Here is a 548,911-nt window from a genome sequence, read left to right as displayed (position 1 = left end):
CATGTAAATTGCTCATCAATCTTTTACCGTTTAGCCCAGTATTAACGGGAATGCAATATCCCAGTGCAACGTTATCTAATCTACAAAACAACACCAATTTCCGAATCCTGACTTGGAAGTTGGAATCACTTATAAAAGATTAATGTAGGGGTTCCTGCGATATGGGGGGGTGCAGCATCCAGTGGGGGTTGGATTTTCTTGCGTAAATCGGAAAACCGCTAACGAAGACTTTGAGTGGGCGTTACATCGTGGGAAAGCGAAAGCCCGATCCGTTGCAGAAAATTTCAGGAAGATGGTCCAAGGTTGTTACCAGCTAAACTGACGGTTAGCGCATGATGGTAGCACGTGAGGTGGCAGCAAAACGTTTGTAAAGTAAAAAATTTACAAACATGCAAAAATGTAAAAAATAAACACAAGAAAAGCCGAGATGATGGAGATAAAGAAACTGTGTTTAAAAGTAACAAACGATGAAAATATATGGTTGAAAATAACAATAAAAGTCATCGGGAAGTACTCAGAAAAAGGGCATAAAAAGGGGCAAATTAACTTATCAAAAAATAAGAATACAGAAAATGAAAAATGAAAATCCATAAAAATAAGAAGTTTGAAAAAAGTAAACCACTTAAAATAAAGCCCAGGACACGACGAGTCTGAAAATGGATTAAAAATCCAAATTAGGTGAATGCAAGTCAGTAAAAATTGGAAAAAAAAATTCTGAAAGCCGGCACTTGGTGCAAGCCGGCGCGTATTAGTGAAAAAACCAAAATGGTAAACCCTTTTCCATGGCCAATTCCCAAACCACTCAAGATATTCTCTTAAAGCATCCTATGGTGTGAAATTGAACAGGAATTCAGGGAAGAACCGTGAAAACATCGCGAAAAATTTAGAAGGCGGTCATACACGTGAAAACGTGATAACACGCACAACGGCCAAGCAGCAACATGAATTTTTTGCGTTTTTTTTTTTTTCAAAAAATGATGGAATGTGAAAAACAGACACATCAAAAGCTAAGAAGATGCTGAATCAGAAAAGAGCAAAAACATTTTCGTGGGTCAAGTACAAGTACCTTGTGACTGAAAAAACACACAGGCTCTTATGGGAAACCGCAGCGAAGCCGTGGTCTTAGAAAAAATGGCCGAGGAAGCAAGTAAAAAGGTAAACGAGATAAAAATAAACACATAAAAAGATAGCTGAGAAGACGGCGATCAAGAATCAGTGCTTAAAAACAACGTAAGATGACAGGAATCGTGCAAAATTGAGAATCAAAGATGGAACTTTGGTAAAATGGCATTTAAAAAAGGAGAAGTTATTTTATCAAAAAATTGGAAGATGGAAAATCAAAAATCAAAATCCATAAAAACCATTAGATTAACAAGACAGAACACTCAAATTTAAACCCAAAACACGAGGATTCTGAAAAAGATCTTGAAAACCAAATTGGATGATTGGAAGTTGGTCAAAATTGGAAAAACCAATTTTTCCGAAAGTCAGCACCCAGTTTTAGTGAAAAAACCAAAATGGTAAACATTTGTCCATGGTTAATTCCCAAACTGTTCGATATTCAAAAACCAAAAGCATTCTATTGTGTGAAATTGAACAGGGATTCAGGGAAGAACCGTGAAAACATCGTGAAAAGTTTTGAAGGCGGTCATCCAAGTAAAAACGTGATAACACGCACAAAGGCCAACCAGCAACATAAAATTTTAGCCTTTTTCTCAAGAAATGATGGAATGTGAAAAAACAGACACATCAAAATGAAGCTAAGAAGATGTTGAATCAGAAAAGAGCAGAAAGATTTATGTGAGTCAGTTGCAAGTGCCAAAAAAGGTGATTGGAAGAAACACATAGGCTCTTATGGGAAACCCCCGGCGAAGCCGTGGTATTTTCAAAAAATGGCCGGGGGAAAGATGAAAAAGATATTAAAATCAGAAATAAACACATGAAAAGATAGCCAAGAGACTGGCAATCGAGAATCAGTGTTTAAAAATGAAAAAAGGTGACTAGAAGTAGTGGAAAATTAAAATTAAAGTTGGAACTTTTTAAAAAAGGGCATACAGAAAAGGAGAAGTTATTTTATAAAAAAATGGAAACATAGAAAGTGAAAAATCAGAACCTATAAAAATGAGTGTTTTGGCCAAATGCACCACTCAAATTGAAGCCCAAAGACGAGTATTTCGAAAATGCAATTGAAAATCAAATTGGACGACCGTATGTGAGTCAAAATTGGAGAAAAACAAATTTTTCCACCAATTTGGATTTCCAAACCAAAAAATGGTGCGATTGTTCCGAAGTCGATCCGATTTTTCCTAACTTCCCCAAAACCAAAATTGGAAAACGCGGCGAGGCCGCGTTCTTCAAAAAAGGAAAAAGAACAATGACAGGGTGATTTGGGAAGCGGAGTCATCAGGTGGGATACGTTAGTTAGGTAAAATTAAACGATATCCTGATGTCTATCAGCAGCTTCCAGGAGTGCTCAGTCGTATCCCATACTGAACGTTGGGGGGTAGGTTAGGTTAGGTAAGGTTGGATAGGTAAGGGTATAGGAAAAAGGGGGGAGGGGGAGGATTGGAATGCCAGAGTTCAAAAATAATGAGGGTGGAAAAATCAAGTGTACAGACGAATTTTTTTAAAGAAACGTCGATTGTGAAAGTATCGATCTTAATCATTGAAAAAGGAACTTCCGCTACGTCTATGAGAACGATAAGACCGATAATGGTCCATCGGAAGACGACGACGATAGAAATCTTGTGTCTGGGGGTGAAACCTATCAGAAAAATCTGCAGGTGACTGGTGGCGATAACGTCAGTGTGGCGAAAAAAACGCTGTCGCATGGTTCTTTGGGGTAAAACACGATGCGATTCCCCTTCTTTGGATGGGTGGTTCGATTTCTTGGGTTCCGACCCGGTGCCGTTGTCGGTGCGCTTATTGGTAGATGGGGCCGGAACAGCCGTTGTTTTTTTGGGTGGGTTAGATTTCATGACCGGTGCGGTTTTAACTTCCAAAACTGCTGGTTCCTTCACCATAATGGATTTCGAAAGACGTTATTTTCCGTTTAAGTTTCACCGGTTTGGTAGGCGGTGCCACGGGTTGAGCCTCTGGGGCTAATGGGGACGCTGGCGACGAAACGGGTAAGACGGGTGGACCCGGGGCGTCTTTTTTCTTCGGGGTACGGTGAGTGGCCGTATGTGCCGTAGAAGGGGCCAAAGATGGTTGAATAGTCGGACGGCCATTCAAATTTATTAATTGGTAAAAATCCAAAGGATCTCCGCCATCTTTATATCTGGCCAAATTCTTGAGTCGAAAATTTTTGTAGTTAACTATGGCTTGAGATTGATCTTCGTTTGGTGTCCAATCCACCAAAGTGTCAGCCACTTGAGCCAAAATGTCCTCGAGCGCTGTTCTTTGGCTTCGATGAGGTGGGTACCAAATCTCACAAAATACTTGGGTCGGTTGAGACGAAATGATGAGGAATGACTTCTGATAGAATCCCTATCGGGAAATTATTGAATTCTTGGAAGTAATTTTGAAACATGTTTTTGATAGTCTAGTACACTTCCTTATAGGTTGGATGTATAGATAAAAATAATAGCTTTGGCAATTTTCACTTCTTCCGGACAATTACCAATTGTAGAAACAAAACAAGCAATGGGTTAGGATTTTTGGTTCCTAGATGGCACCAGCGGCCCGCCCTTTTTCCTTTTTTTTTTTTAAAGAGAAATAGAGATATCTTATTAACTGTTAATTATCAGTAGGGTAGAGGGATATTTGATAAGGCAATAGACTAATTATTTGTTTAATGGTTCATCGAATATTGAAATAAAACATAATACATGACCAACATAGGAATTGTCGAACGTTGTACTGTCCTTTAGTAAGTTTAGTTCATGCTTGAACTTACGCAACGACTAGAAAGAACCTACAGGCTATCTTGGTGACAGACAAATATTTTTTTGTTGCCACGAAAGATGTCGTGGCAATAGACAGTTTTGGCCGTAATGCAACGGCAGTCTATCGTGGCAAAAGATGTAACCAACTAAACGGGTGAACGGGTTTTACCTGCATGGGGGATACAGGTAAAACCCGTTCAGAAACCCTTCAGATAATTTTGACTTTTCCTGCGACTCGCCAAGTCTGATCTACCTTTTAACTCGAGTCATCTCGCTAGGGTTAAATGTGTCTCATCACGGATCTTGCTGTTTCATCCGGCCTAACCTACTGCTGCACACTCGCTCCCCTATTTTCTCGCATTAACAAATTGTAACGCGCTAGAATTGCGATTATAGCTCCCGCAGTTGAGGTCATTTCAGCCGCTGGTGTGTGCGAACTTTGAAAATGTAAAACCAAAACGGATATATGGGATCATCATTCTGCGTAGAGCTCGTTTTAGTTTGCGCTCTCAATATTCAAAATCGTTTCTAATTATGTTTCTTCCAGCAGGTTGCTCTAACTCTTACGACGCCCTACGATCTTACTTTCTGGTCAAGTGTATTGATTCCACCTGTGCTCGATGGCTGTGTTTAGTGTAACGATGAGCCAATCGAATTTTCGGAAAATACAAGACTATTAATACTGCCTTTAGAAAATGCGCCTAATAAAAAACAAATGTGAGAATGAATAATAAAAAGGGTTATGACATTGTGTGAGATAAATATACTTTTAAGATTTCTTGATCGAAGGCAACAGATGGTTAGCTACCAACAAGAAAAAACTCACTAATGATGTTCCGAAACTCACGTTGAATTCCGGTCAGGTCATTTAAGTTCCTGCTTAGGTCTACTATACAGCAACTAAACGAATCCATTACAGCTTCGAAAATCTCATACCCTCAGTTATAGGTATTGCCAAAATTGGATGAAATAAGTATCATCGAAATAAGTATCACCAATTTCGATAACGATACCAGCAGATTTTTTTTTTATTCGTGATGCCGATACCGATTCTTTTATTGGCTATTATCGTAAAGAATCTCAAATTCTTGACAGCCAACGAAATCCCCTCTATAAGACGCATTTAAAAAATCTAATTTTTCATTGCGAGCAACATTAACATAGACTAGACTCATTCACATCAAGTAAACCACTGAATTTCCCATATATAGAAAGAGCAGTCGATATTTCGTACATATAGCTTTAGCCTATAGCCTAGCTATTAAAGACCCTCATCATTTCTGCGTTATATAATTAATTGCCGCTAATCTGGCAGCATTGAAAACAAACGACCGCTCTTGCGTTGCTGTGAAATTATAGTCGTGTATACTGTGACCAAACCTAGCTTTGCTGATTGATTAAAATCCGAATAGTCAGAGGCCATTGTGTTGAGTAAGCCAGCAGGCAGAAGTCAAATGCATAGTTCAAAGCATGCTGGATTTGTTGGCTGACCATCCCTCCAGATGGTTATCCTTTGCTGGCTGTCTGCATTTGCATATATAGAATAGCTGGATGGATACAAGGCATTCGACAGATATATTTGATCACGTTTGGTTTGACCGCTTGAAATGAGGGGGCCTCCAACTGACCGATAAGGTAGACCAATGAGACATGTTTCGGTTGACGTGATGAATTGGACCTTGTGCCCTGTCGTACGTGAGCTTGTTCAACAGCTATTCTTTTCTTTCTATATTTCTCTTCTCTGATACGAGCTAAACTTGTTTCTTTCTGTCTCCCGTCGTTCTCCCTTATTTTTTTTTTTTTTTTTCGCTTTCTGTCTCCTTCTCCTTAAATCGTGTCGCTCCTTTTTTGGCCATTACTAGCCCAACCTTCTACCTCGTCGCGTAAGGAGTTCTGCACCAAGCCGCCATTTGGGACGATATGAATGAATAGGACATACGTATATAAATGCAGATAAATGCCAGATTGCTGCCGTGGCGTTGGGGTGATAACCTTGGTCAGTTGGAAAGACGAGTCATACCTTGAATACTAATCGCTCGTTGTCAACACTATGCTATTTATCTTACTTTTTTTTTTCCTTTTTTCTTTTCTTCTTCTTCTTCTTCTTTTTTTCATTCTGTCCATCTCGTTAGCTTAGTAGCTCACTTGGCTAGTTCTAACCCAATTCTGGTAGACCCCTCATTCTTTTGTGTGATTTTTCCCGATAAACTCAGCCATCTCGATTATTTTTTTTTTTCGATAACAATAACCAGTTCAATGGCATTATACCTTTTTCATTATAAGAAGACCCGAATCCTGACTAAATGGATGGAAGGAAAGGATCAACAGAATACGATTTTTTATTTAAAAACAGTACCAATTAAGATAGGTCTAAACCCTCCGTTAACAAGGTATTTCTTATTGGCTATATTTAAAACGTATTTGATGAATACGCCAAAAAATGAAGACAGAGTAGTCTACATTTGGGTTCTTAACTGAAGCTATATAGACGGACTTTGTTGACCAGCTAGAGCATTATGAAGCCCGAAGAGTTCTGTGAATTATCAAGCGTAAACGTTATGACAGGCTCGCGCAGTTGATTCAATAATATAGGCCAGAGACATTTAAAGTGCGTTTGGGCCCGTTCAAAAAATGTTTCATAAATATGTTGGCAATGTATATGGTCAACGCATTTTACTACATTGTATAAGGTGCCAGTTGATTTTTTTTGTCGGGTAACATTTATTTTTAGTATATTATTAGTGCTAATCTGAAGATCGGTTTTTCAAATTTAAGCTTTCCAAAATTGAACTATTGTTTTTCTTCTGCAGTTAGAGCTGCAGGTAACAAACGGCGTATTTTAACCGTGGTTAGGTACACCCCTATAGGTAGTCACCGTGAAGGTCCTCCCAACTCCATGTTTTAAAAAGTAAAACAAAACAAAAAAAAAAAAAACACAACTATCACAGTCTATTCTATCACCTTCACAATTTCCCCTAAGATGAAGCTAGAACTAATGAGCCGTGGTCAGTCGTCTCCTCCCTCTCTGTGCCTCCCATTCCAAATGCAACGATGATGCATAGCAACGAGTGTGCGATGAAACTCAGTTGAGTTTTTATCTGATGGGACGGATACCAACTGGCTCCTTCTTGCCGTTCTCTCCTGTTGTTCTGCTTCCCCATTCGTCTACGTCCACTTTCTTCTACGAATCGGCTTGAAGACTACAGAATAAAAAGAAAAACTTCAAAAGAAAGAAAAGCCAAACAAAATAAAAATGTCTGATTGTATCTTGCTGGCGTTTGAACTGGACTGGATTCATCTTTAAAACTTGATATTTAAAAAAGTTGGGGGCCAACAGACTTTTGTTTACGTATTTTTCGTTGTTGGTGGTTGTAATCAGTGTAACCACGTTGAAGCTATTTGTATTCTTAGTCAAGAGAACTATGTGCTATAATCTTGTAGAACGTAGAACGGTTGCAATCTTACTATAGTCTATACACTTGTAAATAGCCCTACGTGAATTTAATGAATATAGGCACAGTATTTATTGGATAATTCTACGACGCTCTGGAATATTTCAATAAGGTGCAATGTTCTGCTATTAGTTTGCCACTTATTATAGCCCCAAACATTTGACCAAGTGTATATAGCTACATTGAAAATGATCGGAAACAAAGTAGTCTACCGTTTTCAACAGATGGCGATGTTTTTTGTTAGACGGGGATATTCCTTTATTCAGCAATAAATGATAGACTACAATGAATTTAAGCAAAGGACAATTGGTTTCCTGTAGGCGTGAAGAAATGACAACAGGCGTCACAGTTCTCGAGAGAACAAGACCATGTTGGCATTTCTATCTCTTTGAACTGGCTTCTGTATAAAAAATGCACTTAGTTCAATTCCATTCCTTGGTTCTTGCGGCTTCCATCAGCTTCCGCGCGTCTCGCACACTCGCGCGCATCACTATCTTATAGCTCAAATCCGCGTGATTCACCCAGTGGGTTGTTTTGTGTTGACATATAGGCTACGTATTTGAGCTTGCATTCTGGAACCTATATAGAATTCGGTTTGTTCTTCCTCAAAAGACGGTACGGGCAAAGAAGTTTAGGAATTGAACTCAAAACGGTTAGGCTAATACTTGGCAAATTTCGGGCATTGCGCGATGATCAAAACCGATTTGATTTGATGTAAACGAGAGGAGTAATGTTTTTGGCTGAAAAAAAAAAAAAAAAATACGATAGAGTCCGGTGGTTGGAGGAAGTTCGGTTGGCTATATAGCTATATTCCTTGTGGGAAAAACAAGAAGAGAATTTAAACATTCCACAAATCAAACGTAACAGTGCCAGCAATCTGGCCATCATCCTATACCTCAATGAAAATATCATGTCTCAAATCCCCAATAATTGGCGGCAGTTACACACGGATAAGTTGTTGGCTACTATAGCGTCACGCATCAGAGCTGCTGCATTTCAATTGAATAGGAAATACGTGAGGCTTTGGAAGCACTCCGTTTCGAATTTCAGCGCTTGTTGTTTGTAAATGGGACAGGCGGATGGGGATTAGTCTGGCTTCTATATAGTTGATCGTCTTGGCCATACGGCCTCTTTCTCTCTGCGTCCGTAACAGTCCCCGATTTGCATCGGCCACAGTAGCGTCCAATCAACATCCAGTCAGCATTCCTGTCAAGTTTGGTGCTAATCAACTCCACCACTCGGATAATTCCCTCTCGTTATCGTATATACGCCGCTCTGCTCCAACCTTTTATTATTATTTCTTTTTTTACGACAGACATTAGCAATGCCGTTTTGAATTTCCAATCATCTTTCTTCATTGTGAATCACAGATTATGTGAAGGGCGAACTTGAAAAAAAGGGAGGAAATAAATTCAGCGAGGCTAACCTAACAGGACCATATATATGCACGTAATAATAGAGAGGTATATGAGGAACTGACGAGATGTGAATAAAAGCTGGAAGAGGGAATAAAAAGGAAAGAAAATGACACACACACAGCACACACACACACAAAATCTAATAATAAAGTAACCCGTGTTGCTTTGCAATCGGCCCCTTCACCCCTCTTTTACTCACCATCGCTCTCCTCTCGTCATCTTTGCCGGTCCTCTTCCGTATATATCCTCTTTCGCGGGAACCCCCGATTTCCCCTCCTCCCTCCGCTTTTTTACGGTGTCTATATTGAAACCCCTCGCACCGCAGTTTTACCCATACTACAGCATGTATATAACCTATCCGCTATATATTCCGATTTGCCTCCCTCTCTTCACTTTCCCGTTTTTGTGCGCCCCCCCTACCCCCCCTCTTAGTCTGTCAGACTGTCCGACGCGTTTTCTATACTTTCTTTTTATATTCTAGATCTTTTTTTTTTTTTTTTTTTATTTCCTTTGAAATAATATAACGATCGAAGCGCGGAGTTCCACAAAAACCCCAAGCCCCAAACCGTCATCCCCCCCTCCTCCTCTGGATTCCTTATACAACTGTATCAGCCGCTCCATCTCCCTGCTCCTCTTTAGACGCATCCAGCATTTAAACGAACACACATAGAGAAGACAGAGCGTATCGTATTGCACATGGTTTTTTATTTGTCGCTCTTTGCTCTCTCACCCTTCTCCATCAATAAGTAATGCGGCTCCATTTATAGTAGGCTAGACCTACTCCACATTGCGCAACGTATCGTCGTTTGAGCATCATCACTCCCGTCTGTACATCAGTATACGATTCTTATCTCTCTATTATGCAATCATGCAATTCCTATGCGATACATACCGAACATAAATATACGGGAAGAAAGTCTATACATATATCCACACAGACTCTGACGGGCTTTATAGCGCATCCGATTTGATGCGGTTATGTATATATATGTAAATATAGAGGTATATATATTTCATGATTCCAGAGGAACGGGCCAGGCTAACGGTGAGAATCGTACACACGAAATCCCTTTGCTGATTTGGTTTTTAGATTAAGAGAACGAGAAACGAATAGTTGGGAAAGATTTGGCAGCTCTTATATTTTTATTCAACCAGATGTGGCATTTTTGTTTAAGTGAATGTATTATTTGTGTATAGCAAATAATATCGATGTTATGAAAAAAAAACAACACAGTTTTTACCCGTTCCTGTCACACCTACCGTATATCTAGCAACAACAAAAAAACTAGTTTTAGACGTAGAATGTAAATTGACTTTCTTATTTTTGGGGTTTTTGTTTCTTTTTAAATAAAAACAAAACAAATAAGAAGAAACGAATATATTGGACTCCATTATCAAACTAGTGGACTGCTAGTTAAATTTGAAAGAAAAACTGTATACCATCAACCTCTCGAGATTGACTGAAAACACAATAAGCGAGGACGAAAGAAAAGATGACGATAATCATCTTTCGTCTGGCTGGTCTTTTGTCCAGCATTTCACCCACATAACCAGTGGTCGAGCCTGGCGTTCGAGGCGGCGTATCAGAGGGCAGGGCTGAGACAGTATATAAGAAAATTTGACCAGTCAGGTCACGTTCGATTGCGCTGCGACAGACACACACACACACACACACACACACAGGGCACGCATGCACGCACGCCTAGCCTGTAAATACACCCATACACAAGCATTTTAAAAGAAAGAAAACCAAATATATATACATACAGTAGGCTACATTTATAAATATAGGAGAAGGCATCAGCAGTCAAAGTGAAAAGGATATAAGGCAAACAAAAGGAGAAGAGTCACAGATTTGTTGCTGTATAGCCAACGAATCGGCTTCATTTTTCATTTGCTCGTCGTTGGGCCAGTATTTGACGGCTCTTTGCTCCTCTTCTCTTTCGTTCCGTCTCCCCCGAAAAGAGAAGAAACAAAACAAAACAAAAATGTCAGAAGCATTGGCTTTTGAAACTGTTACTGTCCGTTGCCTGTGTTGTTCTACCTGTGGGTCCTTGTTGAGGACAGCGACTAATGGCCCATCTAACCTATTGTAATGTTTAGAAATCTGTCACGAACTCACAGCAAAGAAAGCTATAGACGGGATTCGTGTTGCTTAAGCAGCAGAAGGGGCCAACGGCTACTCAGCCTTGACCATCCACCAGTCGGCAGTGTATATAATACACAGTGATTTAGTTGACCATTCATTGTGAACATATAGACCTATCACATGGAATCTTTCGATAGGCTTCCTAGACCTTTTTTCATGGTCCTCAATCATTGGGCACATTATAACCATATATAGGGTCGGAATTATTTTTCAAAATTTTAGCGTAAAGAAAATGAGTTTAATATAAACATTAAAAAAAAACGCACGTAAAAATTGGTTCAGAATTTCACTCGACGTTTATGATTGTCTTATAGTCTTCGTTTGTTTCTTTGATGCGTACACGCGTAGCCTACACGTTACTGCGGACCCCTCTAGCGGTCGCTGGGGAGCCATCCCGCCCCAACAATCGAAAGGCTACTGTTTCAACCCAAACCCATGTTTCGTATCTAATCGGTGGATCGGCTCCCGAAGGACGCAGAAAATGGAACGAGATTCGAATCGCCGGTGCTATGCAAATCATGCGTCCGTCAAACACACCTTGAAACATTCGCCATTCTCTGTTGTGTGTGTTGTGTAAATTAATGTTGGTACGTAGACAGTAGACTAGTGTGACGACATTAGAACCCTGGAATTTAAAAAAATAATAATCAATCAAAATAAATAAGTAGGCTAGTTAATGATGTGAGGTATGTTCACATTTTTCCTTTGTGGGCGTTTGGAAATTGCCAATAGAAAGGCAAAAATCGAGGCGCGTTCACTGTTGGCTGTTTATCTATACGCAAAGTGTTGCGACTAATGACAATTGCAAAACGAAATCAAACTTTTGTGAACTAACGCAATTCTTCAGCTTTTATTGTTTTATCATATCCAAGAGGTATATCGTTCACCCTTAATTTTCTTTTGCGGAAAAAAAGAATAGAAATAAATAACGATTGAAAATTCACTGAAAATGGCGTTGATTTATTCAAGAACTAATTGGATTCAATGTTGCCGTGTTTTTTTTTGTCAACGCAGATTGTTTCAACATGCTGAATGTAATTCATCGTCACAGCGTATATAGGTGACAGCCATTGATGGATGCACGGAATTCGTGAGATCGCAAAGGTTAGCTCTGAATAAGGGAAGGATGTGTGTGCCACGATGACTTGCGAAATCATCAGTGGATGCAAAATTACGAATCTATAGCTTTAGAAACAAAAGGTATCGCCTAGTTGCACGATTCCGAGCTTAATATACGAAGTTGCCATTTGCCTTTCCTATAATCTAAATGTATAGACTATACAGCCTACTCGCCTTTTATTTCAAACAATTTCCAGCTTAATAAATTGGCCGGGAAGTGACTTGTCTATATAACCACAGATGTCCATGCACATTACAAGCTATACAAGTTTAATGAGGTTTTAAATCTTCCAACACTTTCAACACATTTTTTTAAAACTCGTGCCATGTTGCCATTTTGAATCCTCTCAGCTGCAGAGGTTTAACTTCGATTCTTCTCGAATCAGACACTTCAAACGAAACGATTGTTCTCTTACAAAAAGCCCATCGCGGTTTTCGCTTATACTAATTGATTGGATGTGTAGTCATGTTTTATACTACCTTTTACGGCCCCCTATCAATAATTCAATGCGCATGACGAACTCAAATAGATTTAGTGATGGACATCAGTCTTTGGCACGAATGTATTTATTTTCGCATTTCGTAAGGGATCAGGGATCAAATATGACAGGGCTTTTCAATTGGTACGAAGAAAACATTAGTAAATCTAACTCTAACGCGAGCAGTGAACTTTGACGTGAAAATATCAAGATAAAAAAAAAAAAAAAGCGCAAATCATTATTATCATCATTATTATTATTATTTTATGTTCTGCCGGCTCTAGAAAATTCTCTTTTTTTTTTTGAAATTTTTTACAAGGGTTGGTGGTCGAGATTTATATAACTGGTTGCTTTTCATTATAAAGCTTACGTCGTTCTGATGTACGCATTAAGATGAAGACAAAATCGTGTATATAGTTTATACTAATAAAATGGCGAGAGGGCGGCTCAACTGACAGAGATTCGCTATATGAAACCGAATGTACAATTTAAGAAGAAAAAAAAATTATAATTATTATAAAACAATCAAAGGGAAGCATTTTTCTTTTAGATTTTGTTTGTTAAATTTCCATTTCATCTTTTGACATTCCCCCCCGGCAGTTTGTTGTAGGCTATAGGCCCTACTTGAAGCTATACGTCAGTAAGGTCTCCAAACGGTTTTGGTTGGATTCACAATAGCCGTCGTGATTGAAACGGGTGCCGACGTGATTTTGCCATTGCTGCCGTGCGTGACGCCCGTAGGAGAAATGCTGGTCGACGACGGAGAACTGGGCTCACTCTTGGTGGTTTCTTCCGGCATCAATGCCGGAGTCACCTGGTGGAATGCTGATTTCGTCACACACGTCGACTCGGCGATTTTCTCTTTCAGCGCAGACGATTTACGGTCGGACTCTGGCTTGCTCTTGCTGACGTCGTGCTGCTGCTGCTGCTGCTGTTGTTGTTGTTGCTGCTGCTGCTGCTGCGCGGCAACTGGCTGGGCCACGCTGAGCGCTGTGGGCGACGATTTGTTGCTGAAGCCGTGAAGTGAGTTGATGAGAGACGTCAGCGGATGAGCCATGTGAGCTTGGCCCAGTAGCCGCGGATTGATGCTCAAACTCAAGTTGAAATTGGGGTTGAGGCTGTTACCGACACCCGATACTGGTAGGGCGGGTAACAGACTGGGTGGAGGAGTCGGCAGCGGCGCCGTTGGCGAATAAGCCAATCCGGAAGGCGGATAGTTGGCTAAGGAGGGGACTAAGCCATGTGGCGGATGTGACGAGTTGGACATGGAGGCTGTGTTGGAAGGCCAGCTCAGTTCGGGTCTGTCTCCCAGTGATGACGAGTTGTTCACTCCTTTGAGCCAAATACGAGCAAAATCAAACAAAAAATGTAAGAGAGCACGTATAGGTTTATAACAGCTTAAGCAAACAAAAAAGGAGGTCAGCAGACAAAAAGACAACAGAGGCTCCTCCCACTTCATCAATAGTTGATTGGTATTCAAGAATAATAAACATTCAATGGAAACCTTGTAATGCTATCCCCTGACGACGTTTTTGGGTTTACCGCACATTAAGTTTAGGTATTCGTATTCGACCAACGACGATTGAATCGCCCTTTGCATAACGGTTTTTTTGTTGTTTAAAGCTGCGCATAATTTATATGGTCAACTTGAAAGCCCCAATTCTATAAACCAGAAACGACTGTCTGTTTTTTTTTGTCGAAGAAATAAAAAGTTTAGGTTACACCTGGCAATTTGAAGCAATAAAAAACGTGTTGGTCACATTTCAGCAGTATTTCGATCAAATTCAAAAAAAAAAAAATAAATAAATAAAAAAAACAAAAACAAAAATGAATAAATAAATAAAAACTATTTTACGAACTGCTATCGATAGCAATCGATGTTTACGGCTAAACTGGGTACTGAATATTTTTATTACCACCTGTAATTTTAATTTAGAGAATTTTCAGCTGCAGGGGGTCACATTCCAACTTAATTCTTCGCTTATAGATTTTAGCTCTTACGTAAAAGAATCATTGACAGAACAAACAAAACTTAACAGAAAGATCAAAACTAAACTCAAAACAAATCATTTGTTTCATTTATAGAATTTAATGAAGAAAATTTATTTTGAAAAAAATGAATAAGCGCGTTGCCAAATGCATAATGAATCATCACCCCCCTCAACAGAAAAAACCTAACAACTTTTAGACTGGCATATCATTTCTTTGATCGAACCAATAAAATGTTATTGCTGTTGTATCACTATATATATATCTATGTCTGTTGCGCTTCGTTTATATGTCGGATGCTTCCCCCTCCGGGGCGGGTCAAACGTTATAAGCATATAGACATTAAAAGTAGACTATATAGGGCCTTAGCAAAAGGTCTATAAGGTATAGCCTAACGTAGCTGTGAAATTACCTTTAATGAGAGCTAGAGGGTCGGTCATTCGTCTCACGTGATGGTGATCCCACGGTGGTGGACACGGCAGATTTGCCAGATTTCCCATATTGGCACCAAACTGACCGAACTGGGTCAAATTGGAAAGGTTAAAATAGGCTGGGTCCAGCCAAGGTGCCTGAAACAAGGAGAATGGCCCAAATGGTGACGGATGGCCTGCTGCAAATAACAATTTAAACAAAACAAAAAAACAATACGCCAATTAGTATATAGGAAAGGCCATAACGAATTGTTTAATTTTGTGGGGAACAATGGCGACGGTTTGTTTTCGCATTTCCGAATTTTCTGATGGGCATATATATTAGTTTCAATTGGCCTATATTATCGTTTTACGGTTTGAAATTAATGTAATATATATATATAGTTACGCATTCAAACTGACAGCGGTATAGGCGACATTATCCAGCGCAAAGATTCCCATTTCAAGATGATGTAGACCTATAGCTAATGTACAGTTTGCGAACAGCTGATTTTGCAAGAGGCCAGCTGGAGCCTCGCAATGAACGAAATGATTGGGACTAAACAGTGAGGAGACGTTTATACCGGAAAGCTGTTTGCGTTTGCAATAGATGGGTCTCTACTGTTCATAGTAAATATAAGCGTCTACCAATCCGCCCCGCTTTTGAAAAAACAAACGAGCCACGTTGTGTACATTCTCGTTTACCTATATAGTCAAACGACCCGATGCTCATGTATAAGGTCTATGCCTCGTTTTGTTTGGTTTTGTTTTTCTTGCTTCGCTTCTTTCCATTTATTTTTCCAGCGTGATTTTTTTGTTGCGTGTGCGGCTGTGTGTCGGCGTCGATGTATGTGTGTTGTTGGGGCCACGCAACCGAGTCTGGCAAAGACCCGAAAAGGGGACGGGGGATGGGGCACAGTTTTTTTGTTTTTTTTTTCAGGGCTGGATCGGAATGAAGCTGCATCTTTGTTTTTCGGCTTCTTTGAGGCTTATAACCTTCTCTAGGCAAAATAAACAACTAGATCTTGAAGCTTGACGGCAATCTTTTTCGGCAGACCATAAGAGACGGCATTCGACGGAAAGGCAAAGTTTAAACCCCCCCCCCCTCCCAAAAAAAAGGGGGGGGGGAAGAAAGAAATAAAACAAAAAATTCTAATCAAATATATAAGATTCAAGTAGAGTGGGATGATACTACGTTCACGCAAGAGAAATGCATTGCAGCAGTGAAGGATATGTCTCACGAATATTAACACGGGAATAGTTAGGCTGAAAAAAAAAAAAATAAAAATCAAAGGAGAGAGCAAGTCTTCGATGGATGAGAAGCGACGAGAGAGAAACATTGGAAATGGCGGTAAAAATTATAATTTTTTTTTCAAAAATAAACTGGATTTTTGGGGGTATAACGTCAACAGCTGCGTCGTATTTCCGGTGGTCTCCACCAAACACCATCAATCGATGAGGTCGGGCTCTGTGGCAACATAAGGAGAACAGCGTTGGTCAAGGCGAATTCTCATCTCCTCACCCGTCGGGCTGCTGGCTTCCTTGGACGCGCCTTCGTTTTATATTTGTGTTTCGCCTTATTATGTAACGTGTTGTCTTCTTCTTCGATACGTTTTATATATATAGTCTACTGTAGCTGTTTTTCGTTTGAACCGCCAGCACTTACTTAAAACACCCCTGCTTTATTTGCACGCAACGGAACGTCCAGCATTCGGCTGGGCTACATAACAAGCGGCTATATACATTAATGTAAGTCACGGGAAAAGACGTGAGAGCTCAAACGAGGGCGCGTGACAAACGGATCATCTTAAAGAGGCTATAAGATCTATTTCAACAGCAAACAAAAGGGGAAAACCAAACAAACAAACCAAAAAAATATGCCAAAATGGCGATGACTTACGCGACTTGGTGCGCGGCTCTCGAGGTCCATCCACCGTCACCTTAATGGCTTTGTTGTAAGTGGTCACTTGAACTGGTGACGAGCTCACGATGATCGATAGCGTGAAGCTTTTGCCTGCAAATTCAAAACAAATAGAATTGATGACGCATTCAGGAAAAATATTAGGCAATAGGCCTTTCTCTCTAATAGATGATGTCTGCTCTGTAAAGCCTTATATCTTAGCGCTCAATGCACAAACTATATATAATACAATAACTTCATTTGCGAAATTGTTTGAATGTAGATGTGATGGCCGGCCAAAGCGGGTTGAATTCATCTCTTATTCTATAACCGGTGAAGCATCTATATAGAGATGCTGGGATTCAATTCAGTTGCCAACCCTTATTGGTTTAAATAGCGGCAACATTCCATCACAAGTGGGCATTTCGGGCTAACGTTTAAATAGTTGCAGTGGACGTTGTGAAACTTTGCTCGGGAATGCATCCGACCACTGAGCCAAAATGGCATTCGAACTGCACGAAGAACCGACGGCCATCATAAATCCCGCTTTGCAGATGGCAAAATGCAGCAGCAGCACCGTCGGGCAATGGGAACATTCCTCGTTTCAAAACGACCCCACAAGCAAAAGACAAATTAGAATGGCGGCCTTTATATTACCTCTGCCCGATCTGCCAACGAAGCGCAGGTCGCTGAATTTGGCCACTTGGTTCTTCATGACGGCCGTGTGATTGCGAAGCTCGCAGCAGTAGTTTTCATCGTTGCCGGCTCGAATGGCCACCACCGTCCCGTCGGCGATTTCTCCCAGAGCCACCACCCGAAAGGCGACCGGTAGCGATTTGTTGGACCGCCAATGTGTCGGCAGGGCCGTGCACAAGAAGTAAGGACTGCCCGTCTGGATGAGCTCGCCCTGGTGGTCGACCATAGTGTCGAACGATGACGAAGACGACGACTGCTGGTGTTGAGAGCGTTCCGGCATCAGAACTTTAGTTGACATCCGTAGCGAAATCGATCGGAATGGACCCGACCAAGTAGCTAACCGAATGTGTCTGTGTGTGTGTGTCTGTGTGTGGGGGCAAAGGAGATACGGATGCGAGCTGGACGAGAAATGGACGCAGCAGCACAAACACACTAAAAAAAAAGAGAGCAGAGTTCGGCACACACACACAAAAAAAAAAAGGGGGGAGAGCTGAAGTGAAAGAAAAACAACAATCTGACCGATCCGGTTGTATAGCCACAGTGCAACTCTGTCATAGCCCCCGTGATGGCACTATATAGATTCCCCCCAGCCCGCTCTTCTTCTTCTTCTTCTTCTTCTTATTTTTGTGTGTAGTGTAGTTCTTCCCTTGTGGATTTTGCTCTCGGCAGCGATTTTCACTTGTGTGATTTGTTTTGTTTCTCTGATCGTGTCTGCAGCTTTTTTTTTTTTTGAAAAAAAAACCGAACAAGTTTTCCTTTTATTTTGATTTTTCTTTGTGTATATTCTATTTTCTTCTTGTGTTTTTTTGTTTTTTTTATTTGCTCTTCTTGCTCACTCTCTCTTCGTTTTTGTGTGTGTGTGTGTGTGTGTGTTTTTCTTCTTCTTTCGTTCGGTTCTCCGCTTAGCCGTTTCTTGACTTTTTCTTGGCACTGGTCCAGAAGTAGTGGTGGTCGCCCACTCGGCTTCTTCGACGGAAGATCTCCTCCTTTCTATCGTACCCGAAAACGGAGGAAGTATATCCAACCCCCTCACACACAAAAAAAAAAAAAAAGAGAAGAAGAAAAAAAAAAAAAATGTCTAGTCGTAAAAACTCGACGCGGCACACAGATCGATGAGGAAATCACAACTGGGGTCTCGGCTCCTTTCCGCTGGTTTCTTTTCTTCCTTCTCTTTCTATTTTATTTTGGAGTTTTTTTTTTTTTTTTCTTCGTTTATGGCCTCGGCTTTGCTCGCAACCAAAAAATCACTAAGGTCCGGTTCGTTGTTGGGCTCCTCTCTGTCTCTTTCACTCACTTCACTTTCTTGGCTGTCAGGTCTAGTCTCTCTCTTTTTGCGAGCGTGCCGAAGGGGGGGGGGAGGCCAGCGTTACCAGTACACACAAGATGCAAACGAGAAAAAACAAAACAAAACAAAAGTCCTTAGGCCACGCACTGATGGCGTGACATTGTTGAACGCCGTCTCACTTTCCTCACTCAAATTCTTTGCTAAGAAAAAAGAAAAAGAAAAAACAAAGAATTCAAGAGCAAATTGGTTCAACTATTCACTGAAGATGAGCGCAGTATCCCGATGAAAGTCGGCGGACAATTCAAACGAAATCCTCTTGGCAAAACAAAAACAAAAAAAAAATTGATATAAATAAATGAGCAAAAAAAAAAAAACAAGAATCAAAGGGGCTGCGGTGTTTGCGACGCGTCTTAACAGCCGAGCTGCTGACAGCACACAAGCTATGGGCCAACTCGGACGTGTGAGAGTTGGGAAAGGGCGAGCGAACTGGATGGTTGGCGGTGCCGACCAAGAGGAAGGCGGCCGATGCGAGCAAGAAGGGAGGAGGGCGTTGGCGGCGTTTACCAGTGGCAGTTTCGCGGGTGGGGGAGGAGGGACGAAGAGGGGCGCTAACAGCAGCAGCAAGAAGCGGTGGTAGCGGAGCAGCGAGAAAGTCAACCATACCAACCACAGTGGACGACCCCAGAAATCGCGGTCGTATAGAGCGCGGGAAAGAGGATGGGAGAGAGAGAGAGAGAGAGAGAGAGAGACAAGAGGAGGAGGGGAAACCAGGAGGAAGGGAAGGGATAGCGGGGAGTGGGGGGGGGGGAGAAGAAGAGGAGGAGGAAGACTCGATGACGAGCGAGACTGGGAGATTAAAGAAGCTCTCTGGCTCTCCCCTCGTGATGCCAACTGCCGCAGCTGCTGCATGCACACATACACACACACACACACGTATATAGTCGCTCTCGGTTCTCTCTCTCTCTCTTTCTCTCTCCATCACGCTTCTTCGGCAAACCCTGCTAGTTTTCCTCTTCTTTTATTTTATTTTTTTTCTCTGTTTATTTTATTTTAGTTTATTTTATTTCTTTATTTTTTCGACGCTTTTGGCCGCGCTCTCAACACCGTCCTTACATTCAAGTGATTGGTCGACGCTGGCCACCGAGTGGGAGGAGCCACCGCGGTCGTGACATCATCATCTCTCATCGACTCTTTTCATCGTGACGTCCAACCGCTTCGCTTTACCCGATGAGTTCCCCCCTTCCTTTTTTTCTTTTTCTTTTTCTTCTTGTTGTTCTTGATGATTTGATTTTTGTTTTTTCTTCTTTATTCTTTCTCTCTCTCTGCTGTTTTCCTTTGTCAACGCGTAAATTTCATGTGCGTCTCAGTTGAACACGCGAATGGAGAGAGACAGAAAGAGAGAGAGAGAAGCTAAATGAAGAACGCGTCTCCCCTTTCGAGTGGTCGGTGATGTACAGTTGCGAGTTGCCTTCGCCGCGACATCAACAAAACAAAAAAAAAAAAAGGAAGGAAGGGGCAAACAAAAGGAGAACAATGAACGGCGAGCATTCGACGTGGCTATTATCTCAAGCCCTTTTGGGAATTGAGCAATACCATTTTTTCGGACTACTCATCGTTAAGGCGGCTAACCCGCCTTCACATTTTTGGATGTTCTTGTAGTTGGGGCGTCCCCTTAGCTGCTAATCTGACGGTGACGACATGATGTACATATAGGAGTGGTATATAGTAGCCGGCGAGGTGCCCACACATAATAAGCAAGTGCCACGCTTCACTTATATATGTGTGTATATAGCCTAACGCCTAAAAGGGTCAGCTCAGCTACTGCCGGTGGCTCTTTGACCGTGCGTAAATCAGAGCAGCAGCACCCAGTGGATTAAAGAGAAAAAGAGGGAGAAACAACACACAATAAGGGGGACACAAAAAAAGGGGGCCCCATCAGCGAAGCCAATTTAGATGACGATAAATCATGGAAGCCCAGAGAAGTAAGGGAAAACGAAAGGGAGATACACTGGAGTATATTTATACACACACACACACACATAGAGAGAGAGAGAGAGCCACATAGGCCTACGTATAGTATATGTGGATTCTGGCAGAATCTGGAAATAAAGGGAGCGATTCCAAGTGCTGGTCCGTATAGCGAGAAACGATATATATATATAGGGGACGTTGGGTTTGTATACATCAAGTCTGTGACGGCAAGGTCTTGACAGCTGGAGTGCCGGATGGGGAGGGCAAGGGGGGCGCGTTCTTTTTCTAGATTTCTCTATACAAGAGAATACGCCTAACATCCCCCTCTTGATCTCTCCCCCCTCCCACCACCACCCGTCCCTTCATGTTTTTTCTACTGTTCATCCCTTATTCGCGCACTCCCACTCGAGCCTTCCTTATTTGTTATATATCTATAATTCTATATAAACGTATAAGGGAAAAAGCAACACACACACACACACACACACAAAAGCAGATAGAAAGAAAGAGACGAGAGAGGGGATGAAGAGGACGCGAATGCGGCGTCACATCGGACCATTGTCCCTTCCCCTCCCCCTCTTTTCCTCTTCCATCCTGCTTTCTAGTTTGTGTATAGTCATATATATATATGCTCGCTAAAAAAGAATATAAGCCATACACGGAGTTCTATCACGTCATGAGCATGGGCATATATATATATATACACCAGAGATGCCACAGTGGCACATCCGAAGCCAACACACATATACAAGCTATTCAGCGTCTATAGGCTTTTATAGAGGGAAACACAATTTCCCAGATCGAGCCCTCCTCTTGATCGTCTTTCTCTTCAGCTCTTTCGCCATCTCTTTTCATCGATAAACTTGCCGCATGGTTGAGCGGCTAGAGAGGCTAGACGCAAGCTCAGCATATACACAGCAAACCTCCCCCCTTAAAAAAAGAAAGAAACCAACAGAAAAAAAAAAACTTGCCAGACTAAACTCTTACAAACTAAAATAGGCTCGTCTTTTTTTATGTGTGTGTTGAAAGGCAAATGCATAGAGCACAAAATCAAATGACCCTATATACATACACCAATTTTTCGAGAGCTATTTGTGTGTGTGTGTGTGTGCAAGAGGCTAGAAGCAACAAAACGAAAAAGAACTGCTGTGCAGCCGTTCCCTTCTTTTTTTTCTTCTCGTATATGCCATTCAGGGACCATTGTCACATGTGGCTTGTATTTGGTACCTCAAAACTTCCAGGCTCGCTTTCAATAGGTTAGCACGCACCGGGCCTTTTTTTATTTTCAATGGAAGTATAGAGCCCCTTATATTTATACTGACCCAACATACTATGAGTATACGCTATATATTCCGAAAGAGAGAGAGAGAGAGGGAGAAAGATACAAAACAAAAGTATTTTCTTATTCTCTCGATGTGTTTGATATGTATGTCTCTTTTATAAGGCCTTTGATCCAGGCCGAGCGCGGAGTATAGTGGTTTACTCGTTATTTCTGTCAAACCCATCACGACGAGGATTCTTATACTTCAAAGCCGCTCTTTTGTCAGACTGACCTCTACTTTCCTTCTTTGCTTGGAATGATTTTTTTTTTTTTTTCTTTTTTTTTTTGAGATCTTATTCTATCAGGTTTCACGGTTGGTTTCCCTTGACAACAAAGCAAGCGAGGCTGTGTTGAGAAAAGACCAAATGGATATAAAGACGACCCGAAATTCCATCGTCTGTATACGCATTTCCATGAACGTCGCATTCCAACGAATGTTCCAACGCGACTTATAACACATAAGAAAGTCAAAACTCTTCATTTCATCCGATATCTTGGCTTTCTTTTGATTTATTTATTTTTTGCCGACCGCAATTCGCCACTCGTTTGATGTGCTGAAAGGGCCAAACGTCAGCAGCGGCACAGCATCCTTGGTGGTTGGTATAAAACGCCTCGTTATTCAATTATAAAAACGACCGTTGCAAGCGCCAAACGACCAACGAGCAGTTTGCTGACTTTGAATAGCATCAAATCACGTGGAATCCTCTGCATTTTGACTTGGGGCTTTCATTTCAAAGGAGAAACAGAGATTCAAATTTGATTAGGCCTATATATATCACCCAAAAAAACGATACATGAATAATGCAGAAAGGGAACATCTTTATTTTCACGATTTACCGGTCGATATACAACAGGCAAAACATTATTCCTTAAACCATTTTCTATTATCATAATATATAGACCCTACATAATCGACCGTACATCAACATACGTGTGTGTGTGTATATACATACGTGGCGCAGAGTTAGGAAGCTTCCTTTTCCACAGCATTTCCGTTGCTCGCACGCTGGTCATGTCAGGCCACACCGGAACTGGGAGCACAGCGTTCAATGATAAAAAGAGGAACAACAAAACGGACGGTTCTTATCAGGCCGAAACAAAAAATGCTGCAACGTTTTTCTTCTTTAAAAAAATAAAAAATAATTACAAAAGAAGTAGAAGTTGGAATAAAATCAAATGCTAAAGAAGGAGGAGTCAGGAGACTAAGAGTTAAAAAAAAAAAAGAAAATTGAATCCGGATGTAAAGTAATATTTCGTTATCCAGCAACCTCCGAAAAGAAAAAAATAAAGAGAATCCTTTTGCCTTATGGCTCATTTTTTATGGCACGTGCGATAGGTTTAGACGCGGCTCACTGGTATATACAGTGATAAAGGGCATATATTCGGAACCCCTTTTGGGCAGCCTTATAACTCTGCTGGAGACTTGAGCGAGGCTCGACACGTACACCTCATCCGCCAACATGTATATATATAACGTCTGTACTACCTGCTGTTTGTTCAAACTACACCATGAAGGTGCTGTGTAAAAAAAAACAAAAAAACATTTAGTCTCGTAGTATATAGGCCTATATGGTATAGACGATGCGTAACTGCTTTATTTCAGGAGGCAAGGAGGGCGGAGGGAGGAGGGAAGTTGGAGAAAAACCAAGACATTTACAGAGAGGAGGGAGGGTCGGTAACTTTGTGTGTAGCAATCGAGTTATATGGCATATAAAAACAACATTGAAAAGAACCTGAAATTCTCAAAATATTTAGGCTTATAGCCCCCCCCCCCCCCCAAACGCTCCTTAAGACCCTTTGGATGAACAGAAACATAGTTTCATGACTGGGTCGAAAGACATCGAAGAATTCGGGCTGCATCAAGAAAACGAGCCAATGAGTTGATAACAAAAGGGGGTGTGTAATACATAGTTTCTTTTTTATTTGAGGTGAAACCGAGTGTTGTTTATATGTTGGAAAATAATAAGGGAATCAATGAAATCGTGCTGGCAATAAGAGGCGATTCAGGATGATTGTTTTGTTTTTGTTTCATTTTTTGGTTTTTCTTCTTCTATATACGGAGCTTCTGATGAAAGGTTCAATGTTATATTAGTGTTCTTCTCAGAACTCAGACTATATATCGCTGCTGTATAGATTATAGAGTTGAACCGTTTGCTGCGAGCTCGTCTATATATTAGCGATGCTGACAGTTAATGAATCGGTTGGGTGAAAATCAGATTGTCTTTTTTCGCCATACTTGTCGATAGAAGACTTGCTCGTCTATTGGCAGGAATATAGATGGTCATATCTGCGCTATAAATATAAATATTTTAACCTTTCACTTTCTTTATCTTGTCGATGCTCATAAATTTTCTATTTTTCCTTTTTGTGTGTGTGTGTGTGTGTGTCCGTATATTCTATATGTGTATACGTAAATATATATATATATTCTTTTTTGGTTTCCTCTATGATAAACACGAGTTGTTAAAACGTTGTTTTGGCCCGTGTCCGATCGCAGGTCCCATCTCCTCTCCAACTCGGCGTCATAAACGGCATTTTTTCTGGTCTGGCCAGCCATTTATTACCCGTGCCCCGTCTGCCATTTTAGGGAGGGCTCAAATAAAAACTGAACACCGTTATAAACCCCAGCAACCCCAAAGAATTTTCTGCTTGCATTTCATTTAATTTCTTTTCTTTTTTATTTTATTTTATTTTTTTTTTTCTGTTTCTTTTTTTTTTGGGGGGCCGCACCATGTAACAAATCATCCACGAGTGTATGTATACGAGCTGTTCGGTAAAGTCTGAAAGTTTTATTAAGAAGCCTCGTGCCACCTTATAGTTTCATTTGGAACGTTCTGTTTCATTTTTTATTTTTATTTTTATTATTTATTTTTGAGTTTTTATTTGTGGGAGTTTGGGGTTGTCTTCTTTGCAACGACTTAGAATATACGTAGGCTTTTGAACATAATATACGTAGGATTTTTACTTTTCAAATGAAAGAAGGAAAATAAATGTTTAGTTCTAAAGCTTTTTAGCTTTTCTTTTAGAAGGCATCAGTCGGAGGAGGTTACGGTGAGGTAGCCTCCGTTGAAGTTGATGGTCCGTTTCGAAGAGACAGACAGTTAGTATATAGACATATAGTATAGCCTATATATAGTAGTATATAATATAGTTATTGATAGGCCTAAAACGATGCATGCTTCATTTCAAGGCTTCTTTCATTTCCATGCGTGTAATGATGGTTTAAATGAAACGACACCGTATTAGTCTGATATGTTGGTCAATCCGTGAAGGAGGCGGGGTATGAATTGCGCTCGTGAGGGTTCCAACTCTTCATTGGTTGATAGTGTATATAGAAAACACCGTCTTTGGCTGCAGCTGCAAGGGCTCGCATGACACAACAGGATTTCGCCACTTTCGTTTATACATGTCGCGTCCATGTAGATATACTACATATATTCTGAATATAACACTCCCAGTGGGTATGTCATCTATTATCACAAGAGAATTGGAAAAGAGCGCGCAATAAAGCTCCAGCGCTCGCTCCACGTATAGACTACGTATCAAATGGTGCTGTGTCTTTTGGCTGGTTATATATATCTCTTTGCAATAGACATTTGATCGAGTCACAGTGGCAGTCGACCTATACAGCTATAGCTCCCTTACACACGTCTTTTTTTATTTTATTTATTTATTTTATTTTTTTTTAGTCGTGTGTGCAATGGATGAAAACCCTCTTATAGAACTCCACCGTGATGCTTTCAACCAATTTTGGTAGACCCAATTTGATTTACTCCCACCCGTCCCGCACTTGCCTTCCGCCATCATTCGAATTATCCGCGAGATGAGACAATCTAAAAGGATATATACAAGTTGCGTACAATCCAGCACAAAAGGCGCTCTTTCCCGAGTCTTTGTCGTCAGAAATTGAGAGAAAAATGTATTTCAAATTATAAATAATAAAATGTCTTATATCAGGCCGTACCTGCTGTACGTATATACTTCCACGTCGTCCAGTATACTAATCAGCTGCTCTGCTGCCAGGCTCGTAAACGGATGCTTTCAGCATTTAGACTTAACGAAGTAAAGCTTAAAGGGCATTATATTCCTGAATTGATTCAGGCACGTTGTCATAGAAGAAACATATACGCGACTTTTACGACGCAGCGGCTCGTATACAGTATATTATAAAGAGCTTAAGAGCGTATTATATTCATCCTGATTAACAATTAAGACTTTGTCCCGTTTTAGCCAAAAAATTGACATAAAAGCCCAGTGGATTTATTTTGTCGTTGATGGTCGAATGTAAATCATTTCGACCGTGATGCCCCGCGTCAAGTTGAAAATTTATATTTTCGGGCAATTTGCTTGGACAAGAATATATATAGACTATATATATAGCCTGTTTTCGGTCTATTCCACTTCCTTTTGCTTATAACAGCCAGAAGTGAGAAAAGTAAAAGGCAGCGGCAACGAAAACGTTTCCGTTTGTTTAATCCTTTGAGAAATATAGGCACTTCCGTTCATCTTTTATTTTCCCAGTCTTTTTCTTTCTTTCTTTTTTTGTTTTTTTGTTTTTGTTTTTTCTTTTTGTTTTTTCACCTGCCAAACACGGGCTCGCACCAGACGAAATGGCCCGTAACCACACCTGTGGCTCGTTCATCTGTGCCACTATTTCAAATATGCAAATCACCACGAATTGGAAATGCATATACATAATTGGTGAAAGGCTTATTTACATATTCCTGAAATAGAGCAGCTGCGGGCAAAGTGTATAAGGAGCCTTCTTCGATAGCTGTACGCGGCTGTGAACTACTGACAATTAAGGTCGTCGGCAAGTACAAAAAAAAAAGGTACTAAATAGTCTAAAGTGGGGCACCGTACGTTTGTATAGTGGCACTAAGCGCGAATTATGGTGGCAATACCTTTATATACATGTTGCTAGCGGATTTCGCCCTTTCATCGCCATTCCGCCCTTTCATTCTACTTCGTTTCTTTCAATTCGTCTCTGTTCTATTATATTCGGTCCATTTCGGAACTTACTGTAAATATTGGTTTCAAAATGAAGAATTTTCTGTGAAATGTGGCTGCATATGTATATACTTGTACATAAATACTGCATCGTCGTCTGCCAATAATTAATTTTGTTTTACTCTTCCTACCTTATAGCTATACTATATATTTAAAAATGCTTGAGGGCGACCATAACTGTCACGACCATCTGAGAATCCAATAAAAACAAAGGCCACCAGAAAAGTAGCAAAGACAATTTAAAGAAATGAATTATTAGGGGAGAGAAAGGACGAAGCAAGAAATTAAAACCTATTATCGGCTGACTGTAAAGGCCGTTTGAAAATTGTGCTGCTGCCCTTTTCTCGCTTCGCCTCATAAAAGGATGCAGCTGTTTTTACAGTTGACAAACATTGAAACACAGATATACATGTATAGAGATATATACAGTAGTCATCTGCTAACGATCGGCGAATGGCAATTATCCCTTTACTATATGCGCTCAAATTGGCAATAATGCCATGGTAGGAGGGTCGTCTGAACAAAACAAAACACACACAAAAAAAAAAAGAGCTAGTACTTAGTAAGCTTCTTATAAACAATTAAAGATGCTTTACTTGTGCTGTGGGAAAAAAAAAACATTTAATTTTATGGATCAACATTTTCAATGCGGTAGGCTGGTAGATCTGGAAAAAACAAAACAATCCCTTGAACTGGTGGTGGTCCATTTGAGAGATATCACTTTGATAAGACAAGATGGCGACTCAGTTTTTTCCCTTTTCTTTTCTTTTCTTTGTTGTTGTTTTTTTATTTTTTAATATATGACGAACTCGAAGAAATGTGCTGGTTCTGTTTATTTTATTTTAATTTTAATTTCCCTTTTTTTTTTTTTTTCGTCAGGGAAAAGAATGTGGCGCTTCCAGTTTTGACCATCTACATATAAGTAGACATTTTGGATTTTTGTCCAAATACGGGGGAAAAGGCCATTGTTATTATGTTCCGAAATACCTGCGTTTCAAGAGGGGGGAAAAAAAACGAATGCTTTAAAAGGCGGCATCATTCGTTCTCTCAAACGTATACTGCTGCGTACCCTGATTAGAATAAAGATAGCGACAATTTACAAGGCTTATAGTGCCGTTGTCACGGAATACATTCACGACCAATAGGGGGGGAGGGGGAGAGGGGGGGGGTAGGAAACAGTGGTTTAGGCCTATATACACACAGCGATCGCCCTAATAAGGTATTCCTGTCTTATAAAAGAAGTATTGGGCAATGTATGTTTTACATAATGTCACGAGTCGATGAGTTATGACGAGAGGTTCTCTGATCCGGTATATATAGATCCATTTAAAAAAGAATTATAATCGTAATCATAATATATATTTTTTGTTTTATCAGCAGCCAATGCAATTATGAAAAACAAATGTCGTGTCCTTTTACAGCGTGTATTGCGATAAGAGCCGCCTGTTTTAAATATTTTGGGTGATACGCAGTGATCCTTTCAAAACCAAACTGTCTAAAGTTTTTGACTCGATTTTTGTTTTGTTTGTTTTGTTTTGTTTTGTTTTGTTTATTTGTTTTTTTTTAAATCGGAAAATCTGGTTTTTGACGTGATTTATCATGATTAGTATAACTGCATCTATGTTCAAGGGTTGTTTTTGTTTATCGCATGTGACATCTTGTCAATGATTCCAGGTAAAGGGCCACCACATACCAATGATTTTTTTTTTTAAAGATTACATATTTGTATTTAAAACATTTAAAATTACGTCGGTAGATTGTTTTTAGTTTTTCTTCTTATTTTTAACCGTTCGAAGGTCTACCGATTCCGGGACAGGTTTGTCTTGCATAAACGCCGTCGGTTTCCAGCGGAAACGATGCATTTTGGTATAGGGTTTTTAGATCTTAAATGAGTTCCTAGAAGCAGCATTGTCTGTTCTTTTCGGTCATTTTAATAGCCAATGTCCGTTGCACAGCGTCAAGGGTTCAACGTTGCAAGTCTAGACGTGGCCTATATACTTAAAAAAACTATGGCTCAATTTCAACTGTATAATTTCTAACATTTAAGAAAGATTTTGTCTTATAGTGTGCGTCCCCCTTCTATTTCTTATATAAAACATACAACGGCTGATTTTCTGAACGACATTGGCGCTGCAAGACGTGCTTGCATATAGCATCAGAAATATTGTAAAGCCAAGAAGATTATTCATTTTCCGTAGTCTATACGTGTAGTATAAGAAGTCAAGAGAATTTCGTGGAGTAGCGCTTCGAATTAATAATGACATGCAAAGGAGAACTAAGTTGACTGTGCTCACTATTGTCGAGTGTCAACTATATGTGCCCCGTTTGTGACCCGACCCACTTTCCGTTATCGCGTCAGGACAGGTCCCTCGGTTCACACAACTGGCGGGGCTGAGCCAATTCGTTCTCCTATTATTGTCGCTGAATTAGTTCCCCCCCTCTATACCATCTTACCTCTTTTCTTTCCCCCCAGCAGCTTTTCTATATAGTTTAGAAAGCTCTCTCTTCGCTGCCTCCGGTTTTTCAGCCACAGAATGTGTCGCGAGTTTTCGCAAGTAGTCAATAACACTCAGCAGGCAAATGGTCCCCAACGGTATAGATATATATACAGCTTTACTATGTCTGTGCCCAAGCATTAGAGGTCTAACTGCCTTGATATTTACAACTTGACCGGAACGTTAGTTATTATATATCCATCGGTGTGTATACGATTTCTGTTTTGGGCTGCCCGATCTTTGTGTCGACCTTTTTTTTTTAGACGGGTGCATGATGGACCCATTTGGCCGAACCGTATACCTATAATTCGACTAAGAGACGAAGGAGATTGGGGATCACCCTTCCGTTCTGCCTTAATAACCGTAAATATACAATCAGCGACGAATGCTTTTATGTGTATAGACGTCAAATTGCTGTGTCGTTTTAAACGTTTTCTGCAACCGTAATATAAAGGAAGTCAAAGACATCAGGGGACCAATTGGATGACAACAGTCTTTATTTTTTTGTTTTTTTTTTACAAGAGGGAGTATAATGGATGGAAGATGCGGAAAGGTATATGTATTATAGGTGTCCCGGCTTTTTAAAAAATATGGGATTGTGGCAACGATGTGGGATCACGACCAGTTCATGTTTGCTTCCATTTATGATTTTTGCTGGAAGTCGATCAGGACGTTGCGTCCTTGTTTCGACGTCGTAGAAATTTGTTTTCCCGTTTACTAATGAAGTACAACAAGGGAATGAAGGAAATGCCAAGGTTCCTTAGCTTATATACGTTCAATTTCAGGAGTATAGTAAAAACATGTAAAGCGGAATAGTAATAAGCTTTTGCACGTGCAAAAACAGGTTGAAGGAATTTGCGAGAACTCGAAATGGAGGTTATAAAGCTGATCGCATGGCAAGATTTGACCAACGGGAAAAATGAAAGCTTTAATCACGTCAATGGCCGAATGATAATAAGAATGAATTGTACAGAACACAGGAGCTTAGATATAAATAACGCGGAATCATCTCAACGAGCCGTTCTACACACCCAGATGTTATAAAGCTTTGCCTACTGTTTATTTTCCGAACGATGGCTGACGATGGCGAAGAGTAAATATTTTTATGATAAAAACGATCTCATTAGACGTGTACCAACGAGACGCGAGAAAGGCGGTTGTCAGTGCATGTTCACCTTTTTCTAAATGCGAGGCTCGTAATCGTCTTGAAAAAGTCGTGCTAGGAGGCTATGCCTTGCGATGTGTTCTCGTCACGAACCGCAATAAAACACTGAGCTTATATGCAGACAACCCCTGATACGCCCTTAAATAGAACCGCCGCCATCATGGCGGCGGCCGATGGCGCGACGAAAGGTGCATGTCGACTCTGTTATGACACTCGGAGCTGTTACACTTTTTTTTTTTTTCTTTTTTCTTTTTGAAATTTTCTTTAACCCCCTACGTCAAGTAACACTTTTTCTTGGCATCCTCTGGTTGGTTAGCCATGTTTCTTTTTCTTTTTCCTTTTTTTTTTTAGGTCGCGATCGCGACTTCACCAGCTGCTAATTGAATCTTTTTGCGGTATCCTCTTGGCGCCTACGCTGACGTATAAGCGTGTACGAGTCGGAGCTGCTGATTGTTATGGACTGCGTCGAGCCCTTCCGTTGCTCGCTCATGGGGTTCACGTCGCCTCTTCTTAAGACTAGTAGGGAAAAAAAAATAAAAAATAAAAAAAGGAAAATAACAATAACCACAGACGACATGGAAAGGAAACATCATGGGTTTCAACCGCGACCAAGTTTTTCAGCTTAGTTCGGCAATTGACCAGACAATGGTTGGTACCTTAATATACACTTGATTGTATGGTGTAAAAGCCCAGTCAAGCAGTTCTTTTTTTCCTTTTTTGAATAACTAATTTCCTTAGTCAAATGTAGAAGCAGCTCTTCTTGTAATTTCTTGCAGGGATCTGAAAAAGTTAAAACCAGCAATATTTAATTTTTGCAAAAGATTCATTGAAATGTTCATGAAATTATTTTTCCGTCCTATCGCACAAAACGCGGCGAATAAATAGAAAGACAAAGTGTTTCATCAAACGCGTTGATGTCGCCGTATATGAGTCGTGAGGCAGCGTATATCGACCGACAATTGTACAGTACCACACATTATTTATTACCACCAACATAAAAGGGGACGATTAACTGTGGGTGTGTTTTTTTTCCAAGACAATAGCTGAAAAAATAAATAAATAAATAATGAAAAAAAAAAGGTCCGTGTCGTAAAACAAACATTTCAACTTCCTCACGTCGAGTTGTCGGTGGGAATCTCTCGCCGAGGTCTGTCTTGTCTCTTTTCTCGTTCTCCTCATATTAAATTTCAATTTTTGGTTTTTCTTTCTTTTTTTTTTGTTCAGTTGTCTGTCTGGGAGACTGGTTGTGTCAGTTTTTGGTGCTATTGTTATACTGAAGCATTAACGTCTTGCGTGTTGAATCCTAATGTAAGGGTTGGCAGCCGAAGCCGCTACTCTAATGACAGCCCTTGTCGTCACTGCAAAACACACACACGCCGAATGACGCGTTAGAAAGAAGAAGAAAAAAAAAAAAACAACAAAAAATCCCACTGCGGTCTATACTTAGCCGCCACTGTACACTTCTTACGGCCACCTTGCATGCCAAAACTCGGCCCAGCCAGAGTTATCTATACTATATTCTCCCCCCCTTTTGATGGCCAGTTTCGAAGACCAAAAACTTCGACTGGGCTGAACCACAAATTGACGCTCATTTTTTTTCTTTCATTCTTTTTTAGCCAAGTCGGAGAGTTGTTCGTTGCCAACTACTTGTTGTTTTCCCATTCTAACCACGAAAGAAATGCCAGAGAGAGAGAGAGAGAGAGAGAGGAGCAAATGAAGTAACATTAGCTACCGTAATACATGCTTTCATATAGTTAAGACTTTTTATTTTTTTTTACGCTTCTAGAACACCAAAATATGTACAACCATCTATGGCTGCGTTTTTTTTTCCTTAACCACGCGCCTGGTTAATATTTTCAGTTATTTATTTTTTCTTTCTTTCGTATTATGTTTATTTTGACTGCTGGTATCGTTATAGTTTTTCGTCTGAGCGTTAATATCGGTAGGCACCACTGAGTTACGTTGTAAAGTGTAGGAAAAGTGTTGAACCACAGGTATAGCTGTAGAGTATATGTATACGTGTTTCAGCCCATCAACTCCCAAAAGTTGATCGGTTTATCTTTATTCTATTTTGTAATGCGATCATTTCCCCGCAGCGTGATGCTGCGTATGAATGCTGGACGGAACGATTGCAATCAACGAACGTTTGATATAATTCGATTATGTGACGTCGGCATGCCATAAGAGACGAAGTGAATTCTTCAGAGACATTTTTGAATGATTTCATGTTTTGTCTTTATTGTTATACAGCAGAATGTTTTCAAATGTTGCCGCCGTAGCTCGTGTTTTTCAGTCCAATATTCGCTGACACATCTGAGGTTGTGTTGCCTTCCCTTGCTCTACCTGCCTCTTAGCTTGTGTACCCCGTGTGTAAGCTGGTTATTTTTTTTTATTATTATTATTTTTTTTAACGTCCGTAACCCCAAAAATTGAGACCTGAGGTTATTTTTTTATGGCGCTTCGACATTGTTTATAGATATCACTCGGACTATCCAAAGACCACTTTGCTTTACCATCACTTTTTTTATATGAATTTATGAAATCCATATATACTGCTTTTGAGGCTTTGAAATATTATATTTAATACTCACACATCGCCAGTTGTTTTGTGGGCTTTCAGGGATCTACGCAAAACCTTATTGGCCCCCCCCCCACCCTCCCCCCAACCCGAAGTTTAAAATAAAAAGGGACACCGTAAGGTTAGCATTTTGCTTTTATTTTATTCCCTTTTCTTCTTTTTTTGTGAACTAGCTAGCCGACTTTTTACAAGCAAAAGCACAGCCATTAAAGTGTCTTGAAAAAGAAAAAAAAAAGGGCGAGAGACTTTGCGCGCTGTCATAAAATGAATGGTTGGGATATAGTAAACTGGCCGATAGTTCTGACTGATTACAGACCAAACGGCCCTTTTTTTTTTTTTTTTCGTTGATGAGTCGGTGACGGCGACACCAGAGCAGCACTATCAATATTCTCTCCATAACATGAGATATGGCTTTAAGAGGATGGAACGATGAGCAACGCACAGGCCTTATAGAAAGCAGGTTCGTGGTCTCGGGTATCTTAACAGAGGTTAGCCAGCCCCGCCGACCTCCTTTTAGCGGGGGTTGCACACACACACACACACACACAAAAAAGAACGTTGGGGCCCTGTCCATACGCGGCCAAGTGATTGGTCAGTTTTTTTTTGTTTTTTTTGTTTTTACATACAGGCCCAAGGGTCAAATAGAGTTGGACGTTTTGCTATCTAGTGTTGGGCCTTTAAAAGGCAAGCAATCCACAGGACACTTGTCTCATTTCGCCTCAAGAACTCCACTTTGCTTGGCTGCTCAAACGTTGGCAGTTGATCGATCGATTCTATACTCAGTTCGTCCTTATTTTTTGGCCCCCTTTTTCTTGAATATTCTAGCCATCCGTACGTTTGGTGTCAAACGATTCTCCGAACTTGAGAAACACAACACTTTCTACGACAAAGTTATGGAGCTACTGTTAAGCCATCGACCTTCCCTTCACGACATCCACAACCAGCCGGTTGGCAAGTGTTCCCTATCGCCAGCAAAGCTACCGGATCGTGCACTGTGTACATCGTCTCAACACTCGTCAGCCGGTTTATCCCCAGACTCCTCTTTGGATTCGTCCTACGATTTTTCATGTTTCGGCCTGCCCAGCATGGACGCAGGGGAACTTGTGGCTACTGGCAGTCCTTGTGTTCTCGTTTCGCCATTGCCCAAACACTGGCGCTCCAACAAAACGTTACCCAATGCTTTTCGTGTGGTCATCTTGGGGGGTGTTGATGACGGAACGTTGGTCACCATCCGAGCTGGTAACGACGAAAACTGGAGCTCGGAATTGCGCAACTCGGTCGCTCAAGTCAAAAATAACGTGGCGAAATTCAACGATCTTCGTTTTGTTGGCAGATCTGGAAGAGGTCCGTATCGATAATAGAAAGTTTGCTCTTTAGAAGAATGATGCAACATCGATCAGATGTCGTTTCAAAGTGCTAATTGATTTGTTTTTCGTTTTTGTTTTGAAATTGTAGGTAAAAGTTTTACGTTGACAATCACAGTCTGCTCGACTCCGCCTCTGGTGGCAACTTACAACAAAGCCATCAAAGTAACAGTGGACGGCCCCCGAGAGCCTCGCAGTAAAACTCGTAAGTTTCATTCGCATGTACAATAGAAGGCACTGTCCACGAAACCGATGGGTCTGTTACGTTAACTTGGAATCGATTGAACGCATTACAGGTCATCAATTGCAAGGCCTCGTATTAGGGCCACACCATCACCGACCTTTTCTTCCATCAGCCTTCCCTCTTCCCCACGATGCTCATCTTGTTCTTCGAGGTCAAGATCCGCTGACCTTACGATTGCCTTCTTCGTATCAAGGTAATTTCCCTTTTTCTATTGCGGGTTATCATGTCGTTATTTGTCCAATAGCCATACATATCTGATTCGATCTGTTCATTTCACAATTAAGAAATACGCTGAGAATAATTTTTAGTTGTTCCAACTTGCATCGCGCCGAGTAGCCTATAAAACAGAATGAATATCATCTGAACAATTTCCTTGGTGGAATGTTCTTGTTTTAAAACACTTAACAACACGTTGATGCCCGTAAATTAGCAAACACTAAGCGTTCGTTTTAACAATTAGTTTTCGGTGATTTCATTTAGCGTGGCTTTTGAAGTGGAAGCAAATATTATAAGGAGCAAGGCTATAACTAAAAAAAATAATAATGTTGAACCTGAACAAACACTTCAAATTTTACTCCATTTCTCTTGTCTTGTGTTCTTCGAAGATCACTGAACATTAGACACGGTAACAAGAAATGTACAAAAGGATTCAGAAAAAAAAAACAACAAAGAATTTAGGGCTAGCCTTTGTCTCCTCTTCATCTTCCCTCTTATACGCCAGTTTACAGCAGCTACCTCCTGTCGAAAAAATTAGCCTCTTCTCCTTGTCTCTCACACGTCCGCCCACTATACAGAAAAAGTGTCGGGTTCCAAACGCAGAGAAGAGAAAGAGCAACGAGTAGCAAAATTTTCCGGATACTAAAGAGGCTTGCCTCTGGCAGATTTACGATGGGTTCTTCTGAAATTGTCTCGTTTTGGCCTATTACCCCAAGACCCTTTCAGCCTTGGGATCGAAATGCCATAAGCACCGAAATGCCATAAGCATCTTTGAGACGCGAGGAGCTTGTAAGAGTGGCTCGACCGGCAATAATAGGGCGCCTCCCCGCTGACCGGAACCGTCCGCTCTGGCTCCTCTCTCATCTCCACTGCACAAGTGCACAGGGTTTTTCGAAACATCTTTGTCTTCTGTCACCCCTCCCAATGTCATTTATGATCGTCTGTGGAGAAAGATTTTCCTTATTAAGACTGTAAACTACTTTGTTTTCGTCTTCAGCTAAATCTCTGGGGTTGGTTTTCAATTTTTAGTTACGCCGCAAGTATAAATTTCAAATCAAATTTAAACGGTCGCAATGATATCCGGAAAACAATTTATTTTAGAGCATTGATAGTATACGTACTGAACTAACTCATTAAGCTTGATATCCACTAAGTCATTTGAAATAACAGCCGCATTATCATTGGCTTTTTTTGTATCGTAAAAGGTTACTCTTCTGGTTATGACACTGGACTAAACGTAGCTACCGAAGAACCTGCCTGGCCCTCCAACTACATGAGCTCTCGCTACCCAAAGCTGGCATTCAACGACATTCTTACAGGCCCTTCAGCAGCCCAGGAATCAAGTGCGTACGGAAAGAGAGACAGTCGGATGAATCCATTCGGTCTCTTGCTACCCACCGATGTAGGACACATGGCCAAACCGTTCCCTCCGCTTCCATTTGCCGACCGCACACCGATGAGCATTCAACAATTGCTGAAAAAGGCCGACGACATGACCAACTCTAATAACCTTTTGCTTAGCATTAACGCCACCCACTTTTCTGAATCGCTCCTCTACCATGGTGCCTCTGCTAAAAATAATGACGTTGATGAGTCCGCAGAGAAATCGAGCGCCACTTCGTTGTTAACCTTCCCAGCAGAAACGACTTCCACTTCGACGGGCCCTAAATTGAATGGTCGTAGTAATCAATCTGCGTCGGTATGGCGACCTTACTAAGTGCACATGCCTTTTCCGCGAAGATTTCTGTTTTTTTTTTTAATTTTTTAAACTTGAATTTGCGGGTTTGCCCATCGCCTTTGTACATACTAGTCCGATATTTTATGTGTCACCAATTATGCGTTATTAAAAATAAAATACACTTTCTTTTATTCTCGCATACGGAGATCATTATGAGTCCTCATTTTTGGGGACTATGAATCAAATCCTTGATTCCATCACAACGAAATCCAACAGAGTGGGACAAGCCACATATAAGCAAAATCATGGAGGTATATAAAAAGCAAAACATATATTTTTGAAGCCGTAACGCTTGACGCATTTAGAAAGATCAACTCACTAGAAAGGTCAACATTCTGCAGACCACGTACATGGCATACGAGGAAGCGCATATCTAGGGAACTTTTGTTAAAATTCCATGATGATTTGTTGTTGGTAGGAACCTGGAATTCGCATTTGTCGAATAGCTTGGCTCTACATCATTTCCCAAACAATAACTATACATGTAATAGATGAAAAATAGTAATGAACGATGAAAGATTGAACCTTCATCAGGCGAGAAGAGTGAATATTAATAGGGAAATTGAACTATCAATCAATGTGGAGTATAATCTCATTTTTCTCAACTGATCAGTGTAATTGTTTTATTATAACGATACATAACGATAGCCTATCCTGATTGTACACACTATATATGATTCACTTTTACACTATGTAAGAAAAGCATGCGTTTTTAGATAAACTATACAGTGCTCTAATGGACACGTCATTCAAGTCTGAGGAAGGGGAACATTTTCCTAGGTAAACAGTTGAAAGTAGTGCACTTTAATTGGCAGCGGAAGAACTCCAGTCACCTTTCCAACACGACTCTCAAAACGTTGATAATTTGGGTTTTTGACTGTTCAACATGAGGCTCAGGGACTTTAAATCACTGATTTCCTTTTTTTTCAAGGTTCCTAAAGGCCAACATATTACCGTTTTAGAAATGACAAGGAAAATTGACACGACAATCGTGTGGCCTTTCAAATATTCCACTTTTGTCTTCGACACATATGATTGACCTTTTCAACTTCCAGGCTAAATTAACTGCTTTGACCTCAAGCTACCAAACTGAGAGGAGAATGCTACTATACCAGCACGCTCAGTTCTATATATACACGGAGGAAAACGCATAACATTATATGTGAGCGGAAAGAAATCGAAAAATTATATTGAACCATCGTCCTATCCGATGATTGTGTGAACGTTTAAATCTATTGATGTTCGTTTAAGGGATCAGTTCCTTTTTTCTACACGATCAGACACGAACTTCCAAGCCTACCGTCACACTTAAAAGAATGCGGGGGATATGATGCATCTGCCTCCACATGAAAAGGTTTAAAACATTTCTTCTCCTTCCTTTAGAAAGCAAGAGCTTAAACTTATAGGTTTCTCTAATGACAGCTTTTAATTGCATAAAATTTGTATACTTTAAGGAAATGACGAAATCACAGCCAATATATGGAAATCAGAGTGGATTATATTCTCTAATCCGTTAATGAGGAGACGGGTATTATTTCCTTTTTTTTTAACTATGATTTTTGCTATAGAAGTTTGGCTGACACGCTACAGAGACCTAGTCACACATTTTGTTAGCAAAATTTTAAATGATTTAAAAACAAAGAATTTCTCAAGACGTGATGACGTAGATGGGGAGGGCTGATCTTGTTTCTTCGATCAACGAAAATTAATTTTCGCAATAATTGGCAGTATAGTTCTTTTAGCTCTTGTTTTTGGTACCGACCGATGCTCCAAATAAGGTCGGTATCTCCCACCATGAAAACTAGCTGCCGTAACTCGCATTTGAAACAGAGCGGGAATGGTTTATAGACTTTAATTGGAAATCATCTGCGGCCAAATAGTGAACATTTCCATGGAGTGGGAAGAAAACCAAGCGGCCATCTAGCGCTTCATAAACGTACTACCTCTTGGGTTCCAAGAAAATTTTCTTCCGCACAATTCCGTATACATTTACGAAGAGCAATTAAAAAATGAAAATAAGAAAATCTTCATTTTTTTTTACGCGTTTGTTTTTTGTTTTTTTTCTTCCTCGTTGCCTTTTGAGACGACAACATAAAATTGCATCGCAAACGTCCAGCGTTGTGCGCTCAAACTAGGGCCAGCTAGAATTCCGTGTAATATCCTTTTAGAAAACTACGAAGCTTGCCCGTTAACAAACGAGTGTCACTTGTAAACACTAGATGGCAATAAATGAGTCAGTCATACGACCAATGGTTATCTGCTGAAAGAAGTTTCAACTTTTTTTCTTCTGATTTTACTGTAATTTAAATTTTAAGTGGGTGGCGTGATCTGAAATTGCATTGCATTAAGCATTAGCCTGACGAATAAAGAAGAGTGGAGCTGAACATCCACTCAATGAGAATTTTTGCTTTCGCCCTAGTTCATTTATATTAAGCAGACACTTCTTACCTGCAAAAAGCTGCGCTAAACTTAGATTTTGCATCTTTCAACGGTTTACGAGGGTGGCATCATACGACCGGATGACCTACAGGACACCGGTCAGGTACCGGAGTAGCACAGGTTTTAAATGAGTAACGTATTTTTTTTTTTTTATTATTTATTTTATTGAAATGGTTTTGGTGTAAATTTTTGAATCACCCGCCAATTCGAATCTTAAGTTCATCATGAGTTTGAATTTTTAAAATATATCATATTTTTCTTTTAAACGAAACTTTGGCCTCCCACACACTTTGGCTGCAATTGCCAACTTTCTATAAATTTCCAAAAGGGCGTGGATAACCGCCGAATCATTTATTAAAAATATTTAGTTGTTGGGAGTAGCTATATTTTGAAGTTTTCGCGAGTTTCCTGGAGTTCCATCCCTGGTCACCAAGTTACTTCTCGGTGTCTGTTTAGAGTTGAGTTGCATGCTAATTTATTCATGCATCCGTCGTATTGCGAACACCTCTAATTATACCACGTCACACAAGCAAGCCGTTGACGTATATACAGAAGGCAACAGGGTGAAATCGAACAAACACGATGAGAAATACATCTCTGCCTATGGCGATTTGATCGCCTCCGGTTTCATTTTGCGCCATCTGCTTACCACTTGGTCTGATTCGAGATGCTCTTTCTCAGCACAGAAAGCTTATTAGACTATACAAGCTGAGAACTGTATACTTGTAATTGTGTTGTGTGTAGTTTGCACTGGCATGCTAATACATTTAATGCACAGGGAACCAGCACGGACATGTATAGCACTGTTTCTATGCTAGATGCAGACTCCTCGCATTCGTTGAAGATCCCGGCATAAGATATACCATAATCGAAAGATTATATACACCCTCAAAGAAGTCTGTGTAGAGCAAACACCAATGCGTAGCGGTCATGCACGAATCCTACATACCGGATGGCTATACGCTCCGTTGTAACTCTATTAATCATTTTGACACAGATATAGAAGAGGAGCCTTAAAGGTCAGTGAGTGTGGATTACGATTGCGAAGCGGCTGTTTGGGTTGAATGACCAACAGCCATTGCCCCCTCTCCTTCGCCATGTTGGAATAATTGCGAAAAATAAAGTAATTAGAGCGTCCGTGTGCGCCGTATCGTAGACGTTTGACCTGTTAATAATTGTTTTTCTTTGGGTATTCTAGCTTATAGAATTGACGTAAACAAGCTGTAGATGTCTAAGCGCATTGCCACAATGAGGAGGTGATTTACTGCCACACTCACGACAAAGCACACATAATTATTTTCAAGTACCAAACCTCCATTTATCGGGATTATCAAAGTAGTATGCGCATTTTCCGCAGTTGGCATTGTAATTCATTTGCGCGTATAGAACTACTACGGTATAGATTGTTCTTTCTTTTTCTAGGCCGGCTTACATTAAATATTTGGTGGCATATTGACATCGTCTTCGCTAGAATGTCAACGAGGAAAGACAGCGATCCCCAGCTCATTTACACGAGACGTAGGGAAATGTATGCTAATGCCAGGAGTCTGTCAAGAAGGTCCCCACAGCGCCGACACCCTCGCATCTCGATTGTTGCTCCAATACTTTTTAAAAAGCCATTAGCATCACGAGCCTCTGTTCACTTCGAATTCTTCAATTATGGAAAGGGTTTAATGAGAAAAGTGCATCTTTGGTTGCACACCCCCTTTTTCGTATTGATAGTGAAACCAGTCAACGCAGTTTTCTTTCCCATATCCCACTCACGACAGCAAGATCTTTTATTTCGTTTGGCCTGGTTCCTTCGAGCTTCTTTTGCCCTTCTTCGCCCCACCACTTCTTCGTTCTCTTTTTTTTCCCGCCCCTCCTCCTGGCATCTAATTAACTTGGGCTCCCCATTGCAGCAAGGCACGACACGATGCGAGACGGAATTAAAAAATTCAATAGCCTCTTTTGCCTGTCATCAAAGAATGGCTTTATACACATCCGTATATACATAATCAAATACGAAAAAGATATACGGAGAAGAAGAAAAAAAAAATTCAAACAAAAAAAAAGAGGAACGTTACAAACCGGTTTAGCTGTTCCACCTCCGTACAGAGATGCTGAACGGAACTTCCATCTTATTTATTATTCACATATCCGTATACTGTATATGAATGAAATCTTAAAGATATAGTTAATCATCAATGTAAAGAAAACTGACAAAGGTTTCTTCGTCAGAATGGACGCGTCCTTCTACCGGATATGCAGCACACACAAACGTATTGCTTTTACATTCGTGTTACAATGCGTTTGGTCGCGAAATTGAGCGAAGCCTTATTATTATCATCATCCGGCTGTTTTTGCTGCCTAAACAACCATGATGGGGAAACAAATATCAACTTCGGTCTACTCTGAACTCTGAGAACGGGTTACCTAATTAGGGTTTGCAATGTCGAGTCTACCCAGGCAACAACTGGTTACGTCGCACCGTTATATATCTCCATTGTATTCTTTCTTGTTATGCTTAACCCGTGGCCATCCCCATCGATTGTTGGATCCGCCTCCCCCTTCTCCCTCTGCCCATCATGTTGCGTCGATAGGTACAAGTGTATCAAACTTTCTTTTAGCCGATTCTCATTCCCCTTTAATGTTGTTTCCTTTTTTGTTGTGTTTTTTGGCAATTGAGTTTTATTTCCCCCCTCCCTCTCTTCGGAGCTAACAAAAAAAAAATTTTATTAATTGTCAGGTTCATGTCGATATCTGACATCTTTGAAGTTAGTACTCCTGTCTATAGTTTAGAAACAGTATGGCAGGCGCAGCGTCAAATAATGAGAGTCAAGTTTTTGAGCCAAGTTCTTCGTTATGCGGACTTTTATTCCGAACCCGGTTAATTAGAGACGATAAAGATTGAATGCGTGAAAAGCGAAACCAATCCTCTTGCCTTTTCGTCTAGTTGACTATAGTTGTGTTCAGTGATCCTCTTACGGCGATTTAGAAAGCGAGTTGGGCCAAAGTCGGCAGGAGGAGGCGCAAGGGTGGAGTTCAGAAACACGGCTAATTGTCCATCCTCTTTGTTGTTATCTGTTCACGTGGGGCTATCCGTAACGAGGGGGTTATGTGCAGCAGTCGATGCCAATCGATCGAGTCCACCAGGATAGTACCGCCGTGCCCGGTTATATATACTGATGGTCATGATGCGGACTCGCATTGCATCGATCGCTTGCTGACTTTCATATATACCCACGTCTATTTTTTATTTTTTTCGACGAGTGTGTGTAGAGACACACGCGCCTAGCTAAGGCATTAAAGAACAGAAAAGCACCTTCACACTCAAATTTAATATAAGGTGTAAAAAATAAAAAAAAATCTACTAAAAGTCTGCTGTTGTAGAAAAGAGAGCGCTAGCCCAATGCACACGACCAGAATTCGTTGGTGTTTAAATTGCACGAGAAATGCTGCGTTGGAATGAAAATATAAAAAAAAAATGCAATTTGAATTTTTCTATCTGGCGTGACTGAGTGATCCTCTACTGATTTTCGGACAGCCACCATTCCTTTCAGGGACCCCTCACTCGGAGCTTTTCTGTTCTTTTTGACAGGAAAGAGAATCTTGATGAAGTGCTGCTATGGGCTCTTCTTCCTCTCCTTGTCCTTTTGCTTCCGCTTTCCAGCGGATCACAAAAGAAAAAGGGCCTTTTTTTTCCCGGGAGTTTCAACACCTTTTTTAAAACACGATTTCTTTCCAACTCATTTTTCTTTTTTAAAAGTCTGGACAAAGAAAAATTGAATGAAAGAGACCATCAAATTTAGACCTTTCTGCCTTTCTTTTTGAACTATTCAATCTTTGATTGCACCTTTGGTCAGCCACGCTGTCAAAGTCGAGCTAGGGGCGTCGAATTTTATCCCCACTTCCGCACCGTGTGCAAGAACGGTGTAGGTATTAAGCTACTCCAAAAGAAAATAAAATAAAAAGAAATCCCAATAAAATTCCCCCCTTGTTAGCCGGCAGTCTCGTGCGACTCAAGTCCTTTATCATCGAGATCGATTCGAAAAAAAGAAAAGAAAAAGAGTCTTGAGTCAATAATGATGGCTTGTTGGCACTTGAACAACCCTTCGTTCTCCAGCACGTGGGAATTACCTCACTTGTTGGTCAATTTTTTTTTTTTTCATTTAATGTCAAGATTTCCTTCTTTTGGATAATCAAACATCATTGCGAACCATGGTGGTAATATGGTGCGTATTTACTCACCATGTACGTTCACTATATAAATGTCGTGTGCAAGTGCGATGCTAACAGAGAACCGACGGTACATTTCAATAGGAGCTTTCATCATTCTCTTATTCTTCAATTCCCCATGCATGCGTTTTTTCTTTCTACGTCATTTTTGTTTTTTATTTGTTTTTTGAAAGCTAGTCTCGTCATACTGTGCCCTGTACTTTGTTCACATGTAGACACAGACACACACACACAAAAGAGTGAGGAGAAATATATTTAGGTTGGTGAACAATTGATAGTTGGTCTTGTGTTCCTATCGTCGGATATGACCTACGCCATCAGTCACGCAAAAGGGGGCCTGAGGTTAGCCCGACGCGGTTAGCACTTTTGCATGTCAAAGGGAAATTAGGCCGCATACACACGAGCCAGAATGCAACGCAACACAAGATATACACCACACACATCGGCTCTCTCTCGCACACGGCCGGTAACACGCAACCAACACACATAAAGGGCGTACACAAGTCCTTCACCGTAAAACAATCCGTCGCTAACGATCCCTCTACATCGAAAGTAAAAACGATAAACATAGTTAACGTTCACCTTTTTCAGATTACATGTTCATGGTCGATATTATATTCTATTGACTGAAAATGGAGTCGCACAGCGGGAAAACACAAAAAACAAAAAAGAAACAAAAACAAAATGTGAAAGGATTAAAATATGACATCAATTCAGATTATTACAGTCAATTCGAGTTGAAAAAAAAAAAAAACTAATCCGTATTAGACAAAAGTGTCAATCGTAAAGTGCACTCGGCGGAAATTTGAGAAAAGATAGAGCCACGTTCAGCTGTCGACATTTCTCGGAAAATAAGTGTAAATGTCATTGTAATTTCTTAGCTGGTGTGTTACCTAACGTCTGGCCAGTTTAACAAGCAAAAAGGCGTTTCGTTTCTACTGTCTACAAACTTTTTTTTTTTTTTTATTGAAAGGAAAAGTTATCGGAAAGTGTCGAAATAATTGAAAGCGAACGTTTTAAATGCTACGAAATTTCGATTTCTGTTTTACCGATCTTGTGATATCGACACGTTAACTGAGACGCGAATTTTCAGTTCACCATCCATCACCATCGTCAAGTGACGGTAAAACGCTGCATAATCGAATAATACATCTAAGAGTAGTTCACCTTCAAAACTAAATTTGGCGCTCAGCTGCGTAGAAATAATGGCAATTGCTGTGCGATGAAAGTAGGGCCCCTATATAAGTTGCTGTCAAGTTTCTCTTTTTTTTCATATTTCTTTGCTCTTTTCACACCCTTGCTCTCGTCTGTCCGCTCTCTTATTCTCCGACGGCCCAAGTTTAATATTGATGTCATCTTCCGGTCGCTTTCCCCTTTCGTGGATTCGAGATGGAACCCAACTGGATGACTGGTCGATTCCAAAGCCTGCAGACTGAAAATAAGAAAGAGGCCACAGTGTGTTTGACCGATGGTCATTCGAGTGTAAATTCAATTTAATATAACGTAGATCCACCAGTGCGACAAAAAAATAAAAAATCAAATAAAAAAAAAATAAAAAAAGATGGAAAGACGCATAAGATGGAAGGAAAGCTTCTCGGACTCGGTGGTTCGTCGACACCGCGCTGTCCGACAAAAATCAATGACTTCAACCGTCGCCTCCCTTTTATTATGAATTCACATTTTTCGTGTGGAAAATTTCAGGAGCACATAGTTCGTCTCTCTTTCTCTACGGCTATTTCTCTACATCACAATTTGAATATGACAAAGTATGCTGGCCATCGCTTTCAAAGACGTAATCAAGTTTTTGATCAAATGAAGCAACCGGATGAATTCCACGATCTGTCACTTAAAATTCGTTTGCAAACGGCGGGGCAAAGAAGGGGATAAATTTGAATCGTTTGGATCACAATGAATATGTGAAGTTCAAAAAAAAAAATTATAGGTCAACCAACCGTAGAGAGTAAAGCTGTAGTGAACGGCTAGGAATGATGTTGGTGGGTCGTGATTGGCCAGTGAGCGCTCGAATATTGACAAGCCGTTTGGCTTTTACGCTGTAAACACGCACTGTGTTGACTGTCATGCCAATTACGCATCAGCATTGTTTGCTGCCGATGGTCGTGTTTACTTGATCCTATACGCGTGTGTTGCCCAAGAAAGTTGGTTATATGATCCATGTTATTGTTCGAATATTGACTTTGATGCTTTCTCAACGGCCGGCTCTATTTTACAACGATGAATGTATTTGTGGTGGGGACGTACGGTTAGCTCGCATCTCTGTTCTCTTACGTAAGTCAAACATGGCGCTCTGCTCACGAAATAAACAGGCATTCAAGCAAACATGTTAAGCCATACCGTACAGGCAATTTTGTTCAGCATGAGAAGTCATGTCGTTCGTTTTCAATCAGATATACTTGAATGCGGCCATCACGTTACCACTAAGCTCAAAATTGGCGGGTTATAGTTTCGTTTTCTTTATTATTATTTATTTTGTTTTGAAACAATAGAATTTGAGAAATGAAAATATATGTGGATGTTGGATTAACTGGGTAACGGTGACAGTGTCTCGGTGCTGTGTGTTTCTTTGTTTTTGTTGTTGTATGTACCCGTTTATAAAAACAACTGGCCGATTGATTGGCGATCGGCCGACGCATAAGGAAGTTACGATAATGGCATGGATCGTTATATTCCGGGACAATCGGCTGGACGTTTTCCATAAAAGAGGCTGATTGTCCGCCTTTGGCCCGGACGGAAAAGTATAGTTGGAAGCGCACGGCATTTTACTGTATTGGTTCAGGACGTGACATAGGCGGCAGGCGACGACAGGATGTCCTATTACTAAAACTGCCGATAACTTATACGATAATACCAAAGACGTCAGCCAGAAGTAAGGGAATAACGCGTGCGCTAAACGGATAGGGATGCGAGGTAAAAAAAAAAAAAAAGAAAACTGAGGACTAGAAAAATTTTGTGAGGGAAATAAGAAGGAGAAGGCGGAAACAGAGAAGAGGAAGAACAGGAAAAGCAAACTTAATTATCGCCTGCTTCCCCCTTTTTTTTTTCCCCGCCTTTCCAGTTGTCTTCTTTCCTCCACCATCAACCCTAGACTGCTGGGTTGACGCAATTCGATTAAAGTTTGGCGCGGGACTTTGGGCTTATTGTCCACCATGTATCTCGATTAAGGTCGCAGACATGAGGAGGCAGGCTCAAGCTCCTTGTGAAAAGTCCGTCACTAAGAGACAAACGCCTTCCACTACGAAGTGAATTAGGTATATACCCTCCGGCTCAAATAAAATACCAAACGCCGGGCACACAGTATACAGTCTTGGCTAATTTGTTACGGTCCCCACTTTGATTTACGAGCTGATGCTCAACACACACACACGCACCGTAAAAAAACAAAAAAAAAAAAACGGAGTAAACCCAATGAGACCATCATTGCTTAAGCCTGCCAGCTAAAACATGCACAGATGAGGAATATTATTACGTTACGAATGAAAACTCTGTTTGGGTTCGAAGCGGCTGCAGTCCTGTTACTTTGTGTTGTTATTATTCGGTCCGTCCTGTAGCAAACAGCCCTCATTGTGGGCTTTTCTCCGATGTTTGATACCCATCGAAATATATTCTGGCTTTTCGTTTTTGCTGCTGCGTCACAGAAGATCATGCAAATGGCTAAATGTAGTCACACGAGTGAGAAAATGGACATCTGCTGGTGTGCCTTTTGGCTTGGTCGTCTCGTCTACTCGCAAGCCATTGGCAGGCTCGTAGCATCCCTACCGATTACCGAGTTTCCAATGGTTCCAAATACAAAGTGACATGCTCCAGGCAGCTCATCCGAACTGTTTTTTTCTTTTCTTTTCTTTTCCAAAGCCCGTCGATCTTCTTTGCGAGTCACTTTCCACTTGTTTTACTGAATAAAATACAACGGTTTTGACGCTATGGTATACCCAATTGGCATCCACCTTAGGTATGAGCAGCGTATAGTCTGGACCCTTTGAACCCCCCCACTGATGGCGTCTTCCTCTTTTGCATCCACCAAATATCAGCGTGGACTTACCATAGTTGAATTGTGAGTTCGTATCGAACGGGAAAGTTTCTAATTTGCACGTTTTTACTGAGAAAATTGACTTACCGATGAGTGACGCGTGTTTCCAAATTCGGTTGAATGAAACGACAGCTTAAGATTAACGAAGGACTTATTGTAAAGACGCGAGTTGGGCGGACTGACGTCACGCAATGCGGGACTGTTGTTCATCAAATCAAATCAAATAGAAAAAAATAAAAATAAAAGTTTTGATTGTGAGTACCGCGGTGAGTTGCAGGTACGCCACACTTGTGGGTTTAACTTGGCTCTCAAAAAGTTTGACAGAACACACTGGATAGTTGATGAAGGCTTCTTACGGTTTCCTTTTTCAAAGGTTGTCGCCTTTTCTTTGGCTCACCTTTTGATGGAACTCGAAAACCTCTACAACAGCCAATTCGCCCGTCTTCAATATTTGATGATGGCAACTCCGCAAGCCAAGCTTCGGCTTGGCTGAAAATGATTTACACAGAAAGAAAGAGGATAAAACTTGAAAACAATGTAGGTATAATACTTGCACATCTATATCTCGGCGAATCAATAATCAATTTCACAGTATGATACATATTTTTGTTTGCCTATATATAGTTCAATATTTCATTGTTCTATTTTTCGTAACTATTTATTGATGAGATGGTGGCCATTTCCGTATATCTAGGCAGTTCTCTTCTGATTAAAAGCAAAACAAAATTCTTGGTCTAAATAAAAACATTATAGGTTTCTTATAGAGGCTATACATCCGTGCTGGCAGTAGACTGCGCTATATAGGCGCTGAAAACTCCATGCGCAACCGGCGATTAACTATTCACCTCGACGGAAGAAATTAGTCGGCCGATGGTTTGATCAGCGGCCACCATTACCGTTGCCAACACAAATAACGCGACGGTTAAAAGGCTTGGCGCGCACATTCGAGTTTCTCTAGCGCGAGATGTCCCAGCAAATGACGATGGCAAAAAGGCAAAAATATTCCGACCTTTTCATAATAAATGAAAGCAGAAGCCTTTGGCGTCTTTGCCTTTTACGCCGTATAGGGCGCTAGATTGTACAGACAAACGAGGGCTGAACTCGTTCAGCGATTCTTAATCGAGAATAAAACCATCAACTGACTGGGAAAAAGGGAGGAAAAATCATTTTCTGTGGATGGGTGATTTGAAGGAATCGGGAAAAAAAAGAGTAATTCGATGGTGATTGCAATGAAGATGATGACGATGTTCACAACTGTTGTCTCTGTTAGCCAAGCCTAATAGCCACCTACAATTACGTTCGCGTGGCTATTGCTTTTTCTTTTTTTTTTCTTTTCCCTTTCGATTTAGTTGATGCACGTTCCATTCCTTTTCATTTCCTGATGGATTTATCAGGCCGAGTTACTCGTCTTTATTTTTTATTTTTTCATTGGTCGCTATTTCCTCTGTTCTTTCAAGCGCCTTTCTCGCCCTTGTTGGAGAGCAGTTGAAGCCACTTCAGCCCTCGTTTCTCCCAAGTCGACGAAACTCGGACTCGTGTTCATCCTTCATACGATTCATAGATCGGATGCCCGTCCATACGCCCGTCTAAGGGACGGACAAAAAAATATTTTTTTTATTTCCCCGCACGCGGCTGTTAATATTGAATTTCCGTCCCTTCGCCTCTCCGTCCCCTCTTGCCATCACCCCACTCTGCCCCCTTCTTTATATTTTGTCTCTGAGTAGTTCCTCTTTTTTTTTCACTTCTCTTTCTAACGCTCCCCTCTCTCCCGCATTGCCTCTTCTTATTTTTAGTCCACTAAATTTATTTTATTTTATTATAATTTTTTTATTTCTTGGTCCGCTTCCTTTTCTTCGCACTGCCCGCCATCCCTGTTTCGGGCTTGGTGACGAGCTAGCATATTTACCAGCGGAGAAATGTATAGAATAGAAGGCCTCTTATAGGCTCGCACACCGATGCCTAATCGTATTGTACGAGTTATAAGCAAATAGGGAGAAAAGAGAAATACGGACGCGTCTGAAATAGCAATAACCAAACCAACAACAAAACAAAAAAAGAAATGGAGGGATGAATTTTTCACACGGCTTTTGGTAGGGTCCAGCTACGAACAGCTGAATTGAAATAACGGCGATTCCACGAACAAAGTTGGTCGATAAAAGCCGTAGATCATACGTGCGTTTTTACGTATACAACTTAATAAATTGCGATCTCGGCTACCGATGGTCACTGATGCTTATTGCATAAGCCGACTATATAGCCCTTGATCGTTCCCGTTCAGCAATAAGAAACAGCTGACGTGTATAGCAATCTTTCGTGCACCTTGGACACACCCACCACTTGAAAGTGGAATCCATCAGTCGACCACACGATGTATAGCTTTGTGGGAAAGGTTAACAATATCAGTGCAGCAATCGATCCTTGTGTATCTGACAAAGCTGATGAAGGTTGAGCTAAATAGGCCTACCGTGAAAACCTGTGACCTGCGAAATGTGGAAGCGATTGATATCGAAACAAATAAGCTCAAGGTGTGAATGTTATAGGAAACTATGAAGACGGACTTGCAAAAAAAGAAAAAATGAACTGCATAGTTTCCATCAAGGTTTGGGAGAATGGAATATGCAGAGGGGACGGATGGCGGTAGGAGGAGAGCCACTGAAATAGGTGCACCTAGACAACGGGTATCATGATTCATTGCTGTTGATAATTGGGATCCGCAATGCGCACATACTTGATCTATACACTAACCTCGTTTGCTTGCCTCACTCTTTTAACAAGTTGTGTGAACGTGGAAAACCCAACCAGAAGCTAATAAGATACGGAGACGAAGTGGGGTGGAGGGTGGCTGTCTGACTGGATGAAGGACACAATCGTTTTTTTTTCTTCTTCTTCTTTTTTTCCCCCTAGTAAGTTCAGCAACAGCTTTTGGCCGCTCGCGTCAATGCGGTCGCCTAGAGGACCAAGTTCAAAAGATGGGGGAGGTACTCGTGAGAGTTTCTCTCGGCTCTTTCTCCGACTAACACAGCCAGCCGAGCACCACCCTATGCAGTTCAAATCAGCGTCGATACCGTTATTTATTTATTTATTTTTTGCTTCTCTACGTACCTCACCACTATAGCGCCCACATCAGCGATACCCGATCTCTCGACTGGATGTTCGCCATTATGTCCTATAACTGATCGTGATGCGACCGTGCTTCTCTGTTCGATTGCAGGTTGCCCAGTTTGTTACATGTCAGTTGATTTACTTGTCGGCTGAGCAAAATACAAAAAATATGAAAAATTGGATTTGGGGGGTATAAAGGACCAAGGCTGTGTCCCTCACCTTGATATGCTCGAGACAATTAACTTCGTTAGCCCTAAGGGACTCTTGAGTGTCATAACGATCGTGCTCGGTGTCCTGTTTTTAGTGAGCGCTTTTGTGCCATGGTCTTCGATGCCTAGTTACCTCGGTCATCGTCGCGGCACGAGCATATCTGTCGCACTCTCCAACCACGTCAACACTCCACGTCCGCCTCTTCTCTTTTTTCCTGCCCTATCTGATCCCGTTTCCTTCCTCATTAATGCGGAAAACGAGTATAATGAGTTTGTTGTGATATCGCATTCCCTATTTTCTATGTCACAGACGTCCAACGTAAACACGCACGCATACCGGCACATACGGAGAAAGAAACGAAGTGAAGGTTTTGTTCACTTTTCCACACATTCGTAAGATTTCTTTGCCTCTCTCTAAGCGATGTCCCTTTTTCTGAACGGGAAATGGCTAACGTTTCATAAATCACAAACTATACGGAAACTTATACGCTGCCCCGAAATCCGGACAGTATCACAATATACGTAGTAGGCTCGCCCATCCTTTCCAATTGCCAGTAAGCCTCAACAAGTAATTTGAACCTCCGCATCGGCGGTCCGCTTTCCATGTAGTTCGCATGTTGAGCAATTAGGCCGTGAAACGGGACACTCGCGTTCTCCTCCTATGCAAGAACGTAACTGACATCATCATTAGGCCGATCCTCGGCAAGTTCAGAAAAGGTGGTACGACGTTCTACAGTTTCAAAAGCAGCCCCCGGCCAATCTTGCAAAATCGCGTTTGATTCGTGTGCTGAGTTTGCAGCCTACGCAGGAATAACGCGTGCGTTATTATTATTATACACTGGATCGGGTAGATCAGCAGTTAATCGCTGTAAGAGCGAATTGGACGCATTTTCTCCCCGTTTGGTAATTTCATGTTTCTTCAACTTCCAGCCATCGAATGAGTTCAATGTGGAACCTAAAAACATGCCAAAGAAAATAATTTGATGCAGTTTGACGAGAGGGGGGAAGCTATAGCAGTTCAGAAGCGAAACTGGATTTGTTACATGCCGTCATCGACCAACTCAAACCCATAAGGTAAATGCATTAATTGGATTGGTTTGGAAAATTCCCCGCTATTTAGCTACATACTGCATTTGCATTTGAACAAGCCCTAGTACAGCCTTTTTCGGTCAGACACTACTGTTTGCAAAAAAAACAAAAAAAAACATATTATTTCGGGTTCACTTAACGCAATGCATATCTATCCAAGTAAAGAATCTCAAATTACAAGGTGTCACGTTCCGTTCTTAGATATATATTTTTTTAAAGTACTTTACGACACTAGCCTGGAAAGAGTTGAAGGCCTGTCAACCAAACTGAGTTCTAAATGTTTTCCGTTTCACATTTTAAATTGAAAAAAAAATAATAATAAAGATCAAAGTCGACCGCGTTTTAAGCGGAGTGGTCATTTCGATGCGTCCAGGATATGCGCTTTGACACGGCAACCGCAAACGTATATAGATTCATTTTCATTTCACATACTAGGGAGGAGGGGGGCGTGTGAATGATGAGGGATCTCTTTCTCCATTTATTTGGTTGTTGTTGTGTGCTAGAGGTAATACGTCACCGCTTTACTGCATGCGGTGGCCAGGTAAAAATCACGCTTTAAGTAGAAAATGAGCTGGACCAACGTTCAACTGAGGTTTGGAGATGCGCTCTCTGTAAGTTGTGAACAAATTACAAGTGCATCGTCCAAAACTGCTCTAGACTTTTATTTCCAACATCATTTCTGCGCTGACATCACGGTGGGAATCTCACACTTCCAAGGTGTTCCATTCGCCTCGGTACTCAAACGCGAGGAGAAGCGGAAACACAATGAAAGTGACAGACATCTTCACCTTTATTTATTTCTGTTTTCCTGTTTTTTGAGGGGGGGGGGAGGGGTTTCTTTTCTTTAAGTACTCAGTGAATGTTAACGTCTTTTTTTTTATTTCCCTCATTTGTTATATTTTCATCGGTCAAACAGTGGGAAGAAAGGTGAGCTTGGGAGGAATGAAATAATCTGAAAAACCGTAAAATTCAAAATGAATCGTTTTTCTTTTTTTTTTTTTAAGATCTAGGAAGCAGATGTTGACTATGAAACAACTAGATGGAATTACAAGAAAAAAATAATAATAAAACGAACAAGAACACAATATCTTTACGAATATAACATTAACGGATGGGCATCATGCATCTGCCACATTTGTCTATAATTTTCCAGTGATACATTGTTTTCTTTCTTTTTCTCCATCTTTCTTTGCTTAGGCTTCTTTTTTTTTTTTTTTCTTCTTTATTTTTCATATTTATATATATTTCCTGTCCGAGTTTCTCGGAATCAATAGGGACGCCAGACTTCAGAGCGTTTGTTATCGACCTCCTTCTCCCGGGTGTCTTTTGTTGTTGAAGAGGCGGGCGATGAAATGTTGCTTTTGGGAGTGGCGGGCGGCGAACGGTGGGGAAACTTACAGGTCACGACATGATCGGGGTGATCTGCTTGATCCGAATCAGGGTCGACGCTCAAAACCGATTGTGACTGCGGATGAACTCGTTGGCTGTACAGCTGAGAGTAGAGTAGCGACGTGTGCAGCCACGGATTGGCCAGCAGGAATTGAGCGTTGTGATGCGGCAGGTTGGAAACGATTGATGGCGGGATGGACGACACCGAGGAGGACACTGTCGCCGTTGCCGTCGTATCTGTGCAGACGTTCCGCTGAGTTCCATCTGCACTAACTGCTTTGGATTCGAGAGAAATTGCGCGACGGTTCATCTCGTTGGCCCGTAATCCGTTCGCTCCTCCCACACTGGACTCGCCGTGACCTGTGTAATAATCGCATACGTTTATGCCTTTTTTTTTCGTTTGCATTTTTTTTTCTATTTTTTAATGTCGGAAGGGCTGCCAGAATTGTGCAGATTGGTCTATTTTGGGCCACGCTAGTTAGATGACTTTAGAAACGTCTTTTAGTATGGAAATAGAAATAGTAATGTCATATGACACAGACAATCGAGCGTGTTTCAACCAGACGACCTACTTCATGAACCAATATGCAAATTTCCAATACATGTTTTGTTTACCTGGACCTATAGGGCGATGAGAACTGAGAGAGTCCCAAACTGACGGATGAAGGAGTGGGTTTACGTTGACGCTGGTCAAAGAACCCCAGTTCATTGGAAGATTTGTTTGCCCCAACGCGCGATAGGCTCCCCATGCTGAGCTACTCAAATTGAAGTCGATTGGCGGACCGAAACCTGAAAATCCAAAAATCGTTTTTATTCATCCGTATAAATTGCAATCCTGTTTTTTTTAAAAAAAGGGGGAGTTATAAAATATCATGTAAAGAATGAAGGAATAGTAGGGAGAAATGATTGATTTGTACGTAAAATTTAGCGAAAAGACGTTTACCTCTACAGCCTCCAGGTTGGCTTATTTTGAGGTTGAGGGAATCGAAGGTGTTGCCAATGAAACGCGAAGCCAGACTCAACGGTATGAAAGGAGAATGACCTGCTAGGAATGTATTAAAAAATCCGAAATTCTCCTTCAGTATACGTTTCGTCAAACACGTCCGGTAGCTTTCTTTCTATTCGAATAATAACAGTATCATCGGTTCTTGCACTTGACATCGTGAAGTGCTCATTTACTAATCGCGAGTTATCAACTACAAAATATTAACTATATTAAAATTAATTAAAAATTCTAAATGGCTTTTTTTTGTTTTATTTTTTCATGGTTTGTTTGATCCCCCCCCTTCAATATCACCGTTAGAAATATTTCAAAAAACAAAAAACAAAAAAAACAAATTTGTAGGTACTGAGGAACGTATATACTTAAGGCGACTTTGCTGTGCGCTGAGTGAACTGTGGCGTGTTTGTGGAACTGTTTGAGGCCGGCGCAGCACAGGCGCGGTAAACGAGACATGGATCAAACGTAAAAAAAAAAAAAAAATTGCTCGTACGGTATTGTTCAAGCTATAAGAAGGTTTAATCAGCCCGTAAAGCCATTCGTACCTTCGTTCGCAACGTCCATTTCATCGGGGAAGGGGAAAGAAATGAAACGTGAAGGGAAGAAATCCCGGGTGTGCAACCCAATATAGGTAAGGGCGTCAAGAAGAGGCTTTTCAAAGGTTTCGGCACACACAACACAATAGTATTAGTGTGGTAAATAAGGTGAGGGATTGGTAACCAATACTCGCGTTTATGAAACCTTACGAAACACGAAAGGAACACAGACATGGTGGAAATGTTTTGATCGGAACGTCAGGGCGGCTATTGCCCCATAAGGGTGGCCAAGTCGGAACGTGTGGGACCCTTTACGGATGGATCATGTATAGAAAAGGGAGTTATGATCAACTATAGCTACGCATTGCAGCCGATGGGATAGTGGCAGGTTGTCGAGCGCACAGACAAATCTATTCAACTGTGTAAGTCTTCTTCTTCTTCTTCTTCTTCTTTCGCTTGTTCCAACAGCTCAACCGTGAGACGATGGTAAAACACAAAAACTTTCCTATACAGCCAGGGCCCCGTGACTGATAGAAACGGATTGGTAAGCGCATTACCACTCCCTATTGCCTCACCTTCCACCCTCCTACGCGCCCTCCCAACCCTCAGCCCATCGCCTTTCCATCCTCTGTGTCATAGCCTATGCCTCCGTGTTCTTTCCCTTTTCTTATGCGCTTACTTCGTGATGTTTTAATCCTCTAGTTTCTGTTTCTTATAGTATATATTTGTTTTCATTCTATATACGCCATCATCTGATATGGGTTGTTATGTCTCTTCAGATCAGCGTGCGTGTCAAGTAAAGATTGTTGTTCTTTTTATCCCCCACCCTCCCTCTTGTCCAGCACTGAGTCTTGCTATGTATAAAAATGGTTTTGAGGCTATCAACTAAAAATAACAAATAAATAAAATTGATAAAAATGAGTTGAATTCGTCTTACGTGTTTTACTTCTAGGTTCCCGCGGCCCATCAACGGTCACTTTAATGGCTTTGGTGTAGGTAGCGACCTGCGGCGGAGACGAGTTGACTGTGATCGTAAGTGTGAAACTCTTTCCTAATAAATGCGCAATCAAAAATGAATCAGTAAAATCAAGAAATTAGATTTTAAAAAATGAGGCTAATGGTTACGTAAGATCGAACAAGGCTATATAACCGGCGATATCAACCAATTTCAAATTCAAACCCCCCAAAAAGAGGTGAACCAGTTCTGCGTACCTCTTCCTGATCTGCCGATGAAGCGGAGATCATTAAATTTGGCGACGTGATTTTTCATGACGGCCGTACCATTTCGAAGCTCGGCGCACCAGTTTTCGTCGTTGCCGGCCCTGACTGTGACCAAGCGTACCGTCATCGATACTTCCAAGGCAGACAACGCGAAAAGCCGCCGGAAGAGTCTTATTGGACCGCCAATGGGTGGGCAGCGAGGAGCACAAAACGCACGGGCTTCCGGTACGTACCAGCTCACCGCCGATTCCGGGCAAACTCATGCTCTGCGAAGATGGAATGGCTGACGAAGGCCCGCAGGCGGCTGAGCTGGATGACGCCGGCCGATTAGCACCACTGACACTAGTCAAAGACGTCATCCCCGAATTTGGGTATAGTCAATACAATTATGAATACTCAACAATCAGCAAAATAGTTCCGGCTGATGTTATTGCTCGGCCTTTCTTCCGATGTGTCTTCGATTCGAGTCCACTGATCAAATCATCCCACGTTGAGATCCTCGAGGTGGTGGAAGATTGAATTTCTAATCTTTGGCGATGGACGTTGTAGGTGAAATGATGATGTTTTCTCCGCGAGACATCGCCCGTCTTTCAACCGCAATTATCACGCAAAGTCTACGAATAATTGACGAACAGCACTTTTCATAGGTCGGCTTCTTCACTAAGCAATGGTTTTCTTGAATCAGGATGGTTTCACTGGTTTAGAAAAGTTTACAGTCCGGACGACGTACAGTTGGTTGATGCACTCTCCCACTTGTCTCAATCGATGAACTTTTGTCTGATGTGTTTCTTTCGGGGAACGGACCTCGGTTGTTCCCGTCGGACACTGATCATTAGCAACAGCCGGAATAACCGCGTGAACTATTCAAATGTCTAGTCTGTCACGTTGTGCAGGGAATCAAAAACAATGGCAACTGTCGTTGCCAGTGTATGACGGTGGACTGGCGTGTAAGAAGGAGGCCTTTACTTATCTGCTGCCCCGTTCACTTCTTGAGGCCTGAGGTCGGTTCGGTTTGGGAAACGGGGTGGAGGTGGGTGGCTGACGAGGATACGGGCAAATGGCAGACGAGGAGGGGGGGAGCTTTAAAAAAGGACGAAGGGTTTGTGGACACCGGCTAGAAGCTTGTGGACGACCTCCTTCTCCCCGCGACGCCGCCCCTTTCCTCCCCTTAAAAACAAAATAAAAATCTTCCTCCGCCAAACGGAGAGAGATACGTCGAACTCGAGCAGGTGGGTGGCTCTGGCTTTTTTTACCTTTTAAAGCATCAGCCATGGCTCTTCAGCCACTAAAATGTCTTATAACGAAACGAAGAAAAGCAGCTTGTTTAAAATATACACATATGTATTTAATATTTAACAACTCACGTTGCTCCCCCCGTCTAACTTTTTTGTGTGTGTGTGTTGTTGTTAATTGCTACTACTCCCGCCCAGTTGTTCGCTCTCGTCTGCAGACGAAAGGTGTGTGACTTGTACTATTAAAACTGGTGCGTGTGTGTGTGCGTCTTTGCTTCTTGCTCTTATCCCCCCCTCCCCTCTTTTTTGTTGTTGTTGTTGTTGTTTCAGTGTTAAGATAAAGGGAAGGCGATGGCAGCTTACTTTCAGTGTAGGCTCTCTTGTTATAATGTATTCCCCGTGTTTTTCGTGGTACATAGCGAACGGTCGAGTTGCACATCATTATGAGTCCTCGAATAGCCAAATGCAATGTAGATGGTAGACGGATGAAGTGAGGAGGGGTTCTCTGTTAGTTGGGCAAATCATGTAGAAGAGCGTGTTATACACCCGACCATATGGGAATATATACTGCATATACTGTATATAGGAAGAGGAGAAGAGTTTTCATCACGTCAGAATCGGACGTGGGGTTGTTAAGGGTTTTGTTTTGCAATGCTAAACGGACGGAATGATCCGTATAAGCGTTGAGACGAGAGAACCCATTAAATAAAAAGGCAACGATGTAATATGTGGCACGTTTTGTGTCGGGTTGGCGGGCGATGCCACGCCTTTGACGGAAGCCAACTTTTAAGGAAATGTTACCACACCTTTACTCTTTCCGCTAGGGGATTTCCGTTTTCTCTTTCACCCCGCGTCAAATGCATTTCGCCTTCGTTTCGCTGATGAGTTAGCGAGTCGAGCCTTTTTGTTTTTTGGGCAAACACGAAGAATTTGGCTGTGAGTCCTCAATTCTCTCTGTTGTACAAATATGATTTGTCACGCTTCACTTATAGCTCATTTAACGTTTTGCATGCGCAGCTAGAAGGAGGGCTGAACGAAGGTTAAAAGATTAGCGACGCGAAGTCATTTCAAAATGTCTAACATCATCATCGTTCTTCTTTTTTATTTTTTCAATTTTTTGGCATTTTTATTTCTTCCTTTTTTTTTTTTTGTTGGGGAGACGAGAAGCGGGAAAGAGTAATTAATTTTGTGATTAAAAAAGAGGGGAGCAGAGACGGGGGTGGGCGAGCCTGGAAGGAGGAAATGATGAAAAGATTGGAAGAGCAAAAAAAAATATTAAAAAAGAAAAAGAGTTTGTGTATACGAGGCAAGTAAAAAGCTGGGCGCAAGTTCTGAAGTCCAACGTGACGTTAATGCCTGTCTGGCACGATAACGTTCCTTAATGAAGCTGCAAGATGAGAAGGTGAAATTTCATTGCCACCAAGAGGACCAAGTCTGCCCTCGGCGTTCTCTTTTTTTTTTTCCACTCTCCACTTTCCCATATGTTTTCTCTCTTTTATTTTTACTTATTTCATGCTTAAAGCTTTCCTCTCGTCTTCATCCTTTTCAATTCTGTTTGGAAACACACACACACACGAGACCCGCACGTATGTACACACAGGCGCGCGCGCTTTTAATGTGAGCGCCCGCTCTCTCCACTGTGTATACATTGGGCTCTTCAAGTTTTTAATTACAACGCCCACCTCAGCGGGAGCGGTATAGCAAGAAGTTCTATTCACCCCCATCCTTTCGTCCGACCTGGCTCTCTTCTCATGTCCAATTGTGTGCGATCTGCGTCTGTGTATTCTTTCCGCATAATGTCTCCCCGAAGAGACGCACTGTGCAATATTCATTCGTTGCCCATGTTTTCTTGCTTATATGTAAGGGTTTTTATCTTCTTCAGACGGCCGAGCAGGACACCAAAGACGATTTCAACAAATGAGTTGCTTTGCCGACACTGTCAGTCAGCAGGGCTATGTTTGTGTTTTGTTTTGTTTTGTTTTGTTGTTTTTTTATTCAAATATCTTCTTCTGTATAGAGGCATTCGAGGCTGACACTCGGTACACGCTTGGTGTTGAATTGTCGGGAAGCCTCTGCTTCTAGTTGAGCTCTGTACACGTAAAGAGCGACGCCCTGCAATCTCTTTTACTTTGCTCAGTAGAAATTAGAGTCTCGTTCCTATTTCAAACGGCTAGTGAAACCGTTTGTTTGCACGCTGCGTATCAGGTTGCTTTGATTTCAAGTCCGAACGCACTTCGCGAAGCGGATTCGAGTTGTTTCTTCGACGGACTTCATGGTTGACTTACAAGCTGCACAACTATATTTTTTGGTTGCTTAAGGGTTTCGGTTGATTCGCCCCGGTTTTGGGTCGTTTTCGTTTGGCTGTGCTGATCAAGTTATCGAATTACGAACAACATCTGCACGGGAAACCGTGGGCTGGATAGACAAGAAGAAATAAGGAGCACAACATTGTGTGATGGTTCATCACGAAATTCAGCAAAAAGAAGCTGATCAAAGATCTACGTCGATAATAAATGACGTCCGATATTCAAATTGAATGTTGGCTGAATCAATTGCCTGTTCAATAATAGAGAAATTGTAACAATAAAACGGCAGGATTTCATGGAAGCCAAATCAATACGAAAGACAACTGGTTAACTCTGATTTTAGCCTTTCGTTTTCTCGCCTTTTCTTGAAAAGACGTCGCAACCAGAGCCAAGGAATGAGACAATTTCTCTCATTCAAGTGAGAACGGCAGAGAAGCATTTCCTACTTGACGCACGCGAAGAAGCCCTCAAACAGAAATGCTGTACATCTAAAAAGAAAAACCATGAAATCGCTTTGAAGTCTCTCAGTACCCACAGTCAGTCCACAAAGCAAGAAAGCCACGCTTTGCATTCAATACCCTTTCTCTTTAACTTGAGTGTAAGGAGAATTTTTTTTTTTTTTTGAAAGCCAAAAAAAATAAAATAAATAAATAAAAATAGGGAGCTCGTCATGTACAAACAGCTGTGAATAACACAAGATATAACAACAACAAAAAAAACACAAAAAAACTGGTGACATAAAATAATATAATAACACAGAGCTTGGCAGGGGAAAAATGTAGACCTACTAATATGATTATCGAAAGAAAAATACAAATCACATTTCACAACCTTTTGGCAGAAGACTTTTCATTTCGCTTCGATGGGCCAATAAGGAAAACTGGGGAAACAAAAAAAAAAATCCTAATGCTTTGGAACCGTGCTAGCTTTTCGGTGTTCCGTTTTTGTTTTCTTTCTTATTACTATATTCTCCTTTTACCTCCCTCTTCAGTACTATTGGCTGCCAGTTATATTGGCTTCAAAGTAGTCTCAACAATACAACACCGAAGAACAAAATAGCTGTTATAATCTTCATCTATATCGCCATTTCTACCGTTGTTTTTCTTTGTTCGTCTGTTCAAGGGAGCTAACTATTTGCTCTTTGATCTGTATGTTTTGTTTTGTTTTGTTTTTTTCTTCTTCTTTTGCCTGTGAAGCGCTGGGAATCACACTATACCTCTTTTCTTCTCTTTGAAAGCTATCTTGCTCTTGTTTAGTGTTTGGCGACGTACGCGCAATCGATGATGGTTTGATGGTATCGGGTACGACCTCGCTGCAGGTGTGTTGTGGACAAATAACGCAGCCGTACATTACGGCTGCCATAGAAAACTATAAAAAGCGTGGTCAGAGAGAAAAGGGCAAAAAAAAAAAAAACTAAAAAAATGAGAGGAAACACGACAACAAAAATTCGTTGTCAGTGCTGTATTTTATGTATGCGATGAAGGGCGATTCATTGAGTGCTGACGGGCACGATGCATGTCTGCGCTGTCTGTTCTGTTAGCCTTCCGCCTTGTTGCTACTGATAGGGCACGAGCTTTTCATTAGGTACTCGTGCGACTTTCTATCAATAATGAAGTAGCTTGCGAGCCCCTTGATGATGCCCGTTCTACACACTAAGCTCAAACAAACTGAACAAACCCCAGGGGTTGCATTCAGAGAACGTGAACGGCACACAGCCGGGGACCCCCCTCTAGGGTGTTACCCGATTACAAACCTCGCCCCGCTTCGTTATTCGTTCTCTTTTTCGTGCCTGGCCTCAATATGCGGAAAAGATGTAATTCATCTCGGCGAAACTTATCCAACTAAAAGGATGTGACGTCATGAAAAGTGGGCTTTCATATGATCGCCCTAATAGTTTGAAGTTTGAATTTACTTCTCTGTCAAAGAAGGACATAATAATAATACAGGCACCCTCAATTCTTTAAACGTGTCGTTCAATTCACATTTGTGTTGTTGTATTTCTTAGCATTTTTTTTAATTTACCTTCTTGCATGGGTAGATCTGTGAAGAATAAAAATATTTCAGAACTTTGATCTCATATAGAAATTGTGCAGAAAATACTTGCTTTCCCGATGTGAACCACGTTATGATAATTTTGTTACCATATTGTGTTAACTGCGTTAGTTTTGAAAATTTGTCCTCCTGAGAACTCAGTTGCACTCGTTGGCGATAAAAGGTAAAATTTGAGCTGCAACCCAAGCCAATTGTGGATTCTTGTTAAACATCTCTATTTTTATTGGTCCAAATAAAATTAAGTTATAGCTATATCTCAAATGTGGCTCGAGCAGATTCTTCAATCAATGATGACCCGTAACAGCAATTTCCTATAATGGAAGACGACGAAAGAAAATTGTATGTCTGCACAAGAGTGCTGTGTAGTATAATATGGCCTCCACAATACGGTGGTAACTTACCCAAATTTTGATTTCGTGTACTGCAAATGGTTATAGCCTAAGCATTCGACAATAATCACTCTTTAGTTGATAAGTTGTTGTTTAGTAATGCGATTCATAAACCTTCATTCTTTGTCATTTAAAGAAGGATCATCCTTGTTGTCAATGTTTACCCCGCCCCGATCGCCTTTACGTTCTCGTAAAAGTCGATGGCCCTCGCGAACGGGTTTCGCACACCAATGTTTTATCATGGAAAACGTTTTCTTGTGACACGATACTTCTCCGTTTACGCTTTTCACTGAACATTGCGCAAAAACTATAGATAGAACTATTCAACAAAATCATTTGATATTATTACCTAACACGCTGACCACCCTGATTGCCAAGGATTATAAGATTATAGATAATTTAAGTTATGGTATACGAGTTCCCACAAAAGAAAATTAATTGTAAAGTTTACAAAATCGATACTAGTATAATTAATGATATATTAGCATGATTTTATCAACAGCTGATTAAGTATGATCATAAAGTAACAACATGCAATTTAATACATCTAATAAAACAGAAGCAATTTATTTTTTTTTTTTTTAATAAATCCCATACTATCAAAATTAATTATTTGTTACTTTACTAACTTAATAAATGTGATATAAAAGTAATACTATGCAGTTTGATACAAGGCTAAAATAATTTTTTTTTAATTTTTATTTTTTTAAAATTTAATTTTTATAATTTATTTTTTAGTTTTCAATATATCGTTTTTACACCATGAAACAAAAGTTAACATAGTGCATAGATGTGATTAGGCGTAAAATTTTTGAAAATTTTTTTTTGGGTGTTAAAAAGGATATAATTCTTTCGGGTTACAAACCGAAAAAAAAAAAAAAAAAATTTTTTTTTTTTTTTTATTTTTTTTGGGGTTTTTTTTTTTTTTTTTTTTTTTTTTAAATATTTTTTTAAATTTTTTGGACATAGAACGCCTGAACCGAAAAACGAGAATATAACCCGAAATTTTATGGACAAAAAAAGGAAAAAAACCTTTTTTTAGGGTATTTTTATTTGTTTAGCCACTTCTATTCCAAGTATCCGCATTAATACGAAAGTTTAACTTTAAATGTCGATTATCTTTTAATATTATTATGTTAATTTCAATTAAGTTAATTTTTTATTATAAATTTTACAAAATCAATTTTTATGAACGTTGATTTCGAAAACCAAATTCTATCACGTAAAATTAATTTTTTAAAATTTAAAAAAATTCAAAAATTTTTCTATCACCTAACGCATGAATCGAATGATAGATATTTTTGGACAGTGGAGCAGTTCGGCTACCGATATAAGTTCCGTAGTTCGAAACGCATTGATAAAATTCTCCCATGATTCAATCTATTATTTTACTTATAGATACAAAAAAAAGGAAAAAATTTTTTTTTTTTTTTATCTAAAAATTATATTTTAGACTTTAGTATGATTCAATACATAATTTATATCTTCCTCATTTTCTATATTAATATTTTTTAAAAAATTTTTTTTTTTTTTTGTTTTTGGTGGGTTGCCCACGGCTGCAACCGTATTGCTAAAACTAGTTGTGTTATTTTTATGGAATAGAATGAAAAAAAGCTGTTTAAACAAGTTAAAAGGAACTTTGGTATAGATTTGGTAGGTATTTAAAAGGAGTTTCTGGCATTTGATTTTGAATTCCCCTCATGGGGTATTTTTGCATACATTTGGGAAGGTGAAATGAATATTTTGGTGCGAAAATCCCTCCAGAAAAACTTTAACACTTCTATAGCATTCGTTTCAAATTTGGATTTGTCGACAACTTCAGAGGTGATTCGATAGGGGAAACGTATAGAGACGGCACATGTGTGTTCAAATCATTTGCATAGACTTTTTGTCATATGGCAACCGAAGTTTCAAAAGCTATTCACATTGAAGTGCTTTGTCAACTTAAAACAGCTTTCTATCTGTTTTCCATTCCATCCTTTTCCCAATCTACAAAAAGAGCAAGAAGCGAGAGACATCAAGGAGAAACTCTGAAACCACTCTTGATGATTTAGCATTTCAAATCAATAACTATGATGCCAATTTTCGTGGCAAGAAGTTACTCTTTTATGTCTTATGGCAACGGAAGTATTGTCTTCAAGTTTTGTTTTCTTTGTTGACCAAACAGGGTAATGCATAAGTAAAAATGTATTTGTAGATTTAGATCTGAGTAATCGGGGAACCTATCGTCGTCTGTTTTTTTGAAAAATGAACAAACATTCCGCATTCAAACCTTTTGGCGATCTTGCACGCTCCTCTTCATCTAGCGACATTGTGTATGTAATTTATACTTTTTAAAATAAATAAATAAGAGAAGCACTCAGTATTACATTGCAATCAGCAATCACATTTTGATAGAACGTTTTACTGATTCTAAAACATTTCGTTACGAAGTTTTTTGATTTCTTAAAACAATAAAAAAACAACAAAAAATAATTTACAGCTACATGTCACACAAACTTCGTAATTAAAAAACAGACTCTCTAATTATCAGCGCATAATAGAGCTATTTAAAAAAAAGGAAAGATACGAGAAGAGTGGAAAGTCCAACTCTGAAGAAACAAGAAAAATAAACCAAGTAACCTATTAACAGCGTTTATTTCGTCGAGTCCATCCATGACTTTATATCGGGATGTATCTGACAAAAAAGAAGTATTTTGATAGATGATGGTTTAGATGTCCCATTGAATAGATTAGCATGTTTGGTGATGATTGTTCAAATCCGGTTCAATGACAACTTCGAGCGACCATCGGTTTGCTTCGTCTTGTCCTTCAGTACCCTCGATTCCATCACAATTTTCATCGGTTGACTTAATAACGTGCAAAAGTGAAGGTGTAAAAATAAGTGTTCCTTCACCAATCTCATCAACATCCTGTGTGATGATCAATTCTCCGTCGTCATTCATGTGTGCTGTAACCGTGTTTCCTATCACATCTGATACGGGTAGATCATCAACGTTTTCATGTTCCACGATGTGCGTGGCCAGTCGTTCAGCATTGTAGAACCGTTTCTTGCAGACAGGACAGCGCAAGGTTTGCTTGTTGTGCGAATAGCAGTGGGCGACAAATTTTCTCCGCGCCTGACATCATACAAAATGAAGGCTAATACAGGAGAAGCACTGAAAGTTTTACCTGGAATGATTTGTTACATATGTCACATGTAAAGGGTCTTTCTTCTGGTTTATCGTGAACAAGCATGTGTTCTTTGAGTGACCACTTCTGTCTAAACGCTACTCCGCATTTGTTGCAATCAAACGGCTTCTGTCCTGTAAAGAAATGAGGTCATTAGGAAGAAGCACCATCGAAGATGACGAAAGCTTGTGGGTCATGGAAAACTGTTTTTCTTTACCTGTATGTATTAACTCGTGCGCGTTTAAATTTGCAACGTAACGAAAGCTTTTCGCACAAAAAGAACATTGATAAGGATTTTTGTTTTCTCTTTTATGAGATGCCTCGTGAACTTGCAGCGTCTTTTTCAAAGCAAATTTTTTTTGACAAATGTTACACTCAAAACTCTTTTCTTCAACGTGCGTCATCTGGTGAGCTTTCAATAAATATCTAGGAGATATACAAGCCTATAGTACAAATAGATAACAATATAACATGGTACCTTCTAATTACTTATTGCTAAAGCCTCGAGCGCAAATATCACACAAAAACGGTTTTTCTTGCGATAATTTCTTCTTACTTCCGTTATCGTGGTGGATGCGATGAAGGGCTAGCGCCTTACGATTCGCGAAATTCCGCTTGCACACCTCGCACTGAAAAATTTCTTCCTCGAGTATTCTTTGTTAAGCATAAATTAATTAACACGAAATATTTGCAGGGAAATTTTACTAAAAAAGTACTGCCTTACAACCAAATGCCCTATAAAGAAAATAATTTATCCTTACTCGCAGCGGTGCGCTCTTAAACTCTTTCTTTGTTTAAATTGTCGGTGACACTTGTCGCAGGCGTAGGGACGATCGTCAGAATGGAGATTCATGTGCTCATTCAGAGTTGATTTGTGTGAAAACGCTCGATTGCACGTTTTGCAGCTGAAGGGCTTCTCACCTATTGAAGAACTTTAATTTACAGATCTGCGGAGAATTCTCTGTACGAAAGCAGAGATATTTCTACCTGTATGTACGCGGGAATGGGTTCTGAGAACGTTGAGGTGACGAAACGATTTTTGACAGACAGGGCAAACGTACGGACGATCTAAGAGAACGAATTAATCTTTTTAAAGATAAACATATACTGTACATGGCGAATGCTATTGGAAATTTACCACTACTGATGATTTTATTTGAACAAGATTCCATTTCTTCTTCAAAAATCTCACTTTCTGAATCTGATGGGTTTGAAGAGGATGCTTTCTTTTTCCTGCTTTCCAACTGCAGTGTGGTGTTTTCACTAGCTATGTGTTTACTTGGCAGGTTTGTTGGTATTGATGAATTTTGAAGATCACAAGGTGATAGAGCTGAGTTTGGGAATAGTGTTGCAGCAGCTGGTTTTGTTGTAATAATTTCATTTGAACACACTAGTGAGTGTGTGCCTAAAATGCCCAACTCTTTCAAGCAGAATTCAAATTCTTCCATTAAGACCTGTGATGCACAAATTTCACCTGTGTAAATGTAGTCTAACAGGAGCTTTAATTGGCTCTTCCTAGAAAAATAAAAAAGTTTTATGAGATAAGATGACAAGCAATGTTTTACATATTTATGCCATACTTGAAGTCAGAGAATGATATGTAAACATCACAGTCATAGGAGGTTTCGAGGATTTCTGCTAAATATGGACTAGCAGCTGCTAATACTTCTTTATGAGCCGAAAGAGATGCAGGTAAAGAATCTTGTGTGTCATCGTTAGCTAAAAAAAACACATCTGTTTTTATTGGATTTTTTCTCGCTTCCTTAAGAAAATCGATGACGTCGTCTTGCAATGTTTTGCATATCTTCAGGTAGAGTTCACCCTCAGAATTTTCAAAATTTCGGGGGTTTGACGAAGCTGACGTGCACATCACAAACGGGACAAAATTTATGAAAAAAACAACAAACCAACAAAAAAAAAACAACACAAACTTGACAAATAACAACCACCGAACACACAGGCTACGGCTTAATCGTTTATTTCGGCATTTCGGCTGCAGGAAAAGATGAATAAAGATAACTTTCAGTAACTGCCGATAGATGTCGAGAAGAGAATTGTTTATTATCTGGTCTAGGCTGCCGCAGTAATACGGTATGCTTTGGCGCGCCAGTTCTTCACGATTTAATTTCGAGCTTGCCCCACCCCAATGCGTTGCCAGTTGACACCATTGCGTATTTCAGCAATTGTTTATTGTTTGTTGTTCCATCCATGCAATATACATGATCGATGATCTTACATAACTTTTAGTGACGAACGGTAAAAAAAATCCATGATTTTAGATAAACCTCTCTTGCGACTGCATGATACTTGTCCCTTGTCCGTAACCGTGTTCATCCTTCCTTCCCATTCGTCTACCTGACGTGGGTGTGTCTTGGGAAACTGCCTTTGCCTCCGCCTATTTCCACGTCGATTTCCACTTTATACCACTCCAAGCTCCAATTAACAATCTACTTGGTCCCGAGGCCAAGTTTCAGGTTTTCCTATGGGAAGCTTAAAGAGACGTCTGCTACTGAAGAGGAATTTTTAATGGTAAACAATTTTGTATACGTATCGTAGGCAGGTAATTTTTTTCTTTAAAGGTGTCTTGATATACATTACGCGATTTTAATGTGGTTGGTTAGAGAACAGGTAAAGGGTCTATATCGCGTCTAATGATGTAATTTAACCATTTTCATGGATAGGATGTACTTGACAGTTGACCACATAAAAATCCCAAAATGGTGGACCCTTTTAGTTATTTAGATGTCTAAAGTTGTATATTTTGACTTACTTTTTTAATGGGTGTTGTGTTAGAAAACATGGCTGGCAGTTTAGAAGAAGAACAAAAAAAACTTAAAAGTGGCACGGAAGATTCAGAGGATGAAAGTGAAATTCTAGAGGAAAGTCCCTGTGGCCGTTGGCTTAAGCGTCGTGAAGTGGTAAGTGACAAAGGTGGTTCCACATTGTCTTTTTAAAAGCAAAATCAGTTTCAGCCTTAATCTTTAGGTCTTTTTCTCTTTGAAATATGCTATAATTCAGATTTATTTTTTATTTCATTTGTAATTTTTTTTCTTTACAACTATTTCTAGCTACACATATAACATCATTTTGCATTGTAGCATTTATTTTTGAATTTCTAACCAACAAATTTTTATAAATTTGAAATGGATAGATGAATAAAATGTCTATGCTTGTCATCCAAGTCTTCAGTTATTAGTTTTGTTACATGTTTAACCATTTTTTGCAGGTTCAGCAGCGTGATGTTCCAGGAATTGATGCTGCTTACCTGGCCATGGATACAGAAGAAGGAGTTGAAGTGGTATGGAATGAAGTCCGCTTTTCTGAGCGAAAAAACTTCAAGGCCCAAGAAGAAAAAATCAGCCAGGTTTTTGATAACCTAATCAAACTTGAACATCCTAATATCGTCAAGTTCCACAAATACTGGATCGACAGTCGCGACGATAAACCTCGAGTATAGATGGCGAAATGGTTGATCTTACATTTTTGCGACTAAATGTAAAAACGTATATCAGGTGATATTCATCACCGAGTACATGTCATCCGGATCATTGAAACAGTTTCTTAAACGGACGAAGCGCAATGTTAAAAAGCCTCCCCTCCAAGCATGGAAGAGATGGTGCACACAAATATTGTCGGCTCTGAGGTACCAGCGGCACGCAATGCTTATATTCATTAATAATTTATTTGGTTCTGTTAGCTTCTTGCATTCCTGTTCTCCTCCAATCGTTCATGGAAACTTGACATGCGACACAATTTTCATTCAGCACAATGGGCTAATCAAAATTGGATCAGGTTTAAGTTTAAATTAAGAAACATTCATTACTGTATGCGAAATAATTTACCAGTGTGTAATGTACTCCGGGTTTACAGTGGCTCCAGATGCCATTCATCAGCACGTCAAAACATGTCGTGAAGGCATGAAGAACACCCATTTTATCGCTCCCGAGTTTGGAAGTGAGGCGCTATTAATGTTAAGTGTATTGGACGTCACACCCCGGACTAAACTGTATCTTTTCTTTTATTTTTATTATTTTTTTTTCATCTAGTTGCGGGAATGACTCCGGCTGTTGATATCTATTCTTTTGGAATGTGTGCATTGGAAATGGCCACACTAGAAATTCAAGGTGCTAATGGAGAGACCAGTCTGGTTACTGAAGATCAGGTACAACGCACTATTGAGGGATTGGAAGTACCTATCCAAAGTGATTTCATCCGAGCTTGCCTTAAAACTGAGCCGGAGTTGCGACCTACAGCTCGCGGCCTACTTTTCCATCGAGCGCTGTTCGAAGTCTCTCCTTTGAAACTTCTAGCTGCTCATACTGTCGTCCGTTGTTCAGGTATCATAGGAGAAGTATCCCTATCCACTTCCAATGAGCTCTTATCTCCAAAAAGCCCATTATTTAATGTTTTGAACGAACCGTCTCATATACCCGTCTCCCACCAACCCCACTTCCATTTGATTTTTTGCCGATTTTGGGGCATTCTAGTCAATACTTTCTGTAAAGCCAACATCTCCGAGACGATATGCGACAAAGTTGTTCAACGCCACTTCGGGCCAGGTATCATCGTTGCCGAAGTAAATTTCACCATCTCCCCACCGGTTCAGTTCACCATGGCTGACATTCCTGTTGCGGAAAAATTAGAAAAATTCGTTGAGGATGTCAAGTACATAACTTTTTTTACTTGTGGGTTTATCGTAATTGATGTTCCCTACCTTTTTTCTTTGTGAGTGCTTTCCATAAATGATTGGTTCTTCTTGTTTTTTTCCCTCTCTCACTAGGTATGGCATCTATCCCCTAACGGTTTTTGCGCCTGTTCCGGCGGAGGCTTGCGGTCAAAGACCTGTTTCACCAGATACATCCGTCTCGACTGCTGCAGAGACACCCGAGCCTGTTGATGTAGAAGCTCGCCGGGTTTCCAATATGATATGCGATGTCAAACCAAAAGATGATGGAGCCGGCTATCAGGTAGTGGTTTTTTTTTGGTTTTTTTTGTTGCCTCAGTTAATTTGAATGGCTAAGAAAAGTTGAATGCTTTTTATTCCAGATGACATTATTGCTCCGTATGGATGATAAAATGAATCGTCAGTTGTCCAGCACGATTATGAAAAGTGATCACGCCCTGGCTCTTGCGGAGGAATTGGTCCATTATGGTTTCATCAATGAGGTTCTTAAATTGTGTGTACTTCTTAGATCTCCATATTTAACAGAAGGTTAAATCAAGGTGGATCGCGAGCTGGTTGGCGCATCTATGAATGAAGCCCTTCGCAATTGTCTAGCACGAAACGAAGATATCCCGTCAGTCAGTGGTCAGATGAATCTCTTAGATGACTATGGGGGTTCTTTTAATCAGATTCTCTCTACTACGTCACATACAGCATCAGTTTTGCACAATTCGCCGCCGTGCTCCAGTCCTGTCCCTTCTCCTGCTTCTCCGGTCCATGCATCCTAGCTCGCTCACGTCTTCTATTTTGCTGCGCCATATCGTATTGTTGCTGCAAGTGCTATATGTGCCTCGGTTCTTCAAATATACTGTTGTTATACTACTCCAAAAATATGCAATGGTAGTTAAATATTGATTTTAGATGTCGAAAAGTAGTATTTGTTGTGTGAAACATTTGGCTTGTGATATTTTAAGTGAAAGGTATTTGAAAGATTTCTTTAGAAAACTAACACGCGTTCCCTTCATTCTATTAATCATTTCAGTCCGATTTGTTGTAGCCCAAACTGGCGACAATATAATTTTTTCACTTCTTCCAGCACGATGTTCTTAATTGCAAAATTCCCAAAAAAAAAAAAAAAAACTAAATCCGTACGATTTAAAGTTAGGTTAAATGTCAATTGTGTCATTTTATTTTTATGCCTCTCATTTCATTTGGCTAGTTAATCACATTTTAGCCTCAACGCAATTAAAACTGAGTTCAATGGTCACCTTATAAGAAATTCCTACTTTTTAATTCGCCTTCTTCTATCGTTTAAACAAGTTTACGTATCAAACCAACCATAAAAAGTAAAAGCCAGACAATAGCGGAGAGCGTTAAAACCTGTCGATTAAAAACAAAAGCAATTTTTATATACGGAAGTATATTGGAGCAAGGTTTAATTCACACTTTTACAGGTATCAAGTATCGCTATGGTACAGTAACCAATTATCTTGCGGTAAAGTTCATCAATGAAATACCGTAATTCAGACGGTAAACAATTCCAAGACTAAAGGAGGCATATTGCTATTGATCATGCATAGAAAAGAAATTAAAAATGAACAAATAAAGAAAAATAATAAAGAAAAAGTTCAAAGTGCACAAAGAAATTGGTGCGAAAATATGTGTAAAAAAAATTTATGATAAAGAGAGCAGGTCAGTCCAATAAATCTGGCATAACAGATTGAAGTGAAGAGGGGGAAAACCAACACTACAGGCAGTGAAGACGGTTTCGCAACTCGAAATGCTCCTTGTCAGTGCGGGACGGCTGGAAAATTGAATAGAAAGAATAATGAGACTATAACTTAAGTACAATCTTCCCTTCTTACCAGTTAGGCGTCAGAAATGCAAGTATTTAACCCAACGCCGTGCTTGCAGAAAGATGCTTTCAAATTGGACAAATTTCAAGATAATGCGACCATACACATGAATTTAGTTTGGTAAGAAAGCCTTTAACGGGGCAATTGCTCATAAAAATTCGAATCCATTCATGCAAAAGTCATCTAGAAAAATTGAAATTGAAGAGGTTTCTCGTTGATGACTACCTCTCCCACCAATATACAAAATAGCAAAAGAACAAAAATCTACCATGCTGACGATACTGGGAATCTTTTCATGCCGTTGTCCCTACACTAAGGCACTAGACTGGATTGTTCAATCTAAAAATTAATTCAGTTTTCTAATAGCACGAATTGTGAACTAACAGTTTGAGTGGAATACAACTAAAGTAGCTACATTAATCGTTCTTCTTATGGGCATGCGTTTGGCCGTCTTCAGTCTTACTAGCTCTGACTTCATTCTTCGCAGTCGATTCAGCATTTTTGTTCCCGCCAGTTACGGCACGTTGCATCGAATCCCATATACCACCGAAAAACACTGCGCAACACAGATTCTCGAAGGGAATGAAAGGATCGTGAATTCCAAGCAAAAGTGACGACAACTAGTAATTACAGAATTTGACAAAAATTTAATTAAAAAATAAAAAAAATTATAACTTGACAAAAAAGGATATTAGTACCTTGAAGTAAACGAAGAAAATAACGATTCCGAAGTAGACTAAGGCATGAGGGGCCGAGATCAATTCCGTTTTCTTGTCCAGAACAAAGATTATTGAGGCTACTATACACGCCTTGGTTGGGCTATAGAAAAAGATAATGTTAACTCGTTAAAAGGATTCTTTTACTCTCTGAAACTATATCAAATCACTTACAAACTTGGCTGTAAAAATTCGAACGCAGTTGGAGTCCACACACCACGGATTAGACGTTCCAAAATTTTAATAAAACCAGCGCCATTTCCTGAAATTTGATATATTTCGTTAATTATGCTCATTTTATCAGATTTATATTCAGATAAAACAATGGAAGATTTTAATTTACCTTTAACCAAACCGGTTATGAACAAAATCATCCAAGCATTGGGGAACAATTTCGCTGCATGGTTTACCCCATCATATACTTTCTTACATCTGTATATTAAATTTATGTTTAGCTATCCTTGTAACAAACTGGTACAATAAAACTTACCTGTACACTTCTTTCATGGCTGCAATCACAATTTTGATAGGGAGAAACTTTGACAATTTGTAGATAACGTCAAATGGAGAGTAGAACATCGCATACCAAACTGCGGTAGCCAATAGGACTGACTGAGTGTTCCTGAAGGGTTCCAAAAGAGGCTCACCAAGGAAAAGAGCAGCTAAAAATCCTCCAGCAAAAACTACCATCATAGTTGATAACCAACAAGCTATGGGATGTTTCCGCGAGAATGGGATGGAACCTGCAGAGCAATTGAATAAATGTGGCAAGTTAAGTTAAATAATATTCTGTGCAATTTTCTATAGAGAAAAAATGAATGAGAATTACTTGGATTTATGGCCTTTGCAAAATATACAATTTTAACATCAAACTTGACAAAATGAAGATCATAATACACTAAATTCTGTTAAAACATTACTATGTTGGTTATTCATTTATTCTATAGAATACAAAAATATCCTTCTGCAACAAAAGGGTCTAGCATATGGGGCTGAGGCTAAAAATAACTTTTCTATCCAGTATGAACCAGCTCAAAACAAGGTCAGAAAACAGTAACTAGTGCTAAGTACATTTTTTCAAATAATACTCCATACCAAAGCTATATATGTGTAATGTTTGGAAGTCTTAAGATAATGATGGAAAGATAAACTGTTATTTACCACTTCCCAAATCTTCTCGAACAGCCAAACAGCACATGACACAATGGGCAATATCAAAATAAGGCCACATTTTTAATTTGGTGACCTGAAAATTTATACAATGGAATTTATTTATGTGCTTAAAAGTAAACTTTCTATGACTTGAGGTTAACATAAACAATTAAAATTCTTGCCTGGTTGGCTAGGTCCAAGAAAGCTTCTGGGTCAATCATTTTTGCTGTGGTACACAACTCACAATATTGAATAAAAGTTACAAAGAAAACTTGATTGATTTAATTCGTTAACTTTAGTCCAGGTTCTATTATTAGGACTATCCAATATCGTGCAGAAGGCTTGGAAGAGCGCGGAACACTGATCTAGGCTTCCGGGATCTGCCGGCTATCAGACCTGCCATCGTCTGCTCACGCACTACCGTACCTATTGGCTCACATTTCACGAAGATCGTGCCCGGACTGCCCGCCTTTGAGTAAAATGAGTATGGTTCCTTAATAGTTAGCTAGGTGAGCGTTAATATTTTTTTACCGATCACTCATACATTTGATTTTAAAGATAATGCTAAGTCATAAAGAAAAGGTCGGTTAGTGCATGCCATCTGTTTCGATAAAGGCATCCATCACAACATTATGATGAAATCCAGCACTTACCTGGCGAATTTTTGAATGTTTTAAACGAAGGAAATGACAATTGGTTAATGCACTGGATTGTGGGTTATATCGAATAAGACTTAGTATATCCTATAATTTCATATTAACGTTATCTATTCCGTCTCTCTTAGTTCTAATTACGGAAAGCAAAAACTTTACAATCAAAAACAGATACCAAAAAAAGGTTAACAAAATTCGTTATTCAGTTAATCTTATTGTGGTGTCAAAATGCAGAGAAATTCAAAGCATAATTTAAATAAATAAGAAGCCAAGAAGTTCGAAGAAATGAGTGAGCGCATCACGAACGTTAGAATGAAGTAATATTTTATTATAGGATTTTGCTAAGAATCAAGATTACTGCTGTTTCCAGCCTTTCATGCTCCTGATTTACTATATTGCTATCTTAAACATTTTTTGTTGTGTTTGTATTTTGCTAGAATTCCGGACATCATCTTGTCTTGTTCATGTAAAGAAAGTAAATTTTTTAGTTTAAATAACGACCGTTAGGTGGCAAAGATTGTCCGTAAAAATGTAAAGTAAGAAATGTAGGCCAAATGCTTAATCTTGGCTCGGTCGAGGTGAGGGAGACGTGCCAGAGTGAGGGCGCTTGTGTTTAGGCTGCTTGTGTAAGTGGGAGAGTGAGTGTGTTCTGGCTGTTCATAACTCTTGTCTGTATGGCAAAATTCATTTAAGTTGCGTTGATTCAAATATTTTATGTATATGTGGATTGTACTGTAGCAGTTGGAGTTGTGGCCAAATCGCGTTTTTCCTCTTTCTTTTACATGTGTGCATGTGTACACTTTCAGTTTCCACTTCGTTTTTCTGACAGCTTGAATGGTTTGGACCCGTTTTGATTTCATCTGCAGCCTTACTCAACGAGGTAAGTTTGACCGTGCCTTTTGCTATTCCCTTTGATGACTTGCTGTTCCTGTCGTTTTCAGCTTACAGCCTTAGTCCTATATGGTAGCAAAACCCAGAAAGTCTGTTTGAGCCTCGTTTTTTTTCTTTTTTCCCCCTTTTCTTTCTTTTTTTGGCTTGTAAAGTAAGAAAAAGGCTGCCATATTTCTTTTCTAGCGGCGAAACGACAAGAGTTTCTGTCTTAAATTGTATGATAATCAAGGTTCTTGTTTCGGATGAGATTTCAATAATTCTGCTTGTTTATCGATTTGCTCTACGATTAAGCTATCACAAGTGAAGGGATCGATCCGTACAGTTTTTTTTTTATTAAAAAAACAAACAATTCGGCTATTGCTTGTTTGCTAAGGCATCGTTTTACAGGCATTATTCTGCTAGGCCCCTTATTTTTTTCTTTATTTATGCACTTCATTAATTTTTTTGTTGTTCTTAAATCCCGATGCTTCGGCTTGTGGCTGGGGTGTTAAACGACAAAGTTTTAACTAAAATAGTTGATGTTTGGAACCAATTGACTAATGTGGTAAATAGTGTGGTAATGATAAACCCTTTGATGACGGATAGATGTTGGTGCCTAGTCTTGTGGAAACCTATACTTTTCGGACAGATCGGATCATCTGTTTGGCGAGGTGATAAACTAGAAAAATGCTGCCCTTCACGACGTGCTTCCTGGGTGGAAGCGGAGAAAGAAAATTCATAGTGCTCACCGACATGGCCGTTACGGTCTCCACGGATAACCAGGTAGTTCAAAAAAAAAAAAAATGCATTGGCTGTCGCCAAATGACTTTCTTAGTAATGTGATTGCCATATGATCGCCACTTTTTCCATTGCCTTTTTTGTCATTTAATGTTCAATTAAAATCGACTTTAACTTTGAACATTAAATAAATCGCATAGTTTTGCTATGCAGTTAGCTCTCAGTAGTAGGCAGGCAGATGCCCCACAGCAGTTGTGTGTGCCCAGAATAAAAGAGATATTTATGGGAAAATTTTTACGATTTAGTTCTAACAGCATCTTTGGCATCGAGAATCACGTAAATTTCCATATACATTTATATAAATATCTTTTTTGTCCATCGGCTTCAAAACTTTCTGCGGCGGCGCACTGGAAAAGAACAAATATCAATTGCGTTCGTTAGTGGGAAGAAGAATCTAATGATAGAGATGAGCACGTTTAGATGTTGCGGCGACTTTTTTTTTCTCCCCCTCTTGTCCTCCCCTTGTACTCTCTGACTTTTTGGTAATTAGAAGGCGAAGAACCATAGGAGCTCGTCGATGTAATTCCTCCATAGTTTGCTGACTAGATTTTCTTTTGCCGGCATCGCCCGTCCCTTTGCAACTGATGGAAACGGCAACGTAGACGTGATACTCTGAAGAGAACGAGGACTCATTGAGCCGTTGCATTTTTTGGATCGATTCGCTTCGCCGACAGTCAAACGGAACGAGAGTGACAGATTGGCGAATGCTTTGAAAAGAGAGGAAAGTCGGTAGATTTCATAGGTTGAAACACCTAAAATAATCCCCCAAAAAAAACGACCGAGGCTGTTGCTTACTGTTATAGCTCCATTCCGTCGAGCTCCCGTCAAGTCTGACGATCTCTAAAAAGGCCAACGGATGGCACGAGTACAAGTATGGAAAGACCCATTCCGAGCCACAGTAGATGCTTCCCTTCATAGTTTAGACATTGGGCAGACACGTTTCTTTTTTCTCTCATTCTCTCTCTCCTTCTTGTGTACAATAATATATCGTATAGGGGATCGGTAGTGTCGACTAAAAAAGGAGTCTGTCGCTGAACACCATTGATCTGAGCTGTGACGGTAACATCGCTGTGCACGCAGCCTCCCTTCCAATCGTTTGCCAGGAGATATTGTGTGACAGGATGAGGGAGTGTCGCCAGTGTTGCAGAGGATGCGCACTCGAATCAGTGGATCGCCCGCTCCATCTTTCCGTAGTCATAGTAATCGTGAAAAAAAAAAGAGTAAAGAAAAAAAAAAAGAAAAAAGAATTAGAAAAATTTCGTTTTCCAGTCCGGAGCGGAAACACTGGCAGGATTGACTCACAGCTTTTCGCTTTTACAGTATATCAATTTTACGGTCGAACAGTTGTAAAAAATCCCATCCAGTTTACATTGAAAAGAAAGAAGGAGAGACAAGCAAGAAAAATAAATTGTCAACATGGTGAATCGGTGAATCATGTAGGAGGACGACGACGACCGACGATAAGCGATGCTTGTCAGTGTGGGTGTTACGTCAGTGATGGGATGACAGTGAATTTCCGCAGTGAATTATTTGATACGAATCGTCAACTCGCAATGCCCAACTTGTGGCGAATGGTTGGTAGATGTTTCTGTGGCTGCCCTCGATCGTCCGAATCCAAAACGGCCGATTCGCATTCCACTTTCGTTGAAGTAATTCGTGTTTTTCTTTGATCTTTTTCACCATCTTGAATAATTCCCCATCGCGTTTCCTGCTCTCCCTTTACCAATAACTCAATCTTCCACTTGATCACGTGATTGCTTCTCCCTTTCAAACGGAAACGTGGCTGAGCGGTCGATAGACGTAGACGCTACGTCTTGATTATCGATTGGTTCTTCCCGTCGCCGGATCTAAATTTCCCCTTACATCCCTCCACGACACAAAGCGAAGTCTTTCAAGTATCCCACGTAAAAAAATTATTTTCACTCTATTTTCTGAACGATAAATCACAGGTAGAAACAAGTAGGCGTGTGTAGTAAATGTCGAATGCTTCAATCGAATTTCGCTTGAGAAAAAGAAGGCCCATTCTAATAGTGTAATTCATACATTTTTAACATTCGCTCTTAAAAAAGAAGAGGGGTTTGGCGGACATGGAACTAAGCGTATGCAAACGGCATCGGTCGTCAATAATGAGCGATCGTTGAGGGTTATGTTGTGCACAGTCAAAAAGTGTCGAAGTTGACTTGATGTCTTTTCGTTTTCCAGTTTAGTGCGCTTCCCTTTTTGGTTTTTTTTGTTCCTCCGTCGTTTCTCTATTTTTATTTTCTCTGCAAAAGTGCTAAGTGTCTTCTTTCCATATCGTGAATTGGCTATGGAAATGGGCAGCGGTAGGCCCCCGTGATGATGAATGCAAACGGGCTTGTAAGCGGCGCCGCATGCTCCGCAGCCAAACGGCGCCCGGCTGTAGGATGTGAAAACTATATGCGCTCGAGGCTGCCGTTGATTGGCCTAATGACGTCCTAAGGAAAAAGAAACTTTTCAATAACACAGAGAGAAGTTGTGCAAAAAGAAAGCCACGCAGTCATGCCAGTGGGTGTTTGGCGCCTTCCGGTAATGGGGTACCATTGGCTTTTCTAAACAATTACAAAAAGAACAAAAACAAAACAATAACAAGAAAGAAAACGAAAAACAACTTACTTCTCCTCCTCCTCCTCCTCCTCTCTTTATATATACACTGTATATCTACATTGTATTTCGCTTGGCCCATCGTCGTCTGCCGCCATTTGTGTCTCCTACGATCACCAAGTCGGTTAAGGGCTCTCAGCTAGCAGCTCTTTTGTGCATATTCAAATGCATTCAATCACGGTTTCAAGCCGACCATGCCCCACCAGTCGGCTGTCGGATTCTTTTTGATCAGACATTCCACTTGATCAAGCCATAAAAGATGGATTAGCAAAAAGGGGAGGTAGGAATCAATCAGCCGCAGCCCGACATCCTCCGCTACTCAGACTCCCTTTTTTGTTTTTCGTCTTTTCCTTTCTTTTTTTCAATTTATTTATTTATTTTTTATTCTTGGACACTGTGAACTGTTGGAATGACGAAATCTGTTGGTGTTTCTCTCGGTGTTGATGCTACTACTCACTTTGGTTCGTCCTCTTGTTGTCGTTAGGAACTACAGCTTCGCAAAACGTGCCCAAAAGGGAAGCTATTTTTATTGAGCGTGAATGCATATCGATTGCGGTCCATAATGAATGTTTGATGCCATTGATGGTTTCTTGGCGGTCAGCCGAGCTTTTGCCTTCCAAGAATGGTGACATTCAGAAGCAAGCTCTTCTTCCTTTCTGTTTCTCTTTTTCCTGTTATTGCTTTTATTTAGTTTTTTTTTGGGTGGGGGGGTCCTCGGCATTCGGACCTGCCTCAGCCAAAACAAAAGGAAATGGTTAGATAGATGGAGTGTGCCGGCCATTTCCTGTTGGAGACTTGTTTTCTTCTTCTTCTCTCCATTTTCTTTTTCATTTGCACACGAGTCTACTAATGGCGGGATTCTCTCTCTTTTCGTCTCTCATCCCTAACCCATCCTTTTATTACGATATACTCTCAGCGGTGGTGATATGGCGGTGGCGTTTCAAAGATGCTGCTAGACGCACACACACACACACACACACCGCTGGCGACTCTTTATCGATTTCCGATCGTAAGGCAGCTGTCGTTGAACGTCACTCTTCTTCTTTTAAAAGGAAAAAAAAAAAATAAAATAAAAGAAGAGTGGAACTGGATCATTGATCGGCCTCGTTCATTCAGTCACCGTAAAGGAATTGTTGTTAACTGCGGCCAGAGAGGTAAAAAGCGCTAGGCTAAAAATATCTCACGTCTTTGAATTGGAAAATTTGTGCGTCGGTTAAGACATATGGCCCTTCGACTGGCGAACTTGTTGGCGCTATGTGGAAAGAAAAGAAAAAAAAATAATGTTATGCATAAAAAGGAAGGGGGGGGGGACGAATTGAGCGCCTCGGGACAGAACATTGTTGAATGACTTTCAGGAATGGTATTTATCGCTTTTGCAAGTCGTTGGCTAATCAATCCAATCAGATGAAATTGGCTCGGTCCTGGAGGCCAATTGATGACGTCGCCACTGGGCCAGGCCAGCATGTTGTATAGCTATAATAATGATCGGAAGATAAGCCGAAAAAAGGCACAAGAGAGAATTTCAGCTTCTTCTATAGAGAGATGTGGGTTTGGGAACGGGAAAGAAAAAAAAAATGGTTACACCGAGAAGGAGGGGTCGTACCGATTTGCCGACTCAACGGCGCCACACGAAGACTTCTGGCACACACAAACACACTCACACACTAGCCGACCGAAATTATAGCCGTCGACAAGCCAAACTTGCAGCCGTATGCAGCGAACAACAACCAAGAAACAAGAAAGTTTTTCTTGGGTTTTGGAGGAATTATTTTTCTTTCATAATCATTTATGTCGTTTTATTTTTCTCCTTTTTTATTTTCGGTTTCCGTCTATTCGATTTCCCTAACAAAGGGTAATAGGAGTCACAAAAGAACGTGATGGCTCACCTGTTGGAGCAGCGTCTTGCTTCAAAAAAGAAAAAAAATTAAAAGAAAAAGATGTATTATGTTCGGCTGGGAAATGACGGAGGGGAATAAACGGACAGCGACATTTGTCGTGGCTTTCCTGTTTATCTTGAAAGTTGATTCTCAATTGCTATTTTAGAACGCTTCGAGAAAACTCCTCCGTAAACAAATCAATGAATGTTCGCCTCCTATTTTACCGTGATCTATAGCTTGTTAGCTAGGGTGCAACTCTATACAGGAATTCTTTATCCTGAATATGCATAGGCGGACGGAGACGACAGAAACACATGGAAAAGATGAAACATGGAGGGAAAGAAAACAAAAAAAAAAAAATTATATTTTCAAAATTCTTAAGACGTGAATGTCTATGCTTGAATACATACACACACACACACACACATACGCACACACGAGAGAGAGAGAGAGAGAGAGAGAGAGAAAAAAAAAGAAAGAAACATCGCCCCGAGTAAGTTGCTTGCATTCCTTTCTAAAATGGGGTTCGGCAACCTGACGGATAACGGCGACTGATCAGCTGATTGGATTCCCGAGTCGTAGCGCCCGAACGAACGACACGTTTATCGTTGCCTCCCCGCAATCAGCCGAGATGCACAACCAAAAACTAACTGAAGAGGAAGACATTTTAAAACTTAACTTTAAAACTCTTGTTAACTGTCGTTGCGTCTGAACTCGGATCGAGTTGATCATTTCCCGACTATGCGTTCACAGGGCTCATTGATTTTTCTACGCTTAAATTCATTTCATTTTCACTTCTTTTCAATTCCTCTTTTGCTTCTCCGTTCCTTCATTATTCCTCTATGCCTTTTTGTTTTATCATCTTCCTCTCGCCGTGCTTCCATCTGCGCCCGTATTGCTCGTCAGCGCTTAGCTGGATCGCCTGCTAACAGTCGACTGCAAGCTACCCAGCGACACACGTTAAACCGATCGGCGGCTTATACAGAACACGCTCCCATGTTTCTGCATTCAATTAAGACTAGCTTTGGTTTAGTTCCATTCTCGGGTGAACTCTAGCTACTGCCAAGTTTGATTATCGCGTACGACGGAAAGTGCCGGATTCGATGGGCGAACTAAAGTGGCGGATAAATTATCAACCTGTTCAAAGTGTGCCAGCGTTTCATTTGTCCTCTTCCCAAGGAAGGAAAGATCAAAAAAGGTTTGATGAATAGCAGTTTCCGCAACAGATCGTAGCATGCGTGCCGACGATTGTTCCTCAAAATTGTAGGTTGTGTCTCCTCGCGGAGCTTTTTACGACAACCGAATCACGTGAACACGGTATACCTAGTAAATCTTTCTTTTGACAGTTGTGGGCAAGAATAGAAGCAATTAAAATTTATTTATTTATAAATATATATATATTTTTTTTCCCAATGATGGCGTTCCGTTTTTTTTTCCCCCTTGCCAGACGGTTGTTAATGTGAAAGGTTCTTAGCCAATGCAAACACAGGCGCCGATTTGATGTGGGTTTATTTAATTGAAACATTTACCATGACCTATATCTTCGCCAATCTTCTTAGCAAATACTTAAATGGCGCTGAAAATGGCGCATTTTTTCGTCAATCTTAAACATTCAGAATACTTCAACGGTATTTGATGGTCGACCGTACGCCCGGTCGTAATGTCTACTAAATAAGATGTGGAAAACCTGTAATTTCCTTTTTTAATTATCGTTTTTCTTTCCAAATGCAACATTGTTCTCGAATGTGTAATTTAGGGAAACAGGTTACAAATAATGCAACTACTTGTTGGCGGTTTCGAGTAGTCGGGGTCACGCCGTCGTCAGCGTGAGAGGTCGTGTTCCCTCATCTTACAGTGTACGTGCAATGTAATGCCACGGCACGTACTTGTGCCCGTTTCAGCCTTCAAAAAACAACGAAAACAAAACAAAAAACCAGATGTGTTATCAACATTTCATGGGAGATTCCATCGATTGTTGATTGTTATCTTCTTCCTGTGGTTGTTTTATTTGCGCCATTATTTATGTCCGTGCCTGGCTTTTCCACATTCTTACCTAGTTGTTGCTTAAATCATGAAATGCTATGGATGGTAGACCGTGTAGAAGCCCGACATATTTTGTAACAAGTGCCCTGTTCCATTGTTCCTGCGTGGCTACGATTTTGAATTAGTGTCAGGGTCTTTTTCTTCTTCTTCCCCTCCATGCTGATGTAGTCGTTTTTGTTGTTGTTGTGTGTTTTGTTTTGTTTCCTTTTGTCGAAGAATTTTTGGTTTTGCGAGCTTCAGTACTAACGAACTGCGCCATAGCGTCTGACGTGACCCCCCTATCCTTAATTGCCATCGAGTGGTCCTCTTTGAGGATTGATTTGTCTGTTTCCCAGCCAAACGCAATGGCCCATTTAACATTTTCCCAAATAACTCAAGTGTGGCAACCGTTGGAATTGAATCGCGTCTGACTTTGAAACCGTTTTAATTGTCTTTCGTTAGTGATAAGCGTCAGGTGGGACGAGCTCAACGACTAGATGTTTCAAAGAATTTGATAATTTCATTTTTAGTTTCCGTAGAAAAAATATCTTGAAGTGAATTGTAATTCCCGTCGAAGAGAAGAAAAAAAAAACAGCGTCGGAAATGTTTTAAAAGCAATTAAATAGACAGGAAACATTAATTATGCAAATTTTTCGTTCGCGTATCTCAAGCGTTTCCTCCTTGAATCGAATTAGCAATTTTTCCGCCTTGTGCCAGTTTTCCGGTTGCGCGTCAACTACGAGCGCTGCAAAAGATTATGCAATTTCGACTGAACTCTGGCATAGATAGTGTCCTTGATTGCGATTACGGTTCAGCTCCTTTGTCTCGTCCGTTTCGATCAAATGCCGATTGAACTCTGTGGCGACCTTCGCTTCTTTTCCCATTCACCTTTAGCGTCACTCTTTTAGACTCTTTATCATCGACTTGATCTTTATATTTAATTTCGACCGTTTTTCTTTTGTTTCCCTCTATGACTGGCCACAACAGAGCAAAGCTTCGTTCACCTTTACCGAGAGACCTGCATGGAATAAGGAACAGCTGAAAGGTAACACCATCTTTTTGTCTGCTCCCCACATCTACACACGGCTTCGTTACCTTACGAAGGCAATAGAAATAACTGCCTTGAACAATCACGGAATTGTATTTAATAAATAGTTATTTTTATTTTTCCGATTTTTAATAGGTCGTCAAGTCACTAGCCCATCTACGAGCAAGCCCCTCCACATGCCAGATCTAGCCGAAGAATCTAAATCTCAGTCGGTATGTTATTTAATCGTTGATTGTCGGAATTTTCACCACTTCATTTTCTTGATTGGCTATCGATTGGATTCGGACATTTGTTCTCCTCACAACTGGATGCTGAATGCAGCTCGAGAAGCAGGTGCGCCCATGCTGGTCTCACAGCGGTCGGTTTCTCACGCTGCATAAACGACGAAAAAAAAGGCCACCCACTCGGGCTATGACGTCGGACCAGGCCCTCCTTGATGACCTCTATCATGGCCCCACGCATGTTAGTTGCTTATCTTTATTTTATTATAGATTTTTTTTTTTTGTCGATGCAATCGCAGCATCTACACGGCTTAATGCGTATTGAATCGATTCAACTCATCGATTGGCTTTTGTGCGGTGTTGTTGCAGGTACTTTTGGCAAGAATTAGCGAGTGGCCTTTTAATGCTTTCGCCCTGGACAGAGCCACTGGGGGTAATACACCCTTTCACAATGGCGAACCGGCTCTTTTTTTGTTTATTCATTTTATTATGTTTGGTATTAGGACGACCTCTGCCGACGCTCTGTTTCCATCTTTTCCACCATTACGGACTCATGGCACACTTTCAGCTTGATCCTGTCAAAGTCTGGAAGTTTTTTAGTAAGCAGCCCCCTTTTTGCATAAGTCTGTTTTGAATAGCGTACAATGTCTACTCACCATGTCAACCCAATAGGTTTAGTAGAAGAGGGCTATCACAGCAACAATCCTTATCACAATGCCATCCATGCCGCCGATGTCACTCAAGCCATGCACTGCTTTCTTCAAGAAGAAAAGGTGATTTAAAAGTTTTTGGTACTTCTCACCTCTGACTCATATCTTCAGGATTTTAAATTTGTTTGTTTACTGTTTTTTTTTTTTTTTTAAATTTGAATCGGATTTCAGATGCGTCGTCATTTAACTCCACTGGAAATAGCCGCCTCACTAATTGCTGCCATGGCTCATGATCTGGACCATCCTGGCGTTAATCAACCATTTTTAGTGGCCACTTCCAATCATTTAGCGTCTCTCTATAAAGTGAACTATTTTTTTTTGCAATTTTTAATACAGATGATTGATGAGGAAAGAAAAAAAAAAGGTCATAACAAAGAGATTACATTTTTGCAGAATGCATCGGTTCTCGAAAATCACCATTGGCGGTCGGCTATGGCTTGTTTAATGGAAAGTGGGATGATGGACGGTCTTGAGCGCAGTTCAGCCAACGAATTGCAGCGCCAAATCCAGTCGCTTATTTTGGCTACAGATATCGCTCGGCAACAAGAATTTCTCGGCGCTTTTCAAGTAATTGGCCATTTTTTTTCCTCCCAGCCCTTCACTTGTAAATCTGTTTTTATTTAGTCGTCATTCGCGTTCCTTTCTTTTTTTTGTGCTGAAAAAAATGTACGAGCTTCACAGATGTTTTGTTTTGTATTTTTTCCCCCCATGTTTTTTACAGCGTTTTTTGAACGATGGCTCGTTGGATATGCGGACAGGGGATCATCGTCACTTTATGCTGCAGATCGCACTCAAGTGCGCTGACATTTGTAACCCCTGCCGTCCCTGGGAAGTGAGCCGCGCCTGGAGTTTGCAAGTCAGTGAGGAATTCTATCGGCAAGGCGATTTGGAACGACGACTGGGTTTGCCGGTCACACCACTCAATGACCGCTTAACCTCCTCCGTCTCTAAGATCCAGACTGGTTTTTTCCGTTTTATTGCCGCGCCGCTTTTCGAAGAATGGCATCGTTTTCAAGCTACTCCTCTCTCGTGGAACATGTTGAACTACCTCCGCTCCAACAAAGTAATTATTCGTGTTTTTTTTTTTTTTTTTTGTTTTGTTTTTTGTTTTTTGTTTTTTTTTAAATAGATGATTTAGTGCGGTGCGATGCTAAAGTCTTAGTATTATTTCAGCTTAAATGGGATTCCATCTTGAACGGCGAAGAAACGGGTGACGCAAGTTTGGCCGAGCATCAGCTCCGCGATCCGGCTTGGTCGGAACTTGGCGTTTTGGAAATGGGTATCGAAAAAATCCACTTGAGGAGGGCCTCGCTACCTGCCGGGCGTTCTGGTCTGTGGACGTCGAACACTGCCAATTCTTCTCGAGTGTCGGATGTCGAACGTTCAATGGAGGAGGACGGCTGTAACGTCGTCACGGAGTCTTCTGATGTAGAATCTCACCCGCTTCGATCTCTGTTACCGGTTGAAAACCACGATGATTCCAGCCTGCCTGATTCTGTCCCTAGCGACACGCAGACAGCAGATATTTCTGGACTTCCTCTTGGTCTTCCAGCACGCCTACCTCACCGGCGCGAGAGTCTTCCGTTCAATTTTCCTGATCGCACTCGAATCGAGTACATTCAGAGACAGGGACGACGGGAGAGTCTGCCGACCGATTGTTCAGGAATTTTGAATGCTTGCGACGTTCTTCCAGAATTGAATATCACCTCAATGACGCCTCTGCCTTTAAAGAAGGAGAAGAGGGTTAGTCAGCCCCATTGCGTTCAACCAGCTACCTCTATTCCGTCCACTTCTTCAGATCAAACTTTCGGATGCGCAGATGAAAAGGAGAATATCGTTTCGACTGCCTATCTCAAAACGGTGACACATCGACAGCCATTCACATTTGTTTGTGTGCCATTAGTTCAACTTTGGGTTTGATTTGATTAGGAAACGTCCCGATTAACATTAAGAAGAGGATCTGCCCCAACTGCCCTGCATCCGCTAAACTGGCTGGATAGTCCGCGCAGCAAACGAAATTCTTCGATGACGCACTTTGGACGTCAGGGTTCACTCAGATTGACAAACTTGGACCAAAGCGAGCCAGGTCTTCGGCGGCGCGGATCGTTGCCATATGAACTTGGTAGAAAACTCTCTGGTCACGATTGCGTCGTTGGTCGACTCATTCCAGAGACTTCCGATTGCGCAAAAATTGACGTAGGAGTAAGACGTGGCTCGGCTCCTTCGGATTTGCTTCGTAACACGGGCGCTTCCATTGCCAGTTGCTGGATCCAGCTTCGCGATCGAGTGAAAATGAAGGTCGGCTGTTTGAAGATCAGCATTTTTAAAATGTAATTTGATGTTTTAATTGTCGTGATTTGCACGTTTCAGGGTAAAGAGATTGCCCTGAGTACCGGGACTGGGTTGATGAATGACGGTGGATGTGGTTTTGCCGTGCGTGAATGCAGAAGGCGCTCACTTCGACGGCGTCGCTCGGGAGGTCCAGAACTTTTTGCTTCTGTTGTTCGTCGTGGCAACAATTTTCCTTCCACTCAACTACCTCCACTACCTCAAAGTGCGACATGCACTCATGCCAAATTAAAGGTTTCACATCGCCTCGTCCGCATTCTGTTTGCCAACTCGTTTTCGAACGAAATCTTACGGTTCCTTTTCGTTTAATCATTTCTAAGCAGAGGACGTCTTCGTTGTCGCCACCGGAAAGTATCAATCCTATAGTAGGATCTGGAGATTGTCATCGTGATTGGCTTCTGCTAGGAAGGCGCGGTTCTGGTGCACTTGAACTCTTGGCTGGACTCTGGCGCCAGAATCGTGATCGATCTGAACGCTCCAGTTTTGAATCAGATGATTCTCTTTTAAGTAAGCAATCGAATTAAACAACTCAATTATTCAAATTTCCACCCCAAACTGTAGTATTTCCTTCTTATAAAGGACCCCACCGTCAGCGGTTGTCAATGGATTCTTCTTCGTCATCAGACGGTATCCCATGCTCAGCCCTAGAAGAGTACTGCCATTTGGTGGGGCATGGGAGGACTCAGCGAAGAGGGTCATGCCCAACCGACCATTCCGTTTTATCAGGTAATAATTAATGAGGGTTTGGCGATGTTCGTATGGTCTGGTTATGACCGTTTTATTTGGACGGAACAGGAAGCTCCAATGCGAATTTGACGCAGTTAAGCAGGAGATAACACATCGCGTTCATGGATCGAGTGTTCGTCGGCAGTTTCTCACTCTATTTTGATGGAATATTTTTATACATGATTTATTTTCTTTTTTAAAAATGAAGCTCAGTGTTGATGTCTTTAAACAGAAACTCTCATCCTTTTACTTTCTTTCAACGGCTGAATGTTTTTGCTCAACAAAAATGACAAACGAAATTCCACCAAAAAAAAAAATTGGAGAAGAACATGATGAGAATGCGTTGTTGTCAAGCGTTTTTTTTATGTTTCCAGGGGATTGCTGGCTCCCGTCGATTGTGTTGCTTGTATTGTGTGCATCTTCTCTGGATACTTTTCGTTCCTGAGTCGTGCGTGTAAAACTTCCTGTTCCCGTGCAGTTTAGAGAGACTGAAGTGGCAAGCGAACGATAAAAAAACAAACAAAGATTGTTCCTACCACCTGTATGTCTGGTTCACTTCACATTCCGTCATGTTGTAGCCAAATTTAGATTTTACTTTTCACTTCACTGCCTTTCTTTTTCTCTTACCTCCCCTTTTTTTCATTTTTTTTTTTTGTTCAATATTTTGTTAAACAAATGCATCTAAATTTTATGTCAAGAAAAGAAAAACACAACCAGAACACAAAGAAAAAAAAATCTTTAAATTCTCAAAGATAGCTGACTCCTGGCCCTCGATACAAGCATTTTATTTTATACACACCTACACCCAATCCCCGTCAGTCGAGTACACTTTATGTCAGAGTTCAAATTTAATCGCTGGGTATGTGTTGGGCGTCCTTTTTTCCATTTTTCAAGCTTCGTCCACGTTAACTGTATGGTATTGTCTCGGAAAAAAAAATTTATTTAAATACACGTTTTTCCTATCAAAAACCGCTAGCATCGTCGTCCATTCTTATGGTAAATAATAATTATATAGTTTGGGTTACATCGTTAACATTTTTTTGTGCGTTAGTTTCACACACCAGAGGCAAAACATCTTGAAATATTCACTGATGTAAATTTAAGGCATTCATGTCTATCCCTCTCACATTAAATTTGTCTCAGCATGTTTCCGATTATTTCGTGTAAAATTCACTATCATTTGAATGCATGAATGAATTGAAAGGAATGCACGGAAATGCTTTATTATTGAACAAAATCAGAGATATGTCAGATGGTTTTACGATAACAATATAATAGGTACCAATCAGACGACTTATTTTCTGCACCCCTTTCGCTGTCTCCTCCATCTGTTTTCTCTCCTGTTCATCCTTTTTTATGATTCGAACAGAGAACATCTAAAGGAACCGTGATTTTAAATCACCGTTATTTAACAGCAAAAAATGTCTTTAAAAGCCATATCGAATTTCTCTTTCAAACTGCTCTGGTTTCAACGTTCCATCGATCGCTTCACACCCGGGATTAAATACAGAATACGCACTTGGTTCCCACGGTTTTCTTTGCCCATTTCTAAAATTAGTGAATATTATGTAGAAAGCAGATAAAATGACATACAAGGCACCAAATTCCAGTTCAAGACAAAGTAAATAAAGCACAACCCAAAGTATGATTTTCAAGAAAAGAAGAACATGTTTGAACTCTCCAGTTTGGTTGTCTGCTGCCACTTGTTGAATACTTTGATTCCACTGCCCAGGTTTTATTTTTCTACCAGACTTTGTAGAGAGATTCATATTAAGTCTTCAGGGATTCATGATATGAATAATGCTTGAATACCTGTTCTTGTAGTATGGCTTCTTGTGATTGTGGTGGTTTTTCTCTAAAACCAGGCCTGTGAAGTATTTTTCCTTGAGTTGTTGAACTGTTGCTTAAACCTTCATTATCAATGACTACATCTGAAATTTTGACTTCTGAAATCTTCTCCGCGGTGTTTTCAAAACCGGCAATGACTCTCTTTATTTGTAATTTCAGATTTGGAGATATTTGCCGTTTTACTAGGAAAAAATCTTTCCCATATCGATTCCTTGCATGACATATGAATTTCCTCTTCTTTTTGGCGGCGGTATTCCCTTAGTTTTTCTTCGATCTTCTTAGGCATCGTAGAAAAGGATGGATCTTATGCAACAAATAGTGGTCTTTTTCTTTGTAGTCCTTTATTTGTTATGTACGCAAACAATGTATGCTCCCATTCGTAGCTCACCAGACACACGGAACACCATCAAAACAACTTTAATTTCAACGTTGTCAAGTTTTGATATCATTTCTCTTTTACGATAAGCAATAAGCGCTCGGCTCCGATCACATTCTAATCGGGGACACCGCTAAGCTTCCCCGATAAAAATGAATTGGGGAAGTTCGGTGCGGGGATTTCTTTTTTCGGTGCGGAACGGTGCTATAATCGGTGCTGCACCGATTGCACGGCTTCAGCCATAGGGGGTTAGTCTTACCAGTGACCTTGAGTTCTGATAGGCCAACGAGAATCACGTGACTAGGGTAACATTCTGTTCTTGTTAGCCGCAGGGCAACTGCCAATTTAGATCACTATTCATTGATAATCGGGGAAGGCCCCGATCACCGATATCACCGCACCGATAAAGATCATCCCCCCACAATCGACTAAAAAGTTCCCCGATTGGTGCGGGGCCGAGCGCTACCAGGGGTCTATGACTCTGGCAATACCGCAAAGGAAAAACCCCAAAAGTAGCAAAACTAGGGTGCAGGTGACAGGTATAGGGCCTAGGGTGCTGCTTCCTGCTGCTGATAGCTGAAGGCCTGAAGCATAAAGGCTAAAGCTGATGAGCTGAAGCGTGAATGCGTGATTAGGGCTCGGCCCCGGTTCTCGAAAACCCGGTTTACCCGCGGTTCGTCGCCAAAAAAAGTCGCCCATGAGCGATCCGGGTAGGCTATTTGCTAAAATGGGTAGTTTGGGTAGGATTTGATGGGTAAACCGGTTCTACCTACCGCCATCTTGGAAAATGGCGGCTCCGACAGGGCCAAGTTTAAAAAGGTTGACGCCATCGTGTGGCTGGGAGATGAATGAAGAGCACTATTCTAGGTCTTTTTTTTTTTTCTAATAGGTGGATCTAAGTATCAAGTAGATCCTCATCCTTGACAGGTCAACGGTCAAGCAGGTTCAAATTGACTTGTGATAGTTGTGAACAAGATGGTTTATGAAGACGCTATATCTTCTGTTTGCGTGGCGTCCTGTATACATTGTTATAGCAGACTGTAGTTACATTCCCAGTATTCAATCTAGGCATCCTCAGAATTCTCTATCTTACTTTTAACTTAAACTTTCATAATAAAACTAGAGCAGTTATTTTAACTTTTTTTGTTTGAACTAACAAGCAAGAATGTCAAAGTGGTCATTAAATAATTCAGTGGGGCAAAAAAGAGCAATTTCGGCATTGTCCAACTTGTCTAATACTAGTTCTACTAGTATGATCAGCATAGAATTGGAAGATAATGATCAAGAATGTGATGAATTACAATCAAAAAGTGGAAAAAGCATCCCGGAAGGTAAATTGATATGATATTCAGCTACGTAGACTTAATTGACAATGAAACTTAACATTCTGTGACGAACACAGAGACTATAACCTAAAATACCTAGTAATGGAGTATGTAAAGGTGCGTTTTCATTTAGAGAGTAAGCGACTTAGAAAACTGTTGGTGTTGCAAGCCAAATCCAAAGTGCAAACCAACTTCAAAATAGCTAAGAATTCTTAACAATTAAGTTTGTTTTGATATTAAATTTGTATGTTTATGTTTCACCTATCAAAATTCATTAATATACAGACAAAAATTTCAGTTGTTAAACAATTGTTTATTATTACTACACATATTCTATAAATATCACAAAATTATAACTAAAACGAATACTCAAACATTAGTTTACAGTCCCAAAGTTGTAGCAGTTTCCAAGTTGTCATTTAAAATCGTAGACTTTTACTTTTTTCACACTAATTAATTAAGCCACTTTTTGTTTACTTTCTGAAGTACAGACGACGAAAATGACGAAAACATAGCAAAACGTAATAACACAAGTCACAACACGAAAAATTTGTTTTATCGGCTAGACGAGATATGCGTTACAGCGAAAAAGGAAATTTTTCATCATGATAGGATTTCTTTCCATATTAATATTTTAATTTTTTTACGGAAATCAAAGCCTAATGAGAGCTATCGATTGCCATAAAATTCATAATGATGGCACCTTTCGTTTGGATACAAAAATTATTCAATTTGCCAACTTGGGGGAGGGAGACGTAGAACCACCCAACTTTTCGTACACCGTTCGGATAATTTTCTCACTAAAGTAATATACAATGTACTTTTCGTGATCCTCTTATCACGAGGAACAGATGACACTTAGAAAAACGTCATTAAACATAGTTTTATATTAGAATAAGCAAATATGTATGAACCAATCGGAAAGAGCACGACGGCGCCATCATTTTTGGCGCCAGTTAAAATTTCGTCTTTTCCATTGAAAACTAAACGTAAAACACTAAACTATTATTGATTATTAATAATTAATAATTCAGTATTAAGTAAATAACACTAAATGGCATTATTTCAGTAATTATCAGTTCAGTCATTCAGTTCTTCAAATTTGTTGCTAATCATGCAAAACTTAAATATTAATTAATACACGTAAAACTGTTGTACGGCAAATCTGTTTTATTTCCTAAGCTCTTCCGATAAAAGCATTTTAATCCAAAAGAAAACCAACTGTTGAAAACAACAATTCAATCAATATTAATTAAGTAGTTTTAAATGGTTAATAAAATAAAAATAGGCACGTGTATAAAAAGGTAAACAATCCGTAAACGGAAACAAATCCGAAACATTGTAAACTTGTAATACAAATTTTACACTGAAAATGAAAACAACCGTGAACGGAAATTCAGACATTCAAACTCTGAAAGAAAGGAAATTACTTTATACTTCCGTGAATGGATTCAAATCTGAGTGCCTTCGAACTATTATACTCACATGTACGGAGGAAAGGTGCGCATACTTGCCCACAAAAGGAAACGAACCGTTGGCACCACTCGCGGCATCCGTTTTCATGGAATAACGTACTTGGATCTGAATCCGTTCACGGGTGAAGACTGTGTTGTTCTATGACTCTGCTCTGACTCTGCTCTGCTGAAGCCCTACTAGAAAACACCTTATAGGAGAAATCAGGCAACGTTGGTGCAGAACAAAGTGATCGAAAAAGTAGGCGGCAAAAATCTCTTAACAACACTGTTTCAGTATAGTAGACAGTAGTTCCTTCGTCTCGAAATTTAATCGTTCATAATAAATTCCATTACGCCATGGCTCTATGCGATCTCATGATTTAAGAACTTTATGAACCATTTTCATAATTTTTAATAATGGATAGTCGATTCAAGAACGATATCGTAACAACTTTCAAACTTAATGGCCTTACAGTGAGATCGTGAGTTAACTCCATTACTTAATTTGTTTTTGTCAGTGTGTTTTAGGGAACATACCGTGGAGCTTTTAACTGTTTCTGTCTCTTGGCTTAACTGAGTAATTTGAAGCTACCTTCAAATTAACTTCTACATTATATCTCCATGGAAAAATATAGCAAAAGAAATGTCATTTATCATAATTGTCTTGTTGTCATCATTTGTCATTCGTCAAGTCCCAATCATTTGTTATGGTTTCAGGGAGGCTACAAAATACATTCTTGGTTTACTTACACCCCTGCACCAAAGATGAACGGAGCCAATGGCTTGAAAAGCTTGTTGATGTAATACAAAAACAAGGCCTGTTAGACAGCACAACTGTTGAAAAATCACATATTGAAAAAGCTGCTAAGGTAACACTTCCAAAATCAGTCCTTTGCTGTTCATTTTATTTTTTTGCATTTCAATTTCATAGATGTTGTTTTTCTTAGGAATGTTGTCAAAATGAGTTGGATGAAGCCACTAGTTTGTTGAATGTGATATCTGCTTTTGATATTCCAAAATTTGTCTATAATACTGAAAGAAAAAAGTATCTTCCATACGAGTCTTCTGCCGGTTTTCTAAATTTGTTTGGCGATCCGAAAGATAAAGCTGAAATGTTTCGTCATCGATATGCTCTTCTTCATCAAAGGTTCGATCCAATTTTCATCTGAATAACCAAGTTGCTGAAATATAAATCTGCTTTTGCTGTTCAAGGACCTCCCGCCATAGCCTTTTCACTCCGTCTGTTTTAGGATCAAGTTCAGCTTCATCGCAGAACAAGTATCAACTACAACCTATTGAATATTTACTGGGGATGTCAACAAAGCTAACCAACCTTGTGGTTCTTGGGATGCTAACTTATTTAACAGAGGGCAAATTGCATCTAGAGGATACAACTGGATCTGTGCCTGTGTCACTGAAAGACACTGTAATTATTGTTATTCATTCTGATTGAATGATGGAAACGTTTTTGGATGTTGTATATGCACATTGCCTAAATTGGATCAAATTTTTTCATCATTTCAAGAACTTCCATGGTGGGCTGTTTACTGAAAATTGCTTTGTTCTTGGGCAAGGCTATTACCAAGATGGAGTGTTTCACATTGAACATTTAGGCATGCCACCACCTGAACCAGCAAAAGTTACAAGGTACAGTATAATTATTAAGTTTCTGTTAGAGAAAAAAAAATCTAATATTTATTTAATTGTAGAACCTATTTTGGGAACGCAAATTTTTTCGGTGGTCCTAGTACGTCGTGCTTGAAACTTTCTTCTAAACTGAAAGCGCAAGAAGATCAAAATCCGGAGGCGATGATGGTTTTTCTTTCCGATGTTTGGTTAGACCAAACAAAAGTATGCCATGAGTACTCTGTTCTATTTTAAATAGCCTTTTCGGTTGCTCTTGCATTTGTGATGTTGATATTTTATTTTATGCTTTTGAAATTTCATTTTTTAATTAGGTGATGGAAAAATTGCGCATTCTTTTTGCGGGCTATTGCGAAGATCCTCCAATATGCTTCGTGTTAATGGGGAATTTCCTCTCTAGTTCTACATGCAGCACTTCATCGGGACACTTGCGCCAGTTATTCAAATCGCTTGCCGAAATGATAAAAGAATTCCCCAATCTTGTTGAACAAGCCCAATTTGTGTTTGTTCCTGGTCCATCCGATTCCGGCTTTTGCAACATTCTTCCAAGGTCTGAATATCTTGTAAATAATTTAAGATCAACAATTTTCTTGCATGACTTTGTTGTTGAAATAGTGAACGAATTGCGCTTTGTGTTAAGCAGCGTGATTTAAAAATCTGATCTATTTAGGCCTCCGCTTGCAAAAGTTATTCGGGAAGAGTTTTTGCAAAGAGTTCCTAATGCTGTGTTTACTACGAATCCCTGTCGTATTCAGTATGGAACGAAGGAAATTGTCGTTTTGCGTGAAGATATTATAACAAAAATGTGCCGCAATGCAATCCATTTCCCTACTACTGATGATATCCCTCAACAGGTATGTCAAGCTTACACGCGTGGTTCAGTAATATTTTGCAGCTAAGCTTACTGTTAATACTTATTGAAGTTTGCAAAATCGCTGACATCGCAAGGCCACTTGTGCCCTCTTCCTAGCGAAATTTGCCCTATCTATTGGCCGTACGATCATGCGCTGTATTTGTATCCTTTGCCTGATGCCGTAGTCATTGGCGACCGCTTTGGTGGATTTGCAGCACAAAATATGGACTGCGTCATTTTTAACCCAGTAAGCTATGTCTCTGAAAACACTTTGATATCTGATTCACTAAATGTTTTGTTCAATAGGGACCATTTTCTCGAAACAACTTCAATTTCAAAGTATTTGTACCTTTGAGCTCTCAAGTGGAAGATAGTGAAATTGGTGATAGTTAGTGATTGCAAATACATTTCGTTCAAGTAAGTTGTTCGCACGGTTTATAAAATGAAGGTGTAAAGATTGTGTGTAACTTTTCTTAGTGTAACAACACACCTTTTCTTTTTGTAACAGTATTTACATATATATTTAAGTAACGCACAGTGATACAAGTATGGGGAATATAATAGTAACGGGATGACCTCAGTATGAAGGAAATATTTTAGCATCATGGAAGTGGGAAATTTCAACGAGAAATTCCACCGTGATTCTTTTTTCTTTCTTAAAGTAATTCTCGATTGGCATGTTAAATTCAGATATTTTATGAATAAAGAACTAAAGATGAGATGTATGGCTTTACGATGTTTACGCGATGAGAGCGTCAATATCTGAGGGGAATCCAATAAGCAGCCCAATAATCCTTATTCAGTTGTAATTGTTAACATTTAATCTTTTCGATCAAGTTGGCAAATCAGCGCATAAAGTTACTCGTTGGATTTAGGTTCTTTTACAGCACCTTCACAGCAGATAATGTAAGATTATTTATAAGATAACATTATTAGCAACTTTAGACTACCATTAATGACTTGCCTTCTCTGTGTCGAATCCTTGCCTCTTCACGTTCCTTTGCATCAAAATACCAGACGGTTATGGCATAGCGAGTGCGAAAGGCCGGTTGAACTTCATGAGGATTGCGACGGTCTGACCAGAAGAATACCATTCTGTCAAGAATGGGTTCTATATCCACTACTTGGTTTGCCCAACCTTGAGGAAAATTCGCAGCAGACCGCCAACTGTCTGAACAAATTCCAATAATCATACAAAATCCTGATGATCAAGGTACTGAAAGAAATGTATTACCTTCGCGTCCCAATCCTTGTTTACGTAGTAGGTTGTTGTTATACACCGTCCATCGCGGTTAGGGTTGTCAACATGCTTTACATAATGTGAACCACTGCCTGGATAACACGCAATCATTGCCTGTATAATGATAAATGCGAAAAAAATTTGAACTATTTCTATGGGTTTCGCTACTTTACTTCAAATTCTTAGTGTTAATTATCTGCCAAGATACATGTACAATACAAAAATTGTTTATATTGCAAGCTCGTTTAAAAAACAGTCCTCGTGGAAACTCATTAAATCTTAACGAGAAACTGTACACTTGGACCTTTGATTTTCACGAAAATATTCAGTCTCAAGAAACGAAGAGAGTTCAATACCATAGACTTCTACAAATTTGACTAAATAATAATATTTAAAAAAAAAAAGTTTAAATGTGAATACCTTCGTTCTCCCGCCTATTGTACGCTGCCCCAATTGACCATTGCCTTTCATTCGAATAGCATTCATAATGATGGTGTCAATTGTGGAGATCAAAACGGCGATATTTGCACAATTACTTTCTGATCCATCAACCCAGGTAATTTTATCACTGCGTACATTCTTCGTCGTCTCTAGACTAGAGCTTACAGTTTCCCCTTCTACAAATACACCAGAATGATACATGGACACTACTGAACGATGGATTGCTTCAGCGCGTTCTTTCCCCATAAAGTTATCAACAACACAGATACCATACTTTTCCAAATCACGAACAACATACTGGCATATCTGTGACATCCACTCCATTGAAATGCTCTGTAATTGTTCTTTGCAGGACAATTCTCTGTTAAACGATCGATGTAAAAATGGTGGACTTGTGGGTTGATTGAAAGAACTGTTTTCCTGTGGTGATTGCCAACCTGTCTGGGAGCTTCGACTACAGTCAGGTTCCAAAGTGACAGATCCCATTTCAAGAACTGTTCCTTTTAAATCTTTATGTTTGCTTTCTGGATTAGTTTTTTCAGGATTTTCAGGTATGTCATGGGAGTTCTCTCCAGAGTACTGTTTATCACCACTTTTGCTTTTGATGTTCAAACCCTGAGTCCTTTTCACCAGGTAGTTGCTTTTTTGATGTGGTACATTGCAGTGATTCAGATGCCAATGAAATACTGCAAACTGCTTGGTTATATAATGAAAGTTCAGATGGAATTCTAAAATTTAAATGTTTAAAGTTTTGTAAAAATTTCCACCTTCATTTTCGATTGCTGGCTCTTCGACAGCAACACAGTTGTCCTCGCCTTTCTTATTCTGTGGAGTAAAACACACTAGTTTATGAACGTTCCAATCTTTCCTTTGATGCTCTTTTGAGCAGTAAACTGCGCTTCGACACCTGACGCACCTAAAAAGGTGCTCTCCAAGACCACAGTGATGGCAAACCAAACTGGACGGGTTGTTCATTTGAATAAGTCACGTACACCATTCCAATTCCAAAAACCGTGTTGTAAAGTGGGCGGAGTTTACAGCTGTGTTCCTTTACCAATTTCTTTGCTCCCTTAACACACATCATATTATTCGAATGAAGTGGCAGTCCTAAAGTAAAGTGTGAATGAAAACCGCATAAAACTCGATTTGGCTACTCATTCAATTAAGGTATTTTTCTTGCCTTAAAACAATCGCTCGCAAGTACTAGAGTAGCCGAAGACTACTCTACGTGCATAAACAAGCATGTCTTACGGTTTGAAATGGCCTGAACACGGCATAAATACAATTCATTTTGAAATGATAGTTTAATTTTTGAGTATTTAAGATCAAAGTACATTCCTTCACATTCTTTTAATACTTTTTCTTATAAACATTAAAACATATTTCGGAAGTTCCCAAATAGTTTAGAACGGCATTCAATTTCATTTTAGTTCTAATACTTTCGAAGTCAAAACCAAAAGAAGCGAGGGCGACCACTAATGAAATGACTTCTTAACTTGAAAAACCAAAAAACAAAATAAAACGTAATAATAACAATTGGTAATATACGCTATAAAATATAAATTGCTGGTAGAGATTTACAGCTGGTAAGTTAACCACTTCAATTTCCAGGAAACAGTGTATCGTTGAATTAAATATCATGTGGTTCGAAATCCATCGCTAGGCTACATGTTAATTGTAATATAACAATGACGGTAATGTCTCTTCAAGGACCCATTTATTTAGAGAACTTAAACCACAAGATCGAACAAACTCGACCGAATTTCCACGGTAAGTTAATAACTGCGACCGAACAGGCAGTAATATTTGGGTTTGTTGGGACAACCAGGGTAAATACAGGTCGCGTTAGAATTCAATTCTGCTGGCTGCTGGAAAGGAATGCAAAGACTTTTTGCTCCCATAGCCGGTGCGCCTGGTTCTGCGCCGTCATCACTAAATGAATCAAATTTTATGTGTCGGTCCAGTCAACGAATACGTATGTGTATAGAACAAACCGAGTAGATTCTTTCTTGATTTTTTCCTCACACGAAATTTCGCCACAGAATGGTGAGAGAATGATGTTTTTCTTGTCAAGTTCAGGAATGAAGTCCCTAAAATTCTCTACGATAACTGTGTGGTTTTCCAATTCTTGGGTGGCCCTATTTTTAATTTTCGTAGTAAAAATTTCGGCTGTATCGACTAACATAACAACAGGAATGCCTACTTATCAAGGAGGGCTTTCTGGATCGCCTCCAATAGTTGTTTAATATCTTCACATGCCGATGCCTTGGACTGAATTAGTTTTTGGCTAGTATCGCGGCGAACAGCAACATATTCGCCTTGCTTTACATCGCGAGGCCCAATTTCCAGTCTGAGAGGAACTCCTTTTAATTCCCAATGATTGAACTTCCATCCTGGACTGTAATTATCCCGGTAATCACCTATAAAAGAAATAAACAGAAATGTAAATCAACGCACATTACTAGCAAATCAGTTTCAATACCTTTGACACGGATTCCAGCTGCACTGAGAACCTTCTCGTATTCCATACAGGCTGCCATTAAATTACTTTTTTCATCTTCTGTCACATTGACGTTTATCCCACAGGGGACAATGACAACCTACATTCATTTCAAAAATAGGTAAGATGATCGAAATCAAATCAATAACTAAGGATATACCTGAACTGAGGCAACGTTCGGTGGAAGGACTAATCCTTTGTCATCGCTGTGGACCATAACCATTACACCTAAATGGAAGAGAATTAATGCAAACCGATTAAATATTATGTAAAAAATATACCAATGGTTCGGGTGGTGATTCCCCAGGAATTTTGGTAGATGTGTTTTTTTTCTTTGGTTTCTGGATCTTCAACCACAATTTCGAACATTTTTGAAAAATTCTGACCCAGATGATGCGAGGTGGCACCCTGTCCAGGAATAAAAAATACGTAAGTTATAAATTGCTGTACCATTTTAGCTAATATTCAGAGATCGCTTATAAGGATATCCCAGATTACCTGAATTGCCCTACCGCTAGCCGAGATAAAGGCTTCAACGGTGGTGGTAAAGTCTCCTCCAGCAAACTTCTCTTTCTCTGTCTTCCGTCCTTTAATGACAGGAATGGCCATCAGGTGTGTGTACACCTGACTATATAGTTCCAAAATTTGATAAACCTCTTCTTCGGCTTCTTTAGCTGTAGCAAAAGCTGTGTGTCCCTCTTGCCACAGAAATTCACGCGTGCGTAGGAAAGGTTGCGGGTGTTTGAATTCCCAACGCTAAGACAGACAATTATTGAAGAAGATCACGAACCACTTAAAATTTGCTTTGCAACTTACAACGACGTTATTCCATTGGTTCAACTTCAGTGGTAGATCACGGTGAGATTGAATCCACTTTGCATAGGCTGGATACATGACTGTCTCGCTTGTGGGTCTAATAGCAATCGGTTCTGCGAGATCACTGTTACCCGATTTCGTAACCCATGCCACTTCTGGGGCAAAATCTGCTATGTGAGTTTTTTCTTTCTCTAGGGCTTGATGAGAGACGAACATGGGGAAATAGCAATTTTGAACACCCAGTTTCTTAATTTCGGCATCGAAGAAATCTTTAATTGATTCCCAAATTGCATAGGCCCAAGGGCGTAGGATATAGCAACCACTGACGTCATAGTATTCAATCATTTCTGCTTTAGTGATAACCTGTTCACAACGACATTAAATAATATATTATTTAATAATGAAGTACACACGGATTAACCCGTCTCAGAATACCTGCGAATACCAGTCAGAAAGATTCTCATCCTTTTTAAATTCCAAACCCAGACGGGTCTGCTTTTTCAATCCACTAGTCGTTTCTTCAACTTTCTTTTCTTCGACCTTCTTGTCCTTTGGTTTAGCTTCTTTTTTCTTTTTTTGGAATATCAGATTAGTTAAGATTCATTTATAAAAGATTATCTGAAAAAATGATTGTCTGAAAATACCTTTTCTGTTTTCTTATCGGTTGAATCTTTTTTAATAGCAGTGGTTGCGGCAGGCTTGTTTTCTTTCGTTGCTGTGGCAGTGGGGGTCCAATCCAGTCCGGTCGCTGTTTTATATGCAGCCTTCAAGCTTAGAAGATCTTTGACGGCGGCGTCAATTTCGCTCTTCAAGAAAGATAAACACATATTATCAAATACACATATACTTAGAGTGTGTAAGGAACATATAGTAGTGGAAGAAGCTAAAATATAATTCATCATACAAACATGGCTAACCTTTTCGGCTTTTTTTGTCTTTAGATCTCTCACTTTGTTCCCACATTCTGTGATCCGGGCACAAAGAATATCTTCATTTTTTCCTGTGGAAGCAGATACCGTTGCCGGCGCGATCGGTGGGGATTCATTTACAGGCTTTGTAACAGCCTGCGGAGTCCACTCTTTTCCGGTTGCAGCTTTGTATGTTGCCTTTAGGTCGAGGAGGGCTTTTACGGCAGAATCAATTTCACTCTGCAAAAACAATCAAGAACGTCTGAAGGATTTCACTATGGATATTCAATGAAGTATGTGTACCTTTCCAGCTTTTTTGGCCTTCAAATCTCTCACTTTATCTCCACACTCTTTGATCTGAGAGCTCAGTGACTCTTCATTGATTACACTGGATTCAGGTTTAGCATCATTAGCCTGTGGAAGGGAGGATGCTACATTTGGGCCCCATTCTATACCAAAACTTTCTTTAAAAGCAGATTTAAGGGAGAGTAGTTCTTTCACTGCTGCATCAATTTGAACCTACAGTATACAACATTTTAACATTACACATTCACAGGTCACAACTTTGCATAGTGCAATTACCTTGTCAGCTTTCTTGGTTTTTAAATCTCTCACTTTATCTCCACATGTTTTAATGTCTCCATCCAGTTTATTTACATCTAACTGCTCAGTTTTAGGCTTTTCATCATTCTTCTCTGATGAATTTGGTACAGTAAGACCAGCCTTCCAGTCCATGCCAGTAGCCAACTTGAAATCACTTTTCAATGAGAGTAGTTCTTTGACAGCACTGTCAATTTGACTCTAAGATACAGAATAATTTTAAATTTAAATGTTTGCACAGAACTATGGTTTGTGAAGTACCTTATCAGCTTTGCTTGCTTTCAACTCTCGGACTTTTTCACCCTGTTTTCCTATCTGCTCATTAAGAAATGATGCATCAATTTCTTTGGAAACAGCTACTTTTTCAACTGTCTTGGTTTTCGGCGAAGCTTCTGACTTGACCTGAAAGTATCAATACCATTTAAAATATATCAATGTATTTATTTAATGGTTCCAGATCAATTACGTTACACGAATTTTAATAGAAAATCCTTAATCACAACTGCAGCCTAGCCTTAGCTTAACAGTGAACTGAAGTTCCGACCATCACGCACGACTTGTGGATGATGCAAAAACCACACACACACATACCTGTTTCACCACTCGAGGCAATATTCATAATTGCACTAAAGTTTGCCGCCAGCGCCATCTACGTCACTGTCTGCAGCAACCAAATGGGCTGGTCCTTCGATGACGTTCACATGGTTTACAACCTGTTTGCTGCCACCTCTCGCCTCTTAGCTTAACTGTTAAAAACTATACAGGCTACACAGATTTCAGTGGCCTTAACGAAGTTGTTTGTGGGGTTCCGTTGATCGATGACCCCTCGGAGTTATGAACCAAACTACCAATAAACTATTTAAAGTAACATAAAGCTAAAAACCTATCCGTTAATGATTACCCGAATACATGTGTTAAACGCTATGGTCAACAGCGTAACTTAAAAAAAATACAAAGTAATAATGAAAAAATACATATACTTACGGGGCCTTTTTTGGAAGTAGCCGCGACGGTACTTTTTGCTGCCTCCGCAGGTTTCGAACCATCAGGTATGGAAAATAGAACGATAGGAGCCTCACGACAGCTATGGGCACTATTAATTGGGAATAAAGGACAAATGATGAGATTACCACACGGTGAATTGTGCGCATCGAATATTTTCGTACCTGATGGGTTCGTAAGGAGAATCACAAATGAAGAACCCGCGTCTTTGAAGTTGGATGATATCTCCCTTGCGTACCTTGACAAGTTCTGGATCTCCCAACATCACCACCTCAGTCTACAGACAGGAAATCAGTGACGGTCCGTTTGAGTGCCAAAATCTATTATTAATATGTTTACCCGAGTGTTTGTATTGATGTATTGCTTGAAATCCTCATCCTTGGCAAGTACCGGTTTCGAAATAATGTGATCGAAAAATACACAGACACACGGGGTTGGTTTAGCTTTTTCGGTCACAGCAATCCAAGTTAATTTTGGTGTTTTCTTGTAATCCTTGTCTTCTAGGTTAGGCTCAGCTTCAATGGACACTTCGTCTTTGTTTCTGAGAATCGAAAGAATTAGATATTTGAAGCACTAAATTCACTAATGGCATTAGCTCTTGAACCTATTAACGCTTGTGATGCGAATATTTCCCCAATTGATAAACGTAGCATTTTCGCCGGCTCGGAGGCTTTCCACGTCCGCCAAATCGATTAAAATTTGATCACTGACCCAGACATCTTTTGATCCAACATCAGGGTTCTTTGGATGCAACGCTGCAGTTGTACACGTTTCCTTTACTCCGCGGACGTGTACTTTGAGCCGTGTTTCGTTCCAAAGCTGTGTATCGAGGGGCTATGGGATCAATAATTTTCTTGTTCAATGACCAAATCTTGTCCCATTCCATCTGAACGACCGAACGTGAAGATCCTTGAGCAATAATGAACTGCTTTAGTCCTTCAACTGTCATTCCATGGCGAAGAACACCGCGGACAGTAGGGAATCGAGGGTCATCCCATCCATCCACATGGCCATTTTGGACGAACCATGTTAGTTTGCGCTTAGACAGAACAGTGTTTATCATGCTAAGACGCGCGTACTCCCAAATGTAAGGTTTACGTAATTTCAATGCATCGATAAACCAATAATATTGATCATCGCGATCATGATATTCGGTTGTCCGTAGCGCGTGGGTTACACCCTCGATACTGTCTACAATAGGACAGGCGAAGTCGTATGTCGGATAAACTCTAAACAAATGACAAAATGGTATGTCAGATGAATCTTAACAGAACATTATCTTATCTTACTTGTGTAACTTATACTTGATTAAGCGGTACTTACTTATATTTGTAACCTGTGCGGACATGGGGTTCGGGTTTGCAACGATACATTGTAGGGTCTCTCATGCAACCGTTCACCGATTGCATGTCGATCTTGGCTCGTACACAACACTTTTGACCTAGGTCCGTACCATTTTTCATCTCTTTCCAAAGGGTAAAATTCTTTTCGACACCTGCAAAGTAAATTTTGGTTAATATTCTGGTCAAATTTTTGAAAGCGGCACCTACTGTTTCCTCTGTTTTTCGATTCAGTTTTTTGCTCTCTTTCTTGTTTCATAATCTCTGGGTCTGTATCGTCAACGTACGCCTTTCCTTCTTTTAGCATTTGCTCGCAATACCGTTCAATCAAATCGAAGTGATCAGAAGTATGCGTCAATTTATCATACTTAATCTGAAGCATTTCTAAATCTTCGAGGATCACTTTTTCAAACTCGGCGTTTTCTTTTGCAGGGTTAGTGTCGTCGAATCGCATAATAAGCGTTCCTTTAAATAGCTGCTGATAGTATTGATTAAGTAATGCAGCTTTTGCGTGGCCTATATGAAGGTAACTGCCCAGCGGGTTTCATAAAGATAAAAAGTGTTAATTTTATGATGAATAACACAACTCTGTTCAAAAGTACCCGCTAGCTTCGGGAGGGAAACGGACAACTACTTTGCCCTCTTCAGCTCCTGGAAGATCAACAAATTTTCCTTCTTCTTTTCGGCCTAATGTAGTAGCTACATGGCTTGGGGACGCACGATTGTTAACTTTAACATCATCGGGAAGACTCTTTAAGGCTTTCATCACAAGTGGCTGACTTTCAACAAGCTTGAACCATCTTTTGATATTCACATAATTATCTGAATTTTGCTTTTTTGACTGCCATTGATCAGACCCTAAAAATGAAATATTTTAAGGTATTAGACTACTAGTCAAACAAGATCAAAATTGAAGTAATGGTTAGATACCAAAAAGACATCCCCAAAGGACCAAATCAGCCGCTGATATCTTTTCTCCAACTAGGTATGTTGCCATATGCAATGCCTTTTCAATGGTTTCAAAATCTTGGTCATTTCCTTGCATGCAACTAGCAAAACTAATCCAGTGATCAACCTGCAATGAGAGGTTTAAGCACAGGGTTTGTTAAAATGGCTGAATTTGTGGGTTCATATTCATGAAACATACCTCAGTTCTCTCAAGAAGTGTAATTCCATATAAATTTAGCGATCCAGAAGTCCTAGCAAAATATCGACAACAGCTTGATGGTGAATTTAAAATCAAGTCATTGTTAATTTTTAAAGAGAAATCCTTTCCCCAAGTTAAATTAACCGGTAACGTGGGTTTCACATATTCAGATAGGAGAAAGACTCCTATAACAACGTCAAAAGTTTAGATTTAGTAGAAGTTTTGCGTGAACCATGCTAATACGCACCTATTGAAACATTGTTTTTCGAAACGCTTAAAGTGACAGCCATAGTTGTAAATTTGCTGATGAAATTCGGTAATTCACAGTCAAGACCATGCGACTTCCTCACTTCTATCTGCTTCTATCCTGAGATGAGAAGAACGGAGACTATGACGGGAAACAAAAATAGAAAAATACCATTAACGCCATCTGGGAACGGCCACTGTGATTCCGTACTTTATGCAGTGCACGAGGTCGTGAAACTTACGTGCTTCAAATACCGGGTCCTGAAGGAAGTACTTTTTTGTGACAAAATTTGTAAGAATTTCTTACAGACGAGAATTATCTTGTTTATCAATCAGCTCTCGAAGTACAGGAAGTACAGAAACACGCAGAAATGTCCAGCAGCTGTCAGGTGATCTAACCTGATAACGTATTGAACTTCCACGCGAAATGCTGAAGTTGATCGAAAAAGCAAAAGCTTCTGAGATGATCACGCATTGGTTGAGATGGATCATCATTTGACCTCGACATTTTCCAGATCGTAGCAAAAAGAACTTTTCTGTTGATTCAGCAATTCACGGCTGTCATTCTAGGATGGCCACTGCCATCCTGCAAACCCTCCTAAATAAGTATGCATGTGGTTTCCCAGTTTAATTCAACGGCTGGATGACTCCCGAATATTTTATCATTTATCACAACTTCACAAGTTTAATTTTACCATATTTTAAAACTGCTTTTTTCCATCAAGTTTCCTCAGAATTTCTACTCTTGAGTGCCTGGAAAAAAACAACTGGCGTTTTTTCATTCTTTCTTTTTTGTGTGCAATCAAATAAAAATTTTTTTTCTTGTGAAATTCTTCTGGCAGTCTTTATTGATCAGTTTGGTATTCAACATAATTTCAAAATGAGTTCCTGGTGTTCGTAAATTACAGAACATTTATTCTCATCCCTATACCACATGACAAAGTTTGGCATAAAAAAAACTGTAAATTCGTATCTTTTTAGATCAAATAGTTAATTTTGAATGATATTTATTTTCCAATGTTGTGTGTTGTACCCTTTGTGATTTCAAACCTGTTATTTCAAACAGTATCATGTAACGATTTCGCCCGAACCGAACAATATAGATTGGCCGCCTCCCGCCTGACAGAATGAATTCCTACCTACTCGCCATCTATTTTGTAGATGGCCTACACGTAAAAGGAAACGACTTGACTTATAAACAACAGATGGCTCTATTTATATTACATGTTCCATTAAAGGAAGTTTCTAAAAAATATGGATCACTGCCCCCCGGTCTACCAAAGACATTTACTAAAGCAAAATTAGACAGTTAATTAAAAGAAATTAAAGAAAGAACTTTCAAAAAATCTGCAAACAAACTAGAGCAACTGAATTTGATCTGAGTAAATATAGTTTGATCAAGTCTCATCGCTCTGGATGAAGAGTTATAGAAGACACGTAAAAGATTAAAACATTGGATTTACAACGGTAGCCGCAGGCAATGAAATGCAATAATTTTACTAAACCCTGCAGTAAAACTAAGTGGGTTGAAACAGATAGAAACTCCACAGTCCACACATTCATAATGCAAAAATGTACATCTATAGGATGCCGAGAACGTGTATATAAACAAGACTGGCACTGAGCCAATAATGTACAATGGTGGAATTGATTGGCATACGCCGTTTAATCGGGCGCAATCATTTATGGCTTAACAAGCATTTTTGTAAATTTGCCTTGGGGAGATTCTGCGCCGGCGCAGCTATCTGATTACGCAACGAATACAGTACATTAGCTACGGTACTGCCCCTTATCTATGGATTACGTGAAATGTAAGCATTATTCTTTGATAAATCCTTCGGTCGTTATTTGAATGTCACCTGCTACTTACAGTAAACTTATTGAGACAAATCTAATAGATGAGGGGGATTCTAAAAGCTCGGAAAATGTTATTTATTATTGTTTAGGATTTCAAATAAAATTATTTTTCATTTCGGAATGCATCTTTTTCAAAGGTCAACTATCCTTGTTTGTGTGTGTGTATGTATGTAGTTGTAATCTTTGTGTATTTCAGAGATAAGATTTAACCTTTAGAAAGCTTTGTTGTTTGCGTTGCAGCGCATTTCATCACAATAATCGTTTCAATTTCTTTTAATTTGTACACCAAAAAAATGATAAAGATATGAATTGACGTTAGGATTGTGCGATATCCATAAGCCTTTTTAAAATTTAGTTGGTATTTACTAGGCTGAATTGAAATAAAACCAACACATTTTTAGGCGAGACTCTTCAATTCTCTGTTTCTGATTTGCTCTATCACAATCTAAACCCATTTGCAATACGACATAAACATAAAGAGAAAAAAAATTTCAAAATGAAGGACAAGTTCACATTTAAAAAACTCTCTCGTCCCCCCCCGTGTTCTTTCCCTTTTTTTTCTATTGATTGATTTGTTGCAATGAAGATCGCTTTCCAGAAACACAGGAAAACAACGACGTGTACTCCTCAACTGTTCAAGAATCTATAGCAACCAGGTATAATATAAATATTTTTTTAAACGTAACTTTCCTCCTACAAATCGCCCAGGGCATTAAAAAATAAAAATTCTACAACAAATGTGGCAAAATGCGAGGTCAAGATATCACGCAAAATCTATGACGAACCCCTCGATCGAGCATGGTGGGGGGGAAAACGATGGGTCATGGATGGTTTAAAAAAAAATTGTATACAGGAAGACAAAATAGTGGGGTATGTCAAAGAATATCAGCCGAGTGCGAGACCGAGGGGAGGACGACCGTTATACAGCAGACGCTGAAAGCTACCACAAATCGGGTTTTCAAGTGTGTGCAGTAACTGTTTTTCTTCATCGTTGGGCCAGGCCATTATCTAGGTCTTTTCGAATCCACGGCCAAAATGTAGGGCTACAGTAAGTCGTCCGTATTTTTTACTTGTTCGTTTATTCCACGTCATTTTTGGTTGCAACAAATCTATTGGAAATCTGACCGGTGCCCAATCGTTTAGGCGATCTAAAAGAAATGGAATTCAAATAGTTTGTCGTGGAGTGCCGTCGACAACCACCGACGAAGGCCAGATTGTAGGAAAATCAATAGACATCAGTGTGTGCATTATTTTTGAAGTGAACAAGCAGCCATTGACATCAACTGAATTTCATTTGCTCACTAGAAAATCAAATCGTCCCCCTTTTTTCGATGCAACTCTTTTTTTTCTTTTCGTTTGCAGAACGTCGTGCTGAAAAAGTGGAATAAATCTTTTTTTTTTCGTTAAAGAATAAAGGTTCGTACCGATTCAACATACCATTAGGTGATGAAAGTTTTGGCAACAAAAATCTATGTCAACTGTGTTGCAAGTGTTGTGATAGCGTAACCCTGACGGACGAGTCACAGCCATTTTTCATGCTGAGTAAATGAGGAGACAGGCCATTTTGCGTTGCACTAACGATCGCATTTTCACGGTTTAAATGGAGCATTTTGTGTGTCTTTAATAATTCTATTCAGACAAAACGGATAGTTTGTGAAACACGGTTGGATTGTTCGTGTAGTTTGCACTCAATCGTTGTAGAGTGAAAAGAAATGATGGTAAATGAAGTGTGTGCAGTACCGGATCAGCAGACGCTGCGGAAGTTTTTAGGAACATCCTAAAAACAGATTCGAACCCTCTCATTTTTCTTTGTTGTTTCTCGTGGATGGGGGGGTGGGGCGGAAGAGCAGAACGCAGAGGGGGGAAACCCGACTTGCAAGTCGACTACGATAGGAGGCCATTGGCCAAGTAAAAGAAGGAAAGGAGATTCCAAATTCCAGATCCACGATTTGCCACCAGAGGCTCTCCCCTCCAACTCTATTCGCTACCCGTTTCTGGATAGCTTTTGTCAGTGAGGCCTCTGCCTGGGCTTCTGTCGCACGTGGGGAGTTTGCTGTTCGTTTCGTTTTAAAATTCGAGAGAGAGAGAAAACAAAATTTTTTACATCGCTGTGCGTCTTATTGACACTTGAGTGTACAGTGTGCCTAATTTGGAAAGTGACGACCAAACGAGTTTTTTGATGATTTTTTTGTTTCGTTTAACTGGATTAGCATAGGACATGTGGGATTTTTCAAAGCTGCCAAGGAAAAAGACGAAAACGCTTCAATCTTGGTAGGTTTGCTCTTTTTTATTTCACTGTGCACGAGTTTGCTGTCGTTTTGAGACAAATCATTTTTGGTTTAGTAATTATTTACACACGTTTGGACGAAGAATTCAGTAATCTTGTGCTTCGTTTTTGGGGGGGGGGGAGGTCTCCATTTTGTTTCTGGACAATCATTTTTTGGCGGGTTAAAAATTTTGGAAAATGAAAAAAAAAAAAAGCTTTTGTACGATTGGCGGATTTTTTTGTTGTTTGAAACAAAAGACGTTTTGTCACTTTTCTAGGCTTTTCTCTCCCTTCCCCCCCATCTCTTTGATGCATTCCCTAAGGATGTTCTTATAATTCCATATGGCATTTCTTGACTGTGCTTTTTTTTTTCTTTCTTTCAAGCATTTACCAATTCAATCCCATTTTTTTCTGTTTTTGAAAAAAAAGGAGCATCTTGACCTTCACGGAAAAGAATTGTATTGCAAATCGACTGATGTGCCATAAGAAAAAATTGCCTTTAGAAAGAACCATTATGGTTCTCCATTTGTTCCTTAGAAAATAAAAAAAAAGCGTGATTGATTGCAAAAAAGAGGTAACCGAAAGTTTATGGGATTATGACTAGTCATGCGATTTCTATTATGGAAAGAGACGGGATTCGTATCAATCTGCAATATCTGTTATTCATGGCTGCTCTTTTAACGTGCTACGCCATTAAACAACGTGAAAACAAACAGCCTCGTCTGCCTCCCTTTCTGTCTATACTTCTCTTTAAATTGAAGCCATTTTTTGTTTTGTTTCTAGAGTTAAAACTCACTTAACCGAACAACAACAAAAAAGGTCTCTCATTAATCTGGTTTGGTCGTTCCTTTTTTCTGTGCCAAAGGTCACCGTTCTCTCATATTATTTTCCCTTTTTTTCCCTCTTTTTCAAGTTGGTCTGTTTTCTCCATAGAAAAGAAAAAGGTTTTTTTTTATGGTTCCAGTACGTTTCTTTCTTTTTTTTCTTTTTCTTAGTCCCTCCCATGCCCCTCTACCCTCACCATCTACTGGAAACATAGGTCTCCTCCTGTCCAAATGATGCCCTTAGGGCGTTTTCTTGTGTTCTCACCAGAGGCGCGCACTTGAAGAAATTCCTATAATCTATCAAAAAGATATCCATCGAGGAGGGGGATATGCTAAAAAAAAAATTCCGATATTGAGGTGCGTGCAAATGTTGTGGGCCTACCTGTTTTGTTTTCGAATTTTGCACGATTCGCCATCATTTTAAAACGTGGTTTTCTAAAATGCTATCCATGTGTTTTTAGCAGCTGTTTTTTTTTCCTAACGCCTTTTGCAACACATGGTGGATCGGTAGGAAGAAAACAAATGATGTTGAAATCGAACCTTTGTTCTCAATTTAAAATTAAAGAAAAACATCCCACTTGATCGTTTTAATTCAATATTCTAAAATGATCGTAAGCAAAAATGTCTGAAATGGTTGAAATATAAAGTACGGGGAGAATCGACGATTAGTTACCGACTGATACGAAACTCGTGTTAAAGAGGGGGGGGGGGCATTGAAATTGGCTCTTTATATCCGGAGGGTTTTGGGTGGGGTTGAGGAGGGGGGCTCAACCCTTTGTCGCCAGAAGCGTTTCCCTCGACTTTCATTTCGTATGAACGTCACGTCAGTTAGTCGCTGACTTGGACGCCCATAATTAAGTTATTAAAGCTCGTTATGTGTTGACACTCGAATGAAAACAGATTTTTTTGTTTTTCGGCCATTATTAAAAATGTTGTTGGCAGTGGTTCTTAACGTCTCGCTCCGACTATTCAAACTATTTGATGAATGTTGGTGAAAATTGATGTGAAACTAAGAGATATGAAAGATTAAAGGAAATGGTACGATCTGTACGACTCGGTTATAGTTTTCCTTATTGAGGCTTTTCTAACGGGGCTATAGAAATTTGCTCTTTCTATTCGTTTCTTTATTCTCTTTTGGACTTTGGGAGTTTCTTCATTTGTTTAATTCAACATTTTGGCTAGTCGCCGCATGTTGTCGATGGTTTCAGCAACGACGCAAACTGCCGCTCTAAAAAGATTGGACGATCGATCTCTCGTATCCCATAGCCTCCATTTTGAAAAGGAAGGCAGGATGCGTAGACTAAACATCGTTCCATTACTACTAGATTGAAACGAAAACAAAATGTGTACATGCAGGTAAAACAAAAAAGGAATGAGGCAGCCCAAGTATCACCTGAGGCTACGTTTCATTTGATTTGACGTTGAAGGCAACATGGAACATCCTGCATGGAAATGTTGCTCCGACTTCCGCTTTCGTGTTGACGTGAAAAAAAAAAAAAAAAAAAATCTTCCTTTCCTCATCTTTTTTCGATCCTTTTTATTTTCTGATTTAAGATTACCAGCGTTTTTGTCTTGTTCTTTCTTTCTTTTTTTTATAGACCGTCTATTTCATGCCTAATTGAGACAAACGTTGGCAGCCAAGCCTCACTATCTAATCGTTTAAAAGCAACTGTTTAGTAGAAGTATTAGTAGGAATTGAAATTTTAACAAAAATCCATTTTCGAATCGTCAAAAATTGTACCTGGTAGCAAAAGAAAAACATGCCAGGTAGCGCTTAACTTCTGCACCTTAAATGGATACATATCCAAGTTGATGTTGTTTGTTATTTTCCCTCTCCCGTTCAATGTAGTTTCTTTGAAGTAGCAAACTTTTTTTTTCCAGTTATCTGATGACGAAATACATTTTCAAGTGGGTCACGAATTTGGAAGGAAAACCGCGTTTTCTTTTCCTTGATCCTTTTTTCTTGTTGTTGTTGTTGTTGTGTGTATTGTAAGTTTCGCTGCATTGAACGAGATGGAAAATAGATCTAAGGTGCCAAGGGCCATTGTTGGTCACTTTCTCACGTGCCACATCAATTACATTTAATTAGCGATCGCCGTAATATGTTTTGATTGTTCAGTGATTGTGAAACGTCATACAATCTCATTTTTAATCCAATTTTATTGATTTATTTCTATTGCAGTTGCTGTTGCGTTTTTATCTGACCGAAAAGAAAGAAGAAGAAAACAAAAACAAAAAATGAGTTCGAATGGAACTGCAGAAATGGTGTGTTCGAAACCTTCGCGTGTGGCCGGCAAAAGCGGTTTAGAACGATCGGCTACCGGAAGCGGGTTATCAGCTGGTCGTGCCGTCCAGCCATCAAACAGTGACATAATTATCAGCAACGCCAATAAAAACACTCCGGAGAAGAGGAGCTCTCCCGCGTGCAGCGAATCGCCGCGCAAAACGTTGCGACGCCGCGGCGTCAAAACGGAAGACGACGACGACGAAGACGCTGACATGGCGGCGACGACAACGACGACGACGACTCCTGCGGACGAAACGAATGACTACTACCCCGTGGCGGAAGACAATGTGGCCGCCACTGCAGTGGTGGACACTGTCTGCGAGGACGTGTCCGTCGCCGTGACGGGCAAAAAAAATATTCGCGGCAAAGTTTGGCGAGCTCGCAACGGCGATTACGTCAGATACTTGTGCGTTGACGACGGAGCAGATTATCGTCCAGGAGGTACGTGTTTGTTTTTGTTTTTCGTTTTGTTTAAATCCTTTTATTTCGAAATTGGACGTTGTGCAGAGAGTTGACAAGCTTTTACAATTTTAAACGAGCAGCCCCCCCTTCGTATTGACATCCGCTTTTTTTTTTTACGTTTTGTCTTATCTTTTTTTTTTTTTGGGGGGAACGAACAACCAACTGAAGAGATTGTCGACTAATAATTTAAACGTTTAGTTTGTATAAGGACGGATTGTTGAAGAACTCGTTTTGGGATGTTGCACGGCGTTGTGCCAGTACAATGTGCAAGAGACGTATGCAGATTAATGCTGTGCATCGTAAACAAGTTTTATCCGTTTCGAGTTGTCCACGTACGATGCACACGTTCAAAGTAAATTATCATTCGTCGCCCCTCGAAAAAAAAAACAAAAACTGAAAAAGGAAATGATCGTTTTTCTTTCAATTATGCAACGTCAAAGAGGTTGAAGTAAAAATGTTGGGGAACGAAGGGAGAGCGATGCACGTTTTTCTTGCTGTTTCAAATTGTTTTGGAAGCGCAATGTTCGGCAAGAATCAAGTTGATAACCAACAAAATCTCCCACTTTTATTTTTCGGTAGCGGAGAGAGAGGAGAGATATGTTGCAAGTCAGACTGTCGGATGGATCGATGATCCCCAGCTCTAGGAATCATTGGAAGCCAAAAATGTAAGGAAAGTAAACGTAGCAACGAGCTATGGGGGACATCACGTGAGGGGGGGGGAAGTAATGAAGATGTCACATCTCTTTTACACGGTGAAATCAAATGTCAAGCGGATCTGGTTCGTTTTAATTTGGTCTTGAAAAATGATGGATTTAGGTCGGTCACTTTTAAGTGTCGGATAGTATAGGTCGTTACATAAACCCCTTCGACTGGACGACCAAAGTGTATCCATTTCCGATTTTCTACCTTGTTGAGGCCAATTTTGTCGTAACATTTCACAGAGAGGGAGGGAGAGAGAGAGAATTGTGTGTGTGTGTGGGAGGAAAGAGGGGAAGAAGGAACGGAGAATAAATGGATAGGAGAAAAGAAAGGGGAAAATAAGAAAAAAGAAAGGGGGGAAGGACTCGGGAGAGCACAGGCTTCCGGCTCTTTTAGCGCACGCACATTGCGACCAGACTATTAAGTGACGCTGACTGGTTTCGGTTGTGGTGACAAGCTCGTTTCCTGTTGACTTGTCAGTTATCCCCCACCACCGTGTGCAATGTCTTTGACAATGAGTATTAGGTTTTCCTCTAATTTTTGTTTTTCGAATTTAGAGTTTTTAACGGATCGAATCAATCGGAAATAAAAAGACGTTTCGTTTAGCAACAATTTGCGCGATTGATTCAAATTCAAATTGCGTAGATCAAAAGAACAGTTTTTTTGTTTATTTTCTTTCTTGAGGAGAGCATCCGTTTTCACTCTGCCCGATGGCCACGCAAATCAAATAAGAAAACTCGGAAGAGATGCCTTGTGGTCGATATTGCTAGTTCATCGACCGGATATCTACTCGGCGCAACGACAATCTCATGCAAACTGATTGTATAGGCCTGCCTCCTTATTATTGTTATTTTCCTTTTTTCACTCTCTTCTCGTGTGTCTACGTCGTTTGGCTATTGTAGCTCAACTTGCGTTTAGTTAGGAGACGTTGAACGGGTACCGCCTTGTTTCTATTTTCTACCAAATTGAAAAGGAATGAAAGAAAAAGAGAACAAGAAATGGGGGTGTGCTTTCTTTGAACATGAAAGGATCTCTTTTTCTACGACGGATTGTGTCATCATCACGACTAGCTTCTAGCCCATCCGATCCCTCCCCTCCCCCTAGTGTTTGATCTTTGCCTTTTGTCCTTTTTTCTTTCCTCCCCATTTATTTATTTATTTTTTTCTTTGCTCCAGGCAAATTGCATTTGTAAGTCACGCAAGACTATAAAAGAGACACTGAAACAATTGTCACCTGATAACGTGGAGTAGTGGGGTTTTGATCATCAGTTGGCCAACTTGGATCAGCTAAACGTTTCACTGTCGTGTATGCAAATTAGCTGTGTGTGTCGATAGGATGCCGTCGTCAATCATTTTGATTGTGTCATTTCAACGAGTGCGGCTAGAAGACATTCAGTTTGAGCAATAGAGCCGATCCATAATGAGACCATGGCGTTTTTGTTGGGGGTGGGGGGAATAGAAAGAAAAAGAGGCACCGTACCAGAATTGCCATCGATTAAAGTCGAATGAATATATGTCTCTTCAACAAAGGAACCGTGGCTGAATGGTGTCATCTGGCGGATGCTTTTAGCAATAACAGTCGTGTTTAAAATAAAAAAATAAATAATATGGCAAACTGGGGGTTTTTATTTACTGGAGCTCACTCTCTTGCGATGCAAATCTTTTTTCTTTTTTCTCTCAATTGTAAGCCAAAGGCAAATAATAGAAAACACATTTTATATCCCCTCCCTTTTTTCCGGAAGCTCTAGACGTAAATGTGTTGAAAAGGATAATAGCCATCTAGTGAGGGAAAGGATTATCTTTGTTGTAGACTAATAACAACTGTCTATGTGTGTGTGTGTATACACGCGCAAGAATCAAGACAAAAAAATAAGGAAGGTCAATGACAACAGAGAGAAAAGGGGAAAAAAAGCTTTTTTTTTTATGTATCGTAAGACGAAGAGTCGACCAGTCGTAAATCAGGAAGTCAAAGATTAGCTCCAACAGGAGAAGCAAGCAGTTTGGCCCCAACGACAGTGCGTGACTCGAGTTTACTCACGCAGAGATACATTAGTCGTTAACGAGAAAGGAACATAGAAATAGAAAGATAAAAATGGGGGAGAGAGAGAGAAAAAAAGGAAAAATTATAAGTCGTTTTTTTTTTGTGTGTGGCCACATTGGTCGTATAATAAAATGCGTCAAAAATTGAAAACAAAAAATGTCGCATTCCTTTTTTTTTTTAATGACTGAACATGGTCAACTTGACGTTTGATCTCGATCGAATTTGACGCTACTCTCAGAATGCGCTCGCTCCCTTATTTATTTTGATGCGACACGGTTCAATACCTCCCGTCATTCTTATGCAATGCAGGGCGTGAAAATTGCAGACGACATGCACGTTGACTCTTAACAACAACAGAAAACGCTTTTTTTTTATTGTAGTTTTAATTTAAATTTTTATTTGCTGGATCGTTTAGTTGCTCGAGATCATCAGTTAAAAAGCGACATGGAGACGTGTGAAAGCGCTTTGTTTGGGGCCATTTTGTTTTGTTTTATTTGTCAGTTTGGGGTTAGGCCAAATTGAAAAGAAAAAAAAAATAGGTTTTTTCATTTGTACTTTAGGAGTTGGATATGGTCGATGGGGGAGAGAGAAAGAGACCTCCAGATGTCGCTTCTGTGCACACAAACACATACTAGTAGACCCTTCTGTTAGAAACAGCCCCCCCTTCCGTTCCCCTTAGCGCAGACCCGCCCTTATTGTCGTTCGAAATTATCGATTGACTGGGGTGAGCTGCTCGATCTCTTTCATCTTTGCGGGAGTCGTTGGCCATGTAGACCGTGAAGAAATGGTGGCTCACACACACACACAACAAGCTTTATCCTAATAGCATCATTTAGCTAGTTTTTTAACACCATTCACATATCATCATCGGCTTTCTTTTTATCATTCCGAGGGAGAGAAAAACATGGTAATAAGTCTTGATATATTTTTTATTTTCTTCGGGATTGCCTTAGTGCGGAATGTGCAACGTGTTCCGTCGAAAGAAAAAAAAGGGGGGGGGAAACGTACGGCATTCATTGCGTGGGATAAGGTTTGATGCATCAATTGAGTGAAGGGACATCAAAGGGCCTTGCTTTCTTCTTTTACGACCGAAGCGCAAGTTGTAGTGATTTTGGGGTTTTCGTAGGTCACACGTTTGCCTTACGAGTCTATCTTTTATGTTCACTTTTATTTGGATTTGATTTTTGTTTCAAAAAAAAAAGAAAATGGACGTCTGTAACGAAGGGTTTTTTTTTTTGCAGTCAGCGAATATTTTTCTTTGCAAACAAAACCGCACAACTTGATGGATGAAAATCTGTTGACGATTGGGGTTGGCCCATTGCGGTGACTAGTCTCCGTGAATAGGTTGCACAGTCGACTTGAATTCAAACGCATGGTTGAATCAGAAATCCTCCCCCCCTCCTCCTCACGCAAGATGTAGCCAAGTGGGGTTTACACGGGCTGTGTGTGTGTGTGTGTATAGGGATCGATCCAATCTAGTCTCACTTTTTAACGTTTGGTTGGAAGGTTTTCTTTTGGTCTTTTCTTATTTCCTTTTTTTTCTTTCTATTTTTCCTTTTAAATCGAGATTGATTGAACTTTTGTGCTATCTTGCGTCATTACCCAGCGATCAAAAGTGCGAAATCAAATGTTCAATATCTCTCATTTTTTTTTTTTTAACAACAGTATGCTCTTGTTTTATCCGTCCATGTCATGTTTCAATTCAGGTTTTAAAAATCCATCCTGTTTATTTTTGATTTGATTTTAGTTCGTCAATTTGAAAAAAATTAAAAATAAATAAATGTCTAACTGTCACATTTTTTTCTTGTTTTCCAATAGATGCCGCTTACATTGAAAGCCAATCAGCTGACCAACCCTTCTTTATCTGCACCATCCAAGAATTCCGGCGGGTAACGAATAACTATGACCCATTTGTTTTGTTTGTTTTTTTCGTTTCGAATAGTTGTCCTATAAGTCCTATTATCAAAATTGTACTTTGTTCATCGCCATCACGCTACGTATAGCGTGTGCGCATAAAACGTTCAACTCGCACTTCCCGTGGGAGTCAATGATTCTAAAATGTCTTTTGCTCAAACGGATGTGTGCGCGCGTGATAAACGCGGGTAAATTGCGTTTTGTTGGTCGAATGGACGGGATTGCAAAAGAGGGCCGGGTTCGTTTCGCGACCAACAGATGGCGCTGTCGCTCTTGGATCAATGAACGATGCTCTTTAAGCGCAGAGCATTCGTAGTTCGTTTTTTTTTTTGTGTGTGTTATGCATGCGAGGGGTTCGTGTTAACACGCCAAGGTAGGAAAAGAAGGCGGGGACTGCTGGTTGTGGCTACTGGTGCTGCCCCCTATTCGCAGCACCCGCCTTTTTTTCCCCCTGTAGCACGGCCAGTCTTGCGTCAAACATGGCGGCCGCCGAGTTGTGATCACATCCACACCCTTCAGCACTAGTGCAAGACGAAAACAAATCCACAAAACTCTTTTGGATGGTGGTGTGTTTTATTTTTAGTTCAACATTAACTCTGTGCGACACGTTGCTAAATTATTCGGTACGTCAATTTACTTTTAAAGGAATTTATTCCTATTCTTTCTTCGTTAACGGTTGGAATTGCTATGTAAACATTTGGTGAAGGAGACGGAAAAACTGAAATGTATCAATTTTTTTCTTTTAATATTTTAATTTTTTTTGGAGGTCCAACAAAAAAAAAAAAAAGGTATGGCCGTTTTTCTGCCGATTTTCTGGCAGCCAGCGGCCATCAGTTGTCTTAATGTTTTGTTGCGAACAGCTGTACGTGTCCGCGGGGTTCTAAAGCCGGAATTAGGTTTAGAAACATGTCAATATTTATGTTTCGTTCGAAATCGTTTCTCCTCGAAAGCCTGGCAAAATCACCTTGAAATACGCGGCCAGGAGAAAACAAGCGAAATTTGTGACATCCAAAGGTCAACTTTAGCTTTTACGTTTTAGTTTCTTGTTTTTTGTTTTTTAAATTAACGAATGGGGGGGGGGGGGACTGGTCATGTGATCCGACTAACGCGTGCAAAATTTCAAGTGCCTTGCCATCAGAGTCGATAAACAGTTTGTATTGTAATATAGCCAAGGTGGGATGTGTTTTTGCGTGCCTTAAATAGGTAAATACGATCATTTTTCAGTTAAGACGGGTAGTTAAAGTCAAAGCCAAAACATGATTCGTCGGTTTTTTTCTCTCCCTTCTGTTGAAAGCCCATAAAAATCGATTTACTGTAGAAGATATAGCCCAGTAAAAAAAATGTATTTAAAGAAATCGGCGAAGCCTCAGTGCCAAGTGTTACGTGTCTTTCTCGTGGTTGCGTTCACGCCCGAGGGCTGTTTCACGTTTCTCTTCGTCTTCTTTATCTTTATCTTCTTCTTCTTTTTTTTTTTTTTACTTGTTTTCAAACGCGACCGTGTTGCGAGTGAGATCTTTTCTTCGTCACGGTGTGTATTACAAAAGCACTCCGAGTTCAGCTAATATACATTTTTTTTTCTTTTCCCTTTTGAAAGAAGCCAATTATGAAAAAAACAAAAAAAGAATAAAAAATAAGCAGCCGCGACCCGTTACGACTTGATTATACGGATTGAAGTGTTTCGACTGTAGCATTATGATTTTTTTTTCTTTGACTTAATTCATTCAGTTGTTTTCCCTTTTTTTTTCGAGAATCATGCTGATTCTTCTGCCGTCACGTTAGTCCGTGAATCGCTCAGCTGATGCTGGAGAGCGGCCATTTTTGTTTTCGTTCTCCTCTTCTTCAAATCAATTCCACTGTCCTTTTGACTTTATAAGGGGATGTTCTACCAAGTACCGAAAGCCAGGTGTGTTTTGTTTTCCTCCTCCTCCTCCTAAAGCATTCCCGACTTGTGCATACATAATAAATAGGCCGATGATGGATGATTGCGAAGGGACGACTCACATTCCCGACGCCCACTCACGCCGATGCGAGATAGTGTGTGTGTGTGTGTCGAACCAATCGTTTTGAAAAACAACACGTAATTGTCAAGTTAATAATAAAGCTTTTGTAGAGCTTCGCGGCTTATGGTGATCAACTACATCGGTAGGGGTTTGTTCGTTTTTTTTTTCTTTCTTAAAGAAAAATATTAAAAAAAAGGAATGGGAGGGGGGAACGTCGTGTGGTATGAAGCCCTTTATAAGGAAAATAAGCACTGCGTGACGTGACCGTGTGATTGAATTCAACAATTCCTCTTTATTTATAAATATATATATATATATATTATTTTTTTTTACTTGTTTTGTTCCTTTTGACTGGAACCCTCATCGCATGTTCGTGGGAAATGGTCGGATGAGAAATGCCCTCCGGTGCCTCTTGATTACCGTGATACTAATCTTTTGCTTTATGTTCTTTTCTTTTTGTGTGTGTGTGTGTGTGCGTGTGTGTTTATTCCCAAACAGAGCAAGCGCGACACATTGATGGTCAACATTAAATGGTATATCAATTTTCGTTTCTTTCTTTTTTTTTTGCGGCTTTTCAATCATCGACGGATGTAATTTTTTTTTGTTTTACGTTTTTTCCTTCTTTTTTTCTGCTGCTGCTGCCGCCGCCCTATCTGTCATTTGTGCAGGTACTATCGACCCTGTGAAGTTCCCGAAACGGTGTATCAGCTGTTGGTGCAAGACCGCAACACAGAACAAGGTGGTGATCCAATGCTAATCGATTGCAATGACGAGTCTGATAAAATTGATGGCTGCTTGACAGGCAACAAGATCTCGTTTCTTCATGATCCCGTGATTAAAGGCCGCGAGCTGTTTATATCCGACGCCACCGACACCTATCCCGTATCCTTGCTCAGGTAACTGTGTACCTTATGGATGGCGCATATATTATTTTCAAAACAAAAGAAAACGAGAAAAAAAACAACAACAAACAAACAAGAGACGAGCGAGAAGAGGAGACGGGATTAAAGCAACACGCCCTTAGGGGCATCATTTTATTTCTTTTTACAACAACAACAACAACAACAACAGCCAAAAAATGATGTTTGATGCCAAGCCTGTGTGATATTTCGTGTGTCCGGGAGTTGTTCCCCCTCCCTGAGTAATCGGCTTATCGATGGTTGTTTCCATCAAGTATAAAAAGAGAGTTGCTGTTGCGTTTCGGGCGGCGGCGGCGGCGTAAATAACGTGAAATTACTTTGCTAACCTGAAATAGCTCGTCAATGACGCAAAGAACGACGACGGCTAGCAAAGTGCTTTGACGATGTAGAAATTCTGAAAGAAAAGAGGAAAACAAAACAAAAAGTTGGGAAGGCAATTATGGGAGAAATGTTTACGAGGGGTAACAGAGTGACAATTCGTTTCTTTCTTTTTTTTGGGGTGGCGGTCTAATTTTAGTTAATCATGTTATAAAAGGTAAGACGTTGTATACTTTCTCCTTTGGTTGCAAGACAAATGGGCGTGAGAGAAGTTGTTGATGGAGAACAGGGGCCTGTGAGATTTTTTGCTGGTTCAAAGGTGGAACGGGGGGAAAGAAAAAACTGAAAAGGATGAGCTCCTTAAATGGAATTGAGTTTTTGGTTTCTAATCTTTTTGGCAGTTGTTTTTATTTTGACAAATGTTTTTTTTTTTGTTTCTTGTTGGACACAGGGGCGTGTGCCGCGTCCAGCATTTCACTGACATCCAAGGCGCTGAGAAGTTTTCCCCATTCAAGGATTCGTTTTTCTACATTTTAGGCTACAATCCAGAAACACGCAGACTGGCGTCCACCCAGGGTGAAATTCGGGTCGGGCCGTCCCACCAGGTCCTTAATTATTTATTTATTATTGAAATTTTGTTGTTTTTTTGTTTTTTTGTTTTTTTGTTTTTTTTTTTACAATGAAAAAAAGAGGGGGGGGGGCCTTGTTTGTGGTTTCTATGGGCAGTAGAATGACTTGAAATCTGTAAACAACAAAAGATAATTAATAATAATGAATGAAATTAATTTTGTGTGTGTGTGTGTGTGTTCCGCAGGCCCGGCTACCGGAATTGCGTGCTCAGTTGGGGCTGGACAAACGTCCAGAGAGATGCGAGGACTGGGAGGAGCCGCGCTGGGTGCCACCGCCTAACGCTCCGGGTGTGCGCGATGGCGATCTGATCGTCTACATTCAAGCTGCCCGTTCGGTGGCCGCTTTTGTCGGGATGTGCGATGGCGGATCACCCGACGACGGATGCCTGGCTGCATCCCGTGACGACACCACCATCAACGCCATGGACGTGGTAAATAACTTGAAAAAAAAAAAAACTTGGCACTTCCTTCCATAATAAAAAAAAGGGGGAGGGATGGGATTTTAAAAATGTATGTGACTCATATGAAAGGCTAGCAAAAAATCGAATCGCTTCAATAGCTTTGGCTATCAGTCACACTTTTATTTTTATCCCCCCCCCCTCATTTTTTTTTATTATATCGTTTCAATGAAGCGTGCAAATCTTTTGTATCGCGCAATTATGTTTCGCTCTTTTTGCGTTTCTGCAAAATTGATGGATTAATAATTGTGTATTGTTCGATTTTTTTTCTTTCTTTCTTTATAGCTGCACAATTCGAGCTACGATTTGGGGAAAGCGCTGCAGACGCTGGCCAAATGCCCCGTACCTAAAGGCATCGACAAGAAATGGTCCGAGGACGAAACGGTAAGTTATCACTAGTTTACTTACGTCTCTCCTTTTTTTTTTTCGGGAAAAAAAACCCCACAAAAACGGATGGTTTTCAAATGTTATTCGTTCTGTTTTGTTTGCCGTTGCAAACCGCCGTAATCCCGTTTTCTTCCTGTTCGTCTTTTGTGTGTGTGTGTGTGTGTTGAAGGACGAGTTCAATTCCCTCGAATCATTGATGCAAACGACCAGTTTGCGTGCGCTACTTCTCAGATTCTTTTCCAGCCGTTTCCAACTCGCACGATTTTTGTGGGGTTCTTACAATCCCGAAACCCTCACCTACGTCCACTTTGGATAGGCTTCCGACTTTCTGACAATGTCCTCCGGGCGTTTACACCAACGCATATTTTGATTTCAAACAGTCGACAAGCAACGTAATTTTTTTTATTTTTTTCAAAAGAAAACAAAGGCCACTCTTTTTGTGTGTGTTTTCCTTGTTTATTTGGGTTGGCGGATGACGTGAGATTGCCGCTTGGGTTCTAACAAAATTGGAAAAAAAAAAAAAAGATGGGTGATGACGAGTGATCCATTACCAGGCACGTCTCTTGGATGTGATCTGTCAAAGTAAATCACGGCAACGATCGTCTTCTCTTTTTTTTTATGTTATTTATTTCTCGCATGGCCGAGAAGACGATCCTGCCTGGATAAGGATCGATCGAAGGGTACATTGTGGCCCTTTTTGCTGTTGAGACATTAGCTTTTCAAATGTTCTGCTACGACTCCATTGAATAATGGATGACTCGTCGTTCATCTTTGTACTTTGTATTGGATCGTTCCATTTCTTTTGTGCCTGCCAATCCCGCCCCAACTCATCGCTAAGCTTTTCGGACGGTCGTCTGCTGGGCAAATGTCTCGATTCATCGACTTTTCACGTGATCCGATTAGGTCTTCTTTCTTTCTTTTGTATTTTTTTTTTTTTTCTAAGTGAGTTATGAAATTCAGGTTCCCATTAGTAGTCAAAAGTTCCAGCGGTTCGGAAAATTACTTCATTGTTTATTTGACTGCGGTTGGCCCCGATTTGCTTGTCGTTTTCAACCCGTCGTGTGTGTTGTTGATGGCTCCCTCACACACACAGAGGCGCTGATGGAGGGAAATGAGCCAAGTCCTTTTCTTAAATAAAAAAAATGTAAAAAAGAAAAAAAAAAAAGACTCTTTGAACGCGACGTCATAGCAATAAATAATCATCATCGTCGTCGTCCAGGAGGTAGACATATCGGTCGGGGACGATGAGCGTTGAAAATGCCTCCGGGGGCTTTGGAGAATGGACGTACGACCGAAAGGCGGGGTGATGGAACGAGATTGGGACACATGATGCTCACGACACGCATGCTAACGAAGTGATAGCGTGCTGTGTTGTAAAAACGTTGCCAAGTGGCTCCTCGTGTTATGTGCGCACACCGCCACGGTCGCCACTATCTCGCCTCTTGCAAACAATCCGTGAAAGAGCAGAACAATGTAACTTTATATATATATATATATTTCTCTGTGTCTGGTGTGTGTGTGAGAGGGCGCTTTGCCGCCCCCTTTTTATAGAACACACGCACACACACACACACACACGGAGTTATCCGGGTTTTCTCTTTGCCTTTTCCGATCTGCTCGGCCGTTTCGTCAGTCACCACTCGAGTGTCTGTTTGCGGTAATAGATGGCGGTCGTTTCGGTTGATGGCCGACTGTTGGCTTCCAACATTTTCCACCGACGTCGAAAAAATGTAGAATGACAATAATAGAAACGGTTGGTTGCTCATTGTGTGAACGGGCAGATTAGGGTCGACTCTTTTATCTATTCTAGCAAGAAAGGAAGAAAGAAAAAAATAAAATGCTACATGCCTTTGGGCTTTGCCAGCTGCCTCCCATTTCTAGAGAGTCAAGTGACAGAATTTGTGCGTTAGATTAATGGCTGCGTTTTCTTTCTTTCTCTTTTCTTTTTCTGTAAAAAAAAAGTTAAAAAAAGTATTGAATTTCATTTAAGGAGAAAGAAAACACCGGATACTCGGTTGGTCTCATTTTATTTATGGATTCGACATCGTAGAGATTGGTGTTGAATGGTGACGCTTCAATCGATGCACACACATCATCCGATACAGTTGAACTCGGAAGCCGACTTCATTTTCCAGCTTGACGCACTCGTCTTTATAAAATGAATCAGCCGAGACGTGCAATCATTCCGAGTGATGAAGTCTCTGTGCTTTTCATAATTTACATTTTAACGTGCAACACACACAAACACACGAGAAAAGGAGCGAGAAAAGAGGAGGGAAAACACATTTGTAAGCTCGTAAAAGTCAATCATGCGTTGGTGCATTGAAACCTACGTGGCTGCCATAAAAAAAAAAAAAAAGAAGAATAGAAAACGCCTCAGAAATGGTGGTTAACCGCATAAGACAACCGACCTGCTTTTTTTTTTCGTGTATAAATTATCGTTTAGCAGCTGCTTTCCTTTTAGCGTTCCTTTTTAATTGACGACATTTTTTGTGCCTGGTTGTCGGTCGTTGTCACAAGATGGCGCTGGTGGTTGCCACCGTTCATGCGCCGTGTGCGTCTGCTAGTCTTTATACGTGTTTCGATGAATGTTTACGGGAAATGGGTCTCCATTTGTCGGCGTTTCATAGTTATGGAGGGTCCTAACTAATTAATGTAGCCGTCTTTTTGCTGCTCTTCTACTTAAGCTTCTTTCTTAGTGGTCGTTTTTATGCCACATGTTCTAAAGAGGAACCCGACACAAAAAGAAAAAAATGAAAAGAGACGACAGCTTTTCCACTCGAGTTCCTTTACAGCCATTTTGTTTATTACTTGCGAACGCAGTTGCTCGCCTCGTGTAGAAGCGATTTCCTGAGCTTTCATGTCAATCGATTCATCGTCTTCTTTTTTGTTGTTGTTTCCTTTTTAATTTAGTGTGTGGTAACAGTGTTTCGGTGTCAAGAGTCCTTTAGTGGCTACGTTAGCCAATGAGAAAAGAAAAGAAAAAAAAATACCGACCACCCACATGGTTGTTTGGTTTCGTATTCAACCTTGACTTATTAGTTTATTTCAATATGCATATTTATTTTATTTTTGTGTGTGGATTTTTATGCGTTTTAAACGTTTCGAATGTTTCCCTTAACGTATCTTTCAGTCTGCCGTTTTCTTGTATAGGCACGCACGAACACGCGCTCGTTTAATAGGTCATTACCACGCGGATTGACGACTTGTTGTAAAACATTTCGCCAGTCTCTTTTTTTAATTTTTTACGCCCAAGAATTTTCGTTTGATTTTTGACGAGATCCTGCTGAACGCGGCACGGCTTTTTTTTTATTGCTTACCTTGTTGCCAATGCCCCCATCGTTCGTAATAATCGAAAGAGACTCTCGGCCAATCGGGTCGATCTATCCATTCAAAGATGAAACAATTTTTGAATTTTATTTTTTTTTTTTTGTTCTTCATTTAAAAAAAAATAAAACAAAAAATAGATTGCCAAAGAAAGAAAAAAAAATCGTCTATTACGAACAAGCAGAAAGTGAGGAAGGAGGGAAACGCAGTAGCGTAACCTCCTCATATATAGATAAATGTCTTATTATTTATGTGCCCGTCTATCTCCGGAGGCTGATGGCCGGTTCTCATTTTATGACACGTCGGTTGATCTTTAGTATTTGCCGAGGCCCTGCCATGTATTTTGGCAGCCAATCGCCCCCTGTGTGTCTTCTGATAGCCATGCCGACCGATTGATCCGTCGTTATGGCGCCTGTAGTTGCATTTTGTCGTCTGCTTGCTTCGAAAGATGCCAATCTTGATGGCCTTCCTTTTTTTGGCTTTTAGTTCGACGTTTGTCAAAAACCAAATGGACGAACATATTTTATTTGTTTTTCTTTTAGGGACTTGCCAATTTTCATGCAAGTTCAGCTCAGGTATTCACAGGACAAACAGATGAGCTGAATTTGATAGCACATTTAGGCAGTAAATAATCGAGTCGAGCTGTAAAAACGGTTTCAAAAAGAAGGAGAACAAATTCACCTAACCGTGGAAAATGGAGAAATGCGGCGAGTCCCATTTGGGCAGAGGGGTGGGGGGAACTGAAATTGGGAGGAGGAATTATTCCGAGTATTAGAAAATCTACTCGGTGACAAACTCACGTCCGGTGACGTGACGACGAAAGACGGGAAGCGGTTTGAACTTTAATGTCAAGCAGTTGATGCGTCATAATGAGACGAGGCGACGGGGGTTGAGGCCTGTAACAAAAATATTAAAAGAAAATGAGCCCCTCTTTTTTTTCATTTTAACGATCTAATTACGAGACATGGTCGTGCTGCTGGCGTTTTTCGTTCGTGTCAAAGATGGTGGTACATAGTCAGCCACGTGAGACCGTGAAAAATAGAAATCTCTTTGCCAGATCATTAGCATCATTAGCGTTGTCAAACGAATCAAAAGCAGATGATTCTCGAACGAAATGGTCCGCAGAGCGTTGACGGAAGTCATTAAAAATCAAACAAAAAGGAGAAGTCGGGTCAATTTTTCAGGTGTTGGTTTTCAGTTGCGTATAAGCATATCATGTCCCACCCAAATTGACTACATGCTAGTAGACGCTGTAACTGGATATACATGTGTAAATATGACGTGCTTACACATGCGTGGACAGGTAACAAAAAAAAAAAATAAGAGAGTTAGAGGGGTATGGGGGGGGGAGGCCCTCTGGTGATGAAGCGTCGCTGTGGTTTTTATGTGTGTGTGTGTGTGTCTATTCGCTCTGTCGAACAAATGCCGGAAACAAAGCTGGGCCTGGTGTAAGTCTTCAAGTACACATAATCACCAGGTGTTTTGTGTGTGTGTGTGTGTATATGTTTGTTGCGCTCGATTGTTATTCGTGAAGCCTGAGGAACTTTGGGCCCTCTAGCGTTTGTCTTGTTGATCTGATGTGAAGCATCTCTGAAATGCGGTGTTTATTTTTTGTTTTCTTTCCGCCGTCTGTCGCACGGCAACACACTTGAATTTCTCCTTTTGTCTTTTGGTTTGCTTTATCGGCAGGCTTGTAAGCGAAGAAATGCAACGACAAGCAAATCAACATGTCTGTTATACGTTAGGCTCTTGGATACGAAGACGGTGGGGGGAAGAATAAACTAGAGGGCGCGGATCTATCGTATACGGCTAATAACAGCCATCGAAGCCGGTAGAAAATGAAAAAGAGAGGGAACACACACACGCACACAGAGAGATACACACCTCAGACAACGGGGCCCGACATTTAGCCTCGAGGGGCGAAAGAAATTGTTTGGGTAAAACCGCGGGTTGTCGAACCGCGCGGCATATGCCCACGTAGCGCCACAGCGGATTTTGTTGAAGCGCCTCTCGTGGCTGCTGATGGCGTTTTCCCAAGCTCTCCAACAGCTAGCAGTCGTTGAGCGGGCCGCTCCCGAATGAGAGGCGACGCCGTGCGTGTGTGTATATGTGTATGTGTGGATATTCCGCCATTTTCCCCTCGATTGGCACTGAAACGTTAAGCAAGAAGAAATAAACAAGGCAGACTGGATCGTATTTAACGAGGCACAGTCTTTGTTTAAGTTTTGATCAAACGTGATTCGAGTGTCATCTGATTGGATTCGGTTCTTCGTTGAGGTGGAAGGGGGGCTGCGACCAGCAAAGCAGCGTCATTGGGATCATTCAGTGTGCGGCCATTTTGGGTCTGCTCTGTTGTGTGTCTGCGTGTGTGTGTGTGTGTATGTGGTGTGTATGGATGGATGTGTGTGTGTGTATCGAGGCGCGTATACGACGACCGACGGCTTTTTTTCCTTTAGATTTTACTTTCATTGAAAATACGCAGTGGGCCTTGACTCTTAAAAAGTTTCAATCAGGTCACCAAAGAAAAAAAAAACTCTATGGGATTTGATCACATGAAACTGGAATTTTGAAGAATAAAGAAAGAGATTGATGCTGATTGACCTGGATTGTTGTATAAGTGACTGCAACCTGTGTAACCGGATCAGCTCGACATTTGGTGACAAGAATCCACAGTGGATTACGTTTTTTCTTGTGTGCCACGTGGATTTTTCAATTCGAGTGTTGTTAAGTGTTTCGTCTTTTAAAAAAATCAAATCTTGAAAGGAAAAAAAAAAGACATCAGGTGAGGATAGTGCAAGAAATGCTAGGCGGCCATATTTGATTCTTTTCCACTCTCTCCGACTCTGACTCTCGAAGAGGGGAGAGAGTTTGGTTGAATAAAAAAGCCTCTCTCTCTCTCTCCCTCTCTCTCTCTCCGCCTCTCTCTGTTTCTCTCTCTTTTCTTTCTCTCTCTCTCTCACTCCCCGGTGCGGCTTCTCTTTCTTTCTCCAACTTTTCCTTCTCTTCTTCCTCTTCTCTCCTTCTTCTGGCAGCCAACTATTTTTACGCTGATGGACGAGAAAACAACTGCCTATGGGGAGAGAGGAAGAGAGAGGGACATTGGGAAAATGTTTTAAAAAAAGAAGAAGAAGAAGAAGTTGGAGAAAAAAAAGAAGATGGCAGGATTTTGAGAGTTCGGTCAAGAGGCCCATGTCAGATTGGGTTGCGCTTTTGTTCCTTCACCTCATGTTAGTTGTGTGTGTGTGTGGTGCTGTGTTTTTCACGCATGGCGTCTGGTTCTACCCGACTAGAGCAGAAACGCCGTGGGTGAATCCGTGCGTGTCATGTCGTCGGGAATGGCCACGGCCAAACAGCTTTTTCGTCCAGCAGCATTCCTTTTTTTTCTTCTTCTTTTTTTGCTCTCCCTCTCTCGTTCTTTCTCTTTCATTCTCTCTGTATTCATCCACTGGCGTTTCACACTGGCGTTTATATGATCCTCATCCTGTACCGAATTCACGCTGGTGTGAATTTCCCCTTCGGGCCATTGGATCCGCGCCCAGAAAACTTCCCGACATTATTTATATTTATACGTCTATAATCGTAGTCGCTATCTTTACGGCCTGTTTGCTTGTGTGTGTGTGTGTGTGTGCAGACGTATCGATCAATCAAATGTAGTTTTTTTCTTCTTCTTCTTTTTTTACGAGCAGCCGATGGATGCCATCAAAGAAAGAAAAAAAAAAAGGGATCCGTGTTTCTTTTTTATCCCTCACGTTTTCCCGCCTCTCTTTCTATCCTTGTCCGTCGACATGTACACACACACATTCACACTGTTGAACAGAAAATGAAAGAATTAAATAATAAATAATAAAAAAATCAAGAAAAGAAGGGGGGGAGGAAGAACGTCACACTTGCGGTCACTTAACCCGTCAAGGTTTTTGTTTCTCACGATCCGACAACACAAACGGTGGACGGTGCGGTTTCTCTTTAGATCGTCATGACCACACAGCCGTTCAAGAATTTTTACGACTCCTTTATTTTTTTCTTTCTCTTCCTTTCCTTCCGTCATAAATTCGTGCTGCTTCTTCTTGATTCTCTTTGTAAGATGCTAATTGTCTCCCTTTTTTTAATTTATTTATTTTTTGTTCGCTTCTCCCCCCCACCCTTTTTTTCTTAGAAACGTTTCGTCAAAGGACTACGACAGTACGGCAAGAACTTTTTCCGCATCCGTAAGGACCTTTTGCCCCACAAGGATACGGTGAGTTCTTTATTAAATCTTCTTTTTAAAAAACCAATTAAAAATATATATAGTTTTGATTGAAAAAGCCGGTTAGTAACCGCATTGTGGGTGGTTATCCAAATCGTTTGGATGCGAAACCCTTGGAGGTGTAGACTTGATTTGTTTTGAGTGTCCATTTGTCTTTTCTTTGAACGTAACGGGACAAAAAAAAAAAAGAATGAAGAGGGGGAGGTCTTGTTCTCACACAGATCGATAGATTACTATGACGATGATTGCATGCGATGAACGTGTGTACCGAGCTGTGTATATTTATGTACGTGTGTGTGCAACACCAGCGGGAGGCGTGCGTCTGTCTGTGTGTATTTGTATATCTATGACCTCCCGCGAGTGTTTAAGGGTCTGATCGGAACTTGCGGCTAAAAAGGACCGGACCTCCTACATTGAGTCGTTCCCTTCCCCTCCCCTTTTTCTTTCCGTTTCGGGTAGCTGAATTTGGACCCCTTTTTTTTTTTTTTTTGGAACGGAAGCGAACAGCAATATCTTTTCCGCTTCCGATTCCATTCTCATGCGCGATGAATAATGTTTGATCTCTTTTTCAAAGTTCACTAGTTTCATTTTTCGTTTGTGCGTAACTTCTAAGGGTTGGGCGTTCGTGTTAGTTGGCGGGGGGGGAGGGAGTTCATGTTGAGACAAGCAAAAGAGGGGCAACAGAAAATGAGTGGGTGGAGTGGTTAGGACAAGTGAGAATAATAATAACAAATAATAATAATAATAATAATAATTTAAACAAAAGGAATAGGTGCCGCGTTTCCTTGTTCGTAAGCCTATTAATGTTAATCACACTACTTTGTTGCGGGATCGATAGCTGGACTTTGGGTCACAAGACATAACCCGCCAGTTACCAAGAGCGTGGCAGCGCGCGGTGAGTTTTGGGATGTGGAAGGCACTTGAGAAAAGGGGCGGAGGAAGGACGGGAAGGAATGGGGGGGGGGTTCTAGGAGAGACTTTGCACGAAACGGGGTGAAAAGAGGGAAGGCTGTAAGATCAATACTGTTGGACGATCCTCCTCCTCCTACTACTTCCCCTCAAAAAAACCGCCTTGTATAGCTCTTGACAATTGGTGGCGCTACACATTGCTGACACGTCTTTTTTTTGTTGCTATTTTGCCATGTGCCGGAAGGCGAGGAGCTCTCTTTTTTCATCCGGTTTCTTACGGTATTTTTTTTTTTTCCCAGTGATTCCTCGAAGTGTCAATTGCCGGTAGTCGTTGACGGGGATACGGTCAATGATCGAGTTTGCTGTTTTATGTTTAAAAAATGAGATTTTATTTCGACGTGGTTACGTAATTGAAGACAGAACGGGAAAGAAAACGTAAATCAGAGAGACGTAACGGATCTCTTGGGAGAAGTTGAGCTGGTATCTGGAATTTCGAGTTCGTTTAAGCAGTTCATCTTTTAATGAGAAGAGAGAGGGAGGGGGGGGGGCGGAGGATCGTTGTCATGGTGACAATGAAAATGAAGGCGTAATTGTGTCGTTTCACCAGACATGTCTATTGACTTTGCCTGATTTATTGATCTAATAGGATGGTTGCTACTGGGCACATAATCGCTCAACTCTTTCTCTCTGTCTTTCTTTCGTTTTTGTGTGTGTGTGTGTGGCTTAATGACGGGAGGCGGGCGCTAATATTTCGTGTTTCTTCTACTAGACGCGATAAAAGGACAGGCCAGATGGATGGCAATTGCTCCAGTTTCATTCTCGCACGTATGATGGATCCACCAGTCGGTTTCGCTTTTTGTTTTGGCTTGTTGTTGGCCCGTTACGACACGCCTTATTGCGTCAACGTCATTCGTGCATTAGGAAACCGATGTCGGCCGGCATATCGTCCGCTTCTTGTTCACTTGTTAACGTCGCGTGTGTTCTCTTTGCTTCAACGGTGGCGCCTCGTTTCGGACGTGCATTAGAAAGACAAATAGCCCCTTTTGTTTTTATTATTATCATTATTATTATTTTTTTCTTCTTTATGTCTTGTCCAAAAAAAAAACAAACTCTGCGGTGCCGTTTTCAGTGGCCGGTTAATGGGTTTATCACGCGCCTTTTTCTAATTTAAATGCCATAGAGGGAAGGGAAAACCCAAATTTGAATTGCAATCGTATTTCGGGGCCTTCTTTTTTCTCGCCCATGCCCCCCCACCAAACGTAGAAAGAGAGAGAGAGAGAAAATTCGTGATGCCTATTTTGAAGGATGGAACTTGTTTTTTTTTTGTATTCGTTTTCTCGGTATTGCGCCGTTGTATTCAGAAAAACACAGCTGGAAATAATGGGTCTTGTCCATTTGATTTTTTTATTTTATTATTATTTATTTAATTTGTGTGTGTGTGTGTGTGTGTTTTTGTGTTAGTGGCCCTTCTCGGAGAAACGAGTTGTTGCCTTTAAAACAAACCAGTCCAAAGAGCTATTTGATTATTCATTGGCTCTCTTCCCCCTCACTTTGGAATTTCAGCCTTTTTTGTTTTGTTTTTTTGTTTTATTCGACTGGCTGCTTGCGCTTAACATTCGACTCACTCGGGGCGTTGTTGTGGAGTCGACGGTCATCATTTCAAGACAGTCTCGTTTCTTATTCCTTTGGCCGTGTGGCGCGCACGAATCACAAACTGAGTTTGGGGAGTAGCGGTGAGAGATAGCTTCGTATCACGCTATTCGTCTTGATAACTGGCGACTAAAAATCAATGTCCGACTCTTGTGAAACAAGAGCAAAAGCCGACAGTCACGTCACCACTGACGAAGAAAATGGTTGAAATGTCAAATTGACCGCCAGGTGGCTCTCTCTTTTTTTTCTTTTCGTTCCTCTCCTTTTCCTTCAATTACCTCTCTCCAAGTGGTAGACGCAGCAGCTGTTGGGGGGGCTTGTTGGCATGTGTGTGTCTGTGACGCAGTGACAGCTATTCATCTTGTCATCTCTGAAAATGCGTCAACCTTCCTGCCCCTTTCCACCTCCTTGCGCGTTCAATTGGTTTGTAAGTGACACACGAAAACAAGGAGAAAATCTAACTCTCGCTAGTAAGTTTTCTTTTCCTGCTGCATTTTTGTTTTTCTCCCTCACTCGTTTTCCACGTCCTTTTTTTAAAATCCTATTTATTTTATTTTTTTTTTGTTTGCGGACACGTTTTAATTATAGACGCGACTGTTGTAGATGCGATATATTTATAAACCGTGAACTGGCTCGCGCACGGCTGTTGTGACGTGGTGTGTCATCCGTCAGTCAAACTGGAGGAGGGGAGGGGGGGACTCCCGCTGGTAAAACTCGTCGCCCTGGATCAAGAGAACTTTGGTGTGTTTGGTTTTGTTTGGAAAGATATTGCGGCCCTTGGTGAGGGAAGAGTTGCCCGATTCCATTTGGCGTTGTGTCACGGCATTGGAAAATGGGAGAAAAGGCTGGGGCTCATTTATCAAGACTGTCTCTCTTTTTTTTATGTTGGGTACTACATAACCCGGCCTCATTTATATATATATGTGTGTGAGCATGATTGTTATCACGATAGAACGTGAAAAAGGATGGCGGGAAGGTTGTCTTTAAATGGGTAGCCGGTTGATCAATGGTCTACACATCGTTAATGGCGCCTGTGTGTTTGCGGGGCGTCTTTGAATTTTTATTTATTACTTATTTGATATTTCTTTCTGTGTGTTGTACTCTTTTATGTACTAATTGATTTGTCTTTTGTGTTTGTTTGTTTGCTTGTTCTTTTTGATTTTGTATGGATTGGATGGTCGACCTCGTTGCCGCCATATCTAGTCGGACTTGGTGGAATTTTACTACTTGTGGAAGAAGACACCGGCCGCAGCCAATCAACGACCTCATCGTCGACGTCATCGACAGAGTGTCCTCCGCCGGATACGCACGACCCGCAACACTCGCGCCGCCAAGGAAGAACCCGGTACGTTTTGTTTTTGTTTTCTTCATCGATTATGGCACCGACGATCGATTAGCCGATTGAAACGTCGCTCCAAACCAAGTGATGCTTTTTGTAAGGAGAGGAGAGTTATCTCCGTTCTTTTCTTTTCTTTTTTTTTTTCACCGAGAAGAAAGCCGCCAGATCTAATTACGTTTCACTAGCTTGCCCCCTAAAGTCCTTGATACGTTCGCATTGTCGGCGACATGGTGCGACCCCGCCCCGATGGCCGAGACCGATATGGCGCCCGGGCTCCTTCTTGTAGTGTGGCACGAGCGAATATATATATATATGTGTTATAGGGGGGAGAAATTTAGTTGGGATGTCAGGCCTCATTTGTATTCAACCGAGACTGGACAAATGGCGTGCGCGCGCGCTCTGTCGTGATTTGAATTATCCAAACATTTTTTTCTTTTATTTCTTTCTTTCGCAAGGAGCATTTGTTGTCTGGCGCGTCTCCACCTTGACGTGTCTTGTCGACCATGTTATTTATCGTCAGTAGTTGCTTGTCCGACTGTTGAGTAAACTACTTTTTGAGCTGTATCGGCCTCTCTCTCTCTCCATCGTCCCCGCCTGCGGTATGAATGGTTCATGAGATATCGTTCCGTGGCCACACTCGGCGTAGCCGGAGCTATACATTTTTTTCTTCTTCTACGGTCGTTGGGGGTGTCGGATCGATGTTTGCGCCATCTGCGTGTGTCGCCGCCATCTGCGCCTCCCAACTCTCAATCGATTCGCTACGAAATGCGAAGCGGCGAAACAAGTCGTTGGCTAACGCACAAGGAAATAGTTGTACGGGGGCATGAACTGTTAAAAAAAGCAAACGGGAGGGGGGGGGGCTTCTTAGCTGGTTGAGTTTGTTTTGTTTTGTTTTCAAACAGCCGAAAAAAAAAAAAAAGAAGATGGTGGATGGATATTGGTCCGGTCATGCGGAACGTGAAGTCCTGACCACATGAAAATGCCAGTCGTGTTTCCCGTTGTCGGCGTCTTGATGCTTTGCGAGGCTATCTCTACTGTATTCACCTTTCATTAAATCCTGTTTCTGCTTCGACTTCATGGCCGCCCCCCCCCCCCTGCTGTTCTATTAGCTCCGACATTTTTCTTTTCTTTTAATTCGAATGAAGCGTGACGGCTGTATGCAAACCCTCTCTTCTTTCCATTTTTTTTTTTTTTTCTTTCCCACCGCCCTATCCTTCTCGTATTGTTGTCGTGTTTTAGGTGAAACAGATCTACATGCGACGGTTAGTTGAGTTTAGTGTGGCGTAAAGACCCGCCACTGAGGAATAAAAAAAAAAAGGAAAAAAGAAAATTAGTTGGGGAGAAGGAAAAAAGGGGGGGGGGGAGTTTGTTAGGATTGTGCTAGGATTATTAAATGGCTTCGTTTTCAAGCCCCAACCGCGGCTTATGGAGCTGGATGCGTATCGACATGCTCCGTTTCTCAAGAGAGGAAAGAAAAAGTTGCCTTTGAATGGCCGCTAGGTGGACACTTTTCGGGCTTTTTTTTTTTGTACACAACGTTGGAATGGGAATGAGATCTTCACAGGGCTGGAATTCCGTCGCCTCCGGCTCTTTTTTTTTTCTTCTTCTCTGCATGCCTCCCCCCCTCCCTCTGTCTTTATATCTATCTCGTCTCTGCGGGGCTCCTCTTGTTTGGAAAGAGGGCCTCTGTGTTAACGTGTAACCGCACCGACCCTATCGTTCCGTCATTCTTTCGTCGGCTCCATATTCCCTTTTTTTTTTCTTCTTCTCCTTCTTCTCCTCCTGTCTTTTTCTCAGTGTATAAATACACCAGGTGGGTTCCAGTCCACAGCAGCAGGGGCTCCCTCTCTTTCCTTCGCTCCACCCCATCTTCTCTCTCTCTTTTTTTATTTTTTTTTATTTAACAGTCCAGATGGTTGAGGAGTCGTTTTCTTTCCCCTCTTCATCACATTCTCTGTCTTTATTTTTTATTTTTTTCTCTCGCTCTCATCCTCTCGTTTTCTTTACGCCCGTCGAGTTCTTGATGAATGTGGACAAGCTCTACCACGAAATGAGGCTCTAATGATTTTTCTATGTGTTTTTTTGTGTGTGTTGTTGTTGTTGTTGAACGACACAGGAGACTTGAGCTCGGCCAGCGAGGATGATAATTCTGATGAAGATTCAGATTCGAGAGATTTAGCTGCTTATCACTGTCGCCACTGTTTCTCTACATGTAAGTACTTTGAAGAAGAAAACAAAAAAAAAATGCACGTTTTGCAATTAGAAAAAGATGTTTGTTCTAATGGCCTTTTCTACTTATTTGATTGTTTGCCTCCCCTATGGCTTTAGCCTCGAAAGATTGGCATCATGCGGGCAAGGACAAGGCCCTCTTATGTACGGATTGTCGAGTGCACTTTAAAAAATACGGCGAGTTGCCCCTGTTAAAAACTACTCAGCAAGCCCAGGTAGAGCGTCATTCGTTTTTGTTTTTTTGTTTTTTTTTTTGGGGGCGATGTTTTATACATTTTTAGCCGCTAAATGTTTGAATTGCTAACGTTTTTGTTTTTGATTGCAGGCCAGCGAGAGTGAGGCTCGCTCAGAGCCGCCGTACATGTTTCGTCCCGTCCAAAATCCTGACGATGAAGAAGTGGAGGGCCGTGTTCGCACTAGAACACGCACAAAAGAACTGGTAATGCCTAACTACACACATAATCGATGGCTTTTTTTTTTTTTGGTCTGCGTAGAGACGATCGAGAAGAAAAACAGAACGAACATGCTTCAACTTTGATTTTTCTTTTTTCTATTCCATTCTTGCCCGTCCGTTTCATTCTGTGCGTCGCTCCTTTTTTTTTACGCGCTAACGATGGGGGTGCAGAACGCGAGGAATCGACCCAAGCAAGACAGCGGCAACAACAGTCCGGAACCGGAAGGCAACGAGCGGCGAAGTCACCGGAAATCGCCCAGCTCGGCCAGCAACTGTTCGTCGTCGTCGTCTTCGGTCGTGCATGAGAAAGTCAGTTTTCGTCACTTGAATCGTTTTTTTTTTTTTTTTTCTTCCATTGTTCCTCATTGGTTTTGTGACTCTGGAACATTTTATTTTATTTTTATTTTTCCAGGATAAAGGCAATAACGGGAACAAAGCCAAGTCGATGGTGGAGAGTCCGAGTAAAGGGCACAAGAGACGCCACGGAGGCGGAGGAGCTGGAAGCACTGGCGGCAGTGGCGGCACCGGTGGCGAAGTGCCTGGTCCAGATCGCGAGCAGGCCGGCAACGGCAACGAAGATGAGCGTGGTCAGCCTCGTCAAAAGAAAAAGAAAAACGACGCCAATTCTGAAGTGAGCGTCTCCCCCACCCCGTCTGCACGGGGCAAATCAGGCATAATTGAATGTAAAATTCTAACAAAAATGTGTGCTTGTTTAATTTGGTGTAGAGCCCATCGGAAAGTGTGTCGAGCGAAAGCAGCTCACTGGAAGATAATGGTATGGATGGATTGGACGGCGAAGTTGACCAAGATCTGGAGCCAAGCGAAGCCCGTAGCGCCGGTTCCGGGTCTGCCGCTGGCGGTTCGCGAACCTCGTCCCCGGAAATGCCGGCCGGCAAGAGCTCCGACGCCAATCCGTCTGCCGTTGCCGAGCAATCGACTGGGCCGAACGAGCCCTCCGCCGTTCAAATCTCGAGCGTCAACAATGCCTCTTGCCCGACGTCCGGCCCGACGTCCACCGCCGTCCTGGCCAATGGAGTGGGCTCCAACGATGGAATGCCGGACGAGAAGAAGAGAAGCGATTCCCCCAGTCCGCCGCTGACGTTGACCGGCCCTCCCCCACGTCCGGGCAGTTTCGAACCGGTGAAGTCGAACCAGTCCGACGATTTGCCTCCCATGGTGAAACTGGAACCTGACTACAATCCGGCCGCCAATAATTCTGCGACAAACGAGGACGTCAAAAGCCGTCCGGCAGCGCTTTTGTCGCCCAGCTCTCAAGACAAAATGGCGTCTTTAGGGGGCATGGATGGCAAGATGCCGCCCGCCCCGTGGCTGGGCAAAGAGGAGATGTCACTCTCTAATTTCGGCGCCGGTGGCGGTGGCGGCGGCCCAACGTCGCCTAAACTGCAGTCGCCCACCACGTCGTCGTGTCCGCCTCCGCTGGACATGTCGATCGCCGCGGCCGACGTTGCCAGTGGTGCCCTCAGGAATGCCAGCAGCGGTGGTGCCTCATCGGGGTCTGGCCTGCACCCGTCGCCTTTCATGGTGCCGCCGGCCCATTCCGGCTTCATTCGACCCTATGCGCCGCTGGAATCGGCCGCCGCCGTGGCCGATGCGGTCGCTTACTCTATGGCGTCTCCTGCCCCGACGACGCTTGCCACTTCGATTTCGACTGGCGGCCCGTTGGGTCTTGGACCGTTGCCGATGCAGGGCACGCGCGACCTGCCCGAACAGAGCGAACCGCACAACTTGAAAATCAAACAGGAAATGGTGGATCCGGCGGCCGTGGCGGCAGCGGCGGCGGCGGCGGCCTCGTCGGCTGTCAACTCGGCCTCCTTACGGGACATGTCTTCCATCCCGCGAGATGGATCGATGCCGCCTTTAGGCGGTGGCTTCGTGTCCTATCCCCCCACTGTCCCTATGGCCTCTCTGATGGAACCCAAGCGCGAACCTGGACTGGCACATCCCCACCCGACGGCCTCTCCTCGGCTGGACAAGTCGGTCGGTGGAATGGGTCTCGGTGGCAGTTCATCGTCAAACAGTTCCAAATCGAGCCCGGCCATTAAGAAAGCATCTACGCCTACTCCGCAGCAGCACCACCAACAACAGCAGCAGCAGCAGCAGCAACAGCAGCAAGGTCTCACGCAATCGCAACAATCTCAGCCGCCAGCACCTCCTCCGCCGGCCCATTCTCTGCCTTATCCGCCTCATTTCCTGCCTCACGGTCTGGGATTGGGACCGCCTCAAGGGTTGCCTCTGTCGCCGTATCATCAGCCGGGAGCGCACGCTTATTCTCCCTACTACCCGTACCCGTTTGCGTATCACTACCCGCCCATGCGGATGCACGCCCCTCCGCCGCCGGCGTCGTCTGGACCGCGGCCTCAGTCGCCGACGTCGTTCGCCGTCGTCTCGTCCGGATCGGGTAATTTCCCTCCGTCCTCTGTCGCCAATTACCACCAGAGTTCTCTCAACCTGGGCAACTTCCACGCGTCACCTTCGGGCGTTGTCAACCCGTTCGCGCCCGGCGGTCCGGCAGCCGGCAACAATGGAAACGGAAATAATGGATCAATGTCGGCGTCGATGCATCCTTCGCCGCCCGTCACTTCGACGTCGTCTTCGTCGTCGTCGTCCTCTTCCTCTTCCGGCCACGGCAACGTCAGCGGACGGCCCTACAGCAACAAGGGACCGTCGGATCCGTCTCAAATGGCACCGACGCAGCCTTCGCGATCACGATCGCCTCCGCTCTCCTCTTCCTCCTCCTCGTCTGCTGGGCCCAATGTTGGGCAGGGGCCTCTTAAGCGAGGGCCCAGCCCGCCACCCAAACGGCCGCACCATCCGTCTTCGGTAGCCATGCCGGCCATGTCGCACTCGATGTCTTCGTCCTCGCCGTACTTGCCCATCTTCTCGTCGCCGGCCTCGTCGAGTGGCGGTCTCGGCAGCGGCGGCTATCCGCCCACTTCGGGCTCGATGCCGACGTATTCCGGCGTGGGGCCGAGCTCGTTTAGTTTCGGTGCTCCGTCGCTTGCTGATTTGCAAGCCAAATCGGAGTCGCCCTGGAATCACCACCCGCATCATCCTCACTCACTGCCTCTACCTTTGTCTCATCCGCATCATCACCTGCAGCCTCGTTCGTCCACGCCCATCCAGCCGGTGGCCTCGACCTCAACATTGTCCCATCCGGCTGCCGGGCTGACGTTGGCGCCCGTTTCGCCGACGGTCGGCAACCATTTGATGGCCGGACTTGTTCCTCAATCATCCGCCTCCTCTTCGTCGGCGGCTGCTGCTGCTGCTGCGGCGGCGGCAGCGGCGGCGGCGGCCCTCGGGGCCTCTCACGATGAAGCCAACAACACGATGCACGAGGACATGGATGACGATGCGCCCAGTCCGGTGACCAACACCATTCCCCGCGGACCGAGTCCCGAACCAAGAATTGAAGATTCCGAGTGCCATCGCAGCCAAAGTGCCATGTAAGGATTTATTAATTTTTTTATTTTTCTTTTAAATTTCATTCAATCAACTCAACTTGTGTGTGTGTTTGTAGTTTCTTGCGTCACTGGAATCGCGGCGAAGGAAGCTCCTGTGCTCGAACCGATCTCACTTTTAAGCCGGTGCCTGATTCCAAGTTGGCGCGCCGACGGGAAGAGCGACTACGGCGGCAAGCTGAACGCGATCGGGATGAACGAGAAAAAGAAAAAGAGAGGGAAAGAGCTGCTGCTCATGCGGTAGGAATCGAATCGCCGTTGTATTTCGCTCGGTGAAATTGCGCTTCATTGTTTGTTATTATGATTTTTTATTTTTCAACAAATTCAGCGAAAAGCGGCAACGCCTGACAAGCGCGAAACGCCTAAGCCTTCAACGTCTGGAGCCGGACCAATCGAAACCATCACTTCTCCTGGATTCGATCGATTCGGCCCACGTCCGTACCCCGATACCCCGGCCTTGCGTCAATTGAGGTATTACATTAATCTAATTGCTCATTGGAAATCAATGAGAATTTCGCCGCCAGCTAAATGTTTGTGTCTGCCACTTGACAGTGAATATGCTCGTCCCCATACGGGTTTCTCTCCTGGTGGTATGCAACGAAACGTCCAAGGCGGACTTGGACTCGGCCCGCCGGCCATGGATCCTATGCTGCACTATCAGCTTGCCAGCATGTATGGCGCCGGAGCACGGGAGCGTCTCGAACTGGAGTTGGAACGTGAGAAGCGAGAGCGAGAGCTTCGAGAGCTGCGAGAGAGAGAAATATCTGATCGATTCAAGGAAGAGATGTTGAAAAATGGAGCCGGCATGCCACCGGGCATGGGAATGCCGGGTGGTCCTGGAGGTCTTGGACCGAGACTTTCCGGCCCCCTTGATCCCCATTGGCTTGAACTTCATCGCAGGTAATGCAGTTGAGAGGAAACATTGGTATTTAGAGGCTAGTCCTATTCTAGTCTAGTCTAGTGGCAAGTTTGATTGAAATGCTTAAACTTAAAACTAACAAAAAACATAAAAAAAAACAAAAAAACAAAAAAACAAACAGGTATGCTGGAATACCTGGCGGCCCACCTCCTGGTGCAGGATTAGGTCCTCCTCCCGGTTTCGGTTTGTACCAATTGGGAGGTAATCCAGCTGGAGGTGGCGGACTGAACCCGATGGAACGCGAACGACTCGAGCGGCTCGGCCTGCAGCTGCCCAGCGGTATGGGAGGCTCGATGGGCGGACCTCAAGGACCTGGCAGTGGAGGTGGCGGCGGCGGCGGTGGTGGTGGACCAGGCGACCCGCGTTCCGAGGCTCAAGCGCGAGACCATCAGGCAGCCGTCGATCGGTTGCAGGCGGAGCGCATCCATGCAGCCATGGCGGACCAACTTCGTCTACAAATGGCTGGTCTTAACCCCGAACTCCACACTCACGCTCACGCCCACACTCACAATCACCTCCATCTCCATCCCTCAGGTCAAGATATGCCACCGCCGCCGGGATTCCCGCTCAACGCCGGATATCCCAGACCTCCGCCGGGCATGCTTCACCAAGACAGCGCGCTGGGACTGCATCCGGCCGCTGCCGCCGCCATGCTGGGTCGTCCCTACGACGAACAGTTTGCCCGGCAATTTGCAGCTGAACAGCAGCTCCAGCGGCAGATGATGGAGCAGCGATTCCCTCATCCCGGTGCTCCACCCTCTGGCGCACCTTCAGGTCCTTCCCTACATCCCCATGCTCATCCCAATATTGTTGCTCAACACGAAGAGTACATTAGGTATAATAACACTGTTAGAACTAGTGACGACGGCTTCTTCTGGTTCGGCCAGTTTCTTAATGAAATTTCGTTATCTCACTCCAGGCAACAGCAACAGCGTGAAAGAGAGATGAAGGTACGAGCCATCGAGGAAGCTGCTCGCGGGGGTCGACCTTAGTTGGAGATCTTGAATGCCGATAATGAATAAATTAAATATTGTGGTTCTTATTCTCTTGCTTTTTCACCCCTTAAAAAAGAGAACGATGGCTTTTAAAGCAAAAAAAAAAAAAAAAAAATTGGAAATAATAATAATAACGTTTTTTTTTTATTATTGTTTTTTTTTTTTATATTTTTCCCTTTTTTTAATTTTTTTTTTTTTAATTTCTCAATTCCTTTGTGTACATACCACCCTTAACAAGTTTTGCTATCGTTTGACATTTTAAAGTAGTAACTGGCAATGCTATAAGAGAGGAGTCCCACTGGTTATTGAGCCAATCTCCCTCCTCTCTTCACATCTTGAAAATTCTCGTGTTCTTGTACTATGCGTGTGCAACTACAGTAATAAATATGAAGAGATTTTCTCTTACGGTTTCAGGTTTATTTCTCTTTTCTTCTTGTTCTGTCCTGTTGCTAGACTTATTTCCATTGACCCAATGTCCATTCGATTTACGGTAATTATTACAAATTTTGGCTCACAAAGTTTCAAATGGCAATTGCAGCATCCGTGCAATTGGTGCAGAAGTGTCGGCCACTCGTAAAAGATTGTACCACAAAAATAGTTTTTTTTTTTCTTTATTTATTCTACTCGTGTCATTCATCATTTGTGCAAAATCCATGTGATTCCTCGGCCATAGAAAAGTCTACTTTGCAATATTGGTGAGGGTTTATGGATTTAGACCGTCATTACCTATCTTGTTTAAGTTTCAAAAATACATATCGTTCTCATGCGATCTTAATTAATTATTCGTGTTCAAACGTGTTTTAAGACGATTTCAATAATCTCAAAGGATGTCCCCATAAATAAGTGCGTCACGAAAGCATTGCCTATGACGAAAAGAACGCGTACGCAAAGGTTAAGAGACTTACGAGTTAATCACTTATCCCTGGTTTGCTTAACACTTGAGCGACCAAGCTGTCTTGGAGGACAATTAATGCATTAAAACAATCTCTTCTTGGAAACTTAACGTAATGTTGCATGAGTTTATTTTATTGAATAAGTACTTTTGGTGTCAACAAGGCCTTATAGCTCTTATTACTTCATTATCTATTGTAAATTTATTATGAGTAACTGCTTACAGGTTTTTTGGCCATTAACACATCTAGTCCAGAAACTTTATAGACTGCCTACATTTTCCTGCAACAAACATTTCATAGAAGTTAGTAGGTAATATCTAACATACAGTTTTAACTGTGTAAGGATTATAATTTATTAATTTGGGTTTCAGCCTTTTAGATTCACAATTTTAAGAGCATTTGATTGATCAGTGGGTCAGCTGCTTCCTTGCCAGCGAGTTGGTTTACCAATGACAGAGCAAATTCAAATGCTGTGCCAGGCCCTTGACTGGTTGTCACATTACCTAAATGCAGTTTATTAGCACTAATTTGTTAAAGAAGCAGTGAAATTTATCCAAGTATTTACCATCTACCATGACTCTCTCATCAACATATTTATAATTTTCAACTAGCCGCTCCTTCATGATGGGATAAGATGTTATTTGCTTGCCAAGGGCAATGCTGTGAGATTTAAAGGCAATAGGAGCTGTAATGTGTTAAAAACAATCTCTTAACATGTAATTTTAGGGTATGCCAGTCCCATTTTATTTATGATACCTGCACAAATTGCTGCAATAATCTGCCCTCCATTTTCATGCTGCTTCAAGATTTGTCCAACTAAAGGGGATTCACTAAGAAGTTCAGATCCTTTCAGGCCACCGGGAAGTATAACTGCATCATAAGGTGAGGTTGCATGAGCTTCCTCTAGACTTGTATCTGGAACAATAGACACCATCCGACTGCACTTAACAGTATCTTTTCCAGCAAGTCCAGCAACTGTAACATCAATCTGTAAATGAGAATGCTTTTTTGAATGTCGTCAGTGTTTCGTATTCGTATGTCTAACTTACCCCACCACGACGTAGAGTATCAATTGTTATAACTGCTTCCATTTCCTCCGCTCCTATGCATTTCAATAATTGTGAAAGAAGTAAATCCTAAAATCTATAAATAACGAAGGATTAAAAAAAAACGGAAAAAAACTTGCCTTCAGCGAGAATGATAAGTGCTCGTTTGCCCATGATAAAAAGAGTAAATAACAAAAACTATGCTAGAGCTCGTCAGACTGGGCACGAAGTACGACAGCTGCTTGAATTTCCGTCTAAGTCAACGCGCATGCGTAAGATCATTGTAGTTCCAATACTTGACGCAAGGCGTTGACTCAGACGGAATCATCCATCTTTTCGTTTGATAGAGATCCTGAATTGATGAGTTTTGGTAATGCGCTTTGTAACTGTGTAAAACCAAAAAAAAGTTATTTTTTTCGACATGTAAGAAAAGTCAAAGTAATAGAATACAGTTCACTGTTTCATTTTTCGATTTATGAGATCAATTTACCAGATTATATCAATCATTCGCCGCCTAATTGCAAACGATGTTTCACCCTTCAAATTTACAGTATAAAAGGGATGATAAACCATTTTCTGGTTAGATAGGCATAGCTGGTGACTAAGGTGTGGTGGGGTATCCCCTCACCACTGCTTAGTACAAGAGGCGAATGAAATATGGAATTAAAGGTAAGGCTGGTGATGAGGTCTGTCGCGCAAAGTACCTTTAATTCACGTTTCATTCCATAACCGGCTTGAATACGCAGTTTAGTCCTATCGCGTTGCATGTGTGCTGTAGGAGGCGTCACGGTGCTGGCTAGACCTTGTGTCGTCCAGACGGCCTAGGACTGGAAACAGATGCGTGAATGTCGACGATCATTTCGTGTGAGGGTGTCCCCCCATCCGCATACTATGATATTCATGAATATGCCCCCGTGGTATAAGCATGAAAATCATGGTATAATCACGTGAATTGTGAGGCATTCTGCTCCTGCATTCCGCTAGGTACAGATCCGTCTGGGTCAGGTTACTGTTGAACGTCGGGTGGGGATGACCCGGTGATTTGGCAGTATTGTGACGATTACTACACATACACCACGATAGAAACTCAGCTGCTGCTAGTCAAGTCATACTAAGCGGTGCCTATCTTTATTTTTTCTACATCTGGAATTATCGGTAGGATTTATCGCTAATCACTACGGAAGCCAATTTACCGTTACCAAGTTTACGGAATCTAAGCAATTAGGATACCTGGCTGGTCTGAAGGCAAAAGAAGAAGTCAATTAAACCCGGAGAAACCGATAAATGCACAGTCTAGACAACGGCCCTTTGTCCATTCAGATGTACATAAAACATTCGTATTAATTTTTATAAATTATTTTTGCTCACTTCTCTCAATTTGATCAGCCCTCTAAACAAGCCGTTATGGCGAACACGTTTTGACAAAATGACGTATGCAATGTACCACTATGTGATTTGAGTATTGTCTATTGGCTCATTGTATTATGTTATAGTTTAGTTATATGAATTCTTATCCTTGAATTGCAGTCTTTATTTATTTTACATTGCCATCTGCCAACCATTGTCATTCCATTGTTCCAGTTTTCAACAGCTTCTCGACTAAGGCAACAATCAACCAGCAGTATTTCAATCCTTCAGTCATTACCTCCTCTCAAGTAAGCCAGCTGTTTGTAGATTTCAGCTCTTTTCACTATGGATTAAAATGTTCTATTTATCTGACATTAGAACAACTTTGTATGATTTGCCCTCATAGAACTTTGAAATTTTCGTTATTGGATTGGATCCCGTCTCTACCGTATGCGGTCATAACCTTTCTCAGCGCGCCAAAACGCATAGACTTGAATTCCATCGCCTAATTGAGGTACTTTAATTTGACGCATTATCTCGTATTCTGATTATAAGGTTTAGAGTCTTATCGTAGATTTCAAATTGTTCATCATCATCTCTGCCAAAAAATCGCCATCTAATGCAAGTCATCAAGTCATGCCTCCTTACCTAATTTACCACATAAGTTTAACTGGCTCCGTTTCAAGAATTATTTACATCGGTATTCTAATTTATGTATTTGCTATTTAGGTAACGCCCACTCCGACTGGTAGATAAATCTGAAAAAGAATATGCATTGATTCGTAACTTGGAGAAATCCGAGATAAAAATGATAAAGGCAATGCAATTCTTACCAGCTTCATTTTTTTTGGATACTCGAGCAATTAAAAAAACCTCCAGGTACAGCATCTGATGGAAAAAATACTGTTTCTTGTCCAAAGTATAATATTTTTTTTTACAGAAAAGCTGCGGCCATCATCACAATCCTGCACTGCGGCTTTTCTCGCTGGATACACTATACGCGTTCTGGTGGAGCAGATATTTTGCGATGACTGTATCGCTAGATTCCAGGGGACAAAACCCCTGGTGCAGTTGATTTATCGCCTAGGTAATCTATCAATAACAAAATTGTAATAATTTCTAACTCCTACTACCTACTGTAACTGTTTGTTCTAGACCGTGGTGAACTTGTGTACCCAACAGATGAGTATGTTTCCCGGCTCTGGACAGTGTACCTTTTTGTAAAGGAAATTCTTCCACAGATTTCAATGTCGACTTTCTTGCTAAGTAAAAAATTTATACTTTGGACAAGAAACAGTATTTTTTCCATCAGATGCGCACGTGAAACAAATGGTGACTATTATACTGAAATTTTTAATTAAATTGTTTGACACATTTATTTTGATCTGGTGTTTTATTGAAATGTATTCTCAGTTGTAGATGCTGATGACATTTCGTATCAACTGAATCTTGCAAAAATGTTGGAGATTTACGAGATATCGAGTGAACCTTTCAACAATTCTGTTGACACTCTTTCGAAACTAACTTTCACTAAACGGCGAAAAGAAAAAGTTGTTTACTTTTCCCAAAACACCGCATTCTCAAGTTTGGTCTAAACTGTTCAAAATAAGAATCATGCAAAGACAAAACTTAATAACGTTTAAAAAGTCGTGCTCTTACGGTTGCGCTGTAATGCTCGTAATGATAGCATATATATATTCAATGTGTATCCCACACATTCAAATGAAGAATTCCATTCCGTTGATTATCTAGACGCACCTGAATTGTCCTCAGAAAATCAAAAAAGTCAAATCTGGATTTTGCAAACAAAAGTTTCAAAGCCTATTGTCAATCCTGTTGCATGAGCTTCCTCTAGACTTGTATCTGGAACAATAGACACCATCCGACTGTATTTAACAGTATATTTTCCAGCAATTCCAGCAACTGTTGCATCAATCTGTAAATGAGATTGCTTTTTAGAATGTCATCAGTGTCTCGTATTCGTATGTCTATAACTTACCCCGCCAGGTCGCCACGGCGTAGAGTATCAATTGTTATAACTACTTCCATTTCCTCCGCTCCTGTGCGTTTCAATAATTGTGAAAGAAGTAAATCCTAAAATCTATAAATAACGAAGGGTAAAAAAAAATAAATAAATAACGGTCAACTACATTTATACAGAAGATGGACATACTTACCGGTGTCAGTTAATTCACCAACTAAGATTCCCACTGAACTGAACTTCTCCATGTCCATGCTACAACTACATTTATACAGAAGATCAACATACTTATCGGTCTCAGTTAATTTGTCAACTAAAGATTCTCACTGAACTGCTAGCTGCTAAAATTCCAATCGAAGCGACTGAACAACGGCAATGTTTCCCGGTTTCTCCTTTGATGTAGCTGGACGGATATGCTCGCAACAATGGAGCGCATAGGCCGTTGCCAAGCGACGTACGAAGCCCCGCCTTAAACAACAACTTCGCGACCTCATTTCCTCTATCTTTGTGACCGACGCGACATGCCAACTCTCTGAAAAAAAACTCGAGTCGCTCTTAGATTGCTCAGTACTCCTTTATCATTGAACCGATAATTGACACGATCTCTTCGTTAATCTCGGCGTTATCTTTTTACAAGAAGACGTCATTTTTTCCGGCACAGCGTCTAAAACAAGAAAACGTATAAAGGATACATACGAGACCCCGAGATCGACTCGATTTGGCCGACTAAACTGCTCCGCACTCCTTCGTCGTTCAGACGAAATAAATGATGACTCAACCGTAGACTGCTCCGTTAATTCCTCTACAAAACGAGACTAATTTCAGCGGCACAGCGTTCGAAAGTGAAAAAACGAACGAGAGATTAGTGCCGACAGTCCGAATTCGTACCGCCATCTATGGGGTAAAATCTCAGAAAAGTGTCGGTCGGTCCACTGGACGTTGTAAAAGGGTAGGGGTAAAAAACACAACATTTTTTATAGAATCTCTATCGGGAAACTGCAATTTATCGCATAGGATGTGGTCGTTGTAGTCCTTTAGTTATTCTTGAACGACGAAGAACGAAATTACAGCATCAATCAATTTTTTAAACTTCAAATGCATGTCATGTCAATTGGGCGTTCAAAATCGTCAGACCCTCAGTAGTTTAAAAAATAATAGCGTAATATTACGGTCGTTATGGTAAATAGCAAGAAAGCACAATATTGATCTTATTATTTTTTTTTTCAAATAAAAACAGTGTTGCCAAATTTTCTTCTGAAAAACCTGTCCAATCGAGTCGAGCGCAGCAACTTTGCAAATTGCAAGACGTGAGTTGACGATGAAATAAAATGACCCCAAGCTAAAGCAAATGCTATTTTAAGCTGTATGCTACGATCTTCTAATAAGAAACCGAGATCTAACTGTACATGAAGTTAACGGAAATTATAAAAAAAAAAATCCGTGCTGTGTCTATCCATGTCACCAACACATGAAAAAGCTTGTCTTGTAGGCCTACGCTGTTTTTCCGTGTCGTCTTAACACTTTCGAGCTTCGACGACCCCTTGTCCTGATAGTAAATCTATAACTGCAGGCCAAACAAAATACGATATGAGAAATATGTTTTCTCGGTGCCCAAAATATCAAGAAGAGTTTTGGCACAAACCCTTTAGGTTCCATGGAAATTCGTAATACAAATTTGTTGTCCCTTTCTTCTTGATTGCAAACAGTTACTTATCGAAGTTAATCTACATTCGTACATATCAGTTGAATCTGTTGCTGATAGTAGGCTTCTTATCCATCCGAAAGTGATTTACTAATAAGAACCTTTTCAATGATAATTTTTTTTTTTTTTTTTTTTACACAATCGATGCATCGGCCATAAAATTCAACATTTGGTAGAAAGCCTGGGATGTCGATATCTTCTTTTGTCCCTGAAATCTACTGTATTTCAGTCAATTTTTCTTTTTATCCCTGAGTCTGGCGTTTAAAAAAATTTAGTTTTATGCTAGGAGGAAAGTAAGGAGCCACTGAACACATAATAGTGCATCCATTAAATAACGTGAAATTCTTTTTCATGTGAGATGAAATTGACATTTCTTTGACTGCAATGTTTTTGGGATGTATAAGCCCACCTCACTTTAATACTCTTTGTCTAGGGCGCCTTTGTCAAGAAATCGAATATGATTCACAAAGTATATGTATGCGGCTTTTGTTTTATGTTACCTTATAGCGGTTGTGATACTAACCTGTTCGTCCCGCATTTCGGAGCCAGCGCTGCAAAACGGATCTATAAATGCACTCTGCCATCGACCCATCCGATGAAAGTCGGTCGTAGCATGCAGCCTAGAGTAAGTCTTCAGTATATCACCACTGTTGGTCCACTATGGGTGTGCTTCTGCATTGTCTCTATTCTGATACAGGACACCTTTCGGCAGGTCCGGTTTTCTGTTCTTGGTTCGGATTTTGTTTCCAGCAGCCAACAGAAATGTATCGTGTTCGGACAACGATGAGAGCTACTCGTCAGCGACAGGCTGAATGGTTTGTTTTGTTGTCACTTAGCGCAGTATTGATAGCCGTAACTGCATCTGCGACTCGCTTGGAAAATGCGACCCTGTCATTACTGGATCAGGGACCCAAAGTGAATGAAGAGGTTTTTAGGAAGCCAAAACCAAACGAAAAGAGAACCAATAGTGAATTTTCAATCCGTTCGACCGCTAGTAGTGTCTTGGATGATTTGTGTCGTCTCCATAGCAACTTACTCGACTCGTCCCTTACCTTTGAACAGAATCAAATGGATGGAGATACACACTCAGCAACCATCAATATTCTCCACGACATATTTGATCCATCCTTCGGGTTGGTTCCATATATCCCCTACACAGGTAAAGGCCAACTTCTTAGCAAGAAAATTCCCTTCAGGTTATGAAGCATAAAAATTATATTTTGTTCTAATTTGCTTGACCAGTTGAATTCACAGAGAAGCAATGCTAAACGCTTAACAGAAAGAGGTCACCAGAAATGGAATATCTGGTTCGACACTCTCATTACATAGCACATATATTAGTTGAAATACGTATGGCTGTCTAAACAAGTGTATACTTATGTACCTGTTGAACTGCCATTAGTATGATATTATTCAATGGAAACGAGCCCAGGTTGCCATGACACTAGCTGAATAAAGAATAGTCTAGTTCGTGTACGTGGGCATTGTTGGACAGTGAATATGGTCACGGAACCCAAAGGCTGGTATAATAGCAATAAAACATAGAAACAGAATATTGAAATTTTGGAAGCGGAGAAATAATTTCATGTTCATCAGAGTTAGTACGCTAGCAAAATTAATGTTCTATATAGCGACAGCCAAGTTGTACCGGTACCAAATGGGTAAAACAAATCGGTTCGAGCCAGCATGCTTCTTTTCCGGAAAATAGTCGTTGCACATAAGGGTCACTTCAAAACACATTTACTTGTCAGTCTTTTATAGTCTATGTATGGCATAAATATAAAAAAAAGAATGCCTCGGAATTTTGTTGCAGAAAAATTCCTGCCCAATGGAATTCCCCTAGTACTACTTTGTTAGGTAAATATAAAAGGCAGTAGCGCTTGAATATAATAGCCAGAAGTTACATCCCATGGGTGAATATGGGACTCTGGTTGTTGCTCATCCAATCACAGTTAATGATTAACCTTAAGAACTCCTGCAATCAATAACATAGCGCCAGCGTAAAGCGCCAACAGGAGTGCTAGACCAACTCCTTATCGATTCAGAGAACAATATAAGACATCACGCCCTTTGTCTTAAGAAATTAAAATTCAAAATTTATTTCTCTCTGGGACCTGTTGCCCTTAGATTGATAGAGATCTATCGATTTGCCATGTAGGGCTATTAACATAATTACTCAGTGGCTCCGAAAGACGGATAACAAGGGAGAAATGTATCCAACTCAATTTTCAACGCAGCATACATTTTCTACAATAATAAGTTCACGATGCAGTTCTCGTTCTTCCGTTACGGAGCGTCCATTCTGGTATTGACCAACGCATGGCAGAGAATTAGGAAAAACTGAACCTCGTGTAGAGCGTTTCAATAACAATTTTCCGATATGTGACGTTCCACCCGAATTTTTATCATTTATATCTGTAAGCAGAGAATATGGCTGGCTACGTAGTATAGTATACTGACTGGTGTTGCTGGTGGGAATGTCTTAACAATTTTATGTTAGTTAGGTGCTAAGAAGACAGTTAGAAATATCATGGTCGAACATCTCTATGCATAAATTACAGTGAATTAATTTCAACTGCGGCATCGTTGGTTTAATCCACAAAGGGGAATATCTATAGTTGACCTCAATAAATCCACGTTCGTTGGTCCCTTTCCGTCTTTATTAGAGACTGCTTGAATATGATATGATCGATTTTAGGTGTGAGATTGCCGTTGGAGTGTAGGCCTACTGGTAAGTGGTAACAGTAATAGAGAAAACGATGTAAGGTTAATGTAAAATAATGACTTTGAATTTAAATAGCTCAAAAACTATAAGTGTTGCCAAAAAATGAAGCTGATTTTCGTGATCCTCAATACATCTTGTATCTAAACCACATTCATTTGTAGTTTTATCTGGGTTTTTGACAAATAAATTAAATGCTTTAATTTTCAAGTCCGACTTTTCACGAAAAATTTAGGCTTAAAAATTTTGTACTTGGAATTCGAAGAAACTTAATCTGCTATAACCAAATTTGAAGGTTGTGTTCGAATAAAATATACGAATTTCCCGTAAATTATATTGTTTTTTCAGTAAAACGGGTATCAAACTGATTTTAACGCGACCACTTTGAATTGGAATAACTCGAAACCTATGAGTCCGACGCAAAAACGAAATGAATTTTAGTGATTGCCGTAAAATTATTATTCTAAATCCTATGTTACACTTAGATTTTTCTGAAAATAAAAAATTTTGGAAGGGAATTCCCCTACCCCATCTGGGATAACGTAGAGTAACATTCATACGATGACATAAATTGCTTGTAATATTGGGAGTCTTATACCAGCGGGGAAAGTGAAGCCCTGTTACGGTTGTGTTTGAGCTGTTTACGCGGTGAGATAAATTGTAGTCTTCGTGTACAAGACATGGATCTGAAATATTTCCTTAACCTCTTCCGCGCATGCAACAGCTTTGTCCTTCAACGGAGAATACTAGCCTTGATCTCGATTGTTCTTTACCTGCCCCTTTTTTTTTTCATTAAAGGAAACCATGGCTACCTTTATTTCCTAGCGCACTCAAACAGTTAAGGCATCGGAAATCAATAGATTGCTTAACTCGGTAAATCTTTGATGAACAGAGGCCTTTACTTTCTTGATGTTTAGCGTAATACAAGTATATCTATCACTTGAAGGACGATGGAAAAAGGAAGCAGCAAACTATGTCTTATTCTGTTGATAGTGAATGGGATTATAATTCAAGCAACGTTATACGTAGTAAATACTGTATGCCGTAAATACTCCACCCAACACCCTCAAGTGACTCACATTCCGTGGGTCTTTATTGGATGTTATTGATTAATAATTATGCTAGCTGCGTCCAATACGGCCAAAATACATGTCTGAAGCGGCTTTTATTAATGTGATGTTTCGTTTCTATTGATTTTCGCGGGAACTGCTGTTGGCCCCAAATTCTAACCTGATATGCATTCCCTGTACGCCGCAATTCTTTCGGCAGACGATGTTGTGTTATTTGGAAGCACCTTTTTATTGCTATGAAAAGGTTTTACACGAAAGTTCTCAGTTAGACCGCCTTAAAAAAAAATTATTATTTGAATAATTCTTTTCTTCTGTCGTTTGAGGCATTCACCACTTGCTTTCTTTTCTATTTCTTTTACCGTTTACTAAACTGCTTACGTTTCTTTGAAGAACCTTCGATCTATCTACAATCAAACTGTACCTTAAGAACGGAGAACTTTGTAAACATGCCCGTTCCAGTATGAAGCAAACTGGTAATTTTCTTGATGGAAGATGTTAAATATATTAAAAGAAAATAGTGATTCGCTGGCCAAAACGTTAAGAAGAGTGGAAGGGACAACACAGTTGACTTATTATTAACACTTGGTAGCACTCACGCACTTTGTTGTGAGATCCTTTAGAAAATTGTTGATGCGTGCGTTTCTAGGAATCAAAACAAATCTAGTGGCGTGTGAGGTTGACGATATTGCAAACATGACGTAACATTTTCAACGATTGTTGTGTTTTTTTTTTTACTTATCTCGACCGCCCCATTGATCGATCACTAGGGAAAGATAGTGTGATGACGCACAAGGTAAAATGATTTGGGGGCTTTAAGTAGGGGCTTTCCTTTCTCGTTTGTACTTTAGCGGTTGGATTCGATGTTCCTTACAGTTTAGCTTAATTATTATAGGTTACATGTATTGTCCCAAATCCATCACATCCTAGTCAAGAAAAAAAGATGGATGACTTCTCTTTCAAATTTTTCATTTTCTTTGTTTTTATTTCAGTTGAAATTACCCTGGATGAAAATGAAGGTAGCTACTTGTATGCATTACAAGCGAATGTTGGAAAGCTAACGCAAACCAGTCCTCAAGCTACAGCTACCCGCTTGTGTGATCCTTTGAGTGACAATTCTGTTCCTCAGTTACTCCAACTGACTTCTGTATTCAACAACATTTCTTGGATATTCAAGTCTACTCCTGAAGTTGAAACAGCTCTAACACTTCGGTAGTGTCCGTTTTGCATAATCGTTTTACATTTCTTTGGACATCACGAATCGAATTGAAATTTACTGTCTAGAAAATATGGTGGAAGATTATAGACATTTTCCAGATCTACCTATACGAGCTTAAATCAATACGTTTCATGTAATAACCTTGTTTGTTGATATAATTAGACTTTTAGGGTATTCGACAGTAACTCGTAAACTTTTCAGCCTGGCCGTTCTCAACCACACTGTTATCCCAGGTAAGCTTGGCTTTATCTATTCACTTTCACTTGGTGGCTGTATGTTTATTTTATTTGAGAAGATCAGAACATTTTTGATCAATTGTTTTTATTACAATGCATTTTTGGAAAATGGTATTGCAATTTCCCTGCATTTAGTGTCAATTTCCCTGCATTTAGTGAGAAGGCTTTGCAAACCCAAATTCAAAATTTTCTATATATCAACGCTCTTTATATCATCCGTTATACAAGTCAACTCTCTATTTTCGTTGACAGGCTGCTACTTGAAATTGCACTCCAGCCGTGGCGTAGTGTCGAGTTCGCACTTTCCACCTCAGTTCGAGAGTACCACCTACGGTGTGGACCACTCGTCGTCGCCAACTTGGGGATGCTTGTTGCTCCTAAACGTTCCTGGTGGATCTAGCGCTGAACTTACTCTACGGAAACTCAAGCTTCACCGGCCACACTCGCGTGAATGCCATCAGGACAGCCAACTGCAATTAGCAACGTCAACAAGCTGGGGCCCACATCAGATGGTGGATGGGAAACCAGCTCACAACTCGCAACAGCCATCTTGGTCAAACCTAGCTGAAGTTCATCGCTGGCAGGTCGCTCGTACGTTCTGCGGAAAAATCCAGGATTACTCCAAGAACCTGCGGACATGGCAAACATTCCAACCTTGGGTGTTGATTCGCTATACTAGTAATCAACGTAACCGCCACCACATACGAGGAAGCACCGCGGCTAGTAATAATTTCTTCGTGTTCAAGTTTAACATTCTCGGACCTTGTCTGAACGTTTTACTTACCGAACCTTCTAAAACTATCGAGTTGTCCGATTCCGATTTGGTTGCAAGTCCTCATGAATGCACTTTCCGTATCCACGTTCCATACGGCTACCAGATAAAACTCTCGGTTCGTTTACACGACGATGACAGTATAATTCCACATGAGAATGATCTAGTAAAGAAGGAAGCTGTAGGTGATGAAGAGCTGAACTACAATTCACTTCTCCTACAAAGTGGCAGATGTCAAATATCTGTGCAAATCGAAGATGCTACAGGTCACCGAGTCCAATGTTTAAACGACCACCATCCATCTGCTTCCTTCTCTTCATTGGGCAATTTCTTAAAATTTCAGGCTGTGGTACTTCGGTCTATGAATCAAGGTACTCGACATCCGACAAATGTTTTAGTTCTTCTTATAGCACATGCGAAGAAAAATGCAAAGTAATTAAAAGTAACATTCTTTACAGGTGGAGAAGTGGCAAAACCATCTAGTAACACTTCATATGGTGAGACGAGGAATGTGCATTCAGCCCTACGCCTAAGCGTCCATTACACCACTGAAGCTGATCCTCGTTTGACAGATGGATGCGGAGAAGGAGTACTAGTTGACGAGCAAACTTGCGTTTGGTTGCATTCCGAGCCTTTAACGTGGCACGAAGCGGAAGAAAAATGCAGCCAGTTAGCTCCCAACGGTCATCTGGTTGCGATCACAAACTCTGAAATCGAGCAAGTGGTCGACACGATGATTACAAAAAGGTAAGTAACGAGCTAAAAGTTGTACATCAGCGCAGGGATCATGACAAAGAGACATCCTGAAAAGCCCTTTGAGGCCTCGGTATCGACCAAACGTATGGTTGTCAAACGTATAGCCAGACATACAACTCTGTATGTTTGTCCACTTTTCGTATGTGACGTGACCCGACATGACGTCCACATTAAGACGCGGAATAGCCTACTTAGACGCACTCCAAGGTTGACATAAAAAAACATACATCGTGGCGATGGCGCTTAGATTTCGTGAATTTAAAAGGCATAAGGTCGACACGGTGTCTACGATGAAACCGAATCAATACCGACGGCTTTGCGAAAACGTGTGGACAGAAAGTATAAGGAAAAGGCCGCTTTTGTTTATAGCTCAGCTGGAAAAAAAACGACAGCAACCGGCTGCTCTGCAATTAAATGGGTTAAAAGCAGTGTGTTTCAAATAAAATAAAACGAGGAAAAGCAATTTAGTCTTCCTTGTTATACACCTGCGTAGGCTTACAAGTTACAACCACCAATTTCCTTGCCCAAAACTTGTGCGTCCAATACTGCTTGGTAGCTGCTATTGACCAAGTAATGAAACCACATTACCCAACTGAAAAACCTACAGCTTCACGACGATGGGCAAATATGTTTACGCCCTCTGCGCGTCGATATTTCTCATTCTCTGCGCTCACGTACGTAGGCTACATATATACCGTCGGGATGAGAAACTAGGCAGGATAGGATATCAATTTCTCAGATGGGAAAGAAGGCAGGTGGTACATAAAACCGTATTCATCACTGTCTATATACTGGGTGAAAGATATTTCTTTCAAAATAAACAATCCACTATCACGTAACGATATCCGCCCACCACTAGCCCAATGGGGTAAATTACTCGAGTTTCTTGCAACATAAAAAAGGAGCTTCTCACAGTTTCACGTAAATATTTTTCTTTGATGTACGTATTGGTACGAAATCAAATTAGGGATATTTGTCTGTTGCAAGAAGATGGTATACTTTTCTTTTTCTTTTGTAAGTGTTTCTTTTTGTGGGTATCATGACGATAACAAAATAACGTATTGGTTCACTACGCACGTTGCGATAAGTGGTTACAGTGAGATACATAAAAGAAGGCTGTCTCATCCATATTTTTCTGGGATCTCTCAAAGCTCTAAAAATAACGTTTTGCATATTTAATTCAAATGGGTACAACAAGTTCTCCGGTAACTGTGTTTCCTTTGCCAGTATTTTGGTTGAAAAAAATGTCAACAAACAACTACGTCGTAGTGAAACGTTTATGTAGAAAGAACAATCTACGCCCTCGAAACGCTTAGAACTCTGTGAGTGGCTGTAATTCTCGTTATGCTTGCAGCAAGCCTGTCGTTTCACGTATATATTTATACTTTACATCTTGCAACAAGTCTAGGCTCCCATCTTCAAGCACAGTCCCAATACCTTTCCATTTGTGCAAAGGTTTGGATAGCATTTATTCACTTGTTATGCAAAGAAAACCCTGAACTTTTCGTCCTTTACTGATCCTAGTTAAGCAGACGCCGTAGCTCTCTATAATCAATAACAGCTTAAGGGTGGAGGGAATAGAGCAAAACAAAAGGTGTAGGTTTTGAAGCAAGAGTTTTAGCTGAGCAAATAAAAAGCAGATTAAAGTGCAACCGAATTAGACAGCCCAAGAGATGGGTTCGAAACGCGGAGTAAGTCTACGCATCAAGCACAATGAGAAAAACCGCGAATGCTGCGTTTGGGGATTTAAGTCTGTGGTTAAATAAGCCTTTTGCCGCACCGACACTTTGTTCTCAGACCCGTTGCCAATTATAGTATAGGTTTAAATTCTAATTCTTATAATACGGAAACCACACCAAAGAGAGAAAACAACGTCACTGGAAAAAGAAAATTCACCTGCATAGTCTTTAATATAGTCTTTAGTTAGCACGAATCCAAGTTATGCCGTTAACACGCCCTTTATCGCGAGATCGTGAGCACAAATGTTGGTTTGTCCGCTTCTTTGAATTGACGCGTCAAAAAACGAATGTGATAACAAGATCTAAGGAGAAAAAGACTTTCCTGCAAAGTCATAACATCAGACGAGAGTATGAGATCTAACAAAAGCTAATTTTCCACGCTTCTCTCTTTTACAGTGCGTACTATGAGCCTGAAAAAAGTTACTGGATTGGCGCATCAGATCAAAAACAGGAAACAATCTTCGAATGGAGCAGCGGTGCAACGTTCAGCTACACTAGTAAGATACTTATACAGTGCACGTTCTTGCTACAAAGACTTTTTTTTTTTCTTACTTAATCTCCGTCTCCGCAGAGATAGTATGTGTAATTTAGAACTAGTTTATAGGCCTTATACTTACAGAGAATAGGTGTGAACGCGCCCAAAAAGTTCCAACATCTTTCCTTATTCGTACAGCGTCAGATATTTCTGGCCCTATATTCTGGCCCCGTTAGATTCTATGGCCCTATACATGATCAATCCTTTTTCTTAATAGACCTACTTGCACGTAGAACGTTGTGGTAAGATGAAAGGTCGACCATACGTCATTGAAGTTTGTAGTAATTCGGCACGATAAAATTCATCCGCGCATTATTCGCATGCAAGCATAATGAGTAAGCGGTATAATGATTAAAGGCTCATAGTTTACTGCTAGTTCACACAAGCTCCCAAAGGCTTTTACGATTTCATTTCTCCTTGATCTTGAAGGCCTATTAAAGCTTTGATACGAAAACGGTGGCATTAAGTGCACGGCAATCGGCGAGAAACTAAAATCAGCTTATGCAAACCTTCAGTAATCACGTAGCGTCCCTTAAATATGCAAAACAATCGATCGCTGTTCAATCAAAAATTCGCCATTTCACTCTTCTAGCGCCAATAGCAACGCAGGTTTTCCATTGGTGATTTGAAAACACGCATGGCATAAGATTATCCAACTAGTTTGCATTTTACTTAGACGTATAATGTAATACACTGTACACGTACTTACTTTGCCAAAATTGAATTGCACGTCAATGTTTCGGTAGGATAACTACGTTAAGTTAATTTTATGGTTCAGCGGTTTTTTTCTTCAACTTTTATGTCTATACTTGCTGCTGCTAGAATGGTTTTCCGGTTGGCCTGTGCATCAGCTTTATAACGCTCAGCCTAGTGACGACGGCATCTCTAACCAAGATTGCGTTGAAATTCGACAAAGTTTTGGACAGCCGAGTTATAGCGAAGCCCTAGCTGGCGGCTTCTATTGGAATGACCGAGATTGCTCAGTCGCAAATCCCTTTGTTTGCCAGAAACCTAGAAACGACGGTAGATCATTTTCTTTGATTTTTATTTCGTGTGTGTGGCTCGAACTGGTTTTAATATCAGAGCTAATGTAATTTCTTTGAATTCGAAATGTATGACTGACCTTTTGCCTGTTTCCGAGATGATTCCAATGCAGTTACATTCGGTGAGTTTAAAGACGTCATGAGCTGCAATCGTTCTGAGGAGTTGAACCGGTTACGGACTTCGGCTTTTGTTCAAAGCCCATTCTTTCCTCGACCCTACCCGAATGGCATCACTTGCATTGTGGATGTAAACGCACCACCTGGTTTCAAAATTGTGCTCAATTTTGAATTTTTCGATCTTGAGGAAGAAGAGGAGTAAGTACCGTTTACAGATCCTCTTTACGTCTTTTCGTATCCCTTGCATTTTGTTTGCTAAATGCTTGATGAAACGCAATGTTGATGATAAAATCAGATAAATTTTCTAAACCAAATTAGGTTTTCTTTTGTCTTAATGGCTGTCTGTTTGTCTGTAATGTCTCCAATTTTCTGGTCTAACACATATGCGTTGCTGGCTGCTCTACACATTTGCCCGTATGTCGCTTGCGTGATGCTGCGACGGATTATTGGCGAGGGTTACATTATAGATAGGCACTAGACAGTACTACCATTAATTTGGTACATTATTTTTTAAAACCTAAGAGTGCTGATCGTGTATTTTTTATATTACGTTTAACCAGAAAAAAGGACGGGAAAAATGGAGCTATCCCGCATTCTTTCTTCTCGACAGAAACATATAGTGCTGGCATAAAACTTACTACACAGGAATAAAACTTTGTCTTGCGTTGGTTGCTGTGGTCGATAACACTAACTGAAGGGGATTGAAAAATCGACTCCGGTGTTTTTGACTGCAGAGAAGGACAAAAAGAAGCTTACAGCATTCTGCGTGTGATCTGAAATGCGGTAAAATAACAACGTTGAGTATAGCGAAGGCCCATGGCATTGGAATCGGATATAGCCAGACAAATAAGAAGGGAATATTGAAGATGTAAAGCTCAGGGTAGAAAGGGAGAAACTGGTGAACGAATTGAAAACCAAAGTTAGAAGGACGACGATGAGAAGAAATGCTTCTGAAATCTTGCAATTACGTGACAACAAACAGAAAAAAGATGGAGTGAATTTGCCGCTACTCGTGAGCTGGAGAAGTTTATCGAAGCCTACTTTGCGTACTGAATCAATTCCTTTGTGTGTTTTTATTTGTTATGTTGGGGAAATGTTACTGGACAAACTATACAAGAAATTTTTGAGCCAAACGACTTTCCTTATGAGGTTGCCGCGTATAGCTTAATGCTGTGAAAACCTAAAACTTTGGACAAAATTCTATATCACTTACTTGCACCTGCTACCGAATGTTATGCAATATTCCGTGTGAGCTACTTATGCATTTCTAGCAGCATTTCAAAATTGTTATGGCAGGATAGGACGGTTTATGTATCTAAACTGCCATTTCTCATATTTCTCATCATTCCACGTGTGAACCCCGAATAGAGTTCCTATCTACGTCATAGTTTCACTCGGCATAAATTGAGGCTATCATCTGGCTTCGAGAGACTTCTTTAAAGCCTTTCTTCTTCCTTTTCCCCCTAAACAGCACAAATACTATTAGACCATGTAGAGAAAATGCCATAATGTCATCTTTCGCCTTCCATTGGTAGAAATGACGCAAACAAAAGATAGCCATCTCCGTCGTGAGCAAGATATAGCCACATTCTTTTCATAAAAGGCAGAGGTTCTGTATCGGAATCTAATTTGGCCAGAATACTGTGGGTATATGGTGCCCTTCAAAGCTTTGATTGTACAGTATAGCGAACCAATATGTAACCTTTTCGTAGAATAGCGTTAGCAACCTTTTCTTTATCAAATATTTTTACTTACGTTAACTTACGTTTAGTTAGGATTTGATATCTGTACGCGACCACTGACGTGTATTTTTTTTTCTCTTTGATAGTTGCAACTACGACGTTTTAGAACTTCAAAATTTGAACCAACTATCGATTTTCGGTGAACGTAAGGATGCCAGCGCAACGCCTTGGCGGCGGTGCGGGAATTGGAATTCACGATTAAAACTCTTGCAGTGGAAAAGCAACGGAAATCAAGCGCGAATCAAGTACTATAAAAGTTTACCTTCATGACTGATGCTGTTCATTTAAATATTTATTCCATTTCGCTTTAAAAGGTTTACATCAGACAGTTCTTACAACAGCAACGGTTTTCGATTGAGAGCAAGTATAGAACGAGGTATGCTATATGACACTATTGATGCGTCATTAACGCGAGTGTTGCCGTTGATTGGATTGCATTTAAAAAAATCATTTTTTATGTGCTTTAAAGGTGATTTAAGTTGTCCAGAAGTTGGTTCCATTTCCCATCACGGACGTTGTTATTTGATTGCGCCGTACCCGGAAATTAGCTGGTTTGAGGCAAACGAAATGTGTAGGAGTATGCAGGTGAACTTTGGCTTTCCGCCATTCCATTATTATTTTATAGAGTAATGATGTCCTCATCGAACACCTTAGAGCATGAAATTTTTCGCATAATACTAATGATATTATGACGCACACGTCTGAATACGATGTCTTGTTTAATCAATGTAGGCCGGCCTAGTGTTATCGGACAGCAATGGTGAAGAAATACGATTCTTATTAGATCAGATAAATTCCGATGAGCAACTGAATAGTACTGCCTTCTATTGGATTGGCCAATCTAACCGGTTCCAACTCAGCATCCCATTATGGGGTAAGAACAGAAGTCTAATTTCATAATTGTTAATTGATGAACGATCATTTTCCATTATGGATTAAAAAATGTTTTACCACATTGATGTTTAAAATTTTCGTTTTGCTTCTTAGTTGGTGCCATCCAAAAGTGCCCATCAATTCGCGCTTGGCCTCAGCTTACTAACGCAACAGTGAATCTGGAACCATGTGGCTCTCCTGGGGGATACATCTGCGAGAAACTTGTAAAAAGTAACAAATTCTTCCTTTACGTAGTAGCTATAAGCAGTTTTTTTTTGCATGGAATTTTTAGTTGGATTTTTTTCATGCTCCCGCATTCACAGTTCGAGATTGTCTTTTCCTGTTTTTTATGCATCACTTTCTTGTTTTCTATAAAGTGTTTGCCATTTTTTTTTTCTTGACTGCTTTTTATATTCCCAGGGATTTCAAAAGATTCATTTCGGAAAATGTTTCCCATATTCTTCAGAGACGTTTTGGGGATCGTGCATAGCAAATAGGCGCAAAAGGGGAAAAGAAGAGCGTTAATAATTCAGCTGTTGAGTTATTGAACGATAGCAGGGAAGAGTTTGGTTTCCCCTCTGTTACAGGCATGCGCAAAGCCAGCGTTTCAAACATCGACGAAGCTGGGCAACACCGACAGCTGTTTACGTCTCAATTCTTAAACTACCCGTTATAGCAATCATCTAAGTGCCACACTTGCAATTTCTACGATTCCAATTTGTGTGTGTGTATGTGTGTGGCATTCATAGTTTACTAGTGTTAGGTGACCTTTTTAACATGGGCGTCAGAGAAGAAGGGTGAAGGAACCCTTGATCTCTGTTGGGCGTCGTGACGTTGGCGCACTTGAGGTGAATGAGAATTTCTCCCAGGCTTGTGCCATTTAAAAAATTTTAAATGCATATCCCTGGTACAAGTACGTATATGATGCTATAATGCTCAGTTTATGAGGGAATGAAAGCGGGGAATTTAAAGAACAAGAATGATAACCAATCGCCCATAAGCGTCTTGTAAAGGCGTTGGTATACAAGTATCGTCACTGCATTCTTGATGCCTTTTTTCGTATTTCAAATGACTGAATTTCGGAAAACCACGATGAAATCAAACGGGAAATCGAAAATTCCAATGTACTGGTCTTCAAGGAAGCGTCACTTGATACAAGTGGCGGAATTATTCGAGAGCAAACAGTTCATACAGCCTTTTATACAGCACGCCCGCAAATAAAAATATTTTGTTTCTTCAGACTATGATTTACCCATAGCACTGCTCATGAATGCTACTATGTTGGCACCATAGATTAATGCATTCCAGATAGTCATGGTACGCTTGATTACTATTGTTCATTTTGTTTTAGATGACCCTGGAATAGCATTCAACTCTTCCATTGAGTCAAGGGAGGGTGAGGTCAAATCGCCCAATTACCCGGCACCTTATGGCGAAGGCAATCACTTCCGACTGCACATCAAAGCCCCTAATAGTTCGTCCACCTCTGAACGTCTGGTGGTGCGCTTCAAACAAATCGATATCGAATTCCAGGAAAACTGTTTGTATGACTACCTAGGCCTGCAGAGTAGAGAAAATGGCCCTATGCAGAAGATATGTGGACAATACACTAGCAACCTAGAACGGTAAAAACAACATCATCATGGAACAATGAAAACCGAAACAACAACATTTCGATGCCAAAACTGAACTTTCTGATCCTAAAAAAGGAAGTAAATAATAATTGTTTTCGTTTTTATTGTGCAAAAAAGATTGGACTACGTCTCGGAAACGTCGGAGATCTGGATAACATTTCACTCGGATTTTTCTATTTCCGGGGATGGATTTCATGCCGTTTGGTCAACGATGCCGCTACCTGGTTGTCCATTACAGATTATGGAAAAGACCCAGGGCGAATTTTTCAGTCCATACTATCCGTTTTTTCTGTTACCAAATATGAACTGTACTTTCCATATTATAGCTCCAGGTAAAAAATAAAATAAAATCCATCCGTCTTTTGTCCATTCTTTAGGGCATTTATTTATTAATCTTTAAATTTTGTCTTCTTAGAGGGAAGTAGAGTGTGGATTAAATTCCATACTTTTGACATGGATTTTCGCAACGAACGCCAACAGTTCTCTTGTCGTGACGAGTACGTCCGTTTAGACTGGAATTCCTCGAATTCGATCCAGCTATGTGGATCCTACAACTCGTCGAAGGACGCTCTACAATGGATCTCAGACGGCAACCAACTCAAAGTCCAGCTGATTACTCGCGATGGGAAGAGAGGCCGCGGTTTCCACGCCTCGTATCGATTCAGTAACCGATCCCTACCAAAAATATTTCATCTTTCTTTCAAAAAAAGTTTGTGCAAACTGCAATAAGTTCAACTGAAATGCGTCTATTGAACCTCTTTAGTGCCCATCCCAACTACGCTGACAGACACGTTATTCCTTGACAACGAAGATGAACTGGAATTGGTTCCGTTTAATTATCCACATCCGCCTCCTAGTCAACTGCGTCAGCTAATCACATTAATGACTCGCCACGGTTCTTATCTTCGTCATCAAGCTCCCAGTTGGCTGACACCGTGCGATTCATCCTTCCGTCCAGCTGTGACGGCCATGGTCGTTTTGAGAGACGCCTACAATAATAACACCGAGATTAAGTTGTGCTACAGGAACGAGACAATAGGTTCAACTGCAGAGTTTGAATCAAGTTTCTACGATTCAAAGTTCCATACGTTAACGATTGAATATGTGCACGTTGGCATCAACTGGTCGGGCGTCCTTGGGCGCGTCAAATCCGTGCAAGGTATATACAGCCAACCGGAAATTTGAAATTTGGCTAGAATGCCAACCGTGAAACATGTGACGGCCCACAGACTGATATTAAATTTTTATGAAGATTTCATTTGCAAAAAGAGATCTGTAAAATCATGTCCTGAATGTACTGCGTCTCATTATTTCAGATTCTACCTACGCTGAGAAGGTTTCCGCTCTGCCCGAGCATTCTCCGGTGAATTCATGCGATCCAGATCCTTGCCAAGGGGAAGGTGTTTGCACCGCAGTGGACGATCAATATTACTGTCAGTGCAAGGACAACTGGCGAGGTACTGGTATTCTATTATGGATATTGGGAAATGTTAACCAGTTGAGCAAAAGCATTCTTTCGCCACTCACTTGAAACATTTTTACGATTTCAAGTGTGTGTGTATTTAACGACTAAAAAAATTCGCCTTACCATTAGGAATCTTTTGCTCGTTGACTCTGTGTCAGCTACCGGGTTCGTGCCATCACGGTTCTTGCATCGCAGTCAACGAAACTCAGCGATGCAATTGCCATCCGGGATTTACGGGTCATTTGTGCGACTCTCGTTTAGCCCCTTGTGATCTGGAACCCTGTGGTGATCGTGGCAAGTGCGTCCCGACCAACGACGGTTTCATCTGCCAATGCGCTCCCTGGTGGCAAGGTATTTACTTGTAACAAATTGAAGACTTGTGTTGTAGTATTCTCGTTGCTGCCCCCCCATTATTATTACGATGCTGCATCGTGCTCTACACCTGAGTTCATATCACACGCGAGCGCTTTTGTGGCTCTAGCTTGCACAAATGCATTTTGTTTTTCTTTAATGGGTTTAATGATGACTTACACGGCAGTCAACTATACGTTGCATGCTCGACGGTGCTTGTAATGATGCTGCCCGGCGCACTTCTTCACGACGTCGTAGGTTTTCGTCGCCTCTCTCTTCCCTAGCTCCTCTCCTTGAGATTGCGTCACGTGCACCACTTTCACTCCTGACCTTTTGCAAGAATTCTCTGCAATGCAGAACACTTGGTACCATTTGTCCTGATAGATGTTGGACATGCACACACTTTGCACACTTTTTCCCCTTTTCTTAATTCCAGGTACTTCTCTACAAGTTCCTCATTGTGTTTTTCTCTTGAAGGAAGTAGGAAAGAAGCTTTTAAAATAAAAAATAATGCAAAAAACAAAAAATTGTTTCAAGAGGTACTGACGTGCTTAACATCGTCGTTCGTTCTGTATTCCGCTGTAGGTCTTCGATGTGAAACCCGCTGGCTGCATCTTCCGTACAAGCCGCTGTCGCAACGGATGCTGGAAGAGCCCTTCTGGCTGGGTCTTATGACTATTGCCATCGTGCTCATAATCATAGCAATAGTTTGGTGTGCCAAAAGGCATTTTGCTGAAAAATTCGATCGTTTCGTCAGCGAAGAGTTGGAAAGAGGCAAGTTGGTGGAACCGGCCCTGTTGGATTGGTCGCGAGGGAGACATAACTGTCATCAAATAAACATGGAAGCCAATGCAATCAGCAGACCAGCCAGTCCCCAGACCGGTCTCAGTGTAAGTTCCGAAAATGTACTCGAATTTTGGTGTCACTTCTTGTGTCACCAACTTAGCAGCTCTCTGAATGCCTTGTAGACAAAAATGCAATTTATAGTCATCGTCAATTAAATGCAATTAAAGTACGGTATGGCCTCAGATGATTGTGCTATGTTGCGGTTCACGTGATTGCTATAGACCTAAATGTCAGCAAATGCAAACGCGAATGTTGAATGCTGTTGTTCTCTATGTAAAGGTTCCAGCTGCTGAAGCCACGGCATCTCAGCGTAATTTTTTGGGATGGCCAGGTTTTCGAAAGCCTTCGTTGCTAAGTATAACTTCGCTCATCAGCCCCAGTAATAGCCACACGAGTGTGTCGGGCACCGGAGGCACGAACGGCGGAAATTCGAGGAGAATTGGTGTTTGCAATAGGGGACCGCGTAGTGGACGAACTTTCAGCCTAGACGATCTTTTTCGCCTGCCGAAACGTAAGTTCATATTCCATTTCATCACATTCTTTGCCCAGCTTCGATGAAAAACAAACAATAATCCATATCCGTATATGGATAATTATAATAACGGATAAACATAATTCCTTTAAATACTAATTAGCAGTATTTAAAGAATTTAAATACTAATTAGTAGTATTTAAAGAATTTTAATACTAATTAGTAGTAGCCTATTTAAAGGATTTAAATACTAGAGATACTTAGCGATAACTAGTGAAGGAATAGAGATAGTCTTTTGGAATGCCTTACGCTTTTCCATAGAGTTGGCCTACTTAGTGCCCATTTTGCTTTAATTGAAATGATTTGACAGGATTACTCAAAATCATTAAAATTATAGAAAACGCTAATCTTCTTGTTGATATTCATTAACAAAACTTTGCTCATTAGTCGGTTCAGCTAGTGAATTAAGGCTTCTTGAATGACTTGATTCGACTTGATTCTCCAGCTTGAGTTTTGTATAAGTCAATAATTAACGATGCTTGACTTCAGGTTCTCCATCGCCGAGCAAACGAGGATCGGATAATGATGTAGCCAGCCAGCGCCGTGATATGGAACGCCAACAAATTTTACAGAGATTGATCGCTTCTCAGATTCCCAGCAGTCACCCTGGGTACAACACCTCAGACCCAGGAGAGGCGATAATGATGACACAGCTAAGCTTGCAATCGCCTTCGAGCTTGTTGAATGCCATTCAAGATCACACGACGGATGCAAGTATGATGGACACGGCTATAGCAGCGCAGTTGCAACTACAACTTGATTTGAAAGCTGAAAAGAAGGTTGGTGTTGAATTACTAAATTATTTCAACTACCGAGCATGAAAAGGCTATAATGACGCTATCCCTCAGCATCAACATGAATTGTGTTAATGGGGCACCTGTTAGTTTTTCAAACTGTTTCAATTTACTTTGCTCTGTTAATGACGGATGTTGGCAGCTGGGAAAGAAATTCAAGTGTCACACATTCACTATTATTATTGATTTATTTGGCATCAACAAGTTGAACAGACTGTTTACCAATTTGACAACAATAAAAAAAATGCATGTCTGTTTACTGATTTATTAGCTTTTCGAATGACAACCGAAAAACAAAGCAATTTTCCTTACATACATTTTTTTCACGACCAGGTAACATTCGCCCGAATGATGGAAATGGTGAAAACCGATATGACCAGTTCAGAGAACGATACCAGCGCCAGTGAGGAGCCGAGCAAGTACATAGAAGTCGTAGACGAGAGCACAGCATCGAATCCCAGAAACGTTCATAACAAACGCAAGCAACGCAGTTGGAACTCGCGTCACTTTTGGCGTTCCAATAATAGCAATTCGACTACACAAGGAAGTGCAAGTGATCAAGACATACAAGACAACTTCCTGTTGACAGATCAAACACCATCGAACGACTCGGTGAATGGGGTCGGCATTGGCAAGAGCACTCGTCACCTAAGGCTACCTAGCCGAAGTGTTGTGACAGGCAGCCGACAGGCTTCAAGCACAGAGTCGTTGCTGAACATCATTCGTAACTTTTCGGCAGCCAACCATAGGACACCATCGACTCCATCTAGTCCACAGATGTCTGATTATGAACTTTCGTCCTCGTTTCCTACTCCCCTTTCAACGCCCGGAACACCCGCTGGAAGTTTAGAAGTTATACCACCGACTTCGAATTCTGTTGACAGTACGTCCATTCAGGTGAGTGTTTAAGATATTGCATTACTTTATAAACCTTTTTGTGGATCGTATTTTATATTTAAAATGGCGTATAGGTGGCAGTTATCGATGCTTCTGCCATGAGCCATCGAAACAACCGGTTGGGTACGACAAATTTTACTTCACCGCACATCACCTTGGAGATTCCGACCATGAATTACGGACAATTTTTGTCGCCCATTCACGAAGTACCTACGCCATTACCAAGTCCAGCACACACGCCCATTCCAAGCACGAGAAGAGCAGAGAGATGTGGTAGCTCGGATTCTTCTCTTTCCTCCGGAAGTTCGACTGCTATCGATCAAAGAAGGTCCCTGTTGCAGCAGAGATGGCATCGTGATAGTTGCAACGAAAAACACGGAATCGGTACGTCAGTGCCATCTATTGTTGAAAAAGTGACAAGCAGCCGTGAAAATCAGGAAAAACAGAGCATTTCTATAGTGGTGCCCTCCAATATCCAAATTCTCGTGGAATCGGAATCTACACAACCGTCGCCCCTTTCCTCCACAGCTAATTCGCCCTTACCTTCACCAGCTAAGACCAAGCCGCCACGTCTAAACATTCTAAATTCCAATTTCGCCCGCTTTGAGGCGTTCGAGATGAGTACCGACACGAACGAAATCGCGCCAGTCCCTCCGTTAACGGTGCCACTGTTGTGTGTATCAGAGGCTTCTCCGGAAAAGACGGATTTTGATCCCTCGCCAAAGAAATGCCAAAACAAAAAGTCCCAATGTACGTCCGTACTCGACTGGGAGCACGTCAGCCTCGGCTCGCCACCTTTACGCCGACTCCCGGTAGACGCAATAGTCGCCGACAATTCAATCAACAATACATCCATTGGCATACGTCGTAACTTCAAAGACACTTTGGATAAATCGAGTTCTCTAGATCTTCCACATCCTCCACCGATAATCACCATCACGACGAACTTCTCTGAAGTTGAATCGGATTCGGATGCTGGAATGTTAGGCAAGTATATTACCTTTCGCTGCTAAATGATGAGTAGGCCCTTATCATGTGGCCTTGAGCACATCTTACAATTAATGCCCTCAATAAACCGCAAATCGTTTTGGTTAGGCAGAGGAGGAACCAGCAATCAGAAGATGTGTTACTTGAGCCCATTCGTCTGTTACGGTGAAAGTCGGCCAGATATAGCCACGTCCGAGTCCAATCTTAGTTCATCCGGATACAGTTCAATGGCCAGTCCCGGAATCAGCCCCGCTTGCTCATCTAAAACACTTTGCATCTGGAAGGAAGAGGAGGATATGGTCACCTTCAGTCGCACGCACGGCGGACGGAGAGACCGCCGGATTTTTCATCGGGCTCTTTTATCGCCAAGTCTTGAGTCCAGTTCACCTCCCCTAGATTCACCACCTGAAACCCCATCAGCTGTTCTACGTAGTTTGCATCGCAGTAATGTCAATCGGCTTATTTATCCACAAGATTCAGAAACCGCGGATGATCCAGTAGCGAATCTGTTTGTCGAGCCGGCTGCAGACGAACCTAATCCCGCTTGTGAATCGCACGATGAGGGAATTGACGTGTTCCACGTATGTGGAAAAACGGTCGACAGATCCGATCAAGACAGCCTTCTCGATTCGAAAATTTTCAGTCTCATACAGGCTCATAAAAGTATAAGTCTCGATTCCAAACTGGTGGGACAGCGGCGAAATAATTTAAAAGTATAAAAACACTTCATGCATGTATCGAAAATATGTATTTTTTAAAAATAACGATTTCTAAATGTTCGATGCATTCAGGGTGACAGTTTGGACACAAAGCTTCTCTCCCTGCAGCCGGGTGGGATGCCGCCCATTGTGCTACAATCCCTTCAACTACCAGAGCCATCATCTTTATGGACGTGTGGGGGCAATAATGGAAGTACGGATGAAACAAGAGTTAAAATTAGTCCGGTGTCATCGCGAAGCGAGTCGCCTTTGAGCGACGTGAGAAGCACTGGGCTCGGCCGTTTTTCTACCAGTAGGTTCAAATAAAATAGTACGGTGATATTGCGACGTAAAAAAATGTGAAAATTCTCATTGGACAATATAGAGTTTTATGGAATGTCCAGGACCGATATGCTTCATACGGATTCTGATGGTTTGTATGATTATCCAAGCTCGGAAACGATCTTGCCGCCGAGTAGCATTCATCGTCGTCACACTCGCAAATGCGACCGGCGACGTGAAAGGAAGAGCAGTCTCAAGAGCAGCCGGATTGATCATCATCGCGATTCGCTAGGTAACTAGCTTCACAGAATCGTAATTGTTCGAGTATTGTTTGAACTTTTGAATAAAGCAGCCGTTGCTGCCAAACGATCTTTCTTGGACCCGTGTATTGACCGCGGAGCAGGACGGCTAGTTAGCACGAAACGGAAATCCCGAGTCCGTGCGCAAAGCAACATCGATTTTTGCGCTACTTCGTCGTCGAATGAAAGTCTCAGCTCGGCCAATAAACGCTTGCCGCATAAAAAAGGGCCTCAAATTATTAATTTGCGGCGTGGTTCGTCACCTCTTTGCGACGTGATCTTAACAATACAGGTATACGAATAATTGTTTTCTTATCTAAGTTTAATCATTTGCTGCATCTTTTCATAGGCTGCTTCTTCGTTAGACGAGTTGCACAGCGAGGTAATGCAGTAATAGATTACAAGAGTATCACTAAAAATGTGCGTCCTTTTCGTAGGTCGGTGAGGAGAAACAAGAAAACGAAACAATATCGAGTAGTACCTCGATAGAATTACGAGCCTTTAGACTACCAACGCGAACTCGCCAAAACACGTAAGAATTTTGAATAGACTACGTTTAATTTTTACGACGATTCTATCTAAGCAGTTACTTTGATTCGCAGTGCTTTTAGGTTCCCTGAAAGGAGGAGACAAGACAGTATCTGCAAACGACGTGAGCAGCCACCTTTGTTGAGGAATTCTAGGGGATCGAGAAGAGCGTGTTCAGCAGCGGAGGGCGCGTTATGCCTAAAGGGGGTTAGCTCAACAGAATCGTCTTACACGGAGTCGGATGCTTGCGATAGCAACGAATCGTTGGCCAATTTCGGAGAGATCGAAGACATGGTAGATTCACCTCCAATCTAACCACAAGAAGTTGATAAACGAGGCGAAATAAAGCTGAGATAAAAACCGATTGCGCGGCGTGAAAAACGACAATACGTATTTTTTCCAGGCTGTTTTTCTTTCAACCAAAGTTCAAAGATACGTATAAAATCCCGCGACATCATTGTCGTGCATTTATCATTTCCTTTTATACGCATCTGCAACAAACCCTAACATTAAAAAAAAAAGAACTCTATAGCTTACTTTTTATTGGTTGTTTCCATTATTTATGCCAAACAATGCACAACAGGTTTTGTTTCGTAAGTTTTGAGCACGCTAAAAAAAGATCAATGCGTAATGTTCTTGTATAACAATTAGCTATATTGACCAAGATAGAAACCTTGTTAACGTTTCCAGTTTTAAAAACCTTGACAACGGATTGTTTTTCAAAAAAGGACTTTCTTTTTTTAAGGATTCCATGAATTTTGTAACATTTCATGCTATCACCTTACAAGTTTGCGATGGTCGATCGATTCGTGTCAACCCTTTGGCGTTTTACTTACTTATTCTCAGTGACTGTTTTGATATTTGTTTCACTTTTCCCGTCGTTCTTGTTATTGCAGAAATATTGTATATCGATGGCCTGCCTCAAACGCGTTTTTACAACTCTTTCTTCTGATACCCTTTTCTCAAGTTAAAATCATTGTCTACTCAACATTCCATTTTGAATTCGAAACTAATAAACAGTGACACAACCGTCTTATGCATTTCAACAGTTTTAAAGAAATCTGAACTCTGGTAAAAACGTGTTGAGTTTCCCGATAGGGATTCTTGCAAAACGGAATGGCATACTACATGTCTAGACTACTCATGAGTCATGTCGACCGACCCTACATTTTTTCTGAGATTTCTCCCGATAGATGGTGCTATTTCTTGGCAAAGGGTACTTCCGTTTTCTTACCAAGTTAGAAAGCGGACATTGGTATCGTCTTGTGGAGAAGATAACGCTGGTTTACGTCGAGTACTTCGTAATTTTGGGCTGAACGGTGAGAGATTGCCGAGCAATTTAGACGGCCAACACGAGTTTCGGGTATCATTTTTGTAACGATAGATGGCGTTTAGACGAAAATTACGAAAACTAGCCGCGAACTTACTTTTGAAGGCCAGGGTTTCGGCGTCGCCTAGCAACGGACCTCATATGAAAGGCCGTGTTTATGAGCAATTTCTATTCCGTTTACGTAAGGTCAGAGTCACAGAACCCTGGTTCCTCCACTATGGCTATTATCCCTCTCAGAAAAGGGGTACTCTCTTGCGGGAAATACTATTAAAAAAGGCAAGGGTTTTGGGTCGGGGCATGGTCGGGTTGTATGAGGAATTTTCCGCCTGGTGGGACTGCCATCTGTTGACAAATGAGTTTCTGCGTGGAGTGAAACAGCACACCCGCAAAAGGCGCTCCCACCGGGCGGAAAATCACTCATACGACCCGACCATGCCGGTCTGCACAATGGCGGCTTCATGTAAGCAATCTTGAAATGACCTATCAACAGTAATTTTGGTTTATACACGAAGTATGATCAGCTGCTTGCCGCAGCTCTGTGGAAGGAGGTAGGTCGTCCTATATATCGCGCCACGGCGCCATGGGACCCCTGAAACAGAGCTCGGCGTAACTCGCCCCTCCCAAAGGAGGGGCTTCAAACGAAATGACGATTTTAACGTGGGCTCTTATGGAAGAACCCGAATTTTGCGAACAGCGGGAGCTGTTGAGTATAATCAGAGCATATTATACAGTTGCCGCGATTCAAGAGCAACTACAGCCCAACCCTACCGGGAACTTCCCGAACGGAGTGAGGGTCTCTAGTTTTTGGTGCTCAGCAGTAAAGACGTGAACGCAATTTTCATGAATATGTATTACTTTCATTATTCATTTTCTATTATTGTTAGATTTTGTGGGGCTTTTTAAAAATCCTTTTATCCATTACTAGCACTATGCGTAAAATGTGTTGTTTCTTATTCTTTGGGTTAGAAATTGTAACTAAGCGCAGGGTACTATAAGACCACTAGTGTAAAATGGAAGTGTTAAAAAAAAATGCCGGATTCGCCTTTTAAGGCACTAGTTCATGAAGATCGTACAAATTGGCGGTGCAATTTTCTTTTCGGCTAGACCGTCTAGAGCGACGGCTACCAATTGGAATATCAGCTCTACTGATGATAAATCGGCCTTGGCGACTGTCGTTGGATTGGAAGGGGAAATTCCAAGTGATTTTCCTGTTTTTTTTTATGAACGAGCGTCAGTTTCATTGCTATGTGTAAACTGACGCAATGGAATCTAACGTAATACTAACAATTATTTACCTTGTCGGTGAAGGTGTTTGCCGATGCGAATAGGCAGTGAAAAGCTGTCTTTCTCTAGTTACCGTTCCGAGTTTTACCTTAACGGCAGAATCGTTTTGTTCTTTCGCTCCTCTAGGCGTAGAAACAGACCTTTCAAATCGCTGCATCCCTGGACGTTTCAAAGATTGCTCGATTGATCGTGGACTGTTTAAATTATGAGATGGTCTCTGAATGGGATGCCATGTCATCTGCGTGATCTGCAAAGAATTCAAAAAAGTCTAACAAGGACAATACGTTAACGAACTGGAAATTCAAAATCACCTGAGGAGAAATATAGGCGCTCTTCATTCTAATTGTTTGGTAAACAGGATCCGTGAAAATCTGTTCCACGCAATTGCGCCAGCCGTCGTTTTTGGCATCACTTTCCTCTGCCAATTTAGCGTTGATATCATCATGGATCCTGTTGCGTCATTTATAGGTTATTATTTCTGAAGCAAGTAGTATTTGATTTCCGGGTAGGCTTACCGAGATATTAAGCTTTTAGCTTCTTTTCCGGTCAACGTTCTGTTGTAATTCCGTACTTCTCTAATGTCGTGACTCCAGAATCGCCTTGTGTTGGGCGCCTCTTTGTCGGGTGCCACTTCCTTGATCTAAAACGAAATAAACAGTTGAATTAGTCTGTGACCTTTAAAAGAAATCAATTATTTATTACCTTGAGGACAATGATGCCCATCATTACTATGCAAAAAATGTTCAGAAGAGTTAAACACAGGCTAACTCCACCTAGCAGCAATGCCTTCGTGGATAAAAGAGGGATATAAGGCGATTACTACCTGAACGCGAATTAAAATTATAGAACCTAATTACCTCTTCGGCCATGTTAGTCGAATAAGACACCGAATAAGTCGACGGCGCTTCCAAGACGCTGCTATTGCCCGAAATTTGGAATTCAACGAACTTTGTCAACGCTGCCGCCCATAGCAAACCCTGGAAAGTGAAGCGATTCCATAAAAGATAACAACTTCAGTCTTATTTTTCAAACGATTAAACGAAATCAAATTTAAAATGCATGACTTGACTGACTGAGTTAACAACGGGTGGCAATAAGGACGCAGATATTGCTACTCCGACTAGCGATCCCACATTGCCTCCTGTGTTGTAATGAAAGAAGTAAATTAGGATTAGCAGGTTTTCGTTAGTCATGAGTTATTACGTACCAAGTACACTGAGCGCTACTCCAGCCCCAGAGGGTAGAGCTATCAGGACTCCGACCCACAGAGATCGTAACTGTCCTCTATTAATATGTAAATGCATAATCATTGAATATGTAAAATAATGACGGTTTATTAATACAAGTACCTCGCAACCATTTCGTCTTTGAGCCAGAAACCATCGTCCCAGTTGACAACGGAACTGTAAATGATGCCAAATACGAATCCGAACGACAGGCATAATGCTAATCCAATTAACTCCGTTTTCACACCCAGCCTCTAATTGATCAAACGGTATAGTATTAAAAATTTCGAAAATCACTGCATCATCCTTAAATGTGACTTTCTAGGGGATAATGTCAGCCCACTTAGGACATACATACAACTAGAAGATATTACCTGCAGAGTCCTGTCTTGAATCACAGTGCCAAATGTCCCCGCTAAAATTGGACCCTTTAAAAGTTGGTAAGAATTACTAAAAAGCACTCATTAGTTAGGATATAATTAAGGATGCAGCCCCACAAATGGCACACTTAGAAACATCTTTGAACTAGATGAATTATTAAGAAACATATAAATGAGAATGGCTTATATAACTGTCGCTAATGCCACTATTATACTCGTCTACTAATGCCGTAATCTGCCCACGTAACAGTGGCGGCCCTGACGTTAAGTAGTATGAAGCCTTCATGACATTTAAAACTCAATTAGATTGTGCAAAGGTTAGAAAAAAAAGGAAAAATTTTAAGTAACGATATTAGAAGCTGCAGTCTTCAGTTTAAAATTGTCGATAGTCGACAGATTTTTCTCACCATCATAGGAGACACTGCAAAAAAAAAGTAAGACGTTAAGTCAGTTTAGAACGAATTAATGTTGATGCACGTTTCTTACCCAACATCGACGCGACGAGTACGACTGATGAATTTTCAACTAATCCCAACGCCGCCAACATCCTGTTAAAGGAAATCAAATTTCAGACGTAGATTTAACAATGAAGTAGTTAAAAATGCGCTACGGGAGATGCGCCACCGGATAACATTATACCGTCCAAAAATAAAAGCAAAAAGGCTACAATACACGAATACGCTTTTCTGAGAAAACTGCGTCATTTTTAGAATCATTACATCAATAACAAATGTTAGTTCATCGACGTCAAAACCCCATGTAGTGCGATCGAAGGGTGTGTACACAATTCAGAGCATACGTACCCTATCTCAGGGCTTGCAATAAGCTTTCGTTGCAGCCATAGTTTTAGACTTGTAAAAGGTGAAATGAGTTTGCTTGAAGCACACGCTCATTCACAATGTCACTATTATTGTTACGTAAGTTTTTTCATTGCTGCAGGCAACATTTTCGAACGCGACCGTCGCACATGCCAATTCATGCACGCACACGACAAACTACGAAACGGCTAAAATTCTGGCAAATCGGACTAGATCGTCATAAATTTAAAAAAAGATGATAGTACACAAGACGTGACGAGTTTTGAAGTGAAATAAATTCCCTTGTTTTTTAAGCTTTAATTCGGTTGGTCGAAACGGTATAAATAAATTGTTTGAGTACGTACCCAGCAAGTAGGACGAACATGATAAAGTCAAAGGAAAGCACAGCGCTTTCACGAACCCCTAATAAAACACAAATTTTTAGATTAACGCATAATCAAATTTCTGGGCGGAATTAGGCAAAAAAACGAACGCAGAAATTCTTATACCTTCGACGACCTGGGCAACAGCAAGTCGTGACTTGATGGACTGAACGAACTGGTTCTTCGAAGTTTTGGAAAGCAGACCACGCTCGGCGGCTTTTTCCCTGAAGTTCGTGTTAAAAAAAATACAGCAACGAATGATGTCATCAATGAAATAGGTAGTTTTTTCAAGTTTTCTTGAATCAATTAATTCCGCATTAGCTCACCCGTCAGTGTCTGCATCAGATTGGGCTTCCCCATCAGTATTTTCAACTTTGTCGTCTGCGAAGGCTTCCTGACTGTTGTACTGCAATGAGCATGGCAATACGCTAAAAATAACACAAACAAACACGTGAATGTTTCAGTAACTTTGTGTCGTCAAACAACGTATAGCCAACAATGGCCATTAATGTAATTTATCACCAATTTTCACAATAAATTTCGTATCAAAGAGTTTTACACTAAAATGATACACACATCACTGGGGAATCTTACCTTAATTTGGTGTCGTAAAGTGATCCTATTCCCAAGATCCGTAGTTTCTGTAAAATTTCTTCTGAATCATTTTTGCCCGAAGGAAAACTGACCTATCAATGTTGGGAAAAAGAAAAGTGTGAACGTCAATGAGATAGACTCGGACTTGTATGTAACTGTTGATCCCTCCCACTCCCCAAAGCAAAATAGAATAAATGTTGTTTTTCATTCCTACTCTACCTGGTGATATTTATCGTTACTGGAAATACTCCATACTACGTCGTTAATCTTGAGCACTTCGAGGGTGGTGGTAAGAGCCTAGAGATGACCAAAAAGTAGAAGCAAATTCAATCTTTAAAAAATTACGGATTCAGTTCGCAGAGATTCAAATGATTTTTACACTAGCTATGGAAGCGAAAGTAGATTGACCGGTCTCGTCACCTTGTTGTCCTATCAATTCAGAAAAGAAAAGACTTTCGTCAGCAACAACAACAACGATGTGTCTTTCATTCCACCTGTCTGCGTCAGTGTCAGCTTAAGATCGATGTAAACATATTACCTGGCGCTTCCAACAGACGTGTCGGTTTCAAACTGGTATCTTGGCGACTCTGAAGCAAACTCGATTCCTGGACAGATGCTAAACCGAGAAACCCCTTGGTATTGATACCCTGAACGAGTTGACTGGCTTTTTTGCCTTCGGCATTTCGATCACGATCAGCCAAAAGCTTTTGTTCGTAGGCCGCTGTAGGAATAGTCAAAACGAAAAAGGCGGCCATGATGACGTCACTTTTGTTTTGAAACGACTCTAACACGCACACAATTAGTGACTTCTCTTGCACCTATGCACTGCAGGGCTCAGTCAGCGAATTTCGCTAATTGAAACAAGCAAAACAGGCAATAACAAACGTAAATACTTAAACGTTACAGTAAAAGGCACTTTTAGTTTGGGCTTTTTCCAGAAAACCTTCACGGTTGAGGAGCCAAGAGATTTAGCAAACAATTCTTAAAAATAGAATCACGGTAGGTTGTGCACATCTGCCATGTCACTACGATGAATACACATGAATGCCTGCCCTTCAGGACTTGTATGTACGCTGTTAGCTCGATCTAATATTACACTCGCTGAAAACATAAATAAAAATATAGCGTCGATTTCAACTTGATGTCATGCTGCTGCGCCCTGAGGATGCAAACACTGTGAACCCTTGGACGATCTCGCAGACACTACGTTCTCGTTGACCCGAGCCTTTTTACTACAGGTGATTGGAAGCTTCCTGGCTGACACCGTGAACTGGTTTTTGTACTGATTAACAATTTTTTGAACGAGAGAAAGCGTGGCATTCGATCACACAGCCCATACACAGCATTTCCATTTTTTGAATACTCGTTTAAAACGCATGGTTGCGTAAGTAAAGCAGGTTTTTTTAATTCAATGTGGTTCACCATGTAACTACGAACGATGATTTTAAAACTGTATCCAGGATCGTACTTTGATCTAGTTATGGTGTAACAAGTCGAGATTAAAGAATCTTAAGAGACAACAACACAACACATGGTGAGCGTAATTCAATACGGGTGGCGTGACGACGACCAAATATGAAGTTGACTACGGACGGGGTAGGCAACGACTGAACAGCTGAGAGATACCGAGCCCTGAAACTAAGCTCTCGTGCCGTTCACTTTGCCCAGTTTCTAAGCAGAAACCCATGGCTGACGGATCTGTTGTACTTGAAAAAAATACGTTTTCTTTGTAACGCTTTGGTGAGAATGAGGTCAACGTACATTTTGTTTGTTTTTTGGGGTTTTTTTTGGGACGAGAGGAGAGGGTTGTATATTCAAGGTTACGTAATAACTTAGGGGGAAAAAGGGTGTGCTTGAAAGCAAACCATGTCATTCGTGACAAATCGAATGTAGCCTACCTAAAGTTCATGAGTCATCGGTTTGCTTGAAGGACAGTATGACCAAATAATTTATCTTCTTAGTTTAATCAGTGCAATGACCTTCGTAAAAATTGGGAAATTTTTTGATTTTGATAAGCAGAATTTTTTATGGTGAGGTCCTTTGGCGACATTGATGAGCCACAATAATTTGTGCGTACGTGTAAATCCGTGTCATATCGTATCAAGAATTATCGTTATCGCGAGACAATCTCACCACAGTCGTTCACGACTCTAGTTGGAAGTGATTATTTATTCGTGTCATGATCTATCGTGAATTCTAACCGAAACTAACCTTTGTGGTCGCCTAGTAATTGCTTTCCTTTTTTTTTTCCTGGAAAAATGTGGTACACGATCGAGCGCTGCAACCTTGCATCATAGTCTTATGATAGTGCATTGCTGTACAGATTAGACTAATATTTAGGTGTGCGTTAGCTTTCGGTTACGAGTTTCTCGTTTAACCTTGAAATAGTTTGGTTTCTTTTTTCCTCCGTCTCTCTCACTTTCTTCCTCTCTCTATCCATTTACTTTTTCCTTTCTCTCTTTCTCACCTTCAATTTTTGTTTTCTGTGTTGTGATACTCCTAGATCCTCTAGGTCTGAGCTTTATTGAAGCTGATTATCTTAAAAGATTTCCTTACACGCTGTCAGTCAGGAAGGTATACACCCTAACAACCGTGATATGTTGAAGTCCGTTTGCTAGCTGGAATTTCAATTTATTCACGGTTATATTGCTGGAATAGCCTTGAGTGCATTGATTCAGAGGGATACGTATGAAGATGGAAGACGAATCAAGTCGTATTTGTATGGCGAATTTCTTTAAAACAATGTACAATTTTCCTCCTCTTTTCTTCGGATAATCCTTTCGATCGATGTTTGATGTTTTTATTGGCATTATATATGCACGTAGCTACTTTTCACCGATTAGGAAGATAGACAGGTTTTGCTACGTCTTTTGACACTCCAAGGTTAGAACCCACAATCCTGCGAAAATTGGTTTTAGCCCTCAGTTTTGCATGGTTATTGCAAATCTTTTTTTTTTGTTTGTTTACGGCGACGGAAGTTTAGAAAACGGTTTTTTTTTCGAGAGAAAAAGAAGGGAACTTTGAATAAATGTATGATTGTTCAATTTGGCATTTCAGAAACCAAGCGGTTTCATAGCTTTGGTGGTACAAAATATCGGCTATGTTGTTTGTAGCTCTGTTTGGCATATACTGTTGCATTTCGACTGTTTGGTATCAACCTGTTATTTTTTTTTAGTTTTTTAGTTTTTTAGGTTTTTAGTTTTTTAGTTTTTTTAAATCGCCAAATACGTATTCAAAAATGAAAATAAGACACTTAATTTGGAGAGTGTCACTGAGGAGAAAGGTATCCGTGAATAAATGCTATGCTCAACAACTTTTGATTTGCGAATTTTCATTTGAAATACAAAACACTAGCAGATTAAAAAAACGATTGAACTTTATATATTTTTCAAGAGTTAAAAATTTCTCTAAAACGTAAAGTTCTTTACGACAGAAGGCTGGAATTATAACCTTTCATATTTGGATTTTCCTTTCCAATAGAATCACAACTAGAAGTTGAGATTGCCTGTAAAACAAAGTTGTGATACGCTTATCTGTTTATACTCTATATTGTTATTGCCGATGCGCATCATCCACCATCAATTGTTTCGCAATTTTCTAATCGAAAACAAAAAGAACTCATTGTCGTTTGTCAATGACAGCGGGCTTAACTTCCTTTGACCTAGACTCATACATTTTGCCTTTACGTATACGTTATATATGACGTGAAATGCAGCTTTTATCGCACTTGATGACAGCCGTCTCTCAACTGTGTCGTTTTGAATATGCGAAAAAGTGGGGCTTGAAAACAGAAAAATGAAAGTTTGAAAATATAAACAAACAAACAAGACAACAACAAAAACGGGAGTGGCATTGCAACCATCGTCATCATCAACCTTTCTCTTTCGTTGCGTTCAAGTGCAAAGTGCACCACCCATATCGCTGTTATTCACGTGATGAAAGCGAGCATTGCTGATCACGAATTAACACAACTTAACATAAGAGAGTCGTTGTTTCCAGATTTAAAGCCCCAAAGTACAAAATGCGAGCTCGGATATTGTCGTCCAACCCTGGCACACTTGCAGATAAATCAATTGTACGCGAAAACTATAAGTGGCAAGTTGGACCTTAATGGCGTTGTTGAAAATCAGTGTGCATTGTCATTAACTCAATACTGTATTTCAGTTTCCCCTAGGTCTCCGTCTAAACTTTCCCGATGGCGTGAGACGTTTGTACACAATTTTGTGTGTCATTTTTACTGACGGCTAACGCTCTGCTTTTTTTACGCGGACATTCTCTTGGTGCCACTGCATATTAGTTCGCCTGCATAGCCATAAAAGCTCTCGTCATTTTATCTCAAAATTTAGAAAAGAGTGCCGGGCAGTCTATTTGTCACTCTGATGGTAACAAATAATAAACAAACAAAGCAACGGCATTGCTGTGCATTTCGTTTGAAGGAAGTAATCCAATTTCTTTTTGTGTGTGTTTGAATATACTGCCATCCGGCGTGAACTTTGTAATTACACGCTACCGGTTTGTTGTTGTTTTGTTAACACGTCCATGTATATAGAAGCGTACGACATTTGACCCGCTTCTTCTTTTTCCGTCCATTAGCTGCGTGGGAAGAGGACCGGGAATATTGCGGACGCTCTCCTATTGTGTAACTGAAAGCGTGACGCACGAGTTACACTCAAGGCGTTAGGTTTGTTTTTTTTTTGCCATTTTTCGTGCGTTTGTCTATAACAAATTCAATTGTTTGTTTCTAAGTTGTTGTTTCACATCACAAGAAACAAGCAGGAAATTTAAGAGTTAATTCATTTGAACGATGTATTTTCACTTGACATGTTGACAACAATATAAGATATTTAGAATTTTCCATTATAATCATATGTTTGTATAAACGTATGCTGTATGACATTTATAATCGTACCAAAATGCAGATTCACCTCGGTACTATTCCGTTTTTTAAAGGATGTTAAGTATATTGCGGGACACATAACGAAATTGTTTTGTTTTGTTTGTTCTTTCAAACGGATAGAGCGAATCTGTTCGTGCATGCTGCCTTTACAGTTCTACGTGCCACGAATCACGAGATTGTGTGTCTAAGACTTTATATGAGACGATGCCAATAGAAACTATATATATGAACAGGACACACACACAAAATTGAAACCGGTACACACACAAAAAAAAGACAAACGCACGTCATGGAACAAATTCTTCCGCATCATGAACACTGTGCTCTCTAGATATAGAAGGCACCGTTTTATATGTGTGAACGTATATTACGCACTGTATTGTTTGGAAACTTTGTAGTTCACCCGATTGCGGTTCTGACGTGTGTACGTATACTTGACACTCAAAATCAATGCCACGTCGATTTGCTTCAAAGAAACAGAAATATAGAAGACGCAGGTATTTTTTCCCCCTTCGAAACATCGTGAAATACAAATGGCATGTCGTTCTGCATCCACAATTCAGTCACGTAGACACGAAACGTATCAAAACGAACTACTACAAACTATCGTTTCATTTTCGCACGGCCCGGCTTACTTGACATGCTGCACTTGTGGGAAATCTCGTCACTTTGCATTGGTGAAACGTCATGATGAAGGTGAAGTGAATAGTTGATTGATGAGGAGGGAATAGATGATCAACGCGCTTGTTATCAAACAATTTAGAGCTGTGCTTTTCCTCTGAATCGAAATTCGCACGCTTTGCCAAGTCGAGTCAAAGATTTAGAAGAAAAACAAGATGATCTCCCAAAGGCACTAGAACAGTCCCCGTGGTAAAACACTATCGACCGACAATCATCGCCTGAATCACACATCATTTGCACATCAGCCATTCATTCCAAAAGGCAAGGGTTTTTTTTTTTTGTTTTCTTTCAAATATTTTTCCATGAGATTGAATTGGTGTTTTACAGTTGGGTGACAATTATTTAATGAGTCGATCTTGCTGTACAACGAAAAAGGAATGAAATGCGATTCCGTCTTCAAAACAGTGAGCGTTCGGGCTGTTCAACGGGCGGGTATGCCGGACAGTGGACGCCACGACTCGTTACTGTGATGGCAACGACGCCGTTGGTCCTTGCTGACGATGGTGATACTTGTTCAGCCGTTTCGTCTTTTATTCTACCGTTGTTATTTTTGCTGAGCAGTTGGCTTTCATTCTCAATGGCGTCCATTCGCTGCTCGGTCGCCTTCTTTTCTACTTTCAGAATGCGTCCTCTGTGCCCAACTCTTGCAGTCAAAGGGAATAGGCCTTCGCTCTCGTCACTCACTGCCGGGTCAACCGGTTGGCCAGTTTTGCTACGTTTTCCCTCGTTGGTGTAGTAAGAAGCCGCGTGACGTGACACGATGGCCAAGGCGGCGCACACGGCTGCCACTAAAAGCACTGCGACGCCACAAACAAGTGCCAGATAGAGTGGATTTTCCAGGAAGATAACAAAGCGTCCCATTGGCGTCAAAGTTGCACCGGCAGCTGTGGCCGGTTTGCTGGGCAAACCTTGCGAATCGATTAGCATTGGAGGATAGTTGCAAGTGGGTAGATTGACGTGGTCCAGTCGAGGCAATTCAACTCCGGCCACGGAGGGCGGATCTTGACAAACTGGACATGGCTGAGCTCCGTCATCGTTGATATAGTCGGCCGTTAAGTTGCCGGCGTTCGTCTTAAGTCCTCTGCAACCGTCTTTAATGTGACGACTGGCCGGTGAAATGTCCAACCATTTTAGCATTGGGCCAATGACGCAAGCGTCGCAATACCTAAAAATCAAAAATAAAACACACAAAAAGAATTAAACGAAAGAAAGGAAAAGATTAAGAAGCACTCGAGTCATAGAACAATAGATTTAAGCTCGACAATACCATGGATTGCCGTGTAAGTAAATGCGCCGTAAGCCCTGCAGAGCCGATAGGGCGCTAAGGGATAGATCCGTGAGACTCGACAGTTTGTTGAAGGACAAATCCAGCTGACGCAGGGACGGTAGTGATCGTATAACTGGATTTGAAACAAATCAACGAGTTGAGATCAAGAGACTGAATGAGTGAAAACTTGAAGATTTAGTTATATATATATGTACCCTCGACTGGCAAGTAATTAAAAGCGGTGCCGGAGAGATTCAGGCTTTTGATTCCATGATGGAAGGAGAAGAGATCCGTTTGGAAGTGCTGATCGCGGCCGATGGGAATATCTGCTACGTCAAGCTCGCTCAGATTGAGTTGCACTCGCGGACTGAGAATCGACGACCAGAGGTGAGAGACCTGAAGCGGATTGGCTCCAATTTTAAGCCGACGAAGGGACTGATTGAGTGGCAAAAAGACGAAAGGGTCCAAACTCTGGAGGCGGTTGCTAGACAGATCCAGTTCGGTGACGCTGACATTGACGAAGGCGGCGGGATCTACCGTCATCATCCTATTCCGCGCCAGCGATAATGTCGTGAGGTTATGGCCTGGAAGAGTTGAGATTAAAATAAAAAAGAATGCGTTAACAACAGGAAGGAAATACAACAGTAAAAAAAGGGGAAAGGGGGTGGACTTTATATTTTCTTTGAGCGTCACGTAGTGGTACAGCCGTTACAAGTCGAAACTAGACAACTATAGTTTAGCTCCTCTCCTTCCCTCACAACAAAGATGGCGCAAGTATAGAGCCTTTAAAAGTTTATCGCTATAGCGAATAAAAAGCGCAGACAAAATCGCCGAGTCTCGAGATATATACGTTTGACTTCCAGTATTATTCTAATGGAGACGAAGGGGTCAGAAAGGATTTTCGTTCTAGCTGCCACGCGGCAAACTTCCACTGACGACGGTAAAAAAAAAAAAAAAGCCGATCATCTGGAAGAAATACACGAATAAAAAGTGGATATGAAGAATGTAACGAAAATCTGCGGCTGGTTTCGACAAAGGCGGATGCAGCGCTCCTTATTCTGAGCCATCGGATGAAACTCAAGCCGGAAAAAATGTTGCCGTCGAATGGCATAGCTGATGGGCTTGGAGTTTGGCGATTTATTCAAGAGCTTTTATTTTATTTTATTTTATTTTGTTTGTTTGTTTTTTTCCTGATATTTGTGGAAAACAAAAAAACATTTGCAATTGTAAATGAAACAAAGGGAAAATAGAAGAAAATTACTGTATATTTTATAAGATTCGTGAGAAGCTAGGTGTTACGCAACAGTCAGCGCCTCGCCTTTCATTGATTTACGTTTAAATGAATTTTTATTAGCAAGACCAAATCAATACTATTTCAGTGTATTTCTCACCTGTTAATACGCCGCTGGTGAGCACCGTCACCTGATTGCCGTCCAAGTAAAGATGCCGAAGTTTGGGAAGATCTCCGAAGGCATTTTTGTCGAGATAATGAAAGCCGTTTTCGCCCAAATCGAGCGTGACGATGTCGGGGAGCAAGTGCAGAAGCAGCGGATTGATGTACGTCAAACGGCATCGACGACAGCGCAAAGTGCGCAGGAGGCGGACGTCGCGGAATACTTCGGGTTCCAGTTCTTGCAACGGATTGTCACTCAACTCGAGCTCTTCCAGTCGATGAAGTCCGTAGAAGAGGCGCGGCACGAATTCCGAGAGATGGTTGCGCGCCAGCGAGAGGCGTTTCAAGGCCGGAAGATGGCGGAATGCCGCCGAAGGAATGGAATCTATGATGTTACCATCCAGGAGTAGATCCTCTAAAGTGATGAGGCCCCGAAAATTGGACTCTACCAGTGCTGATATATTGTTCAGCGATAGGTCGAGCGTCCTGAGCGACCGAAGACCCCAGAACGAATGTTTGCCAATAGCCGGTACGAACGAATTGGTGATTTTCAGCTGCTCTAATTTTGCTAGACTCTGAATAAATTCCAACACATCATCATAATTAGCTAAACGAAAAATAAGATGAAAATTGTTATGTTTTACCTGGAAGATGGGACCGATCGTTAACGAGTTCGGCTTGTCATCGGGTGCTGCTATAATTAGCACCTCGGTCAGAGGATCCATGGCTCTTATGGGGATGGGGTCTCCCAGATCGCCTCTGTCACACACGACTTTAACACGGCCGCGGGGGTCGAGTCCGCATCGACACACTTCTGCGGGACAGTTGAACGCTTCGCCAACGCTATTTGACATTGACAGCTCGATGGAGCCGACCGTAAAGAAGAAACCTGTCATCACGGTGTTAATGACAAACAGCCGCAGGTAAAGTCCCGAAGCAACCATGGTTGAAGCCTGAATAAATAACGAAGAAAAGTAAACGTTAGTTTTCACTTAATAAAACAAATGAATTATCATGATGAATCATCTAGGCAAACTATAGGATTTTTGGGATGTGCGAGTTTGAGTAACTCGAATTGTTTTAACATTTTTGGCTGTCCTCATTTTTGTCACGGGCTTATGGTGCAGCGCCGCACGGCCGACGTAATTAGATGGTAGGGCGTCACGCTGTCACAGCAGACGGCGTGAAACACACCGTATATTTCGAATGCCGAAAATGCGTATAGCTGCTGACGCTTGTTCACTTGTCTATCGCGTAACATTCCCCGAATTTGTATGCGCTCCCAAGACTAGAACTTGACGCTAGACTAACGAGATTCCTTCGGTAAGAATTCCATCAAGTAGCGGTAGCCGTCGCATCAATGTTGCATCACGTTTGTGTATAGGAAGTCGCATTATTCGTGGCCATCACACGTTGAAAGCGTCTGCGGGAGCAACGTTGTGTCGATGTTGCGATTTCCGCCTTCGCTCGAAGTCTGCGTTAGCTTTCTTCGTCAAGTCACGTCTTGAAACTGCCACTATCGCAAAGCATTTCGTCGATTCGGCTATTTAAGTCAAGTTGAAATCTCGTGATAAAAATGCTGACTTTGAAGACAATTGACAACGATCAATTGAAATAACGACTATGTCCTATAAGCGAATAGAGAACAATAAAAGCTTGTCTTACAGTGTCTGCTTGTTAGTTTGACAGAAACGACAAAGACGATCAATGAAGCTAAGTGGGCACATCGCTGTTTTGATCATCTGAATTTCAGTTTTATTTTTTATTTCTTTCTTCGACATGTTTGACGTGTTCAGATGTGATGGAACTTCAAGTTGGATTGTTCTACGCCTAAACAACTTTGCTCTGTTATAGTTTTGCGTTGCACTGTCCTGAAATCGACATAACAAGCACGATGGTATTGACAACTCCGCACTAACACGAACGTCTCTTCAACTTGTTTCGTGCCATTTCACATGTCTGTATGCGAACATTATTATTTTTTTTTTAAACCTTAAAACAATGTCGCTTAAAAAGGCATCTGCTGTAACGATTTGTGATTAACTGCGACAATGTCTCCAGACGTTTCTCCGATGAAACTCTATCGCGGTCGATTCAAAAGGCCGCATTCGGACAAATTGAAAACTAACTGAAAGTTGCCTACAAGCGAAGATCGATTGTTTTTTGTGTGTGCTGTGTGTGTCTTTCTTAAGCAAAGGAAATTGGTCATTTATTCTTACAGACATTTATTGCTGATGAAAACCTATCCGACTAACTTGACCACGTTGATTTAAGGCATTACAGTTTATTGTAATAGCTAAGCAAACGTCTTACATTTGTCCTTCTATTTGAAATTCAATGCTGTCCTCTATTGTTTTCTTCGTGTTTACTTGAGACGACGACCAAGTTGGATATCGATTACCAAACAAAATAGCGATACAGACCAGAATGCTTATAAATCGAACGGCTAGCCCATAATTCGAAGAATCGCATTCAAGATTGTCGCAGGAACTGCAAAAGCGGAACGCTCATCAACATTATCTTCGTTCGCAAAAACACTGTGAATGTATAGCCTACAGCATACACTTGAGCAACGCCAACTCGATTGGCATTTTCGGAAATGGTAAGGCGGATGAAAGCAGCGTTTGCTTCTTTCACATGCATATACAGCTTATACATCTTCCTTTGAGTCAAAGAGCATTCCTCTGTATACCGGTGCTTCGGCCGGATGCCTTTGCCTTTGCATCCGCCATCCAACAGCCCCCCCGGAAAAAGGGAAAATGCACACAAAGGCGCGGCACTGAAACCTTCCCCACGATTGCCCTCAATCGTCGTGGATCAGGGGGGACAAAAAAAAAAAAAAGGGAGCTCTATGTTACATTCAAAAGGTTTTTCCTACAAGGATAAAAAAAAAAAAGCGCGGCTGATGAAGAAGACCCGTGCCGCCGCTCACGGAAATCGAGAACATGAATAGAAGAAACTCTTGACGATAGAAAAGAAAAAGAAAAGTGATTAATAGTTTCTTATGAAATAAACAGATTTTGAATTTATCATTGCCTTTGACTACTGTACTGGGCCACTATAGGAGACCAAGGAGAATCAGAGACGTCTGCAACGGCCATTTCAGATTATGTTTTTTCTCTCTCGTACAATAAGAGATTTACTTATGTCATTTCAGACGCCATCGTATACCATCTGTGCAATGATGCCATTCGTTTCATACAAGCGGTGGGCGATTAATCACCGTAACGTGGTTTGCTTTCCGCTAAACGAGCTGGATTTCGAAGTTGTGGGGCATCTCGCAACGGAAACTAATCAGTCCATTAATCAAGAACACAATCTACCAGCATTATGCCTCTGAAGTCGGTCGATAAGGAATTACTTTTTTCTTCTTCTTCTTCTTCTTTCTCCTTCCCTCAGATTCTAAAGAGCGCGAGAGAAGTAAAAAGATAAAGAAGTACTACATCATTCGTCATATGGCAAGACGTGGTAGCTCATGCGGATGGATTGGTACCGTATAGCGTCTTCTTTTCTTAGTCGTTACGTGGCGATTGATGATCTGCTGGGTGGCCTAGGAGACTTTTCTCTCTCCTTTTCTTCCTCTAGCATTGATCACAATATGCCGCTTGTACTTTTCAGCGAGAAGAAAAAAACAAATTTCTATTTCCATTGGGTTATACATATACTTGTCGACTAGGGACATGAATTTATCGTAGAAAAGGTTAGCGTTCAACCTCCTAATGGTTTTCTTTTTCGTTTGAGCGTTGAACGTATATAAACTATACGCATGTCTACATTTCAGTTGTTTGCAATTGAATATATAGTCTATCGATATCAAGTATAGGTCTACTACGAATCGGTAAGCAAAATGTTTGGTTGTTTTTTTAAGACTTTGACACGGAAATTCTTAAATCCATACAGCACACACTTGAACGCGTCCTTTGAACTATTCGATGTATATACGCGTAAGATAACGTGGTGAAGAGAAGAAAGAGGAAGGAGGGCGGGCCCCTATAGTGTGAGACATTGATTGACAGAGCTTTGACGTCTTCGCAAAGGAATTATTAAAGGTATAGAGCACTCGACGAGCTTTAGCGATTCCTTTTTCATAACAAATCCGTAGCAAATGTAACGGATGTTTTTCGGTTTCGAATAATTCGCAGAACATCATACGGTGACAAGGTTATGTAAGGTGGTGTATGCGTGGGAAAGGAAAATAAACTTGCAAATTGAACATGAAAAGAGAAAGGATGTATAGAGAGGTATATACAAGTGCAAGCATCTGCTCCAAAGATTTGACTATGCCCCGCTTTGCGGTTAAGTCTGGCCGTCAGGCACAATCTTACGATCACGCGTAATGCAGAGAAATAGTGCCGCTTTATCCACCTGGGTGTAAGCTGATTAATGAACACTTTGAATTTGTTCGTAAACAGGAAACGTCTTTGAGATGTATCGCGTTACGTTTGACAGGAAGGCACACATCTTTTCGTACCATCCATCTCGTCTGCGCTTACATATTTGTCGGTACGCTCTATTCTCCAAAACTGACTATCGTTGATCCACCAACCTGCATGACATATCCAGGGTTTTGGGTACACATTTTGTTGAACCGAAAAGAAGAAAAAAAACTGTACAGTCAAGAAAGAAAAGCAGACAAGGGAGGTTTTCATTTCCGGTGGGATCTAGCCGGAAGCTTCACACCTACCGGTGGGCTACCGCGAACAAATAGTACTACACGACGCTGATCAAATGCAAAGCTGTTGTTGCTCTCAAGAGATGAAGCAGGAAGCGAAAAAATCTATTTCATCAGTCATGTCTCTTGCGTTTTTCTCTAGCTGTGAAAGGAGCGGAAAGGAGTGTTCTACAATGTTTGTTATTTTTTCACGTATAGAATAGAACACTCATTCATGCAAATGGTTTAATGTGGCGGCAGGCAGTCAAATGAAGTGCTGAACCGACCAGACAAGAAGCAATGCTCCGACACATCATTTGCTTTAGGAAACAATTCGTTTTGTCCAGTATATATACCGAAATGGATTTCTACAACGAGGACTGCGGAGGATTCAAACTGAATTAACGTTGCCACGTGTTAGTACAAGTGCAAATATCATGAGCCTTTAGAAAAGGTCAAAAGAAATAGTAGAATGTCTTGAGGGGGGGGGGATGAGGAAGAGTGGTAAGTTCGATTGCTATTTGGCTAAACGAAAGATTACGGATGGAGCGTGTACGTGTGAATACTGGCTACCACTTTCCAATCGACCATGCACAGAAAATCCCCTCTCCCCTCATTGAAGGATCAACGGCCTGGCAGAGTAAAATACACGTTTGTACATAATAATCGGCAGCTGCTTTCGGCCGGGCTCGCTTTTTCTCAGTGCTGAGTTTTTTTTTTTTTTGTCTGCAGTGAGCAGGGGGGAGGTGTGTCTCGCATCACACCACGGAACGCTTTTGTCTGGCTCGAGGATTTATCTTTATTATTCTTCTTCTTTATAGTAATATCTATATGTATATAGTAGGCCTATACAATATTTTTTAGGGACGTGGTAAGATGTTCTCCAGAAAGAAGTCAGGGGGGGGGGGTTTGAAGTTGGTGAACTGCTGAAAGTGAAACTGACACGCTAGAAACGGGTAGCCTATTATACATAGGAAAAAAATATAAAAAAAAAAATGTGTATGATATGGCAAAGGGGTGCTTTTATCCCGGGTAGGAATTTTATCTAGGTCCAATGTTGTTGCCGATACAGAATCGGCCATTGGTTCAGGATCAGAATCGCAATCGGCCCGGGTCATTTCCAACGAGTCGCCAAACCTTGTCCATTTCGCTAGCCAATATTACACATGTATTTTGGAGAACACCGGCAAGCAGTGTTGATCCGGGATTAATTTATCAATATTGGCATAACAGAAATGGACAAGGTTTGGCGACTCAAGTTGAAATTACCCGGGCCGATGTGCGATTTCGATATGCAGCCAATAATGGCGCAAAACAACATTGTATCAATGTTAAAATTGAACACCTAACCAATGTTATAAATTTATTTTGGTAGAACATTGGCGAGCAGTGTTTATCCGGGATAATTTTATCAGTAGTGGCATAACAGAAATGGACAAGGTTTGGCGACCAGTTGGAAATGACCCGGGCCGATGTGCGATTTCGATATGCAGCCAATAATGGCGCAAAACAACATTGGACCAACATTCAACATTCCAACATCAAAAATTAAATAGTAGCCTAAAACAAAACAATAGCTTTATTCATCGTAACATAAAGTAAAGACAGACCAAGCCGGATTTGCCGGATTTGAACCCCAGACCACTGTACAACAACTTCATCTTTCAGACGCTTTATCCACTTAGCTATTTCTATACATATCAAGTAATATGTTTTCCGGAGTAATTCCGGAATTTGGTTAAAAACTTAGAAAAATTTCCCAGTGAAAACCAAAGTTAGTTTAAATTTAGTACGTGGTTACAGTTTTATTATTTTTACTGATTATAGATACTAATTTACACAACAATCATTTGATTTTCATGTTTAATCGTTAATTTAGACTAAAAGTTTCAAAAATACAACAAAAAATTTAATTAAGAATAACAAATTTAAAAAGCACACCCGGGTAGGAAACAATACTGACCATTCTGTTTTCTTCATCCGATGTTGATTTTAGGTCGGTTCACATCGTAAATGCGTTATCAGTTACATGAGATTGGTCCATGGTTGGAAAAATATTGGAATGTGGTTTCCAAAACCAAATCAATTCCATCCTGGGCCATTCTTAGAAAGTTGAGTTTTAACGATGCATGTATCCCGCTACTAAACCAATGTCGATACAATTTCGAACCTTTGCTGTTGTTCGATATCGACTAGCCAATAATAATCCAATGTCCAAAACCCAAATTTCAACGATGTATATATCCCAATATTTATCCAATGTCAATACAATTTCGAATTTTGATGCTGTTTGATATCGAAATGCCAATAGTACCCCAAAGTCAGAAATTCAAGTTTAAACGATATATATATCTATATACTAATCCAATGTTGGTACCATTTCGAATTTTAGCTGCTGTTCGATATCAAAATGCCACTAGTACCCCAAAGTTAGAAACTCAAGTTTAAACGATATATATATCCATATACTAATCCAATGTTGGTACAATATCAAATTTTGCTGTTGTTTGATATCGAAATGCCACTAGTACCCCAAAGTCAGAAACCGAAGCTTAAACGATACATATATCCATATACTAATCCAATGTTGGTACAATTTTGAAGTTTTGCTGCTGTTCGATATCAAAATGCCACTAGTACCCCATAGTTAAAAACTCAAGTTTAAACGATATATATATTCATATACTAATCCAATGCTGGTACAATTTCAAATTTTTGCTCTTGTTCGATATTGATTAGCCAACAGTAAACCAATGTCAGAAAACGATGTTTATCTCCCGATACTAATCTAATGTTGAAACAATTTCGAATTTTGCTGTTGATCGATATCAATTTGACAATACTAAACCAAAATTAGGAAAAAAAGATTAAATGATCTATATATTCCGATACTAATCCAATGTCGATACAATTTCGAATTTATGTTATTGTTCGATATATACCCGGGCAAAAACAACATTCGCCAAAACTAATCCGATGTTCGTATAGGCTTGGATTGATGCACAAAAATACAAGCTTTCTATTGGCAAGCCAATGCTCGGCTAATGATGGAATTCTGCACTTATATCAGTTATCGAATGACGAGACTAGGTAACATCGTAGGACCTATGTAAAAATTCCTCGCTAAAATTAAACCCGGTTCCAAAAACCAGTTCCAAACACAGGGTGTTTACCGTTCCCCGACTTCTACCCCAAAACTATACATATATACATACATACCAATAATATTATCGTTAAACAACAACAAAAATTCGTATCGCATCGACATTTGGTTGGTATCGTGGTATAAAGATCGTTTAATCTTGTTTGTCCAATATTGGCTTATAATTGGCTAATAAATATCGACCAAGAGCAAAAATTGAAATTATACCAACATTGGATTAGTATATTGATATATAAATCGTTTAAACTTGGGTTTTTGACTTTGAAATACTATTGACCTTCGATATCGAACAAGAGCAAAAATTTGAAATTGTACCAACATTGGATTTGTATAGGGATATATGAATCGTTTAAACTTCGGTTTCGACTTTGTGGTACTAGTGGCATTTCGATATCGAACAGCAGCAAAATGCGAAATTGTACCAGCATTGGATTAGTATATGGATATATATATCGTTTAAACTTGAGTTTCTAACTATGGGGTACTAGTGGCATTTGATATCGAACAGCAGCAAAACTTCAAAATTGTACCAACATTGGATTAATATATGGATATATGTATCGTTTAAGCTTCGGTTTCTGACTTTGGGGTACTAGTGGCATTTCGATATCAAACAGCAGCAAAAATTTGATATTGTACCAACATTGGATTTGTATATGGATATATATATCGTTTAAACTTGAGTTTCTAACTTTGGGGTACTAGTGGCATTTCGATATCGAACAGCAGCAAAAATTCGAAATTGTATTGACATTGATAAATATTGGGATATATACATCGTTGAAATTTGGGTTTTGGACATTGGGTTATTATTGGCTAGTCGATATCGAACAACAGCAAAGGTTCGAAATTGTATCTACATTGGTTTAGTAGCGGAGTACATGCATCGTTAAAAATCAACTTTCTAAGAATGGCCCAGGATGGATTTGAGTTGGTTTTTGAAAAACCACATTCCAATATTTTTCCAACCATGGACCAATCTCATGTAACTTATAACGCATTTACGACGTGAACCGACCTAAAATGAACATTGGATTAAGAATGGTCAGTATTGTTTCCTACCCGGGTATGTAACCAAGTCGGAAATATTGATAATGATCAGTAAAACTTTTCTCACCCTATTTTGTTTTGTTACGAAAACAAACGAGAAAATTTCGAAATGCCTTAGTTAGACCTATAACTGTTTCGTTTGATCAAGTCGAACGATCGTTGGTGCAATCCTTTCAGCTATATATGAAAATCGATGACAGGCTTGCTTTCTGTTGCCATATTGGTTTGATTACACGTAAAAAGGGGAGAGAGGGGAGACTGCTGAGAACAGCGCCAAAATGGGAAATGCAATTATTTTCTTGCTCTTGGTGGAATTTTTCTGATATTTGAACATCATTGATCGAGCGAAATTTATTTATTTTTTATTTTTTTTCAAAACTATTTCCTTGCAATTTGTTTTCTTCATCTTCGAAGAGCATTCAATCAACTGTTGCTAAATTTGGTGTGCCTTGCCATTCTGCGTGGGAAGCAACTGCAATCGAAATGAGTTACCTGGCAAATGGGATTTTAAACGAACCCTCGCGCAATCGTTCAACCGAAGAAAATGCATTAAACTACACATTTTTGCTTTGTTTTTTTTTTCTTTTTTTTTTTTAAGTTGACTTTGTTAACTCGACTTCTGTATACGTAGATCGCTTTGAAACACAACCCCATCAGTGCAATCCGATTCCCATTTTTAAGATGCGTTTTTATACTTATCACGGCGGAACGTTGCAGTTGTTCGGCTTCGGATAAACACGAAACAAACGTCAACAGTTTTTCCTACCCTATCGCGGATATTTAGTGGATTTATGGAAAAAGACGACAGTTTTTTTGTTTTTTTGTTTTTGTTTTTCTTCTATGATTTGACATGGTTTCTTCCGGGGTATCAGTGTAACCTGAACGGCTTGATGACCGAGGCATGTCACATCTCTTCTTTTTGGTTGTTGTTCGACGACCGTATAACGATTGCCATTTGCCTTTGCTGCTCGATGCGTCCGTGCAAAGAATTCGTTAATCAATACATATATTCGGATATGCGTTCGAACACTGACTATCTAAGAAATCGATGCTGTGCCACCAGCCCTTTGGACTATCAGAAAAGAAAAAAAAAACAAAAAAAACAAAAAAAACAAAGTGGATGGATGTAGGAAATATGTTGAAGAAGACGACGCAACCTAAACATTTTTTTTTTTTTTTTCTACTGACGAGACCAGAGGTTTTGGGTCTGTGCTTCGATTTGTATTCGTATACGGTGCCATCACGTGAAAAAATGTTTTCCTTTCTAGTTATTTTTTGTTTTTCTAACATTGTTTGGCACTGTGCTCCATGTAAGGCAACGACAGCATGGAAATGAAGAAGAATTCGCATTTATATCTTTTAGGGGATCCATTTATCAATTGCAAGATATGCGCTCCAAGGGGGAAAAGCACGCGCCATCGTGAATGTTTAGTCTGGGACACGTGCCATGCTCCATGCGAGCAGACGGCTTAAATCCACAGAATAATTCAATCGAAGGAGCTGAATTTTATGCATTCAAAGATAAAGCTCAAATACAGAGCTCCATGTTTGCCACATCTGACGCGGAAAGCATATCATTCGATATCCGCCCTTTCATTCGAATTGAATGTTGGATCAAATATTCGAGAAAACATCGCAAAAGGTGACCTTTCTTTTTTCTTTTTCTTTTTTTTTTTTTGGCTCGGTAATTTTGGTCGGCGATATCATTGACCACGCGAGGTGAATGAACAAACACCTGACCATCAAAGATGCAAATGAAAACGGAAGTCACTGACGTATATACGTAAAAGCTAAAGGGGCTTTTAAAGTTTGGCCATACGTGTCGATCTTCGGAGCTTGATGTCATTCGACGTTAAAGATTTTGAAGAAGCGTGAAATAAATTATGCAAAAAAAAATAAATCGGCGGCATTATAAGCTATTCAGAGACTCGGGAACTACTATTGTTCAGTATTCTATATGCGCATCACCCGTTTCAACTCTGATTGAATGAGCCTGACCAAATTCAAGTCTACGAAACGTTTACAAAACGAAGAAATTTGGTTGAAAATTCATAAAAGGAATTCCTTTTTTTTTTTTCTTTCTCCATTTTATAAACTTTAAAAAAAATAATAATACTGCGCTCCTAAACAAATGACGAGTTTTACAAAAGATATAACCTTGATTTGATGATGGACGACTTCACAAAAAAATTTGAACTTATCGTTTAAGTCCTGCAATAAAAAAAGATGGTGGTGAGAGTCGTTTTCCATGATTCCTCTTCTCCGTTGAAAGAGAACATTTTTGTGCGCTCGGTTCGGATTCTTCAACTTGCTTGGATGTTCACAAAAGACTATGGTGGCTCTTTTCTTCTTGCTTGGCTGTTACGATGCCTAATGGAGAGGGTCCGATGTTATAGAGAGGAAATCTTTTACGCTTCTAACAAAACTTACTGCAGGCAATTTTTATTTTTCGAAAATGGAAAACGGCCATATTTTATTTCATTTTTTTTTTCGTTTACGTATAGGGCGAAACATCTATGGTTGTTATTGGGGGGGATGGCCTCCCTTCTTAGATCTGGGCTTTATGCAGGCGCAGATTGTTCTTGTTTCTCTCTTTCGAATGCTAAATCTGCGCATTTGTATAGGCTATACATGAGCATTGTTGCGCTGCGCTTTTATACGTAGGCTGTCGGCAGCCCCGATAAATAATGCCTTTCCAAAGCTATGACGTATAAATATTCTCGTAGCCAACATCTCATTGATGATTCAACAAATTCTGAAAACCCCTTTGACAACTTTATTGGTGAACATATCCATCGTCGCATTCTTGTTTGCGTTTGATTTGAATGCCAAGGGTATGACGGATATTTGAACCAATTAAATGATTCCTCCTGTGTTTGGCTCGAATTTTAGAAGTGGAAGTCGTTATGACAGACTTTAGGCTACCAACGATTGAATCTTGTCGAAAAGCTAAAATTCGTGAGAGGGGGGAGAGTGAAAAGCGACAGCAGATGGACAAGAGGGACTCATCGGCTCACCGAAGCTGACTGCAGCGATGAGGGCGAACGAGGGGGATTCGTTAATCATTCACTTTCGAAACATCAACGACGACTCCTCCTACTTGCCAAACTTGACAACTGCTGGCGCCCGCGATAATGAGACCCAAAACAACATCTCTTTTCATTCTAAACCCCCCCCCACCTCTCCGCTAACTTTTCAGCCAATTCTAAACGCTTCACGGTGCGAAAAGAAGTATAAGCTTTTAGCAAATCGACCCGACTGAATATCGCAATCTTAGTCAAACGCGACATCCACGTTTTTTTTTTTTTTTGGGGGAAGGAGGGGATTTAGTACGGATAGTCCAATCTTATTTAAGTAAAGGTTCTCCCACCGTGTACAGTAATGAATGCAATTTCAATATTAATATTTACGCTTCAGGCTGCAAGCGAATGCACTTTAGGCAGAGTAAATTAAACAAAGAAAACGGATTTAGCGATAAGAAATAAATGTTTTTTTTTTCAGGGAACCATCTGTCTGGCACCTTGCCGATACGCAAACCTTATTTAAACTTAGACACGCGATTTTTATTGCAACGCAGTGCAGCCGACAACCAAATGCATTAAACACAATACGGCGCGGAAGCCTTGATTATGGTGCCGAATATTGCATCGTGTTTTTTGTCATCATCCGCATTATAGAAGAGCCTCGAAAGCCTGCCTACTATAAAGACTAAATCAAAAATGCTATACATAATAAATGATCTAGATTTTTTTTTAATCCCGACGTGGTGTAGGGCATCCCAAAAACTGCGCAACTTGTTTTACAATTTTTCATTTTATTTACCTCCTTTTTTTTTGGTTTTTTTTTTTTATTCTTCTCTCTTTTGCTTATTATCGTTTATACCTTGGTCTCAATGGCGCAGGCAGTTTGGTGCAACCTAATACTAAACAAGAGGTATAAATACACCATTAACGTGCGCCCTCTTTCTCTCTCTCAGTTCGTCTACACATTGATGAGGCATTAGCGCTTGAGTGGACGTTGGCCTTTCGATAGGTACTATATAACCTACGGCAGATAGGGTCACGTACCGGCAGCGTGCCGTTCTCTAAGCTCTAATAGTTGATGGTCACCATATACGTATACGTTTGGGACTCAAAACAAAAAGAAAAAAAGGATCCGGTTCTGCTCCGTCAGTCAACAACGGGCCAGTGTGAAAGCCGTGCTGCCAATCATCAAATGCTTCTCGTCTATTTTTTTCCCTTGGCTAGTGGCACAAGCCATGGCAGTCACGTGTCAATGACTTTTCTCACGCGCCAAAGAATCCCCCCCCCTCTTTATCGAAAACGCCACTCTGCCGCAGATGTTCGCATGCAGATGAATCTGTCACGCGTTATATTCATCTCTCTCTCGTTTTTTTTTACCGTCTATCATTGGCCGTTCTATGATTTTTTTATTATTGCCTATCCTCTTGTCACAGCCAGACGGATAAAAATTGGCGAACGATTTCCCTATGCACACACGGACGCGGTTGGTGGATAAAAAAATAATAATAAATAAACAAATAAATAAGAATAACGGAAACGATTGTCGTGATGGGGAGTATAAAGCGGCGGTTAGAATAGATTGGGTGACTGAAAGTCGACGACAGCTAACGATTCGATGATTTCTTATTGGGATTCGGTGTTTTTTGTGTGTGTGTGTGTGGTTCCACGAAACGTATTATTCGATCGATTCGTTTCGCAGTGGTGAACCGACATAATCATAAAAAGGAAGGGGGAAAAAATCACTAGACTTGACTTTGTTTTTTGGACCCATTTCTTTTATACGACATTGTAATCCACGCTTCTAATTGATTAACTTGTACGTGACAAATTATAAGTCAAATGAATAATTGCGTAAATGAAACTCCTTTGTTTATTAACGTTAATCAAACTGACAATTAAACACTTACAAGAAAATGAGTAGAGAACGCGCAAATCAATCCTTAAAAAAAAAGAAAAAATGCTGATAAAAATGTGGTATGCCCTTCGCGTTTTGCACTCGATAACACTTTAAACTCACGCTCGAGTTGTTCCATTTAGTCGAATATAGATACCATTCGATCCTGCACAAAAGGACACGATTCACTACAGAACTGCAGCAGGTGATGGGCTTGCTGTTTCTTCACACTCGGTTGACCAACACCCTCCCCTTACCCACTCTTTTCTATATTATAAATACAGCAGCACACGTATAGTATATTTATATAGTATTTGAAAGAAGAAGAAAGGAGGCCATCTAGACGGCGTTGCCGTCCACGAACAATATAATATGACACACCGGATGCTTGTAATATATCGAAAAGAATTTGAATAGACAAACGCACTCGGGGAAAAAAAAATCCGGAATGGCGGCCGGGGTATTTTCAGCCACCGCATTTTCTTTTTGTATTTAGGCGCGGAGTTGTATAAGTCTATACAACTCTGTGTGTATGTGTGTGTGTGTGTGTGTGGGCAGTAAAATACTTCCAACTCATGTATCCACCCATCTTTTTTTTTTTTCCCCGTGTTTTGTTTTGTTGTTAAACGCATTCGTGCACCGGGATGCAGGTAGAAACGCGCTCAAAAGATGGAAATAAATTACGTTAACAAACAAAATCTAACCACATAGACGTAGTATACTCAGACACACACACTGACAAAAGAGTCACAGTGCGATAAATATGACTATGTTTACTGGACGTATGGAAGGTTGTCGTCAATCCGCTTCCGTTTCATGCTGTCACATACCGGAATCCGCCTTCTCCTCCCCCCCTTTCCGTCCACGGATGAATAAAAAAAAAATATAAAAAAAACACCCTGCATGCCATACAGCTATGTCATCTTTTCCTGCCATCGACTATATAGCCTACTCTGCATTCCGAATGAATTACGCCATAATACGAGGGCGCGAGAGATATTGCGGTCACATGCGTGTGGAAACAGCGAAAGATTCCATCAGTGAGGTCATTTTGTCCGTGAAAAAAAAAATGTATATAATTAATGGACGCTGCTGTTAACATTTGTCTTGTCTTTTAAAAGGTTTTGATACCACACAGCTCTATATATCTAGTTAATGCGTTTTTGACTGACGGCGCGCGTGCTGTGCTGCTCTTTCCCTTTTGTACTTGACTGCGTTATACGCATCGCTTTTTATGGTGTAGAGCCTCGTTTTACAAAGTACTGCAACAACTGCACGATCCGTTCGACTCGCAATGCTACCTCATTGCAACTGTTTCTTCAAGCAAAACTGCTCGGCTTGAGTATATTTAGTAGGCTGTACGTTGTCTGTCCCTATACATTCGGTCGCAGCCGTAGCTTCCTGCTAATGGCGTTCCGCCTTTCGCCTTGACTCGGTTTCATGTTTTCGTGACGAATGCGAGCTTATCCTCTTTCCTTTTAAAGCCGAGTTGTTTTATTTTTTAAAGAATGAGTATATAAAAAACTAAAAAAAAAAATGGATTGGGTTTCAAAAACTATGATGTAAAAGGAGCCCTCATATATGCGGAGGGTGAGTGTTTATTATATTCATCATCTTCTTCGTCTATAAATGTAGATTTCATTGTCTGTTTTGAAAAAAAAAAAATCAAATCAAATGGGATAGCTCGATTGTTTGGGACGTGAGCCTTGGATCATGGCAACGGATGACAATGCCCTTGTGTGTAGTTTTTGCAGTCAATTTTTCGTCGAAACAAGAGACCTCCCAACATGGGAGGGGTGCAAAGCGAAAGAGCTCAATTAGGGGATCGCATTGGATTATTCCAACGTGACATAACAAAAGATTCCATTATCATTAATTCCACTGCAAGAAAGGGAAATGGATCAATGCAAACTATGTACGTGTATATATACCAACTAGCTAATGCAGTAGTTTCCGGACCAGCGACAAGTCGCCAAGCTGCGTGTCCTGGAAATCGACATGCCCTGCTGATGATTCCGAGTCGTTGGCAGAAAAAAATGAAATAAAATAAAATAAAAAATAAAATAAAAAAAAGATGGTAGAGACCCCCGACTGTCGATTGCAGTGAAATTCCGTTCATTTCCCTAGCGCAAGTTGGAATAATAACAATACAAGGAACGTGCTTTTGGACGTCTCGGAAAAGCTAAAAACTTTCGACGACTCGGTCTAGTCGTTCTACCCGACGCGGACATGCTGAATAAAAAAAACAAAAACAAAAACACACAAAACAAAAAGGAAAACCAAACAAAGAACCTATTTGAATGTGTAATCAGCAAGTTTCATCTCTCCAAAGCGGATGACTTTGTTTTTGGAAAAGAGAAGAGCGGAACTCGTTCTTCACGAGGCCCAAGTGCCTATTCTGTCCAAATAAGTTAACGAAATGAAAATGCCGGAAGTCTTCGTATATAGCTCGATGGGGGCTTTTGAGAGACCCCCCATGTGCATATGTAGTGCACAATAGACACACAACACACACACACGGGTTACGTAGCAGGGAGTCGAGTCTCAAAACTTTGTGACATAGCCTCAACAGATGATCTTTGTCTCTCGGAGGTCGTGTAGACGCACAGCACAGTAGCTCCGAATTCAAAAATTGCTCGTAGACTATATAGACACAGCAGGAGGCTAAGTGCCTTGCCGTAAAGGCAACACATTAACGCAGGGTGGTATATAGTGCCTACTGGAAGATGGTTGGGGAGCAGAGTAAAGATATTAAGAAAGAGATATGTGTGCCACACAACAACAAAAAAAAGAAAGAAAAGGAGTTCACGTTTTTGAAATAAAAAGGGGTTTTTCTAACATTAACGCGTGTAGACTATAGGCCTATGAGGTACTGGGACGAGCCAGTCAGATAGCCGGCGCAAAGAGCTGTTGCACGCTTTGCAGCCATTTGGAGTGAGGAGGGACGATGAGGAATCAGCTGTCGACCTTTGTGCTTTTCATGGGCCTGATGGTCTGCCTCCGTCACCGAATGGCAGTAGGCAGCAAATGTCGACGGCAGCCGATCGGGATCGACCAACACCCTAAGGTCGTCGCGAGCCACATCGAATTTAGTATATTTCTTTTTTTTTTTCTCCCCTCCAGCAGCTTCCATACTGGATCTATCGGACGAGGGGGCAGCGGCGGAAACATCCGTCATGTTTGATTTGTATGGAACTCTGAAATCTTTTCTTTTGGCTTTTGGCTCTATATGACGCCCACTTGGTGTGAGCCGACTATAGTGTATAATAACAGGCTGTTGAACATGAATAACAGCATCATATTTTCTTGTTCAGATTGAATTTTTCTTTTCTTTTGTCTGTGTAAATCGAAATGTGATCAACTCGGTCGAATGAAGTGATTTTGGGTTTTTTAATTTCGCTCCAAAAAATCGAAATAGATTAGCTTCTTCACCAACACTCACTTTCCCCCATTGGAAACAGTGTTTATGAGCATTTCAGGTCACACGTTGCTGCCATGTTATCAAGATAATAAAACTTTGTCAATATCGAGGTCAGTTTTAATGTTTCCCATTGTTCTTAAGGCAAGTTTAGGGAAAGCTTTCGATTTGAAACTTGAAAAATTGATGACAACAGTAGATGTCCTTTAGTCTTACAGGCCTGGGTCGTATAACCCAATCGTTGCGCATCAAGAATCAATTGACTTGAGGCTTTTCTTGTTTTGTTGGGCACGTGACACGCAGCATTCAGCTTGCGTGCGTACGTTTTTTGTTTTCTTTTTTGTTTTTAGTTCTCTTCTAATTCTTGACATACTGCCTGTCAGCAGCAGGCACGCAATTTCCTTTCGAATTTAACCATTACGAAAGAAGAAGAAATAAATTTGAATAAAAAAGAAACAAAATTCCAGTGAATATTTTATCATATGGAGATGGATTGTGTACTAGATCTACAAGCTTCTCTATACGCAGGTTTTCAAGCTAAGTCCTGTCACAATCCCCCTACATATAGCAGTGGCCTCAAAACTTCTACCTATACAAAAGGTGAAATCTAGAAGGAATTACCATTTCCCTTTTATGCAGGCAACAGCAGACATTGGGACTGAATAATATTTTGATAGATCAAATAGGAAAGGAGACTTTAAAAAAAAAAAGGGGGAATAAACGAAAACACGTGGCTTTCATGTTGTTTTCTTGCATTGAGCTTATACATGCTGGCCTGCTGGCCCCCTATCGGTTTGATCCTTATCCCCATCTTTTTATTTATTTTATTTTTTAAATATTTTTTTACCCCTTTCTTTCTCGCTTTGTGTTTCACTATACTGCGTAGCAAACAATTCAAAGAGCACTTTTCGCTTACGGAAAGAAGAAATCAGATTTCGGAACTGTTAGATTCAGATCACGAAAGAAAGAAAAAATCTATTTGCAAGAAAAGCAAAGGATGAAGAGGAGCAAAGTAGACTACATCCCCCATTCCGCCATTTCTTTTTTCTTTCTATCATCTCCTTCAGGTGATGGTGGTTATAGGAATCAATCACACTCTTTTCTTTAAGAAAATTGTACCAATCAATCAGCAATATATGTAGCCTATCTCTCCAAATGCAAATGGCCGTAAAAGAGAAATAGCAGGAACGAATTGTTTGTTTGATCTATCGCGCTTTTTGTCGGCTTTGCCATGTACATATATTGCCGGCCTGAGCTGATGAATAATAGACTTTTAATAAGCGTGAAGTGAAAATTCAAGGGAGGAAGAAAACAAAAAAAATGGTGAACAAACCGCCGAAACAGAACAAACAAAAATAAATGAGTTTAAACCACAGGAGGGCGTTATTACTGATGATGGTATCCAGTACTATACAAGAGTCTCATTTTCTTCGTGTCATGATTTAAAAAAAAATAAAGATGGAGTATCAAATCCAAATGAAAAACACGAGTTTGTTTTAGGATAGATATTACTGAATTTTGCTTAGTTCGCCTCTCTAATGTTCCTTGTATTTATCAAACAAAATTATACGAAGCTTCTCAATTGACGGACATTCATCCCTTTTCTTTCTTTCTTGTGTTCCTATTATTACAGAATAAGGCATAGGCTGCTGAGAATAAAGCCGCATCTTTTGTCGGCCTTTTCTTCCCCAAACATCAACCCCGGGTCGCCTTTAGTCATGCAGAGACTTTGCAATGAAAATTCCAGGAGCCTCCCCCCTTCAAATAATCTTAGGATAACGCGTGTGTTACTTGATGCTATATAGGTCTATATACATAGGCAAAAATGGGACGTTCGTTCACTAAAAATTTTTTATTTTTATTTTGGGACTAAATGATTTTATTTTCGCTTCAGCTCACACAGCAATAATGGATCGTGACTTGCTGAATATTTCGAGCAATCGGTCGCTATAGCGCCTCATATTTCGATGGAAGCGAATGATTCCGAAATAGTATATATAGATACACATAAAAGCAGGATCGATAGGGACAAGAATTTGGCACGTGGCCTATACAACATCCACCGTTGCTGCAGATGTGGCGATGCGAGGAGCATTCGACTGAAAGAAATGAATGTCATCCCAAAGTTGACATCCATAAAAGTATAAGCATTCCATCTGCTGCCTAAGTTCTGCAGGCTCAACTCATGATAATGATGTTGGATGGCCAACTAAATGCTCTCTCGCACGAGAAAGCATCGGTTAAAGAAGAGACTCAATAGAAGTCGTTCAGCTTTCCGAGAGGACCATTACGCAAGTTTGGGTATAGCAAAAAGTAAGATCAACAATAGCCGGCCTTGTTCCCAAAGTCGATAAATGAAACTTGCGCGCCCTATTCGAAATTCTGCTGACTGCAACGGTCGGCAATGGTCCTCTCGTCCGTCAAGTCTTTGAAAATTGAAGGAATCGTAGTCTTAATGGACTAGTTCCTTCTTAACGAGAGGCATTTAAGGAAGAAAAGAAGAAGCCCTTGTAGACCTAGTTTGTGGTAAAAAGTATTCTTTTACGCCGCGCAGCACACGCAAACGTTATATACTGTAAAGCACAGGATGGGCAAAAGCGTGGAAAATGAAGAAGGGAGGACTCGGTGATTTCCGAATAGAGAAAAGCAAAAGAAAAAATCAAATAATAATAGGAAGAGTAGGGGAGTTGAGTTGGAAACGAAATCCGACACGGCATCCGCGCACGAACTGATGGCTTGATGAACTGGCTGAGTGAGACGGGTTCTAATGTATATAAGAGGAATAGAGGAATACGATTACAATTTCGTTAGCGACAACAAAATAACGAAAATGAGAATGAAGGGACCAACGATGCTAACTGACTTTGCCGATTGTCAGCCCGTGAATTTTCAATGTTGGGTCCATTAAGACGAGAAGCCTTGCAAGCCTGTCTCCTATTTTTAACGGGCAATCCGAAAAATGAAATAAATATTGCCATATATAATCACGCGCTATTATCGAACTAGACGTTGTGTGCTGTTAATGTCACTGGCGTGCATAATCTACATACGTGAGTGCGTCGTAAAAGTCTGTGCTATAGTCTTGGTCGTTAACGAGAGATTTCGTGTAGATCCACTGTGTCACATCAGTTTCTCTATTTTAACGTTGTGGGGGGGTTCCTTGGGAGCAAGTGAAAAAAAAGGGGCGTTGGTAGAAAAGCGGGATTACCCGATAAAGAGATAAAGAAAAGAAAGATGATGATGAGCTAATATTTTTCCCGCAATACATTAGCCTCTTATCCCTCTTCCGTGAATTCGATACATAGTTGTTCACTGTAGCTCCATCAACGTCAGCCTTCGTTGCCGACGTTCGGCTACCGAAGTGAATCAATTGGACTTTTCCTTTTAATAATAATAATAAAAAAATACTTGATATCATCTGATGGAAAGAGTTCCGTAATTTAAGAGAGCTGACCAATTGTTGTATACACAAATATTTGGTATCGTTTTTCGTTATAAAAAAAAACTGAACAGTTTGTTGAAGCGGATGATGATTTGTTTCATCGTTTTTTTTTTTATTTCACAATTAAAATCGATACTGTCTTTGATGTTTGGCTATTGTCGACTTCCGCCAATATATGTTGTTGTTGTTTGCCTTTCTCTTATACGTTCGGGCGAGGATGTTACATTTTAACAAGTTGAGTGTAGTCCTACGTGTATCCGCAACGAAAGTTTCCGGCGCTATACTCGACCAAGTTTGAAACAAAAACAACAGATTTAAAAAAAAGGGGCATATTTGATAAACTTATTTATAGGGAAAAGGGTCTACAGCTCTATACACCCTTTTATTTCTCTCCCTACACGTCACCTTAGATAAAGGTAAATTTTTGTTTTTTTTTATTTATTATTCTTTTCTTTTTTTGGGAATTACCTCTGCTAAAATTCACTTATGTTAGATAAAACCAAAAGTATTCCCCTACGAACATGCAAAGCCCTTGGGAAACCAACGGTTTTTTTTTTCTTTCCCAAATAGATAACGCCGGCACGGGATATACAAGGTAATAACGCAATTTATTTTTTGTTTTATTTTTTTTTTTGCGGTACATCACGCAAATGTGCATGTGCACAACGTAACGTATTCAACCGCTATATATTCCAGCAATTAACCTCACACACCCGGTGATTGTATACCCATCGCTTTCCTGTGTTTCTGCGGCCAATGGTTGATTCCATCGTGTTTGCAAACACAAAATATTTTTTGAAAAAAATTTACTCAAGCAAAGGTATATAGTTCTTCATTTGAACAAAAATCTATCCATCCGAGAGCACACGTAATTACAAGCTGCTTTTTTTTTTCAAAAGAACCAACTACCTGCCGCGGATGATTGGTTTGTTTGTGCTAGGCATCTGGCACTAGTGTTTCGTCATGTTGCTGTCTCAATTTTAAAAGCACAGAGGTCAGGTGTTTTTCTTCTTTCTTTGTTTCAAATTAAAAAAAAAACAACAACAAAAATGAAGACGTAAAGAGAAACATTGCGCCCGTGACATTTCTTGATTGTCGGAGAGACGGCAAGACGAGAATGTAGGCAAACGTAAAAAAGAAAATGATTGATCAAATGTTTTTTTTTTTTCTTTCTTCCGAGGCAGTGGAGATGCGTCAAAAGAAGGGCAATTGAAGATGTCAGAGCTCGAAATGAGAATAACAAAAACCGCTGGCCGTGCTTTTTTTTTCCGGTCTGTTGCGTTCCGAGACTGGTCGCATAACAAAATTACTCCAATCTTCCCCCCCCCCCACCTTTTTTTTCTCTCTTCTCCTTTTCTCGTTATGATTTTTCTTCTTCTCTTTCCCCATTTCTATTGATTTCCTATTTCTTTTTTCTATTTATGCGTTCAGGAAGGCAAAAAGGAGTTCTACCACTTTTTCCATTGGATTTTTCAAAGCGCCCTAACAAGAGTCTGCGTACATTTTGGAAATATTATGTAAATACGGATGATTGTTATTATTATTGACGAGTTCTTCTTATATTTAGTTGGTCGCAGGATGTGCATATTGACGCCATTCATCCCGTCCTTCCACATCTTCATAAATTGAGCCATCTGCTCGCCCATAGAAGAAAGTCAAACGTAAAGCCTCATTACATCGTCGTTATCGCCACCCTTGTTTTGCCTTTCATGAAAAGGTGATAATGGCTCACACCGTTGAAATGTCCTGGACTCTATTTTTTTTTCCCCTTCATATGTAACAGAATGAATTGTTGAATGGATTTTTTATGCCATTTTTTTTAAAGGTCGGGGGGAGGGAGAGTAGGTGTTACATTGGGATTGTCCCATTTCATTGTGCCACTAGACTGTCACCCTCTCAACACTTGACCATTGTGCGTAATTTTTTTCTTTCATTTTTTTTAATGCTCGTCTATGAAAAAAAAAAAGGTCGATTCTTTTGTATATTAACACCCCTACGTTTTCCGTTACTGTAGGTTTGAATAATAAAGCTTTAAAAAAAACACCATCTGTAGTGAATCTCCAATAACAACGATACGTGCATATGCTGTGTGGGAGGGAACCCCGGTGCTCTATTTTGATTCCCGATATTTTCTTTTCGTTTTTTTATTTTTTTTAAAGAACAACAAAGTCTGGGCCTCGTCATAAATAGAGGGAAAGAACACAGAGCTGTGGAACACGTGGCTTGCTCAACGGGCACATGTGTTGTGGTAGCGACAGAATTCTCCCTCTCCATTTGACTTTGTTTTTTATTTTTTTAATCTTTTTTTTTTTAGTCCTTTTTTTTTTTTTTTACTCTGTGAGAGTAGAAAATATTCTCTTGGTTTCCAGCACGAGGATCGGATTTTAATATATTTAAGTTTTAAAAGCGTTACTTGGTTCCCGTTGTGCGTCAGTCTTCACTTCTGCACGCCATGTTTCCTCTCTATTTCTTATACGTTTCTTCATTTTTGATGTTTGAGCCTTGCCGTTGCAGCTTGACAGCTCATCTTTAAAAGAAACATTTTAAAAATTGCGCTTGTACTACTCTCAACGACGCTGTTCTGACTCTCAAGTTTATCCGCACGCGCAAATTCATCGCATACGACATCCAGTAGAATTCTGACGTGGGCTAAATTCTCTTAAAAGTAGTCGGAATTTTTCATCCGCTGTCAGTTCGTTGAATGACTTCTTTCATTCTATAATTAAAATGCATTCATATTGTTTCTTTGGAAATGCCGTTTTTCTGCCTTCGAAATTAGCAACAGCGCAGAGTACGTCGATTCACAAGAAACTATTTTTTGATAATAAAATCATCCGATTGACAATTAATTTTTGAAATTCCATGTGTATGCAATACACAAGGTTATAAGTATTCGCTGAAATTTAGATTCTCGATAGACGAGCAAATGTATCTGAATATATAAGAATAATTTGCAACGAAAAATACAGAAGCTATAGAAGCCATCTCGTGCCGAGATGCGATGCAAGCTCAAATTTGAGAGGCAATAGAGGAAGACGGGCTCCATAGAATTCTTGATTGGCTATTCCGAGATTTACAAGCATATATGTATAGTCTACTGTAACACGCATCTTCCTATATTCGGGTCTTTTTTTTTTACGATGATTTTGGCCGAAAATCTATACGAGTATATTGAGACATCTGGATTTTTTGACGTGATTTTGTAGTAGGTTTGGCAGCAGCTGCCAGACCCTTCGGGATATATAGTTCTTTGCTTGTCATTCGATCTGGCAGGATCTCTCTGTTACAATGTTGACGGTTTTTTCTCGTCGTGTCGACTTGAAACCGCTGAAGGACATCGAGTCTTTCCTCATCGATTGTCTTATAGACAGCACGAACGAATGCGCGCGCGTCAACTGTTATCACGCTCCTCGCAAAAACAAGGAAATCTACGCATTGGGCTGTAGTGTTAAAAGGATCTGTGTCCACAAGAGGCCCACAATTACGGTGCTATAATGTGTGGTACAATTGGTCGAAAGAATAGCAATTGAAAAAAAAAAAAAGGAAACACCTCATCAAAGTTTATTCACTAATGTTGGCAATTGATTGGGAGTTTGGCAAGAGGCTATTATGCGGTTTAAAGTTCCCATACTACTTTTCCTGGACAGTTAATCAACAGTGACGCTTGCCAAAATCTTCGTGCGAAAAGCTCCATCCACAACTGTGCTTGTGGCAGCCATTTTCTTTGAGACCTAAAACTAATACACTATACGGCGAAACTTCATCATTGCGAAACTGAGATTTAATGACAAAAGATTCTCGTGTTCGCATGGATGTGTTTACATTAGAGCCGTATAATGTAGCCACTTTCTCTGCCTTCATGTTCTCCTTGGTAAATCGCAAAGCGTATAGCTTTGACATAAGAGATCATTAAAAGTAAACTTTGTCAGCTCATTGTCAACACTTGAACGAGTAGAAGATTAAAAGAACGAATGATTATACTGTCTTATAATTCGTCTTGGAAGTCTCTTAGTGCTTGCTTTAAAGGAGAAAAAAAAATACATACGAGACATGGTTGCGTAATTATCAACCGGTCGACTGCAATTGTTCCGAGTCAAATTTTCAGTTGAACTGCCTCGAGTAAGAGATCCGCAAGAAAAATTACGAAAACTTGGAAGGGAAAGTGCGTGTGAGAGATAAGGGAAAAGTCTCTCGTTGCAACCGTTAGGGCGATGCGTATATTCTTTCTGAGATGAAGGAAACACACAACATAGACCACTTCACAGCCTTCTGGGCGTCAGCTTGCAGCGTCCAACTCAATTCTAACTATTACCTACTGTAAGAAAAATAAGAAAGGTGCCTAACTAGTTTTTTTGGTTCGGTGCACCTCTTGGCAGAGGGGGCCAAGGGAGAGACATGTTAAATATATACTACTGTACGTCTAACGTATTTTTTTCCTCACCCGATGCAAGGTTATTCACATCCCGATAAACCAATTATCACCTGAGGTAGCCTAAGTTACGAGATGCTCACTATAAAGCTCCCGCTGCCGTGGGTGTTTGTAACAAACGTTATGACTTGTGATGGATTCGGTGGATACATCAACAGACACGTTCCTCAAAACACGACATACTAGTCTACCTATACTGATAACGTATACCAGATGATGGATCCTCTTCTTTATTTCTTTTGAATTGCACTTCCCTTCTATTATGCGCGTTACCCGCATAAAACGATTGGAAAAATCCGATTTGACAGAGTTGACCACTCACCTGAAGTCGTTGAGATGCAGCCTAGAATATTGAAGTGTGACGATAAAATTCCGAAAAAAAACAAAACAAAAAAAAGGTGTGCACGAAAGATCACAATAACGTGAGCACTGTTATCATGTCGGTACACTATAATACAACTGGTTCATTGACGAAATGAAAGTACGAACGAGTTTTCTCTTTCGTCTGCGATTTCTGCGAGTGTATTTTCACCTTCACCACAACTTTTTTTGGATGGATGCAAAAATAAATATAAATAAAAATAAAAATAGAAACAACTTCAAATGTTTCGGCTATATAGAACGAGATGGTATAGCGCGGGTCCGCGGAGCAATACGACTGACTCGGACGATGGTGCGTCTGCTACTGAACTGTTCACGCTGGTAGCTCCCAGTTCAAAAGGGGGGGATTCGCTGACAAGCAAACGTAAAGGGGCGACGGCTGTAGGCCAGAGTCTATCGGGCCACCTACATCAACCTACGACACGTTATTGTCAGCTATTCATTTCGACGATATTAGAATGAGAAAATAATAAGCCCTCAACACCCCGAAATATTTCTGTTCAGTTTTCTATATGTACTGATGTACGTAGTATGCATATAGGCTTCCCACGCAATGGTATAAAGAGCAAACTACTTTGAGTGTGTATGTGTGTGTGTGTGTGTGTGGAGAAGGTGGGGATGAGAAGAGGAGAAGGACAAAGCGGTACAAACTCCAAATGAGAGTTGTTATGGCCAGTGCCGAGCGATAGTATATCCACACACGCATCGTTCGGAGTAAACAATTCAGGGCTCCCTCTTATACCCTTTCGAAAGCTTATTCTTGTTATTTGGCCTGTACGCGTTTTATTTTGTTGTTGTTGCTGTATAAAGGTTTTTATTTTTGTGCTGTGTAGAGGGGGGAAAACATTGTCTGCTCCAGACCGGCTTTATAGTGACCAATGGTTCAGTTGGTGTTCCAGCAAATGTCTCTCTATCAGGCGGTCGAAAACTCGGCGAGAATAAACGCAGGGCCGAGCTTAAACGTAAACACGCAGTCGGATGGCACGCCATGAAGCAATAGGTACAAGTGGAGCGTTTACCGTGAAACTATACTATAAAGAGCGATTATTATCGGAGACGATTTTATTTGAAGAGTCATCAAATGTTGGTTTTTTGTTTTTCAGGCATGTATAACCGTACATATAAGCATTTCTTCGAATATGAAAAAAAAAAAGCTGCGTCTCAAAAAGATCAATCATACGCTTAAGTACGTTGAAACTCAAAAAGATAAGAAAACCAATTACGCTCACTCTTTTACTAAACAGTTCTGAGATTAGATAGAGAAGGCGTCTGTTCATAACGAACTGTCTCAATTAGGTTAGGTTTTATTTTAGATTTGAAGAAGAAGGGCCGGAAATGTCGATAGAATTGCTGGTATATATGTATAGGGAAATAAATGTCTCGTTTGTAAAATCAAGATCCCCATTTTTCTGACAAATGAACGTTCAATCAGTCCCGAAGGTGAATAGGGTGCGGTAGTCAATATTCTCCGCATTTTAGAGTGAAAAGCGTGAGAGTTGAAGTAGCTGATGGCGGTTGTCTATGTATATTCCCACTTCTATTGATTGGGATAAGAAAATAATTAATGCCGAACATACCGACGATCATTTGTATCGATGTAACACCGTAACGTTGTTAGAGGGCTAGGCAATCTTTTTGATGGATAATCTGATGATGATCACAGGTAACTTTTGGTGTGGCTTCTCTTAAATAGAAGGACCCCAGTTGTTTTGATAAGATTCCCAATAAGCTCCGGGCTGCTAAAGCTCGAGGCTCAGTTAAAGGAACGTCTGCCGGTGGGGGAACTACAAAAAAGAAAAGTATTCAAAGATCGCCTCTCCAGTTTTTCTTATAATGGCTCAGCGCAGGTATCCATTGGGGTATGTTGCTTTGAGTATAGTTCGTAAAATTTCATTTCATATTTTATTGGACAAAAAAATATATATGTAGGAAACGAGTGAAACGAAGTAAATCATGATGACAACTCAACTCAGGGTATATACATGTTGTCTAACAGAACAGGAAACAGCAATACAAAAAATACAAAAATAAAAAAATGAAAAACTCTTTTCTCAAATGAGGTCTCGTCCACGCTTGCAGTCATTGATGGCAGGGTGAATAGACATTTTTTAGAATTGCAGCCATGTCCACACACCATCGAAACGTAAACGACCCTCTCGAAGCTCCCTTCGTGTCTATAATCATGCGTCCGTCACTAACGAGTCATTCATTGTTATCCTAACCCTGTTAGTATTCTCGTTGTATAAGCGGAGGACGCGCACACTATAAAGCCGAAGGAGCTCGAAGAATAAACGTAAAACTAGTGATTACCACTTGGCGCGTTGCGCACTATTGCGCACCTTCGTCTACGTCTTGTTACGTAAAGTTGGCCTGAGTCATCAGGAAGATTCTTGTCAGCTAAAGCGACCACGTTGTTGACGGCTATTCCCGTGTTTAGCTCGTATATATCAACTGCAGACTGTATAGATGTGAGTTAGGCACGGAATCATTTGCAAGTCATTCGAGAATTTTTCGGCCCCTCGTAACAAACCCCGTCAGTTATTGGAAATATTCTGGCATTTTCCACACACACACACACACACAAAATTCGTGGAGCGCATAATTTAAACCAATCATATGTAAGACATGAAATAGGCTCGAATCCGAAATAGAATTGACAACTGATTTATTATACCAGACATTATATACCTGTGCGTGGCGGTCTGGCTTGGTTCCGGTGAAGTCTCGGCGAAGTCTCGGTAGTAAGCAAACGCCTCCCCCGCCGAGCTGTCCGTATATAAACGCATATACAACAACAAAAAATTAATGAAAGCAAAAAAAAAAAAAAGAGAGAAAAAAAGGTGGATAACGCTGCAGGCTATCTAGCCCCAAATATTTTGAATCATAAGGCCTATGAGAACAACACCTGCGGACCTTTCAGGTCAGGTCAAAGTACTTAAGAAATGACCACCATCATCTCTTCTTTTCCTATACTACTCTGCAGTAAATGGAGTTTTCAACAAAAAAAATCTTTAAAAGGAGACGGAGGGGCTGTATATCAGAATATATTATCTACAATAGGAAAATTTTGGCGAAACATGAATAGTAAAAGAGTGCGTAGCGCAGCCAAAAAGCCGCCTATTATTTAAACCACAATCGACACGTACAATCGAAAGAAATAGAAGGCCTTCGGACTATAGACCCGCATTCCAGATCTGGCTTTTGTGTTGATAACCTTTTAGCGAACGGAATGAAAGTCCCTTGTTGTGCAGTCCGAGTGGCGAGACGAACGAAAGCATAGCAAGACATTAAAAAATAAATAAATAAAATCCTTTTTTTTTGCTGTTGGGAAGGCCGAGTTTTGTCTTGTTTAGATCACGGGAATAAGGCTACAGTAGCTCTATGCTTTTCATGTGGTTTGTGGTGATCGATAAGGATCTCTAGTTCAAATGAAAATGACGAGCCTACTGGCTGTTTGCTTCCGTGTATACATGACGGATGAAGAGAGGTGTCAAGTGGACAAGAACAGAGCTGGCAATATTTGGCCGTACGGTAAAAACAAACAAATTCGACGAGCGACGATGATGTGATGCATCATTTCTTCACTGATTGGATGGCACATCCATCAGTCTTAATGTGTACACCGGTGCTCCGAATGATGATGTGTGTCGTGCAACTAGTTTTTTTTTTATTTTATATTTTATTGATTGGCCCTGTGTTTACCACAGACAAGAGTCGGTAGTGAGGCTGACGTGTATAGATATAGAAATTATGGAAGAGCACCTAAAGAAAAAAATGTTAGTCAGTGCCTGTCAGAGCTGGCAGCATCTCAATTACCTTGGATGAGTAAACATACTAACAACGGCGAGACGAAGATGAATTCTAAGATTGAATTTGTGAGTAGGCCACAACTGCAATGCGTGCCAGGCTACCCCTAGAGTCAGGCATGGTCATCCTTGGAAGGATGTTTCATTATTACTGTAACAACGACCGAAATGCCACAAGCGTCTTAACGATTTCTCCATCAAGAAACTTCACTGATATTGCTGCCACATTCCTCTGTACGCTCTTGTTGATACCACTGGCAGCGTCTAAATACCCTGGCCATTTAAGCAATCGTGCGTTCGTTCTCTAGCAATAAATGTGCCGCAGTATAGCCATGCACAGAGAAAGAGAAACAAAAAGATTAACGATCACACTTCCATATACAGTGGGGAAGGAAAATAACAAGGCAAATGATAAGGAAAATTGCCTTTAGTTATAAACATAGTAAAAAAAAAAAAAAAAGAAGCTGGGGATTTTCTGAACTTGTCTTCTACAACTTCCCATAATTATAGCCTGTGGCTTCAGTTCATCTTTTCCCTCTCGTTGTCTATTTATTCTGTTAATATCGGTGCTAAAAAAGAAACACGAAAGAACGTTGCGTGGTGCTATTAAAGGGAGGACGCAACAGTCCTCCAACGTGATTCTTAGACGGTACACCCAGCTTGATTAGATGTACTTTTGGTTTTACTATATAGCCTACCAAAGTTGTAGTTAATTTGATTGAGTTAATCTGTTTGACTATCAATGTGCCTTACCGCGTTTGCCACTGGAGGGAAATAGTGCGAAGCCATCCAATGAGCGGAATGCTGGTATAGCTAGAGTTAGATTTCGTATTAATGATGGCTAGCCTCGTCATTTAAGTACGGCTGTATAAACATGTTTACGTGACGAAACAGATAAAATGTGTTGGATATACTACGCATTAACGTCACCAGTAGGCTATAATCAACAAGAAGTCGTTTCCACTATCCACTTAAAGGCAAGAGCCCGAAATTAGGCTGCACCAACAAACGAGTTGCATTTAATGTGTGCTAGTAGACTATGCTCCGGTGACAACTTGATCTACGCTTTTTATTCACTCCGGTGTATGACGTAAATACCAAAGCGAACCTCTAGGTTACTCCAGTTTTTGTTCTAGAATTATCGTCCTTCTAGAGTTTCTTGAATTTTCTATGATGTGTACGGTGCGGTATGCCATTGAACCAAATTTTTAAAAATAAACAACCCGTGTTCTCTATGGAACGCCAAATTACCCCCTAAATTTCCCGATAGGGATTCTGTCTAGATGAGCTCATGAGTAATACCACTTAACCCAATTTTTATGATATTTCTCTCAATGGATGGCGTTAGCTGTAATAGAGATGTAACACAGGTTTGAGGTAGTTCAGATATGTTTCTTACGGTTTGTGGGTTGTCATAGTACCGCTCCCGAATTAGAGTTTTTGTACAGATGGGATAACGGCGAGTGGATGGTCACGTTTTTGCGATTTTTAGACTTTTAGTTACAAGGAGAAGCAATGATTTTTTTTTCATATTTTTTTTTACTCCAGTTCTATCTACTTTATTTTTATTTTATTTTTGTTTGTAATTTCTCCCTTTAGCCGAAGAATTTTTTTTGCTGCCAGAAATTCGTCTGCACAAGGGATGAACAACAAACCATTCACAAACAAAGCTAAAAAAAAAAACAAAAAAAAAAAAAAAAAAAAAAAAAAAAAAAAAAAAAAAGGTACCCTGTACTAGGACAAGAAAGGGTAAAATCTGCGTTAAATATTTATGAAAACTTGTTTTTTAACAGAAAAAGTTGGTTTCTCCATAAGACGCTGCAGCCGCAGCAGACCAACTTGGACACAAATGAGATTTTCGCATTTGTGGAGAACGTGCAACGTAGGATGTTTTACTGCTCTATACAGCCACTAACAAACAATAATTAAATAAAAATAAACTAGATAGAATTGGGGCTAGAAAAAATGTGTTTTATTACCTCCCGGTTTTTATATTATTTTTTAGATACAATCCTTGCAGAACAAAGTCATCCATCGCAAGATACAAATACAACTAGGGCTCGGCCCCGTGTCCAATGGGTAGGTATTTGGGCGAATGGGTAGGTCTTCTCGGCAAAAAAATTGGATCCGGTGGGTAACGGTTCCTAAGACTTTGTGCCCACTACCTACCTGGGTACCATGTGGGTAACACAATTTCGAAAACCATTTCCATTACCCGGGTTCAAAACCTGGTTATCCCCGATTTCCTACCCGATTACCCGAGTTTTTCCATGAAATCAAGTGACGCCCTTTGAATTTCCCGCCACAAAAAATTTTTTTTTGCTACCCTCCTTTTTAATTTAACTTGGGGCTTTGTAAGCCGCCATTTTCCAAGATGGCGGTGGGTATACCCGGTTTGCCCATCAAATCCGCCCAGCCTACCCACTTTGGCAAATAGACTACCCGGATCGCTCATGGGCGACTTTTTTTGGCGACGAACCGCGGGTAAACCGGGTTTTCGAGAACCGGGGCCGAGCCCTAAATACAACAAAGCCATCCAAAGTCGAGCTGTCTGCTATTCGACCAATGGTGCAGACCACGGCTGCTATACAGCCGCTACTACTACGCAGTAGTACAGTATTTCTTAATATATTGTTGCAGCTTCGTGCTGCGAAATGAAATAGAACGAATAAAAAATCGCCTTTTCACCACTTTTATTGCGCACTCTGCATGATGAAATGAGAACTGAACAGCGACTGAACTCAGATGTCAAGACACAAGGGCGGGGACGGCACACAAGAAACTGGAACAGGGGTAGCCATCTAGCGAGGGAAAAAGAACAACAACCAAAATTGGTGGGATACAACAATTTATTAGTAAACGAACGAGTACGACTTGAATGGCTTTGTTAGAATGTTGTGATGGATGGTTTTTCATGTAAAAAAAGTCATCCATGACTTTTATTTAGGCCCCACAAATTATCGGCAAATCAAACTAGCCGGCCGTAGACATCTACCGGCCAAAAACGATTAACTGCTGGTAACGAAAAATCGTCTGCATCTTGTTTTTTTTCCTGTTCATTTGAGGCTCATGTCTTGCTTCTTTTGATGTAGTACCCTGTTACCACCTCTTACACCCGCAATAATCACGTTCCTAAATCCTTGATCTTCCCTTTCCCGTTTTTCTTGCCCATTCTGTGTGCAAAAATCCAGTATTTGTACCAGTCTGAATACGTACCCAACCTCGTACCGGTATGGCTGCAGTACAAATTAGTAAGCTTGCATCGGTTCTTGCTCGTTGTTTGCCATCAGACGTGAAGAACGCTGCGAAATTCAAAGTAAAGCTAGTAGAATTTGACCAAAATTTAAATATGGTAAGTTTTTTCAATTTATTTTCACATATTTTTAATTCCTTTTCAAGCTAACTTATGTTTGTAGCACTTTGCTAAACATGTGACGGTTTATGCAAATGATCCAACCAATGCATGCAAACCTGGTGATGTTGTGTTGATTGACAAGTTACCTAAAAAGCTTACAAAGCACATTACCCATCAAGTTTACAAGGTAAAATCATTGTATATATCATGTAAACAATCATCTGCCTCAACACCGTAATTAATTTGTTGCAGATTGTTTACTCCTTTGGTGATATAACTGACCCAATAACAGGAAAGAAAGTTGTTGTAGGAAAGTATCGGTATGCTATTTTATCCTCATGTCTTATTTTTTTTCAATTATAAAGAAATTAATAACTGTTGTGTTCACAGTGATGAAATTGAAGCAAAAAATGTTCTGTTTGGGAAAAACCCATCTGGATTTGACTATGACAGGTTACCTTTACTTCTCAATTACATTACATTACTTTTTGTATTAACACATATTGATTATTCAGGGCTCAGGACAGGGGATGGCAGGCTGGAAAGAGAGATTTCTCTGATAAAGAAACTTATAAAAAGTTTCATATGTTTGATCATGATGAGCCATATGCAGTGTAGTAGGTGTAACATTGCACCAATGTTCTGTGAACATCTTTATGCCAGTTAACATAATAAAACAGTCATGTTGTGTTTTTATGTTTATTATTGTAGTGTAACAAGTACGCAATAATTCATCAGGTACATGTCTTCAACCATTCTGCTTTGGCTGAGATCAAATTAGAACTTTATTGAGAGGATGAAAGGGAACTAAAACTCAATCTTCTTCACTTAAGAACTCTCGCTCGAGAGCCTGACCAGCTAAACATAGTTCTGAATCATCTGGTTCTTCTTCTGTTTCTAAATCTTCAATTTCTGGCTCGTTGTCATCTTCGTCGTTAGGATCATCGACGTCAACGTCAAGGTCAGGAATATCTTCACCTCTTCGAAATTTTACCATGAGTGTATCATTTTCTGGACTATCTTGATCAATCACCCCACCAATTAATAAATCGTGATCTGCTACTTCCAGCTTGCGTTTTCGGGAAGGCGACTCATCCTTGTCTATTTTAAAGAATTATATCAATGTACAATATTACGTTTAGAATTATTATTTTTATCAAGACGAAGCATTTAAGACTGTTACCTGGTACGATTTCAGTTTTATCATCGTTCTCTTCGGTAATGAAATCCACAGGCTCTTCTTCTTCGTCAGTCTCACCTCCTTCCATATCTTGCAAGATGTCTTCGACCTCACGATCCATGTCAGCAATTTCGTCCGTCGACAGTGAAAGCAGAGGGTTAACAGTTTCGCTAAATCTCTTTTGAGTTTGAAATAAATGTAACAATTTGTAAGAAAATAACAATACATATGCATAAAAGGTGAAGTACATTTGAACTGCGAGACGTTGCCAACGTTTTTCCTTTGTCGCCTTTCTTTGGTTGACGAAAAACTCTTTTTCCTGTGACCCGGTCGTAATATGGAACTGCAGCATCCTGTTCTTCTTTGGCGTTGGCGGCAATCGCTAACTGAAAGGCAACATCCGGACTTGTGCAGTGAGCAGGAGGCTTCCGACGAACATTTGCCAACTCAGAGTTGAGGGGATAAAGACGTTCTTCTACACGTTCCCATCTCTCAGCACACGACCATAGCCAGTCAGGGGTCACGACATTAATGTGCTTATATTTTTTGGCTTCGTTCAGCTATTGAGAAATACAACTTTAATAACAATAAGTAGAATAAACACAATCAAGCGAATTACTTTGGCAGTTCCTAGCCTTGCTGCGATTACGTGAGTAGTAGTTTCAGATACTCTGTCCATGATAATTGCTCCAAGACTTTTTGCTACTAAATATGGTTTGCTTTTCTCCAAAGGGGTGTTTGTGGGCACAACACCACTGAAAACTATATGCACATCTTCAAGAACCTTACGGCGGACATACGGTAAGACAATTTTCATGTCAGGTACTGTTTTTGTTTCTTCTCCATTCTTTCTATTATCGTCGTACAGCTCGTAGTATGCGTGATGAATGGTGCGCAATATGTCTTGTAGATGGAGGAGATAGTCGTCTGTGTCACGGATATGGATTTTATCACTTTCTTGCTTTTCTTTTCCCCGATTATCCACTTTCGTCTGGCATTTTTTTATCCGGTTCATTCAAAATAGATTTTTTCGCGTCCTCTGTACCGTTTTTTTGCTTCTCTGACGCTTCTTCCACTGTTGTTTCTTTTGCGTCTTCAGTTAACTTATCCGTAGTCACTAGGACTTCGTTATTTAGCTTTGTCTCTTCATAACTGTTTAGCATTTCGGTAGCGCAATTATCAGACTTATTCTCATCTTCAATAGACCCACCATCAAGGTTCGAATCATCGGGAGTGGTTGGTGGTTTTTCTTTTTCTTCTTCAGCATTTTTAGACGCAGAGCCGTTTACTGGTTTGAGAGTAGATGCCTCGGGTGAATTTTCTCCTGACTTTCAAGGAGGCAAAGTCAAAACCTTCTTTGTCATCTTTTTCTTGTTTTGCCAATCCTGGTGGGGCGTTGATATCTCCGGTATGTTGAAAAAAATGGTACGGACGAACATGAATCAAGTTGGGTGCAAAATTCCAGACGTCTTCCCTGTCGTCTATGATGACAACCATATGATCTCCACATGGGAACAAAGCTCTAGAAATAAATTTAAAAAATTTAATGTGCACGGGTTTCGTTTTAAATTATAAAATCTCTTAATGCTTATGAGTTGTGACACTACTTGAGATTCGCCGTTTTGGAATGCGCGCTGAAACACTCGTCACGAGATAAAATCCGATGGGAGAAGTACCGGCCCTCTTCATCAAGAAAGTTTGCGATCATGTGGGCATATGTACGGGAACCAAAAGTGCAGATGTGAAGCTCATAGAGAGAACTGATGTTACTGAGAAATTGTTTTGTGAAGGGTCTTAGGCGTGTATGATACCAAGGTGAGCTAGGTCCATGTAGTTGAAAGTGAAAAACATCCTATAGGAATGAAACCCTATTTAGGTAACATGAAATATTCAAGCAAAGACACCTATACCTCAATATTGGGAGGGATCTCATCATTGGTGGTGTGAATCAGAGTTTGATCCAAATCTACTAGTAAAACAAGTTTTCTGTCTCGAAGAAGCCGTTCTTCATCTGCTTTACCCAACTGAGTGGCTTCCTATATAAACAATCAAAAATATTGAAAACCAATGACTGTTACAATTTTCTGTTAATCTTACCTTCATGCTAACCATAAGTTCTGGAATGTTATGAACCATGGCCACCGCAGCTGTTTGACTTCTTTGGTCTGTTTCGCGCAAATCTGCTCCACATTCTGCACACATCTCTTTCATAACAGTTGGGTGACTGCAGCTGCTGTATTCCAAAATGAGTGCTCTAAGAGAAAATAAATGAAAAAAAGGCAAATAAAACAAATTTAAAAATAAATACCCTTGGTCAATAACATTCCCTTCTTTGATATAGAGCTTTTCCAACAACCCAGCTGAAGTGGCGCGAACAACAAATTTACTGGGACCGTTACTAACTGAATTGTTCGCATTCTGATTCTCACGAATACCAGTTTCTTCAGGTTCAAATTGGAACAGGATTTGCCCAATTGTAATATGGGAACCTTCTTTAACTTTAACTTTTACTACTTTAGAACGAAAATTTTCTGAAAAAAATAATGATTCGCGTTGGGTCGCCGCCATTGTTTGTTGATGAAAATATTTCTCCAAGCTGCCGGCAGGGGTTGGGCCAGAACATCAAAGCAATTTGAGCTCGGACTCGGATAGCCATCTTGAAGAAAGCAATGTAGGGCAACGTCCCTACCATGATCAAGCCCCGATCGGACGTGATCGGGCCACCCGCCCCGACCCACCCCGAAAAGCAATCATGCGTCAGAGGCAGTCCAGGCAGAGTCATAGATTACATGGTCTGACTACTCCTGGTTTCCGGCGTCACTTTTCTCGAGCCTGATTTTTTACACGGTGAACATAGGCTCGCTCCTCCGACAGTGCTGCAACCACGTTGCACTACAATGCAATAGGGTATCCTTTCCCAGTCAAAATCCGTTTGGTGCAGAACTTTCGGAGGGAGCCAGGTTCGCGAATAGTCATGTGGGGCGTGGCCTATTTACAGGTGTTTACCATGGAGTACTCAAACCATGTAATCTATGACTCTGCCAGAGGCATTTCATCTTTTTCATGTCTGAAGCACTCTGAACTCTGAAGCACGGTCTATCAGGAGAGGTAGGCAAACGCCATGTTAGCAGAATAATGAAGGGACCGTGAAGCTTCACTAAAATTCCGCTTGGATCGCGGGTGTAGCTTGATCCTCCAACTCAACGTAGTGCTTGGCGGGTATACGAACTACGATAAAGTGCTTTGAACATTCGGTTTCGTTTGAAATATATATATGATTATTATTTTCAATTATTTAATAACTGGGGTTTTATTGAAAAGTTACAAATTGAAAAAGGTTACAATATCCTATTATGACTGGCATTTAAAGAAATTAATTTTGTAATTAAAGACATAGGCAGCATTTCGATTTCGACTATTTGCACTTCCCCATTTAAAACTGCAAGTTAAACGGGAATTAATGAGTGAAATCAGTTAAAAATTCAAAACAGACTAAGGGTGAGCCATACAATAACCACGCAAAAACAATACACACAGCTACGGAGAAGGCCAAGCTACACCCGCGCACCAAGCGGAATTTTAGGGAAGCTTCAAAGTCCCTTACATTATTCTGGCTGACGACAGGGATAGGGCGTTTGTCTACCTCCCCTGATATACCGTGTCTGAAGTATAAAAGAGCACAGCAGACGACGTTTTCTGATCAGTTTACTAGTTGTGGATGTTGAAGTTGACTTGAATTTCCCGAACCAAGGCTGACATAATTAAGTAGCCAACTTTGTTTAAACCTTTATGCCACAAAAGAGGAGACTTGTTTAAAGAATTGTTCAGATTGATTCGTTACCAATCCTCACAATTTTTTGTTGGCTGAGGTCCACATCGAACCTTTGAGTACAAGAGTGAAACAAAAGCAACACCACCCGCTTTTCTAGCGAACCCAAGATCTATTGAAGGCAACAGTATAAATAGTAGTGGTTCGTTAAATAAAAACAATATCAAACAAAGCAACGGGAAAAATCAATAAAGAAATGCGTCATTTCTCCTATATGTTTTCGTCCATCTCCCGGTTACCATGCTTTCTCCGTCAGACAAACAGGACAGCAAGATCATACAGCTCAAACAACCGTGTATTTCATATTCCAGTTATGCACAAGGAAGTTCTTACCATGTTTGACCCTCAACATGATCAAAAGTTTCTTGATATGACATTTGGAGCTGGAGGGCATACTAGAAAGTTGCTAAGTTCATGTAACAATGCAACAGTTTATACCTTGGATAGAGATCCTTTTGCATACGACCTGGCTATTAAATTAGCAAGTGAAACAACAAATGGCAATATTTCCCCGTTATTAGGAAAATTCAGTGATTTGCCGGAACTTCTCTCAGATGGGGAAGTGGAAAACTTTTTTGACGGAATCCTTATCGATTGTGGTTGCTCATCTATGCAATATGACATGAAAGAAAGAGGTTTTTCTTTAAGTAAAGATGGGCCGTTGGACATGCGTATGGACCAGGATAGGTTAGCCAACCAACCGTCCGCAAAAGACATTCTAGCGCACATTGACGAAAATAGTCTCGCTCGCATATTAAAAGTCTATGGAGAAGAAAAACAAGCGAAGAAAATTGCGAGAGCCATTGTTGAAGCGCGATATTTATTCACAAGTCTCAATACAACGCATGAGTTGGCGCAACTAGTAGAAAGTGCCTGTGGATTTAGTTCTCGTACAGATAAGCTGCAACGATCAAGTCACGTGGCCACCAAAACTTTTCAGGCTTTGAGAATTCTTGTCAATGACGAACTCAATGAGCTCGACTTCGCTGTGAGATTCGCTCATCGGGCTCTGAAAATCGGCGGGAAGTTAATTACAATCACCTTCCATTCGTTAGAAGATCGGTAATTATGTTTGAGCTAGTATAGTACTAAAAATTTGTTTGTAATGGCTTTATATATTACAGAATAGTGAAGAATCATCTGCATGACCTCGATTACTCAACCGACAGTGACCAAAAATACAAAAACTATGCCAGACAGCTTGACCCGTTGGACGTACAGGTTCTCATGGAACGGCAGTGGCAGGAAATCAACAAACATGTGCTTACGCCTTCTGACGAAGAGATCAATGAAAATCCACGTAGTAGATCCGCAAAACTAAGGGCAGCAATAAAGCTCCGATAAGCCTTGATGGTTTAGTCTCATTTAAATCCATAAATGTGTTTTTCTTTCGATGTTATCGGTAGCTCGCGACTCGTTCGAAAATCACCGAATGTTTTACATGTGTTTTCACGGGTAAATGCACTATGAACTGTTCTGAACATTTCGCGGAATCGCAATTTTCTGAGACATTTCTAAGCAGTCAATCTACATACAATTTTTCCGGTGTGAAATCTATACAATTATTCATCTATGAACTAGTTACAAGAGAAAAAAGTCTACATTCAGAATGTATGGGTTCTGCACCTAAAATAATACTACGGTTGCTAGTCCGACAGTTCTGTCGTATTTGAATTAGTTGGTGCAATGAGTTTGCTAGAAAAAACCAATGAGTGGGGGTAGTACAAAGAATCGGCAAGGTGCGACTGTGCAAGCTAACTATAGCGAACTGTGCGACAAAGATTAAATGTTATTTTTTATAAATGTTATCTTTTAAATTATTCAAAGTCTAGAAGGTTTATAAATGGGTGAGTATGGAGAGCAGAATCGGTTATGCCTCGAGCAAAAGCCTTTCCGATAAGTGGTATTCTAGGTTTTAAATAAATATCGTTCTTTTATGCAAAACACTAATTTAGAAATATAGGCTCCTTTCTTTAAGCAAATCGGGGAATAATGGAAACGAAAAACTGTATTAAACTTTAATACTTGTGCTGGGAACAATGTTTTTATAACAATATTGGTGTTCTTACAACACCAATATGTTTACAAGCAAAACAATAACTCTTGTAAAAAAAAAAGGCAAGAACGGCTTCCAATTTCAGTTAGTTATTCGTTTTTTGGACAATTTAAAAAAGCCCAACGATGCTCACGAATATTGACCAGTTTGTGCGAAGCGTTTAGTGACAATTAGTATTAATCGTTTTTGGACATATTAAAAATTTGGGAATGCTCCAGTATATCTACTGGCTTATCTGAAATAGGCTGAAGAGTGCAATTCACCATGGCTTGCGCAACAGCCTTCGTTGGGATGCTAACTTTTCGCCATCGATCAACTGAACCGATCGTAACTTGAAGTACTTTCTCGAGAATGCGACTTTCCTGCAGCCAATTAAATTTGTAAGTTAATGTGCATTATTGCTGAATGAAAAATAGTTTTACTTGTCTATCACAAAGAAGCAATCCTGGGCGATAAATACAAAGTTTGTCAAATTCCATTTCTGCAATTGTTTCTTCCACCTCTCCTTTTGTTCGTGGATATAGAAACCAAGAATTTTTGTTTGAACCCTGGGCTGTCAGTAAATGAAACTGCTTGCATCCTCCTTGTTTTGCCAGTTGTGCTGATTTTACTACATAGTCACGATCCACCTTAACAAAACCACTTGCTCCTGATTTTCCCCTTGTGGTACCAAGACAACAGTATCCAATACCAAATCCCTCGAACGCTGATCCATATTCTTCTAAATTTTCAAAGTCAACTACTTTTTGTTCAACGTTTGCAAACTTTTCTTCGTTTAGCTCAAGTTTTCTTCTTCCAATGACAGCGATCCTAGAAAAAGCCTTATTGGAGGCAAGAATGTTAAGTAATTCTTTCCCAGTCTCTCCAGTAGCTCCTAGAACGAAGGCCGTAAGTCCGCTCATATTCAGATTATGTAAAGTTTAATGAATTGTTCCTTGATAGTTAACTGGTATGCAACATACTTGTCATGCAGGAACCAAATAAACTATGGTTAGATTGTTTTCTTATCTAGCTCCTAGCCGAGAGTAGCATCTCATATCAGTAGATGGCGCCGGATAAACTAAATGTGACTTATTTACGAAAAGGACCAAAATCTCCTCAAATTTACTTAGATGCCAGTTTATACCATTTTGCATTCAGCAAAATCAAAGAAAAATTAAACGGAACGGAATTGAAATTTTGAATTTCCATCTATTTGACAACGGCAAACCTGCGAATTCATTTGACCAATATTTCTTTACCTCGTTATTTTGAAAGACGAATTTGCAATCTGGGTCCCCTTCTGCGTCAGCTTCAAAGCACGTCTTAAGACGAAGCCGCAAGCAACCTCAGGAGAAATAAACAAAACTTTATTCAGATTATTCGAAAATAATTTTCTCCAATTGCTATGTCTCACTTCCTCCTTTTTCAAAAACAACATACGCATTTGGGAACCTTTGCAGCTGCCTTCAGTGTGCATCCGATTCAGTTTTATCTTAAAAGGCGCTGGCCAAAATTTCTTTCACCTGAGTTTTTTATTTTTTTGTCTAAAAATATAAATTTTTTGGCTATTTTTAGTGAATAAAAGAAGAAAATCTTGCCTTTTGGTTTCCAATGAGAGTTGTTTGCAACGTCCCATAGATGGTAGGAAATGGAATTTTTGTTATAGGCCTTTAACTCGTCGTCATTCTGCGAATTTCTTATTCATAACGTGGGAATGGCTGTTGAGAGAACTACATTTTAAAATAAAAAAAATCTGTAAACCATCTCTCATTATTGCCGGTGGATATGGCTCAGAGATATCAAGTGGATGAAGACCTAAACATTATCCATACGGGTAAAGAAGACGCGACCCTACGCTAGGTAAATTAGCTACAATTCGCAGGCAATTGCGAATGGATTATCGACTCAAACAATTCTCTGTACGAAAAAATTATTTAAAACATAAGAGCTATAGTTAAATAAAAAGTATCTGGGCAAAAGATATTTCTGTCACTTAAACTTTGATCTATTGGAAAGAGCATATTTCATTCTGTTTGCCAGTTCATTTGTTTCCAAATCCTGTGTCATTATGAAACTAATGGTTTATTTGGATTACACCGTTACAGTTTTCGGCTAAATGAAAAGATAACAGAGTTCATTCTTAAGTTGCTATTATTTCAAATAGCCAAATTCCGAGCAGTGGTCCTAACGCTGCTGTAGGACTAATCCTAATTGTTGTATTTGCAACATAAAATAGCTTAATACTATTTAAGTGTATACAATAAAATAATATCAAAAACATTTTGTAGGCTTTTCGGCGTGCTTTTCTTGCCAATGAATAATACCGGCAGTGCTCCAGAATCGACGTTGTCATTTTTGAACCAAAAGCTTCTCAAGAAATGATTAACTATACAGAAAAATTCATGGTATTATCTTAGTTTTTTGTTATTTATTGTGACATTTTCTAGCCTTTTCATTTCTTCTTTTTATTGGAATATTGGCATAGTATTACCTTCAACTTGTCGCGTTTATTACTAGCCTATTTGAATCAAAAACAAAGTTTTTCTGGGAGTGTTCTCCGTCCACAATATCGGCCATCAAATGTTAACAATTGACGTCATTTCGCATTTACTTATCAATGACGTCACCTAACCCAATATGTAGGGGCCCACCAAAAATGAGTTATGCGTCTAAACCTAACTCAGCTATCGAAAACATAACATTTTTCAACAAGAAATGTCGATTGGTTGGAGTACGTGCACAGTACAATGGGGTACCATATTATGATTTCATGGACCAAAGTGCTTTTTTCCAAGACCTGGAGGTATGACGAAAACATTAGACGTCGACGATCTGCGAGTAGGTAACGATATTAGACACACCCTGAAACGATGAAGCGCGCATGGCTGTATATAGTTTGGGGAAATGTATAGTAGGTATATAGCTGGATTCTTTTGACTTGCTGAGACGGCCCTGCGCATTCAGCGCCAGCCAGTCACAATGAGGGATATTCAAATTCCCAGAACTTTCTGGGCAGATGAATCAACGTCGCAGTGGAATTGACAAGATTCTCTCTACCTCACTGGCTGCCTCAAGATGAGCGCTACCTACAGAGGGGATATGGCTACAAGTGAAGATCAGCAGCGCGGGTGGAAGGGTCATGGCTGTCAGAAAGACAGTCATACATCATGCGCGCCGTGAGAAGATGGATCACTGCATTTCAACGCGTCACAATTGAGCGTGTATATCTCCTCTCACAAACCATGAACTTCTTTTGCCTTTTTAACGTGCACGTCCCTCTCCTTTTTCTTCTTTTTCTTCTCCTTCTTTTTTTGTGGTTCTCTTCGCAGCAGCATTTCTCTGAGATAACGCTCGCGGAATAAAAACTTCGATTGGTTTTTATTCGGTTGCCATTTAGCCGTTCTGTAGTCTATCCATAGGATTGCGGCAAAGAGAATAAACTAATTCAGAGAGATTTCCCTTTTTCTTGGAATTCCATTCGAATTATAAAGTCAACGCTGTTCCTGAAACGTATAATAAGTGGCAGCACCCACGATTGCCCTTCCTCAACCAATCCCCGTGCGAGTAATTACAAAAAAATGGCAACACACGGATGCAGGATGACCCTACAGGTGTTGGAAATCAAAGGTTCTGTTTCGTTTTGATTGCGAAACCCGGCGAAACCATAATACGAAGTTGTTCGCACCGTAGTGAATTTGTATTTCTATTGTCTTTTGAAATAGCCCCATTGCTTGCATTTCGACTTAAGAGTTTATGTCAATGCTTTATATACACTTACTTTTATTTGGATTTCATTTTCCCGAGATCTTGGAACAGTATAAGGCCTGAATTTGTATAGAATTTCTGTCCAAAATCCGTTTAAATAGCCAGTTTGCTCGGGATAACCTGTAGGCTAAATACGTGAGTCTCATTTAACGTGTTGGAATCCCTCAAAAAGACTTGAACTTTGCAGATGGGGTTTATTTCCTAAATGAAGGGTGAACAAAATGGTCGCCTCCACCGCCTCCCCCTCTTCTATATGTAGAGCTATTTTGCATTTGTGAAGCAAATTGGACGACAAGTTCTGTATAATGAGTCAGTCTTGTGTTTTTAATTTGGTCTCGTCTTTCCTTGCCCATACATGCAATTTAGCAGAGCGATTTTGTTTTGGTTCTAGGTATATTGTTACTTTTGCTCAACTTCTTTTTTTCTATTCCGAACTACGACAATTAAGAAATACCGCAAACTCGGAGTTAAGAAGAACGTCCTAGAATTTTAATCGCTGTTTATTGCACACTGTACAACTAAAATAAACTCTGCCACATCAGCATATCTTTGTTTTTCTCAAAATATACATGCATCAGTGTTATTATGCAATACCTGTGTTCGGAATATTCGACCCTCTTTTATATTTCTATACTTGCCTAATAAATCGCATAAGAGGAAAAACAATTTCTTTGTTTTTTTTTTTCAAACGACTAACCTCCTGCAGCAGTTACGTAAATGCATTAGATCTACTGACGTGTGTTAATCATTATCTCGTTTCTACGGCAACTAATGCCATCTTACTCCTAATTTTCCCCAGCCTAATACAATTTTTAAAAAACAGATTAGGGCCAATGATATTGTCCTAAAAATGAATACTTTATCAGAAAGTGTATCACAAAAAAAGAATCCCCTGGCCTTTCTTATTTTATATTTTGCGAGTGTGCCAACTGCCAAGTCTTTTGCTATGATAGATACAGCACGGCCACCTGTTGTTTCGTACACTTGATTGGATTTTCTCTGTGAATTCTTGCGATTCGCTGGTATGTACCAGGTAGTACTGTATTCAAATATAACGGGAAAAGAAAAGAAAAAAAAAGTGGCATCCGGAAGTTGGAGGCGTGTAAAAATGGCCGAAGGGAGTCCATGCCTGCATATAGTTATTCTTTTATTTATTTATCTCTCTAGACATCGTCTGAAGCATTGGTATGCAAGCGAACATATAAATGCAGGCTTGATGTTAATGACAAAACACTCGGCAATCCGATCCCTCTGCCAACACGACTTTGTAAGTCCACAAAGGATCGAATATGAATTGTTCGGATGACAAAATTAACCTATAGATAGACCGTCGTATAAGAGACTTGAATTTACTGAAGTTCTAAAATAATTAGATTAGGCCTATATAACTTTATAATGGCCTTGTCACCCCTATTTGTTAAGGTTTGTTGTCCTTTTACAGTGAAAACACGAGTATAGGCCTATATGGACTATGTTTCATGAAAATCAGTTAAGAGACGCCCCCTCCATTTGTAAGTTAGGTGTCTAGTATAAATTGAGAGAAAAAAGACTTAGCCTTCCTTCAACGTGTTCTTTTTCAACCAAAAAAAAATAAAAAAAAAAAACCCGAAAACAAAACATAATTGGTTAAATCATTTCTTTAGACACCGTTAACTTTAAACTGATGGATAATGTAGGCTATATAGGAAGGCTGAACGAAACCGCATGAAAAGTGTTGAAGCTTTGTTACGCAATCTCTTTTCAACATAAACCCGCTCGGTGTGTGAACAGTAGCTACCGGTAAGTGGAAACCTCATCACGTAATCTTCTCATTTTTACAATGAGGTTGCCCGAGGGCATTGTTCACAGTTTGTTGCATTTTACGACCTTTGTGAAAGAAGCGATTTTCATTGCACCTTATTGAAGGATCAATTGGTCAATAACTAAAAAGAAAGAAATGATTGATTAGAGTGTCAAACTATAAAGTCGTGCCTGCGCAGTTACATGCAACAGCGAGCACTCGCCAAAGACATTGTCCGCATTTATATATGTACGCATCAGCAGTAGTTGAAACTCAAATTATTTTGACTCCGACAACCCTGTAATTTGCTTGTCATTATAGGCTAATACCCGTATAGTCTATATGGTATACCTCGAACCGATGTTTTTAAAAAGAAACTCGGAAAACAGGGAATATACTTGCCTTGTATATTGTTTTATCGCCGGTTGGACACGTTTTACATTTTTGAATTGAACTGAATGTGAAGAGGTATACAAAGCAGAGAGATATTTGTTTGTTTTTGTTTTTTTTCTGTCCCGTTATATAACTATACAGTATAGCTATAGTCTTTGTATATTATTCTTTTTGTTTCCCCCTAATTATGGCTTGGTTGCTTTTCGCTTCTCCTTGACTTGAAGCCTTTCTTATATAGCCCTGTTTCCTAGGTGGTCAGTGACTCGAGTGAGATTTTATCGCCATCCACTTAAGTTGTCAGGAGCAAAGAGAAAAAAAAAAGGGAATAAAAATAAAAAGAGAAAAACATTTTTTTTTTCTTCCTTTAACTCCTCAACTAGATTATTATTATTTATGTATAGACTATATATATATATTTTTTTCATCAACTTCTAATGAAAAGTTTTCTTGATGCCAGACTTATTAGAACGATGATACGTCAGCAATTTACATCCGTGACGGTTATATATTCTTGAAAAATATCGATTTTTATGGCTAAGAATCGATCATTCGAGTTATCTCGTTTTGTTTTTTTTATTATTATTTTATTCTTGTTTGTTTTTGGTTTGTTATTTATATTCTAGGATGATCTCGTTTCGATTTACAATACAAGAATTTCCTTTAAACGTTTCTTTTGTTATAAATTTTGTTTGAGAATTATTTTGACAACGTCAGTTTCTGATTGGTTCTTTTGTAGCGTTTAGTCTCGATAATTTAGGCCGCTCTCTCGCAACTTTGGTTGTCTGCTCTATTTAGTAGTCGACGGCGCTCGTGTTTTCCGAACATGTTTTACAAACAACTTTTCAGTCACGTATTTGTTGTCGCGGCTTGGCTTTGACCGACAACATGTTAGGCGCATTTGCATGTCAATTAAATTCGCATAATATTAATACAATGTTGCTTGATTTTTTGTTTAAATTTTATTTATATGGATGTGTATATATTTTTTTTTTCATTGACCTTGATGTATAGAAGATTTGAAACTTGCATTAATGATCATGAAGTCTTTTTCTGTCGGATATCACTGCATTTGTCGGTAGATATATACACATTCCGGGTGGTACTCCCTGTGGGAGCAAAGCCCAACTAATAATAATATTTCGAAAGAAGAAGAAGAAGAAGAAGAAACAAACAAAAAAAAAAAACGTCATGGCGCTCCAATTGTTTGGAAGATTTAGAATTTCGGCTTCCTTTTGATAGGAATTTAATTTTTTTGTTGTTCTTTTCAGTTATTAATTTCAGTTTTCTTTTGCTTTGTTTTGATTTTTGATTATCAGACTACAACATAAGCTCGTGATAATTGGGAGTAAACTGTTTGCACAATGTTCATGTTTAAGGCTTTGTCCTATCTACTTAAGAAATGACAAATATTGAAAAGAAACATAAGCTATTATTCCATGTACTGTTATGGCGTATAGTTCACCATATCGTGCGTCGCATTTTGTTTACCTTATAGACGACAATATCTTCAATACAAATGGCATCATGCAAATAGGGTAACTAGAGATCTATATGCCAGAACCCCTTGTATAGTGATGTTTATAGACCTATACTATCTCAATGTAAAAGGTGCATTGCCATAACAGCCAAATGTATAAAAGATAATCGCGCAAACACTGGAAGGTGGAAGAATCCATGGTAGGGCCTATACAAGAAACGATAAGCATTAACAAGAAGATGAATGATGAATGAAACATAAACGTCACATCAAAGACATTGTGATATGATTTCGGTAGTTCATTACGTATACAGCTGCTGGAGTCCCTATGTCTCTTTCTTGTTTCATTAAATTTTTGACACCAATGCTTTTGAATAAAACACCGACTTAATTTCATTTTGGAGCCCTTTCTCCTGTTTTTCATTTGATTCTCTTAAATTCATTAATAATATGTTTGAGTGCGATTATTTCTTTAATTGGAACTTGTATATAGAGTTGAGGGACATGTAACCTGCATATGTTAGACTATATATATTACCCAGAAGAGACAGATGACGATTTGTCCAACAAGCTTCCTGTTTTTCTGTCTCTTCCCTATCCAACTGGTTATGGCTTTCATATATGTTGTTTAATAACATTTGGTTGAATTCAGTTTTATTCATTCGATAGCCAGAGTTTGAGGGCCTCAACCAGCTTTCAAATAAGCTATATAGGCCTACTGATAAAAGTCAGTTGGAAACATTGGAAACAAATTGTTTTTTTTTTTTGTTGTGGGTTAAATCTCCTCCTTTTTTTCTTTTTCTTGTTTGGTTTGTAAGCAATGCTACTTTTCATTTTATGGACACGTACAAATGAAAAGGCACAAAACAGAATTGTAGAGGCGTTCCCATTTCATACTGACTCGGTAGTTGAGGGGGGGGGGTTTGAAAGCCCGTAATTTAATCGAATTGATAGTTGTTGATTCCATCTAGGCAGTTGAAGTTAATTACCTTTCACGACAGGAGGTCCGTCTCTTTGGGGGAAGCTGGCGCTACTTTAACAGATCTATTCTTTTTGTATGTTATGTATATACGTACGCGCCCTAAAGATTCCGCGAATTTGTTATTCGTTTATTTGTTGAGCCGTCTAGTCCGTGATTTCATGAATCAAGATTTGCGTTTTTTATTCGTTTCCTATATACGTATAAGTGCGTGATAATAGGATCAATCGCAATCATCATTCGTTTGGTCGTCTTTCCTTGAATTATTATTTGCATAATGCTCAAAGGGCATCACGTCTTGTGTGTGTGTGTGTGCTAAATTCAAGTGCTGCAAATCAGTCGGTTGTTATCTACACACATATTTTCTGCTATTTAATTCTAATACGTCGTATTTTTTCGTTTTAATTCTCTGAAGCCAATATACTCTTTCGCTATGGGTTAGGTGCAATTTGTAAACGGCAGCGAGGCACATTTTAAAAAAAAACGCTTTATAAAAGAATTGAATTTGATACGTTTAAAAGAGTTGTAAAATACGTTCCTCTTTTCATTCTTCCTTTAAAAAATATATATATATATACTTCACAAGACAATTTAATAGCCAGTTGATGTCTAAAGGTCACAGCCATCTAGACGTGAGTCTATGTTGCTAACCGCTAACCTGACCGAAAAGGAAGCTATTGGAGTAAAACGCAGGTAATGTATGCCGGGTTCGACGCAACAATGGTGCCCATCGCATTTGCATTAGTATATATATCCATCGAAATAGTTTATTTCTGAATATATATCCCCCACCAACCACCATAGCACCACACCGTCCAAATGTAAACCGTCTATTATTTCGGAGCGGCAATCAGTTTGCCCTTTTTTTCTGAAAGCATTTATATATATCTTTCCGATTTTGTATTTTTACTTTCGAAAAAAATATAGATCCATTTGTGTGACAATCACATTTTTTTTTTTAAATATTTCTTATGCATCATCTATATAGGCCCGATAGCCTATTTTGCATACGTTCAAGCATTTTTCCTTTGCTTTTTTTTGTATTTTTCCCATTTAGGAAATCTAAATGTGTACTTTTTTTTATCATTCGAAATAACCATTGGGCTGTCGTTTTTTTTTTTTTTTGTAATCTCATAGTAGAGCTGCTATACATGAAGGGTAATACGATAAGCATTTAGCACCAGACAAGGAGACGTTATTTTCTTTTTTTCTTTTTTTTTTTCCTTTAAAATTTCTTCTTTTCTTGTAAACACGGATAGCGGCAAATCAGTAATGGCTAGAGATTAGAGGCAGATCTACGTTAGTTCAATGGCTATGGCAAATTCATGACGCACTTTTTATTTGGCATTTGGCTTCTCTTTTACCTGTCGAAAAATAGCAGCGAAACAAGGGGAGAAAATTTTTTTTTTCTTTCTTCTTCTTCTTCTTTTTTAGGAGGGCATAAAATTGCCAAAATTAAACGCCTTGATTTATAGCAGGTGAATGTTTTATGGGTCGCATGATGTCTCGTGGGAAATAAGATGAGGTCCCGTGCTATAGCACCACCTGGTTAGCAAGAAATCTGTGGGTCAATAGGGGGCTGACCGGGTGTCTCTTGCCTTTAATGCCAGACTTCTTCTTTTATTTCATTTTTTTTTTTAAGAATTGCATTTTGGTATCAACTGTCTGTATAGGCTGCTCGGCACAGCAGGCCACCCAAATGCATTCTGATGAGCTAGGCCTAAATACAGCCGACAAATTAAAAAATAATAAAAAATAAAAAAAAAATTCTAATGGGTAAGATTTAGTCATTTTTTTTTGTCGTTGTCAGCTGCATTGCTAGGCCATCCGATTCAGCCGTCTTTATTATTATTATTTTTTTTTTCAAGTCGACTCTTTTTTTTTTAAAGCTTTACTGACGCACCCAGTGCAGCTGCTGCTGATCACGGCAATTTTCACCCTCTTTTAAAAGGTAATAAAATGTGATGAAGGAACCGAGAGGCTCCTCTTAAGCCATCCCAGGCCGTTAAAAATTTAGCTTGCTCGTATGCCAGGCTTCATAATGAGTTCTCGACAAAATCATGTGGCAAAAAAAAAACAAAGAAAAAATTAAAAAAATAAAAATAAATAAATTCATTTTTCTTTATTATTTTTAAAGGGGGAAGGCCGTTAGTTCAACTAGGTGTTCTTGTACCGTGCCAATCGTTGATTCCTAACATGTAATTATAGATACCTTTTTGAAGCTTTACTAAATAGTAAATACGTGTATAGCCTGTCTAATGTTGTGTACGTGTTTTCTTCGTTTGGAGGACAGAAGAGAAGGGAACGAGAAGGAGCATACAGAAATATGTAAAGAAATAAGAAATAAGAAGAAGAAGAAGAAGAAATAGAAATGAAGAGGGAAAAAAAGAGAGAGAGAGAGCGAGAGAAACGGAGAGGATGAAGAAGAATAATCAAGATGGCCGAGTTGTTCCTTGACAGAGAAGATATATGCGAAGAAGAAATAGCGCCTGAAGGCTTCTAGTCGGAGAAGGAAGGGGGAATGAAAAACTACAAAATAAAAGAAGGGAAGAAGAAGAAGAAAAAAAAGGCCGTTCGAATAAACCAGCAACTGGTAGGCGGGCAGTGGCGTGTTTATGGTAATCGTTACACATCCGAACAAGCCGATAACAAGAACACAGATGCTAATTGTAACGCCGGTTGCGAAATATAATACCATGTTGTGATTCATTCTAAACCCGTTTGGAGAATTATTATTATTACTATTATTTTTCAATTCTAAATAGAAAAGAAAAAAAAAAAGAGTATATCAACTCATTTAGTACAAATTCGGCTGAAAGACAACACAAAATCTACAAAGTCCATATGTTTCTCTGATTGTTTGGTCTTTTTTTTTTTTGCTATGCATCAGCAAGAACACGGCCATATCAACAAAGCAAATTCAATCTTGAAATATCTACTAGGATATATACAATTCGTTTGCCTTAAACATACTAAACTCAGAGAGCTGGTTTCTTCTTTTCTCGTTTTGTTTTTTTTTTTGTTCTTCTTTTTTCCCTCGTTCTTTTGCTTCTTGCCTTTTTGCTCTTCCATATGTTCGTTCTGGTATTTGATGGTGGAATGATAGTGCGCAGTGCTTCAGTGTCCTGGCCGTAGCCAAGGCCAAACATCCCGCTGAGAAGATCATTACGCTACATCTATTGTACACCCTCGGAGCAACAAGGTTTCTCTCTCTCTTTCTTTGACTACTGAAACATTTTTTTCTTCTTCTTCTTCTTTTTAACTTGAATGTAACTATTTCTATATCTATTTTTTTTTTTGAAATACATATATATATATATACATAAGCAGCTGTTGGAGCTTGAACAATGCCAAGAGACCGATGTGACCGTGCCTGAACTCCTTGTCTCCCCTCAAAAAAGAAAGAAAACAACATTCGTATATCTCTCGTTCTATCTCTTGTGGTGGCTCACAGAGTGTGGTATGTTACGATGAGACAAGAAAGAAAGAAAGAAAAAAAAAGGAGGGGGGGAGGGTGGTGGTGGTAGAAAAGAATCATTTGATATGACCAAAACGACCAGCATTGGATGTGAAGTTGGGCAAGTTGCAAGACATTTTAGGCGCAAATTGTAGTCGTAGAAAATGCGCGTATTTTATTTTTTTTTTACGGTGAGGGACTGTTGTAAGCAAAGAGTTCGGTATTATTATTATAAAAATTTTTTTTTTCTATTTCTCGTGGGGGTTGGAGCGGCCCCTTGAGACAAAGCGAGACAGTTGATCAAGGAGAATCGTCCGACCTTGGCAATCCTACCTTATCTCAAATCCTTTGGCTGTCATTGACTTATGATACTCGACGAATGTGAATATCTGTCATTCACGTTGCCCACTTTCAGCTTGTCTCCCGCTACTATTATGTATGAATGTTTGGCTGCCTGTCTCGCCGAGCTGTAAACGACCGTAGGCAACACAGCAAAACAAGAAGAAGAAGAAGAAGAAGAAGAAGAAGGAAAATAAAATAACGTCAACAACAAAAAAAATATAGAAACGATACGGGTGTTTAGAGATGTGGCATTTCAAGTAGCAGACGAGAAAGTTTTGGGATACAGCGCATAACAAAAAAAAAAAAAAAAAGAATTTGAGGATCTTTTTTTTGAGGTACTATTTTCTAAGCATCGAATATTTATTCAGAAAAAAAAAAAAACACGAAATAAATAGGAAAAAAAAAAAGGAAGAACCGCCATTGAAAATGCGGAGAAGAAGGAACTCGATTGTTTCCGCGTGACGAAGAGTCGCATTTTCGCATGACTCTAGCTGACTTTTTGGGTGATTGCTCTGACATTGACAAACGAGTTGGCCATCGAGTATGCATTCATAGAAGCCTTTTAGGAGTGCTGTTGAAGATGGCCGTGTGTCTTGTTCGTTTGAAACGTGGCGCTCTCCCATCGAGGACCTCCTCTTCTCCTCCTCTTTACCTTCGTTTCCCCTCCTTCATGTAACTTCTTCTCTTTTTTATTTTATATATGTATATATTTTTTACCTACCTCTTTTTCTTTCTTTCCTCTTGCTTCTTTTCATTCCTCTTCTTACCTTTTCTTTGATTCTTTTTATATATATATATTTATTTTTTTTATTTCCTACCTCCCCCCCCCCCACCTTTATCAGCGGTTTTTTTGTGCCGGTAGTAGAGACTCGAAACGATTTCAATGAGAAATTTTCAAAGGTTCAAATTATTCATTCGTTCGTTCCCTTTTTGTTTTGTTTCTTTATCTTGTGTGTGTGTGTGTGTGTGTGTTGTTGGTCGGCTTGTTGACGGACGGGTTCGCCAGAACTTTAGAAAGACATTGGGACCCATTGGTCTTTTTCACGTGGCGTAGAAAAACAGTAGCCCATTCAAGTTAAAAAAATAAAATAAAATAAATAAAATACTCGTAACGACTTGTCTTTTAACTTGGGCTGGTCGTTGTCTACCATTTCAAAAGCCACGCCTCTTTACCCTCCCAAGTGCTTGGCGTTGATATGTGAACGTGGTGGCCAGACAGCTTTCCTTTTTTTTTTTTATGATGTACCCTATTGGTAAAAGAAATACGGCAATTGAAGATGGTCAATATGATTCATCATACTAAAAAAAAAATAAAATAAAATAATTTTTTTTAAATATTCTTTTATTTTTTTTTTTATTTTTTTTGCTATTTAGTAAAACGGGGGGGACCGAGATCTGCCAACGACGATGATTTGGAAAACGGGAAGTATATAGACATGGAGGAAAAAAAAAAAGGGGGGGGGAATTCCGTTATGCCCTGAAACCAATCGAAACAAAGGCGATCGTTGTATAGTTTGCTATTGTATTTAAAGTAGAGAAGGTTTTCTTAGCGTTTTTTTTTTTTTTTTTTGATAACGGCGATGTTGTGCTGGAGAATGGATCTCCTTTTGGCGTGCTACAATAATGACTTGCAATAATGCGGACTGCATATTGGTCACCACCGAACACAATCGGCTACCACACTTGATGCAAATCTAAAAATAAAGATTTTATTTATTTTTTTAAATTCCTTTACATGTAACGCATTTCGTCTTCAAAATCAAAAACGGTTGACATTTTGACGTGCCATTTTCGGTCCCACCAATAGCGTGAAACGACTACAAGGCATGGGCTGATTCCCTTTTAAAAACAAACAAAAAGGGATGGAAAAAACAAACAAACAAACAAAAATAATAATGTCGGGGAAAAAAAATAGAAAAGGGCATCCATCACCATAAATGGGGAGGGGGGAGGGCAAGAAATTGTCAACCACACGAGAAAAGTAACAAAAATACTTTGCAAACTCGTTGATGTTGTTAAACAACCCGGTCTTGTTATAAAAGAAAAAAAGAAAAAATAAAGGCCGGACAGTCAACACAAAAGAGGAACATTCATCTTGTTGTTCTATAAGTTAGACCGGTGGCAGCAGCTTGTGTATAAGAAGCGTTTTGTGTTTGAAAAAAAGAAAGAAAAAAAAAGAAAAAGGAAAAAAACTACGGCCAATTTGTCGGCTTCTAATCATGTGCCAGCTTTTTACCTTTGTGGGCTACTGTTAAATTGTAGTGCTGGGGCTCTGCAACAAAATGCTGTTATTAGTGGCATTATTAGTGTGGCGGCCTCGAGCGTCCCTCCATCACGTATTCTGTTACATCTGTTACACGGACACGAACTGCGGAATCCACTTTTGACCTGTGCTCTCGCTCTCTCTCTCTTTGCCGCGTGTCTGTGTGTGTATATACGTGTGATAATTCATAGGTGTCGGTTGCAGCCTAGCCACCTTATAATTTTCCTCCTTTTGATCGTGGGTGAAAGCTACCAGTCACGCGAACACGGACCAAATCGCGCGCGCATTCCCTCCCACAACAATTTTGTATCTCTATCTAGTTTTCTTTTTGGACTTCTCTTCTATACATCCCCCCTCTCCTTCTCCTTCTCCTTCTCTTATTCTTCCGTGTTTTCTCCTTTTTCCAGTTAGGCTTTGTAAGGCTACTACGCGTTCTTAACACACACACACACACACAGATAGGGAAATGAAATGTTTGCTACAAGAAGAGGAACTCTATACAAACTGATTCAACGCCTCTGGCAACGATGTCGTCCGTTTCTGCGACACGATTCAATATTTCTTCCGTCTTTTTTGGGGGTTTTTGTTTTTAACTCTCTCTCTCTCTCTATCTTTTGTTAATACACAGCTTGATTCAATGCGTATACGAATCGCTCTTTTTGGAAACGAGCACGTTCGGTATTACGAAAAGGACATTAGTTATTATCAAAGATTTGTTACCTTTCGTGGTCGACCAGCCACACCAATTAAGCGTCGTTTCTTTGTGCCCTTTAAAAAAACAAAACAAAATGCACCAGGTATACCTGTGAACGCAGGCATTTTTCAACTGTGAGGATAGACTAATTAGAAGACAACAACAAAAAGAAAAAGAAAAAAGAGATAACTATCGCAGCGAGTCTTTACATCAGTCGTTTGAAATGAACGCGACGCGGCAGTGAATTGGTCATCAAAGCTAGTTAAAAGTATTGCACGTCGTTAAAACAGGTATTCAAACGTAACGTATCTGCGTAATAAAGCCGAGCAATTGCTGCAGCAGCAGGTAAAGCCGTCAGCAATTGTTGAGCTCACGCACGCAGCCAACCAGAAAAGGGTATACAACAACTTTTTTTGTTTTTAGATGCTTCGTTTCACTCGGCAATTGCTGTTCTCGCTCAGGGCACAGCTGATCGGAAAACAACTCAAACGGTACCTATATGGCTACCTGAAAACCACGTGACTTGTGTATTATACTGGGACACGAAAAGACATGGCGTTCATCTTGTCGGTGGCACTGTTAGACAACGTTATCGGCATCGGCCAGATTGGCACGCCAAATTATCGGACACGAACACATTTTGGCCAGTCAATTAGCCATTCATTACCATGCGACTGTATAGCATTGATAACGTCGAGAACTGGCAACGGTTGATTGTCAAATGATGACACCAAGATTATTGCTGCAAAAACTAGAACGTCTTCTTTTGCGTGTGTGGGCTGCTGTCGTGGTTTCGAATTCGTGTCATCAAGTTCTCACACGATGATTTGTATTTGTTTTCTCTGTTTTTTTTGTGTTTTTTTTTTTCATCACGTGAAATTGTGCAGTAGTTGGAAGCAACATTACCATTCTTAGATTTTTGTTTTGTTTTTCTATCCCGTAACGACGTGTGAAAGCACGAGCTTCTTAATTACGTGAGCAGCCGGTCATTTTTACAGTCCACGCAATGTTGCAGTTATTTCCCAATTCGAAGGTATTTTCCCGAGGATATTTAGACCACCAGCTTCGTTTCTTACAGGTTGCAACAAAAATCAATTTAACCAAGTATGCATACACACACACAGACACAGACACACACGCAGTGGCGCTATGTAGCGCGGATGGGCTTGCGTCGGTGTGACTCGCTTTCCCAAACCGGCTTTGCTTAACAGGCAGAAAAATGTTTACATGATCGATTGTTAAATGTCACTTTGTTTTTTGTTTTGTTTTTTGCCTCCTGATTATGCATACGTAACGTCTGCACCATATTTTCTTTCCATCCCTCCTAAAAGAAAAAAAGAAAAAAAGTATACGTGTTTCACGTGTTGAAAACAGATTCGGCTAGTTTTTTTTTTTTCCAACTTCTTCTAATCAAGCAACTCAAATGATTTTCTTTTTTTTTTTTCTTCTTCTTCCTTTTTTTTTTGCCTCTTAAAAAGGCAATAGGCTGAGTGGAAATGTCGTTAAAGCCCTCGTTTTCTTCTTCTTCTTTCTTCTTTCTTGGAATGTAAAAGTATATAAAAAATAAAAAAGAGGAGACATTTTGGGGTATAGAAGAGGGAAAATGGCTGACTTGAATGTGGGAAATATGGTTGGATGGCAACATTTCATTGAAATTTCGAAAGCGACCAAGGTGGCACTACACAAACGTACAATTCTGACTCGTGTGCATTCTCTCTCTCTCTCAAAAAGTCAAAGAGGGAGCGAGGGAGGAAGAAATGGGACAAGGGTCAATTCTTTTCGAAGGGATACAACAGAGAAAAAGAGAGAGAGAGAGAGAGAAGTAGATGGTTGCTTTGCACAGCTAGGCGGCTCTGCTAGACATTGTTGCCGGCGGGGATAAGCCTCCTGCAGGCCCCCGCTCCCCTCCACCATCTTTGCCCCATGCTGTGTGTTCTGCTAGTCAAGGTTCCACTATCCTAGAAAGTCGTTGAAACCGCAGGATATCCAGCATTTTCTGGCTTTCGTCTCGACCCGCTTCTTGATTCCTTCTCCATCTTCATCTTTCTTTCTGTTCTCTTTTTTTTTTTTTTTTTTTACTAACAGAGAGAGAGAGAGAGAAAAAAAGAGAGAGAGAACAAGAAAAACGAGAGAGGGAGAGAACCCCATTTTTGGAATGGCGTCCAAGCCAGCTGGAACTGAACGACGGGGATTCTGCCGGCTCCTTTTCTTTTGCATTCTGATTTTTTCTTTCCTTTTTTTTTTTTTTTCTTCTTCTTCCTGAAACAATGTGTGCAACAAATCCAACTTTTTTTTTTTTTTGTGAGTGTGTGTCCTATCTATTCTAGACATCGATCGAAAACTTCCCAATGCTTTCCCATTCAGCCTAGACGTACGATCAGTTGTTGTTTTTTGTGTAAGTTTGGTAACCCTGTGCGCTATGCAGACACCCAACCAGCTGCATTTCAACTTTTTCTAGCCCGTCAATAAACCCACGGATATTTACAACATTATACCCCAACTGGATTCTAGTCTTATTTCTTATCATATTTTCTTGTTCATCTTTTGAAGGGAGTAACAACATTTGTTTCTTCGTGCTAAAGAGCAATGCACATTCGCACGAATTGCGGCCATCTTTGATTTTTTGTTGGTTGTTGTTCCGATCAGCTGATTACGAGGATCCTGCCCGAAAGCACACACACAAAAAAAATGAATTTATTTCAAATGAATGATTTAGGAAATGAAATCCAAATTGTACACAATAACTCTGGGAAGAATTTGTAGTTTTTCTTTTCTTCTTTTGATTTTTTTCTTTTTCTTTTTCGTCTTTTGTGTATTTGTGTTTGGAGAATCGCTGAGTCAGGGTCAGCTGTTAGGAGCCATTATAAATCGGTCGAACTTCCGTTTTTCGTGTAACAGATAAATCGTGTTCCTTCACGGAGTTGTTTCTCTTTCTTTCTTTCTTGACGTGACCTCTGTTAACAATTAACAATTGATTAGTCAAAAATGTCAAGTGCGGTACGTCCCAGTTCTTTGCCGGTTTGTTATGAAGTGATTACACGGGAGGGGGGGGGGCTCGGCTTTGGTCAAAATACCAAGTCTGAACGGTGAGTGCTGATAAGCTCGAGACAAGACTGAGGGGGGGAGAGAGAAAGAAAGAAAATGGGAGTAGCTGAAGCGGCATCGTGAATCACAGTGATGCCTATCTTGGTCATCGAGTCTATATCGGCAAAGCAACGTATATATATAAATATATATACAACCAGCAGCTAATTAAAAACCAATAAGTCCTAAAAGCCGACATTGATCGATCACTAAGTTCTGGTCCGGTTTTATCTTTCGATTGGTCGGGATCATTCTTCGTTTGTTTTTTCTGTTTGTGTGTGTGTGGTGGATATGTAGCGAACGATGTTGTGTACATCAGAATGCACATGCGGTCGTGTTTTATTGGGTTTTTGCTTTGGAGGTGGGGAGGGGAGGGACGTGTACAGAATTGGTTTTGTGTCATTCACAAGATTTTGCAGCTGCGGCTTTGCCAGACTTCCTGTCGCCATGCTGAAGAATAGAAAAGAAAAGACGATAAACCAAAACTCGACTATGACTCGTTAAAAGATATAGCTTGATCTATTCACTTCTTAGAGTGTCACGTTCCGGTCTAGAAATGGAGAAATCCTGTCCGTCACACTTGAAGAAACTTTCAGAAGCATCAAAAGAATGATGGAAAAAATACAAAAAAAAAAAGAACTATTTGTTTGAGGAAATGCCGAGTGTTACAACGAGTATTTCTTCTTCTTCTCCTCATTTTCCTACCCGTTTTCTTTCGAAATATCGAAAACTGGAAACTCTTTGTCGTCACTGCTGCGCTGGGCGCAATCCTTTTTCTGTTTCTGTTTTTCTTCTTCTTCTTCTTCGACGACGAGCTTCGTTTGGAATATTTCAACTACGAGCGCCAAGGACATTTTTCATTGGTATTTTTCTTTGGGAGATAAAGTATAGGTATTACGTTATCCGATTCTCATCAAATGTCGCCATCAGTATCTCGGAGGGCAATATTGCCAGTCTTGTCACGATTTGTTTCTGGCATTTTAGTACATCGTGTCGTTTTATTTTTACTCGTCTGTTTTTATTTGTCCTTCGTTATAGACGTACGACAACTATTCGAAAACAAACAAACAAACAGAAATGTTTGTCCTGCTCATTTCAAGTTTGTCGCTTGTTCGTTTTACTCCATCGGCTTTCAACATCTGATGTTTTGCCAAAGCGACGATGCAACTCTCCTGATAAATCGACTCATTGGCGGTTTAAAATAGAAATAAAATGATTTGATAATTTAAAAAAAAAAGGACTTTAAAGAATTCTCCATCCAATGTATGGAGTTGGAGGAATGGACAAAGAAATGCGCATTTGTTTGTTAATTGAACGAAAAAAACTTTGAATAAGGCAAAGGAAACAATCGATCAAATTCGTCTGGTGCTGTACATGCGGACCGATAGAAACGTAACAAAAGTAGGTAGCTGGTAGCTACGACACAGGCCAGGCCATTACAGATTACTGCTATCATCCACTTTGGTATAGCCTAAGAGGTCCCCGTTAAAATTTAAAGAAAAGAAAAGAAACAAAAACTTCTGTTCGGCTTCTTCTTCTTTTTAAACGTAGCATTTCTTTAAACCTGTTTTTATTATTATTATTATTTATTTTATTTTATTTTTTTCAAAAATAGTCGGGCCATGAAATGAATCCTCGTATCTTTCGTGCTTGAATCGTTAGGCTATATCATATCAATTTTGTACGTATACTGTATACTTTTCCGTTTGTTGGTCAATCAATTCAAACTTCTGTTCATGTCAATGTTTGAAGAAGAAGAAAAGAAAGAGAAAATTTCACTCTTTTTCCGGGTTTGTTCTTTGTATTTTTTTCATTTTAGAATGCTTAAAAAATGATGGAAAAAGGAAACGCGTTCATTTTGTTCTCACACAGCGAAAATTGAACATCAAGAGAAGTTGGGTTAGACGGGAAAAAAACGGTTGCCGCTTTATTGGAACATTATAGCATTGAACCCATGCATAGATGGCAGACGCATAAAGATTGCTAAAAATGTCATTATCAACCAGAAAAAAAAAACGTTAGTTCTAACGTTAAAGTATTCTGATTGTGCGGTGACTCCATTTCTCGAGATGGCCGCTATGCAATCAGAATATTATTACTATCCTGGAGAAATAATCATAAAATAAAAAATCGAGGTAGTATTTCAGAATTGAATTTCTTGGAAATGAAAGGATGGCAATCGTTTGACTAAGCACAGAACTTGCAACGATTTTCATTTTTGTTTTTCTCTCAAATATAAACAGACGTCATGTAAAACTCCCTTATTTAAATATATGCATATATAGCATCGCTAAAGATGACACGGTCACTGTACAAACGGAATGGCGGGGAGGGATATAATCTTATAGAGTTTGATTTTCTTTGTTATACTAAAGGAATCGAGTCCAGAATGAATTTTCAGTTGTGTAAACAACTCGCTGTTCAGCTTGGTATTTATATATTGTTATTATTATTATTATTATTATTATGATTTTCGTTTTTGGTGATACCAGCGCAGGTCTGTCGGCAATATGAGAGTTTCATTACGAGAAAGCGAGGGGAAATAACATTTCTCGAGCGGAATTGATAAGTAGTCGGATGACAAGATATCCAGGGGAGAATGGAATCCCACGAATGCTTGGGAATGTTTTCAAAATAAAAAAAGAGAACTCTCTTTTTTTTTTTTTTCTTTTTTATCTTCAATATGGACCTGGGTTTACTGGCCTTGTGACCATCAGAGATCTTTTTCTTTTGCTCCACGGCACAGAAGGTCAAACCTAACCTTTCATTCTTTTGACTATTCGACTGTTCCACCCAACCCTCGTCCACAACCCCTAAAGAAATAAAGAAAAATTTCCGGTCTTAAGGACAGAAAAATATCAATTTATTTATTTTTCCTTTTTGAAATATTCTATGTAGGCTGCCTTGTGTGTAAGTCAAAAAGGTTCCACGACAGTCAAGTCATCCTTTTGTGTGACTGTAGCACACTCTTCTGGAAACCCCCCCCCCCCTTAAAAAAAAAAAAAATAAATTAAATAAAGTTCCACAAAAGACTGCCATTAGTAAGTAAAGAGAGAAATAAAAAAAAAATTATAATAATAATAATAAATGTATTTATTTTATAATAATAATAATAAATGTATTTATTTTATTATTATTATAATTTTTTTTTTCACTACTCTATTAGAACAAGGACAAGCTTATACTGTTTAAAATTGCATCAAATTCTTGCTGGGGACCTGATGAAAAATTCTGAGGGCTCATTAATTTCGATGGCATCCATGCAAATTCCACTTGCAAAGCATCTGCTCATTAAAAAAAGAAGAAAGAAAAAAAAAAACGAATAATGAATGGTAGACTACTAGTTTTTAGTACTTGACAAAAAAAAAATAATAAAAAATCTCGATCTAGTTTCGGGAATGTTAAACATCGTTGCAATGGGATGCTTTAAAAGAAAAAGCAATTTCCTTGTTTGTCTCACTTTTTCAGCTTATTTTCCATGTCCCGGGCCCACGATACATTTCTCTATTAAGTTCGAACATTCGAGAATAAAATTGATCATCTGCCGGTTTTATAGGCGAACATGATTAACGCTACAGCAACATTCTAATGAAAAGAAAAATAAAAACTAAACAAATTCATTAATATTAGTAGTATAGCTATCAGGATTATTTAAAAAATGAGATTTATTTGAGCATCTATTGTTAGCCTAAAATCAGACGTCTAGGCCATTGGACGGTGAAGTAAGTGCCAGTACGTTCCGATTTCAATTCCCAAAATGAACTATAATTTTTTTTTTTAATAAAAAATTTGATTGAAATATAATTATTGCCAAGGTATGAAATCTCAATCGAACTCACAAGTATTTTATTTTTTATTGCCGGTGAAAAGAAAAAAAAAACATTCTCAATTGTGTCAGTCAATGGATATGTAGGTGGGTTTTTAAACCGTCGCCAAAGACAAATGATCCGGTGCCAAGATGTGCTCCTCCTATAGTAACACTAGACGCACTAATATTACAGCCGTTGGGATTAGCGATCCATAACTCTGTTAAGGAGTTTCAATTCACAGTATATATTCAAAATCTTTTTGGCTTTTCAGCTCAAAGAGGATGTTGTTCACGCTTATCATCCGGCACCTCAGGAAACAGCGTTAGGCCCGCAATAGCCATTACGTAATTACACATAGAAATCAATAGCGAATGGCATTTGTTTAACCGTTTTTTGCAAGTGACAGTATTGATATTAACCATTTAAACAAAAATAAACGAGCAGCTCGATAAGGCTTAAATAGTTTGTTTTTTTTAAAATTAGCAATCAATCCTGAGCCTCAGGAAAATTCAAATGTATGGCAGCCAAATAAAGAAAAAAGGCCAATCTTGCCATTGGATGCCTTTCGTCCCTTTCCTGATAGGTGTACTGCACATCCTGTAGACCGTTGCTTTAACCACAGTATATATCTAGCCTAAATTCGTTTGTATTATTATTTTTCAAAAAGGTAGAAGGTTGAAAAGAAAGAGGCGAGTAGCCAAAAAGCCTTTTGTGAGTATCGGCGAAAAGGTATATACAGATGCTATAGGCCATTCTTTGGTCGAACACGTGTATAGTATGCGAATATATATATATATATATACATTCACAATGAAACCTAATCCCTCATCTTCTTTGGTTGCCAGGCGTTTGCCATCAGGTACGGCAAAAAGAAACGGTTGAAATGACCCCAACCCGGAGACATAACTTGACTTTTGGGAGACATTGTTTGACGAGACGAGATGGCAAGAGCAGGAGCAGCATTCTTTTGCTATTCGTCGACAAAGTCCCCGACTATGTATAGGCTGACAAGAAACCATTTGACTTGTCCAAAACAAAGAGCGACGTCCAACAGAAAACGACTTTGGAGAGAAGCCGAATGAGCGTATTTTCGAAAGCTGCGTAGCCGCTCTTTTCCAAAATACAAATGCTGAAACTAGGAATGGCGTCCAATGCGTCAATAATTAAAGCTTCGATCCCAGTCTGATTTCCTGCGCCCTCTCCGATCGTGGACACACAAGAAGACCGCAACTCGCACAACTTGACTTATAGGAGATTTCAATAACATATATGGCTGATTCAATATTGGTCAGTTCAAATGATAGATACAAAGTATAAATTAACTTTTGGAATATGGAAACGAGCCACTATTTTCTCTATACCCAAACAGAAAAATAAAATCAAAGAAAATACAACAAATAAACGGGTTTTGGGACGAGAGGCATGTCAAACGCGACGGACATTTGTCTAAACAAAACGCAAAACAAGCTGTTTCCCCCCAAAAAAAAAAATGTGGCCATTTTTCTGATGTTACCAACGAATTTCCTTATTTTCTCTCCAAAACTGAACGCATCAAAATGAACAAAAAAATAAAATAAAATAAAAAATCACAAAAAATTCCGTTTAAGGTCAGAAAAAAAACAACACAACCAAACCCCCTCCTTCTAAACGGGCAATCCCTCATCGAACCGATAAGCGAATCACGACGCGATGTGCGGTAAGTGTATATACATATATATATACATACAATCGTACTGGCTCCAGAAAAAAAAAATGAAAATGAAAATGGGCAAAGTGGTGGATTGTCTGACTGGAAATGAACGAAAAACATGAAAGGGAGATACAACATGTAAAGAAAAGAAAAAAAAAAAAAGCCGAACAACCGGGCCCGTCTTTTCCATCTTTTTTTGACCATAGCCCGAGTTTCGCATTCCTAAGCGACCGTGACTTCCCCCGCTGTTAGAAATATTTCCTACAATTTTTTTTTTTTTCGAGTCGATGGATGAAGAAGAAAAAAGGGAGGAAGGCTGGAAGAGCAGCTGATAGCGGCGTTTTCGAATCTTGAAAGTTCCTTTATATTTTTGAATTCTCACAAAAAAACATATTCTTGGGCATGGATAATATGCTTCTACCATTTTTGTTTTCTTCCCCTCTCGATTTATTATTATTTCAAAAAAAAAAAAAAAAAAATGGATACGAGTTGAATAAGTAGTCAACCTTTATTCACCTTAATAGGTTCAATCGAGCGGACACCCCTCAACAGAGTATAACCCTGCTCAAGTTGCAGAAAAAAAGAACTGGGGGGGTATATATGTACGTATATAGATACAAACACACACAGAGGGATTTCAATTGAATAGATCATTTCAAATCTCTTTCTTTTCTTTCGACAAACAGTTAACTTACGGCCTTCCTGTATTTGATTTGATTTTGTTTAAACCTTATTGTTTGAATTTTTTTCTGAAGGGGTTTCTTGCATGACTTGCGTGCAATTTCACTTGGCGCATGACGGACCCAATGAGCCGAAATAACCCTCGAAAATTGTCAACCCCGGACACTAAATTGAGACAAAATTATAAAAAAAAACAAATGAATAATTTAGTGTAATCATAGTTTACACGATCAACCCACACACACGCGTGATTTTTAAAAGACAAAAAAAAAAAACGAACGAAAGGCTACGAGACGTTAGCCATTTTGTGTTGTTGTTGATTTCATTTCAGGAAACGTGTGGAAAGGCGAATCTGAGGAATGTTTGCGCGACGTATTTTTCTGTTTTTCTTTCCTTGTTTTCCTTTAACTTGTAAGTCGTAATGGGAAGAAGGAAGAAAGTAAGAAAAAAAAAAAATAAAAAAGAATGAAAGAACTATGTGGGAGGAGGCAACGAGAAGAGGAGGTTTATGCCCCCAGGATTGCCTCTTTAATTTATAAGTCAAAAGTTGTGTACAGTGTCTATATATGCTGGATACTGCTACACAGCCAGCGCCAAGAAAACTGGCTGTACTATTCAGCTGCCTTAGGAGGAGCTTGCTGTGTGTATGACGGGGCAGCAGCGATCCATCGGTGCGCCAGAGGTGTTTCTCTTATAGACTGGAAAAGGAAAAAAAAAGAAAAAGAAAAAGAAGAAACGAACAGGGCGAAAGAGGGAGGTGCTAGTCGACCGTCTATTGGCTGCAACCGAGCAGGAAACGCGAGTCAGGTGACGGCTTACCTGTCCTACTCAAGGCAGAACGAGTCTCGAAGTCAGTTAGAGTGGTGTTCTGATAGACTCTCTCTCTTTCTCTCTGTCTCTCTCTCCCGCTACTTAGATTTGATTACTCTGTTTTGTTTTTGTTTTTGTGTGCGTTTGAAAAGCCCACCCGTTTACACACAAGTGACTTGTTCAAGTCAACAATTGTCTGTTTGAAAGACAAGTGACGCAAGAAATTGATTGTTTTTCGTTGTCGAAATCGAAGAATCGAATCGAGTTGATATCGGAGAATTTGGACGGCGAGTGGCGTGCGTCTAGTGGCCCATCGTTTCGAAAAAGAGGCATAATTAAAAAAAGGTTTCAAGTGATGGTCTTGGTTGTTTAGTGATTATGTGCATCACCTACAAATGGTTGGAGAACATGTACTTGAAGCGATGCTCTCACTCCAGTATTTGACTACGAGTTTGCGAATGCGCAGGACTAGCTCTCTGTTTGACATGGAGCCTTCGTTGTCTGTCGAATGCGTGTCACGAGACCCGGCCGTGACGGCCGAGAGCGGCGGCCTTTTCGGCGGCCAGCACACAAGTGGCTTTCATCGGGCGTCCAGGTGGCTCTGTTACTTGACCACCTGTCTGGCGTTCGTACTGGGCGTTGGCGTCGGGGTCGCCCTGCCGATGATCTACGCGTCTTCCGGCGGCAACGAGATCAACAACACGCTGCTGACCTCCTGGCCGGCGGAGGCTAAATCGCCAATCATCGTCCACCTGCCTCTCAATTTGACTGCGACGAATGGCAGCGTAGCGACGCGCCCACCGGCCAAAAGCAAATGGCAGTTGCGTAAGAAGGAGAAGCAAATGCTGGCGGCGCAACGTCGAATGTCACTCAAAAGTCCCAGTCAGCCGGATGGCGCTGCGTCAACGGAAGAAGAGGCAGCAACGGCCGACGTTGTCAGCTTCGTTCAGCCGCAAACGTCTTGGCTGGCGACGGCCAGTGAAGCGCCGCCACACGCCACCATCTTGGCTGACGCTGTCAAAGGTATTTTCTGGTCACGTGCCGTCGAGGACGTCCTGCCGACCGGCTTCGACGAGCACAACGCCAAAGAGTGGCGCGACTTCAGCCATCAAAGTCCAATCAGCCGCGTCGAGGAAGGCTGCGGCCGCATGCAGAATCGGCTGATCACGTTCGAAAGCGGGCGCCAATCGTGTTGCCGCTACCGCCAAAACTACGATCAAATCCAAGGCGAAATCTTCAGTTTCTACCTGAGCCAGTTGCTCGGCTTGCGCAATCTGCCGCCGTCCTCCCTGGGCCTGGTCCGGCCGCTAGACCGCCAATGGATTAACGTTCAATCGTCGCTCAGTCAAGCCCAGTGGACAGACGACCGACCGGTGGTGTACACGCAGTTTCTCAACGACCTGGAGCCGGCCTACATACCTGTTCAGTTTCGCGGCCGCGATCGCCATCTCAATCCGTCCGATGTTGAGCATCACAAACTGGAGGACAAGGCGGGACGCGACGAGCTGATAACGTTGGCTCAATGGTCGGACCTTTTGGTCCTCGACTACCTGACAGCCAACCTGGACAGGATGGTGAACAACATGTACAACATGCAGTGGAATCCGGCCATGATGGATTCACCGGCTCACAATCTGGCACGCGATTCACGAACGGGTTTGCTCGTCTTTCTGGACAACGAAAGTGGCCTACTGCACGGCTATCGGCTGCTGGACAAGTACGAAGTCTATCACAAGAGTCTGCTCGATTCGTTGTGCGTCTTCCGACGATCCACCGTCGACTCGCTGCGACAGTTGCAATCGAATAAGAACGTCGGCAATCTATTGCGCCACATGTTTGAAACTCGCGATCCATCGTTGCTCGATTTCCTACCTTTCCTGCCGGAGAAGAGCATCAAGACACTCAATTATCGTATCGATCAAGTCCTTGATCAAGTGGCTAAATGTCAATCTCTTTACGGCTCCTAAAAGAAAACAACAAGAAACAACTCAAAAAAACAAAACAAAAGGAAAAAACAACAACAACAAAAGTGGTGCGCTTTCATGTTTGTGTGAACCTTGAAATACGTGATACATAACTTGAACGAAAACATCAAAGACAAGATCGGGCAGTAATGATTTCTTACTGGCTTCGTTCGTCGTTCTTTTGTTTTGTGTGTTTGGTTTTTTTGTTGTTGTTTCTAAGCGCAACGACTCGTTATATTGACAGATCAAAAGGAATAAAAGGAAAAGAAATGACGTCGAAAAAGATGGAGATGATGGATATACTGCGCATTCCATTCGCAAGGACTGGCTAATTGAAAAATCGTGGGGAGAATTTGAAAAAGAAACAAAAATAATAATCATAATGAAACTGCATTCACAACAAGATACAACTTGATTTCGACTTGTCTGCAATCGTCGCCAGTTTTCTCCAAAATTGAAACAGCTGAATGTTTCTCTTTTCTTTTTTGATGGAGAGAAAAGAAAGAAAAAAAACAACAAAATCTGCAGGGTCAACCAGGTGGACGAAGTCGAACGGAGAATCAGAAATCTATTTGGACCTGTCGTCTTTGTTCAAATCATACGCCCATTTCTGTTTCTTTTCTTTTCAATTGCAAAACGGTAAAAATTCGTTACAGTTTCCGTTAAAAAAAAAAAAAGAAAAGAAAAACCATAAATCATCGTGGCCAATCTAAGAAGTCGATTGGAGACAATAGGACTGCAAAGACATCGGAAGAAGAAGAAGAAGGGGGGCCAAACAAAACAAAACAAAAACTGGTCAGCGGAAGGAGAGGCTGCAGAAAGGAATGTGCTGGTGGAACTGTACTACCCATTCACCATTGGCTATAGTCGAAGGGAGGGTACCCCGGCTCTATTTCACCTTTTAAAAAAAGAAAGAAAAAAGAAAAAAAAAGGTAAATGGCATTTTATGACGTCTCCCTACGGCCATTTTTCTTTTCAAGCAAAGATTCAGTTTTCCAGTTTCTCTCCGCATCCATCCTCAACCCAAAAAGCAAAATGTATTTCCCTTCTCTTGTGTTCAGTCTGATAAATTTTTATGATGGCCACTAGAGAGGAGGAGGAGGAAAAGAAGGCAACATTCAACCAAGAAACTGATGGCATTCAATATTTGAAATGTCATTCAGGTAAGAAACGAGCAAAAACTTTGCCCGTCTATCGGTAATTAGCTTGGGCCTCTAGCTTTCTCTTGATTTGCGAACGAGGTCTCAAAACTCGCAAATGGTTTCCCCGCTTTTCTTTTGTTTTTTTTTCCTTCGACTTCCCGCCCCCACCCCCCAAAAAAAAAAATATAAAAAATAAAACTGTTCAAGGCGATATATATGCGACGTGTATCCCATTGATGACTTGGTATTTACATTTAACGACGTCCAAGTCCTTGAATGGCCCCGTGCCTGAAAATGTTCCAAGAATTTCGATCTATATCGAAACGATACTTCATTTTTCTTCCTCCCGTTGCGACCAACTAGTGCAGAGGTTAAGGACTGCATAACGACACTAGTCTGACATTAAAAAGAACAACGTCGACTGTCTTGTCCAACTCCACATTGAATCCATCGCCTTGGACAGTGAAAACGAAATCAATCCTAATTTGTACTTAACCATTTTGCTATACTACCAATGTCAACAAACGTATTTGTTTTGTTTTGTTTTGTTTTTTGTTTTTTTTTTCGTTCTTTTTGTCCGAGCACAAACGCGACAGTCTTTCTTTGATCTACGTTTTTCATTTTTGGGTTCATTCTTTGAATTATTATTCATATTTTTTTTTTTTCGATCCCCAACTTTGTATCTGTTTTCGTCATGCTAAAATCTAGACTGTATATTGTAAGATATCAAATCGGCCAAGTTTCAGCATCCCAAAACGTGACGTCTATGTGTGAAATGTAATATCTGTAAATGACTGTAAATAACTTGTTATATCCGATAATAAAGTAAAATGTCAATAAAAGGAACATTTCTTGTTTTCGAAACCCAACGTTTCGTCTTTCCTTAATAGTCAGAACATCCTAAAGTTCTATCTCTAAAGACAAAACTGTATATATATATACTACCCCAGCAGAGTGTCAACAAACAAATGTTTCGTGTTAAAAGAAGAAGAAAAAACAAAAACAAAAACAAAATGATTTTATTGATCTATCTGCCATAAATTCATTCGTAGGCCTATAATAGAGTGGCCCTTTTTTTGTTTTTTTCTTTCTTTTTAGGCTTATAAAAACAAATCAGTAGCTTGTTACAAGTATAAAACAAGACAATAACGCAGCTATATAATTTCTTTCGGGTTTAACCTAAAGTGAGTAACTCAATTTTGAAGAAAAAAAAAATAAAAGAATAAGTCTGAACATTGGCCGTCAACCCAAAATTGAGTTTCTATATACGTGCAAAGTGTGTATAGGTTATATACAATGTCTATATGACTGGCTTCTCAATTCACACAATGCAACTGAAGGAAGAAGAAAGAGAAAAAAAAACAAAAAAAAAAACAAAAAGACAAGCGGCCGTTTCTTATATATATATATATGGTTTACCTGGCTGTAATTTTCATTACGATGACATTTTTATGGCACTCATTTTTAAAGCACCCAACGCCAAATCGTTAAAACGCGCTATATAGACGAGAAACCTTGGCTGACAGAAATTCGTTCGGCTGATCTGTTTTTCTTCTTTTTCTTTTTTTTTTTTTTTTCAACCAGAAAAGAGTCTCTCTCACTTTATTTCTTCTTCCCCTCAGCATATCGAAGCGTTTGTGAACTCTAGGCGCATGTATACAATGTAGGCCGCTACGATTTCCCCCCTTTTTTTTTTCTTTTTTTCAGGTTGGCTTCTGTGAGGTGAGGGAAATTTATGAGAGGGTGGAAAGAAACGTTGGAATACCGCACAACACGGTGACCAATTGGCATTAACAACTTGAAAAAGTTGGTTTTACCTGTGCATATGTACCACACGTATATAGGCCTGTCATAAAATGAAAAAAAACAAAACAAAAAACATTTCTATATTTCGTCGCCTCAAAATGATCTACTCAAAAAATAGGCAAAGAATTCAACCAAATTTGGGACCCCTTATTTTATTATTATTATTTTTATTTTTTTTTATTTCTTGAACTCCCCGTCTGCATTGTTTGGACGTTAGGCTTCGCTTGCTACCAAGCTCCCTGTCTTTATTTTTGTATTTTTTTTTTATTATTTTTTTTTCGGGTTTGCCTTCATTTAGAAGAGAGAGACTCGGCCAGGTGTTAGTAATCGACCTGGAAAACCTGGTGGTTTGTTTCAACAGTAAAGGAATAAATGATAGGATAATAGTCAAGCCTCTTTTTCTTATTATTCTTCTTCTTCTCCTTTTTTTTAAATCCCAGCACATCAAAAGTTTTAATTATTACAATTGAACTGTTCGTGCTTAATGATTATATGAATTTAAGAGAAAGAGAGAGAAAGAAAAAGGGGGCGGAAGAATACGAAATTCTGGAGATTCTTGCCGTTAAAAGGTCAGGGGTATTCTCGAGGTGCCCATTTCACCTATAGACTAGTAGTTATTGTCTTTGTCTGCTAAGAAAATCTAAAGAGAAAAAAAAAAAAAAAAACTAGCGACGACAAGGGAAACAAAAAGATTTAAAAAAAAAAAAGGCAGTTTATTTTTAATTTGGTATATGAAAGCTTTACCTGGTTCCTTTAATGTGTAGTAAACCAATTCGTTTATTTAATTTAGAAAAAAAAAAAATTTTTTCTTGTCTAACTGTGTATTATCTCAATTCACCTGTTCGGTGTCAAGTAGCCTATACACATTGTCATTTTTGGTTAACGAATAAAATTCAAAGTTCACGTGCAAAAGACACGATTTGATGCGCGAACATTCAACACGTACAAGTTTCAGAGTTTAAAAAAACAAAAAAACAAAACCTAAAAGACGTTCTTCATCTGCAATAAAATAATTGAATTAGACTAAAGAAAGTCGAAAAAAAGTATAGGCCTAGTTGAAACTAACAAGTAAAAATACGTTTAACGAATAAAAAAACTTTAAAAGAGAACTTCAAATTGGAATGAAGAGTTCTGTGTTTGCGAGACACATATATAAGCCTATATTAGTTCTAACTTTCTCATTCCTAGCAAACGATGATAAACAAAACAAAAATATATAACTGGTCTTTTGAGTTGTATGTCCTCAGTATATACGTCAGGGCCAGACTCTATATATATCCGATGAATAAGCGATGGTGATCGTCTTTGTAAAACTTATAGTCTGGCAAGCGATCGGGTTTGTAACTGAAAACCACTAAACATCCAGTCAGAACTAATCGGCTGTCGGTATATAGGCGGTAGGTGAAACTGATACACGTGATTATTAAAAAGAACTATACTCGGTGATAGCGAACATGACATCGCTTGTCCCTGTGGTGTTTGTCGTTGGAATAGCTATCTCCGCTTGTATATATGAGGATTAGATAGCGGCTATGATAGTGATTTAAAATGTATTTAAAAAAAAAAGGGGAAGTAAATAGGATGGATACAAAATGTTACATCGAGAGGAGCTCTTGTATATACGAGAAATATAGACAAGGAAATTATGTTTCGGTTGCTGTGTCGGGGCGGATGTTGTTGACGTAACACAGGCTGATCGTAATTTCGTTACTTCAATCATTGTAGTCCACAAATAGAATCGAAACTAGGCACTGGATGTCCGAGAGTATATAACTCTAATACATATACACTAAAAATATATACGCAGAATTTTGTTGCAAATTCAACAACGAGATAGTACAGGTATATATAGGTTCAACGTGACTTATACAATTTACCGCTTCACTTACGGAGGAAGCAATCAAATAATTAAAGTTCACTGGCATTTAATCGAAACGCTAGCGATGCAAGCACCGGCGTTCGGGTTACTGCTCATTGGTCAATGACGAGGAATTCAAATGCGATTTCAGAGAGGGTCGTAATCCACTCAGAGGAATACGTTATTTAGGACTGGATATACAAACGCATTGAACCATAAGATACCTCCTACCGAGAAGAGCAGCGAAGCAGTAGAGGCATAAGAAGTAGGAAAAAAAAAAAAAAAAAGCGTGGGAAAACCGAATGGCTTTTGATATTCCAGCCAAGCACTATTCCCACCTCCTGCAGTGCACGGGGCTTCGTTGTTCATCACATTTGGAGAGGTTGCTGACGAAGGGCTGATAAGAATGCTCATTTAGTTTTCGGATTTCATCAAACCCTGAATAAAAAAAGATGATTTTTTTTTTGTTTCTTCTTCTTCTTTTTTCAAGTGTAGTCACTTTTTTGTACGTGGTTTGATAAGTTTAAAAAAAAAAATGAAACAGTTATGTTGTATACCCCCTAAACTATACATGCCGCTCCTTTACATATATGTACGCAATATAAGTTTGTCTCCCAGGATGTGATTCATCATTGGTAAAGGGCAGACGGTACATCTTTTCGTTGTGTAACAGTCCGTTTTTGCCAGCAAAATTTACAAGAAGAGGATGCAAACGAATTATGATCGAGCCCCGTGCAGTTGGCTCGTCGCACAGACCAGCACTGGCCCTTTTAACTTGAACCAAACTGTTGCGTATATGTATCCCACTGAATGGATATGTATATTTAACATAAATAAAAAGATTCTGCCCTGAATCAGACACAAAATAGAACGCAACGTATCGCTTTTACTAACGTGACGTCTACACACACACACACACACACACCAAAAATGCGGTGTTATCAACATACAATGTGGGGAAAGCAGTGTATATAACCTTAAAAGAGGGCATGACGTCATACATCATCGTAAAGGCCATTTGACATATTCATCAATGTGTACAGCCTTACGACGAAATTTACTTCTTCCTTCGTGGCGTTCCAGTATTTTTCTTTCCTACGCTGCTTCGCTTCCAGTTATGGAAGCTGGTTTGGACGATGTTCAGTCTCTTTGTCGGATAAGACAAGTGGGCTCGTCTGGCTTTCGAAAAGAACTGGCCGATAGTCTGGTAACGATACCGATGAAACATATTTTCCGTTCTAAATTTCTCTGTATATATACCTGTTCCATCATGTCGACCAGAATAAAGTATAGGCCTACCTAGACTACGAAATACGAAGAAAGGCCATCCGGAAGACACACACAAAGAAGATGCACGAATGCTGGCATGGCCATTATAGCTTTGCTGGATTGCAATTTCTGATGCGCTCTTTAGATAGTATAAACTTTTATTTATTTATTTATATTTTTTTCCAATTACAACATATTTCTTCGATTAAAAGCCAAGGATGTTGCCATAAAAAAAAAAAAGAAAACGGAGGAATCCTGAAGAGCGTGCCTAGCCTCAGTTTAAGTGAAGACCGGCGAAGACTCCGCTGCGTTTTTATCAGGAAAATATATTTCCATTTGGCAGAGTTTAATGCTGCGATTTTTGCGTCTGATCAAAGATATACTGACACCGTATGCCGTTGACTTTGTACTGTGATGGCAGTCAGATTTTTATAATGCTTGTGAGAAATATTATTTCAAGTTTATATGCAAGGTTAGCATCTCAGACGTGCGTGTGTTGTCTTGATATTTACGGCTTGTTGAACTGCTGTGATGTTGGCGATCATTGGTACGATGAGGGTGTCACAACGGTCCAACTTCAAAAAAAAACAAAAGAAAACAAAAAAACAAAACAAACAACAATTATCTGCGACCCTCCGAATAAAGGCTGATAGCAGCCTGATTAAGTCCATCTCACACGTGGCTTGGAATCTTGAACGGTTGGTTCGGACATAGTTTGTTTGAAAGAAAATCCATTTTTAAACATTTTGGATGGAATCCTGTCAATAAGTGACTCGTTTCTGGCTGTAGTGAATAGGTTTTAACGAAGATCGGTACCCTTTGCGTTTTACGTGGCGTAGAAAATGAAAATCTGATGTTTTTTTTAAGTGCGCAAAGGCTTCGAAACACGCTTTTTCTGTCCTCAGTTTTCTTCTCTTTTATACACGAAAACCAAATCTTATGCTGCGCGTCTCCTCTATTAACATTCAAGTTTTTTTTTTTTTTCTCTCTCCACCATATAGTATATACTATGGTAAAGGGTTTTATTCAACTTCTTATGGATCGAATTTCTTATTCTTTTTTTATCGTCAGAAAATTCAAATGAAACTCACAGCGTGCTCAATGGAGAAACGTGTAACAAGCAACTTTGTTACATGCTGCCATGACAATCGTCTATTTTGGTTTTCCAAGATGCAGCATCCTTTCTGAAGTGCTTCAGGGATCATGTCTGAGTTTAAAAAACAAAAAAACAAAACAAGGGTTTGCGATGCGAAAAAAAAAAAAAGAGGAGAAGATTTGAATCCTATGAGCCACACTTGTAAGCGGCTCCTGATCGGATTAGTACTGATTTCGTGACGAAATCAGATTTAGGACCTGGTTGAGTGCAGAGTCCAGTCTTAGTACTAAAAGCGGCAACCTTTTTCTTTTCTTTTTCTTTTTTCTTTTTTGTGATCCCCTAGAAGAAAAAGGAATTTCAGAAAACGACCCAGAGGCATAAAGCTGACCCGATCGATTTAATACGCTGCTCATTCATCATATCTTAGTCATTTCTTTTCCTCGAAAAGTTAAATAGAGGATTTATTCGATCAAGCAATAATATTTTATCTTTAATTTCGAAATCCCATTCAAAACTTGCCGATGACGTTATGCTGTTGCTAATCGTAAAATGGACTTTAGGATCAAAATACGCAAGTCTGAACTCGTCTGAACTGTTCTGTCTCGTATGCAAATGTCGCTCTATACAGATTCGAGGAACCTTTGTGTGGTATAAGAATGAGCGATTTTGCGTTAGTTGCTGAACCATTTCCCTTCGTGTACATCAACGCAAGCAAATCGCGCATGTTTGTCATTCAGAATATGTTGTAGTTGAATGAAAGAAGAAAACAAAAAATTCTAAAGTTGGACTGCTGTTACATGCTCGACTTCGTTATTATTGAAGTCTCGTCTAACTATACTTGGCATGTATTGCAGAAATTTGAGAACCGACTGAAAGAACACGAATAATAAATAGCTAGGTTGGGAGACGTTGAAAACCAGCGAAAAGAAAAAGAAATGATTACAGAGTAGATGCGCGCGATGAAGTTTGACTTTTTGTTCTCGTGATTAACTATTAAATACAGAGTTCTGAACCATTCCGGGAAAACCAAGGAATGTTTTTTTGGGGGAGCCGGTTTTTTTTTTTGGAGACAACGAGCGGTTTCTTTGTCCACAGCTGACGGGTCATTTGTCAAATGCTGCGACAGTCAGCTACCGTTCATTGACAACCAATCCTCGAAGGAAGAAAAGAAGGTCCAAAACTGTTATTTTGCTAGATTCAAGAACAACAAATTAAAAAACGAATAAAGGGATAAGGTTTGAAAAACACTTAGTTTCTCTTCAAAAATGTAGTTAAGACGATGATGCACATATGCGCATTTTGTCTTCTGCTTCTGGTGCTTCGAAATAACCATATAGCATGGCTTAGCCTACTGAATGATACGGCCGAAAAACTTTTTTTAAGCGACTTGTTTTCAAATTTCCGAAGCCGGAGACACGATTCACATTCGACATCATTCTAAACGTCACTTGACTCATTTTTGTTAAGAAGATCTACACGATCGCTATAGTTTGGTTTCCAGCAATCTCCTTAAATATATTACAGCACCATCTATTGACGATGCTACATTGCTACATCCATTGCTAACGGCAATCCCTTCCAGGGCGGAATAACTAACGGGGTGTCCACTGTCTGTATTTTTAAATAACACGTTTTAAACAACTCGTTTGATCACAGCCCTAAAAGAAAAATACCAAGTAAATTTACAAGAAAACTTAGCAGCCGTTTATTCCTTAAATAATTCCCTAAAGTTTTGTAGTAATTGTCATTTGATGGATAACGTAATGACGTCCTTTTTTTGTATGTCCTATTTTTATTGCCTTTAGCAGACACAAAAAAGGACGATTCATCATTCATAACACACAGCCAAATCTGTATTAGTAAAATGCGGGCTGTTGGATTTGACCAACGAGATGTTGTCGTTATCCTATCTGTGAATTCATAATTAAGGGCATATTTCTCAAGAAGTTTTCGATGCAAGTAGACTGGCAAATGCTTTACATCAAAATGCGTGAATACGCAATATCCGTACGAACACCTCAGCAGAAAGTTCATTTAAATTTAGGCTGCCGTCGAATTATAGAAAATTTTCCTGCAAAGGCCAAAAGATTATTTAAATATGCAACGTAACGTATACACAGAGCTCCGCCCTAAAAAGGGTGGCACCTTAATAAACCCATGGTATTCGAAATAAGTTTCCCTGATAGGGATTTTTCTGTCTCCATATGAAAAGAACCTCTGTTACTTCCAATTTCCCCGCTAGATGGCCATCATGTGCTCCCCTATAGAATTTATTGTTCCTATGTGAGGGCGCGCGCATCGTTCGCAGTTTGCCAGTTTGGGACAAAAGCGAGAAAAATAGAAGATGTTAATGTCTTCCTTTAACATCTTCTTTCTGCGATTTGTACTTTTGTCGGCTTTTGTTGTTATTCGGGTAGCTGCACCCAAATATTGGTGCAGCTACTGTGGGGTGAAAAACAAAAAATTTACTGTTTTGGAACATATCAGAAAAGTGTCTTTAGGTGGCGTTGGGAACACGTAGTGATCCAGAATTTTAGCCGTTGATGGAAATTTGTTCTGTCTGCTTCTCTTCATTGACGTAATCGGTGTTCAATCCTCTTGTTTGCCTTAAATCTCTGAATCAAGTTCAAGTGACAAGAAATATAACAAGGGATTTGTCTATGATAAATTTCCTAAGTTAAGATGTTATACAGTAACATAGTTGCAAACTGTTTTGTTTGGTATTTCCAAGTCATATTTTGCTCCATCTTGAGTATCTCTAAACCAGATACTTCACCATTACCCACCTGAGATCTACAAATTAATATGTAATTTTTAAGTTATGAAATTGGGTACTCTCATTAGTTTAAAATGGCCAGATCGCTGGGGACAACCATGTATCCAACATCTAGCAGCAACATCAAACTTGTTTTCGTCTGATGGGACTTACAATATTGGTCATCTAGACTATGACTATGTGCTCTCTCCGGAAAGAGCACATAGGATTGTAACACAAGGAACCAAGAAATTTTGAAAGATAGAAACATTCCGTCAACAAGGTAAATTGGTTTTCTTCCATGTTTATTTGAAATTTATGATACATTTAATTTTGTTGCCACTAAACTGTTATTTAGCTGAAAATCAGTTTTTTAAGCATGGACAATGTTAATACTTTCCACCTGTAAAGTCTTTGCCTGTAGCCATCAGCTACTTGAAAATTGATAATTTGCTCTAATGCTGACTCTTTCTATACTTTTATTTCAAACCAATAAAGGTACTTCCAGGTCACCATATAAATCCTTGGTATTATCAACAAAAAAGCAATTGCAAACCTTTTGCTTGTCAACCTGCTTTTGAATTTACCTTCCCACTTTTTCACATGATGTAAAAGCAGGGAACAAAATTTTCTTCCACTTTAAGACTGGGGCGCAACTATGATAAGTATGAGGTAAATGTTACCACTACTATGCATGCAAGATTTTCATCAGGCTTCTCTGTTTTTTTAATCTCTTTTTAATGTAGATCTTGTTTCTCAGATTTATTTTTTCTTTCTAAGATCATTTCCTCTTCTGAATTTGACACAGTGAAAAATGGAGCCCTTGGATGTATTTGAGTATTGTTGTATGTGAGTATTGGAGCAGCCCTGAGATTAAATTGAGATTCAAGACTGATGTCAAGGGCCTCATGAAGGGCTGTCTACCTGAGAATATAGAGGTCCACCCTGGTAAATGCCATCAAGCAATCAAGTTTACAATGAATGAGTGGTTGTTGGTCAATCCCAAGAAGGCTTATAACAACACTGAACCTATACTTCATGACGGTATAATCCATTTGTGTGGATTTCATGAAGTTTTTCCTACTGTCTGAATTTTTAATTGCCCTAAGTCAGCTGAAAATAGGGCTAATTGGCGTGCAGGCTTTTCAAAAGATTGGCAGAAAAGGATGATGTAAATTTTGAACTAATTAATCAAATAGCTCATCATATGGAAGCAGAACCGAGTTAAAAACTTCAAAAAGTGTTCGAAACTAAAAATTTTTTTCGAACTGGACAACGATACCCCAGATGAAAGTAAAGAGAAATTCATTAACCCAACACTATAAGAGACGAAAATCAAGTGCTGGATCGTGCGTCATACTATTTGTCCTTAAATCGCTATCTTCCACTGCCTAAGAATAATCCATTACATCCGCATGAAAGCAGCAGAGGGGTACACCTTAAAATATTACTGCCAGAATGTAATACAGAAACAGTTGATTCTGAATCGGCAGAAAATAGAAAAGATCGAGTGGGTTCTACACATGAAAGATCCCAATTGAACGCTGCTATATCTTGACGCAAATATTTAACGCTATTGATTGTTTCTCGATTGTTCGAAGAAGTTGGACTGGCCAACATGTTCAACGCTGCTGGAAAAAGACTTCAGCGAAAAAACCCAAGTGTCGTGCCAGTGAAAACCAGTTCATTAAGTGAAATTGGCTTCAACCCGTCTGTTGCACTGAAAAAGCTCTTTGCGCACATCTCGGCATGCTGGGTACTGTTTGAGCTTAGCTGATATACTTCCTTTTTGCTCTTCATCTCGACCTGATTCGAAATACTGAAAATATACCACTATTTCATCACCGACGCGCACAACGAAAAAATCATATCCGCTACTGAAGGGTCTGGAGTCAAATTTAACATTCCCTCGCCCGATATGCAGAAGGACAAAATATCTGTTGCAGAAGAGAGATGTGGTATACCAAAAGTCAAACGTAAAATTATTAATGTTAAATTAAGAAATTCTTGCTATACTAGTAACATTTACAGGTTAGATTTTTTTTTAAATAAAGATTTGCGGATAAACGAATTGTAAATGTGCCACAGTGAGCGCAGAAGTGCGGAAATACCACCAATTTAATAGCCAATTTAATAGCCCATACAGCAAAAACCAGCACCCATACACCAACAAATACAGAATTGGTTCGAAGGGTGCTGTGGTGTTTCTTCTAAAAATTACCCTAAGTAATACAGTAACTTAAGATTTTAAATTATTGAATGTTATTTCGTTGCTGGCATGTCTTCTTCGATTGCTTCTTAAATATTCATTTCAATTTGTATTTTTATTTATGTCACCGGAGAAAAGCTCAGTAGGCCAGATTCGTTCCTGGAACTGTTCCGGTATTGGTGGTGGAAATTCTCTCATTCCCGGGAAGACTGGCCTAGGTGAGGATCGAAAGGGATTGGGCGGAATGCCATCTTCCGGTAGAGAAGTTGTGGTAAAGATATTCACGTTTTCAGTAGTAATTCGATAACTTTGTGCTTCGAAAAAAGTTGTACTAATCTTAAATTTTTTAAAGAAAACTTTGATGCAATATTCTTATCTCGATGTTATATCGATCCGCAAAGGTAAATCGGAAGAGGCTATTCTTTTCCTTGACATTAGAACGGAAATTTAAGCGTTAGCAAGTCCTCCGCATCCAAACAGATCAAATGCACGAGGTATTCCGCCTCGTCCGGCAACTTACCATCCAGTAACGCATCCCTAAACATAATGTATTAAAGAGGAAAGTAATTGACCAAATGCCGACTCGACGATTTCCATGCAAGATGAATGTTACAAATCCAAGGAGATCTGGTGAGCAGGATGCAACGGACTATGTCATGTCAAACCATTAGCTGAATACAATTAATACCATCAGTTCCACGGAAAAAGAGGTAATACTATTGAATACTCTATGGAATACAAATTGATTGAAAAACGTTTATATATTAATCCATGTTTCGTTTCCTTTACATAGGTTAATAATCATACTGAATCAAAAGAGGCATCAAGTTAAACGAGATTTTAAAATCATAAAATTTGGAAGCGCATGTGGAAATTTCGAAGAACGCTACCTAAACGTTACCTTTAGTCGCTGATTCATGTCGAAGATAAAATAAGTTATTTTTATAAATTGAAGTGCATATCTGGGCTCCCTTCTTTTCTGTGGCCCCGTTTCCCCTTGACTTATGATAAGCCCGTAGGGGGTCATACTCCTACTGTGATCAGCAGCAAAGGTTGTGAGTGCGCTGTCCGGAAAGGGGACGTGGGGGTCCTCAAGTTCTATGATATCATTGGAGGGCGAAGAGGCTACCCACAAATCCGAATTAACGGTTAATCGCTCACGTAAAAACTTGTCCGAAACCTTCCATCCTCTTCCGGCTTCTCTTAGCCACGCCCCGGGTAATCTCCCCGGGGGCCCAAATTCAATTGAGGCAGTGTCTCGGCTTGTATTGGTTGATGGCAAGCGGAGACACTGCCTTAAACTACTAACTACTACTTAAAAAATACAAATATTTAAAAATATAAATTTTGTGTTGCTACATTTCATGCATGTTCTTCCATTTGAATCTGTTTGCAGATTATAATGCTAGCTCCATTTACTCCACAAGTATGAATGTACATAGCTCTTTATAAGACTTTCTCATTAAGCACTAGTTGATTCAACATGTGCTGCTTGGGGATCGAACCCACTACCTTTAGCTTATACAGTCAATGCTCTACCACTGAGCTACAACTGATATTTTCAAGAAATCTACTGCTCTTGCACAATGCTGTACCTAGGTGAAGTTGAACATAGAACGGGCATTAGTTTTTTTTTTGCAGCTATTAGATTCTTCGTCTTACTTCGCATTCAGCTCGTTATATTTCTGAATTATACATTAATTGAAAGTTCTTACCATTGCGTGTATAAGATTCATTGACTAATTTGAAACCATTGAGCATTTGAAATCTGTAGGGAATCAATCCTAGACTTTCGGCACACCACACCGGTGCTCAACCATAGAGCCAAGAGTTACATGAACATATTGACTGTATTTCTATATAATGTAGATGCAACATGTGCTACATGTGGGCTTTGTAAAAGCGATACCAATTTACAACACAGCCATGCCCGCTGTGAATATCATCTGTCACCCATGGCTTTGTGGATGGGTGTCTGCCTGGGAAACTGAAGATTTGGAATCAATATCCACTTTTGAAAACAATTTATTTAAATTATTAGGTCACACGTTGTTTCATTTTACCAATTTTCCATTTGTTTTACAAAACTTGTAATGAGAAACAAATGTATCATCCTCCAATTTTAGGTTTTTCCTGCTAATTTAAGAATACAAAAAAGTCACTTTATTAACATGATTACACATTTGTCAAATACCTTTAACATCTTTTTACAATCTTTCCAATGACACTTGGTTGGCATCAAGACATGCTATGTTCCTTGTTCCAAGAAGCAGGAATATATTTACGATACAAGAGCCATCTAAAGAAATTCCAGTTACACATTTTCTTAAGTGAAGAGATTTTTAACACTGTGTAGTCCTATGTTCAATAAAAGTTTAGGTAATATAAATATTTGTCACAGATTTGCATATGAAAGCCAAATATAAACCCAAATTATTGTTGATAGGCCATTTCAAGATTGCTAACGTGAATCTGGCATCGTACAGATGAGCACAATGTGCAGAATTTGCCTATTTTTGCACACTGTAGGGCTGAGTATAGGAACTAAACCTAAAGATATGGAAAAATTTCTTACAGCATATAAAAACTGAAAGAAATAACATGCAATTATACTGCACTGTACATCCAAATGACTTCTAGTGGAAAACCAACTTTCAAACAATCGTGTGTGTTGTGAAAAATTGCCCCTCAGGTTGGTACAAAAAAATTTAAATTTTCAGTGTATTAACTATTACGCTAACTACAAAGTCTACTATAAGTCAACTTAACTATAAAGCCATGGCATTACTGTACCACAGTGCTGTCGAGAGACAGAATGCTTCTACGTGATACTAATTCATTAATGGCAAGATCATAAAATTTAACTAAAATGCTTCATCCGGTGGTAAGAAGTTACTAGCATGTCCGTGAAATTAACTAAAACATCAAAGAGCGACAAACGCAATACAATATTCGGCGCAACAGTTAGAATTGAAAGCGAGACATTCGTGCAGATTGCACAACGTTTCCTACGAGCTAAAACTGTATAAATACGTAAGAATTGAGATGGCAACTTTCAAAAAGGCTGTTTCTTTGTTTGTACGAGAATCGGATCGCAATAGCACCACAAAATGATTAACAGGCATTTTTTACTAGTTAAAAACCTGACAATATGACAGCTTGACAGGCGCCATTACGTGAAACTGCTAATGCACAATGACCGTGGCAACACTGGGAAAAATGAAGAATGTTGCCAAATCATGTCTGAAAACCTCGAATTAAAAAAATCTTTGAAATTTTGAATTTAAATTCAGTTTTAAGTTTTTAACCAAAAAATTTACAAGCATAGCGTGAAAATGAAATTGATTTTCGTAAACTTCGTTTTCCCATCAATTAAGCGGTTTTTTTATTAAACCGAATCAGAGTGGTTTTTATTGCACCCACTTTTAATTTAAGAAACTCACAAAATATAAATCCTAATGGTGCAGGTGCAGCTTCAAGAAAAACAACAAAACATGTAAAACTTTAATGAATTCTCTGAAATTTGCCCTGAATCACGAACGCTATGTCCCAAAAACCCAAATTTGATTTTTTACGTTTATTTCAAAAACTATAAGACCAATGGAAAAATGAACTCGATTTCCTTGAATTTCATTCAATTCTGAATCAAAATCATGTATTTTACGCAAAATATAGAATTTGCCCAAAAATGAAAAAGTGGGAAGGGTATTCCTTCCCACTTTTGTCAAATCTGCAAAAAACGATATCTCTTGGATTTCGACAAAATTCACAAGGCATAATCCAAATTGAACGATGATTTCGATTAGGTTATTGTTTTTCTCGTTATACTACCTGTTTTTTAAATTAACGAAAACAAAGTGCTGTTAGCGAACCAACTTTAGTTTTCATTCGTTTACGTTTAGTTCAAAAACTGTAAGGCCAATGGAAAAATAAACTTGATTTCCGTGATCTTCATTCAATTCCAAATCTAAATCATGTATTTTAAGCTAAATATAAAATTTAACCGAAAGTGAATAAATCTAATTCATATACAAAACCTTTCCCCCTTACCTATCAAGACATTTAAAAAAAAAAAAACTTGGGCGTTGCACCATTGGTACAACGGTTGAACTCTGCCGATGTTTGCTCAGTGAGCAGTATTCATGCTCTGCCTACTGCTGCTTAGTTGCATAATTCCTTTATTACTATCAAGGTTGTGCACCTAAAATCATGGGATACTGACACTGGAGGTAGGTCAATGAAAACACAAACCCCATAAACTAGAATGCCATTTTCTGATTCAAGTGCTATTTCTGATCAAGGCGCATTTTGCAGTCCTTCCTTCCATAAGCCTTCTTGTATTATTGCATGTTCACGATTCTTCGGGAAATTGATGCATGGGCGAGGGAAACTTGTAAAAAATTGTTTTTAGGAGGCAGTTGGAATCTTTCCTCTTATGTTAATTCCAACGTATTCTCAGCTAGCGACGTCCATACACTATCTCGTCAAAGTGTGTGCAACATTTCGTGACCAACTTCTCTGATTAGAATGATACCGCCACTTCATGCAAGTAGACGGCCCCCTATCGTACTCTGTTTTCGTCATATTCCAATATTGTTCGTGACATTAACTAACTCAGAAAAGGACCTTCCATTTATATGTGGCAAAGATTCTACTTTCACATGCCATATCCAGCCAAAAGTTGATTGATTGTGCATTGCACGGTGTTACAACTACGACCAATGAGCGCACAACTTCGGCGCAACATTGGCTCTAAGTTTATTAGATGTTTGTCGAAGCTTTTTCAAGCTCGAAAATAACGAACTTGCAGCCAGGAAAAACTGATGCTTCGATTGACATACCTTGCCAATCTTTAGAAAGAAGGAAAAGAAAGCTTATCGCTTAAAATGGGAAATGTAGAATGGATTCATTGTATTCGGTGATGACTATGAATACGTTACTTGAATTTACGATCAGATGACGTGAAATTTGGGTCTAGAATTCGCGGGCAATGGGTATGGAATGTTTTAATCGACCTCTTCGATGGTTGGGCCTGATCCAGCGCCAGGAGCAGGACCTGGGGCAGCTCCAGCTCCAGCACCACCAGGGAAGCCAGGAGGAGCTCCTCCAGCTCCTTGATAAAGCTTAGTGACGATGGGGTTGCAGACTCGTTCAATTTCTTTCTGCTTATGTTCGAACTCTTCTTTGTCAGCCAGCTGATTGGCATCCAACCACTTGATGATCTCGTTGCACTTGTCCATGATAGTAGTCTTGTCAGCATCGGACAATTTGTCCTTGAATTTTTCATCTTCAACAGTGGACTTCATGTTGAAGCAATAGGACTCCAACGCGTTCTTGCCAGATACGCGTTCGCGCTGCTTTTCATCTTCAGAACGATAACGCTCGGCATCCGACACCTATTCATTAAACTTATCGATAGAATACAAGACTAGACTCGAAAAATAATTTATTACCATTTTTTCGATTTCTTCCTTCGACAATCGACCTTTGTCATTGGTGATGGTAATTTTGTTCTCGCGACCAGTCGACTTGTCGGCAGCAGACACATTCAAAATTCCGTTTCTATTAAAACAAAAATTACTTGTCTGTTTGATCTTCCCTTCTATAAAACCAATTGCTTACGCGTCAATATCGAAGGTAACTTCAATTTGCGGAACACCACGCGGGGCAGGAGGAATACCAGTAAGTTCGAATTTCCCCAAAAGGTTGTTATCCTTCGTCTACCAATGCAAATGTTTTTTTGTCAGTAACAATTTCTTACTTCTAAGAAAAAAGTATTAAATATTCACCATAGCACGCTCTCCTTCGTATACTTGAATCAATACTCCCGGTTGGTTGTCAGAGTAAGTGGTGAAAGTTTGGGTTTGTTTGGTTGGAATAGTAGTATTGCGCTTGATGAGTGCAGTCATAACACCTCCAGCTGTTTCAATGCCCAAGGATAGAGGGGCGACATCCAGCAGAAGTAGATCTTGGACAGCTTCCGATTTGTCACCCTAATAAATAATTGAGAATGATGGAAAAATAAGGATGTAAAGTTTGTTTCAACTCACTTGGAGAATAGCTGCCTGAACAGCAGCGCCATAGGCAACTGCCTCATCAGGATTGATCGACTTGTTGAGTTCTTTTCCGTTAAAGAAATCTTGCAACAATTTTTGGACTTTCGGAATCCTAGTTGAACCACCAACAAGAACAATATCCTGAATCTGGGTCTTATCCATTTTGGCATCACGGATAGCCTTCTCGACCGGTTCCATAGTAGAGCGGAAAAGATCGGCATTCAACTCTTCGAAACGAGCCCTCGTGATGCTAAATAGAAACTGTTAGGAAAATGACCTGCCAGATGAAAAAAACATTTTATGTACCTGGTGTAGAAATCAATACCCTCAAAGAGAGAATCAATCTCGATGCTAGCTTGAGCCGAGGAAGACAAGGTACGCTTGGCACGCTCGCATGCTGTTCGAAGGCGACGCAGGGCACGCTTGTTTGTAGCCATATCCTTCTTGTATTTCCGTTTGAACTCTTGAACAAAGTGGTTCACCATGCGGTTGTCAAAATCTTCTCCTCCCAAGTGAGTATCACCAGCAGTAGACTTAACTTCAAAAATGCCATCTTCAATTGTTAAGATTGAAACATCAAAGGTTCCACCACCAAGATCGAAGATAAGTACATTTCTCTCTCCTCCAACCTATTTTAAATGATACTCTTAAAATCAATACATTATCAATTTAGGAAGGAATTCTATACCTTTTTATCTAACCCATAAGCAATGGCAGCAGCAGTAGGCTCATTAATGATACGAAGAACATTTAGACCAGCAATTGTTCCAGCATCTTTAGTGGCTTGTCGCTGGGAATCATTAAAATAGGCAGGGACGGTTACAACAGCATTACCAACAGTTTTGCCAAGGTAAGCTTCGGCAGTTTCTTTCATTTTGAGCAACACCATGGAGGAAATCTCTTCTGGGAAGAATGTTTTGGTTTCATTCTTGTAATCAACCTGGATCTTTGGTTTCCCTCCATCACTAACTACTTCAAATGGCCAATGTTTCATGTCAGCCTGGACAACAGAATCTTCGAATCTGCGTCCGATCAATCGCTTAGCGTCAAATACTGTATTGGTGGGATTCATTGCGACTTGGTTCTTGGCAGCATCACCGATAAGACGTTCGGTGTCGGTAAATGCCACGTAAGAAGGTGTGGTTCGATTACCCTGGTCATTAGCAATGATTTCTACCTTTCCATGCTGGAAAACACCAACACAGGAGTAGGTTGTACCCAAATCAATGCCCACAGCTGGAGTCTTGACGGCCATTGTGTTCTGTAAAATTAATATACAGCATTAAACACAGAATTCAACTTCTTAATTACACAAGGGTTAGGAAAAATAATTTTCCTCAGACGTGGGTTAATACACACGCTAATCATCAGATTACTCTTCTGGTGCGAACCGCGAATGGTATAACCCAAATTACATCACAGGAAATGGTATGCGAGGAAGTGGACAGGAAAGTTCTAGAATACGCCCAACCTACCCACGTGCAGGTCGGCACATAATTTGTGAAAACTAACTAAAAGAACCTCAATCAAGGACCAGGAGTAGGGAATCTAACATTCACATACTCAAACAATAAAAATTTTTACGAATAACTTCACTTACCAAACAAAAAAATGACTGATGACGTGATAAAAATGTGTACAATTATCTCAGACACCGTCCGTGCAGCGTGGCGTCCTGTGAAGAAAGACCGAATATAATCACTCGCAACGGAAACTCAGTCGGCTGTATCTCTTTTCCAGAATGTTCTTAAGCATAATTCTTTCAATAAGTATAGATGCCCAACTACAACAGCTAGGCAAACGCCATCTGGCGTAGAACAATTTTGCTTACCAATTTTGCTTACCAGAACATAAGTGAGCAGATTTTTTTCTGCTTATTAAAAGAATGTCTGTGAAATTGTTGTTATACATTACGGCAACAATCAAAACAGATTAAATACTTTCTTCTTTTGATAAAAAAAATCTATTATTTTTTATTTTATTTTTTTAATACGAAAAATCTAGCTGTGTTTAAAGAAAAAATCTGCGCACTTGAAATTTATCCCAGCGCCCCTGGTGGCACAAGCACAAATCATAATTTTCTCTGTAAAACATTTGAGTGTACCAACTTTGGGGTATAGGGAAGCATTTTTTTAGTTCAAATAATTCAAAAACATCCACTATATTCTAATAGAGTAAAGAAAAACGCGTCGTTCGGCATAAAAAAAATTAATTTAAGGTTGTTTTGAAGTATTTTATTTATATTTTTGGAAACGCCGGTATTAACATGGCGTTTATGGGGTGGAAAGGTGGTGTACCTAATCATGTGAACGATACTTTAGTGCCCTGGGTGTAACTCCTACAATTTTTTCATATAAAGATAACTTTTAGAGCACTTTCTCTTCTGATAGAGGAAAACGGGGGTGTACCTAATCGTTTGGTGGGTACTGTAAATAAAAAGATTTGTGAATAACGACTTGGAATCTCTTTTGCTCTACATGATTACCGTTGCCAACTAATTTGTATTCGAGGCTAGTCTAATACCTTCTTATAGTTGGTCCTGCAACTGTAACTAAAACTTTGAGTCCATCTGATTAGGTCTCCGAACGTCACATGTTTTCCAAAATTCCTCATGTGGGTTACTGGGTAGATTATTTTGGTCAAGAAGATTGCGACATAACATGGCTCCGTCGTGGATCTAACTGATGTAATATTGTTATTACCCTCACGTCAATACCTCAGTTTTTTTTTCTTCTTCTTCTCATGAATACACAAGGTTAAGATATCTATGTTATTATTATTTAAGAATTCCTAAAAACAGTACACTTGATTTGTTTATAAGATGATCCGGCATACATTTATTCCTGGCCTGTAGAGTATCTGCCTTGTATCAACATGAAGTAACTTTTACAAAATTATATTTTGAGGAATAGAGGGGAAAAAAGTAGAAAATTTTGAAATAGTTTCATAAAAAAAAAGTACAACAGCATGTCTCAATCTACTAAAATTGTTGAAGAAGAGAGAAAGAGACCATATTTAAGGGAAAGGAGCTCTAAAAGTAATAAAATCGTGAAAACATTTGTTTGTGAACTTCAAAGTCTCTACATGCAAGATTCTACATAATTTCCAGGGAATAAACCAGTAATGCCATCCAAAATTCCTTCCCACCATCCATCGTCATTTTTACGTAAGACATAGATGACTGAATTTTCTTGGAAACTTAGTTCATCTTCCTTGTCAGCATAGTAATCATAGACAGCCACAACTGAAAAATGGAAATCAACTTAGAAAATATAAGAATTATAATGTAAAGCTTTAAGATATACCTTTGTCTATATAGTCTTTCGGTACCCAACCCGGTAGGTCCGCATCTACTGGCATCAGAACTCTACGTCGGTTGCTTGTCCCATTATCAGAAGGTTCCTCAGTAGGAAGGGGAGGCGGGGGAGGCGACATACTTCTTACTCGGCCAGAACTTTCAGTGTTAGTCATAAGAGTTCCATAATTTGAAGGTGGAGGTAGTGGCATTTGCTCCAAGTTAACATTCATCATTCCAGGGGAGGGTGGCGCTAAATAAATATAGTGATGATCAAATTGTTAATTTCTTGATAGATTAGAGAAGAAAGATTTACGTGGATTAGAGTAGGACCTCTGACGTTCGAGGCCTGAAGCATAAGTTGCGGAACCAGGTGCGTAAATGGCTGATGTTTGGCCGTGAGGAAGAGGATGAACCATGCCGATTTGTGGAGTTTGTTGGATCATCTGGGGTGCGTTGTACGGAGACTGGTGCATACTGCTAGATGTAGAGGCATGAGACATAGGAAGTGTACCATAACCAGTGCTATTCCTTTCGCGACGGGAATGACCCAAAGGATAATTGGGAGCATAATTGGATGGAACCTTTAACGGGAATTATTTAACAACAGTTAGGAAATTATTATAAAACACGTAGGAAATTTAAAAAGACATTACGTACTTGAGGCGGGGCGACGGCAGGCGGAGTCCGATATTCCCTGGATCCTTTAGATAGGCTTCCTGTTCCTACAGCGCGGGCCATGGGTGGAGTTGGCGGTTTACTTGTTGGGGCAGGAGGGACCGGGCTGTGTCCTCTCAGAGTTCCAGTCATCATTGGTGCACCAAGAGTGCCCATTCCTGCTAAACTGCTACTACTACCTTGACTGCTTGCTCTCTTTTGACGAGGTACTTCATTATGAACTCTAACTCCATGACCAATTTCGTCCAAAGCTAAAGACAACGGTATTTTTTACTATCTAATACTATATCATTAAATCTAAAAACATTTTAATACCAGCATAATCAATTGGTCTTCTGACATATTTGATGGGTCTCTCCTGGTTGGCTGGGGCAAGAATTTTATACTGTCTTGATGATGATTTATTAGTTGTTAGAACACCAATCTCTCTTCTGGCAACCTTTTCTTTGTGAATCATAACCATTTGATTGATGTGATTAATTTGGCTCTCCATCTCAGCCATTTGAGTGGCTTGCAAGTCCAGCATTTGAAGAAATCCAAAGGCTAATGTATTGATTTGATATGCCACAGAAGCCAGGGATTGCGTGCTAGAAGTGTTTGTTTAGGAAAGTGTATTGTAAATAATGAATTTCGTTTACTTTATAGGTATTATTATTTGTGCTTTATCTCATCAAGTAAATTTGATTTACGGCCTTACGTGTAATTTTTTGTTTCCTCTAACGCTACTCTCTTGTCTTGGGCTTGAGTGTAGTTTCCTTCACAATAATCGGCTACCTATCACGGCACGACAAATAAAACTCGGTGTTAAAAACGAAATGTAAATACAAATGAGAAATCATTACCTTCTCCAAGTTGGTCTGGCTCTCGAGCAGGCTATTGCGACCCTCTGGTATGTCAATCGTCATCAGCGTGACAAGGTCAGCCATTTTTGGGAATTCTTTCGATCTTAATACGTAACAATCTATTAAAATGTAGAATGCAAAACTAAACAAATTTCAGCAACTTTGCAGAAATGAATACCAATGTGGGCGTCGTGAGAGAACCACTCCTTGCCTCTCAGTTGGGCGTCAACTGGATAGTCCGTTCTACATCTTTGTAATAATCATCGGTAGGTGGCATTAGACGCTTACCAATTGTTTTGTATGTTAAATGGAAACACCAGATGTCGCGGAACAGTATTGGCCTGACGCGATCAGGGGGATAGGGGTGTTCCAATCTAGAAGCGTGCAGCCGGCGAGTAACATTACAGATCGAATAGTCGAGAAACGAGAAGTTTAAACGAAACCTAAATATACTAGGTTTCGGAATCTCGTGATCACGTTGGTTGACACGTAGTCTACAGTGTTATCGTGGTCCACACAGTGTTATTACTAAACCCTGGTTTGCAAGAAGAGTTTTGTTAAGTGCGTATTTTTGAACACCGTGGGAAAACGCATTACATAGCGTGAATTTGGAAAATGTCACTCGATTTAATATCCAGTCTCGATACTCGTTTTTTCGCGGATGAAATCAGCTCATCACACATCCCTTTCGGTAAGCACGGAATCTGCATCACCTTCTATTCGATCCTGAGTTTTCGAAAATAATAAACTGTTGAAAACCCAGAGGTTGGACAATGGGGTGAGAAGACATTAAGGGGCGTTTTCTCGTCACGTCATAGTTTTACCTATTTACGAATTTCTAATCGGTACAAGGGTTTGTTTAGCCTGTATGCATTAACAGTTGAGTAGCAGACTCTCAACGTACTTTGATTCGTGCAAAGGAGGACGCATAGCAGAGAAATTTGCAAAATAATTTGTTTTACCCGCTACCCTTCCTCGTGAAACACCCTTTGTGTTGAAACAAGATCTGATCAACAAAATGCTTGAAATGTAAAAGGTGTTTGCCTGACTCGTAACATAGAGTTTTACACATGAGAGGCCAGCGACTTCCGTCAATGAAAATTTCTTTTTTCTCGAACGAAAATCTTTTGTCTCCTCGTGCAATGCCACGAGGTAATAGAACTCAAGGTATACCTGCAATAGGGAAGTTGATAAAAGCAAGCATTATCAAAACCGCCTCCAGCTGGTATGGGGGAGCCACAGTCTGTTTTCAAGCCTGTCGCCATGTATGAAATGGAGTTTTTACGCACGAGCATGGCCTTGGCCTTGAAATGGGGAAATTATTAAAGTTTACTTTCCTGTTTATTGGTTGTCTGGGTTGGAAGTAAACACATATGGCGGTGCTTCTCTCAATGACATTCGTATCAAAGCACCTAAAATCAAATATTTCGGTCTGTAATGTAGGACAAAGACGGACAATCGAAAACGAAAGTAAAAAATCCAAACGGTTTGAAGCAAAAACAACACGCAAGGCTGTTAATGATATTCATATTTCTAAAAATTTCTTTCTTTGATAGTTTGCCTTGTGAGTAGTGTAAATCTTGAACTCCGGCTATCTATAACCTTCATAATACATGAACCTTAATGGACCTGATGCTTTTGGCTACGTGTAGGGTTTTGCGTCTCACCATACCGGTCTTGCTATTGAACCAAAATCTTGGCACTAACCAACCTGTTAGTGAAAACTAGGAAAAACCTAACTGAGCAACCAGCGGCAACAGACGTCGACATCCAAAATAAGGAAAAATTGAAAGGCGCGGTTTTTCCCCTCTTTTGCTTTTGTTCTTTCCAAAGGCGGAACACGAAAAGCAGAAAACGTTTCGAACTCATTCGTTTATCTTAAACACCATATTTTTAATGGTTTCTAAAGGATGGTCGTAGAGCAAGAAACGTGGACTTTTAACTCTCGCTTTCGTTGTGCCACGTAAACGTTGAGCAGTCACACCACGTATTGTACATACGTTGTAGTCAGTTCGACCGAAAGACGTTTAGAATATGCACATAGTTGAATGTATTTTCGAAATATATATCTACGACGTTGTTTGAGGTTCATGTTTTGCAACAACATTTCTCGTCAAAATGGTGGGGGGTGTGGCTTCATGACACAAACCATAAAATGTAACTGGGTCACAGGGGCTCGTGTAACGACCAGTTGCGGCACTTGAAAATGACAGTCTTCCTACAAACTAAAAAAATATAGAATTTTTTTTCAACGTTCCTTAAGTTAAAATGCGCTTTTTACACAGATTTAGAAAGCAGTTTAGGCTCCGAGGAAAACATGATGTCTTTAAGTGAGCTGACCAACGATCCTATGGTAATTTTTGGCAACTTGGTGAATTTGAAACCGAAATTTATTCATACAACTTTTCTAAATATTGCTCAGATACCATTTCATCCAACGTACCACGACTCGGAATTCATGGACACCGGTTTGAGTTCAGACAGCGATTGTAATTCATACTCTGGTCTCCTAGAGTTCAATTTGCATGCCAGTGCATTGGAAAAGGATTTTTCTAAATTTGACTCTAGTGATTTCCCTAATCTTCTCTCTGGAGTTGGTATGTTACTTTTTTTCCCAACAATTATTGTATAATTTTGTTTTTTTTTTAATTTAATTTTATTAAATAGATGAAGATATAAAACTGGAGCCAATATCACCTTTAGCTCAGTCACCCCAACCTCTTTCACCGTTTGAAAACAGTGTAACCTCGTTAATGGGCGTTAAATCCGAAATACAGGTATGTTTATCCTTAATCGGTGTAGAAGATTTGCGAGTTTTACCAGATGACTTTCTCGGTGCCCCGCATAAGTCATTTGCGTAATATCTATCCTTCGAACTTTCTATTATGGAAAAATGTAACATCAAAGCTTTTTTTTTTTCAACTTCAGTTTCGATTAATAGAAAATCGATCTATTATCACTTCCAGGCATTTTAATTGATGTTGTTGCCTTGATCATTTTTAGTCAAATTTGGAAACGCCGCCAATTTCTCCACCTCATCTAAGCAACACATCAATTCTTTCACATCATTCCAATAATTCAGACATCATTAAAGTGATTACCATTAATGCAGATGGTAAGTTTTCTGCAGTGAACTCGTAAAGCTTATCATCTAATTCGTGCACGCTTTATTCGTTATTTTGCGTGAATTTTTATTCAGGTAACTTTCACCTGCCCAAGGAGACAAAAGTGGTGTTGGCTAAAAATAACGTTACGAATGTTTCGTCACCATCCATACATTTATCCAACCAACTTGGAACGAACATCCAACCAAAGCCGTTACCTGTTAACCCTGTGGTGATTAAAGTCGTCGCAAGCGGCGCTGCAAATGGGAAACAGAATCTTTCTGGTAGGTTTTGATAATAACCAAGCTCGTTAGTTTGTAACGACGTAAGTAATAAAATAAGAAAAAATTTTCAGGTCAATCGCTTGTGCTTACCCCAGAGGAATTTGCTACTTTAACACAGCAGAGTTCTGGCAAATGCGCAATAGAAGCACTTCCAGTCCAAACGCAAAAGCTAGTGCAGCCAATAAATGGTCGAATACCAAGTCCGTCTGTTCACTATTCAAAACCAATTTTATCCTGTTCGTCCCCGCCTTCAGGACATTGCGATGGCGATGTACGTCAAGTAGTTTTCTTAATGAATTTCGTTGTGTTGCAGAACACATTTAACTGTTGCATTTAACAGGTGAAAGCTTTAAAACGACAACAGCGAATGATAAAGAATAGAGAATCTGCATGTTTATCGCGCAAGAAAAAAAAGGAATACGTATCGTCGCTAGAATCAATGCTGTCGGATTTGAACCGCGAAAATCAACAGCTAAAACAGGAAAATTCTATGTTACGGGAGAGAGTAGCGTTGCTGGAACGAGAGCGTGACAGTACAAACAAATCCCTCGGCATCAGCCCTAATACAAAGAAGGCTACCACTGTCTTGTGTGCTGTGCTACTGATGCTGTCTTTTAACGTGGCCACGTTTGGGTAATTTCGAGAATGAAAATTATATACGAAATTTCAAGCTCATTATCATTTGGTCATGTAGGAAAAGTTATATGAATCCAAGTGGGCCAGGATTAGTATTGCCAGAGGGAGTCATGAAAGCTGAACCAGCCGTAGTTTTTCAGCGTGGAGCTGGACGTACGCTGCTGTGGGCTACCGAGGAAAACCCTGACTTCGATACTGGGTAAATTGGCTTTTTGAATTAGTCTGATTGCTTTGTTTGGATTTTAAATAACGGTCCATTTAGGAGCGAAAACATGAGCCTTCCAATGTGTCCAATGCTTATTAACAGTACCGAGTCGTCAAGAATCGATAGCGAGTTACGAGATTGGTTCCATGCTCCAAGCCCTTCAAGTGTTCATATACCTATTTTCAATTCCGCAAAATCTGACGTCGAAGTGAAACACGAGTCACCATCCAAACATGAACTAGCAAAAGTATGCCGGAAAATCATTCCACTCATCTTCCCATTCGTTTGGCAAAACCACGCCATACTTAATTTCAAATGTTTATTAGGTAATACCTCACTCGAATGAAATGAGCAGCACAGCTTACAGGAAATACTTGCTAACTCAACGGAATTCAGTAGTTCGAAACACTCAAGCGCAATTCATATCGAAAAATGAAATTCAAATCTACGAGGCAGTCCCAGATCGATACCTTTTTGCAGCCTTTTTTGAAGCTATCCAGCGCAAAGACGATACTTTTTACGTCGTCTCTTTCTCCGATGATCACCTTCTGTTACCTGCCACCGAACACAACAGTACAGTTCGACCACGCATGTCCCTGCTCCTTCCTGCCATGCCTCTTAATCGTGAGTGAAACGTCCTAAATATGCTGATTAAGACATTTAAATCAATAGATCTGTTTCCATAACAGAGACGATGCATGCCCCCCGTGGTCATATCGCTATGATGCAGGTAACCATTTCAATCCGGATTTCAAAACAATTTTTGCTTTCTTTTATGGCTAACTCGCTCCGACTTATAACGCCATTATTTCCAACGCAGATTGATTGCGAAGTGACGAATACGCGACTTCTACACATTAGAGAAGATTCGATCCCGCCGTTCATGTCTGAAGGAAACCGAACCGAGGATCGGAGACCAGAAACAGGGAAACGTGCGTGGCGCAAAAGTGGCAAAAAAAGCCAGCCAAAAGTGGGCAATTTCAATGCAACTTCCAGTAGGAATTCCAGAGGATGAAATCAACCAACGTTTTGACGGGACATGTCGTCTCCAGTCGGCTGATCAAAACGATTTTCAAGAGATCTCAATTGCTGAAAAGGTTTCCAGCTTGAACAGAGAATCCACTCCGTGAGTTTTCTCATCACACATTCACACACACAGCTCGTCTAAGCGCTCTTTGGTTCAGATTTGTTTTTCAATTTTTTGAAATTTATTATTATTTTTTTTTTTACAAAGTCTTATGACTACCAAAGACTGCCTTACCTTGTTTAAGAATCATTTTCATTCACGAGAGGCACAAGTTTAAAAAGTCACCAGTGTTTTCAGTTTCAAAAAAAAATTTTGTTTTTTACGTGGGTTATGGTTTGGTATTTTTTTTTTTTTATATAAAATACATTTTTGTGATTCATTTTACTGGAGAATATGCAAAGTGTGGTAAAAAACTGCATCGGGTGCTGTTAGAGTGGTCAATAAGACGACAGCTAAGGCTGAATACAGTTTGGAATATGGTTCTGTTTTAGAATTGTAGAGCAAAGGAGTAAACTAGCTCACGAACACCAAAATGAATGTCCGGCCACTGGCACATTTCCAGCATTTCGGCGTGTCGAGTTTAACCTTTCGCTTCCTGTGTGGATGTCCACAGAGGGGGGATAGTTATTCGAGGAATTTTTCTTTGCTGAAATCCTAAAGTTAACGTTCGAACTTTGTTAGCTAAAAAGTTAACGTTGGATTGGTTTTAATGCAATGGGATTGAACACTGTAGTCCTACCTTGAGGACATTAAGGTCCATTTATATTTGGAATAAAAGTTATGAAAAAATAAATACTCTTTTACTTCAAATTGATAGAATTCGTAAATTGACTATAAATCCTTGAGTTCAGACCCGATTAACTTAGACCACTGCCCTACCGGTAGGTACTGGCGCGACAGCTAAAACACAAAAACAGTAAAACACATTTTATGTGTGTCAGTACCTCTCGGTAGTAAACTGGGTCTCATGTAATCACGACCGAGCCTTAATAAATCCTCTGTTTAGGACTATTCAATGTCCCTGGTAGGTGAAAACACTGGACAAAAAATGCATCGAATACAGATAACTGTTTTTACCATACGCGATATCTAAATTTTCCAATTTTTGAATCCAAAACTGACGTCGACTATGGTCGGAAAATGGATAATAACTGACCTTGATGTTTGCATTTTGAAGAGTAACCATGTCTTTCCTACATTTCCATTTTCTCGTTGACACAGTTTTTAAGGCTGCACCATGACGGCACTAAAACATTTTAAGACAAACCCGCGTGACGATAGCAAACACGTTTGAAGTCGGATGCCGCCAAACCAACCCAAATAAATGCCCACCTGCAGTGTTCTGCCACCTGGTGTTTGATTTAAGCGAATTGTTCTTCACTTTCCCTTATACTTTAATTGTAGGGGTATGAAGTACCAGGAGTAGTAAGTCGGGTACCACTCTTTTTGTTTGAACGATACGTGATTTAAATTGCAAATTTAACGAGGATCACGAAAATTGACTTCGTTTTCACTTGGCACTTTATAGTTTTTATGTTATTTGAATTAAAAGTGGTTGCGTTCAAATCTTGTTTTTATTGTGTTTTATTCCAAAAACATTGAATTAACGGGAAAACTAAGATTTTATGCGGAATCAGCGTTCAAATTCGCTTCGAACAGTTTATCGGTCTTATCGAATTTTAAGCCCGAAATTTTCATGAAAAAGTTTTACTTAGACCTACAGTAATTGTTTTCTCAAAAACTGACATGTAGCTATAAAAATACACGATTTACATTCGAAATTGAACGACGATCACGAAAATCGAAATTCACGTAGGACTGCTACCATTCCAACAGAACTACAATATTTGTATACTCAAAACATTAAATTCTTTAACTGCGCCAAATAGCATGAGCCGGTTATCCCATTAAAATTGGCCAACAATCTCCGACTGCTGGATTCGATTCCAACAGTGTGTGAAAAATGTTTGTCCCCAGTGACATGAGGGTGGGGCAGCATAAGCAAAGACGGATGGGATTATAACCATTCGGATTATCCCTGTTCACCAAATAGCAGATTACTTAAGTATTTAAAATGAATTATAACCCTTGGACCAATATATAGCGAGTGAGGAAGCATTCGCATTAGCTTAAGCATTTTATCCGCATTTGGTATAGTTATAAATTTTTCAAAGAAAAAGTTGAAGTAATTTGAAATCGCTAGAATTAAACTTGGGGTCTTCAAAATGCACGCTAAATCTTTAACATTAATTTGCCAACCAATGCCTAACAACTTGCAGATGTTCTCTGACAGCATGGGCACCACCTGTCGGCTGTTAATTTTTATTATGACAATCAATTGTTTTTTAGCATCATCTTATCTACGAGAATTTCATTCTAATAGCTCATACGGTTTATCTTTACTTCTCCATCGCCGTACGAAATGCTGAAAGCATATTCGCATATAGCGATACTGTGTGACATTTAGTAATACTTATAGTTCTTGTGCTGACAACACATAGATGCATATTCTGCACCGTGTTATTGAAATGAGAGTGTCGCACACAGTTCCCAGCAGTGAAAGATTGAAATCTCAAGTAATTAATTTTGCAGATAGGGAGACAAGAGTAAAATATATATAGTCCACCAAGGAGAGCAGTAACGCGTTAAAGAGACCTGAAACGTGTTGATAAAGATCGTGTGTAACCTGTTCAAACACGGTACATGGTCGTTTATTTATTTTTTTGTGCTGTATCTACCTTGTTTGAACTTCCCTCCTTTTTTTTTAGAGGTTTTCCCACGGATCTTTCCCCCCACGTATATCCTTCTTTACACACTTTCCGATGAGACGCCTCGCTAATATTCACACACAGACACACAAGCATGTCGACAAGTTACGCCGAAATGTTTTGTGTCCATGGGAAAAAATAAATACATTTTTTTTTTAAAGCTGATGCTCTATGTACGTGTTTACCTATATACGGTTGTCATATCCGCAGGTAGCCGTGTTTTGTTTTTAATCAACCAGTTGCGTTGGATTAGTTCATTTTCTATATTTCATCAGATGAGATCGAATTATTATTATTATGCTGGGTGTTAATGGTTTGTTTGTTTTGAAAATAAATAATTAATTCAAACTTATTGTATAAAGAAGCCAAAGCGGCGCGGGAATATGTTTTGACATACGAAAATGCTTAGGCTAATAAAGATTGTAGAATGTTGGGCTTGAGCCGAGGATGCCAATTTGTTTGTCGGATGATGTAATACTTTGTTGACCCTCATTGCACAAACGGCCTCTTCGTTCCCTTTGAAGTGGTGCGTTTTTTTGTCCAGCTGAATTGATCCAACAACAGAGTCCTGGTGGCTCACTAATGTTACTCAGCCCTCTCTTTCACACTGGCCCAAGGTCTTGGTTCATTCCCAGCTTCTCTCTTTCCGCATGTTTTTGTTTTTTTTTCTTTCTTTTCCCACCAACAAACTGAGAACTACGCATAACACCGCAAGATCTGAGAAAAAAATGAAACTTCTCAGCGGCGGAATTCACACACTTGCGCATGGAATTTGTTCGCGTCGCTATTCAGCCCACAGTTGAGATGAAGATATTTGAAAAATCCTTCTATTTTATCCGCTTTAACCATCGCTTCTGAAAAATGTTGAAATTGTCGATGCGTCTCTTTGCGTTTGTTTTTATTCTTTCGTTGCATCCATTTCTATTTTGTCCTGTGTATTTATAGAAGATGTTGGCTGGCTGTCAAACCCTACGGCTCGATGTTGTTCAGAATTTTTCCGCTACATGTTCCCACATAATATATAATATTTCCTTCTTATCTCGCTTTCAATAAAAAACGAAAAATGAAAATGAAAACATTTCTTGGAATGTATACAGCTTTTGCGCCCATACATATACCGTCTGACATCTATAAGATATTCTTCCCTATAGCACATACTTACGGTGGGGCATTCCTCTTCTTAAGACGATACACATTAACTTCATTTGGTTTTATGTGTGTGTGTTCGACAAATCTATCCACAAAATTTTGAATATTCAGATTTGATCATTTGAGGCATCCTGATGGAGGGGGGAGCTTTCTATACACGAATGATGAAACCCTATTATACCCGGTGATTGATGCATGTCAAATATATCCAAGACGTGTGAGTGTAATATACCAGAGGCAATATTACGTATACCGCAACCAATTTTGCTAAAAAGGCCGCCATTTAAATTTAAATAAAATGGTGTGCAGAGTATACACATTTTAAACTGCCAGTCAAACAGCGCCCAAAGAAACATTCAAGCGGATGGCCCACTTTTTAAATCCGACCCTCGAGAAAGAAAAAGTGTTGAACACTTGGTTCTTTGAGCTATCCAGATATATATGCGGTGGATTGTATATCCTCCGTACGATGAAAAGGACTTAAAAAAAAGGCGACGACAGGCGGTGTGGAATTCTTTCCGTTAGCCGCACATTCATTTGGAAGAAGAGATAATCTTTTGTATTTTATAAAGAAGAACGACAAAGCGAGGGAAATATCGTCAAAGATACTTTTACTCCGGATGCGATTGTGTGTTAAAAGACGGGGCGCTTTTTGTGTGTGTAAAAGAACTTGTTGAGGGATTTCCTTGACGAGGCTTATATGCCCCCGATAATAAGAAAAAGAATTTCTTATTTCCAGCGTGACTAACGGGCAACGACTGCCGGCTATTGTATGATCCATCAGCGACATACTTATAGAATCGACTAAACATCCTTTTCAGCCATCTTGAGAAAAAGAAAGTGCCCCCGAAATTCGATAAAGACCTTAAATGTTATGGTCGTATATATAGTTGTCGGGGAAAAAAATCATTTTAAACCGAGTGATATTTTTTTTTTTTTAATATTTTTGGCCTCCATTAATAAGGTGCTGATTATTAGACAAGATAAGAAAAAAAAAAAAAAAGTTTTTCTGAAATGAATCAAAATTTAAAGAATAGGTTTTTGGCTGTGTGAAGTGCTCGTCATTATGTTCTGCTGCGAGTAATAAAGAAAGATGTTGTGTCTGAAATATACGCAAGGAAAAGCTATAAATAATGTTGGCAAATGGCGTATAGAGTCTCATCGATGAGAACGGGAACAAATTTTCTCTCATCCCTCCCCCCAGGAAATATATACATAGCTAACAAAGTCTGAAAGCTGGACTGCAGTAATACATGTAGCAGTCGTCATCAATTGGAAGATTACCGAGAGAAAAGAAACGAGCGCTTGGAAATCTCACGGTAATGGCATCTCAAATTTCACATGGTTATGTATATACCGAGCGTGTGTGTGTGTTTATTTCCCGCAAAGTTACAGCATATCTCTCTCTCTCTCTCTCTCGGTAAATCTACAGACACTCTCACGACGTATTATTCGGGACCTTAAAAGAGAAAAAAAAGGCAACAAAGATCCCACACTTTTACGCAGCTATCAACCATCTACACATGTGTGTGTGTGTACGTACGTGTGTATGGGATTCTCGTTCGGACAGTTGATTATACAATCTTGCATGCACAGTAAGTTCTCACTTGTATTCCTTGCATCGGCCATTAGACGTGAAACTTTTTTTTTGATTTTCCCGTGGAACTTTTCCTGCCCGATGCGATGACTGAACATTCTCATTTAATATGTACTGAATTCAACGCCTGGGTCTATTAACTTTTTTTCTTTTTCTTTTTCAGCTGTCAATAATGACATTCTTTTTTTCTTTTTTTACGACTACACTGAAATATAGCTTCATTTTTTTTTTTTTTTTCCTCTTTTTTTAAATTATAGTAGTACAATATGAGCGTCGTTAAGTTTGAATCGTTTTCGAAAGCGCACGGATGTTGTTTTTTTTTTTTTGCGTCTTTATTAGATTGACTCTCACACGCTTTTCTTTCAGACTTGATGGAATATTTATACACTGTAAACGTAGGCTTTTAAATCGCGTGAAAAAAATTAATAAGGTCTAACCGCTAAATGTATTACGATATATATATTTTTTTCATTCCAGGACGAATATCTTATTTGTTTTGGCCGCAGTTTAAATTCTTATTTTCTCGATTGTTAAAATCAAAATTGTTCGTCACAAATATTTGTCGAAAAAAATAAAAGGGAGAGGTTTCCCATCACTGAAAATCTGTGTTATTTACTCAAAGATAAAATGTCAGAGTAGGTAAAAATAAAATAATGCGGGGGATAGTTTGAAAAAAATAAATAAATAAATAAAAATTCTCGAATAAAGAGCCATTCCCAACATAGTTTTCAGACGAGCCGTTTTCCGCCCAACAAAAGTTGAATAGTTGAACACGTTTGAAAGCTCAGCCCCGCACGTTCAAAATCGAAACAAATTCATGGCATAATTCAGAACTATATATCAAACATAGTCCAAGATACAAGCAAATTGCGAATTGCACTTGTAAATATAACATGACCTATTTTAAAATAAAATCACTAGCTCCAGTCTTAAAAAAAAATTTTTATCGACTTCAAAAAAATAAATAAAAATAAATAAATAAGAACCGCCGTGGGAAAAAAAAGACGATTGCAAAGACAAGTCAAGAAGAAAAAAAATGCATCTCATAAAAGTCGGCGGGACCGATGTCAACTTATGACAGCCCTCAGGTATATAAATATATTCTTATGGTGGTATATTGTATAGCCCCCTGAAAAAAAAAAAAAATGGGATTGGGTTGACGGATGATTGAGGTAGGGGGGAGGGGGACATATTTAACTTTGAACCTTTGAAAAACAGTCGCACTAAAAAATTGAAAAAAAAAAAAAACTCTTGATAGGCAAACGCAAGTTGTCGGTGCCGCTCACCGTATGCTTCTTATAAATTTTTATGACTTTTCAGATTGATTTCCGCATATTTCGCGGGCAATCGCGCGCAGAACACGTTTGTATCGCACATCACAAGAAACAAAACACACACAAAAAAAAAACGTGTCATAAAACAAAACAACAAGTTTGTTCGTATACAGGTATAATTAAAAAGATTCAATTCAATTTGATTAAAAAGGAGTATAAAAACAAAAAAACAATACAGTTGAACCGGTATATTGTTCCTCTGTGCTGCAGTCCAGTTTGTTATATTGTTAATCAATTCTGTGATTGATCGCACAATCCGAGACACCCTTTAATCAACTCGAAAAAAAAATAATAATAATAATAATGAAAAGGAAAGATAGCAGATTATGGATACTGAATTTGTGATGGTCTTGCGTCATCAATGGCATCAGAAGATATCAAGAAATGGTGAGAGATTTTTGGGTTCTACTTTTTTTTCTTTTCTTTCCTTCAAAAGTTTGGTGAGAACAGCCAACATTTCCCGAGAGCGGAGACGACAACAAACGAAGCTGACGACAAAAGCTCACCCTCCCCAGAAGAAAAAAAAAAAAAAAGATTTGAAATATTCACACGGACACGGCTTAACAGCGCGTCGTTTCCCATGAATCGGTGTGGCGAGAAAAATAGACTTGCTCTCGCACGTTACTCGTCTACCTGATGAGAATATTGGACTATAATGGCATTTTCGACCTGCTCTCCTTTTTTGTTTTGTTTTTTTCCAAGTCTATTGTTTTCATCTGCAATGAGCATTTTTTTAAATGATATTCTTTGTGATCAAATGCTTTGTTTAAGTCAATGGCTTGTGTACTATTTTATGTATAGATACAACTATGATGCAAGATTTCTAATTGCAGTCATTGCGTTGATGAGTGCCTTTTTGTTGCGATGCGTCATTGTCGAAGAAACGAGGCGTTTAGTCGGAGGAATGAAAGAGAGCGGGTCGTGACCCGAAACGTGTTGTTCGTGATCATTTATATAAGTACAGCGAGAGAAAGAGCCGTTTGTAATCATCTTGTCAATACGTGATAATTTGTTACGGCCGAGCCAAATTTGATGGATCTGATACAAATCCCATCAATTGACTGACTATCTCTAACCTATAATGAATCATTCCCCCGCCTATTTTAACGGATATATAATAACCGCATGTTCAACATGTTTCGGTGAGTTGTGAGCAAGCGAGAGAAACTCATCATTAAAATCTGTTTTTGTTTCGATTGTTCATGTGATTAAACAACAGAAAAGGTAGGATATATACGAACTTTGGTTTCATTTGGTTAGGATTCAAGGTTTTGACAACATCTTTTCGCAACCGTAATAAACTGGTTTTTACATGAATCAGTCAATTGCGCAAATCCCAGCCCGTCTGTCACCAACGCCCTACACGCAGCAAACAGCAAAAAAAATGCGTTAACCGGATTATTCTTATTGGAATGAAAACCTCCATTGGCTTTGAAATTATTAGAAGCGTCAAGGTCTATACAGCTTAAGAGTTAGTAATCAAAACTGTAGAGCTATTGTGTTTCATTCCTTATCGTGATGGAAACATTGGCTGTGTGCAACACGTTCGTTTAATTATTATTTCTGTTTTTTCTAAATTCTGTTTTGCATTTACAGCGTCGCCTGTTTTTCTGGTTTTCTTTGCAATAGTTGCGAATTTCTGGTGTTACAACATTTATCGGTGTGAATTGTTAGGAAAAAAATACAAACAACTTGAAACTAAATCCCGAATCTTATGTAAGATCAGTGAGGCCATTATAATTAATTATTCTTTTCACAGACCAGATTGAAAATGAACCACCCAAACTGTTACATTGCCAATAATTAAATTTTTTGAATGCACGTCACAACTGTTGCAAGGAAACTTACGATTAAGTCCATCCATGACACTTGAACATCGTGAATTAAGGTTGTTTTTTTTTTTCGAGAATTTCTGTACTTTGCATAAATCGTAAGTGTCCTATCGTTGCGTCGGCGTCAAAGAAGACATAGTCGCAAACCGAAATTACATTTATGTCGCATTCGCACAGGCAACCGCTAGTTCCCTGTTGCGCTTCGGTTGTTCTGCGGCTATCGCTATATAAACCAAACACAAAAGCTTTGTTTTGTGATGAAGCACTCCTCTATCTACACACACAGTGTTCCCACCCGATTCGATACGTCACAGCATACGGGACTGTCTTTTGTTTTGTTTTTTCTCAACAAAATTAGATTTCTCCGGTCGAACCCCCCACACACCTAAATAACTTTGAAAACAAAAAAAGGCGCTATGCGAACAAATTTTTCGTAGGAGCTGCTGTTTATCCTGCGAATTTTGTTTTTGTTTTTCTCCTTTAAAAAAATAAAATAAAATAAAATAAAATTGGATATTCTCACGATGTTACGTTCTCGTTTCGTCAGGGATGCTCATTTTCTAAGGATCTGCCATTTAGAATGAAGCAATTTCTATATTAATTATTCCTTATGTACACGGCCCTTATATTGTCTAGCGTCAATTCTCACAGGTAAAAAAAAAAAAGAAATGTGTTCTGAAGACGACACATCAAGGTAGCACCGTTCTCGTGTGAATCGTCGAAATGAAGTCGGAAAAACTGACTGAGAAATAGTGCGTCGAAAATCAAAAGGAAAAACAAAATGGGAGAGACACACACACACACACACAAAAAAAAAAAAGAAAACCACATACTTTTTATCGGTAGGCCTGTTAGATGTATCGCATTCCCACACTAACCGGCGAAAACCTATCCCAGATAGCCTATGTAGTAGTATATGCTTTGACTCTTTGAAAAAAAAAAAAGGAGGGCTCAAAACATGGGAATAGAGAGAGAGAGAGAGAGGAGAAGTTTTTATTTTCATTGTTCGACCATCGATAACTTTTTTTTTTTTGTGGCTCAATCCTCGTCGAACTATCCGTCTATAACAGAAATTCCAAATAATAATAATAATAATAAAAAATAAAAAAAGCCTCTGACAAACAATATTGTTCCCTCCTTGAAAAAATCTATATGGTCTACTTTTGTGCGAGTGTTGTTATCTATTGAGCCTATAGAGCAAACAAAGAAAACGATTCGATGGGAAATATTATTTAAAAAAAATATTTTTTTTATTTTGAAAATGAAAATTTATTTTGAGAGAAAATTAGAAAATAAAATGCCGACTATTGAAAAATGCAAGATCCGGTCACATGACAGACGGTATAGCGTCCATGGTATGGTCAAAAATGGTTTTTTCAATTGGTTACGGCTGGAACAATAAGTGAGACGTTTTCCGAACATGCGAGATGCGGTGTCAATTCGATGTTATTCTCTATAGATGTAGCGAGTAACCGTGAAAAAAAAAAAAAAATCTTCCGATCGGTGCGTTTTAGCAAATAGTTTGTTTCGTATTTCGTCCGTTTCTTCTTCTTTTTTTTAATCCCCTTCAAAAGAAAGCTGATACTTTAGAAGCTGATGAATTCACAGTTTCTTTTATATTCGGCCATGGAACCAAGAAGAATAAAGAAAAAGAGAGGGGGAAAAAAAAATATATAAAATAAATAAATCCTCTTCTTCTGAGCACAAGGCAATTATCTCTCCTCTCCGAGAGTGTAAATCGCTCATTATGCAGGTATATTTAAACGGTCGGGGGGGTTGATGGGAAAGAGAAAAAAAAAACATTCTGTTGTTGTTCTCGTGTACTTTTTTTTTTTTTTTCTTAGCCTTGTTAGTAAGAGCGGGATCAAGTAGTAACTGGCCGGACCTTTTTTTTTAAAAAAGGAGGGATTTTTAATGGTGAATAGACAAAAAAAAAAAAATGTAGTCACCTTAATGAGCCGAGAGCCCCGCACCTTTTCAGTTGCCGCTCTTCGTACCGACCGTTGATGCTGGGGGGTTTTAAAGGGAGACAAGGTAGAGAGAAACACAAGAGTGTGCTGGTCAACTTCTTCTTTTGGTCTTTGATAATTGGACCCGCCGCTTTGCTCCGCCGGAAGGCTGGCAAAAAATAAAAAAGAGATGATAGTAAGAATGACAAAGATGGTCAAAGATTTTCGGCTGATTGAATCCCCCTCCTTCTTCTCCTCCTCTTCTCTTTTCTTTCTACAAAGAGAGAGAGGCTGGTTTGTTCAGTGCGGCACCATAACGAATTTTCGGAAGAAAAAAAAAAAAAAGAAGAGCGGTTGAAACCCAAAACGAAGACGGGCCATTTCAACCCGATTTGTGAGAGAGTCCCGAACAAAAAAAAAAAAACACATAAAAAGGATGGGGATGAGATTTGTGGAGAAAAAAAAAAAAAAAACTACAAATTTTTCCCACGACGGCTGCTTACTTTTCTTCTGCAACCTGAGGATTTTTCGGTAAAGCTTTTTGGTTGTTGGAAAAAGACAAAAAAAAATGCATCCCTCACTTGAAATGATGTTATTCAAATAAGACCTATGTAAGAAAAGGGGGATTCAAATCCAATAAATAAATAAAAAAGAGAGTGTTGTCCTGAAGGGAAATGGACAGACGTGTGGCGATTTTATTCGTGAATTGCAAGAGAAACAGAACCAAAGTGTTAAAAACGATCATAACGTTTTTCCGGTTAAAACCCTTGTTGTTCGAATCAACACCAGAACGGCCACCAATTAAAGCAGAGAGTGACGTAACCGAATAAAAAATATCATTTGGTTTCGAAACCTGCTCGCACGTAATACAGGTAACCGGTACCGTAAGGATCTTATTGTTTTCCCATATGGAGTTTCCCGTTTCATTTTCTGTTTTAAATGTTGAGTTATATAAGCTACCGCTAGATGGCTCCGCGATAAGCTTCGACCATTTTGGCCACACCCCGCGTGGTCTGCAAGTTGAAAAAGCCGGTGCATTCTTAGCGAGAAGCAGCAGTGCAGTAGATTTGTCGTCGGTTGGTGGACGTACAATCGAAGTTCTCCATCTCCCATCTCAACAACACTTTGTTCAGTGTCTGTGAACCGACAAGTCAAACACACACAAAAAAGGGAGCAAAGTAAATTTTTTGTTTTCACCGAAAAAAGAAAAGAAGAAAGGAAATCTGAGTAGTGGATTATGTTTAGTGGTGATTGCAACAAGTGAAACATTTCTCAAATCAACGATTGTCAATCGCCATTTTTTTCCCCCCCAAAGAAAAGATGGATCATCGTCATTATTCACCTGCCGGATTAAGCGAGTCGGAATTAGACGAAAGCTCGTCAACGGCCAGCTCACCGATGAGCATTTCGAGTGTGGAAGCCAGTTCACCGTACGACAGCAGCCGATTGAACGGCGGCGACGAAGATCCAACGGATAGTTCGTTCTCGACATCGGTCAATTCAGAGAGCACCATCATCAGCTCACCGCCTCCTAGTCCGTCAGAGAGCATCTGCAACAACAACTACCCGAGCCAGTGGTCCAACAACCCGTATTGCAATGCGACCAAAAGTGTCCGGTGGTTCCGTGACGATCGCGGCCTTTGGAGCGAACGATCATCGTCCAATCGACGTAACACGAACAGTCCCTACAATCGGAATACACTGTCCAGTGGTGGTGCTACGACCAGACTCAACAATGCCAGCAATCACAAAGAAATGAGCGAAGTGCTGATCGAAGCCGTTCAACGTGAAGATCAGGTGCAACTGCGCCATTTGTTGGCCAAGAGCGCCACCCACGTCAACATTTTAGGACAGGAAGGCGATTCGGCACTGCATCGATCATGTCGGCAAGGAAACCTGGACACAGTCAAATTACTCGTAAGTTTTTTTTTTGTTTTTTACTTTTATCTATCGGCTGATTGGTGAGATTTAAAAAAAATAAAAAAAATAAATTTTGATTCTAACGGCTTGTTTTTCTTTGTTAATGAATAGGTTCGTTACGGAGCTGATCCGGAATTAGCCAACCGCGAGGGTTGGAGTCCACTGCATTTGGCCGCACATAGCGGATACCACGATGTTGCCCTTTATCTTTTGTCTCTTACCCGGCGGTAATCACCTCTGCCTCCCTTTTATTTTTTTTTCTTCAAAAACTGGATTCTTCCGCTTGCATTTTTTGCTTTTGATCCCGAATGTCACAAAGTCAAGTATAGTTGCAAGACATTCGATAAAGAAAAACAAATTGGATCAAAAATCGTTGGAATCCCCGAGTCACTGTGATTGGCGAAGTGCGGAAATGCCTCGAGCCCTTTTTTTTTTTTAAATATACTCTTCCGATTATAAAAGGGATTGGTGACAAACTAAAACAAATTTTTTTTTTTGTTGTTGTACATCAGTGGAAGAACTACCGAGTCTATTACTTGGTAATTAGATTCAATTAAAAGTCGTGTATCATAGGGAATAACCACAATGCAGCAAAAAGCCTTCGGATTCGAATAGAATCAACCATATAAAAATAAAAAAAATTCCCCCTTTGTTCTTGTAAAATACGAGTCTTTTCATATCTGGAAATTCCTGCTTTTTTTTCCTTTTCAAACTAAAAAAAAAAAAAAACACAGAAAAAAAAAATTGTTTAATGTTTTTGTTTTATGTAATGACGTCCTCCCTTTTTTTTTCATTATTTGTGTGTTGTTGCTCTGTACAGTACCACCTTCTTACACATGTGATTGTGTGGCTGAAAATAAAGGCTCATGCAAATTACACGTCATTGTTCTTGGAGAGAATGAAACAAAACAAAAAAATGATTACTCGTCGTTGAAAAAAAGAAAAAAAACAAAACATATTCTGAAATTGTCACGCATACCTTGACCTGTATTTCGTCTGTTGGGTGGGCAACGTTGGAACGAAGGGTAATCCGACGCCGTTGTCAAACCGAAAAAAATGCTGTTCACTGAAAACGAAAATTTCGCCTCGTTTGAACTTTGAAATGAGCGTTAAATCAAGCGTTGCGAGGCGCTAAAAAAAGGAGAAGTGAAGAGGAAGAGGCGCGGCCATCTTGGGTCTCGAAATGTTCTCAAGTTACTCGGTTGTGTCGAAGCTAGACAGTGTGCAACACGATACGAGTCAATCCCTCCAACTCCAACACACACAAAAAAAAGTTTTATTATCCGAGACAAGAGTTTCGCATTGTGTGTTCTTCGTCTTTTTCTTCTCCAATCAGCTCTCACTTGTTTTTTTTTTCTTTCTAAGCAGACGAATTTTCGTTCTGAAATTTGTATTTTTTTTTTTATTTTTATCTTCTCACGCTAAGGCACTTGAGAGAGTCCGTCCATTTTGTCTCTCCACGTTTCACTTTTGAAGGGAAATCATAAGCATTCGCTTTTTAGCGTGCGAGCTTCTGTTTAGTACACGCGGCCGGGTGAAAGTTTTCGTCTGACGCGTTTAATGAAAAGTCGCGAGTTCTTCAAAAGAAGCCCCCCCCCAAAAAAAAAAAAAATTTGCATACGAATGGGGTAATTAAGCTGGACTTTAATGAGACCTGCCTTCATCTTCCTTTTTCTTTTTTCTGTTTTAACGGGTCTTTCTTCTTCTCGAAAACATGTTGAGCGCTGATTGCAGGTACGTCACACACAGTAGATGTCCTTACACACCTGAGAGGCCAAACAACACAAGGAAATTACGGAGGAATGTGCGCATCGTACAAGTCAAGAGGGAGAGGGGGGTCCATCTTGCAGCCGTGATGATTATATCGCCCCCCCCTCCCTCTTCAACATACTCTTCTTCTAGAGTTCTTTATTTTTTATTTTTTTTAAACCTAATTTTGTGAGAAATTTTTTTTTTATTTTTCGTTAGAGGGTGCGCAGTCACCAGATGCCTTTAACCTGTCTCGTCTGTTTTCTCTCTTTTCAACTGCTGTTACTTTTAATCTCCACTAAGCGAACACTCCCCCCCTCGAAAAAAAAAAAATATATCTCACACCATTTTGTTTTAATTTGATCTTCTTATCCACCGCCCAGTAAGTTCGGATGACTTATCACTTGGATTATAAGCGACACTCGTTGTCTTGGAATGTTGTCGACACTCTCCGAATACAACGCGATATAATTGAATTTTTTTTTTTTTAAACATCAATTCAAAAGAGAGAAAACCGGTATATACCTGAGCTCGAGAGTCCAGGGATGTTCAAAGTCACATTACTCGGAATCATTCAGTTTCCATCATTGGGCAAAGTTTTCTTTTTTTTTTCTTTCTTAAATGCATTTTTCTTCAATAGACAGGAAGTTCAATACATTTATACATTTTTTTTTCTTTCCTTCTCCTACTCCGAATGTGTTTGAAACTCTTGTATACCTGAGCCGGTCTCTATACAATACATTCTCGCAAGAAAGAATCCCAGGAAGAACAAGAGAGAACAAAAAAAACAAAATGGGAATTGGTTTGGCTACCTGAGATTGCCGAAGAAAAATCTATGGGTACATACTATAAGAAAGAAGAAGAGAGGGGGGGGGATAGGTAGGGGGTTGCATCTGAAGAAGCCAAAAAGAAGCAGCAACTAATCTATCAAAGTGGACAGCTTCCACTGGAGCAGCCGAAAGAAACTCGGAACTTTTTTCAAGAAAAAGAAAGAAAAAAAGAAAAAAAGTATTCAGTCATTCTCCTGTAAAGTTCCTTCTTCCCGGGGCTATGTGCGAGCCTGGCATTCCATTTGATTGTGAACGCAAACGGACGATGGCCCACCTTTAGCGTTCAGACATTCCCTCCCCTCCCAGAATTCTTGGCTGTGCGCAAGAATGTGCCGCTATCTTTTTTTTTTGTGACCGTAAATCAATTCCTTTTAACCCGTTTTTTGATTGAGCTATGAGAATTATGTTCGCCTATAGAATGAGAGTGCCGTACTTAATTAACTCTAAAACAGTTGCCACTAAAAAAATATTTTTTTAAAAAATCGAAATGATAACGTCACGCTAAACGAGTTAGATGGCCCCGAATAATTTTTTTTTGTTCCTTTCATCATGGCGATTTACGGTGGTTTAATTCACGCTAACGCTTTTAAACCAGTTTAAATGATGTAATATGCTAGTAGGTAATTTAACCTGGACAAGTCACGTTTTTTTTTGTAAACTGGATCTATTCTAAATCGATTATTTTAAAACGACGGAAAATGTAAAAAAAAAAAAATAAATGTGTTTTATGTAAATTTGGGTTTAATGGTGGAAATTAAAAGGTGAATTTAATTCCCATTTCATGTTGTAAGAAAAGAAAAAAATCACACATGTAAACATATGAATATTCAAAAGAGTTGCAATGACTCAATCAGTGCTGGCCATTAGCTCCTCATCATCGTCGCAACCCTCCGCACTCGTATGTAATTTATAATGTATAATGAGCTCCAGATTATAGAGCATAATTGGCTTTAAGAGCTTCAAGGCATCCATTAGCTCAATAGGATCAAAACCACAATGAATGAGAACAATACAAATCTGCCGGTAGGGATATGACGTTAGTTCAGTCTAATCATCATAATAACGGACAAATTCTATTCAAGACACAAGAACGAGTTTGATAGCTCAATGCGCTTACTTGTTCACTATTCAGCGCAAATCAATGTGACAAGCGAAAAACATTCGATATGCTAATATGTGGAATAGAGTGTGGGAAATTCAAAAGGCCATTTTTTTTTCTTTTAAATACTCGTTATACGCTTCATTGAATATAATATTGGAACGATCGAAATGGTTTAACCTACAAAGACGGAACTTTTTTGTTTTTGCTTTTAAATGTATGGACAAAAAAAAAGAGATTTTTATTTTTTAATGGCTCATTAGACAACGAAGAGGTGAAGACGCAATTAGTCTGTCATTTCATCCATTGCATGGGTTATATTGCATCCAAGCGGGTCAAACGCAAAACGTTGTGCTGCGTGCATCAAAAGGGAAGAGACGTAAGGAGCAATTAACCTGGCCAATGACGCCGGAGGGCTTTCATTCAAAATCAAAAAATTTGAACATTCCTGGACGTACGTAAAATTGCGTCACATAGCATCTAATGATTCATCCAGTTAATCAACGTTCGTCGCATAGCGAATGGTTAACTGATCATTATACGTTTGCTAATGGCTTTTGACGTTCTACAGAGATAAGAAACGGAATCGATGCATTCGCGGGTGTAGTAAAAAGAAAAAAAAAAAGAACAGCTGAAGGGACACATCCTTGTCATGTCACGCACAACGTCTGTTTTGTTTTGGTTCTCCGGCACCGTCTTGGCCAAAAAGAAAAAGGTTATCTGATGTTCTTTTTTTTTTTTTTTTACCTTTTCTTTCTGACCGACTGTTTTCACTGAGGTCTATAGTGTTTGTGATGGTGGCACACTGAATATACAAGCAGGTGGCCAGTGTGAGTGAAACAGAGACTATCTCTCTCCCCCCCCCCTACCCGACTTCATATTATAATTATACCACAGACCGTTTTCTTCTTGGCTTCTTATACATACCGTCACAAGTCCATATTTTTATTTTTATTTTTTTTTTTTTTAGAATGCGGAGACTGAACCCCCCCTATAGTCAAGTATATATATATACGTTCTTGTAGGCTACATAATGTATTAAAACGGGGAAGAAGAAGAAAAACAAAATAATAATTTCTTTTTTCGGTAACTTTGTGTGTGTCCCCCCGTTTTTTTTTTTTGTGTGTTCTGTTTCGAGTTTTTTTTTTTTTTTTAGTGTTGATATCCCACGGTTTATTTGATGACGGCAAGTTTTGTTGATAATCCTTAATTTCTTTTTATTGTAATTCGCTGATTAACTTTCAATTGGGTTCATTTTTCTTTGGAAAACGGCTGATGGCAATCGCAACAAAATTCAACGATTTCGATTGACGGTTGACATCATTTCATTCATCGAGTTGTGTCAAGTCACTCCAAAGAATCAATACTCTCAATTCGATTTTTAAATTCAAAAAATTGCCCCCCCCCTACCCAAAAAAAAAGAAAATAAATAAATAAAAATAAAAAAACGAACTCCAAACTCGCCAGTTAAACGATGGCTTATAGCTATTACGACCTATTATGTGTTAGGAAGGAGCTGGTTAAGCCGACATCGTCTCTCTATAAATACTGGTAGGGGTTGTGTACTTGACCAACTTGATTGGGTGTCCCATTCAAAATAACTTAACAACCATTGGCTTATTTTCACGACTCAAGTCGTTTTAGTTTTTTTTTGAGTGTGTGTGTGTGTGTAACATTTTTTTGGATTAACGAGACCGCTTGTCGACGGGGCGGCAATTAAAATTATGGGGAATCTCACAGATGCCAAGCGTCTCCTCATATCAGCTGCAAACTTTGTTTTTTTTTTGTTTTTTGGGGGGAGGTTTAAAGATAAAAAATAAAATACTGGAAAAACACTGCTGTTAGTTTTTATTAACTGTTAATGCTTTTAGAAGAAAGAAAAGAAAAAAAGAAGAAGATTGTGATTAAAATTCGGATGTTACTGAAAGCAATGCGAAACGTGCGTGGTCGGTTAAAATCGAATCGTTGTTTAAAATTTGAATAACATCGGATCCAGCGTAAGATTCGCTACAATAGAAAGCGGGGAGAGCGACGACCAATTTGAACGGTAGATCAAACTCAATGTCGTTATGTTTATAGACAAAGCTTTACAGTTGATTGTCCTACATTTTTGTTTTCGAGCAACAATTGTAGGGTGACGTGGCGATGCCGAGTTCATTACGCAGCCAAATAAAGAAAACAATGACCTTCCACACATTTTATATGATTTCCGCTCACTAATTATTCAAATGACGAGTCCAATAAAAACTGTCGGCACAGTTCAAAACTTTCCTTATCAACACCCACACACAAAGAGTAAAAACAAAACAAACTTGTTCATTTTTAATTGATTGTAAAGAGAAAAAATCCATCATCTTCTTCTCGTTTTTTTTTCCTTTTTTTTTTGAAAATAAAAAATGTGTTTTTCTCCTAGCCAAAAGTTTTCATGTGACACAAAAGAAATACCAAACCAAATACATCTCCGTGTGACGACAAGAGAACCCCTCCTTTTCTTTCCCATCCCTTCCTCTCCTTTTCTTAAAGGGAGGGGGGTTGAACAATCACAAGTACGATCATTTCAAATCAAAAGAATATAATCAACCGTTTCGAAGAGAGGGGGGGGCCCGAAGAAGAAGAGTCTGAGAAAAAAAAAATCTTTTCCCTCCTTACCCCCGGCATATATAGAAAGGGGGGGGCTCAAGACCTTCTTCCATTTCGTACAAGATTCAAAATAAAGAAGAGGCAGCTTTGGCAAAGTGAAAAGAAGGGGGGGACTCAAAGAAGACGAAAAGATTTTCTTTTTTTCTTTCTTTTTCAGGGAGAGCGTGAGATCTGCGGGATCCCCTTCTCTTAGACACCGCACGGTTACACAGAGGTCGCAGCTTCTTTTCATGACGATGGAGATTCTTCATCCCCTCTTTTTCATTTCATTTTTTTTTTCTTTTCTATTTGTTAAGCGTTGAGCTTCTTGGGGTCGCCCCTTTGTGGTTTTGGCCGAGCGAGCATTGAGAAAAAAAAAAAAACGTGCCAAGAAATGCCTATTTGTAAGTGGCGGCAACGCTGCTCTGGTTAGCCGTAGGCGACAGCGCCATCTTGAGAAAAACAAGAAATCGGATGACGGCAAGGAAAAGAAAACGTTTCATCCGGCAAAAACAAACCAAAAGTATAACGAGTTCGTTTAATCTTGTTTTTGTTCGATAGCATCTCAAATGATGGGATCCACAACATGTTTCTTCTCACTGACCGATCGGTGTTACATTCTTCGCTTAATCTCTTTCTCATTCAAGTGTTTTTTTTTTGGGGGTTTCCTTTTCAAAACATCCGATTCTTGGAAGCCATTGATGATAGTTCACCTGTATTCCCCTTAGAATGTCTCTCTAGTGACACTGTTAAACAATGAAACAAGCGTGTGAGGACAGAAACAAACAAGATGGCGATATGCCCAAAGGAACACGAGAAGAGGCTCTTTTCTTGGAAAATCCAAACCAGGTGCAACATATTTAGACAGCAATCGCACGCAGGTGTAACCTACGACTTTTGTTGTGTTTTTTCTTTCCACGTCATCGCTAATCATTTCAGCATCGATTTCACGCAATTTTTTTTTTATTGTTCTGGCAACGCCATTTTTTCAGTACTGTGTTATGCAGATGAGAGTGACAAAACCTTGTGTGTTTTTTTCGATTTTTTTTTTTCGCTCAAAAAAGTTCGAAAAGGTCATGTGAACTGGAGGACCAACTGTCCCATAGAGTCAAAAAGCCGACAAGTCCCCCCTCTTTCCTCTTAAAAAATGTCCACACACATATTTTTTTATTTTTTAAAAAAGTAGGGGGGGGGGATTTCCTTCACCCCCTCCCGCTTTTTTTTTTTTAAGCAGAGAAAAAAAAATGATGCGTTTTCTTTGTACGTGCAGAGGAAAAACGGGGTAGAGAGATGATGATGACCACTTCTTCTTAGTTTGTGTATAGGCCTCAACGGCTTTTCACTAGCCATATCTAAGCAGCCAGTCGAATACTGGAGGAAGAAAGGCTTGATCCATCCTGTTTCCCACGTTCACATCCGTCACAAAGAATTAACAGTCTTTTTCTACATGGATATGTTTAGCATCTAAAATTATTTCGGTAAAAATATAAAAAAAGTGTGGCATTCATAATTAAAACCGGCTCGATAATGATCAACCATGGCCCTTATTAGTTGGTTTGCCACACACACACACACACAAAAAGGCGAACTGTTTTTGGGGTTTGATGGAGCAGACGAAAAAAAATGTTGATCAAGACGATGACGTCACAAGTTCCGCACAGTTGGCATGGGAATGGAGAGACGACCGAGTCTCAGGAAATGGAAAGGAACTGGGTATTCCGGTTCTCACATCATCTCCCTCTCTCCCTCCCTCATGAACGGTTGTTACCACGGGTTCCCGAAAAAGAAAAGAAAAAGACACACGGGTTTTCGGCCGTGGAAAAAATGTGTATAGGGGGTTCACACCTACCCTCGAAAAATCATGCCCCGTTTGAAAAAGAGGGACGGGGATAGCAAAAAAAAAAAAAAAAAAAAGCCTCTCTTTTTTATGATCTCCCCTCCACGGCCGACAGCATTCCCTGCCTCTTCTTCCCATCAACCCTCCCAAAGTACACACACACATTTTGACAATGAGGATCGATAACGAACTGGCAACTTGTTTTTTTTTTTTTTTAACGGACACTCTCACCGAAAAAAAAACCAAAAAAAAAAACGTCCGGGTGAAAAACGCTAATTGAAATCTTTTAATAATCAATTTGTGAGAGGACAGAGGAAGAAAAAAAAAATAATTTTACTAATTAGCCAATTACTGGAAAAATTATTCATACACGTTTTTTTGGAAGCTGCGCGGATGAATCAATGATCGCCAATTCTGACAAGAGATTGGCAAGACAATCCCGCGTGATTCGAAAGTTTTAGTGAAAGAAATGTGCCCACTCCCCCCTTATACAAAAAAGAAAAGGAAAAAAAAAAAAAAACGGCTTGTACTTATCAAGAGAAAGAGAGACGCGAGAGAGAAAGAGAGAGAGGAAAAATGATAGTGTGGGAAACTCGTAAGTCACGCCGGATCTGATATCGCCACGTCGTGAAAAATACAGCCGCGCTCTCGGACGTGAAAAATTTCTTTCCCAACAACAACAACAACAACAACAACGAGGGAGGCGGTGGGAATAAAATAAATAAAATAAGCAAGACAAATATTCTCCTGAAATCTTTAAATAGCCACCATTCAATGCATAGATATATTGCCTTACTGGGTTAGTTCACGTCCAGGGATTTATTATTATTTTTTTAAATGGCCGCTTATGTCGTTGAAAAGAGTTTTTTTTTGTGTGTGTTAAAGGAAGGCGTTTCGCGTATCGTTTATCGAACATTGAGATAAATGTAAGAACTTGTCAACCCTTCATTTTTATTTTTTTTTTTTACCCGATCGACTTTAGGGACAAATTGCAATTCGATATAAGAACGTGGATGATGGGCGGGGGGGTTCAAACATGTTTAGACACGCCCATGCTGAACCGGTTTTCTTTTTTCAGTCGTCTGCTTTTCAAGTGCAACGTGGGACGATTACCATTTTGTTTTAAATTCAATTCGCCACACGCAATATTTTGATTGGTAAAAACAATAAAAAAACAAACAAACGGTAAGACGATTTTTTTTTTTTAAGAAAAAGAAAATTCATTATTTATAAGGTTGACTGAGGTCTTGGGAAAATATCGGCCTGTGTGAGAATATTTTTTTCCCTTTGAAAGTACCGTACTGCGGCATTTCGTTTTTTGGTGGGGATTTTTAAATTGGTGGTGGTCTTTGGTGTCGTGGGGCCAAAGAAGTTGGGGTCTGAAGGGGAGGGGGCGCCGCCGAGAAGTCTCAAGCACACACACACCGACCGAAGAGAAAAAAAAAAAAAATTATATTTTTATTCTTTTTTCGAAGAAAACCGTCTTTCCATCTGCCCAGCTCGAGCCGCCATTTTGAACCAGAAATTCGAACATTTTCGATGGGGCATTTCGAGCTCGTAAGGTGTTTGAGGTAGACACACCAAGAGAGAGAGAGAGAAAAATGTTTTTATTGAAAGAACTCCATGAATTAAAAAGAAAAAAAAGTCGTGAGAGTTAGCAAACAAACACAAAAAAAATTGTTCAATTGGACTTATTTATTTTTTGTTTTCAAGGTCACAGCGTCGCCATTTGCCTGCCTTCTGCATTCCAACCGTCCTAGTGAGGCCAACCACTTGCCGTCGACATGGGCCCCCCATTTTTTATTTTTGTTGTTGTTGTTGACGCAAAATCAGGCAAACAAAAAAAAATGTTTTTGTTCGTCCCGCGTGAAAATTCCGACCGAATTTCTTTCTGCGACCTTGATCGATTCAACGGGCCGTGGGATTTGTTCACCGTCGGTAGCTACGTCGAACGTTTTTCTTTTCTTTTTCTCAAGCCCCAAAACTATTCCTTTATGTTGGCCACAAAAGAAAAAAGGAAATGCATGCAACGCACTCTAGCGGCCGATCGAAAAAGCCGTTGGGTCGCTCCTACTTTGCAATGTCGGATTCAAGAACAGTTCCCACGGTTTTTCGTTTGGCTCGACGCTCACACACACACACACACATTTTCTCCTTTCTATTTTCCCCTATTTTAATAAATCTTTTAAAAGTAAAAAAATAAATAAATAAATATGAAGAAAAAGGAAGAACGTGAAGATATTATCGATTACTTAAATTATAACTGACGGATCGATTAGAGAAGAATCTTTTTGGATAAGAGAGACGATGTATCCATTTTCATGGGGAAGTTAAACCGAGAAAAAAAAAGGGGGGGGGCTGGGCCAAAGGAAAAAGAAACGAAACCCTCTTGGCCGCGTCGACAGGTCCAATTAGGCAATGGTCAAATAATCATGATTGTAAATCAAATAGACGAACAAAACGGCCGACCCTCATCTCTCCAGCGAAGAGGAGGAAAAAGAAAAGAGGATGATCTCTCAGGTCACGTGACCTTTCCTCATTTCGCGCTCCCCCCCGTGGGAAATTTGCGTCAATCCCAACTCGTGGGAAATCGAATGAATAAAAAAGAAAAAAACGAAAAGCCAAGGAAAAAATCTTGGTACGAATTGATGGAGACCCGTTGTGTACACGAGGCACGCGACTCGGAAACTCCCATTAACTGAGCAGTCCCTTCGCGTTTGGCTTTTTCGTGTAAACAAAAGTCTCATTGAGCAACGACGTCACGGTAATAAGTTCACAACAACAACATCTGGCGTCGACAACTCTCTGATTAAGAGCTTCTCAATGTGTTGTGGAGAAACAATTGATTCGAGTGTCGCTTCCTTGGATTTGAATGAAACTTTTCGTGGCCTTGGATTATCGTTTCAGAAAGAGAGAGAGAGAGAAAAAGAAGCTGTTGCCATGACTACGTCGGCAAGAAGACCGTGGGAAAAAAAGAATTGCCTTTTTTTTTTCTCTCTCTTTCTCTTCAACGGTTCCTCTGATTCTTCGCTGGATGGTCGTAAAAAGGCCTTTTGTACCGAAATGTTGCGACTCCTGACTTTTTGCATCACCCACTGAATTGGAAAGAAACACGAGTTTCCATTTCATTTCGCCGATTGCCAATAAATCAATACGTTGCCAAATTTCTGATTGAAACGCTTTTTTGTTCTGGCTGTGGGAAATTCAGACAACGGTCCCTGCTGCATATCTCTTTCTGCTTTCGATGGAATGTCGAGCATATTGAGTCTATAAATTGAGTAAACGCGGTCAAGTGGAAAAATGGATCCAATGCGCATTTAACTGCCAGTCAACATGCAACGGTTTCTCGGCATGCCAAGAATCTTTTCTCTTTTATTTTCTTCTTCTTCTTCCCAATAGCTTGAAATCGCCGTTTCAAATGTCTATCATAGCGCCGAAAATTCGTGGTGGTTGCCAACTCGATTGATGGCACACAAAATTCCACTAATATTCCATATCTAATACACGAATTCGTCGAAGAAGAATTGAAAAAAAAAAGCCGGATGTCTATACAGAATAGTTATTCGAAAATGTCAGGATTTTGTGGCCTTCTTGGCATTTATTAAAGAATACAAAAAAATAAAAAAAAAAATCTTCAAGCATTTCTCGTCGTGGCGGTTAATTTTTGCCATGACGATCTCTATACGAGACTATTATCAATAGTCGGGATCTTGGAACGAAGAAGAAAAAATACTTCCCAGTGTATCGTTTTACCTGTTATCCGCTTCCCCAATGAAAATGCGGTTTGCATTCCACATCAAAAGGATGAGGGGGGCATACAAAAAGAAAAAAAAAAAAAAATTGTGCAAGAATAAGAAAAGTATTGAATAACGACTTGGTGGTCTGAAACGTGTCCCAAGTCTCTTTTTTCTTCCTCCCCCTCCCCCTCCCCCCGTCCCCATTTTAAAAAAATTGAAATAATGTCGATGGGACTGAACAAACATCAATACTCGGTAATAGTTGATGATGGGGTTTGAAACCGTGTCTCAACAGACGTCGGCTGTATGCTGATCAAACGAGCGTGTCTCATCGTCACGCACACACACAGACACAGTGTTGTGTTTTGATGGGATATCGTGATTGCACGTTTTCCGCTAGCGATGATGGTGATCCATGGTAAACGTGCACGATCATCTCCCACGATAAATAGCCAATGAATGACGTCAAAAAACCTACTCGGAGGTGGCCTATTTTGAATAATCAATGCGTGTGTGTGTGTTTCTGTCTAACGGACTTTCCCACGCCAGATGGAGTATCTATCGGTTAGAGGGTTGATTTGAACATCCGATTGAAAACGAAGGGGGGAGAGGGAAGAAAAATAAAAAAAAAAAGCCTCGTGCCATTGCTCACACGTGCAATGGCACGTGTGACGACCGGTATCTTCTATCCCAACTGCTCGTTACACATTGGAACACCCCCGCCCCACCCTTTTTCCGGGGTCTCTCCCTTCTCTTGATTTCTTTTTATAGATCCATTGAATCTAACCGATTTCCGCCCAACTGCTGGTACAGCACACGCTGCACCCTCCTTCGACTTGAATGGGGGAACAACGAACCAACAACAATCCCTCCAACGGCTGTCGGCATCTCCAATAGACGACCTAATGGCATTTCCGTTACAGCTTCCGTTTTTTTTTTTCGATTCACATCCTCAATTTTCGAAAAAAACAAACAAACGCCGTTCCCTTTTAATAAACGTTCATTGAACGAAAACAGTTTTGCCCGGACGTGACGATGTTGTCGGCCATGAGATGAATGTGTAATGCATTGTCGCCCTTCGTAATTGGGGCTTTTAAGGGAAAAGATTGTCGTCAGCCCCCCTGAACGGTTTCTACGAAATATGAAACATTTTATCTAGGAAATGACGTAACATTTTGTGCTTTTTTTTTTCCCCATTTGGCTCTCCGTTGGGAACAATCGGCACTAAACAACAAAAGGGTTTTGAATATTCGCAAATGTATACTTGTACGATTCCGACTTTCATGGCATAGCCAGGTAGTGTTCAATACGCAATGAAAGGTCATGCAACATGCCTACATAAGATCACTGCTTTCTGCAATAATAGTGCGTTAAAAAATGCACAACTCAAAATAAATTTTAAACACGACATTTTGCACAGCATGGAACCACACGAAATTCCACTTTAGCAATGAACTGTCTGATCATGTGCACCACAACGATCGAAAAGAAAAAGAAAAATGTTTCTTTTTTTTTTACAAAATGTAAAACCGTGAGAAAAACAAACGAAACTTTATGTGGACCTTTTTTCTACTGGTAACGATTCAAGCCACTAGGTGGCTTCTCAGTTTTTCGTGACCGGGAACTTGGTCAAAATATAAAACAAGTCAAAAGCTACTCGTTAAAAACTTTACAAAACTTTTAAAGTCATGGTCGTTTTTCAAGAAGCGCGTTAAAAAAACAAAAGGAAGTTATAGCAATCAACTGCAATATTATAAATGGCTTGCTAAATTCACAACTGGGCAGCATTGCAGTTCAACCGACGTTCGCAACCGTTCGCAACCTCGTGGTTCAATAGTTAATACAGAAGTTGAACTGAAGGCCTTAATCTACTATACATTGAACTTAAACCGACAGGTGAATTGACCTAGGTGATACAGTGATCCATAGAATTCGCGCCTTTTTTCTTTGTGGTCTGCCCTCTCTATTTCGATTATGTTTCAAGTTTTCTTGTATCGATTTCCAAAAAATAAATAAATAAGTGATAGATGGGAAAGAGCCTACCTTATATGACGTAAGTGAAATAGCGAATAATGTGGATTCTGCGTCGACGACTGCCTTCTCGATGCACCAAGATAGACAGAATGGCGATTTGATTGTTGAAGGCATTGCTGCTGAGAAAACCAGAGGGAAAAGTCAGAATCGATAAACATTCAAAGAAGAAAGTTCTGACGGAATCGAGAAGTTCAGATGTGGATTACCTTCGCTGGTAACCGTCAAATCAAACTGATTAACTTAGAGGTCGACGAGCCCCGTGAACCACGTGGTGTCTATCACATGGGGGTGGTGCCGGTGGTGTCTATCACAAGGGAACAATAAGAATATGAGGGTTCAGGGCTCTCCTTTCAAAAACAAATTATAAAACAGGTATGTCTTTGTCATTTTACTTATTTTCTGCTGTTTATTAAAAGGACAATTCATAATCCCATTCTAAAACTCACGTAACGTTTTTTGAGAAATGGTTGAGTCATCAATATCTCTATCTGCACACTCGGCGGCAAAAACAGTACTGCTGCTGCTAATGAGAGTAAGTTGACCAGCGATGCCAATCATAAAAATTTATGTCACCGCTAATTAGCTGTCAGATAAGCTCATCATTGAAAGTGGTATTATGATTTTTTGAAAAAAAAATGAGGCTAACTGTTAACTAGTTTTTATTTACTTTAGACTCGCCACAGGTAAAAGCAAAGGGAAAAGTGTTTACATGAAGTTCTAAAGGAAGTAGATAATCTTGTTACCACTAGATGGCTGATCTGACATTGCTTTTTTCAACCGGCATTGTACCAGAAGTTAAAAACGTGTGAAATTGCTATTCTAATAGTTTCAGTTTGTTATACGGTTATAGGAATATTACGGTGATTCAAGAATGGCTAATGTCCCCGATCCTGTTGAAGTCTTGGTAACCTTGATAGAATTTTATGTACTAGTTTATATAAACTGATTTGTCTGTTTTTATTTCTATAGCACTTCAAAATGAAGCAGTTATGTAGATTTAGAGTGACTACGAAGAAATATGATGTCCAGGACAATTCCTCATTGCTAGCCACTTCCCACTTGTTTGGGTTGGTGTTTGTTGGTGTACCGGATAAGCTTGTTGTCATCAAAGTTGCAGACCTTGTGCAGATTGATCATGCATCTTCCAAGAAATCAGAAATTTTATCATTTCCCTCAAAGGAAATTCTTTTGCCCAGCAAACCAATTTTCGTAGCACTGAGCTGTGATAATCTTACCTTGATGGTATGCCTTCAAATGTCTGGATGTGCAGTAGGCTGGATGTATGATGTTCGTGGATTTGCAAGACAGGTAATTCTCTACTGCTTTACTAGGTATAGGGAACAAAGGTACAATTCATTTAAATTATGTCCTTCAGACAGGAGAATGGAGCCCATTCCAAGAAGTTAGGCTTTCATCTACAGAGGGAATAACAGTGAGTGATTGTGCGTGGAACCCCACTGTACCTGGTCTAGTTGCTGTTAGCTTAAGTGATGGATCTTTAGTTGCAGTTGAAATCAATAATACCCAATTCTCCATAAATAGCCTTCCATCTAACACACAAGCCCAGTATGCAAATTCTTTTTCCTTTCTTTTTTTCTTTACACTTTATAAAAATTTTATTTCTAGAGCCATTTCTTGGAGTCCCAAAGGCAAGCAAATTGTTGTAGCTCGGCCTGGAAAACTAGTTCAATACAAACCTGATTTGAAAGAAGCCAAGACAATAGCGTTTAGTGGTAGCGAAGTCCACATGACCACACCGGTTGCCTGTGGGCTTCAATGGCTTTCAACATCTCAATTTCTCGTGACATTCATCGATCAAGATGATCCCAATTCCCGCCCTCACCTCCATATCGTCAATGTACAGAAATCGGGGGCGACGACTTTCATAGATTATGACGATGTTTGCTACGGCAGCCCTTCTGGAAGACCACATAAGTATTGAATCATTAATCGTATTCACTTTATTAGTGGTGTTATATCAAAGTTATTTTTGCTGTAGGTATCTTACACTGAGCATACCCTCATGGAATGTTCTATTAGCATCTTCAGCGAATGCAATAGAAATTGCCGTTCTCGGCCAGACGGGGGGTGGGGATGCTGATCATCCTGAATGGAGGCAATGGGCACTAGAAGGTGAATGGCGTGCTGAACTACCACTTGATGAAAACACTGAAACCAACCCAATGGGAATGGCCATCGATACAACAAGCCAAACTCCTATCAGTTGGGATGAAAACCAAACATTACCAGCTGCACCTATACTTTTCGTTCTAAGCACTCACGGTTTGCTTTGCCCTTTTCATATAATAAATCAGAAGAATGCAACACACGTGAACCAGGCCCCTCAAGAATTGTCGGTGACCGGTGAGAGACCAGCACGAAGTGGAATTGGCCTTAAAACGGCACCATTAGCAGCTTCCACTCCGTTGCCTTCTGCTCCTAAAGTAGCCATACCCAGAACAAACCTTGGAGAACGGTTTGCCACGTTCGCGGAAGCTCCTTCCTTGACAGTCCCAACTACAACGCATTCAGTGTCAGGTCCCGTTGTCCTCGACAAGGTTTTTGGTAACAAACCTCTTCAGCTCAGTGTACCATCAGTTACCGCGGCTAAAGTGACATCCCTGCCTGCACCTGTTGTTGCACCTGTGAAGGCAGAAGCCCCTCCTGTTTTTTCAAGCGCTGTTAAATCAGCAAGTCAAACCATGGCCGCAGAACAGCCAAATATTCAGGCGTCCGTGGATGCCGCGACTGCAATATTACGTGATGAAGTTGTCAAATTTGTTCAAGACTTAGAGGAGTTCAAAGCGCGTTCGTCAACATTGAAAGTTACGGTTGCCAGTGAAGAAGATAAACAGCGATTGTTGAAACTGACTTCTGATCTGTCTGCCTTCGGTGTAGACCTAGTCGATACCACAAAAGTGCAAGACGAAGAAGTTAGAGGCTTGTGCACTGATTTAGTTGAAGTTGCCGCACTTCTAGAAGATGCCCGTGTACGACACGCTCGTCGCAAGAATTCCCGCTACAGCCACTTGCTCAAATTACGGCCTTTAGATCCAGGTAACCGCCGAAAAATGGACGATATCGAGCGCCTGCACATTCACATAGAACAACAGCTTGTAGAAGCTTCACGGTGCCTAGATTCTATCAGTCGCGAACGTACTAGGGACAACAGTCGAAAAGTTGAAATCCCCATAACTCAGGTAAACCTTCTTGCTTAAAGTATTCAACAAATTCTTTATTTTTGTTTAATGTCAGGTGATTTATGAAGCGATCAGAAACAACGCTAAAATTATATCACAGTTAAAGTCTCGGGTAGAACGGATCATAGCCCAGAGCAAGGAACAACAATTGAAAATTGCAGGAGCTGCTTTCGAAGCCCTTAGGTTGTTCCCTTAAATTATTGATCAAAAACCGTAGCTAATCGTACGGTCGTTTCTCTTAGGCCGAAGGGAGCTGATGACTCATGCAAGTGGGAATCCGAATTGGCTGTTCTGGCCGACTCACTTCTAACGTCAAGTATCAGAGGTGAAGCTGGAATACACTCACCTCATCCAGTGATCCCACAAGTATCACCTGATAAGCAAGCGATGCTGCGGAGCGTATTAGCTAAAAGACCTGTGGCTCGCATCCGAGCGGTACGTCCAGAATCAGTTGCAGAGTCACGTTTGCTGTCAAACCTCTCGGGATTCATGCAGAAAGAAGATAAAAACGCGTCGACTGCTGCATCTGATTCCTTTAATTCACAAGCGTCGTCCAAGAGTTCCATGCCCAATGCTAGAGACGCTACGCTTGCGTCACCTGTGGAGATCAAGCCCCAGTTACCGAAATTGGGATCAGTAAACAATGTTAGCAATACTGTAACTCCTCTAGCCTCGACTCGTGCTCCTCTTGCCAAGTATGCTCCCCAACCAGCTCCTGAGGTGGAAGACGTCACTCCGCCGTCCTCTCCAGTAAACTTGGATCAAAAAGCCAAAGATATTGGTACTGCGCTAATGATGAGCAGTTTTAGTTTACCCTCGCGTATCGCAGCAACTACTGTCGCAGACGTCAAACCGACTTCGAAATTAACCGATGTAAAACCAACCGTCCCTTTGCCTACTTCTCTCCCACCACCTTACGAACCCAAGCCAACATTCGCTACAATGCCGACCTCGATACCTAGTCTGTCGTTTGGAACTCCTAAGCAGACCTCCCAGCAAACTGGGCTAGGATCGACAAGTCTCTTCGGCAAATCTTCATTTGCTTCCGCATTTAACGCTGCGTCTACACCTTCCGTAACTCCGGCGGCCGCGCCATCTAAAGTAACGGCCGAAAGTACGTCATCGTTTGCTGCTTTAGGTACGCCTGCCGTTCCAACAACAGTTCAGTCAAAACCAACTAAGAGTTTAAGCACTCCGTCGTTTGGCCTGGCGTTTCCCGCCGTCACATCTACTTCCGTGCCCAGTCCTGCTCCTTTGGCAGCCAAACCGGCAGAGCAAGTTCCGGCTCTAAAAACAAGTTTTTCATTTAACTCTCTAGCAACAGCCGTTATAGCACCAACTCCGACGTCCACCGTCGTGACAACGTCCACCGTGCCAGCTGCTGGGGCAACTCCAAATTTTACATTCTCTTCAACTCCCGCAACGACCACAACTGTATTGCCTACGATTGCTACCACCACTACTGCTCCCTTGTCATTCGTAACACCTCAGTCGTCCTCCTCGATTAGCACTTCCAGCACTGATGGTTTAGCTTCGACTGTTAAACCGACTGCAGCGCCGACAAATTTCTCTTTCAATCTGGCCAAAGTTCCGAGCTCATCTAGTGTCACCGCACCAGTAGCTGCACCCTTCTCTTTCAATCTCTCCGGAGCTGGCTTAGCCACCACCAGTGCTACCCCAACGGTATTTTCAGCGCCTAGTTCTACAGCAGTGGCTGGATCACTGTTCTCGTTAACTCCAACAACCAAAACACCAACCGCCTTCGGTGTCGTAAGTACCATTGCACCAGCCACTACACCGAGCAACTCACTCTTCAGTCAGGCTCCAGCAGCGTCTGCTCCGGCAACATCGGCTCCCGCAGTCTCATCTCTTTTTGGTCAGTCCTCTACCCCGGCCGTTGCACCTAGTACCTCCGCTACAGGTGTAACACCTTTGTTCGGTCAAGGCCAACCTGCCAATTCGTTAGCCACCGGTGCTCCTGTAACGCAACCCGCTTTTGGACTTGCAGCTACCACTGCAAATGCAGCTTCCACGCCAGCACCGGCAGTTACTACAGTTTTCGGTCAGCCAGCCACTACATCGCAGAACACCGGAAGTTTGTTCGGCCAGCCTTCTAATCCGCCAGCCGGACTGTTCTCGTCCCCCTTCGGACAAGGAGCTTTGGGCCAGTCAACCTCTACGATATCTAGTACAGCAAATACACCCCTCTTTGGACAATCGACTTTTGGTAAACCAGCGCAGGCCCTACCTCAGACAAGCGTAGCTCCGTCCGTTTCATCTTTCGGATCGTCGTCTGTGTTTGGACAGTCGAGTGGAGCAGCTACTGGATTGTCAGCAGGAAGCGTTTTCGGCCAAGGCGCTACTGCGACTACGACCCCGATCAAACCCCTGTTTGGTGGATCTTCATTTGGACAAACTCCGGCGAATGCTGCGGCAACTGCTTCATCTCCAAGCCAAGGCTTTGGAGCCAATGTGTTTGGCAACATGGGCTTAGGTGGCACCCCGAGTGCTGCTAACGCTAATCGTAACGCTTTTGGCGGTGGAACGGTTTTCGGCAGTGCAACCCCGTCTGGTAAATGGACATTTGACTTCTGCACTTCTTTGTTTTCCGTTTAATGATCTTTTTAAATTAATTGATAAGGTCAAGGAACGTTTGGCACTACGGCTGGATCTTCTTCTTTCGGAGCTCAAGCAGCTACCCCGTCTGCCGCTCCTTCGTTTGGCAGTCCTTCGCAACCCAGTTTTGGAGGGTTCGGTCAGACCCAGCCTCAGCCGGCCTTTGGTGGAGCTGCAACATTCGGTGGTTCTCCGTTGTTTGGGAGTAAACCAACTTTCGGTGGTGGACCGACATTTGGTTCCCCGGTTAGCAGCATTGCGGCACCTAAACAGGAAGCAGGTACGTTCACTAATCTTATAGAATCGCAATGAACTTGTTTTCACATTGACAAAATTTACTCCGGTAGGATTTAGTGCGTTTGCTGCCTCTAATAACGTCCCTACATTTGGAGTGCTCGCAAGCTCGGGACCATCTTTCGAAACTTTGGCAAGTAGCAGCAATACGCAACCGGCATTTGGAGGAGCAGCCTTTCCGTCCACCAACCCACCTTCCTTTGGAGGGTAAGCTGTTGTTAAACTTTTAAAGCAGTATGTACTTTACATTAAGCGATTCGTTCTTAAATTTTTCTCTTTTTCAGGGGAAGCTCTTTTTCTTCATGGCGTTAGATTTGTTGTGCGTTCACCATTTTTCTTGCCAAATTTTGTTGTTTTGTAACTTCGCGTCTGAAATTGAAAACCTGAATAAATCCTTTGTGTTCTAGTTTGTCTTTAGATGTCTTTAACGTCCGATAGAAAGAAGCCTCGAAGTGCGTTAGGCAAAAGTAGACATAGGCACCAGAAAGAAAAAAGGTTTCCACTATCCGGAATTTAGAAAACACAAATTTGCATTTGCATAAACGACTAAATCATTAATCTCTTCTTGGACAAGGAGTCGGTCATTTGTCGCTTACTCGCTTGTTTAGTGGCTTTCGCATTTATAGCAACAACAATTCTGTCGTAGCATGTCCAATAATAAACACTTACCATAAGAACGCAAGAAACTTTTTTTCTCTCCACCTTTCCCTCTCGTCCCACATATTTTCGGCCCGAAATTCCAGGGGTCCCGCACTGAAATCCGCACTTTACCCACCATTCCCCGCAATTTACGCTGTCGCATCTAAGAGCTGCAATGTTATCAACCGAGTGTTTTGGTTTGTTTTCTAGATAGGTAAGTTTATCGACGAAGGAGGCCGTTTTCATCTAGGCATTCATTTACTTACCTAGAAGATGGAAGGTAGGAATCATAGCAGTGACTCATTGGCTTCTAACTCCTCCAACTCCAAGCTGGGACGCGATTCTGCATCGTCAAGCAGAGGTTTATATTTTTTAAAGAATTTTAATCGTTACGATTTTTTGGTGTTTATGTTTACGTCTTTCTTAAACAGGATCAGCTGTCAAGAGTCTGTCAAGTTCCACATCAGCATCAAATGAATACTTTCCTGATTTTGATTCAAAAATCACCATCAAAGAGCCTTCAGTTGTTGACAGTCCTACTCCTTTGTTAATGGGAGAAAAAATTCAAGGAGCAGCAAGAGATGTGACTTATTTGTGTCCATTCATCGGGCCAGTTAGAGGAGCATTAACAGTCACTAACTACAAAATCTATTTTCGCAGCTCTGATCGGGATCCTCCATTCATTCTTGATGTTCCTCTGGGTGTAGTAAGTCGCATTGAAAAGATGGGAGGGGCTAGCAGTCGAGGAGAAAACTCCTATGGAATTGAACTTATCTGCAAAGATCTTAGGAATCTGCGTTTTGCCCATAAGCAAGGAAAATCATTCCCGTCGAAACGTATTCGAAAAATTGCAGCAACATGCGTTTCCGCTGTCACACAGAATGAGCCTATTTGCTTTTGAATTCAAAGAAGAATATCCTGAGAATGGCTGGACCACGTACGAACCAGTAGCCGAGCTAAAACGACAAGGATTACCCAATGAGAGTTGGCGAATAACCAAACTCAACGAAAATTACGACATATGTGATAGTTATCCAGCCGTTTGGGCTGTCCCTGCAGCAGCTACTGACGAGGAACTCAGATACGTGGCTGCATTTCGTAGCCGCGGCCGTTTACCAGTGCTGTCCTGGATCCATCCTGAAAGTCAAGCAACCATTACGCGCTGCTCACAGCCGCTGGTGGGAGTAAGTGGCAAGCGAAGCCGCGACGATGAGCGCTACGTCCAGCTTATTCTGGACGCAAACGCTCAATCGCATAAACTTTTCATAATGGATGCTCGGCCTAGTGTCAACGCAGTGGCCAATAAAGCAAAAGGAGGTATTATTATAGCCAAAATGGTCATTCACTTCTTAATCACAATTGACTTGATTTATCTTTATCAAGGTGGTTATGAATCGGAGGATGCCTACCAAAACGCTGAACTTGTTTTTATGGACATCCAGTAATATCTGTTTCACGTAAATTTATCTTATTCAAGAATCTAATTCCTTACCTTCTTTAATAGTAACATCCATGTAATGCGTGAATCTTTACGAAAAATCAAAGGTTGGCACATTTGCGTTAATATTTACAGTATCAGTTTTAATAGATATTATAATGGACATGTTTTTGGCACGTAGAAATTTGTTTTCCAACCGTGGATGACGTGCATTGGTTGTCTGCGATCGAATCAACCCATTGGCTCGAACATATCAAGTGCATTCTTTCTGGTGCCGTACGGATAGGTAAGAAACTTCAATAAATCTCTTGTGTGCGGTTTCTGATAACTTTTGAAAATAGTGGATAAGGTTGAAAACCATCGAACATCGGTTATGGTCCATTGTTCTGATGGGTGGGATCGAACAGCCCAATTGACTGCAATTGCCTTGCTATTGCTTGACCCATACTACCGTACTCTGCGGGGATTCCAGGTGATCATAGAAAAAGAGTGGCTCAGTTTTGGACACAAATTTGCGCAACGAATTGGACACGGGGACGATCGACATTCAGATGCTGATAGATCACCTGTGTTTCTTCAGTTTATCGACTGTGTTTGGCAGGTAATTACGGTAGAGAGGAACATCACTAAAATTTACTTCAATCACGAATTTAAAATGTAGGTGACTCGCCAGTTTCCTAGTGCGTTCGAATTCAATGAACATTTTCTCATTACTATACTTGACCATTTATACTCATGCCTGTTTGGCACATTCCTATTCAACACGTAATTAGTAGCTATTTTGAGATTTTTAAACATTTGTACAACCTTGTTTCTAATAATCCTCAATAGTGAACAACAACGGGTGAAAGAAGACGTGAAACAACAAACGGTTTCATTGTGGTCTTTTATCAATAGCCACACTGATGAGTTTATAAATCCACTGTACTGTGCAGCCTACGTCGAACAACATGTTCTATTCCCAGTCGCAAGCTTGCGGCAGCTTCGACTTTGGACCAATTATTACTGTAGATGGAACCCCCGAGTCCGACCTCAGGTAACCTTTTCTTATTTTTTAAGCTTTGTTTGCCAAAATGTGTTAATCCTAACAACCTTGTTCCTGACTAGGAATCTATTTCCACCCGGTCACGAGTGCTTGTCTCTCTGCGCTCCCATCTCCAACGGAGAGTACAGGAATTGCAGAAAGAACTGGATGCCCGATTGGCTCGAGGATCTACTGCAGTTTCACAGACCAATGAAGGACGTCCTACAGCAAGAGTATCGTCTCCTATCTACAGTTGAACAACTAGATTAATGTACCATTCTGTTATGATAACCCGCATACCGCATACTTTTTTATTGGCTTAGTTTATGGCCTGAGCAAGTATTAAAATTCACAAAGCTCGCTAACATTTGAAGTCTTATCAGTCGAACTGATATAGTATTTTTACATCATTTTTGGGCACGATTCCTATTAAGAATTATTTCGATTGTGAGAAGGCGAAAAAATCGGTTTGTCGTCAGTTTTATTAATGTTAACGACGCGCATCATCAAAGCTTTTGAACTTCATACAGTGAGCGAGACGTTTAGCCAACCGTATTGGAACTAAAAGGCATTGAGAGAAAATGAAAGGCCCGAATTTTGATCTGTAATGCGTTGGTGGTCAGGCTATGACAATAAAGGATTATATTACAGACAGCATTGTTAGAAATATCATGTCATTTTTTTCCCCAATAATTTTAGCGCTAGCTAGTCACATAAAAAGAACTTGAAATCTTAACCATGAGGAAATGGAATTTCATAGTTATAGATGTTGATCCATGAGAACCATATTTGTAGGAAGTGTATCTCTTATAAGAATAATTCGATTTTGGTGAATTTTTTCTAAGTCTTCCACATATCCGAACCAATAGATTACAAGCCCAGGTCCAAATCTAGCGCCGAATTAAAGCTAATTCAATGGCTTTCAATTAATATTAGCATAAAAGATACCTGTTCCAGTAGCTATATAGTTGATCTTTCAGATAACCACGATGAACTTCCTCATCGCCGAAAAGAGCTTTGCTTTCGATCCAGTTTATCACTTGCCCATCAATAGCTATTCAGTAGGGGAACAAAATTATATTTATCATAATATAATATGTTTTATGTAATTGTTTTACATACCAACAGGAATTTCCAACTTTATATCTGGTGTTTTGTCATACCCTTTCATCCTAAGATGATCTTCATGAAGAAAGGAAACCTTACAATTTTCCAGTTCCATTCGGAGATAACATTTCATATTCATAACCTTTAGATCTGCACTCAGCAAAAGGTTAGAAAAAACAAAGGGAAGTTATAAAAGCAACTGAGGGAAGAATTATCTTGACAGAAAATTGAGAAAAAAATGTAATGTCACTTACTGCTTGGTAGCTTCTGCTATTGGACCATACTCCTCATCTTCAAGCAAACACTGGAAAGAAGAACAAAATGATAAAAAAGAAAAAATTATTAAATTGTAACTCACACGTGAAATGACAATTTACCAGATAAGTTTCAAATGCTAAATCTCTGTCGTCTATCAATGCAGTGTTTTTCATTAGAGTTGAAACCAAGAGTTTTGCAGGCTCTAAGATAATAAAAAATAGCATTAAGGTGAAGTAACCGCATTCAATATTTTAATAAGGCTTACTTGACTTATCATCTCTTTGATAATGTCTTTCTATTATGGATCGAGCTAGAAGAGCTGGAGTTAGCCCAACTTCATCCGACAATCGAAGCAAAATCCCTGGTTCTTCATTCATCAAAATAGAGTTTGTAAATCTAATTGGAACATTTCCTATGTTATTTAAAATCTATAAACAAAAGATTACGAGTAATCCCATACTTTTTGTACATGACCTCCACTGTTTCCGAAGTTGTTAATCTTCCATGCGAACCTTTCATTCGTTTCTGGCATTCCTGTGCAACAACGCATTTCAAGGTATCGACAGAGAGTCTGCATTGAATAGAAATTACGGTCACCATCTATCTTCCGTCAATTAAATTTTATAAACTACTCACTCTGGGAAAAGCTTTTGTAGGCTTTGAATTCTATTTCGGAATGGTAACTTATACAGGGAATCTAACAGCGAGTTGTACGTTGTTTGGTTTAGGACACGCGCCATTTTAAAATTTTTCCCACCTCGAGTTCTGGAATATTTATTTTGATTTGACATGCCGTCGGTGTTATACTTGGCACCGTTGCAACTGCAAAATTTTTGTGTTTAATGGTGGCGACGACGATTTGTGAGTCTGTGATTGCTGGTGTTAATTTGTCGACCAAAGTACAATTCAAGAACAATATTGTGCTGAGCAAAAAAGTAAATTTGTATGATATGCGGAGTTTCTTTTGAGGTGTTTGTAGTAATCAGGGCGTTTCCCTAACTAGAAAATAATAATTCCTCAATAGATCAACATGGCTAAAAACGGAAATCATTTCAGCGAATCGCATTTCGAGAAAAAGCTAAACAATCTCAAGGATACCCAAGAAAGCATACAAGGGCTCTCAGCATGGTGTCTTAGCCACAAATCAGACTTGCATCACATCATCAAATGTTGGCTAAAGGCAATAAAAAAGGGTAAACCCGAGCAATGCCTTACATTGTTCTACCTTGCCAACGATGTCATCCAATATAGCAAGAAAAAGAGCTTGTTAGACCTTGTTTCAGCTTGGGAAGTTGCATTGAAAGAGGCCACACCATATGCAAGGTATTTCACATTGTTACAGATGGGATTACAGAGTTTAAAAATCTGAAAATTTGTAACAATTTCTTGTGATTTCCTACCTCTTTCCAATGTAGGGAGGAGAAAGTTCGTAGTCGTGTTCAACGGATTTTCAAAATTTGGGAAGAAAGAGATGTTTACAGTACCTCGTTTGTTCATGAACTCTCAATTCTGTTAGAGGACCCAGTGGAAATAGAAGAAAAATCTTCTGTGGCACTGAGTTCTGATTTTGAAGTAAATGTGATCATAAAATCCAACTGAACCCAAATTCTGATTACCTGGATGTTGTTTTTCAGACCAGCCATCTTGTTGAAAAGATCCACCAGTGTAGAACCCTTGAGGAGGATACAGACCTGAAGCAAAGGACATTAAATGAATCCAAGGTTTGTAAAAATAAAACTGCATTCATCATACTCATATTTCCATGCAACTGAATCGTTAGGTCAAAATTACCGAAGTTGATGCCCTCAGGGCTAGCGTAAAAGAGCGTCGTAAAACAGATGATTTTTTCAACGAGTTTGATGCCAGCGTTGGGAAGAATGGAAGAATACGTCAAAGCCCTGGAAGTTGAGACGTGCGAGAGGGCATCCCTTTTAAGTTTGTTGGAGCAAGCAGACCTTTTTTATGAAGCACAACGAGGAGAATTTAAAGTAGTTTTCACGGTAAGGGTCTTATAATTCGTCTCCGTCTACACTCAAGTAAACCGTATTTGATCTTCTTTTGTTTTCAATGTCGCTTAGGCCTACAAGCAGTTCGGAAGTCGAGTCAAGGGGGTTAAGCGTAAGGTAGAGGAAATGATGCATACTCTCCCCAAAACAAGTGAAACAAATCGGGCTCCTTCGGACACTGCGGATGCCCCGTCGCCCACGTCATCAGTGGGTTCAGATTTAGTACTCCCTGATCCCCATGTTACGCCATCAGGGGCAGGTGGTAATTATAGAAAACCACAAGAAAGCCGAAAATCTTTAGGCATGGATCTCGATTCTAGGATCACTTCATTCTTGGCAGGAGGTTCACAAGCTCTTGCTGTAAGTAGCGCACACTTCCATAGATTTATTTTTTTTTTATTTTTGTAATTTAAAGGGAACTAACTTATTTGTTACACTTTAAAAAAAAGGGCTCGTTTTTGGCAAGTCCCGTCAAAGCAGACTCTCCTCTCGTGCCACAAAGCAAGCCTGTACTGCCGGCTTCGGATCCATTTCCCTTTTATCCTGGAGTTAACAGCCCTTTTGGCGACCTAGCATCACTGCTGATTGCTCCACCACCACCTCCACCACCACCCCCATTGATGCCGCCTCCCGTATTTCAGGATCTACCAAAACCAGAACCACCTCCACCGCCACCTGTATCTCTACTTGGCCAAGAACCCTGGTCAAACAGCAGCCCGGTCCACCATCCGCTACCCTCGCGAATACCTTCATGGAGCATGGATGAATCTTTAAGCGATAATGGAAACAACAACATTACTATTCATCACCCGTCAGCTTTCTTCCCATCTCACGACGTTGATCTCAGGTTACACAAATACCTTTCGTAAAAGATGCTTTGTGAACATTTTTCTGTGTTTTGTTTTAATTTTTAATTTTTTTAAATTGACCTATACGACTGCGTTACAATTGGTTTGTTTTTGTGTGAAATTTAGAAGTGGCCAGCGGCCTATTGATCACCGCAATCTGATTTCTCTAACAAGTGGCCCAGATAAAGTATTCGCCGCCGCCAATTTCCGATACTCATAGCCACGTCGAACCTTCTGTGGGGGAAGAAGAAATTTCCAGCTGGCTGAAAGACGTCTTGAAGGCCCAAGAAGCGAGGGAACGCAAACCTAGCGATCTGAATGAGCAAGTTTTAAATCTTTTGGATTCTTTCGATCACGACAAAAGTAACTGCGTGAAATTGCGGGATGGACCAATAGCCGAAGGAGCGCCATCAGGAGCGAAAAAGATAATGAGTCTCGTTGATTCTCATCATCTCTACTCCAGTCACAACAGCCGGATACCAACATCCAATGCGTCTTTTGTCTGTGTTGAACAACCCCGTAAGGAGATCCCTGTCGTTAAAGCCGATCCTCCGGCAAAAGTACCCAGCTTAATGGCCACCGTGCTATATCCGGATCGATCATCCTTTAGCACAGCCGCATCGGATGGTAGCGCAAATCGACATCAGCCATTTGATCAGCAATCGCCACACGCCCGAAACAACAGTAGCGCGACAGCATCATCGTCCCCGAACCCTTCGAGCCGTGGATTCACCCCATCACGTTTTTCCCGTCCGCCATATCCTCGCGGATCTCGGTGGTAGCGGTCATCTTTGTTGACTACGACAGTGTTGTCTATAACGCTTGCTGGTTATCATGACTCGTGAATTAATTTTTTTTTTTGTTTTTTTAAACAAGCACATCATAAGGAATGGCCCCGTCGGTGAATTTCGGATCTCTTCCTGACTTAGCAATGTTAATTTCTTTCTTCTTTGTTTTTTTTTTCTCCTCCTCCCCTCGAATTGTTTATGTGTCATTTATCTTTAACAAGTTGAAATTGCTTCTGGCGTCATAAGAAGGGTTCTTACTGTATGGCGGCATACATCGTCATTCGCTTGCCTATTGTGTGTGTATATGTGTTCATGGCAGAGCTAATCGTACCGTTAAGTAATCAAGGACTGATAACTTTGGTGTTTCCTGTAGAAAAGACATTGGAAATATCCAAACTGGAACGTGTCAGGTCAAATGTAAGCAGGTTGTTTCCGATGCCAGAGTAGAGAGTAAGTTCCTTTGGGGAGGTAGCATGGTTAAATTACACCGCAAGGTTGATGAAACATCATGTTTGGTCATTGTTCGTGAGCGCCTCGGCATTTTATTCCTCATTATCGTAATTGTTCTTCCACGTTAAAGCGGGCTTTAAGGTACTTTTTTTTTTTCTCCCGAAGTTTGGAACAACAGATTGTCGTACCAACTCGATGCAAATTTACTGCAAAATGAAAGCGTAGCATTTAGTTACCTTTTTTAAGGTTCTTGTAGGCGGATTTTGTTTGTTTTTTCCCATTAGAATAATTCATTTTTTTTTTATTTCTTTTTCATTTTAGAATTCCACTTAAAAGAAAAACGCTTTTCTCTTTACTATGCGTCTCCGAATTCGATTTTTCTTTTCTTTTTTACGTCGCCGTGCAGTCGAATAAGTACAAATCGGAATTTGGGTTTGACAACACGGATTTTGCGGTCGTTTCTTTCACCGCAAATACAATGCGCTGCGGCCATATTTAACAGAATTTCACGCTCGATTTTGATTAACCTTTTGACTTTTTTTTTTTTTAAAGAGCGTTGTTACCTTTTTTTTCAAATATTATTATTTTATATATTTTTAAAAAATTCCAATAAAAAATGTGTGGGTTGATTTTCAGACTGCCAAATGTTGAACATTCACTACAATTCGCACTTATTCTCTCAATAATTTCTTGCCCTTTGAGATAAGTACGTCAAATCTTGGGAAATGATCTGCGATATCCGTCTCTCAACGTTGACGGATAATATCGTTCGCACTTGTTTCACTCCACGCCAAATCTTTGATCTCGATGTGTACCCCTCTTGTTTTATTTCCAATCCAGATGAAGATCACGTGTACTACAAATAATGTTCAATCATATGCAAATTGTTGTTGCTGTTTTCTTTTTAATATTTGGTTTCCCTCTTGTGATAAAGTGAACAATAAAGTCCACATCTTTTATTACGGGACCTGACATGTGTGTTCCAGATCCATTGGATTACATCTTTTTTTCTGCGCCAAAAAAGCGGACCGAAGTTTTCGAAATTTCTCAGGTGTAAAACATAAAATCGGAATGTAATGCAAATCGAAATTAAAAAGCAATAACTGTTTCCTTGTTTTTATGATGTGTGTGTAATCCACTTCAGCTGCTGGTGCCATGTCTCTGTGATAAGAGGATATTGTTGTAATGGTTTGTAATTGTTGCAATAAAGAAATAATGCTGTTTCATGTATTTCTGTTTTCCTTATTGGCAACTGTGAACATTCCGCCGACAGACCAAGTCAGTAAGCTCCAAGAGGTTGGGTTACTTATATGATTACCTAATTGAGACTGTAAACAGATGAGACATTAAGACGACGCAAGTCAATCGCTTTAGCATGAATTTATAAACTGTGACATTTTCAACGGATAAAGGTTTCACACTGAGGGAGGAGGGTTTCCCGCGTTTCGCTCGTGCGTGTCAATCACTTGATATGGGCTCGTCCCTGCCATTTCTCGTCGCTGTTATACTAGCTTGGCGTTTTGAAAAACGTCAGTGACTTGGGACCCTTTGAATTGGGTTCGATTTATGGAGAAGACCGTCGATTGAGAACGACGACGCCGACAAAAGTGAGGGCAAAGACGGCCATTGCCGGTTTGAAGGCCGCATGTCAAAGTCAAATAGACCTATCGATCCATCGACCCAAAACATTTATATTTATATTTATATTTATTTTTTTTTTTTTTTTCTATTCTTCTTCTTATTTTCAATGCCCCCAACGACTGGCTGTAGTCGGTTCCGGTTCCGGTTTCGGAGTCAAATCTTTGGCTGACAATGTCAAGTAATGCCTTTGTGTGATGAGTCACGCCAAACGCTATATACGGCATGCAGGGAATCAAATCTGGAACTAGACTGCCGAAAAAATTGCCGTTGACTTCAAAATTGATTCTCCGTAATTTCTAAAAAATAACCACAAACACGGGTAGGGTCTACGTGTACACGTTTAAATGTTATACGAATATTCAATGAAGGTCATCAGACAAGGACGCATTCAGATCTATGCAAATGTTCGCAAGATGTACGATGCATCAACTGAACACTGCATGAGATTATTTTTGCAAGTAAATGTGTTTTATATAAGGAAAGCGATGCACGTAGAATCAACATGGTCGTATCAACATATGTAGATTTATCCAGGAAACACTTTGACCAACATGAGTAACTTTTCGCGTTTCCAAGGATATTGGAATTCCCTATTTTGAGGGGATCAGTATATATACTTGGCAACCAATAAATCTTGCACAGTATATACTACGGTTTTAGATGCAGTTAGACATCGGCTTCGGTCCGAAGTTTATGCTATATATACACACATCACTATTGTTAAAACTAGAAAACCCCGGTGCAAGTTGTCATCACGGGAAAACTGCAGACGGGATGCCGTGACATGCAGCTCGAAACCGAAAGATAAGGAAACTAACCAAAAAGGATTTAAACCAAAATGTTGTTTTTGTTTTGGTTTTTCTGTTTTATTGCGATTCGGTGATCGCCTGTCAAATAAATTTTGCTTCATGCGCACTACTTACAGTATCATCATCGTCAACTTTATGTTTGCCGATAAACGAAAGTTAAGGCTGACAATAAATATGAATCATTTGAAGAGGACCAAAGGCTTGAAATTTATTTAAAGTACAATATATCTAAAAAGAAAAAAACTTAAAAAACAAAAGAAAATCTAGCAAATTAAAAGGAAACAATCAAACAGCCACCTGATTTTGCTGTTGTTCATATAGAAAAGGGGATAGAATAGCCGAAGTTAGGCTCGAATATTAGCACTACACTCGCATAATCAATATACCAGCACGTGATAGATACATCTTGGGGTGTATTACGCTCATCTCAAAACATGAATTTGCATTAAAAGAATAAAACTAGAAAGAATCACAACAAAAAATATGAATAAAAATACAAAAATCTTCACCAGAAGACCAATCCTCTTCGTATTCCGTACTACATCAATATTTTTCTTGTGAGTTCGATCCATCATATATATAAACAGTTGAATATTATCCTTTTTAACCCTAGCACAGAAATGGAAAAAAAAAAGACAACCACAGGAAAAGTGATTCTATAATTTTGTAAATGTCTCTTGGTTTTGTTATCGTCCACGAAAGCGACACGGACTCTTGATACACATCCGCATTCCGTACGATTACAGATGAAATGCTGTGCAAATAAGTTGATCATCTTGCCGCGAAAAATTGGATGTTGCCGAGCCAGTGCAGAGTCCAATACGTCAGGCATAATATTGACATGACTTGGACCGTGTTGGGTAAGCAGGAACCACCTCCACCGCTCCGATTGCCGTGTTGCATCGCCGCTGGATGTTCTCCTTCTCGTATTGCAATAAATAATAGCCAGTTTGGCTTTAGTTAATATAGGCTTTCATATTCAAACAAAACAAAAATAAGCATTGCTATAAATAGCGTGCGAGTTACATAAGATAGCAATTCAAGAGTTTTCAATATCACCAACGACCACCACTTCGACTATAAAAGGTAGGCCTACTTGCAATCAATAATTTAATTTCCGTCGTTTTTATTCGAGCTTTTATGCCCTGCTGCCATCTCTACCATTTTTTGATGATGTCTTTACAATCGCTTGTTCTGAATACTGAAAGATGTGCTTGCGAAAGTCCTTTCAGCGGTGAATTCCAGCACTCTGATCGATTTTCTTTACACGTAGATAAGTGAACCACGACGTTCCCTTTATATAGTGAACATCGCAAACTATCACAAAGCGGGCACAGAACGAAGTAAAAACCAGTAAAATAAAGGTTTGTTCTACGTCCCCGAAGAGGCAGTGACATAAACTATTGTTGGTGGTAGAAAATGTTGAATTTATTAATTAAATATTCACAAACAAGCGAATTGGCTTAATTGCAAACAACTATAGGAACGCTAAAATGATTTTTACTGGAAAAAATGCTTGTGCTGTAATACATCTCAGAGCAGTGAACTCGACGTCTTGAAATCAATTTAACTTTATTAACGTACGCACTAATTGATAGCCTACGCCGACCGTGTGCCAGGTTGATATGGAATAATGACGACAATACGACTAGGCTACAGTAATTACGTTACGTCATTTGGTGTCCCCATACAATATGCATATGACATCTGGAAGCATATTACATACTATATGCAGAACTCTTGATGCTTCGTTAACGTAAATCGATAAAATGGCAAGCGGAGAGCTGCAATACAGAGCACAACTACAGTAGATTCATTTCTGTGTAATGAGCAACAAAGGAAAAGAATCAGCTGGTGTGGCGTTAGTGTTGGGTGTGTCCATGTAAATCTATAATATGCCTCATAAGTTTTCACTAACATTCCTTTCGTTTCGTTTTTGGTGTTCATCTTTGATGCTTTACTTTTACTGATACAAATAATAACGACCTAACGAAATTGCGTTTCACACGAGGATCGCCCGACTTCGATACAACTTACCACTTAGAACATGGACGAGAACTGAGGCGGGCAAAGCTTCAGATGGCCGGCAAGTGTAATTGCCACCGTCGGAAGCTGAGACGCGAGGCAAAAGAAATCGAGACGAAATGAATTGTTCACTCCGCTCAGTGGCCAACGACAACGAACCACGCGCTGTTTCTAGCGACACTAGTTGGTCATCGTGATACCAGGTTAGATTTGAGTCCGGTCCATTGATGGCTCCCCGTAGTGTGCAAGTCAGCGATAATGTACTACCTTTGATGTTATGTAACAACAATTAGTATTCTCTGTGCGCTGTATTTGACGGACTATATGCAATCAAATGATTTACCTTGCCGCACATGCACCTCAGATGGCCCGGCTATTTGTACCTGTCCAGCTATGCGGATGCAGAGAGAGAGAGAAAAAAAAAGTGTCTTTAAATGATTTAGAGTTTCTCGGTGATTTAAAAATGATTTAGAAAAATAAGAGCCTCCACTAAGGTGCGTATTGTTAAAACATAATTAGTTTGATAACTTACTGTGAACTTGGAGATGAACAGGCCAGTTGATTTTGGGCTCTGTGTTGACTTGACACTCATCTGAGAGAGAAAAAAATAGAGAATAATAAATAAAATGGCTAAAATGAAGTGAAGTTTGCAGCTATAGGTTCATGCAACAGCCGAAAAAACTACGTATGTGAAACGGCAATGTAGAAATCCTTACAGAAACCAGCATCGCGGGCTTGAACGGTCGAGATTCGTAGTTCCCAGTCATCGCTAGTTGACTGGTGATGAACGCTGAAGCGGCCGTCACTCGTATAGCTCACCAACGCTGACGTCAGAACGTGAAGATCTCTCTGGCGGATCCAAGACAGCTATAGAAACAAGAAGCAGAGCAAGTCGCATGTTAATGCGGCACACTGTATACGGCAGAATTGCTTTGGATTCTAAAAGGAACTTAATTGCGTCGGTGTCTATATTGATTTACGTCACAGGCTATATATAGTGAGCTATTCAAGAAACGCAATAGCTGGGCAGGATGAATTGTATGCAGAAAAGAAAAGAGAGACGCTAATCAACACCGGATATAATTCTCTCTTCCTTGTGGCACGTTGATGTTTAATAAAAAGGATGGTGTTCCACCGCATCCATTTTTATACCACCGCATTTTGGCTTACAGTTTGGCAGGATGCATCATATTGTCGTCGATATCAACATTGATATGAAAACGTCATTCTAAATTCGAACGGAAAGGAAAGAGGAAAATTGTGCTAATTGGATTTTCCAATCAAACGGCTGCTCATTTCTGGGCAGTCATTTACTTACAATTCCAATGTCCGACCTCTTTCTCTTCGAGTTCTTTTGACTGTTGAAATGTGACGTTTGTAGCTTCAATTCGATTGTCTGTAACTTTATGTACCGTCCGATTCGGTCACTGAGTCCACAACATGTGAGGTTCTAATATTGGCAGAGGAAAAAGGAATCGGGGGAGATATAAGAAACAAGAATTTCAATATACTGCCAACTCTTAAACGACTATAGTCTACTAGTTTCAATCAATACATTTTCTCTTTTCTCTTTCTTTATTCGGTATTTACCCCCCACCCCCACTTGTGCTCTATACGCCCTATATACGTTTATTAAAGAAAGACAGAACCCTTATTTGCTGAGTATCAACAAACTTCCGGACAACGGATATGGACCGTTTCCGTACATGCCCTCATTTTCGCCGGTCGGAGGAATAAAGAGCCATTTCCCATTCTTTTGAAAATAGCCATTTCAATTTCTAGGTTTCCATGCTGCTATTATAGGTGTATCAGTACCGCTAATGATGTTTCGCGGGACTTTGATCGCGTACAAATTTCAAAGCAGTCATTGAGGTTTAAGGTAACAAAATTTAAAAAATTAAATAAATAAAGAACGGTCCTGAAAAATGAGAAACGCAATTAAATTATGTAACGCAGAGAAACCTGAATGGTTTTGCAAGAAAAAAATATTTCGTACTTTTTAATGAAAAAAACAACTTTTTATTTGCCTTTGTTGAAGTTGCCTACACCACTTCGAATTTTCTAATGTAAAAAAAATCCTAAAGTCACGCCCTTTTCCACATTATTAGATAATGTTCTTGTTGCAAAATCAAACAGAAATGTCTTTTTTCTTTCTATCGTAAGAGCTGCTGGCGGGAGCCATCGGTTTTGTCAGCGCTTGGCGACACGCCAGATTGCATCTGTGGCCTTCGAAGAATAAGAAAATATTTTTTTGAGGAACACCGCCACTGTAAGAATGACTCCAATAACGATCCAGTATGTAGTAATTGTTTTCGTAAGGGTTTACGCGGTGCGTTGGATGCTTTCCGTAACTATGGTAATGCCAATACAGATGTTCGTGTATATAGTCTATACATAAAGTATTGATTCGTGATCTGAAGGTGATGTTTACAGTACGCACGCAACAATGAAAAGTAATACACATATACGTATTTTCATTTTGCCACTCTGTGGAATATATGCTCTCGCATATTTAAATGAGTTATCTCCCATTAGCGCGCGCTAACGTCTACACACAACAAAAACAAGCGAAATCCTTGCCCGTTTATGTTTCTGTTTTTATGCGACAACCATCAATTGACTTGAGATTTCAATCCACTAAAGTCATCCAGGCAATCACGGATATTTTTCTATTTGAATACAGTAGGCTATATACACTCCATTATTGATATACTTCGGCACTTTATTTGTGTTTGTATACATAAAAAGAAGGATTTAAAAAAAACAAGTTTATACCATTCGCTCGCCGAGGAGCCTCGTCCGGCACTTAAGAACGGCCGGTTGTCCAAGGATGACTGATACGTTGGTCGGCCAAGTAGCTTCAAAGTATGGCTTGCTGACGGCTAGCGTAGCTGAGGGAAGAATTTCGCCGCCGAATTCAACTCCAGAGACCTCTGCCGTGACCTTTTCGACAGGCAGCTGAAGATTTATGATTTTCGCATCGTGGCTGCGTTTCATCCGTTTGACAGTGTGTAGCGCATCAGCGTTCCATTCATTCCGTAAGACGGTCTCGCGTGTTGTTGTCGGCAACTGCATTACATTTGGCGATGACCATGGTTGGACGGCTGGCGAGCTGCCGTCGGGATTCAATCCATCATCACTCCGCCAGACCCTAGTCGTGGGATCTAGACAGAAAAATACGCAGATCAATACGAAAATAAGGAAGACATCAACGGGCAAAAAAATAAAATAAAATAAAAATAAGCCAATCGTCTATAGCTGAAAGCCTTCCTCCCACCATCCCTCTTTGTACAAAGGTTATTCGACTGTTCAATGAAAACACAACCGCTCAGCACGCTGTCTGTCAAATATATAGCACAACGGGTATAGGGAATTCAGTATAACGCGCGTTGCTACGGATCAATCTTGCTCGTTCATCCGTTGCTTATAATAAACAAGTGCATAGCTTGTATAAAGTTGACTGTAAAGACGAGCATGAACAGCAAAAGCCACGATAAGTTGGCCCGCCGTGAACTTTATAATCACCCTCATTATAAGCACCCTCTTTCTGTGAAGCTATTAAGCTAAACAGTTCTTGATAATAACGCACGATGGGCGGCCGATGTAAGTATATATAGTGTAAACTGTCAAGAAAGTTTGAGTTCCCAGATTACGATGTGCATATAGAACAAGAAACGCGTTTAAGCGAAAACAGTGATAAAGAAATAATAACACGTTTTCGTGATAGCCATGCGAAATGGTTTGTTTAACGAGAAGTCGCAAAATTTATGGCCTTTCAGTTGAAGTTTTTGTTTGTTTTTTGTGTGGATGACTTTTGGGAATCTTCTCCAATAATAAAAATCTAAGCGTTATCGATCTTTGCCAAGGCGTATTCCGATTTTCCGTTAAACGCAATTTTTTGTTAGATATAATATTCAGAAAATGTCTTTATGCAGTGAAATCTTCTGTCAGTCCGTGTTTTATGGCGCTATATGGTTTACAACCATCTTTTTTCGTAAATAACGGGAAATGCTCGAATCAAAGAAGGCGTTCAGCTGTTGTGGGGGGAGGGGGCAATGGAATACCAACGAACATAATTGAAAATTGGCTTTTAGGCGGTTGAAGACGTTCTTTGATCAGAACGTGTACTGCATTAAAAACATTTCGGCAAAATTGCAGGCACAATTCGTATAAGGTGTGCGGAATGGTTTGCCTTTTTGTTGGGAAACAAATTGACGACGCAATTTCTCCGCAACGCCATCAACGTTCAAAGTAAAAACTCGCATCATTTTCTAGATGGCTTCACCTTTCCCGCATTTATTCAGTTCCGTTAAAATGTCGCCTTTATTCAAGCGCAACAATTCACCAGAAAACACCAGACATAATTTTGACCACTTGATATACGAAGAAGTTTAGTGTGCTATGCCGTTCGTGCCGTTTGTTTGTTCTGTTTCTAGTCGTTATCGACAAACAAACGGAAACAAAGACGATAATACAATTTGGGGCAGTATACGTGTTGGATTTGATATTCGAACATCCACGCGCCCTGATGGTGGTGGGCCTAGCTTAATCAATCAAATGAAACGAGCTGCTCTCGAAACATCCACAGAGTCAGCGAACGTGTGCGTTCGGTTGAAACGTGCCTGGATTTTCACTGTAGCTAAAGAGAAGCAGTCACTTAGCGTGGCTTATCCGTTACAAAACACATACGCTACGGAAGGTTATGGGGTCCCTGCGGCTGCAAATTCAACGTAGGCCTATGCAAAGAAAATTCTTCCGATGATGTAACGCTCATCATTCCCCGCAGCTGCAGCTTTCTTCACGATGAGGATGACTAAAAATTGCTCTATGTCGTTTTTAATAAACCCTAAATGTATATATTCAAAGTTTTTGCTTCAGGCATTTCTAGTTAAAATTGAAGTGATGTATAAAGATTTTTGAAGTGCTTTTTTGCCCAGACACATATAGACAGGTAAATCAAGATGCAATCAGCTTAGCCAAGCTACGTCTTCGTTCGTTTTATATCTTTGGATTGCAATGGCGGTAGAAAGAGGCTCTTGTAAATGGCCATGAACTTTGATCTATAGTCGGAATCGATATGGTCATCGTAACAGAAAAGCAATCTTCACGTTGTGACGGTTCTCAAGTCTATAGACTACTTGAGCAAACATTTCCGAACATTTCATCCCACGCAGTCGCTTTCACTATGCAGCATCCATTTCATTGACATTGGCCATTTTTTTGTTTAATAGACACACTTGTATTCTCTGCATTTAATTATAACGACGGCTAAAATATTTATCAAAAAGTTGTTTTTTTTAATTCTACATTTTCAGTCACAACAAGAGACGGATCTCAATTCACGCAAATGTTTTCTATCTTCGCTATGATCGAACTATTTCGATGATATTTCTTAAATATTTCTCTTCGGAATCATTTTAGCAATAACCTCGTGCACCCAGTGTGCAACATGATAATTTATCATATGCACTTATTGTCTGCACAGGTTATATGAAATGCCATCGAAATACGAAAGGTAAAACTAGACCCACCGATGATGGCATGGCTATTCTTTAACACGATCACAAAACACTTCAACATCATCGATTATTTTTCGACAATGCTTGACATAATGGAACTATAAAGCAGCGCGATCTTGTGTGCGACAGCTCTCTAAACATGGGACTTTGCGATGGAGAAGGCCAATAACATAAAGCTATGGAATGTTGTATCACTAATATGATGGGCATTCTATTGTAAAACATCATGCGATTGTCGAAGCGAAATACCGCAACCAAAATATGTTTGGGAATTGTTTACGTAAAAAAAAAAAAGAGAGAAATCAAATGTATCTTTTTTTTATCAGAGGACTGGATAAATAGTTCAGTTGAAAAATGGTAGCAAAGGAATTTAATCATGTCAAACGGAATTGAATGTGGCTCAGATTTGGCTGTTTCCTCCTGCAATTTTAAGCCCTTTTTTCTTAATTGGGATTTTCCCTTGGAATTTGGCCACGTTTGGACTCAATCAAGAGATGTTATACGTAGCCTAATACAGTTTTCTCAATACCCTTTAACTGGTAATGCTAGGTGTGTTCATCATACTATGAGACAGCACGTAATCAACCGATTAAAGTTATTCTGATACCAGAAAGAAATAACTACGTATAGCTTTGTTCACCGTCATCATAACGTTGGATTCTCGTTTTTATTCGCAAAATTGAGAATAGGAAAAAAAATAAAATAAAGAACAATGTATATTAGTAGGTTACAGTCATATGACATGTTACCTAAGGCCAAATTGAGGAACTGCCTACATGCCTCAAGCAAACACCATGCCAGTTTTTCTATAGTAGAAACAAATGAATACCGAAAGCCATCAAAGATAGATCTTTGTTAAATAGCCTCAAGAGTAGACTAGTGGCTCAAGATGGATGTCGGCAGGTCTCCAAACCCAACATCTTCTACATGTTGAGTCGTATACACACTTCAGGCGCCAGTCTCATTGCCGAAATCGATCCGTACATCCGACTGCGCTGTTGATCGCTGTGCTTTAAACTTAGTTTTCAACCGCATCCATCGTATGGTGAATTGACACATTTGCTTATAGAGATTTGACAGGCAAAATTCACCGGTGCGTATACCGTTCAACCACAAGGAGGAGACCAACTTTTATCGCAAATTCGCAGCTTACCGTTCAGTTATATTCAATCAGATGCGATTGCGTCTCAAAAAAAGGACACATAGAACTGAAATCAAAATGGAAAGTACCTAAGCCTCGCAACATGTACCCAGCTATACATTGCTGGATGGGCAATGTATACAGCTATTGCAAAGCTGATTCACTGCGGCAATTTAATTTTTGCGGGGGGTGGTTTAACGCATCCTGCTCAATTTTGGAAAGAAAGCGAGACGATGAAGCGCAACGGCCGTGTGATTAAATTTTTTTTGCCGGCGCACTTTGTGTCGTGTCTTTTCGGCTTTACCGCGTCACACACACACACTTTTTTCTCCGCCTTTACATACACACAAATGGTTGACGTGTTTGATGGATCACCGATTCGTCGTCTGTGTCGTGATGAATCTTCTTTAAAGGCTGACGATGAATATTGATGCGGCTTTCACTCATCTTCCAGTACAGACTCTCTATAGAGACGTTGCTCTTTCTGGTATCGTTCGTATCTTGATTACTTCTCGCCGGAAAGAGCAAAAAAAAATAAAAGGGAAAAAGAAAATAGTGGGAAGATATAAAACTAAACGAAAAAAGATCCATACATTTCACCGAATAGAGGACAAGGTTTGCTGGTGGAAAAGAATAAGACCAAAATGACGCTGAAAATATCCACGTCGATATTAGGGTGCCAGTTCTGCGCGCTATGCGATGGAAGACAAGAGGAGGAGCTGCTGGGACCTTGTGTGGACATCTATCATCGTCAAGAATATCCTCGGCAAAAGGGAGGTTAAAAAAGAAAGAAAGAAAGGAATAGATTGATTGTCTAACCTAGAACTGTTGAAGGGAAATACAGCTGGTTCTCAATGCTATACATGCTGTATATAGAATCTAACTATATAGTATAAACAATTCAGATATTTATTATTCAATCGGATGGCAGATAAAATATCAACAGTACAGGACAGCATGTGTCCAGAGGTTTTGTTTTTGCAACCTTGCAAGAAGAAGAAAGCAAAGACAGAGAGCGAGCGTATATTACCAAGACGATAACCTGGTTAGTGAATAACATTGAACATAAATTAATCGGTCGGAACGGTCGACAGTTGAAATATCCTCGGTCGTCGCTTCTTAGATCTAAAGAGTCATAAATTGTCAGCAATGAATGCGTGGGCCCAGTGCGTGAAAAATATAGGACCGTCTTAGCAGGTAGTGCGCAATAAAATATATACGCACATGCGAATGGAAACGATTCAGTGACAAGCCTATATACCTCGATTGTGTTCTTGCAAACAAAAGAAAAGGGGGAAACAAATAAAATAAAATAAAAAGTCTTTCTCTTTGAGGGTATAACTTTGTTGCGATGGCCCCGCCCTAATTTTATCAGGAAATTATAGGGCGGAAACACAACGACAAATGGTCGATGCTATCCTCTGGGCTGTTGATTGATTATATACGATATACAAAAATGTGTACAAGGAGATCTGATATTACGTAAAATGTATATATCTTGAAGATGTTAATCCTTTTGGTTAATGGTATTGCCTGAAATTGTACTAACGTTATGTCGAGAACTGTTGCATCAACCGCTTATATACTACGTTATAAGTTTTAATATACGTAGTAAGAGCTTGCTAGAACGAAAATCGTAAGGTCTTTATCGATAATCTCAGCGGAGATGTGCAATATAGCAATATAGACACAATTCACAAGAAGTTCATTTTTATTTTTTGAAAGATATGCTGTAAACCACGTTAGGCGATGAATTGTATTCCATCTACTAGCAGCGCTTACGTCTTTCACTTGAATTTTCTAAATACCATGTTGTAACGGGATTGTGAAAAACGTGGAAATCCTTTCTGAGATCAAAATGCTGGAGCGCTTTTTTGAAAGAGTATATCAAACTTTGATTATTTGGGATAGGTCTATTATGTTTCCATTCGTGGGGCTATACGCATTAAGATTCAGCAATAAATAAATTACGGTGGACAATAGACAAATTCAATCGAGTTTGAATCTGGAATTACTGGTCCCATTTTTCGTGCTTTTAGTATAAAACAAATTAAACAATTGACCAGTTCATGCTGTAGACTATTAATTTAAGAACATTGGTAGTATCCTCATAATAAAAATGTTCGTGACACCAGCCTCCTAATGTAAACTTGTAAGTATCATATTCCCCCGAAAAATGTTTAACAGCCTTCGCAAAGTGTTTCAAACGCGCTGCTCGCATTTGTTTTCCACACTATATGGCTCTTATCATCCACCCTCCGTTTAATTAAAGCCCAGCGAAGTAAAAACTGCATCAGCAAAATCTTCATTTTTGGAAGAAACCTGCTATATTAGTTCCACGTTGTACAATACATTTCTTATTCGAGGAGGTGTATAAGCGCAGGAGAGAAAGCAAAATTGCCTTTCGGAGTAGTATCTTGCACCCCACATTTGGTAGGTAAAAAAAATAAAATAAAACGGAACTTCAAAGCAAAGCAGAAAGGCTTTTCGGAGGAACTTTTTCATGATCAAATAATAATTATCTATAGCCCTATGGCGTTCTATCTATATAGAGTCTAGAATGCCAGTGTTTCACGATCGTCGAAGTATATATAGACTGTCTTGGTTCTATTAGCGATACATAGGTGCGTATAGCGCCATCGTGCCATATCTTCTGTTTGGGGTGGATGCAGTGATGGCCTTAGGGTTCACGCGCTATTGTTTAGCCTCTCTTAGTGTGGTTTTTCGTTCTTTTATCCATCGTTCGCTAAGGCGGCTTTATCACGGCCGCAGAACAAGAAAGGCATTTTCACCAATATAAACTTTTTTTTTTTATTATGGACTCTAATGGCTATAGTTCACGTCCCCAGAGATTCCCCACTTGTATAGAAACAAGCAAAAAAAATATATATTACAGAGCTTGAGAGGATAAACTAGTTTTTCTTAATTGTATACTGAATCAGTTCGATAAAGATCCAAACTCCATTCAATCGTCTTCATCGTAGACGTTATAAAAAAAAAGAGCCAAACAAGACATTACAAAAAAAATGTTATATAACAAGGAAAATAACAATAATAATAAGTTGGCATCAGACTAGATTTCAGGTTGTTCCTGACGTAGACCAATAGAATAGGCAACCCACTCTGCTGCAGCGTCCGCAAATAGTTGCTTTGTTATTATGCTAGACAAGTCCATATGTACGGCTGAAGAGGAGCATGTCCTCTCACGACAGTTTCGCAGCGCAGCACTCAAATAGGATTGCGACAAATCTCTAAGCTCGACGGCCAAAGTAAAGATGGCGGTGACCGATATCGTTGTTGTCTCCGAATTGGATCACGGACACTATGGCAATTTCTAAACAGGCACTTTGACATTTGAGACGTGTACTCGGTAACCTGCCGCCCTACCAAATTGATACCAGCCTAATACCTGAATGAGTTTGCACAATAAAAAATGCTCCTTCACCTAACATTCACTACGCAGCTTATTTTTGATGGGATTGGGCCAGATTGTTCAAAAAGTGTATCACTGATTCTTGCATCTATCGATAGGTGTACCAAAAATTCTACGAAATTCGTCGATTGTGGTTGGAGAATTGAACCGAAATTGTTGTATTTTTCAGCCGTTCTGTAAGCCTATTTAAGGATTAAGTGGACAGTTATACGCCTTCGAAGAAGCGCATCCACTGGTGTTGCGATTGGTCATCAAAGTAGCTACATACGTAAGGGCTTTCATTTAGTCCATTTTCAAACGTATACCGCAATGTCCGATCCTCATCATCGGTAACAAGGTCTCAGGAAGCTTATTATAATCAGGCTATTCAGTATGCACATGGCCGGTGTTGAAAATCCAGTCCGCGCATCCAGAGAAACCAATACAATTCCATCAGTACCGAATTATATCCTCAAATATATATGCAAATAGTTTCCCATAAAGAAAGGCCGACAGACGTAAGAATTTTAAACAACCCATTGTTGAATTCTTTATGCTGGTAAAGTGTAACATTGTTCCATAATTAATAGTCAACTCTATCGTGAGGATGTCGCGCATAAGTGATTGAAAATCTCGAACAAGTTGAAACAGTGCAAGTTTTTTTTTTTTTTATTTTTCAAATAATTGTTTCGGTGAAGGGGGAGGGTGGTTCAAAGAGTTCGTCGCTAATTGATTTTCTCTTATATGAATTTTCCACTTTTGTTGTCTAGAGAATTTTCGATAAACATTCTATCCAATATACTTTGTGCGATCGGCTTGTGTTTTGGAGTTGCAAGTTCGCAAAAAAGAAAAGAACCCGACCCTATCCCTAAAACTGTCTGTTGCCAAGTGTGTTGCCAATCTGTCCAACTGATTCAATTTGGACTTTTTTTTTTGTTAGTTTTTTTTTAGCAAACATGACCCTATGCTTTAATTATTATTATCGTATCAAACGACAGTGCATTACATTTGTTTTCTTCCCGGATTATTGAATCTTTTGTTACCGCTACATAAAATGGCGCACGATTTTGTTCTTATTTTCTGCAGACGAAACACATCGAATTGTATGTACGAATGTATATCTTCGATGTATGATGTATGAATGTCGCAGTTTGGCGTTTGATAACAATTGCTGGTGAACGTCACATTTATTTTTTGTTAACTTGCCATCACGTGATATTGTGCAACCGTGGCACACACGATCGGGCTCCGTGAACACGGAGACCGGAGATTGTAGTGTCGTCTACTTGTCGGCGTCGACGAAATAACAAGTCTCTTTTTTTCTTATATATTCTTCAACGGTCCTTATAGACTGCGCTGAACGTGCTCGTCGTGTTTTCAAAACACGTTCTTCTGTCTGCCAGTTCTTTATATGCACGGGACGAGGGTGTTGTGGACTTTTGCCAGCGAGAAATGTCTCTCGCTACGATTGGTCAAACACTTATCGTCACGTAGACTTCAACTTTTGCCGTGTCATCGAATTCGCATCAGCATTTTTGAAAATTTAAGACCCTCTCGCCGTGTAGAATTTCGAAGCAGAACACGAACCTCTATTATAGTGACAGGAAATTTCTTTCACAAACAACGCAGTTAGCAATTTCAATCAAATTTTTTATTGTTGTTGTTGTATACTAATCAATGGTGACAGGAAGGCTATAGACGCGGAATAATTTACAGTCCACAATCACGCGCGTTACTGTCTTATTTGAATATTTTGCAGTCAAATCATGCAAATCGATCTGAGGTGACAACGGATATTTCTATGATAAATGAACTGAAAAATACTCTTCGCTATATCAGCGAAGGGATGCGGCCAGCCAATAAAGTGTAACCAGAGTCTGACGTTTGCTGAATAATAACACTCTCGTAAATTCAGATTAACTCACGAAAAAAAAGGCGTGCTCGAGGCCAACCATTGAAGAGTCTGTTCTTAATCCAGCCGCAAAATATATGTGAGGTCAACCGGTATGTTTATATGATATAGTCTATATGAAGAATGTGTCCATTCTGCACAGCAAACTCAAAAAGAGAACCGCTACAAGCGTAAAAAATCAATGATTTCACGGTGCCCTCTGTATATATGTAAATTTCTTCATAGTTTGGTCTGGGGAGATCGGTGAAAAGCACATTTTTAAAAAGATAACGCACTTTTACCAAAGGGGGAATATCTGAAAAGGTTAACACACTCATTTCGTAACATAGAAACCCCTTTTTAAAAAAAAGAAAATTCATTTATAAAGAAAGCTTTTACTTTTGTAAATGTACACTGTCGATAACGACGTCAACGATCGCTGGGTCTTTCCTATTTTATCAGAGGAGAACATGAACGAGCGACAATGAGGTGAACGAAGACATTTTTTTAGCTTGAGTTGAGTCTTTTATATGCACGCTGTCAAGTCGACCGACGCATACACGCTCGTACGCGTAGCCTAGAGATATGATAGTTGAGCAGCCAACATAATTTTTCTCGTCTGCGGTCGATTAAATGCTGAAGCACCGACTGCACAGTCCTATCCTGTCTGAATAAATGGAGCAATTCTTCGCGATTTCAAATTCAAAAAGAAAAGACAAACTCTTAAATACTAATTTGCGTATTACGAGAACAGAATATAATTATAGGAATTGTACAAGGACATTATGCACGAATGCAATGTGCAATTTTGATGGTACGGACATTGGACTGGCGAGCCGCAAAGACCAACGAATCCATTTTTTAAAGGGATAGAACACACACAATCTACTGGTTGAGTGGTTTACCTCTGACTGTGAAAGAAGGCTTTCCTTGCGCCATACAGAAGGTAATCCAGGTGAAAGCAAATGTTACCACCAGTGTAACTTTCTTGAGCCCAAGCCTCGCCTCCGATGGTAGCGCACTTTTACCCGCTTTAAACATGTTTCCCTTTTTACGTTGGTTCAAGTTTCTTTCTTTATCTTCCAACTGCGAACTCCTTTTTTCTTTTTTTAGGAAAAGGTTAAATTTATTTTTTAATACACTGACATGTCAACTCGATTTTGTGTGTACGTGTGTGTGCCCGTCTAGTCAATAAACAAGACGTCGCCCTTGTCGTATTCTTTCAATTTCCTCCTTCCCCCTCACTTTGGACGTATAGTGGACGCGGAGAGTGTTTACAGCGTCCGTCAGGACCGCTGTGCAGGTACTACGTGAAACGGCCAATTTTCTCGCCTTTTGCTGGCCCGTCACATGTTGAGCGCGATAGATTTGCTCGCGACAAGCAGTCAGCAGCGGCTGCGGCAGACACAGGATTTCCAGGGTTAAGGCCGTTTGATCACTTGCCACTTTTCCCACAGCTGTTGCCAGTGTCAAAGAACGACCATAATCGATGTTCTTCTAATCCTTTCATTCATCCATCGACCACAAAAAATAATGAAAAAAATAAAATTGCAATCGCCTTTTCAATGGCTCTTTGCCTTCATCCAAATATTGGGTTTCAAATATTGCAGTTTAAAACGAAATGTCTTTCCCTGAAATTCCCTCAACGTGCCGAAAGATGGCATATACTATAGAAAACACTCCGAACGGCGGTATAATCTTAAAGTCGGATTTGATTTTTTTCAATAGCCTATAGCAGTGACACACACGAACGAGTCCACTTTGGCGTGAACGTGATAGCGTCTCGCTGTAAAGAGGCCAGTAGCACAATCAGAACTGAGTTAGGCAAGCCGACTGCTTCTACTGCGAAGCTGAAACGCATAAAAAGAAGGCGAGCGCAAGCGCTCTCAATGTCTCATTTTTTTTTTCTCCCGTCCTCTTATTTTCTGTAAAGACCAAAGCTGCAAAATAAGTTTCTTGAGCCTACATGGACGATGACTTCGTTATGTAATTGACATTTAAGTTTATGTGCAGCAAAGAAAACGGCTGGCGGCGTTCTGTGTTACAGCAAGAGCCGAAAAAAAGGAGAACAGCATCACATCAGCTGATGTTGATATGGAAGCCAAAAACGATGAGCTTATTTTCGTGAAGGCTATACACACACGCAACACATGGAGAGAAAATAGGTTCGGACATTGCGAATATAGTGGGCAAAACCTGGGCATCAGTTCAAGCTGGCTCTGGCATTTCATAAGAAAGAATTTTGATGAAGTTCAAGAGGCAGACGACTATATCAAAGGAAAGCAATTCCATCGTGTCTAAGTGGCACTGCTTGATGTTGAAGGTGGACCCTCCCCTGACAATTTCTCATATCCTTTCTTTCCTTTTTTGTTTGTGTGGCAAAACTTTGGATCTATAAGATATTCAGTTCCTGTTGCTGGAATGAGTAATGTTTAATGATCACAGAGTATCTCAGGTTCTATATTAAAATATACATATTGAGAAAGTTTATAATACGACGGTAATCATGGACTTGTTTGTATCTTCCTTTGTGTAACTAAAAACGAACTCTTGATGATTATCTGGAAACTCCTAGCGTTCGTACACCTTCTTCCCGGAGAAACGTTTATGATTCGTGCTTTATATCGTGCTGGCTGTGTTGACACGTGTGCATTTGTTCACAATTGTTAAATATACGTATAAGCAATTGAATTTTTGTTTATTATATGCCCTTTGGCGTGGTGTCGAACTCGCTATATAAACAGACCATCAGCATTCATGAGCTATTATTCAGTTGAGTCGCACTGTGCGGAACGTCGTTAACGGGACACGTTAACGTGATCAATTCCATACGTCTAGGACTGGCCATTAGCAGCGACAGGTCGTTTCTATAGTCCACCAGCTGGTATATACTTTTAAACTGTGTACGAATATCGAAAATGATTCAAACTTTGAGTAGATTATTTTTATTATAAAACAAGAGTTTGAATTTAAAAAAATACATTCACAGACCAAAACCGACTCAGGGGAGTGTTCTTGTTAGTCTGGTGTTTGGCGATTCTCAGCTGCACTGCACCCCTCTGGCAATATATGATAACCCGAGTGGGGGTTCCAAAGTCAATCAATCAAAATAGCCCATGCCATAGCTGCGCACCCGTACCGAAGTCAACATCAACGGCAGTAAGAGCAGCAGCAGGCGGAGACAGTGTGCGGCAAGGCCGCGGCTTTAATCTCGTCTTGCAGCCACTTGATCTCTCAACGTCACCGTGTACAAAACTAATAGGATAGAACAACTAATTATTAATTATGTTTTCGGCCCCAATGAGATCCATTTGAAAATAATTCGTCAAGAATTAAAATATTGCTACGATAGCAATAATAAAAGTGAAACTATGGCGACCTCTTCGATACATAGTCGACTGGGTACGACGTGTTAATGAATTGTCTTTTAATTGAAACGTTGAAATTTGGATTTTAAAACATTTGCATTGTCGAGATTCACAGTGCAAATGCTTGTTAGTAAAGTGTGTACTTGAGCTCAATTGTTTTCCCTTTGTCATTGCTGTTCACCGTGCCAATGCAATCTGCGAGATCGTCGGAAACAGCAAACACAGACAATAAGTCAATAGCCGACTTTTGCGCACTTGTTCGTGATCAACTAACTGTCTGCATTCAGTGTGCAGTTTCGGACCTCCTCCGTGCCCCAGAACAACCGGCATTCATTTTGTAATTACAGTTGTTTATTCAATTTCTCGTTCAAGCATGACAAGAGCATCATTATTTTCATCCTCAGCACGTTGTGCACTTTCAGCGTTTTTTCCCATTAAGTGTAAACGGTGCATCCAATGGCACGTAATTGTTTTTTAAAACTCGATTTTTCGGCAATTGAAAGGAAAGGAAACAAACGGTTGAACTCGACAGTTATCATTCGTCCACTATTATTTTTGTTTTCACGCTCAAACAGAATCACTATATGTATAATTTACACGGTATGTATCCCATGCTTTTCATTCGCACCCCCGCAGTCACCAATTAGCATTGGAGGAGTATATAGACTGCCATAAAGAAGGGACCCTCGCTTCATTTTCTTTTCTGTTCTATGAACGTCTGATTACTACATTTGTGAGGGCTTCATATTCTATGTTGATATGGCGCTACGTATGCTTATTACATAAGACGTTTGTGTCTCATGGCGTCTCAGCGAACCAACGTCCGCTGGAACATTTTGCCATTTGTCCAATTGCTTGCGTTCAGAGGGCCTGTGTGGGTTACTTCCAATATCCTATATTTTATATACGTATATTGCGGCCGACGTATATCAATAGAGGCATCGAGTGGGTGGGGGGATCCAAAAGATATATAAGCACTATCATTTGCCAGAGGGCATGCGGCATATACCAATCCCAAACAAAATAGGTGAACGGATAGACTGTATATCGTGACCACGAGAAATAACAAGAGCGACATTAAAATGGGAAGCCCATCATTTTGGCCGACTTTGGTTTTTTTCCCTTTCTCCTACTTGCTAGATCAGTCCCTTGGCTTTTGTAAGTCGCCATTAGATACAACACTAAGCCTTTATACAAACCCAAATGCGAAAGAAAAAGGAAAAAGGAAAGCAAACTGTTCATATGTATACACAATAATAACGGATCTGCTTAGTTTTAGCATAAAAGTATATAGTCTAAGGAGTGGAGCCAAACACGCAGATGTTTATCGACTAACTTCGTCGGTGAAATATCGATTTAGAATGATTGATTGAACACAATTCAATCAGCTTCGTCTTTTGCTATATAAATACAGGTAGTTTTATCTGGAACACATGTATTCTATTCGATCCAAATGCTGACACAACCGATAAGCTGATGCAATGGAATTGTTTATCGCATCATCTCTGACAGACATTGCGTGTCACATTTTCCTTTTCACCGAGTAGCCAAGTATTGCATTTTTCATTGTTTTTTGTGTTTTGTTTTTTTTAACATTCAAATTGAACTCCATCTCGAACAATGTTCTTGCATCACAGGCAATGCCAAGCAAGCAGCAAAGAGCTGACAGGAAATGGCATACAGACTTGGCATTCGGATCTATCTTTTTGTATATAACAAGTTACAGGTCTACCAAGTCTGGTTACCAGGGTTACACACACGTGTATAGAAATAGAAATCAGCATACATTTTCATAGTGTACGTATACCTTGTAAGGTAGCCATGGTAGCGCCATCGCATGTAAGCAGACGGACTTGCGCTCTTGTTTTATTTATTTTTATTTGATACCGTCGACATTGATCTCATCAGCTTGTATAAGCTACAGTTCTTTTATCTCAAAGTCGGTTTCTTTTTTCGGTTGAAAGTAGCTGTATGGGAATTGGCCTGTGAAACCGACCGTCTCCTGGGTGTAGTACCTTCTGAGCAGCGACGGTTGAAGCATCTTTCGTTCATTTTAAACAGACACACACACACACACAGCACACACAAACAAAAACGAAAAGCGTAAACAAACAAAAAACAGGCAAACAGAAGAAAGAAGAAGATGGCTGAATTGTTCAATATGCAAGGAATGAGCTTTAGCTTCTCTTCTCTCTTGATGGTTTGATGGCAGATGCAAATTTGCTTGATTTGCACACAGCTGCAGGGGTTACGAGGGTTCCCCCCCTTTCGCTTGCCATCATCGCATATACTATGTTATTTCGCTGTACGCCATCATAAAATAAATAAAAAAAAAGATGCAGCACCCCCAATCAGCCAAAGTCGGGCTCATCCGCCGGGAGTCTTAAAGAGTCTATGGCAAGTGTTTTACAAGAAAATGGCGACGTACAAATGATTTCTCAACTGCCAGTGAGGCAGTTGCGTTTGATGCGTCAAGGGCGCAGGAAGGTCTCGCATCGTATATTGCACACACGGAAATAAGTTTGTAAGTCTCTACAATATGTTGCACGCCATTCACGCACCCTCCTACTTTTTTTTATCGTTTTTTTCTTTTTTCTTTTCTCTTCGCCATTGTGAATGTATACACGGCTGATCTGGTGTGTATAGGACTACGAATTCGGTTAAGAAACCCAGGGTATCAGGTATATGTTGTTTTTTTTTCAAAGCCTATATAGGTGCAACGGGCAATATATCCTATAAGTCAACAGTCACTATACACGTGAGCTTAAAAGTGTATGGTCTTTGTGGTCCCTTTTTCTTTGCTTTATTTTTATTTCTAGAGTTTGCAGGGCATTATTGCGGGGAGAGTACATCGAGATGTAACCGGAGATGTTGGCTGGGATTCGGTGCGACTATGCACAGTGTTATAGACTTGAGGCTGGACTTGTGTGTAGAGATATGTACGAGCCGGTGTGTACTTGGTTTGGCATTAGCTTGAATATCTCATGTTTCATCAACAAATAGACAAGTTTGCGTTGAGGCTAGGGCTACCAAGAAATGGAAGGTAAAAAGACGGTGGAAAGGGGAGCGCACTCTATCTGATTTGAAAAATACAGCACGGAGACACGTTAAAAGCCCTACCCGTAGGCAACGGTATGTCACCACGGCACAAAGATCCTTCTGCATTTCAATTTGTCGTTTCAGCGATTTTTATCGATTTCAAAAGTTCAATCCAAATAGCATTTAATTGAGTCGTTATCTATCCTTGCAAAACACGGATATAGATAGCAACTCAATTAAAATTCTGCTGCGTAAGTATCGATGATTGGCGACTAATTACAACGTCTGAAAATAGAAGAGCCCTTATTTCCGGCATGCCAAGGTTTACACACGCGACAAATTTCCATGTAGATAAATATAGTAACCTGTATAACAAAAGAGGAGTTTCTTGATCAAAAGGTGATGTCGAAAACACGCACGTTTCCGATTCGGCTGTCCCAAAATCATATATTCAGAAACGGAAAATCCCAACAAGCTTTTTCCATAGGTTTTCATACGTAAGCAACTCGGCGGACGGGATTTGCCGTTCGTGACTTCATTTTTGAAATGAAAATCCTGTGTGCATGGCATATAAAGGTCATTCACTTCCGAAGGTGCCTTTATTTTTTTTTTTTTATATTTCGCGCGCTCTGCCATCGCATGACGCATCTTTGTCTGCACGCGTAACTCGAAATAAATCGATGACTATTGAATCTAATGTATTGTAAAGAAGAATTAAAAAAAAAAATAATAATCAAACATACAGAGTATGACGTCATCACGTGATTTCTACGGTTAAATCCAATCATTGGAGAGGACTAACGCGCGTGAAGTAAGGCAGGATATCCAACGGCGCTGAATAAGAGTAAAGCCACATGGGTCCGGTGTACACCGGATGCGATGGATCAGCTTCGTCGCGCCACACGCCTACGTATTAGTTAGCAATTTATTTTTTCAATAGATTTTTTTTTTTTTTATATTTATTTCAGTTACCTTTTGGCAGGTAGATGTCCTTAGTTACAGCACCGGTTTGAAGCACTGGCGCTACGAGCACGTCGTCTCCTAAAAGATACTCTGCAAACCATAAATTCGTTGGTTAATGAATAAAAACACTTGATCAAAAGTATAAAGAGGCTTGGTGAAATGCTATACAGCCATTTAAAGCACTTTGCACTCTAAAAGTGCGGCTGCGAATTGCTTCCTGCCTACTTATATATAGAGAAAGAAACTATAAAATACAAAGCCATTTTTGTCTTTTTCAAGGCATCGCTGAACAAGTAGAGCCACTTCTTCTAGAACAAAATGAATACTGAAGTGCCTATGACATGTATCGCAAGTGTGTGGTACCATCTTAAGTACAGTATACTATACACGTCCTCTTCATCCATTTTGACAGATTCACTCACTACTATAGACTACGGGGCTTATATTTAGTTCACAGACGTCCGATGTTGAAAAAAAAAGGGACTGACTGGAACTGGCGCAATGAAATTGCAGACAAAAACATTATGGTTAAATGAAATCGTCATCAGTGTCATCACTGGCCGAGGGTTATTATTTAAAAGATATACACAACATGTTAAGACGCTCATTTCGCTGCGTTTTGGACGTTTCCTGTCTTCCTTCCTCTTTTTGTTATTTGAGTATGTACGAGAGCGATGGCGTCGGAGCTGAAGTGATTGACTGCGTGAGCGGGAGAGTATAGTTGAAGAGGTTGCGATGCGAAAAATAAGGGAAGAAAAAGGGAAGGAAGAGCAACCCCACCAAAAAATGACGGCTGCATAAGTGAATTGACGATCATCTGTTGACGGCGAATGGAGCAAAGGCAAAAAGGAAAGATAAAAGAAAAGAGCCAACGGCAGTTGGAGCGTCGGTCTGTACATAACACCATTTAGAGTTCCAGTCATCTGCAACTAAAAGCAGGCCTTTCTCTATTTCTTTTTTTTTTCTCCGTTCTTGTCGTCCATACTGAATGGAAAACTCCTTTTCTTTTTCGCTGCCGGATATTGCTGGATATACTGAGAAAAATATAAAGAGCACGCTGACAGATAGATAGACAGGGCATGTACAGGAAAAGAGAAAGAAATAACACACTGATAATGGAACAAACGGAAAGACAGTAGGATGGGAGCACTCTTCCTTTTTTGACGTCGATTACAACTAAAATATGCACCGGGTAGACTACATTACGAACCTTTAAATCTAAAAACAGCTAATATATAGTCTGCAATGAGATTGAAACGTTATACACCTGATGGAGCCAATGAAAGTCGACACTTTCATCTGCTCAAACGGAATATCCACACCGGTGTAGGTCTACGCAGATCCTTCATTTGAAAACGCCTCCAAGTTTCGGGGCAATGTAAGGCCGAGGGAGACGTGAGGAAGAGCTAACAAATCAAAATTATGTTGCCGGTAGACACGCATTGCGTTCTGTATATTTATAGCGTAGGCCTTTTGTGACTATAAACATTTGCTCCGGCGGAGCAATAAGTTTTGCTTCCGAGATTAGGGCTATCGATCGTTTCGCTGTGTTGTCCGCCATTTTAACAAACAGATCCAAATGTTGCGCGTCGAACGAGCAACGTGGGAGAGCTCGTTCAATTTCAAAATAATGTCGGGTCCTCCCCCTTATTTTTTTTTAGCGTGCCACCACTATAGCGCACGACACTATATACAATGGTTACTCTACATATTACAATTTTCTAACGTGAGAATTAAAAAAAAAAAAAAAAGAAAGAAAGAAAAGAACGGCGGCTCTACTGTTACCTGAATCGATGGTCTGGGCCACGGGGTCGGTTGGATCGATCCACCAGAGTGGTCGGTTGATGGGGTAGCCGTTGGTCATGGCCTGACTAGCCAATGTTAGGATTAATCCTGAATATTGGTAATGCAAACTCGTCATCTTGAGTGCCATATCGACCACCTTAAAAGGGAAGAAAATGAAAAAAGAAAGAAAAAAAGCAGTCAGGTATAGCACACAATTCGGCCCTTTTGAAAAAAGTTGCAAGTTACGGATGGCCGCAAGTTCTTTGACAACTTGTATATAACGTATACAAAGCTGAAAATATATACGTTCTAGTAACCTTCCAACTTTTTCTTTCGTCGAAGAGTTCACTTTGCCTTTGATGGCGTCTGACAAAGTGAGGGACATGAACGGTGCCGGAAACTGCCTCAATTCTTGTCTTATTGCCAATTCAGAAAGACAGCACATATTGGGCGTGGGGCACTGAGTACGTTTTCAAGTGCTTTGTTACGAGGTAGAGATATTCGCCGACCTTGCACACTTTATGTAGATCAGTAGCGATAAACAGTCCAAAAAAAAAAAGGTTTGTTTCCTTATGTAGAAAGAGTTTGAATTCCTCTGCAGAATAATAAAAACGTTCGACGCCACACACAAAAAAGGCCCTGATGCTTGGCCCCTTGAAGATCGCAATACCTAGTTCAATTTCATTTTTAATGTCTTTTTTTTCTTAGAATTAAAAGAAAAAAAACTTTTAAAGCTATACTGCTAGACTGTATAGTCTTGTTCTTCTCTGATCAAAGTCAAGTGCATTCGCCGGTGAATTCGAAGACTATATTATACGTATACGGTTGGCACATTAAAAGTCAAATGGCAGCACTCAAGTGTACATCGAAAAAGGTAGTATCCTTTTATTTTTGTTTCTGGCTCGAATTGAACGTAAACTGCTTTTCGTGTGGGCAGTTCTATTTGATTTGATATTTTATACCAGTTTCCTCTAAGTAGATTTTTCGGTTCGCAGGACTTTTAGGCAGACTACGTATGTAACACCTTTTTTTTTACCTTCCCCCGTCCCCTACATTTTTCCTTTAGATGCCATTGGGAATAAAAGAGCAACAAGTCTAGAGGCCAGATGCGTTGTGGAGTAGCATATCAAATATATATTGCTTCCAATGCGGGCATTGGAAGTTGAAAAAGAAAAAGATCTTTTGCTTCAATTATAGAGTCTCGTTTGATATTCAAAGATCACTTAAAGATCAGTTTTAATTTAATGTGAGACAAACTGACTCCCGCCTTAACGAAGTTGATGTATAGCTCAATCTTCGCTGCTCTCTCCATCATTCTCAGACAGTGGTTTTCAGCTTAGACTGTCTTTTTTTCGCATTCTTTGCTACTCAATTTTTGCCTTTCGTTCACCCTCCCCCCCCCCATCGCTTTATTCGTATAGGCATTTATACCCTGTACGAGGTTCTAAAAGATTAAACGAGGGTTACGTAAGAAAGAAAAAAAGCGAGGAAAAATAAGAAAGAACGACAAGCTCCTCGTCGCTTTTAAAGCCCATCAGCTCTGGCGATGCGCGCCGTCTCTCGTTTTTTGCACGGCGTTTCGTTCGTCGCAAAGTGAAACGATGTGTATATATATATGGAAGAAGAAGGGGTTTCTTGTCGTCACGCCGCAGCATCCGAGTCTAATCGCATCGTGTTACCGATTATGCTGTTTTATACCAGCAGAAGAGTCTTCATACATTCACTGGGTATATACGGTCTTTCGCGCATATTTAGGCGCATATCTACGCACACACTTGAACTCTTTCTGGCAGTTTTCGCTTCCGTTTTTTATGTTCTCGAATAACCAGAGGTGTAGGCTACATTACATTGCAACGGTTCGCCTCATGAAACATGCATTTCTTTTTTATATTTTAAGTATTATGTTATCGAGTTTTCGCTTTTTAAAAAAGGGAGTTTAGCTATAGATGCGCAATGATCTAGCATGGCGACGTTTTCACAACATGTCCTGCATATTGTGCTGGTAATGCTGTCGGTCGGGACTGAGTCTATTTGACCATCTTGGAAGAAAGACAGAAAATAAAATTCTAATTTGTGTGTGTGCAGATGGTACATCTTTCATTAGTCGTGCTAATTAACGGGAAGTCGTACTCTACACCTTTGATGCTCAGTTTCTGAATTTCAGTGACCAGTTTTACGACTATGCTCATAAAACAACAGGATGAAAAGAATGACGCAACGCATTCTCAAGTAATTTGATGAAGTAACAATTCGCTTTGTGCATAAGGCACTTGTGAAATTACACGTGCAGCATTTGATTTAACGAGGTCCGCCTCTAAGATCTCCAACACGTATGTCTGACGATCGACATTCAAAAATAAAAAAAGAGTCCGAAATGAAGAAGCCATAAAGAGAAACTTTAATTAGCCCGATGGGGAACACACACACACACACAGACACACAAAAGAAGAGCGGCATTATTATGCCAGTGGTTCGTTGTCGAGTTCTCGTTAAGATCATTGTATATTGCTCCGTGTAAGAGTAGTGAAGTCTCCTAGCACTTGAGCACCGCCTTCTCATCTCAGCGGCTGTGTATAACGTGGGGCTACGTCCAATGCAATACGTCTCCACGTCATCTTTTTTTTCCCCCTCTTCTATACAAGAATCAACATGAAAAACTTCACCAATGTCATTATAAAGGCTACTCAACACCGATAACGAGTGGTGTGTAGAGGCACAAAGGTTATCGTGTGTCAAACTGATTTTTCTGAAATGAGGAAAGTGACTTGTCCTCTCTTTTTTGTCCATAAAAACCAGTGGCATCCAATTAGGATTACGCTGTATACGTATATATATATATCCTATTGAAAAGGAAAGCCTACGAAATGTGTGTTACAAGAGGCAGCAGGGACTCTTAATAAAGAGTTTACCAGCAAAACAAAATGAATATAAATATTAATAAAACGCGTGCACTTACTAAGGTAAGTGAAGCGAAGCAAAAACGAAAACTAGGATAGCTATATCTAATAGGCCAAATAAGAAAAGCTATAGCAGAAAAAAAAAAACCAAAACAAGCTTTCTTATATTCTTATAAGGGCTTGATACTTTGATCCGCAACTCATAGGACATCAGATCCCCGCCACAAAGGGGAACAAACAGCCACTTTTCTACAGCACCCAACGCCCCACGAAAACGTGGCTTCCATGAAAAAACTTATGTCGGTTACTGTGCGTTCAGCCAACGATTCTCTCGCTTTGCACGGCTCTTTGTGTATAGAACGGAAGAGATGAGCGTCAGCAAAGAGTTGCCATCTGTTCTTGTATCAATCGTCTATAGATTTCTATGGTGAGATGCAGAAACGATACGAAGCGCAGGAAAAGCGAGCCCACGACGTATTAGACAATGATATACTATAAAGATTGATGAATTTCTACGAAAAAAATTTTAAATCGATGAATATAACAGGTTAAAAATCCCGACTTAATCTTCCAGATAGGGAGATAGTATAATTCGTAAAAGAGGGTAGATAACAACGGTATCACTAACGGCTGTGAGACATCAAGAATCGCCTGTATGAGACCACGATATCCTTGGGCCAACCCGTTTTGGATATGACACTGACCGACAAAGCCGGAAAGGGGGTTCTTTTTGCGTTCATATTTATAGACAACTCGTTCTGCTATTGTCTAATAGTTGACTGCACATCCAATGGTATTGTATATAAGGCAATAGTGTCAACTGTGTGTCAACACAGCTACAACAGAAAAACAAAACAAAGAGAAACGGTTGTAACTTGTCGCCTCTAGCACAATAAGCTATAGGCTATATATGAAAGAGATTCTTTTCTTTTTTGGCGAAGCTATTGGTGTTGAGAACAGTTTCGTTGCCGGTAATGAAACGGAGGGGTTCGTTTATACTTCATATATGAGCATATAGACACACACACACAAAAAAAGACGACTAACACATAGGAGGACCGTATAAGATTGTAAAAAGCGGAGTAAGAAGGTACCTCTAGATCGTAGTCCCACGGGGTGTAACTGAATTGCATCGTCGGCATAAAAACATTGGCCTGCATCCAGCGGATGAAGAGCTCTCTTTCGGGCAGAACGGTATTATATCCATTACCACCGATCATGTCGGGAAGAACAAATGGATAGCCTTCAATACCAAACTGGAAGAGGGTCGGAATGAGCGTGGCCTATATTGTTATCATTTAAAGATTCGATTCGTTAGAATTCATTGTTCCCTCATTTTTAATTTTGAAATATGAATATATGTTTACCAGTCCATTAGCTTTGCCCCAAACCGTGCTTTTGTCCAGCATGCCTTGCAATTCATTTTTGAATTGAATTATTTCGCTGCTAGTACAGTAGTAGTTATATACATTGAGGAATATACTTACGGGTGAAAATGGGCACGTCTTGGGCAGCCCAACCAGTTCGCACTTCCGTCATTCCGCCGAAACGTTCCATTGTCCTTACGTAAGCCGTTGAATAGCCGTTGGGCGTAGCGTTGGTTGGCAGTCGGGTCGAAAAATCGAAGCCGCTAGGCAACCAGTTGGTCTCGCCAGCGTCGATCTTGAAACCATCGAAACCAAAGTCCGTCTTCAGTTTGAAAATGCGCGCCGACCACCAATCTCCGGAGCTGGGTCGCGTGTAATCGAAATAACCAGCCAAGTTGCCTTGCCACCAGCTGGTCAACGCCGGAAGTCCTGCAGTATACAGGGAGGCAAACTGTGATTACTTCTATTTCAGATTTGATCGTAAAATTGTGATGTTTATCCACACACCGTTAGCGTCGCTGACAACGTGCGCGCTAGCTTCTGAAAACGAAGCGCATTCCGCGTTGATGAAAGGATGGATCCACAATGTAACTCTAAAGCCCTATATGATGGTTGCACAAATTGTACATTTAATTTAAAGACAGTGTGTAGGATTATTAAACAAGAAAAATGAATGCGGATCTATGTATAGAGTAAACGAAATCAAGCGTTCACAGCGACGTATTACGGGCCAACTTTTGCGTATGTACAGAGTCCAGCAATATGATGGATATAGCCAACAGACATTGTGCGTAGACTTTCTGTATTGACGCATCTCGGCTGTTAATAAGGGAGAGATGAATTCAAAAGAAACCACTCGTAAGGGAAAAATGAAATAGGAGGAAATGATAAGAAGTAAAGTATTAGTAGAAAAATCAGTGACTTTGTGAATGTAAAGACGGAGGAGAGTATATATAAGAAAACGCAAAGACTTGAGGGGAAAGTTATTAGAAACTATCTGTGCGTGCTGGTATATATATAGTAGATTAGACGCGTATAACGAACGTAGATTTCGGTAAAAAGAAGCTCTGTGATAACGTCAGCCGCCTGTCCGATTCTATTGCTGTTGCCATCGACTCTCAACATCACAGCGTTGTTTTTCTTTTGGCCTCGTTGTTATCTCATTACGCTGCCAAGTGCAGTGTAAAGGATTCAGCGAGTAGCTTTTTCGGCTCAACTTCAACTTATATAGAACAGGGCTCGGACTTTCGCACGGGAAAAATAAAACAAGTTGGGTCGGAATTGATGGATTATACCAGCGAGCAAATGAAAGCAGAGCGTGTGACACAGAAGAAGAACAAACAAAAAACAGACTAGAAAAGAAGAAGGAACGTTTGTCTTTGCCGAAACAAGACATAAAGGGAACTTGGTATAGCCTATAATACTGTGCCAATGCAATTGCACTTAAAAGTCAAGTACCCTGTAAGAATAATTCAATATTCCTTATTCATTAACAGCGTCTTTTGCTGCTATCCACCCGTTTCGCAAAAGCTTTGTCAGCAATGCTTTTTGATGCTGTTGTGTCTTTATCCTTAGATTTGTAAGCGATCTTAAGGTTTGCCAAATTCCCAACTCGATGTTCAACCTTTAAAAGCAATCTTTATTTCTTTCTCTATATCTTCCCACGCTGTTTTGTCTTGTATACGGTTTGTGTTGACGCTGTTATTTCTATCGTATGACCATTGTTCAGTTTTGAAAACGAGAGGAACGCAGCGTTTCCCTACTGGAGCTGAAAACTTCCGGTGGCCAACCCTACAAACTGTCGTCAAGACCAACCAACCCGAACCAACCAACCCAACCAGTCAATTGTGGGATGACTATATATGGTGCATTCCAGGGCTATAATATTGTCAACGGCATCGATCGACAGAATGACACATCAGGTCGCAACCGAACTAAAAAAAAAATGAACGTATTATTTTTGTTCAACTGATTGGCCAATAACGCAATTTTGCCAAGAACTTTTTTGCCGTGCCATCATCAGCAGGTACAAGATGATGGGTAAATAACTTATTTTTGGTCTTTTCTTAGGAGCTGCAGAAGTTGCAGAATTGCGGTGCAACAAAGGGAGAGACTCAAAGGCCGTAGGGAATATATAGTCTATCGATTCTTACTTGACTGTGTAGCTGATTGACCATAGCAGCCGGATCGGGAAACTTTTCCGCATCAAACTGGTGCTCACCGTAGCTGAATAATAAAACAATCGTATTACGAATAGCCATATAATAATCTGGTTTCTGGCATATTTTAATTTCTAACTCACCAAGATTCCCAGCGGTCATCGATTTCCAGTTGGCTGTCGTTGAATCCGTATTGGCGGATCTGTTCGGCGAAAGAGAGAACGCGAGCTTGATTGACCAATGTCTTGTATCTCGCCCAAGTCGACCTATATAATACCAATCATCAATTATGTTACACATAAATCACCATCATTAACACAGAAATATAAAAAAATAAATAATAATAATCCTACCAGATGGGATGCTCAAACACCCGTTGGTCAGGCGTGTCACGTGGTTTGGACCAAAAGCCTTTCGACAAAGCGAGCAGATGCATTGATTTGACATCGCTGGTCGAGCAGACGAAATAGCGAAGACCAAGTTCTTGACCGACACTTGGTCTCGGGTACGGGAATTCGTAACGAGACTTGAGACAGAGCTGATGATCACCAGAGCTGTTCCAGCTGACAAACAATGGATTCTCACGTAGGGCGTAGAAACCAAAACCATCGGTGTTGATCCAGTACGGTTCGAGGACGCCAGCGAAATCGTTGTGAAAGAAATCACCTGTCACGTACGGAACGTCAGGTCGACCACCATCTCCCATCAATGCCGTATCTCCATCGATGGGCCAGCTCTGATCGAAAACCTCTCCTCCGCCGTACCAGTGAGATTGACCCATATCAAAACAATCCTGTTTATTAAAATCGATCGATTTGAATTAGTTTTTTTTTTTTTTTTGCAACAGTTTCCTTGACACACTTCGTATTCCGTGCGTCTAAATGGATTCACGGTGGAAATGAAATGTTGGGCAACTGGACAGATACGGACGACCTATATATATAGCTTTCTGTATAAAGCCCATCCGTCACTGCCGCACGTTTGGTTCGTCCGGATAAAAAGTATAATTTGAAAAAAGTAAGAAAAAACTCTGAACCAGCAATCGTAAGAAAAGCCCATTAACATGGCTGTAATCATGAGGGCTTTCCATATGCTAATGATCGATTGTTTAGGGATTATTGGTATAGGAACGAACTGCCAATGCATTTTGACAAAAACTATAATATAAACAGAACAACTTACCGCTAAGGAGTCAAATTGACTCTTCCATTCGACGAAATGACACTGTCCATCGAGGGTTGGAGTCAGCGATAGCGAAGCCATACTTCCAAAGGACCAGCATAAACCAGCTTGGTCGCAAGGCTCCGGCGGAGGCAAATCAGACGGAATGGATCCGGCTCCGAGTACCCCCACTAGCTGCAGGCCTGTGCGAATAATTGTTATAAACACAAACCTATATACGTATATGTGTACACACATATTGGAACAGAATGGAATTATGAAAAATACTTGAAGAAAGCCAAATAGCATCTCGATAAAACTCCCGAACTATACAGCGTATATATAGGCCTACATTCCGGCGTGATGGCCAAACATAATCCCAGTCGTATATAGACGTCTAGTTCGTACATATATACAGACCGTCATGCCCAGCAGGCAACGTAAAAAAAAAAAGAGAGAAAGAGAGAAAGGCTTTCAAAGCAGGGTATGAAAATATAAACGGATGAGAGGGAACAGGAAGAAAGAAAAAAAAAATAAAAAGGATTCGATTTTTTTGTTTGCTTTCTTGTCCCGCCAACACATTTCCTACACTATTTTTTTCCGTTCTGAGTGGGAGGGTTAGTCTTCTCTTTCTATCGTGATCCGATCTCTCAATCCTGTAGCTTCATGGCAGACTAGTCTATGACTCCAAGAAATATGTCATAAATAAAAAAAAAAAGACCACCCGCCGAACACTCGCGGAGCTGGCTCAATGCTGAGCATCATCAAAGAAAGATTGTAATAGTTCCGGGGGGTTTGGGATATTAGACGACAGCACACTAACCACAACCCAAGTCGGCGTTTGTTTGTGTCTTTCACTAGCTTCTGTTTTGCCAGCCACAACAGTAGCCCCACCCTCATTTTGACGAATAGTTTCTCGCTATAGTCTCTTGAATGATGGCCTGTCTTCGTGTAAACGTTAGCATCTTCCAATATAGCAATGGCGAGGCTATTCGTTGTACATAAATCTACTTTTTTGTTTTTTCTTTTCTCTTTTCGGTGGTCACAAAACTGGCCAGTATAGTCATCGTTGTAGCACATCACTCTCGTCTCTGTCTCATTCGAAAACCTTCCCCCATTTCAATTTCTTCGTGTGATAAGGGACGTCTTGGCCTTGTCCCGTATCATTTCAATGTATATATGCTTTACAATCTGCACATTTTACAGATTGCCAAAGACTGTCGTTGGACCAATGATGAAACGTCGTGCTGTATGCACAGTATATATCAGACGTATACGTTTCATTCGATCAATAATTTTGATGAGTCGCCAGTTTGACTATAATCCCTCCAGTTGACATGAACATGTATATATGAATTGCTTGTTAAATGAAAAGGCACAAGTCTACAAGGAGGCGATTTCTATATGCATATCAGTGATGTATGCGCAATAGTTGCATTTTTAATCATTATTTTTTAAAGGAGAAACAAACATTTCGACTCTTGTATTCGGCTTATTTGTTTGTTCTTTTTCTTGTGTCCGTTCGTCTAATGGCAAAATCGAAGATCCGCCCGGTTATTACTATTCTAATGTTGAAATTTTTTGTTTTAGTCTACATTTGATTGTGTAGAATATGGCATTCTTTACGTCTTTATTTGAAACCATTCAAAATGAAAATGAGGAGCAAAAAGAGGATGGAGTATAAGTATAAAAAAGAAGAAAGAGTATAAGGGCCGGTGAGCAACTCACGAAGACCCCGGCTGCGGCTGCAATACAGACACATACAAACTATGTATAGGCATAGGCAAACAAGCTGAATAGACTAAGCTTCTTTATTGCGCTTAGTCTATATCTATACTATAGAAGTTCTAGTTTGTCTATTGGCGTTGTTTGCGTTTTCCCTTCTAACTTTGCTTTATTCTGCACGCGACTATTCTTCTCTCTGTGCATAATAGCTGTTTTGGCATGGCCGCTAGGCTTTTGTTTCCCTCTTTTTTTGTTTCCTTCCTCGTCTCTTTTATTTTGTCCTTCACGAATTTGATAATAAACTGGATTGGTTCAACGTGCTGAACTATTTCATTTTTTTCACTCAATTCACTTTCGTAGTGGACTTGCAAAGGGTATAGACGGCGTGAGCAGAACAATGGGAGAAAATGGAGGCACAAGCCACAATGAAAGCCTCTTCGTTCAGATGGAGAAGTTGCACAATAGGCATTAACGAGCTTATCAGCATAGATAGGCCTCTATATGCAGTACTGTCTCCTTGACTCCGATATTCCACCCTTTTTACTCTCTAAGCTTTGGAGGCGTTTTCTTGTCTGGTTTATAGGTCTACTTCTCTACCAGGTTTTATGGGAGATATATTTTTTTTGAAGAACTTTTCAATCCACCATCGAATCCCAGACATCACTAAACTTAACCTCCCACCTCCTCCTTTCTTTTCCCCTTTTAATTCTATTCAATATATCTTTTTAAAAAAAATGAGTTGGGGATTCTTGAGATGACGCCAAACTTTCACGTATGACATTTGTTTTTCTGTAGGCTTTTTTCTTTCCTTTTTTTTACTTTGTTCAGTCGGATCGCATCCCGACCTGTATTAACGCACTGCGCAACTATATACTACCTTTTGTGTAATTCCAGGAAGAGTTTGCCTTTTTCTCGAGTTGTTTGCTATGCTGCATCTTTGCATTTCTACTCCTTCAACAAATTGAGTTCTCTGCAAACTCTATGACGTATAGAAGGGGGCGATGGAGAATGGACAATTTCCAATGTATATAAGCTCACGGAGAATGTTTCGTATTATACAATAGGGACGCGTTGTTTGCTGGTGGTCTAGTACGACGAAAGAGAATTTCAAAACTTGCGGGCGTCACTATGTACAAGACGAAGGTATTGACGCTTTATTATTAGACGTTAAAATTTAGCCATTTTAGGTTACCGTTTATTTTCTTTTTTGAGCTTTTCAGTTTTGAGAAGAAGTTTTGATATGGTCGTTACAATGGAGGACGCTTTCAACCGTTTCTTTTTGTATGTGACAGTGACGTGACATGCCGGCGCACGTTCAAAACATTGTCAGCGATTCGAAGGGTTTCCACGTGGAGGAATTTATGATTCAACTTTGCTCGTCTTGCGGTGCGGCGGAAACGAGAATTTACTCTTTACATGCCGTGATAATACATATATTTATAGGTTTTTCGCATATGGTTTCAACCCGCAAAACATGGAATTTATTACGCAATATCTTTTTACTGGTTTTATTCTTATTTAATTATATCTTACGGGGCACTATTTTTAATCCAAGTTCTACGGCCAATATGGTTTCATCAGTACCGTGTCAAAAATAAAAATATATGTATGCCCGTTTTTTTTGGCAAGTATTTAACACAAACTTAATAGCGAGATCCAACTTGGTACAAAAAATCGAATAATAATATTCAATGGTTTACTGTATAATGACACGAGACTTGGTTACACCAGCGTGACGTGCAAATGTCCTGCCGAGTTTTCCTGTCGGCTGCGGATTGCATAAATAGACTTTGTGGGGCTGCTCATGCATTCAAAATTAGGCGTAACTAGCCAAAGTTTCATATCATATGGTAATTGACTCTATAACGGTGATATGGGTCTACCACACTCGTTGCACGGTAAATTACATTACAACTTAGCGCACTGTGACATTCAATAGGCATCCAAAAAAAGCATTCGCTTACGTTCCTGCTCTTACGCGGAATACGAATTAAGTTGTTCTCATCATTTTTAACTTGGTTTTAAACAGTTACTTGCATAAACCATGAGACCGGGGAGTTCTTATAAATTATTCTCTATTTTTTTTTTTTTTTTAGTTTGCTGCGTGTTAAATGCACTCGTTGTAAACTTAAACGTATATATAACAATCCAAGACATAACAGTGACATCTAAATTCTTATCCCTAAAAGTGTTTAAGTTTAAAACTATACCATCGGATGGTAACGACCAGAGCTTTGCTGTAATTATCATACGTAAACCGAAAATTAGTTTAAAAAAAAAAGACGTAGGATCAGTTAGAATCGTCATGTGGAGGCGTAGTATAGCCAACGTTATAATGCTAAACACATGTAAGGCACTTTTTCTTGAAATAGTTATTGTGATAAAGGAAAACTTATTAACCGCCTAACATGAAAATCACACAATACGACTGTCACTGAGCCTTTCTCGCAAACGCGATGAATAGGTGTATCCTAGCAAGTCTTCGTAGCAAAACCTCACCCCCCAAAAAAGCTGGAAAAAAAAAAAAGACTTTTGTGTTGGCGGGCGTACGTCGGGTTGTTCTTAATTAACATTTACTACAGCAACTTGTATTAAAGGGCCTGGAAACATCACCAACAGGTACTTGTAAGGGGAACGTTTATAGAACTTTCAAGCTTTAAGTCCTCTCTCTTGCTGCGGGGAACCCTTTGCAATATTGATGCAATTCATTGAAGCAAACAACGAGTATTAACTATAGCTGTTAGACTGCCATGACTCTTTCCAGCGCTTAAGAATTCATTCCAGTACCTTCTAGTTTATGCTCCGTTGTCTTGAGACTCGCCGAGTTTAGTTTTTAATTCCCTTCATTATAAGCGGAGGGTTGAACAGCGCGCTAACAACTCCCCTGACTTAAAATCCTTGAAGGCCTTATAAATGCCAATGCATTTTTGAACAAAACTCAAATTATTATTTTTTTTTTGTTTCATAAAATAAACAGTAATGCTATATATGTCTACGAGTTGATTATGCATTGGCTGTCAGGACGGCGTCAGCAGATATACTATTCCCTATTGGGAACAGAGATTAGCTTTTGTTGGTGAAAAACTGAGGTGGAGCGTGTCTGTATATGCATGTCAAACGTCGTGTTTGATTGCGTGGACATACCCAGCATAACGTGACGTATACGTGATAATTTACAAATAGCTACGGAATTAGTTCTATACTATTTTTGACAAAGACAAACAGCGATGACCGATCGCTTTAGTTCGTTTGTATAAACCATGTTTGATCGTTGTTGCCGTACCTTGTTCCGATTGGTAAACAAAATCGAAGGCGTTCCCGTTCCAGACGACCATCAACGAAGACTGCTTGGATCCGCTGCCGATGGCGACATTTGATCGTAGAATATCCGTTTGAGCAAAAGAGGACGCAACCAGAAAGACGACCAATAAACCTGTATCATATAGAGAGCATAGCATTGCCAGTTGATTTCTATAGGCTATTAAATATGCAGCAGTTATGTAACGCCACTTACCGCTTTGGGTGTTCATTGTCGTATAGAGTTCGATGGAAACGATTTACCAAATCTGCGATGCGCGAGAATGAGACGCTATCGGAACAGAATAACGGGGAGCTGAAAGGAGAGTATCCAGACAGCCAAGTAATAGAAAAGAGAATGAAAATAAAAAGTGGAATTTTGCGATGCGCACAAAAACAGAATTCAGCAGCCAAAGAAACTAGTCGGCGCTTTCGTATCAACAGACAGAAAGAGATAAGCGCTTGAAAAGCCGGACACAAACCGGACAGACGTTGGCGAGATAGCGTCCCTTGTGTCAATAACGAAACTATACTCGCATTTTTGAAACTACGTCTATACACGTCTGCTGAAAATCTGCCGCACATTCATAGCCGAGTCATTTTCAAATTCAATTGCGACCATCGCATGTTAAGCAGCAAAAACGAAAAGGGAGGTCCAATGATACCCGTTGATAATTGCATGCAAGATTTTCCTGGATGCGTAACGGAGTCATAGTAATTTCGGAAAGAAATAAAAAACGAATCTTTTGGCTCCACCTATAACGAGTTTGCTCATTAGGTGTCAGAGTAGGGAAGCTGGACATTCGAAGGGCTCGAGATGCTATCTGGTCAGTCCAACCTGAACATCGTCACGGACTCTTCTTCTCTAGACAAACTTCATTACGCGGTGTATAGAGCTGTATAGAATGTCCGTGCGAGTTGACTTGACTTGTTATTTCTTTATAAACGCCAACGTCTCACTTGACGCGTATACATAAAGTATATGGCTGTGGGCTCTTGTAAACGCGTCCCAATTCAAGGTTTGGAGACCAAAACACGCCAACGGTAATCCGCGATTATGAGACATGCGGGGACCTAACTGGCTTCGTCCATGTATACAAACACCTGGTTTGGAGAGCCAGAATAGTCTAGTCGTTATCTTTGGGTGCAAAACTGGGGGCAAAAAAAAAGAACAACTAACCAACAATATAAGACGGTGCACGCGCGCTGTTGAATAGGCCATTAAAGCATGTCATTAACAGTGCCAGTACAGCGAAATGTGCGCTTTCTTTTAAGAATATTTAAAGAACATTTAAGTGCTGCTTTCAGCGGATTTAAGATTGTCGGTTTTCTTCTGAAACAAGGATTATTTTTGCTTGCTTTGCCTCGTATTATTGTAGACTACGTCAAGAGTGACCCATTTTTAGATCCTTGATGCTGTTCGTCGTTCTCCTACGTACAGACTAGAAAATCAATGAATTTTTAAAATCGCTACCATTCTAATAATGATTGAAAATCCCAATCAACAGAATTCTTGAGCCGTTTCACATACTTTTTCATATAAGTAATGATGTGTTTTCATTAAAAGCTCCCTCTATTATGATCACAATTATGCGTGCAGGTGCGGTTGAACGCTTTGGCTTTAAGTATAAAACGTAAAGATTGATGTATAGCAACATGTTTGTGTTTACAAGGTGTCAGACATAAACTAACATTAAAAAAGGCTTTTTGAGAACTAGTGGCATGTACCACTAGCTGTCTAACTTTTGTATTCAGGTGTTTATTTGCTTTTTCATTCTTGTCTTTGTTTTCGGTTAAAAACGGGAATCAGATAACTATATCTGCTCGAAATGGGGGAGCGTGTTGAAGTTTCCGAGGAAGCCGGCAAACGATAGATTGGGTGAATACACTTCTTTTTTTTTTGTTTTGGCTGCACTACGTTGAACGTCGGTCAATAAAAGGAGATGAGTATAAGAAGGGAAATGAAAATAACGCGAATAAAAAAATAAATAAGATGACCAAAGTGCGTGAGACATGCTATAAGTTGGATGAAACCAATGCATTATTGTGTACCTTGGCAGTAATGTCAAGCTCTTTCAGACACGTTCCACCGTTCCCGAATTTTTTTCCCCAACTTACTCGATAGAACTTTTCACTGTAGGCGTATATTCACGCAAACGGTTTATTCACGTTTATTATCGTGCGTTGGAACAGCCGCTTTTCAGCTCTTAAAGCGATCCAACTGCCGTCTGGTGGCCGACCTAACAATGCAACAAAGCGCAAGATTTAGCACGCTTCGTAGGAATGTAGTCAGAATGTTTAAATATAGTCTAATCTAAGGGAAAAGAGAGCGGATGAAGACGGTAACGAAAGGAAGCGACAGAGCCTTTAACATGTTCCCATCGTGTAACAAGCGAGACAAGTAGAATCCCAAGCGACGATATCTTTAAGCAGCCTGGCCTATTTTTATTTTATTTTATTATATTTTTTTCTATGTATTTTGCACCACGCTGTACGTGCGTATAGCTTCAGCTATGATTAGCGCGAAGCGTGAAACAAGAATAAAACCCCATCGTTGGTGTCTCTTATGCGACTGACGTCAGTTGACACACGGAAGCTTTACATTCTCGATATGGTTTCAGCAATCCTGCATTCTCATTTTCTTATCTTTCTATCAATGAGAAGATTTTCTTCGGCGTAGGTCGACTGGAACGTAATGATGTAGCATAGACACCCACCAGCAGAATTGGTTGTATGGTTCAACGTTTCTCGCTTTTCATCCGTAGTTGCTGATGAGTTTTCGTCAACGTCTTTTGGCATCGCTGGGTACGAACGCGGCGGAATGAGGAACAAGATGAAGATAGGCAAAGACAAAGAGATCTGACTAAAGGTAACGACCCAATCTCATTCCGTCCTCTTTTTTCTCGTTGGGACTGAATATTAGTTGCGGCCGCAAGCGAATCAGAGCTCATGTCATTCACCATTTCTGTCCCTGCATTCAAGAACGAGTCCCTAGACGTCCGTTGAAAATTCGTCGTCGCAAATGTCGTTGAAAAGGACGGAAAGTGGAAAATGTGCGTATGCGTTTAAACCGTCGGGCTCCACATACGCTAAATATCAAATGATTTATTTATGTATGAGAAAGTGCACAGAATACTGTATACTTGCCTGTTAACTTATACATGTAGTACACGAGCAGATGCACATTTCCACAAGCTAAATTGTTTTTTTATTAGATATGTATAGGACGTATTAAAGTGAAGAGGCCGTCTAATACAGTGGGTGGGTAACAAATGGTGAATTACGGAAAAATTTATGTTTTCGATAAAAATTGAAACTCAATTATTTTGGATTAAAAGACAGGTGTTTTGACCCATACGCCTCCAATTCTCGGCTATAAACAAAAATAATAACAATGAATTTTTTATTAAATTGCGGAATAGGCGCACGAACGCGGTTGAAGTTTTGGTCGCTAGATGGCTTGCTTCAGTCATAGCTGTGATCTAATGTTACGTTTGCCGAAAGCCGTTTCCAACCAGTTGTGGTTGCCGTCACAACTTTTCTGTTTTTCCCATAATCGATATTAGATGATTGGTAACGACAACGTAATAACCACTAATACTTTTAAAGTCAAAAACCAATGCTGCTTCACTTTCTTTTGCTGCTAATTTTCTAAGCAAATAATGATTTCATAACAATTTTCCATGATATTTAAGATGAAGAAAGGAAAGATTTTATTTGTTTTTGCTGCAGTGTTTTTCAAAAGAAAAACAAAGAACATAAAAAAGAACGCAAAAAAAACAAAAACAGTTGTGAGTTTTTTTGTGTTTCAACCTAATTTGTATTGTCAACTTATTGTGGATTTCAGATCTAACGTTACCACGGTTAAAAATGCATAACGTCTGCTTCTCATGTTTTCAACAAACAAGAGAAGAAGCAAAGTAGCAGAGCCTTTGCAGCATTATCGATCGAGATTCGAGAAAGTGAATCATTCGATACTCCCGATTTCGATTTTATTACGGTATGGCAACGTGGTATTACAACAAGACTCCACCCACCCACCCACTCCCCCTGGCCGTCATCCTAGGAAGCAGTTCCAGCGGCCGACGTCGATAGTCTCGGATGCCGAAGTAGTGCCGCTTGTGGTCTTCGACATTCGATTAGAATTAGTGAAATTCAGTGTTATCAATCTCTAATTAAGCCTCAATACTCAACCTATCAACACAAACTTACAAGTAAGTGTGACGCCTCTGCTGAATGCATTTATAAATGATGACTAGTCACAATGACTAGAAATTTCGTTGTGTGGTTGTTTGTTCGTTTAGCTGTGTGTTGTCTTGACGGTGAGAAGCAGACAATTTGCAGGTGGGTCAAGACTTTAAGGTCACCATCTGTTTCCGTTCCATTAATTTCTTCTCGTTTTCGTGGTCAGGTTAGGCTGTGTACAATCGGTAGAGGACTCAGTGAGTCAAAACTAGATTACGACAAAAGCTTATCGTAATCAAGGTAATATCGAATAGTCATATCTTACCAGAGAATATGTAAGTACGTGTACTAATGTTGACGCGCGTCCCACGCGCAGATGAGAGATGGCTCTCGTAACAGTTCAAAAGGCTTTCCTCCGGAGGGGACTTGTCCAGCATCAAGCTCCACATTGACTTTCTTTTCTTCTTTTCGGAAAGCCTTTTATGGGTATCATACCGTAGTCGTAACAGTTTGTTTCGTGCCACTTCATTCCGCGAGAGAGAGGCCAAGTCTGTTTCTCCAAAGAAACCAAGAAATGTAGAAGAAGGTTGCTATTTGTTATCGAAAGGCCGTTGTAATCCCATATTTGGAATGCAGAAATTTCTGTTGTTTCTAAATCTGCCTCCCTTTTTGATAGAAAGTGAGAAGGTAGAAAACCCAAAATGGGAAAGTGGAACGCCCTGTGTAATACTACTTTTGGTTTCCTTTTTTTTCTTTCTCTTTCTTCGTCTGGTTTGCTTTTCATGTGATCTTGACCATGCGAATCACGTCTCAATAAAATAGGAATAAGACAGAAGAATGAAATAAGAATTTAGATAGGTCAAAGTATGGGACTGAATCGCGTCGGCGCGTGCGCCTCTAACATCTTCGTTTCCGACTGTCATTTTGGCAACGGTTTCGTCCGGTCTTGTTGGTTTGTCCGGTATTTAGGATCCGTTACGTCGAGTGGCCTGTTCATTTCCTAGCGGTACTATTCAGTTCATATTCATAACTTTCATTTTAACTATAATTACGTTCCGTGCCAATAATAGGACAGAGAAAAGAGAAAAAAAAAAAAAAAGAGAGAATAACCAGCTGCGTCAATATGTCGATCATGTTCGTATTTAGTGGGCAGACACTGCGGAACCGAGTACTTTTCGTTAGTGCGGAGGCGCTGGGGGGTAGGAGAGGGGGGAGGTCTGTGTTGGTATCAATCAATACTGCTGTACTTGTGGTGTATAGACCGCTTTTCTGCAAAACGGTAGTAATTTCTTGTGCCTGTCGAAAACGAAAAATTAGTTTACCAGATGGTAAACGAATAATCGAGTTTAACGATCGATTTTTTAGCTTGCACAAAAATCAATACTAAGGACACTTGCTATAACATAGGATTTGGCGGCTGACGTGGATACTTGATAGACTACTGTTAATATTATTCGTCTTTGATTTTGTTCATTTATTATACAGACGAAGAAGTGGATGCCAAACAGTGAAAACACGACAGTATTGCTTCTGTTGCTGTCTAAAACGAGGAACCCAGAAAGGCCAGTCCAAAGGAGAGCATCATGGCGTTCGCCGGTCTGAAGAAACAGATCAATAAAGCCAACCAAGTATGTCCTATGCTATGCTGTGAGGCTCTCTGTGAGCTACACTATTGATTTTACACACCCCCGCGCTCTTCCGTGTCCTTTCTCTTCATTGATCCTCGTCTTCCCTTATCTCGATCTTCTTCCTGTGATCTTGTGCCCCGCCGAGTTACCCATTCGTCGGCCAAGTTAGAGATTTACGTCTGAAAATGATGGAAACTGAATGTTACCGTGAAATTCTAAATCCGCCGAGAAAGTATTAACTTGGTGCAGTTGTTCCAAATCAAATCGCTTGAGCTGATTGCAGGCGTATCGATTGAATCGATGCCAAAAAAAAAAAAAAAAAGAAAAGAAAAACGCAAGAATAGGCTTTTCATGATTTGAGTACTCCTATTACTCCCAACATGAGGAGATCGCATGTCACACACTTTTGCGTGCATATCTTCTTTCTCGTTTCTGCTGTCGTTTATACCGTAACCCATTTTCATCACATTTTCCTTTATTTGCAGTATGTGACGGAGAAGATGGGTGCCGCGGAAGGCACAAAAATGGACGATGACTTCGTCGAGATGGAAAGGGTAACTATGATAATTGAGATCATTTTCTAAAAGTTTGTGCTCTAAACCTTTTGTTCCTCTCTTTCTATAGAAAACGGATGTTACCTATGAGCTTGTGGAGGAACTCCAAATGAAAACCAAGGAGTTCTTGCAACCCAATCCTACTGCTCGAGCCAAAATGGCTGCAGTCAAAGGTAAATTCTTTTTGTCCTTAAAAATCTTATACCTCTTCGTACTAAGGCTAAATATCGTCGACTAGCAGGAATTAGCAAACTAAGCGGACAAGCCAAAGCAGCAACCTACCCGCAGCCGGAAGGAACCCTTGGGGAGACGATGTTGGTCTATGGACGCAAACTGGGCGAGGAATCTGTTTTCGGTGCGGTGAACTGATTTTTTCTTTTTTCCTTTCTTATTCATTCAATGGTGAATCGGATGTTATCGATTGACTGTGGTGCTAAAGAGGAAGCCGCTCGATAGTCTCGGGGTTTTCCGTTGGCCTTGGCTCTTCCTCAAGTTTTTCTATGAAATTTATGTATTTTGTTTTTCTTTCTATCTATTCCGATATTTATCGTTAATCACCGGATGGGGGTGGATTTTGACCGACGATAGGCGCTGCGCTCATCGAGTCCGGTGAAACAATGAAGCAGTTGGCCGATGTTAAATACGCCTTGGACGATAACGTCAAGCAGAATTTCCTGGAGCCGCTGCATCATTTGCAAAGCAAAGACTTGAAAGAAGTTTTGGTAAGTTAGCAATGACATAATGCAGTAATACAAGGAATGCAATCATTTTTTTCAAAATTGTTTCCTTATATAGCATCACCGCAAGAAGTTACATGGTCGCCGTTTGGATTTCGATTGTAAAAAACGCAAGCAGACCAAAGGAGGTAGTAGTAGCGTTGTAACGACCCGCCCATTCTTATTGGTTACGAGGTCGATCAATTTATGCCACTTCGGATATCCTTCATACGGATCTAAAACAAAACTAACGCCTCTTTCTTTATTTTGACAACTAACTAATAGCATCTAATGGGAGAAATTATTGACCGTACTGCCATAAGCCGATAAAATGAAACTCGAGCTAGATATACATTTTTCATTTATCTTTTTTTTTTTTTCTATTTTCGCTTTCCGCTGGGTATGCTGTACTCCTTGACGTCATCTCCTTTCAGCTGGTAAGAGAACATTTGCATTACCTTGGTTTCGGAGCATGAATTGTTGTTTGGTCGTTAAGACTATAATACCATACTAACGAATGTCTTTTTCCAATGGTGGCATGGTTTCTTAGTTTGCTTTCAGTGTATTTAAATTTTTTGTGTCACATTCTTTCAAATTGATTGCACATGAACTGATTTCTCGCAATGTGACCCTACTGATTTCTCTTTGAAAACAACCATATTCAAATCTCAAGGCGGTAACCTCCAATCCAGCAGTCCTTATGGGAGCCCTGCACGTTCTCCCTCACCCTACCGGGGCACTGGTATTCACTAATTAATCAGCTACACTTCTTAGATGGCTTTTGTTTTTACTTCTATTTATTTATTTTCTTTTTCAATAGTAGCTTTCTAGCCGCTAATGCTTAGCATGCGTGTTCATATCACAACACAAAGCTTCATGTTTGCATATCTAACGTTATTGGCTTTCTGTAAAGGCTCGTCTGTGACTGAGGATGAGATTCGTCAAGCGGAGGAGAAATTTGCCGAATCGCTTCATCTGGCCCAGATGGGAATGCATAACATTCTGGATAACGATGTGAGTTGTCAAAACGTCGTTGTTTTCCCCGAATTGGTCTTCTGGATGCCTTGTCTAACGCATATGTCTTTCGAATGTGTCACGCCAATTTGATTTTTCCGTTTGGCAGGTGGAGCAAATTGCGCAATTGGCTTTCTTTGCCGAAGGACTGCTCGAGTACCACAAACAGTGTACTGATATTCTGAAAGTGCTAACAGAAACACTTCATGACAAGTAATTTTTCGCCACAAATGCTATGAAGCAATAACTTAACTCATTGTTCGTTTCTTATTTTTAGACGGAATGAAGCAGCAAGCAAGCCCCGCAAGGAATTTATCCCCAAGACATTGGCCGATTTGCCAATGTCAATGGGTGGAGAAATGATATCTTCAACTGGTCGTACTACACCGTCGAGTCTAACGGAGGGACTGAATGGTAGGTTAAGTCGTACGAGAGATAATAACGGTCGTAAAGTAAACATTTTTCTCTGTTTTAGGAATGAATAACGCCAAAACACCCAGCGCAGTGTCTCCGGGTTCAGCACCTGGCTGGGACCCGTTCGGTCAGAATGCTCCTGTACCGCAAGGTATGGCAAAATTAATAACGTAGAACAAGATTTTGTGTTGACGTTTGTTTGATTTTTTTACGATTTGTCTAGGTCGTACCAACTCTAGGCCACAGCCTAGTGCTACAGCTGTTTACGATTTTGATCCTGAAAACCCTGGTGAATTGGGTTTCAAGGTAAGGTTGTTTACGAATCCGCATTTTGAAATTAGGTTAGTAACAATTAACCACTTTAGGAAGGAGATTGCATCACTCTCACCAGCCGTATTGACGAGAACTGGTTCGAAGGTAGTCTCAATGGCAAAACGGGTTTCTTTCCCGTCAATTATGTGCATGTGACGGTGCCGCTTCCTTAATGATACAATAAAGAAAAATTGGTGGTAAAGAATACGGAGTGCTGAGCCGATTATGCCGAAAGTGAGATTTACGGTTTCATCAGAAAGGACTTGTGCTAATATTTACTGCTTCTGTTGAAGGAAACCAGACAACAAGAAAACACATAGCAACCGGGTTGTATTACTTTTTGTTTGCCCTTTTGTTATCAAACAAGATCAGCAGTTGTGTTCTTGCTTCGTTAAATTTAGCATCCAGTCGTATCCATTTTACATCACGTGTTAAATAAAAAATTACTAAATTCTGAGTGTTATTCAGGTTCGGAATGTTGGACTATCCGATTTCTGATTTCTGACTAAATGTTTTACTCTTTGTCTTTTCTCCCTGTCTTTACGTTCTTCCCTCTTCCTACTTAATCCTCTTGCTCGGGGAATATATAATTCTAACCAGTTCACTGCAGTATAATTCAAATTTAGTTTGGAGCTAATAGTTATCATTATCTCCTTTTTCTTGTTTGGCAAACATTCTCTATCCGTCGTTTACAAGCATAATATGGTAACTGTATTCTCTTCTCATAATCAGCTACAACGCTGTAATGCCGTTGTATAATTTAAGAACCACCACCATCTTCTGTATTTTGAATCTTATTTCTCTATATTACCTGTACTTAGTAAGAAAAAGAATGTTGTCGTGTGATTAAAAGGCCGTTGTTTAAAAGGTTTTCCTTCGTCTTTCTGCTTTTGTGATCTAACTTTCAAACATTGTTACGACTAACTTTGCTTTCGTTGACATCTCAGTTACGCAGTTTCCGCATAGGTAAACGTTCATTCCAACAACTTTGTTTTTTATTATTATTTATTTACTTTTTCTAAAATAACCCAACAGAAACAAACTTGACAAAACGTTACCAGAACTAGTATCTTGGGAGCAAGATGAAGTTAAAACTGGCATGCTGGTGGACAGGTTCGAAATGTTTCAGTGGCCTCAGCTGCAATGTTGGTGGGCAGTTAAAAATCGTTATTTCATTTCTTGAGGCAAGGTAAGAAAGCGTGTACTTACACCCTCGGACGACCGTAAACTTCGTTACAAAAAAGAAAACGAAAAAAAAACAAACAATCGTTCATTGGTGAAAACAAGATCCCATTTGCTCTGTTCATAAGTAACCTTATAAGTAAGCTGTAACGTGAAGTAAGCTGTGACAGTAGACGGCCGTTAATCCGGTGCGTCCGGGCCAAACAACAGACGGAAAGCCTTCAAGTAATTTCAGTAGCTTAAGCATCAAATGGCTTAAACAAGGGCAGAAGCTTAACATGTAATAATTTTAAAAATTAACAAATATCATTGTTATTTGTGTTATTACTTTGTAAGAAGAAAGGTGTTTTTGGTTCTGGATGTTTTGTGTGCATTCGTCCATCAAAGAGAGAGAGGTATTTCCACCTAAGTGTGAACATGGCTATTTAACACAGTAAAGAACAGGACATTGAAGAAAAAACGTCGACAAGTAGAGGGAGGAGGAGAATAGAAAATGCCTTACGATCGCCTGGTATAATCAACGTACTTTTTTTTTCTTTTAGGAGACTATTTTGTCTCTCAATTAATTATCGAATTGCTATTGCATTTCCTAGGAGACATGTTGCCATTTTTTGAGCATTTACCTATATGTCATAATATTTTGTGAATATCAATTGTTTCTCATGCGCGGGAAATATATGTTTTGAACTTCGCAGCGTCCACCAATAGACGCGTCCCATTCAATCTTATTTTGTTTTTACGGAAAAGCAGACGACATATGAAAATCTTTATCCACGGGCCAAGACTATTCAGTAGTCATTCCGCTTCTCGTCTTCACTAACCTAACATGGAAACAGATATGTCACTTGAATATCTTTCGTTTCGAAGTAACATTCCCTGTCGCAAAATAGTCTTAGACGATTCTGAAAAGGTTTGTGAAATGATGTTTCATAGCTTGAACTTAGTCTATGTCTTTCAATCATCTTATTTATGCCAGGTGTGGACTATTTACGATGGTGGACCAAAGACTGTTAGAAGTCCACTCATTTGTCTGCCACCAGTAAGCGGAACAGCCGATACTTTTTTTCAGCAAGTTCTGGGTTTGGGTGCCAAAGGATACAGAGTAATTTCACTTAGCTGGCCTGTGTACTGGAGTGTCAATGAATGGTGCGAAGGTTTCCGTAAACTGTTGGACTTTCTTCAGTTAGATCAAGTTCATCTATTTGGAGCATCATTGGGTATATATTATTAAAACTGCTCAGCAGAAAACTTCAAATCATGTTTTCATTAATAACAGGAGGATTTTTAGCTCAGAAGTTCACTGAATATACTCACCGTTGTCCAAGGTAAGTTTATACAATAAACTATTGTGTTGAAATTTTGTGTTGCTTAGGTTTTCTCTACATCCTTAATTTCAGGGTACTTTCACTTATCCTCTGCAATTCTTTTACTGACACATCTGTATTTCAGTATGGTGATTCAGCCCCATTGTAAGTTGGAAAATTGTCATTAATGGGAGACATTGCTGATTTGTTATTCACATCATTCAGCTTGTGGATGTTGCCTTCCATGGTTCTGAAAAAAATGGTTATGGGCAATTTTGGTGGCGAAAAGATGATGGAACCCGTCGTAGCAGACTCGGTTGATTTTATGGTGGAAAGGGTATATACTTATTATTATTATTCATGGATGCTAAAATCGATGTACAAGTTTATATTATTATAGTTGGAAAGTTTGTCGCAGGCGGAGTTGGCTTCTAGATTAACGCTTAACTGCGGAAGTAGCTACGTCCACGTTGATAAGTTGCAGCAGTACTGTATTACCATAATTGACGTCTTTGATGATTGTGCGATCGCCTCACCTGTCTCTGAAGATATGTACAGGAGTTATCCCCATGCTAGCATGGCTCATCTTAAGAATGGAGGTATGATTTTTCTGTTGTCAGTTGTGGTTATAGTTAAGAAACCTTGTTAATTCCCAAATAAGGCAACTTTCCATACCTAAGTCGGTGTGACGAAGTAAACCTTCACCTGCAAGTTCATTTACTTCGATTTGAGAGAACACGTTGCAAAGCTGGAGGCAGTCATTTCTCTGATTGAGAAAACGGTATTTCTTCGGCAGATATTCATCGTGTCGAGTACATTCTGCTATTTGTAGATTCAGCTATATACATACCATGAAGCAGCTGGAAGTTTTGAACCATCGTGATTGCATTCCCATTTTCTTCTAAATATTGCTTTTCTTTTTATCGAAAAACCTTTGTTATCTGATATTTCCTAATGTCGCGTCTCCAATCCCCATAACCATAATTACACGTGCCTTTCTGACTCAACTTTTTAACACTCATGGTGTTTGTGAGGTTCACAATAGCTAAAAGGTTTCTAAAGGAAAATGTCATGTAGAGCCATTTCTATATGATATGGTCAGTATAAACTGTCTTTTCCTTTTGATATGGTGACTCCCGTACACGCCACAATTCCAAAGCAGACAAATGATTAAGCCAGGCATACATGGTTCCTCAACGTTCCGTCATATGCTAGCGGAACACAATGTTTTGAAAACTGGTGTCACATTTTTTTTTTAGGTTTTTTTTAATACCAAGTGAATCGAATATTTTAATCATCCTGATCGTGAGAAATCTTGCTTCTCGCCAATTAAGGTATTCGTTTTGAGATTTTTAAAAGAACAAAATGAATTTGATTTCCGACATCCTCTTTGAATTTTGAATCCAAATAATCATTTACTTTGTAGGAATATCTAGATTTTTTAAAACAAAAGAGAAATAGAAAAAATCGGGCTTATAGACCAAGATCGGATGCTGAGTTGCCAAGGCTGAATTCCGACCTGGGGTATTTTTCCTCTCGGGCCCTATAGGAGGGAAATGAAAAATAATATATTTAATTAAGTTGTAGTTAGTTTTATTACAAAATCTTTTGGAATCGTGTACTATACCTCTGTGCTGATATAATAAAAAATATTTTATCTCCAAAAAAGCTGTTATTTTTCCAGGAACTTTTTTGAAAGGTACTTGTTTACAATGTACCGTAGCAGACGTAAAGTGATTGACTGTGACTAGTGACTGTAGTGTCAAACTGTTTTCGTTTTTAATGTTATGAGTAGTGTAGTTTATAATGTCGGTAATGAGTTATTTGACACAATTGGTCTTTTTAGGTTATCTGATTATGCTAAAGGACTTATTCATAAGGAAAAATAAGTTTACTTAGAAAAACAAGTACCTTTCATTAATTTTCCAGGAAAAATAACAGCTTTTTTGGAGATAAAATATTTCGTATTATATCAGAACAGAGGTAAAGTAAACGATTCCAAAAGATTTTGTAACGAAACTAACTACAACTTAATTAAATATATTATTTTTCATTTCCCTCCTATAAGGCCCGAGAGGAAAAATACCGCAGGTCGGAATGCAGACTTGGCAACTCAGCATCCGATCTTGGTCTATACCAGTGATCTGCCGAATCGATCATAGATGTGAACGGAATCAAACCTGAATAGAATCAATCAATCAAAGAATCAAAGAATCAAAAATCACAATCATTCAGTGATGTTTGATTCAGAATCAAGAATTAAAAAAAAATCAAGAATCAGAATAAAAATTTTTGATTCTGTTCACAATTTGAATAAAAAAATCTCAATAGAGCAGTAAAACATCCTGCGTTGCGCGTTTTCCACAAATGCGAAAATCTCATTTGTGTCCAAGTTGGTCTGCTGTGGCTGCAGCGTCTTATGGAGAAACCATCTTCTTCACGTTAAAAATTAAGTTTTCATAACTATAATTTAGATTTCCCCCTTTTCTTCCTAGCAGTGGGTACCCTATTCATCTTTTCATTTCCCAATATTTTTTTCTACCTCCAGTTCTATCTACTTTATTTTTATTTTATTTTTGTTTGTAAGATGCTCGTCTCTTTTAGCCGAAGAATTTCGTTTGCTGCCAGAAATTCGTCTGCTACAAGGGGATGAACAACAAACCATTCACAAACAATAGCTAAATAAAAATAAACCAGATAGAACTAGGACTAGAAAAAAAATTGGGAAATGAAAAAATGAATAGGGTACCCTCTGCTAGGAAGAAAAGGGGGAAAATCTTAATTATATTTATGAAAACTTAATTTTTAACATGAAGAAGTTGGTTTCTCCATAAGACGCTGCAGCCGCAGCAGACCAACTTGGACACAAATGAGATTTTCGCATTTGTGGAGAACGTGCAACGTAGGATGTTTTACTGCTCTATACAAAGAATGAATAAGTTGTAATGGTCTAGTTTATTTAAACGTGTAAGGTTGCAGCAGCGGCAACATCCAATCTTGGTTATAACAGACAGCTGGGGCATAAGTTATTCAATATTACGAAAAGTAAATCGGAAGTTTAGTTTTCGTTATTAAAATTAACCTTAAGCAGCAACAAGGTCTCAAAAATTCTATCTGCAAGACGGTTGCGTCGGGCAGTGAGGACAAGTGGCCCTGCACTGAACAACCTCTCGACAGACGCACTTGATGGTAGTGCTGTATTATACTCTAAGAACAAGCGTTTAACTTTTGGATATTTGTCAAGCATAGCCAAATCTTTTTCTTTATCAATGAAAAACAACTCAAGTTCGTCAAGGGTGGCGGTGCTTGATTCGAAATAAGAGAATCATTGATTCAAATCAATTTTATTGAAAAACACTAAAATCAGAATCAAAAATCAGAATCAAATTTTGGTAAGAATAAAAAATCGGAAAATCAGGCAAAATTGATTCGAATCGTTGATTCGAATCAAATTTTGATTGGAATCAAAATTGATTCGGCAGATCACTGGTCTATACTATAGTACTGGTTCATTTTACGCAGTTAAGGTATGTTTAGTGCTTCGCCCTGAAACTACTAGTTGACTTTATTTAGTATTGCTCTTTAAAATATAACCAATAGTCAAAGATTTTGACAAAAAGGGAAGACCCTTCCCACTTTTTTTAACGGCTAGTTTAACGAGAAAACTAATGATGAAATCGAAATCAGCGTTCAATTTCGATAATGCCGTGTTATTTTTGGAGAATTTCAAGAGATTTCGTTTTTTGTCGATTTTGACAAAATTGGGAAGGCTATACCCTTCCCACTTTTTCATTTTTGGCCAAATTTCAAATTTTGCTTAAAATACATGATTTTGATTCAGAATTGAATGAAAATCACGAAAATCAGGGTTATTTTTCTATTGGTCTTATAGTTTTTTGTTTTAAACGTAAAAAACCATAAATTAAGTTGGTGCGCTAACGTACTGTTTTCGTTAATTTTTTAAACGGCTAGTTTAACGAGAAAACTAATGACTAAATCGAAATCAGCGTTCAATTTCGATAATGCCGGGTTATTTTTGGAGAATTTCAAGAGATTTCGTTTTTTGCCGATTTTGACGAAATTGGGAAGGCTATACCCTTCCCACTTTTTCATTTTTGGCCAAATTTCAAATTTTGCTTAAAATACATGATTTTGATTCAGAATTGAATGAAAATCACGAAAATCAGGGTTATTTTTCTATTGGTCTTATAGTTTTTGTTTTAAACGTAAAAAACCATAAATTAAGATGGTGCGCTAACAGCACTGTTTTCGTTAATTTTTTTAAACGGCTAGTTTAACGAGAAAACTAATGACTCAATCGAAATCAGCGTTCAATTTAGATTATGCCGTGTTATTTTTGGAGAATTTCAAGAGATTTTGTTTTTGGCCGATTTTGACAAAATTGGGAAGGCTATACCCTTCCCACTTTTTCATTTTTGGCCAAATTTCAAATTTTGCTTAAAATACATGATTTCGATTCAGAATTGAATGAAAATCCCGAAAATCCGGGTTATTTTTCTATCGGTCTTATGGTTTTTGTTTTAAACGTTAAAACCATAAATTAAGATGGTGCGCTAACAGCACTGTTTTCGTTAATTTTTTTAAACGGCTAGTTTAACGAGAAAACTAATGACTAAATCGAAATCAGCGTTCAATTTCAATTATGCTGTGTTTATGCCAAATAAACCTACCCAAAACAAACAAATACAGTTATTAAATTGAAAAATAGAAAAACTATTAGTTCCAAGTCAACTATGATGTACAGCACACGCAAGATGTGAAAACTGATATATTTTGAGGATTACAGCAGTACAGATATACATGGGAGACGATCAACTCTAGAACGTAAAAGAATCAGGTTATAATGAAGGTAAAATAATTCAAGAATGTGAAAAAAAACTCCGTAAGATCAGCTGGGGATTATAACTGTATATGCCGGTTTGTTTTGTAAGAAGAAAAAAAAAATGCCTTTTTTGACACGAAATCGTCGTAACAGCGTTACTATAAAGCGTTAAAATGACAAGCACACAGTAAGAGAAAGTTGGGTGTTATATTATATTATCTAGGCGGGATTGAATAGACCTCAACATCAGCACACGGTAAACTACTGCCAAGGAAGAATAAAACAAAATACAGTTCTACTGACATTGTAGTCAATAGGATCAAAGCCTTGTTGTCTTAGCGACATGTGTATGTGGACTAATGGCTACAAGACAGTGGAAAATCTCAAATGTCTTTTAGTTTGTTTTTGTCTTTTAAGAGAAATGTCAAAATACAGGGAATTAACTTGTATGTTGTGGGCGGGAAGAAGTTTTTCCTTAGCGATTCTAGTACCGGTCAGTGACAGACGTTCTCTTTCAATGGCAGTGTTGACATTCGAGGAACAGTTTGGCTTCCCTTGGTTTACGATGCGTCCAGATAGGGTAGAAGACACAGATTTCAAAAGCGGTCATAATCCAAGAGGAAAAAAAAAAGATGAAAGATGAGAGAGAAGCCCGCCACCCATGTAAGCCTGTACGTTGCGAAGCGTATTCTTTCCAGGCAAATTTTCCCTTCATCCGTTCTATCCTTCATTCAACTCGACAATCGAACCAGTAATTCTGTGTACGAACAGAAAAAAAAGCGTAGAGCACCTGGCGTGGCATAATAAGAGGGCAAAAAAAAAGGACCGTCTGCCTCAGTAAGAAACAAAATAGAAAGTTGGTGATAAAATCGATCTACTACATCTTCCCATATATAGAAAGCGAGAGGGAGAAAACGATTGGATGGGAAAGAGGACTTTCCCTCTCAATTTCTTTTTTCATCGTAATTTTTTTTGTGTAATTTTTTTTCTTGTTTTTGTTTTTTTTTGTTTAGTTTTTTTTTGGACATAAACTTGGGGTATAATTGCTGGATGGTTCTTGATTATTTCTTCTTCAGTGTGAAGAAACTTCGTTTCTTGGGTTCATCTTTCGTTGCCTGGGCTGGCATCGTCTGAGCTCGCGAGGATCCGGCGCTCGCGCTTTCAACCGCGGCATTGGTGGAAGCCTGTAGCTTAGTAACCCATCCGTTCATTTCTTCGTCATCCTTTGCCTGGAATAGATATTCACCCCCGTTTGCTAACCTGGATGTACAATAGATTAGTATCCATTAGTAGGTGAGCTCGCATTTGATCAAAACACATTGTTCTCTCGCTTACTTGAGACGGAAGACGTGTCTCTTCTTGGTGTAGTCAGCAGCCACTTCAGCCACAGCCGTACGAATGTCCAACGGACTTTCGTTGCGATGGTAAACTTCGGGAGCCGCTCTGGCGCACTTTTGATCCTGAATGAAAGAAAGTAAAACGCATAAAGGTTCGATCTAGTAAATTGTGGACTAGAGCATCATTACTTTGTAAACAGCCAAATCGCCTTGGCGCAAAGTCAAATAAACTTTGTCCCAAGATCGATTGGAAGCTTTTTTGGTAGTGGACTCCCACTCGTGTTTGCGGTTGACCGTGCCCTCGTAGACGTCATCTCCGCCAGCTAGAGAACTGCGGCGCTCTATTCGAATTGCAATTATCATAGTTAAAATTTGTTTGGCTCCACTGTCAACGAACATCAAAGCCAAAAGACAGGAAAATAGAAGAGAAACGGAGAAGGTGTTAAAGACTATTGGCAAATGTGTGCGTTTCATCTTCCGAGAGCGGACGGCTCGCGACGAGCGTCTTAAAATGCGAGTGTTACGACAGGAAATCGTGAAAGGTCGAAAGATTGCTTTTTAGATGATTGGCCGCAAATACAACCTTCTTCATCATCGCAAGCTGCTTCGTCGTCTGAAACGCTTCCGACGCCAGACGGAAGTTGGCTTTTCGATGATTTTTTCCAGCGGAAGGAGCGGAAGGGGGACTTGGAACGGGATCGAGATCCTTTGCCTTTTGGCGGAGTGGTGGTGGTTGTGGTGGTGGGCGTACGTGGAGACGCTGACGGCCTAGCCGAACGACCGGTTGACGATGCGGCTACAGGCGTACGGCACACAAATAGCAAACGGACAAGACATGAATCATCTTACCTTTCCACAGCAAATGACTTGTTTGGATTTCACATTTCAATCATATCCTACTGGCAACACACATTCATTCGATTTTCAAATAAAAGACTACTACTACTAGTAAACCGAATCAAAAGAAACCAATTTCATCATTCACCCATCGACGACTAACCAAGAAAAAAAAATAAAATAAAAATTCAATCTCATGCATAACTCGACAAAATGCCAGACAAGTAACTAAATAAAAACCGAAAGAATCTTGCATCATTACTTGTCGATGAATCTGCCGGGCTACTAGGCGACACTGGTACAGTCTGTCCAGGAGCGGAATAGGAAGGCGAAGAGGTTGTTTCAACCTTGGCATGCACTGGAATATCACACCAGGAATTCCATCAAAAAAGAAAATCAATTTTATGATACGATGATTTACCTATACAGGTAAACCATGTAAAGCTAAAACCAAAAAGATTTCGAGAGCTACATGACAGATCAACACGCAACATAGTGAGCACACCATAAAGCTAATTCACGATCAGGTGTGTTAAGTTGTGTTTAGCGAAAGACGTAAAAAAAAACAGCGAGGTTAGACATGCACGTTACATCCCAGCACCACTTACCGCATTAACAAAGAGGTGTAGACGTTAGCTCCTGTGAAGCAATTAATTGAACATCAAAGCCACATCTTATTCAAATTTTGCCGCCACCGTGTGCTCCACCACCAACCACCATGACTGGGTCATGTAGAGGACAGAATCTTAAAGCTTATGCGTAAAGCTACACACATCCTGCGGATGGACTTGACGCCGAGGTACAAAACAGGGAGGGTGGGGAAATCTGAACTGGATTTGTTTTTTTAGCGTGACCAATGCCCGACGAATTGGACAGTTTCGGAGAGGAATAAGCGACTTTTTTTTTTATTGAGTTCGGCTCTTACCTGGGGCCGGCTTAGCTTGTTCAGCTTTAGGTGAAGCCCTTCCTTTGAGATGTCAAAGGTTTTTGCGCGGCAAAAATTTAGAAAAAGAGAAAGAAAAATCGCAAATCGGATTTGTGAAAAAAAGCTTGTCACAACCAATGACCATACGAGCCTGAGAATAACAAAGAAACAATGTTTTACCTTCGGTGGCTTCTGTCGTCGGATCCTTATCGGTACTGCCAGATATAGGCTCAGATGGCGATGTGTCTCCGTCGGTTCTGGACATAAAATGAAATTTTGATTAAGTAGACGGAAGGATATGCTTGGAAAGTTTGGCATACTGGTCTTGATTTGATCCTTCGGGTGGAGAATGAATTGCAGCCAGAGCAGCTTGCTGAGCAGCCAACTCCTCGGCCCTTTGTCGCTCATCTTCTTCTTGGCGTCGTTTCAATTCTTTCAACTCGTACTGCAACACGAACAAGGCAATCAGTTAAAACGTAATCAGTTAAGCAAAAAAAAAAATGAAGCGCAAATGGCCAAATCCCCACACGAGTGATTGACTGATAAATCAAGACTACAAACGGGCTGATTACGGAAAAGAAATTAAACGGAAAAGAACCATCACTTTGACAACGACATACCTTTGGACTAGTAGTGTTAGTTTGTACGTTACATGCAGTTAGACTACCAGAAGCAGAGGAAAGTGCTACAGAACAATTGGTTGTGGAGGGATTGGAATGGACAGACTGTGTTTCGGATGGTCCGGCTTCAGAAATTGAAGGCAAGGTGGAGATCCGGCCAACGGCTGGATTAATTTCGACAGCGATTGGTTCTTGAGCTTTTTTCATCGGCTTGGGAGTAATCCGTAATAAATTTTGCCACATGTTCAACCAACTCGTATTCTTTTTGGGCTTCTTCTTAACGTCACTATCAAGGCTGTTTCTCCTGACTGGCAGCTCATCGGAAAATCCACTTTGCTCAGCTTCGCTCAGACCGGCAAAGGTAAGCCGTTTGTTTACCTCCGGCTGATTAGAAGTGCTATAGATCCATTCTTCACAATAGACGGCACTAGGCGATTCCGCTTTGCCAGAACATCCATCTTGAGAGTTTTTAAAGGACAGCGCCATATTTTGTCGTTTGACGCCTCTTTTTTTCCTGTATTTACGACGCTTCTTTAACTTGTCACCCGAAGCCGACGCGTTCGATGAGGAGGCCGAGGAGGCCGAGGTGTCCGAAACACAGGAGGAGTGGGAAAGGCGGGATAAATGGGGGGACGAGGAGGCGGAACTATTGTTAGAGACTAGGAAAGGACCGTCTTCATCGTGGAACGTCGATTCCTCGAACAGTTCCTTAATGCAAGCCGGACTAGGTGTTTGGTCGCTAATGGAGCGGAGTAAACTCCTGAATGGAGAGTCCACTACAGGATGAAAGTAACCAGGATGCCAACTAGGATGGTTGTCGACCAAAGCACCCGAAAGATCACCACCACCATCACCATGCAAAATCCATTCCATCTAAAGTGAAGTGAACATGACACAACGAAGGAATAACATCACCACTAAAACCCGAGAAACACATGCAAGTAGAGCGGAAAAGCATGCTGGCGGGCTAACGAAAACAAAACAAAGAAAGAAAGCCGGTGGAAAAGGTGGAAAAAGCTACCGTGTCTTCGGGCCGATTGTACCCATCGAAATGTTGGCCGTAGACTTCGCCGTCTTCACCCAAGAGTTTCTCTTGTTCCCTAAGCTCCAGCTTTTGTGTGTAACAGAACCAAGATTGACAAAGCGATAACAGATGACAAAATAGAAAGAAAAAAAAAAAAGAGCACCGAAAAAGACGAAAAGAAAAAAGATCTCGTAATAAAACAAGTGGATGACAGAAAGAAATCTACCGGACAGTCTAAATAAATTCTTGTAGAGACAGAATGAAACCAAAAGCCACAGGCCGTCAAGCAATGTCTAACTACTTTTTATAAAACAAATAATGTAGACTAAAGTGTTCTTCATTTGAATCCAATAAAGGTGTGTAAAGTATTGAAATGAGTTCACTCTTACCGTTGTCAATCTCTCGAGGGCAGCGAAGCGTTCTTCTTGGGCGGCAGCAGATTTTTCGAACGCCTCGTGTTTCTTTATCAAATTTTCCACCTCATCTATGGTGTGCTATGATTAGAAATGTTCCAAATGATTAACATAAATCTGATTCAATGACTCATGATGACGCAATTTCTTCTTACTCCTAATTCATGACTCATCAGGTAAGATTCTTGCGCCATCAGCCATCCTTCAGCAACGGCGGCGTCGCGGGCAAATTGGTAGACTTCCAAAACTAGAATAACAATTGCGCAAATAAGTTTCGTATACATAAATTCGCAAAATCATGTCCAGACATACTGAGCTGGAGGTGTTCCCAACGTTCCTCCCATCGGTGCAGCATGGAATTGCGTTGGTTGGTGAGGGCTACTAGTTTCTCTTTGATCTGAGATAATGACACATAAAAACTTTGAATGGAAATCCACAAACATTAAAGCGTGACAGCCACGAACCTCGTTAGTGGCGTAGTGTCCTCTAGACAAGAGTTCTTTGCCTAGAGCAATACACGCTGAAAAATTGTCTCCTCTAGCGTCGATTTCAGCCTTCAGACTCTGGTGATTGTTCATTAAGAGCTCCACGCCACTCACATCGCTAGATAGCGACGTTGTAAAAGACATTAGAACATTTTCTGTTTAGGTGTTATAATTATGTTTGTACCGTGGCTTTTCGGTTGTGTTCATTTGCCGGATGAGGTCATCAATCCAGAGGACGAGCGTGCGTACCATGGAGAAGAATCGGAAAAGGTCACCTGTGTCGGCCAATTTCTGACGTCTGCCCTCGCACAAGGCCTGCAACTGAAGCCAGGCATTGACAACCTCTCCTTCTCGGCCAGTAATCTCACGAGCTTTGTCTCCAGCGTAAGCCGCCTGGAGCCGTTGCGAATCTTCCTGGACACCCTGGACCTGACTCTGTAACGTTTGAAGATCCTGCAGGACAAAAGATCGTTGAATATGTCATCCAGAATCACTTTATCGACTTAATAATATCACCTGGATGAAGTTTTGATGTTTTCGTTGGAGAGCAGATACGGAACCCGCATCTCTTCCCAACTCGTCAGACAGGGTGTTTTGTTTCTCAACGATGCGACCCAAGACGTCCTTACAATCGTGGAAGAACTTGTGCAGTTCGCGTGAGGCGGCCAACATTTGTGTTCTTGTATCGATCAACTCGAGGAGATCAGCCCAAGCTTCGTTCAGATCGTCTTTCCATTCGGCGATGGTGGCGGCGTCAGAGTGACGGGCACCCATCAACTGATCAGCGATTTCGTTGACAGCAGCCACGCGTTCAGTGCCGATCGTTTCGGTATCCCGAGCAAATTCCTAAAAAGCGGAAAATGATTCATTTAAAACTCACCGGCTACGGAAATTGAATTAAAAAGCGACATTAATTACTTTAAAGCGTTCCCAAAGGAGTGTAACATGATCGTAATCTTGACCAAGCTCGTGCGAGCCGGCAACGACTTCACGGTCAGCTATCCATTGGCGGAGGTCGTCGACTTCGCGGCTAAGCATGAAGAGTTGCAAGGCTTCTTCCAGTTTAGCACGTCGTTCCTGCGCTAAGTCGCGAAGACCAGCGTACAACTTGTCGACCTGAGCTTGCCGGACAGCAATTTGGTCGCTGTCGGGATGGCCTTCGGCAATAAGCTGGGTGGAAGTCTCCCCTAGAGAGCGAATGGTCTCGGCATAATCTTCGACGGCTAATTCCAAAGTTTGGTGTTTCTTCATTAAGTTCTGTGCTGATATCTCATCCTTGCCACGGTCTTCTACCATCATATACAGTTCTTGTTCGCTCATCCACGACTCAGCCTCGCTGGCATCGAAAAAGTATTGCTGGGCCCGTTCGGAAGCCAAAAGGTTGGCCCGTCGATTATCCATGGCGTCTTTCAAGATCTAGGAACGAGATTAAAACAATGTAGACAAACACAAAATTGGCGATTAAGTTTGAGATATCCCAGTACCTGCCAAGTGTCGAGCAATTCCTCGATGAGGTTGGAGAATTCTTGCGAATCGGCGTGATCTTCATCGATCAATTTCTGTCCATTGTTGCACACCAAGTGGATTCGCTGTTCGTGGTTGTCGATTTCTGTTCTCAGCGATTGGTTTTTCTTTTTCAAAACGTTGACGTTGAAGAGAGAGTTACCGTAGTCACTGGCGGTGGCTAACGGCATTTTGTCTGAGATCCAGAGTTTCTCGTCTTCGACATCGCGTCGGAACTGGTAGGCTTCTTTCTTCTTTTCCAAATCACGCTGTCTTCTGACCAGGGGTGCTTTCAGCTCGTCGAATCTCCTCTCGACGGCTTCTTTCTTTTGTTGAATGTCTTCCACCTTCTCAGGTGTCATGCGTTCCAAATATTCAGCCTGTGCGCCCAGTTCGGACACTTGTTGGGCCTTGATTGCCATCTGTGTTTCAATCATTTGTTGTTTCTGCATCAAGATGTTGACGGAGGCCAAGTCTTCCCCAGTACCGCCAGTCACCATCTGTTTCTCGAGGTCGGACATCCAAGTATCGATGTCATCGCAAGTTTGCTCGTAAAGGACTTGCCTATTGGCGTCGAATAGGCGTTCACCCTTTTCGCGTGTGGTCCTCTCTAAGTCGTCAAACTGGTGACTCAATTCCTAAAATTAGAGCTACAATTAGCAACCGACGAATAGCAATGTCATTCATGCCCTATCGAAAACTAACCTGGATACGAGGATCAATAACAGATATGATTTCTGGCTTTTCCTTGATCAACTGCTCTCCGGCCTGCTGGATGTGATAGAGCCTATCTTTATTCGAAGCGATTTCAGCTTCAAAAGCCTGGTGGCGAGTCCACTTGGAGTGAACTGTTTTGGCGCTACGGTAGGTCTCGTCCTGGGCGATAATGTTCTTTTCTTGAATCCATTCGGACAATTCTTCGCAGTCTTGCAAGAACTGTTGAAGTTGTAGAGCGTCGCGAAGTTTTTCCATAAGCTGGACGGCTCTCTGGCGGTTGGCCTCGCGGCGTTCGCTAATGTTCTCGGCCTTTTTCTGGGCCTTGTCAGCGGCAAAGTGGCCCTCATCTTCCAAGCGCTGGGCAAACTGGATTACGTTATTGACCTTGTCGTCGTTAGCGTCCATTGTTGTAAGGAATGCTTCGTGGCGTTTAATGGCATTCTCTGCTTGTTCCAAATTGGCTGGCATTTCATCCTAGATAGTAACAATAAGCAGAGCATGATAAACATTTCGTCAAGTTATTGCAATCAATCTTTATACCTTGGAAAGGACGTGCTCCTGGTGAGCAAGAAGGACTTCGGCCTGCTTGGCATCTCGCAAGAACATCTGCAAGTTGAGGGATTGAGAGAGCAATTGCTGGCGGTTTTCCCACATTTGGTGCAATTCTTCCCAGCCATCACGAAGAGCCTTGAGTCGCTCTCGCAAGAACATGTACTGGGGATCGTCTGATGTCGTCTCTTCGGCTGTGATACGCTCACCATAGTCCATCATGCGTGAATAATCGTCAGTGTAGTTGTCAATTTCCTCGCGGATACCCTGGTGTTGGCTCAAGAGTTTTTCGGCTTCTGCTAGAGAAGCAGGGATGTCCTCAGAGGCAACATCCGTCTGTGTCTTGGTCAACCAGGTCTGGAAGTGATCCAAGTCACGCAAGAAACGATGCAGATCACCGGCTTCTTCCAATTTGGCATCGCGCTCCTTCAGCATCTGAGTCAAATTCTCCCAGACTGAGCGGATCTGTCCCAGGCGTTCGCGGATAACCTCTTCTTCTTCGGGATGTTCCACACCAATTTTCTCGGCTTCTTTGTCCAGAGAATCCAATTTGGCCTGGATGGCAGCAAGGTCGCGTTCCATGCCGGACAAACGACGTTGCAACGTCATGATGCCAGTAAGGTCCATTTCCAAACTGTCAGTGGACTGCAGAATGCGGATCTTGTCTTCAATCCACAGGATGGTTTCACGACATTCAATGTGGAAAGTCTGGACACCATGGGCTGATTGAAGTTCATCGCGTTTGGCTTCTGCTCGATCGCGTAACTCAGCCCAGCGAGCGTTGAGCTGGTTCTGGCGGGCGACGATATCCTCCGAATTAGGGTGCTCAACGTGAAGCAATTGACGAGCCAGTTGGTTTACAACAGCCACACGTGAGGCATTTGCATTCATCTCGCGATCAAATCCATCGTAACGGTGACGCATGACTTCGACGTCTTCAATGTCCTTGGCTGGTACCATCGTCTCCAACATGCGTTCCTTCTCACCGATCCACTGTTCGACTCCATCAGCTTCAGAAAACAGCTTGTAAAGCGAAAGGGCATCCAGCAAGCGCTGTTTGCGCAGCTTAGCCAATTCCATTAGTTCTCTATAGCGACGTTCAATACTGGCCAAGCGTTCCACGACTTCGGGGGAAGTGCGGTCCTGTTCACCCAGTTCTTCGGACTGCTCCTTAAGGGCGTCGATAGTGGATGCATAGTTCTTAAGCTCTTCGGTAACGTCTTTGTGTTTTTTAAGTAGAGATTGGACGTTTGCTTCATCACGGCCGACATCTTCGCTGGAAACCAGACGCAAAACATCCAGCATCCAGGTGTCAACATCGTCGGCATCGGTGAAAAATTGGTGGTAGCTAACAGCCTCTTCCAAACGCTTTCGTCTGTAAGCTGCCGTTTCACACAAGTGATTCCACATATCTACCATCTCTGTGATACGTTCTTGGATCTTTTCCGAGCCTGATTATGTTTAAAACGACAAATAATAACAAATTTCAATAAAAATGATTTCTAAAATAACCTCTTAACAATATTGCGTACCAAAATGTTCCTGCTGGATAAGTTCTTCACCAACGTTGACCACAGAGTAGAGAGTCGGTTCATGGCTGGCAATATCTTCTTCAAGTGCCTTATGTTTGGAGATGAGTAGATGAATGGTAGTCAAGTCATGACCAATATCTCCAGTCGACAAAATGTGTTCTTTTTCCTTGATCCAGTTTTCTTCATCGGCCATATCCCAATAGAATTGCCAAAGTTTGCGGCTTTCTTCTAGGCGAGCACGGCGTTCCACGGCCAGTTTGACAAGTTCAGCATAAGCATCCTGATCAGCAAATGCCACATTAGAAAAGCAGAGAAATCAAAATGTTATTTGTATATCACCTCGAGCTGTTGGACGCGATCGACAATAATGGCCGGATCGCAAGGGCCGAATCCACCAGTAGCTTCGGTCTCCAAGAAACGTTGGGAGTGTTGCACTACCATTTTGACTCGTTCTCCCAAAACATTGATATCGGCTTCTACAAGGGCATGCTTTTGCAGCAGGTCTTCGACCCCCATTAAATGTTTACCGTAGTCTTCCGACAATAGACGGACCTTCAGCTCTTCCATCGAATCCAGAATGTACAGCATTTCCTGTCATAACACAATAAAATGATTGAGCAATTAAGGGCATTGTATGGTGTGCAATAATCAAACCTGGAAGTTTTGCTGCAATTGGAGGGAAAGTTCTAAACGCATACGCCTGGCTCTAAGCAGTTCCAGGAGATACTGCCACAGACGAAGAACGTTGTCTTTACGAGCGTTGATGCGATCGATGTCGTGATAATTTTCGGCCTCCAATTCCTGGGCTACAGCCACAACAGCCTGGACACGTTCCTCATAAGCGAGAATGTCCGTCTCGATCGCTTCATGCTTCTTGGCGGCGGCTTCAACGGCAGCCAAATCGAATCCAAAATTATCCTGAAGGATACGAGCAAAATTCAAAGTTCACGAATTATTCGGACACACAACGTTATATTTCCAATACCTGTGAAACAAGACGTTGGTTTTCGCTGAGCCAAGTCTCTCTCATGCCTGCCTTGCGGTCGAAACGGGCAGCCAACTGCTCTAGCTTCTCTTGACGAATGAGCTCTTCGCGAAGGGTGAGCTCACGTTCGTGCTCTGATTTTTCCAGACGCTCCCATGCTTTGTTGATGTCGGAGATCATCTTGCCTTCTTTAGGGAAATAGGGTTTCTGATTGTTGGCCCTCATTTTCGACTGCAAAGTGAAGAGCAAAACTTCGAGGTTGCCCTTTTCCACAAACTTGGGTGGCTTTTCTAGCGTGCGGTAATTGTTGAATTGCAGCAACTGTTGCTGAACGCCTGCCAAGGAGTTGGCAAAATCACGTTCGCTTAAAGATCGGATGGTTGATTCGATCCAGCGTAGCAAATCGCTTGTCAATGTCTCGTATTCGGTGACCATACGATCGTTCTCCATGGCGAGACCTACCACTTTTCCGATACGTTTTCCTTGTACAGTTTCTTGCTTTAATTTCGAGAAGTAATGATAATATGTAACGACATATGTGATGATTGATTTTTCGTCGGGCTGATCTACGTAAATATCTTCGGCATCCAGCAATTTGGTCAAGCCAAGTTTTTGCTCAGCCACGTTAAAAGCGTTGTTCAAATTAAACATGGCGTTGGATTTGGACAGTTTGTCGTACTGGACAAGTTCTGGGCAGTGTTTGTGGATAATGGCGTTAAAAGCCAAACCATCGCGCCAAGATGTCGTGAAATTCCGAATGTTGACGTTCTGATAACCGGCTGTCTTCATCTGGCACCACAATAAGAGGGCATCCTTGGCCGAACGTGTTTCGTTATTATCTGTCTCTTCGATAGTAATGTCTTGGATCTGGTATTTTTTAAAAGGAAAAAATATTCCGGTTTTTTTATTTTATGTGATTGCAATTGCAGTGAGAAGTTATATGTACCTGGAAACGAAGAATAATGGTCCAGATAAGACCGAGAGTTAAACGGGAACTGCCATCAACGATATCGTGGGAGCCCATGTTTTCCAAATGGACACGTTGATCTCGAAGGAACTGCAGAGCCTTGTCTACGTTTTCCAAGCAATGAATACGCATTTTGCCTTTGGTTGGACGTGGCTAAAAGAAACAAAATTTTAACAGGAATTTAAGCAAGAAAAGAAATTCAGAACATACCAAACGTTCGCCTGAGAGAACTTCCAATAGTTTTAAAAGCATTTTTCCATCGCGGAGATCTGTATAAAGATCACCTATGCGGTTCCCGACTCGCACGAGATGGGAATTGACCCATTTTTGGAACGTCTTCTTTTGTACACTCTCACGTTCATCTGTTTAAAATACAATCCACGCATTAGCATTCGAAATATGGTTAAAGGATGTCGGTAGGGGGGGTCATTGAATTAGGATAGACGGAAAGAAAACCGCAGGGTGTGGCACCTCGCAATTCTTTGACAACGACATCTATATAGTTGTCACTCATAGTAGAGTTGAGTCGCTTGTTATGATTGAGCACTTGGACATCAGGTGGTTCCGTCGTGGACAACACAATTGGAACAATAAAAACGGGTTGCACAAGATCGTTTGGACTGTCGTCTTCGTCAAAACTACTGTCTTCACGTTGCACGCCCGGTGTTGATGAATAATTGGCTATAATGGAGTCCATTTCTTTAGCGACCGGACGGTCAGCCCACGACGCGATAGAGAAACTAGCTCTCGGCTGCGCTACCTGGTCGCTTTTACCGTCACTATCAGAAGTTGTGGCCCAGCCAGAGCCTTGTTGATAAGACAAGCTGCAATCATCGTTGGGGTGCCAACTGAACCTTGGTTGTCTGGCAGGACTTTGTTCGGCAAGGGAGCGCTGAATATCGGCAGCGACGCGAGCAACATGCCAGCTACGGCGTTTGTTTGCCGTCGTGCCGGCACGTACTCGAACCACATCTGGCGTTACGTCGCCGTCCATTTGTTTTCTTACGTAGAACTATTGAAAATACGACACCGGCCAGCCGAACAGGTGACCCGTCACTGTGTCGATGATGTTTAAGCTTTACTGGTTTCACGGGGTCTGACACGAAAAACCTACCGCACTTCCGCACGCGGGCATGCATGATTATTTCACACTCTCTCTCATTCTCCGTCATCCTGAACGGAGGGGAATAGGGCGATTGTATGCCGGAATCCGACGCCCTCCGATAAAAACATCCCGTGACAAACGTAAACCACAGACCAAATTTTTCATTTTAACGTGTCTAAAAAAAAGTTGGTGCATTGGTGGTAGCAGTGTTGGTTATTGTTATCAACATTATGTTATCTGGGGTTTGGTCGCTTTTGGAAACTACGAAAAAATAAAATAAAAAAGGTTCACTGTTGAACGAGCTGAACGATCGGGTGCGCGGCCCAAACGACTCTCTCCCACTGATTTGCAGGTATCGTGCCATTTTTGTAATTTAATATTCATAGGCGATCGTTCATAAGGTACAGGCGATGGCAGAGTCACGGCTAGGAAACTTGTCGGTGCATAATGTAAAAGACATTTTTACACCCCTTTTGCTTCTCTCCTGAATGTTGGCGGGTCGGTGGCGGTTTCATTCGGTTTGTTGCGGATTTATTGATAGGGTCACAAAATGTGGGTCACGTGATTCAAAAAAAGAAGCTGGGGGAGGAAAAAGAAAAGAAAAAATTTACCTGCAAGAGCCTTGATGCGAGATCGCTCAAAGAGCCTCGATGACGAGTTGCCTCCATCGTAGTCGTAGTCGTCAATGATTTCCTGCTGCGTCGCCGGGTCCCACCGGACGCTGACGCTAATATCCGTCGTCATTTTCCGCTTTTCTTCGTCTTCAGCTTCGTCTTTTTGGGGGGGATGGTTAGGAGATTCTAAGTTTGACTTCAAACAGCCACTTCCCTAAGAAAATTGACAGTCTAGCCGTACTAAAACCAACTGCAATTTTAAAAACAAAAAATAATAAAATTATTCTTTGAAGAATAAGAGATAGACACAATAAGGGAGGAATAGTGATTCAATCAAAACACGCTAAGACAGAGGAAAAAAGAAAATCTTCATTCATTTCCCACAGACGAGTGAACGTAATAATAACGTGCATGTTTGGCATCGACTCCGTTACGCCCACCAACCAGTGAAAAACAGAAAGAAAAAAAAACTGCGGAATAAAAAGAAAATCCTGAATGTTTGTGCTTGTTTGTTTCCCCCCCAGTGATGAGTGCTGCCATCTGAGTGCCGTCGAATCCCAGACAGCCAGCCGCACCCAGACGCCATCTCTGCCATGCAAATAGAGAAAGTCGACGGTTTTTTTGTGTCGGCCAAATGCCCAGAAGGTGGAAGATATACTCGGGTGATGACCGCATCGCCGATTCCAGACGATGTCTTGGCTCAACAACTCACATTCTCTATCGATCGTAGTAAAAAACTCGGGGCATTTGAACTTGTCAAGAGAATAGTCCAAGTTTGTAATGAGCTTCTTCCGGCCGGACGAAGTTACAAGCTAGACGGGAAACTGGCAGAATGCGGCTGCTTTTTATTCTTCTTTCATTTTAAAATGTTATACAGCTGCCAACAATATTTTTCTCGATTAAAGAACTATTTTCAAATATTTCATTTAATCCGAAACTTGTAGAAAAAAGAAACCTTACAAAAGGGAATCCTTATCAGAGAGCGAATACGGTGAAAATCCATTGATTATCGTGATAAGCAACAAAAGGCTAATCCTCAAACGTCGTTAAACTTGATTGTGATTAGGTTATCAAAAAATATGGACGCTCTTTTCTCACTTGGGAGATGTCAGGAAAAAAACTACATCTCGACGAGTACTCAATCGACTGTAGAAAGGGCAAAGAAGCCAGGCGTCAATGTCATCGTAAATCGAATGACGACCACGATTCGTAAACTGGCTCGTAACCGGAAAGAAACAAATCCAGCTATTTATCTTCAAAACTTGTCATAAAGAGGTCTCTTTCTTCTTCTTGTTTTCACAATGGCCCATGTGTTCCTTCGTATACTATACAACGATTTACGTTTGTTAATCAGCCTCATCGACATGGCCTCATATCAACACGTGCAACTGAAGCAAACAAACATGTCAAAAAAAGACGCTCACCAGTAGACGGAAGGGGAACATTGTCACAGGGTATTCGGATGGTAGGGCGTCGGAGGAAATGGGTCTAGGGGGAGACCGTCTATTGATCGTGTTCCACTCCCTTCTCTTCCATTCCACGTTGCCAGTTTTTGTAGGCGACGCCCGAGAGCATTCACTAAAGGCACCGTTACGCCGTTCGTCAACACAAGGGAAGGTTCTTTTGCGTTACTATCTCTTTATACTCTTGAAGATGATGTGACGTCATTACGTTTTACTGGGGGAAAAAGGGCTGGGAAGCGAAATCGATATAATCTTCTACTGGTTTCTTTTCATAATCCAATTAGATAACAAACTCTTGACAAAAGTAACTGTTTTTAAGGGTCACCTGCTTATTTCACCCTCCTTTCTCTCACGACCTTAATGACGATCAAGTTACCTCGGCAACGGGAATTTCATTCAGAATGGAGTTCTCATATTGATCAAACGTGGGATGAGAAGCAGGTTTTTAGTTTCTAGCTAGAGATGACGGGCGCACGCCATCGGCCATTCGACCCGAAAGCGGCGAGCTTCTACGAAAACCACACACGGGAAGAGTTTTCATGTGTTGGTCGGATGTGGTAAAGTATTATTTGGCGCGGTCAGCCCGACGTCGCCCTAGCGTCCTAGCCCTCGGCAGCGGCTGATTTGTTGGTTAGGGCAACAACGTCTGGTGTGACAAGGAGGGCAGCAAGCAGAAACGAGTAGAAGAGATGCGAGCCAACATTTCGGAGCCGAATACAGTGAATATATCCCGCCAGTTACTAAAATAGACAGGGCTCTCTGAATGGTATGTGTCCGCACGGCTGCCTCTCTTTTACACTGGCTTTAAGAAGGAAGAAAAAAAGAACATGAAAATGTAAAATGCCAGCTGGTCAGCAGCCTATGCACTACTCCCCAGACTAAAAGGCCTCGTTTTCTTGTGTTTGGCGATTCCTGACAGATCACGATCTGCCTAAAACGGGTTTGCTTCCACCTTCTTTTTTCGTTGTACCGACATTTCTCTATTGTTGTAACCAACAGCCAAGCCCAGCCCCTCCTACCACAGCTTTCAGCTGATCGGCTTTCATCGTTGCAACTCCCGAGATACCACGAAGGTGACACGAACATGAAAATAAACGAATTTTCATATGCCATCAGCTTCTAGAGCACGAAAATGATTCCAGTTAGATAGCCGTCGAAGCGGCACCGGCTTTCCAACTTTGGGGTTTTCTGGTAACTTGCACCAGACAACGGCGTCCCCGTGCACGCAGACGTGTAACACACCCAACACAAAACAAGACATGATCTCACTACGTAACAATCCAACTTGGTACACTCACCTGATCGAATGGACACGTATCCTTGTTTCCTGTTTAAAGATGATTTAGAATTTGTCGATATTTGCTCATTGAGATACAGGATATTGTGGTGGAAAGGGCTCCCGATAGCGACAGAGCAGCCACAACACACTCACAAGCTCCGTCACCAACACTCAGTTTTCCAAAGCCTCTCAGCAAATCCAAAGCCTCGCCCAAAGACTAATGCCCTGGTGAGCTACAGTGGCTCTAACAGTAATAATTAAAAGGCTTGCCATTAACTCTTTTACTCAAAATTGTTAAACAAATTCCAAACAAATGAAAAAGAACCTTTATTTCTAGCACAAAATGTGTAACGCCGTATTTGTTATTGTTATTCTTTCGGTTTTTCCTTTTATTACCGTGTTCATACAAATGTCCACCCCGCTTATCAGTAAACAGCAACTCACCATCACCTTATCAGACTTCAAATAGTTATTGGTGACCGAAATTCAACAACAAATATTTTACTTACGATTTTTCATTAGGCTTTACTGAACTCTACCTTTATGTACTCGCTACCAGCAGGTTAATTTGTATTTTCTACAATATCGTTATTTCGTGAAATGTATTACTCTTACCAATTCGTGTTCGTTTAAACTTGTTAAAATCATGTATCAACTTGTTTTGGTTCTTACTTTTCTATTCAGGATTCTTCAAGATGACGTACATAAACTTTTCTCAAAACAAGATTTCCTTGTGATGGTGTTTTTCTCCAGCGTCCGCCTATGAGTCATGAGTCACCCAAAAAAGAAACCGGTTTGAATTTTATGATTTATAAAACTACGGATAGAGGGCGAAAGGTGCCGGTATGGCACTTGTGTTGTCATGATTATCTAGATAGGTGGGTGGAATAGAAATGTGGTAAACATGGAACCGGCTAACCATGCCGTTCATATAGATTTTTAAAAATTGAGCTTTATTCTCACTCATTTTACAATAAATATATCATAAATGAACGAGGAAACAAACAAAAAAGTATATTCGTCCTGTATTCTTACCGTTAATGCTTCCATGGAATCCAAGGGCCTTGAAGAAAAAATAAGTTAACGTGGGATTTCAGATGTTATTCATTTACTACGGAAGAAAAAAATAATATCGTCAAAAGGAGTAGTTTACTTCTGATATAAGAATACCTTAAACATTCGGACCAGTTCTGAGGCTTAAGAGAAAATATTGGGCTATGGGGGTGAAATCATTTGAAAATTACATGATTCCCAAATAATTACGCCAGAATGAAATTAAGTCATAAGTGAAATCTTAAAGCACGTCATAATTTACATGTGAACTTCCAATGGGTATATAGTTCTAATATTCATTGAAGAATAATAATCTACCTTTGTTGGCACGTGGAACTGCGGATGTTATATGCAAATAACCGAATGACGTAACGAAAGCGTCATTCACTGGGAAAGGGCGATCTCTCATTCTCTATGGCAGTTCCGCTGAAAATAGGTTTGTGGTATGAGTATGACTGATCATTTATTTCTGCACAATAGAAAAAAATCCACCACAAACGATATCGCCAGATCTTAAGATTTCTGCACCAGCATCAAGGCCATTCTGTTGTTCATGGAAACCGACAAGAAAGGAGAAAGGTAACCTTTTTGGCTGCATAGGCTGTCAACATTCCAAAATGAAACGATAAAAACTACCCGTAAAGATACTTATCAATATTTAAAGATTGACATTTGGCAAAAAAAAACCATTGCATTTTGTTTGTTACAGGGAGATTAAAACAAGTTGTTTGTAATCTGCATTACTGCATGATTGGTCATCGATTCGAATTATAGTAACTATAGCGAGTAACAATTTGTTGGTTTACCTCGTTACTTGGTCCTCTGTCGCAAGAACGTTTAAAGAGGAGGTGCACGCTGTATAATATATTGTACACAAATATGGAAAAGCCACGCGTAAATGTAGTGGACAATGTAAGTTGGCGTTTTTATTTTAAAATAAAAATGCGATGACCTGAACAATTGTAATCTAACTTTTTGTTCATAATCCGTCATTTTCTAGCTGAAAAGTACAGAGGAATTATCGAAGTTAATAAGCAAAAGTCTTGCTCAAGTTATTCGTTTCTCGGGTAACCAGGACCTGAAGGAATCGTGCCTCAGTTTACTAGGTGTAAACAATTCTTATGAAGCTGAAAAAGTAATTTACCAGCAACTCAGTGAATGGAAGAAGAAACCTTCTACTGAAAATAGAAGTTCTATATCTCAGATGCCTGCACATAAACGCAAAGTAATCTTGCCTATAAGTCATTGGAATTTCGTAAACTTATTTTAGATTTGACAGTTTGATAGTCAATGGACCAAAATGATACACAACGATTTGGAAGACTGGGAATAACAAACTAGTATTTCAATTGACTGACACATACAGAAGAGAAATTTAAATAAAAATTTTATTCTTTCTTATCTTCTTGTTCAATTAGGGCCGATTGGATTCCTACTTTCTGTAATTCTTCTATCAGTTCACCGTTCTTGTGCATCTGTAACAAAATATCACAACCACCAACAAATTCTCCACCAATAAAAATCTGAGGAATTGTGGGCCAGTTTGAAAATTCCTTGATACCTTTTAAAACAGAAGATTGAGGCTTTAGTTACACAATCATTTTTACACAATGCTATGTGAAGAATTACCTTGTCGCATGTTCTCATCTGCCAGCACATTGTGAGCATCATAATTTGTAACTCCATGCATTCTAAAAATTTGAACAACTGCATTGCTGAAGCCACACATTGGTTGTTCAGGTACTCCTTTCATGAAGACAACTACTTTATTTTTCTTTACCATCTGTTCAAACTGTTCTTTGGGTATTACAGTAGAATAACGAGAAACTGAAAAATGTTTTTTCAGAACTGCTGATTGAAAAAAAGCCTTGGAACACCTCTGAATTGCAGTCGTCATCTTATTCAAAGGAGACTATGCTGAATTGAGTTTAAAATAGACGTTCACGTAGAAGTGTTTAACTCAACCAGACGAAAATATTAACAACATTAACCGAACGCGAATGTGTACCACGGCGTGATTGCCAGTTATCGCATACGAGAAGTTGATTAACTGTTGGTTGTTTAAAAAAAAAAAAAAGAGGTATTAAACAGTTTGTGGCCCGTGCCTTTACTCAAATATCATAATTTTTTAAAGTAAACTTTTACAAAAAACTAGCCAACTACTCGACTAGAAATAACGTAATGTATAAAGCTTAAAGCACGAAACCATTTAAATCTTTACATCATGTTTATTTCCGCCAAAAGTTAATATCCCGGAATAGTCACAACTCACAAGTTATTCTTTTCAAAGAACAAGGTATCAAGATCGTCGACGTATGTAGGACACATGTATTTTCGGTAATGAAACCACCTTCGGTACCATTTTGCTTAAGGCCGATGCTTGCAAACTACGATCTTTCCTTAATTAATCCGGTAACGGCGTGACTTTCACTCACGCTATCCCCCTATTGCACTAGATGGATTTAAAGCGATTGCCTGAGTAACAAAAGCCGACAGTAGGTTGCGCAAGTCTCAAATTTTCTGAACAAAAATAAGATGCACACGCACGAAAGGGTCCTGACGCGGCCGTCAGTACACAAGAGTCTTCGAAAATGCACTGTTGGTTTTTTACGTCTCAAGTTTTCAAGAGTTTGCCAGGTAAAGCCTTAGTTGGCAATTCACGCAACTTCCACTGTATTAAACCTTTGTTACAGTCTACCAGACATCGCCCATTGGTAATTGCTGGCTTCTTTAAGACAAAAATTAATTGTGAGGCAAACGAGACACTATAACTGAGTTCTATGAATGTGTGAACCCTGCTTAGGTGGAAACAATAACAACACTCAGGCAAAATTTGATAAAAAGTTTGGGACGAGATAGTGTTTCCGATACAGAAGCGATACGCAAACAGCACAGTCGAGACGAAGGTGTTGAAAGGCACAACCATCTTGCTGATTTGGTTGTTTGGCCTAAAAGTACAGAAGAATGCTCAATTATTGCCTCCCTCTGCTCTGAAAAAAAAGTTCCAATGATCCCTTTTGGCACGGGAACTGGCCTGGAATCGGGTGTCTGTGCCGCTTATGTATGATTTAATTAAACGACACGCCTTTTTAGCCTTAATTACTTTTTACTACTTTTTTTTAATCCAATAAAAGGGAGGTGTAAGCGTCGACATGAGTAAAATGGATCAGATTGTTAATTTTAATCCAGAAGATTTCGATGTAACTGTTCAACCTGGAGTTACAAGGAAAGGACTAAATCATTTCCTTAAAGACCATGGACTTTGGTTCCCTGTTGGTAATGTTTGACATCACATGATTTCAACGTAACAGTTAACCGTAAAAATCCCATAGATCCTGGCGCTGATGCATCGTTGTGCGGCATGACTGCTACAAGTGCATCAGGCACCAACGCTGTCCGTTACGGCACTATGCGGGAAAATGTACTAAATGTTGAGGTTTGTTAGTTTGTCTCTTCATTCCACCATGTCTGTTGAGTAAGCTGCGCCATCAATACTACATTTTTTAAAAATTTAAAGGTTGTTTTAGCCGATGGTCGTGTCCTTCATACCGCAGGAGAGAATCGCCGATCTAAGTTGGCCAAATTGTGCAACAATATGACAGAAAATTTCAAGAATTTATGTCTTATTTAGAAAATCCTCTGCCGGACTCAATTTGACGAACTTGTTTGTTGGATCAGAAGGTAGCCTTGGATTTATTACAAAAGCCACCCTGAAGATTTATGGCATACCAGAAATGATGCTTTCAGCCGTATGTGCATTTACCACTATTAAGGCTGCCGTGGATACCTGTGTCCAAATATTGCAATCCAATATTCCTATTGCACGCATAGGTAGTACGTAATGCCATTTGCTGTCTGTCTGACATTAATTGTTTTCCATTCCAAACAAATCGGAATAGAACTTATGGATGATGTGGCGATGGACATGTGCAATAACCATAACAAGTTGGACTATAAAGTGGCACCGACCCTGTAAGACTTCCACTTGTATGACTCTCTCGTCACATTTTTCGTCCAGGACGAAGAATGTAAACAAATACGTATCATTTAAACAACACGTGTTTTGTGTAACGCAGATTTCTGGAATTTCATGGTTCAGAAGACTCTGTCAAATCTCAAGCAAAATTTGCGGGTAAAAATTACGTTATAACCACATGTTCACCTCTTGATACTTACCCCAAATATGTCGGCATATCCAGGTGAAATTGCTGATTATAATGGAGGTTCAGAGTTTCGCTGGGCATATGAATCCGAGGAGCGTAATCGGCTCTGGAAAGCTCGGCACGATATCTATTGGACAACTCTTCAGTCCAATCCCGGGTGTCGTGCCATTATTACAGATGTTTGCGTGCCCATTACTCGATTACCAGACCTCATCACACAGACGAAAGCTGACATTCAGGAATCGGGAATCATTGGTACAATAAAATGACAATTGCATTTACCTTGCACAATACTTTCTTTGTCGCTCAGGGCCATGTCTTGGACATGTTGGGGATGGCAACTTCCATACTTTCCTGGTTTTTAATCCAAACAAACCAGAGGAATTTAAAAAGGCTGAGACGCTAGCTGCGCGTATGACAAAGTAAACACCTGGTCTTTTCTTCTTTTCAATCCAATCCTAAAACAAATTTTTCTGTACAGGAGAGCCTTAGACTTGAATGGCACATGCACTGGAGAACACGGTGAGTAGTGGGACTTGGTGTTGTTTGTTCTACAAAGCTTAACTATTTAGATTGCAAACATTTAGGAATTGGAATTGGAAAAATGAACCTACCTAGAAAAGGAAATGGGGCCGGTAGGAATAGAAATGATGAAATCAATTAAAAAGACTCTTGATCCGCATTGGCTCATGAACCCCGGCAAGATTTTCCTTTCGGAGTATTGAACTGCATTGTAAAGAATATGTTAGCTTGATTTATTCTGTATATCGTGTTAGGTGGGTGGATAAGAGTATCGTATTCGAAAAAAATATTGTGATTAAGCTCGTTACCTGAAACCGCATAGTACGTAGCAGTAGTGAGATGAAGGTTTCGTTTGTTTGGGATTTCTTTTTTCTTCCCGCCTTGCAATAATACTTGCAGTTGCCTACAGAATTTGGGGAAGCTCCTTTAGCACCTATGATTAACGTGAACGTTAGAAGGAATTATGCTGTCGCGTTGTGTATTACAATAAAGACATGACAAAACGAAAAACTTGTTTTCGTGAATGTTGCAGCAATTTACAAATGTGTGAACACTACAGGCCCGATTAAATAGATATTCACAGACAGAAGGAAAGTAGGATTACCACAATTCGGTTTTGCATAACATTGTCAATCCAGTGTCATTTTGTTCAATAGGAATATCTACCTAAATCTATTTGACTGGTTACTGCTGCACGCATTTGTCAACGAAGGAAATAAATTGAATTGAATTCGTGACAAATGACGAAGCTAGAATGAATAGATCGATTAGGATAAATAAAAGGTGAACTGAAAATAGGATGGACCACCGGGAGGAGAATCTGGTGGGTTGATCCTGAGGCGATCAGAATTATTCCGTATAACGTAATCGCTTGAACAAGCGAGGTATAAGGCGGATATGAAGCGAAAATACATATACAAATTCGAACCAAAAGTCACTGGAGCAATAAAAGTTTTGCAAATCGGAATTTAAGAGATCAGCAAATTGAAAACGGCATTTGTGAACGTACCAAGGTCAATCTGTTGCAGTATGTGTAATTGTTCAACAAACGGCCATAACCGTTTTTCTTTTGGTAGGACATGCGTTCCATTTTGGTAAGAATTCTGATTCAACCCAAATCGAAATGATTATGGCTTTCAGTGCACCTTGCCTACCTAAGGTAGCTAATTTCTCGTTCGTTTCTAAAAACAAACTTAAAGCCTCCTTCAAAGAAAATTGGCTGAATTAGATAGGAAAACATGGTTCAAATTTACGAGGACCACCAACTTGAAATAGACTGGAACAAGTTGGTAGCCCATAACACTCGCTAACTTAATCTAGGGAATTATTTCAACAGATTCTTCTAGTTCGCTATGGAGCAACTAGCGAAAGCTAAATCTTTCATCCCAAATTCATTTCTAACTAAAAGAGTATATCGGGAATAAACAAAAAAAGAAAGCACGAACTATTGAGGCTAGTTGGCAGTTTCCATTTCCGAGCTAGCACTGGGTTCCGGTTTGCTTGGCGTTGCCATGGCCCTTCCAGTATCTCCTATTTCATTTATAGCCCTGTTGAGCATTAGGGCAAGCGAATTCTCTCGGCGACTTGAGTCACCTTTCGGTATAACTGTCTTATAGACTTCGTTATCAGTGGTATCAAGAGGGCTATCCAGGCTGGAAGTACTGCTCCCAATGGGTGAGGCGAGACTCAGCTGAGAATTGGTCGTATTCGCAACGCCACCACCTTCCGTTTGTTGAACGTAGTTTCCGAGGAAGCTTGAATTGGCGCTCAGAGGACGAGATTCCTTGATTGCAAGAACCGTCGCTTTTGGAAGGACGCGTCGAACATGATGTACATACTCTTTAGCTGCCATTAGCGGAGCATCTTCTCCATCTTCGTCAGTGTCGTCGGAGCTTTTACCACTTGGATGGCGACTTGTAGACAATCCTGGCGACGGTACAACATGAGTACGAGACTGATGATGGCCTGTACGTCTCGCTCGTTGTTTCGATGGCGACCGTAAAGCCGATTTTGATGACGTCATCTTATCTGGCTGTAGTTTACCAGCAATCTGTGAGTTATTATAATTAATTAATCTCTATTTGTAATTATTATTTTTTAAATCAGATAATAATGTGAATCGGTCTTACCTGATCTGGCAACAATTCAACGTTAGTTGTCGAAAAACGTTTGTGAACAATAATCGGCGAACTCGAAGAAGCCGTTGGTGTTCTGTCTCCACTTGTGCATTTCAAGCGGTTCTCGCCAGTGGGGCTCTCTGGAGTATCCCTAACAGGCTTGACTAGCCAGTCGTGAGTTGGGTTGACGGTCTCGTTAAATACAAGCGAAGCCGGACGGCGTGGAGATCCTTGTTCGCTGCGCCATCCACCTGCAACTGACGGGCTGAACCCAGAACTCACTGGACAGCTAGATTCGGCTGTGTTTGATGGATCCACGGAAACGAATATGGGCTTGGTAGAACCCACATCTGAAACGGAACGTTGGGAATCACGCCGCGATAAAGCGTAGCTAGCATCCGATGCTAGGATGCTTTTTTGAGATCCTGCACGGAAGAGACTAGTGCTAGAGCTAAGCCGTGACCGTAGACCACTGTTGAGGGCTGAGGCTATTTGTTCAGGCCAAACAACTTCGGTTATGGTACGTTGGCGAGCCGGAGTCATCGTCCCTCGTTCAGCGAGGCTTACCAAGGAACTTCCAAGACTGACTGAATCTTCATTTCCTAAATAAAATGAAAAATACGTTGAATAAAATGATGCTGCATTACTTTCAATGCAAATTACCAATGAGGCCACGTGACCCGAGAACGCTATTAGCATGTCTTAAGGCTGGGAAATGCAAATCTGGAACAACGGAAGTCTGCAGATAGAGGACATCTGTTTCGGTTGGATCACTACAGGTAGATAAGTTGCTCGAGTTGTAGCCGTACACATTAGGCATTAAATCATTTCCAGGCAGGATATTCGGCCTCCCGTTCATCCAACACGTCTTCCATAGCCTCCTCGTTGAGAGTCTGCAATGCTCCGCAAATGGCTTGGTCTTCCAATGTTACTTGTTTCTCGATGTTCGTTTGACGTTTGGTGTTGATCTTGGGTGCTGAAATTATCGCGTCAACTTCACTGACGACTTCGCCTGCATGTAAAATTTGAAGTTTGTTAGTGAAATATTAGTTGATAAAGTGCTGTAAAACAATTATCAGGTGCATAGGCGTTAACAACTAAAACGAAACTGAAATGAAGGAATCTTTATTTAAGAAGTAATTAAATTTTTCAAAACAAATGGAACAAGATCTTCGTTCAGTACATAAGGCTAGCAGTCTCCGACACAAAATTGTGGAGGAAACGTCTTTATAATATCAAACTAATCGAGGCAAACGTAGACAACCTGGTGCGGTGCCCGCGAACGTGTTACTGCGGAGACTGCTACTTCTGGACAAGCGTCCCTCGAAGTCGACATCCAAAAAATTATAGTTTCCAGACTGGTGTTGGGTCGTACTGGTTTGACCAGCAGTTGCTTGTTGTGGGTTAGGGCTATTTGCCACACGGGGCTGGAATTCGCGCTCCCTCAACGCACACACAGCTACACGGAAGAGCTCCCAATCGCCAAATGACATTCCACTCAGAGCCTTTAGCTCATCCAAGTTGCAACTGAGCAGAACGCGACCACTAATGTTATTGTCTATGAATGTTCGAGTATATTGGTCGGCCTGTCGATTTGATTAGTCCAATTCATTAATTTCTCGTCGAAGAATAAATATTTTTGACAAACGTTACCTGTGCTGTTCTGAATCCATCCAAGTGCCGCAACAGTTCGCTAACTTCTTCAGCAGTGAGGGAGCTGAGCGATCTGTCTTGAAGACGACTGGGTAGAGTAGATTTCAAGCACAACTGATTGACTGCTGGCCCATAGGCAGTAGCTGGCATAACTCCATAATTGCAATGAGTAATCGTAGGCACCATGGACGGATATTTTGGATACATCGTCGGCTTATTTTGATCAGGCGTTGGCAGCGTCACCGTGGTCCACGGCTGGCCATTAACTGACCAAGGAACGTGCATTCCGACGGAAGGATTTGGCTGCTCGTGGATTATATTGCCATTTACTTTTACGTCCGCCGTCGCTGTGTGAGGCACAGGTGCTCCTGATTGCATAGCCATGAACGAGGAACGCTCCTCTTTGATCACTTTACGTAAGTAGGGGTCCAAATGAATAGTGAACGGCATAAACATCTTTAAATGAAGAACCTGGAGAATTAAACCTGGAATGTTAGATGATTAAATATTGCCAAATAAATTAAGCTGCAAACCTGTAACGTATTGCGATGGAAACTGAGAAACGTTTGAAACTTCTTTTCATCGCGGTCAATTTCCAAATGAGGTTCGATTTCTTTAGATACAGGTATGAAAGGTTTGGCACGTTCGTAGACGACTTTAAGAGTAGTACAGTCGTCAAGCTTGTCCTCATTGACCTCGCAATACAGAATGATCCAAGACGTACGATATGGCCATTGTTCGGTTATGTTGACCCAAGACGCCAGGTGATACCAATTGAATTCGATTTGAAAGGCTTTAAGTAGTCGACCCGTAACGTATATGACGTTCATTAAACGACGCATGCTTCTCGGATTTACGTCACTGAAGTAATCATCGGTTAACAAAACTTTGGTAAGGTCTTGAGCAGCCATGACGCGGTTATTATTGCCCATGGCCAGTCCACTCTCCATGCTCTCACTTGGGCGAAGTTTTCGATGTCCCATGGCAGGCGGAAGTGCAGAACTAAGCTTATGATTTCGATGCAATCCTTTACCCTGTGGGGCAGACGATTCAACCGACATTCGTCGAGGTGACATCTGAAAAATAGGGCGGATTATGTACAGTGACGAAAGGAGAAAAATGTTTAAATTTATAAGTCTAACCACAACTTTATCCCCAGCCGGTTGATTGTTGGCAGTGTCTTCTGATTCGAGCCAGTTAAGTACAGCAGCATGATTACTGTTTGATGTTACCATTGTGCGTACTCCACCGGGATTTTTCAACATAAGGGCCGCTTGTTGAGCTGCTTTCACCTTCCGCAGACCAGCATTTTGGAGAAAGAAAGGGACGTGAACTAAGTTGCGAAGATAGTCATGGCCCCCGATGTTGGATTCGTTGAACATCCGATGCAAGTTGAGCTCGATAGCCTTTATTTTAAATGTCCATTTAAAAAATCAATTAGAATAAAAAATCTATCATTTTTTTTAGCTAAGAATAAAGAGCATGCTAAAGAAATCCTCGCAAGACTTCTTATCACGACAGCACAATGAAGTATGGAACCAACCTGTGCGCTGAAAAACTGTCGGAAGTAGCATAGCAGCAATGTATTAATAAGAAGCCAAAAAAAATAGTTTAGTCATGTCAAATGGGAATGCGTGCGTACTACCGTGTGTCATTCGTTGTGTTTTATGTTCGTTATATTGCAAAAAGTAGTCTACTCATTCAATCACTCGCGTGCGAAGTTCATTAGTAATAAAATCGAAAACTAAAATCAGTTAGTAAAGTGCTACCTGGACTAGTGAAATACCTTGATAATTATGTGCGGATCGATGGCGAGTAGAGTAATGAATGGTGACGACTGTTCGGTGAAAAGCAAGTGCACAGCGTCTAGAACGTAGAGGACCTGATCTTGCTCGCAACTGTCTAAACCATCAACTACCATCACCAACCGCGTCTGCTGCCCGCTATAGGCGTCAAGACAACGCACCATCTCAACCATGATGGCAACTTCCCTCTTCAATGCCTGCAAGGAGTGGAAATGTAAAAGAAAAGAATGGAAAACCATTTTAGCAATGAATATCGAAGAAGTACCTGCAAATAGCCTTCGGCTCTGACAGATTGGAGACGGCCGATAATCCGCAGCAGTTTCCTCCGTTGCGAGAAAAGCAGTGATTTTACGATTCGACCCCAGGTATATCCATTTGCGATAATTACTACACCCAGGAATACACCGATAGCTATCAGTGTATACTGGACGTGATTTGAATTTCTAAAGGGCGATAAGAAAATTTATGCCATAGCTTTCGATTCTTTGTTAATAATTTAAAAAATTCTTAAAAGACTTACACTATTCGGTCTTCTATTTCCGCGTTCTGGTAAATGGCAAGAAACACCAGGCCAGCCAGAAGAATATCGATGCAAATCAAGAAAATAGCTGCATAGGGGATGCAACAAAAACGGCGAAATTTCCAGGGCGACGTTGATTTGACTACTCGTCAAGTTGAAGAAAGTGAATAACAATGAACTATTGCGAATTTGTGAGCGAATTACGTGGTTTCGGCCTGAACGCACGATAAAGACGAGTTGCCACAACACCATAATCTCCTTCTATTGAATCCAACAAAGAACCGATCATCTGAACCACTGAGTTTTCCCCTCTCGTCGAACGTGATACTTTAGTTTGGTCCGTAAAATAGAATCTAGCGTTTAAATAAAAGAAGAAGAAAAATTTTAGACTACCATTTGAAATAAATAAATAAATGAAACGATAAAAACCTAGACCGAATTACCTTATCGGTTGGATACGGATGCTATCACCTCCCCACTGCGGCCCCGGTGGGGTGCAAAAAGTCACTTGTAACACCAACTTTAGGGCTTCTAGTTTTCTCGCTAATACGAGTCCAAAACTATGTGCCCAATTCCAACTAAATCTGCATACAGAATACTTTTAAGTGACCCCTGATGGGTGCAAAATATAAAAAGTCAAGATAACAACCTTTCAGAACCCCAGTACACTATGTATAGAAATGTCACTATAAGAAAGAAGCAGCCTCCACCAGTTGCTAATCCAGCAATCCAGGAATCAAGCGAGACGCCCATTATCACGCCTAAAAGGGTGGCAATATGCAGTACAATGATGGAAAGAACTACGGAAAATTGCAACTGAGGCTCGATCCATTGGCGGGCAAATCCCTTCATTTCGTCTGTTAATAGTGAAAGCAAAGCGTTAGGCGGCTACAACGATGAACAAAACAACAACAACAACAAAAAATGTATCCAACCTCGTAATTTGCTAAGAAGAAACGATTTGCCAGAACCCCACTTTGCATAGAGCCCTACAGTGATCGGCATCGAAAGGGACGGCTCGCTCAGCATGTCGGCCAGTGCACTACTGTAAAGCTCATAACCCAACATGTTCTCGTTATCTTCATTAGTGTTTAAACGTCCTAAATGAAATGAAAAAAGTCTAAATTATGTGAACACTTTACAAACAAAATAGAAATGTGGCCATTACGGGCGCCGAAAATTTGTCCTAATATGGTTTTTTGTTGACTGATATCGATATTGTACGGCGTTTCACCGCTTCGATTCGGTCGGTATAACAGCTGGCTATGCTTTGGATTCCGGAGGAGTACTTCTACTATTGCCTGTAGATATTAAAAATGCAATTATATGATGTAACGCAAATGGCGAGAAAAATAAACTTACTTTTGATCGGGCTCTCATGGCGATGTGAAGCACTGTATCGCCTTCTTTATCGGCTGCTGTAACACGCGCTTTTTTGTCCAGCAGTAATTGTACTATCTCGATGCTCCGGTTGCGCACTGCTCTTAACAACGGTGTGTCTCCTTCCTATTGCATTTTTTGTTTGTTGAACCAATGCGAAATTTGCCATTTAAAAAAAAATGTGTCAGAATTGTTTAGCCTTTTCTTTTTTCACCTTAGTGGAAATTTCTAAATTGGGGTCCGAGTTTAAGAGTGATTTGACCACTGAAACATGATTTTTTTCAACCGCCCAATAAAGAGCTGTTTTTCTTTCCTGTGTTTAAAGAATAATTAAAAGATGAGCTCGATTTTGTTTGTTCTAGGTTGTTGTTTGCGATTGAAATACCTTGCCGGTCATGTCCACATCAGCGTATTTCTTCAATAATGCTTCAACTATCGATTTGTGACCAGCTTTAGCTGCGTGAATCAAGTTGGTGTCTCCGCTTCGATCCTGTAGCGCAGTAAAGATTCAGATAGAAGGGGATACATTAACCCATCAAATATTGTTTACTTGCAAATTGACGTAGGCACCGGCATTTAGTAAGGCCATACAAATGTCGTAATAGCCTTCCTTGCAGGCTAAAGTCAGGGCGGCGCAGCCATCTTTGTCGGTAGCGTTAACATTAGGTTTTCTATCCAGTAATTTATTAACAATATCTGCAGCATTCTCTTTTGCAGAAAGTAGTAAAGGTGTCCAACAATGCTGATATGTTGACGTAAAAAAACCAGATAAAATAAGAAAATTTCTAGAACAAAAGTGCTTCATTATTCATACCATTCCAGATACTTCCACGTTAGCTCCTGCTTGAAGTAGCATGTCTACAATCTCACCATGCGATTTCCTGCATGCCCAGATCAGGGCCGTGGTTCCATACTATGCAAAGATAAATTTCGCTAGGCCATCATAAAAGATGTTATTCACGGAAATGCAAACCTTATCCCCAGCATTCACTTTGGCTCCGTTTTCCAAAAGAAGGCGGACTATAGCTACATGACCTCGGCCAGCTGCCCACATGAGAGGCGTGATATGAAATTGGCCATGAACATTAACTTCGGCGCGCTGCTCAATCAACAGACGTGCCGTCTCCAAATAGCCTTTGTAGGACGCCCATAAGAGTGCGGTCCATCCTCCCTAATTAAGATAGTGAGATATATTGAGAACACAAAATTTGGTTAGGCTTTCAATATAGACGGATACCATATCTCGGTGTTCAATGTCAGCGCCATGATTGAGCAGCTCGACGCAAATGGAGGTGAAATTCTCCTTTGCAGCGCAGAGCAAAGGCGTCCAGTTATCCTGTAAATTTAGCCAAAAAGAGTCAAGTCTCCTGTCAGACATCAATGACATCAAATAAAAATAAAATACGGAATCTTCGGCATTTGGGTCAGCTCCATGGGCAAGTAACTCCTTGACGAAGGCACTTTTGCCTTTGATCGATGCCAACACCAAGGCAGTAGCTCCGTTCTATAAATAAAGCAACAGCAAAATCCATAAAGTGATAACACGAAAACGTCAGTCTACTCGTCATATTAAAGGAGCAGGTTTTACCTCGTTTCTATCGTCGACGACGACATGGCGGTTTTCGAGAAAAACGCGGAGGCCAATCAAATTGTCTTCAACTATATAGTTGGCAAATGTGCGGTAGCTTAATGACACCATGGACTCTAATGGATTCTGCAAAAAAATTGAACAGCAACAGTTAATAAGTGGGCGGTCATTTTTTCCTATTCTATTCTTGTACTTCAATTCGCATATTTATAAACTGGCGAGAGAATGGGCGTGAAATATCAACTTCATGCCAAAAATGAACGTGAAATTTGGTGATTACGAATATATCAGATGTAAGATAGTTATCAAGCAGGATGAGTAGGCATTCGCAGCGGCCAAGATCAGAGAACTGCGGTTTCAGGTTTGGATGGCGCACGAGCATGCATGCGTTTTCTCGATTCTTTTGTTTGCATTTTGATCCATTTGGACTACCATGCCTTACCGGAGTGATAGGCACCCTTTGATCGGGGCGGACCGACATGGGGAGCGGATCATATTAAGACTACCGACGATGCTGGCCTAGATCCAAATCCCCCTCTCCGCTTTCCCGTTGCGTGTCCATTTTTTTCCGCTTCGGTAAACGATTGTTCTTCCTTTCCGAATATGAAACCATCGTGCACCCGTTAGGCAAAACATATTTACCGAGTCTAGTCACTCGGTAACAATGAACGGTGCATTTTTATTGACTAAACGGAACTGGGAGTGCCAAAAATTGGCCCGTATCAGTGCAAAGAATAAGTTTGGTTGGTTCAATCCAATCAAAAGCGATCGGGATATGAAAGATGTAGATAAAGTAAAAAAATTGGGGTTGTTAGTTGTTTAGTGGACTGCAAAACTAGTCATCTGATTACAAGACATGGTCAATCTTGTTCCAATGGGGCGTAGTCGGTTTCCAACTATAAATACAAGGGGCTGAGGGAAAGAGTAGAAAACGGCCCATGCGATGATTTTTTTTTTTGCCCTGTCGGACAACAGACTGACCGACCAAGACCCACGTCGCATGGAGTGGGGTATACTGAAAGAGAAATTCCGGGCGGCGGCGGCAGCAGAGAGAAGTGATGAGATTGAAGGTGTGGATGATAGAGGTGACGTGCTCAATGATGATTGATTGGTGAAGATATGCGGGATGGACAATCTTGGTCTATGCTTGGCCGTTGGTTTCTTCTCAAGGATCCTTTTGGTTGCATCGCTTATAGGTAAGCTAGGGTGGTTCAAGGTCGGCTCGCTTTCTGATCCACCTGCTTCTGTTTCTTCTTCCACTGAAGGAGTAATACGTACCAAAGGCAATGGTAGGACGGTCGTTAAACTGTGCGATCGGCCTTTGACTGACCCTGTTTTGGGGGATGGCTGACTTTTGGCACTGGCCTCCATCAAACACATCCGATTGGTTTCCATCGAGTCGTTACGGTTTTTGCAATCGATGACGATTGCTGCAATGGCTAGTCAAACACAGTCGGACTGCTTAGACAGACATCAGGCGAAACAGCTCAGAAATGGAAAGATCAGTAAAATACTGCTGACGAAAGACTTGCAAACAAAAGAAGAAATATCCAATGCAAATGAGGGGTTCTTTGCACAAATGTGTCCAGTACATCTTATTACTAACTCATTTGCAATAAGTCCGAGAAGGTAAGAATCCATATTGCCACCAATATGTCATTGGTTCAGCACTCTTTATATTTACTGTGTCAAGTAAATGTTGTCAAGAGTAAGTTTCTACGGAAGTTGGTTTCAATCAGGCACACATTCAAAGAGACTTTAGTTTCAGTCTTTATTATCCACACATGGGTTAGAGAAGACTTTAATAAATGGTGTTGATTTGAAATCCTTTGGATAAAATAAAGAACAGAAAAGAAGGAATTTACTTTATCGCTTTTGTTGTTTAAATTAATATCCGGAAATAATATTTTGATAAATGCAAGTATGTTTATAGGAATGAACCTGTGACTGCAATGGAAAGTACAATTTTCAACCAAAATGAATGCGTGAAAACGATAAGATTTAGTCTGTAAATGGGAACGTAACATCCCCCAAGTTAGAGGCAATTAAGCAGCAAGAAAAAAATGAAACAAAAGCTATGCCATCATGGCGAAACGCTTTGACAGTGACCTGACTTCTAACGTTTAACTATCATTATTACCTTACGCGTCTGAGTACAAAAGTTTCATATCACTCCCGCAAAAATTGCGTACAATCGCTACACAAACAGTTCGAGTCTTGATGCACTTGGACTATATCAGCTGATATACTGAAACACATATTTTTCCGTAACACGGCTATGGTCGTGACTGTTATTGTGTAATACCGACTTGACTAATGCTACGTTTCTAAGGCTGCGCTACAACCAAAATATATTTTAACTGAGATGTGTATTTGAGTGAAAAATGAGTGCATCGTCTGCAAACATAGGGCTACCACAATTTGCAAAAAAACAAAAAAAAAAATTATAGAAATAACAACGTACAATATACATGACGAACGTGAGGGCGATTATCGAGTTTCTCATCGTCGTACCGTTTGCATAACCCAATCAGAAATTGAAGAAACGCCGAGGTAAACTCGATCGAGCTGTCTGTCGTCAAAACTCCGATCGCAGTGACGATTCTCGTTAGATATTCCGACCAATGACCAAGACCTACCATCATTCAATTGGCAAAGCAGCGGACTTCCGGCGAATTCATCATTCTACATTTAGTCATGGACTTTCGGTTATCTAAAAATTAATAAATGGACATAATGTTTCATTACGTACCCGGCATGTATCTAAGGGCGAAATAACATCCGCGCATAGAGTTGTGACGTTGTCACATTTTTGATTCTGCACGACCTTGGCAGTCACTTCGTGCAGATTGTCTCCTTAATAAACGATGACAAATGAGTTGTTATGACGGATGATTAACGAAGTAAAGTAGAAAGGAGAACTGACGGTCTTTGCCCCATCCGAGAAAGAGACAGCGAGATGTAGGGCTGGATATCCAAGCTTCATGATCACGGGCCAGACATACGGGTCGGACAAAATCTGAATATATGACGGGAGTTTCCATTTTTATCAGAACCAATTGGTTGCCCTTCATGGGCGATTTAACCATGCCGATGATACGCCGCTCCTGCTCCCAAGGCGCTAAGATAAGCCAATCCAACAACAAAAAATTATGCATGATTAGCCCCAATAGTTTGCTACAACAACAAACAAAAATCAATACATTATTTCATGTTTTATCTTAAGGATAGAAAATACATTTATCACCGGAAGAGATTAGCTACTATTGATGATGGAGAAAAAGATATTTGTTAGAATCAAAGAGTCTTTATACCGTCGGAAGTCAGGCGGACAGCAGCGAATCTAGCAACCCAGTGAGCTCGATTTTGCCTAATAATCGTATATTTTAAAAGCGTAAGTTGTTGCTTTATTTCAGATGTATTATGCGACATAATTAAGCGTAATCTTTTTAATAAGGTACCCGTCGAAACATGATGAGGCGGTAAGAAGCCACTGATCGGCTACAAGAGTGGCATCGCATGCGTGGACGCCATCTCTGATTAAAGCGGCAAACCAGGGCCAGTCTCCGTGAGCTGACGGAAGAAGCGTCAAATCGGTACCGGGACGGTCAGGATGCATATGAACCGGCCGATTTCCGCATTCTAAATAAGAAATTAAATTTTTTTAGTTTCATTCTGCGCAGTTTCATACTGGAAAAAAATTCGGTGAAAAATGAATTCTTACCAAGTCCCGAACACGAAAGATAGAGCACTTGGCGTTTACGACATGGAGCACGAAGGAATGTGGCTCTCCATCGTATCGGCTCAGTTAAATGGGCATAGTCCGCGGAATGTTCGTTATCGATACGAATTTCAATGCGTTCCATGATCCGGTAGGACATGGAACGGCAGGCAGATTCACCAAAGATCTCCAGGAAGCTTTGCTGTCGGGCTGTTGACATGAGCGATGACGAATTGAGAGAATCGACACATATCTTGCCTGTGTTATTGCCCTCGGTGAAAACGATGTAGCCCTCATGGAAGTATTGATGAACGAAATTAGCAGCCGCCATATCAGGCGCAACCGTAACTATTCATGAGAAAAAAAAGTAAACCGAAATGCGGGCACGGTGAATTGTTGGTCAACCCAAAAATTGAGTGAAACTTTCAATCGTATAAGGAATAAAAAACGCCAACATTGGCTGCTGGCATCTTGCTGTTCATCTTGCTGACGGCTTGTCACAGTTTCAAATCAAACAATGATTACATGACCCCCTTGTCAGTAGACCTCAAGGAAAACATAGCCACTAAGTGTGCACTGCACATATATACACGAACGTAAGAAAGTGGAGCGCGTTATTTTTTCTCAGCAAAGAGGAGCATAAAAAAAATAATAATAAAAGAAGACTATAACTCACGGCAGCCTCTTTCATCGCTCCCGTTGGGACAATCAGGAATACCGTCGCATCGTTTGTTGACGTCAATGCACGAGGCCCCAACTCCGCAATGGACTTGGCCTTCCGGGCAGTAGTTGCACGCCACCTCGTCACTAAAATCATGGCAGTCCATCAATCCGTCACAAATACGGCCAGTTTGTCCATTGGCCGTCATGAAACGGACGCATTCACTAGGATCGGCCTCCATGACGTAGTTCATAGCTATTCACATCCGCGTTGTTAAAGTTGCAAATGATGCAAGAAAGGGAAAAAAAAAGGGGTTATTATTAGTCTCATTTTTAAGAAATCCAGAGCTTTTAACTTAAAATGAGCAAGAAAAATAGGCAGTATACATGGTTTAGTTGTGCAAGAATCCATGCCGTCGTCGATGGGAAACAATTCGCAGCGGAGCAGATCTTTCAAGCCGCCTGAAACTTCATTGCTCAGGAGCTTGTTACCAGCAACGTCCTGCCTGCGGGAAATCTGCTGGCTTAATCCTAACCGGGCTTTGCATCTAGCATTTAAAAAATAATTCGATCAATCAAAACGATGAAATCATCAATCAAACGGAAGGAGATCAGCATACGACGTCATGACGGCCATACAGAGACTCCGACAGGGTGGAAGATGATTTGGTATACGGGCGAAAGGCATCAGCGGTAGGGGATACGGAGGCACGAATCCATTAGAAGTTGGAGCATCCGGGTCGCAGGGAGGTTGGAGTATATGGCACAGCACATGCTGGATGTAGGGCGAGCATTCCGATTCTACTAGTAACCTGGAAAGTCGTGACAAAAGTTAATAGCTTAACTACTTCCCAGCATTCAGGGTTCACAATCAGCTGCCAACTGTTACTGGGGTTTTCATTGTAACGTTCACTTTAGAAAAGCCTAACTGGACGAATCAATTAACACCAATTCATAGCATATGGGGGACGTTACGTAACCGATACACGACAGTTCCCGAATAGCACAGCCAACCCAATAAGTTCATTGCAACGCATCATTTGTCTCACCTCTCGCAAGCGGATGAACAGTTAAGAAAATTAAAGAAGCAAAACAAAGAGAAGTCTCCCAGTTAACAGACGTTGCGATAAGAAAGTGACTTACTTTGCGGCTTCGTTAAGTCGGTCAACTTCGCGAGCCCCTCGATGTCCGAGCAGATCGGGGAAAGAGGTGAAGTTGTAAGCCAAATGGCGACAAAAATTCAACGAAATAGGCACACAACCCGAACGTTCTTGATGATCTTGCGACTGGGAAAACTTGCTGATTGGAATGAGTGGGCCCGGTGATGTCACCGCTGGTCGAATGGTTGAGGATGTCAATAGCGGTCGTGACTGTTGTCCTTTTTTAATACCCGGACTAGCTGTTGAGTCGACGCCATGTGATGGAGGATGCGTTGGATAAGGTGGAATAAAATTTGACAGATCACTCTCTAATGGACGTGTACCCTCAGAAGCCGAGTCAATGTCCGTGCGTCTATCGACCAAATCGGAACTTTCGTTGGGTGAGATCGCAACCGCCCTAGCTGAATACGCAATGGATTTTTAATTAAATTTTCTTTTTAAACGGGAATTATCGTGTACAGTTATAGAAACCAAACGAACCGTGTAAAAATAATTTGTAGATCTTACCTTTAACTTCCACACTTGAGGGATCGATGTGAACGTTTACTGGGAATTTCCCAGCCAATTCTTCTCTCAAGATGGACTCCATTTCCGAAGCATCGTTTGCAGTTTTCTTTGTGACGCAATACAAGTTGAAGAAGACGGAAAGGTCGTAATCTTCATTCCTGATGTCGGATTGTGGATTTCCCATTCACTTGAGTTAGTTTTGAATCAAAAGATGTATTCGAAACGTTATTTACCCCTGAAATGTGAGAATCTCTGAATGATGATAAATGTCTCTGACGGTGGCTGTTCTTGAACAAATCGTCCAATTTAGCTTCGAAATCGCGAGCTTTTGTGCTAAAAGCAGCACCTTTAACATCAGCAAGATTGGGCTCGAACCAGTCGCCCTCCGCAATCCGGAAACTTCCCCGGTAGACGAATTCAACGAGCTTCTCTTGTTTGTTGCTGATCACTATATTCGAACGGATTGTTACATAAATCTGTCGCACGAGTATAAATGTCGGGAATGTCTATAGACGATAATAAAGAATCCAGTTATTTACGTCCATAATAGATGCCGAAGGCGAGCCCCGTGCCTAATAAAAACAGGGTCCCCAGTAGACAAAAGCAATGGTTACTCGGCCACCGCCTTCCATTTTTGCTGGCATCTCGCACTATATCGTCATAAGAGCTCAAACTGTAAGAGCTTGTCGAAGGTGCCCGTTCGCCCTGTAAATACAAACAGTCCACCAAACAAATAACATTCGCGGAATTCTCTTTTCTCTTTTCACAATACAACACGAACAAGTTTCCTCATTCGTAGCGAATAAATCAACCCCCTTCAAATGTTGCCACTATTGTCAATGTTGTCCCCTTTTATTGGTCTCTTCTTTAACTGGAACTGTGTAACGAGAATGCAACGAACGACTGGAATGAGGAACAGAACGAGGAATTGTTCGCGTACCTCAAGTCTCACGGTATTATATGCCTAGACAAGGAACTCGAAGACGAAATTCTCACACATATTTCCTGCAGGGCCTTCCATATACGTTCCACTCAAACTGTGACAAAGTGATTGAGGCCCAACACCTTGTGAGTGTCGGTGGGGATCACGCACAACCTAAAACCGTTTGTTTTTCGCTCTGGTTTCTAAAAGTAATAGCACGAAACTTTTCAATTTCTTTTCTTTAAGCCGGCCTTGATAAAATAAAATAAATTTAAAAAAAAGTCCCCAAAACGGTGAAAAAAAAAATCGCTGTGGTTGAATTGGATATTTACACGGTACGTTCACCTTAGCGGGAACACTAAAAGAAAACTAAAAATGGACAAACTCTCTAGTTTTGATACGGCAAGTCAAGCATCGTGCCTATAACAGTTCAAAGCCTCTGCATTTGGCTAATAAAAATAAATGTTTTCAAAAACAATTCGACTCTGACGAAATGACCAAAGACTTTCGAAATGACGACGTCCCTTTTTCTGCTCTTCGTGTCAAACGCCACCGCTTCCCTGAACCGTTACATCCTGAGGGATATAAGCGGCAGTGTTGCGCGACCAAAGAAGATGAACGAAACGTTAAAGAGCTCATTCGCGTCCCTTGTTGTTATTGTTCTTTCTCTTTTTCTAAGAGCGCATGCTGCGACATCTCTCATTGTTGCGTGTCCACTAAAATGTTACATCTTCGCCAAAAAGAAGTCATGAATAAGAACAACGTACCGAACGAATCCTCTGTGTTGTGTTGAAAGGTGAAATGGAGGCGCCGCGGATGCTTGTCGTGCCATCGTCCATGGCGTGAAGCAAACCACTGCTCTGCTGTTGAAGACCTGATGATGACGAAAGCACCAGGGGGTTGCGCAATTTAAAAGTCCGCTCCGGTCCGAGGACAACCATAGAATCTTTGACGAAATCCTTTTTAAATGAAAAATTGGTAGAACGGCTGGCTCCTATCGTCCCGTGTAACTGCGCTGAAGTCGTCTAAACAGGTCGAACGAATGGACGAATTAGATGTTTGTTCAAAAGCGTTTTCATTGCACGTTTCATACTGAAATGGAGGATAATAATAGAATTCCGTTTAGGGAGAAATGTGGGTTTACGCGCGCAGCTTAAGTGTTTGCGACGTGACGACCGTGATAATTCGGGACATACCCGATGGCTTTTATTTTCTCTCGTCGACGTCATCGAAATAAAAAATGTTGCAGAAAAACGTACGGTTATTTTTATTTCATTTTTGCGCTCGTGAATTCACGGGGGGAATACGGAAGTGTTTTGGTCCGAAAAGTAGATGGTCGTAACAATCTTAACGGAATAGCCCGTCTTCAGCAAGACTGCGCAGTTCACATGCGTTTTTACTGAAAATATCATATGGCCCAATCACATATAGTTAATAGTTAGCGCATCATCTTTTCGTACAGAATTTTATTGCAGGATGCACCAACAGGAAACAAGCGAGTGGCGTTAGACCGAAGGCGTGAAAATTGACGCATATAGCCAACGCGCTTCGCCACGTTTCACAAATGAGACAGCTAACGTAAATTAGTGTGAGCTGGCTGCAGAAAATTACATGATTTTCGTGAATACGAATGACGTTGCTCGATATTATTTGGCTACCTGTCGAGAATTGACCATTACGACATTTTTCGTTGTGTCATTTGAATAAAACAGACGCCAGCAGACGCAGAATTACACAGTTTGACAGTGGCTAACGGAAGTTTCCGCCTTCCACCTGGCGCAGGCCATTACATGGCAGCACATTGCAACTTACGGTTTTCCTAAGATTTTTTTTTTTTCGTTTTTTCCTGCATTCCCTTTACCTGTAGTATTATAGGTCTGTCTGCATAGAATAATAGGAAATCGTCCGTGCTGAAAGTAAAATAGGATGAACAAAAAAGCTTTGAATCAAAGTCTTCGTGAGCAGTCAGGTAACAACTGGAGCAGTTGTAAGGAAAAGCAGATTTGCTTTCCTTCGCTATTGACTTGTGTCAAGGCTGACGAGTCAAAGAGGCCGTGCATTAGCATAAAGTCGGTCATTTTCTGAGCTTGTGACGAAAGAAAGATTTTTGGAAACGCTCTCTACCCTAAATGCCTGCAATTAACTGCAAAAAATGGGCGTTTTTGGACTTAACGGCATGTTTTGTTGGTTTTTTTTTCTTTCGTGGAAAAAAACCAACAAAATTACTTGAAAGGCCCCTGATTTATGAATTTACGAAATATAAAGGAACCGTTGGCGCTATGCTGTACCATCTGTTGTCCATTCGCAAGGTCTAGACGCGCCCTGCAAACCAGTTTCACGAGCAGCGAAACTCATACTTTGTGTGAGTAAAAATGGACCGAATACACAGACACAACACAAGCACCAAGACAATTATGCGATGTGAGTTCGCTGTTTTGTGACCAACCTGAAACACTGCGTCATCTTCGTGTGACGGCCGGCTGGAAAGCTTCTTCCTTGATGGCTTCTTTGGCGAAGACATGTCGATGATCTTTTGTTGTGGAACTTGGAAAAACGAATTCGATCACTCTCACAGCATCTACACTAGTTTAATAACGAACAGTAATCCGTGCAGGTAAAACAAGAAGGAATTGAAAACGATTGGTCCGTCTAGAGCGAGACAGGGAGAGCGATGAAAAAGATGGTCTGGTCTGGATCGAAGCAGCCGACAAACTGATAACAGACGGCCGCTCAGCCAACGACCATATCCCGTTTATTCAGTCGACCAATACGGTCCACCAGCAGAGCTTCCAACTGCTTTCCCTTCGCCAATGATGTACCGTTACTTCCTGGATTGCTCGAAAGCAAATTCACTGTTATACTACTCGTCATTTCAATGAAATCATTCTCTTCAAGGACCCTTTCCCACTTTTTTGTTGTTTTTGTTTTGTTTTTTTCTTTTTACCGATAACCGAGGGAGATATTTCCTACTTTGGCCGAAAAGAATTGCCTAGGTGCGTACGTCTCGCCTATTTGTTGGCTATTTTTCAAATGTGTCTTTTATATTAAAAGAACTTTAATGGAAGACTTTCTCGTGAAGAATATTTTTTGTTATCTGATTTGTAGGACGGAAGGTGGGAGCGGTCTACCTTCTGCGCTAGTCTATTAACACTTTTTTGAGAGATTAAAAGAAAGGTGGTCCAAATCCCATGTAAAGAAGAAATTTATGTCAAAATAAAGAATGGCGAAAGCTCCGTAAATATAAAGAAGCTGCAACAAGCGAACAAAGAAAGCAAACTGATAGCCCGCAAGATTTTCAAAAAATAATTGAGCGGAGGAATCAGAAACAGATTGACATGGATCATCTTAATCCCAGCAATGCAATACGTACGATTTCTAAATAATGATCGAAAGGAAAAGCTATGTTCGATTCACGCAAGTGTATTGGTCAGATTTGTGCGTGTGAAAGTCGAGGTATTCAACATTGAGGAGAAATTCGATTCATTTCGTTTGGTTGATGTATTAATCTTAATTTTGCAACGATTCGGGACGAATAAGATGTTCTAGTCGCGTGTGAATCGGACGAAACCAGCACCCTAGATATAGGAAAAGAAAAAAAAAATAAAGCAGGCGTTTGCAACAGATGTCCTCGTTATATTTAAGGTTGTTTGCCAGTCAGGTATATAGTCTCTTCCGGCCTACATCATCTCCCAGCAGCTCTTGCAACCGCATTAGATCATCACATCCATGTCGAGATTAGTATAGCCTATATAATCATTACACTGGCACATTAACAGAAAGTCTTTTTCTTTCTTGCTTCTCATTTTCCGTACCGGCATACAATCAACTACGTGATCTACTTGCCGGTTGTTCTTCATTTTCACTGGCGAACGACCCGATTTTGAGAGACGCTTGTTTTTATTATATTCATCATTGCGTTGCTTGGGCGCGGATGCGTGCGGTTGGACGCTTTAGTTTTTGCCATCACAGCGTTATAGAGAGAGAGCATGCCCTTTTTTTTGGTGCACCAACAATTACATTACAAAAACCTATCCGTTTGAGGTTGATTGAACGTTCAACCACTCGGACATCTGCTGATTGAGTGGGCTTCGGTAAGGATTCTGTGCATCTTCAATGAGCGGATAGTTTCACCGTAACACGAAAGCAATTGTACGTGTGATTGCTTGATAGCCAGTTATGTGTCTACGATCTCGAGGAATCCATGCAGCGTAAAATTCGTTGACTGTTTCCAAGGTGACGGTAAAAGCTATACGACAACGGTATAATTATACGGCGACTAACGAGCTTTTAGCCACGTTTCGTGCTGACGTGGCGTTCTGGCACCACGAAACGGGATATATAAATGCAGATGATTCAGCTAGAAACGTTAATTATCTTCAGTGAACTGGATAACGATTCTGTGTGAGGTATTCCATTGATTTTCAATGAGTCACTAGGCAACGTCATTAGCTATTAGCATCGATGGGTTCGTGACACCATTTTAAGGGCAATCTTTTTTACCTCGGCGAAAATTAAAAGAAATAATTTCGTAGGATCCAACTCAGTTTCTTTAGAAAGCTTTCGCATAACTCAAAATCTGATGGTTTCTAGTCCAGTCGAATGTAGATCGACCAGAGGAGAGTGAATATACACACAAATGTCGATTGTCAAAAGGCAATTGAAATGTATTGATGATTCACAAAAATCGCAGAAAACTCTCGGAAAGACAATTGAGTAAAGTAGACAAAATGGGCTTTGACAAAATGTACAACAAGGCGATTGGTGGCTTTTGTGTTAGATATAGTTCTGTGTTAGCCAGAACATTTTTCATGACTCTTCATCATTTAAATCGCAAAAAAGCAATGGCAATTGGTCGACCTCGTTCCGTTCATCGACTGTCGCCGTTATTGTCGTGATGGTGACAACAGTTTCCAACTAGAACATCAGACATTAATTGAAAATGGACTTGAGTCTCTTTGGAAAAAAATCAACCGACATTCGAACTCGGAATCTAGGTGATTACCTCAATTGTATCGCAGTAACTGAGATCCGTGATCGACTTGGCAGCGATAGAGGATGAAGGCTTGCACGGGACGGGAATCAATGGCGGCAGTGGTGCACGTCGTTTGTTCCTACGCACTGTCGACTCACTGGTGCGGCACTTGGACTCTATATGGAAACGGTATCAATTTGAAAAAAAAAAACGTTTTGGTGGCTTGGAAAGTACACGACTTGTATAGGAGGATGGCAAATAATTTTTTTTTTTTTTAGGCAAAGAGCTTTCTCTAGCTGCGATCAAATACTCAATTGAATAGCGCGCTTTTGAAAAGCTACTACAATTATTCAAATTGATGCCGTGATCCAAAACCCTATTCGTTTCTATTGTTACCCTACAATCAATAGTAGGTTAATGGTGACAGATAAACTGTAACATCCAGCTCTCTCTTTTGCTATTGATTTCATCAGTTTAGTTTGTGTAAACTCTTATTAAAGTCATTCACGTTACGGTACGTGTCGATTCGTATTTACCGATGGGTGTTGTGTCTCGAGACATCTTACGGTGAATGCTGTCACTTGGTGGTACTTGCTCATCGACAGACTTGATCGGCTCCCGCTCGACGTTCTCGCTTATGCTAATGGAACCACAAAATTGTTTAATAGTAAAAAAAAAAAAACACTTTCAGAATTAACTGCATAGTTAAATATTTACGTTATTTGCGCAGTGGCGTATGACGATGTGCGTTTATGGCGAGAAAGAAACATTTTGCGAGGGTTCCAGCTCCTTCGGTTGTCGTTTTTCGATGTTGTTTGCGTCTTCGACAAAGGGATTTAGCTGTTCTGGATAGCTTTCACTGGACATTTTCGACAGCTTCAGCTATCTTTACAAACCTAAAAGTTTCGTGAATTTCGAAGAGAACACATCAACTGAAACTGGAAACTGCGTAGAAGAGCCTTGGTTATATAGTGCCAAAGCCTCTGACGGATGGATTACCGCAAGGGAAGGATATTAATGGCTTGTTTTTGCACACCGCAATGACGCATGGCCTATGTTGAGTTTAAATAAAGTTCTGCATCAGACGTCATTTTAGTGATATGGCATCCGATTCGGTTGTACATGGACGGGAAATGAAAACTAACGTTTAGTCACCGATAGTCATTCCAGGAATTTCCAAAGTTCCGTACACTTACCGCGACAAAGATGGCCGATAAAAGATTTGGTTTCGCTCCTTAAACCGAGTAAAAATTACAAGTGTCTAATAAAACTTACTAGTCTCTCAAGGCAACGTTTAAATAGTTCCTTCTACATTAAATTAACGAGATTTATTTAATAAACAATTGTACTAGTATTCCGGTAATATGGTCTCTTTCCACGAAATTAATGGAGCCGAACAACGTAAAAACCCAACTTCATTTTCAAAAACGTAATCCTGTCCGATTCCGCCAACCTATTCCAAGTTGCAAGATCGACATCTATCAGAAAATATCCCATTTTTTTGAGGGTCCGCAATTCCATTTGATCGACAGCCCTCAATTTCCTTTCGGCGGTGTACGACTGCGGCCGGAAGATTTTCCATAAAATCCTGCAAACAACAACACCAACTCGTCAACACGAAAATATTAAAACTGCCTTAAATCAAAATTACATTCGACTTCCATTAGACATTTCAATGTCTTCTACGAAACGCGTTTGGTTGCGCACGTCCCACACCCGATTTATTGGAACAGCATTATCCTGCCGATCAAACATAGTAGCCAGATCTACAAGCAATATATAAAAATAAATTGAAAACGATCGTTAAGACACGAGAAATGCGTTTCAAATTATAAACTTTATCATGATAGCTAAACAGCTTACCGATGTAGTGACCTTTCTTTGTAAACAAACAACTTCGAACGTAAACAGGTCCGCCCAGTATAGCCTGCAGTGTCGATTCGATTGCTTGTGTCGCTTCTTGATCAGCACCGGACTCGTCTGGAACATACACTTCGTCACGGATTTCAATGTGACGCGAATAAACCACTCTCCTTCTGGACTGATTGCTGGGAGATTGTCCAGAAACAAACCTAGTCTCTGAATATGGAAGGCTTTCGTTTCTCGTAGTGTCTTGAATCCATCGATCGGTTCCGTTTGATTGGAGCAACGAGATGACGGACAGCGAATGCAATAATCCTCTAGTAAGAGAATTCGTCAAAACAGACTCTCCGGATTTCAAAGTGTCCTTCAGTTTCTCGCAGAGTTTTCGATCGGATAGAGTTTCACAGTTCGCATCGTTGATACACACAAGGCTCCGTGGTAAACACTCTGAATCACGATGGCATTGAAAAAAGTACCGCGGACAACGGCTACTACACCGAAACGGTGCAATGGAAAGTACACGTTCATCACCTGGGCAGAAACAAGAGTAACTCGAAACATTCTTCAATACACACAAGCCATTGCCACATGAAGACGACGAGCATGGATTCGGATATTCTGGTTCCAGGATAGAATGAGTAGTAAACAAGTGTTGCACAGCTTTAGTTTCGGCTAGTTGAAGAGACTTTTCCATCGTTTCACCTGCAACCTGTTGACTGTAGATGATGTCTTGATGCAACACGGTCCAAGAAATGCGATTCTCGAAGAAGGTAACTGACAAAGGTTTGCCGTTTGTAGCGACATGCTTATGTTGATCTTGTCCGTTGTACGTGCAGCTTAATATCGATTGTTGTCTGCTGTCTGCCCAGTAGATGCGTGATTTAATGGGATCCAACGCAAGAGCAACTGGGCAAATAACTTGGGTATCGCACAGTTCATACGTCGATTTGCCATCAAGAGTTGAACGAATGATTCGGCCAGCAGATGATCCATATTTATCCGACCAAAAAAGGATGCCACGAACGCTGTCGATGGCAATGTCTGTAATCTTCGTTTGCGTATTAACGATGTTGACATCCGATTCCAGGGAATGAGACACGACTTTGATAACAGAACCTCCTTGCTGGACCCCTCCGTTTAGTTCTGAAGAAGCGCTGACGTAGAGATTACCCGTGATGGATTCTAGAGCTAATCCAGTGGGTTTCAGGCTGGTAAACTTGTAGACGAGAGCTTGACCTAAACTGTTGCTTCGTATGACACCTGCCTTAGTGATCCAGTAGAGTGTGGACATCTTGTCGTGAAATGCAACGCCTCTAATGGGATCGTGCCACTCGAGTTCACGGTGGCTGGAAATCACATTGTTATCAATAAACACTGCGATGTTATGCGCACTTGCAGCTATCATTAGCGGACGGCCGTTAATCGTTTTACAGGTGTGTTTGTCCTGTTCCAGAGAGTAGCCTGGCACACACAGACAGTCATAATGACCTTCTTTGTTGTTGCAGAGTTGTGAGCAGGAAAAATCAGTTTTGCATTCGTCGACGTCAATGCAATTTCGCCCATCGTTTAACGAGTCGTAGCCCGGCTCGCACTGGCAAATCGGCTCTTTAGGTCCCGATAAGCAATTGTGCGGGCAATGGCTATTATCCTCACATGAAGTATCTAAAAAAGAAGGGGAAATCAGAGTATTTCTGTATCAAACGAAAGAATGTGCTTACCACAATTGCCCCCTTCATCCGTGCCATCTGAACAGTGAACGACATCGTCGCACACAAAATCCAGCGGAATGCACTCGCCACTGTCACACTGAAACTCTTCTTCCGAGCAAATTGAACAGCCAGATTTACAATCACACCTACAAAGAAATCAAATTTAGGAAAATATAAGTCAACACCACATTGAACATTTTTAACTAACTTGGGGTCGTTTGGCGAACAGGCGATGGCTAAACTGTGGCAGTCCAATTCATCCTCACCAAGGGAACAATGACTGACACCATCACAACGATATTTTGCAGGAATGCAGCCACTTTGGCATGGAAACCATTGTTCTCCGATGCACTGTACTGGTTCGCAAGTGGATCCATCTTCTGATAATACGTTTCCAACTGAACACAAACACTTGGCTTCTCTCGGTGTAGGGACGCAGATACCATTGCAACCAGCAGTTTGATTGAGGCAGACGTGATTGCGGCTCAAGACGAACTCGTTGATTACGGTCATCAAACGATACGGGTCGAAATTATCGTGAGAAACATCGTCCAGGAGAAAACTGTGTGCGTTTGTTGGATCCTCTTTGTCCAACCAACTGAGACGAGCAGAAAGGTCAGTTAGCCAGAAAACAGAGTCTGAACTGGAAGCCATCGCAATTGGTTTTTGAGATTGAGAGAAAAACGTTGTCGGGTTCGCTCCGTCCACGTCGATTCGCTCGATGGTTCCACGTTGAGAATCGCTAAAATATAAATGCTCGTCATGACCATCGTACGCCATCGCAGATATTGTTCCTTCAACGACCACCAAATTGCGTAGCCATATACCGTCCATTTGCCAGAGACTAATGATTTGGCTCGTACTTCCTTCGACGATGAACATCAACCCGAATTCAGATGCGACGGCGATTCCTTTCGGATTTTTCAGATTCCAAGCCAAAACTAGCCGCTGGTATTTCCCTCCGTTTTCGTGACCAATCACGACTTTTCCCTGGACTCTTTCTGTCCAGTAAATGGTTTCCGTGTAAGGGTCCACAGCCAAACCTTCAACCATATCCACGTTTTCAAAGAGGATCTCGTGGTGGTTACTGCTACATCCATCGAGTAAATTATACTGTTTGCAGTGTCACTGTAGATAATCGATCGGCCTGTCGGGTTAAAAGCCAAGGCACCTGATATGTTTCAAATCAGGGCCATTAGGTAATTGCATAATAGAATCTTCTCCCACTTGATTGTGATTCAAGTGGTACATTTCAGTCAGCGTAGCGATAACAATAGATGGCGATCGAGAAGACATTTGATCGCAAATATTCTCATCCTTGTTCAGCGTCATTCCAATTGGACAAGCACATTTGTAGCCTTTCGTAGAAGATGAAAGAAGGCAAAGATGGCTGCAAATGGCTTCCATGCAAGGATTGGAGAGACGAGCTTGTCTTGGACGATGGTGGACGTGAAGGCCAGTTGCGTTTAGTGAATCCTCTTCGAGGATCACCTTAATAGAATTGAAGGGTTAATAAACAAGTAGTTTTTAAAAAAATTTTCAATTACCATGTAATCATCACCGGTGAGCTTGTCGGCAGATAGGATTTTGTGTTCGACGAGGTCGCTCCAGAAAATCAAATCACCAAAAATGTCGAGGGCGTAGGGATGAGTGACTTCAACTGGAACGATTTTGCGATCAGAACCATCGAAATTTGAGCTTTCAATGCGATTGAGTTTGGTGTCACCCCAGAAAATGCGTTGCATCGTTTCGTCCACGGCTAAACCAGTGGGCGAAGCAATATGTCGGTGGTAATTATGTTTTGTCGATTAGAGCCATCCATTCCAGCTGAGCCAATGTGCGGATGAGAGCCACAATCAGACCAAAAGAGCAGAGCTTCTTTAAGGAAGATGGCCAGGCCGTGGGGTTTGTCCAGTTCGCCACTGACGACAGCACTGCACAGCGAACCTTGAAGATCGCAGACGACGATGTGCTTCCGACCAGAATCCGTAAAATAAAGGTGACGTCCAACCGAATCGACGGCTAAATCTTCGATGACTTCTACTCCAATAGAAACTACGTCCTCTACCATGCCGTTGATGCATTGATTTGTAAATGCCTCCTTTGTCGATGCTCTTCTCACTCCAATAAACGGAATCATCCGTGTAATCAATTGCAATGCCATTCGCTTGAGAAAGACCCGTTTGAATGAATCTGTTTTCATTTGAAAGCAACGACACGTTCCGAATGTCTCGATTAGTGACGATCAGCACCGTAAGCTCAGTATCTAAAATAAAGAATTAATAAATTTAATTCATTATCCACCAAAAAGCTTAAAAACAAGTTAAACAAGCGGCCAAGATTCAAAATTATGTCTAGAGTTTAGCCAACACTTACCGCAATCCGATTCGTCAGATCCATCTTCGCAATCCTTGACAGAGTCACATCGCTGCTTAGATTCGACACATCCATCGCCAGTTTCACAACGAAATTCACTTTCAGTGCATCCTTAAGAACAATTGTAAATATGTAAAATCAGAACGAAACAAAATAGCAGACATACCTGTCGTCAAAAACTCTGACAACTGCACGAATAACATGAGCCAGAAACAGAGTAACTTCATTTCAAAATCCTTTTCGGAATGGCATTTAAAAAAAAAGACTCGAACGTAGCAGAGTATTCACAGTATTTCACTACGTTGTAAATGGAAATAAATAAATTTAAGAAACGTTTCCTTAAAAAATAGCAAGGCAATGACGTCGTATAGTTCGTTCTACTTTTACGTCAGAAAGAAAATTCTCTGATTAGCAAAAATTTCAAAGCTCTTCTAATACGAAGGTATTGATTGTCCGCCCGACTCGTGCACAACTGATTTGGCATTTCGTTTTCTATTCTTACCTCACCTCTTACCGTTTCAAACCCACCCTCTAATTTGCCAAACGCACAAGTTCAGCGCTGTGTGCAAAAAAAAAAGGTCAATGAACTTTCTAAACCAAGATCATCTTTTTAAATTTTCCTTCAGGCTTAACGAGTCCGTACATGCCTAATGTTGAATCATAGCAAAATAAACACATTCCCTCTTCATTTAGTCCCGAAATTCGATTTTTGAAACCCAGAAAATGAAAGGAAGTTCAGAGGACAAAATGCAAAACTGTGAAATCAATTACGTCACATGGAAAGAAAATTAGGGTGTCTTGCCTAAAGGCACATTTTTTGAAAAAAAGGGACATGCACAGGTAAAAAAAAAGGGGGAAAGGAGGGGTGTTCTACACTTGTTACGTTACCTTTCCCTTTTCTCTGTGCCAAATGCGTTCTGTAACCCCTTAGGTGGTTCGTTTTTTTAAGTATCGCTATCTCTAAAGTTAAAATAATTTTACTTGCATTTAAACTTAATTGATTTAGATGTGAACAACGGAAAATGGCCACCCAAATTGATTTTGCATAGTCGCTCCGATCGACGATACGATTGCGAAAAATCCACTGATGCGAACATCTTTTACTTTCAAAAATTTTAGCACATCAATTATCTGTCAGTAAATAAAAGCAATTTTCTCAGCAAGTAAATGATTTGTTCTCTTTTTAGAAGTTAACGCTCGGAAAACCGAGTGAATATCGTTGGGTGTGAAACGATCTGTCTGTCAGGAAGGAGCCTTATGATCCAATATTCCGTGACAAAGAGACCACAGATCCCTTATAAAGATATCATGTGATCGTCAATCGAAGCCAGCCCTGCTCCTCCTCCCTCCCCCCTCTTATTGCACCCATGCCTCCCATATATAAACATATGAATGTTCATTCGGCTCCACTTCGTGTTTGTCCACCGCCTTCATCTGAACGCTTCCGGACATCATTCTTGATTAATAGGGTAAGTCACCACATTTCGTCAATAACAGCAATTCATTTAAATGTACGTTATTCTAATTGGATGGTAGGTTAATGACGCCTGTATCGAATCTTCTTAAAGAATTTGCCCCTTGAACGTTAACGTCATAGGTAAAACATTACGCGTAGTGGTTACTTTATAACATCAATAGCAATAGTTTGTAAACTTGAAATAACATTACCGGGTGTAGAATAGAGTATAGTGACTATGTGAAATAACACGGGGTTTTACTATAATATTAAGAAATGTACCTTGACTGTGTTAAGTTAATCTAAAAAAACTTACTTTCAATTTCGCCGCCAAAGCGTATTATAAACATTCTTTTGAAGTAGACCATGAATAAAGAGCCTAACCGTGAATGGACAAAGGTTAATGATTAGGTTAGCCGACACACACACAAAAAGTACAGGGTAAACAAAGACAGGTGGGCTATTCTCATGAACTCGACTTTGGTTGCTATAGCGACACACGTTGTCTATAGGCAACGCTATTTATTTTCTGTAAAAGCCTTATCTCTCATCCGTGAGTCTTGCTGATCGTCGCCACCATCAGGGCGTCAGAAAGCTGGCGAACACTTGCCACTTTCCCAGACGGTGTTGACTTTGGCAATCCAGCGGATGCTTGTGCAACGAGCTTTAAACTCAATGGATAATATGACGACAGTCTCGTCGGCTCTCTTTTTTTAGACGTCATGTTCTTATTTTCTGTCCAGGCGGTCTATGTTCTAATTATAGCGTAATTCTCTTGTAAAGGCCATCACAAGTTTGTATATGGAGCACGATTAATGATAGGCACATTGACTGATGGCCTTATATAAAATAAATAATAGATTCACCGTTGTCTACTGTGCAATACGGCCTGATGAGCTTGAGAACAGACCACATGTCGAAGTTGGTATTCCAACATCTATCGCGTCAATATAGACGTCTGTTTTTATATGAGCTCCACTTCTATAAGCCAAATACATAATAAAAACGCGATGGGGTTGATTTTTTTTTTTTGGAAAGAAAGTGAATCTTGATTTCAATTTTGCTTACGTACAGATGATCTGTTGACATCTGCTTGGGGTTACACAAACATAAGTCTACAAAGACCATCAATTAAATTCATACCACAAACAAAAAAAGGAAACCTTTTATCTGAAAGGGCCATAGAGTGAAAAATTGTTTTCAGAATTTTGTATGATAATTAAAAAAAAAAAAACATTGACACTATTGAAGTAGTTGATGGTAGGGAAGGTTAGATGAAAGCTATTGAGTCTGAAGGTTGGGGTAAAAAAGAGCAGGGCAAAGTTGCTGGAAGAAAAAAAACGAGGGGTGAACAGGGGACTGTTGCTGACAGAACCCTTTTTCGTGTGTGTGTGTTCGAGGACCGTCAATAACATCAAGCCAAGAACGTCGTAATAAACAAATAAGAGGTCATCGAATAGATGGGATAGCAAAAAAAAATGACACAATATATACACGCATTCTGTCAGTATAATTGTTTGTTTTGCGCGCGTGTTCGATGTATCTCTTCTAATAGATTTGAATGTGCAGTTTGATGAGAATCACGAATGCAGATGAAAGAATGCGATCATACGTCAGCTTTGTTGCCTCACGCAGATTATGTTTTGTAAATGCCGTAAAAAAACGTGAGGCGTATCGATAAGAATCGACGTTGTCATTGTGTCTTTATAGTATAACCGCTGAGTTACATGTGTTTGTACAGGGATATCATTGTTACACATAAACTGATAGGATGGCCCGTAAGCACACTTTGATGCCTTACGGGCTGCAATGCTTATTTCCGTATGGCTATTTAATATGCCGATTCAGGTTTTCTATTTGAATAGAATAAATTTTTGTTTGATCACCAAAATAATGCAATTTCTGGCCAGAGAAATGACAACTTAATGATGGGGACTACACATTCAAATTAGACTACAAGTACTGGACCACTCGGTCGGTTATTCATTAACAATTCAACGGCGAACTTTTCCTCGCCCTTTGTTTGTTGCCGTTCGACTCAATTGAGGCGTTTTCCTTTTACCGATCACAAGCACCTCGATAATTAATAACATGTCGACGGTGTAGGTAATACTTTGCCTTTGCTCCAGCAGAAATGCATAACGTTCAGAATAAAGTGTTAAACTGCCGGTTAAATTATATAGTCTCATAATTATTAACCAAACGATCTTGTGTAGGCGTTCACGAATTCGTTTTACCTGCCGTTTGGGCCAATGAAATTGTTTTAAGTGCATTTGAATTTATTCGTTATTTTAATAGAGTGGGGCATGGATCGGATGATGGGCCCTCGCAATAAAATGGAAGCTCTCTGTCTTGTTTGTGGGGATAAGGCATCCGGCCGGCATTACGGCGTGTCTTCGTGTGACGGATGTCGAGGCTTTTTCAAGAGGAGCATTCGCAGGTAATTTGAATCACTGCCTAAATTGTCTGATTTAATTTAGAAATCGAATTTCAATCGGATCTACAATTAGCCATTGATTCTCCATTAAATTGTTTGAACGAAAAGGAACTTGGACTACCTCTGCAAAGAATCCAACCAATGTGTCGTTGACGTTAGCCGTCGCAATCAGTGCCAAGCGTGTCGCTTTCGCCGCTGCCTCGAAGTCAAAATGAAACGAGATGGTAAGCCATTTATTTCTATGCAATCAGGGAATACATCTATATAGATTTTTATGTTCAATGTGTGCAGAAGGAGAAAGGCTTCGTAATTATAGGCCCGTAACATTTAAAAATGTCCATGTGGATTTCTCGGGCAAGTCAAAGTATTCGAATAAACCAAGAGAAAAGAAAAAGAAAAAAAAACAGTAATAGATTCAGTTTGCTGATATGAAAATCGTGAAAGAGAGGAAAAGCGGTAGGAGGAGCTACGGAGTGAACCAATGGTACGATTCGCACGTTCGGGAATAATAAAACAGTTCTTTCGCGTCTATATAGTGAGAACCGCGCACGGGAAACCCTGTCCTGGCGCACCACACCCCAAAGATCCTTTCTCAATATCAAGAGATTTCATTGGCTGCCCCGTGCGAATCACGTGACTTCCGACTGTATTGCGTGATCGCACGCCATTGCGGATCTAAACAAATTGAACGATTCGTTTTTGCAGTTTCGCAAATCTACTTTTAAAAAAGGCCATCTGGCAAATCGATTATTTAGTTCATCCAATAATTAAAGACAAAGGATTTAAAACGTTATTTTATAGACACTGGGCGGTATATATCACCCTCAGTTCAAATTTTGCCGTGTTTTTCTTCAAGTAAACGTTGCACTCATTTTTGTTTTCTTGGCTTTGACACTCAAAAGCGCCCGCTCGAATGTCATCACGAAATCGTAAGCAGAACATTTCAATAGGGGAATCATATATAACTCGCTGGTCTTTATACGTATATTAGGATTCGCTATAGAGTTAACGCCGTGGGCGCATATTTTCTCAACGGATCGCTTAGAGTATACAGAACGCTGAATCAATATCGTTTTTTTTATTATATTGACGGTTATAGCTTTGTGAGCAAACACGAGTGAGTGAAATATAGATGAAGGCAAGTGCCAAAACCACAAGAATCGCTTGATGCTTGTGACAATATTGGAAGTAGGTGACTCCATTAACGCATCGCCACCCTAATGTAAGTGATCCCTTAAGAGTTTGAAAGGTTTTTATTCTCGTCAAGAGTTGGCGCGGTCACCTGTCAGTTTTCACGCCTGTGAAGGGCTGTCTCCATCAACTGATATATCAGACCAAATGTTCATCTGTTGGCAAAATCGTTGATTCTTTTCGCTCCCTTTTTTAAAAAAATAGCCGTCCAACACGAACGAGCTCCCCGTGGCGCACTCAAAAGATCTTTTCAGCCAGAGGCTGACACGATACCAACGCACGCGACGTCGATGCTGCCGTTAAATCATCCGCCACCGTTAACGTCTCTAAACGCTGGCTATCCATTCTACCCTGGAAATTTCGCTTTTCCTTGGCGTCCAGCCCTCGGCCTACACCACGTCCCAAGACATTTCGCACTCAACTTTCTGGCGCCTCCGCCGCTACCTCTGGTGTCCGACGACCGGCCTCTTGTCAATCGAGTCAAAGAAGATGAAGTCAGCAGTTCGGCGGTTGAAGAACAACCGGCGTACAAACGGAGCGATTTGAGTGAGATATTTTCGGAAATGAAAATTTCAATAAAACAAACGAATGGGGCGCGAAATTTGAATTGTTCAATTTGAATTGCAGCGGCGGCTGGCTACAAGACGTCTATTGCTACAAGTACGTCACCGGTTGCAGTGCCGACAGATGCAGTCACTCAACTGAGCACATCACAGTACTATCTGGCAAGCAGAGATGCTAATAACGATGATGTTAATGAAGCTGCTGCCCGTCTGCTCTTCCTGGCAGTTCGATGGGCACGCACCATTCCTTCATTTTCTAATGTAAAGTTCGATTTTAAAGATGGAGCATGTTATCTTCTTTTGAGCACACGAATTTCAAGACGAACCTCTATCTTTTATCTTGATTTATTTGTACAAGTTTTAATGAGATGCACAATTCGCAAATCGATTTTTATAGCTGTCTTACCGAGACCAATGTCTTCTGCTGGAGGAGGCCTGGTGCGAGCTGTTTATTTTAACGGTAGCTCAATGGGGACTCGACCTGGAAGAAGGTAACAGCAACTGCCATTGTTCACTAGGCATTTTTAAAACCACGTCCTATTAAGAGAAGTTCTTAGTGATTTGCATACCGTATAAGATGTAACAACCGAACCTTGTGGCTGATTTTCTGACTGCCCTGCATTGTCACATTTTGTAGACTACCTTAATTGGTTTCCTATATGCATTGAACATACATCATGATTAAATGCCGTTGTAACGGTAACATGTCTTAGCGTAATTCTAATATATTACATTTGCTATTTTCATTATTTTAGTAGTAAATACGGTGAGGAGTTGTCCGGAAATGACGAGCGAACGTCACGAGCTCCTACTCGAAGGTCTGCGGCATTTGCACCAAGTGATTGGACGCATTCATCTGTTACGGCTGGATCACACTGAATTCGCCTGCCTGAAGGCCTTGGTTCTTTTTAAACCTGGTATTGAATATATATACATTTTTTTTTTTAATTAAAAGGTAAATGATTAAATTCTTCAAATCATTAGAAACTGTAGGACTTCACGACAGTTTGACGATCGAGATTTTACAAGATCAAACGCAAGTAATGCTGCACGAATATTGTTCGTCGTCGAGCGTTCAGCATTCGCACGAAGTGTCGAACATGGTGCGAAATCATCGTCCGTCTCCCGCCGGCCGTTTCGGCAAATTATTGTTGGTTCTACCAGCTCTGAAGGCCGTCCAAAGCGCCAACGTTGTCGATCTCTTTTTTCGTAAATTAATTGGTGAAACATCCATCTCCCGTCTATTGGCAGATTGCACTCTGTAAAAATGCTCGTGTTTTTTGTTTTGTTTTTGTTTCAATTTCAGTAGTAGCTCATTAATCGCTGTAAAATCTATTATGTATGCCAGTTGTTCATCACCGATTTGCAAAGAACAAATCTATTTTAGATTGCTAGTCACACCGGATTGCACTAAAACAAAAACAAATGTCACGTGTTAGAGCATACAGTTTAAATAGATAGTTATCGTATATACGTATACGTATATATAGTCATTCATTAACCGAATTGTAATGCTAATTTCCTTTATATATCATATACGTGCGTTCTTGCAATATATATAGCCTAATATAGAACAGTTTAGCGGTTAAGAGTCAATGTGTTGGCGGCCATTTGGCAGCAAATGGTCGTTATTAGAAAGACGCAATCGTGTGACGTGTTTTGAATTGAATGAAACAAAAATAGGCAGCATTTTTATTAGAATAATTTAATCTCATGGTAGATAGGAGAATGACAACGCACACACACATAGACCACATGAATCATCAAACTGATGGAGAAGACGCACACAAACAAATGACGTAATATTTGTAATAATTTTTTCTTTCTTATCTTCCGTTTGGAGAAGAGGAATTGGCATTTCAGATATTCTTTGTTTTGCTCTTCTCCGTCCAATTTTTGTTCCTCAAACGCCTTTTTTCGAAAACCATCAAGAAAGGACGCACTGAAGAAATCATTCGGGGGGAGGGGCGGGGCCGGGAGGGGCGCGTGTAGCGAAAGGGCTTGTGTCTTCATATTTTGTCAAATATACAACACGCTAGCGGGAGGCCACCCATAGGGGGCGCACGCGACACACACACACCACACGCGGAGAGAAGGAGAAAAGAAAAAAAATATTTCCAACACACACGTCACCAGCAAAAAGAAAAATGTATGTTCCATGATTATCAAAGGGAAAACGTCTAATTCAAAAATGCCACTCACGCTGGGCGGAGCACCTGGAACGCCGCCGTACAAACCGCGGACGCATCCAAAACCTCAACGTGGACGGGGGGGATTCTTAAAATGTTGTTTTTCCCTTTTTCTTTTCTTTTCTTTTCTTTTTTTTTTTTTTAAAATTCATTTCCATAAATTTTTGGTTTTGTTTTGTTTTTGTCTTTTGCTTTTCTCGAAATTTTTGTTTTTTTGTTTCTCTTTTTTCTGTTTTGTGTTTATTCTGTTTGATGGGTGGGGCTTTGGGTCTGAACCAAATGTCCAGGTCTTTCTGTTTTGTTTGTTGTGAGGAAGGAAGGTAAAAAGAGGGATGGGAATATTCTTCGACTGCTACCACAGACTTTTTTCTTCTTCTTCTTTTTGTTTTAAAAGGTCATTTTTTAAAGGGAGACGAACAAATGAAAAATTAGGAGCTAGGTGGGAGGGGTTGAGGGACAAATGTCCAAATCCAGTTAACAAATAGAAAGAAAAAATAATAATAATAATAATCAAAATGAGGAAGGAAATATGTAAGATAAGAAAAAGGATGTCCACACATCAAGGATGTAAAAAAAAGTGGTTGACGCAAAGAAATTTTTTTACCAAACGGGGTGTCAATGTAGCGTGTCCAAAAGACGATCAAAAGGTCTACAAATTTAAAGTAAAAAAATTTTTTTTTTTGTGTGTTACGCAAAATTGCAATAGGCGAGGAGGGAAAAATAAAAATAAAAGAACCAATCATGCTTGATTTGCATCATGAAATATTTTTTTTTTTGTTTTAATTTTTACTGTACACCGTCAAAAATGTTCTGCAATGTTTCAAAAAAAAAAACGCTGTATTATTATTAATTATTATTATTATTATTTTTTTACTGATTTTCTTCTTTCTTTTAGTTTTACAGTTTTTTTTTTTGTTTTGTTTTTTTAAAACGTGGAACATTCAGCAGAGAAAGTTTGCGGAGAGAAAGAGAGAAAGAAAGAGAGAGTTGCGGGTAAGAGGAATTCGGTGTTGGGTTCGGGTTTGGGGCCGGAATGATGAGAGAAGAAGGGCGTGCGCGCGCTACTTTTCAACGTCAGGTACATCGGACGTGTGTCTTCATTTTTCATTCATCTTCGGCGTCACACACAAAAATAAAAATAAAAATAAAAAAAAAATTTTAAACAACAACAAACTATGCTTACCCTCTACCACAAAATGACGCGCTAACGCCTTCGACTGTGATCAATACCGGTATGGATTGTTTTGTTTGTTTTTTTTTGAGTTGCAGTTTGTTTTGTTTTGTTTTTTTTTTTGCTCTTTTTTTATTTTTGTTTTGCATCTACACGAAAAAAGGAAAAAAAAAAAAATGGGTGATCAGTTAAAAATTTGCATTGACGGTAGCATCGGAGGTCTTTTTATTCATTCGTTTTCAGGAGTTGCGGGAGGGAGGAGTTGAGGTTGCGGGGGGAGTTGCGGGAGGAATTGATGGAACGTTGAGGTAGTTCTGTATTTTTTTTTTTTTTTTTGTAAATCGAGGAGCTATTCGTTTTCTTTTCATTTGTTTAAACGTTGATTGGAGAGTAATATATTTGTGTGAGGCTGATTCCGCTAACGATGAACGACGGGGAGCGCATCCGACATTTCAACCGTTTTCGGAAACTATTTTCTTTGTTGTTGCTTTCTCTCTATGCTAATTAAAAGTTTTTAAAAGTGGTTACCATGACGACGCATTGCACACAACATTTGGACGTTAAGAAAGAAATTTTTTTAAAAAATTGGGTATAGAGGGGAGGCCAGAGAAATATTGAGGGACGATGAAAGGAAAGATGGCAGGTGCCCTAACACGCGGGAGGATCTTCTTTGCTATTTTCGCTGCCAATTCGATTTGAGGACGAGACGGGAGGCGACAAAGTGGGTCTAGAAAATAACAAAAAAAAATGCTAATTTTTACGGTGCTATTTCGTGTGACAGACTATTACCAAGGGAAAGGAGAAACGAACGTCTATAGGGGGTGAGGATAATAATGGAAACTAAACAGATGTGTTTTCATCACGAAGCGAGACAAGGGCGAGTTAGATACGGGGCGGTATGAGCCAATGATAAGGAGACGAATTAAAACAAAAGGGAGTTAACCAGCAAATTTCGATTAATTTGAAACTAATTTTTTAAAGAAATTGTGGGGCTGTTTTTTTTTTTTTTTGTTTGACGTTTTCTGCCAAAGAAACAACAAACAAAATGAAACGAATTCGAGCTTTGTTTTCCTATCTTTTTGTAGGACAAAGAAAAACGGAAATCGAACCGATTTTTTTAGGATTTTGAAGCTTAAAAAAAAAAAGGGGGGGGGTCACTATAAAAAGGTATTCGAAATAAATACACTACAAAAAAATTAAAAACTAAAAAAAAAAAAATGAACTACGGGTTTGCGTTTTTTTCGCTGTCTGTCGATCGGTTTCAGGTTTCTAAATGTCAGCGATTGATTAACTTCTCGTCTAATTTTCTAAATTGATTTTTTTTTTTTCATTTTCTTTTTTTTTGTAATCCGGTCAGATGATGGGAAAGCAAACTATAATTAAAAAAAAAAAAAACAAACAATAATTTCCCATTTGATTCTGTGCGATCATCGGGGAAAGAAATTGGAACGAAAATTCCAAGGATTTTAGGGCGCAAATTGTTTTTCAAAAGTGTTTGTTTTCCAACCTGTTTGTCTATCGATTGCTTAACTTTTCTTTAAACACAACGCAACCCCTTCCATTTTGCAGTTAGGGATCGGATTCGACATTTTTTTTAAAAACATTTTTTTCGGGCGGTGGCGGATTGTTTTCGGGGAGTCGCGAGAAATTGTCTCATTTTCCTTTCGCAAGTTTTCAATGAAATGCTTTTAAAATTTCGACATTTGGGGAATCATCGGCAGTGCGTTTGAATTTCTGTGAGAAACAACAAAACAAACTATCTCGTTGTCGGGACTATTTTTTTGTTTTTTTGTTTTTTTTAGAGAGAGGGCAAGGAGAGAGAGGGGGTAGCTTTATAAAGTGTAGGAGGTCGGCATAGTCACTGGGATCCTGACCTTTCATCGTTGGTAAGTCTAGACTTTATCGGCGGGTGTAGGAGCTGGATGGTAGTTAGGACAAGCGTTGAGGAAAACAAGGAAAACGAAACAGTAACACAAAACATATGCGATGAAAGAGAAAAAGGAATCGAGGGGGGGGAGAGACAGAAAGAGGAGGTTCAATACAAATACAATTCAACAATTATCCGTAGGTCAGCCACCGACAGTTGCTGAATGAGGTAGTTGACGTCATCTTCCTTCATTGTTAACATGTCTTTTTGTCGTCGACACAAGTTTCCATATGCGCACACCTCCAACGGCAAGAGGAAGAGCCGGACAGATCGATCTCTCTTTCATTTTAAATAAAAAAATTCTTTTTTTTTCTTGTCTTCCTTTTCTTTGTTGCCAATAGAAATGATTTTTTCACGATGGTTCAACTGATTGCAGTGCATCCATTTTCGGGCGATTCGGTTGGGAATTTTCAAAAATCCCGCGGCGGCAAGAGGCAGGCGGATGGTCAAATTGTACAAGTTGAAACAAAAACAACAACAACAACAAAAAATCTTTTCTTGATGTTGGGATTTTGCGAAGAAAAGGTTGGCCACAAATCGGATCCAAATTTAGCGGGGAAATTCAAATTTGAAAAAAAAAAGAAAAGAGTGGGAGGGTGGCGCTATTTTGAATTTCAAAAAGGAACACAAGATCAGAAGAATTGGGAAACATATTTTTGTGGTGGGCCCAAAAAAACACGTGTGGGTTTCTGATTTTTTAGTTTGTTTTCTAAATTCCGCAAAAGCCTATGGACACAGGTCAAAACAAAAGAGAGAACACAAAAAAGCGAAGACAGCGAACTGGTAAACCCCCACCCCTCCCCCAATGAATGGCCCGGTCTCTTCAATGGTGCAATAATTATTCTTCTCTTTTGCGCAAATACCGTTGAACATTTGATATCAAAAATAGTTCTTGATAACTCTTGACAATAACGAGCGGGAGAGATACGAGGTGGAGGTGACGTAATTGGCGCAGCACACACACACACACACACACGCGTAAGATGATGATAAAAAAAAAACATTTTGAAAAAACAGACGGGGGGTAAAAATCAAATGTTTTACATTTCACATTTCAGAAGATTGAACTAATGAAATATTTTAAAAGAAGAAAGAATTTTTTTTTTTTAAAGGCCATGGGAAATGAACCAAACATTTAAAAGAAAAGACAACAAACTAAAAAGGGACAAAACGTTGAAGATCAAAAATAAAAAAGAAAAGAAAAAAAAAAAAAATTAGAGACATCCCTGAGACGCAGACGCTGTTGAGCGATAACCCGATTTCGACGGGCTCGTCCGGATGTGCATGCGTAACTAGGGCCCGTCTCAATTTTCAAAAAAAAAACAAAAAACAAACAAAACAAACAAGGAAGGAGGGGGGAAAGAAATAGAGAAACGCACACAAAGTGTGCCCATTTTGTACTGAAAAAAGCGCCTCCTCCCCCCCTCCCCTCACACACACACACACACACGAAAGAAGAAGAAGAAACAAAAAAAAAATAATAAAACTAGAAAAAAAAAAAACACTAAAAGACACAGAAAAATTCCACCAGCCTAACAAAACACGAACGCATCATCAACAACAAGAACAACACGTATGTCTAGACACACTCGTATGTATATAATAGTCAAAAAGACCTACAGTCTTTCACTGAGGCGGGCAGGCAGACGCTGACACACACACGCACACAAGCCAAAAATCGGCGCACACGCAAATGTTTCGATGCAGGCCCTTCTTTCTTCTACTTTCTTTCAAATGAAAAAGAATCATATAGAATCCTAGCGCAGAGGCTCCACCCAAAAAAAAAAAAAAAAGAAAAAAAATTGAAAAAACAACATCAATCTTCTGTTTTCTTTCTTGTTGCTATAATATATATAAAAATCCCTGAACAAATTGTTGACAGATGCTGGTTCGTCATGTCGGGCCGTTAATGAGCCCCAAGTCCAAAAGACTTCACTGGTGCTGCTTCTTCTTCTTCTTCTTCTTCTTCTTGTTTTTGTGTGAAAGGCCAACGTTCATTTCCGATGTTGATTTACGTACGAACTTCGCAAGTGTGTGTGTGTGTATATATGGTTGAAAATGAAAATAAAGCCCAAAGATGGAAAACAAAAGAACGGCCCAGCAAACTGATTGCGAAGCTTCTATGGCTTCATCGTCTCTCTCTTTCACGTTCCGCGCAAAGTATAGGGGGGACTGACGCAAGGCAAAACGTGACTAGGGGGGAGGGAGGGGGGAGGGGTATGTAGTTGGTGCCAAGGCAAAGAAAATCCAACGTCGGTATGCAATCCAAAATAGTGGAGTTCCTTCCATGTTTTTCTTCTTTTCTTTTTTTGGCCCCTCTCGGTGGCTGACACACACCCGACGTCCTACACATTTCACTTTGTTGTCTGTTTCTTCCTGTTTTGGAGGGGAGAGGTTGATGGTAATTGCGACACAACAGCACGCAGATGGAAGCGAAATAGACGCGAGGATCGTAGAGAGAGGGAGAGAAAAAGGCACACGGATAGAAGCACAAGTGGAGCTTTTGCCGTCGTTCTTTTCCAATTTCCAATTGAGAAAAAAAAAAAAAAAGAAAGAAAATAGAAAAAAAAAGGGGGGAGTCACAGTCTATTGCTCTCTGCCGCGGCTTTGGCCGCCACTGACCCCACCACTACTGCCGCCTGCTGCTCCTCCTGATGTCCTCATTCTGCCGCCGGAAGCAGCGGAGACCATGGTCATGGGAGCGCCTTGCTGCTGGAGCGGCTGTTGCTGCTGGCTCATCATGGCCCGAATGCGCCGCTGAGCCGATTGAACGGCAAAGAAATTGCCAATGATATGGACGGTCGTTTCTTCGCCGGTAGAGGCGCCCTGTTCGGGCAGTTTGATGACCGACGACGTCGTCCGCTGCATTTCGCGCACGTTCTGACCTCCTTTGCCAATGATGCGACCCACCTGGCTAGACGGGACGAGCAGTTCGACTGTTAACCGGACGTCTTCGCCGGCTGGCATGAATCCCTCCTCACGCATTTTCTCGAAAATGAGGTACTGCGCCTTCCACTGAGCTTCCGGTGTGCCGACAATGGTCACTTTCCTCTCGGCTTGCGGTTCGGCCGTTGTTCCTTCAGGCAACGAAGTGATTTTCACTGAGGCACCAGAAAAGCGAATAATGTTCCGAATGTGAGAGCCACGTGTCCCGATAATAGCACCAACTGCGCTATTCGGGATGTACAGGAAACTCGTCTCCTATTTTTTTTTAAACAAAACACAAAATTCTTTTTAATGGCAGGAGGAAGAAGAAAGAGAAAAGAAAAGAAAAGAAAAAAGGCGGAAGCTAAAAGAACAAAAATAAATCAATTTCTGGAAGTGTCTTTTACCTGTTGAGAACCAGTAGGCGGTGCCATGCCCGGCGGATAGACACCTCCTGCTCCGACGCCTACACCGGCTGGCCCTGCTTGGGCGTAGGGGGACGCACCAGGTGAGTGATACATACCGGGAGCGGCGGCGGGTGGTGTGCCCCTCACTGACGGTGAGAATCCCATTCCCACAGTAGACATCATGGCCATCGGATGAAGACCGGGAAACATCATACTTTGGGGCTAATGTTTCAAATCAAAAGCCCGAAATGGCGATGGATTACGTTGCTCTAATGTCACGATTTCAATTTCAAGTCTTACGGCCATGGCTTGCAGATCGCTTTCGTAGCTTTGACGTAGCTTGGCACTGATCATTCCCTCGGCTCTCGACATGTTTTCAATCGTCCCTTTAATGGTGATGACGCGTTCCATATTAAAACTGCTCACATCGTTCAAACTTTGGGTGGTGCGTGAAAGAAATGAGAGGGTAAGTGAGCGGCGCTATTCGTATTACGCAAAGACAAATGTGTGTGCATATATATGTGTATACTGTATACCTAGAGACGGTGATTTTGGTTTCCGTTTCGAGCATGACCCGTTTGATTGTGCTGCCTCCTTTGCCGATTATCCGTCCGATTAGATTATTGTGCGCCAGAATTTTCAACGAGACTTCCCTGTTTTAGTAGGTCGACACCGATGACAGGTGAAATCATAATGAAAAACAATCATTCCTTTCGTTTGTCCCTACCCTTTGTTAGTGTTATCAGCTTCCTGTTGCATCACTTCTAGGACGCGGCGGCAAGCGTTCGTGCAGTTCTCCGGATTGCCGTAAATGGTAATGGCTTTTTCCAATGAGCCGACGTTCTCTTTCCGATGAACATCCACCCTACACACATGAATGAATGGAGAACGTTTAACCGCATTATATTTATGAACAAGGAAAACTACTAACAAGTCGTTTTTCAATATCAATAAACTAATCCTACCGAGCTCTGGTTTGTTGCGTAATCTGTCGAATAGTTCCACCCTGACGACCGATAATGGCTCCCACCATTTCACTGGCCACCAACACTCTACATTGAAAACATGTTTGTTTAAATTCTGTCCATTTTGGCGCGCAAATTTAAAAGGATAAACAAAAATAAAATTAACCTGAGAGGGAAATCCGGTTGTCTTTGAGGTCCTTGATTGCCTCCGCCACCAAACGACATGGTCTGCGATCCAGGTCCGGAGCGCGATCGTCCTGATCCACTACCCCCAGCTCCTCCTCCACCAGCTCCTCCTCCGCCAGCTCCTCCCCGCGAGCTACCGCGTCTCGACTCCATGGCCGATTCCACTTGCAACAGCGATCCTTCAATTTCCACTTCGCTCAGCTCCTTCAGTGCGCTGCAAATACAAAAGATTAAGTTATGTTTAAATAAATACGACTTGAAAACATCTTTGTCTCTAGTAACGTGGGTCGTGTATCAGTTTGGGGTGAAATTTAAAAAAAATTGGGGGGGGGGGGGAGAAACAAAAAATGGAGGGGTGTGGCCCACCCACGCAAACGGTAGGATCCAGTTACAAAATTTGCTTCGGTTTACCAATGAAAAATGACCCATTTTCTTTCTTTCTTTCCCTTTTTTTTAAACTTGTGTTTCGTAATAGTTGTAATGAATAATCCAAGAATTTTTGAAGCTAGTGCGTCTCAAATATATTGATGGAATAACGGTGACGTTGGGATTGAAAAAACAAAACAAAATCAAATGGATTCTGTGACGATGGCGGATGTCACTTGAAGTGAAATGGCAATTTTTGAATCTTTTGACTCGTCATTTTGTAAAACATGAGAGTTTTATACGTTTCCTGTTTGTCCTATTCCTTTGACAAACCGTGAGAACACTCAAAGAGAGACACCCTCCGGAAGAGTGGTGTACGATTATTATTATTATTTTTCTTTTTTACATTAGACATATTTCATTGTCGGACAGTATTTTCGTGTGTGTGTGTGTGTGTGTGTGTGCAGGGAGTTACATTTCTTTAAAAAATATATAAAGGAGCCGAGAAACTGAGGGGAAAAGCTGAATTAGCTCTAACGTAATGCGAGTTTGTAGGGGATGAAATGTAGGGGAGGGATAACCTAGTGATAACGTTCGGCAGCAACGTGGCGTCGTCCTTGGAATCTCGTACAAACGTAACCAACGACGGTGGAATGAGGGCTGTTGTTTTCACACAACACGGCAATTACATCTGACCTGCTTTCGATTCAACGGGATCCAGTCGCCCAGCCAGAGATAGAATCGACATTCACCAGCGCGGCCGTCGTTTTTGTCTTACGTGTGACGCACATTGGGGTCCGAGCTGAACATTTCTGTGCGATTTTTATTTGTTTGTTTGGGAGGCTCAGTTTTTGATTGGTCCACAACTAGGCAAAGTCTTCTTGGCTTTCAATGTTTTCGCGTGAGGAAATAAGAGAATGAAACCAAAGATACACTCACACACATACACACACACACACACACACACGGTGAATTTCACTAAAAAGATCAAGTGCGCCTGACGACTGGCATGAGATTGTCGATTGCGTCACACAATCTTAGAACCTCCCGAAAGTGTAGTTGTGATCGACGCAGTTGGTCTTGGCACAGGCAGTCGCAGATAGAAGGAATTGAAAAAAAACAGACAGTCAACGCAAACAGGGCACGCACCACTGGGACGTAAAGTGTCGGAGTGATTTCGGGTAAAGATGAAAACAAAACAACAAAGACCAACAAACCGAACCACGGCTGCGTGTGGGTGTTTTTAAGTCACACGTCGCAGTAGCAGACTACACTTTGTATGTGCTGCCATCTAACGGTTGTTCTAACAAACGGATGCACTTGTGCGACTCCGCGTGTCCGCCATTCTGTCGTCTGCTAGTTCACGAGTTTCACACAATATAGACCAACATTTCGATATCGGTAAGAAGACAAAGTAAAACGCAGGTGAGAAGTAAATAATAGAAAGGAAGTCTTACTTTTCTGCTTCTTCGGGCGTTTCAAAGACCACCTCGATGGTTTGATAACCGCCTGCTTGAGGTGACGGGGCGTCTCCGCTTCCTCCACTTGCTCCTCCGCTGATCTTTTCACACTTGAGCACCGTTCCTAGCGGCGTCAGGAGCCGCTCCAGTTCTTCGTAACGCACATGGGCCGGCACGTTGCTCAGGTACAGTGTCCGTGAGAGAACACTAGATAGAAATGGACGAAACAGAAGTTAAAAACCAATTCAAGAGCAACTCATCACACGTCCCTACAAAAACAACACATGTAGACGGAATATGAGACAAGCAACTGGACAAATAAAGAGCCGGACGTGACCGTACACAGGTGGTGGTGTAAATAGTGAAAGATGCCGTTAAAAACATGACAATTGGCTATTTCCTCCCTTTCACTATTTGTATTGTTTCCGATACCAATCACGAGGAAAATGGTTGTCAGCCAACATCAGTCATGTCGACCTGTATCACATGCATTACACATGTTTTTCTTCGAAATCTTTTAGAGTACTCTAAAAAGGTTTTTTTTTTAAATGTCAAAATGAGGGAGATTGTGGGTTTTTTCCCCCTTCCCTTTCTGTGCATTCAACTCAAGTGAAGCGAAACAAAACAGAAAATAAAAAAGGCTTTCAGTGATCAAATGTCCGGCTAGGGTGGGCGTGATTGCGGACAGTTGCATGCCCAGGACATTAGACAACCACGCGCCCGGTGACGCACGGGAAATGATGCAACGAAGCGCGATCGTCAAAAGGCCGGAAGAATCCACACGCAAACAGACACACACACACACACACACACACACATAGAAGGAAAGAAAGAAAGAGAAAGAGAGAGAGAAAGAGACAGACGGATTCCCGCAAAGATGAAGGACGTCTACAATATACCGTATGGAATTTTTTAGTTGAAAGTAATCCTTTGAGTGGCACACACACACATACACACACACACACACAACAACAACGAGATGCACAAGTGAGGACGTCGAGGCCACTACTGAACGCCGGACAGTCAGGGCTTCCCAACTTATTATTCTTGTGTGTGTGTGTGTGTGTGTATCTGCGTCCAGATGTGTGTTGCGACTTAATGGAGCAACTGGCTGAACGAACGAACGAACGAACGAAGGAAAAGCAAAAATGGGGATAAAAGGAGAATGGAGAAAAAGAAAAAGTGATCATTCGTCAAGCCAACACTAAAGCTCACACGACTTTGAATTGCAATGGAGATTTCTAAGAGATCAATTGCGTGTTTCACATTCTTTTCGAACGTTGATGAAATGGTAAACAAAAAAACAAAAACAAAAAAATAGAAAATAATCATTTCGAAATTTGTAACAATGGCGTTGAAATCCATCAAGTGATGAGTGAATGTTTTGTCGCCACGAGCGTTTTTTTGATTTAGTTTGACGTCAGTCAGGTGATGTCACCGTGGTCGACGCGATTGGTTGGCTGGTCGTTCAGGGCAGCCATTGGTGGAACGGTGGGGGGAATCGATTCAGTTGAGGAAATGTATTGGGAAAAAAGATGGACCAAGTCAAAACGGAGCAATCCCGCCCGCCGGTCAAAAAATAAAGACGGGAATACCAGTAGACTCCTCCTCTTTCGGCGCCAAAAGTTTCACTAGTCTCAAATTCCATAGAATTTCTTTCTCTTTTTTGGTTTTTTGTTTTTTTGTTTTTGGGTTGAAATCTCCTTTTTTTTTTTTAAAGGGTCTTTTTGGTTTTTTGTTTTTGGCTATGCAGGTTGTCCCGTTGCTTTCAACTATGTCCAGATCGGATGTCTGGTAAATGGCCAATTTTATTCGATTTATTTTTTTTTTAACTTTCAGGCAAGTTCACGTGGAAATTCTAAATCAGACGATCAAACTCGAAAGAGTTGATTTTTTAATTGCCCCTTCATCGTACAGAGAGGCATTCCACCTTGAAGAAGCTACCCGCTTTTTTTATGGGACAAAAACAGCTTGATAAGTGTATGCTAATAAACCCCCCCCCTCCCCATTTTTTTTTTTCTTTTCTTCCGTGGGGGTACCGTTCCAACGAGATGAATTTAGTTTTGATAGCGGCTCCTTCTTTGCGCTGGTTCCCGTGGTGATGGCAGCAGCCCTTTTGATTTTTTTTTTTTTTTTCCTTCCTTTTTATTTTTTGATTCCTAGACTATCTCGCTAAAGATACCATTGTGTGCGTGTGTGTGTTAAAAGAGAATCAACCAGACTTGAAAGGCTCAACCTTGCCGATCTCTCCCATACATCTGTCTGGCTTGGAGAATTGTTGGTAGACGGCCAAATCGAAACGCGTCTCTCGATGCTGCTGGTTGGTCATGTCGCCCAATCGAGCAACCGCTATAGACACGACAACAACAAAAACAACAGAAAAAAAAATGGGTAATCAATATGTTGACCAAAAGGAATTTACAAGGGAAAAAAAAAAATGATTATCATGTCTTTTTGCGCCGTTTTAAACGATTGGTTCCACTTTCATACACACGTTTTGTGATTGTTACGTTTTCTTTTTTCTTTCTTCATTGAGTATGTCGACTGATTGGAATAGACGATCTCAGATGTCCTTTTTTTTCTTCCTCTTCAGGCTGGCAGATTGAAGCAAGCAAGAGATTGGGTTTCATCTTTAGGATGGTATCGAATGTATGGCAGTTAAAGCATACCAGCTGATTATGAAAATGGCTGCAATCTTAATGAAAAGCAAAACATGGGATTCGAATGGCGAATTACTGGCGCCGGCCATCACCGCTTAATCCGTGATCTTTGGGTGGTGACGTCCGCTCAGTTACTTTCCCAAAAGCGTTGATTCCATTTTACTGGGGGGTCAAAGCTGATAAGCGTCACATGTACTTTGCTAAAAATTTTCGAAAGTATTTGTTAAGCAACAGTAGTGATGACTAATGCTCGACAAGAAATTCAATATTATTTATATTTTCTTCTTCTTCTTTTGGTTTTGCTGCGGTAAAAAACAAACAAACGAGAAAAACAATCGTGTCAAGATTCAGAAAGCGTAGTTGTTAATTTGGTCGCTAGATGGCCACCGTCGAAGTGGCTTTCACACCGGCATTGGCTTATCGCCTTCCAACGACAAAATGGCGGTTGGTTTTACCCCAATCGGAAATTCCATCCATTGCTCGAGCCAAGTAAACAGTTCGATGGCATTAAACTGGTTTTTTTGATTCACTCTTTCAATCAAGGTATGACATGAAAATAAAGGTACGTTGAAAAGAGAGAGAGAGAGAGCTGTAGGGGTAATAGAGAGAGAGAGAGAAAGGCGTATGTGTTGTGCCCTAACAGGGAAAAAAGAGAGAGATCCTCTTCGGACCGGTTGCCGCTTGCTGACACGGGAAGGGAAGAGAGATCAATGACCTCCCAGTTATTTGTAACTGTTTCAAACTAGTAGTGAGAAAACAAAAAGAAAAGAAAAGAAAAAGGAAAAGGCGCATAGATCGGAATTTCTATAGCCGAGGAGAAAATAACAAGACAAACTTGAAGAAAGATCTAACACAACCTTGTCCGAGGCCCCGGCCTTGGATACACGGCCTTCTTTCCCTTCTCCCCTCTGCTTTATTTATTCCTCGAAATTGGGCCTATTTCAGCCTTGCGGCCATCTTTGGAAGTATGCTATCTACTACAACATCTTCTCGGGCCTTTTCTCTTCAAAAACATCAGCGCGCGCGCCGACCAGCATCCGGCCAACACTCTCTGCATTCCATGCTAGCCCCATTTTTTGTTTCTTTTCTATTTTCTATTTCATTTTTAAAGAAAATAAATTCCTTTTTTTTTTTTCTTTTTCGTTTTACGTAAAAGGGGAGAAAAAGAAAAAAGGAAAACATTCTTTCTTGTAGAGAGAATGACAATAAGAGCGCCCATTTTGATAAAAAAAAAAGAAGATTTCGAACTCGATCACCTGGTGTTATTATTGCTGCGTATTATGATTAACGATGAACGCCAAGAAATAAGACGAACATGAGCGTGAAGTCATGGCAAAAGTAATTATTGGAATAAACGCGTAAAGTGTCAACTCATTTCCATCGCTTGTGTGTTTGGAAGTTCTGTTTTTTATCGTGAGAAGTTTTCTCTGTGTGTGTGTGTGTGTGTGACAAAGTGGAGGATAAAAGAATTCGAAAAATCAATATTGACACAGTACGTCCAAGTCAAAAAGATCTATCCTCCATCTGACTCTTTCTGAATACGAAATGATTCCGCTGCATAATATCAAGTCACCACAGTATAAATGTCCAAGGCACCGTGTGTTTGTTTTTTCTCTTAAACTTTGCCTGATGACATAAGAATGAAAGACGTTTTTTTTTTTTCAACGGTTAAAGCCCATCGCTGGGGAAGGCGAAATAGAATTTCATTTTTCTTTTTCTTTTTTCTTTTGGGGTACGTACTCAGTTAAATATATACGGGGGCTTCATTAACTCGTAGGAATTCTGTAACCCAACAAGATGGGGTTTAAATATAAACTCGTGCCCCGGTGGAGGGGTGGCTTTACCGTACGTGTTGCCGTATCTGTTTGTAAATATAGAACCGAAGGGCGGAAGAAGAATGGCACTCTACATGTTGGAACCATTTTTTTTTTTTTTTCAAACGGAATTCCGTCCTCTGCTTCTTGTGGAAAGGAAATGACATGAAAAAAAAAAAAAATGGAACTCGAAAATAGATTTCTAGGGAGAGGTTACATGTCATTTTGGGCAGCTGGACGCATTTCGCCCTAGAAAAAAATGAATGGAGCAGGTTTGTCTCTCTCTCTCTCTCACTATTGGAATGTCTTGCCCCCGATAGCCATTTCGATTGTTTTGATTATCTTCGATCTCTATTAACTGTGCCGTAAGGGCTTGGCTTTCTCCAAGAATTAAAACAAAATGAAGCCCACACCCCAAACGGACGTTTTGATTTTGTTCCTCGATGGCAGTTTTCATTCATGAAACTGGATCTTCAGTTGATCACGTGATCAGATTCTTATCTTGAAGCAACTGCTTTTTGGGGTCAATATCTTCCATTCACACATACACACATAGAGACACACGCACAGAAGAGACGTCCGTTACTAGGCCGAACGAATGCTACTGTTGCCACCGCTGCGCAACGTGAGCGCCTCTGTGCGCGGGCATCTCAAAAAAAAAAACACAAAAAAATCAGGAAATAGAAGGAAGATAGATAACCAAAGAGAGAGGGGGGGATGTTGATAAGAGAAAAGAGAAAGAGAAAACAAGAAACCTTTGAACTTGTGGGGCTATTTCATTGCTCATTGTAAACATTTAAACGGGAGCAGAACCGGAAACGCTTATACCAATCCGATACTTTTCGTGGGACAAATAAATAAATGGGAAAAATATTTCACTTACTTTCGTCGTCCACCGGCAACGGAAGGCTCCACGACCAGTGTAGAGCCCATAAAAATGTGTCCTATTCATAAAAAAAGAAACAAAAAACCAAAATTAATTAATATTCATGATAGGCAGTCCTAATTTGCCTTTTTCGAAAAAAAAAATCACGAAATAATATAAAAACATTTTTAAAAACAAAAAACAAACAGCCAAAAATAGGAAAATAATCTTGTAGAGTGTTTGTACCCGATGGCAGCCAGCTAGCACTAGCAACAGCCTAATTTGAATAAGCCTACGCTTGATATCTCGGGAGTTGTTTTCGTCGTGAAATCACAACAGGCCAGAGGGAGAGGACGACATTCCACTGGCCGCATACCTGCATGTGATTATATGAAAACTAGCTCACAGGCAACAACTCATGATTTTGTATTTATTTTTATTTTTTTTTGTGTCCATGGCTGCTGCTGGATCAATAGCCCAGCTACCGGTTTCAGAGCCGTTTGACTTTTGAGGCCGTTCTCAAAGTGGCGACACTAGCGCATCGACGGATCCCTTTTTTTTTCTTAAGGCGACAGTTGGGACAAAACGTGTCAAATACTTCCCGATATTAGTGATTTAAAAACAAAGTTAAACTGACCAATCAGCAACTGATGACTGTTTAAATTTTGTGATTAAATGTAAAATAAAATTTAAATAAATCAAAAAATGCATTCCCCACTTAAAAAAAAAAAAAAATGAATATATTTTTGTTTTTTTATGGAAGTCTATAGACATTTTCATAAGAGGGGCTTTAGTTACGATCCCGAGACAGCCCCGAGACTGTGGAATGCGTGCCGTATAATAACTGCCAGCTATTCCTCGAGGTGTGTTCCAGATCCGAAAGCTACCGGCGTGCTACGTGCTGGCTGCACACACGGGACTTTGGGCAACAAGAATAACAAAAAAAAAAAATACCTCAGCATAACCTCACATGACTCTATATAGACAGCCATGCATAGACGGCCATGTTGCCTAAAAACTACGGATAATTATCATCAAACCGCACTGGACGAATATAATTTTTTAAAGGAGAAAAAAATAGAAGAAAAGAAAAAAAAAAGAAAAGTGAAACGTGTCGATTATTTGATGTTATATACATTGGTGAGCGTTTGGTCGCTATAAAAACAGGGAATATTAACGATTCCGTCCGTCGCATGGCGCTACCGTCGCCTATTCCCCCCGCACCGACCAAATCGATAATCTTCACGTCTTTTCTAGTTTCTGTAATTTGTTGACAGTTTCCTTTTAACTTTGTGTTTTTTCTTTTCTCGCGGAAGCTTTATTTTAAAGTGTTAATTCACTCGCAATTAATTAAAAAGATTTTAAAAAAATCGATAGAAAAAAATGATAAATAATAAACTTACCGTTGAGTTTTTCAATAGCTCGATCGACGGTGCTCTGTTCTGGGCAATCGATAAAGGCATAGCCGCCTCGTTTGACCAGGACGGAGCTGACGTTTCCGACGCCGCTCTCTTGAAGCAGTTGCCTCAACGCCGCTTCGTTTGCTTCCGCCGCTAAATTTCCGATATACAATTTGCTCATCTTCCGTTTTCTCTCTTCTCTTGTCTCAAAAATCCGACACCCACTTTATTTTTTGGGGGGGAGAGGGAAACAAAATCCGGGCGTAGGATTCCGCACACGGAGGGCAAACAAAAATTTTCGTGTTGGCCACACACACACACACACCACACACAAAAAAAAAAAAAAAAAAAAAAATCAACTGTGACGATGACGCGGCCAACTGCGTGTGTTGGAAGACAGGAAAAAAAAAAAACAAAAGAAAAAAAAATCAAATGAAATCGATCAGTTGATTAGATATTATGAGATTTTCAGCCATGTAGGCAGAGGGAGAGAGAGAGAGAGAGAGAGAAAGAGATGACATAAACACACTCACACACTCACACACACTGTTATCCACCGAGCCAGTCGGGCCGGGGTTTGTTCCTTTTTCGTGATGATTGCTCTCTGTGTGTGTGTGTGTGTGTGTGCGCCTCCCTTCTCTGTCTATGGCGGCCTGATGGAGGCGCACTGGGCTCACGCAACCCCACCCCGCCCTATGCTTTCCAACCGAGAGGGGGAGAGAAGCCTACGGTATCGACCGAGCCATCCAACAATTCACAATAAATTGTATTTAGTACACGCGGATTGAAACTGACAGTAAGAAAACTAAAGAAGATGATTTTATTTCAACGTAATTTAGTGTTTAAAAAATTCATTTTTAACGTCAACTATTTTTACTTTTGTTGGTTTTTTTTCTTACTGCGGAATTTCTTTCGTCAGAATTCGACGGCGTTAACGGTAATTCCCAATAACGGTGAGTCACCTCAAGATGGCCAATTTCGAAAGCAAAAAAAAAAAAAACGGCCATTATTTGGTAACTTGCGTGTGCGATGACGAAACATTGGCGAAATGGGGTGGAGACCCAACGGGCAAATAAGCTGCGGTCGTGCATGCATTTCGTGAAGCGCATAATGATTGGTCGACGACCGATAGGGGAGTTCACGTGACGCGAAAATTCTTGCCCGCCTCCTGGCTCATGCGATTGGTCGGGACAGGAAAAAGTCCAAACCATAACCCCTATATGTATATATATACGCCGTTGGTTTTTTAAACCCTATTTTTTGTGTTTTTCTTTTGTTTCTTTTTTAACAAAAAGAAACACAAAATTCCAATGTTGAAACATCGGTGCTCTGTTTACACGATGCCTTTTATTTTATCGTTTCTTTCTTCTCCTGCTTCTACTAATAAGACCATCGCTAGATATACGGTGACGTCATAGGCTAATCAATACCGTCTCTCCTCCCCACACCCCTCCACGGAGACAATCAGGAAACTTACGTGGGAAATCGATCGTATCAAGAAAAGTTGGTGATAACATGATAACAACACTTAAAGTTTATTTTTTTATGGGGGCATTCCCTATATCTGTTTTTTTTTGTATCCTACGCAACACGTATGAAGATTACACATATTTTAAATGTTTTTTTGTTTTTTCGAGTTTACTCTGATATTCACCTATTTCATGAATATTATAGTGATTCATTAAAGATTCATTGTTTGATTGTTATTCATTGAAATATGTGTAAAACTTGAAAATACGGATTTACATGAACGTTATAAGAACACACACACAAAACCGTACGGGATCAAAGTAAAAGAAAAATAGTAGAAAACTAAGGCACGCGCCTAACCTGTTTTTAATAATTTGCCTTTGATGATCCCAACGGGTTGAAAACATTTCAAAAGCAAAACAAAAAAAAAAAAACGTTTTCTTTTCATTTGAAACTTTAACGTGATACCCGGGGTACGTTAGTTTGAACAATGATCCTCATATACCACCCAGATCGACCCCCCCTTTCTTTTTTTTTTGCTTGTTTCTATTTTGAATAGCAAAGAAGAAGAAGAAAAAAAGCATTTCGCTGGGGCTGATTTGTTTTCTAACCCAACCCTCGGTGCTGCAATCATTATTCCTCTCTTTTCGCAGATCCTTTACAAAACTATTGAAAAAGACGTAATCCCGATTAGCTAATGTGGCGTGTTTAAATTTGGTCGAGCCTGAAAAACACGGCTATTCTCTTGTTGTTTGTTTGATTTCAATACTATTGGCCTCTTTTCATAATAATCTCGTGTGTGAAACGCAATGTGCTTTAATGGTTAGTTTTAATTGTGACACAAACTGAAAGTACATCTGGCAATAGCGAAACGACAGTTACGTCTGATTTTCGATCAGAGTTGTCATTACAATGAGAATGAATATCTTAAATGTCGTGTTACCTTAGAAGAATGTTTCAAAAGAAGAAGAAAAACGAAATCTTTGGGCTGTCTGACAATTCGCATAACACACTGAGGAATTTCGAAAGTTTAGTCATCAACGGAAGTCGGAAAAATTCCATTTTGCCTACGACAAAATGGCGTCAACGAAATTCTAAAGCTATGAGTCGACAGCAGTTGATCATCAATGCAAGAAAAAAAAAACGATTTTGAAACATTACGCGTTAGATCGTTCAACGAATTTAGGTTTGAAGGACGACTCTGTGTAACAACTGAAGGGGGAAATGAGAAAAAATAGGTGCTAGAAAGTGACATCTTGGAACAATCTCTTCATCGTGGAGAGATAGTCGAAGAATCTACTGGGCGGTGTTTTGACCAAATATGGTCACGAACGGCAGCAGCCAAAAAAATCTTAGCGGGGCTGACCCCAAAGAGGAATGTTCCATCCATCCACGTACGGCTCTTTAACGAGATTCCATTGCCCATTTTTTAAAACTGGAGCTTCTTCTTTTCTTTACAGTTAAAATGATTTTGGGCTGTTTGAAGAAAACAAAAATCGAATTTCTCAAGTGATTCTGGTAGATAAGGAGAGCGTGAGAACTCGCGTGCACCACGCACTATGAAAACAAAATGGCGGACGGTTCGATACATTTTCTTTTTTTGGACTCACATCTAGCCAATCAACCTAATACTATTTCATTAACCTGTTTTCATATGTTGCGGTCGTAAATTACTGGATATATTTACGCAATGCGAATTGTTATTTGTTTGTTTTTCCAGATAGGCGAAATGTCAACGCTGCGATGTGCAATGGCAGAAACGGGAGTGATACTAATCGGAATACTTTATGCCAATCAATCGAAAACCTACTAAAAAAAAAAAACGTGTGTCTTATCTAGTGAAATAATGTGGCGTGCGTGGAACATGGAAATGCTTTTATCAAATAGTTTTCTTTCTCGAAGCCTACACGAACCGGCTTTGGTACCACACACAAGGATTTCTAAATGGTCATGTAATCAATGACGTTGGAAAATTGACGTCATTGATCTATCACGCGTAAGTGTAAAATTGTAAACAAAAAAAAAAATAAATACAAATATATTTCGCGTTAATTGTGAATGGGGGGGAGCTGTTTTACTAGAAATAACTTTTTGAAAGAAAAAAAAAAGATGCCACGGAGGGAGCCATTTTCTTTCTCTCTCCCTAGATTTCCAACCCTAAAGACGAAAAAAAAAATGCTTGAGGCTATAACGGCCATCCACCGCCAAGATACCTCCACCGCTTCCTCCTCGCCCCCACTTCCAAAAAAAGAGTCAAAAAATGTTGTTTTCTTTTTTTTTTTTTAACCCTGAGAAAGAGAGAAAACACACAAAACAAAATCTAATTCCCGCCATTGGCCTTGAATATCTTTGGGGTTTTGGGGAGGGGGGGGGGACCAAAAATGGTAAAGAAAAAAAACGAATTTCCCATTCAACAAAACACGAAAAATATAAATCGAAAACTCACGTTAAAAACAGGGTCGATTTAATCCACAAATTCCGGTTCGGAAATCATCACTGTTGGATAAAAACGTATGAGAAAACAACAAAATTGTGTTGAAGTGAATCCGGGAAATTCACGATGAAGATGGCGCGCTCACTATACGACGAAATGCGCGGAACTTATCCGACAGTCGGGGGTACACTGCCGGTTGGCTAGGGCTATGGTAGATTCTATAGGCCATGCAACTCGGGCGTACCATATACTAGGCCTACAAACAGGATGGATCCCTGCTGGATGGGGGAGAGGGCTTCAATTTTCCCATTGGGGCGGTCCTGTACGGAAAAGAATATGTATTTATATTTAGAGAGAGAGAGAGAGAAAAAGAAGAGGGGAGAGAAAAGGGGAGGGCATTTTCCACAGCTGCTGGGGTGCATAGGCCTAAACTGTGTCCCCTAAAAAGGCCTAAGGGGCTCATCCTCTTCCCCTTGCCGTAGGATTCATCGAATTCTCTTGCCTCCCCTATTTTCATCAAGAATTTCCCCCTCTTCTCCTTGTTCGTCAGTTTTTGAGTTGTTCTCACTTCATTCATGGAACTTGCCTCCTCTTGTCGACCAGGATCGAATTCTATGGTTCTGTTTCTTCATTCATCCTCCATGTTTTTTTTCGTTGTGGACCACCACAGATACGTAGAAAACCAAGCGTTCGGAATCGTGATATTCGATACGAAACGGAACACAACCCACTTATCACTCTGTTAACAATCTTGTTTTGAATAAACATACTCTTACGTTCTGGTTGTTTAAACAGTTCGTCGTCATTCTACTACTCTGCCATATTTTTATCTCGCTAGCTTCTTTTTGACTCGACAGAGCTCGTTTGCTGAGGCTGGCTGACCTTTATCGGTTTTCCACAACCAACACACCAAAAAGTGGCATACGAGATTATGGCTTACCACCAACGTAGCGACTTATTCATTTCACTCAAAATGAAAATTGTTGTTGACTTCTGCTAGATGTTTATACGGATGAGAGCGTGCATGTTACTTGCTCAAAATGGTCACCATTTTACTCCATTAGTATTCTTTGTTTCTATGCCGACAGATCGCAGCACTAGCGTGTAATTTATTAAACTTTGTTTACTAGATGGCGTTTGCCCATTGTCAACATAAACACGAATTATTTTTATTCTAATCTGACTTTCCAAAGGCTTTCATTTCAGCAATTATGGCTGATCAAGAGGTAAGTTTAGCTTGTTTTTAATATGTTTCAAATGAAATCTCTTTTCACATTCGTCACTCATGACCGGCCTGTCACAGCAAAATTAGTTTCCTCTTGCCACGTGCACGTTCGGATCAACTCGACGAATTCGAATTTTTTCGTCAGTGAATCAAGAAAATAATTTGAGTCTGAAATTTTAGGCTGATTATCTAAGAACTGGGTACTTTTAAAAATCATTTAATAGTGCCCTTCAAAAAATATGTTTCTAGCATTTCATTTTGTCAGAAACTGACCTTGAACTGGATGTTCCACCATTTCCATTGACAATATTTTTTACAATAACAAATCAAATTTATTCAGGATGAGGAAGTCTTCGAGATTGTTGATTTCACGTCGGCATCTGAATGGGAAGTGTTCATTTCGAGGCTGGAAGAAATTCTACTCTCCTGGCAACTTTCTTTGAAAGACAAAGAGGAAGTCGTCACCTCTTTTGTAGATCTAAATGGAGATTGGAAATCCTCATCTGAAGACATTAGCTTTGCTGGTACATTTAGTTTATGTGTTCAAAATTCTTTCTTCCTTCTAGTCATTCACTTGTATTTCAGGACATCCTTTCATATTAACACACCACTGGATAGAACAGTCCACTATAGCCAATGATGCAAGTAAAGTTGACTTATCCACAGAAAAGAAAGGCTGCCAAGTGTTTGCAACTTTAATGGAGAACCATCATGATTTTCCTTTCAACTGCCTTCCACTCGCCAAGTACTATGGCCTCAGTGACTTTGTAGTTATTGCACCGGCTGGCAATGAAATGTTAACTTCAGAGGATCGAATCAACCTTCTTCTGAGTTCCATTACAATTGCAGTTGGCAACATTCAAAGGTACCGTAAAATTGAACATGAGAAAGTTTTTTATCAATTTAATAAAACATTTCCCTGTCCTCTAAACTTAACCAAAAAGCCGGGCTCCCGTGTTTATTCAGTTACATTCCAAATCACAGCAGCTATATCAAGGAACATTTGAATGTAAAAATCTCCGCACGGATTTTCAAATGGTACATCTCAAACGTATCCCACCAACTTGTAAATACCTGTCAGGTTAGAATATTTCCCTTCATTGATTCTTTTTATTTTTTATTTTTTAATAACTATATTTTACTGTAGGATTGATTGAACTTTTCAAGGACAAAATCGGAAGTACTCCAGTCGACCCAGTAGACTTATCAGTCTGTTGGACTTATAGTTTATCTGATGTTCGAAATGGTGGATGGGAAAAGTGGCCTCAGCCACCACCAGATTTTGAATCAATGGGAGGAGTTGTAGGGAATGCTACTCTTGGTCAGCTTGGATTTGGCGCTATTAAGGATCCCGTAAAGTATGTTAGTTGGCAGCTATCATAAACCACCTTTTGTCAACCTTTGATTTTCCAGAGAAATCAGGGTGTCTGCAGTCTGGACCGGTTTAAACGAAGATGTGGTGGTTGACAGCGAAGTGTACAGTGACCTAGATCCTGTACAGGCGCCAATGTGGATAGCTCGTCTAGTGTTGAACGAACAAGTACCGTCGCTGTTAATTAAGAGTCTTTGTTCTTTCCTGGATTTGTGCCGCTCGTCCGAGTCTATCGAGCAACTACTCGGCAAAAACTACACAGTTCTTCAAAGTCCAGGCAAGTGACACTGTCAAAGCAACACCAATTCAGCTTGCTCATTTATGCTATTCTTCGTACAGATAGTCCCGAATACGAACGCGCTCTTGGAGCCCTTACGAAGGAAAGAAAAGGCTATGGATTACTGTCGTCCAACAGATTGCCATTTGGTAGCAAAAAAGCTCAAACTGGCGGACCCATTCCCGAGACTATGATGGTGAATCTTCTCAATTACTTGTTTCCAGACGCTGAAGGAGATGTTGAGGTATACACCTTGAGGCTGCCAATTGTTGTAGAAACAGCTTTTAACGTTTCTTTTATTTTTCAAAAAATCAAAACAAACAAACAAACAAAAATGCAACAGAGTCAAACACATCCTTATCCTGAACAGTTTCAGACCGATTGTTCCGCATCAATAGACAGTACGTGGAAGGTATGAAAAATGAAATGAACTTGGATGGAAGATGGGACCTGATTAGTTAAATGATTCAACGATTAAAGGAATTTTTCTCGGCCTTCAAGACATCGCCGGTGGACAGTTTGGTGTGGCGGCTGGCCACTGCAGCCGTCTACACTATGACACACCTCAACGGAATCGAGGGCGTGGCCCACTTGTGGCACGAGATCGTGCTAGAACTGCGCTTCCGCTGGGAACATGGCTACACCATTCCGGGGTAAGTCCACGTTTGATAAAATAACATACAAAACGAGTCGCGTATCGATAAAGATGACCAAAGAAACAAAAAAAGAAACGAAACAAATGAAATTAAGGCATGTTGAAGCGCTCGACTAAATTATTCGCCTTCTACCTGTGTGAAAAACGTGCGCCGTGGACAACAGCGGTTAATGAGCAAAGGGAAAACCACATTTCATTTTCAGAGACGAACCAAGTCATTGCGCATAGTATTGTGAGCCATGTAGATATCCATATCGTGGTCGGTCCAGTTTTCGTTATCGCCAGAACGTACAGAAGAACCAGGTCGCAATCTATGTTGGCTGTTGTGTCTTTGTTGTTGAGAATTCATGCCCGCCATGGGCTGGTGTGGTCGCCGTCCGGCCAACAATCCACTTGTGCTGTTGCTACCTCCTGGTTCGCGGTCTGTCTCCCAACTACTTTCGTCTCCAGTTGTCTGTTGTTGATGCTGCTGTTGATCGGACGAATCCTGTCCATTCTGTTGAAGATGCGCCGCCCGACGTCGTAATTGTTCCGAACGCCTGCTCGAGTATTGGCTTCCCGCTCTGGTTGATGCGCGGCTAGCGCGCGATGCCCGTCCATTATTAACAGCTGCCGCCGCCGCCAGCTCACTCATCCGTAAATCCGCCAAGGAATGGTGTGACGCGCGGAGATCTAATTTGTTGATTAGCGTATTGTTATGTCATATTTTATCTATCTGTCTATTTCGCCTTTTAAAGTCTATAATGTCCGTCGCGTTTTTGGTCACGAAGCCGTCAAGGGGAGATGAAAAAAAAAAAAGAATTGCAAGTGGTTGTATGTTAACACCCTGTCATATGTACACCCATCGAGTCCAATTGGTTTGGTTGGTAAATTAAGCTTGAAAAGATTAAGAGCTAATAGGAAAAGAATTAAGCTTGAGTTGACGAAAGGGTTTCCGTAGAAGAGGCGGGCAAAGATTCGGATGGTATAAGGGTCGTAGTGCTAGTAGTTAGGATTTCGTTTGTTGCATCCGTTTGGCTGGTCGGAAGTGTGGCATTGCCAGATTTGCCGTTCGGGTTTTTGCCCTTGCTGTGGTGTCTTTTGTTTTGTCCGTTTTGGTTCGTCGTCTTGGAACTTTTGCCACTACATCCCGTTCCGTTTCTACCTGCTCTCGAGAGTCCCATTCCGGATAGGGTAGGTAGTCCAGCCATGGCATTCATGCTGCCGCCCATTCCGGCCATACCGAGAGGGCCCAATCCCATTCCGTGAAGTCCGCTCAAATGGTGACCCATCGCACCGCCCATTCCGTGATGGAGTCCCGGTGGAAGGTACGAAGGACCCCGACCGGATAATGCCGAAACACTTCGCTGCGTTGGGCCGTCGATCAGCGATCTCGAACGTAGCAAATTCACTCCGCCGTTACCTGATTTGTTCACCGAGTAACCGGAAACGTGTGAACGCGCGTCATCGGCGATGAACCCACCGTTGACCGAGCCCATCACTGATCCTAGAGTGAAATTAGCTAAATGTTAGGTTATAAAGGGGAAGCTTATTGTTTGATGGAGGTCCATTACCGGGTCGCTCACTGTGGTACATCCTGGCCCTCGGTATACTTCGTGAACTGTACATGGACAGTTGGTCCCAGTCTTTGCCATTTCCGCCCAGTTGTCCCATGCCCATCGAGCCCATACTGGCCAGGGGAGATTGAACCTGCGAGCCGGCCAGGGATGTAGCTGTGGTGCTGATTCCATTATGATGTGCACCGTTGGCGCCGGCCGCCAAGACGTTGTTGAGTCTTAGTTTTTCACTTTTGAGCGATCGTTTGCGATTGCAGCAGATGAAAATGACGACAGCCACGACGACTGTTCCGCAAATGGCAGCGCTGGCCGCGATGATGATTTTGTCCATGTGCGAAGCTGCCTGCGGTTCAGTCCGGATTTCGCGGCATTGAGGGAACGGTACAGTTTCCGGTGTTACGTTGCTTTCTTCCAGCGAAACGACGCATACCACCAAACTCTCCTGCCGTTACATTTTTTGTTTGTTTTAGTTTTACTTTTATTTGATTTTGTTGTCGAATTTGATATTTAAAAAATAATAATAATAATTTACCTGTGCGGGAACGTTTTTGATTTTGAATTCGCGTTCGGATGGATCGAGAGGTGGTCCCGGCTGGAAATTAGCGTCGCCAAAGAGACGGTAGACAACTCGGAAACCGAGAATGTTTTGCGTTTCAGAATCCCATTGGATTACGACGGAAGTATCTTGACGGTAGGCGTCTTTCACGATCACTTCGCGATCGGAAGAGACTGACGAAGCGATACCGTCCAGGTGATTGCCTGACGCGTGCACGTCACCTGCATAACTGTTGCCGTTTCCAGTGATCAAATTAGGCCTTCCACCTGGACCGTAAGGTCTGGTCCGCGATGCCCCGACTCCGCCTCGCACCAGTTTGTTCGAATTGGTAGAAGATGTCGCTGGCCGCGTATGAGAGCTCCTGTATCCCAATCAGAATGTTTAGTTTGATTCGTTTTCATTGGGCATAATTATATGGATTCACCTGTGAGACGGCGACGGTGATGTGAGCCGTGCGGGTGGGCCACCTTCCGTAGTCGGGCGGGAGAGCGATGGCTGCGGTTGCACCTGTTGCCTGCGAGGAGGCGCTTGCGTTGGCAGCGGGGGCGGTGATGCGAGAACCCTATCCTCATCTTGTTGGTCTGCTTCGTCGGCGACACGATTTGTGGTAGTTCGATCAGTGCTACTACTGCGAACACCGACAGTGGCGACAATGGTGGTCGATGGAGGTACCATCGGTGTGAAGATATCCTGTTTGGTCGCATCTTCCGTACATGTCAGTTCTTCAAAGAGAACATATTTTTCATCCACACAATTGTTTTAAAATGAAATGAAAACATTCAAATGGTTTTTTAGTTTTTATACCGTCGGGTCCGAGTTGGTAGAAACTTCGAGAGCGGAAATCAGGAGGACTTCCGCAAAATTGTGGACTACGTTCACGGCTAGTCACTTGCAAATCAGTGTCGCGAATCCACTCGGCTACCCAGCGGAGTCGACAATCGCATTCGAGGAATCTCCCGCCAAGACTCAGACCGCGCAACGTCCCATTCAAATGAGCAAACGCTTGACGCGGTAGCGTAGCTAATGGGTTGCCGTCAAGTGCCAGTAGGGTGAGCAGCGAAGACGGAGAGAAAGCGTCGTCTGGTAGAACGTTCATCAAGTTAAATCCCACGTCAAGCACCTGTTAGCGATGCAAAAAAAAAAAAAGCAGAACGTCAAAAACAACACATTCTATGACATAGCTGTTAATAAGATTTGGTGCTGTTGAAGAGATAACTTTGAACCGACAGCAATTTTTTTTCGTTTTTTTGAATGCGCCTTTCTGTCCATCTGTCGTGGGCTATTCTTTCGATTTTCTTTTTTTCTATTTGCTTTTCCTGTTCACGCTAAACTACGCTCGACAAAATGCTGGTCTCTGCTGTGTTGCGTTTCGAGTTTTTTTATTTTTACGAACAATTTGGTCAAGATTCCAGCTCACGCGCTCATCGACCGTCGCGCATAACCATCCGTAACGATTCCCCTTTTTCTTTTTTTCTCCTTTTGCCAGCAGCAATAGCAGCCAGAAAGTACTATCATAAATCAAACGTGAACCGATGCCTCTAGCCCTATCGTTTGCAATAGAACAATTATGCGCTATGGAGAAAACGAGGGAAATAAAATGTCCTTTTGAATTCGAACGGTGACCTCAAATGTTGGATGGTCGAATTCGAAAAAAAAAGAAAATCGGGAAAACCGTCCCGCTGTTTTTAACGATGAGTGTGACTTTGGGGTATTATTGCCTTTGGTAAAATTGATACGCTTCTAATGTAATAAAGGGGAATTTTTTGTTTTGTTTTTCGTTTTCGCAATGCGACGTAAAAATGAGGTCGTTCGCCAGCGGTGGCAGATGCCAAGCTTTTGATAAACTTGAAATTAGCTGGTTTAGGTAACCCATTATCTAATTCTGCGTTACCTGGGCAAATATTAAATCACAGGCATGTTGTCTGTTTTAATTTAATTTGATTTACTAAAAAATAAAATAAAAATCTGATTTGTGTATTCATTTGCTTACCCTGAGTTGCGTGAGGGGAGCCAGTCCTTGCGATGGGAACTCGGTGATGAGATTGTTCAATAGGCTAAGGGAACTGAGGGTGTCGTTGACGCCCTGGAAAGCATCAGCTTCGATGGTAGACAGAGAATTGCGTTCCATATTGAGAGCCGTTAACGAGTCCAGATGTCGAAAAAGGCCGCCACTCAGACTGCGGATGCCGTTCTGAGCCAAATCAAGGAAAGCTAAAGCGCTCAGAGGACGAACGGCTTCAGCGGGCACTTCACGTTGTCGTGTCCCTTTCAGATTCAAATTTTTGAGTGTTCGCTCCAGTCCGCGAAACGAGTGCGCCGATAGTGTCATATTTCCGTTGTCCGCCAGTTTCAGCGTGTTCAATTTAAGCGCACCGAAGGCGTCATCGGACAAATGGCTGATCCGGTTGCCGGACAGGTCGAGCAAAGCCAAAGCTTTGAGAGGTCGAAGGGCTTCGGTTGGCACAGCGGTCAGAAGGTTATCTTGCAAATTGAGATTTTTCAGCGTCGTCTCCTGGCCAATGAAAGCGCGCGGCTGGATGTTGCGAATTTGACAGCGGGACATTTGAACGTTGTGAACGGTTAGCAGGCTGAGGAAGTTGTCACGCAGCTCAGTCACGGTGCTGTTGTGCACGTAGAACAGGTCGATGATTTGACTTTGAGCGTGATCGTTCAACGCGTCCATTAGCAACGTGAAATTGACTTGGCCGCACTGCAGCGTCAGTTCTTGCGCCAAATTGTAGGAACAAGCGCACGAACCGTGGAGTCCTGGGACGTTGCGCGACCACGGGCATTGAGCCGTCACGCCGCCGGCCGCAATCCAGCATCCGATGGACAAGACGAGCAGCCACGATTCCATCCTTTTTCCCATTCCGACCTGCGTCAACTAAACAGAAGGGACGTTTAAGTTTTAGTATCTATAGCATTTCGAAATATCCAAACTCGTTTCGGTCCGTCGAGTCTAATCTATTCCATTGCTAGGAGCTCTGGAAATGGTAGAGCGGTCACTGACTTTGTGATCCCCTCCAGCCGATGCATCGCCTTACGTCTTTTAAGGGATTTTTTATTTTTTTTCCCTCCTTCTTTCCTTTGGGAAACGAAACAACTTCATACCAGATCGGCCGACTGCAGGCGATCTGACGAATAGTAAATGTAACTAGTGATTTCTATAGTTCCGCCCATCTCACGTTTCCTCTTGAAGGATTGATGAAGGTTTTCTTTTTCTTCTTTTTTTTTTTTGTTAGCATACGTATGAGATGTGTACACGTCGTTCGATTTCGATGCGTTGTAACAATTCGAGAACCAAAACGGATCTATAGGCAACATCGAGTGCCATCGACGGCTATTGAAATATCTACAATTCGGACGAGAACAGGTTGCGCCAAAACGCCAAGTCGTGAAGTCTTTGTTAACAGCGTGACTCGTTCGTCTTTAAAAATTCTTTGGTGCAGAACTACAATCGTATACGTTTCTGGCCGAGAAAAATGAAATAAACGGTTGGTGTATAGGGACCATATGTCGAATTGAAAACCTTCTGTTGCTGTACACTCGCGAGTCATCGCAGACTAAAGGGTAAAACATAAGACATACAATTTGCGGAGGAAAGAAGAGGCCACCCTTGAGAAAGGTCGATGTACTGGCCAACTATTGAATCCATTTAGATTTCCTTTTACGATTAAAGCAGTTTAAAAAACAAAACAAAACAAAACGCCGGAAGAGAAGCCAGCAATCTTGGCAATTTCGGGTCGTATCTTACACTATGTCGAGTGCACGCAGTATGTTACTTAGTGTACGACGCGCGATCGATGGGGACTTGATGGCACGTCACGCAGAATGTCGTCGTCGCAACGGCCATAACGAAGCGGACGTGACCGCGCTTTGGATCAGCGATGCGTGCGACCCCGTTGGTCATCGCAGCGCATCTATCTTTTTTTTTATTTCTGCCGCTCGCTTGTTATTTGATCATTAATTACTCGGTAACCTTATTTTTCTGCGCACTGTAGCGACGTTCTGACGATGATTTTCTTTTTGGGAAAACCTTTTCCCATACAAATTTGTCGCTTCATTTCATCCGGTGCGAAGGAATTCGGCCGTCCATTGAAAAAAAAAGTCATGCGTGACTATTGTGGCTTTGATTTGAGTACAATAGAGTGAATGGATTCTTTATCTAACGCGCGCTCCTCACTTTGAAAATTAATAACAAGTAGCAAATGCGTATAAGAAAAAGTAAAAATAATCAGCGGACATTTTTTTTTCTGCTTTTTTTAATGGTGTGAAAGTCATTTGGATACAATTCAACGAATTGCCGTGCGATCCGTATTGAAAATTTAAAAAAAAAAAAAGCCTTTTGAGAATCTACAACGAAATTTTAGAATGACCATATGGCGTGTGTTTTTTTCATGCAATCTGTGTAGTCCAGCATTTTTTTTTTTTTTATTCGGTTTGGACGGCGGAATTTGATGAAAAATAAGAAAGTGGGCTCGAGGGCGAAAGATGTTTACCTTGTCTTCCGTTCAATGCCCTTCTTTTCGTCCGCCTCTATAGAAATATATCCCACGGGAAGGATGAAGGGATGGTGAAACATCTCCGTTTTGCTGCACGTTCCTCGAACGAAATGAACGGCCGGTTACGTCTCAAGAGCGAATGACCTCCACCCCCAACCCCCCAAAAGAAAGATGATCGCAAAAAAATTTTAAAAACGTTTTGTCCCGACATTCGGCTGTGAAACTACGCTCTAGATTTTTGCAGTTATTCCGACACGGATGCTTTACCCCCGCCGGAAGCTGTTCAAAAGGGCCGTCGCTCAGCTTCCGCGTCTATTCTTTATTTTTTTTTTTTCTTCGTTAACCATTTGTAAATTACATTATTTTTTTTTTTAAGAAGATGAATAGAAATGAGAACAAATGGTTTCAATTAACGCTAGCAGAAGCCAAATTATGAATTAGCATATCATTACGGCTAATGTAACGACGGAATAATTCAAACAAAAAAATAGGCAAACATGATTTTGAAAAATGGTTGTTCTACCTGTTCCCGATGTGATGCTCCGTTTGCCTCAAAGTATGGGACGTGAGAGGGGGGGAATCTCACTCAATAATATGATAGCACTCTGCCGTGTTTTCTTGTCTTGGACTTGCGGGAGAATTGAAATTGTGCATGCGCACTTGTCGAAAGTTGGCTAGCAACTGGTTGATGTTGTTGCTCTTCTTTGCTGCCGGTCGTACACCTTCTTTTTCTTTGATTCTCATTCCCGCCTCCTTGTGTCCTTGATAGTGACCAGCCTTCCGCATCCTCGTCCGGCTGCCCGCTTCCAGGCGCTTGGAGGGAACCTACAGACCAACAACCCTCTTTTCTTCCTTTCCTACATTCACTGCCATTATGATGATCAGCCATTATCTGGATTCTCACGCGCGCGTTTACTACCCGTCAGCCACACAGTTCTCGGCAGCAGGAGAGAAAGAAACAAAAAGCGATCGAACTTTTTCGTCTTTAAAACAAAAAAAAAAAAGGAAAAGCGAAAAGGAAGTTTTTGAATCTCGATCGATTGATGTTCTTTCATTCATTTTTGCTGGCTAAAAGAGAAAAGCCTCACGCTCTGTTTACCTGTACAGATATTTATATAAGTCTTCCATCTTTGTTTGTTGACATGCCTTGAATGCAGTGGAAGATTCGTTGGATCGTCCTGCTTGATGTCATTTCGTTTATGGCAAGTGATGACAGTCCATGATGGATCAACAGATTTAGTATTTAACTTTACCGGCCCACGTTTTTGTTTTTGTTTTTTTTGAAGTAGCCGTGGGAGGTGAAATCTCCTACATCCAATTTCAATTGTTTTTTTTTGTTTTACTTGTCTTTTTATGTTTCTTTTTTTATTGCCTGAATCGTATCAGGCAGGTTATTATGTCTCGGGCGTAAAAGGAAAAAAAAAAAATTGCCAACTTTTGTGCGTTCCACAGCCGCCAGCATCCACTTTAGACGTTGACAAAGTGAGCAGGTCTCTAAAGCGCCCACGAGAAATTGAACAGTTCCCGTTCTTGCGGCCTAAAAGAGCAGCGCACCAGTTAACGCGATGAAGAGTTGCTGCTTTAGGCACTTCATCTTCGTCTTTTGGGAAGCGTATAGTCCGCCGAAGATTCGGTGTAACGTCTGAACGTCAGATCATCGCTACCCTTAGGTTCTTTTTAAGCTACCTCTTTCTGTCGAAGCCACCATCCATCAGCACGAAAGCCAGAAAAAAAACAAAAAAACCAAAGCTGTTGGGTAATAGGATTTTTCTTTTTCGTTTGACCTGCTTCAAATCGTTTGACGTGACTAGCAATGGCCACCTCAATCGAGTTTAAAAAGCTCTGAACGGGCCCCCGTTGGCGTGTTTTTTTCTTCTCTCATCCACTGACCTATACCCTAGATCCTGGTATCACATAAACTACTTACGGCCAATTGAGTATGATTTGATGAAAGCTTTCTAATGCCAAAACAGGTCTTGTAGGTGTTACCGTAGGCCGAAAGATAAATTTCCGTCGATAAAGCACTTTTATTTGTTTGATGGCTTATCCAAGAAGAGAGAAAAGAAATGGGTTAATTTGGGTGATGTTTGATTCTTGATAAGGAGTTGGCAATTTCTTTGGAATTGTAATAAAAAGTAAAAAGTCAATCGGCGGCGACGGAGCGAGAGAAAAGATGTCAGTAGTTGGACGAACAAGTAAATTCTACGTGAAAATTGGGGGTGTTGGGCGAACTGTTTCGCACGAATCTCCCACGGTGAAAACCCTGAGAAAATGACCGCAAAACCATTAAAAGATGCGTTGAAAAACATTTCCGTTTCATACGATTTTGATTCCCAAAGGCTTGCATGTATAATTAACACACGAAACAAATTGTTCTCTTTTCGCGAGGAGTGAAAGCACCATCTGGACGTTGGATGTTATTCGGAATGTTCATTTGAAATGCCTGGCCCCGTGTTAGGCATATTGCCTTATAGCCCGTAGAAATCCATCCCCCAATATTTAGCGTCAAAGTCTTTTTGTTTCTTGTGAGGCAACAAAAAGGGAGATCCGTAAATGTCAGATTGGGTGATGCTTCAATAATGGCGAAACGAGAACGCCAATTTGGATGCCAGATGCTTTAAGCTACCGGAGAAGATCAAAAGGACGTTCGCCCCTTTACGTAGGTGCAAGACCCGTAGACACACACAGGTGCGTTCACCCACACAGTCGACTAAGCCCCAACGATCCGCCTCAGGACCAAGAAGTCAGTGCCAGCAAAAACCAATGCTTTTTTGTTGTTGTTGTTTTGCCTTTTGCCAAGTTGAATTGGTTTTTTCCTCCTCGTGTATACGATGTTCATGATAAGGAAACAACCACCTGTGCCATCGAGTTCGAACGTCCTGTAAATGGCCACCGTGTGAGGAAATAAAACAGGGGTTTTAAAACATCGCGACGACCTGCTGCAGAACATGATCGTTAGACCAGACATGCTGGGCTTTTTTTTTTTTTAACAATCGCGGCTGTTAATTGAGTCTAATTTGGCCGTCAGATTTTTTTGGGGGGCCTTTTTTTTTTGTGAACCGCTTGTTTATTCCGATGGTGGAAATAGCGCATTTTGACTCTTCGCTTAGATGGCGTGCGGTACCAGTTTTGTTTTTCCCCCTATTTTCCCTCAACCGATAATCGTTCTATTGTTTTAGTTTGGCTTGAAATAGACACGAAAAATAAGACGTTTCGTCGTTATACTTGAAGGAAACATGTGACTAATGTGGTCTTTGCATCCTATGGTATTTATCTCTCAAGAGAGCAAACCTCTAATGTATTTGAGGAGTCGCTCTAGACTAACAAAACAAAAAGTCTGTTGCACAAATTATTTTGAAAACTCAAATGTTCCATTTAGAGAAAATGGGGCGAGAAAGAAGAAGAAGAAAGAAAAAAGAAAGTACAACATCGGTTTGGAAAAGAGTCAAATGACGGGAGCAAGAATGCATATCGACACGCTTATCACAACATGTCATCAGTTTCCCTTTGAAAGTTTTCGAAAACATCTCTCGTGAAAGTGTGGGAGAAGTTTAGATAGTAACAAGCTCCAATAAGTCTACATCGTATATTATTTTTATTGCTGTTATGACTTGTTACCCGATAGTCGTCAAATTGCCCGTTAGAAAACTGGACGACGATGATGGACAAATTCAAAATTGCATTTCCACCGTGTGTATGGGAGCCGGCGCAGCGGACCAGTAAAAACGTTCGCGATTGCGTCGTGCACGACATGATGTGGTCATCGAGAAGACTGGAACGCCGACAGTCGGTTGGGATGGTGATAGCGGATGCTTGAACGATCCGCTATTGGCAAGGAAATCCGGATAGCTGGTCCAGTTGCTCAGTAGAGGCGGATGTCGAAGCTTTTTGGACGGCCTCCAAGTGCAGTATTTGTATTGATCGCCCAGTGGGCCGGGATGCGATTGACCCGGATGGAACTCGGTCAGTCCGTAACTAGAATTGAAATAATGCACGCTGTTGCCGTTGGGAAATCTTCTCTGTTCAGCCAAAGGATTCAGTTGACCGTCGGCTATCGGTGTGAGGTAGATGGGCAGCTGGGCCGTCATGGAATGCCGACGGGGCTGGACAATTTCTAAGAGCTGGCCTTCGCTTTTTCGATTACCTAAACCTCTTAATGGATCGAGTGCTCTCTCTCGTAAATAGTTGCACGTCGCCTGGAACACTTGGTGACTTTGATCGTCGATAGAAGGCCGATGTTGTGGCCGTCCAGGTCCGCGGAACGTGGAAAATTGTCCCTGCTGGACCTGTTCGCCGTTGGTCCAAATGGCCGTCGGTTCCGAATTGGTGCCCGCCGATGACGCGAATGTTAGGACTTTGTTTTTTTGGTCGACTTCGTCCTTACTGCTGCCATCTAGCGTGCCGTTTTTGTCCTTCTTGTCCTTTTTGCCGCACTTGATACTCGGACAGCAGCAGCAAACCAAAATGACGATAACCAACGTGGTAGATGTTGAAACGGAGGCGGCAACCGCCATTTCAGTCACTGGATACGATGTGATCTTTTCTGCCAACGTAATGACTTCCAAGCATCGTTGCTGATTTTCGGCACGTCCGGCCAAGTGGACGCAAACTTGGTAGCCAGTAGAAGACGCCAGGTTGACTAGAGTCTGCGTTTTGTTTCTTGAAATCATCCCTCCAACGGGTACTTCCTCCAGTTTTCCACTTCCGAATTGCCTGTAATTGATGGTCCAATTCAAAGCTGTTGAAATGTTGGCTGTCACTTCTATCGTCACGTTGATTCGGTCCGAGAATGGGATGGCGCTGATTGAGACAGACCGCATGATGTTTTCCGTGTCGTCCTCTTCACTTGTTGCGCTGGATGTTTCGTTACCTTTGCAAAAGTCGTGTGGGAGGTCTGCTAAGTGAAGACCTTTCCAGCGTTCAGGATGAACGCAGTGATCCATTTCGAGTTCACCTCCGTCCGTCAAATTCTTGCGCGTTTCACTCCACTGCCAAAGCCACACAGCGCTACAGTCGCATCGCACTGGGTTTCCTGTATTTAAAACACACACAAAATAGGTTATGATTTTTTGTTTTGTTTTCATTGCCTAACCGTTTATTTAACGGTTTAAATCATACCTCTGATCGAAATGGTCTTCAATGACAAAGGCAATTGAAGCACGGGCATTTGCTCAAGCTCATTGTTGTCCAATTTCAGCCAACCAAGTTGCGGCATTTTTGAAAACGATTCGAGCGGGATGCCTAAATGAAAATGATCGTCTTACTTTTGCGATCGTATTGTAAAAGAAAGGGGCGTAGATCATTTACTCTGAAAGTTATTGTGTGACAGGTCGAGTTGACGTAAGCGTCCGAAAGGCCGTGAAAATTGGTCGGGAAAAGCCGTCAGATTGTTGGAACGTAATTGGATTGTTTCGATGTGATCCCTGAGTGGTTCTAAATTGAAAATAGCCAGTGGCAATGTTTGGCCGATGGCCACTCCCGATGGATAGCGAACATTGTCCAAGTATCCCAGTCTGTTGTAGTTCAAATTGAGATGCCGAAGCTTGAGCAAGTGGAAGAAGACAGCGCCCTGCGGCAGCGAGCGGATGCGATTCCTGCTGAGATCCATCCGAACCAGGGCCGTTAAATTTCGGATGGCTGCCGGAATTTCCTCTAGAAAATTGCCGCTCAGGTCGAGCTCCTCCAAAACGTTTTCTTGGCCGGCCAAACTGTCGATGGTTAAACTTTTCAGACCACTCTGCTGGATGCTCAAGCGTCGTAAGCCGATGCGGGCCAGCGAATCTGGCCCCGATAGCGAAGGGAGTACACAGTCGCTGATTTCGAGTTCTAATAAACCGTCACCCACCACCTGGGGCTTAATCTGTTCGAGAAAACTTTGGATGAAAGCCGTGTCGGCATTGTGGCAGCGAACGGCATCCAACACTTTCTCAAGAGATCCGGTCGGACTCATCCGTAGGCCATATACGGCTTGGCATAACGGCGGCTTCGTGGCCTGCGTATCGATAGACCGGAGCACCAGTAGCATCACCGCAAAACACGGCCACGGCGACATGGTTTGTCATAAGTGTCCGTTTCTTTTTGTTTTTTTCGTGCGTCAGCCCAGTTCGGTCAGCCCCATGCTGTTGGTTTTGTGGAACAAGAAAAGAAAAAGATAACTAAATTAACGACTTTAGATGATGAACATTTTACCCAAGAAATGCTATGGGCAATATAGTAAATTAGAATGTAAATGATGATGCCAGACTTGATGGACGCTAACACGATTGCATAATGAGCACAAGAATTGCGTTTTCGTTTTGATCGAATTTTTTTGATTTTTTGATTTTGAGATGAAAACATCTAGAGAAAATGCGCAGTTGCGGATTAATGAGTTACCGCTTCCATCATGTGAGAATGTAACTATGGCAACGAAAATATTAAAAAAAAAGAACACACGAAAATTCCTTGATAAAAAAACAAAACAAATGTACCTCCGCAGGGCAGCGTCTCATTGAAAATGCTCTTTTGAAAATGTTTGTATAATCAAGGCTAATCCCGCTGGCTTTGGCAAAGTCTTTCTTTAAAAAATTATGCCGATTGAATAGATAAATACTTGAAGAAAAAGCGAAAGCTCCTCTTTTTTTTTTTTTTTCAAGCAATTAAAACTTGTGTTTATGATTCTCATTCGAATCCTTCGCATTCATTCGCTTGGAGCTAGCGATTAAACGTCGACCGTTTCTTTGTGTGCCTTTTGGGCATCCGCATCGCACGTGATGATGTTTGAAATAGATGTGCAGCTGGAAGCGATACTGCACGAAAAAAATAAAATTCCAGCCATTCGCACTTGAAATGGTAACACAACCATAACGAGAAAAAAAAAAAAAGTCACGATCTCCTTTGGATGTGTTTTTTAGAAACTTAGCGCTAGACGTGGTTTTATCGACTTTATCCCATTTTGGAGTCCGTAAGACATCCGTATCACTTTGATGGCTGCTACCACTAGATGGTCTGGGCAAAAGAGTTCCCATATAGGGCCGTCGCCCTTGACGCAGAATTGATCCTAAGGCCGTCATGGCCGCGGTACTTATCCAAGTGACAATTTTTATTGAGAAAAAGAAGAGCCAGAAAGGCGACGTGACGTGGCTGACAGGTGTCTTAGAATGAGCCGATGGTTGTCTCACCTGGAAAATCAAAGGCCGTGCTGTTTAGTCAAGCAAACTGCATATTTGTATAATGCATCCATGTGTGTATGCCCTTGAACTCTCTCTCTTTTTTTTTTAATTCTTTCGGCCAATTTGGAGATGACTTTCGTCCAGCATTGTATCGTCGGTTTATTCTTTCACGCGTACGCTTTGCCTTTCGTTCCTTTCTTTTCCCCTGACTTGCTCGGCAAACAATATTGAAAACAACATGCGTCGAGCGCAAAAGTTTTTTGAAAAAAACAAAAAGCTAAAGATAGCTGCTATACGTCACCCTTGCACAGTTGATAGCAATCAAATTATGCAGAATGACCCGTTGCGTTCTCGACCAGGAGTTGTCGCTGTAACACAACATTTTTGTTTTTTTTTCTTCTTTGCCGCTGCTGCTGGCGACGACCTCTTCGACACTGATTTTACTTTCAAATGAAGCGCACTATTCCAACATGAAAAAAAAAAGAAAACAACTGCACATTGGTCGACACACGCACACACGCGTACACGATGCCATCTCGCAGCACAGAGGGGTATATTCTGTTTGTTAAAGATGAGATCTCGTCATCATCATTCACGCCGGTTTAAAGCGCACAGGTGTTCAGCGCTTCATATTTCTCGTTTTTTTTTTTTTTTTAACTTCCTTCGTTTCACACGGCCCAGACCTATATGGGTATAAGTATATAGAAACAGCATAATATTTTTGAGAACATACCTGCATTAACTTCCAGACTGGATTATGGCTTGTGTTGTCGGAAAGGTTCGGCTTGCGATCACGATGATAGGCAGACAGCGACTGGAATAATGTCGGTATCCCACCAAGCGGTTTCACGTTAGATGACGAGGGGTTTTTATGTGTCTGACTAAGGAGAGAAAGAGAGACGGTACCGATGCGCGTTGATTCAAGCCACCGACTCGTCTTTTGGATGGTTTGCACCGTGTTATTTTAGAACGAGAAAAAGAAGGAGGAGGCAAAACAAAAAAGAGGAGGTAACTGCAGGCTATACGTATCGTTGGCATCTTCAGCCTGAAAGATGAGATGAATCTGAAGAAGAGAAGAGTATAGAAAAAAAAAAACAACATGGGGATTCGTGACGGTGATCTCATGCTTCTATACTCCATCGCATAATAGCTGCAAGGCTTTTATACCTAATCTTTAGTTGCATTATACATTTTGTGTTCTCCTATTGAATTTGGTTTTCTTCCGTTATTGATTGGCTAGGAAATGTATTGCTAATTAGGTGAACTGTTTATACAAATGCCGTGGTAAAACAGAAACAAAAGGTTGCCGTAATTGTGAGCTCGAGATCGGCTCAATGCAGATGCGTATACCTGCGGTTCGGCTCGTAACGCATCTTTCTATTTGGCTAATGCATTCGATAGAAGAAGAGTCTCGAGTTCATGATCTCTCATTTAAAAGTCATTCCCATTTTTGGTGGGGGGGGGAGGCAGGATGGTGATGTTCCGCGGAGTCGGTTGGTTTGTCTGTGCGCCGATAAAGACGTCGTGGCGGACATTTAGGAAGCGGTTGCCGACAGTCGAAACTAATAAACCATTGACTGGAGAGATATATTGCGGTGAAGGAGGATGATGTTGATGCTCGGTTTTCTTGACTTGGTTGTGTGGAATCTAGCTCACTGCGCACGAGGAGTGGCCTCCAATCGTCATCTGGATCTTGCCAATGACGCTGGAACTCTTAGTCGGTACCGACAGACTTGGTCACAGTCCAGCAACAAAGTCGACCAAACGGGAAACCTCAAAATGAGCATCGTAAGAGAAAGAAAAAATAGGGAGACAAGTCCACTTGTATTTCTTGAAACGGAATGTTTGATGGTCATTTCACCGCAAGCGTTTTTGACGGATCCATAAGGAAAAATGGCGATCAAATTATCTTTGAAATTACAAAAACAGTTCCTTTACGGTCATTCAAAAATAAAAGGAATGTTTCCAACATTTGGTTAATCGAGAACAGCTCATCTTTTGAAAAGAGCCATTTTTTTTTTTCTTTTTTCTTGATTTCGTTTTGCTTCGTTTTGTGAAAAGGCGGGTCCGCCACTATCAAAAGGGGGTCTCGCGTCTTATTGACTCTCCGCTTCTGCTCAGATGATACCAGCAGCCATCTTACGTACACGAAACAATAAAAATGACGGTTAAGTCAAACCTTTTAGGGTATTTTTTTTATTTCGCCTTTATCTTTACGCTAACATTGCCGGAGGGTCTTGTATGTTGTCCGTGCTCGTGCCCGTGTGCCCTATTCCGTCGTCTTCGCAAAGTCTACCATGTTTTTCTTTCTTTTTTTTTTTTTTTATTACGTTGCATCATGCTAACATGGTCGTTTATTTCCCTCTTGGTCCAAGGTTGGAGACTGGAGGTATGCCCGACTTAAACTACTGCCGCCTCTATCAGAAATTACAGGTGAGTCACACACGGTGATTCAATTTGTTTTTGTTTTTTTTTGTTTTTTGTTTTTGTTGTGGGTGGGATTAGTAAATTTACTTTGGTCTTCGTAGATGTTGAACTGCTGCATAAATCACAAAAAAGTCGGAAATTCAGCGCCACCTGCTGAAGCGACGGATGAAGACGAGTTCTACGACGCCGAGGAGACGTTGGAATCGATGGAAGTGACTCCGCAAAAAGTGCTCCATTCCGTCTGGAACCAGCCGCAAGGTCGCAAGGAGCGAACTAAAATGAAGTTACTTCGTTCGGGCGAGACCCTTTACGAACCTGTGACTCAAGCCCTCCTACCCATGACGGAAGACATGGTGGAAGAACAGTCTGAAATGATGGAACAACTCGGTGATAACGCTGAAGGCTCGGAACTGAGAGCGAGAATTCTTTCAGCTTCTCTCCTTTCCGATATGGAAGCTTTCAAAGTACAGTTTTGTTGTTTGTTTTTTTCTAAATCGATTTGAAATATTTATCTATTTTTTAAAATCGTGTTGGCCGTTCAGCTGTTAACACTACGCAGAGCCTTTAGGTTGTATGCAAAAATTATTTGTTAGTTTCAACTAGTAACTTTGCCACGAACGGCGATTGGAACATTTGAGTTGCCATTTTTGGAAGGGCCCGTCTTTTTATTTTTTAGTTTGGTGGGAAGACACTTTATCTTCATTAGCGAATTTCTCCTGACAAATTGAAAAAAAAAAAAGAAAAAGAAAATGACTCAATCTCCGCAACACCAAAATGAACGTGGCGTCATCCAACCGTTTTTATATCTATTTTTTGTTTTTTCCTTGTTTGGCTTGGTTTTTCTTTATTTTGCCTCTTTATTATTATTTATTTAAATTTTTTTTTGCACTGATCAGATCTTTTCAAGCTTAGTTTCCTTCTTTTTTGTTTTGATCTCGATCTTTTGCCACTGATTGAAAGAGGCATCAATCGCAACAGGATTTAGAAAAGGAAAAAAATTAAACTCAATTAAGACTTCGATTTATTTACTTAAACGATTCGGCAGCTTTTACTTTAATTGCCTCCATTTCTTCCAGGCAGCCAATCCTGGAGCCGAGATGGAGGACTTTGTGCGCTGGCATTCGCCACGGGACTGGATCGAGGAGGAAGTGCTGACATCAGATGGCTGCAAAATGGAAGGTTAGTTAACGTTATTGATTTCAACAAAACTATGGAAATATTATACGGTTAAGCAATTAATCTAAACACAATCTGAAAGCGAGAGAAAGGTTGTTTCATTGCTTTGTTCTTTCATCACTGCTCCTGCTGGTGGTCTTTTATGATAGGAGATTAGGTTCCTTGTTGATCGTGACTTGTAACCACAGTAACGATTCCCTTCCAACTATGCATAATCGCCTACGGTATCACTTGTATTTTCCCTTTTTCTTCCTGCGGGAAATATCCCTCGTGTTTAAACGGAACATCGGCTCGGCGTTTTTTGTTCCTCGCTATCAGGTATCAATTCACCAACAACGAATGCCAGATGAAATCAAGCTATTTGTATGACTAGGATGGCTTCACCGTCCGTCGGGTGCCGTAAGCTACCTGTAAACTAGCCGTGTACAGTTCCAACTGGCTTTCAGATTAACTGACTGCCCAAGGAAAAGTTATTTAAATGTAAATGCGCTCTTGGCTGGGCGTATAGGGTTATATAGGCTCTTGCTACTTGAACGATAGCCACGTTGAAGTTCAATGAAGAAGATCGTTTCTGGCTCACTCTCGTTTTCCCTTTAGGTCGTTTGAGCGGGAGAATGCAAGCGCCGTGCAATCTTTGGCAGGAAATGTGGCGGGCCGCCAAACCGATCGTCGCTTGGAGGCAAAAGCGTCTCTTCGACGATACTAAAGAAGCCGAAAAAATTCTTCATAGCTTCTCAGCCCTGAGACCCGCTCAAATTGCGACTCTGCTTCTACCGGCTGTCATGCACGCATCCATTCATCGGTTGCTGGAAGAATTGCGCCCCAACATTCAACTGCCCGACGCTGTTTCCAATTGCCGGGCTGCTATAGCTAAGATCGTTCAAATCGCGCGCCACTCACCTCTTGATTTACAGCAATATGAGGTAGTAACGACATTTTCTTGGGTATCTTTTCTATTGTTTATTTAATACATAATTTATCGTAATAGGATTTGCTTCCAGTGCTTCAGAAGATTGAAGTTCGTTTGTCACAATTCAATTCTTTGCGACGCAGAATAATCGACTACGGAGACTGGGAAGGCATTGATGAGTTTGTTACTCGTCTCTTGATTGATGGAAATGTCTCTCTAGCAGGCGGATCACATTCTCCGGCCGGAAGGGCCTTACTCAAAGCCATGGGAAGCCTGAATGTAACACATCTAATTTTTTAAAAATATATATATTCATTTTTTTCCCTCTAAAATTACATAACAATCCCTTCAAATAGAAGAAGGATACATCGTCTGGACTACCTTCTCCGGTGAAAAAAGAATTCGTTCTCAGGGCAATGGCGCATCGTCCAGGCAACGGTTCGACTTGCAGCTGTCAGAAATTGTTCTGTAGCGTCGACGAGGACTCTGTTCGCTTAGCGGGAGCTTGGACACAAGACACACTGTTTTATTGATACCTGTTGGTAAGAATACCGGACGATTTAAGCGGCTCATTCTTTCTTATTTTTTTAAACGGTTTATTTGCCTTGCTTTGTTAGCGGTCGTGTAAAAACGTGCGCGCCACAAATGTTTCCCACATTTCAAAATACACTAGAAAAATACAAAAGTTCTTGGTGGAAATAGGCTTGAAATGCCTCTCGTTGTTATATGACGACATGTTTTCAAATGTTTCGCGAACTAGAGCCACCAGCTGGTTCAAGCCATGCTTGTAGCGCGACGGAGTGCTGCAAAGCTCGAATGTCAGACAGAAGAGCGATCAGTTTCGCGATAAGAAAGGGTCGTGTTGACCAGCGTTGTTGGACGAAGCAGTGAAACGCCAGCAAAACTTTATCGACGATATCGCGTAGCATATTTACGTGACTGGGAAGAAACCCACTGCCGAGTGCATCTGGCGAGAGCAGAGCTAAGGTGGACAGAAAAGCCAATTCATCAGTACCGATACCCAAGCGGAGTATCAAACGACCTGTTGATGAAAATAACTGAAGATGAGGACGTTTAAAATGAAGAAGAAATACAAAATTATTGATTGCCTAAATTGGCAAGACGACTGGTTGTTGCGCTGCCCAGGAGAGTGGAAGACAGGCAAGACAGTGTCACTTCAGCGCCAGGTGGAAACAGAAAGGACTCACGTTCGGGACAAAAGCGGAAAGTGACCCGCAAAATCTACGCAAATGAAGGGGGTACCATGAGAGGATGTACATACAAAATTCTATTTTTACTTAACGTTCTTACCATCGCGTCCAGAGCGTTCGATTTTAACAAATGCGTACGTAATTCAGGAGGTAAGATGGCAACGAAAGGTAAAGAATGAGCAAAATGTTGGATTGGCTTGAAATCCACGCTTGCTGAGATCCCCACCTGGTGGCCACAGTTGATCTGGGCCTAACGACAAAACGGCAGCGTACTTTTAAGAAATTCCATATTATTACAGGTATATTGCTACAATGCGACTTAACAATCAGTTCCTTTACCCGAGATGTGAAAATTTCTGAAACGGTAGTAAAGGTAGCTGACTGAGCTGCCGCAACAAACCCCATCCATTCCAATACGTCTGTCGGTGGAATTGACGGTGGGCGATGCGTTGACGTCGAATGCGTTTGCAGCAGCTGGCGGTTGCGGCGACGCTTTTTGTAAGATTCGTATGCTATATTTAAAATATATATATATATATATTGCATCCGCAAAATATTACGAATAAGTTTGTTTTACCATCACCGTAAACCATTCCAACTTCGTAGCATCGACGTAACCGACAAGCTCGACATTTGTTTCGAGTCAAGCGGTTAACGACACAGTTCGAATTGTTGAAGCATGTGAACACAGCATCTTCTGGGTTCCGTAAATTAGCTCGCCGGAAGAAGCCCTACCCAAACGATGTGTAATGTATCCATTTTTCAGTAAATTTTGGTCTAATGTTAATACCTTGCAACCTTCGCAAGCGACGACTCCGTAATGGATACCGCAGCTAACGTCACCACACACACTACATGGCGGCATCTCTAAAGTGTTGTAGGGGTCTTCATCTGTACTTGCATCGCTTTCGTTAGAATTTTTCCTGTAAGTGAATGATAGACTCGGGTTCTAAAACATTAAGAAGTGAGTTTTACGTTGCGTACCTTTTAACGGCTTTTGATTCGTCTGATTGCTGTGATTGGCATGGCTGAGATTGGCATAACTGCGTTTGGTACGAAAGCGACTGATGTAGCTGTGATTGATATGGCTGAAATCCGACGGAACTCGTGGAGCAATTACTGGTGTTGCTGCTATTGTAGTAGGCTGGCTGAGACACAATTGCACGGGGCGTAAACGACGATGAAGTAGGAGAGACGCCCATCGCAGGATAAGGTTCCGATGTTGTTGCACCCACTTCTTGATGGTAACCGGTCGAGTACGCCACTGAACCTTCTGTTAGCTGGATATCAGGACATTGTTGCTGCTGAAAAACGTTACAAGGATGATGATCCATAAAATGCATGACACGCATTCCGTTTGTAATCAAATTGTCGTAATGAGTCTCCACGCCGGCATCGCTGGCCGGCTGTGAAAACGGGCGCTCCTGTAGCAGACAACAAGCTTTTCCGGTAAGATCAAATAACTTTCATTAATGTATAACGTAATGGATTTACCAGAGAAGGCAGAGAATAATGAGGCTTGAAAACCACTGATTGGTGTTCGGCGGCAGGTCGATAAAATGCAGTGAGATTGGCATCAAGTCTAGGGTGAGGTTGATAACTTGCCGCTAGAGTTGATGATGCAGACGACAATGAGGATGACGGTCGGGAAGACGAAGCGTTCACGTTGTCCTGAGAAGTTGTCTGAGTGAGGTCAATGGAAGCATGCATTGCTTCTGCAATGAATTCCATAGTGTTTTATTTGTCACCGTGTTTTCTAATTTCGTCCCTGCTGTTGTTAAAAATCGATTAACAAAAACCACGGCACGCTATTCTTTGATGGTGGACGTTCGCTTGGTCATGGTCGCATGCCAAATGACCCAACTGCTCTCAGGTCGGTTGCCACAATGCGGTAAAGAATGTGAAGTGAGTTCAGACAAAACGAAGAAAAACAGAAAGAAAGAAAAAGAAATGGGATGGGATGAGGCAGAACTGAATGGCTTTGACAGAAAACAAAACAGAAAAGATGCTAATTTTACCCTCCCACCCCTCTCAACCTACAAAAGCAAAATCCAGGAAAAATCTGTTTTTCTTCTTTTTAGTTTTTTTTTCCGTAAATCCTACGCCAAAGTAACAAATCAGAGCCTACATTCAAAATGTGAAATACGTGCTTTCTAATCAGTATACAATTATTGTATGACTGACTAAAGAAAAACAACATCGAGGTGCTTTCGAACTTGACATGCAACGAAACACACCACCTCTGGCGTAAGAGTTTTGTTAATCTGTTTGTCTCCCTCCCTTTTGAAAAGGTTCGACCTTGGCAATTTCCTAGAGGGCTAACAACATACCGGCATCACTTATGGATTTATCTTATTTAATCAACGGTAAAGGGCTGCTAGATAAACCTGCCATATTGATAGAGACATATGAAATTCTTTATGTTTTTATAGCTAGAGAAATATTTAAAAAAACAAGTGACGGAAGATTCTCTGGAAATATTATTAGGAAGGGCAGTCAGTACAATCACACGGTTGAACCAAAGCGTGTGCCAAGAAAACACGACCAAGGCTACAATGACGTCCTCGACTGGACCAACAACATACGAAAGGTGACTATTTTTTCAGGGCATTCGGTTTTCTCGCTGGAATAAATGTCATTTTTATCACTTCTGGTATAATGCTAGAAAAAAGGTGGCAGTAGGCGAATCCATACTTTGTATTTTACTATCAGTTACAAATAAGGAGAAACTTTAATTGATCACGATGGAACCATGGGACATCGTGCTATTATACTTGGTGAATGATGGTTGGACAGCCTGCAAAACACGTAAAGGGAAGTAGTTTTTTTTTCCTGAAATTTATTATTTGCTGTGTATATATTAAAACTTACGACAGATTTCACAATGCTTCTCGTCTGTATTATCACCACATCCGTCCTGGCCTGTGCATAGGACCTGTATATAGGAAAATGATATTACGCTAACATTCCATTCACGCTTTATAGTTTTCTGTTTTTAGTTACAGCTGCACTTCTGCATCTTCCATTGGCGCATTTGACGGGGCAATACTCGCCGGACTTCTTTTTCCGATATTCCCGTTTGCATGCTTTTTCTGGCTCATCGCTACCATCACTACAGTCAACAATCGAATTGCAAAAAGCGTGTTCCGGTACGCAGGTTCCGTCGTTACATTTAAAACTGTTTCCTGGGCAATCTGGAGTTTGTAAAACGGTAGGAATACGCGTATCAGTATTACCGGTTTCAAGAGATATTATCTAATTCCTCTTTACCTTCGCCATCTTCTACCTGACATCGATCTTCGTCTGATCCGTCGGCACAATGTTGAATTCCATCGCAAATAAACATTCCCGATATACAATGAGCTCCACAGGGAAAAGAACCAGTTGGACAGGGACGTTGACGACAATCGATTTCATCAGATGCATCCTCACAATCAGCATGCCCGTTACAAGTTAATGAACGGCTGATGCAACGTCCAGAAGACCTACACTGTTTAATTACACCGGCCACCGTTAATTATCCTTTGATTCTCGAACGGATATGGATATTGTTATTCTTGGAGCAAACCTGGAAGGTGAGAGGATGACAACCAGTGTTGTTTCTACCGCATTGCATTTCACCGGCGATACACTGACAATAGCCGTCGATACAGCCGGAATTGAAATCAGCAGCTTGACATTGAGCCCATGATGTACACGGCTGGCCGATGCTCGCTCTCTGGTTGAAATTAAGTTGGTTCTCGTTCAAACCTGTTAATTGACATGTAGAATTAACATACAAAATCGTGGCCAACATTCAAAAGTAGATGCATTTGAAAAAAAAAAAAAAACCTTTAAGAGTGGCAACACATCGATTGTCGGTCCAACCGATAGTGAATCCGTAGTCGCAAACGCAAGTAGAGTCGTGACACAAGGAATTTTTAATATGAGCTTTACATTCGGCAGAAGTGGAACACCGTGAACCGATAACTAAGAGAAAGATGAAGACAATGTGTTTTTTGTTTGAATAGTATCGTGTACAATAAATTAACAGTACCTAGTCGTGGCTTGATGCAACTTTGGCCAAAGTGCTCAGCTGATTCGTCGCAATAGCAACGACCATATACATTTGGAATGATGAACTTGCAGTAGGAATGTTTATCAGATAAACGGCATTGATCGTCACCGAAGCATTTGTGTCCTAAACGTGCCGCTGTGTTCAGGTAAAAATGGATTCAATTTAGATCTAACCCCAAACAAATTTTAATTCAAGTTGACGAACGTGGAAGACAAAGATGACGACGATAAGGAGCATAGCCCCTGCTACATTGACATGTCCCATCTATGCATCCTGAATTGGGTACGCGTAAACTGCACTGAGAATGAGCAAAGCATTCAAATCCGAGTAGAGCAGCTACAATCAGAGCAAAACGGTTAACGGTATGAGACAATCATATTCTTTAATGACTTTTTTTTTCAAAGCCTACTTGGAAGACAGGTTGTGGCATTTTGAGCCATGTGAAATGGCAGACATGTGCAGACGCCATGATGGCAAACGCTATCGCGATTTCCACGCCGACAGGCACCACTCGAAACACAAGCTTCTCCCAAGTAACGTGTACTGCTGATGTCGTTGTGTTCAAGTGTGTACCTTTCTGTCCTGTTTGTTTCTCGTTCCACTAATTTTCCTTTGGACAGACCTACCTACAGGTAACGAACTTTTCTTACTTGCCCAAACATTTGAATACAGAGTTTACATGGTGAAAAGTGATTATAATGAACTTGAATTTTTAAAAAGCTATTAAAACTTCTGCAAAGAAGTTTAAAGATTAGTTGTAAAATTTTTACTATCTTGAATTTTTAAAATTCTAATGTGTTACTTGAGTTTAGTTCTATACTTAACCACAAGAGGGAACTTGTAGAATGTTTATGCTTTCTTGCCTCATTTCAAAAGTCGTCTGCGCAACGCTTCTTTTGCAAAGCAACGCCTTTGAAGCATGTAAAATGTCCATAAGCAGAGTGATGTTCTAACAGTCAGGCATTAAATCTTTAAAATATAGTCCTCCACAATCAGGTTTAACAACTAATAATTCGACTTCTAACGACAGGTAATTAGCTATAACCAGAATCAGATTCTTCTTTATTCAAGGACGTATATCAGTAAAGAGCAAGATACGAAATTTGTAAAAAAAATTATCTGGAAGGTCATTTGCATGTTTCAAGAGGTTCATTAAACCTTCAGAGCACTTTTCGCTTGTTCGTGTGTAACCATTCTATTAAGGCTCAGATTTTTGAATTCCAACGAGCCGTGGCGAGCTAGGGTACAAAAGAACGCACTACCACTACTGCAATGACTTGGAACTTTTTAATGGCAGTCCCCCCTTTCCCTTCTTTGCCTAGAGAGAAGAATAGCAAGGGCGTCATTTTCTATTTATCTAAGTCTCGTTCTTAACAAAGGAATCTTAAGCGAATCCATTGTGCTTGAATTATTATAGAAATCTTTTCGAGTTAAATTTATTTTTCTGGTCAGATGAGGCTATGAGGAATAGATGAACCTTTAATTCAGCTTCGAAATTAACGTCGTGCTCGTAAGTTTGCTTCCTGTTACATCCATAAGTAAATGGAAGCAGATAAAGTCAGGTGTCGATAGAATGGCTAGTCTAGTTTACGAAAAAATTAATTTCAGTCCGTACCACTTAAGGAGTAAAATTTCCATGTTATGGTTTCTAATGAGAAACCAAGCTGGGAACATGTTATGCAAATCGCCCCCAGCTGTGTGTCGTACCTCAGTTTACTGCAGTAATTGAACAAATTGGGGCATGTATTACTTCACTGTTGCGTGTCCAAGGTTGAAAAAAAAAAACAACAGTAACGCACAACAGTGGTGTACGTGTTGCAGTTTTGCATCGTAATGGGCTAAATGCTTTTGACAATGATTTGAAACTTTAAAATATATGCCTTTAGCAGAATGTTAACTCGTCCCTGCCTTGTGACTTAAATCTGTAAGCAATGACCTACTATTTAGAGAACTTTTAACGTAATCATTGACGTAAGAATTTTATCTTTGTATTGGAACCTCAAGTGGGATCGTCGAATACCTTATAGATTAAAGTACATTAAACCGGATCTTTTCAGAATTGCTTAAAGGCTACCTTATCCAGAGTGTTAAGTATTTTCGAGAATAAAGTAAAGAACATATCACTGAACCGATAGCCATTTAACGTTACTTATGAGGATCCGTTTCTCTACCACTCAATCTTAAACGAAAATTTCGGAAAAAAGCGTAATTGATTTTAGAACTTACCGTCATCAATGTCAATAAGAAGAAAATTTGTCCATTCATTTTCGGAAAATTTCCTGTAATATGAAAAAAGAAATCTAGTTTAATTTTGAAAGTAGGCTACCTTGCAATTAAAACACATGCAACAGCATTTTACTAATAGACTACGGATGAAGACTTTACCTAGTTATCAGTACGGATAAGTAGGTAAAAGCAACGTCTCACGCCATAAGATTTCTCTTCGTCAGACAGCATAAGGTTCCGTTAAATTAAAAGTTTTGTATAACGTTCCGGCAATAAATAACACTGTCTTTTACGTCAAGCTGTGCTTGAAAAGGTTCACGTGTTTTCAGTATGTTAGGGTAAAGGAGGAGGTAAATGTTAACGGGTTGACAAGTCTGTAAGCGACCCGCCTTTCAACAAACAAAAGGGCAAACGGTTAACACAGATCAGAAACGCAAAAAAAAAAACTCTTTCTTTGACAAAGCTCCCTTGTTTGTCAACAATTGTAAAAATCATGCTTGTAAAGAAAAATAAAAAAATCGGTATAGTTCCTTCGTTGCGGCGAACGTTATACGTTGAAAATACAGTGCCTCTGGTAACGGTTACAAGATAAATTCACACAAATGTTTGACAGATTGGCACGACTTGATTAATTCATCGTGCAACGCCGTTACAAAGAAACCAAAACACTCAAACGGCTGTTTGAAATCAATTTGCAATAAGAATTTCTCGTTTTAATTCAATGAAAAATCATTCCATGATTTAGATTAGCTTTTAACGCAATAGTATTTTAGTTATATTTACGTGATTCTTCGGTTACCTTGATCTTGAATAGTATTATCTATTATGTTGGTGCTTCATTGCGGCATGTGCTCCGTGACCATTTATTCAGGTAATACAGTCATCGTTTTACAACATACCACTGTGGTATGTTGTATAAAGTATATTATAAAACGATGACCGAAGATGATATGGATTATTACCACTGCTGTAGGATTTACACTGTACTGGTTTGAGCTAACTTTGACTAGTTAATTTTTAGCCTTAAACTTGCCTAACTTATTTTGTCGTTGAGTTGTCAAGGGCTTACGTAGAACTATAGGGAAATTTTCTAGTCTCAAGAGCGTTCGATTTGGGAATAGCTCCCACGCGCGTTCTGCTTTCGACAGACATCCGTAAAAATAGATTCAGAATCAAATATGAAAATTAATGTAATTTACAGCCCCTCATAACTACTGATCGCAATGGAAAACAACGCAGCAGCAAATTTTCGAGATTCACATCTCATGCCGTTTCATGCAGTCAGAATTACTGGTTAAGTACCTCTATAGCAAACAAGTATAGACTACACCTAGATGCTCTTTAGAGTTCCCGGAATGCAAAACTAGCAAATTAGATTGCTGATGAAAAAATCACGCCTATATATACAGTACTCACAATGTTTGTAAAGAGGAAACAATTCAGCAGCCAATAGGGATTCACTTGAAAATATCTTGCTGAGCCGTTCCCTGCAATCCACTGGTTTGGTTGAATAACAATGTCTCAGTGAGGACACTAAGGTGCTCTGCGCTCTACCTTTATCTGAGAACTAACTGACGATGTTGGAAAATCGCGCATAGAAAAACCATCACAAGCATCGTGTTTTTCACGAGAATCACACTGCTTGTAGTTTGCTTCATTTGCCTTTCTGCCCTACCTTCACGCTCTGTTGTAGCGTTAAAAAAACAGGAAAAGCACACAGTGGAAAAGGTGACGGATCACGGCGCAATATCAACAAAAGGCCGTGCTACGCTACTTGACTAGAAACCGTTCCAGCAGTCACTTGAAAGCGCTAGATTCAAGAGCTATCTTAAGCGACAAAGCAGAAATAATTTTTTGTTCGCAAAAGGCTTATGCGTTCCTATAGATAATGGTATGAAGCCCGGCATAAAAAATCACATTGAAATCCCTTTTAGATTACCTGGAAGTATGAAACGATGTTGCGTTAATTGGCAGTATTGAATGGAAAGAGATTATTTGAAAAAATCTTTATTAAATTCAGATGACTGGATGAAAAACTGAGAAATTAAGTACGTGGCCAATGTCAAGAGTTAGCCAATGCATTCCGGTAAACACGAATGAAAAAAAAAAAATAAAATAAACAAAGAAAAAATGTTGCGCGGACAACTTAAGGTAGCCTTAAAGTATCCTTCATACCTGCCCGGATGGGGATCATATTGCTGTACTATATGATCCCCATCATTACATCAGCTGATAGCTCTTACCTCCCTAATTCAGTCTTGGTTGGATTTACTGGCCAATACCATACCTACACTAGACGTTTCGAGAAGTAATTGCTTGCTTCGGAACAGGCGAAGAGAACATGTTTGACAAAAAAAGCAATTTTTTTGAAATACTCACTTTCAACACAAACATAACATTATTTTTTTTTTTTTTTTTTTTTTTTTTTTTTTTTTTTTTTTTGTAATAATTAAAAAAAATTTTTTTTTTTTTTTTTTTTTTTTTTTTTTTTTTTTTTTTTTTTAATTATTAAAAATTTTAAAATTTTTTAATTTTTTTTTTTTTTTTTTTTTTTTTTTTTTTTTTTTTTTTTTTTTTTTTTTTTTTTTTTTAATTTTTTTTTTTTTTTTTTTTTTTTTTTTTTTTTTTTTTTTTTTTTTTTTTTAAAAAAAAGGATATTGGGGGTATGGGGGTGAGGGGGGGGGGGGGGGGGGGGGGGGGGGGGGTGGGGGGGGGGGGGGGGGGGGGGTTTTTTTTTTTTTTTTTTTTTTTTTTTTTTTTTTTTTTTTTTTTTTTTTTTTTTTTTTTAATTATATTTTTTTTTTTTTTTTTTTTTTTTTTTTTTTTTAATTTTAAAAAAAAATTTATTTTTTTTTTTTTTTTTTTTTTTTTTTTTGGGGGTGGGTAACGTTCGTTCATAAAATGTTTTATTTTTCCCCATTTTCCGAGACAAAAAAATTTTTTTTTTTCGAATTTTCGAGACAGGGAAAATGGGGAAAAATAAAACATTTTATGAACGAACGTTACCCAACCACTAAAAATATGAAATAATTCACACGATATGCTGAATTTTTGCGCTTAATTTACATGTACATACCAAAGTGATACCGTGCATGATTTCATTTAAAATGACGGTGTGTGAAGCATTGGATCAGTAGGGAAACCCCAAATTATTATATTATCGGACTCAGCGCCACCATGCGGCATGTCACGCGCATCGCTACAGGGGGATATAGGCGTTAGGGGTCTTCCACTTCGTTGTCTATGTTTTTACATTCGAGTTCGACCAGATACGATTTACGAATCTGTTTCATGATCTATCTATCGCATTCGTTATACATTTATTTTCATCGTTAATACGATCAGCCAACTCCTCAACTGCAGCTATTTCTGCAGAACTAAATTTATGAAGGGTGATCACTTAATCACTTTCATTAGTTGTTGGAGGTTGCAATGTAAACAAGTAAGAAATTTCAAATTTTGTCCTTTCAGATACAGAAGAGTGTGTGCATAAGGTATGAAAGATATCCATGTCACGAAATACACAAACAGATGGACGTGGTCCCAAGCATAGTAACCACGGGCACAGCTATGAGAGAATGAGTTTGTATGTATTTATTTCTACTTTCAAAGGATTTTTCAACTCAGGTATGTGATCTCCTTTTCAGTTTTTTTATCTTTATGAAATGTGTTGTAGGAGAAACTTTTTAAAAGTTTATATTTTATTTGTAACATTGTCTCCCTTGTTATTAGGTATATGAGACACTGAATCAGAGTAATGAACTACTACTGTCTCTTTCTATCGTGTCATTTCTCACTGACAAAGTTTCATCTTGCTTTAGCCAAACATCGCACCAAATGGCAAGCCTCTTTTACTTGAGTTCCTCATGAATTGAAGTCCACAAGGAATGCCTCCGCAACAGCAAGATCAACGAAACCATCATCAAACTCAACTGCTGTATTTTGACTTGTTGTGTAATTATTTTTTGGTATAATATTCTTTCTTTTTAATTGCAGAATCTTCACCTACTTTGTGTTGTCAACACTCAACTACTAGTTTCTTACAGATCCAGTATTTGATGTTTCTACACGTAGCCAACCATCAACAACCATGAATCTAGTCTTCACAGCTTCCCTTCTTTGCCAGCAATCATCAATTAACTTCAGCATCATAGCATGGTATTATAAAAAATTTATTTTTACTTGGCATTGTAACAGATTTTTTTTTGTCATTTTGGAACTTCATAGAAATCATCATTTTCATGTGCCATCTCAATCATTTGCAGCCTTTACTGCTCTTCTTAGGCTGACAACATGCATACTGTTGTGCAAGCCTTTTATTATACTTTTCATGCCATCGCCTCATTATGGTACTGTAATTTAACTTATCCAGTATTCTTATTCTGAGTTTTCATTTTGTATTGTAGAACTGTCAAGTTTTATTTGCATTTACGTTAAAAAAACGCCGTTCAGTAGTTATCATGCCTCCGTATGGGATTAAAAACGTAAGTGGTTAATTGGTTTGCATAAAGTACTATGTCAGTGTTCTAATTTTTGAATTCTAATTTTAGATAATGCCCACAGCCGAGTGAAAGAGGGCATCTCGTAATCTTTGCGGATCCAAAACAGCTGATGGCGATGGCAGTCGGTGCAACGTGGAACTTCTCGTCTGTTTTGGTATTGTTTTGGGTGTGTTGTTTGTGTGAGTTAACCCGTTGGCTGCCACCCATTTTGCTCCCATTTTTTTTTTAGCTGTAGGGACCGCGCGCACTGCTCTGCCCTATGGGGTAGGGCAGTGCTCCGCCGCAAGGCGGTTAGGCAATGCACCAGTAGGGACTTCTCCTTGTTCGATGCGGTGATGGTTTCCTGAGGGTGTGCATTCCCTGTAAAGGTTTCCATCGCCGTGTCACCCCGGACTTGTCTTCGGACAAGTCCCACCAGATCGTGGATCCTTCTGACGACGATGCGTAGATTGTAGAAAACAACCTACGGGTTGAATGGTCTGGCAGCCAACGGGTTAACTCAGTGTATGTGTGTTTGTATTGTAATGTACTTTATTTTATTGTATAACTATGTAATTGAAAACAGTGGTGGAATTGTGGGATGGAGGCGGGACAATAAATGAAATTCCATTTACGTATGTTTTTCATTTGTACTATGTTTTGCAATTCTAACTATTTGAAATAAAAATGACATACTTCGAAACACAATCATAATTCACAAATTTTCAAGTTCAAACATTTTTTTACTAAGTGATCTTTTTATTCATGAACAGCAAAACTTTCTAGTTCATTCTTCGACCGTTGAGTGTGGTGTTTTAACACCTACTTCAGTTAGCCAACGGCAAAACACTTTCACACACATAAACGAAACTGCCAAAACTATAAGCTAAAAGAATCTTCAGAAATTACATCTTGGTTAGCCATGTTTTACTCAATCTAACGCACACATTCCTCTCTAGCAAAGTCGTGTATTTTACTCTAAGTAAACACCGCTGAATACCAAGCTCCTACCAAATGAAATCTGCGACCTCGCTTTTGTTTGTTTTCTTCAGATCAGCATACTTGATTTTCCATTGTTACGCCCAACATGCTACCGACATAGAAATGTGCTGGAACGAAAGCAGAAACACAGATGCCGGCGCGACTGCTGAAGACTTCAGGTATTCCACCAAGTCCAAATCATCTCCTCTCACTGATGGAGAGCTCTTTCTTCCCTCAGTGTGGTCTTCCATCGCAGCATGTGTTGAGTAGTTGAGAATCGTGAAGCTTCATCAGTAATTTACTATCATCTGCAAACAATTCTTTCGTTAATTAGCAGTCATGGCAAATCGTTAATTCATCAACGCAATTAATTCGCTGTTTCTCCGTGAGAGTGAAGATTCTATACTATCTTATGCATCCTTTTGGTCAAATTCCTCCGCAACATTCTGCATGCCATTTCCTCTAAAACAAGTAAGATTAACGCCAACTTAGCGCATAATGGATCGGAGCTACGCGATAGGGAAAAATCTGCATAAAAGAAAGAAAACCCGGATGATGGGTGAAAATCAGAAGTTACTACATTTCTCAAAAAGCAGTGTAGACCCGAAGTGTTTTACGCAATTAAGAACTCGCACATACGAGAAATTGAAATACTAACAAGATAGATTTTGTTTGGACAAAAAGAGCTTTAACCAAAGCGAAATAAGAACTACAAGTTAGAACTACAAGCTTGTGTAAACATTGGGATGGTGTCAACACCTTTCACATTCAGGGGCCTGAGCGGTTCTATAAAAGGAACTTTACCTTCCTGAACCCAAACGATGCAACTCTGAAACGAATTGCATCACGAACATTTGTCAACTTTCTACATTACGATTCAAATCAAAATATGCAAGGAGACAATTTTAGCGAATCAAACAATTAGCAGATAATGCATTTCGGATACCTAAACCTTCCCGTAAACTGGTTACTCATCGTACTGTACAATTTCACAGTCATCCTGTCCTCCGTCACCTTCCGAGCACCGTTCCACTGCCTTTCGCACCTCCAGTTTGCGTAGCATGCTTACCTTAACCATGTTCAGCTTCAGACCATTTCATATTTCATCTTTTGTCTACCAATTTCCATGACCTGAAAATTAAAAGTACCATTTGTTTAATTGTTCCAAATGATAATTAAAAACAAAACTTATGAGCTGCTATGCTAAACAAAGTTTGTCAGCAAAACATGTTACTGGATAATTCAATTTTTCCCATTCATTTTCTACATTTGTGAAATCAGTCTTAAAATTACAGAACAAGAAATTTTAATTAAATTTTGAATGTTCACAGTTCCTATGGGGATCAATTGAACACATTTTGCAGATTAGCAAGCAAATTAGTGAAGTACTTTGACATATCAAAATCAGACTTCCCACAAATATGTTTCAACATACATTAAGAAGTGCTAGAATTTTATACCATTATTAGCAGGTAATGAAACAGCAGACAAGCAAAGCAAAATCTTAAAATGGCCACCTGTCTGGTGTCTGCCTTAAGGTTGACTTGAATGTACAACACCTTTAAAATATTAACAAGTACTCAACAGTAGGATAAGCATTAAAATGTTTGTGAAATCAGTTTTGAAATTGCATAACAAGAAATTTTAATTGATTTTTTATGTTCACAGCTCCTATGGAGGTTAAAGCACAGTTGCAGACAAATTGCAAAATGTGTTCATTGATCAAGATATGGAAGTGTCAATAGATCTTTGAAAAAAAAAAAAAAAACATTGTAAAACAGAAAGTTGTTTGGTCAAGCAGATAGGACTAAGATTGTGAAAAATTATCTCAAACATCTCCACCAAAATGTTAATAGAGCTAACGAAATAAGAGCTAACGAAATACCTGAAGTCCTGAACAACATTCTCGGAGAAATGAGAAATCCAACATTCATAATGGCGTCGGATACGGATATACTTCAGAAACATGGGCTTTCCTGCGATGTTGCCTATTTGAGGACAAAAGACACAATATTTATAAAAATGAATTTAAAACATTTATATATATGTATATATATAAAGTGTCGATATTTTTGGACTGGGAATCTTTGAAAACCCTGAAAAATTCTTAATTGTATAAGCTGTAAATAAGAGAGCAATGGTGAAGATTGAAGACCAACATCTGCATTAGAATCACTAGTTTGATAGTTGATACACACCTTGCATTTGTTTGCTAAATTGAGAACTAAAAAAAAAAACAGATTAAAAATGTTACTCTAAGATCAAATGAAAAGATATATGTACAGTACCTTTAACTGAATATGCTGGATTAATACAATGAGAAATGCTTTGAACTCAGAAGTTCCAGATCATCAGTTTCAGATCACTGCATAAAAATAAAAGGTAAAATCTATTTTCCCCCGGCAGCCGGGGGGCACAAATGTCAAAATTCACAACCATGGCCTGTGGTAGAGTTACTGTTTATGACCCTTAAAGGATGAGTTTTAAACAAAAAGAAAAGCAACACGATAATAAAGTCTTCAATTCTATCCTCTTCTATGTAAGGCGAGAAATAACCTTGGATTTGCTACCAGAAGCCAATCAGAATCCTTTTCTTTGACTCGACGTTGCCGATTAGGGCCAATCAAGAGAGGGAGGATACGACGTATCGCCATCTAGCGCTACGAATAGAAGAATTTGAGTGATTGTATCTCCTTAAATAATAACAATTTACAGAGGACAGGGAATAAGCTCCGTGGGATTACACCATGTCCCTGTCAGCCGGTAGTTAATAGACAATTTTGACTTTAGCGCCCCGGCAGCCGGGGGGAAATAGGTGTGACTAATAACCTTTCGGTAATCCTGCGTAATAGCCCGAATATCAGCGTTTTTTTTTCCCCGAATAATACGCCGATGAGTCCATGAGGGAGCCAAAATTTCGGCTGTGCTGGTCGAATTGACTTATCTGTATACTTTAAAGTCAGAGCAACACCGAGCTTTTCTCCGGAGACCTATAAAAATACAAATAGAAAGTAAATGTTTAAGAAGTCATCGAAAAAGAAACGCAAACTACGAAATAACATAAAACAGTTTAAAATTTTAAGTTACTGCAGCACTTAGAGTAATTCCTTCTTTTTTCCATATTAGTCGGTGGCATTTCCGCAGTATCCAATTTTCTTGCAAGTTGGCGGCTGTACCAGCACTCTTTGGACCGATTCTGCATTTGTGGTGGGATTTCCGCACTAATGCGCTCACTGTGGCACATTTACAATTCGTTTCTCTGCTAAACTGGATTTAAAATATTTTTTTAAATCCAACCTATAAATGTTACAAGTAAAAATGTGTGTAAGTAAGTAATGAAGAATTTCTCAATTTAACATAAATATTTTTATGTTTGACTTTTGGCACATCACCTCTCTCTTCTGCAACCGAAATTTCGTCCTTTTGCATAATCGGCGATGGAATGTTAGCTAATACTCCAGACCCTTCAGTAACTGATCTGATTTTTCCGTTGTGCGTGGCGAAAACGAAGTAATGACAAATTTTCGGTAACCCGAATTAGTTGGAAATGAAGAGCCAAAAGGGACTGAATCAACTAATTCAGTGAGTTCATTAATTAAGCTTTTTCAGTGCAACAGATGGGTTGAAGCCAATTTCGATCAATGAACTGATTTTCACTGGTACGACAGACTCGGTTTTTTCGCTAAAGTTTTATCATCTTTTAGCAGAGATATAACCAAATAAACAGCTGATCAAAGTAGGTGTTCTATCACTCCACCACCTAGTGGATTTCTGCAGAAAAGAATTTCAATTTAAAAGTCTGAATTCTTACTGTTTAACAAATACTTCACATGGAGCCACAAACGTCTGTGATGAAACTTTAATGGCAAAACATCAACTAAATACTTCAGAAAGATACATGCCTTAAGTAGAAATATTTGTTTCCTTGTCAGTGTCATTTCAAAGTAAAACTTCTACTTTCTTTCAAAATTTTTTATTGCCGTCCATGCGACTATGCAACAGATCAACTTTGACTGTTTTGCATAATGGGATGTCAAACAATGTCTCACAGCAGAAAAATAAGTTTAGTAGCTAGGGATCGACCCCGAGCCAATCAGCATTTCCAAAAGTATTTCGAGGCTTCGGCGCGGGTATTCCAGAGAGTACAATTTTTCGCCCCAAACCCAATAACCGTTGAATCCTTAATCGGGGACTCAATCCCAATTGCAACTAATCGATTAATGCAAGATCTTATTACAAAGCACATTTTGAAATAAAAAGATTATCTTCGTAAAATAAATAGCATAGATGAATGCATGTTGAAACCATAAACTTTGCTAATTAATAAATTGAACCCATTGTGTTAAAACCACTTGGAAGTTGAAAACTAATAGGCAATTCACCACAACAGTTAAAATCAACACCAATTATGGCAAAATTTTAAAAATTAATGTCACTGTGTAACGAATTCATATTTCAAATGGTTGGATGCAATTTAGTTCAAGATATACCAACTACAATAAATATCGGATGGAACACTGAGTTACACTTAACCTGTAAATAGTTATACTACACATTATAAATTCAGATAGAGAATCAATATTCAAACCCACTTACTGATTGTGAAATGTTAGAATTGATGGTTTGGTCGTGGTCTATAAACTAGTTTATAGACCATGGCTTGGTTATCTTTCTGTGACAGACATGGGGAAAAATTGCTCCCTTACACGAGACCATTAATAGAAATAGGGATATGAAATCATCTAAGAAAAATATGGTTATTGAAATAAATCAAAATGAGTTTATTCCATGTTTTACTATCCTGCTGGAAGTTTTTTACTAGTGATAAGGCACTTCTCCATCACAGTTACCTGACTAATGCCAAATTCCATTGTTCTGAAGTCATGTCAAGTCAACACTGACAAATTCATGTGAAGCTTCCTTAACAAAATTCAATTTTATCTTAAACCTCCATATACAGATTTACTAATGAGAAGCTAAACTAAAATTCAGCCATTGCAGTTAGAATGCAATTTAGAACTGCACTAGTCTTTAGTAAATCGTAAGTTGACCAATAAGAATTGCTTTTACAAATACTGGAAAAAGCATAGTTTTCAAGAGGACGGGAAAACCAAGCCGAACAACCAGAAGCATAACCAAAAATAAGTCAAACAAAGAAAATAAAATACACACAATAAGTACTTAACAACCACAAAAACACTCAACAAAGGACTTATTACCTCAGGCTCCTGGTTAAGCAGGAAAACATCATTATTCAGACGTAGAACACCACACAAAGCAACGACTAACGTACACCAGACGCCATTGAACACGCGACAGTAAAAACGCCAGGAAGTGGCAGTGTGGCACCAGTAAGCGAAGCAGGTATAATCGTGATGGCAAATGGGGAACACGGGTGGACATAGGATAGCCTACTTTGATAATAATTAGAAGATATAATTGTTATGTCAACTGGTAGACACGGGTGGACATAGCATACATTGATAAATTGACAATAATTATTAAAGTAGGCTATGGTGGTGGAAATAAAGAATTACCCATACCGCCTGTGTGACGCCTCCCGACGAAATGACAATTGACAGCAAAAAAAGTTTTATCAGTTGTCACGATTTCACGAAAGATGTCGTCTCAAGACGGTGTCCCGACATCTTTCGTGGCAATAAAGAAGTATTTATCTATTACTTTGATAGCCTATATGTTTTTCTCATCTAGAGCAGAGCTAATTTAAGCGCAATTTACGCAATACTGACGCTTCCGGTGTTCGCGAAGTTCCTGATAGCCTTGGAGGAAAATAAATCACACAGTGTAATTAAAATTTACCGCTGATTTCGATTAAGTTATTAGTTTTCTCGTTAAACTAGTCGTATTTTAAATAAACGAAAACAATGTGCTGTTAACGGTTAGCACAGCAACGTTATCTATTGTTTTTTACGTTTAGTTTAAAAACGTGAAGGCCAATTGAAACATAAACTTTATTTCCGTGATTATCATTTAATTTTGAATCGAAATCATGTATTTTAAAATAAATCTAAAATTTAGACGAAAATTAAAAAATAATTAGGAGGGAAAAATATGAACGGAGTGAGGGCTTCTAGTAAGCTATCTGACTCATAAATACATAACCTTTTCCCTAAGGCTACTTGGAAACATAAACTATCTGATTAAAAACCTTTTTCCCTAACAATCAACAGAGCACTATCATTGGTCAAATTGATTAAATGGATGTGTTAAAAATGCGTATGATTTACACAAATTCTTTCTCATTTAGCTGTCATGTTTTCCATGGTTACGTTCTGTGGGACAATGTATTCAAGTTAAACGCCATCTAGGGGCAGCCACGAGCATTCGGCAAATCTATTCGGTCTCCTTTGTCTCTTAGAATCAGATAGGCCTGCATTAATACTGTTATTCTACATACCTTACTGTACCGTGAGGACGCGGTAAGTTACCTGGAAACTATACTATTTACAACTGTCCAAAACTAAACTGTTTGACGATATTGGAGTCACTATTGGATCCCCGGTAACATGAACCGGGGCATGAAGAGCTTAACCGATGACATCGCGTTGTCGTGGTATTTGTGCATTATGAAAGGAGATGAGATAGAGATAGTCACAACATCTTATTGAAGAGTAACTATTAAGTTTTATCGTTTGGACTTGGTAACCGAGGACACCTTCTCGGAAAATAACATCGTTGATTTCTTTTGGTTTAGTTTTTATTATTACTTTTTTTTTAATATTAGTGGAAGTTGATCGACACACATGTCAAGACAGGTATGCAACGAATGGTTGTTTTTCTCTTTTATTCCTATAGTTCGCACTGACTATGAAATTTTTCGGTAGTTGCTAAGTGAGTCAGCACGAAAGCATTTCATCACTATAAAATAGTTTCTCCTTTTCTTTTTGTGGTTGCTGGTTTCAGCGGGGTAGTCGTTGTACTACACCGCTGCTAGACGTCGTCAATCCTCCCTCTGAACAGATGGTTCGGCTTTGGTGGTTAAGCCCCCGCTGGAGCCCAACATTCTTCGATGTTTATCTACTGCAATCGATAAATCGTTGTCATCACGCGGGAGCCATTGCTGTCACGAACACACCAGTGTGCAAAGACAGAACGTGTAGTAGTGAAATAAATATTGTTTGTAATTCACGTTTCCGTTGCACCGAGGACACAAGAAGTGCTAGTGTTTTGTTTCAAGTATAATGGTGATCACACGACGAATTATATGATTTAAAGTTTATTATACAAATAGAGGTTAGATCTACGGACATAATAAAAATCGGCCGTAACGACAAAAACCCCTTAGTACTATTACACGTGGCAAACGTTTCCAATTCGTATATTTTTTTTATGTCCTAATACACAAAGAGGCCCAAGTGTTTCGTTTACGGCTTAGCTATATTCCTCTGCGGGCGTCTGCGGGTTCTCACTTCACCGAAACAGAAAGGAAATGGGGTCAAAATGTATCGTGTTTTATTGCATTATTTTAATGTTTGTTTAACGCATTGGACAAAGGGTTTGATGTCGTCAATTGATGTTTGTGATGTAGGTGCGAGTAACATGTAGTTAACGAGTCCCCGTTTGCAGAATCAAAATTATACTGGAAAAAACACATCTGATGTTGATTTCATTAAGAGATAAGTTTGTAGTTAAAGATTGTCAAATTATCAAGCAAAGGGCCTCGGTTGAAAACTAAACAAAGCAGGAACTTAAAAGTTTCAGCTGCATCGCAAGCATGTTATTCATGCCTTCTAAAAACATTCATGAACGATGAATTCAAAATTGTTTTAAAGAAGTGCAACTTCTTTTAGGCTTACACGATAAGCATCTTATGGCTTCAAAACGATGTTTATCAAATATGCCAGTAAATCACTCTAATGAATCCAATCAAAAATAAATCAACGGCTATAAGTGCTTCAACTTTGTTCGTCTCAAGAAGATCCAAAAAGCCAAATCAAGTCGTGCATGTCTCAGATTAATCGCCCTTATAAATATTCGATGATAATGGATTTATTTTTTCTTTCTTTTGATGTAGGTTACGTGCTGTATACCATATATATATATACATCGCTAGTCATGGCTCAACGCTGACGTTCACCGCCATAAATATATATAATCACGAATATAATCACGATGGTCATCCTGAAACTCTTGTGTGCTTGTCATATAAGAAGGAGTCATTAACTCACTATTAGCCAATTCCCAGTTTTCTGTGAAACTTGTTCTGAAAACCAACCGTTGTAATCTGTTGGCTTACATGTTGCACATTTTCACGTTCCAAATTAAACAAATAAAAATTAAAAAACATAGATTAAAAGTTAATAAATTAAAAAAAAAAATCAGGAAAATGTCGAAATTCATATCCGTGCCTTCCAGTGCCTATAAAATGAAAGTGCAACGCGTTCGTATATCCTCACACTTTGCTGTAAACAATGATAATGTCAGTCGAACATGTTTTTAAATTACATAAAATGGAAAACAAGGTTGTAAAAATGCAACCGAAAGGATTGTTTTTGGCTGCTTATTTGTATAGTAGAATTTGGATCGATAAGGTGCTCTGCTTTTACATTCAACGTCAATCGCTTTTAAAATGATGAAAGTGGAATGATGAACGGGATAACGGATGTTTTCGCATCGACGAATGATAATAGCAGAATAATGAATATGTCGAGGGGATAATTGAGTAAGGAGGCAAGTGCTGGAACGGACGGTTTTAAATTTTGTTTTTCTTTCCATTTGATTCCGCGTTGCGGATCAGCGCGTTAGAATTTTATAGGTTATTTGTGGTAAGTGTATTGAATTTTTTACTTATCATTTGCTGGTTGTCTAGCCAATATAAAACGTCCGGTTTGTTTTGTTAGCTCGTTATATAATTTTTCATTTTGCGGAGGGTTACAAGTCTTCGCGGATATTAAACAAGCGTAACGCCCTTGATTGACTGATGCAGTAATACGTTCAACATTTCTGGATCATTGCCAAGTTCCCGATATTGAAGAGGGATGAGGAACGGAAGCTACGAACGCCTAGAAGCTGGTAGTCAAGATAATATTGCACATAAAATACGCCAAAAACCGCTAAAACCTGTTAAGTAGACAGTGCGTCATCGAGATCATTTGCATCCAGTCTATGCTTCTAAATGAGTTATGATTGACGACTGTCAAGTAAAAATATTAAAAAATAATTTTAAAAAACACGGAATTTTCAGTATGCTAAATTATCATAATCACTTGATTAAACACTGGTATGAATGATGGGAGGATAAAATAAAACTGTCTCTAAAATAAAATAATATTACTGATATCTTATTGGAATTAAATCTTATCAGATTTTTCTTTTTCCCTTCACACTAAATTCATCAAAAACCGCAGTCTTCAACAAACCTAAAGTATAATCTATCAATATTCAGCTCTGCCACTATCCTGGCTTAACTAAATGTCTCGGAGCCGGTATAAACAAAGTCAGAAATAGAAGCGCACTGAATTCCGTAATATGCGTGGTGTCTGAATGTTCAACCGATTCTCGAATATATACTTTAGCTCGTAGGCGTAGATCGTCATAAATATACAGTTTTTTTTTTTACCGGAATCGTTTTCTATTTGGGCACATTTCACTTTTATTCTTTTTTTTTTGCGTGATTATATTATAGTTCTTATCGAGATTTTGTCCGTGTGTTAAATCGGAGGAGCTTAATGTGGATCATGCATCGAATGCTTCCGAAGAATTGGCAAGTTTATTCCAGTTTACTTCCTATGGTTATATAGCCTTCGGTATATATGGTTTCATTAGCTATGGAACGTCCCCAAGAGTTTGGGGGAGGTTAAGATGACAAAGTCTTCGTAACTTTTATACGTAATCCGTACTGTACTGCTGACTTGAACCAGTAAAATAGCTGCATATCCAAATCGTGCTTTATCATATAGCACATTTTATATACTGTAGTTCTATAGATTATTTGATTTTCAGACGCTTGTATGCAAGTTGATAAGTATAAGAATTTTTTTATTGTATTTCGGATGCAGCGCTGCATCATGCCTCAAAAATTTATAGCAAAAGTTTGAAACTGATCAATGCGAAATCAAATGAAAAACCGTAAAAAAAAATTATTTGAAATCGACAACGAATTTTTCAGTAAAAACGCGCAATCGCGACAAGACAGGTATTGATCGGTTTTGTTTTTATAGGAGCGACTATAAAGAAATATACAGATATAAAAAATGTATATATAGATATAGAAAGAGCGGTGTCTCCTGATTACTTCAAAAAAATGTTTAAAAGGTCGTTCTGTCTTCTTCTTTTCGGATGACATTGACGAATCGGAAATGGACTGCCGTATTTTTTCACGTCTTCCGGGTTTTCCTTTGAAATGATTAATCAATACGATAAAAGTGTGTTCTCACCGCTGACAGTGGAAAAATTGGTCCTTTTTCACGAGAAAGTAGAGTTACGATAAGATCTGGCTCGAATCCAATTTTACACCCATCAAGAGAACAATTTCAATGATTTTAGAATAACCCTTTCTTATACTCAATCAGAATAAACCGCTGGATCAGATGCGACGAAACGAGTTGTTTGTATTTACTGGAAGAGCAGTTTTGCTATCATTGATATTCGTTGTTAGTGATATCAAACAGGGAAGAAAACTTCTTCATAAAGGTAAATATTTCAATTAACTGTTGTTATACTGAATATTTGATGATGAGAAAGCTAATAGAAGCTGAGGCAAAGTGCATACGCTTTCATAATCCTGCGAAACTTCGACTGCAAAACAAGGAAAGTGCATACGGTGCTGCGGATTGGCATCACTGAGGGGTTTATAACTAAGAACAAATATTTAAAGGGGATTTATTGCTTTCGGTACAAAATCCTATGCTGAAATGGCGGTAAAATGTCCAGATCAAATAAACGTAATCTCATCAGCTGTGTAAAGATAAGTCACACACAATTAGTTACGGAAGAGAAAAAGATGTATTTTAGCCTCTTCAATCAATGTTTTCACCGTTAGATCAACCAACTTTTTAAATAATGAAAATAAATATCCGAATGGCTATCTGTATACTATGGTCTTTCAGCAAACCGTGCGTGCATACCTGACGTCCAATTCCATTGTTAAATTTTTTATCTGAAAATGAATATAAGGTAATCACGAAGGGTGTGTATACCAATGGAATGTAGCTATTTAGTAAGACCTTTGGTAACATTAAAATTCATTTGTAATCGAGGCTGTGTTATACGTCTTGTGTACACTTTCAGGCACTGGAGAAGATCAATGTCAGCCGTGTCAAACTGAAACGCATTGTTCGTTGTTGCGTTTACTCCATCTGGTATAAACAATGTAACAGTTGAACGGTTTTTGCAATGCTGGTCAAGCCTAAATATCAACATCAAAATGAGCCACGCTTCCTGCGAAAGGAATCCACTGTGCTCAATTCGAAATACCTCAAAGCGCAAAGAAAGAACACGCCGGAAATGTATGTTTATATAAGCTGCTTCGCCTACTGGCTTGAAGCCGACGGGAATAGTGTCCTAATTGAAATGATTGGACGTAGAAGCCTGCTGAAATGCTGCTGCACTCTGAAGCTTTCAGCAATCACTCCAATTTGGATCAACACTTTTATTGGTTCAACAAAACAAAAACAAAAAGCAAAAGAAAAGACCACACCGCTGTTTGATAGTTCAAAAATAATTCAAATGGGGCGGCTTGCGTGGCAATTTGCGCAACGCATAAAGAAATATCGTCAAACGACTCGAATAAAGGTTCCATTATTAAAAAAAAAAAGAGCCAAAACTGTAGAAAACGAGTAAGCGAGTGCGAGAAAACTAATTTGGTAGTCTATATTGAACGAGTCCGCAAAAATAATCGATCCCCCTCACACTACAAAGACGAATGGCCCGAATGTGAGTACTTTACTCGATCACATCCATTTGAACACAATCTATTATACCAACGAACATAAAAAAAAATAAATAAAAATAACTTTTTGCCGTCACGTCCTGCTATAACTGCATCGATAACGTACGCAGTTGGCTTAATTGCGTCTGACGTGAAAGGAGCCGGAATTCAGCTTTTATAGGAGAAAGCCAATCGCACACGTGTCACAAAAGTTGGGCAATCAAATATAGGTGTGAGGGTAATGGCAACAATCTTTCCTGGGGTTTCTCGGTATCCCGAGTTCATTGATGACGCAAATCCTGGTCTGAAATCAATTCGGTATCGTTCAAAAAACACACATGGTCAGGGCAGATTGCCAACTCGCATGAAAGGTTCCTGGCTGTTTACAGAGATTCGAAATAGAGAGAAGATGAAAAAGCATCGTTTTATCTTCCAACTTCCTGAAGGATATGAGAACAAAGATTTATCTGCGTAATGAAGAGCAAAAAAAATGGCCAACATCGATAAGGGACAAAATGCGAGAGACAAGAAACGACACATGCCAGCCAGAGCACTTCAGATATTTTATTTGGTTCTTACTGTACGTCGATATCGTATTACACAGAAATCACTAGCAAAACAAAAGTAAAAATGGAAGGAGGGAAAACAAGACAGACCTAACAGACGCAGCATGTTTCCCGTCTGCTTTCCATAAGAATTTCTGCTGGAGAAAAGAAAGAATAGTAGTATAGACATGAAACAAGGTATGCCAGCGAATGTGTGACGTGACATTGCGATGGTTTTCAACGTGAAAAAGACATGTGCGACGCCGTGTTTGGTTTTGTTGTTAATGCACGTTGCGTACATGTACAGTAAGAAAAACAGCGAAAAACGGATGAGATCTCTGCGTCAGAGCAGCAGTCACAACCATAAATAAACACAAACATTGAAAAATTAGGACGCGCTTCAAAAAGCGAACACTGAAAGATATTTCTTGTTTTTTTGTTTTTCCTTTCAAGTGGGGAAAACGTCCAGGCAGCATGGACTGCGTTACTTTTGACGGATCAGCGCGGTTTTGTTTTTCTTTTCTTGTTTGCACGACTCAGAGGGGGTTCGCTGGGAAGCTTTCCCTAGTTCAGCCAATTTTTTCCACGTGTTGATGGTTCTGTTGGAACTGCAGCTTTTTGGTGTTACCTAAGTGAGTCACAATATCTGCACGAGTGCATTTGGTGGCCAGCATTGCTGGGTGCTGCTCACCGGCCGGTAAAAGCTGTTGTTCAGCCATGACTTGACGGTGCTGGTCACGCGTTTGGGCACGTCTCGGTCCTCGGCCAAACCGATGGTTCGTGTCGGCAGGTTGACCCCCAGCTGGGCCTGCTGCTCCTCGACGATCGTCTTCACCAATGCTGTCCTTGTCCTGTCCACGAAGCCAACGTAAACCTAAACATACCTTTTTCAAACGTTAAAAAAAGAGAACTGATATTTCTCTTTATATATTTGTCAAGTTCAATTGTTGACTTTTATGAATCAGTGGAACATTCTATTTTACAAAGGGTGATTCAAAATTTGGCAATGAAAAAGGTGGCCATTTAATGAAATGAACATAATGCTGAACTACTAGTATACGTACCCTCATTTGGTTGAGAAGACTGCCACTGAATGCAAGGTAAATCCATGGGTTGGAACAGGAATTTAATGAAGCTAGCAGAAGAATAATAACAGCGACGGGACTTACGTCTGCTTCTGTAATGAACAAATACACGTAGTCAGTTTAGTACTCATATTTCAGAATTATAAGCTGATCTTCTGATATGGCGTCAAATCTTAATCTGGTAATGTCAAGTCTTAGCAGCCTTATTGCTACATCAACGACCTTGCTGTAGAAATGAATCCTTCTCTGAGTTTAGTCTATTCTTGGAAATGAAAGAATTAATGGCAACTTCTTTGCCAGCTCATTATTCTGATGTCTAGGGACCAATATTTGTTCTAAAAATAATAACGTCTTTTCTCAGATGACTACCGAGATAATGACGATACGCGAAACTAGCAGACAAACCACGTACTGTGTTTTCCTGGGTTTTTACGTTTTTTTCCCGCTCATTTTCACATCTGTAACCTCTAGCAAACTAGCCAATCAGCAGATTTCCAACTATATGGAGGGAAGGGGAAATGGTACGATAAGACAAGGAACAATAAAAATGGGAAAACTGTGACCTTGTATTGACCTTATCTACAATGCCCTAGATGATTCTAGAATTTTCCGAGAAGCCGCATGAAAATAGGCAATAATAAGGTCCTTTCGCGGGTTTTCAGAGTCAGTAGTGAGCTAACCTCTTGAGTGACAGGTCTGTTAAATTTGGAGCACCTTTTTTTTTTTCAGTTTAAATACTTTATATTTTGTCTGTGCTTCGACTGATAGTCAATTTTTGTACTTATGATATTTTCATCTTCTACCATGCAGTACACAGTGACAAGAATTCCCAAGGCGTTTTAAAGTTTTACGGAAATATCCTCTGGGCTGGGAAAACCGTTTGGGGACATTTGACTCCATTATCTCTTTCGTTCCACGTGTGAGCTCTTGTTTCTGTACCGCCACTGCATTTTGCAAATCCACATCAAATTAGAAAGCTGCTACGCGTTGAAAACACATTTTCATACTGTCAGGGATAAGTGCAAGGTAATACATATTTCATCGACAGTTGAGTGGGCCATTGCTTATATAATTTATGACTCAAATTTTAGACGTTCGTTCTAGTCACGCCGTACGAACCGCAAAGAAGAAATAAAAATGCTGGGATTTGGATACATGCTGTTGGTCATGCTCATTGTAGCGACCATCAGCATTGCAGAGAATTCTCGTACCCACGAAGGTCTTGTGCCAAGTTCAGCACGCCATCGTGTTGCAATTGGACAAGAGGCCCTTGATTTGATCACAGACTCCTGAGTATTTAAATGGAATGTTTCTTTATTATTAATGGACACTTGCCCTCATGTTTTCCTATCTCCCTATTATACCCGTGCCAAAAGTTTTCCTTGTTCGCTTTTAATATCAATCCACTATTTTCATTTGACTTGAAATTATATCTACAATTCAGAAAAAACCTTTATATAAGAACAGATACTTAAATGATGTCTCATTATGTGAAAATTTGACCTGCCTCATGTGTTCCATTTTGCTGTAGTCAACCAATACAGTTTTTTTAAATATTCAAAGAGTAAATTATGTATGGTTATTGTGTACATGTTTAAAAGTGATCCAAGCGTAAAATACATTCTACGAAACGAATCGAATTGTAAACTTGATTTAATTTGTTACAAAAAGATAACTCGCACTTCCGTGAATCAGTGAGAAGTTCCCAACATTCGTGTCTTTCAACTTACTCATGGTGAATAGCTGCTTGCGTTTATCTTTTGGACAATTTGATGCTGATTCTCACAAGTCTTGGTCAAGCTACCGGCAAGCTGTGTCACGATCTTACCAGACGGCTACAGTTATGTATACTCAGACATAGAGTTCCGGTATCAAAGTGGGGAGAACGAATTCTGGAACAAGATTAGGAACGCCTAACTTACTGTAAAGAACAGACATCACAGTCGTGCAACTCCCATTACATCCATTAGTCATCATTTTCAATGGATGTTCAAGCAGATGTAACTGTTGAATACATTTTCCCCCTTATTTTAAGCATATGCTAAACTAAAAAAAGCAAATTCTATTCCATTGATCTGACGGTAGTTTGCGTCCCATCCAATGTCATTTCAACAGACAAGAACATATTTTCTCTTCTCCCATACATTTTAAATCAAACTGTTGAATAGTAACACCCCATCGGTTGTAAAATTGCCTTTGGCAAGTTCTTATGCCAAAAACTTAGCGTGATGCATCTAAATGTGAAAATTATTCCTTCAGTCTTACTGGAGGTCTACGAGTCTAGTGTGATGTATCGTGGATATCTTTTCATTGGTCAGAAAATGCCCAATGCAACACACTCAATCCTAGATCGATAGAGGACGACATGATTTCGTTTTATTCGAAAACTGCATAACTAACGAGAAAACTAATGTTTTATTCGCACCCAGCGTTCAAATCTGGTTATAACAGGTTAAGTTGAATCAAAATCCAAGTCAACATTTTTAAGTCCGATTTTTTTTTGCAAAAAAGTCGGACGTTTTTCACTATTTTCTTTCTTTTTTCAAAACCCCAGCTATAACTATAAATATACATGATTTAGACATAAAATTTGACGATGATCACGAAAATAGATTTCAGTTTTTTGTAGGACTTACAGTTATTAAGTTATTTAAATTCAAAGTCGTTAGTATGTGTTAATATTATTTTCTCTATTACTAGTACACTCCAATGGCGATCTCGTACCTAAAATCAATGTTACTACACTCACAAGCAGCCTCTTTTAAATACTGAAGGTCACCGACGAACGTGGATAATTTTGCCTGCCATTTTAACGGCTTATTTCGCGACAAAAATAAAATTCTATCCAAGTCGCCAAGGAACATTGTGTGAATATAGATTTAGATCAAGTATAAAAATGTTTAGTACCATTATTTTTATCCCCAGTCTCAAATTAACAGCGTAGTAGTATAGTAAAAACACGGTTTTGTTGCCAAAAAATCAAAACAAGAGCGATTTTGTTCACTTTCACACTCCAAAACATGATTTTCCCTCACAGTGGGTAAGTGTAATGAGAACACTGAATTATGTAACGCTGTTAATTTCTATTAAATGGTGGACTGTGAAGTGAAAAAAAACTAGGAAACATGCACAAAACCACAAGCAGGTGGTAAAGCGTGAAAATATGACAACAACAGCTGAAAAACGTAAAGAAAAAAACACCAGCTGCGATCTCTACAAACTCTTCAAAAACCTTGGAAGTCTAGAAGGCAGACCACCCAATTTTGAACACCTTGAATTCACAGCTACTTAAGTAAATATGCCAGAATACGTAGTAATGGTCACATAAGCAATTTGCAGTTGGAAACAATTGAAAGTAATTAGGTAGTTTCCATAGAAACAGATGAAATAGGTGATCAAGATTACACACAAGGTTTCCCTGAAATCGAATATGTTTTTCTCTGTATTTCAAACAGATGTCGTCATCGACTGTGCAAACAGTCTTTTCTCAAGCATCTCGACAAAGAATGTTATTATACGTCGATGACGCTAACAAATATGTGAACTGCATCATCTGATCAAACAGAAGAGGAAGTGACAGAACGCACATTTGCAGCCTTTGGTAACGTTTTCTTTCAGTTCCCTAAATATTTTTTTTGACAAGAAAACGAAAAAGAAATGTAACGTGTGAGACTAAAATGTGTATGCCTGTCTTTTTACAATGTGACAACAAATAGCCCGATAAGCTAGTTTGTGTAACCACTTTCCTACATGAAAATTGTTTTCTGTTGAGAAAGGTTCTTCAATCATGAAATATGAAATGCAAAGATGTCATTTGTACCCATATCCATTCTAAATCCATCCCGCGTCGTCCTATTCAAGGATTTAAGTATGATCAAGTTCAAGTAAAGTCCGCATTTTTTTCCCTGATAAGATATCGATGAGAAAACGTTTTTGTAAACATAGTTCCTTATGACAAAATTACCCGCAAATAATGCGCCGTGTGGTTAGACGATGGGAATGTACCCGTGTCTCTTTATTATTAGTGAAAGTGAGGCGATATATATTTGAGTGTTTCTCACGTCTATGTTGCGCACTTCATAAAACAGGTATTGAATCATTCAAAGCACCAGTGCGGTTAGCAATGAAGAAATCATTAGATGGAGTCTTATGTATCGTATGGGAAGATACGGTTTTCAATCACGATATCTATCTAGTGCTAATGAATCATGGCTGGACTCTCATCTACCACGAAAGAGCAACACATTTGTTAAAACATGACCTGTTGACAGTAAAAAAAAACAAACTAAATAAGTAAAACATAAAAAAATAATCGGTTGAAGATCGAACCCGGATATTGCCAAAAAAGCCATTAAAAACAATGCCGTTTACCAGCTCTTTCTTTTGATTGAACAACAGGAAAATAATGCAAATGCTGGGCTTGACTGGTTCCTTTTAAAATCCAGTCACCATAGTAAGAACATTTTTGCTGTCAGTTGGCTTTCATTTGAAGTACAGTACATAAAAAAAAAATCTAACATCGTTTCTTTTACTCCTCATAGCCCTTCAGTTCATGAAAGAAAACAATTCTTTGACACTGATTTTTGTACAAAAGGTCTAGTGAATAAGCCCAACGATTGTATTCGCTCGCATAGTATACGCCTACTGTATTGATAAAACAAAGATAGTTCCTGATGTCTCGCACATTTTCAATAACCTATTTTTGGAAGCTTTTGTATTCGTCTTGACCATTGTTGCAATTTTTTCAATTTCTTTTCATTTTGTTATCTCCTCTCATTTTAACACGAATTACTAGCAGCAATCATTTCCAATGTATCGTTATGGAAGTCATTCAAAAGATCTGACTAAGCAGTACTTGGTTGGCCTTATTTAGCTTCCATCACCTTGAGACATTTTTTCCAGTTCAAGTTATGGGATGACTGGTTTTTTTATAATGAATACGTTGAAGTTGGTTGAAACGAAAAATACGGTATTGTTCCCTTTTCACTTTCCATGAAATGCAACTTCTAGTTGTGGCTGAGGCAGGCACGAAATAAAAAGACTTTATTTCCTACAATAGACGTTTGAAAACTGGGAGCGTTGTTCCCGAACGCCAAGGTTCACTAATCTTTGAAGTTTCCCTCCCTCGTCCTTCACTGAAATTGTCAAAATTAAATGGCTTTTCAATGACCGTATCCGGGGGGGTTTGTTTAGTAGGACTGTTGGGTGTTTGTTCTAGCCCAAAGTGGCTATCTTTTAAAATGTTATTCAATTCTAATCTCAATCGTGAGGCCATTTAGTAGTCTGTTTAAAAAAGAAAAATTATTGTTGAACCGAAAGTAGCACTTTCAAATTAATTGCACCCCCCCCAACACAATCCTTCACTGTCGTGATAAATGGGAAAAGAAATGTTTAAAAATATTCTGATAGGCTATTCAAATTACCAGATATGTCTGGCAAACCCATAGGTTCACTTTTTTGTGGAACAAGTTTGATAACAACTGTAAAACACCTGCAAGAGCAAATAAACAGAGTACAACGTTTCATCGTATGGACTGAGTCTTCATCACGCCAAGTACTGGAAAATCGCTGCGTAATTCAATAAAAAAAAAGGTATTGACGCAATCTCAAATGAAATTCTAAAATTGACATAACGCCAATAATAATGGGGCGTGGAATCGTGATGGAAGCAAAAGAAATGCCAGTATGCCAAATCAGCTAGACAAACGAACGCAAATCACACAGCCAGCAGACATATAGCTGCCTCGATGAATAGTTATTTAAAGTGTAGTGTCATTTGAAGTAACGGGCACTTACGACTGGTAGGCGGACAGTAGACCATGATAAGTTGAGTAATACAGAAAGGTGCCCAGCAAGCAACAAAGCACAAGACGACGGCCAGTGTCAACTTGATTGTTTTCATTTTGGCTTTTGTGATGCGGTTCTGGTTGCTGTTGGAGCGTCGCAATGACATCTGTTGGCAGCGCTGAGGTGCAGCCGGTGGAGGCTGCGGGAGCATCGGGCTGATTTTATTCTCCGTGGAAAGCGGATTACTGGCTTGCTGAGTGGCTAAACTCCGCATGGGAATGGTGTCTGATAATTGTGAGGCCGTCGCCGAATTATTTTTGATGGCATTACTCGAATTCCGTGATTTTTGCCAGCGCATGCCAGCTCTTAGGAACCAACGCCTCATAACGGATAACGTAGATCCGGTTTCGGTAATGGACGAATGCGACGGAATTGCGGAATTGTCTGATGGCAAAAGTGAAGGTTGAGCACTTTGGCTGTAAATCCAAATTTGTCGACAGATGACGCCATAACACACAGCAACGACCAGAAGTGGGGCCCCAAAAATAGAAACAACGAACCAGGTGACATAGGCCTTGGCGCCCCACGGCTCGGCAAATTGGACCCAACAGTCAGTCACGCCGACACTGATTTCTTCTTCGTGAAAAATGACAGCCTGCGGAATGGCGAACAGCATAGACATCACCCACGATGCGGCCACGAAACACTTAGCCACTTTGAGCGAGTTCCAGTGTAAATTTCGACAGCACACAGCCCGATAACGATCAACAGCCATAAACATCAGGATGTACGTGCTGAGGTAGAGCGTCATAATCTGCGTGTATTTGACGAATCTGCAGAGCACATCACCACCGTGAAATCGATAGGTTATGTCCCATGCCAATTGCGGCAAAATGTTGAAAAGCGCTACCAATAAATCTGCCAGGCTTAAATGCATCATGAAAAAATACATGCGAGATAGTGGACGATTACGACGTTGACGCCATATCGCGATTAACATAGTCAAATTGCTGGTGACGGCCAACAATAGAATGAACGAGAGCGTTCCGATCTCAATAGAAGCAAGTTTTTCATCACGGGACGAACTGGCCAACTCTGTCGTAACATTTGTCACGTTAGACAATAAAGAACTGCTTGCCATGATGATGGGTCTGATATTACACGACGCTTGAGCGTCAACGCGAAGAGTGAATTAAAAAGGTTTAATGTCAAGTCACCATTGCAATGTCGCTAAACATCCTCCAACAAACAAATGAGACGCTAAATGTGGAAAAAAATAAGAATAAATCAAACTTTTGTTTAACGTTTTTCACAATTCACTTTATCGGTTTTTAGCACTTCGAAATGTCTTCTGTTGACGACGTTGTAATATTAAACGATAAGTGTGTTTCGGTGGATATGCAGCACGTTACCACAACCAACCACGCTTACCGCTGCCTGTAGCCTGTTTGCGCGTCTCTCGGTTGCGGTGCATTCACAGCACAGAGAAAGATCGGCAGAGACAAAAGGTAAGTCACGCCCCCTTGAGCGTCGCTTCGCCGCTTTGGATTCTGCACGAACACGAATCTCGAATGTAAGGGACAATTGCAGGTAGTTCTGCTGGCCGCCAAACCGCTTGCTCAGTTCACAGCCGCGCATCTTGTTAAATTTTGGTGGCATTTGCATGTCATATTCAGCATTTTTTACTTACGAACTCGGCGATCTGCTATAAAGCGCTATTAGCTCATTATGACTTACAACTAGAGATTTCCAGATATACAGTAGTTCTTTTTTGTTTGCACTTTGAAGAATGAATTACGACTTTTGAGATACGACGATATTGGTGTGATATAGAGCAAGCTGTATGCAGACTAAAGAATAAAGTAATTGTCGATAAGCCTTTCAAACCCAATGGTTGTTACTTAACGTTCACCGCCTGATAACCTGGGATACGATCCGAGCACACGAAACAAAATTTCGTGCCCAATCCGAACTATCTAGTACATACTATCTTGGAAATGTTTAAAATAAATCCGGATGGATCAACATGAAACTGTTTTATTTCGTAGGACGATAGATTGGGAATACTGCTAGACATTGAATTGGGAAAAACTAATGGTAAAAACTTCTCTTCAACGTACCATGATGCAATGTTAAAACAGCGGTAAATAGCAATCTTTTGTATAAATATGGTCATTTTCCCTTCTAGAATGATACCCATGCTTGTCTTTGTAAAAATAACGGAAGCCGTGCACTTCTGATTTGTAGTTTGACCGTGGCCTTTTTAATATCGCGATTGCCTGAACGAAAACCAGAATATTCTGCTGAATCGACAATTTGTTGTAACTCTATTCTACTACGTATTGCGCTATGGTTTTTTTTAAAGCATACCTGAGTTGTATACGTAGAATAGATATTTGTAAATCCTTTAACCTTACTAATAAAGTGATTTTTAAAAAGCAAATGGCAGAGTAAGTTAGTACCATTGCTTGAGAAAAGAGAAGGGCACTTACGTTTGGGTTTTCCTTTAGAACAACTGTCATATGATTGCACTACTTTCTGTAAACAGTGCAAATGATGTACAGTAATGCTGAAAGTTACCTTCTCCGATGTAAGGAAGCTGCTCGTACCGCATTAATTTCATCTACTGAAGTCTCCAAGTACATGAATAGCCACTGGGATGCAACTCACCTATAAAGAGTTCCCATGAAGCACAGATTTTTCACGCCAGAACTATCACTGTCCTTGGACATGATAGATCAAAACTTAGATTAATCCATAACTAATTTCCACAATTTCTTAATAAAAAGATAACTTTCCTTTCCATGCTCTCTCTGCTGCTTTAGGGTGTTAAACTGAACAAATTAAGTTAAGCTTACAGAGTAAGATACTCTCCTATATTTGCACCTGTGAAAAAAGTAGTAAGTGATGTAAATAGTATAAAAAATTTAACTGTATTTTTTAAAAAATGGTGCCACTAGACATAGTGCAAATAATACAAGGTTTTAGTTGTAAAAAGGGTTATATGTAACCCAATGTCCTTTAGTTTGATTGACAGCCTTTGCATGAGTTGTGAATAGAGACTTGTACACATCACTAGCTTCAGGGTCCTTTGAAACACTGTAACTAGCTTTAGTTTTGGCCATGGCTGGATCTTCCAATTTCATGAGCTTCTGTGCAATGTTTGTCGAATTATTTTGGACTGTTTTAAGTTTTTTGCCTTTTTCTGTTTTCTTTTCCAATACTCCAGCTTCTCGTTTCACACCCTTGTTTTTAGCTTTTGCTGCTGAGCGTCTGGCCTCCATATTACTAGTCATAATAACTAGTTCTTCTTCTGAAGGATTTATCACTATGATATCTTCATTTGCAAAAGGTTTCTGGCACTGTAAATCAGATTATGATAATAATTATATGTGTTTCATAGCTAGCAATAAAACTATTTTACCTTATGACATGATGTGGTTTTTATTTCTTTGAGAGATCTTTCCGACATCACACAACCACACGTCCAGATGAAGCAGAATTTGAATTTCCCATTCATTTCAATTCCAAGAACAGGGCAGATGTACTCAGCTGACTGGATGTCATCGTACCCATCTCCCATGTTGGCATGCTTTTTAAAGGAAGGGTTTATCGTCAAAACCAATTCCTTGACATCCTTCAAGGTTCTTAGGTGCTTCCCACATTCAGGGGCTTTGGCTTTATCGAGTAGAATTTCAAGCACTGATTCCTTATTAAACATCCTGCCAAGCTCACAGGCCACTATCGGAGAACGCAACTCTTCTTGCGATGATGCACACAATCGCCATTTGCAATGATTTTCGGCATCTTTGTCTTTCTACATTTGGAAAACGACAACGATTTAGCAACATCAATAGAACATACATTTTCTATGAAAGAATCACTGAGATGCTTCAAAATCCAACATAAAAGTAATTTTAATACCTGTTCGGGTTTCTTCCTTGTTTTAACCAGTTCGTCTCTCTTCGGAATAGTTCCTCCGTCACAACCCATGTTGATAATGCTAAGATTATGACAAAAACACAATAGGATTCACGAACAATATTGATCCCCAACTGAATTCAATCGTTGACCGTCAATGACTACCAACTACTCGTACACGACTGTAAAGTTATGTATCTATGCAGCGTTGCCATGTTTGCCGAATTTTCATTTTTATCGAAAATTCCAAATCCCACGATTTAGTCTTAATCACGTTGCCAAATTTATTTTTTTACTCCCCCCATTTTATTATTATTTTTACAATTTTTAAAATAATATTTTATAACTGTTACATTCGATGCACTTGGTGAAACCACTGCCAGCACTGTTATTGTTTCATCTTCTAAGCTTCTGTGGAGCAGCGGTGGTCAGAGCCTCGTAGATCTGTCGGTTTGTGGGTATCTGCATAATGCTGCCTTTTAATAAGAAAAAAGGTATACATCTTTTGTAATTATTACTTATTGTACCTTTTATAAAAATATGGTGAGAACCCAAAATCTTTAACTTGTAGCTATCCTGTTTGTTAGGCCTATATTAACCCACATTATGCACCGATAGCAAAACATTCCATTCACAACACTTACGATCTCTTCTAGTATTACGACAGTATTGTGGTTTGTGGCTCTCTTTGAGTATTATTCCTAGATGGCGTGACGGTTTACCCGGTAACGTTTTAAGAGAACTTTTAACGATGACGAAATGACGAATTGGAAATGAGACACTCATAGAGTTCCATGTTGTTGTGTTTCACGTTATTAAGAGTGGACAATGTGGGGTAGGAAAAAGGGCAAGTAGAGGGAAAATGTTACTTCAAAACGAGGAAATGCGATCGGGCCGTTATACACCACCTCACCCGCTCCGACCTGAACCGCGTGAACACAAGCCACAGCTCGCGTGACAGGCTTTGGTCATGAAAAATAATACGTCGCATGCATCTTAAGTTGTTCATTTCTCCCCTCAGTCCTCCCCCTCCGAAAGCATGATAATAATTCCTTTATTATTCATCTCCTACGTCTGCATGCGCACATGGCTCGCATATAGTTATGAGCTTCCTTAACTTTCAGTTTATCGGGTATAAAGTTTGATGATTTAACAGGTTGGTTTACCGCGGGGTTCCTTCGATCAGCTTCGCTGAGGGCCCCTAAATGACTGATGAGCTGGTTGATGACAGCCCACTTGAACTTTTAATTCACTCATCGTCCGTTCCGCTTACATTTAAACTAACAGAAAAGGAAAGATTCGAAACGAAACTTTGTATCCCAACGAATTGTTGAATACAGTAAAGCACGCTCCGACCCAGGGCAATCGAATAAAAAAAAAAAAGGGCAGACGGCTGCATTTCCTGCATAGCTGTCACCGATTAATCAAGCCCGTCTCTGCTTGCCAAAGAATCTTTGTTTCATTGCGGCTCGGAGCGCTAATATTTTCCAAAGACGGCCATCAGCTTACGTCACTATATAGACCCGTGCCAGCCGAATTAGGCCGAGAGAAAAAAAAAATGAATGAACATATATATACAGTATTCCTATTTCTTAAATTTTTTTTCAACTTCTTCTTCTTCACGTGTTGTAAATACATAATGGAACGAAGCCAAAAAAAAAAATAGAAACGGGCGGCTTTGATTCGACACACACGACCATATACTGTACACATTTTGTAGCTGCGAGCTGACGGCCCTTCCGTCGATGTTATACGAACGAATGTTCTTCCTTCCATCCCAGTGGCATTTCATGAAGATCTATTACCCATCTCAATTCGGGATAGACCGTGTAGGCATGAACCATGTAGTCATTTCGAAGCTTCTATCCGCCGGCCGTTGCTATTTTGTAGGGCCATTAAATGGAGGAAACTTTCTAATTTTTTTTTTTTTTTTTACGTTCTCATCTGTATGTGTGTGATTACTTGCCAATTCAGTTGACCTTGTATGGAGTAGGAGAATTGAAGAAGAAACTTAGGCTCTGTGTACCAGATGTAAACAATTTGACCGATCAGCTGATCTATTTCGAGGAAGAGGACCGTGGACGTTCCAAAAATAGGAAAACTACCTCTGCGTTCTAGATATATACAAGTGGCGAATCTTCCCCATCTCTTAAACAATCATTTTATGCTTTGAGAATTTCTTTAGGAACAGTGGGTGTGCCGTGGATTTCAAATGTTTACAAGAAATACTAAAGTCACTGCTGCCGCCGAGTCGTTTGTTTATAATTGCATTCATCCCATCCACCAGCAGAATCGTAAAATTGCTCTGCACGCAAACAGAAGGTCTCTAGCGAAAATTCATGGAACTCCAACAACTGAAGCGAAGAGAAAAAAAAAAAAGAAATAAAAACGAAAAAGAGTAATTGTCGTCCCACCTGATATGGCTTAGTATCTAGTCTAAACTGAGCTGGAGCTGAACAAAACAAATATATACCAGTTCTCCACCCTGCAACGGATTGATGCTGAGCCATTGCTCTGTGTGTGTGTGTGTGTGTGTCTGTATGTGTGTAACCAAGCTGAATGTTTTGGCTCTTACTTGCAACGCATTGCTCGCCTCTGAATCATTGCTACTCTGGAATACTAAAAAGCCTGCCAGTTGCTGGCGAAACGTCAGTAAATTAAACCTCCATGCTGCTGACACGGTAGACGAATTGTTAAAACTTGTTACTGCTACATAACCATCGGATCGGTCCCCGGGCTGTTTTGTGTGCCGGGCGTTTTTGCGCTATTTCGCCAAACGCACAAACAATAAAAAACGAAACAATGAGAACTCCTGAAATAGCGACCTCCCCAAAAGAGAAAAGGGGGACGACTGTTTTCCCCCCCCTTTTCCCTTTTTTTTTTTTTTTTTTCACCCCCCCCCCGAGGAAGGAGGAGGGGGGCGAAAAAAAAGAAGAAGAAGGAAAAAAAAAATTATTTTTTTTTTTTAAAAAAAGTTTTTTTTTTTTTTAAATATTTTTCTTTTTAAAATTTTTTTTTTTATTTTTTTTTTGTTGTTTTTTTTTTCCCCCTTTTTTTTTCGCTTTCCCCCCGCCGACCAAGGGGGTTGAAAGGGGGGGGGAACGAAAAGCGACAGTGACAGATCTAAGTTGATATAGTAAATACATTTTCATTTGACAATGCCTAGGCTATATATAATAAGAAAGAGCGTGAAGACGGCCGTGATTATGTCACATTCTCTACTGCACGCCATGCGAAAAAGAAAGGAAAGGATTAAGAATTCAGCGAGATTGTGAGAAAGAGAACCATTGTGCCATCGATGCTTTTGCTTGCCGTGCCAATGCGGTTTGCGGGCGGGACTGAAATTTGTCAGCAGGATCAGAGAAAATAACCGCGGTCTCCACCCGATCCAGTTTTGTATTGCATTTGTTTTCCAACACGCAATTTTTTGGCTGACCCTTTTGTTTCAAAGCTAACGGGCCCAATGTTCATCAATGCGTTCACTTTGTGACGTGTGTAACGTTAGATTTCTCTCGTCCAGTTGAGACACAAACAGTGAAAGCAAAAAACAATGGCCAAGAAAACAACATTTGATTGATGTTAGGTGGGTCGGTTGAACGTTTCCCAGGCATGACACGTGATTCTCCTGGACACGCTTTTTTTTGTTTTGAATTAAAGTAGACCGAGATAATGAGTCTTCTTCCGGAACGTATGTAAATTTTGTAATATTACAAGTCATTTTGTTTGCCAACCGACGAGTCTGGGAGGGCGGCCAAAAAGCTACGGACAACGAGTTTGAGTGGGACGAAGAGCGAAACCTGTTTGAAATGGAAATCAGCTTGCTGTAGTCTACAAGGCATCGTACTTATACTTTCTGAAACACTATAATGCGAATTCCAGATCGCGCCACCTTTGACGTCCCGTCAATATAAAAAGCAACCACTCCCTGCCATCGTCGTCCTCTCTTTCTTTTTATTATCATATACTTGTTTTCCAATGATAAGTCTCTAACGATTCAAAAGTGGACTCTGCATTGCATCAACTCTAATGAGTCGAAAATTCCGGTTAAAAACAAAACCAAATTACTCGACAACCGGATTGGTAATGAAAAATCAACTAATAGGTTCCTATCCATTTCTATTCGTTTTGGGTTTGAAAAAAAAAAACAAATGAAATAAACTAAAGCTATATAGGAGAGAATGATGACTCATAACGACTCGTTGAAGGTTTTTCTCCTTATTTTGGATGTTCTCCGTCTTTCCCGTTTCTGCACGTATGAGCCAATGTTGCGGATGAGTCAATAACAAGTGGAAAGTCGGCGAGATATAAGGCGTTGGCTCTCCATTCAACTATTTGTTTGCCCCAGCCCCTTTTTTTTTTCTTCACTGCGGGGTTCGTGTGGGTTAAATCGCATGATGCAATGACGGAAGTGGTCCGGCATCACGTTCTGCACCCAGCAATCCCACTTCCCTTTCTCTATTTTATTTTATTATTTGTGTGTGTGTGTGTGTGTGTGTGTGCAGTAGTCAAACATCAAAACTACGGCGATCTCATCATATGGTCACGGAAAAACCCACGCAATGCACATTTTGTTTTTTCAATTATTTTCGGATTTTTTGTTTTCTTTTGTTTGGTCTTTTTATTGTTTCTTTTTGTTTGAATAAAAAAAAAAAAAAAAGAGAAGTCGAGGTCTGAGTTAGGGGTAGCGGGAGTAGCATGCCATTATCCCGTCAACTATTAGCTTGTATTTCATTTTTGATGGCAGACATTCACGCGCTCCATTTCCAGTCGAGCGAAGGGCCATTCAGTTTTGCGCTTTCAGCTCTGTCATGACTTTTGCCTAGTAGAAAAAAAAGGCGGGGAAGGGGTTCCTTTTACATAGACTGAAACAAAATAACATAATAGCAATACAGGAGAAACATGCAAAATAGAATTGAAATTCAGCTCTTAAATTGCGCCAATCAAATAGCCATCCAATAATCAATTATTGAACTAACCCTGTAGGCTCAAAGTCTCGTGTTCGCATTTTTAGCGCGCATTGCCTTCAAATTGACTTTCATGTATAGTGAGCGCTTTATTGAATTCTTTCGTGCGTGTTTATTTCGAAACTCCCCCTCCCCCCCATCCCTTCAAAGCGCATAGAATCGTGACACGTATTTGACCGAGGTGTTATGTATACCTTGACACTCGGGGTCCGTTCAACCAGAGAAAGACAAGGAATTCGATTTCATCGAGTCGTATATATACCACGGCAATTGAGTCGAGAGTTGTGTATTAACAAAAACGCATTCGTCAGGTTTCTTGTTCAATCCAACCGGTTCACATCCGCCCATCGATAAGGGAGCGTGCAATATCATATACCGAGGCCTTGTCTCAGTATATGGTCAAGGGAAAGGCGATACGACAGGGAAGGAAGAAAGGATGGCGGGTCGGCAGTTGCCTCCATTACGTCCATTTCATTTGAAAACCATCTGAAAAATGCTGCCTATATTTATTAGAAATAAACAAGTATAGGACTGTGGAAAGAAATGTGGGAATTTAAATTTCGTATGGCGCAATGTGTGCCGGATTTCAGTTGGCATCAGATCACCAATGGGTGGCATCTCACCTTCAATCTGCCCCCCTTTTTTCTTGTTAAAGGATTTCTCTTTATTGGCATTGTTCTCGCGCGTATAATTCCAGATCTCAATTTTTTTTGTTTGTCGCTGATTTCATGTTCAGCCTGTACCGTCCTCGGTCGGGAATTGCGCAACTCTCTCTGGCTATAGAGATGCGGCTGGAGGCTGTTTTGATTTGCGCCGGAAAGTTGGCCATGTTCAAAGCTCTTTTTTTTTTTTACCTTCACCGACCTTTGCAAGGGTAAAGCGTGCGTGCTCAATACATTGGAGACGAAAACACACACACACACAAACGTCGAAGCAATAACACAGATTGCCGTGAGTTGCCGCCCCGTGATCGTTAAAAAACGGCATAGCACAACAAGTTTGAAAAAGGAATTTCAACAGGAAAAAAAAAAATAGCATCGCAAACACCCAAAAATAAAAAAAAAAAAAAAAAAACCATCAAGGGACTCCTTTCAAAATGATTCTTTTTTTTTACAAGGTTATTACATCACGTGTTTGGTGCCGTATTTGATTTGATTTCAAGTAGTTTTTTTTTCTTTTCATTCATACGAACGTCCCGCTGCGTTGGAGGCCATTTATATTCCCATAGCAAAAAAATGATGTGTTCCCTTCTCTTTTCTTTTCCGTTTCATCTCTAGATATTCAATTTGACTGCGACGGTGCATGTTTTTCTTCTTCTTTTCGCCAAAGACTGATATTGTTGTTGGTTAGAACTTTTGGGTTGAGTGACGAGCCATACTCTTTTTGCTCTCTTGGCGCCCATTGGTTTATATTATTTCGCCGCGTCTTGCCCTGTCTGAATTTGTAGTAGTTTCACGTCGTGGGCGGTTTGAAAAACAAAACAAAAAATCGGCCAAGATCAACAAGGCAGCCACGCAAAAACGGCTGTAAGCCAAGGTTGTACATTTCTCTCTCTCGTTTTTTCCAAGGAACTAAACAAGTCGCAACTGAGAGTGTAGACGTAATGCTTATGGTCTGTACGTATAGGCCATCCCCGAAAGTGATTCGATTATAAACGAAAGCCTCAAGTTGAAACCATTTAAACTGGCCCTCCCTTTTTTTTTCTCACTCTCTTCGTGTAATTTTGCGGTCTGTTTGTTTATGCACGAGTAGAACAAAAAATAAGAAATAAAAATGCACGCATAAATGGAGACAAGTAATGAATCGTCCGCACTTCCATTGAGTCACGCCACTCCTTCACGAACGCCCACCACTGCCCCCTTACTTTTAGTGAATTGTCTTACTTCGCGTCATCCTGTTTATCATTTTCCGTTCATCTCTATTTGGGCTTTCAGCTCTTTGATTTGTCTACACATGTTAATTGTGGCTTACGTCTTCTAACTTCTCAACGCGTTGATGTTCCAGTGACATCATCGTCACGGTGATGGGCCTCGACGTGTCTGCGTGTTCTTGTTTATGACGCATACCGCAGCCATCAAGTAAATGCGAAGCAGGTGATTTCTACCAACCGATTTGGATTTTTATTTTTTGTTTTGTTTCTTTCTTTCCAAGTTTTCTTTTTTTGCTCGAAAAAGTCCTTTTTATCTCCCGGCCGGATCCAGCAAAAAAACAAAAACGAGCAGCTGGAAGAATGCGTCTATTTTTGAGCGGTCCCGATAAAAAAGTAAACCCACCTCCACGCACACCCATCCCCACACACACACAAAAAGAAGCCGGTTATAAGAGAGAAGCCGTATATATATTTATACACCCGTAGCCACGAAGATAGAATATAGAAACAAGAGGTAGATGATGTCTATACGGTTCTTTCCCTCTCTTTCTCACACCGCGGTTATGAAGCTTTTTTTTTTTTCAAAATTCATACCTTACGTCAATTTGTTTGTGGTCCCCTACAATATCTCGAGTCAAGTTGATGCCCCTTCTAAACAAATCGTAAAAATACGTAAAAGTATCGGATTGGTCGGCCATATAATGCGAATAGTGGCTTATACTAGTCCACACCGTATACAGTTGAACGTCGGCCTTTATTTTCTATTGGGGGCTTGTCTGTTTTGTGTGTGGATATATACCGTGTGTCCCTACAATAACTTTCTATGTCGTATATGCAAAGAAGATTGTGCCGTTCCAACAACGGTGAAGTCGATTGGCTCCGTGTTCGTCAGGATTATTGGAATGATGCGTGCGTTGAATGACCCCGCAGGCTCGTGCGTGCCACCATAGAAAGTCTGGTCAACCAGCCCGCACGCTATATCGCTAAAGAAAATGTCTTTAAAGCCAAAATAAGGAGAGAAGACGTATAAGTTGTGGAACGAATACATAGTTTCAGGCATCTTGCGACTTAGGTGAATTGTTTATCGATTGGAAACAATGCGAACGCGTTTCCCAGGGACTCTGACGATCTTTCATTGATTGTGTTTATTTATTTAACTTTTAAAAGGGCCGGTTGATGTTATACTTTAAGTATTTTTAAGAAAAAAAAAAGGCCATAATGTGACAGGAGAGTATAAATATAATAGACGAATTCAAATTGGAAAATGTAGCCAACAAGAATCTTCAAAGACGTGAAAAGGTTTTGGTTTGGCGGAAAACTTTCGTATCAAAGAGACATGATGGATAGGTGTCGACCGAGTCTCTTATTTTTAACGACAAAGCCATCGCTCCTGTTTTTCTACGGTTCTTCGAATATGCCTTGTGGTTACCCTTGGCTATAGGTCTTGTTTTTCTTTCCCCCCCCTCCAAATATGTAGAGTATAATTCTCGAAATGTTTGTCGTCTACCTGGCCATCTTTCTTGGATGGCCTTAAACGGCCATGTGGCGCTTATACGGTGATGTCAAAAGCCGGTAGCCCGCCACTTGTGTATACGTCCTGCTGATGATCCTTGATTTGAAGGATATCCATCAAACATATACATACATATTTTGTTTATCTTGACTGTGTGTATGAGATATCTGAGTATAGGCCTACACAGACATTGTTGTATATACCATCTCCTGCTGTCCCTCATCTCTGCATGACATGCCCTTTAAAGGAAGAGGGGAAACATTTTTTGGCGTATTATTGTTTTGAACGATAGAGATGGTACTCTTTTCGTGTTGGATCTTTGTCTTGAAAGCGGAACGATGATGAATCCCTTTCTCGATCGCAATCTGTTCCCATCATTTTCTTTGATATTTGCGATTGAAACTTGGCAAGATTTCTTTGGATTCTGTGTTTTTTCTTTAAATATAGTTTTTGCCTGATCCATTTCCTTGTCGCTTTCCTCGATGTTCCTGCTGTTAGAAAACATTCGTTAAAAGCATTCGTCGTTGTATGTCGATATAGTTTTCCTTTGACTTTTTGTCTTTGATTTGTTATTGGCTTTTCCATTTTGCTTTTCGGGATAATCAAAAGAAGCTGACGCCGGCAATGCCAAACGTCTATGCCAATGCTGATGAAAGGCAGCCTCCATTTCGTCGTGAAAGCATCACAAATAGGCACAGAAATAAATAATAATGGCTCACTTCTTTTATGTATACGGTTATCATCGACTATAGAAACTGCGGGTCACGTTTCTCCCGTTCTTCTTTTATTCATAAATGCACGATGCATCAAATCATTCTTAACATGGCGAGTGTATCCAAAGTCGACCAATCTCTTACCGAAAGCACTTCTCGTTAATTTTATTTTCATTTTTAATATAATACACGAAAAATGTGGAAACGCAGCTCTGTATATACTGTATACAGCAGAACATGGATGCCATGTTCAACGTGAGTTATCTGAGCATCACGAAAACGTTGCAACGCTGATGGTAGCTCGTTTCACTGCACGGTTATTGTTATTGGTTAGCCAAAATCACGACCAATTGTAGAGTGAACGGTAGAACGATGAACGTTATCGTATCGGCACTTAATGTATATGGTTATACCAATGAAAATCGACAGTTCGTGTTCAATAGCAACCCACTGACCGACATCAAGTTTCCCTCCGTCTATCCTTGTATATGCATACATAGTTTCAACAGCTTTTCTTCCTGCCTATAGTACCACATTGTCTTACACACTCAATTGTCTATAAATTATATATATACATAACGGCTTCATTCATTTTCGAGCTTAGTTTATTTTTATACGCACCTGGCAACTGCGTTGAAGCCGTTCCATCATAAACTGGGAGTTAATCATCACGCAATCGACCGTTATTAAGCCTATTATACTGGTATATGTCTTAGTCTATCGTCAATAATCATCCAGAACTGGCGCTCTGCTGCAATTATTTTCAGTCCATCATCATTCTTTAAAAACGTGTTTGTTTTGTTTTTTTTTCTTTTTCCTCCATTTCCTCTTTGCCTTTCTGCCCCCAAACGTCAAGTTGTTATTGATTCTTCTCTCGTGTTTCCGTTGGATGGAGTCGCTTTAAAACATGCCGTTTGGCTTTTTCTTTGAAAATGTATAACGAAAATGCCGAGCTTTGTTCTCGCAAACCCGTCGAGCAGCTACGGACACCGTACAACCCGCTGCCGCCAGACGTCAGGTATTTTATTTTTTGTTTTATTTTTCAAAAATAAACAGAACGGAAAGAAATAACCGTGAAGGTCGTGACTGCTTACAAAGGGAAAAAAAGAAAAAGGTGGAAGAAAAACAAGATGAACATTTTCACCTACCCGGAGGCGATTATATATGTAAATGAGTGTATTCGTATATTACGCGAAGAGACGCTGGCTTGCGTCTTTTGCATAAACAAGACACCCATTGTGAAATTGAATCCGATCGGAAAGAAAAAGTAGACGCCCTTTATTAGCCTATCATTTTGTTCTTTGTTTTGTTTGGTTTTTCATTACATAGTCTATTTTTTAGAGGGTTTGGAACTCTTAACTCCGTCAGAACGTGTTGAGCTAATTGATAAAACGATCGCCCGCCCAATCAGGAAATGGAGTGTGAATGACACGTATTTACTCCTCCCTTGTGCCAGCAATGTTTATTTCGTTATTATTTCTTCTGTACAGACGTTGTTCGCTGTATGTCGATCAAATCTAAATGTTATTTGCTTTTTCCTCTTCCGCAGCACACCGGAAGCCGACCCTTTACCTGATGGTTGTTTTCATTTTATTATGATTTTTATAGCAGGGCTTTTTTTTTCGTGTTGCCATGGAATTCACCATGAAGTTAGCACCATGTATGTGATATTAATGATTGCATTTTTTGTTTTTCTCTGTTTCAGATGGACGAGCTTTTGGGATGTTGCCGACCTGACAAAACCGTAAAGGGACTGACACAGAGCGACGCAGTTGCAATCCTGCATATTATTGGATGCATAATGCGAAGGTCACCACCCAAAAACAACCAAAAAGGAAATGCACACACACACGCAGAGTATCGAATAATTGAGAACTAAAAGGGAGAGAAATGTGGATTAAGGCAACCGGTGTGCATCATCAACCCTTGTGACGGTAAAAGAGCCGTAAGGTGTGCGGATGTTGTTCAGGTCGGTGTGCCAACTCCCCGAAAAGCCTTTTGGCGATTTGTATGTTTGGGTGTGGTCGAAAGAGCCTTACAATATGACGCGATCTTTCCCTCTCTCCATTTTGTTTCTTTCTTTTTAATATGTTGCGTCATTAAGGGACTCGCTTTTCAATTGTGAGGGGTTCTCTTTTATTGGACGTCGCTGTATGACGAGGTGTTAAATATCGCCTTTGTTAAAACGATCCGAATCTTCAGCGAGTTTTAAGGTTTTGAAACAAAAAAAATTGATTTATTTCGTTGACAGTCTAAAGTTCTGACGGTGTTTCGCGTGATGAATGACCTGCTCTCCATTTGCTGTACACAAGAATAAATATTATCGCAATTAGCGAGTTTGAAGAACCAATTCATTTTCGTGATTCGTTCACATGCAATCATCACGATCCATTTACAAATGCAGTTCCTCGTTTTTCCAGTTTTTCCCGTTTATCCCATTTTTTTGTTTGAAACATCGTGTTCCATTTCAATTGTTTGGAACATTTGCCCACGTCAGATGTCTGCGACTTTAATTGCCTTTCTATATGCTGCTCTTAGTCAACAAATGCCATGTATACTCGGTCGTCTGTCAGCTGCCCGTTTGCCAGTTGTTGAATTAGACCGGTTGGCTAATCACGCCGTCATCATCCCCCTTCAAAAATAAAATCGTCATAACCTGTCAATCGTTTGAGGTAATGCGTTGGCAAAGACGCGTCATCGACCTCACAATTCATCGTTCCCCGGTTGCGTATAGTCTACGTATATTCCGCTATTAATCATCCGAAAGATTGCAGTTTCCCTTTTCTTTTTTTACGCCCGTGAGTCTTGCTGCAGCTCTTTCGTAATCACGCCGTGATCGAGCGATGACTCAACGAACGAAAAAAAAAAAACATTCCATGGCTCTTGTAATATCGTCGTGTGTATCTCTAAAATATGGCAGTGAAAGGCTCTCTCCTTAGACTTTTGCGAAAAAAGAATAATAAATAGCAACACATAGAATGAAATCAAATACTTTTGTATATATAATATATACAAACTAGAGCTACTGCAGCAGCATGTCGTGTTTTGTTTTTGATTTTTTTTTGGCGGAAGGAAAAAGAAAAAAAAAAAAAAGCAAAAATAGCGACCGCCACTGGAAGTGGATAGAAAATGGATTCCCGCCGACAGCGACCGCAAGAGGGACCTAAAACTGGGAGAGAATAAGAGAGAAGGAGAGAATGGGTCAGCTTTAGTCTTGCTTCGCTTGTCGAACCGTTCGCACGTTGTGGTTTTTGTTCTTCGTCCAACCAAAAGTGAACGAAGACAGAAATCAAACATTTGAATTGCTGGTTTTTATATCGATCGGCGTGTGTTTTGTGTATGGCCAGCCAATCTCGGTGGGACTTCGTCGATTGCCTGTCTCAATAGCGAGCCAACAGTGTGTGTTGAAGCAGATCGAGCCGTTCGGTATACATCAGATTGTGACAAGCAAAAGGAAAGAAGTGATTTAGACACACCTCATTTGATCGTCACACCTGTCCAGGTAAGTGTCAACTCCCAATCGTTTGGTTCTCCTGATTTGAAACAACAAACAAAAACAATCAGTAACACAACTTTGGGTTTTTTGTTTTGTTTTGTTTTTTGAAACTGTGCATGTCTGTACATGTTTTCGTTGAAGAAAAAAACCAAACAAACATTCTGGACAAACGAGTCTGTACTTGAAACGAAGCCGGTTTATTTCAGCCACTTTAGACACAATGTTAATTGGATTTTTGTGTTTGTTGTTGTAATTTTCATTTTCGGTTTGTGTTTTCGAGAAGGAGGCAAAAATTCGTTGTCGAATGATTTACCAAACATCGGTGTTAAAGAGTTACGGCGTCCACCCCCGTATCAGTTGTAGCCATCATTGAATAATTGGCTCGTTAATGTCTTTCCTTGGGGCGTTGGCGCCGATACGCTCTTCCAGTTTATCTTTGAAACGTGCGACCTTATTTTTTTTTGTTGCTTTCATTTTACCGGTTCGCCCACACCTATGCAAAGGCGGTGTGACGATTTTGCGTGTCTTGACCGAAACCATTTCCGATCGGAATAACTTCCACAAACAAAAAGCACAAGTTGCTGAAATTATTGTTCCAGCGTATACGCAGATAGGATTTTATCACTTTTCGAATTGATAAAAGCTGTGGGAGTAGTGGTCGCTAAAATATACTTAAAAAAGAGAGAGAGGGGGGTGTGTGCAGCTGCTCGGGGCTGATTACCCCGTGCTGAGCTTGCGGGGTTTGTGCCTTTTGCGTGGGCGATTGTCTTTTCTTTTTGTTACCATAGCGGCAATTTTGTTGGATCATTAGCGATTCCATTGAACTCAAACTTCCTTCCTTCCTTCCTTTTTTCTTTTTTTAAAGTTTACACTGACTTCAAAACAAGGAAGTCCAGAACTCGTTCCAGATTTGTAAAAAAATTTATATATAGCTAGGCTACTGACAGTTTAAGAAGAAAAGAATAACATGAAATTAAAGATTCGCTTGCAGATGTGCAGAATGTTTCCGCAAACTGTCATAAAAAAAAAATGGCGAAAGCGGGGCGAGTTCCGCTTTCTATCGATCCGTTCTGCACAAGCGAGTAGAAACTTACTCTTGTTTATTTATTATGGCCGTCTAGCCATTTTTTTTTTTCGCAACGCTATATACGCACCATTATTTATTCCCCGCTGTCCTCGTTTCTTGTTTTTCTTTTTGTCCCCCCTCCCCCCTTTTTCTTACAACTGCCATCTATTCAGCCGGTTGTGTAAGCAGCCAAGTTCATTTATTTCATTGTGTGTCATGTTTTGTTAGACCCTGTACGTACCACCACGAAAAACCAAACGAGGACGTTAAAGAAGAAGAGATTGAATTATTTAAAGAAAAAAAAGACGTTAATTCTGCACGTTTATTTCTCTTTCTTCTGAGATGACACAGACGTAATATTCCGACTTAATGGACCGGTTTACGCCGTTTCGTCGTGACTTTGTTGACGTTTCCAATCCATTGAATCCATTTTCTTTTTTCCCATACATATATGTATTTTTGTTTACAGCCATAGTTTGCAGATAATCGACGTGATTTCGATCGTCCTGATGATCTAGAAATTTACGGCTTTCTATTGTTGAGAAACTACACATTAGCCATTTCGGTCACACGCATTTCACATCAGATAACGATCTTTATATTTTCTTCAGGTGTTTTATTGTTGTTTGCTCCGGTTGACAGTCGTTCGTCATTTTTCTTTTCTTTTTTAAAATATATTTCGACTGACTTGAGGAGCATCGCAGATATGGCAAGTGACAGGCCGTAAAAAGCTTTCTGAGATTGACACCCGTCTCCGCCATGTTTTTTTCTCAAAATGGAAACCATCAAACGAGAAGCAATTAAATGTGGCGGTCGTTCGTTCAATCTTGTCCCTCTTTTTCCCGATTTCTCCAACGGATGTATAGCGATGGAAGGACTTGGGCAGTTTTCCAGGGCCCTGTCATTCCTCTTGTACGTAATAACTGATTGTATACGTCATCCGACATTCAAATAGCAACAACCGATTTTTATCAAAGCCACGTGATCTTTGATCTAAATGTTCTTTAATAGATTATCTGTGTCGAGTTCATCTATCGACTTCCCAAATTTGCGGAAAAACCCTGTGAAATTTGCGCAATGAAATTCTCCAAATCCAAAAACAGGACGTTCCGTATAAGATGGACGCAGCTGTTCAGCAATGGAAACCTGAGCCATTGGCTGACATTGCGTGTTTCGTTTGTTTTTTTAAATATATAAAGATCGAGCCCCCGGCTAGCGCTGCCTCGATTCCCGAAGAGGTTAGACCGTGTGTGCGTAACACTTTTACGTATAGGAGCGTGTGGTCTGAACGAACCCGGTCCCCACTTTCTTTCTACTTGATGATGATCATAACATCTGAAGATATGAGCTATTGTTTCACCATGCAGTCATGTTTCTTGATGGCTATACCCCGACAGACCAGTGAGATGGCCCACAGCGGGGGCTGATTGGGTCTACCACCCAGGAAAAAAAAAAAATAACGTCGTTTGCGGTCGCCCTTCGGGAGAAAACGGGAACACAGGGCCCTTTTTTTCATAGCAGTTGATCTCTTCTGGCAACAACAACGCAGCATCGGTTTTCCCCAATTTTTTTTTTGCAATGATTGCACTGAACTTTGATGAACTTGGAACCTCTCTTTTGGAAAGGTTTGAGAGTTTTATTAATATTTTTTCAACGTGGCTTGTGTGTATGACGTGTTGACAGGAAAACGAACACCATTTTCGAAAAGCAGCAGAAAGATAAGAAATTATTATTTAAAAAATAAATAAATAATAATTTCATTGGATTTTAATCGGGTTCGTTGATGTGGCGCATTAACCGCATCGTTGTGGTTTGAGGGATTCCATTAAAAGTGTAGGATCAAGAAATAATTTGTTGGAAATTGATAATCACTGGGGCGCATCGCGTTCCCCCGTTGTTTTCGTCGTGTTTTGTAGCTGTCGTAATTGAGAAATCATATGGTGTGATACCATTTCGTGATTATCACTCAACTAATAGAAGAAAAAAAATTGGTTCATTTTTACCGTTATCTAAAAAAAAAAAACTAACTGAAGCGATGAGGCCTATAAAAGCGTGAAATTGCTTCACATTCCAAGCGTTTCGAAACGTTAAAAAAAGAGGCTCGTTTTCATATTTTAATATGACGTATGTAATGATTATTTCCCCATCTCTTTCATCTCCAAAAATTTTTTTTATTAACTAACGTAAAGAATAATAGTAAAAAAAAAAATGAAAATATGCAATAAAATAAAAGGTCAATGAACCGCCCCAAAGCGCCAGTCCGTTCAGATGTGTGGCGTTCATTTATTATTATTTAAAAAAAATAAAATCCATTCTCATATTCCTAGACAAGCATGCAAATGGGGAGGAGCGAGACTATCGAGCCCTGAGAGAGTCATTTAAATAAGAAAAAAAACAAAACAAAAACATATACGGTCGTTTCGAATAGGGCAGTCCCGATAATGGTGATTGTTTTCTGATGTGCTACGCTCTACGTTATACCTAACCACTGAGTGCCTCTAAATAAAAAAAAGGAGAACTTTAAAAAGACGAGAAACAACAACAACAAACAGGAATCTTGTGGGCAAACTTTTCGAAAGGAAAAGAAAAATGTGTTACTTAACTTATTGCCCTGTAGGGACCGTATGCCCAACTGTGGCGTTCATATGAAAATGGAAAGGAAGACCCTCACTAGCCGGCAGTGAAAAACCAAAAAATGTGCTGGATTGCTTGCTGGCGTGTGTTAAGTTCCAAGGGCAGCAGTATCTCTGACACGATTATATATACTTGGTTATTACATCTGTACAGTTGGCTCGCCATTTCTTCTTTTTTTGGCGAGGAGTTCCATCTCGACCTACTTAGTTTGCGTTTTCCCTTTTCTTTTTGCCTTGGCCAAGGCAATCAAAACGGTACACGGTCAGTGATGTTGCCGTGATTTAGCGCCCATGCGAACTAAGGAAAACACGAAAATTGGTTGCGAATAAGCCGATAGTCCCAAAGATAAATGCTCCCAATATTCGGGATCCATCGCGCGTAAACAACGTCCCGGAAATGGTACACAAGCGACAAAAGAAAATGCCATCATCGTCGTCGCGGATATAAATAAATCCATCATAAATAAGAAAATCATAAAAATAAAAAAAAGCCCAGCTGTTCGATTTGACTTCGATGCTAATCCCCTCTCTCTTCGGATGGGCCCGTTTGAATGGGAGCAGGACGCGTCAGCTGCCGCGTTAAAGGGCGGAACAAAGCGGCTTTTTCTTTCTTGATTGCTGCTGGATGCGAGGGTTATAAGTTGCATCAAAAGGTGATACTTTGACACGGTTCATTCAGAGTGCTGCCTTGAAGGGGCCGCATGTGCAAGTAAATAGATGTGCCACGTCAAGAGATTTTCCAAAGCGCGTGTCACGAACAGTTGTGTATACATATCTATACGGACGGTTATTGTGCTGTTCTTGTTTCGGTTCTGAACCGGCCCACATGGACCTGCTGCTTCTTTTTAAAAATTTTTCTTTTTCTCACTCAAGAAAAAAGAAAAATTAATTTCTTAAAAAAATAAAAATAAAAGGATGTCGTCAGCCCGTCAGACTGATGCCAACTCGTTTTGAGGTTCAAACGTTTTTTTGGAGGCTTTTTGAGTTTCTCCTTTATCGGGTCTTAATGGTCCCCCACGGTATACGTCTGCCGTGGACTCTATGGTCATTATCATTGGTGAATAATGACCTCCCGTTTTTGCGTTTTCCCTTTCTTTTGAGGCCCAACAAAAGATTCAAAGAGATGAACAGTTGCAGACAGATGGAAAAATAGAGAAAACTAAGTTGCTTCACGTCCCCCCGTACCGAGCCTTCTCTCTTTTCCCTCCCGTTTTAAATACTTAAGGATTTGTGAAGCACGAGTAAGTTCAAACACCCGAATTTATGAACAAAAAAAAAAAAGACAGTTTTATATTTACACATTTTTTTTTGTCATGCTCCACTTTGAGTTAAAAGGCAGAAGAAAAAAAAGAGACTTGGCTAACTGACTGGCGCCGTCTTGGCACGTTGCGACTTTTTTTTTTTTTAAATTTCTTACGTCGACAGGAAGCCAGAACTGGCAACAAAAAATTACATAATCATGACGAATTTTGAGAAACTAGATAAATCGTGTCAGACATTGTGTGTACGCAATTTGTGGTGCGGCTTCAACTGACAACGGACCACAGAAAATGAGTTTTGGGTTATTATCTTCTTATGAATATCGTAAGGGCTTTACAGCCTCCACGTCACTAAATTTCAAATTGTTCGTGTCGTGATCGTTTTATAAAAAAGGCCCAGAACAAAGGGCACAGTGATTCGTGTGTGTAAAAATGGCGTGGTAGTCATTTGTATATCTACTATACTCGTATTCCTCGTGTCACGATGCGAGAAAAAGGAAAACAGCTGCAAGCGACGTTCGATCATTTGCGAGATTTCGATCTGCTTCTTGTACAGACCAGTGTTTTCTAAAGGTAACGATGGAAACAAGACAATCATAACGGAGAAAACCTGTCCTGAAAGTGAACGTCTGTCAATCGTCGAGCTCGTTCGGTTAAAACAAAAGTTGGCTGCCAGAGTTGCTATAGCGTGACATGACATCTTGACGGACCGCAGTCACATCGTGACTGCGGTGGACGAATCAAACCTAATTTCGATAACGAAAAGAAGGCGATGACACATAGCGGTTCTCTGGCATTTCCTCTTTTCTTTATTTGCCGCTTTTTTCTTCTGATTTTCTTTTCCGGGTATGAAACTGAAGAATTCAATGGAAAGACGGTACGACCGTTATTATAGTAGACGTATGTTGAAAGATAAAAAGGTTGAATGTCTGTATAACAATGGCATATAGATAAAAGATCGAAATGTTCAGGGATATTCGTTCTGTAAATGCAGACTTTGCATGTTAGCAAAAAGAAAATGAAAATAAATAACAGATCTGGAAGTAAAAGAGAAGTGAAATGGCACTCGCAAGATGAGGAGCTTCGACTTGAAACTGAGCAACGCCCGTAGGGTAATAGTAGATAAAAACGAACTCTTGTCACACAAATATGTTCCCTGGTCTGTTCGGAGGTTTATTGTATTATCATCCAACAAAAGAGCTTTATTTTGGTACTTTAGACCGATGCGGTTTCGGATAGAACTTGTATTTACTATATCTAGTCCGCTCCGGCTATTTTTTCTTATTTATTTTTGTTTCTTGCATAACTTAAACGTGGGCCTATCCGAAACTGTTTAAACAATGGATGACGTATAGTCCTTGGGCCGACGAACCTATGGGCCATGGACGACATCATGGCTGTGACGGTGGTGGAACGTTTTTATTGATCCCATTTCATATTCCTCGCAAAGAATAAGGCATATATAGCCGTCTCACCTGTATATGTTTTGTTTTTTTTTTTAACATCCAGTGTGCGTATAATGTAACAGGCTCATTTCCAATTTACCTAATTGGGGATCAGGTCATCCGTTGAGCTCCAAGTTAGGCACGCACGCAAGAGAAAACAAAACAAAACAAGATTTATGGCAAACACACACACATACACACGAAATGGAAGAAATACCAGAATAAATTATAAACCACAATGTTCCTGTCTTGATTTTACAAAACAGAGTGACAGTTAAATCGCAAAGACATCATCAGGTGACTGAGTTTCGTACCTAATTCAATCGTCTTGCGGTCAAAAAAGAAAAGGCCTGTAGGCTTTTGACTAACGTGCTTGTCATGTAAATAACACACACACCGGTCGATCAACATGTTATCCTACATCATAAATATTTCATAAGGTGTTTTTTTATTTTTAAAGGCCAGAAATACAAACGTGATTTTTTTTTTTTATTTTTTTACGTTCAAGAAGGCGAAACGACTCTGCCAAAGGACAACATGACATCGGTTGGCTATGAACGAAGGTGCGCTGGTGGTGAACGTCGATTTTTTCTGGTTCTCTTCTGGATCGTTCTGGTGACAGTCACATCGAATTGCGAGGCAGGTGCTCAGCAGGATGGCGTTGCAGACAGAAAGCAGGCCCGGCCCAAGGATGAACAAATGTCGCGCAGCGGGAGCGAAGAGGACACGTTAGCAGATGAGGCCAAACTGGAGAATATCTGCGACATTCAAGTCGTCGCTTTCGGCTTATTGCATATGCGACAGTCTCTCGTTGAACGACGCCAACGAAGCCAAGTGCTCCGTCTTCAACGTCAGCGATCAAAACGATTCGATTTGGGAATCGTTCAAAACGCAGGCCGGTCTGCAAGAGCTGCAACTCAACGTGCAGGAAGATGGCCGACTGAATTTCCTGCCAGCTGTGGTTCTGCGCAATCTACCTGATTTGACGTCACTACAGGTGCGTGACGCCACCATAGACACGCTGGCGTCACAAACGTTTGTCGATGTGACGCAATTGCACGAACTCAGGCTCAACCGCAATAAGGTATATAAACAACGAGAACCAACAGCTTGAAGTTCAACCACTTAATTGAAACGATCGATGTTTAGATTCGTCACATTCGGCCATTCGCTTTCCAAGGTTTGTCCAGAACAGTCGAACTGGAACTGAGTCATAACGAGTTAAGCAGCTTGGAAAGGGGCGTCTTCGCCGGATTGGACAGTCTACGACATCTGTTTCTCGACGGCAACAACATCTCCCTGGTGGAGGACTCTGTTTTCCAGAACTTGCGAAAGCTGGAAGAGCTCGACCTGTCCGGAAATAGCATCGCCGTGTTGACGGGCGAGACGTTGATGGGCCTCCAGCAACTCAAGAAGCTCACCCTGCGTGGCAATCAGTTGGCTATTGTAGGCGATCACACGTTCGCTCATGTCAGCAATCTGCGTCGACTCGATCTCAGTTCGAATCAGCTGCAAGTCATCCGCCAACAAGCGCTGGCCGGTCTGCGTCACTTAAACAATCTCGATTTGTCCCGCAATCAATTGAAAGGGCTCGACAAGTCTGCCATGTTGCCAATTTGGTCTAATTTAGTCAACAGTTCCATGACGTTTACCGTAGAAGGTGAGGACATTTGCATTAATGAAACGCATCGAATGATTTGATCTGTGAATTTGGAATGAAAATCGTTGGATTTTTTGTTTTGTTTTGTTTGCTCTTTCAGGCAATCCGTTGCTATGCGACTGTCGATCATTGTGGATTCTCAGGGATCTCAGAATGTCCAGCACGAGCGAAAGCGTCAAAACGAATATTGACCGCTTGAATTGCACCGGCCTTGCGAGCGCAACTTCTTCGACGAATCTCATCACTTCACTTTCAGTTCTCGATTGTCGGCCGCCTGCTGGATCGACGGCCACGACCAGAAGGCCGCCGCGAGGATCGACCACGTCTACCACCGCAGAGGAGGAACCGAAGCTACCAGTCGTGGTGAACGACAGTAGCGCCTCGTTGCAGTTGTCCAGCCCCGTGGAAAGTAAAGAAGTTCGGCCGCAAGATCCGGTTTCTTCCGCTGCCACCAACACGGTTCTTCCGGAGCTGGACTCTTCGGCGCCGATCGTTGGTGTCCCCATCGCCACCGTTTGTTTGTCGCTCGTTTTCGCATCGACCGCGTTACTGTGAACTGCGCAAAGCAAATGTTTTTTGTTTTTTTGTTTTGTTTTATGATTATTTTGAAAGGAGATATACTTTGACAACATGCGTTTACCATAAACCACTGCCAAAACGCACGGCCAATTGTTTTTCTCAGATAGAACATAATCTTTTTTTTTCTTTTTTTTTTTTTTTTTTATTGACAACAAATTGCAAAAATTATGGAGCGCAGGGTAAAGAAAAGAAAAGATAAATGGGGGTGGATATCCACCATGATTCCTATATTGGTCAACACTTGGCATTTTCTGAATTTTATTTTACATTATTATTTTTTTCTCTTTAAGTTCGTCCTTTTCATGGTTTTATGACATTATATTATGATTTGTCTTGATTTGTGGTATCTTTCGTATCTTCTTCCAATTATCAATTATTTTTTTCTCTCGTTTTTCTTTGTTTCATTGTCGGAAATCGATCCTGATTTTTGACGCAATGTGTCTGTGATGTTTTTCGCTTGCATGACAAAAGTTCTGATGATCAATTATCTGGAAAATACGACTTAAAGTATGGCAAGAGAATTAGTTTAAAATTACCCGCCGAAAATAGCAAGGGCAAAACATGATAACGAGAGAGCGTCAATAAGACGTACGGACTTATTTTCGCATGTCGGAATGGAAGAGCCTCCCAGATAATAACAAAAAATTTAAATAAAGTACAACATAAAAATAGGCTATTTACAGCAGTATACGTTTTTACACACCTGTTGCTTGCACCTCTTCTTCATTTTTTTTTTTTTCTAATTCTGTCAGGCCATCATATAAATCTCAATTTTCCTTGTAAAGTAAACGATGAGTCCAGATGGCAGGCATAACGTCAAGCCCTCCGGTACCAAGGCTAAAAGATGTTCTACTTTGGCATTGTTGTGGAGACCTCGTTTTAGTGTTCTTTCTTGTCGCACCCCAAGTGTTCCGTCGCAACCGTATTCGCCTTTATTTTTTATTTTTTTAAGACTTTGCATATTTAAAAGAAAGATCCGTCGTCCATAAATGTAGCTGGTTAAGGGAAAAGAAAAAAAAACGAAAAACAAAAGAAAAAAAAAATGAACCTGCACATGCGCCAGGAGCGAGTAGAACAGGGGACAAGTCAATTGAATTTTTAAAATGCCAAGTTCCCCTCCATGAAACATGTAACAACCAAGCTAAAATAAATCTAAATTCGATGTAAATATTTGTCGTAAAATTATGTATTTTTTTCTTTTTTTTTTGTCTTCTTTTATTTGCTTGTTTTCATCATCTCCTCATTTTTTGTTTTTTCTTCTTTCGTTTCGTAGAAAATATAATCATCAACGTTACGAAAGTCGTAATTTTATTCATTTTTGACGTGGCATGGGGGATCCGGTTTGACGCGGACACTCTACGCACGTGATTTATCGATTAGAAAATGCGATACGCCGACTGGAATTGGTGTGGATGGAAATGAATTTTAGAAAGTCACATTCAATGACTGGTCGAACGGGCAATTTTTCTCTCTCCAGATGAGATGTACCTATGTGTAGAAAACCGAAATGCAACACTCAACATTTCCAAATATTTCCATAAGAATGGAGACTCGCTTTCTAGTCCACTCAGCGTCGAACATTGTCCAGAAATTGTTTGATTTCTCAGGAGCCGCCCAAGTTGCACGGGATTTTGCACGCAAACTTTATCTTTCAAAAAGAAAAAAAGGGGGGGCGAGATATGGATGGAGATGCAAAACAGTGACGCAATCAGGGTGGAGTTACAGTTTCAGGGGGATAGCATTGCGTTCTTCACTTAACATGAACCAAAGTTGTGTCATATTTTGCGCCTCTAGCAACGTGATCAAATCACAAGAACAGTCGCGCCTGTATAATACAGTCTGACAGCTGGTTTCCATATTCATAAGCGCCCTCAAGCAGCTGTTTGGGAGGTATATAACATGGCAGCTTCTAAAAAAAAAAGGAAAACAAGGTTTCAGCCATTTTGATAATGCTGAGAAATTAATGGACAATCCACGTTCCCATAAAAAAGAAAAAATTTCTATTATTGTGTTTCGAGATTTAAAGAAATTTTACATCTGACGTTATTGAACGGAGCGCATCTGTCCGCCCATTTACAAGTTCAACCGCCCACCTTGCGATTTGCATATTATCTGTCCATCATTAAAAAGAAAAAAATTGAATTAATTTCTTTTTTTTTCTTCTTCTTCTGTTCATCAATAAAGTTTGGCGCCATCGTTTAAACTTAAAAAAAAAACCGCCTCTTTGTGACGTTGTCGACTTTCTATAAAGATGTGCGATAGAAAAAATAGCCGGCCATCAAAGGGAGTACGGCAAACTGTGACACAATTGAAAGACGGATGGTTTTCCACCGCGATTTCACGATAGGAAAAACATTTTGCCATTTCTGATTAGCTTTAGATCCATTCAATTGTTTTCTAGTTTTAAAGGCGTTCCCTGGTCGACACGAGCGTCCATTGGAATAATCAAAACTTTTAAAGCTTATCAACTCCTTATACTTGAAAAAGGAAAAAAAAAATATATATGATGAATTTCGATTCGAATTATCGATAGATTTTGAGCTACGGAAAGAACAAGTTCATTTTGACAGATGTGATGGAACGGGTGAAAAACATGGTCGGCTATATCGAAAGGTATTTACAATCAGTTGTTGGATCATCACAGAGGCAGCCACGGTACAGATGAAAAGATTGTTTTGTTTTTCAGATTCACATACTCGTAGACAGCTAAGTCTTGTGTCGTAGCGTAGGAAATTGATGAACGATTAGGGCGTTCCCTATATAAACATTTTCTTACTTCCCCTTTAAAATTGGACAATGTGGTAGGTTAGAATTTCAACAACAACAAAATGTAAGAACGATGTCTACCATAATTGATAATACTGTAGCTTTCCTTAAAACATTAAAAGTTAAAGCTAAAAAAATAATAATAATAAAATTGTGGGCGTAAAGGACTGCATGCACATCAGAGCGTAAAAGAACAAAGTACCGAATAGAACTCGAAATAAAACTTATGGTCACTATTCATGTCCACCTTTTTGTCGCCATCGAGTTTTTACACAACTCGATGATGGAAACGCGATTCCTTTATGGCGGACGACAGCCTTGTTGTTTAGGTTGTTCCACCAGTTCCGAACACCTCTAAATCTTACACCTTTTCATGCGTAACGCGTATATATATAAAGAATGAGCTGTGTATAGGACAGCTCGTCTATCAGACAAATATAAATACTCGTTGCTCTCTCGCTATAGTCTTGACACATTTTTTACCCTATCAAATATAACTTCAGGCTATATAGTACAGTGGTTTGTTATTTATTATACGTTTTCCAATTCTTTTCATTCAAGGACTTGGTTGATATTCGTTTTTGTGTTGTGCAGTTTTCACGCCCGATTCTCTTGTTTCCGGAGTTTTTCTTTTTTTTTGGCGAGATCGACGAATGCACAATTTATGCGTGGCTCGAAATCCAAATGGGGAACGAAACGGGATATATCAATGTCTCCCGTTTTATTTGCATTTTTTAAACAATGAATCGCAAGATGTGCGGACGGTTCACTCGTCAATCAACAATGACTTGCCATTTCAGCTCTGTATATGGAAAAGTGGCCACCATAAACAAATACGAGTGCGTCGAAAGAGCACTCGCTATTCACTTCACTCAATATTTTCAGAAATCATTAGAGTTGGTGGCGGTGAGGGGCATACAAGTGAGACTCAAGAATAAGCGCAACCCCACCAAAAGCCTACATGCTGGGATGATGTCTTTGTTGATTTGGCCGAGAACTCTATGGGTCATCTCTAAAGTTGGCTTATACTAGGATCAACTTTAAAGAAATTGAACAAACAAAAGATCATTTCAAATACGTGCCAGCTTATAAAGAATGACCGTGTATTTACTCATCTTGGAAATGGCGACGCACACAGACCTATACAGGAAGGAGCAGTCGGTCATCGTTAAACAAATCAAGGAGGAAAAGATCAAACAACTGTTGTGGAAGGGACCAGGTTTGTTGTACAAAAGTGACCACTGCCATGACTTTAGATATATATCGGAAAAAGGCATCTATATGCCTTGCGTGATGTTCCATGACGAAGCTTTTTTTCGAGTTCAAAAAAGGATTGGTCAGTGAAGCGGAAGGCCGTAGGAATGTATAGGAAGACAAAATTGTGTGACAGATCGGGAGGTTTCGGCTTTCAATACACGAGCATTTACGGCTTTTTTTTTTTCGTAAGAAAATCAGCAGACAATACAACCAGAGGTGATTGCGCTCAGCTTGGGAGTTACTACCAGTTTTTTTTCTTTTTAAATATATTTTGGGTCTTCTTTCTCTCTGAATTGGGTCTTTATATCGGATCTTTTTAATTTATTCTTTTCAGTTTCGTTGGGTATCTTCTCTTTTTTTTTTTCCGGTACATCATTGAAGCTGCTTTTGTGTCTATTTCTTTGGAAGAAAAGAACGCTGGTAGAATGCAGTGAATTGCTATTAAAAAAAAAAGATATTTTTCCTCAGTTGAATTTTATTTTTATTTCTTCTTGCGATTGAAAGAAACACAAATAAATATAAAAGAACTCGATGCGTAAGCGAAGCCTTCTCTGTGGTACCCTCCCATCCAACTGAATATGCGAGACATGTTACACCGAAATCGGAATCCCACAGTAAATTTTACCCTATTGAGAGCGTTTGAGTGTGCGCGGTCGTAAATCGCCTCCGAGTGTACGTGAAATGCTATATATTTTCTTGGTAAACGCCCATCATTCATAGCAGTACTAATACATGTATGCCATTCAACACTGGGTAACTTATACACACAATTAGGCGTATATATGTAGTATATACGTATAGTTAACGTTTCGTGTTTCAAAAGGGGACAAACAAAACAAACAAAAAATGCATACCCTCGATTAGCACTCGGAGACGATCTCTTTCTAAAAAACGAAGTGAAACTGCTCCAATTGTTTCAGCAGTTTTTTCCTTTTCGTTATTGTTGTGCTCCGTAGGCTAGATGAGTTACGATATTTTTATATTGTTTGATCATTGATAATGAGGAGCAAGCGATTAACATCTTGAGGTTTTTTAACAAATAAACAACAACAAATTACTTACGTTTTGGTCGCATCCGAGTTAGGATGCACCTTACAGAAAATCGCATAGCTTTAAGTGTATTAAACGTGTCTCGTACTGAAAGAAAAGGATTAGAAATCATCAAACACAACGAAGCATAGGTAAACGTAGTAGAAGTCAACATAGTCAGTCAACCACATCTTTCAGGGGGTCATCAAACTGCTCTTGGATGGCCGTTACAGGTTTGTCATAAGGTTGATGCCCCTCCTGATTGTCGCTGTTGGTTCCCTGGCTGTTGCGGTACGATCTGAGTGCCGACCCGTCAAACTCTAAGCTCAGAATGCTCTCCGAGTAAGTTATATGCCGCACCGTTTCATCTGGATGGGTTGCTAGGAAATACGAGGGGACTTGTCAGTCCGTGTCATACATCGTAGGGTAAAGGCGGCCATTGAAAACGAACGCTGAGTGACAGTTGAAAAAGGCCGCGGGAACGTGAGTAGCGGTTGTTTCGAAGGATTGCATAATAGATGGCGTTGGTATGCTCCATAGTCATAATATTCGTGCTGGTTGCGCAACATCACCCGTATGCTTCCGCAACTTCTATATAGTTTATTTGACGGCGAAAAGTGTAACCACCTTTGCACATTTTGCAGTTAAAAATTAAGTTGTAGTCTGCTATGATGATGTATGTCGTATAAAAATGTCGGACTTATTTTTTAAGCTGCAATTTTTTTTAAAAACAAGTTGGTCTTTAAACATTGACTTGAATTCGATGAAAGCTAACCTATTATGATCCAAAACTGAACGCTGACTCGAATCAAATATTCCCATCATTAAGCGGTTATACTGAATAAAACGGAATAAAAGCAGTGATTCGCTTTATTGTAATAGCTTACCATAAAACTAACAACTCAGCAAACAATTCCTCCAGGAGAAAAGCAATTTAACAAGTGTGTATTCAAAACTTTTCGTTTTTTTTTTACGATTGCAAAAATAACCGATTAACTGGCGGCCACTTCAAAGTAAACCAACTCGAGCTGTCAAGGCTGTTACAACGTTCTTTATACACTAAATGACACACACGTCCAAAGTTTTCTTCAGACGACAACGTTTTCGTAATCGAGCAACGTGATCTGACATTTGATACGCAACTGATCGTTGACAAAGAGTTTCTGCTTCTTCTCCTTGAGTTGATTCCAACTGAAAAGGATGGTGGGGTTCTGTCGGGGCACATCCAGTTCAAAGTTCATCTGTCCATGATCTTCGTATTCGAAGTCGCCATCCAAGTTGACAATGCCGAAACGATAGGCAACGCAAGCCCGGTTAGACACGGACGATATCAACTGTAGTGACAGCGATGAGCTGCAAACGTCTCTCAGATTCATGACGAGCTGCCACTGGTATCCGCCCCGTTTCAGACCGAAAACGGGCGACTCGAACGTCAGGCCCGTTACGCGCGATTCGAAACGCTCCACGTTCTCTAAAATCCATTCGGTTGACAAAGACTTTTCCACAAGACGAGACACCATCCGAATGCTCTCGACGAACCGATGGGGTACCTCTGACATGCTGACAAGATATACAAAAGTAGAATAGCTCGCTATTGGCTACACAATCACTGACGCACAGCGGCAAGATCTGGTGAGAACAAACTATCGACTTACAACGACAAAATGAGAAAGACCCAAGAGCTCTATGTCGTACATGCATGAAGAAATGTGGGTCCCTTTCGATTACCTTCCGTTGGTCTCTTTTCAGCTACACGGGGGAGATTAGCATTCCTGGAAACAAAAAATTAAAAGGCTATGGAAGTACTTGTGAAGAATACGTGCTTGTATAGTTCAGGAAGAGTTCGAGTGGCGACATAGCGGGCTCAATATGTCAATGGTGGCACGCACTGCGTAAATTGTATAGGCCTATTATCTTCTGTCCCCCTATCAATTTCGATAAATCGAACATCTAATGTGAATTATTTGATTTCCTATTTATTTTCTCTACCGTGTGGGGTTTGGTAAGACCGATCAACGCTTGATCGACGAGATGTAGAGACATCCGTCGCGCGCCCCCTCCCAAAAGATTGATTGCTACACATGCTGCAAAGTGGAGGATGATCCAGGAAATGCTGGAAGCATCTACTCTTTTTAGCGGGACATTAGAGGGGGAGGACCGTATTCCTTAGAACTTACGTACCATGTACGTACTGTGCACTAATAGACCTGTATAAAATCCCTTTTGATTGATGAAGCACAATTTCCTCATCAAGTTTCATCCCCACTCATACGGAACTGAAAATACAATTTCCTCGTACTGGGTGTATACAAATGTTCTGCATTAGGGGAGATAGTAATTGAATAGTCAGCGAGGGATTGAGCTACTGGGAATTCGATAAAAGGCGAACGCCGTAAAAACGGATTCCTGACGGTTGTTTTTTTCTTTTATCTGGTTGTGTTCTACCAGCTGAGAGTAGTACAAACATAAGACGTCGATGAAAATGAACATTTCTATTACATGGAAGATGGAAATGCCTATTGTTCTCGGTGGGCACGGAGATTAAACAGATCACCAAGAACATCGTTACTGTTGGCCGATTGGATGAAGAGCACGAATAGCGGACATTTTTAAAAGCATGAAGTGCCAGCACTTAGACACACACACACAAAATGCAAGCCTAAGCTGTTCGGAAAAATTGCGCTTCATCATTCTGCGTCTTTTGTTACAAAGACGTTCATTTAGCAATGGATGTACGAGATAAGCGGCCAAAATGTTGGGGCCATTCAACATCAGACACTCATGTCTATTGTTCTATGATTTAGAAGTCTGAATGGACGTCCCATTACGTATGAATGCCGGCCGAAAAAGCTGCTTTTCATCAGACAGAGTCTAGAAACTTGTACTCTTTTATTCCTATCACGTTGAAAAATTAAGGTTAGCGAAAAGGCGATGATGTCTTTGTTCGTCAGAAACATCCAACAACGTCGGCCGGGTCGGAAAAGCCACGACCGCACTCAATTTTGAAAGTCAGCGTGTACCATATAGTACCGCCATCTGCTTCGATCCAGTGCAACTCATTCTTCTACTGACAAACACGGATGCAAACGATCAACAATAGGAAGAAAGAAAAAAAAATAAAGAAAACACACAACGGTAAATCACGTAGCTAACTTTCACAGTTCTTATGTCTCCCGAAATGTTGAGCTCGTAAAACGGTCTATTGCACGAACGTTTGTCTCATGAATTTGTGACATTTTTTGGACGACAGCAAGGCAAACTAGCAAATGGCTTGTATTTGTCAACGTTTTGCATGCTATGATAATATAACAAAGTACAGGAAACTACCATCCGAAATTCTCTGTAAGGTCACGTGCTATCCGGATTTTGCGTTTCGTATACGTGCAAAGCCTTTTTACATTGGACCGTATTGTTTGTGATTCCGGTAGATTGTGGTGAATGACGCCGATTTGGGAACCAATCCCTAACTCGTCTATTTACTACTGGAACCCACAAAATAGGAGGAAAAAAAAAGAAAGGATCTGGAAACCTTGCAAGTGGTTTAAGTCAGACCTTTGACGCCATATGTCTTTTCTTTTGACGTAAAACAAAAGTTGAGGCTATAACGTCACTGTGCTATGCAGGGGCTTTATTGTGCAATCGAATACCAAGAAAATGAGCTGAAAATTTTGAAGCACAGCGTTGACAAGTTCGTATGTTAATTCGAGTCTCTTCCTTGCTGTTCAGAAAGTGCGTAGCTATACTAGCGAAAATAAGAGCAACATTTGAGTTCGTGACCAGTCATAGCCTGCATTGCAGTTGAATTCCTTGAGGAAAAAAAACAAACAAAACAAAACAACATCAACCGAACCTGGAACATGGCCAAGTCCGAAGTCTTGGCGGTATACACACAGTAGTTCTAGTTGCAACTGAACCGCGTATTCCCATAGCACATATACAGCAAACGTTGTCGATTTCATTTTCCCATTGTTGGTGGATTATAATCACACGGCTCTAACGAATGCCATGAACAATAAATGAACAAAACGCAGAACAATGAAGCCATGTCTTGTGTTTCGCCTTTGCCATTATTTCACAATGTGAACACACACACAAAAATGGCATTGAATCTGCGCTGGCCCGTCAGCGCAGATGAACAGGAAGCCCCATACGTTGCCGTGTGACGGTAAGTAGCACCTGATATCGATTCAGGCAGCCTTTAAGTGCAACAGGGCAGAAACATAACGCAAAAACCAGACAAACTTGTTTGAAAAAACTTTTAAAAAAGTAAATCGCAATTGTCATCGTCAGTTGCATCGCTAGAATACGCAGACTCGCTACGTTTTGTCGGAACACGAGTGCAACCCCCTGCCCAATCCAAGTGCTGTACATACAAATTGTTCACTGTGAAACTGTCGTTGGTTTACCGAACAATGCTCTAGATTTCTGTCAACTCATTAATTGGGAAATTTTCCAACAATTTATCATTGCAACCTGAGTGATGGACATAGGTGCCAACCGAGTAGATATTGACGCGCTATTGCGTCTGTTCACGTGCCCAGGCTGCGGGAATCCTGCCAACAAGCCGCCGCTATTCCAGTGCGTCAAAGGTTGGTAGATAACATATTTCTTCAATAAGTACATCATTATCATAAACTAGATACATTTCTAGATTTAAATAAGTAGTGTAGGCATTAGAAGAACGAAATCATTGAGTGTGAAACGGGTATGGAGGAAATGAATTTTTGTAAAAATTGACCGTTCCAACTTTTTCATTTCAAATTGGAACGAAGGTCACGTAGCCTGTTCCAGCTGTTCCGTCAAATGTCGGGGCTCTTGTCCAACTTGCCGTCAACGAATGACAACTGAGCGCAATTTCTGGATGGAAGAGGCTTCTACTTGTATCATATTTCCTCTTCGAACAGCAGGTAAAAACGCTTTACATGGCTCGCTTATTCTTAGTTCGTCGAACGTTGTTGCAGTTCATTAAGCTTCGTTAGTATACACGCAGTTGACGAAATGTTTTTGGATGAACTTTAGTTTTTTTACAGTCAGTTATTTAATGTTTGTCTCACAGAGAGAATCAAGCGATAGCGAAAGCAGCACAGCGTCATAATCGCATTACGTATATGTCGTATAGGCTCGTCGTTGCGCTGTGCCTAGCGAGACGGTTAGATTGAACAGCCATTACTGGGAAATGGAAAGTGAGGCAAGAGTAAAAATAACGCCGTAACCAGGTAAACAGCGGTGAACTTTGAAATCTGAAAAAGCATAGAGTAACAAGGCCAGAGATTCACTGCAAGTCAAAGTAGAAAACAAAACAAACATCCCTTATGAACGATCAAAGGGAGGATGTTCCATTTTTAGATTTTAAAAATTGGAAGGAATCGAATCTTTTTATGGAAACCAAATCGTGCGATGGAAATTCATAATTTTGTTGTTTGTTTTTTTTTCCCCCCTCTCGACTATCGCTTTGGTCCGGCGAGCATTTCGTGGTGTTGGAAATTGAACAAATAGCCAAACGATGGCAGCCTTCCAACTGTCTAAAAAAATGTTCTTGACGAAACGAAAAAAAAAAAAAGGTAATAAAATAAAAATAAATAGAAAAACAGATACTCCAAACCCTAAAGAGCAAAAATTAGTTTGGCTGGCTGCCCAGAACATAAAATCCACTATCAGGACGCGATTTAGCGCCCCCAAAAGTCAGCTACTGTTGCCTGGTGGTTCATTTCCCCTTCAATAGCGAAATGACGTGGAAAGTCAGCCACATCGGCTTGTACATTAACCATACTTTACATAAGGTGTTTCCCTAAAAGTCAATGAAGCTCACCGTCATCCTTAGCAAATTTATTCCAATCTACAACACAGTCAGTGATGCTTTAAAAAGATAACAAACATAATCTGATTGAATTTGTTAACGCAAATGTTTCCACAAACTGCCTATTTTAAATGATAAGCGTTTCAACTGATTTAATTCTTTTTTTTAATCACAATTTTTTTGGTTAAATCAGCGACAGCAGATGATAGAAATGGCGTGAAACACTGAAAATTGGCGATCTCAACTCGAACGACTCCCTTTTTTTTTTACATCCGTATTGTAGCCTACGCCAACTATTTCCATATTTTCCACGTCGACCAGACCCAGTGCAGTCGTCAGTGGTTTGCCCAGCAGGCTGGCCGCCAGCTCAGCCAGCTCCCGTTCTAGATCTCGTCTGAACTATATATGCGGACCTAGTTGCAAAAAAACTGCTGTTTTGCATAGTGAGTGCCACTTGGGAATTACTTGAACATTCATCGACAGTGATTGCGGGAAAAACAAATTGGCGTTACATACACAATTCAACAGGACAACAAAAAACAAACGTAGACTGTAACCATTAGTGTGAGATGGCCAGTCATTCGATGCCCAATGGGCGAGGTTACGGCGAAACCAAGTCTCCAACGGCAGCGCTGGCTCGACAGAGCAGCATCCGCAAATCATCCGCTGGGGACTTAGGGTCCAGCACGCTTCCATCGCTGGGAACGGCTGGCCGTCTTGTTGATTACGAGGCATTGATTCGACATTTTGACTGTCCCGTGTGTCACGACTGGGTCACGCCGCCAATCGTCCAGTGCCGCAAAGGCCACATCGTCTGCGGACCGTGTAAATCAAAAGGCTTGAAAGCATGTCCAGTCTGCAAACAGCGCTTCAGTGACGTCACCAACTGGATGATGGAACAGGTAAACGACCTACTGTTTATATCTTGCTTATTGTATAACTTTGTTTTGCTTTTTATTTTGGTTTGAAGGTGTCGCTTGTCATTGCCTTTCCATGCAAGTTCCAGGGCAATGGTTGCAGAATCTACAGCGAGCTGATACACAAGACGGCCCATGAAGCTCTCTGCTCTTTCCGGCCCGTCTCCTGCCAGTATGGCATCCGTGGATGCACCCAGATATTGCTCTACCATCTGATGGAAAAGCACGTCCTCGAGTGCCGCTTTAAACCACCTAATCTTCACTCTCAGTTGAGTTCGTCATCACACGGCAGCTCCAACAACTGATCTGAATTGTAAGCGGCCTTCTGACAATCAACCGACACGAGGGCCAATTTAGAACGTTACTTCACGTTACATTAACACAACAGACACACACACACACACACAGACTAATCACACTATTCAAGAAATGTTACGTCTACGTGTTACTCAACTACGTTTGTATTGCATTATATTTCACTCCTTTGAAAATATACTGTACATCCCCGTCACTGGAAGATGCGATTTAATGGATAGACTATATTTCTTTCATCGTATTATAGTTGCGAGAATGGCCCATATAATACTAAACGATCGCATTGGCCATAGCCTTGATTCCGTTCCAGGCTTCGGTCGCTACGGGAGCGATCAACGTGGTTCGGCGTGACGAACCCGTCAGGCGTGTTCCGCAGTTCCAAAGTGTAGCCGTGGACGATGCCCAGAGTGCCATACACATAATCCTTAGTCGTTCCTGACGTGAAATCTACGTAAATGATCAAGAATTACGTGTGGGTCATCATTTTTAAGGCCAACAAAGTAACACATACAAAGAACTTCGGAGCCTGGACCGAAAGGATAATTAGTGCCGTACGTTGCTTCAATGGCCGCTGCACCCGCCGTCATGATTCTTTCCTGAAAAAACGATTGGCAACTGTGGGGTCTTTAAAAGGTCTTAAATTGACGATACCATTTCGGCGTAGTCGGCAGGACGTTCGGTCGTGTAACCGTAAGGTGAAATCCACACTTGCGCGTTATTGTGGATGGAGACGGCTGCCTTTGCACGGCCTTGCAGGCTCAATAGTATATCTCTCATGGCTTGCGACTCAGCTTCTGAGAAGGCTGAAGGGCCACCGTACGTGTCGGAACACGGGTTGTCAGAGCTCCCGACGCCGCCAAAGTTGGCATCGAAGTTTCGATTGGTGTCCACACCTGTACATTGTTCCACGCGTGTTGCATTTACAATCTCTTTCTTTAGCTGTTTTGATGCGTTTTTTTTAATAAATTCCATTGATGTGCTTACCAATGCAGGGGGATGAGGGATTTATTTTTCGATTCTTCCGCCAAAGCCGGTCCTTTTTTTTCAAAAGGGATGAAACAAAAATTAGGGACATTGGGAAAAAACAAGGAACGTAAACAGGGAAGACACTGTTGCACAATCCCACAAAAGTAGCAATAAAATGTCAAAAGGAAATGACCTACTAGGGTGAGTTGGGATTCATTGATCGAATTATAATCCGATCAAATACCAAAGAAAAAGCCATACAGCTGTGACATGGTAGCTTCGAACGCATACATACTACGTATATCTTGATTTTTATAAATAACACAAAAACCATTGCGCTGACGACAGATCTGACCCGAAATTCAAGATTACCGTTGAAAAACAATCAAAATCGCTTAGTTTTATCGAATTCTGAGACATGTCCATATTTGGCATTTTTTGAAAAACAGCAAAGGGTATAGCCTTCCCACTTTTGCGATTTTTGGTCAAATCCGACTTTGTGCTAAAAACACTTTACTTCCACTCAAAATTGAACGAGGAATATGAAAATAAGGTTTGTTTTGACGTTAGGATTATAGTTTTTGCGATATAGAAGAAATTGATTCAAATCGACATATTCGGGAAAGCTTGATTTTTATAAATACTGTGAAAACTAAGCTGTTAACGCAACATTCGACCCAAAATTCGAGATCGCCGTTAAAAATCAATCAAAATCACTAAGTTTTATCGAATTCTGAGACATGTCCAAATTTTGCGTTTTTGGAAAAACAGCAAAGGGTATAGCCTTCCCACTTTTGCGATTTTCGGTCAAATCCGAATATATGCTGATAACACTTGATTCCCACTCAAAATTGAACGAAGATTACGAAAATCCGGTTGGTTTTGACGTTAGGATTATAGTTTTTACGATATAGAAGAAATCGATTGAAATCGACATATTCGGGAAGGCTTCATTTTAACATATAAAAAAAAACTAATTTGCTAACGCAGAATTTGATCCAAAATTGGAGAGCGATCACTAGAAAACGCTCGATTCCCACATGCAATCGAATTATGATTGAAAGCATACATACATTTAACCACGAGTGGACGTATCCATCGGGGTTAGAAACGGGCGTGATGAACCAGTCGAAGCGGTCCAGCAAACCGGTGATCTCCGGAATTTGGCCGTACAGCGTAGAGAGCTAAAATAAATAGATTTCACATCACCCCATCGTCAAACGCAGCACATAAAACGCAGCACAAAATATCTAAGCAACGAATGTGCACCGACTAGTTGTATTTTAGCAAAGCAGCCGGACTCAAACCTCGTCAATAATCCAGATGCAGGTGGAGTGGGCAATCCATTCTCTGGCGTGCATTCCGCATTCCAAGTAAATGGCAGGTTTGGTGTCGCCTCCTCCGCTGGAAATACGCGCCGTCACAATGTCACGAGACTCGTCCGTGACGCCAATTCTGCTGACGCTCACTAACGGATTACTATTGGCCAGTTGATTTAAGTAGTCAATAATCTGCGAAAATGACGCACTTTAGTGCTTAAGTAGAGATTAGCAGTTATCAAAAATCTTCAACCTCTTCGTAGGTGTGGTAAGTTTCGGTGAACCTACTTCCCGCAGCAATGCTATTGGCGTTCTCTGCTTGCCTTCTATCGAGGAAACTAAACGAGCGAGCGAAGTCCCGCAAAAGTGCGTGAGTAAACCATTAAGAATATGAACTGCTTATCATCGTGACATCCAGTTCACCTTTGAACGTCATCCATAAGCGTTGAAGGTTGCATGCCTTTCGACAGGAGTTCTTGTTCCATCAATGCACCGTTATCTGTAAAGATGTCCACAGATTGGGCCAACGTGGTGGGATCGCGCCAGAAATCTAGCGTTTTGAGGTCGGAAGGCCATCCTTTCGTGTCCGGCGATCGACTCAGATTGACCAAATAGGCAAGCTGCTCCTTCGTTTGGGGAGTCACGCGCAGCAATTTATACCTGTTCATTGTAAGACCAGATTCGTGATCAGAAAACGATTGATTTGGATAAGATAACACGTGGCGTGTTCACGTCATGTTGTTTTTCAGTCACGATCCTATAATTTATTGTCTAGACTGTTATAGGCTATTGCTAACAACCTCTGTTCCTCATAATCTCGAGCCAAAAAAAGAAAAGGGAAAACGCAAAAGTATAAAGACGGACCAACGTTCCGTTTAACTAATAACTTTCCTTTAAAAAAGAAATATAACGTTACCCTTTGTAGTTGGTTTTCTGAGTCCAGGCTAGGGCCACCATAAAGACCGAAAAGATTACCAAGCGCTTCATGTCGTAGGGCTTTATTGCTTGTGTGTGTCGTGTGGCACTCGATGACCTCCTCTATTCGAGTCTCCAAACTGCACTGAACGACGCAAAAGAAGACAATTCCATTCGACACGAAGGTTTTGTTATCCACTACGATACGATAGGGATACGATAGGCCATACAGCTTGTGATTAGATTTGTAGTTCAATATACTATAGGTTGCGTGGTTGGTTATCGCGACTTTTTTGTTTCTATTTGATTGGCATCGTAGATGTTTGGTTTGCGACAGAAATAGGAATTTCCCACATTTTTGCAGCATTTACCTTGAACATGAAAAAGATGATCATCTGATGATTCTATATTTACACGCGTATAACGTCTATATGCAAATTCGTCACGCGTAGTTGTTTGGGGACGTCCAAAGCAGCTGCAAGTCACATCGACTTTCGTTTGTTATTATTAATATTTTTTTTTCTCTGTTTACATTTTTGTTGTGGTTTACGTTCGGCGCTTGTTCTCCTCTCTAAAATCGTGTAGGAAATAGGGTGCCAAGTGTGTAAATATAAATAAAACAAGACACGCAAGTTTGCGATTTTAATTGACGGTTCTATTATTACTTGGACAGTGCCTGATGCCATCAAACCGTTGCGCGTGCGCGTCTGGATTCAAATGCACTCTTGGGAACGTTAAAGCAAAGGCGGCCAACAAACAAAAACAAATGCTTCTACTGAGAAAGGAGAAACGATCCCCACATAGCAGAGTGAGTTGCTGATGCAAGAAAGAGTGAAACGGACGAATATAGCCATGCAGAGCTGCCAACCGTTTGCATTTTAAAAAATGATGGAATCTATCGACTCTCTTAATTGAAAATTGGGTTTGCCTACGGAACGCTATTTGACCCACTTTATGTTGACAACCTCTGTTCTCTGGTTTACTATTTATTTCAGGGATTTTATAAACAGTGACAATCCACTTTCAAGTGATTAACCACATCACTCACTTGAGATTAATAGTTTATGAGTGATAAAACACATGAATTGGATTCAAAATTGAACGAGGATGTCGGAAATCAAGTTTGTTTGGTATGAAAAACGCGACCTAGCGTTCTAAATGGAAACCAACCTTCTGTCTGGTGATGATCTCAAAATACACCTGTTGCATCGCTGACGTTGTTACGTACTACATCGCTGCGTGAGCGCACGTTTCCGTTATCAACAGAAATAGAACGCAGCCAAATTTGTTTGTCATAAAAAAGTTGGGAACAATAAATTTCAAAGGATCAAGTTAAACCAAAACAATAGAGAAAGAGAACAAAAGGTAGCATTAAAACAAAAGTGTCAGTAAACTGTTGAGCGCTTGAGTACGGCTGCGTATCGTTACATGTACATTTTGGTGGTATTTTTCTGTTCCTTGCGAGTGACGAAACTGGCCAGTAGCAAAGGGCCAACGTATCTGGTAGTCGGATGTATGATACCCTAAACTAGTGATTTCTTTTTTATGGAATTGCAGACAATTAAAGTTGCAACAATAACTGACCACAGACATTGTCATTCGATGCGAAAATTTAATGGGGCACTCGAGTCATGCAGAATAATCCTTGTTTTACCTATTTTAAGAAAAATGAGATGTGAAATC

At 40.4% G+C, this 548,911-nt stretch overlaps 50 protein-coding genes, 16 long non-coding RNA genes and 1 other non-coding gene across 148 annotated transcripts; 29 read left to right on the top strand and 38 right to left on the bottom strand.

Annotated features, from left to right (window-relative positions):
- Window positions 1–12,574: 12,574 nt before the first annotated feature.
- Window positions 12,575–19,235, bottom strand: LOC116936370 (segmentation protein Runt). Of its 2 annotated transcripts, none has more exons than XM_032943515.2 (4): window positions 17,461–19,235; window positions 16,804–16,917; window positions 14,906–15,100; window positions 12,575–13,836 (listed from the first exon to the last, which is right to left on the bottom strand). In XM_032943515.2, exons 1-4 carry the CDS (start codon window positions 17,795–17,797, stop codon window positions 13,142–13,144), a joined length of 1,341 nt encoding a protein of 446 aa, XP_032799406.2. In that variant the 5' UTR covers window positions 17,798–19,235; the 3' UTR covers window positions 12,575–13,141. The 2 variants fall into 2 exon arrangements, with proteins under 2 accessions (XP_032799406.2, XP_032799405.2); XM_032943514.2 differs by having other exon boundaries at window positions 14,906–15,103; window positions 17,461–19,232.
- Window positions 19,236–34,025: 14,790 nt separating this feature from the next.
- LOC116918153 lies at window positions 34,026–37,027 on the top strand. The gene is made up of 4 exons (XM_032923768.2): window positions 34,026–34,668; window positions 34,780–34,893; window positions 34,985–35,125; window positions 36,354–37,027. Exons 1-4 carry the CDS (start codon window positions 34,218–34,220, stop codon window positions 36,863–36,865), a joined length of 1,218 nt encoding a protein of 405 aa, XP_032779659.2. The 5' UTR covers window positions 34,026–34,217; the 3' UTR covers window positions 36,866–37,027.
- A 15,814-nt stretch (window positions 37,028–52,841) lies between these two features.
- Window positions 52,842–57,109, bottom strand: LOC116921892 (segmentation protein Runt). Its single transcript, XM_032928258.2, is given in 6 exon segments — window positions 52,842–53,734; window positions 53,990–54,163; window positions 54,318–54,419; window positions 55,848–55,961; window positions 56,123–56,246; window positions 56,248–57,109. Coding segments are annotated over 6 exon segments (1,239 nt in total). The 5' UTR covers window positions 56,491–57,109; the 3' UTR covers window positions 52,842–53,252.
- Window positions 57,110–64,728: 7,619 nt separating this feature from the next.
- LOC116929640 (zinc finger protein 454) lies at window positions 64,729–67,265 on the bottom strand. Its single transcript, XM_032936932.2, has 8 exons — window positions 66,862–67,265; window positions 66,420–66,796; window positions 66,269–66,349; window positions 66,043–66,202; window positions 65,771–65,935; window positions 65,499–65,707; window positions 65,282–65,415; window positions 64,729–65,229 (listed from the first exon to the last, which is right to left on the bottom strand). The coding sequence occupies exons 1-8, from the start codon at window positions 67,149–67,151 to the stop codon at window positions 64,843–64,845; spliced, it is 1,803 nt and encodes a 600-aa protein (XP_032792823.2). The 5' UTR covers window positions 67,152–67,265; the 3' UTR covers window positions 64,729–64,842.
- A 392-nt stretch (window positions 67,266–67,657) lies between these two features.
- LOC116929616 (nuclear receptor-binding protein) lies at window positions 67,658–71,039 on the top strand. Of its 6 annotated transcripts, none has more exons than XM_032936902.2 (11): window positions 67,658–67,810; window positions 68,075–68,199; window positions 68,508–68,732; window positions 68,794–68,924; window positions 68,979–69,073; window positions 69,152–69,235; window positions 69,328–69,618; window positions 69,769–69,946; window positions 70,062–70,248; window positions 70,328–70,447; window positions 70,505–71,039. In XM_032936902.2, the coding sequence occupies exons 2-11, from the start codon at window positions 68,080–68,082 to the stop codon at window positions 70,730–70,732; spliced, it is 1,659 nt and encodes a 552-aa protein (XP_032792793.1). In that variant the 5' UTR covers window positions 67,658–67,810; window positions 68,075–68,079; the 3' UTR covers window positions 70,733–71,039. The 6 variants fall into 6 exon arrangements, with proteins under 6 accessions (XP_032792793.1, XP_032792803.1, XP_032792808.1 ...); XM_032936912.2 differs by having other exon boundaries at window positions 67,737–67,841; XM_032936917.2 differs by lacking the exon at window positions 67,658–67,810 and having other exon boundaries at window positions 67,850–68,199; window positions 70,505–70,589; window positions 70,659–71,039.
- A 308-nt stretch (window positions 71,040–71,347) lies between these two features.
- On the bottom strand, window positions 71,348–74,061 carry LOC116929606 (trimeric intracellular cation channel type 1B.1). 2 transcript variants are annotated; one of them, XR_004397984.2, is made up of 8 exons: window positions 73,851–74,061; window positions 73,678–73,762; window positions 73,007–73,259; window positions 72,860–72,948; window positions 72,691–72,778; window positions 72,499–72,619; window positions 71,810–72,420; window positions 71,348–71,748 (listed from the first exon to the last, which is right to left on the bottom strand). XR_004397984.2 is itself a non-coding variant. In XM_032936875.2 (8 exons), the coding sequence occupies exons 1-8, from the start codon at window positions 73,887–73,889 to the stop codon at window positions 71,735–71,737; spliced, it is 846 nt and encodes a 281-aa protein (XP_032792766.2). In that variant the 5' UTR covers window positions 73,890–74,059; the 3' UTR covers window positions 71,348–71,734. The 2 variants fall into 2 exon arrangements, 1 of the variants encoding a protein (XP_032792766.2); XM_032936875.2 differs by having other exon boundaries at window positions 72,264–72,420; window positions 73,851–74,059.
- Window positions 74,062–74,897: 836 nt separating this feature from the next.
- On the top strand, window positions 74,898–88,533 carry LOC116929560. Of its 8 annotated transcripts, XM_032936834.2 has the most exons (18): window positions 74,904–74,993; window positions 75,060–75,201; window positions 75,798–75,974; window positions 83,498–83,555; window positions 83,694–83,770; window positions 83,880–84,020; window positions 84,149–84,212; window positions 84,283–84,378; window positions 84,452–84,552; window positions 84,661–84,792; window positions 84,883–85,056; window positions 85,211–85,552; window positions 85,663–86,349; window positions 86,419–86,787; window positions 86,860–87,072; window positions 87,159–87,345; window positions 87,400–87,564; window positions 87,634–88,533. In XM_032936834.2, the coding sequence occupies exons 3-18, from the start codon at window positions 75,879–75,881 to the stop codon at window positions 87,672–87,674; spliced, it is 2,943 nt and encodes a 980-aa protein (XP_032792725.1). In that variant the 5' UTR covers window positions 74,904–74,993; window positions 75,060–75,201; window positions 75,798–75,878; the 3' UTR covers window positions 87,675–88,533. The 8 variants fall into 8 exon arrangements, with proteins under 8 accessions (XP_032792733.1, XP_032792725.1, XP_032792713.2 ...); XM_032936842.2 differs by lacking the exon at window positions 75,798–75,974 and having other exon boundaries at window positions 74,898–75,201; XM_032936822.2 differs by lacking the exons at window positions 74,904–74,993; window positions 75,060–75,201; window positions 75,798–75,974 and adding an exon at window positions 76,746–77,638.
- A 238-nt stretch (window positions 88,534–88,771) lies between these two features.
- On the bottom strand, window positions 88,772–89,866 carry LOC116929598 (SAYSvFN domain-containing protein 1). Its single transcript, XM_032936861.2, is given in 3 exon segments — window positions 88,772–89,315; window positions 89,377–89,547; window positions 89,549–89,866. Coding segments are annotated over 3 exon segments (645 nt in total). The 5' UTR covers window positions 89,699–89,866; the 3' UTR covers window positions 88,772–88,991.
- Window positions 89,867–92,832: 2,966 nt separating this feature from the next.
- LOC116931637 (DNA polymerase epsilon subunit 2) lies at window positions 92,833–95,485 on the top strand. Its single transcript, XM_032939230.2, is given in 11 exon segments — window positions 92,833–93,049; window positions 93,285–93,327; window positions 93,329–93,436; window positions 93,515–93,714; window positions 93,780–93,993; window positions 94,093–94,214; window positions 94,277–94,418; window positions 94,526–94,761; window positions 94,882–95,065; window positions 95,135–95,311; window positions 95,371–95,485. Coding segments are annotated over 11 exon segments (1,578 nt in total). The 5' UTR covers window positions 92,833–92,984; the 3' UTR covers window positions 95,458–95,485.
- Window positions 95,486–95,555: 70 nt separating this feature from the next.
- Window positions 95,556–97,749, bottom strand: LOC116931648 (egl nine homolog 1). The gene is given in 7 exon segments (XM_032939252.2): window positions 95,556–95,954; window positions 96,029–96,214; window positions 96,217–96,235; window positions 96,299–96,418; window positions 96,725–97,360; window positions 97,362–97,438; window positions 97,513–97,749. Coding segments are annotated over 7 exon segments (1,278 nt in total). The 5' UTR covers window positions 97,721–97,749; the 3' UTR covers window positions 95,556–95,922.
- A 694-nt stretch (window positions 97,750–98,443) lies between these two features.
- LOC116931628 (bifunctional glutamate/proline--tRNA ligase) lies at window positions 98,444–105,446 on the bottom strand. The gene is given in 25 exon segments (XM_032939222.2): window positions 98,444–98,677; window positions 98,740–98,883; window positions 98,949–99,165; window positions 99,228–99,345; window positions 99,406–99,473; window positions 99,527–99,653; window positions 99,744–100,001; window positions 100,062–100,424; window positions 100,497–100,631; window positions 100,706–100,867; window positions 100,979–101,209; window positions 101,273–101,488; window positions 101,552–101,770; window positions 101,831–101,971; window positions 102,554–102,662; window positions 102,736–102,848; window positions 102,911–103,112; window positions 103,176–103,382; window positions 103,384–103,800; window positions 103,895–104,066; window positions 104,122–104,441; window positions 104,514–104,769; window positions 104,842–104,986; window positions 105,059–105,243; window positions 105,306–105,446. Coding segments are annotated over 25 exon segments (4,725 nt in total). The 5' UTR covers window positions 105,349–105,446; the 3' UTR covers window positions 98,444–98,520.
- Window positions 105,447–108,221: 2,775 nt separating this feature from the next.
- LOC123476956 lies at window positions 108,222–108,937 on the bottom strand. Its single transcript, XR_006652061.1, has 2 exons — window positions 108,599–108,937; window positions 108,222–108,532 (listed from the first exon to the last, which is right to left on the bottom strand). It is a non-coding gene; the product is annotated as an uncharacterized LOC123476956 (long non-coding RNA).
- Window positions 108,938–109,174: 237 nt separating this feature from the next.
- Window positions 109,175–142,314, top strand: LOC116932680 (arginine-glutamic acid dipeptide repeats protein). 4 transcript variants are annotated; one of them, XM_045179999.1, is made up of 23 exons: window positions 109,176–109,432; window positions 112,434–112,979; window positions 117,558–117,628; window positions 120,152–120,186; window positions 120,322–120,392; window positions 120,456–120,549; window positions 121,343–121,496; window positions 121,706–121,951; window positions 122,264–122,362; window positions 129,846–129,926; window positions 133,698–133,839; window positions 135,950–136,045; window positions 136,162–136,277; window positions 136,388–136,500; window positions 136,675–136,825; window positions 136,929–137,147; window positions 137,243–139,980; window positions 140,055–140,235; window positions 140,324–140,466; window positions 140,548–140,895; window positions 141,036–141,379; window positions 141,449–141,749; window positions 141,834–142,314. In XM_045179999.1, exons 2-23 carry the CDS (start codon window positions 112,490–112,492, stop codon window positions 141,904–141,906), a joined length of 6,306 nt encoding a protein of 2,101 aa, XP_045035934.1. In that variant the 5' UTR covers window positions 109,176–109,432; window positions 112,434–112,489; the 3' UTR covers window positions 141,907–142,314. The 4 variants fall into 4 exon arrangements, with proteins under 4 accessions (XP_045035929.1, XP_045035934.1, XP_045035933.1 ...); XM_045179998.1 differs by having other exon boundaries at window positions 141,036–141,749; XM_045179994.1 differs by having other exon boundaries at window positions 109,175–109,432; window positions 136,388–136,501; window positions 136,688–136,825; window positions 141,036–142,314.
- Window positions 142,315–142,984: 670 nt separating this feature from the next.
- Window positions 142,985–144,136, bottom strand: LOC116932685 (protein dj-1beta-like). The gene is made up of 6 exons (XM_032940511.2): window positions 143,989–144,136; window positions 143,852–143,904; window positions 143,559–143,790; window positions 143,368–143,487; window positions 143,188–143,305; window positions 142,985–143,082 (listed from the first exon to the last, which is right to left on the bottom strand). The coding sequence occupies exons 1-6, from the start codon at window positions 144,020–144,022 to the stop codon at window positions 143,073–143,075; spliced, it is 567 nt and encodes a 188-aa protein (XP_032796402.2). The 5' UTR covers window positions 144,023–144,136; the 3' UTR covers window positions 142,985–143,072.
- Window positions 144,137–144,596: 460 nt separating this feature from the next.
- Window positions 144,597–145,859, top strand: LOC116934106. Its single transcript, XR_006652000.1, has 3 exons — window positions 144,597–145,503; window positions 145,602–145,709; window positions 145,770–145,859. It is a non-coding gene; the product is annotated as an uncharacterized LOC116934106 (long non-coding RNA).
- Window positions 145,860–146,582: 723 nt separating this feature from the next.
- Window positions 146,583–148,024, bottom strand: LOC116934105. 4 transcript variants are annotated; one of them, XR_006651996.1, is made up of 5 exons: window positions 147,504–148,024; window positions 147,373–147,437; window positions 147,195–147,296; window positions 146,855–147,131; window positions 146,583–146,791 (listed from the first exon to the last, which is right to left on the bottom strand). It is a non-coding gene; the product is annotated as an uncharacterized LOC116934105 (long non-coding RNA). The 4 variants fall into 4 exon arrangements; XR_006651998.1 differs by having other exon boundaries at window positions 147,239–147,296; XR_006651999.1 differs by having other exon boundaries at window positions 147,373–147,802; window positions 147,873–148,020.
- A 1,479-nt stretch (window positions 148,025–149,503) lies between these two features.
- On the top strand, window positions 149,504–172,045 carry LOC116936383. Its single transcript, XM_032943529.2, has 31 exons — window positions 149,504–150,037; window positions 153,660–153,879; window positions 154,049–154,119; window positions 154,375–155,265; window positions 155,353–155,641; window positions 157,786–157,886; window positions 158,747–158,947; window positions 159,066–159,282; window positions 160,913–161,071; window positions 161,141–161,202; window positions 161,296–161,411; window positions 161,559–161,700; window positions 161,814–161,930; window positions 163,051–163,324; window positions 163,451–163,665; window positions 163,749–163,997; window positions 164,097–164,492; window positions 164,650–164,790; window positions 164,928–165,149; window positions 165,735–166,039; window positions 166,275–166,506; window positions 167,017–167,306; window positions 167,655–168,218; window positions 168,293–169,205; window positions 169,314–169,918; window positions 169,997–170,216; window positions 170,289–170,477; window positions 170,535–170,776; window positions 170,834–170,866; window positions 170,922–171,016; window positions 171,087–172,045. The coding sequence occupies exons 1-31, from the start codon at window positions 149,539–149,541 to the stop codon at window positions 171,325–171,327; spliced, it is 8,511 nt and encodes a 2,836-aa protein (XP_032799420.2). The 5' UTR covers window positions 149,504–149,538; the 3' UTR covers window positions 171,328–172,045.
- A 1,129-nt stretch (window positions 172,046–173,174) lies between these two features.
- Window positions 173,175–178,621, bottom strand: LOC116936118. The gene is made up of 19 exons (XM_032943316.2): window positions 177,545–178,621; window positions 177,386–177,435; window positions 177,226–177,303; window positions 177,007–177,098; window positions 176,739–176,840; window positions 176,539–176,636; window positions 176,395–176,452; window positions 175,719–175,780; window positions 175,640–175,653; window positions 175,227–175,280; window positions 174,976–175,106; window positions 174,834–174,910; window positions 174,700–174,767; window positions 174,484–174,603; window positions 174,329–174,412; window positions 174,142–174,266; window positions 173,938–174,076; window positions 173,638–173,873; window positions 173,175–173,550 (listed from the first exon to the last, which is right to left on the bottom strand). Exons 1-19 carry the CDS (start codon window positions 177,759–177,761, stop codon window positions 173,388–173,390), a joined length of 1,968 nt encoding a protein of 655 aa, XP_032799207.2. The 5' UTR covers window positions 177,762–178,621; the 3' UTR covers window positions 173,175–173,387.
- Window positions 178,622–181,798: 3,177 nt separating this feature from the next.
- LOC116931825 (insulin-like growth factor-binding protein complex acid labile subunit) lies at window positions 181,799–211,011 on the bottom strand. Its single transcript, XM_032939475.2, has 6 exons — window positions 210,637–211,011; window positions 185,889–186,197; window positions 185,243–185,819; window positions 184,067–184,435; window positions 183,852–183,984; window positions 181,799–183,749 (listed from the first exon to the last, which is right to left on the bottom strand). The coding sequence occupies exons 2-6, from the start codon at window positions 186,186–186,188 to the stop codon at window positions 182,981–182,983; spliced, it is 2,148 nt and encodes a 715-aa protein (XP_032795366.1). The 5' UTR covers window positions 186,189–186,197; window positions 210,637–211,011; the 3' UTR covers window positions 181,799–182,980.
- A 6,516-nt stretch (window positions 211,012–217,527) lies between these two features.
- On the top strand, window positions 217,528–218,546 carry LOC116931856 (28S ribosomal protein S17, mitochondrial). The gene is made up of 5 exons (XM_032939510.2): window positions 217,528–217,853; window positions 217,918–218,043; window positions 218,109–218,176; window positions 218,247–218,309; window positions 218,372–218,546. Exons 1-5 carry the CDS (start codon window positions 217,734–217,736, stop codon window positions 218,472–218,474), a joined length of 480 nt encoding a protein of 159 aa, XP_032795401.2. The 5' UTR covers window positions 217,528–217,733; the 3' UTR covers window positions 218,475–218,546.
- Window positions 218,542–221,733, bottom strand: LOC116931817 (RNA polymerase II subunit A C-terminal domain phosphatase). Its single transcript, XM_045168554.1, is given in 10 exon segments — window positions 218,542–218,957; window positions 219,040–219,214; window positions 219,285–219,596; window positions 219,656–220,027; window positions 220,071–220,367; window positions 220,369–220,558; window positions 220,644–220,888; window positions 220,947–221,072; window positions 221,134–221,290; window positions 221,345–221,733. Coding segments are annotated over 10 exon segments (2,421 nt in total). The 5' UTR covers window positions 221,605–221,733; the 3' UTR covers window positions 218,542–218,670.
- A 966-nt stretch (window positions 221,734–222,699) lies between these two features.
- Window positions 222,700–224,418, top strand: LOC116931837 (probable methyltransferase-like protein 15 homolog). Its single transcript, XM_032939488.2, has 2 exons — window positions 222,700–223,927; window positions 223,990–224,418. The coding sequence occupies exons 1-2, from the start codon at window positions 223,062–223,064 to the stop codon at window positions 224,207–224,209; spliced, it is 1,086 nt and encodes a 361-aa protein (XP_032795379.1). The 5' UTR covers window positions 222,700–223,061; the 3' UTR covers window positions 224,210–224,418.
- Window positions 224,419–224,855: 437 nt separating this feature from the next.
- On the bottom strand, window positions 224,856–225,942 carry LOC116931845 (oxidoreductase HTATIP2). The gene is made up of 2 exons (XM_032939500.2): window positions 225,344–225,942; window positions 224,856–225,283 (listed from the first exon to the last, which is right to left on the bottom strand). Exons 1-2 carry the CDS (start codon window positions 225,821–225,823, stop codon window positions 225,098–225,100), a joined length of 666 nt encoding a protein of 221 aa, XP_032795391.1. The 5' UTR covers window positions 225,824–225,942; the 3' UTR covers window positions 224,856–225,097.
- A 10,408-nt stretch (window positions 225,943–236,350) lies between these two features.
- Window positions 236,351–238,208, top strand: LOC116933614. The gene is made up of 2 exons (XR_004400228.2): window positions 236,351–236,499; window positions 236,628–238,208. It is a non-coding gene; the product is annotated as an uncharacterized LOC116933614 (long non-coding RNA).
- Window positions 238,209–250,079: 11,871 nt separating this feature from the next.
- Window positions 250,080–254,097, top strand: LOC116935879 (extracellular serine/threonine protein kinase four-jointed). Its single transcript, XM_045179500.1, has one exon. It carries the CDS (start codon window positions 250,523–250,525, stop codon window positions 252,092–252,094), a length of 1,572 nt encoding a protein of 523 aa, XP_045035435.1. The 5' UTR covers window positions 250,080–250,522; the 3' UTR covers window positions 252,095–254,097.
- A 7,463-nt stretch (window positions 254,098–261,560) lies between these two features.
- Window positions 261,561–265,187, top strand: LOC116923205. 18 transcript variants are annotated; one of them, XR_006644648.1, is made up of 6 exons: window positions 261,561–262,300; window positions 262,516–263,975; window positions 264,037–264,497; window positions 264,628–264,720; window positions 264,784–264,936; window positions 265,020–265,187. It is a non-coding gene; the product is annotated as an uncharacterized LOC116923205 (long non-coding RNA). The 18 variants fall into 18 exon arrangements; XR_006644649.1 differs by adding an exon at window positions 264,579–264,627 and having other exon boundaries at window positions 264,707–264,936; XR_006644646.1 differs by having other exon boundaries at window positions 261,561–261,840; window positions 262,121–262,300; window positions 264,037–264,936.
- An 870-nt stretch (window positions 265,188–266,057) lies between these two features.
- LOC116930134 lies at window positions 266,058–267,422 on the bottom strand. 5 transcript variants are annotated; one of them, XR_006647007.1, is made up of 4 exons: window positions 266,655–267,422; window positions 266,421–266,584; window positions 266,275–266,362; window positions 266,058–266,213 (listed from the first exon to the last, which is right to left on the bottom strand). It is a non-coding gene; the product is annotated as an uncharacterized LOC116930134 (long non-coding RNA). The 5 variants fall into 5 exon arrangements; XR_006647000.1 differs by having other exon boundaries at window positions 266,290–266,362; XR_004398264.2 differs by having other exon boundaries at window positions 266,058–266,362; window positions 266,655–266,776; window positions 266,850–267,422.
- A 1,700-nt stretch (window positions 267,423–269,122) lies between these two features.
- LOC116930116 (heat shock 70 kDa protein cognate 4) lies at window positions 269,123–272,042 on the bottom strand. Its single transcript, XM_032937486.2, has 8 exons — window positions 271,883–272,042; window positions 270,971–271,543; window positions 270,589–270,911; window positions 270,277–270,532; window positions 270,016–270,219; window positions 269,849–269,946; window positions 269,680–269,788; window positions 269,123–269,622 (listed from the first exon to the last, which is right to left on the bottom strand). The coding sequence occupies exons 2-8, from the start codon at window positions 271,535–271,537 to the stop codon at window positions 269,233–269,235; spliced, it is 1,947 nt and encodes a 648-aa protein (XP_032793377.1). The 5' UTR covers window positions 271,538–271,543; window positions 271,883–272,042; the 3' UTR covers window positions 269,123–269,232.
- Window positions 272,043–273,091: 1,049 nt separating this feature from the next.
- On the bottom strand, window positions 273,092–275,423 carry LOC116930126 (abl interactor 2). 2 transcript variants are annotated; one of them, XM_032937499.2, is made up of 8 exons: window positions 275,276–275,423; window positions 275,098–275,216; window positions 274,953–275,029; window positions 274,571–274,842; window positions 274,238–274,506; window positions 273,894–274,161; window positions 273,588–273,830; window positions 273,092–273,526 (listed from the first exon to the last, which is right to left on the bottom strand). In XM_032937499.2, the coding sequence occupies exons 2-8, from the start codon at window positions 275,179–275,181 to the stop codon at window positions 273,363–273,365; spliced, it is 1,377 nt and encodes a 458-aa protein (XP_032793390.2). In that variant the 5' UTR covers window positions 275,182–275,216; window positions 275,276–275,423; the 3' UTR covers window positions 273,092–273,362. The 2 variants fall into 2 exon arrangements, with proteins under 2 accessions (XP_032793390.2, XP_045024213.1); XM_045168278.1 differs by having other exon boundaries at window positions 275,098–275,200; window positions 275,276–275,419.
- A 58-nt stretch (window positions 275,424–275,481) lies between these two features.
- Window positions 275,482–281,146, top strand: LOC116930109 (cyclic AMP-dependent transcription factor ATF-6 alpha). The gene is made up of 13 exons (XM_032937479.2): window positions 275,482–275,788; window positions 277,383–277,450; window positions 277,520–277,694; window positions 277,765–277,874; window positions 278,101–278,212; window positions 278,297–278,485; window positions 278,557–278,756; window positions 278,826–279,118; window positions 279,180–279,320; window positions 279,384–279,573; window positions 279,653–279,950; window positions 280,016–280,056; window positions 280,147–281,146. Exons 1-13 carry the CDS (start codon window positions 275,713–275,715, stop codon window positions 280,339–280,341), a joined length of 2,088 nt encoding a protein of 695 aa, XP_032793370.2. The 5' UTR covers window positions 275,482–275,712; the 3' UTR covers window positions 280,342–281,146.
- Window positions 281,147–290,298: 9,152 nt separating this feature from the next.
- Window positions 290,299–307,345, bottom strand: LOC116930838. Its single transcript, XR_006642651.1, has 5 exons — window positions 307,254–307,345; window positions 307,014–307,154; window positions 306,817–306,926; window positions 290,983–291,151; window positions 290,299–290,918 (listed from the first exon to the last, which is right to left on the bottom strand). It is a non-coding gene; the product is annotated as an uncharacterized LOC116930838 (long non-coding RNA).
- LOC116930094 (protein phosphatase 1 regulatory subunit 12B) lies at window positions 292,024–293,778 on the top strand. Its single transcript, XM_032937464.2, has 2 exons — window positions 292,024–292,899; window positions 293,014–293,778. Exons 1-2 carry the CDS (start codon window positions 292,303–292,305, stop codon window positions 293,131–293,133), a joined length of 717 nt encoding a protein of 238 aa, XP_032793355.2. The 5' UTR covers window positions 292,024–292,302; the 3' UTR covers window positions 293,134–293,778.
- A 209-nt stretch (window positions 307,346–307,554) lies between the features above and the next one.
- On the top strand, window positions 307,555–313,323 carry LOC116930797 (nuclear pore complex protein Nup214). Its single transcript, XM_032938198.2, has 10 exons — window positions 307,555–307,711; window positions 307,777–308,115; window positions 308,183–308,373; window positions 308,434–308,742; window positions 308,807–310,007; window positions 310,063–310,190; window positions 310,250–312,579; window positions 312,649–312,903; window positions 312,971–313,124; window positions 313,202–313,323. Exons 1-10 carry the CDS (start codon window positions 307,679–307,681, stop codon window positions 313,227–313,229), a joined length of 4,968 nt encoding a protein of 1,655 aa, XP_032794089.2. The 5' UTR covers window positions 307,555–307,678; the 3' UTR covers window positions 313,230–313,323.
- A 376-nt stretch (window positions 313,324–313,699) lies between these two features.
- On the top strand, window positions 313,700–316,385 carry LOC116930821 (myotubularin-related protein 2). Its single transcript, XM_032938224.2, is given in 10 exon segments — window positions 313,700–313,917; window positions 313,988–314,370; window positions 314,372–314,873; window positions 314,940–314,997; window positions 315,061–315,101; window positions 315,176–315,280; window positions 315,336–315,595; window positions 315,656–315,759; window positions 315,826–316,030; window positions 316,102–316,385. Coding segments are annotated over 10 exon segments (1,920 nt in total). The 5' UTR covers window positions 313,700–313,829; the 3' UTR covers window positions 316,276–316,385.
- Window positions 316,386–316,600: 215 nt separating this feature from the next.
- On the bottom strand, window positions 316,601–318,189 carry LOC116930832 (CDAN1-interacting nuclease 1). Its single transcript, XM_032938233.2, is given in 10 exon segments — window positions 316,601–316,908; window positions 316,967–317,072; window positions 317,141–317,249; window positions 317,251–317,275; window positions 317,380–317,429; window positions 317,503–317,585; window positions 317,649–317,779; window positions 317,844–317,954; window positions 318,020–318,080; window positions 318,141–318,189. Coding segments are annotated over 10 exon segments (840 nt in total). The 5' UTR covers window positions 318,175–318,189; the 3' UTR covers window positions 316,601–316,778.
- Window positions 318,168–322,705, top strand: LOC116930808 (regulation of nuclear pre-mRNA domain-containing protein 2). Its single transcript, XM_045168255.1, has 9 exons — window positions 318,168–318,318; window positions 318,408–318,706; window positions 318,799–318,955; window positions 319,018–319,104; window positions 319,164–319,287; window positions 319,352–319,383; window positions 319,462–319,749; window positions 319,839–320,236; window positions 320,364–322,705. Exons 1-9 carry the CDS (start codon window positions 318,226–318,228, stop codon window positions 320,455–320,457), a joined length of 1,572 nt encoding a protein of 523 aa, XP_045024190.1. The 5' UTR covers window positions 318,168–318,225; the 3' UTR covers window positions 320,458–322,705.
- Window positions 322,706–324,318: 1,613 nt separating this feature from the next.
- LOC116915956 (hemicentin-2) lies at window positions 324,319–339,733 on the bottom strand. 2 transcript variants are annotated; one of them, XM_032921122.2, is made up of 7 exons: window positions 338,819–339,733; window positions 328,726–329,114; window positions 326,667–326,817; window positions 326,483–326,542; window positions 326,294–326,341; window positions 325,963–326,217; window positions 324,319–324,848 (listed from the first exon to the last, which is right to left on the bottom strand). In XM_032921122.2, exons 1-7 carry the CDS (start codon window positions 338,952–338,954, stop codon window positions 324,697–324,699), a joined length of 1,191 nt encoding a protein of 396 aa, XP_032777013.2. In that variant the 5' UTR covers window positions 338,955–339,733; the 3' UTR covers window positions 324,319–324,696. The 2 variants fall into 2 exon arrangements, with proteins under 2 accessions (XP_032777013.2, XP_032777022.2); XM_032921131.2 differs by having other exon boundaries at window positions 324,319–324,845.
- Window positions 339,734–345,001: 5,268 nt separating this feature from the next.
- Window positions 345,002–360,123, bottom strand: LOC116927705 (myogenesis-regulating glycosidase). The gene is made up of 13 exons (XM_032934778.2): window positions 359,892–360,123; window positions 359,661–359,810; window positions 354,674–354,855; window positions 353,845–354,284; window positions 353,635–353,757; window positions 353,486–353,558; window positions 351,840–351,933; window positions 351,453–351,761; window positions 351,333–351,376; window positions 351,060–351,248; window positions 347,069–347,225; window positions 345,293–345,373; window positions 345,002–345,226 (listed from the first exon to the last, which is right to left on the bottom strand). The coding sequence occupies exons 1-13, from the start codon at window positions 359,905–359,907 to the stop codon at window positions 345,105–345,107; spliced, it is 1,980 nt and encodes a 659-aa protein (XP_032790669.1). The 5' UTR covers window positions 359,908–360,123; the 3' UTR covers window positions 345,002–345,104.
- Window positions 360,124–363,729: 3,606 nt separating this feature from the next.
- Window positions 363,730–369,368, top strand: LOC116927050 (endophilin-A). Of its 11 annotated transcripts, XM_045169438.1 has the most exons (16): window positions 363,754–363,888; window positions 363,979–364,018; window positions 364,086–364,159; window positions 365,345–365,487; window positions 365,973–366,041; window positions 366,112–366,214; window positions 366,280–366,396; window positions 366,630–366,763; window positions 366,837–366,912; window positions 367,431–367,499; window positions 367,671–367,771; window positions 367,881–367,984; window positions 368,049–368,185; window positions 368,247–368,336; window positions 368,409–368,491; window positions 368,551–369,368. In XM_045169438.1, the coding sequence occupies exons 4-16, from the start codon at window positions 365,443–365,445 to the stop codon at window positions 368,668–368,670; spliced, it is 1,248 nt and encodes a 415-aa protein (XP_045025373.1). In that variant the 5' UTR covers window positions 363,754–363,888; window positions 363,979–364,018; window positions 364,086–364,159; window positions 365,345–365,442; the 3' UTR covers window positions 368,671–369,368. The 11 variants fall into 11 exon arrangements, 10 of the variants coding, with proteins under 10 accessions (XP_045025378.1, XP_032789942.1, XP_045025367.1 ...); XR_006643342.1 differs by lacking the exons at window positions 363,979–364,018; window positions 364,086–364,159 and having other exon boundaries at window positions 363,730–363,888; window positions 368,551–368,731; window positions 368,791–369,368; XM_045169443.1 differs by lacking the exons at window positions 363,979–364,018; window positions 364,086–364,159 and having other exon boundaries at window positions 363,730–363,888; window positions 366,283–366,396.
- A 338-nt stretch (window positions 369,369–369,706) lies between these two features.
- LOC123470009 lies at window positions 369,707–370,289 on the bottom strand. Its single transcript, XR_006643375.1, has 2 exons — window positions 370,008–370,289; window positions 369,707–369,951 (listed from the first exon to the last, which is right to left on the bottom strand). It is a non-coding gene; the product is annotated as an uncharacterized LOC123470009 (long non-coding RNA).
- A 142-nt stretch (window positions 370,290–370,431) lies between these two features.
- LOC116927629 (maspardin) lies at window positions 370,432–371,990 on the top strand. Its single transcript, XM_032934699.2, has 7 exons — window positions 370,432–370,589; window positions 370,656–370,896; window positions 370,956–371,004; window positions 371,077–371,148; window positions 371,209–371,320; window positions 371,384–371,582; window positions 371,645–371,990. Exons 1-7 carry the CDS (start codon window positions 370,506–370,508, stop codon window positions 371,755–371,757), a joined length of 870 nt encoding a protein of 289 aa, XP_032790590.1. The 5' UTR covers window positions 370,432–370,505; the 3' UTR covers window positions 371,758–371,990.
- A 3,764-nt stretch (window positions 371,991–375,754) lies between these two features.
- Window positions 375,755–392,420, bottom strand: LOC116925030 (spectrin beta chain). 12 transcript variants are annotated; one of them, XM_045169379.1, is made up of 27 exons: window positions 392,201–392,420; window positions 389,437–389,689; window positions 387,931–388,082; window positions 387,700–387,873; window positions 386,754–387,620; window positions 386,423–386,686; window positions 386,108–386,359; window positions 385,769–386,048; window positions 384,228–385,687; window positions 383,676–384,161; window positions 382,952–383,608; window positions 382,386–382,883; window positions 381,984–382,313; window positions 381,652–381,920; window positions 381,447–381,585; window positions 381,295–381,379; window positions 381,138–381,229; window positions 380,959–381,063; window positions 379,546–380,418; window positions 379,246–379,370; window positions 379,106–379,182; window positions 378,926–378,967; window positions 378,263–378,358; window positions 377,747–377,959; window positions 377,353–377,504; window positions 377,162–377,286; window positions 375,755–377,086 (listed from the first exon to the last, which is right to left on the bottom strand). In XM_045169379.1, the coding sequence occupies exons 2-27, from the start codon at window positions 389,567–389,569 to the stop codon at window positions 376,888–376,890; spliced, it is 8,145 nt and encodes a 2,714-aa protein (XP_045025314.1). In that variant the 5' UTR covers window positions 389,570–389,689; window positions 392,201–392,420; the 3' UTR covers window positions 375,755–376,887. The 12 variants fall into 12 exon arrangements, with proteins under 12 accessions (XP_045025314.1, XP_032788181.1, XP_032787575.2 ...); XM_032932290.2 differs by lacking the exon at window positions 379,546–380,418 and having other exon boundaries at window positions 392,201–392,392; XM_032931684.2 differs by lacking the exons at window positions 389,437–389,689; window positions 392,201–392,420 and adding an exon at window positions 388,192–388,778.
- A 2,135-nt stretch (window positions 392,421–394,555) lies between these two features.
- LOC116926541 (glutaredoxin-related protein 5, mitochondrial) lies at window positions 394,556–395,247 on the bottom strand. Its single transcript, XM_032933521.2, has 2 exons — window positions 394,864–395,247; window positions 394,556–394,795 (listed from the first exon to the last, which is right to left on the bottom strand). Exons 1-2 carry the CDS (start codon window positions 395,129–395,131, stop codon window positions 394,623–394,625), a joined length of 441 nt encoding a protein of 146 aa, XP_032789412.1. The 5' UTR covers window positions 395,132–395,247; the 3' UTR covers window positions 394,556–394,622.
- Window positions 395,248–395,535: 288 nt separating this feature from the next.
- Window positions 395,536–398,429, top strand: LOC116926110 (probable D-lactate dehydrogenase, mitochondrial). The gene is given in 13 exon segments (XM_032932938.2): window positions 395,536–395,948; window positions 396,038–396,295; window positions 396,369–396,510; window positions 396,567–396,670; window positions 396,752–396,807; window positions 396,866–397,065; window positions 397,134–397,206; window positions 397,311–397,366; window positions 397,434–397,652; window positions 397,708–397,819; window positions 397,879–397,919; window positions 397,985–398,007; window positions 398,009–398,429. Coding segments are annotated over 13 exon segments (1,521 nt in total). The 5' UTR covers window positions 395,536–395,825; the 3' UTR covers window positions 398,123–398,429.
- LOC116926634 lies at window positions 398,381–416,672 on the bottom strand. Its single transcript, XM_045168245.1, is given in 41 exon segments — window positions 398,381–399,969; window positions 400,049–400,638; window positions 400,700–401,048; window positions 401,301–401,622; window positions 401,690–402,160; window positions 402,223–402,765; window positions 402,832–403,095; window positions 403,476–403,691; window positions 403,760–403,937; window positions 404,015–404,156; window positions 404,219–404,367; window positions 404,458–404,598; window positions 404,664–404,871; window positions 404,950–405,114; window positions 405,183–405,315; window positions 405,377–405,520; window positions 405,609–405,707; window positions 405,780–405,884; window positions 405,945–406,136; window positions 406,209–406,307; window positions 406,368–406,565; window positions 406,632–406,730; window positions 406,800–406,898; window positions 406,983–407,108; window positions 407,964–408,425; window positions 409,491–409,667; window positions 409,735–409,838; window positions 409,909–410,103; window positions 410,297–410,352; window positions 410,444–410,624; window positions 410,707–411,051; window positions 411,380–411,619; window positions 411,751–411,911; window positions 411,984–412,175; window positions 412,507–412,924; window positions 413,031–413,188; window positions 413,264–413,310; window positions 413,312–413,478; window positions 413,570–413,735; window positions 414,720–414,977; window positions 416,399–416,672. Coding segments are annotated over 39 exon segments (7,683 nt in total). The 5' UTR covers window positions 416,474–416,672; the 3' UTR covers window positions 398,381–399,969; window positions 400,049–400,638; window positions 400,700–400,860.
- A 1,804-nt stretch (window positions 416,673–418,476) lies between these two features.
- Window positions 418,477–419,886, bottom strand: LOC116926412. The gene is made up of 4 exons (XR_006643335.1): window positions 419,642–419,886; window positions 419,461–419,564; window positions 418,955–419,100; window positions 418,477–418,866 (listed from the first exon to the last, which is right to left on the bottom strand). It is a non-coding gene; the product is annotated as an uncharacterized LOC116926412 (transcript).
- A 347-nt stretch (window positions 419,887–420,233) lies between these two features.
- LOC116925673 (low-density lipoprotein receptor-related protein 4) lies at window positions 420,234–425,356 on the bottom strand. Its single transcript, XM_032932431.2, is given in 12 exon segments — window positions 420,234–420,512; window positions 420,576–420,690; window positions 420,788–422,449; window positions 422,506–422,642; window positions 422,705–423,590; window positions 423,593–423,668; window positions 423,670–423,987; window positions 424,044–424,277; window positions 424,280–424,579; window positions 424,581–424,762; window positions 424,873–424,983; window positions 425,039–425,356. Coding segments are annotated over 12 exon segments (4,287 nt in total). The 5' UTR covers window positions 425,100–425,356; the 3' UTR covers window positions 420,234–420,307.
- A 934-nt stretch (window positions 425,357–426,290) lies between these two features.
- On the top strand, window positions 426,291–432,093 carry LOC116926350 (COUP transcription factor 2). Its single transcript, XM_032933236.2, has 8 exons — window positions 426,291–426,341; window positions 428,627–428,768; window positions 428,874–428,989; window positions 430,161–430,502; window positions 430,584–430,780; window positions 430,917–431,010; window positions 431,275–431,436; window positions 431,504–432,093. Exons 2-8 carry the CDS (start codon window positions 428,635–428,637, stop codon window positions 431,782–431,784), a joined length of 1,326 nt encoding a protein of 441 aa, XP_032789127.2. The 5' UTR covers window positions 426,291–426,341; window positions 428,627–428,634; the 3' UTR covers window positions 431,785–432,093.
- Window positions 432,094–432,208: 115 nt separating this feature from the next.
- LOC116925931 (insulin-like growth factor 2 mRNA-binding protein 1) lies at window positions 432,209–453,814 on the bottom strand. Its single transcript, XM_045169408.1, has 12 exons — window positions 453,699–453,814; window positions 452,771–453,078; window positions 448,858–449,234; window positions 447,473–447,533; window positions 442,113–442,322; window positions 440,270–440,503; window positions 440,104–440,190; window positions 439,866–440,003; window positions 439,675–439,791; window positions 439,439–439,574; window positions 439,139–439,360; window positions 432,209–439,007 (listed from the first exon to the last, which is right to left on the bottom strand). The coding sequence occupies exons 3-12, from the start codon at window positions 449,033–449,035 to the stop codon at window positions 438,393–438,395; spliced, it is 1,998 nt and encodes a 665-aa protein (XP_045025343.1). The 5' UTR covers window positions 449,036–449,234; window positions 452,771–453,078; window positions 453,699–453,814; the 3' UTR covers window positions 432,209–438,392.
- Window positions 441,390–442,628, top strand: LOC123469993. Its single transcript, XR_006643340.1, has 2 exons — window positions 441,390–442,056; window positions 442,140–442,628. It is a non-coding gene; the product is annotated as an uncharacterized LOC123469993 (long non-coding RNA).
- A 55-nt stretch (window positions 453,815–453,869) lies between the features above and the next one.
- Window positions 453,870–475,264, top strand: LOC116925836 (rab3 GTPase-activating protein catalytic subunit). 2 transcript variants are annotated; one of them, XM_032932628.2, is made up of 15 exons: window positions 453,870–453,984; window positions 454,324–454,507; window positions 454,569–454,848; window positions 454,928–455,064; window positions 455,131–455,341; window positions 455,397–455,632; window positions 455,695–455,876; window positions 455,976–456,044; window positions 456,113–456,285; window positions 472,428–472,485; window positions 472,581–472,943; window positions 473,556–473,658; window positions 474,253–474,578; window positions 474,644–474,844; window positions 474,922–475,264. In XM_032932628.2, the coding sequence occupies exons 1-15, from the start codon at window positions 453,970–453,972 to the stop codon at window positions 475,096–475,098; spliced, it is 2,715 nt and encodes a 904-aa protein (XP_032788519.2). In that variant the 5' UTR covers window positions 453,870–453,969; the 3' UTR covers window positions 475,099–475,264. The 2 variants fall into 2 exon arrangements, with proteins under 2 accessions (XP_032788519.2, XP_045025329.1); XM_045169394.1 differs by lacking the exon at window positions 453,870–453,984 and adding an exon at window positions 454,055–454,183.
- LOC116925753 lies at window positions 455,911–463,589 on the bottom strand. Of its 2 annotated transcripts, none has more exons than XM_032932540.2 (8): window positions 463,425–463,589; window positions 460,390–461,283; window positions 459,204–459,519; window positions 458,824–459,121; window positions 458,376–458,760; window positions 457,841–458,285; window positions 457,432–457,788; window positions 455,911–456,959 (listed from the first exon to the last, which is right to left on the bottom strand). In XM_032932540.2, exons 2-8 carry the CDS (start codon window positions 461,266–461,268, stop codon window positions 456,487–456,489), a joined length of 3,153 nt encoding a protein of 1,050 aa, XP_032788431.2. In that variant the 5' UTR covers window positions 461,269–461,283; window positions 463,425–463,589; the 3' UTR covers window positions 455,911–456,486. The 2 variants fall into 2 exon arrangements, with proteins under 2 accessions (XP_032788431.2, XP_045025324.1); XM_045169389.1 differs by having other exon boundaries at window positions 457,432–457,773.
- On the bottom strand, window positions 466,181–470,999 carry LOC116934197. The gene is made up of 4 exons (XM_045169403.1): window positions 470,786–470,999; window positions 468,209–469,020; window positions 468,020–468,142; window positions 466,181–467,933 (listed from the first exon to the last, which is right to left on the bottom strand). Exons 2-4 carry the CDS (start codon window positions 468,951–468,953, stop codon window positions 466,573–466,575), a joined length of 2,229 nt encoding a protein of 742 aa, XP_045025338.1. The 5' UTR covers window positions 468,954–469,020; window positions 470,786–470,999; the 3' UTR covers window positions 466,181–466,572.
- Window positions 475,265–475,305: 41 nt separating the features above from the next.
- On the bottom strand, window positions 475,306–477,801 carry LOC116926019 (retinoic acid receptor beta). The gene is given in 9 exon segments (XM_032932828.2): window positions 475,306–475,607; window positions 475,675–475,807; window positions 475,877–475,969; window positions 475,971–476,048; window positions 476,116–476,288; window positions 476,354–476,507; window positions 476,567–476,699; window positions 476,761–477,200; window positions 477,271–477,801. Coding segments are annotated over 9 exon segments (1,743 nt in total). The 5' UTR covers window positions 477,508–477,801.
- On the top strand, window positions 477,512–480,572 carry LOC116926855. The gene is made up of 5 exons (XR_004396383.2): window positions 477,512–477,649; window positions 478,068–478,142; window positions 478,209–478,366; window positions 478,442–480,195; window positions 480,254–480,572. It is a non-coding gene; the product is annotated as an uncharacterized LOC116926855 (long non-coding RNA).
- A 4,708-nt stretch (window positions 480,573–485,280) lies between these two features.
- LOC116926724 lies at window positions 485,281–486,962 on the top strand. Of its 3 annotated transcripts, XR_004396306.2 has the most exons (8): window positions 485,281–485,451; window positions 485,531–485,686; window positions 485,792–485,813; window positions 485,881–485,996; window positions 486,056–486,217; window positions 486,287–486,408; window positions 486,466–486,543; window positions 486,610–486,962. It is a non-coding gene; the product is annotated as an uncharacterized LOC116926724 (long non-coding RNA). The 3 variants fall into 3 exon arrangements; XR_004396332.2 differs by lacking the exon at window positions 485,792–485,813; XR_004396268.2 differs by having other exon boundaries at window positions 485,792–485,996.
- Window positions 486,963–487,491: 529 nt separating this feature from the next.
- LOC116936343 lies at window positions 487,492–489,950 on the bottom strand. 5 transcript variants are annotated; one of them, XR_006645163.1, is made up of 5 exons: window positions 489,810–489,950; window positions 489,720–489,745; window positions 489,407–489,509; window positions 488,468–488,652; window positions 487,492–488,049 (listed from the first exon to the last, which is right to left on the bottom strand). It is a non-coding gene; the product is annotated as an uncharacterized LOC116936343 (long non-coding RNA). The 5 variants fall into 5 exon arrangements; XR_006645154.1 differs by having other exon boundaries at window positions 487,492–487,829; XR_006645156.1 differs by having other exon boundaries at window positions 487,492–489,268.
- Window positions 489,951–490,206: 256 nt separating this feature from the next.
- On the bottom strand, window positions 490,207–493,197 carry LOC116924526. 6 transcript variants are annotated; one of them, XR_006645735.1, is made up of 5 exons: window positions 493,065–493,197; window positions 492,741–492,932; window positions 490,914–492,596; window positions 490,351–490,818; window positions 490,207–490,274 (listed from the first exon to the last, which is right to left on the bottom strand). It is a non-coding gene; the product is annotated as an uncharacterized LOC116924526 (long non-coding RNA). The 6 variants fall into 6 exon arrangements; XR_006645710.1 differs by having other exon boundaries at window positions 490,213–490,511; window positions 490,609–490,818; XR_006645736.1 differs by having other exon boundaries at window positions 490,213–490,496; window positions 490,609–490,818.
- Window positions 493,198–499,960: 6,763 nt separating this feature from the next.
- Window positions 499,961–509,596, bottom strand: LOC116926005 (oxytocin receptor). Of its 3 annotated transcripts, XM_032932779.2 has the most exons (5): window positions 509,321–509,596; window positions 509,199–509,244; window positions 506,838–509,107; window positions 501,021–501,133; window positions 499,961–500,840 (listed from the first exon to the last, which is right to left on the bottom strand). In XM_032932779.2, exons 3-5 carry the CDS (start codon window positions 507,967–507,969, stop codon window positions 500,526–500,528), a joined length of 1,560 nt encoding a protein of 519 aa, XP_032788670.2. In that variant the 5' UTR covers window positions 507,970–509,107; window positions 509,199–509,244; window positions 509,321–509,596; the 3' UTR covers window positions 499,961–500,525. The 3 variants fall into 3 exon arrangements, with proteins under 3 accessions (XP_032788670.2, XP_032788666.2, XP_032788680.1); XM_032932775.2 differs by having other exon boundaries at window positions 506,838–509,128; window positions 509,199–509,333; XM_032932789.2 differs by lacking the exon at window positions 509,321–509,596 and having other exon boundaries at window positions 500,731–500,866; window positions 506,838–509,314.
- LOC116926033 lies at window positions 501,582–502,166 on the top strand. Its single transcript, XR_004395844.2, has 3 exons — window positions 501,582–501,735; window positions 501,852–502,067; window positions 502,133–502,166. It is a non-coding gene; the product is annotated as an uncharacterized LOC116926033 (long non-coding RNA).
- Window positions 509,597–509,742: 146 nt separating the features above from the next.
- Window positions 509,743–510,937, bottom strand: LOC116926022 (replication termination factor 2). The gene is made up of 3 exons (XM_032932799.2): window positions 510,753–510,937; window positions 510,253–510,645; window positions 509,743–510,190 (listed from the first exon to the last, which is right to left on the bottom strand). The coding sequence occupies exons 1-3, from the start codon at window positions 510,819–510,821 to the stop codon at window positions 509,813–509,815; spliced, it is 840 nt and encodes a 279-aa protein (XP_032788690.1). The 5' UTR covers window positions 510,822–510,937; the 3' UTR covers window positions 509,743–509,812.
- Window positions 510,938–523,007: 12,070 nt separating this feature from the next.
- On the top strand, window positions 523,008–533,241 carry LOC116925997 (connectin). The gene is given in 5 exon segments (XM_032932763.2): window positions 523,008–523,311; window positions 530,217–530,476; window positions 530,478–530,792; window positions 530,858–531,368; window positions 531,469–533,241. Coding segments are annotated over 4 exon segments (1,512 nt in total). The 5' UTR covers window positions 523,008–523,311; window positions 530,217–530,245; the 3' UTR covers window positions 531,924–533,241.
- Window positions 528,650–530,218, bottom strand: LOC123470769. Its single transcript, XR_006644549.1, has 2 exons — window positions 529,809–530,218; window positions 528,650–529,738 (listed from the first exon to the last, which is right to left on the bottom strand). It is a non-coding gene; the product is annotated as an uncharacterized LOC123470769 (long non-coding RNA).
- A 4,735-nt stretch (window positions 533,242–537,976) lies between the features above and the next one.
- LOC116925962 lies at window positions 537,977–541,476 on the bottom strand. Its single transcript, XM_045171513.1, has 2 exons — window positions 540,850–541,476; window positions 537,977–538,771 (listed from the first exon to the last, which is right to left on the bottom strand). The coding sequence occupies exon 2, from the start codon at window positions 538,556–538,558 to the stop codon at window positions 538,088–538,090; it is 471 nt and encodes a 156-aa protein (XP_045027448.1). The 5' UTR covers window positions 538,559–538,771; window positions 540,850–541,476; the 3' UTR covers window positions 537,977–538,087.
- Window positions 541,477–541,949: 473 nt separating this feature from the next.
- LOC116925952 (E3 ubiquitin-protein ligase sina-like) lies at window positions 541,950–544,224 on the top strand. Of its 2 annotated transcripts, none has more exons than XM_045171506.1 (3): window positions 541,950–542,215; window positions 542,990–543,698; window positions 543,767–544,224. In XM_045171506.1, exons 2-3 carry the CDS (start codon window positions 543,366–543,368, stop codon window positions 544,016–544,018), a joined length of 585 nt encoding a protein of 194 aa, XP_045027441.1. In that variant the 5' UTR covers window positions 541,950–542,215; window positions 542,990–543,365; the 3' UTR covers window positions 544,019–544,224. The 2 variants fall into 2 exon arrangements, with proteins under 2 accessions (XP_045027441.1, XP_045027442.1); XM_045171507.1 differs by lacking the exon at window positions 541,950–542,215 and adding an exon at window positions 542,223–542,560.
- Window positions 544,157–547,393, bottom strand: LOC116925903 (carboxypeptidase B). The gene is given in 10 exon segments (XM_032932663.2): window positions 544,157–544,373; window positions 544,375–544,475; window positions 544,540–544,624; window positions 544,680–544,921; window positions 545,013–545,064; window positions 546,068–546,178; window positions 546,302–546,505; window positions 546,567–546,651; window positions 546,737–546,973; window positions 547,230–547,393. Coding segments are annotated over 10 exon segments (1,263 nt in total). The 5' UTR covers window positions 547,301–547,393; the 3' UTR covers window positions 544,157–544,298.
- LOC123470761 lies at window positions 546,501–548,441 on the top strand. 2 transcript variants are annotated; one of them, XR_006644545.1, is made up of 2 exons: window positions 546,501–546,683; window positions 547,902–548,441. It is a non-coding gene; the product is annotated as an uncharacterized LOC123470761 (long non-coding RNA). The 2 variants fall into 2 exon arrangements; XR_006644544.1 differs by lacking the exon at window positions 546,501–546,683 and adding an exon at window positions 547,503–547,828.
- Window positions 548,442–548,911: the final 470 nt, after the last annotated feature.

Source organism: Daphnia magna, linkage group LG1 (assembly GCF_020631705.1).
Source record: "Daphnia magna isolate NIES linkage group LG1, ASM2063170v1.1, whole genome shotgun sequence".
NCBI classification, from domain to species: domain Eukaryota; kingdom Metazoa; phylum Arthropoda; class Branchiopoda; order Diplostraca; family Daphniidae; genus Daphnia; species Daphnia magna.
This window is presented reverse-complemented; position numbering and strand designations above follow the sequence as displayed.

What these genes read in the sequence shown, in the direction of transcription:
- LOC116930094 (XM_032937464.2), top strand. Translation starts at nt 292,303, where the DNA reads ATGGATCATCGTCATTATTCACCTGCCGGATTAAGCGAGTCGGAATTA. An exon ending in TGGACACAGTCAAATTACTC is followed by an intron (nt 292,900 to 293,013) that starts GTAAGTTTTTTT and finishes GTTAATGAATAG; the next exon opens with GTTCGTTACGGAGCTGATCC.
- LOC116936118 (XM_032943316.2), bottom strand. Translation starts at nt 177,761, where the DNA reads ATGGCCGCCTTTTTCGTTTTGACTATTCCTACAGCGGCCTACGAACAA. An exon ending in TGGGCATCATTGTCCTCAAG is followed by an intron (nt 174,267 to 174,328) that starts GTAATAAATAAT and finishes ATTTCGTTTTAG; the next exon opens with ATCAAGGAAGTGGCACCCGA. An exon ending in GCGCCTATATTTCTCCTCAG is followed by an intron (nt 173,874 to 173,937) that starts GTGATTTTGAAT and finishes AATTCTTTGCAG; the next exon opens with ATCACGCAGATGACATGGCA.
- LOC116930116 (XM_032937486.2), bottom strand. Translation starts at nt 271,537, where the DNA reads ATGGCCGTCAAGACTCCAGCTGTGGGCATTGATTTGGGTACAACCTAC. An exon ending in ACGAAGGAGAGCGTGCTATG is followed by an intron (nt 269,947 to 270,015) that starts GTGAATATTTAA and finishes TTGCATTGGTAG; the next exon opens with ACGAAGGATAACAACCTTTT. An exon ending in GTTACCTTCGATATTGACGC is followed by an intron (nt 269,789 to 269,848) that starts GTAAGCAATTGG and finishes TTGTTTTAATAG; the next exon opens with AAACGGAATTTTGAATGTGT.
- LOC116925836 (XM_032932628.2), top strand. An exon ending in CCGATATGGAAGCTTTCAAA is followed by an intron (nt 472,944 to 473,555) that starts GTACAGTTTTGT and finishes CATTTCTTCCAG; the next exon opens with GCAGCCAATCCTGGAGCCGA. An exon ending in AGATGGCTGCAAAATGGAAG is followed by an intron (nt 473,659 to 474,252) that starts GTTAGTTAACGT and finishes TTTTCCCTTTAG; the next exon opens with GTCGTTTGAGCGGGAGAATG.
- LOC116929640 (XM_032936932.2), bottom strand. Translation starts at nt 67,151, where the DNA reads ATGTGCACGTCAGCTTCGTCAAACCCCCGAAATTTTGAAAATTCTGAG. An exon ending in CCATTCCCGCGTACATACAG is followed by an intron (nt 66,203 to 66,268) that starts GTAGAAATATCT and finishes GTTCTTCAATAG; the next exon opens with GTGAGAAGCCCTTCAGCTGC. An exon ending in GCTCGAGGCTTTAGCAATAA is followed by an intron (nt 65,708 to 65,770) that starts GTAATTAGAAGG and finishes TATATCTCCTAG; the next exon opens with ATATTTATTGAAAGCTCACC.
- LOC116925962 (XM_045171513.1), bottom strand. Translation starts at nt 538,558, where the DNA reads ATGTCAGAGGTACCCCATCGGTTCGTCGAGAGCATTCGGATGGTGTCT.
- LOC116926005 (XM_032932779.2), bottom strand. Translation starts at nt 507,969, where the DNA reads ATGGCAAGCAGTTCTTTATTGTCTAACGTGACAAATGTTACGACAGAG. An exon ending in CTACTGTCCGCCTACCAGTC is followed by an intron (nt 501,134 to 506,837) that starts GTAAGTGCCCGT and finishes TGTTCATTACAG; the next exon opens with AAGCAGACGTAAGTCCCGTC. An exon ending in GTCTTCTCAACCAAATGAGG is followed by an intron (nt 500,841 to 501,020) that starts GTACGTATACTA and finishes CGTTTGAAAAAG; the next exon opens with GTATGTTTAGGTTTACGTTG.
- LOC116927050 (XM_045169432.1), top strand. Translation starts at nt 365,443, where the DNA reads ATGGCGTTCGCCGGTCTGAAGAAACAGATCAATAAAGCCAACCAA. An exon ending in ATAACATTCTGGATAACGAT is followed by an intron (nt 367,772 to 367,880) that starts GTGAGTTGTCAA and finishes TCCGTTTGGCAG; the next exon opens with GTGGAGCAAATTGCGCAATT. An exon ending in CTGGTGAATTGGGTTTCAAG is followed by an intron (nt 368,492 to 368,550) that starts GTAAGGTTGTTT and finishes TAACCACTTTAG; the next exon opens with GAAGGAGATTGCATCACTCT.
- LOC116915956 (XM_032921122.2), bottom strand. Translation starts at nt 338,954, where the DNA reads ATGTTTAAAGCGGGTAAAAGTGCGCTACCATCGGAGGCGAGGCTTGGG. An exon ending in GGCTCCTCGGCGAGCGAATG is followed by an intron (nt 326,818 to 328,725) that starts GTATAAACTTGT and finishes TTGTTTCTATAG; the next exon opens with CTGTCTTGGATCCGCCAGAG. An exon ending in TCTCGTCCATGTTCTAAGTG is followed by an intron (nt 324,849 to 325,962) that starts GTAAGTTGTATC and finishes TTGCAATACGAG; the next exon opens with AAGGAGAACATCCAGCGGCG.
- LOC116925753 (XM_032932540.2), bottom strand. Translation starts at nt 461,268, where the DNA reads ATGGGAAAAAGGATGGAATCGTGGCTGCTCGTCTTGTCCATCGGATGC. An exon ending in TCAAAAACGTTCCCGCACAG is followed by an intron (nt 458,286 to 458,375) that starts GTAAATTATTAT and finishes ATGTAACGGCAG; the next exon opens with GAGAGTTTGGTGGTATGCGT. An exon ending in AATGGGACTCTCGAGAGCAG is followed by an intron (nt 456,960 to 457,431) that starts GTAGAAACGGAA and finishes TCAACAAATTAG; the next exon opens with ATCTCCGCGCGTCACACCAT.
- LOC116932685 (XM_032940511.2), bottom strand. Translation starts at nt 144,022, where the DNA reads ATGGGCAAACGAGCACTTATCATTCTCGCTGAAG. An exon ending in ACTTATCATTCTCGCTGAAG is followed by an intron (nt 143,905 to 143,988) that starts GCAAGTTTTTTT and finishes TGAAATGCATAG; the next exon opens with GAGCGGAGGAAATGGAAGCA. An exon ending in ATACTCTACGTCGTGGTGGG is followed by an intron (nt 143,791 to 143,851) that starts GTAAGTTAGACA and finishes TCTCATTTACAG; the next exon opens with ATTGATGTTACAGTTGCTGG.
- LOC116926022 (XM_032932799.2), bottom strand. Translation starts at nt 510,821, where the DNA reads ATGGGTTGTGACGGAGGAACTATTCCGAAGAGAGACGAACTGGTTAAA. An exon ending in CAAGGAAGAAACCCGAACAG is followed by an intron (nt 510,646 to 510,752) that starts GTATTAAAATTA and finishes TTCCAAATGTAG; the next exon opens with AAAGACAAAGATGCCGAAAA. An exon ending in AAACCACATCATGTCATAAG is followed by an intron (nt 510,191 to 510,252) that starts GTAAAATAGTTT and finishes TCTGATTTACAG; the next exon opens with TGCCAGAAACCTTTTGCAAA.
- LOC116929560 (XM_032936822.2), top strand. Translation starts at nt 77,111, where the DNA reads ATGAGGGAGTGTCGCCAGTGTTGCAGAGGATGCGCACTCGAATCAGTG. An exon ending in ACTACCTCCGCTCCAACAAA is followed by an intron (nt 85,553 to 85,662) that starts GTAATTATTCGT and finishes GTATTATTTCAG; the next exon opens with CTTAAATGGGATTCCATCTT. An exon ending in GCACTCATGCCAAATTAAAG is followed by an intron (nt 87,073 to 87,158) that starts GTTTCACATCGC and finishes ATCATTTCTAAG; the next exon opens with CAGAGGACGTCTTCGTTGTC.
- LOC116926541 (XM_032933521.2), bottom strand. Translation starts at nt 395,131, where the DNA reads ATGACGACTGCAATTCAGAGGTGTTCCAAGGCTTTTTTTCAATCAGCA. An exon ending in AGATGAGAACATGCGACAAG is followed by an intron (nt 394,796 to 394,863) that starts GTAATTCTTCAC and finishes CTGTTTTAAAAG; the next exon opens with GTATCAAGGAATTTTCAAAC.
- LOC116927629 (XM_032934699.2), top strand. Translation starts at nt 370,506, where the DNA reads ATGGAAACAGATATGTCACTTGAATATCTTTCGTTTCGAAGTAACATT. An exon ending in TCTATTTGGAGCATCATTGG is followed by an intron (nt 370,897 to 370,955) that starts GTATATATTATT and finishes CATTAATAACAG; the next exon opens with GAGGATTTTTAGCTCAGAAG. An exon ending in GGCTCATCTTAAGAATGGAG is followed by an intron (nt 371,583 to 371,644) that starts GTATGATTTTTC and finishes TTCCCAAATAAG; the next exon opens with GCAACTTTCCATACCTAAGT.
- LOC116927705 (XM_032934778.2), bottom strand. An exon ending in TCAATCAGCTACACAGTCAA is followed by an intron (nt 351,934 to 353,485) that starts GTAAGAATCGAT and finishes ACCATCATATAG; the next exon opens with GGCTTTAGAGTTACATTGTG. An exon ending in GGCCCAGACCATCGATTCAG is followed by an intron (nt 345,374 to 347,068) that starts GTAACAGTAGAG and finishes TATGGTTTGCAG; the next exon opens with AGTATCTTTTAGGAGACGAC.
- LOC116932680 (XM_045179994.1), top strand. Translation starts at nt 112,490, where the DNA reads ATGAGTTCGAATGGAACTGCAGAAATGGTGTGTTCGAAACCTTCGCGT. An exon ending in CATCGCAGCCAAAGTGCCAT is followed by an intron (nt 139,981 to 140,054) that starts GTAAGGATTTAT and finishes GTGTGTTTGTAG; the next exon opens with TTTCTTGCGTCACTGGAATC. An exon ending in CCGGCCTTGCGTCAATTGAG is followed by an intron (nt 140,467 to 140,547) that starts GTATTACATTAA and finishes GCCACTTGACAG; the next exon opens with TGAATATGCTCGTCCCCATA.
- LOC116936370 (XM_032943514.2), bottom strand. Translation starts at nt 17,797, where the DNA reads ATGTCAACTAAAGTTCTGATGCCGGAACGCTCTCAACACCAGCAGTCG. An exon ending in CGTTGGCAGATCGGGCAGAG is followed by an intron (nt 16,918 to 17,460) that starts GTAATATAAAGG and finishes TTGAATTTGCAG; the next exon opens with GCAAAAGCTTCACGCTATCG. An exon ending in CCCTCTAGCTCTCATTAAAG is followed by an intron (nt 13,837 to 14,905) that starts GTAATTTCACAG and finishes TTTGGCTCAAAG; the next exon opens with GAGTGAACAACTCGTCATCA.
- LOC116936383 (XM_032943529.2), top strand. Translation starts at nt 149,539, where the DNA reads ATGGGTGTGCTTCTGCATTGTCTCTATTCTGATACAGGACACCTTTCG. An exon ending in CCACGCCTCGTATCGATTCA is followed by an intron (nt 163,998 to 164,096) that starts GTAACCGATCCC and finishes GAACCTCTTTAG; the next exon opens with TGCCCATCCCAACTACGCTG. An exon ending in TTGACAGTACGTCCATTCAG is followed by an intron (nt 168,219 to 168,292) that starts GTGAGTGTTTAA and finishes AATGGCGTATAG; the next exon opens with GTGGCAGTTATCGATGCTTC.
- LOC116934197 (XM_045169403.1), bottom strand. Translation starts at nt 468,953, where the DNA reads ATGTCGCCGTGGCCGTGTTTTGCGGTGATGCTACTGGTGCTCCGGTCT. An exon ending in GTCACACAATAACTTTCAGA is followed by an intron (nt 468,143 to 468,208) that starts GTAAATGATCTA and finishes ATTTTCATTTAG; the next exon opens with GCATCCCGCTCGAATCGTTT. An exon ending in GAAGACCATTTCGATCAGAG is followed by an intron (nt 467,934 to 468,019) that starts GTATGATTTAAA and finishes TTTTAAATACAG; the next exon opens with GAAACCCAGTGCGATGCGAC.
- LOC116929616 (XM_032936889.2), top strand. Translation starts at nt 68,059, where the DNA reads ATGGGTGTTGTGTTAGAAAACATGGCTGGCAGTTTAGAAGAAGAACAA. An exon ending in CAAATATTGTCGGCTCTGAG is followed by an intron (nt 68,925 to 68,978) that starts GTACCAGCGGCA and finishes TGGTTCTGTTAG; the next exon opens with CTTCTTGCATTCCTGTTCTC. An exon ending in ATTATGGTTTCATCAATGAG is followed by an intron (nt 70,448 to 70,504) that starts GTTCTTAAATTG and finishes GGTTAAATCAAG; the next exon opens with GTGGATCGCGAGCTGGTTGG.
- LOC116929606 (XM_032936875.2), bottom strand. Translation starts at nt 73,889, where the DNA reads ATGATTGACCCAGAAGCTTTCTTGGACCTAGCCAACCAG. An exon ending in GCCATGAAAGAAGTGTACAG is followed by an intron (nt 72,949 to 73,006) that starts GTAAGTTTTATT and finishes TTTAATATACAG; the next exon opens with ATGTAAGAAAGTATATGATG. An exon ending in TTTTCTTCGTTTACTTCAAG is followed by an intron (nt 72,421 to 72,498) that starts GTACTAATATCC and finishes TGTAATTACTAG; the next exon opens with TTGTCGTCACTTTTGCTTGG.
- LOC116931825 (XM_032939475.2), bottom strand. Translation starts at nt 186,188, where the DNA reads ATGGTTGCTTCGGGACTTTACCTGCGGCTGTTTGTCATTAACACCGTG. An exon ending in CACCAGCGGCGTATTAACAG is followed by an intron (nt 184,436 to 185,242) that starts GTGAGAAATACA and finishes CAACTCTTCCAG; the next exon opens with GCCATAACCTCACGACATTA. An exon ending in TACTTACACGGCAATCCATG is followed by an intron (nt 183,750 to 183,851) that starts GTATTGTCGAGC and finishes TTTGATTTTTAG; the next exon opens with GTATTGCGACGCTTGCGTCA.
- LOC116935879 (XM_045179500.1), top strand. Translation starts at nt 250,523, where the DNA reads ATGGTTGGAGAACATGTACTTGAAGCGATGCTCTCACTCCAGTATTTG.
- LOC116925030 (XM_032931684.2), bottom strand. Translation starts at nt 388,714, where the DNA reads ATGGACGGCGACGTAACGCCAGATGTGGTTCGAGTACGTGCCGGCACG. An exon ending in ATCGCGTCCAACAGCTCGAG is followed by an intron (nt 386,049 to 386,107) that starts GTGATATACAAA and finishes TTTGCTGATCAG; the next exon opens with GATGCTTATGCTGAACTTGT. An exon ending in TCCTTTGGGAACGCTTTAAA is followed by an intron (nt 382,314 to 382,385) that starts GTAATTAATGTC and finishes TCCGCTTTTTAG; the next exon opens with GAATTTGCTCGGGATACCGA.
- LOC116918153 (XM_032923768.2), top strand. Translation starts at nt 34,218, where the DNA reads ATGGAGCTACTGTTAAGCCATCGACCTTCCCTTCACGACATCCACAAC. An exon ending in AGAGCCTCGCAGTAAAACTC is followed by an intron (nt 34,894 to 34,984) that starts GTAAGTTTCATT and finishes AACGCATTACAG; the next exon opens with GTCATCAATTGCAAGGCCTC. An exon ending in ATTGCCTTCTTCGTATCAAG is followed by an intron (nt 35,126 to 36,353) that starts GTAATTTCCCTT and finishes GTATCGTAAAAG; the next exon opens with GTTACTCTTCTGGTTATGAC.
- LOC116925931 (XM_045169408.1), bottom strand. Translation starts at nt 449,035, where the DNA reads ATGAGCAAATTGTATATCGGAAATTTAGCGGCGGAAGCAAACGAAGCG. An exon ending in ACGCCCGAAGAAGCAGAAAA is followed by an intron (nt 440,504 to 442,112) that starts GTAAGACTTCCT and finishes TTGTATTTGCAG; the next exon opens with CGCACTGAAGGAGCTGAGCG. An exon ending in CGCCTACTGGTTCTCAACAG is followed by an intron (nt 439,008 to 439,138) that starts GTAAAAGACACT and finishes AAAAAAAAATAG; the next exon opens with GAGACGAGTTTCCTGTACAT.
- LOC116926350 (XM_032933236.2), top strand. Translation starts at nt 428,635, where the DNA reads ATGGATCGGATGATGGGCCCTCGCAATAAAATGGAAGCTCTCTGTCTT. An exon ending in TTCAAGAGGAGCATTCGCAG is followed by an intron (nt 428,769 to 428,873) that starts GTAATTTGAATC and finishes TTGAACGAAAAG; the next exon opens with GAACTTGGACTACCTCTGCA. An exon ending in CTTGGTTCTTTTTAAACCTG is followed by an intron (nt 431,437 to 431,503) that starts GTATTGAATATA and finishes TCAAATCATTAG; the next exon opens with AAACTGTAGGACTTCACGAC.
- LOC116925952 (XM_045171506.1), top strand. Translation starts at nt 543,366, where the DNA reads ATGGCCAGTCATTCGATGCCCAATGGGCGAGGTTACGGCGAAACCAAG. An exon ending in CCAACTGGATGATGGAACAG is followed by an intron (nt 543,699 to 543,766) that starts GTAAACGACCTA and finishes TTTGGTTTGAAG; the next exon opens with GTGTCGCTTGTCATTGCCTT.
- LOC116930797 (XM_032938198.2), top strand. Translation starts at nt 307,679, where the DNA reads ATGGCTAATGTCCCCGATCCTGTTGAAGTCTTG. An exon ending in TTGAAATCCCCATAACTCAG is followed by an intron (nt 310,008 to 310,062) that starts GTAAACCTTCTT and finishes GTTTAATGTCAG; the next exon opens with GTGATTTATGAAGCGATCAG. An exon ending in CGGCAGTGCAACCCCGTCTG is followed by an intron (nt 312,580 to 312,648) that starts GTAAATGGACAT and finishes TTAATTGATAAG; the next exon opens with GTCAAGGAACGTTTGGCACT.
- LOC116930109 (XM_032937479.2), top strand. Translation starts at nt 275,713, where the DNA reads ATGTCACTCGATTTAATATCCAGTCTCGATACTCGTTTTTTCGCGGAT. An exon ending in AGCTGACCAACGATCCTATG is followed by an intron (nt 277,451 to 277,519) that starts GTAATTTTTGGC and finishes AATATTGCTCAG; the next exon opens with ATACCATTTCATCCAACGTA. An exon ending in CCAAACATGAACTAGCAAAA is followed by an intron (nt 279,574 to 279,652) that starts GTATGCCGGAAA and finishes AATGTTTATTAG; the next exon opens with GTAATACCTCACTCGAATGA.
- LOC116931837 (XM_032939488.2), top strand. Translation starts at nt 223,062, where the DNA reads ATGCGTCATTTCTCCTATATGTTTTCGTCCATCTCCCGGTTACCATGC. An exon ending in TTCCATTCGTTAGAAGATCG is followed by an intron (nt 223,928 to 223,989) that starts GTAATTATGTTT and finishes TATATATTACAG; the next exon opens with AATAGTGAAGAATCATCTGC.
- LOC116931856 (XM_032939510.2), top strand. Translation starts at nt 217,734, where the DNA reads ATGGCTGCAGTACAAATTAGTAAGCTTGCATCGGTTCTTGCTCGTTGT. An exon ending in TTACCCATCAAGTTTACAAG is followed by an intron (nt 218,044 to 218,108) that starts GTAAAATCATTG and finishes AATTTGTTGCAG; the next exon opens with ATTGTTTACTCCTTTGGTGA. An exon ending in TCTGGATTTGACTATGACAG is followed by an intron (nt 218,310 to 218,371) that starts GTTACCTTTACT and finishes TTGATTATTCAG; the next exon opens with GGCTCAGGACAGGGGATGGC.
- LOC116930808 (XM_045168255.1), top strand. Translation starts at nt 318,226, where the DNA reads ATGGTGGCGACGACGATTTGTGAGTCTGTGATTGCTGGTGTTAATTTG. An exon ending in GGACATTAAATGAATCCAAG is followed by an intron (nt 319,105 to 319,163) that starts GTTTGTAAAAAT and finishes CTGAATCGTTAG; the next exon opens with GTCAAAATTACCGAAGTTGA. An exon ending in GAGGTTCACAAGCTCTTGCT is followed by an intron (nt 319,750 to 319,838) that starts GTAAGTAGCGCA and finishes TTTAAAAAAAAG; the next exon opens with GGCTCGTTTTTGGCAAGTCC.
- LOC116931845 (XM_032939500.2), bottom strand. Translation starts at nt 225,823, where the DNA reads ATGAGCGGACTTACGGCCTTCGTTCTAGGAGCTACTGGAGAGACTGGG. An exon ending in TGCTTCTTTGTGATAGACAA is followed by an intron (nt 225,284 to 225,343) that starts GTAAAACTATTT and finishes AATTGGCTGCAG; the next exon opens with GAAAGTCGCATTCTCGAGAA.
- LOC116930126 (XM_032937499.2), bottom strand. Translation starts at nt 275,181, where the DNA reads ATGGCTGACCTTGTCACGCTGATGACGATTGACATACCAGAGGGTCGC. An exon ending in GCCAGACCAACTTGGAGAAG is followed by an intron (nt 275,030 to 275,097) that starts GTAATGATTTCT and finishes GTGCCGTGATAG; the next exon opens with GTAGCCGATTATTGTGAAGG. An exon ending in GAGGAAACAAAAAATTACAC is followed by an intron (nt 274,843 to 274,952) that starts GTAAGGCCGTAA and finishes AAACACTTCTAG; the next exon opens with CACGCAATCCCTGGCTTCTG.